The following is a 440,381-nucleotide window of genomic DNA, read 5'->3' on the forward strand; positions in this document are numbered from 1 at the left end:
AAAACAACCTCGAGCCGACCTCATTGACGTCCCCATTCGAATAAATCTTCAAATCGTCAATCTCCGACATTCTGTTCCAACATATTAGAATCGTTTTCATGAACATCCAATCATTTCAGATGCCTGAGATCCAAATCCCGACGCCTTGGCCATTGTTGAAAGACATTTCCATCATAGAAAGTCACAAAGAAATCGCGAACCTCCTTGATTATTATCTCATCAATCATGTTCGATAGAGAGTAGCGTCATACTGTAACAAAATGCTCATATTAAATCACTTCCCCGCCACCACCTTGCCCCTCCATTTTTTCTTCTTCTTTCCCCAAGTTTTTATACCCCACACTTCCCTTCTATTTACACTTCCCTCTTTACCAACATCTTTATTCTTCGTCCTCTTTAACAACGACTCAACCCTTTAGTATATTGTATGGAAGTCTCAATCATCTTGGGCGATTTGAATGTTCTGAAGAAAGGCCCCTTAGGAGAGGAGACAATTCTTTATGTTCATAGATGAGTCTTTAGCACATGGGCAGTGTAAATCATTTTGGATCTCCAAGTTATTGCTGTGCAATTCTAGGCATCATAAATTTTACACACAGAGACCAATTGTATCCGAATCGCGATTCGAAAGCACATCTCCCAGTCCTGCTTTCTTGCACCACCCGGGTCTCCTCTTTTCGACCCTGAATACACCTAGAATGAATAGTATATAACTACTAGGTAGCGAGGTCGATATTGAATAACTACAGACTTCTAGTTCAATAAGGTAGATATTTCATACAGATTACCATTTGGCTTGGAAGAAATGGGTAAACACACATAAACATCCCAGATCATCATGCTTGTAAGTAGTAAAATGATTAAGAAAAAGTGAGGTCTATAATAATAATAATGAAGAAAGAAGCAGATCAGAAATGCAGTTTTCATTTCATTTCTCAATTATTCATGAGTGAAGTTGAATATTAGTCCAAATTTGTCGCATAACGGCAGGAACACAGCCATGAACTTATATATTCCTCACCTCTCTTTCACTAAGGGGGGTCATTTCTTGAAAAATCCATTTGTTATGACTTCCAATTCATCTTCTCAACTTCTACCTAGTAAATACCTCTCAACCCCACCGTTATTTTCCTAAATCATTCAATCTGGAACCTATTTATTCTACTATCCAAAATACATTCCTCTATTTTATGTTTTTCAACTTTCAAAACATTTTCTAAATCTCGGATGATTGCGTTTAATCATGGACCACTCCAGCCTCGTCGCACGTTATCATGCCCTTCAGCGAAATCAACGTGACAAAGCATCCCTCCAAGTTGATCTGAATACCTCCGATGGCAACGAAAAGTTCAATGCTAGTGTTTCTGAGGCAGTATCAAAAGCCTTTGACAAGTATTATGAGAGTCAACTTCCTATTCAACTATTGAAGTTATAAGTCGATGCTTTTGAGAAGAAGCTTATCAATCTTGAGTCTTTCGTTACCTCGAGCTTTAATGATAAAACTACTGGAATCAAATCCATTGTCGCTCGTGGTTTCGAAAGCTTGAAGGCCAGCATCGACGATTCCTATTAACATCATGATGCTAAGTTAAAGGAATTAATGTAACAACATGGAGCAGATATGGCAGAGGTTTTGAATTTGTTGTTGGATACAGTCGATTACGACACATTTACAAATACAACCCGCGAGTCAAAATGTGCTATAAAGAATCATCTCAACGCCAAATTCAAGGAGGTTTTCGATGCATTCACAAGTGCCCTTTTCGACTCAAGAACTTCCATTTTGATCAACTTCAATGCTGGATTTAAGGAGCTTTCGGATCAACAGGTCGCATATTTTTCTGAGGCCTTCGAACTGCTAACGAATACCCTCCACCCTGATATATTCTCGGATGGCATTCGATGATTAAAAAGTTCGGAGATATCATCTTCAATCCATTTCCAATGTCCTCGATCAGAAGATGAGTACCGACAATTTTAGGATAATGGCTTCTTCACTGTCCAGCTCCCAAGATGATGCTCTTCGAGCATTCTCTGTACTCCTAGGCGATATGCTTAATGCCGCTGATTTCTACGACGTTTTCAATGAATCTAACGAATCTACGGGCCGACGTTTGCGTGCACACGCAGATAGATTAGAATCAATTCAGCAAACAGTGGAGAATATCGAGAGTTCCAGCGTCTCCGGCAATGAATATGCTGGTTTGGAAAGACTGCTGCAAGATATTCATACCAAAATAACCATGAGACAAGCCATTGATGATGTTAAGTCGGTTCATGAGGGTTGCACAAACCACATCAAAGAGAATTTCCAGAAACTCGAAACACAAATTTCCGAACTCATCCCTTCCGACACAGTTCAAATCAGTCTCAACAGCCTCCATGAATAAATATGTGCTCTTGCACCTTCGCCAACAATTGAAGAGAAACTCGCAGACCTGTACGAAGGTATGAAATCGGTTTCGGTCTCGACAAAGATTGAGGAGAAGCTTGCGCACCTGCACGAAGACATCAATAAACTATCTCCATCCGCTGCGATCCAAAAGCAACTCGTCGACCTGCATGAAGACATGAAGGGGCTTTCATTATCGACAACCATCGAAGAGAGACTCAGAGTTCTTCAGGAAAATATCAACGGATTGGTTCAACCAATGGCTATCAACCAGTCTCTGGAACAGTTGCATACAGAAGTTCAACAGCTTAATCTCTACGAACCCATCACTCAGTCTCTAGCAAAGTTGCATACGGAAGTCCAACATCTCACTCCTTCCGAGTCAATCGCTCAATCTTTGAATGGATTGAAAACAGACATACGACAACTCAGTCCATCAAAAGAAATTTCCGAGTCCCTTGAAAAAATGAATGCAAATCTTAAGGAGCTTTCACCATCTCAACCACTTGTCAACGCCATTCAAGAACTCCAAACTGACATCCAACAACTAACACCGGTCCAATCTATTGTTTCATACCTTGAAAAATTGAGCAATGAAATCAACCAATTGTCTCCAAGTGAAGCCATTCGAATCGAACTCGAACGCGTGATTACTTCCATGAAGACTTTGGTTCCATCATCTGATATCAATGATAGCCTGGAAGCGATTCGTGATGAGATATACACTCTCACTCCTTGTGATTCCGTCATCGAAATTGCTCAAGACATATTCAATTCCATGCAAACCCTTTGCCCTACCCATGATATCTACCATTCATTGAACGCTATATCATCACAGATGCGACGCCTCACGCCTTCGGATGGAGTGAAAGTTGGATTGAATACCCTGTGCCAGAAGTTCACAGATCTCGAGTCCAGCATCCACGCATATCAGTACGCCCACGATGAAAATGTTGGGAAATCTTCCACATCAACTGAGGCCCTCGCGACTTACATGAAGGAACGGATCGATGGAGAAACTGGGATCTCAAAATCATTATCACAACTTTCTCAGAGTAATCAATCCAAGGATATCCTTACCAGACTCGAAGACTTGCAGCAAAAATTTATTCTTCTGCCCCAGAAAGATCACATCGATCGAATCATCAGCTTCGCCGGAACATTAATCGCGAATAAGCTTGATCAATTAGAGCAAGATTCCGATCACTACCACGCCGACCTCAAAGAGAGCCTCGACATTTGTATGCATACAACAATGCTCAAGGCTTCCACATGCTTCGATACCTTGAGTCATGTGAATTCCGTTTTACGAACAACTGTCTCACAAAGCCTTACATCCGCCCTTGACATTCGACCATCTTGGTGTCTTAAAGAGGAAGATAGTATTGCTATCATCATGGAGAAGCTCCCTGCACTGATTCAAGATGCCTGTGAGTTATTAAAGACAAGTATGGCAGAAAACTCGCAAGAGAAGTTGCCAACGGTCGAGGACATTGCGGAACAATTAAAATATGTTTTTTCTTCAGAGCTTCAGCAAATCAATTCCAACTTTTTACAACACTTATCAAAGCAGAATGTTTCACAAGAGTTGCCACCGGGATTTATGCCGCTTGATGACATTAGAGTAATTTTTAAAGAGTATGAAGTCGGAGAAGGTAAAGATCTATCATCACCTACATTAGTGGGTAGCCTGTCCATATCCAAGTCCACAATTCCAAGTTCGGTCGACGATGGTTCCCAAGCTTCCCCATCCACAATCTCAAGCCAGGCGCATGACAGTATCCAAGCTTCTCAATCCAATGTTTCGAGTTCGGTCTTCAACAATTCCCAAACTTCGCAATCCCAAACATCGAATCTTTTAAATCAAGAAGTCAAAAATTCTCGTCCATCTAGCAGTGGTCTTGATAGAGCTTACAAACCCAAATCTACTCGATTAGACCTGGATGGCAAGAAATCCTTCATCAACGAGCGCACTCCTCTTAACCCTATAAAGCTTCATCCAACCTTACCACATCCCAATAATTCCTAACCCCAATTTACCCAATTGACTTCTTTTCTATTATTCAGAATGATTCCCGTCGCATAGGCCCTATATGTCAAATACCCCTCCATTAAATTTCCGGGACATTGTTTCATGTGTACACCTCCAACAGCATTTTCGTACAATGTCTCGTGCGTATAAGTTTATACTTTTATATGGTGTACAAACATCTCATTCTTTCTTTTATGCTAGAACCTGTTAAATTTTTACCAATGTAGAGAAGTATTTATCACCACAGCACTTCAAATGATAGCAATTACCCTCCATCTTATGACCCAAGATCATTTCAAATGGGTTGCTTAATTGATGAGGGCTTCGAGTAATCATGTCATTCTTCTATTTTTCATGGAGATATACACTTAGTTTGACAATGGAAAGACAGAACGTTCTTAAATTGGATGACGAATTTAGGAGCTCTCGTATGTAATAGTATTAAAATTCACGATGATGCTCGCTGCTGAAATGGGTGAGAGAGAAACCACGACAGGCACGATGTTACTCGATGAAATGGGTCTTGGAAAGACTTTGGAGGTGATAGCCCTTATGGAGGAGAACCCAGTTAAGCCAGTGCTCATTGTAGCTCCAGCGTCTACTTTAGCCAATTGGGCTGAAGAGTTTAAAAAGTGGTTGTCCCCGTCGCCAAATGTGTTGATGCTGTCGACCGAGTCGGAAATCAAAGATGCGATTCAAAAAACCGCCGAAGATATGAAAGGATATGACATTGTGGTGGCTTCGTACACACGAGTCCACACCGAATATCGTGATCTCAAGAATTGGGTGGACGATATGAATTATCGACGCGAGAATCCCTATCCTGCACATCCAAGGAGATTGATCAAGGTCGATCGAAAGACTGGAGATAATATCTATCGAGTCCTTCAATTTGAAAGACCGGATTGCCCATTGTTTGGCGTGCGTTGGGGCCGACTTATTTTGGATGAGGCGCAGTACATGAAGACTCTCCGGGGAAACACTCATAAGGGATGTTATGCCCTGATCACAAAACATAGAATCTTGATGACAGGTACCCCACTCGTCAATGACTACGTCGATATCCACGCCTTCTGCAAATTCCTCCAAATTCGCTCATTGAATGATCCGGCGTGGTTTCGTGAGCACTTTATCAATCGAACTTCGCACGAGGTGATTCCTTTGGGAGAATCTGTTGCTGGCTCATACTGGTCAAGGAGGTGGAATCATTCCAAGAAGTCGACCTAGCGAAATCATGAAGCTAGAAGTTGGACGTGCAGCTTTGTTGACCAACCTTTTGCGCGGTCATTCAATTCGCCGTACAGGAAAAATGACGTTCATGGGCCACCTTCTTATAAATGACTTGCCTCCAATCGAGCGAAATGAGGTATGGCTTGATCTAGAACAAAATGGATCAAAGCACAAGCCTGATGTATATCTTCGAGCCCAAGTTGTCACCAGTGGTAGTCAGATAAATTTACCCTTTGACGTATTTTATGTAAAAGAGTTCCTCAAGTGGGCAGCACTGGGAAATTAAGGGAAGTTAACCAAACAAAAATCTGAGTCTCGCGTTGCGGTAGCGAAATGGAAAGAGGACCTTCCTAATTTTTCCCCACAGGATGAGGCCCAAACACAGCATTATTCTCGCATACAATGGTGTGAATTGTTGAGGAGCAGGATCAGTGACATTGATGGGAAGCTCCCGGTGGTTGAAAACGAGAAATATGTACTGAGTATGATGCAACGAGCCAGAATTGCGGTTGTTCTACCGGCTGCTGCTGATGCCAAATATGGGAACAATGGAAGAACTGGAAGAAATCGCAAAGACTTTATGTCATGGTTGGAAAAGAACGAGCGATGGAGTTCAACAAAGGTCAGATGGATAATTGATCGTGTCGGGGCCAAGCTCGAAGCATCAAAGGCGAACAAAGCCATAATTTCATGCCATTCTTTAGCGTTATTGGACGTAATGGCGGTTGCATTGAGGGAGAATGAACTCGGATTTCTACGAATCGATGGAACAGTTGTGGCAAAAAAGCGCTCCTGGATACAACAACGATTTGAAAATCCAGACAACGAAGCTCGGGTCTTGTTGTTAACGTCACAGATGGGCGAAATGGCTTTTAATTTCACTACGGCAAATCTTCTATATATAACCTCTCCAGGGTGGACGGCAGCAGAGAGTTTCGTATATATCGTTCCGGACAGAAGCAGAAGATAGAGATATTCAGAATCTATGCAAACCATAGCATAGATGAGAGATTTAAGTTATTACAGGATTTGAAAATGAGCAAGGAGTGGGGAATACTCGATGTGATTGATCATGATGTTTCAAACCAGCCAAAAGACAATGACAGTCGTCTTCTGGTTAAAAATACTATGAGAAAATTGGAAGAAATGAAGACCTGGAATAAGAAACGATTAGAAGAATTGAGTGGAGTTTTTAGAGGAAGCAATGGGGGAACGCAACCATTGGGGGCTGGACAAAGTTCTAGATCTGGGTCTAACGATGGAGATGAGAGTGACGAGGGAGGATACGAATCGGATGAAGCCGATGAAGTTGAAGACGAAAGTGACCAGGTCGAGGACAGAGAAATGGACGGCATTCAGTACGAGGACGAGGACGAGGACCAGGAAATGAGTGATGTTGAAGACGAGCAGTAATTGTTTCATAGTGAGTTATTGGGGCGAGAAGGAGCGAAGGGATGGCAAACGGGGACTCATGAAAGGATCGATTGCGAATGAGGGGATTAGAAGATTATGATTGGCAACGTTGATTTTAATTATGATAGGGCTCGAGATTCACAAAGGTACACAGCGATGAGATTTTTCCTAGTTGCGTGCGAGACTTTTTACAGAATTTAAATACATCATTGAAAGATTATGCATTGGAATGTGAAACTTTTTCGTTTGTATTTAAATTAATAAGTTAGGATTATGAGAGGGTGAGTAAGTCATTAATTGAGCTGCGAAGTGGAATGGTTCATTAAGATTATCATTAAGTAAATTTTGGAAAGAAAATATATATATATATATATCTCAAGAACTACATACAATTATAGTAATCGTCGACGTTTAAGGGCGAAAGATAAGTTACGAAATGAACTAAATCTGAGCTATATGATTGGATGCAAGATAGCTAGGCATTAGCATCGACGACGAGGTTGGGGACGGAAGCGTCTATGTATTAGAATGAATAATTTAAAGTAGAGAATGAAAATATGGAAGGGAAAATGGAGAAAGATATGAATGAAGAAAATGCAAATGAAAAATACGGAGATTAGATGTCTGGAGGTAAAAGTCACATGACGTATATTACTTCTCCATCCCCGCTAGACGAGCGAATCGCTAAACTCACATCCATTTCGGGCTAAGAATCAATCCTCCAAACACAGCTCCTACCTATTTCGGAATCAAAAAACTCTCAAGGTTGCCCTGGTTTCTCCCAGAAGTGATTCAGAAATTTTTCATGAACGCAAAACTAGTGAATAAATCCAAGATAATAAGATAATAGTATTGTAACTAGGTAGTGATCTCGACTTCACTTCACCATAAAACTGAAATGTATGACATTATACTTTGATAAATTTATTTCTATGAATATATATAACTCTGTGTAAAACTTGCATATATTATCCAAAAGATTTCTCAATACAATACATTAAAAAGTGTATTTTATTCTCGAGATACTGAAATATCTCTATGAAAAAGCTGGTAAGTAATTTATCAAGCCGGAAAGAAAAGTGTTTGTCGCAACCATCATCCATCATATCTCCAAGAGCAATATCTCTTCACGAAATTTCAAGAACCACTCGCTCTTCCAATATTTCTTTCTTCCACAATATCAAAAGTCCGTTCAACATTCAATCCCTCGCCTACTCTGCCTCTGTTCTTATTTCCCTGCTCATCCGGCCCACTTATCTTCTTCTCCATTACCTTCTTTCTCTCTTGCCTCTCGGAAATCATTTCTCGTCTTTCTCTCTCCCTATAAGCTCTAGTTCCCGGTTTTGGTTTCGCAAGAAGGTCATGTTGATCATGTTCTTCCTCATTTGCATAATCACGCAAAGATTTAGTCGAGTCCCCAGTAACCGATAGCCCTGCATTTGATCCTTTATGTAAATCATTCGGGTCTTGTAGAGCACCAGCAGCCCATATTTGCGTTGTATGTGTTGAATTCTGATTTGCGATGGTTGGGTCTAGATTTGCGTTTGGATGGACTGCTGAGTTTGATTTGGAGTGTGAATGATAACGAGCATTTGAGTCCTGACTATTTGCTTTCTTGCCATAGACAAATGAAGAAGCTAGAGAAAGTGGATTGAGATGTTTTCTAAAGATTCCCCACATCCTTGTTGAAGTGGGCGGCGGGATTGTATCCTCCCTCCCCCCTAACTCATGATCTGGAAAATGCGAGTTGGCATTATTTGGGCCCAGCATCCTCGGAAGCGGGGAGATAGCATCTGAATTGTCACAAGTAGTAGATGTAGATGAGATGGAAGTCTCTTTCTCGATTATAGTTTCGAAGGTTGTCGCGTTGGAAGGTTTGTGGAGCGATGGATTGTAGCCGGTTGTATTGTGGGAGTTACAAGCCGAGTTACTGGAGTTGACGGAGTCATAGGCTGGGGTATGAGAAGGCTTGCGGCTTGTGGTATTCGTTCTGTGGTTCAGTTAGATTTGATACTCACAGGCTATGTAAGCTCTAGGAGGCATCGAAAACTTACACTTCATCGCCCAACGTAGTCGTGGTAGCCACGCTGTGTTTCCTACTCTTCGCCTCCTGATCCTCGAAATAATGAATAGTCTTAGTAATCAAATCAAATTTACCTGCCCAACTCCCATTAACACTTCCACTACTTATTCCTATCCTACTATCCCTCTCCATCTTCTCCGCCTTTCTTTCATGCGTACTCATCCTCAATCTCGGCCAACACCTCGCCAACCCCAATTTATTTAGCCCCCTTCTATAAATCTCCAATCCCTCACTATTACAACCCCAGAATACCACAATTAAAAAAGCTAAAGCAACCCAATTCCATGCATCATATTGCATACCTTTCGGTGCATCTACAATCCTCCAAAAGACTATCGAGTGCCAATATGAAGGATCATGGATATATGACCAAGAATATGCATGTAAAGGCCAGCTGACATTAAGATAGAAATAATATATGACGACTGGAAAATATATCAAGAGAATTATGAGGGACATTGAAAAAAGTTTAAAGAAGCGGCGAGGACTGAGTCCCGAAGAGGAAGAGGAAAGAGTACTGGTAAAATTTGTGCGATGCCGGCGGAGACGATAAATCACTAGAACTGTAGGTTTTTTTAGTTTGTTTCCCAAAATTTGCGTCTCAAAATGATGCAAACGAAGAAACACCACAATACATACAAGCAAAATAACAATTCATACATGCAAAAATGAGTGGCCAAATATGCAGAATAACGATACTTGGCGAACTCAAATCTGTCGCATCCACACATCCATAAATTGTCATAACCATGAACCTGTTAGTTTGTATTGTGTAATGTAGCGCTACTTGTAAGATCGGAATTGTAAAACAAAAAGCACAATCTTTCGCTACTCTTCTTCTTTTCATCGCCCGAGTTTCATGCATACACGCATTATCCGTATTGACCGCTCTTGCTAGGAACAAAGATATGCAACATGTTGTTGAGGTCATAGCTGTGTAGAGGGCTTGACGGATCAGTACTTGAATATCGCAGACTACATGACCAGAGAATCGAGAGGCGAGGGAGTCGGTAGGCCAAATGAGAGCATTCATGGCGACAAAAATTAGAGAAATCATGTTTATTATGACGAGAGAGCAGGCGGCTATATTGCTGACGCGGTAGAGGAGTCGGAATGGAACGATGAGAAGTAGTATAAAGATTATCGAGAATATTGGGAGTGTAATGGCATTGGCAGAGATGGGGTAATTTACTCCTGGTGAGTCAGGTCCTGTACTTATGATCGCGGACATGATGTTGAAGTGCAATGTACCTCTGAGAGTGTAAGGTAAAGTTGAATGAATATCAAGGGATGAGAGGTAGATATTTGAATATCACCTCTCTTCGACATAGCAGTAATTGACTCTCAGTATAGAAAGGTGAGACGGGACACGAGTGTGCCGAAATAAATTGAGGTAGATTGAGATGACAGCAGGCAGCTTAAGCAAGTAGAAACAAGAGAAGTGGATGGAACAAAGAATGCTTCTATTTTGATGGTTGAAATATCAAGGGAGGTGGAGATTCCCGCGAGACGTCTTTGTGATAGACGGATCGAGGCTCAAGTATTATCAAGAGGTTATCTTAGGGGGGATCGACCATTCCTGCTTTGAGTACATTTTCAAAGCTTGTAGTCTTCATCTTCTCGATGGAATAGTTTTTCTATGGAGGAAACCTCTGTCTCAGCTGCCGGAAACTCAATAGAAGTAACTGTAAAATTATCAATCTACCGCAAGAGCTCGTAACAGGCTCCCAAAATTCCAGCATGAATGATTGCAATCCAATCGGTTTCAATCCTCACCTCAAAGTCTCAATAAGAAATTCAAAATCAGAACCCGAGACACGTCTCAGCAAATTATGTGAATTATCCATTCTCTCTATTGAGGAATTAAATATTGTGATGTGGTTGGCTAAAGAAAATCTTATTGAGCAACTCATTGGGTATAGCGAGAAAGGGGAACCGAGACGCTAAAATTCTGAATGAGTATTTGGCGAGGGGCGGAAAAACTACCTTACAGGAACAGGGAAATGTATCAAAAATGCATTGAAGACATAGAAAAATAAAATGGACCGTAATTCTGACGTACTCATAATATGTGACTTGCTCTCAGAAGATAAATTCCCAAGCAATGCAAAAATAAAAGAACCTCATGTCATTTCCGCATTCACCCTAAAATTATGCTGTACACAGGTGTTCCCATGCACACACGAATGGAAGTGAAATCCTAACGGATGTCACATCGACTCTCAAGCACATGCAATGAATGCGTCATTGAAGGTATATTCAGTAATCAAATACAAGAGCCCGTGCTTCTGAAGCTGTTGCACATCAAAAGTATGATGTTAAGTTTGTGTGTGTTCATTGTCGGGAATCTGAATTTGCGGCAGGTGTAGTCCATAATTGATGATATGAATACAATCGCGCAAGAGATTTCAAGGAAATTTTCACCTAGAAATCGAAAACTCGAGTAAATCCAGTCACCTTCCATTATTTCATAATCTAAACCGTTCTATGATCGAATTCCTTTGGTTGGGGAACACGAATTTTCGATTACAGGTTTTGACTTGGGTGGCTTACATACCGCCAAAAGCTACCATTAAATTTTGGCACCACAAGTTTTCAAGTCCACAGAATTTTGTATGATATTCAGTGACCAAACTGAGACTGGTATAAAGGGAAAGACAAGTCCGAAGAGGTAGAAATTCGCAACGTAATCTCTATATCGAAACAATGTTTCTACGCAAACACCTTTTCTCCAATATTCCAATTCATAACACTTTCATTTCTCTTCCCCGTTCAATTTCATATCAAAAAATCACCGAAATCCCATACCAAAACTCTCACTTGCCTATGTCGACGCTTTCACACCCCTAAACTCATCCTCCCACTTAGCCATGCAATCTTTTATCAAGGTCTTCATATCCTCTTATACATCCATTACCTCCTTCAACTCAACCTATCCTTCATATTTAAAAAACGCATGCAGCGCCCACGTATAAATTTCAATTATAGCCTCCCCATCCATCATCATCATCCAGTTTGTAACCATTGTTGCCAAATTATTTAGCAAGGAATCTTCTGTATTACATGTAAAAAGGGCACTTGGTAATCTTCCCCTAAATGTCTCGAAATTTCCATAGTATGGTGACATGAGAGGGTCTTTCTTTTGTTCGTCAGACATACCTGGAAGGGATGCGTCGACAAATCTGCGCATCAAATTGTGGTCGAGTGTTAAATTGGGACAAACGAAGTTTCAACATTGAGGGAGCATTGTAAGATCGTATATATCGCAATGGAGGATTAGCCCGGACAAATTAAAGTCTGGATTGTTTCTGAGGAGATGGAAAGCGACGAGTAAGGATAAATGAGCACCTGCACTCTATCGAGTAGTATTATTAGATGCATCATACGACTATGACAGACCCAACATACCTCTCCCCCAATAAATTTCAATGAGCTACCGAAAACTTCTCTCCCATTCTTGACCAAGTATCCTCCCACGTTAATACAATCATTTGGACTACACGGAAAAGGATATTCAGGATCAAGTCTACAACCAACTGACACAATCACAGAGTCTCCGGCATCAGCATAAAACTGGAAAATATTGGCAGAATGTTGTTCACCAAGAATTCATCCACCCCTATATATAAGGTACCCGCTTGCTTTTATCTTCTTTCGTTCCTCGCTACTTTTGCGCCAAGATGATATATCAAACGACAAGGGATTGTTCAATCACTATCACGAGAAGAAATTTGTATATCAAGACTATCTGATAAGAGTTTAGGTTTCGGGATGGTAGTCTCCCCTGCATCCCTCAACTCGCGATATTTTGAAGCACCCATCTTGAAAGTAGCAGTAAGTAGTAACAAATTGCAGATAGATTGACTACCAAAACTCAAACCATTGCGGACCATCACTTAGCAAGTTGATCAGACCCTCGTTAGCTTTAGCTGTACCTGCCGGTGTATTGCTTGGTTCAAACTTTGCGGCTTCGACGTGAATGTCCGACTGGAGGGGCATTGTCGTTGGACTATGACTGGAAGGTTTAGAGTGCGGGAGAATAAATATGACAGTTGTGAAGAGAAATTTTAACATGTTTGGGAATCACAAATGAAGGGCATTATCCATTCTTAAATCGCGAGATCCGAATTGATGGAAATCATATTGACTCAAGCTTTCCTACTCCTTTTCACAATTCCTCTTGGATAGATGAACGAACTTCAGATTCCATCAACTTCCCGCCATGTTCTCTCAAAAGTTGTTTGAATCGATAGCCGTCAACAATAGAGTCGGATGTGTACGAGTTACATCAGCATGACAACAGACTACTTGTGACGTCCTCAATTGATAGAACCCCTATGACGCGTATCTCACAGCCCGTGTAAATATGTGACTCTCGAAAACCAATCACAAAGTCGTTACGACGATGTGTGTTTCAAAAGCTTGTGAACAGACTCTTTTCATTTTGTCCGGGCAACAAGTCAAGAAAAGTAGCATAAAGAATTTCATTCGTTGGCCCCAACTTAATGGTTGTCATAACAAAATTCCAACTTTCTAACTATCAAATCCTCATCTCTTTGATTTATTTTGTACACGATCAATAGCTTTTGAATGAGGCGCATATCGACCATTCGAATTTCTCTTAGGTTTCTCCATTGGTCCTTGGCCGCCAAACAGAAATCGGGTATAATTGATCACCGAGAGAAGTGTTTTCAACGGAAGGCTCGCGATAGTACCGAAAGCTTGTAATGGGAGAATCATAGCTGAAGATATCCAATCGAACATTATTCCGAAAGTACCGCGTCGTTGTGAATTGTTAGCCGCCGCTGCTGCCAATGAGATAGCATCATTCAATCGTGCTTCCAAATCTAATAGACGGCTTTCCGTTTGGAATGATTGGAGTGTAGCACGTTTTTCATAACGACGTACAGCTCGGTTTAGAGCATCTAAATCCGGTTGCATTGTGCGACGAACTTCGGTAGTAAGAATTGCTGATTGTTTCCCATTCAAGACCAGCTCTGGCATGCTTCCGGTGGACGACTCTACATTTGAGGCTCGCGCCTCTAATTCCTCCAATCTTCGGACCAACGCTTCATTATCTTCTGCCTTTTTCTCACTGGAACCATCATACGAATGTGAATTCACAACTCTTTGTAAATGCAGTGTTCTTGCTCGTAATAACCTGACTAAATGTGCCATTGGTCTCAGTTCTGATGCTAGTAAGAAAATGGTCAAATTGTAATTCGAGACCAATCCTTCGGACGGGCGGCTCAATTGTGATCGGATTGAATGTAGTATATATGCCCCGACTATTGGAAATATGAAACATGATAACAAAGCCAATATCTCATGAACATAAAGTTCATTGGTAGCAGACTCGTGTACAGGCTGATGTCGCCCTGTCTTGGAATGCGAGTTCGATTTGTCGTCCGACGTGTCTTCGAGGTTCTCGGTCGTAGAGTCCATTGCGCATTCATCCCCGCTTCCTTCCTCCCGAGCCATTTCCTCATTATATACCTCTTTCTTTCGAATCGACTGTGCTGAATGATACCAATCCCCTGATTTATTAGCATGCATCAATTGATATGAACACTTCCCCAACGCCGATTTGCTGCCATTATTTTTGCATCGCGAATTCCAGATTTCTGGAAATAGATGACTTACACGGTACCCTTACAGACCAATTCAGTAGAATGGCCGCGAATCCAAGTAGCATAATATCGGTTATGACCGAATTTCCATTGGTGAAGAAGAGACCACCAATTGCTGGCAGAAGAGCAAAGGCTAGAGGGGCCGAATCCCAGTGTGAAGAATCATGACTATGTTCGTCCTTCATATCGCTAGGTCTAGGAAACAAAATATCGTCTGTTGAATCTCTTAAAGTCTTGTTAAATTCGTTCAGCGAATATTCCGAGAAATTCGAACTCCTGCGGCGACTTCCTCCTGAAGGTGTTCCATCTGTGGACCAACGATTGGTACGACGTCGATTTAATGTTGCTGTAGGCTCATCACCGGTAACATTTGAAGCTCTGCCAGTTGGTGATATACTCTGAGGTGGATTTGGTGATGAGGACCTATCGGTATTGATGATGTTGAGGTTGTGGTTGTGATTTCGGTTTCGGTTTCGAGTTTCTTCAACAACATTCATATTGCCAGGGATTAATTCGGGTGGGTGGATCGATCTGAGTGGTCCTGCAGTGTGTTGTGTGGGGAAATGATGAGGCGAAAAGTAAATCTGATGAAAATAATGGGGATGATTATGGGGATGATGGAGATGCTTCTGCAAGGTACTCGAGTGCTGTTGAAGTGTATTGTATTGCTTGAGAAGTTTTGATGTCGATGATATGTAACCACAGGAGATGAATAAATGGTGTAATAAATATGGTGGCTTTTACTGAGTAATTATCAATTTCTTGCTCTTACTTTTGTGTCGCATTTCCGAAGCTCAGCTGTGGTGTTGATGTAAATCTTGACTCAATAGCCTTACATCTAGCTACATACCCAGGTACCAAGGTGCGCAATTGACTACGGCCTCCACGTATATCTGAGTATAATTCTATCTATAGTTCTATTGTTTCAAGAAACATACCTATTACGTACATACGTGTATAGATACGTATAGACACCCACGTATATACAAGACAGTGCTCGAGCTCGTACACACAAGCCTGGGTACAAGTCAGGATTTGCAATCGTCATTCTTCCCGTTAGCTCCAGTATCAACATTTGGCATCTGGCTCCGTACTCGTCGTTGCTACCAAAATATTCCACCAAGCTTGATACACTTACTTGTAGAAAAGTACCGTAGGTAAATGCGTGACTTAATATCCATATTAAAATCATGACTCAATGGATATCTCACCGCTGACGATAGACTTTTAGATAGAAGTTCCTAAGCTGAATGTTAATGCTAAAAGCTCGGATCTAGTGATACCCACCTAGTAGGTACTGATGATGACTTTCAGCATACACTAAGCTCCATCCTTCATGGCCCGTCCTGTTGCGAGTACCCACCCTATCTGGGCATCGAGTTTTAAATGCTACCGTAACCTCCAGTCTGTATGCATTGAATGAAACGCTTATGAAGTGGTATGAAAGTCATTTAGATATATCTTGTCTCTAATATTTCTTTACCACCATCAATCGAAAAGCTAAATCTATCCAGCCTACCCAGCTCATCGTCCTCAATTGTACACACACATCAAAAGTCGAGATGATTTATATAAGTACCCAAGCCATTAATCGCAGGAAAAGATCTTTCTTGTTCATTCCCATAATCTACATACAGCTCTCACACTCTCAGAAACCCCGAAATCTCTCCTTTCCCCTTTCCACGAACTTCAACGGCACCTTATCCTCTTTCGCCATCTTCAGCACTATTTGCGCTTGATTGCATCTTCTAAGTACCTCCTTCGTTTCTATAATAGCTTTTTCATAAACTTCTCTCCTCTCTTCATCATTCATATTCTGTACTTCTTCATCACTCGCCCATCTTGACACATCCAATTCCACACTATATTTCTGAAATATCACAGTCAAAACAGCAATCATTTCCACCTGCGCGAATTTCTTGCCTGGACAAGCGCGTGGTCCCTCGCTAAAAGGTATGAATGCTCCTTTGACTGGTTTGAACAATGTAGAGCTCTCATTGTCAATTTCATCCTTCACCGAATCCTCATCTTCATCCTCGTCCGCAAGTGTCATCTTTTCGCGCTCTTCCCCTTTCTCGACAATCCATCTTTCCGGTACAAAATCATTCAAATCCGTGCTTCCTCCCTCTGAAACCCTATGCGGCCAATACCTCGGGTTCCTATGCGTCCCTACAGTATTCAGATGAATAAAACATCCTTCCGGTACCACTTTCTCCACCCCATCCACTATAACCTTCTGTTCACCTACAGTAATCTTCGGTATCGTATCCGCTATCGGCATTAATCTCAATTCTTCATTCAGTACCGCTCCTACCATACTATTGTACAATTCTGGGAAAACACGCGTATATGTCCAATTCTGTGGCTTCTTTGAGCCGACAATCAAGTCGATATCAGCTTGCATAGATGTTTGAGACAAGACGGAAATAGCGAGGTAGATGAAACAAAGCTGGATGCTGGATGCAGTTGTTTCATGGCCGGCGAGGAGAAATATAAAGGCATTTGATTTAATTTCGGCTTCGGTGAGGGGCAAGTCTTCGTTTTTATTTGATATTATGGAGTTCTTAGGAGAGTTCAGAGTCCCAGTGGATGCTTTGAGCATATTCCCTTGGTGTTGTTAGTGTTATCGGAATAGATGTGCAAATTGTAGTTGCGATCTTACCCAATAAATCCATGGTAACTTTGTCATAATCTCCAGCTGATATTTGCTTCTTTTTATGTTCGAGTAGTCCGGTAACGTATTCATTTGTTTCTTTGAACGCTTTATACACTTGTCTGTGACGCTTTACAGGAGAAAGTTCTTGAAATGTCAGAATGAATGCTTTGAGGGGGACCAAGTAACTTACTCAACATCCATTGCTGCCATAACAATATGAGCTATATCACGGTTAGTACCTCTGCTTTCCTATGAATTCCATTCCATTATTGCTTACAAGAAGACTACTCAAAACCATACTAATGCAATCTTTAAATCCCAATGAATGTTCTCCAACCGGTTTACTCAAACCCAAATTCGGCATCTCTTCCCCTTCAATCTTCAAATCCCCATTACCCACATCTTCTTCCTCTTCCCCTTCCCATAATTGTGGTACTCCAAATCCCACGGCACAAATAACATGCAAACTTAAAATTGCCGTATCACTCCCTGCGTCTTCCACCCTCAACTCCTCATCACCCTTCTCGCTACTTCTACCCCTCCTCCCCCAAATTCTAATCATCCCCTCCGCTTGCCTAATACTCTCCGCCCAAACTAACTTTATACTCTTTTCGCCAAAGCTCTTCCCCACTACCTTCTTATGTCTCCTCCATTCCGCTCCTTCAATCGTCAGAATGTTCTTCCCAAAAAACTCCAACACCTTATAATTCTTCACAGGTTTAACGAAATCAGTTTTTCGTATTGTGAATTGCGCTATCAACTCTGCGTTTGTGGTGCGCAAGAGATTGAGGTTCGAGGTTGCGAATATGTAGGTGTCTCCATGGAGATCATAGGAAGAGCGGAGATTGAGAAAGGAGTTGCGGTGGTTGGCTATACTATGGGGATGTTAAATGGTTTGATGGCTATTTTCTGGTAGGTATTTTTGGAACGGGTGATGCAATAATTGGGAGAGGAAAAACTTACTATAGCCATCCCCAATGCTTCGTCCCAGGTAATCTCCTCAGAATTGGAATAATAAATTTCAATGTCAAAATATTTTTTAATCCAATTGGCGCAAGAGCTAAAATTACCCCTTTACATCAATGCCTTTGTTTCCTTTCACTCCAAACATTGAATACACTTACGCGTCTCAATAACCGGAAATCCAGTTTCCTGTGCTCTTCTTCTATATTCCAAGAATCCATTATACGCATCTCCCACTTTCCACAGTAGCAATGCCCATAGAGCTAGTCCTATGAACAATATTCCGACCATTCCGAATTCTTCGACGTTCAACGCGATGCACAGTAATTTGGCAGAACGAAGGATTACGAATCACGATTTCCCAAAATGTAAACGAGAAATCAACGTGCAGTCGGAGAATCGTCGACTGATTGATCAAATGAATGATCGTCAATTACTCCGAACCTGACATGAACAAAAAGAGCAAGTAAACCGAGTAAAATTCAATATATGTAATACTTCATACATGTACATATGTGAGATGCGGAGCTGTACCCCTCATTCATAATCTCGACACCTATCATTATAAGTCGTAATGTAGATAATCCTTCATAGATGGGTCGCCTAGGTACGCATGTAAGATGGAGGAAAGCATGTAGAGATAGATAAGCATAAGCAGAACCTCCATCCAAAACAACTATTGAATTTTATATGGAGGTATGAGTAGCTATATTTGTTTATCCGTCCATGATACTCTAGAAATTCCCTCTAAACCCAGGGTCTCGTATTTATGTAGTATTCTTTAATCATAATCCTATGAATGGAAGACATCATCTGTACTTCATACATTTAATTATTCCATCTGAGTACCTGGCACAGTCTAGACTTCAAAAGCTCATGGCTCCCAGCTGAAACCCCACTCCTCCCCTGAAATGATAAGCCAACCATAACAACCACCCCCTCGCCCCCGCCTCCATCAATCCTACCACCCTTGATAACGTCCTTGTTGTGTTGTCCGTTCCCATTTTATCGCTGATTCGACCCCGCCGTACTTGTATATGTAACTATCTCTACATATACAAGCGAGATCTCCCAACAAGGTACACGAGTACTCGAATAGGTAAACATTTTTATCCACCAAAATTAGCTATGCATTCAACGAATATTGATCGACTGCTGTTTGGAGCCGCTTAAAGCAGCTTGAAGACTGCCAGGACTGACGTGCATATAGATACAAGGTCTGTAAATTGCATAGCATACGAATACCTCCGGCAGATACACTCAGGTACATACAGCTTAGCTATAGCTTTTTGTGTACTCGATGTAACCTTAGCACTAGCAACTCAGGGTAGCAGCAATTCAATACGCAATGAATCCATAAAACCTTGTCATTAAAAAATCCAACAAGATTGTAATTTCTTATGTTCACTCAAACTTTCCTTGGTCCTTAATTCCATTCAATTGAACTTTGATGACCTTACATCATTATCGATTGCGAGTTCCAAAAGCTCCAAGCTCCAAGCTCCAAGCTCCAAAAATAAGCCTGACATATTTCGTTTGGATAAACAAGCCCCAACACACATGATAGTATCCAAGCACGTATTCCTGAAAGTAAACCTTGGATTGAGACCTGTCCCATGTATTGATATCCGTTCTTATACATGCAGTACCTACGCCATACCATTGCCGTTTCCATACCTTGCCAACCGCCTGTACCGCACATTTCCTAATTTACCCATCCGTCCCGGGTGCATAACCACCTTTCGATGAGACCCTTCGATATAGCCATTCATCACATCCTCATCCCTCAACCTCGTCCCTCACCCTATCTATTCGAGTTTTCATCTATTATACCAACTCCTCGGTCTAGGTCGCCGTCTGTCGCTAATATCCGAGCACACCGGGCACCAGCAAGGCAAGCACGGACACCCGTACGGGCACCAGTGGAAGCCATTTTTTCGCTTGCACGCTACTATCGGCAATTAGAGGTTAAATTTTGACCCAGTATAGGGGACCTATCTGCTATCAAGCTCTTGGCCCCTCTGAGATAATGATTATGCTGAGAGAGATATTGAATGAATACTCTCTAATCTTGGAAAATTCTGATCAAGTAACAAATTAGTTGATGATTAACGATTGATTAGTGCGTGAATATAAGCTGCATGTGAAATGCTCAGACATATTATGTATCCCTTTCCATCCCTAACCTTCGCATTACTGAGAGACAAAAGTACCTCACTGGTACGTCATTTCAAATCCATCCTCTTTACCCCAGTAATTTAAGCCTAAAAGCAGCTCTCCCTCAAAAAAATCCCCAATTAATTCGTTCCCTACGGAAATGCTACGGAATGGTCACGGAAAGGGATATTGTAATGGTAGCCAAGAAATAAAAATGCAAATAAATTTCAGCACATCCAAACAGAATCTAACAAACGCTCAAAAATTACCAAATAAGTGTGTACTGCGTAAATAAATGAAGGCACTACTTCAATTTTCTACCCCCCCAAATGCTTCTTCGTCAAGCTCTTTTAGTCGCTTCGCATACAACCATCCAAACTTCATAATCATGCATATGCAATTCTACAAACGGAATCAGGTACTATAAATTTTATATTATCCATATGGATAGGCAGGTAGAAGGGTAGGTACACATGCACATGCAAATCATACCCGTCTAGCCGGTCACTCAAGTACACTCAAATCAAAAGGAGTAGGTAACAATATTCATTAATTATTCCAGGTCTCTTTACATCTAGACCCGACTACTGTATACATTATCGTCTCATTTCTTCTTCTTGCTTTGCTCTGCTTCTCTCTACTTTGCCTGATTTCGTTCCCCGCATTTTCATGCTTCTTACCTTCCAATGCCATATATGCAATATGAGGAAAGGCAACGAATTAATGAGTAGTTATGTAAATAGAAATATTCAACTCTTCTAACCATAATCTAGCCTGACTGGCCAGCCACAAAGACTGCCGCTTTTGAGCTCCATGCTTCAAGTAATCTTTGTGAGTCGAGAAAACGTGTCCATAATTCCATGTACAAATTCCCTTCATTCACGTATCCAGCCATCCATCTCGTGTCATTACCATCAGAACACCAATCCATTCCATAAGATACTATCCCATACCAATAATTCAATCCATCAACCTCCATTAAATATACCGTAACGAAGTACCGAAACAAAGTGTGCAGGGAAAAAGAGAATTTGTCCACGTATTAAATCTCCAAACCCGAGTGAGTCCAGGTTCGAAGTCCAGAGGTTCCATCCTAGGCCGAGCCCAAACTTTTCCACCACAAAACTCTGCCCACCAATTTCAATTCCACCTCCACCCATTCAATAATATCAATAGAACTCATAAGTTAGTAGCAAAAATGAGAGAACAGCGAAATAAAAACTAGCATAAAGCACAAAACGTAAAAAGTAAAAGAAGTGATTTCAAAAAAACAAAAAACTAAAATAGCACACCCAGATTGAACGCTTGCACCACCACCATCTCATCTCATCTGAGTCTCCGCCGGTTTACGCGTATAAAAAATATGTCAGTCAGACATGCTATGATATGATATTCGCTCGCTTGCTCAAATAAATATATGCCATCGTCCCACGAGGAGGGTTAAAATAATTGAAGCGCCTGTACTCCCTCCTCATTGCTTTTGGATAAACCCAAAGAGAGTCATTCCTTAACCCTGATGAATATTCGGATCTTGTTTAAGATCTGCGTCATGATTGCCATAATTGTTACTGTCGAGGAAATCGAATCCGCCATGATGTTGATGGGTGGGAAGTTGGTGTGGATGACCAAGACTTCCTGTTCGGAGCTGACTTCCTATTTGAGGAGTTGTATCGTATTGAGATCTATGTGGTAGTCCATCGTAGCTGCTTTGGACACTGTGACCGATAGGATGCGATGGTAACATGGATTGAGAGTTGGGCGGGGGAAGTTGATACGAATTGGAGGAGAAAGATTGCGGGGAATTTGATGTGAACGATTGAGATTGTGGTGATGTTGTGTAAAAGCTTGAAGCCGGAGATGGATTGCTGAAAAAAGATGGTGTCCAGCCCACGTTTGTTTGTTGAGAGTTCTGGTATTGAGCTGGAGACATGGAAGTGGATATTGAACGTTGAGATTGGTCTTGTAAGCTTGAGCTACTAGGATCATTGAAGTTAACACGCGGTACGTATCCAGTAGCGGTATGGATGTAAGAGGAACTGTGCATGTGATCTTCCTGTTGTGGATTGTATCGAACCGAGACGTGCCGAGCTGGTGCATACACATTATCATGATCTCTCTGCTGATTAGACGACGTTCCTTGTTGTGCTTGCTGAACTTGAATGATTGACGGCGAGACCGAGCTATGCGGAGTCAACATCATTGGCGAGGCTTCCATCTCCTGAGGTTGTAAATCATCGTCTTCGAGCTTCATTCCCTCATCTGGTTCGTCGTCTGAAATTTCCGCACCGTTTCTGTCACCATACATCACCGAAATGTAAGTATCAGGGTCTAATAATATGTTAGCCATCTGACGGGACAATCTGTAGACTAAAAATAAAATACTGACCTCGCTCGCCATTTTTATACTGCTCTTCCATTCGAGCAACCTTGAATATTTCCTTCAAGAAAGGCTTCTTGGCAGAATTCTCGGGATGATCTTTCTCGGTGAACCAATTCGACATAGCTTCCATGGTAACTTCTTCCAGTTTCTTGACGTTGAGATTTAGCTTTTGAACTGCGGAACATTGCTTATGATATGGCTCGATAATCATTCTCAGAATGTGTACTAATAAACGTATTCGCTCTAGTTAAGAGATTAATCACAGTGTCTTTGATCTATATGGTGGTGTTGAACTTACCAGGTTTCAAAAGGTGATCTGGTTCTCTGTGGCGAACTGATAAATCTCCACTTGTAGCTGGCCACCATGGTGGAGCTTTATCAGCACCCTTGGTATATGGGTAATGTGTCTGCTTCCTAGGCTCAACGAGCTTCACAAAAGCTTTTCCCATAACCTTACAAGATGCTTGCTGCATATCCTTGAAACGGCAACTGTAGAATTTCGTAACCTCTTCCTCGTCACCTATTCTCAGTAACATTGTCTTCCTCTCTACAATGGGACTTGGTGTATCTTCACTTGAGTCATCATATTGATGATGATATCTCTTAGTCTTTTTCGATCCTGTCGAATCATCATCGTCAGAATCTTCTGAACTTTGTCGAAGCTGACGGTGTCGACGCCTCTTTCCAGAACTTGAAGCGTTTCCTGTAAGTCTTCTCATACCTGGTGCGTTATCCATGCTAAAGTCACTATAACCGCTATCTTGATTGTAGGCTGTAGAGATGAACATTAGCAAGGAAGACATAAAAACCATTTGAAAGGTGACTGACATGATGAATTTGAGAATGAGGCATCCAGAGCAGCTCTTTGTACAGATTTGTGAAAATCATTCTTCAAGTGTGGCGAGAATATTCTCGGTTGAAAATTCTTCAGAGTTTGGGAAGTGTAATTCACTTCTCTTCCATCGTCAAGAATGGCGATGACGGCAAACTCTTTTACTGGAATACGAGCGCAGGATCTCAATGCTTCTTCCACAGTCTAAAAAGATGTTAGTTAATCCACTCTCCAGAAGATGAATGTATTGTCACTCAACGCACAAGAGCTAGTTCGTGAGGGTGAGGGTGAGGGCGGTGTGGTATAATTGGTGTAAGTCGAGCTTCGCTCAAGGGAGGTTGGCTGCATTCGAATGATCTCTCCGCGGTATTGGGCCATGACTCACGGCCATAACAATCCCTAGACTGCATGGGATTCTCATGCTGAACCATGTTCAAGAAAGGTATTCAGATGATAGATAGACTAAGTAAGGGCTCTGAATCTTGGACTCGAGGTGGTGAGGTTACAAGTCGAGCTATCGTATTGATGATATACTTGACAAGTCCGCGAGGTATAAGACGTATCAGGAATTAGGAGCACGGAAGACTGCTTTAATGACTGCTCGCAATGTACTGTTTACCGAAACTCAATGTTAGCGTATTAATTTACGCATATGGTTGATAGAGATCCGAGTCTGTAAGGAGATCCAAGACATGGAGATGGAAAAAGTAAATCAATGAGGCTTACATCAAAACCAGGGTTATCTTCGTATTAATATCATAAACTCATGGCAACTGTAAGAAAGAATTCACAGAAGGGAAAAAGGTGGCGTTGTATCGAGATTCAATTTCGAAGGTAACACAAAATCAGATTCCAGCCAGGTAGGTGGGGAAGCTGAGTTTATAGTCGCAAATTATCGATTGAGGCGTGAAGTAACCAAGCATGAGACCCAAGAGTGACTATCTTACCACCGTCCCGACCGAGTATACTCTTTCCCGATACGAGACCGTACGGACCGACTCTCGGAATTGGGCACCGAAACACTTGTGAGTTGACGTGAGATATGAAGACGGTGTATTGTAAGGAATTGAGGTTTTGAGGAGCGTTGAGAGTATCTGTTGACACTATCCAATTGACAATTCAATCGCCGCTATATCAAGAAATTGGACGTCCAGGAGAGGATTTGAGACACTCTAAAATTGTTCGGAAACCGGTAGTAGTAATTGTTTCAGTTGATTAATTTTTCAATTTTCAGGGACCTTTTTGAGCCTTGATCCGCCGTTTGATCTTCGAACCCTTGGGACCATTAGACGCGGGGGGGGATCTGGACTGAGATGATAAGTGAGACCAGAATAGATTCTTAGATCAGTGGAGATACAATCGATTGAAATAGGTATCAGTAGTAGATATATGATCGATCCACAACTGTGTGTAAAATGAGCAACTAGATGATAGATCTAGTATCTAGATGAAGGGGAGAAAAGTAAGAGAAAATGGCGAGAATGAAAGAAGTGTTTCAAGATAAGGACAGAAGATTCGAGTAAAATCCCGTAGGCAATGTACGGTAAAAAAGGCTGCATGGAGGATAGAATGGGTGAGGGGATGTGTATGACGCAAAAAGCCCCCAGTCGCTTGTAGGACACCAAGCTTAAACGAAGCTCTGAAATAAATTCGATGCGCTGTTCAGTATCTTATGATTCACGGTTCGTTTGACTCTACAGTATTTTTTCTGTTGTGTTCCTATCTGTACATCTAGGCTTGCGTTGCGTTTGCGTTATCCAGTGGTTCGTTGAATAATAAATGTCGTGCTACCATTTGAGAGACGGGGGGGAAAGGAAGGAGGAACGACCAAAATCGCGACCTACAACAATTGAAATAAATAAATCAATCCTGGCCAAGATTATGATTTATTTTAGCCAGATCCTTGTAGCGGCATGCCAAAATTTCCAAGAGGATTTGATCATCACGGAGTACCCAGATTGTTGGGTACAGCTTTTCAAGCCTTGGAAAACCTATTGACTTGATAATTGACGGAAATCCATGTTATCCATGTTTTGGTGCAGACACATGGACCACTACAAAGACCAGTAAGGAATTAGGGTATACCACGCAACGGTTCCTGGGGTTTCAAATTAATCCTTGAAGTTTGCCTTGCCGTCGTCTGTGTTACTCGACTTGAAGTAATGAATTAATGGACTAAGGGATTAAATTGAACGAGGGTGTTGTGAGACTCACACAATGCGACGTGATGTGCTGCTGGTATAGGCTGGATAATAAGCGATGATAATCTACCTATGCTTGCTTTGGTGGATAATCCCTTCGGACTAGATAAGATAAAGATTAGTGTTATGATATTCTTACTATTCTGGTATATCTTTGCAATAAGGGTAATATGCTCACTCCATATGCAAAATTCGTGTAAATAACATTTTGAGTTTAGGTGTGAAAAGACAGTTGTGGATTTTTCGGTTCGTATTTGTGGTTCACTGCTTTCATGCTGCTTTCTATCTTTATGATTTTGTTTCTGATACAACAAATCAGCTGCATCCTTGATGACACCAGGAAACATAATTTTCGAATAGAAAATCATCTGGACGAGGTAAATAGTTCTATGAAATTAAATCGAAAAACGTGGGGAATCGTGGGGGGGAAGGGACCATAATCATGACCACTAACGGTCCTTCGAGAATTTGGACTCAAAGTCTAGAATTGATACCAGGTGTAGTTTTCTATGCTTGGAAGACATGGTTTCGAAGAGGGGAGGGTCAAGGCGCATATTGCGGGAAAGGCAAACAACGTGAGAAAGTAATCCTGCGATGAGAATCGAGAAGTAAGCCTGAATGTGCACACTTCCAAGACTGTGGCTTTTTTTGGTGCTACCATGAAGATTAGGGTCCACATACATAAATAGATGTACACAGTAGACTTATCTGGGTAATAGTTTCTATACATCAAGAACAGAGTTGAATCTTCTCGATAAAATGTACAGACAGATGTTTAGAATCTATTTATCTACTCGAGTAAATGGAGTGAAGTTATAATTGAGCTCGAGCTAAAGAAAAATCAGGTCCATGCACTAGGTACTAAAATTCATTGTTAATTAATAAGGTCCCTAGTTTCCTCCTGATTCTTATTCTTTTCTTATCTTTTTCTTTTTCCTTACAATCTACGTATACCCTTTTCTCTCCGTCGGTAATAAGAACCCCTCTCGACTATCATGCGGTACGTCAAAAAACCCCTCAACATCTTGAGCCATACCTGCATCGGTACCTAGATAGCTGATCAAAAAAGCCATGTTATTGGATTCCTACAAAATTTTGTAATATTCAACCTCAATGCAGATCACTCCGGGCCTCCATGGGTTCCTGGACCTAGTTTGCAATACAGTTTGCGGGGTGAATGACAACCGAAAGTTAATTAGGATAATCGATAAAGCTAACAAACGACACTAGAACTAACAACCTACAATTATTGGAAACTTCCAACCAAGATAACTACCGTTGGCCTCAAATCAACTCGAATTACTTAAATCATATATTGAATGATTTCACTTGCTCAATTATGAAGCTTGTGTGGTTTCATACCACGCTTGGTTTCCGGCTTTGTGACGGTATCATAATTAATTCACAAACTCATCCGAAATACGGGATTGTTTCCTTTTCTTCTTCGATTTCCCTACTTCTTCTTCCTTGCTTCCTTTCGTGAATTTTATTTGCACATTGCTCCTTGTGTAACCAATCTCAGACCGTACAACATCAAAACAGTAATTTCTAGCCAATGACCAACTAGAGGGTTCAAAAACTGGACTTAAAATCCTACGGAGATCGTCTGATCTACCCGAATCCTGCTTCATAGCAAGGATGTATCACGTATATCCATTCATTGGTTCAAAATTTCAATGTTCAATCCATACTCGGCTGGGAGATTGATTGCATATGGCAACAAGAAGTCTCCGCTAATAGCAAGGTCGTACATAGTATAAGTGTAATCGTCCGACCTCGTCTTCCCAGAGCCGACAGATTCGGAGAAGATACCTCCCGATTCAACCGAATATCAAGTGGATATAATACAAAACACGGCCTAATCGCATCACCATTGACGTGATGTTCGAGGGCATGCTTCATTTCCATGATCGTTATCGAAGGGACAATTAACATCTCGGAGAAAATGAGGATGTGTGAGATCCCGATCGAAGTTGCATATCAGGAAGCGGTGAAAGTTGGTAGCAGTTAATGCACATGTCAAGAACTGCAGGAAGGCAATTATAACGATTCATCTTCCGCCATTCTTTGATTCTAGATATTTATATTAGCATCATCAGGGATATGAGAACATAGCGGTCAATAAGAGTAGTGCTCTTTTTATCCAAGTGGTTTAATTAGGTTATCATGCAACTGATTACAGGTCACAGATCGTCACAAGCTCTCATTTTAGAGAATTTATGAAGCATGTTACTCATCCGGTTCTTTAATTCACCGGTAAGAACACCGCGATGTTCATCATTGCATGTTACTCTCGACTCACGACCATATCAGCGTCGTGGCACAAACATACGCGAAAGCCCACAATAGGTTTGCAGTGTCGCGTGCTAGGCTTATAAATGTTTGACATACCTTTACAGAAGTCTCTCCCATATATTTTAAATACAATTTCGAGCTAGCTTATCACACACATAATATTTAGCAAGTACATGCTGCAAAAACCATGAATTTCATCAAGCCGGTCAGAGGCAATCCATTGATTTATAGTGCTACGCGATATCTCCGTTGATTTTTTCTTCGAGCTAATAACATGAATATACTATTGCGAATGATAAATATTCTCGTCTCCATCTACTCGGTTGGTCATATACACATAAGCGAACTGTTTTGCACTTCCTCTGATATTAATCAAGCTACTCGACGATGTTCCCATTCAATGACAAAGTCAAGCTCCCTATGTACGCTTCATATTGTGGTAAACAAAGCTTTGTTGATAGATTCCACTAAAGAATACTATTCACAGAACATAGTTACTATGATATTTCGTTGCAAGTTTCTTCTGGCAGGTTGGGAACACATAATAACAGAGTTTTTCTTTTCTTTGCATGTTACCATGGCATAAAAGGATCAAGTCAACTCGAACTATATTCGCACGTAGCTTTGAGGTTTTACATGATGTCATATTTCTGTGCAATAGCACTAGATCTTCAAGAAGTACTCATGTAGATTCTAGAAACCTGGGAGCTGATCCTAATGTGTGTAAGCACCTGACAAATGCCGTATATGTATATGTTCATCATTACCACAAGCCTTGCCAAATTGGTTCGAAGCCAATCACACATTTGTGTGCCGGTCAACTAATCTCTTTTCACTTTCTACTCTCTTACCACATCATAATCATGGGTCAACCAAATGTTACACAAAGCCCTTCAAATCCTTCATCATTCCTTTCTTATCTAGATATTGGTATCCAATCAACCCCGCGTATTATCCCCGCTAAATTTACTTACACATTACAACATCATCGTATGTCACCTTTATCAATCTTCAATCGAGCTACCGATTTATTCTTTCCGCGTTCTCTACCGTCTAAATGGTGCAATCGTATAAACGCACAAGGCCCGATCTAACACCAATTCAAGCGCGGGACCGGCTTACACTCCATCATGTAGCACAACGATCTCACTCCACAATGAGATTCTCCACGTTTTCCGCTCGATTTCGACAGAATGTACTTCGTCTGTCCCTCGTGACACGGCATCGGCTCTTACTACATTTATAATTACTTCATACAATAGGTAAAGGAACCCGAATTTGATTCAACAGAGAACGTACCACATCCGAGAATCCCCGAATCGAATCTTTCACGAGGGGAAACAAAATGCCTCACAATACTTGATATTCCATACACCAATCTACACAATTCAAGGTCTTGATTCCAACCTCGTGATACACCGAGCCAAACTTTTCTCTCTATGCTATTTCTTGTTCTTCATCATTTTAGCCTATGGCCATCTCCTTTTCAGCCCGTCTACGTAGTTTGTTGAACATAAACTTTGGTTCCCAAACACCAATTATTCCAGCATTTTCACAACCTCATATTTCACAAAAGCGACAAGGTTTACTCAAATCCTCCGCATCATTCGCATGTCCAGGAATAGTCTCCAAGACTCTTGTTTGAATTAAGGTTATTTATTGTGGTGCACAATATGTTACCATAATTACGTCTTTCTGCAAAAATGGGCTGATCCCCTTTCTCAGACAAAATCAAAACTTTTTGTCCTGTCTTCCATAGTACAACATATGCACTTGGAGATTACATCTGTTGAACTGCAGGTTATATAAATTTTTGTGGAGTAGAATATTTGGCCTTATGGAAAAGTTAAAGCTGTGTCACCCTAGCTTTTTCTCCATTTCTCCCCTGGATCCTGATTTGCACCTTACACGGCAAAGTTCCCTTGGAATATTTAACTCTACGTATATTCGCCGCTAGGAGATCATCCCTATCGTATCTTATACCATCAATCAACACCGTATACAAAACTTCCCATGACCACTTCACTATCTTCACCAACCATACAATACATATTCGAGTCTAATGCACAAATCACACAACGGCAACTACGGCCCGTAAAAGAATGCACGATTTACAATCGTCTTGAAATCCATCTTATTACCCAGCCAAACAACGTTTCAGCTATTTATTCAGTTGATTCAATTCATTCAGCCACTTTCTCACCTATTCTGATCATTCACCATCATTCTCCGAGATCACTACGCGAATATAACGTCTCCCATATTTCAATGTTTGACAATTAGCCAAGTAACTAACGTTCCTCCTAATTTAGTCTTTGGTTTGGGCGTAAGAGAAGCCTCCGCAGTTAGTCTCTCATGCATGATTCGAATCAATCTCATTTAGCATACTGACTCATTTCTTTGTTCGTACTACAATTGCGTTCGTTGTGTATCAATATATAAATTTTCGATTCTGAGAATTTTGCTCTGCATAGTTTTAGAGCAACCAGACGCACCACAACATATTCTCAACTCGCTCTCAACCAGCTTTAAGCCCCCAATCTTTTCTTCAAATGTTTTCCTTGCCTACTTGCTCGAATGATATAAAAATCCCGAGCTTTCCCCGCCCAAAACCATCAGTACTACATCTCACAATTCAATGTTTCACCACATCTCCATAGCCCTCAACCACCACACCATCCACAACTTCACCTCTTACAGAATACCGCATATACCCTCGGACTACCCCGCCATCTATTTCATTCACACATCTCATTCAAACTCTTCACACCAATCCCACTAGGCAACTCCTTTGCATATACTCCTCATCCAATCATTCGGACTGACACACACCCTCGTTTCTTCGGAGAAGACTCCGCTTCCATGAAAACCCTGAGTTCATGCCCAACTATCTGGATGAGAAAGTGAAATAGTAGACTATGAAATGCAGGATGCAAGACATGCAATGTGATTTGGACAATGCGATGCAATATGTTGTGTTACGCGAGGTGGCAAGGTATTCTCTACCTTGTTAGGTCTATTGTGAGATCTTCCTCGAGTCATTGCTGTGATGAGGTAATCTTTCACCATGATACATTTAGCTTTGTCACTGGATCAAAATTTATTGGGTATCCACATGGTAATTGTTGTTGTTGTTGGTGAATTGAAAATAATGGATGCGGCTCGATACTAATAAGCCGGCCAAACAAACAAATGATGGAATTCCAAATCGATTGCCCGTCAATATTGTTGGATCAAGAAGTGAGAATTGAAGTGGGTAACTGATATGCAGAGCGGAGAAACCTCCTTCCACTTGATCATGTTGCTTTGAGATCCCTCGGATACAAAGTGAGATCGATGTGTGGTCTTGGCGAGGTGATAGCAAGGGGGAGGAAAGTAAATTTTGGATTGACGTAAGATGTCAGATAATGGTTTTAGACATAATTTGATTCAACGTTACATATCAGCTTATGAAATATTCATTCTGCAAGCCAACTCGATGGATATTTCATAAGGCTGAAGAGATTGGAAGTCATGATTGTATCTCAAAACCGAATTGATTCATCTCTATTTCGAACAGCATTGAGATAAAATCACAGTTTCGCTTGAATGCCTCTATGCTGCTCTTAATTCGCTATTCCATCTCCGCCACCATATATTTTCTTTCGTATTTATAAAAATCAAAGATCTCGGTCCCAAGTCCTCATTATCGCATATCCTCCGAGACTAAATCTTACAGCCCTAGGCTTTGACCTTTGTGTGTGAGATGCTTGATTGTTATCTTATCTGATCTCGTCAAACAAATACCCATCTTTTGAAACATTACCTAGGTGAATGTAAGCTCTTCTTGTTTGAATCTTTGCTGTCTAGACATTAGTCATATGCTACCTCCTTTCTCTCTCCCATTTCCGTTTCCTCTTTGCTCTCTCAGTTGTCTCGTCTTCCTTTTACCTCCATTGTCTCGTTCTCGCCATCGAAAAGCCATTGCCCTCATTAGCAACCACGCCATCATCTGTTCTTTGGATGCTTCAATCCTAAATTCCCACAAATTGTCCCAAGATTGAAGGGCCTGATACTCTACTCACATCTTTGAATCCACAATGCCCGCCCCTGATGCTGTACTTTCTCCGTGGTTTTTTTCTGACAGCTAAACACCTCAAAGGGTAATTTTATATGATTTCGTTTATTGTCGTCTGATGCATCAGATATGTGCATACCAAACACGCACCCAAATGCCTTCGGACATGCATAATCATCATCATCATTAGCTTAAAAGAGATCCACATTCTAGCACCCAGGATTGTACAATCAGATCCTACAGCCACATCTTAAATTTACACATGCATCACAACAAAACCCATTCATGAAGTTCCATTCTATTCAAATTTTCAAATATACGAGCCCCCTCTTCCGCCTCCACTGACATTCTCTCAGTTAGCACCCTCCACCCTTTTCCCCTTCATCCCATCTCTTCATTTTACAATTTCCCCATATACAATTTTCCTTTCCACTTCCAAAGCCACACATGAGAGACGAGACAAAGGAATGCACCCATACATATCTAGGTACCCAAATCATGTTCAAAACAATAATGCAATTTCAATCTTCAACTAATCTTTGGAAAACATGTGGCCTTAGTTTTCTTTTGACTTCTTTCAACCCATCATCTCTCCCTCGATTATTTACTCGGCCACAAATTTCTCTCACCCACCCCTACTTTACCTCACACTCCCCTCAAGTCCCGCCTCTCTAACTAACTTCCAAAAGAGACCCCTCTTCTCCATAAGCTTTCTAGGACTATCAAATTCCTTAACTTGTCCCTGCTCCAACACTACAATCCTATCACTATCCAAAATTGTATTAATGCGATGCGCAATCGTAATGATTGTTCTCTTCGCGAAAAGTGGAGATCGCAATGTTGTCTGTAATAATGCATCCGTTTCCACATCTACCGCCGCGGTGGCTTCATCTAATACTAGAATGTTAGAAGGAGCAAGGAGTGCTCGTGCAAGAGAGACAAGTTGTCGTTGGCCTTGAGAAAGATTGGATCCGCTATATCCGATGAAAGATGTGGTTAGCTTAGCTCTGTCCTCGAAAAACCAGGCTGAATGAAATTGTGTGATATTTTTGTTGGGAATTTAGATTATGCTTGTGTTGCAAATGGTGTTGTGATAAATACGGTAGCAATTTCGGTGAGATTGGGAGAAGAGGAAAGGATGGTATGTGAAAACGGGATCTTTGAGTGAGGAATTAAACGATGCAATAAGGAATCGCAAATCAAAACTGGAGGATAACGCAAAAAACGGCATGTGATGTTTAATATTTGTGATGTTGGGCAGTGATGTGGTGAAAGGTTTGGCAAAAAGGATGAAAGGAAAAATTATGGAAATAGGAGGGTGACCGCGGAAGAGGGTTCAGCTTGTGATAAGGAGAATGTATTACGAACCCTTCTTGAATTTTAGCCTCCAACCCACCACTCATAGTTGAGACGTGATCTTTTAGCCTTGCATGTTCTATAAGGAAGATTGGTTAGCGAAAGTGTCGGTATCACACGCCGCTTGCAATATATGATCACTCATATCTCACAAACAACGCCGAGTATCTTCGTCTAAAGTTACACTTACCTAGTACGCTCCACAACTCTGTATCATCATGTACATGACCTGGATCGAGATTATCACGAACTGTACCCTCGAACAGAGCCGCATCTTGTGGGATAATTGCCAGTCGACGCCTTAGATCGAGTAGCCCTATTGTTGACGTGTTCAATGCGTCAATGCTGATATTACCCTCACTCGGCTCGATGATCCGAAATAGGGCTAATGTCAAACTGGATTTTCCTGCACCTGTCCGACCGACTACTCCAATCTTCTCATGTGGCTTGATATCAAGGTTGATATTTTTGAGCACGAGGTCCAAGCCTTCACGGTATCGTGTGCTGTAATTATTGAAGTTCACTCCGCCCGATGCAGGCCAACTGATTGGTGGACGATGTCTGTGAATCACTTCTGGAGCTTCACTTGGTAATCTAGCATACTCGAGAACACGTTCGACAGACACGATATTTGTTTCCACTTCAACCGTTTGACGAACAATCCAATTTAAAGATTGTGTGATTTGAAGAGCATATGACATTGCCAGTCCGACAAAACCGGAAGATAAGGGGCGACCAGCAGCCACAGTCACGATAGACAATCCGGCGGCGGCTAAGATGATAATCGACCCGAGGAATTCGAGTCTTACAGCAAGCCATCTGCACATTGATGATGTCAGTTTAATGTAATATCCCCAATGTTCTCGAACACCGAGCAATTGGTCTGTGCTTGGTGATCCTATTCATGGGGAACATGTTTCACTTAGATCTAGAACAGCCAATCACGTATGGCGCACCACAGATGTTGGATCGAAAAACACGGTTATGAAAGGTTACATGACATACCGATTACTATTGATGGATGGAAAGTAAGCTCTCAAATTAGCGTCAACTCTCCATTCATTTTCTTGTGTGAATCGTTTCTGTTGACTAAAGCACCGACAAATTAGTATCCTGAATGTCTTGAATAATCTCCGTTTCCGAAGTGTCAAGCTTCGAAAACCGAGCTGGTGGGTTGGGCAAATGGGAACGTCTGCCAAAACTACTTACCGATAAGCTCGGATTGTGCCGATTCCTCCAAGAGATTCCTGGAAATGGGCGTAAATTGGACTTCGGCTGACGCTATCCAAGCGCTTTAACTCACGGGAAGTACGGAGATAATAACGCTGCACCCAGTAATACACGCCTGACAGTGGGAAGATGAAGGCAATAAATGGGGGGCTTGCCACAGAAATAACGACTAGGGTAAACAATGCCCGAGCTGTGTTGACGAATAGCATGTTAAAAGTCCTCGCAAGTACCTAACACGGGTCAGAACATGTCAGAATCTACGGTTGTACTTCATAGTTACCTCATCTATCCGATAAACATCACTAAATATGACCTTGTTAGCTTGTATTCTTGACAGATCCGATCTCGGGTACGAATGCAACACAGCATTCAAAAAAACACAGAAAGCTAGGATATGGATAGAACAATATGTGCACCATTCTGAGCAAAGTGGGGTGATAGGGTAACTCGCAGACTGAAGGAATCCCATAAATCTTTCACGGGGGCGCCAACAGATCGTGCCAATCGGAAATATTCTGCTATCAAGAGAAACAAAACGGTCGTCTACAACATACCTCGAAAAGCGATTAAGAATACGGCCAGCTGGAGTGGTTTCGAAGAAAGACATTGGTGATCGGAAAATGGCAAAGGCCATACGCTCGTGAAGTTTCCTAGATGCCTGAAAGATGCCAGGTTAGCTTTCGTGGCTAGTTTCGCATAATGCGAGAACCCGCTTCCTGGTCAGACAACCTTACCTCGATAGAACAAAATATCCACAAGATTAAGGTTTGGACAACCACGAGAGCGGCAGATCCAATACCAAAGGCAAAGTAAACACCAATGTACTTGCCGACATCTCGGTTAACGCCAAGTTTGTCATTGGCCTCAGCCCAGCTTTTGAGCCACACACTGCCACCTATAAAAGATTAGTAAAAGTGATTTGTCTGCAAATAAAAATGAAGTAAACCTACTGATCTGTGCCGTTTGTGCGCCAACCAACATAGTCAAATAGATCAAGACGGCAGCAAGGTTGCTAGTCTTAGCATATTCAGCATACACTAATCAAAGTTAGTATCCATGGTGTGGTTTTGAATTTGTATATGCCTACCATCCCATTTTACTTTTCCTTGTTCAGAATGTTCCTTGCCCTGCTTAGATTTCGAACCATCTTCCTCATCACGTAGTTTACCTCTTGGACCTCTGAAAGTTGCTGTACTGGCACGTCTTAAGGTATTAGAGCTACCTTTTCTCTTCTTAACACCTGACCCTCCAGGTCGAATAGGTTGAAGTTGTGTCAAATGTTCTTGGGCTTCTTCAGCTTCGTCTTTTTCTTCCTCTTCTCCGGGCTGCTCAAAGTCAAGTATTGTTGAAGAGTCGCTAGTTTCGGTGGTTTCAGAATCTGTGGACACATCCTTATTTTCGGATGTGTTAATTAGATTTGCAATTTCTCCTCGTCTAGCAATGGCCTGATCATATGTACCGCGCTCGATGATTTTAGTATCTCGAAGCAAACAGATGAGATTCGCTTCTTTGAGAACGGGAATAGAATTTGTGGCAAGAAGTCTAGTCTTTCCACTGAGTAATCCAGTTGAACCAAAGACATTATCGATCAAATGTCTGCCGACATGTTGATCAACTGCAGATAAACAATCGTCCAATAGATATACATCAGCTCTAGCGTAGACTGCCCTTGCTAAAGTCAATCGTGCTTTTTGACCACCACTTAAGGAAATACCACGCTCTCCGACCTCAGTTTCATCACCATCTGGCAATTGAGCAAAATCCTCCGAAAGTGCACAGGCCTTGACAGTTTTATCATAAAAGGTGGGATCAAAACGGTGACCGAATAGGATATTTTCCTTGACGCTGGCGTTCATAACCCATGGTTGTTGTGCTACGTAAGCTGTTTTTCCATGAACGATTACCTGACCCTTGACTTTCCAAAGATCACCAAGAAGTGCTTGTAAGAAAGATGACTTTCCTGCTCCGACTCGACCAACAATACAAGTAAGTTCTCCTTTATGTGCAGAGAAATGAATGTCTTGCAAGACGTTGCGGTCAGAGTTTCTGTCCCAAGAAAAGGTCGCATCTCTGATGGTCAAAGATTCTTCACCGTCGTCCTCAATAGGACCCTTCGAAACTACCGCATCAGACTGTAACTCTTCGGCTGTGAAGAACGATGTCAAACGCTTGACAGCAACGGAAGCTTCAATGATGGAGGTGATAACCATTGGAAGAATTGCCAACGGGAATGTTAGTAAGTTGAGTAAAGTTAAAGTAGGGAACACAATATCAGTGGTCAGTGGACTGTTGGTAGTCAACACAAAAACAGCAAACGTCGAACAAGATACCAGAAATGGTGTGGTAGACCAAGTAAAATTGGCAACTGATTGTGCAGCACCAATCTTTCGTAGAGTTTTAAGTTCCTGGTCATTTCTGACAAAATTTAACTTGGCCATAAAAGCAGAACTCCAGGCATAAAGCTTAATACTCTTCATGTTGTTGATAATTTCCGCGATCAATCTTGTTCGAGAATCCTTATTCTTCATCTGCTCCTGCTGTAACTTTTTCATTAGGCGAGCGATGAGGCCATTGATTGGAATCATTAGAACCATAGCAGCGACACCAGCCAACATTGATAACCCGACTAATTGATATAATGATACCATGCAGAGAATTATTTGATACGGAGCAGACCATAATTGTTGCCCGTATTGAGTAAGATCTTGTAGTCTTTGAGTATCAACAGCCATGTAGTTGACAATATCTCCAGTAGACTTGCTAGCTCTTCCCTCATTCGATAATTTAAGTGATTTTCCGTAAATTGCTGCCGTCAAGGCGGTCTTAATACGCATGCCAGTTTCAAAGGCTCTCTGAAAGTATTGATGCAAAGCCATGGTTTGTCCTACGGAAACAGAAAACATGCCCAAGGCTATAGCTGCTCCTCGAATTACAGGTTGTGGTTCATCGGTCGTACGTGACTTGACCCATTTGATCAATAGCTTTAGAAGTTGCGGCTGTATGAAGGCGAGCGAATCGCTGACAGTCTTGAAAAGAGCGCCACGGAAGTATGGTCCACTGAAAGATCTGAAGATAGCCATCCAAAGAGATGGTGTTTTCTTATGTTCGATTTCATAATCCCAGGCCTCCTGGAACGTCTCGCTGCAAGACTTGGTGGTATCCCTTTTAGCCAGATTCCATAGATCGTCCTCTGTCAAATACTTCTTGTAACCCTGTTTCATCATAGGGGTCATCCAACCAAATGTGAGGATCGAAAATACAGTAGCATATTCGACAGGGCATTCGTCTTCATCTTCCAATGCCGAATATACGCTCTGCTTCTTTGGCACAAGCCATTCCAAGCCAAATTCAATTAACGATAACCCGAATCCCACTGAGTATGCGATGAAGTATGGAAGATGCTCGTGGTAGATTTGTTGAGATATTAACGATCGGAGCTTGACTGCGTATGCGATATTGAGAAGAAGCCAGTAAAAGAGTACAACGCCGTTCGGATTGCGTAGTCGGGTATGCTCGAGCCATTGAATGGTAAAAATGACACCAAGAGATGCGATTTGTATAAGACTGGTCCAGAATCTAAAGTCACCCGCCCACACATCGGGATAGTTAAGTATCTGTATAACGAGTTGTACTGCGATCGAGGTTGCGATTCCTATTATGATGGCCTATGGAACATTGGATAAGCATTTTTCCATCAATTTCGTTTCTTTCAATCACTAGTGAGGTTTATACCTGCTTAAGCCAAAAATGCCAGTCTTTCTTTACTTCCGCTGTAGTCTTCCTTCTTACGAGCCACCATATGGCGATAGCACCACCTAAGATTCCAAAGGCCGCCACAGAGCTCACCCAAACATCCATAAAACACGGTGTGAAGTCATAACGATGAGGACTCAATGGACCCCATCCCTCCTTGTTACCGCATAACGGTTGAGATCTCGATTTATCTGCCGTGAGATATCCACTCCCAAGCTGCTCCTGCAATGCGCGAAAGCCAGAGAAGGAGCCTGTCTTGAGGATGCTCTGCGATGAGCTAACGACCATGACCGATATGTGATACTTTGTGTACTGAATCCCTCCTTCGATAGACGATAGAGGTTTTCAGAACTAGTGATATGGAAGTATGGAAGGATAGTTCATTCGTTCTGTAACACAATGACAGAATAGATGATGGAAGTGGCAGAGGTTGGGACGGATTTTTGTCTGATGGGGTACGAGTTTACAGTACGGGACCGATCAAAATTGTACTAATTATTTAGTAGATAGGTACGGATTTAAGCTATGACGGGTGTGTTCCGATTTCCTCAACCTTGACCATAATTGTTTATTAATTAACCTTACAAAGCAACACGAACAGAAAGAAAAAGAAAAAGAAAATCTGCGAAATGATCGCACAGAGCAGAATGAAGTTACGTATCAATGTAATGGATTCTCTCCATCTCTTTCTTTCTTTAATAGATTTGTATGGTTTAACAAGTACTTAGCAGTTGAGCATTTAGATGTTCTACGTATGGGTAGTCAGTCTCTTTGAGTTACGGCTCCCTATATAATATGAGGACTCGGGAACTAGCTATCTAGCTACTTAGGTAGACGTCATTAGATCTTATATCTGTGCCTATCATCTAGACTCTATTTCAGTACATCGTAAGATAGATACGAAATAAATCTAATGGTTAATACCATCCATAACTACCGCTCCCGGTAGATCCGTGTGTCTATATTCATAACAAAAGTAATTGAGTACCTAGTAGATATCTCTACTCGGCTGGATCGTTCTGTTTGATTAATGCAAGTCACAAATTATCAAGAGCTTCAATCAAAAATCTAGAAACTCTCCTGCATGCATGCATATCACCATCTCGATCTCCATAGATAAGTAAGGATGTCAAGTACTGTAGTGGGGCAAAATTATGTACCTAAAACACTGAATAGCTTTCTGTCTGCAGAATGCCGCATTCGAGATGAAATGAAAACTTGAATTTGGTGGTTGAACAAGAAGCTAGATAAGAAAAATCATCTCGAACGCCATAGGTAAAAGACCAAGGGGGAAAATATGATCCCCGAATTTTCCATTCGAGATCATTCCTCCAACCGGCCCCGCATGAAAACAAGAGGGATCATAAAAGCAAAGCTACCTAACCATCTCCAAAATCCCTACTTCTCCCAAAGAAACAATGAAAAGTGATAAGTCGATACACAAAGGCTCGAAAACATTGTCTTTAAAGGGTATCATCTTATCGCGTTGGGACCAACAATGTAGGAGAAGACCGCCCAATATTCTCAAGACTCCATCATCTAATTATCTGAAGCACCAGCATCTTCCTTTTTGGGTGCCAAACCAGCACTTTGACATGTCTTCTTCCATGTCTCAACTTCACGCCATGCTCTCTCACATTCTGTCTTCAACTTATCATTGCTAGCACTGAGTTCCGCAATGGCTTGTTCAGTGAGAAGCTTCTCAAGTGTCCATTTCTCAATGTTTTGAGTCTCATTCTCCTTGAGCTGGGTGATGAATTGAACAGCTCTTTGTAGAATAGATCCTTTGTTTTTCTCACATCCGGGTACAATCTTCGCTAACTCGTTGATACCTTCATTGATGGTTTCTCGGCGACGTCTCTCAACTAGAAAAATGATCAATATAAGAATTTAAAATATAGAACGCATGGAGTAAATTCACCTTCTTTGTGATTGTCCTTTCGGACCTTGTGCCATTCATCGGATCCTACAACAGGTTTTGAACCCGAACTTCGACTTTGAGGTTGGTGTTGCTGTTGTGAATTGTCCATGAAGCTATTGTCGGGCTGCTGGCTATTATCCATAAAAGATGAATCCTGGTGACGATCGTTCTCGGAGGCTTGAGAAGCAAAAGAGACATCTGTTGGTTGTGGAATTGTCATGGTTGGATAGATTCCAGCAAGTGCCGCAGCGGCAGTAGATGAGGCGTTTGCATGATCTGCGGCACCATTTTGATGGTCGGGATGAATTTGTTGATTGTGTTGAAGGTTGGCATAGTTTTGCAGGGCTTCTACATCACCGATCTGCTGATTGACCAACGATTGGTCACCGGAGTCATTGACAGAATTCGGGGAAACACGCTTGTTGTTAAGGCGCCTCGTGTCATCAGCTGATTCGGAGTCCCGCTTCCGCTTTTGTGCAGTGTTGCTCATATTAGCATTCTCTTCCCGCATAGCATTTGCTACCTCCTGCAATCCTGAATGTTCAAGGTCCATGTCTGCCATTGCGATAATCTGATGTCCTCGTGACGAGCCTTGCACGGTGATTTGTGGGGGATGTGAGGAATTAACAATCGTAAGGCGCAGATGACCTCGAGGGGTTGGTAGATAGATTTAAGGCTGAACTTGATCTTTCGCGATTTAATGACGTGTCTACCGAGGTTGGCACAAGTGCAACGAGCGTCTTCTTCTGGTGCAAAGGGGACGGCTGTTACGGAAGCAATGGAGACGTATCGGTGGCTCGCTCTAATGCTTCGAGGCGCTCAGCTGCAGTAGTTCGTCGCCGTGATCTTCGAAACGAACGTTTCTGTGTCCTTCAACGTAGCACCTACAAGGTCAGCACGTGTCATTGCAGATAAAGTATCACATAGTAATTCAATCAATCAACAAATTCTTGATAACAAAATGAAATGACAATTGAAACTTTTGGGCGATGTGGTGATGTTGCGCTTCCGTCTTCGAAATGCTGCAACTCCGAATTGATAAATCATCCTAAATGAGATCAAGCATTTCGTTGGCAAGAAGTATAACAACTGCAGTAATCAATTGTGGTACTTTTGTGCAAACAAGACTATTGTCATTTTGTGTGAACGTCGCAGGGAGTAGTTCAGTTACAATATGATATTGTATATTGATGCTGCTCTGCGAGATATGACCAAAATCATGGGAGGAGGCATTTTGTGTGTGTTGCGATCTGGTGATTTAAGAAGTGCAAGATATTTTGGGCCAACGGTAATGTCCGAACAATCCTTGTTGCGTGGAATTGGAACGCTGCGAGGTTTCACGAAAGATAACCCTTTTCTCTTTTGTCTTTTGATCCTTTCTCTTTTTCTTTCATAAATGTGCAGAGGCGCTCCTGACAAGTAACGGATTGATGCAACGGACAGGCACAGATTTGAAAATAAAATTGATCGATCTTTGGGGCCTCTTTTTTGGAGGGGGAGGGGAGCTTGTGGAACTTGATTATGAAATTTCACGCACCTTGTTTTTTATTATGATCACCTAATGATCGGTTGGGTGGTTGTTATCTTTCTTTCCTCCCTTCCTTGCCCGAGGCTCTTGTGGGAACGCGACCAAAGTAAAATATGAATGATGGAACTTTTTGATATTGTTAAATCACCAACCACTCGAATTATTGATGGGGAAAACAGAGGCAAGAGCTATGAAGTGATTAGCAGATGATTTTATTGATTAGAATTAACAGATCAATTTTAGATGATATCCTTTTGATCCAGGATAGGAAGGGGGGGAATCGAAATACTCACCAAGGTCAGATGATGTTGTTAAACAACCATTCAATTGATCACGAGTGATCCAAACTGCAATGTCACGAAAACAAAGCTTGACGACCCTAACTAGGTATAAAGACCGAACTGAGACAAAAGAGACAACCCTCAGAATATTGGATGTAATGCGAAAATAGCGTGAGTTAAGTACTTCTTTACTTCTTTTTGGAGAAGTTCTTGTGTTCTTGTTGATGGTTGATGGTTGATGGTTGATATGATACACGTGAAGAGAGGATCATGTGGGAAGGAAAAGAGCAGAGGCACTTTTACCGGGTGAAGAGATTATTGAGGGGCTTATTGTAAAGCTAGGTGATAATGCGTTAGACCGGAACTGTATTGGTGCCTTAAAGGGAAGGCTGTCAGCGCGCAAACAGTCGAGATCACACACTATCAAACTCTTTTCCCTATCACATGTCTGTGCAGAGCTGTCGTGATTGGTCAGAGTAGCTGGGCACTCTATGAGGTCTTGACATTCACCTGTGCTGCTACTTCTACTCGTATTGTTTCTTCACAGACTCACAGAGTATATTCAACCCCGTCATTATTCTAGGTGCTGACACTTCACACAATTTGACTTTGAGATCACATTGATCGCGCATGCAGTTTCAATTTTATATCGTGAGCGTTTGGGTACTCGATACGCAGCTGCTGCTAAGATCTTTCAAAATCAAAATCCTCCCTCAATAAGTGGCGGCAATTTCACAGCCAATTTGTGGATTGGAAGATGGTGGTGATGAGGTAGTAGTATTAGTATGTGTACCTAGAGATAGGTAGATATCGAGTGGTGGCCTTTCCATGTACATTCAAAGGCAAAGTTGCTTTCGAATTCCCGTTTCTACTCCACCGCAAAGTCCACAACCCTTCGGTTCGTCACAACGCCTTGAGGTATCGAGTCAAGGTGACAGTTTTTCTGTTCCCCATCACAAAAATCTAGCAGATACATGAAAGGAAAGACAAAGTGTGAGAATAGAAGAAAGGGTACTGGGATGACAAAGTATGGTATGGATGGCTTCGACAGTCAAAAGAGGGGGAGAGAACGAATCAAATTCCCTTCGGGCTGGAAAGAAAGCAGGGTGCAAGGCAGGAAAATGTCCTAAGCATAGGAAGAAGGGGATGAGGAAGAAGAGGGTGAAGTATCTTGTTGAACATGATGATGGGAGTAGAACGGAAACTTCAATCATCAATGTTGTTTCTTAATGCTTCTTCGAGTCTCGCCTTTTTGCTTTGGATGTAAGTAGTGAAAAGATCAAACCTAGGTAATACATCACAGAAGAATAAAAGAACCAAAAATCTAGATCACAAAACCGTCTGGTACATTTTCAGTCCCTTGAAATATTGTTGTAGGAGTGGTGGGTTTTTACATATATCCTGGGGTGATTAAATTCAAGGGTTAGCATCTGTCCAATTTGACTCTGAAAACGATCAGTCGAAAGTGTCTACATTTTTGTTGATAATCATGTTGCAGAGGAGATATCTCGATGCATTGACACGGTTCCGAAATCACGAGAGTCAAAGTCGGCTGGAGATGTGTACGGCTTGTATTTTCAAGCTTTCGCGGAGAATCAAGGGAAACATACATCAAGATCGCCAGAGGTTGTAGATCTCCAGACGTACTAATGATCGGTAAGGACAACGGCATAATTGAATGGAGCAAATTCTTGATTCGGTTCGCTTGCGGATACGGACCGTTACTACAGATGTATCGCGAGGGCGGCGGGCTCATGCGAGTGAATATACCCCTCACCCTCGGCAAGCTTCAAAAGTCTACACGCGGCGTAACCATGGCAGTCGAAGTTGAAGATTTACGGACCGTGAAAAAGTACAAAGCTTTGACAGAAGGAGCGGCAAACCCGTGAGGAACAGTTCGCGTATCTAGAGCAAGATGTAAGGGGAAGCAAAAAGAGCATGAGAGAGTTGGCGAAAAGGGGCCCAATACAAGTTCTATAGTCTCTCATGATATATCGCGTTCTGATGATCAGTAATGGTTCTCGTAACACACCAATTTCTAAGTAAATATAAGGCATCAAAATCACTAACTTAGAATCAAATCCAAAGTCTTCGAATATTTATCCGTGCATGTGCCATCCAAAAGTCGAGAGCCATGTGACCATACTGATCTGATATCACATCTGGTCGTAAAAGTAACCGTAGTTATCGGTCCCAGACCATGGAGCTACAACGTCAATCTCACAATCTATATCGTACAAGATTGGAATGATTGTAAACTTGTAAGAACATACACATTAATTCTTACAACTTACTGCATTCTTATACAAATTTCTACAAGATTTGGGTTGAATCCGGAAATAGTATTATATCTTTAATAACTTGTGATTCACGAAAGAACAATTCCTTCATCAGTCTGAGTATTCATTGGCTTTGATATCCACTACTGTCACTGCCTCCGGGCACAATTCACAGTCCTCTACTTTCTCTATTCATCTCTAAAGCTCATCACTTTTTCTTATACTGACGCACATCTGAACTTCATTCAACATGGCTGATTTCATAACTACCAAGCTAAATCCTGAAACCCATCTGATCCTCGTAAGTTTCCTTTCCTCTCTTCCCCTCCACGCATCTCTCAAGCTAATAGCCTCATAGGACCAACCACTCCTTCGACTTCCCCTCGAACTCCTCAAGAAAAACTTCAAAGTGGTCCATTTCAATCTCGAAAAAGAATCTGCGAGCGTTAAAACTGCCTTGAAAGAAACCACTGACGCTTCCCTCAATGCCCATGCTTCTCCCGACGATGTTCTCAAAAATGTTGATTCTATGCTCACCCGCATGCGCGGTCTAAAACGCAAACTACAATCATGCGCCGAAGAAGAGAAGAGATTACAAACGCAATCTGCTGCGAGAATCAAACATATCAGTTCACTCTACGAGATAAAGAGTTTAGAGGATGTGAAATATGAGGAATGGAGTAGGACAAGGTTAGATCGGTTGCTAGTTGATTATTTGTTAAGGAATGGATATAAAGACAGTGCTACTGCTCTTGCGCAGGAGAAAAACATCGAGGAGCTGGTGGATGTGGAGACTTTCGTTCAGATGAGTAGGATTAAAGACAGTCTCTGTAGAGGCAAAGTTACGGAGGCGTTGGCATGGTGTTCCGAAAATAAGAAAGAGCTGAGGAAGATGGAGGTAAGGATTCTAGGCACATACTGTAGTACCTATACTGATATCTCGTACAGAGTAATCTCGAATTTATGCTTCGTTTCCAGCAATATGTCGAGTTGGTACGCACAAAAGATGAGGTGAAGTTGGTTGAATCTATCGCACATGCGAAAAAGTATCTATTACCATTCCGGGAAAGCTATCCCAAAGAAGTTCAACAAGCGTGTGGACTCCTAGCATTTCCTCCCGGTACTAAAGCTACAGGTTACGGAGTACGTTTTCCCATTTGCAATCTGCTCCACACCCCTAACAAAAGTCGCAGGAACTCTATAGTCCCACTCGCTGGACACACCTCGCCAACCTTTTTACGCAAACGCATAACGAACTCCTTAATCTTTCCTCTGTGCCTCTCCTGCACATCGCTCTATCTGCCGGTCTCTCCGCGCTTAAAACCCCTGCCTGTCATTCCTCACATACTTCCTCCATCTCTCCCACTTCCACAGCCACGACGACTACGTCCGTTTGTCCTATCTGCAGCATCGAGCTCAACGAATTGGCCAAAGACATGCCTTATGCACAACACACTAAAAGTCACGTTGAAAATGATTTGGTGCTTTTGCCGAATGGGCATGTGTATGGTGAGCATCGATTACACGAGTATAGTCGGAAAGTGGGTTTGGAGGAGGAAACCTATAAGGATTTGAGGACGGGAGAGGTATTTGCGAAGGGCTTAGCTAAGAAAGTATTCATTTCATGATGCGAGTAGTAGAGTAGTATTCGGATGGTTCAATAGATGCGGGCTTTCCGGAGCTTTGTTGCATGGATTCGGGGTTAGGTATTCAAAGAATGTTACACACATGCAAAGATTCATGGCCAGAGTAGGTGTATCATCATTTGTCTTCTGAAATGATTCGTAAGTGGAGAAGCAACTCGTTTATAGCATTGAGTAGTTAGCTATATTTCAAAATCATGATCAGATTATCAATTCCACGCTTCGCCACCTGCTATAATATATGAAAGTAGCTGCTGGATAGATATCTCAGTAGGTGGCAAAACGATTCGACACAACATAGTTCCCGAAATTCCAGTTTCCTAAGTTTAATCATTCATCATTATCAGCACCTATGTACAAGTACCTATTAATTAATCCTGGGGTCTCCTTCTTTCTCTTTTACAACTAAACATACCCCTACCCTTGCTTTCTCAATCATATTATCCATCACCAATTCTCATCAAACATAACATGATATTCATCACTCCTTTATCTGCCTCCCTCACATTTCCTCTCTCTCTTCTCTGTTCTTCTCTTGTCCGTCTTCCAATCCTACAGCAATCCCTAGCAACCTCACCAGAACTTCCCTAACACAAGCGTTAATCTTGCAATCAATCAGTATATAAATGCATGCAACTCCCGTCTGTCTTCTCAACTGTGCGTTTCAATCCCAATTCCAATTCCAACTCCAAACAATTCAACTGTTCATCCCTTTCTTTCCCTCCTCTTTTTCTTTCTTTTCATCTCCTCTACAAAATATCCTCCCGTTCTCTTTCTCCTAAAACGCCTGTGTAAAAATGAAAAAGGGGGTATAAATTGCTTCTCTCCTCGTCCTCCGTCCTCCATCCTCCGCTTCCTTTTTCTTCTTATGTATGTCATAGCTCTCATCGCCCACCGCCACCTAAGAAACGGTTTCCACATGGTCACTCTTCTGACTTCTACTTGGTATGGTAGCTAGTAACTCATGTTCCGGTGGGGATCCCGTGACATGTGTATTTTGCGAAATCCCCGAATCTAAACGATCTGATTCGGGTATTGTGGCGGGATATGAAATTTCCGGATCTGGGACTTGAATATCGAGCTATTTGATGTACATCAGTAAGGGCTTCTCCTTCCCACATAGAGGCGAGCCAAAAGATGTCTGCTAGGGGAAAACTCACATTCATATATCCCGTTCTCCTCAAGCTCACGATTTTTGGAGCTGTTCCCGGCTCCTTTGCCCTCGATTCCATATCTCTATTCCATTCCTCCAACCACATTTCGACACGATTCAACCGAGACTTCACCCCCGTCCAGCCCAAATCATCCCATACCCAACCCGTCACCAAGCCCATCAACCCATCGAAGATATTTCTCGCACCCCAAGGATTAAAAGCCGGTATTAATTCATTGTTAATCCTCTCAATCAAGCCTCTAAAATCCTGTTCTGTAACCCCGGCCGGATCCAAAATTTCTGGATACAAATTTGAAAATGTAGGCGCGAGATCTCCTTCCAACATCCAATCACGACGAATACGTATTATGCGTGTTGTATTGTATAAAGGCGATGAGAGTGGAACATGCATATTCATATGTGGAAAGCATGGATGTTGGGGACCCCAAGCATCATCATCTCCCTCCCCTGGCTCTTCCCCAACTATCGATGTGCCATTTGAGGATAATGCGGAACCGATACCGCCTGGCAATGAAATGTTTGAATCGTTCGCATGTGGTATTGGCGATGTGCCAGATGGATTATACGGATTGAGGGTATTGGGACCGCGCTCGAGGTCCGTAGACATAGCTGCTTTACTGAAATCGAAAGAGATGCCCGAGACAGGTGTCGGAGTAAGTTGTCTTCCTTCTGGAGCCCTTCCAGTAAGCTTCTCCAATGTTGTCGCAACAGTTATAACAGGCTCTTCTTCGACAGCTTTTCCCTTACCCTTATCAAGTTTTGGTCCGGCAGTAGGTGTAAGAGGAGAATCACCGCTTTTTCGATTTCGCGCAAGGTCTATGCTAACCGTTCTTGGTAAAGATATTCGATGCGAACTCAATGAACTTCCACTCCTATCAACCTGTAAACTTGCCCTCGTAGATGCGGAATGTCTTTGTTGTCGCTGTTCCGGTAACGTTAATAATGGGTAATCGCCTCCAGCACTGGCTCCCTCCCGTAAATTTGATATATCTGGATGTTGAAGGGGTATCGCAATAACCGGTCGTTCTTCCGGCGGTGACTGATGTCTTTTTGGAGATGGCTGAGGATATGCTCTCGGGGTTGAATTTGTCGGATTCCACAATCTAGATGTACTTGGTCTTCTCGGTCTCCCCCTTGAAGTACTTCTTGAGCCAGCACGAGGTCTAAAGGGATTTGGGAAGGTTTCGGTTGTACCAGGATTTGCAACACCTTGTAAAGCGTTCCTCCAACTATACCTCGTAGGACTACTTATTCGAACTTGTGGTTGATCGCGATTGGTTGGCACAGGGCTTGGTGATGGATATGGAGGTTGATGACTTGGGGATGGAATTCTCGCGTTTCCAATCGCTGATGGAGGGGCATTTGGTCGATTGGTAATTTCTATGGTGGATGGAGATATGGTGGTCGGTAGGATTGAAGTGTGTGACGCCGTTGGGAATTTGCGGCCGGATTATTGGCCGCTATTTTTGATAAGCGCAAGTCTCTTTTCTTCCTCTTCTCCTGCTTCTCCTCAACCTTTTCCCCTTCCTCTTTCCGTATTTTCGTTATTATGATTATTATTATTGATGATTGATTTTTGTTTAGACGACTTCGAAGTCGAATAGATATCGAAATTTTGAAATTTGTACCCTTCAATTGAAAGGATTCTTCGTGGGGAATTGTAAGGGGATTCGTACTAATGCAATGTGATGCAGTTAGATAGGAGTCCTGCAGGAATTGAAGTTTTTGATTCGCTTGTTGGGTTGAGTGTGATGAAATGCCTGAAATGCCTGATATTTCAGTAAATCTCTTCTTTTCCATTTCGATTGTGCATGTCTAACTGTGGTCTTGGATTTGGATATCTTTCAGAAAGGACGATTTATATATGTGCGTATATGGTTCAAAATGTTTCGAAGATTCGGGTTCATGTGGATGATAGATATGCTTTGTAAAGGGGAAAAAAGCAAGACGGCTGAGGAGTACGCTCGTCGCTCGGTAGGTATACGAAGTGGTGTATAAATATATAGAAAAGTCAAAATGGAATAATCTAGTTAAATTTCTGCCGTCATCGATGAAAAGTCGGGGGAATAGAAGTAGGTACAGTAGTACAGAAATCACAGGCTAAGAACTGAAGTCCAAGATATCTCGGTGAAAGCAAGTAGAAAGTAAGCAAGCAGATCCAAGCAAAGTTCAAAGTTCAGAGTTCAGAGTTCAAAAGAAAAAGAATCAAGTCTCATATAAAATATGAGATGAATTCCAATTTCGAAAGTGTACATACATCAACGATATCTTATCATATCTCAACCACCTGGTGTACCTAGTATTTCCATCCCAAGTCACGTCTCTCAATAAAATTACTCGCCTCAACTCATTCAAGCCCCTGGATCTATACCCAGGCAGCTAAAAGCATCTTTATATTTCAACCTTGAAACTTTGGGGACATAAAGCCTGGGTACATTAAATTTCCTGTTCCTATTTGGTCATTTGATACCAACGTTTATGGTTCACTTCATTATTAATCTCTATCTGCCTACGTTTCTACTACTTACCTGCTCATCTCTAAGGTTCTCGAAGCAAGGGCAAGCAATCAGCCAGTAGCTACATAACCACAGCACCACCAAGGAGCATCTAAGCCGACACTACGCCATGCTCAGCTCCTTTGGGGGGGATAGACTTCACATTTGTGCGCTGTAGCAGCAGTTTCAAGTGTGCTGCTAAAAAGTACCAAATTAACCAGCTATAAAAGCAATGGCCAATCCAACCCTCAAGGATTTTCAAATATTGATATTGATTGGCCATCCAAAAGAAGCCCTGAAAATATATCCTTCATCTAAATTTTTATGCCAACTTATCATTAGTTGGTGAACTTGAGTCTCGAAATTTCCAAATGTCTGAGCGTACAGGGCCAGGTCTAGGTATGGGATGCTACCACTGATAACCTCCAAGTATGTCATCACTGATTATATGATTGATATGATTTATTCTCTTGCTTCATAGAGAGTTTCTAGTTGGTTCGAAATTACTGTACGTCGTTGGAACTGGACTCAAAATCAATCCTTTTCCAACTTTCAAGATTCGACTCAATCCAATCCCTCGGAAATGAAATGCTAGCTCATCCTTCCCGAGTTTTACCCCTGAAAGCCTACATATCGATAGCTTCAAGCTAGCGCTCTCACCAATAACTTCTAGATCTCCGGGAAAAAATTAGGTTACATGTCAAATCATAATCCTAAGATCTTCAAAAGATTCGATTATACTTTCAGCCTCGTTACACTTATCAGCCCCCAGCTCAATATACGAAATTGCATTGAGAGGGCATAATGCCAGCATATGACGTTGATAATTGAAGGGACCACCACCTCATGCTTTAATGGTCTCATCTATATTTATCACAGCAAGCCTTGCTAAGGCTCCAAGTTTTTCATCTGATCTAAACTGAAAAAGAAAGGACTTTTGTTAAATGCTAAATCCCTGATACTGTTTGGATCCATGTTGTGTATGGCATGGCGATATAAATTATCATAGCCACTTTTCCGGTGTATCCGAAATGTGAGACTCGATTGACAGCTTGTGAGACTAGATTGGCAGACTGTAAGAATCCATTGACAGATGAAAGTTACAAGACTACATTCTCGTATATGGTAGAATGGGCATGTCCGGTCACGGAACTGCAAATTATCACCTGATCTACGTATTTCACAGTAACCTTCCTAACCTCAAATAATACATAACACTGCCAACCAATATTCAGATCAAATCAACATTTTCATCCCAAATGTTACTCCATTTCACCAAATCCCATTGTACACCCACCACTTTCTGCCCAATGCCTCACTCAGACATGACACATGTGACAACACCCAAGCATCAAGGATCACCAACTAGATTCACCAAATGAATATCAGTGGACTCCATGCATACTTCTAACTGGTACCCGTAATCAAATTTCCTTCCAGAAGAATATTCGAAGCATGCGGGTCCGAAACAAATTACAAATTGAATGATCAGCAGAATGGCGGGTGATGATCTGTTTTTGAACTTTGTGTACGAAGTACGATGTTTTTACTCTGTACTCTAGTTTACTGCGTGCGTTATTCAGTGTTGGGATCTGGGGAAGATGGGTTGGATTTGGACTTACATTTCGGTGTTTCAATCTAGTGATCGACTTATTAACAGTAGAGTTCAGGAAGAAAATCGGGAAAATTAAATTTCACAAGCAACGGTGTAGTGTAATAGATAATTAAATCTGCCATTATTAACGAGGCTATCTATGCCTGTCGGCTCCTAGATACCTCTCCCCCAAGATTGATCACCAAACTAGTATATCCAACTTTGTGGCAAACACTATATGTGATGGATTTTCTCCTATTCCCACCAGTGCCAGTGCCATGTCCATCCATAGGGGGTTCTCCCAAAGCAGTTTATCAGTAAATCCGTATCTCCAGTATCGTTGATCCCATTGCATTTGATAATGCATGTTGTCCTGCTTCCCAACTCATGTATCGTGTTTTCATCCAACACCATTTCCAATCCAGCTATATTATCTCCCCAAATCGTAGATATACATATATACAAGAATTTTATCTCAACCGTGTTGTCCAGCAAATTCTAGACGTCTAGTTCTATCTCATCGATCCAAAAGTTAAACCATTAAGAATTACCCTTCACTTTCAGTCCTATATTTCGTTCCTCGCCACCTTGATTCCCAAATCAAAGCACTTTCCTCGCCTCATCTTGCATCCGACTCATCATTTTTCTATGCAACTCTTCCATCTCCCCACCAGCTGTCCTAATTTTTCCGTCCCATCTCTCTTCCCTCATTTCCCTTGCCCTCCTCTCCCCTTCTTTTCTCATTTCCACTGTTTTTCTCTCCTGCCAAAGTACACTCCTCCTATTATCCACTGTCTCCATTTCCCTCTTCTTCTGCACTTGCAAATCATTTGCAATACTGTTTCTCCACATCGCCAATTGCTGTTCTCTGACCAGTGGGGTTTGAATACTCGATGTGCGTTTCGGTTGATGAGAATTAAGGTTTGTATTGGGCGCAGCTAGAGGTTGAGACGTAGATTGACGAATGAGTTCGCGACGCTGAGAAAGTGGTATATCGTCGTATTCGGGAAGGATTGGGGCTGATTTGTTGAAGTGATAAGACCGTAGAGGGCTATGAATTGACTCGGTTTCGCCACCCATTTGAGAATGTGATGCAGATTGAAATCGCGAGGGAGATTGTGGATTTTGTTCAAGTATCGGCATGGAATGTGTAGAAAAATTTCTCGAAGGGAAGTAAGATGATCTATTGCGGAGCATTGTGTCTCGTTTTTCCATTAGTGTATTAGAATTTCCGAATGCAGGGGGAATCGATTGCGAAGAATGTTGTTGGGAAGATAAAATTTCTTCTCCGGGTGATTCGACTATTGGCTCTGGAATGTTTGGATTTGAAGCATTGCGCAATGATCTATGCACTTCAGATCCTCCTAATGGTTGTTGCGAGTTTCGTGTAGATGAATCCTGTCCATGAATGGGAGAACCCTCGGGTATCGTCGCGAAAGGCGTGATATTTGATTGGGTTGAACTTGACCGGATAAGACCTGGAGAGATTGATTGCTGAGAAGACGATCGTACTGCTGGTGGTGGAAGAGCATTATGAGCTGTTTGCTGTAGTGCTTCGACATCCACGGGAACAGCCGATTCAGATTTAGGATCCTCGGAAATATTTTCAGAAATATCCAATTCTTCCAATTCCGGTGAGTCTGCATGGCTCAAATGTTTGGCCCACTCATTGGTACGATATGACATGACAACTTTTGAAAACTGGGCAGGCAATTGATCCTTCGTGATTTTCGTGGTCTTTGTGTCAGGCGCCGATGTAATGGATGACTCTGTCTTAAGTTTTGATTCAAATTCATTGTCAGCATCTTCAAGACTTTCCCCAGCAGCGGAATTCGATGTGTTTGGTACTGGATCCCCAGACGTTGTTAGAGAGTCCTGTTGTGGCATTGACTCATTCGGGGATGATTCATTTCGGGGAGTGTTGAGAATATCAGTGGCAACAGTAATTCCCGACTCTGGCCGAAGCTCCAAACTCTGCCGCACATCAGACGTTCCACTAGCCTCCTTATTATCTATATCTTCAGTCGTGGAATCCATTGGAGACGAAGGAAGTTGTCCTGATACAGTTTCTTCTGTTTCATTCGTCACCTTCACTGTCACCAGCTCTGGAATTTGCTCGTTATTTTGATCATCCTGTTCAGGGAAGTCCACATCCGGTATAGGTGTGCCTTGACTAACAACTGATGATCGTATACTTCCTACCTCCCTGTCTTCATCATCGCTGAGATCATCCACAGTTGCCGCGATAGAACTTGCGCGATCAGTCTCATCGGCATAAGGGGTCGCCAAATCCTCTGTGCTGATACCTTGCTCTTCCGAATACCTTTGTGATTCTCTTTTCGATCGAGTAGAGATTTTATTCGACAATGCTGAGCCGCCACTGGATGTACGTTTCAAAGATTTGCCGTTGACCGCTAGCTCTTCGTCAGGAGAAGTAGCAATCGAAGATTGATTATCCTCCATCTCATCTTCGGGAATCTTAAAAGGAAGAGGCACTACTTCTGGTGCGACTGTCATTGGTGGAGGAGGGGCTTTACTCGTAGGACGTAGTGAAGGTAGACTTGCTAGGTGGGTGCTTTGATTGTTAATAACTACAGCTTTATCTCCAGTTGGATATGCTGATGGTTGAGATCTGCCCGATTTTTGACTCGACTGACGCGATGGGATAGCAACTTTATCTTCGATTCGCTCAACTTCGGGTGCCGCATCTCGAGCAACGCGTACTGTAACCGCTCCATCGTGCCCTTTTCCACTCAACATAACAAGACCAGTAACATTGGATCGAGTAGGTAAAGATTTGTCAGAGATTTCAACCTCTGTTCCATCGAGTTCCATAATAGAAGTAATCGTGCTAGAATGTCTTCGTTTTGAATCTTCCAAATCACCCACTACAGAATCATGTGTTGATCCATCTCCCGATTTAACCTTCTCACCGTATATTTCTTCCCATCTGTCTTTTTCTGCGGTATTTTGATCCTCAATTCTCCTTCCTACACTCATTTCCTCCTCTTCTAAAACCCTTGCGATTTCTTGGCGCTCTTCCAATCTCTGCGCACGGTGATCTTGGATCATCTTGTGGACTTTTGATTGTGACACTAGACCAACTAAGAAGATGACGAAAATTGCGGCAATCTCGACACGAATTCCTTTTGTCACGGGGTATGTAGTTGCGCCCAGTGGGAAAAGGTTCTGATTCAAATTCCAAATGTAAGCCCAAAATTCTTTTAGGCCAGCTCTACTAAAACAATCAATTCCGAGAACGATCGCTGTGGAACCGGCGAATGATATACATGCGATCAATCCATAAGTCCTAGTATAGTGACTGAAGGATAGTGAGAAAGCAGCAATACTGATTGCTGCGATTAGAATCGATTTCCCGACTGTTGAAGTGATCAATCCACCAGCTTTCATCACAAGCAGCCACATGCTGAAGCAAAAGCCCCCCAAAAGACACCCAAGGCCCTCAGTCACCTCTGTAAATATCAAAGAACACCCGCCAACGATGAGCCCAGGTAGCACAATTGCAATGAGATATGCTCCCTCGACCGCATTGCTGACGGGAAGATTCATTACAAAAAGAATCAGGACCGTGATTGCAATGCTGACAAGGTATCCTGCTGACAGAGAAATATGTAGCCATTTGTTCTTGACTCCAATGAAAGTATATAATATGCCAGTGGCGATGAGGACGATTCCTGCAATAACAAAGGCTGGTGTGATCTCGGGTTGGAGAGGTAACTCGCCGGGTGATATTGTAGCTGCTTCAATGTCAGCATCTTGTCAAAGTCTAATGAGGGTTGGCGTTTCATACAATTGAAAGCTGAATCTGTGGCGGATATACTTGTAGCTGTTGCGCTAATCGAGGATACCGAGGCGGTCGAAGTCAACATTGCTGTATTCGAAGTTGATGTGGTCATTGTCAAAGAAGTACTTTGCGAGTGTGTGATGGTTGAAGCGGACGTGAAGCTGTCATCGCTTTCTTGCGATTCTTTCGCACTACTCGAGATCGACGATGAGGTGGAGGTGATCGTCGAAGATAGAGCTACTGAGTTGTCGCGTTCCTGGACCCGAACATCCCATGGTGCAGCGAAAGCCCATTGAATCGAAGCCCCCAATACCAGCAACACGGACCCCTTGATCTGCATTGTGTGAACTCTTAGAACTAGTCCCGAATATCTAGTACTAGATCATGAGATAAAGAAAAGTAGTCCTGGTGGGACAGGAGACTATTGCCAAAGCTCCCCTCAATGTATAGACGTGTAGTGTGTATGGCTTCGAAAATTACATGGGTAGTATGGAAATGAAACACGAATATTGAGAATTGAGGAAGAAGAATGATTATAGAACAAGGTAAAGGGGGGTGTAACGAATGTTTAGAACGAGGCGTGAGGTAGTGTGCCAATAGCCTTGATGGTTCATCTGAATACAGATAAGATATGAGGAGGTATATTATATGAAGTCATGTCAAGACCCGATAAAAGTGTGGAAGGTGAAGGTACTTAACTTTGACGGACATACTAAGTGTAGGCGCGAAGGCGTTTATGAGAAATTACGCTATCCGATGATGAATCGTCTGGTACCAAAGTGGGTGGGTTCGTGCATGGTTGGTTCTTATGTGTTCTTAGAAATCAGTGTGCATGCGATGAACGATTCGACATGGGAACTCTCAACGGACCGCGGACCGCGGTGATCTACTGCAAGGTAGACTCTTCTTGGGTGTTGGTTTAAAGCAGACCCATTGACGGATACATTTGTCCTGCAGCTTGACATAATCCCCGCCTTGAAAGTTAACATCCTGCACTTACAGGAAGGCGTCTGCAATACGAAAAATATGATGCATGAAAGTAAATAATTGGGAGTGTAGGGATTACAAACAATGCGATGCAGTGCCACGAAAGTATGTATACCTTACTTTTTTTCTCTTCTTAACGTCAAAGCCACATCCAAATTTTATGGAGGGGAAATGAATTGATCTGTTCGAGAGACGATACTCGGTGAATCGGAGAAAAAAGCTTGGATTTCGGCCCAAAATAATGGGATTTCATTTGCTTGCCGTGTCTGTCAGATCTGTCTGAAATTTCTGATGGATTTGATTTGTCTAGTCGAGGTTTCAAAGATCCCATTGAATCTAATCAAGAAATTTGTGACCTGAAGTAGATTGAATATCGTATTAGACTCTTTGTAGCGAGATTAGGTTACTATCAAAAATGGAGCTGTGGGGAGATCTACCGATCAATCCGAGTACTATAGTTAGCATTGACCATACTGAGGCTGACTTATAGTAGATCAATTGATCGTCAACTTTCTTTTTTTCTTCTTTCGTTCTTTCTTTTTAATGATCCTGACCTCCCGTCTCTTTCGTCTGTTTTCTTTTCTTCAATTTTTTTGCTTTTTTCCCTGTTGTCTTGTTGAATCATAACTAACCATATAATTGAATAATTTCTTTTTTTCCCAATGTTCGGGATGAGCTAGAAGGAAGAAGATACAAAATAAGCTGTGCATTGCATAACCGGTACATATTGCTTGGACAATATATATTGCTTAACGACATTTGCTTGATGGTACATATTGCTTGGCCAGCATTAACTAGGTACCTAGGTACCTTTCGTATGCCGAAAATGGTTTCGAAAGTACAGAGTACACAGACCTAAGGAACCTAAGCACAATCAGCAGATGGTAATGTTAAGTTGAAGAATTAGATGCTAGGTAGGTAGTGTAGTAATTCCGGGAGTTGTTTCGATATTTTCAAGGAATCAATTCTCCATCAGGATTAGCTTCAGGTACAAGAGTGTCTTTTAGACCTCCCCCCTTCATTTTCCGATCTTTTTCGGTTCACTCCGTTCGCTATCCCGCTCGCACACTGTTAGCTTTCCGGTGTTCACCCGACCTATCATACTTTTGGAAAGAAGTCTCCGTTCATCGATGTAACATGCCGCACTTCTTAGAAAGGAAAAAGATCCAGTCTGAACCAATTTCAAAAGAAAATCCATTCGAACCTGTGATACAGAGACTTACAATGTTTTATGGTGTGGGGGATGGGAGGCGGGAGGGCGTTGGTGAAGAACTGTAGTCCTTCATGCGAAGTGATTCTGATGAAGCATGCAATCCATACCACGATTTCATTTTCTGCAGATTAAAAAAGTCTGGAGTACATCAACAAGTGATACAGGAACGACCATCTAGAAAGTCTCCAACCAAGATGATGGTGATAGTACAGAACATCATAAGTAACACCGTCTCGGGTAGATAAGGTTTGTGTCTGTGGTAGCTGAGACCAGCATACAAGGCATTAAAAGAGATGGTTGAACTGAAAATCTCTTGGGTAAAGAGATGCACATATGATGCTCGTATCCGTGATGACAAGACGTTATATTTATTTGGGGATCTGCTGGCATGATCTTGAACCTTTCGTGTTCGAGCATTCAAAGGGATTGGGTGACCAAAGCGGAAGTAAGACATCGCAAGGAAGCCAAAACGAGTTGGAATCTTGGAATCTTGGAATCTTGGAATCTTTTGGAGGTCGCCGATCAAATCCAAGATATCGAGATGTCAAGATATCTCTTCCTGCGACGCTGCATTCCAAGAAATCCTCGTTCAGGTGTCAATAAAGAATGGCGTACGTTCAACTGCGTAAATGTAAAGACGCAACATTCCCAATGATATCGATCCTACTTCATTTTGAATGCCGTGTGGTTGTATATCAATCGGAACGCCTACAAAGTTGGGTTAAGTGATCTCTCAAAGGATTCAATGGCGAAAGTAGTATATCTTCCCAAATATCACATCAAGCGAGGATTCCCAATAAAATCGATGTTGCTTTATCTTCAATGCTGTGTCATCGGTCGAAATTCTCCCTTGGTTAACAAATGATGAAGTTTCCCCGATCTTAACACAACGAATCCCAATGGAATTAATGCTGCTCGTCGCTTGCTGCTTGCTGCTTGCTGCTTGTTGCTTGTCGTTTTATATCTTCAATGCTGTGCTTTCAATCGGAATTTATACCTCAATACCTGGTAATTGCAACGATCTCAAAGGTAAAGAATGAAAGCTAAGTCTTCCCCAGGTTTTCATCCTCAGTTGTTTCAGTTGACAGAAATCCCAATGGTATGGCCCTTCTTGTGAACCTCGAAATGCTCATAAGTGCACGCACCGTTGGAATAATTGATCCTTATGCCTCAGGCAAAAGCTCCGATTCATCTCAGATTTTATGCCCACCAAAACACAGAAACCGCGATAAGAAGAAAAAAATCAAGGTCGATTACTTCACATTCATTAAAATTCCACATTCTTTCCATAAACCAACTTCAAGTCTTCCACTCCTCCAGAACCGTCAAGATGTTCGCTCTCCGCCGCAATATTTCATCCACCCTCTCTCGCAGCTTCTCCACCAGCGCTCGCAATAATTCCTTCGCCAAACTCACACTTATTGGCCGTCTTGCTGATAAGCCTGAAATAACTGCTACAAGCCAAGGACAAGAAATTATGAAATATGCGGTTGGTACTAGCACTGGCAGAGGAGAGAATCAGAAGACTAGTTGGTTTCGGGTAGTGAGCTTCTTGCCAGAAGGACCACAGAGAGATTTCATTTCGAATTTGGAGAAGGGGTAAGTTCTTTTGATCTGTTGATATCTGGAGAGAAATTTATCTAGGAAGAAACCTCTCCAGTATGGGTACAACTCATATGTGAATATTGGCAGAGGCAGAGGCAGATGTTGAGCTCCGAAATCCAAAAGAAAAAAAGGCTATCTCAAAGGTATCCAATGCTGATGCGCGTTTAGAACCTTGGTATATGTAGAAGCTGAAGCACAAATGAATAACTACCAAGATGCCGATGGGAAGAACAGAAGTTCTATGAGCGCAGTTCAACGTAAGTACTCCCTCTAAAATACCATTAATCCTTACCAAAGCACTAGCTAACCCAAATCAAACAGAGAAAATCGACGTCCTCCAATACAAGAAGCCTCAAGATGCAAGCGCATAGATCAAATAGACATGAATATATGAATTCTATGAAAGTCGGAATGAATGATGGGATGTAACAAGACTTACTTTTCGATTCGCGTGTGTGTGTAATATCGAATTTGGGCGGCGCAAAAGGTACCATACTTTCAAGGCAGTATGTAAGGGAAGACGTTGAAGAGAATATCTCCAGTCGAGGCACCTTTTCCAATATGGGTATCACAAGTCAGCTACCATCTCAAATCTTGAATTTATCTTCTTCACTTCACATTTGATTCGGTCATTGATTTCAATTTTGATGATTATAAATTACTGAAACATGCAATTGCTAATATTATCCATTGTGCTATCCTCTCACATTTGTGTAAAGAACATGGGAAACTCTCCTTCTGATCTAGAACGAGCAAAAACCATGTTCAGAGGCTGGCATTATCCAAAAAGAACCAAAAAGCAAATAAGGAAATGAAACAACGCGCTGTGTCTGCCAGTCTAATAACTGCCATCATATGGTATCTTCCAGCACCAAGAGTGGAAAAACGGACACCTTAGGGTTAGAGTTCCCTGTATTGAGGCGTTTCGTTTCTTTCCAATCCATAAATAAAAGGATCATACAAGTTGCAGACACAGGAAGCAAGCGCACAAGAAACTCCAGACTGCTATGATCGTGCCGATATAATGCAGAGTGTCGAGCATGAACCAAGAGCCACTGTTGACTTCACCCATTCAAATCCCAAATAATACCATCAAAAAACGGTGGGAATCGAACCCACCAAGGAAAGAAGTCGTAGCTCAAGGTCATGATGACAACAATTCCACAAGCTGCTCCAGGAATCACGACACCAATTCAACTGAGAGCCCATCATCAATACTAGATTGTTCAAAGATGGCATGAACAACCAGTCCAGGAAGTTTGGCGCCATTATTTTTCCGGCACCGCCCCTCTTATCCGCCAGTCAAGGAGCCCTAACGCTTCTTGGCGGCGGGTTGGTCTTCTGGGCCACCATCGCGCTTTTCGTGAGCGGAATTTGGGTCACCAGCGGGACCATTCCCGTCGCCATCTCGATGCGATCTAGGGCCCCTCTTGCCCTTCTTTGAGTCTGGCTTAGGGGGGTCCCAAGGCTGTCTAAGACGCCAAAGACACTCACCCTGCCTCGCCTCATCCCCAACAATGTTTGCATCACCCTTCTTGATGAACAAGTCATTGTATTGAATCTTGGACATAGTCTGGCGGATAAGAGCCTCCGTACTCTCCCACTGCTTGACATACTCGTCGCTTCCTACCACTAGTACGCCAAACTTCTTGGCACACGGTTCATACATTCTTGTGTATGCGTCAACAATGACCCTGTTGTTGGTCCAACCGTTCCGTCCTAACAAACCAGCCAAAAACCAGGCATTGAGCCCCTCACGGGCTCCTGGGTGGGCCCTGAGCAGCCAAGCGCGGGAACCAACAACATCGACCTCTCCAGGAACAAAAACGTATTTGCCCTGCACGTAGTTCAGGGAGGGATCTTTGTTGCTGGTTCCCGGCCAGATAGCTTTCAAAAAGGTCAGCTTTTGATTCTCCCAAATGAGGAGGGATGACAGGCAAGGAGGTTCTTACTCAAAGGTTGGTGACTACCAGTTATGGCCTTAGGGTTCCCTGGCCACGAAGGGACTGGTTGCTCTTCAACAGGGGTAGCAACTACAGCTGGGGCATTACTACCAGCTGGGAGAATGCGAACAGGGAGAGCGGGTAAATGGGCAGGGGCAGCGGGAAGGGGAGGGACAGCGGGGAAGACGGGGGCAGGATTCCCGATAGGCAGATCTAGTACGATTATCAGCAAACAAAACAATGCAAACAGGAGCAGTATGAAGTTCCGGCCGATAGGATTGAGATGAGGATGTGACTAAGGGGAGGGCGAGGAGGCGAGGGGGTTTGATAGGGTTGACTAGATACTAACCGAGGTTGATATAACGGCGAAGGTCCGCAGCGTCGATTCCAGGTATGTTAGATGCCATTTTTGATTGAATGAAGATGTTGTAAATGGTTGAGATTTACTTAAAGATGATTGTAGGATGAGTTACGAATGTGATGAATGTGATGAATGTCAGCTACTTGAATTCGAGATTACTGGGGTCTGAGAGAGATACTTATACCTTAATTTTTGAGGACACTTCTTCGATTTGCATTCAGACTGACTACAAGTTTAGTAGTATCTAGATCAACTAACTAATGAAGAGAAAATTTTCATCAGCCAAGGTGATACTTACTTTGGTCCGTTGATTTAACCAAACCTAATAATCCAGTATGATAGACAACCGTTTAGCGGTAAACGTATAGCATTATGAGCATTATACGAGGCATGTTTGAAGTGTTGCATATCTACATGACCGGAGTTCCTAAGAAACAAGGTTAACGTGCCTTTTAGACAGTATTTTCAGAGCTCTTTGATATTTTGGGGGCGGGTGCTTCCGAGTTGAGTCACTTTGAGTTCTTTCTGGATCTAGAGACAACAAAACAATAGGTGCTGACTTAGTGTTGACGTTATTTAATATCGAATTCTGATACGATTCAACCAAAGCTTGAGACCCTCGATGGCAACAGGCAAGTGTTGACGAAACTTAATATCAACCCGCAAGTAGCGCAAGCGCGCTCTGGCAACAGCGAGCAACAACTAGCGCGGCACCAGTCTTGAGAGCCATTTAGTTTTCATTAATAATGAGAAGTTTGTCTTCTAATAAACATCCAAGAGCTTGCTCTGTCGAGTGATCTACTTCACCGTTCCGTAGCGTGCTGGGTATCAATTTGATGAGAAAATTCCAAGTAATGTTGCTATCTTTTCCGCATATCAATATCATCACAATGGGCTTCTATACAGCCCTCAGAATATATGTTACGAATAGTGTCAAGTTCAGGATCGTTAACTCGCTTGGCATGCGTACTCAAAAATATCACCATACGCTTATTTTCGCAGCCGATATTTTGGACGGATACAAATCATGGATTTCAAGATCAAACCCAACACTCAAATTCACAATAGCTCATACTATAGTTGACTCATAATGCCTGGCTTTTGATCTAGGACCCCCCTCGAGCTGTATCGAGCTGTTGTCGATCAAGGTTTTATAAGCTAGAACCATCTAATTTACATGCTAGCGGACACAACTAAGCCAAATTCCTGATCAACAGATTCCTCGATTTCACTACATCTCTAAGAGTTACTGAACATCACTGGATGACGATGTATATAAATCCTATCGAAATTTACAACTCTAATTCTCCAGAAAGCAGAGTGTCAAACGATGCCCATGAACAGACCCATCAAATTCTTCCATCGCTGTGAAATCGAGTTTGAAAACCCCTTGCTCTCAAGTGAGTAGATCACCCATATGATAAGAATAAACTTCGTGTCAACATCATAACGGGAAAGTGATATCATATGACTAGTCCAGATGGAAACTGCACGCCAATTATGCAAGACATTCATCAACTTATCTGAAGAACCCCGATTTACTCCGATTGATGATCTGGGATTTCAATTATCAAACCAAGATACCAAGGAACCAAGGATACATACTGAAATTGCGTGATCATTTGGAGAGTCAAGAAAAAAACGTCTGGCATGCACTCCGGCTTGCAGATTGGGCCAAGCATATCCATAGTCCCAGACCTCATCATATTACAAATAATTTGTGCATTTCTATACTGAAAAAGCAGCGTGAGTGGGAAGTGTTCAGTTATGAAGATCTTCTTGAAGAAGAATAGGCGGAGATAGTCTGTTTATTGGATTGGACAGATAACGGTGAGGAGTCTATTCTGTGTGAGTTGCTTGGTTCTTACCCAGATGTTGACGGTCAAGAATTCGTGTTGGTGTACTTGTTGACGTAGATCCCGAATGTCTAACCCATGTTGATTTGAGAAAGCAATTCTGTAGGTAATGATGCATGATGAACAGTGCTATCGAAACATGCCGACCAAAGAATGAAGTTCTACACATATAACATCAAGAAAGTTTGTATTTAGACAAAATAAAACTGCATGAAACCTGTAAAATATGAAACATGAGGAGAATTGACAGAAGGAAATTTACATATTCAAGGATTCGTTCACATTCAAGAGGATTATTCGAGTCGGGTTTACATAATTTTTACTCTATCCATGTGACTATCATCACAATGGCACCGGGATTCCTTTCCCCTCAATAGAAATATTTTCCAGTACTTTTGTGGATTTAATGATACCAGTACCACAGGTACTTGGCAGGTAAATCAGATCATGATATTTTCTGCTGATCTACCCTATATAACAATGCCGCAGGAGTGTAAGAAAATAGATGAAATGCAAAATGAAACGTCTGATTGATTCCGTATGACTTATTACTCAATTACCGATCCCATGGTGATATGTGAGCGACGAGGTCTATGAAACGCGAGATAATCGTTTAACCCATTGTGTCGAGTTCGAAGAGTGCATGGGGGATGGCGAAAATAATGAGCAAAAGTGTCGCAGAGGAGGCGGCGTGGCGGGCGAAGGGGAGAGATTCAATGAATGGTGCAAGAACGAGAGGATATGAGTTGCGTTCGGAAGTTTTATGTTGAAAGGCATGGGGTACACGCAGCGGACGTGCGGGAGAATTGGGAACAAAGGCGGAAGACTATTCTGAGAGGAATCATATGTGGGACCAAGGGAATGAAACATGCATGGGAAACAATGCGGGGTGACTGCTGTAAGGGAACAAATTGGTGACACGAAAGGTGCGCGAACGTATTGTAGAAAGCTCCTGAAAAGCTAGATGTGCAAGATCGCATGCAAACTAATTGAAAGATTCAAAGCCAACCAAGAGAGATACTAGGAAAATGATGGGATATGATAACGTAACAATGAACACATATTCAATTGTCGGCTATAATTGCTGGACTTTGCATATTGTAGGTCTATGGTCGCTATTTCCTCATGATATTTTGCAGTCTCCATTGGATTTTAAGTTTGACTCCGGCTCGAGAGCAGTCAGCGTCTGAGCTAAAGGAAATATCGTCAACAAGTCTGATTGCAGGTAAATTCGATCAAGCTCCTTATTCATCTGAGTCGTGTAACCTGCTGGTAAATGGTATCTGGAACGCAGAGAATCTGACCCATGCAACTACTTCATTAATTCTTTGACCAGAGTGGCTAGATGAGATCTCCATTGTAGATTTTGGCAGTAAGGATATTTTCACATACAGGCTCGTGACCCCACTACCATGGTAGTACCTAGTACTCACAATAAAGAGAGACCATTTACAATCACCGGAATCGATGGCCAAAGATTCTCCGAATTTCGGGTTGATTTGCGATCAACCAAACTATCGGTCATTCACCTTTGATTTTTAACTGCTCGAATGCAAATAATAGAGTCGTCTAAGCTGCGGGGTAAAGCAAATACATGAAAGTGGTCCTCGCCCAATACTACTGAGCTTCCAAAAGATCAACATTGATGAATAGTCACCTCTCTTTCTCCGACCCTTAGATCCGGATTATTCACAAGAGCAACCTGGATCTAATCTCATGAGTTCCTAAGACTTTTCGTGCTTACATTTAAATCGTTATTCATCTCTCTATCTAAGTTGGAGATTCTATCGAACTCTAATTTGCACTGAAAATAGAGCAACTGCTTCATTTCCAATATATTCGGCCCATTTACTGATTTTAAATTTCATGCTATAGCCTTATTCAGTCCAGAGCGTTCGTATAGAACCACTGAGTATTGATGTGCATTCGGAAAACAAAGCGACTACTTTGTTTGCCTTTGACTTGGTTAAATTGACGATTTTACTTTACTAGACGCAAATTCGGACATGATGATAAGATCACGAATAAAATTCTTGATGAAGTTACAAACGTCAAGAAATTTACACAAAATTTGGCTTTTTTTATATTCGAAATCTCAAAAACGATCACCTACCTATTCTCAAAAACTCCAAGAAATGGGGACTTGGGTCATCTCAACCCGTCGAAGTCTCGGCATGAATCTATGGTGATTCAAAAACTTATGTTTACCTTTGTGTGGTTCATTTACCCGGTACATTCTTGAGTCTATTGATCTCTGGAGTGCATGTAATGGGACCTGAATCTTGTTCCTGCACCGGGAATAGGAATTGTGTGGCCCCAAGCTTGAAAGCTAGTTTCCTTGGCGCCCATGAACATTTACTTTGATAAGGTTCACGAACAAAACATAACACACATGACGCCTGTGGAACTCCTTCATACACGTACAGTAGAAGTAAAATGTAAAATAAATAAAAAATGTAAAGGATGATAGACATGTACAATGACGACAGTGGTAATGGTATAAAAGGAGGCATGTCGTTGTAAGCGAGTTCATAAGTTTTCACCGGGAATGCGGCTACTAAAGTTTTCCTGGATTACTAATTGGGTTGATGTGCCTTCTATTAAGCGCGAGAAGCGTGTTCGAATGAAGGATACTTCTAACGCGTCATATAAGATTCCGGTCTAGTTTAGACGGCTGCTTAATGAGTTTGCCGAAGAAACTCCTGAATGACTTGTGGCTGAAGCTATGCGTGGGACATGCTAGGTTTGTTCAGGTCACCGTATCTAGTTTTTTCCTCGAGTCTCAAAGCCTTTGCTGTATTGAGAATAGATCTGATTGAAATGTGGCTGAGTATATGTTTGGACCATGTGTTTCGGTCGCCGTATCTAGTCTCCCTCTCGACTCTAAAACTTTGCTGTATTGAGGATAGATACTAAACAAGAGCCACACTATCCATAGACCCAAAACCAGCAGCCACACCACCCTCTTCACTCTTATCACCCTTTGTTCGGAGAAGGTACCCTGCTTCCTCGTTATATAAAATTTGCGAGGTTGTTTGATCCCATAGACATGTTCCGTAAATACCAAGTTCACAGATTACACCACCCTTTTCAATAACACCGTTTCTCAAAATCATGTTGTGAACAGGTGGGGGAGTGATGATTTCCATCAGGATATAGGATTTCCAATGAGACTCTGGAAGGGACTTGAGGAATGGAGGAATTGCGGAGCGGTAGATATTATTGCCGCCGCCTTCTCGTTGAGGTTTGAGGACATATTCGTTACAGCGTTTTGGATCGACAGCGATTTTACGGGCTTCGAGTCCTGCTGGGGTTTCATCGAGTGGAAAAATGTTTGTAAATGTGTCTTCCAATTTCTCGAGATCTGTATCATTTGTCTTGACGAAGCGATCTAGGATTGAAGGTGTAGAGGGACTTCTTGGTGTAGCAAGTACTTGTTGAACTTTCTTGGCTCCAGCCAATTGAGTCAAAATTGATGGGCATTTAATTGCATTTGACCGCTCGATTTGAAAACGACCTTCCCAAGCAGATTCAGTTGTGTAATCTTGAGGACCATATCCCGCACGGAGATAGACAACAGCAACCTCAAATTTCTTCGAGGGATTGCTTGGTGGTGAGTATAACAACTCTCTCTTTGGAGTTTGAGCTATTGTGGTATGGGTGAGAACCTCTGAAAATGCTAGTCGAAATACTGGTACACCGTGCTTTTGAAGTTCATATTCAAGGTGTCTTTGATCAAAGATATTTCTTTCTGGTGTTTGAACCAAGAAGATTGTGCAGTAATTGTAGTGAGACTTTGGGGTAGCACCCTTGTAGTGTTCAAAAGCCGATAACAATCCTAATGCTAATGATCTGGTACTTGTATTCTCAGGGAGATTGAGTGATTTAGTTGCATCCTTATTTAAAAGGCTATAATCACCCAAGGAAAGATATCTAACAAGATGGTCAGTCATGCAGAAATTATTCCAGTATTGATAGACACAAACTTATGCAATTGTGAGGTTTGTGAGGATAATCCCCCAAATGAAGAAGCAATGGTATTGAATTCGACCTGCTTGATCGTAGGGGTCGCATCCGATGTTTCCTGATGAACCATGTAATCTGATCGGAAGAGGCCCAAAGAAAGATTCTTTACAGTCAGTATTCCTCAATTAATTGGAATTAATTTGGTGGTCAAGATAGTATACCTGAACATAACCTTCACTCTTAACTTTTACATGAACACGCCAAAGTTCGGCAATGAAATCATCTACTTCGAGGATTCTACGAATAGTTAGAATTTACGCAACGCACATTGAAACAGAAAATTGGTAAAGTGGAATTCCATTGAATCTTCTTACTCTTGAACGATATCTTTAAGAAAGGCCTCATCTTGAGAAATCGATGCGTATAAGAGATTGTAAGCTCTCTGGACTGATTTTGCTTGCTCAAAGCATATTTGAGGAAAGGGACTTGGAAAGAGAGTGACTGGAGCAGTAGTTGCTAAAACACCATGAGGATCTGCTTCTGTAGGCAAAAATGCCGGTGGAGGTCTTACGGCCAATCCATGAGCTATAGACCAGTCTTTGATGGTTACGAGAAGTTGTTCCGATTCTTTTGTCGAAATCTCGGGAGGATATGAAGATGCCATGATGAGAGTGATGAGCTACAGTTTCGAAGGTTGATTGAAGAAATCAGTGTATGGTCGGTATGGAAGGTTATGTTGTCCTAGGAAAACGACGATAAACACACAAATGATGTCTATGGCATCAAGGTTGAGAAGATTCGATAATGATATCGGTAGTCTTCTGCTGAGATAATTTGTCATCACATCAGTCACGACATTGAAGAAATAGGTCGATCCACTTCGAATGAGATCTTATTAGTGGGGAAAGGTTCACAAGGCTGAATGACAATTATGCAAGGCTAAAGCTACCGATAACGATAAGAAATGCATGCAATCATCTTACCAATATTATGCTTTTAGAAAGTTCATCAAAGAGATATTTGATACCTAGGTATGTACTTGGTAAGCCTTTGGAATACGAATTCTAGTAGAAATGTCGACTTCTCAAATATGAAACAATTCATTCTTCTCTCAGGATACAGATGCAAGATAACCTCGACAGCATAGTGCTGAGCTTTGTTATCACCACGTGATTGTCATCAGGGTCCACTCCTTGATCAGATAAGTCGCAAGGCTGGAGACCCCTTAGATTATAGCAGCAAGCACGCATTTTCGTGATTGATGGCCCGCGAAAGCTCGCGTCAGTCTTCAAATCAACTTCAATTTCTTATTTTCAGGCTCAAGCTTCCCCTCAACTTTCCCCTCTTGTCCTACCCCTCCTATCTCTTCAAGTTCAACTTAACCGCCGTCTCTACGATTCTAGAATAGCAATTTGATCAATTTCATGCCACAACACCTTCTCATACGAAGAGAGAGATCTCGCATTATTTGCTTCTTTCTAATACCACTCATTTATTCTTTTTCCAGGAGCGCAGAGCCGCTATCTAAAAGGTTCCCGTCGTACCATTGGTATTTATTTACATGACTTCAACTTTAACAATTTCAACAGCTCGACCCATTCTCTACCAATTCACTTATAGCTCGATCTGCGAATGATCCTTAGACAAAACGACGATTGAACTCTTGTTAGATACTTCAATTTAAACCTTCTACTAAACCTCGCACTCTCTCCAAAGTGAGCAATCCACATCCTTCCCACACGTTACCTCCAACCTCTACTCTTCTTATCAATTTATTCTTCTATATTTAATAAATTCAGCCTCTCAGAATAGAGGTGTTGCTCTCCGCCTTCATTTATGACCATAACTAACCATCTTCCTATAGTTCGCGAGTCTCGAATTCTTCGTTGGCTATCACAGCTACCACTTCCGTCGCCAAACCTTTCCTCATGTCCAACAGCGAACTTCGATCACCTTAATACAAAAATGGAGGACGATGACCCCTGGTCATGGTCGACTGACAGGATAGTTCAAGAGTTTTGCACCGACCAACGATCTTGGGAACTTCGCGCAGCCTCTACTCGTACACCGGACCCTGTGTTTTTAGAGAAAGCTTTTCGGGAGAATGAAATCACGGGAGATATCCTTCTAATTGAAATTGATGATAAGAGTCTACGGGAAGATCTTCAGATAACCAAACTTGGCTGGCGGTCTTTCATTCGATATGGCATAGAGCAACTTCGCGAACGAAGCGCGAAATATAAGGTCTGGTTGGATAAAGAACGTGCTTCTGCTTTGGTTGCAGAGAGATACAGTAATAGCTTACCAAGTGTATCTTCTCGTCCCGATTTCAATTTCACCATCAATTCGACTGTGCCCATTCACATGCCATCTGGTATTTCCGGCGTGCCAAATATCCCTAGTTTGCAACCTCTGAGACTATTTACAGAAAATGAGATTGAAGGGCCAAATTCCAATTCGAGCCAAGGTTTCGAGAATGTGTCTATTTCCGAAGGAAACAATAACAAGCAACAGAAGCTAGATGATAACACTCACGGCGCAAATCGAGATGGCCCATTGGAACCTAACCATTCTAACACTCTTTTCCTGACGCCCCCTCTTCCCCCTCCGCATTCAGAAGATGAATGTGCGCGCAAACAAATTCTCCTCGAAACTTCATTGCATGCTTCCAACGAGGTGCAACCTACCAAGACGCGCAAGCGCATTGCCCCAACCCTCATTACAACGGCCATCGATCAAACAAGAGATCGCAGAATACCCACCGAAGCTGACACTGTTCGCATATTCCTCCACTCACAACTCGATCAGGGCTATTTGGGTAATTCGCGCATGTCTGTAGACGATGTTTTCTATGGCAAAGTTGCGGCAGGTGAGCAAATTCTGTCTGGTGAAATGGCTCTTGAATTTCAAGAACGAAGTTCAATCTCATTTGGCCGTCGTTTATATGTTCATGGCTTGATGAAACATTTTCTTCGTGTTAGCCCGGAACTTTTCAAGCGAAATAACAAGACCTTAATGGCTATTAAACCATATCGCTTGCAACTTGCCCCAAACCCTTCATTCACTTTATATCGCTCTGGTTTGAATACTACCGAAATCACCCGACAAGCCTTGGCATCATGGCCCGAGATCGATCCGGAAGCATACCCCATTAGATCTTCGAATGCCGGGAAATCAACCTTTGACTTTGATTCGAATGCGGAAGTTGATCTCTTGGCGAATGCGTATGAGAAACCCGGTGCTCTGAGTAAATACAATATGCTCAAGAATGATGATGAAGAGTTACCTTTGTACGGTGAATCTGGTTCAGAGAATGGTTTTGACACCGAAACTTGGGAGGCTATAGATGAAGAGGCTAAAGAGAGAGCTGCATATATCGAGAAGGAGAAACAAAAGAATAAGTTTCTAACCTCGCAAGAAGTAGAAGCGGCTGTTGATGCAGGTATCGCAGATCTTGTTTCTCAGTGGCAAGAAATAAAGCTCCCCAAACGTCGTCAAAAAGCATTCAGACTTTGGACGAAATCACGTAAGACAGGGTCAAAGCATGCAGACATTCTGAAGGCTCAGCAAGACTTAAGACACCTTGTTGACAGACGCATCCCCAAACTTCGGGAAAATATCATACTTGGCCAGTGGTCAAATGCGCACCAGGTATTTTACCAAACCCGTGTCATGGAGGCTACAATTTTCGATCGAGAGGATTTGATCTACACGATCGCTCTTCTTCAGAAGAAGTCGCCACCTCCAAGATTGGCAGCAGATATCCCTGTCAAACCAAAGAAGACTAACATTTCCGGTAACGAGAGTGACTCTGGAGAATCAATACATAGTGAGTCTTCTGCTGTCGAAAGTGTGCACGATGTTGGCGATTTTATTGTGGAGGAACTTGACCTCGCCGATGACGAAGAAGATGTGACCATGTCCGATGATAGTCTCCCAGAAGCTTCAATGACACCATCTCGACGAACAGCTCAACCAAAATCTAAAGCATCTGTCCAGAGTGATTACGTCAGTGAAGAAGACCATCACATGACTTCGGTATTTGATGAGGAGGAACTCGAATCACCCGAACCAATAGAGCACTCCCCGTCTGATCAAATCAAGAGTGAGCCGAAAGTTCCGCTATCAACATGCACGCCTAGAAAAAATCGTGTTGAAATTGACTTGGTAACACCAGAGAGCAATCGAGTATCAAAGTTGAACTTGAATCACAAATCTTCAAGTCTTGTCAACCCAATCGTTCTTTCGTCCGAATCTGATCGAGAACGCTTTTCCGAGAGACCTGTTTTAGATCTAAACAACCTTCCATCACTCACAACACCGGCAGCAGTCTCTCGATTTGAATATGCGACTTGGGAGGATTCTAAGGACCGAGACCGACTCATCATTACAGTTGTAGACAAGCTGCCAAATCAAATGCAGAAATCACTCTTAGAGCTTATTGCGACCATGGATGACGAGACAAAATTAAGAGCTCGTGTAGAAGAATCTATAGAACCTGGTCACAAAACAAAGGGCTTGGACGAGCAGTCGGGCAAGGCATTATTGACTCTTATTAGACTATTCTGGATTTTTATTGATTGCAAGTTTCATCTCGCGGATGACGGATGGATGCTCTTCGCTGCCAATTCAATCACTAGCGATAATTTTAACTCCCTCGGTCATTTCTATCGCCTTTGCAAATCATTACAAGATTACTTCAACCCGAAAATACGTCTGAAGTTTCCTATGTCGAAATTCTCCTCGGCGGTTGCAATGACATCTGGCGACGATGAAGATGAGGATGGCGAACCTCAAGGTCCAGTCAAGAGAAAACGTGAATCTGTTAGGTAAGCTACTATAATTCGTATGGAATACAGGTTGTTCATGACTAACAGACGACAGTAGTACAAGTGATAGTGAGTTTTCTGAAAGAGAAGATGACTCTCCAAGCAAAAAGAAAAGAAAGTTCTTTGAGGATGCAAATGCTCGGAACTTGCGAGAGCAAGATAGAGCACGAGTAACTGCACAAGAAGAGCGTAAGAAACAACTTCGAGCTAGATTGAGAGAATCCGATGGTGTTGGAGATGTGGCACTAGATCGCCATATTGTCAATGAAGGTAAATACAACTATCAAGGTTACATTTACGTCGATGAAGATATCGGCAAGCGCATAAAACCTCATCAATTGGAAGGTGTAAGATTTATTTGGAATCAAATCACTGCAGATGGGGAGGCAACACAAGGCTGCCTTCTAGCACACACAATGGGACTTGGGAAAACCATGCAGACGTGAGTATGGCCAATTCTCTCCCGCAATATATGACTAACAATTTGATAGTATTACTATACTAGTCACACTAGCTCAAGCAGCATCTTCAATAGATGAGTCCATTTCGTCACAAGTTCCGGAAAGTCTTCGTGTGTCAAAAACAATCATCCTTTGTCCTCCTGGGCTGATTGCCAATTGGGTGGATGAAATTCTTACTTGGTCCCCAGATGACATCCTTGGGGACTTGAGACCGGTCGATTCAGCGTCTGACCTTGGAAGCAGATTTTGCACTATTGATGATTGGTTCGAAGAGGGAGGAATTTTGCTCATAGGATACGATATGTTCCGCAGATTTATTGCTCCACCGAAGTCAAAGCCAGATAAGCCTATGACACCTTCTCTCATCAAGAAGTTTGAGCGGGCCAAAACTAAACTTCTTGAAGGTCCAAACATTGTCGTAGCCGATGAAGCGCACAAGATGAAGAATTATACTTCTGCTTTGAACATGGCTGCTACTCAGTTCAGAACCAAAACCCGCATTGCATTGACTGGGTCACCTCTTGCCAACAATGTAGAGGAATACCATACGATGGTTGAGTGGGTTGCACCTAATTATCTTGGTCCGAAGATTGAGTTTCGAAAGAAATACAAAGAACCAATCGAGCAAGGGCTATTTGCTGATAGTACTCGAAGCGAGAAGTTCCGAAGCCAAAAAATGCTTGAGATATTGAAGGCCGATTTGTCCTTGAAAGTACATCGTGCAGATACATCAGTCCTTCGGGACGATTTGCCACCGAAAAAGGAATTCACCATCAATGTTTCCCTCACTGAACTACAGAAGCAAGCATATATCACGTATGTGCGCTCAATGTCTTCACAGAAACCTTCTCGAACAAAGTCTGGAGAGCTCAAGCAAACAACTGTGTGGTCATATATCAATATACTGACCCTGCTTTGCAATCACCCCTATTGTTTCAAGGCAAAATTGGATGCGCGAAGCAACGAGTTGCAAGGAAATTCTCAGGCCAATCCCCAAACTACTACTACATCTCGCACTCGAAAGGGCAAGCTAATGGAACCTCAGGATGTGACAGATCTTGAGAATGATCCAGAAGCCTGGAAACTTGGGGTCTCAGAAGATTTAATTTCGGCAGAAGCAAAGGTTTTTAGGTCTGTAATAGGGACTATTACAAACCCAGAACTTTCAAACAAAGTCCGGATCCTTTGCCAAATACTTGATGCTTCCAGAGCGGTGGGTGATAAAGTTTTGGTGTTCTCTCAAACACTTGTAACTCTTGACTTTCTCGAAATTATGTGCAGTGATCAAGGGAGAAAATATGCAAGGCTCGATGGCAAAACTGCTATGAACAAACGCCAGGCACTTGTCAAAGATTTCAACTCCAACGATTTAGAACTCTATCTGATTTCAACTACTGCTGGTGGCTTGGGCTTGAATTTATATGGTGCTAATAGGGTGGTCATTTTTGACTTCAAGTACAACCCAATTAACGAAGAGCAAGCAATTGGCAGAGCATATCGTATTGGACAGAAGAAACACGTGTTTGTTTACCGTTTGATGGCCGCTGGTACTTTCGAAGGCAGTATCCAGAATAAAGCAGTGTTCAAAACGCAACTTGCTTCTAGAGTCGTTGATAAGAAGAATCCACTGTCATGGGCCCAGAAAGGCTTGGGAGAAATTCTCTTCGAACCAAGAGAAATCCCACAAGAAGATCTTTCAGAATTTGAAGGAATAGACAGCGTCGTCCTTGACACTATTTTGAGTCTCGAAGAAAACAAGGGGGCAATTTTGAAGATTATCCAATCTGACGATTTTGAAAAAGACGATGATTATAAAATGACACCCGAAGAGAAAAAAGAGGTTCAGCAAGAAGTTGCAGAAGAACAACTGAAGCGCTCTGATCCTAGAGCTTACGAATTACTTATGCGAAAGAAACAACGAGTCGCGATTAGTGCCGCAAATCAACAAGTTCAACAGAGACAGCCCCAAATGTCTTCCACTGTCAAGAGCGAAATGATAATTGGTAACAAGCTTAAGGAGAATCCGGAAAACAGAAACGGCAATTCGGACGTAGAAGAGATATCAGCAGGACTTTTTGTAAGACACAGTTTCAATAATTATTTCATTTAGATCGCAGAAAGCTAATGTTTCATAGGCACGGCGAGGTTTTTTTAGGCAGCTTAAGAAAATTGTCAGGAGTACTGATCCACTCAAAAATGAGGACATAATTCGGCAAAGACATGAACATGTTAGGATGGAAATCCAAACGTTTTATGATGGTAGGCATGAATGGACCGATAATTTTCAAAGAATGGTTTACCAAAGGGCTTGCGCATTCATTCGCGAAAGACCTGTTATTGCTCAACAACTTTTTTCTTCAGAATTAGGTGCTGATGAATTTTTGGGACAAGTTGCATCTTGGTGGGACAAACGCTCAGAGCCAAGATCGGCCAATGAGCGACAAGTTCAAATTTCAGTCTCATCTGATAAGCCCCAAGAGCTTCAGACTTCGGTTTCTCTGACCCAGAATGGCAACGGACAGGTCGCAGTTAATGACGACAAGATTGAGTCTGTGGCTTCTAGACAATCTGGCTCTTTGGATTTGGCCAGAGGAGCAAGAATGGTGGAAGAGAGGGCTGATGCTGATGCTTCATACAGTCCGGTTGAGCCAGCAATTTCTCACGCAGCCGCTTCCTCTGTCCAACAACAGCCTCTTGCATCTAGCACGCCATTTAAGGAACCCAATACATTGATTTCAGAGGGCGGTATGAAACCCGCAAAAAGCAATGATACTCCCGACTGCCCATCCGTCCCAGAAATCGTACCCGAAGAGCAACATTCTCTATCACAAAATTCCACAGGAGATATCCCCAACCACAGGCCCATTAGCTCATTTGCCGAGGTAATACTACACCCTGTTGTACCTTCTGCTTTGATTACGAATCCAGTGGGTGAGGATAGGATATCACAATTTGCGGAGAATCAGTATATTGGAGCAGTGCCCTTGAACAATTCGGTTGTGGCTACAGTCAACACCAATGTCAAAGTGGACAAAACTGACAAACCTGATGATTCTCTCTCAACCACTTCATCATCAAGTGACGAAGTGCCATCAATATCTTCTCCCAAAAAGGGTCTTCTTCAAAGAATATTCGGATAATAATTGTGCCCAAAACTAACATACTTAACTACAGACCGGAATGTTCCGAGCCATGAATCAACAGCCGCAATCACTGAGGACTCCTGTGGTAACCTCCAAGAAGAAGAAGAAACATCGGGGAACAATGAATTCTGAAGACTCAGAAGTAATGCGACAGATTCAACAACGACGGTTAGCTCGAAGAGAAATCAATCATACTACTAGCCCTTTCCAATCCAAAAAGTCTTCTACTAGATCCTCGTAAGGTGTTTCATTGACACAGCCAGCGTCACATTCACGACCTCGAAGATATTACACACTAAAAATACCAATTTACTTTCCAGTTTCCTTTTCTTTTCTTTTCGATACCCGATGTACAACAACAAATAACATCACCAACAGCTCTTTAACAATTTGAGCGAATGAAACAATCAGCAAACACGAGGGGCGCATTATATTTTTAGGGGCTCTGGAGTTGGAGGAATGAAGCGACAACTCTGAACTTTACTGGGAATTGAGGGTCAATTATCTTTTTTCTTCGTTATGATACCACATTGTTATTTTTTGCGATATGAGGGAGGGTACTGGCAGACATTTACAAGGAGGTTGATTCGATATCAATGACTGGGGTGTGAATGGAGATGCATATTGTTTTCTCACAAATTTTCTTCATTTTTGATTGCTTTTGCTCTTGCTCAATACGAGGATACGAATGAACATAGAAAATTCATGCATGGCTGCGCAAATAGAGCTTTGGAAGTTTGCATGGGTTAGGGTAAATAGGGGAAGGGGTATGTAGATAATGAGGGGTGGAAGAATGATGGTGGTGGATACATAACCTGACCTGATCCTAATTTTCATCGAACATACACTGATAGCATTTCAATTGATGAGAAATTTATGAGATGAGATGCAAATAATGAAATAAGTGTAAACACGTGTCTATATATTGGAAATCTGTGAGATTGAACGACGAAATGTATTTCTTGTGAGACTTTATATACATGTCTTTAGGGTAAATAGTGATGCTTTCTATACTTCTAAGTTCTGGTCGGTATATCTACAGGGTAAGAGTGGTTGGTAGGTGGTAATGGTGTGTTGTGCGTTGTAAGCTGTGGACTCGAATACTCATCGTGGTATGAGATGTAAAGGAGAAGAACATGGGTTGATAAAATAACGAATAGTAGATGATCTATCGAGAGATATTTGAGGGGAATTCAGATATAAGTGAGGCGTGTTCGTGCATGCTACATTACATTGCTACACGGAGTGCGAGACACTGCCATCGCAACGAATAGCTCCTGTGCAGAGTTTGGGGAAAGATAGATTTGATATCTGCGAGCTTCGAAAGCGACATGTAAGGTCTGACAGGGGATCGTTTTGCTAGTGATTTGTATTGCGAGCGCAGGAGCATCTTGGGGTGTTTTGATTGGGCATGAAAGGATGTAAGATCTTGAAATATGTATGTAGTCGTGAGGATTTGAGGATGGGGGATGTGTATAACTTTGAAAGCGATTGGGTTTATTCAAATACATTTGGATGAATGACTGTGCTGTTGCTGGTTTCGTGATCCACATCCCTTTTGTTTATATTTTTTTCTTATACATCTAGTTGTGATGTTAAGAGTTGTGATGCGTAGGTATTGAAGGGCGGGCAGGAAGGTAAACAGTCCTGTGGCCGCGCCTCCGAGATTTTAAAAGATCTTAAGGAGGAATATGAGGAGGTCGTGGGTAATAAGGAAATGTTGTAACGATTGGTAAAGTGAACATCTTTTCTTGTATTCAAAGCTTTTGAAAGTCCGTTGTTGGATTGATAATTGAAAATTGATTCGAAGGTATTTAATAATAACGCCTAGATTTAACGAATGACTAGGTGTATGAACGAGAATTAGAATGAGAGAATGAGTGAGTAGATAAGTGGGAAGATGGAGGTATCTTCTTGTTTATCTCTCTATCTATATCCATATATATATTCTAGAGACTCTAGCTGGGAGTATGGTAATAATAAAACCCTTCAAAGAAAAGGCGATACTCGTTGTTAAGAAAACTTAATTTTCTCGGTAATTTTAGTTCCTCTCCTTAGTATTGTTCTTGAGGCTTATCATTGTTCGCGTTGCCATGAAAAATATAAACGAAGGGAATGGATATGAGAATTTCTTTGATAACGACGTCAAACTGATTGGCCAGAAGATAAATCGTTTTTCTAGAAGTTCTAGAGCTTATGAAAGAGGGATCTGGAAGGTTTTGGGGGTCACTTAAAAAAAGTAGTGCGCTTTTCTTTCTCCAAGATTCGTCTGAGCTAGACCTTCTAAGTCCTAGAAATATCGGTGCTACTATTGTTGAAGTTCTCATGAAAGACTGGTTTGTTCTAGAGGTTCGGAGTCATCTGATAGAAGAAAGTTGTGGTGAACAGTAAAAGAGAACGATCACGGCAAGGCAGTGATTCCAAGGCTCCTAAGAGATATGACAGAGACTGGTCGATCTCGGAGCGAATAAAAGTGCGCTAAAATTGCTTTAAGAGTGGAAGGCTATCAAGAGAAATCGTGTGCCGTCTCGCAGAAACAGATGGACCAAGTATTGAGAAGAAGCTGCAACGATGAAATTCCCTAATCGTCAAAGAAAGAAACAAGCCGGCTGTGAAAACCCCGTGGTCCAGAACGACATACCTAATACCTAGTCATTGAGAATCAATTGCCTCCTTTCATTTCAGCCATGAAAGTCTATCCCATCATCAAGTCCTGAAAATCGATGTTTACAACCTCGCTCTTTCCTCGACCGTCTCTCCGCCAACTTGCCCATTTAATTCCATACTAATGCCCCTACTAATCCAATCACTAATCGCCATATTCGTGATCATGGGATTAACTCCGCTCGCACTTGGGAATACACTTGCATCACTAACGTACAAATTTTCCACGCCCCAAACCTTTCCCTTGGGATCTACAACTCCATTTTCCGGGCGTGTACTCATGCGTGAAGTACCCATTTGATGCGCAGATGCAAATTGGGAGGCTGGAGGCTTTGTGTTGATGGTAGAGAGTGTTGTGAGCCAAGTCTGGAAGGCGGGGTCGGAAGAAAAGTCAATTGAATTGGTGGAAAGAGAAGACGGAGTACGAATGAAAGGCTCAATGCCCTGAGTCGTGATGTGTATTTCTCTTGCGCCGCTTACGTAGCAGATTTTTGCCAAAGCAAGGACGCCTTGCAGAATGTGACCTCTGTCAAAATCGCTCGGGGTATATGAGATTCGTGGAAGGCCGGTCTTGGCATCGGGATATACAAGCCCACTATCGCGGTCTCGAGCGATGGAGATGAAAACGTTCATGTGGCGGTAGAAGAGGGATTTGAATTTATAGTCAAATCCGGTTGGGTAGTTGAGAGTGGGAAGGCAGAGGGATGGCATCATACAGGTTGCTTCGAGCTTGACACCATGGCCGTGCGAATCGAGGTTTTCGAAAGAGCTGCATACGCTTGTGAGGATGCCACCTGGTGGAAGGCTTGTTAGCAGGAAGTTTAAGAGAAAATAATATAAGATCCGAGCGACATACCTTCCCATGGTTTCACATCCTCGGGGAATACTGCACCGACCATACTGACTGGGTGAAGATACAAGTTCCTTCCAATTTGTGGATTCTGTTAATTTATGTTAGTAGGCTGTTAGTATGATAAAAAGAACAAGAACTTACTGTGAGACCACTATTTTTCAATATAACAGGAGTCCAAAGCGTGCCAGTCGAGATGATAACTTTCTTCGCCTTGACAATGACTTCTCGAACTGTTTTATCAGATAGAGGACCATCGACACCACCCTGACTATTCCTCGAAGTCCAAACTCCTTTCACTCCAACTGCCTTTTTCTCATCCGATTCGTCAAAAATAACATGATCGACTTTAAATCCTTCAATAAACTCCGCACCAGCCTTCGCGGCATCTGGTAGCCAGGACACAACTGGCCCTGCTTCTGTGAAGATCCACATCCATTTGAGCAATGTCCACAATAATGTTCATGTCCTCCCGTGTTCTGTGGAACAGGCTTCGCATTAAATCCCAACTTTCTCGAACCCTCCAATAACACCTGGTTCCCATGATTTTGCCTTACATGTTCCGCACTAACACCCATTCTCTCACAAACTCTATCCAAACAGTCCTGAAAATCCGTCGAGCCAAAAAATTTCAATCCTCTATCCTCAGCCCATTCTTTCCTCACAAAATCTTGTGTTTGTAAACTTGCGCTCCAATTGATAGTTCCTCCACCTCCCCAATTACTTCCCGCCACAATCGACATGCTGGAATCATCATTCATAATCACCCCTCCATTTTCGAACAGGTGAATACCCGAAGTCGCTTCGGACATTGGTAATTGTGAGGGAGGATAATAATATGACTTCTCCACCACCACAACCTTATGTCCATCTTCCGCTAAATTCTTGGCACAAACTGCACCTCCGCATCCACTTCCCACAATGACAACATCTGTCTCAATAATCCACGGTTCCTCGCCTGCCGAAAACTGAAGAAACTCGTACTCGTAATGAGGACCCGGTTTATAATGATCGGGAACTTTGGCAAAACCCGTGACTCGATCGAAATTCGGTGATGTTTTCAGCCAAATGTGTTTACCTAACACAGACATTGTTTTGGCAATGGCGCGAAGGGGAAAGAAGTATGAATTGCGCCAGTTAGCAAGGATTGATTCACGGATGTTGATTGGGTGAGACTGTAAGGGCGAGGCGTAGCCTGTGAGCATTAATGAGCCGAGGCGGGTATTGAGAGTGGTGAGAATGAAACCAAGGACTTTTCGAGCATCCTCACGAGCATATATGGTTAAAGTACGAAGAAGGATGTCTTGAAAGGCTGGAATGTCGGACGGCTTTTCATTGAGGTATGCTTCTAATGCTTCCGTTGACGGTGGCGATGAGATTGTCGTTCGCATATGAGCTACAGCATCACTGTACTGTTCATCGGGAACTGAGAGTTGACTGAATGGATCATTTGTGACCGAAGATTTATGTATTGAAGGAATTACAGTATCCATGATTGCCATTAATGTACTCCATTGCAATTCTGTGAAGTATTGATCTTCAGGAGGGTCAGGTAATGGAGCAACAATTGGTGCAATGATATCAACCATATTCGAGGTCATTGTGGAAGATTTCAAATTTCAAGATAGAGAGTGTCAAGTATATAAAATAAAGAAATGAGCGACAGGATATGTTCATGTATATCGATATAGATATAGATATAAAGATTGATGATAACTTGAGCTCCAGTTCAACTGTGCTTTTCTTCACATGAAGTCTGAAGTTCAATAGATTGTTCTGATCGGAACTTTGTCTTCCGTGCACCGTGTACCGAGGCTGGCAAGGGATGTTGTGAAAGAGCCCCAGATAGGTGGTAGTATTCTATGGTGTTTAGGTAAATAATGTAACTTTGAAGGATCAATTGCAATTAGGATAACATTATGAGAGAGAGCGTAAAAGAAAAAGAAGATGATGGCATCTCTTTAAGAACATCGATACTTCCAATTTGCTATCCTATCCTAACAAAGCTGATCTCCCGGGACGTTTATTGCTCCGCTGCCAAGATTGCGGGATGATCACGTGTCGCGGTACTTGACCCCTTGGCATGAAACGACTTTCAAGGATCACGAAACAGAGAATGAGAGATTCGGATACACGGAGTGTGGAAACTTTCCGTCGGGACGAATGCTGGACAGCCTGTGGGGAATCAATATCGGGAATCACAGGTAGAGTCGGCATTATGTTCGTCCGTCTGGGAAAACCAGTAGCTATCAAGAGCTGGTGAACAATGTCCCAAGGACTGCTCTGAAGATCGTGTTCGATTTGCCTGGAACAATCAATAACATTGCTCTGCGGATTTGTATGTCTCAACCTCATTCTTCTCCAAATCGGCGTCCAGTCGCGGTCGAATGAGAATCTGCATCGCCGACCATCCTCATAGCAATAAGTTCGTCAATGAGTCCTCAAGCAGTGCTATTAGCATCAGCCCTTGCGAGCGAGTCTATCTGATACTGCTTATGAGTTTCCGCCCAACTACCGGATCTTAGATGGGTCTGATCATATTACTTTCGCGGGTTATTCGAAACCCTGTAGCTTTAATCCTGAAAAGGAAATTTTCAACGGCCACTCACATCGATCCACTCTGTTCGACTGCTGCAGCTTCTCGACAAGTAACATGAGGAGTCAGTGACGGGAATGAGAAATGTTTGATCGCATTGCTAGTGAGGTTGCATATCAAATTGAGACGTATCTCATGCAAACAAGGCTACTTGAAGATTGTCGTTGCTCCCTTTTGAATACGGAGACTGGACAATGTAGTATCGAATCCCAGTTGAGATTCTTTGGAGCAGCTTTTTGATGGTCTATTTCAGGTCCCATATTGAAAAGCTCTGTAGATGGTGTAGTGTTCCTTCCCATGTGACATCTTTCAATTCTTCATCATGAACTGAAAGTTGAATCATCTGTAAGAGCAGCAGTAAATACCATCAGAGGTTTATCTCATTTATCAATGATAGTTCAGAGATTGAAATTCCTATAGACCATTGCAAAACAATCCTTTGTGACATACAGCTATCCTATACAAGATCATTTTACTCGGTCACTCTCTGGTTGACTATAGTACAGTAATTTCCCCTCGCCTCTGGCCTGTACTATATCAATCCAATTCACAACAAAATTCTCGGCCCAGCGTGTGCGTCTAGCACAGCGGTAGAGGTTCAAGATTGCACAAGTTGCTTCATACTAGGTTCAAGACGATCCCAGATAGCGAGAGACCTTTCGCGGATTGTGGCGGCCGGCGTTTTTTTGTTTCTTTGTTCTATCCGTTTTTAGGACTTCTTATCATGGTCGTGTTGAGTTTCTTGTTGCTCGCGGGAGATTTTTTGAGAGTTTTGATGGGGTGCTTGAAAAAGGTGGTGAGGCGACGACAGTGAATGTTGTTGTTGGAAGTGAAGTGAGGATATATTGTGGGGCTGGTTGTTGACCTTGAAACGGCATACCTACTTTGACCCACACAACTAATCAGCATCTCAACTTGGGTAGATATATCAATACTATTAAACTGACTTACGCGATGATTCTGCACTTGAATTGGGCTCCACACTTGATATACGTGTACAAAAAATGCAAGTGATTGCAAGTAATGGTCGAAAATTTAGAAACCATTATCGTCGTCCCATACTACCAAGATCTCAATTCGCAACCATATTCTCTCAAGACCTTGAAGTTATATAAAATCTAAATGGAATGATCGGTTTTCTTTAAACCCAACATCCTGTAAATCATTTAAATAAATATCCAAGGGAATTCAATTCTACAAGAGGTCATACACAAACACTCTTGCGATCACCATCATCAACACATGTTAGACCTCAGGTATTAGATGAACCAACTCTCAAGCTTTGTTGCAAATCTCAGGTCAGGTAGTTAGTTACCTGTCATTATTCCTTCATTTGGGTTTTGATATCTTCCCCTGGGCCAAATTGTTCAGAGTTTTGTAGGTAAATCTGAAATTAGGAAATGGGAAATGTGTTTAGAAGGCTGAGCTTATGACTTATGACTGACTGCACGAATTCTTCACAAGAACGTGGATCGATGGATTTTTGTACTTCCCTTTGACAGTGTATACACCATAAAATTCCTTGTGAAACGTAGATAGCATAGCGATGAAGTCATGATTGTCGCCTGCAGAGCTTCTTGCAGAAATAATATTCAGACCCAACAATGTTACTCACTATTGAGCCGTGTGGGAAGGGGTTACGCCAATTTAATACCAAACAACGCAACCATAACTCCATTTGTATTAATCCCATTGTCAGTCCAACCCCTTCATCTTGCTTCATTCGACATTCATCAATCAATCCTCCTGCCTCGTTCGACCAGCCTCTCACCTAGCCGTCATTTCCGCGCCATAAACGCCGGCGCTGCCCACACCTAGACCCGTAGAGGACAATACACCCCATGTAAGAGCTGCAATTTCCCAATCTTCATCTTCATCATAATCACCTTCAGCTAGGTTCGTAGTAGTAGTAGCCGTTGGTACATATGCGGCATCTTGTGAAGATCTATTGGATTTCCTAGGACGGCCTCGGCGACGAATTGGAGAGGGCGTGTCACTTCTGTGGGTCGATCAGCTATCAAATATCTTAAAAGCCTGGGCGTGAAAACTTACAGTTTAGAAATACCCTCTGCTTCCTCCTTAACCTTTACTCCTGCTTTAACTTTCTTCATCCAAGGGATGACCACTCGTAGAATCTCGATGCCATCCAATCCTCTCACAGCAGCCCATGTCCCAAGACTTAACCCGGAAAGAATAACATCATATCCGACAGATGCTACAGCAGGGTGGTCTGATATTGCACCGAAAACTCTTTCCACAGCTGTAAATGCACGATTTGTGTTTGATCGATAGACCTTTTCGAGCGGATGAAGTAGACTATGGCGGTAATAGTGATTCTCAGGTGTATTGTATAGTAAAGCCAATCCAGTGGTTCTAACATGAAGAATCGAGGATATAATGGAGAGGCTGCGAAATATTTTCGTGTATGAAGAATGAGCTTCATGTGGGTGATCGTACGTAGTTCCCCAATGCTCAGGTATAATGTAGGGAAGCAATAATGGTGCGAATGGAAGTGAAACCGATAAGAGCGCTACTGTCCCAAATGAAGATGTATTTGCCGCAAAAGGTGTCAAGAACAAGGCACCATAGCCAGAAATAAGCGAGGCAATGTAGAAACCAGGGCTCGGTAGCCAGTTATGAGCTCTTTGTGGAACGATCTTCTCGAACCATAATCTAGATTATGAGAGTCAGCACGTGTTCTAATCACAGTAAAAAAAGAACTCACTTGTGCACACTCCCGAAAACTCTTCTCGTATCAGTCAAGACATCCACGTTCTCTGGCAATGGAACGGGAGTCAACAGAATAGCCACGAACCACAGATTTTGAGCAAATGATACATTAACAAGCTGTCCCAGGAGAATGAATGCCCATAGGTTAGAGATATTTCTTCGACGTCCTTCGATAGCTACATAGGTACTAAATGAATTCATAGCAAAATTGGCTTGCTGGCCCCACCAAAAGTATCTTGTATTTTCGGCGACTATCTCAAGATTATCACGGTAGAAAGGTGTATCGTTAAGCCATCTGATGATTTCGAACCGACCTGGATGTTGACCCAATCGAAAAGCACCTTTATCACCAAAAAGACTGTTCTTATCGTGAGTATGTTTCATGCCATATAGTTAACTCCCTCTGGAAGCTTTGCAATAACAGACCTATCAGGCAGCTCAACGCCTCTCTCAAGAGCCCAAACTCTATAGCTTAAACTCGCCCCACTCACACCGAACCATCCAGCGGTGATCAGACCCAATAAAGCCAAACTGATGAATATTCTAACATGATTACGCCTTAAAGGCTGACGATGTCTCGTGGCAGATGACGGTGGGAGTGCCAGGTATGAACGATAAATGGTGCGAGAGACGAGAGCTGTTAGACACGACGTCAAGAGTATGTGTCCTCCTAGCTGTAAAGCTGGAAGGAGGCTGTAGGTATATATTAGTATTCCCGTTTATAGGTTGTCAAACAGTCTGATGATTTGATGCAACGAAACATGGGAACATGAATTTGAATATGGTAGTACCTTGGATCCTGATCGATTTCGATCGGCGCCATCTTTACACACACACTTTTTCTCAAGTCAAATCAATGCAAAACAATATCGAATATCAATGCCAAAAAATAACAGATTCATAAGTCATTAAAATACCAACTGAAGAAGTTGGATGTGATTCTTAGATATCGATGTTGTTAGTTGGCTTTGACACGTGAGAGCACTAGAAGTAGTGGGAAGGGGTCCATTAGTTTCCGCGTCATGCAAGCTTAGCCTAACCATTTCTAGCTTTGTTCAGCCTTGTGTCAAGGCTTCGCTGAACTTCGTCGCGATACATTTCTTCTTAAGAATAGAATGTCTTACAATTAATTTTCACCACTCAATTCCATCTGCAAAGCTTCTCATTCTTTTTTCATGAGCCCGATATTTAGTATGACAATCTTCTAGCTTAAACCTTAATCCCTAGCCAGATTCGTTTGCACGCGCTGCACAATCTTCCCAAAAACGCCCTGCGGTTCTACTTGATAGCACTTCTTCCACAATCCCTTGGGCACTCTGTTTGCAAAATTAAGCTCTAGCTGTGAGAGATTATCAGAGGATCCTATAATTCTACCGAATTCTCAACAGGCTCTTCTGCCTATAGACGCGCCGCGAAGCTTTGAAGGATTCCGAGATCGTGGGGTTTGGTATCTACAGGTCCCGCAATCGACATTGAAAAGATGTATCATTTAGCAAAGGGATTGTATCGATATGCCACTAGTAAAGAAGGTTAGTTTCGGCCATTCCATTGCTTATATATTTTCAATTTCCTACAATTCAGCTCTTACTTGTACACCAATGCGAGCTTAGGTGTTCAAAGGTGGATTTCGTTGAAAGCCGGGCCTTAATTGATAGCAAATATGAATCGCACAAATCCTCCTGTCCTTCTCGTTTCCACTGATTTTATGGATTCCTCCTATCATTAAAACTACATCTAATCTATCTCTTCGCTTTCGCAGACTAACATACCACAGAATACTCCGTTCTCCTCCTCGGTCTTGACAATGCTGGAAAAACTACTCTCCACACCCAAATCAAATCACTATATTCCCGCACAACCCCGCTCCCGCCGATCCCTCACAGCTAAAAACAGTACCCACCGTCGGTCAAAATGTCTCCACCATCGACCTTCCAGATATGTATCTGAAGATTTGGGATATAGGAGGTCAACATTCTCTTCGAAAACTATGGCAATCTTACTACACCAGTTGTCACGCCATTGTCTTTATAATAGACAGTACTGACATCGGGTCTGGGGATCTCACTGATTTGGACTCTGATACCGGGGATAAAGACGTAGGGAGATTGGAGGAGTGTAAATTGGTACTAGAAGATGTGTTGAAAAGTGTGGAGACTGAAGGAGTGCCAGTGCTGGTTTTAGCGAATAAACAAGACAGGGAGGATTGTGTGGAAGTTGTGAGGATCAAAGAGGGTTTGGTGAAGAGGGTTTTTGAGGGGGAGGGAGGCGGTGCAATTAGAGACAGTCGGGTTTTACCGATTAGTGCGTTGGGTGGAACAGGGGTTAGGGAGGCTGTAGAGTGGGTGAGAAGTAGAGTTGTTTGGAATAGGGAGGGGAGACCTCCTGTTATGCGGTAGTCGGGGATGGCGGAGGAGTCAGTATTAAGAGATCTAAGGTCAACATGGGGTGGGACCTTCACGCAATTTTGGGGAAGACGCAAGGAGATGTGAGAGAGGAGTTAGTGAGCTTTGTGCTTCTATTGCTTTCCATGATTCTATCCCTCATCTGCAACTTCGAGATTGTGAGCATCCAGGTGTATCTGACTTTCTTGGACAAGAGGCGGACAGAGAAGACAAAGACCCTCGCGGATTCTTTGAAAAATGGCCCAGATTTAATGAATCACTTTCGGGTAACATACTAGACGAGGGGGCGGCAAGCGAATTACATTTTGATATCAAATTAAGGATAGGCAAGGAGTTTAGCGGGCGTTTACTTGTAGCTAACGAACAGAAGAAGTAGAAGATAGAAAACGGGAGAAAGAAAGAGGCGCGTCCTATCTTAAAACGCACCAACGGCGATAGATTTCAGGATATTATAATTAAGTATCAATACTGCCAATATTTATAAGCGTCTGTGATTTTCAATGAGTTTTCAGACAGTTATGAGTCTTGACTCGTGCATCACATGGACATTTATCCACCACGCCTGAGACAGTCTCATCTCTCCAACTCACTTACTAGCTACTTTCTCGGATACCCTTAAACACCTCTTCCCCTGAACCTCAAAATTCGTGATTACAAATCCAAAGTCCCAAGTTCTAATACTCACCGCCATGGTCTGATCCTATCTTATCCAATCTACTGAAAAACTCTTGAACAATCATACTCGCTTCTGGTGATAATCCCATACACGATGCCGAGGTTCTGATCAGCTCAAATTTCAAAAAAATCAAAAAAATCTGATACCAGTACTCACACATTTCCATTCCATCGCATCCTCTCCGTTCCAGTTACATGTCAGGAGATCATCGAATGGTATCAACGCCACTTCTCACCGCTTAACATCCGACCCTCCTTTCCTTCCGCTCTCTTCCCACTCACCCTTTCCTACCTTTCCCAACTTGAGCCATCTAACCTACAATCTCAACATCATCCAAAACCACGTCCAAATCCCAAATAATCAACACAACCCTCAAACTCATTTCCACAATCACAATACTCATCTCATTATCCTCCCCCGACCATCCGCCCATCCTAGATATCCTTTCGAATATCCTTTCTTTTCCGCTCCGCTCCCATCCACCCATCCACAATTCAAACAGCCGTGTGCCAAGCTACTTCCCCTATTCCCCTCTTTACATATTACACCATACCTCTGAACACCGACTCCGACACCAAACAAGATCATCCAAATCTATATCCATACCCAAACCCAAACCAATCCATACCCCTCCCTAAGTTCCAACCGGACCAAAAAGTTCGACCCAAACCCAATCCCAATCCCCAAACCCAATCCTAAACACCTACCCAACTCCTCCATCCAAACCTCAAACCTCAGACCCCGACTCCGCGATCTTCCCCTCCCCCTCCCCGTCCTAAACCCCCAAACAAACACACACACACACATCCACATCCACATCCACATCTCCATCCAACCCCAAGTCCAAGTCCAAGTCCACGTCCAAGCACAATCCCAGATCCGAGTCCAAGCGCACACACCACACCGTACCGCACCGTCCTAGAGCGGAATCTTCCCACCTCATCTCTCACTGCTCAGAACATTCTAGAATTTATCACCAGGATATCTATCACTAAGCATTTCCCAGATCGCATTGACCATTCGGCTCTGATAGAATTAAGCATTCAATAGTCGGTAGGAATTAGTCTGCCGCTTGGGAGAGCCGATAACTATCGTAGGTGAGGACATTGACATATAAACAACACGCGAACTTTGATTCACTTCCATTAGTATCCTATCACCCAATCAGAATGCAACAGTGTAGAACATGAAATCTTTGAATCTTCAAACTTTCATTGTAGCAAAGTCATGATATCTAATCTAACCCTACAAGAACCACACGGCCAGCAATTCAATCCTTATATTTCTCTCATCTTCTCCCATCATTTCAAAACACCCCGTCCATCCCATTCCATCATACCTGGAATATTCCCATTCCTCGATCTTCAATCATCAATCCCATTCCCGTAAGTCCATGACCGTGATCATATCATTCCCAATACGCCATCCATTAGAATAATGGATCCATTCCATCAAACACCTAATCTTCCATCATTCGCCAATATCAAAGTCTAAATGATATATACGCGTCCCATTGTATTGCATCAACCAAAAAACCCCACGCTAAAGCAACTGCAAACGCAAAAAAAGCAAAAAAGACAATTAGTCTAAAATGTAACATGTATGAAGATCTTTGCCAAAAACAAAATCCCCCATCAAAAAATCAAAAGATAAACAAGCAATAGTATATTGCTCTGGCACAAGGGCCTATTTAAAGCCGATCGAAAAGTAAGCTGGATCTTTGGGTATTCAACGCGATGGAAGCAGGCGATAGCAACGCTAAATTCGACTCGCAGTAAGCTTTAAATTGTTGAAGACATGCCTGTCAATGTTGATTGGAAATTATGTGTATATTCATACATCTTTCTCTCAAATAGGCCGTTTATTATCGTAATTGTGGTATCAAGAAAGAAGGGAATTCGTAGAATTCGTAAACGTTCAAGTGTATATGTAATGTTCCAAGTTTCGTCTAAAAGGTGCTCCAGTGCCAATCTCTTGGGACACTTGCTGGAAGACTCTCGGGTGGACCTTTCAATTGTTGGCCGATGAGGTTGTCGACAACTCTACCTCTGGCACAATTAACGACTGGAGTGGTGGGAGTTCTGGGTTCGTCTTGAGAGCTTTCGCTGTTGGATCGACTGGATCGTGCAATAGACCAGCTTCTATACTCATGCCAGCAGTGTTCGCAGGAGCGACTTTGAGTGCCCTTTGGGTGGTAGTTGGCGTCTTGATCAAGAGGAATTGAATAACCAGAGTGTTGATCGCAGAAAATGTTTCCACAGCGCCGACAGTGATGCCGCCTTGTAAAGTAGGTGAAGTATTTTGTGCAAGTAGTTTCATCGCAGATAGAGGATTCGGCATCAGGCTATTGAACCATAGAGTTAGCATCCCATTTTTATAGATATTAAAAAGTAAATAACTGAAAGATAATTGGCAGATAAGGTGGATAGATATTTTTGTTTGAAGCACGCGACCCAGCCAAGCGATGAGGAATGGTTTGCATGGCGGCTAGGGATCCATTGCGAATTTCTAGCACGTAATATCCCTCAAGGTATTGCAATATTTGTTTGCACAAGTTACAAATACCCCGAACACCCCAAGACTTCTTGAATGCAAAAAAGTAAGAAAGTCCAAAAAGGTAAAGCTCGTTCATGATCTTTCCTTTTTTTTCTTTTGCTTTACTTCGAACAGAATGGGAACACTTTTGCTAACATACCTTCCAGTGATTTTTTGTTGGCAATGCGGTTACCTTTCCAAGGCCCTCGACACTCCATTCAGATTCAGTTATTGCGCCCAATCCGAATTTTCCGCTATCTCCAGTCGATCTTCTAGTCAACGTTGTTGCGCTCTCCAAGTCATCAAAGCTGCTATGCATACTTTGTGGTGGGGTAAGTGGTGATGGCTTCATCATTCTCCTGGGCGGATCTGTTGGTCTCAAAACCGCTGGCACATACAATGGTGACTTGGGTGGTCGCAACTGTCTAGTGTGCGCTGGTAGATAATTTGGAAGTCCATTTCTTGGTGAAGTGGGAGAAGCATTGTTTGGAGTTGGCGGAGTGGTATTTGTCGGAGAGATTTGTTGACTGTTGTAGAGAGTATATTGAGAGGGGGAAGCCGTGAATTGTTGAACCGGCATTGCGAAATCTGTAGACATCACTCTCGATTTCTCTGATGTGAAGTCGTAAGTGGTAGTAGGAGGAGGGTAGGAAGTCTGTCGATTTGTTTCGAAGAACATGGAATTTCACTCTCACTTTCTGATATGAGAGTTGAGGATTGGTGAAATGTTGCTCTTCTCTGACTCTTATCGGTGAAAGCGACCCAAGGTAACAGCGACCGAACGGCGGCGATATTGTTGTGCGCCTCCTAAAGATAGAAGCAAGTAGGTTGACGATGCGGTTATCGTAGGCCTTACTATTATTATAAAGCCTTCTTCTGCAAGTTCTTATCGAACCAACTTCCAAATTCGATTATTGAGAGATGAAATTTGGACGATTAATAACCACAATTATATTCTATTGATCGTTTATCAATAGAATATGAATGTAATGGGTGAATGAATGATTATTTATTATGATGTATGTTATTATAACTGTATGACTTCGGGTGTCTTGTAGAGAGGAAGGGAAGGGAAAATAATTGAAGATCGTGTAGAATGGGGAAGTAGTAGGAATTCGGTTTTCTTTAATCTCTTGGTAGCGTTGTAGTATTGTGGCGGGTGTATTGGATGATTGATAGTTCTCGCTTCGACCAATTGGTTCTTTATGAGTCGATGTGAGAGATAACAATGCAAATGCAAATGCAAATGCAATCCAATCCAATCTTCTTTCAAAGATCCTTGTAAAGCTTTTCTAATCTCCCACACAATGGAACTTGGGGAACTAAACTCTTCGAATCCGATGTCTTACAAAAGTAAGATAGATAAGAAAGATACGATAGGATAGGATGGGATGGTCGTATATGTCGATGTTGTACCTCGTTATACAGGAGGATGGAAGATTGAAGGTGGGTAAGAAGTTAAAATGTAGGTAAGACTTGAAGTAGTTGATTGGTAAGAAGTAGAAGGTAGAAGTAGAGATGGAGATGGAGATATAGATGGAGATATAGACAGAGATATAGATGTTGAAGTAGATGTTGAAGTAGGGGCAAGAAGTACAAGTAACTTGGAAGAAAGGGTTGAAGTCTTTCTAAGTTTCCAATTGCTTTACTTTTGAATGAAGAAGGTATTTCGATGCTGATTGTTGAGATGAGACGAGATGCGAGTATTGAGGAGAGGGGGGGCAATTTGATATGTATACTCCGTACGCACATTGAACAGACAGAGTGGAGGGGGGTGGATAATGGAAAAGTGGATTGAAGCTAAGATATGGGATGCTGGAGTAAAAGTTCGAATGTCTAACGATGTATCCTCGACTCTCTACTTTTTTACCTTTGCTTTCTTAACTACCCGACAACTACTCCGTACTCGAGTAATTAACACGTGCGTTACATGGGAAGAACCCAGTTAGAGAGGTTTAAACTAATTTTGATCAGATATGTACCGGTCTTCAGACTACAGTACATAATAGTTCAATATATTCTCGGAGGGCTAATGTTAGATATGGAGATATATGGGTAAATGGGTATATGGATAAGTAACCATTGGGAGCTTAGTATGTTTAGAACTTGTAGAAGGGTCTAATATCATTTGAACATGACTTTTTGAGGCACGAAATATTGTGTAGAGAACGTCGTCAAGAGTCTACACTCTTGAGGTAGAAAAAGGAGGGTTTATTCTCATTCGAATCGCTCGATGCTGCACATGTGTTGAACTCCATTAAGCATTTCCGTACAATGTACATGCATCCATTCATCATAGCAAGACTCAAATCCCGTACAGAGGTGCAGTCTACACGGCAGAGCTATATTCCGAGTCTCGCCAATTCCGTCCATGTACAGTACGTACAGTGCAGTACATAGCAGAAATTAGTATCACCGTCGGAAGAATCCACTCTTCTACGGAGTTAGATGAGATTGATGATCAGCTAAGCATCAAAACTTATGAATTACTAGGGTTTGATTGGATAACAAGTCACATAATGAAGTGGATTCGAGAAAAAAGCTAAGACTTGACATGATCGTAATAGTATTAGATACCTACGATAGGGATCCATTTAGCATCGGTAAATGCCAGGATTAAAGGAGTTCGTGCCGAGATGTGAGCCCAAATTGATCAAGGGTGCGAAACTACCTACGGAGAATGTCCTCCTCGTCAATTCAAATTTTCCCTTCCAGCCACAATTGACACAATGCACGGAAGTTTGTATCGGGAGGTAGGTGGTAGTGATATGGTTAGTTAAGGGATAAGAAACGAGAAACGAGAAACGAGAGAGAACAGACAATAACGATCAACAGGAGGAAAGAACAGATTTCAATACACAGTACACTGTAAACAAGATTTCAAACATTAGATAATTGAGCGGTCAGAGAAAACAAATAGATATGTGTAACTCTCACTACATATCGAAATTCATGCGCCGTCAGCCTCAAATAAAAATGGAATCTGGGTTTATCTCGCGCACACACACCTACACATACACATACGCACACATACACACGCAAAGATCAGTCAGTACACACGCTTTCCCTTGGATCTTGATCTACCAATCTTATTGAGAAGTTAAAACCAATCTTCACTTGTCAGCCATCAAGATGACACTCGAACTTGAGAGAAGAGACCTCGTTAAACTTTTTTGAGAAAGGATCGACTAGGGTCCTTGGGTTCCACAGTACACACTAATAAAACCACTGTCGCGTGTGCATAAGCTAAAAATCAAAATCCAGGGTCTAATGCGAAATTTGATTGGTGGCCAAGTGTTCTCTTATCAGAGTAATTTAATTGGTTGCTGGTAGAGACACTATGATGTATTATTACGGTAACTCATCGGGAGGGCGGATGTTGAGGAGGGATCTTGGTTGGAGAGTTGGAAAGTTTGAAAAGCTTGAAGCTTGAAGCTTGACAGGTCTCGAGTCAAGACTCGAGAATGCTGCTGGGCAAATGGGCAGTGGAGGCTGATGAGAGAGGGTCGGTCGCATATAGGCAAGAGGGTCATAATGTTGTCGACTTTGGGGGAAAGGGGGGGGGGGGCCAATGGAGACACACATTGATCGGGGACTCCGTTTCATTAAAGGAAAAGAAACAATCGAGAGAACGTCTGAACAACTACAGAGTAACTAACTCAACATCTGAACACATACATCTGTGCTTTACATCTATCTGTTCTACACATCTGAAATTGCAAGATGCTGCAATCTGATGTTCTGGACTCCTTGATACCGAAACTTGCGTGTCTCGGTAGGTTTAGTACCGGTATCGTAAATTCAATAGCGGTTTTGAGTGACGACTTTTATCTCTTGGCTCTATGATGGTTTGGAATCCATCATGAAGATCACAAAGATAACCAACTTACTCGTAACTTGAGCATATATGGAGTACTTCGTAGAACTTGGGTACTCTGAAGAATTCACAGCGTCATTGGAATCTTGGGATCGCTCTGTGCAACGTAAATCAAAACCTTCCCTTATCTAAACTTTGTCAAACCAAGGAATCTATCTGGATAACTTTTGCAACTCATACCGTTCCACACAATGCACATCTCTTGGGGTTTCTCCGTAATCCCTTGGGTATGAATTCCATCGTCAAAACTCTTGTCCTTTGAGCAATCAATGGTGTTGTCCTGTAACAACCTACATGCTCGACGGTCGTATTACATGAATTTCGTGACTCGCGCATACGGCGGCGACTATCGGAGTTTGTCGGCGGTCGCTAATTAATTTATCGCTGTTAAGCTGTTTAGTTGAGGCTGTCTCACGAGTTGCTTTTCATCACATCCAACCAAATTCACCAGAGTGCACCCCTCCAAGATCCATCAATCAAACTCTCACCATGTAATTGGTCCGCTCTCATAGCCGACAAATTTCCCAATTCCAATCCATTTCCGGAAGATCCATTTTAACCGTTGAAGCATAGTAATACTCTAACCTCAATCAATCGTTAGTCTGGATTCTCGCCCTGTCGCCAGACGGAATCCAAAAATACTTGGCCACACAGAGAGCTGGGCTGGGTAAAGTCTCTAACGCTACCACTTAGTTGCCGAGAGCATTTCAATGACCGACAGCATGCTAATCGGTGCGACTTCTCAAGATCGTCACGAAACGCGATTCAATTAACTGTCTTTAATGACGATGTACAAATTCCAAGGCCCTGTAAGAAATGAATCTTTGGTACTTGGATGCAGAGCTCAGGGGCCTGATGATGGCCCTTCATGTTGATCCGGATTTTACCTTGGAGTTGCAACCACCGAGAGGTCATCTCTCAGCGCGGTAGCGAGTCTACTTCGTACTACAAACTCATCATGGGATGTAAATGCAAGAGATGCAGAAAGGTGGTATCACTGTGGGGTATTGGGGAAGGTTCTAGGGACTATTCGATACTCTAGAAGACCTAGAAAGAATCTGTACGGAATCAAATGGGCCATTCGATCACTGGACTCTTTTGTGGATTGTTGACAACTCAATCTTGGTGGCAAAAGATTAACCCAACAGCCTTGGAGCTTTTGAAGATCTGTTATCAACTCAACAACTTGTCACTTGTGCTGTGTCCTGTTTCCTGTGAGGCTGTGAATTTCTTCGGCAAATTGTCTTTGATTTCTTCGGATCTCAACCGGATTAATTCTGGCACTGAGATTGAAGGTGGAAATTTATACTGGGCCCTAATGTGGATTTTCAACACATCGACCCCTCCAGAAATGCGCCCCCATTCTTGGAGATTTCCGCTTCACGTTTCTTTTGAGGCTTGTTATTTGCAGTAGCGGACCCTTTTCACTCTATGGTACACTACCGATATTGGTGAGGAGGAGTGTAAGCTAGGATATGTATACAATGCATTGACAAATTTTGATCGTGAAAGCTGCATAGCATATAGAAGGGTTCATTTCCAGTCATGCGGAGGTTGAGATTTTAAATTATTGATTGCTGTTACCAGTTGAGGGTAAGTCTTCAAGAGAAGGACGTGCAGAAGTCAAGATTCTTCCGCTCCAGGTAAGGCTGCCCCGGATCCTATTGGAGTGGAGTAGCAGTTCCATGCTCGTCGAAGGAAAAAACAATGGTTCGTAGGAAAGAGAAGAGTCGTGTGAGGGATTTTTGAAGCCATCCATATTTTTGCCTAAATTAAGGGTCTGCGCGGGAAACGCGGACTATGGGGCGCTTGAATACCCATTTCGTACCCATTCCGCCCCATTGTGTGGCTGCATGGACCATCGTCAAAATTGACATCTCCGTGGTCTTTCGGTATGTTGGTGTAAGAGGAATTGTTCTTTGTTCACATCCGTTGCAACTTTGTGACCTTGATAATCTTTGGAAACTTGACGAAACTGGACACAATTGAAAGTGAGGATAGTTCCTGATCGTCGAGAATCGGGTCCTTCAACGGATCATGATAGTAGGCCGTCTTTCAAGGACGATCAAACCTCCATGAGGAAGTTGAATGCGCTCGTTTAAACCCCGGCAATGGAATATCTTGCCATATCACAGTCGTTTCTGTTCATATCTCTTCCTCGATCTGCGGTGATGCATTTCCAATCTTCCGTCAAGGATTGAATTGTCCGACATCGCAATCAGATTCTCGCACATGTTGATCCTTCTCACAATTGATGGCGGTTGAGAAATATCCTTGGAGCCATGCAGAATTGCTATCGTCGATTGATCGAAGGCTAGTGGTTCGATCTTCCTGCTGCCATAGAAGTTATCTCCAGAAGAATCCCCTACCCACACAAATAACGTACGAGTTGCTGGATGTCGATAAAAACCCTTGAATCGAAGATACTGTGTCATATCGGCTGAAAGTACCATGCCCTCGAACCTTCGATCGTCATGATATGAGCTGTTGCTTCAAAGTTGAGATCTGGGAAACCATGGCTTCTTCCTCGCAAGTTCTTGGGAGTTTGCAACATCTTGAGCCCTCACGTGCTAGATCTTCTAAGAGAGATAGACTAGCCTTCGCACACGCCAACAGGACGTGAGGAAGTCTCATACGGGAACTCGTTGAATCATAAAAAAGGGTTCATGCCTCATTTATTTTCTTGCTTTGTATCAAATACATGGCATTTGCTTTGTCTTCTCTCGCTTAGCTTTTCTCCGGGTTTGCGATCCCTTGAGAATTTTACTGGAACTCTCACTCGCCAGGGATCAATTGTTGCGACCACAAATCCCAATATCCATGAGTTGCGTGCCCTCATATCTTGAGAGCTCTTATTTCCATATTCTGATATCCCCATAGTAGATAAAGCAGATTTCATGAAGATATTTTTCAGCCCATCTATTGCGGCGGTGCAAACGGAATAGGTATGCAATAAATGCGAGTCTACGTATTGGACCAAAACTGTGGAATAGAACCTGCCAAAGCTATGGCGCATAATGCGGCTTGTTACGTTTCGACCCGACCTCCTTAATTGCGGAAATGCACAGCATGATTTCAACCCCTTCGAATGAGGTCATGGGATTGGCACCGCATGGTAAGTCTACTGCCAATGGGGAGAATATGACGAAAAATGTACTCTCCACGGAAACGTGCTGCGGATACTACCAGTGTGTGCTCTACATCAAACGAATCATCTCGCCACTCAAAATTGCATTTTGGGCTCGTTTGTTTGTCTCAAGGCACAATGATGTTGGTACAGGGGGCATCCAGCTTCGAATTAAATAAATGCTAGTTCTTGCGCCCATGAATACTACCTAAATGCACTCGGCCTTGGACAATTCGCAAATGGCACCTTAATTACCGGTCTCAAAAGGAAATACAATGCAGGATTCCTATATAATGTGTACGAATGGCCATATAATGCATAGCTTGGAAAGTTTGTTTGTTTCCTATCTATTGATTTGCGGCGTATTGAGAGCCTTGCATGCAGCCTTCCGGCTGCTTTGGTTGGACAGACAAGATTGAGGGCCTCTATCCATCATTCACAATCAAAAGTGGTCATCGTTGTTGGTAAATGAGACGAGTTGAAATACCACTCACTATCTTTCTCATCATGTACTCGTAAGAATATCTGAAGGACTAGAATAGCATTCTGAAAATATAATTACTCGTATCGTTTCCTATCATCTTCGCTGACACATTACGTTCTGATGCACACCTTCAATTTGTTTAGAGACGCTGGTGATTATAGCGAGTAGTATGGCTAGCTGGCGAGGTGATACCGTAAGTCGAGGATGGCAGGAGGGAGATGAAGAAGATGGGAGTTGGAGAGGCAGAAATAGAGGCTCGGGAGGTATTGGAAGACAAAGTTCTCGTAGAAGCTTCGGCTCGCATGTTCGCGGTCGCGGCCGCGGCATTGGAGAGAGAGGTCTGGGTAATCCCAATCGATCGGATGAAATATGCTGGAGCTTTCAAAGGACAGGCAATTGCCCACGCGGATCGCGATGCAGATTTTCTCGTGAAGTCTCGTATGCCGATGAAGTGTTTCAACAACCTCGTTCAAGGCCCGACGAGACATTGGCCCGACAGGAAGCCAGAAACGCTTATTCTAGTTGGAAGTACCTCATCAAGTCCCACCCTAGACCCAACGATATCCGAACTACAGAAATGCTGTGGCATGGTGCTCTTAAGATTTTGAATGGCGAAGACCGAGACAATAAGCAGATGGTCCCTCAAGATCTAGAAAATGACAATTTTTTTGGTCGCGAACACATTCGGGTCCTTCTGGGGATGACTACTCATACGAATTGCGCAGGAACATATGTCAAACTTGTGCAGCCTTTCCTAGATGTCATGACACATCAGGCATTATTGGACTGCTTGTCTATCGACACTTGCGTGGGGAACCTCTACAATCTTATCAGTGGCAGTAACGGATTTCGTGCAATTCCATTCTTTCAAACTCTTATGACCAATCTGCTGGAGATACATTATTCTTCCAACCAGGCTTCCACTGATGAGATAGAGAGGACTTTGATCGCAATTTCTACTTGACTTCGAGAACTTCTCAGACGAGAACGACATGCGTTGTTCCATGATGACCTTCCCAATGTTGTGACTTCACTCGAGACTTCTGTGGCTATCATTAGTATCGATCGAAATTCGGCAGCTTTTGCCATAGTTCCATCTCGCATTCAAGAAATTCAAGGCATGATAGCCCGAGCTAATGGACTTCTTTACCAAGAAGATCAGCAGCAGGTTGATGGTGTCTCTACCGCAGTCGTATTGACATTACCTTCAACCATCGACGAGGCTTGGAAGTCCAAATTTCATTCTCTCATCCTCCACAATTGGTCAAAAAATCTAAATAAAAAAAGACAGGGGAAAGTGATGGAAAGAGTCGAAACGACTCGCCGAAGGCGTTTTAATGTGTTTACTCTCATTCAATGGAACGAAATGCACTCCATTATTTTTAACTGTCACAAAAAAGTCCACGGGTCTCGACTTGGATTACAGCTTGATTTCAAACGAATCGCGAGCGATTGTCACTGCAAAACCTGCTATTGGAAGTTCAAATGATTCCGAGAGCCTGGCGCTGTTGAACTCAAGCTCAGCTAGAGGAATTATGGTAGAACTTCCTAGTGTAATTCTCGCCACTTTCACGCCTATTCTTGAGAATCTCCAAGACAAGCAAAGACTGAATCGATTACCTTTTCGTCAATGGATTTTGCCTGACCGTCGACAGTTTGGTAGTTCAACCACCCTGAATATACCACCCCCATTATATGCCCGTGGATCAAGATCGGCGTATTCGCTGGACTCTATACTACAAGATAGGTCAAAAGGTGATTTACTGATCAAAAATTCAGTATCCTCGGTCGATGATGCCGGACTCATTGATGAAATTGAACAACGAACGGAACTTGATCGTGGGCAAAGTGAAGCATTACTTGCTGCTCTTTTACGATAGTTCTGTCACATTCAGGGACCTCCAGGCACAGGAAAGTTTTTTCTAGGCGTAAAGCTTGTCAAAGTCTTATTAGCATGCAAGACGGTGACACTTGGTCCCATAATCATCGTGTAAGTTGAATGCTCTTTAGTTCACGGCTGTAGGAGACATGGCAATGGTCCTATGATCCCACATTTTACATTAATCAATCTTGCGCAGTTACTACACGAACCATGCTCTCGACCAATTTCTTGAATACTTGGTACAATCCGGCATTGGGAAAGTGATTCGAATAGGCGGACAAAGTAAATCGAAGATCCTAGATGGAAAAAATCTTCGAGTGGTCTCTCAAGGTGAGACTACAACCAAGCCCGAAAGTAACACGCTTAGAACCAGTCACTCGGCATTGGAAAGTGAAGAATATCATGTGGAAAAGCTTCTTCGACAATTGAATGGACTTGGAGATTATCCAGAGTGGGGATCATTAAAAGACTACGTCGCTCGACGCTATCATGAAATTTACCAACAATTCGACAGGTTTGACGAGGAAGGATTCGAAACGGTGAGGATCCCTTTTTTCTTACAAGTGGTAAAATTCCTCCATTCCGCTTGACCATGCTAATGATATATAACAAGGTTGGTGGAGAGCCTTTCAATTTATGGCTCAGGTACAACACTGAAATGGAGGGACAAGCACCAACGTTTTCGGCGACATGTACAATAGATGACTTGATAGAGTTCGCAAATGTCAATGTGCACGCACTAAAGGGCAACGAAAAGATCATTCTTGTTAGACTTTTGGCAGAAGAAACACGCAAAGAAGTCACGAACGACTTATTTGAGTCCATAACTCGGACCGAGGAACATAGCCAGGCAATACAGAACGTATATTCTGGTAAAGACCGGCGTGTATTACAGGGAGCGGATATCATTGGGGCGACTACGACTGGTCTTGCAACGAAAATGTCGACTTTGAAACACGTCAAAGCTAAGGTGATTGTCTGCGAGGAAGCAGGGGAGGTTCTTAAGGCTCATATGCTGTCTGCACTTCTACGTAAGTAGTATTTTTTTGTTCGGTTTGAAGCGATGATAGGATTCAGAAATTGCCAAAGTTATCGATCTGTCAAGCTAATTTTCATTGTTTACAGCAAGCGTTGAACATGTCATCTCTATTGGGGATCACGAGCAGCTCCGTCCCTCAACCAACAATTACAATTTATCTCTTGAGAGCCAAGCGGGAGCTTCATATAAACTAGACCACAGTCAATTCGAGAGGTTATCTGTTGGTGACCCCGGACGGCTCACTCTTCCAGTGGCTCAATTGAATATCCAACGTCGTATGCGCCCCGATATATCGAGATTGATCAAGACAAAATACCCGAGGTTGATTGATCACGATGTAACTAAAATTCTTGCAGACGTTGGTAGCACATCCCTTGTCTTATCAAGTAACGGAAACAATCATACGATACCGATACAATAAAATGATTTATTCTCCAGGTGCTAGAATGCTATATTAGAACGAGGGCGGAGCAAGAAATTCTGGCGTTGGAGAGCAATACAGAACGGGTGTCAAAGATGAGGAGCAAACGATTGAATGCATTGAAAGTAAGGGTGGCGTGGAGAGATGAAGCTGTATTGCAATTTCAATGTCATCAGAATATATCCTATATCCGATAAAAATTCTCTGAAACAAGTAATGTCATATATCATTCTCAATTTCGCCGCTTCAAGAGGCCAACCATCTGTCTTTCACCTTCCCGTTACTTCAAGCGCCATTCTAATCAAACGGAAAGAGTGCGACAACATTTCACCAAGTTGGATACTAACTAGTTAATCCTCAGTCAACGATTGACATGCTAAATTAACCAAATGATTCTTTCCTTGAGGAACAGAACATGTGAATACTTGCTTTCAATTATCAACATTTATGACACGGAACAACTGCTCCTTCCAAAACCAGCTAGGTAGGAATGTTTTCGGTTTCTTCCCGCGCACAATTTTGATCGGGCGGTTGGTGCTTCACAAATTCGCCTTCTGTTTGAAGGGGTCCAGGATTTTTGAATCATTCTGAGACGAAGAAAAATAAATGACGAGGAACAGATCGCCCGTCGGCAGAGCCAAAAAAACTGTTGACGCGGTAAGTTTCCTCTAATGAACGATGGAGCGAAGGTTTAAGGGATTTAGGAATTAAGATAGACCAAGTGAGGCGTGAAGGGGTCAGGGGTAAAGAGGAAGGCGGACGGGAGTCTGGTTATGACTGGCAGCATAGTCAGACCGTTAGTTGTGGGATATTCCTTTTCCCAGATCCTGTTATGAGTGATCTACATGGCCTTTTCGAAATTGCAAGGCGGTTCAATGTCATGTAGGATACAGCTTTGAAAATGATGAACAAGACCAAATTGGGGAGGGACTTGTGAACTAGCCGTTAGTTCAAAAGATATGAGCTGACACGATGGGATGAACAAATTAAAATGCCTCTAGAGTATAGTCATATCAATCATATAATATAGGGATATTGCCCTGCAAAAGAAATCCTAATTTCGGAATAATATTTGGGTAAAGAATTAAAAATTAAGAATCAAACAACAAATCGATCAATTGTTGAAGACACCACTAACATTCTAGTATCAGATATGCTAACATTCCATCAAATAACCATGCAATGTGAAAAGGCGGTCTCTTCACGCTTTTTAGATCCCATGGCGGTGCATACCACATGCATGGTTACCTTCAACTCTCATGGCATGATTCTGGTAATGCTGAGGTGAATAGGACGCAAAACATGGATAACAAACATACACTAGAAGATAGAGAAAGTAGACCGAGCTGTCGGGAAATAAATCTCGGAATTTGATATAGGTAAAAGAAAAAGGTACATGTGCAGGGGCGGAATAGAACACATGGCGAACAGAAATGTGAAGACTTCTCATGGCTGTTGATTTACCAAATTAAAATTGTATGATGCTTAACCATTTTACCATTTCATGATTCAAGATTCAATAATCAAGATTGAAAGGAAGAAAGAAACCTTGAAGCAAAACGCCCTAAATGACAGATGTGGGGTGATTTCTTTGGACTACTCACTCAAATTCGATCGGTGAGCATGAATGGACGACTTGTACAATACACATCACCGCCAGCAATGTCGTAGTGACTCGACTCACAAGTGATTTCAAATCATGTCCTGCGATAAGGCAATCAATATCGACCAAAACCTGACTCTTGCAATATGGCTGTAGCACAATGACAACCACTCGGTGTCCTGTTGCGGTGACCCGGCCCCGCCAACGAAGAGCCGACACTTCGACACATGCTACAAGGCAAGACAGGATACGGATTCAGCAAAAGCTTGCGAGAAAGGATCATAATTGAAGCCTTGATGGCGAATAGAAAATCATGCGCATTGATGAATTGATGAAGAGGGGGGGTATGCCTTTCGCGTCATGCTCCATCGAAATCCTTCTCGTACTTCTTTCTACTTCCCTTCTCTCCTTTTTCAAATTAAAAATAAAAAGGAAATAACAAGCCATACCGGATCAGTTTGGCAATTGCCACCCAATAAAATCGAGATTCTCTTTCTTCACGGATCCTCTTCTCGAAGTTTCATTTCTTTCTTTTTCGTACCGAAAATACAGAATGTGACGCCTCTAGCTCTGTTCCCTGTTCATACTTGCATCGATTCAGTCGATCAGTACCTAGGTTAAAATGAATGATGATAAAAGCAAAAAAAACGGCAATGCGACGAATCTTCTTAGAATCAAGCCATAGAATGGACTTCTGCAGGGGAAAATGCGACTTGCGATCAAAGAAATGGACCGTTGAAGCGAATCAAATTATCATCGCATTCAAGACTTGAACAATTGAACAATTTGGATCATTCCATGCTGGTAGGAGTGATAAAAATGCTGGAGCCTAGAGTTTAAGACTGTTGAAGTTGCACGAAAGAGAGCCACAGTACAAAAATGTTGCCATTTATAGTTACAAATGACCTGCTGTTGCATATTCTGCACATTCGATTTCGATTTGCGACTGGAGAAAGAAAAGCCTCAAGCCTCAACACACCACAAATTTCTGACCATGGCAAGACTATTCTCATAACCATGACCATTACCATCACACACACCGATATAGCCCAGTGGAAACTCTTTCAACCATAATCATGATACCCATGGACTCTGCTCTCTGTAACCCTACTCATACGACTTTTCGAGACAATCAAGTTCCTTCCATGGTACAGACTGTAACTCTATGGCGCCTTGAAATGAACCGAACTTTGTTGCCTTTCGAGTGACATCCAATGGGCAAAAGTGAGCTTCCTTGTTGGTGAGCAAGCATGCCACGTTTTCGAAGTCGATCCAACAACGGAATGGTGCCCCGGGGGAGAGGGTATACACACCAAACACAATCAAGAAGATTTAAGCGAATGATTTCCTGTTCGAGCATACTGAAAGCATTGGGGTGAATATCCATTATTGACGAGGATTTTGATTAAACTTTTGGGGTAAGCTAAGATTCTGCCCCGGCCCGTCTAGTTTCACTGCTAAGATGCTAAGACATTACTAAAGGTGCTGAAGTACTACATCTATTCATGGGGTACCGTTACAGGTAACCGAAGGCCACGGACTCCGGTTTTCATCGGTAAAGAAATGTAGGAATCTGGAACCTAAGAGCCTTGGAGGAACTGTGAGTGTCCGAAACCTCTGAAAGTATGCTATGTATGTACTCTGAATTATCGTGACATTGACTGGTAACAGGCTTGATCGAATTGCGAATCGGATCAATAGTAGTTCCTGATTTTCACTGATCTTCAAGTCGGCGACTTGGCGGAGATTCCCAAGATTGAATGCATCAAGGTGCATCGGGGGTCACAAAAAAGAAGGTCGTACTGTTGTGCACTTTTCACGTGGCTCTTGCGGATAATGAATTAATTCACACCCAGGAGGTCGTAGCTTTTTTGAACCATGGGTACGGTTTTGAAAAGCCCTCTATGCGAGACGGATAACGACATTCGAAGACCATTCTATTTCAAGATATCTACTCCGCTTTTAGTTGCAAATCAAAGTGTCTATCAAATCTACTTTTGTGAGCCCGAGGAAGTGGGTAGCACAGATCATTCAACTGGGATTTCGATGAGAGGAAATCCCGCTTTGACTAAAATGCTTGTAGAAGGAAATGTTGATGGCACAGGGGAAGCGATATTATGGAAAGTTGATTGGTTACCCTTACGATCTGAATCTTATTTGATTGGCAAGCAGAGCCTCATGATCATGTCCAAAAATACCCACCCTGAGCATCTTGCATCTGTATCTCTATATGACACGAGGTATAGCAAGGGGTATAGTATGAAGATCTTCAGAATCCGACAGGGTCAGAGAGCCCAACCGGGGCAGAACCCACGCGAGGTAATCACTTTAACAGTTCACTTGGTAACAACATGACCTAAAAGAATCTTGAAAATGCTACCTGTTGATATCTAGGAGGAATGAGATCCCAACTGAACTATTTCGTTTTAGACCCAGTTCATGGGAATTAGGACACGGTACTGCAAGCGGAAGTCAACTTTGGAGCTTAAGCATCCGCCTGCAAGAGGGTTACTAGCCTTGTATCAGCTTCAATTTATCCTATTGGACAAGATACTGAGCTACTTACCCGTAACCCAGGACATTTTTCCATACCAAATTAGTGCAACCACACATCTTCACAAATCTTGGCAATCTCTTTACAAAAAGCAAATTGCTTTTACATCAACTCATCATAGTTAGTCCAATACACTATTTGGATGTGGTACATTAACCCCTCATTCAAAAAATTATCGATCAGGACAACCTTGCGATGGTGGTAGAACTTAGCGAATAGATGTGGTTGGGATGTTTCCCCCGCTGTCGAAGAGTCGAAAAGTCTCTCCATAGCTTCTTCGGTATCGTAAAAGTTTCGGACGAACCCTAAAGGTTCGCTCTTTTTTGTCTCATCTCGTCGCCCAAACAACATGCTTTTCCAAGAAGTTATTATCGCGATCACATTTTTCCGTTGGCACAGGTTCTCCTGCTCGTCTTCGTTGGCAGCATAAATTCAATATTGTTTGCATAATCTAATTAATATCCAAAGGATACACCGCTCAAAGAAATAACAATTTTCACTATACCTTTCGTCCCGAGGTTAATTCGTCTCCAATGATTGAGATGTTTGGGAGGCAAATAAGATCATCGTCGTTGCAATGATAAACACAATGGATGGACAACTAAGGTAGATATTGACAAAGTGGGCGACGCCAGCCATCATATGGAAGCTGAAGAACCCTTTTCGATTGAAACGTTGCTCCTCGGTAGCAGCTCACTGCAGATTGAAGTTACATTAATGAATCTCAATTGCGTAGAACCGTTGGCTATAATTATTTTTTGATCAACCACACCCACATCGACGGAAATTTCTGCACTGTGTCTGTACTGAAATCTGCACTGACTATCGCTTCCAAAATGTCAAGCGTCACTGTGACGACAGAAGGAGCGCGATTGGCTACAGTACGAAAATCTACAACTAGCGGTGGAGAGATTACCAATGACGGTGATGACCGAGAGCATGCGTGACGATCAATTGGTCAATTACTCAGCCCTATAGCAGAGATGCCTTTTCCAGGGCTACAAAGCTCAAAGCTAGGCATTGTGAATTATGGCTAGCTACAATGCACCAGGCTGTGAGGCTGTGCAACACAACTACGATGTATACAGGAAACATCTGACAACAAATTTCTATGGGTCTAATATACTTGCATGTTTCTTGTTGCTGACCAGATAATGAAGTGGATTCTCTGCACTACCTCCCTTAGTCTGAGTAAAGGAGGCATTAGAAAACTGCCACAAAACAACATCTGCGTTCTCAAATGCCGGAGGAACACCATGGAGCCGGTAGGTAATGTAATATCAAATTCTTCGTCTCCAGGAGTGCATTGCTTTGGTACAGAACACATCTATCAAATAAGCCATAGCCAGCCTTCACGATGTGCTATAAAAATTAGACGCCCTGGTTGTATCAAGGGGTACCACATGGAGAAGATTCGCAAGATATTCTGATAATAGCAACTCCAACGGGTCTGCGTTTGAGAATTAAATTCACCAGCCAATTCCATCGTTAGGACCCGACTATAATCTTGAGAACTCGGTGCCAAGACGGCGAGGATTACTATTACCAGGATTTGTAGCCAATCACTGATGATCGAGCTCGAAGAAAAGGGGTTCATAGGGCTGAATTCCGAAGAGTTGCAGAAGAACGTGAAACCAAAGGGACATGCTCTGTTTGAGGGAATGAAGCTTCTGGGGGTAAGATGAACTGTGTGTGTGTGTAGAAGAGGTGTTTTTGGTGACTTAAAGGGCTTCTAGAAGGATTTGATCCTTCGATAACGACGACTATGCTTTCACAAAACCAAGGATACACATACACACACACACACACACATAAAAAAGGACATTATATCAAGGCCAGGTCAATCAATATAATATCCACACATTTGGTCAGATGGTTCAATCCTTCTGTGACACGACCCAAAGAAAGATATTGTGGAGATCTCATGCATGATTTGAAATCAGGGGCGGACGTTGTGTGTTGTATAGAGAGCAATGATTCATCTTGAGTGAGGAGATGAACGGACAGAAAAGATAACTATGATGGAAATCTGCCTCGTGAAATGGGTCCTGCCGTCCCGTCCGTTTCCGTAGTGTATAGAGTACGGACGAACTTTTGGTCTGTTTACAACTGTTGGACAGGGGCATGTGGCTCGTGCATATCTATAATGACCTGGTACGTGATAGAATGTGATGCCATCAAGGCTATCATCAACGAAACGATCAGTTTACGAGAGGCCCGATAGTGACTAATAGTATCCGTCACAATGCAGAGAAACTTCATATGCGTTTCAAAGCTTCCATTTGGGTTCGTTATCATATCGAGCAATTATGACGATGTGAAGAGATGAGATAGATGGCTGTGCTCTCGAGGCTGTGCAACATGTAGAAGAAAGGGAAACAATTGTGATTATTTTCGGTGGGGAATTTGGGGCACATGAGACGAGAATGTGTGAATATGTGTGGCCGAGTAGACTGTAGAGAATGCAGTAGCCACTCCTGGGCGTGTGTTTTCGTTAATCCTTCGTACTCGGGCCAATCATTTGCTGTAGACCCCTGACTAACCTAGCCACAGACCATTTTACTCATCAAGAGGGCTCCGGGGGGACAAAGTTCTCTGTTTCCTTTTTATCATTGGGTTTGATCGACACAGTGGTAATGGTATGCTAGTTCGAATACACTTACAGATACGCGTTTTTGTATTCGGGTGGTGTCGGCGGTTGCGAGAGGTTTGGATTAGTACATGTCTAGGTGGATTTCAATAATTAGTCCCAAAGATTGATCCTATAACCCCTCAATCCTGACCAAGGTACTTGATGGAATTATTGTCACCATCATATTCAACCGGTAAAAGTCCAGATCTATTCCTGTCACCATGTGTTCGTTCATTTTCAATCGATCAATCAATCGATCAGTCTCGGTACTATTGCATCCAGGCAACAACAAAATGTACCTTTCGTCGATCATCCGAGGAGTGCATGGTTAAATAAATTAAAAGCATGTATGTACAGATAGATATTGAGTTTATTGTTTCGTCGAATGGAACGATGTAACTCAAGATTTCGACTCCTTCGCCAAAATGAACTGTCCTAAAGACGAAAAATGTCTCTTTTAAGAAATGTGCCAGGGAGTCTGCCAATGAATGAAGATCTAGCCGTCGATTCACAAGCATTGCACCCCACTCAATTCGCCTTATTTGTCTGAGAGTAGCGAAATCAAGCGAATGAGACAGGGTTCATTTAACTTTAATGGGATTTCCCCACCCGGATTGGGAGGAGACTGGGAAAGAAAGGAAGATCTACATGAGAGGGGGGGAGGAGGTTTTCATTCGTCGCACATCACTTGATATGTTGAATTGAGGAGTTGACGAGGGTGAGCGAATATCATTTTGTTGCGATCTGTAGACCATTCGCTCGCAAAAATCTCCCCTTTTCATGCTTTGATCCATGGATTCTTGACATCATGATATCGAATCTTGAAAAAAAGTTGATTGTGCGTGTAGGGGATACAACTCTGTAGTTGGTTGTACGGTACATATCCACACATCCCATATCGTAAATCCTCAAATGTTCCCCTGCCCTAGTAGATTTGTGATGGTAATCAATCTTTAAAGTCTCGGGAACAGCCAGCGACAGGGGAGCCATGATTTTTAGCACGTTCATCTAGGGATTTCCAGGACTCATGATCTGGTTGGCTTGTTCTACGATATCTCATCTCTCTCTTCTGGCCTAAGCACTCTTTCGTAATCTTACCCCAAACTACAATTAAACTTTTCTCCTTGTATATTAGGTGGATGGGTATGTGTGTGTGTGTTCCAAACTGGTTTGGCAAATAGATAATGAAAGTGGAGCGAGTCTTGAGTCTTGACCGACTAGACGGAGATGGCGATGGTGGGACGGAGATTCCAGGCGGCCACTAATAATGCACGCAGCGCCAGTCCTGCAAGTTACCCCCATCCCTTGTAAGGTTATTGAGATCCTGTGTGCGAGGTAGGTGCAAGGTTGTATGCCCAGCAAAGTGGAAAGTCCGCCATACATTTGCCAGATGCATTCGGGTAAGGCTGTGTATGATTCTTCCAAGGTGCCTGTTGTGTTGTGAATGGAATAATGGCGTGTGAAATGAATTTGTGGATTCAAGTGCATTGCTTAGTTTTGGTGCACTAATCATTATGCATACACTGCGGTGAGGTAAGGTAAGGTGATAAGGTCGGTGGAGGAGCGACCAGACCGAGGCCACGGAAAAAAGAAGCCACAATGTGCTGTGCTGTGCTGTGCTGTTTGGATATGAATACTACTTCTGTGAAGAGGAATCTGAGCCTAGGTAAATTGTGGACATAGTTATTGGATCGGATCGTAAGAATATATTTTTATTCAACGACCGTTCTGTCAATCTGTCACTCTAGATGAGGTCTGTGATGATTTTCGTCTAAAGAAACATTTTAGTCAATTAGTCAATTAGTGACTGTTAGCCTATCTACCGGGAACTAATCTCAACAGACGTAGTGCTATCCTATCTGCGGGAATTTCCAGCGGTTTTTTCTTCTTAATTTTGGATCTAGACTGGAATTGTACCTTACTAGTGGTGTCTATCGTACGTATTGTATCAACCTTACCAATTAGATACGTCTAGATGTGTGTATGTGCGTGTGTGTGCAAAGTAAACAATCTTTTGACTAGATAATCAATAAAGTAAAGATACCTTCCATAGGGTCTTTTGGGGGTATTGAAGTCAAATCGCAACCTATCAAGGGTTAATTGACAATAACAGGTTAGGGCAGACAAGAAAAAAAGAAAAAGAAACATTTTGCTCCAAAGTAAGAGAATCCCTGAAAATGATTTGCTCAAAATGCCCATGTCCCAATCTCAAGGTTCAACATCAACCCCATGTCTCCTTTATCCATGTTTCCATGTCCGGGCTTAGCATCTTGCATTTTTCTGGGTCGGCCATTTTGAAGCCTTCTTATCCTTTCCCGTCCAGAACTACTCCATACCTAGTAATTTTTTATTTTTCGATCTCACTAGACAGTCCCATTGCATCTCCATACCACCAATATTACAATATAATATTAATCCTCAAGATGCCCCCAACTTTCTAGAAAAGGAACATGTTCGTGCTCATCCTTCATCATACACATCTACACTCTCCACCCCATATCTACTCCATATCATACCACCAGGATTCAAGAACACCTAGACAGGCCTTACCAAACTACTACGAACATTGATACATGTCCCGCTCTCCCGCTTGGCAATAAACACATCAACCTTGAAAGGCATCGATCATCCTCCCCGAACTAATGCATCATACCTAATCTCACACCTTCTACCTAAATTAAACCCTACATTACTATCTTGTCTCTCGTCAACCACATTCTCTGTCATCATACCTTTTATATATATATATATTCTCCGCGCCTCGTCTTCTTCTTACGTCGGCTTCCTTCATCGGCTTCCTGTCTCAGATCATATCTCCAATCCCCAAATACTACCTTGATTCAACTATTCCCAAGTATCTACATCAACTTGCACAACGACACCCTCACGAAATATCTACACATTGCAACCCTCTTCGATATATAGCATACTTTCTTACACTGGAACTGCAAAGGAACCAAAGGTATTTCGCATACAGCCTTGGGTAGATGGTCCGTGAAGCAGTTTACTGATCGGTATATCTAGTCGGCGATAAGTGTGGCTATCACCCCAATTCAAAATAGCCAGCCATCACCGTCTTCGTAATAAGCTCTCACAACACAACATGGTCTCGGTATCTGATCACTCATTCCATATGCTATCGCGACACATGGGAAATCAAAACGAGAACGACTTTCCACTTTTCCCCGAAGCAAATATGTATTCTCCTCAATATCCATACAATGGCATGCCAAACTTCCAGATCGAACACGACGCTGCGTATGCATACCCGAGAACACAAGATATCTACCCTACCAGTACCGGATTCGATTCCACAAGTATGTATAGCGAAGTTCCGCAACATTTTGTTGAGTCACCAGAACTTAGAGGAACTGCGCCATCAAATTACTCCACAGCGAGTGGACCCTCCGCGACATCCTCGACCATGGGCTCTCCCAACTCAAACCACGGCCACATGGTTTCAGTATCTGAGTGGGGTTCTGGACTTGGCATCAATCCAAGTATCGTGAATTACGATAACTTTGGTCAAGGAACCGACTACAACTTCTCTGCAGGTATGGAAGACTTTACTGTAGATTTCAATTCAGCCAAACCAGGCTTTGTTGGTGAGTGTGAAAATATCTCTAGATCTACACCTCGTCAGAACCGTCCCATTTTCTCTTCATCCTCTCCTATTCATGATTTTCATACTCCAATGGATTCTTCGCGATCAATTGCTTCACCAATCACACCCGTCAGTGCGTTTCGAAAAGAATGTAGAGAAGAATGTTTGAAATTTCCTCATGTCTCTGCACTTTCAATTACTCCTGTATCTGGTCGACCAATTTCAAGCTTTAAGTCTCCAACTAGCGCGGGTCGTAGTAACGAGATAAGGTTATCTCCCGTTACTACTTCAATAGCGCAAACATTCACTTCGAAACCGACATCATCATATTCTTCATTTCAACAATCTCCTTTCTTTTCTCAGTCTAGTGGCAATTTTGTTGCTCCACTTGAATCTTCTTGTGTGTTTTCTCTCTGTCAATTCCGGCACTAGTTTCATACACTTTTCTTCGCCAAGCAAACTCAAAAAGGATTTCATACTAACATCAATTTCTAGACCCATCCATTTTACATGCTCCTTTCTCCGCTACTCGCCCAACATCAGCTGTTGGACAATCCGAATTGTCTCCTTACCAAGCACCAATGTATCCTACATCTCCATCACCATCCCAACACTCCTCAAGAAGCCCTGGACCTGCCAAGGCCGATAGCGCAAGCCCTTACTTGGGCTCTCAATATTATCCATATCCAGCACCAATGATCAGACGGCCATCTTTGACAATCTCTCACCAATCATATGGTTCCCAAGATGGTAACTTTAGTGGTGAAGAATCAAAAGAAAAGGGTCGCTGCACCTGGCCAGAATGTGGAAAGATCTTCAAAGATCTTAAAGCTCACATGTTAACCCATCAAAATGAGCGCCCGGAAAAATGTCCCATACAGACATGTGACTATCACGTCAAGGGCTTCGCTCGAAAATACGATAAAAACCGCCACACCTTGACCCATTACAAAGGGACAATGGTATGTGGTTTCTGCCCAGGTTCCGGATCTGCGGCAGAAAAATCCTTCAACCGTGCTGATGTCTTCAAGAGACATCTCACTTCAGTACATGCCGTAGAACAAACTCCACCAAACAGCCGTAAGAAGACCTCCGCAAGCATCAACAGTGGCAAGAAGCTCTCCGGATATGCACCAGATGCTACTGGAAAGTGCTCTACCTGTTCGGCTACTTTCAGCAATGCTCAAGACTTCTATGAGCATCTCGATGACTGTGTTCTTCGCATTGTTCAGCAAGAGGAACCTTCCGAGGCGATCAATGCTCGTCGCCTTGCAGAGGTCGAACAAGATCACGATGTTCATGAAACCCTCCGCAACAACGCCCTCCCAGTCACTACCAACGTTTACTCAACAGCCGAAGAAGACGATGATGAGGAAGTCGACGATGAAAACGACGACGACTACTCCATCCGTGTCCGAACTTCCCGAAAAGGCCGTCAAAACCGCAATCCAGTCAACGGTGTTCAAAAGTCTAGAGGCATGACACACTCTAAAGGTGGCGTCACTCTAAACACCAAAGGACGTAAGAAGCGCAAGGACTATCCTTCATCATGGGGATGTCCTACATCTCAAATGAAGATGAAGAAACGTGTTCTCACTGTCTTCGATGGACCTCGTCGTCTCTGGAAAGACGATATGATGCTCGATACCGATTACGAGGTACGCATCAAGCTCGGTGATGAAAAAGCTTACGTTACCGATCTCGATGTGCAAACTATGAGAAGAGCGGAGGCCTTCCACAATGCTACTGAAGAGGAAAAGGGACCTTGGATCGCAGATGATTTGACGGGAATGGATTTGGAGAAGTTGATGGAAGTTAAGAGAGAGATGTAAATTCCTTCTCTTTTGACTTTGCCTTTCCACACTCTACTTTTGGTTATGAGGTTATGAGATGGACTTTTTTTTATGATTTGCTCAAATGAATTGGGGCATTTTGCATATGTTTTATATCGGCGCTCTGGATACCATTTACATATATCTAAGGGAGATATACTTTAACGGGACGGGACGATACCATTTTTTTATTCTACTTTTCTTTTACCTTCTCTTTTTTTTTGGAAAATTTTATACAATATCATATTACATGTATGGGCGATATGGATTCGAGGACAAGACAAAAGTCGCGGTGTGCTCTTTTCTTTCTATTTCGATCTACTTGCATTATCTATTGCATATGCATCAGACAGAGTTTTGCTATGGGGGGTTTTCTTTCACGTGAATTAGGAGATACATGAGGAAGGGAAGGATCTAAGATCGCTACTTTGGCTGGCCCATTTTTGTGGTGTATTTTGGAACGGGGAAGGCGGTTGCATGGGAGGGGATGTGTCATGGCATTATTGCGTTACTTACTGTATGTGGAAGAATTGAAAGTAAAGTAATAGTTAGTCAGTCTAGGAATCTAGAAAAGAATAAAGAGCATTGGCCTCTCAACTCAAATATCATACTGCATTGAATGTGTCATGGATCTTTTTTTGAAAATTGGTGGAAAGAATAAGCAGCTGTCAGTGTGCGTGGATCGCCTTGCATTATGCCTATCGCGCTGAGATCCGATTGTTGGGACTGCACGCCATGTAGATCATGATCGGCATTGATGTGATGAATTGATCGATAGATTGACGTAAAGCTAGCTCCGCCTTGCAAATGTGAGTAAACATACATCATCAGTCCAAGTCCACGAATGAAGCGAGATCCGGCCGGAGCGAAAGGAAGGTGTAGGGCAAGCGGGTATCCGGATTCATCTTGCGTCGTGCATATCGTATGTGTAGGCTTATGCATAGTCTAATGCAGATGGGCGAATTGAGAATAATGTGCGTTTGGTGGCTGCGTCTTGATAGTCATGAGAAACGATTGATTGAAAGGAGATGCCGAGGATGCATTGTGAGGGGTTAAAAAGGGCTAATAGAGGAGAGCTGGGAAGGGCTGGGAAGGAAAGTTATTGGTTGGTAACAATGTGACAGTGCTAAGGTGGTATTGGGTTGTACTGGGGATAGTCAGGTTAAGGCATGAGATCTCTTGGAATACTTTGATGTGATGGAGTGTGATGGATGGGTGCGTGGTGCGGTGCGGTGTGGTGTGGTGTGGTGTGGTGTAGTCTGGTTGAGTGGATCAAAGTTGTGGGAAACCGTAGGTAATTTATCTTGATACAGAATAGTTGGCTCTGCTAGGTAGGCTCGAGGCAGGGTAGGCTAATTAGATGTAGATATTGGATTGGCGATGAGACGAATGGGGTATGGAAGATACTACTGGGTAGGTAGTTGTCGGGACGGAAGGTACTTCGTACAGTGGAGAATGAAATATGGGATGGGGCATACTAGATTTATTGCATTTTTTGATCTTTTAAATGCCTAGATTTTGACTGGATTGCAATCAATGTATTCTCAGCCTGATGGAATGACGGCAGCGATCATCATCCTAAGCTGGCAACGAGTACGAGTACCTACCTAGGTAGTATTGAATCTATATGATCGGAAGACATGGAGAGAGGGGCAGTGAGATGTGAAATGTGATGACCTCGCAACTAACGACCGAGTACAGTCGATGCGACGTATATCTTCATATTCTGGTGATGTTGCTACGCTGCTGCTCTTTTGTGCTGGAAATATGTAAATCAATCCACAAACATCTAGGTATACAAATGTAGTCGTAGACAGTCTGCAAGATGATACAATGGTTTTGTGTTGTTCTTCACCAAAGTCGGCTAAGATAAAGGATAGCACGAGCCACACTTTCTCACATTTTGTTAATGCGCCACAGCTCTTATCCGCAGAAGTGGCCAGTTCTACCTATGCCACAGCACTACATCATATGAACTTCAATCAGGACAAATCAATTTCATTCACAAAAATCAATTTCACTCACAGGAAAATGATTAGTATGAGAATGGGCACTTGATCCACCTCTGAGAATATCGGCAAAGAGTATACTGTCATTTTGAACTCATCCGGTTGTCGCGTATCGATTAAGCATTTAGCGTGGAGCACGCCACATATACATATAGCTTGAAGCTACTGAGCTACAGAGCTGCCCATCTACCAACTTTACGGGGTCGTAGGTGGAAAGCTCAACATAGGCACAATGGGTTCAAGACTTGCTTGGTATGCTGGTATATCCACTGGTTTGGCAGCTGCAGTGGTTCTCTCTGCGTTTAATCAGCGCGCAAACTTCTATTCAGCATGTGTTTACCTGGCGCAGAGTAATTTGTGTCTTATGGTATGTAGTTTCCGAACTTCGAACTCTGGAGTTGACGAACATGACTGACTTTTCCTAGATCCTAATCAATCTGGTATGCTTTGGACCCAGATCTCTCATTTCTACGATCTGCGATATCACCCCGCCGAAACTTCCGATTGCTGACAGGTCTTAGATTCTATTGGTCTTTTCTAGTTTCATGTACGGACTTCAACGACTTTGCTACGGCCCTCTGCGCCCCATCGAAATCGAGCAGTTATATGAGAAAGCTTGGTTCGCCATCACAGAAACATGTCTCGCCATGACCATATTCAGAGAAGAGGTTGGAGCTTGGTTTCTCGTCATGTTTGTCGCTCTTCTTACCGGCAAAGTTTGGGGCTGGATAGGAGATGGTCGAGTTGAGATTCTAGAACAACAACCACCTGCTAATCCAAAACTCTTTCATATTCGATTGTCGATATCCTTGGCGGTCTCGGTCATTTACGATGCGTGGTTGATGAGTTACACAATTAACACGGTGATTCAACAAGCAAGGCCGAATATGATGGTTATGTTCCTATTCGAATTTGCGGTATTGACTGTCTCGAGTTCTTCCACCGCTTGTAGATATCTCATTTCTGTGATGGAGATGAGAGTAGTCAAGAAGCAGACGGAAGAGAGGTTAATTGAGAGGAAGAGAGAGGTTAGAGAGGAGAGGGCAGAAATGATCAGGCAGAGGGAAATCGCGCGCGCGGAAGCTGGCGAAAATTATCAAGAGCCTACAACTCCTTTACCTTCGGAGGACAATGTTGAAGAAATGGATATCGAGGTTCCCGGATGGGAAGCAAAGGGTCAATGGGTTTTGACCCTTGATTTGATAACAGGCAAGCTTATATTCGTACTCTATCTTTTTGCTCTTACTAATATTGAAATAGACTTCTTGAAGTTATCCATTTACTCTTCATTTTTCTTCATCCTTTTCACATTCTACGGCCTTCCTATCCATATTATGCGAGATCTATTTGTTACGGCAAGATCATTCGTCAAGCGACTCACTGCATTCTTGAGATACCGTAGAGCAACTCATGATATGAACTCAAGATATGAAGATGCGACTGTTGAGGATATTCAAAGGGAAGACACATGTATCATATGTCGAGAAGAGATGCGGCCTTGGTCTGTGACAAACCCACCAGTACCTGCTGGAGCACAACCCAGGCCAGGTACTGTCAATGAACGTACAAGGCCGAAGAAGTTACCTTGTGGCCATATTCTTCATCTAGGATGCTTGAAGAGCTGGCTTGAACGACAACAAGTATGCCCAACATGTCGAAATCCTGTGGTAGAAACACCTCAAGATGCACAAACTAATGCCAATCGAAACGCAAGAGCTAATCAACCTGCCCCCGGCCAACAAGATGGACCCGCTGGTGCTGGTGCTGGACCTGTAGCAGCTCCCGCTCGTGGCCGCGGTATGCGTATGCTTAATCTTGGACCAATTCGAGTCGGCTTTGGGCAGGCAAACCTCAATGATTTTGCTGCCCTCCAAAATCCTCCAGGAGGTCAAGCGAATGCAGCAGGTGCAGGACCCAGAGTTTATGGCTTGGAACTAGGGATTCCTCGTCGAGCCCAGCCTCAAGCCCCACCAGCGCTTTTGGATCCTGGACAGAATGGCGCGGTTTCACTCGACCAACTACCACAACATTTAGAAGAACTCGAACAGCAAGTCGCGCAGGAAATTCGAAACTTGCAATTGAGTCAGCAGCAGCTATTAATTGTCCAATTGTTACAAAACGAGTTGACAAGATTGAGAAATTTACAAAATAACGCCGCGGATCCTTTGGCTGCAAACTTTCCCTTGCCGCAGATGCCTACCTTTCAGAATCCGCCGCAAATCGTCCCCTCATTCAGTAGGCCATCAAGTCAATCACAAGTGCACAGACACAGCGCACGGTCCAATACCTCAGCAATACCATCCGGTAGTGCTGACCTTCCACCTGGAGTTGTCATACCAGAGGGCTGGTCACTTCTCCCATTAGAAAGACTACATAATGCGCCATTACCAGGCCAAGCAGCGACGCCAGGACCTGCAGCAGCATCGACATCTAATGACCCTATTATAGCCTCTACATCTACGCAAAATGTAGTCAGCCCTACAATTGAGAGAAGTGAAGCTTCTAATAATAGTGCCACACCAATCAACACTGAACAAGTCAATTCGCAAGCCGGCTCGGTTGGCTCTTCTGAAACAAACGCCATTGAAACTCCGCCCTCTATCTCGGCTGACCAATCGGCATCAACAATTCCCACATCTACAGAGCCAGCTTCTACAAATACACATCCATTTGTTGACCCTCCTAGTTTACCTAATTGGGGAAATTCACAACTATTTACAGGACCAAGCTTGGCTGGTAATCACAATCTTGATGGCGCTCATTCAGTGTCAACTTCGCCTCCACACGATCGTAGTGAAAACATAAATCCTCATGTTTCTCTTGACACGATGACAGGTACTGGTGAGTCAACTAGTAGTTCAGCCGAGCATAGTGAGCCAAGAGGAGATGAAGATGGCGAAATGAGGAGACGAGAGAAAGGGAAAGCCAAGGCGGTGACGGTGGAGGATACAGTGGATGAGGAACAGTGAGGGGACATCATGTGAGATGAAAAGTACATTGAATAATTTCAGGATTTCATCCGACATTGACGTGCACATTGCTTATCGTGCATGATGCATAAAGCCAGAGATCAAATGGAATCCAGTTAGAGATACATTAAGGGCGTTTGGGGAAGGAATTCTTCTGGGATCGAGGAATGGATTGGCGCATTTTCTACGTAACATGCTATGGATAGGCTTAAGGCTTAAGCATAATATATTAGCCTAAGCATAACTTTGACGTTATACTTTACATACATGACATGGCATAAGGTTATCTTTGAGTCTGACAGCTCGGTCTCGGCTATGCTATGCTGTGCTGTGCTGTAGCAGAGTATTGTGGAGGGTGCAGAGACGGACTATGGGGAGAGCAGAAACCTTACCAGTTTTGTATGATACAGCGTGTTTATAGTGGTTGTGAAGAATTACAAAGTTATAAAGATAGATGATTACATGAAGTCATATATTTAGTGCTAAGGCTGTCGAACATGACACACTTTTACATATTAACTGCATTTTATAAAGAGGACATTTCATTTTCTTTAATGCCACGAGGGTTACTTAGGGAGTAGATGTAGATATGAATCAGGAAATCTTACGAACGAGTACCCGATACTTTGGTGCGGACCCTGGGAATTGTCTGACTTTGAAACGAGGTTGGTGTACAGGGAGGGGGAGGGGTGCGTGATGGCTTTAATATATTTGATGTTTGGAATTGGGAATTGGGGACTGGGGATGGGTGATTTGTGAGGTTGGGGACGGATTGGTTAGCTTTATGAGGTTGTTGGATAAGATGGATGGATGGATGGACTTTCATTTATTCAAGAGTGATGATGTAGTATAGTATGGGCTGGTTTTGGAGTGGGAGGGGTGGGGTGAGGTGAGATTTGGAATCTTTCAATCGATGGAGTTCCACGAGATAGTTACTGGAAGCGGAGGTAGATCGGCGACAGTCTAGATAGAGATAATCGTGATGGCGATTCACTGCACCTGGTATGTGGCATGGGTGGTATGAATCAAGAGAGCAAAAGTCAGAGTCAGAAATCACATGTTAAGGATTCGAGTGATTGAATTGATTCGAATCAAAAGTACTCGTATCCATCCATCAGTAAGGCTTTCCTTTTCAGAAAAGAAACCCCATCTTGCTCGTAACTCGTACAAAGTCAGATGCAGCGATTTCTCCGATGCGGAGTGATGGTTTACTTCCGCGGTAATACATACGATACGATAGTATACGAGCGGCTAATTTATTTGTGTTATTTGTTATTTGTTTTTTGTTTTTTGTTCTCTGACAATCATCTACTGTTGTGGGTAGTTATTTGTCGAGAAAAAAGCGACTCCGAGTTGGTTTGTTTGGGATGGCAAAGACGTTACATTGTGACTCTCCTCTCTTTATCCGTGGCTGACGATGGAGAATAAATTCATACCTGTCTACCTGTCTAACCATAGTCTCGGGTTTCCGATCACACCACACTCTCTGCTTACGGACTCCGGACGGAAAGCGCTTACTGATAAGGATGGGGTAGGGCAGGGTAGGGGATGAGTGTGCCCTGAATGGATAGGTATGCAGCCTTACTATCTTACCATCACGAGATGAGAGGTACCTCCGTACCTTGCCCACTCTCGCTTTCGGCTTGAAGAGATACCCAGTTTTGTGGTACGGATACGAATACCTAGTATGTTGCTTATGTAGTTGGTTTCCGGAGGGTTTTTTTTATCTACCGGTGGGTTTTTTGGGGGGTGGGGGAGTGGATAGAACAAACTGTTGGTTCCAACTTCTGCATTTATGAGGGGTGAAAACTGCGGTTTAATGAGAAATCATAAGGTTGCGGTCCTCAAATTAACCTCCGCTACCGCCGCATGCAGATAGTCACCAACAGTCACAACATAGTGGCGAATAGCCGCAGCCGAGAAAGCCGTGTTGGTTGTTATGAGTCGATTCTCCTTTTCTTGTGCATAGATTTTGAGAATGAATCATTCGTTTGGGAATTGGGATGGGATGGGAAGGGTGATGTGACTGTGATGGGAATGCGGGTCGAGAGAACACTTGAATATGGATGTTTACGAATGCTGGTCTGTCATGATGACGATTAGATAGTACGTGGTTGAAGTTGTAATTTTACTTTTACCGACTTGAATCGTGTTGGATAACTTCGCGTGTGCACTTGAGGAGATGGATCACAGCGGGAACGGGGTTGGAAAGCTTTCGTTGAATGGGTGTAGTGTTTACTGCTCGATCGATACCATTTGTGTCTTGCCTGACTGTCGATTTCGATGGAATGCGATTCCGAGTCTGATAGTGTCAGTCTGGATGCAGGTAGTTCTGTTGTTCTAGGCCACGCCTTTCGTTTTCCAAAACAGGTTCTGGCACTCCTGCCAAATTCGATTCTATCCTCATTTTCATGTGCTCCATTTATGGATAATTGAAGTAGTACTTCTGAGGGATATATACCTGCATAACTCCTTCATATCTCTCTGAGCATAGATTTCCGCACTTCCCGCACTCTCTGTAGACAATGATGTAGTGCGGAAAGAATAGAGACTTTACGGACGCGTGCGTGACTTAGTGGGCTATGATTTAAGGGGAAGGGCAGATAGATAACCACGGGTTTGAAGCAGCATAAATCATCATAATATCTTCAGTATGCTTCACAGAGGCCAAGCGATCTCTTCAGAGAAACATGAATTGATAAATACAAACTACCTTATCCCGAAAAAGCTCACTGGCCCATCAGCTTGAAAGTCATGAGAAAGAAAGTTCCAAACATGCTCTGCATTCATCTCCAAATCTTGATAATTCCCATACACTATTATGCACCTGGAAAGGATCCATCACTACCATAGCAAAAGATAAAAGTCTCATGTAGCCTCAAAGCTGGTGCACATCCATATCATCAAGACTACCAACAAACTATCTCCATACCTCTCAGCTATTTCTGTTCCGCCATCCTACCACCGCATCCCATTAGCAACCATTGAATGAATCAAGAATGAGATACGGCGTAAAGAGCCTACTATCTTACCAAGCAGTATTAAGAGCACTACAATGACCGTCCTTACAGCCCTCACATAAATCCTCATTGTGCGGACCCTTGCTTGTTCCAGAATACACCGGCGTATCCATCTCAATTCCACTCCACTTCTTAATCCGATAAGCTATCCTGTCCGCATACGAATCATCCAGAATGGGTTGACTGAGAGTGTTACAGCTCTTGCATCGCTGATGATACACTCTCCCATTATATTTCGCTCCAGAATACATACGGATTGTGATCGCAATTTTCTTACTCGACCATCCATGGGAGGTGCATGCACGGTTGCGACATATGAATTTCCCCATGATGTTAGTGTCGTATTGTTCGATACAGCTGATAGAATCGTCGGTGGGGTAGAATTCGAAATGGAGATCGCTCTCTGCTAGTAGGCGTGCTACGCTGTCGTGGAGTGATGGGTATATGGACCATCTGTTTTTGGGCGTTGGTTTTCTGTATGGTCGCCAAGGCATATTGATTCTGCGGGTGATAAGAGTAGGTAGAGGAATTTAATTCAAGCGATTTCAGATCGAGCAAACCCTTCATTTCCTGTTAGTTTCCAGTCTGATGTAAAGACAAGTCCATTACCTTAGCCTTTCATAAAACACAAATGATAATGGTTGCACATCCAACAATACCTACTGATAGCAACCAAAGATTGAGATTACATTCGTGAATACTTGACCTCTGTTCTAAGGTGAACCAGAAGAGAGGGAGGCTGCGACCTCTTATTAAAAACAATCAAACAAACTCACCTCAACTCAACTCAGCTCACCACCAATAATATACTTTCCACTTCACTCACCCAACCGGAAAAGAAATAAGCCTCGCACAACATTCGTTTGCTCTGAAATAGCAATACCACCTTATCAGATCTAGTCACCTGCTGCTAGCCAAGCTACCCCTCTTTCGACGCGGTCGCACATACACCGCCCACCAGACTCGCAACGAATCATTCTCCGAGGCTGCTCAAGCTCGCAACCAGTAACATCTGTCTCCATTCAAATATTAGAAATATGATGAAACTCAACGGTGAGACGCGCAAGCAACGCGGATGCTAGTCGTGCTTTGGGATTCCAGCACATCTCTAGGTTACATATCCATATTCCCATCCACACAATCCATCATTCCTTCTGGTGATGCATGGCTATGTGTGGCATTCTGATATCAGAGCTCCAAGTGTGTTTGTTGCATGTGCATTTTTCACACACGACAAGCAATAAATCCTTGCGTAAAGACTACCTACTGAGGTACTTCTCAAAAGATCGAAGATATTCGATCTCCTCTGGGTAAGTAATTTACACACAGGGCCATGCTCCTTCTTTTCATCAATAGGTACCTAAGTAGTTACCATCGACTCAATCATGTAGATTCCACAGTCACTTATATCCATATCCATATCCATATCCATATCCATAAGGATATAGATATACATGTATCACTTAATTAACTTTACATCCCTTACAAAATTAAACTATTCCAGCTATCGAAATCGAGTTCTCGTAAAATACAAAACAAAAAATGATCCATCAAGAACCTACACCCAATCATATCTATATGACAAGTGAGCAATGCGCTACAAATCTTTCATCTAGCAAGACACGTAGACATGTATCTCGTGGGAAAATGTATATGTTTGGGTAAAGCAAATGCGACTAGCACGTATTTCCAACATGATAAATATTCCATGTATGTATCTGCTCTTCATAACTCATATCGTATCGTATAATTTCATACAATCTCATATGTATCGTTGCCGACACATTCATTGAACATCTATCAATTTCTTACTTCTCACTTCACCACTTTTCCATTTTCTTCCCCAGAGTGATTTCAAATGTCCCAATCCAACTTTCCCATTCTTTTCAATAGAAAGTCAACACCCAAACACCCTTCTCAACGCTATACACCCATCCATCAAACAAAACGAAACAAAATACAACACCAACTGACAGCTGTAACTCAAATACACAATAGGTATACAACAACCATGCCGCCCGCTCCTATGCCTATGCTTATGCGATGTAAACGTGAGATCGAAAATGAGATATATATGCCAACTCCATCTTCCCATAAACACCCTCCTTTTTCATTTCCCATACAATCTCGCTAAAAATGCAAACCAAGTGGTACCAATGCCCAACTCATCAGCCCTGCGAAACCCCTAATCCAATACCTTTTCCTCTGCCCTTTCTGATCACCTCCATTGCTCTCCCCACCGCATTCAAATCCCCTAACAAAGTGACGTGCCCTCTATCACTCCTGACCTTCCCTCCCTTAATCAACTGATAGCCTTCTGGCAACATTGCCTCTTTCGCTAGACAAACTCCATCCCCACTTGCAAAAGCCAGATTGTCATAAACGTCTGCGCACGGGATCCCTTCTTTACCCGCGACCTTCGCTCCATAAACCGTGGGTATCGACTTTCCATAAATGACTGCTAACGGAGGGTAGCGATTTGCTTCCGAGATGTCGGGTCTGTGATGAAGTTCCTTTTTAAATTGAAGTGTTTCGACTAGCGTACGTCGTAGATAGGCAATTGCTTTGTCGCGGGGAAGAGTGACAAGAGTGGAGACCGAGGGAGCGGGGTTATAAGATTTACCAAGGGAGTTACCCATTTGAGGTGCAAGGGTACGATCCGTACCATCTACTCCACGGAGAGCTTCTGCTGCTCGACTAGTTTTGGATTGATCGGTTGATTGATATCGATCATCATTTTCGTTGCGAGAATTAGAGCCGAGGTATGGTGAAGAAGGTTGAGGGGTATTTGTACCGGAGCCCGAGCCCGAGTTTGAACCTGAGCCAGTTTTCTTTCCAGTTATCGTTAGATTTGATAGACTGTTTGGTAGTTGAAGATTGAGAATACTGCCAAGTCCACTACCAGATTGAGAGATTGGTGGTAGTGGTGGATCTGTAACAGGTGACCAGCGATATTTGATCCAATCATCCAAATTGAAAAAGTCGACGGGATATCTTTCTCTTGTGTGGAGATCAAAGAAACACTCCCCATTTTCAGGAAGGAGTACAAAACTAGTCCGTAGTGTAAAATTGACTTGAGCGGTTAATACTCTTGAACTCAATAGAACAGCATCTCCATTTCTAAAGGGGCCAAGAATGTTTATACATGATTGTGGAACACCAGCATATATAACTCCACTAAACAACTCAGGCTTCCGATTCACAACATGTCTCGTGATCAAGCCCCCCAATGAATGAGCAATCACCAGAGCGCCAGTGGGCTTTTCTCCATTAGGACCTGGCTGATTGGATGGTAATGTCTCCAAGAAGGCTTTCAGCTTTCTACTTAAAAGATGCGGACTTAACCTCCAATCATATCCATAATCCCATACTCTGAGTTTCCCATTTTGTGCATTTTCGCAACTGCGAAGTCGTTTGAATAAGCGCCTAGATATATCCACTGGTCCAATGTTTTTAAGCATCCCAGATGGGATTATATTTTCTTCCATTCTTTCCTCGTCCTCTGGATCCAAACCAACTTCCAGGTCCACTTTACGGAGATTAAGTCCTACCTTGACAGGCACCCAAAGTTGATGATTTGGTGCTTTAGCAGATCGGAGTATCGATCCTCGATATCCACCCATAATTACGACATCGCCCGTCAAATGTTCCATAGCCTTATCCAAAGCGCTTGTAGGTTTCGTCGACGACCGAGTATTCTCACCACCAAAAAATGAATCGGATTTCGAAAAGGAGGGACTCGATTCGAGTGGTTTCTTTTTTATAACTGCTGGTAATACGTCTGAATGTGCATCAGTAATTGACCTTGATCTGTACGACGCTGGGCTGGAATTCAAAAAGTTCATGCTAAAGCCAAAACTGGGTACGCGGGGCATACTTGGCATACTGGGAAGTTGTGGCATTCGGAAAGTCGATCGATCTTGAAAAGAGTCTCTGATAGCTTTGACTCGAGAATTAACTTGTTCGCGGTGATTTTCGAATCGTGTATCATCACCTAGTGAGGAACTTCGAGATAAGCTATGATATAGTAATGAATCATCAGATGTTGCTCTGCGAAGAACCAATGGCCTTTCTGTTGTGTTATTATTGCTCGCTATACTCGCATTCTGAAGTTGTGAATGGCTATGACGTTGTGATGGATGGTATTGAGTGGTGAGGTGCCCCTTTACCTGATTGTTATTCGTAGATGATTGCCCTCGCCTTTTAATTGACTAGGCGAGGTAGAAAAAGGGGAGAACGTGGCGCTTCTTGGCGAACTAACAGATGACCGAGACTTATGATTCGAGCTCGTTGATGTACTAAATAAGTTTCCTACTTGAGCCATTGAAGGTAGCCCCTTTGGCAGCAGTTTTTTAAGCGCATCAGCACTACTAGATAATGAACTTTGACGCTTCCTCCCATTCCCGTTATTGAATACACTAGCCATTGCTGATGTGCGATTATCATTTGGTGGTTCTGTAACGACAATTGGCTTCGGTCCTGCCCGCCATGGCGAAGGAGGAGATGGCAGAGGTAGAGCAGGAAGTGGTTTGTGTGAAAGGTTCGGTGATGGTGATGTCTCCAATGACAATCCTTCCCCCTTTGTAGTTGTTGGTAACTCTTCATCGAATGGCCCATTCGCAGTTGGCTCTAATGCTAGCGGAGTCTCCGGGTCGCTGTCAAAATAACCTCCTTCCAAATTATCCATGGCGGCAGCCTTCTCTGCAGCAGGTGTTCTCGAAGTTCTCAAACGTGAAGCTGCATGACTGAGTGAAACTCCGATGATAGATTGTGCATCCTCATCTGATATATGAGGAACTGTCATGGTTTCTGTTTCGTCCGAGAAATCATCGCTGAATTCGTATTGATCTGCCGCAATGGTAGTTGACGTTGAAGCATGTAATGGCTCGATGCCCTTCTGAGGGAAGGGTTTTGAAGCCATTGTCCGGTTCCGTCTTTGTTCCCGATTATTTCCTGCTTTATAACCTGTTTACATTAATTATTTCTAATCCATTCTTATTATGATTTGCAATATAACTTTGAGATGTGGCAGGAAAGAAAAGGAAGAGAAAGCTGAAGACGTTTTCCGCTGTTTCCGGATGCGATACGATAGATACGATAAGCCTTATGGAGCCTCCAACAATTTTTTTAACCATTTACTAGGATATTTCCTGTTTGAAAGAGTTGTTTGATATTATGATTCGTGAGAATGTGGAATTTTCTTCTAGTCTAGAGCTCGAATTCTTTTGGGGAGATTGGTTGCGGCGTAAACAACGAGCATCAGGAAGTCCATAGCTTCGATAGCTCGTTGTTCATCCTGCCAGTGCGTGCCAGCAAAGTCGATTCCACTTGTAGTTGACGTAATCGAGGAGTGGCAGTGGGGATAGACGGACTCGCGGAGTTTGTCAATTGTGAAAGTTTCAAGTCTTTCATAAGTAATTGGCTGATTGATTGATTGATTGATTGATTGATTGATTGCTTGATGATACCTACCTTTCTTCCCACCTACCTATTTAGAAGAGACGCATCGTCAGAGATGCGACTATTTTCATCCATATCTTGAGTGGAGAAGAAATGAAAAGATTGAAGATTATGTGATGTGATGTGAAGGGATGTATCGTATGGGGAAGAGAGAGGAAAGGAAATTGCATGTGAAATCATGTGAATGGACCCTTACGTTGAGAATTCTGTGTAAGGTTACAACTTACCTGTATCATTATGTTTTTGGCAACGTTTTTCTTGTACGACTAAGACGACTGATGCGAAATAGCCAATTAGATTCATCTATTGAGTGTTATGTAGCCAGCCTTGCCTATATCTATCAAGAATACGCATACGACGTATCGCTACCGAGTACCTACCTGCGTCCTTGGTATATACATATATATATTACACCTATTACAAATATATATACATACACACATACATACTACAAATATATATAACTATATATACATACATATATACATACATACATACTACAAATATATATAACTATATATACATACATATATACATACATACATACTACAAATATATATAACTATACATACATACATACATACATACATACATACATACATACATACATACATAGTATCTATTGCATACACCATTCGCACAGCATTTTTTACCAAACCCAGAGACCTTACCTAATACCTCCTACCTACAAAGCATCCATCAAATTCTTGGTCCACCCACAATACATGTCCCCCAACGACCGGTTGCAGCGGACACCATCCAAAATCCCGCACCCGAAGTTACCGGACTCACCGGACTCAACAGCGATCGATGAATGGACCTCCTTTCCCGCCAATTGCCTGTGACATACTAGGGATATCCATATCCGCACAGAATCATACGGAATATATATATTTCTACAATTACGATGCAAGGATTCCCTGATCCCATCCATTCCAATGATCCCATCCTCTCATCCATCTCAATCCAATCCAATCCAAATCGAGTACTCCGTACACAGCCCCTCACGTTTTCAGGGGCGAGATCAACATAATTTCCTTATGCTTGAAAACCAAAAAAAAAAAAAACACTCTCACAGGTGAAACACTCCTTCTTGGCGATCCGGGGAAACTTTTTTTTTAATGAATTTCTCGTATTTTTAAGTGGTTCAATTTGATTCATCATTCATCATAGTTATTCACACGAAACTGGAATGTCTCTCGAGGTTTCATTCAATCATGTATGTTATCATGTAAGGTTACTAGGGAATCACGATTTAATCTGATGCAGTTCATTCATTTCACGCAAGATGGAAGGTGAAATTGAAGGCAATATTGAAATGCGAAATAGATACAGTATATCAAACAAATAATCTTAATTCGGAATTAATGTTACTTAATTACTTCAAGACAAGCAGGAGGGATGGCCCAGCCCAACTCTCTACCCATTAGTTCTCGAGCAATTCCAATTCTGCATATTTCTTTGAAATGTTTCCATCCCACGATCCATACCAGTCCATCATGTAAATATCCAGAATTAAGATATAAATGTCGATGTTGAAGAAAAAAAAATTGCGCGTAGGAAGAAAAAACTTCTGATCCAAACTGTCGTTGCCCAGACCAGACTCTAATAGAATAAACAAAGTAAACAACACCCCCGTAAGGTATCTATCCCCTTTTTCGTAGACCCAAGCCAAAAATAACTTGTACCGGCGCCCGAAAAATTCCATTGTGATGCAAATGCGTGAAAATTGTCGATAGGTGAGCAATCAGATGCTTACAAGAGGAAAGCAGCGAGTCCGAAGACGGCGGCGATGGCAGCTCCTCCAACTTGAACATTGGCGGCGGCACCGGTGAATGCAAGTGGGGTTTGGGTAGCAGCTGGGGTGGTACCGTTGGCTGGGACGGAGATGTATCCAGTGGAAGATGGCTTGGCGGAAGCGGCTGGGACACCTGGAGCAGTGGTCTCGAGTCCGGAGAGGGAGATGGTGGAGTAGATGACGGTTGGGATACAGGTGGTGATGGCAACGACAGAGACGGATGGAGCGGGGGAGGAAACAACAACACCGAGGGAAGAGCCAGCGGAAGAGGCAGCTGGTGTGGCGTAAGTTGGGGTGAAGCTGGCTGGCTTGCTGGAAGCTGGAGCGCTGGAGGCTGGGGCAGAAGCTACTGGTGCGCTGCCAGCTGGGGAGGATGCAACTGGTGCGCTGCTAACTGCGGAGGATGCCACTGGAACCAAAACGCTGGTAGCTGGCTTGCTTGAGGCTGGAGCACTTGAAGCTGGGGCGGAAGCTACTGGTGCGCTCGAAGCTGGGCCGGAGGCGACTGGTCCACTGTTGGATGGCTGACCGGCTGGGGTAACAGATGAAGGAGCAGCCTCAGTAGAGGAGGTTCTTGAGTAGATGGTGGTGGAAACTTGGGTGCTGCGAGCTGGGCAGTCGGTAACAGTTGCGGCGCAAGAGGTGATGGTGACTTCCTCAGTGACCTAAGGAAATATTAGTCAGGTGCCCTTCAATCTCTTCAATAAAATCTTGTTCAAACTCACGTAGTCAGTGGAAGTGGCAGCCATGGCGGCACCAGCGAAGATGGAAACGGCGATAACGGAGAAACGCATTTTGAATATTATTTGAGTTTTGAGGGTTAAAGGTGCTGAAGAGCGGTGATAGAGGGTTTACTGAATTTGATCTGTTGGGTTTGTTCTGTAAAGAATGGACGACCGAAGTCAAAAGAAGATATGTATGATCTGGAAGATTGACTTGTTTGGATGAAGAAGAAAAGTGAATAGAGGAGGGGCAAGTCAACCCCATATAAGCTTGGGAGATTAAACAAAGATGGGAGATGGGCTTGGCCGCTTAGGAGATTGACCAGGAAGAGCTGCTTTTCAGCGGTCCCATGTGGAGAGACTTTCCACACTTGCCCACCACTAGGCTAGCAAAGAATACCCAATTCGTAGTTGGATTTACAGGGGAATCACTCTCAAACCGGTAGTCGTGCAAAGTAACTTTTGCTAGGGCTAATATGTGTAGCCATTTGGTGACCAATGTATACACCGCTGACCCAAAGGCAAACTTAGCCTCCTTATGACATCCACTCTAATTAACAGGAGTGTGAGGGATGTTTTTTTCCCATTTCTCACGTTTGGTTTCGGGGGATTCCAAACATTCAACCTATGAGAAGTTGTAGACCTAGTTCATCCGTTCCTTGCGATTTGACGTTTCGTGGCTTGATTTTCATGCGCACCGAAGGAAGGCCGGACCAGAGAAAATGCATGGTTTGAAAGTCTTGGTGGCTTTGTGCCGGAGTAGCGTACACTACAGGGTCGATCTAAATTCATCTAACGCAGGAACAAGACCAATTAGCGGTTGAATTCCCTTTGGTTGATCAAGTGAGAACCCCTATAAATTTTACTTCACCCTAAGCCTGACATTTGTCTGACTAGGAGCTCTAGGAATGATTATCCATCCCAAAAGCTCCTCCAAATGTAACTTTAAGGCGTAGGTCCCTTCTGTATCTCGATTGACTCCAGGTTTTGGATCAATTATTTAATCTTCTTGAAATCCTTCCATCTCACCAATTCATCCTAAGGCTTATCCAAAGTCACATTTAACGGTTCAAAGCTTCTAATTCAAGATCATCTCAGATTCCTGATGATGTGGCTGTGGCTGAGGCTGATGCTGATGCTGATGCTTTTGCTGTTGCTGTTGCCGTTGCTGTTGCCGTTCTATCTTGTAATCATATAATCATGCACGGAATGTGAATATGGATGCTGTGCAGCTCCAGTTTACTTTAGATGATTGTTTCACAAGTTGCTCGAGTAGACACTCACGGGAGTCAGGACAGTGAACAAGTTCTGTTCATCCATCTTCAAATCATTATGATTCAATACATGCCCAAATTTGATAGGCTCGATGAATTAGATGCTCCATATATTCCCATGTCCACTCACAGTCCCAGTCACTCATGATTCAAATCCCATTCTTTAATAAAAAATGATCAGACCGTGCTTCGTCCCAGACTCCCAGACTCCCAGTCGTCTGCGTTCCATTTAAGCATCTTTGTGAACCTGGTAGAAAATCGTCGACTCAATTTCCAAATATATTCAATTCTCAGTCCTCATCGGGATGAGAGACTCCAAAATTGGTTGATCATAATTTCAAGTGATAATTGTATCTTGGAGGAGATTTAATCACCGTGTTTTTGAAGATGTCTATTTTCGTATCTCCATCATGGAATGAATCCGCAAATGATGCGATTTGATTAATGAACCTTACTCGGCACGAAATCTCTAAGATTTGCTTTGTAAATTGCAGAATTTACAATACGAGCTTCATCGTGGTCGAATTACCTAGATACGGAGCACTCATTTGAACCAAGATAATGTTGCCGTGTTCACACTTCATTGATTAAAGATCTCTTTCGGGTTTTGTTAACTCCATAATTTCTACAACAGAAATGAGGCCATTTACTATCGCTGTCGAAAACCCGATATGGCTTTTGCTGGATCGACTGATTTGATACACCGGCGTCTTCTGTGCGGTTGTTTCCTCCACAATACTCGAGCACCTAGTACCGACACCAGCGAGCTCCCTAGTAGCTTCCAGCTTATCGACAAATGCCAAGATATCGAAGATTCGCCGGTAGATTGTATACAGCCGTGAAAAGGGGCATGACGGTGAGCTTGTCATACATGCTTTGAAAATATCAATGCATGGAAATGGTTTATGCAACTGTGCAAGTTCGTCATCATCTACGAGTTATCAACGTGGAATTTCGTCTATTTCTGGGATCTTCTCATCGTACACAGTTATCGACCTTCATCTGAGTCTGGATAAGAAGTCTGGATAAGATTCAAGTCTTACCATCCCGTACACTGGTTTTACTTACTTTTCGCAGTGTATGACGACAACAACTTGTGTTCAACGCCATGATCATGTCCCCGAATGCAAATCACTACGTTACATCAAAATGATCGACAGATGATAATGCGTTTACTATCACTATCCATGGTCTTACAAGAAGATACAAGACGACATACGTCAATTGATTGACAAAGTTCCCGTGTGTACTCGATTAATTCACATTGCGTCCGAGAATAATTCAACAATCCGAGGGCAAGATATATATACTATATATACCTAGGTACATGGTACATACGATAGAATTCTGCTATTCAATTTCAAAAAATATTCATAGATCTGATAGTCCTGTTGATCATCCATCCATATCATCATCAACACTCAGTCTCAATAACAAACGGCTGTCTGGACATCACGGTTTGATTTGCGCGTCGTACAAAAAGAGTACATATTTTCTGACAACAACATCTCAAGCACATACGACCATAGACTGAAGAGAATTGGGCATCCCGTCCGCTCTGCCATACACAAGCTTCAGATCGGTGGATTAGTAGTTGGGTGGGTGACCACCAGCGAATCCCCACTGTTGTATGTAAATATTCGTTTTGCCTGTCGTAACTCACTTTTGGGTCATCGAGTCGTCCCTCGTCAGAAATTCATATGCTGGGATGAGAGTCACCGAGCCTCATTGTTACAGGTGCATGCCATTTGCCTTGTTTCTGCTGAGCAGACTTTTGTTTTTCGCTCGAGATCCACCTTTGTCCCTTTTCCAGCTGAGAGTCTGCTAGATTTTTTGCGTGATTGGAGAAGCAACTTTATGTTCTACATCAGTTTATTTATAGCAATATCGCCACCAGATCTCCGCTATAGGTGATATGCGTTCCTTGCAATATTTCGCTGCGAAACTACCATCATCGCAGAAGTCTATGCAGTGCCGGAGGCCACTAAGGGTACCCCATGTTTCTGGATTAATGCAAATAATCATGGAGACGGAGTCTGAATTCACTGTCGCTTGGTGTTATTATCATCATATTCTCATACAACATCTTCAAATCAACACTACTTCTTACTACGACCTCCTCATAAAGTTACCTCTACTGTAGACTCTACATGCATTATTCATCTTAGAATCTACCCGCGCTCCAACACCACGCCTGTCGACATCTTGCTCGCCTCCTAACATTTTCAAGGTAGAATCATTGTTGAAAGATAAATGCGAAGTTTATATAGATAAGAATGAGGTTGGTTTTTGGACGAGAAGGATGTGGAGATGCGGTTCTCTAGGTGATGGTTAGGATTTCGGGTGGATGTGAATCACTCATACCTTCTACAGCATGGGCATTTTGTCACAAACATACCAACGGCTTGAATTTCAGTGAATTCCTCGTTTGCATTAAAATCGCCCCTGGAGAATATAAAAGCTCTATCCCAAGTTTGCCTTACCCAGATCAAGACCAGGCAAGGCAAGGCAATTCGTAGGACAGACAGTCGCACAATGGCTTGCCACCCGTCATCTGATTATATCATTGAGCCGAGAGGTTATTCGGAGACATAGGGACAGTACTTACCATACAAAGATTTGACCTCATTTCGTCCCATTTTATCACGAGTATATGTATCTACTATTATTGTTATCATATCTCCAACTTCACCGAGTTCGTGCATCCCATTCCCCGATCCCTGGGTAGACATTCAGAGTTGAAGTGGACCTGAAATACAACGCCATCTGCGAATTTTCATTCGATGCAAAGTGTATAAATGTGTATGCAATCACTGTCTCTGAATATCTTGGAACTGCTCTTACTTGTTCTTTCTCTCTGGCCGATCACTGGATTGGTTCTAATTTAAGAATGAAAGAGAAGAAGAAAAAGAGAAGAAAAGTAGTCGATCGCGACATTCTTGTTTGAGATCTAGGCATTCTGGATAAGCTCTCTTTGTTCGATTTCTAATAATCTTAGGATGAAAAAGCTAGCGTTAGTTGGACAGCATAATTTCGAGTGCGATGTACATATATTTTTAGAATATCGTGCGATCGGGTATGAATGGGATGGGTGCGAGTAGAATACAGACAATAGTGTAAAAAAATATCATTCTAGTCGTGATCAGATAACTTTCCTTTCCCTCGCTGGTGTTCGTGCATCTAATACCTATACCGTAAGAAGATCGCATCATACATTTTGATAATCCCATCTCCCAGCTATCAAACCCTAAAAATCTCACGGAGATGTATCCTAAAACTAGACATTACTTCCATATAACTCACACCTCGCAATATCCTATAACAACGATAACCATCTTATTAGAATTTCAGGTCAAAAGCGCAATGTGAATCATCATATTATCATATCTTCAAAGAGAGTGAATGGATATCTTTATTCCTCGCGCTCTATTTTTATCTTTCAACCCCATCCCATCCCATCCCACCATCTATATTTAGCACAAAGCCACCAGGTTTTGCAACTTCCCCAGGGGATAGATGATGCATTGCATTTCTTTCTACATTCATGGGTGTGAAGGTGCAGAGAGAGACGAGATGGAAATTGTTGGTTCTACTGTATGTAGGTAGGTAGATAGGTGGCCAAGTTTGACAAGTCTCCGCATCACGGATTTTCGTAGCAAGTTTGGGAGGGTTGAATAGAGCGATAGATAGTTTAGAGAGGAGATGAGATGAGTGGGATGGTAATTATCGTTATCTCTAATAATCTCACAGGATTTTTGTCCTGGAACTTTACTCGTAGATAGTACCTAGGTAGCTAGCTATAGATGGGATGGAGAAGTGGTAAATCACATACCCTCCTCCTAAGTCGCAATACTTGGTCTCTCATACAGAAAGTTAACAGAAGTACTGTAGGGTATCTTTACCAGTTTTCTTGATAGAGTTGCCAATTCTCAACGTTGTCATCTTAGTTAGTTAAGTAGATACCGAATTGAAGTCTATTTCCACATCAGAATTCATTGCGGGGAAGGGGGATTGATTGGTTAATACTAGTCACTCTATCACTTCATAGATTCATGTCACTTGCAAAGCATATTATAGGAATTAGATTATATATTAAAGAAATGAATTGCATTAGGAGATTAAGGAAAAACAATTGTCAAAGACCAGCTCTGACAATCTTGATGCGATGTAAAGAAATAATACTTACCGAAATCCATCGGATCTTACCTCTTTTTCTTCTTGACAAATGAGATACTCACTTACCTCTCGAGTGAGTCTGGCGAGGGAGGACGACTTACCTTGAACGACTTCGCTTGACTGGGGGAGCCCAATCCGAGACATCGCTGTCATCGGCAGAGTCGTTGTCGCTAGAGCTGCCGCTGGAGATCGCGATAGCCTTCCTTGCGTTTCTCTTTATCTCGACCCGAGATTTCTTGACCGGTCTGGGGCTTGGCTTGAACTGTGGTGAGCGTCCTCCGGTGTCAACAGCGATGGTATCGCCGTCAACATCTAAGATCGTCTCATCGATTTCAAACTCAGCATCTGCTTCGTCGTCGATCTCAGCTGCCTTTCGCTTGTTGTTGTGCTTTCTGGGTTGTCGGACGATTGGAGCTTCGGAATCCGATGCATTTCCTGCGACTTGCATGCCCCTTCTGCTGTTGAGGCCAGCAACGAAAAGTGCAAGGTTATTCATGTGCTTGTCGATGGAGTTTGCATTTGGACGGTTGTCCCGGAACTTTTGACGGTTGCGGGGTTCAAGCTCCAAGGCCTTTGCGGTCAAGGCATAGCTAAGGGTATTCTCGTAGCTGTATCTATTGCGAGGGGTGGTGGTACTCTGGTTTGCGAAGTCTCTCTCTGCGCGGCGAATGAACTTTCCGACGACTTTCTTCATCTCGAGGTGATCTCGGGTGATAGCCATCTTGTTTCGGCCCTCGGGGAGGATACGATCATCAGGTCTAACGTTGAAATTGGCACAGATGAAGGGAAAGTCGAGGAATTTTTCGAGGCAGTAGAGATGAACATGTCCGGCGTTGTGGAAAGGGTCGGTGACAACTGGGTCGGATGACTGCTCATCAAAGGCAACTCGGTAGTGTCCCTTGTGAATGGTGCCGTTGCGGACTGGGCAGTCTTCAAAGCGGCATTTGTCGGAGTTTTGATGCGAGTAGCGTGCGGCGGAATCGGATGGCACGCTTTGAACCCAGAGTGTGAGTCCAGAGTTTTTAGTGTGTCTTTGTCCTTGGACTGTGTGACCCGGATGGTTGAAGATGAACTCTTGTATCTGATTGACCGTGTAGCGAACATGTGGCTTTAACTCTCCATCCTTGGTGTATTGGAACGGATGCACGCCGGCACGATTTGGAGTTCCCCAGCTTCTAGGTGGTTGTGCGAGCGGAGTGTAGAACCTGGATGGGTTCATCGACTGGATATTCTTGCTGCGCTTGTTTTTACCTAGTGTTGTCGCGTTGGGTTTAATCCATTTCTTTCCAGGTACCTTGATGGGTCTGACGGGAGTTTCACGTTCTTTTGGTGCTGGTCCTGGTGCTGGTCCTGACTCGGCTTCACCTTCGTTGTCTGAGAGCGCAAAATCCTCTGGGTCATATTCATAGTCCGATAGGGCAAGATCTTCTGGATCTTGCTCGATGGAGGTGGCAAGAGCCTTACCCTTACCCTTGGATGTCTCGCGCTTTTTGTTTGGCTGTTGCTCGAGCCCAAAGGGCTCACTGGTGTCAATGCCGCTAGCGATGACTTGAAGGATTTGGTCGTCGAATTCTCTGCGTCGTTTGACTCCTTGCAGAAGTGCCGCCGTAACGTTTCGGGGCAATTGACCAGCTTGATCAATGATGTGTAAAGGATAAGCTGCGTCAGGGAAGTCATTCAAGACAGAGTTCTGGTAATGAGGGGGAAACTCAAAAGGAGCAGGAACGTGTTGAACTGGTTGCATGGTGCCAGTGAAGCCTTGGTTGAAGAACTGAGGATTGACTGTTGCAATGTCAGTAACGTGAGGAAGGGGTAACTCAACTTGAGTGGGATTTCCTTGCATCTCTTCATCTGGAAGGTTGAGGTAATCTTCAAACTGGAAGGCTTGAGGAGGAGCTTGAAGGGTTTGGGGATCGTTGACGGGGTAGATAGGAGAATGGAGATCGACTCCATCGAGGAATTGGTATTGGTCGTCGAGAAAGTAATCGTTGTAGTAAAGTTCCGACATGTTGTTAATTTAGCAGCACAGCTGTACTAAATGGATTGAATGTAGTAAAAGGTTTACGTTTCTGGGAAATTATCTCAAAAGGCAATGCTAGAGAAGTGTGTTTGAGGCTGCTAGAGGATTGTAGATGAGTGTGGGAGTTGTATGAGGAAAGAAAAGAGAGGACAATAGGGATTGTCAACGAGCTTATATGCTGAAATTGATGCTTTGTTTCTTAATTGTGTTGTTATTTCTTTATATATACATTGACAAAGAGCCCATTGAGCGGGTTTTTTAATTTACAAAGAGATGTGAACTGTGGCAGCTGTTCACCAGAAAACGACAATGGGATTGACTCAGTCAATAAAGGAGAGCAGTGATTTTCTTTATACCTTGACCGCTGACAAGAGGGTCAACATTGTCTTCGGATCTCACATCATCATAATGGCCAAAGATTCGGTCTCTTGATATTTCCCTTGCTCTTCTGACCTACCTGTTTGATTGTTGTATAGCCTAGAAGACGTCGATGTAGAACTGGCGTCTTGATACGATTGAGCCATACTGTTCAATCAAAAAGACTTGATTCAAAGTTGCAGCATGTACTAGCTCAATGTGGTGCCATAAAATTTGCAGCAGAAAGCGCAATTGGCGGCCTGTGATTCCCACCAAGCGGACTGCAAGAATTGCCATAAAAAGTTTACTAGTTGAAGAACTTTGGAGAATTAGCTTGTGTTTCATCGATATGAACGAGGCAATTCAGAATGAGGATTAAACGACAATAATCAGAAGGTCTCCAAGATAATCAACATACAGCACGAGGCCGTTCAGAACAGGTCTGTGTATCTTGTTTGTAACATCATGTTGTTGTAACCAAAAAAGGGAAAGAAGGAATTATGGACCAAGGTGGAATAAATATAGACATACCAATAATGAAGAAACTGTGAACATGATTAAACAAGTCATGAAAATAGCACTATAGCACAGATCTTAGGATCAGAACACGGAGTCCTATTAGTAAATCCTCATATTGAGGTTTCGCGGATATTCAAGGCGCAAATATAGACAAAGTTGATGCAGGAGCATCTCCACCTTTGCAACAATAGAATGAATCCATTTCGAAGATTGTAACGATTGAGCATGGAGCAAAGATATATACTTCAAGGATGTATAACTGATAGTATGAAATTGTATCGTTGAAGGTACTGTCATTGAAATTGAAGGTTGTTGGAAAAGTATGGGAAGGAATAGGAAAATCTCTTCGACCAAAATTTATAGATGAGAAGAAATTAAAAAAGCTTTTCAAGGGTTGTGGTCTGTGCCGAGTTAGCTTCGATATTTCCAGAGCCACGTGATCATAATAATGATGATGATATGATATGAATGATATGAATGATACGAATGGGCTCGAGGATGGATGGAAAGTCCCCGGAATTTGATTGGCTCACAATCCCAAGACAAACTCGGTACTCACCGGTCTCTCTGATCGGCTTCAGCAACATCAAATTCCCCATGTATAGGCAATATGCCATATGTATGCGGTAAGTAAGGAGGTAGAAACACACTTCTTAACTTGAAGAGAGTCTGTTATATCGACTCTACCCACCTCGATACGATACATAGTAAAGATCTTACATGTGATATAATTCAATACAACCCTTCTTTATCATAAGGATCACTTGCCCGTAATTTGCCTGGAGAAATAGAAAACGTGACCTCGACAATCAGAATCATCCACCCCTTCCAAGGTTCCCCCACTTCTTCTGGAAATCTTCCCAACTTCACTCCACACAGCACTCGTACATGTGACTGTAGACTGGACTGGCAACCTGATCGGCTATTCTTATACCTGTTTGTCCGAATTCCCGAGTCCCTGTACACGAATGCAAACATCAACGGTCGGTAGGTCGGTCCATTTAGCATAGGTACAGAGTAGAATTGAAAATCAGGGCATGACGAAAGTGTGAAGATCTAAATCCTTATTCAGTATGCTTCTGCTGCCGATTTTCATTTTCGAGTAACCATCCATTATTTGCATCTTCCCTACTCTCTATCCTTCTCTCTATCTACGCTTCAAGCTTCATGTTTTTATCCACCTACCATACTTTAATCCCTCCTTGAAACCTTAATTTTGCGACTGTCTTCTCGTCTTCTTGTACCCTCGTTTGCTCATACCGCTTCATACAATTTACACCAAAGATGGAGGAGAATAACCCGGAATTGCAGGCAAAGCTGCAGGAATTGGAACATGAGCTGGAGGTTAGTTATGGCGTTTCCAACAACGGGGGACTTGATTTAGCAGCGTCGCGTGTGCTCTTGTGCCAAATATATGCAGGATGTCATTTCCGGGATAGATTAAATGGATTCTAGAGCCAGATTGCTGATACAACTTTTGCTTTAGGAAGGGGATATCACCGAGAAGGGGTATGTTTTCCCCCAGGCTATACTAGAATCATTCAATGCCAGATCAACAGTTCTGATTTCTCGAACACAGGTATCAAAAGCGACGCACATTTCTACTTTCACAATACATGGGAGCTTCGACGATATCTGCGGAACTAAAAGGGCTGCGCATACATGCTCCCGATGATAGCATACACCCCTCGAATGATGGTTCGCGCTCTGCATCGCTTGCTGCCCTCAATTCGAACTCAAACACCCCAAGTGGGAGCGATTTCTACCCCTCACATAACTATGGCGCATCACAACTTTCCGGTCGAACAGCTACGATGGCGAGTGACGCAGGAAGCTTTGGGGCCAATAGAGCGCAAGATGGGCGAACCTTTTCATACGCCGGTAGACCTCAAGATTTAAGACTGGCAGTGCATAATCCCACCCAAAGGCATAGCTCTTATAGCCAGAACTCCGCATATCAGCCTGGCTCTCCAGCAACCGGAGACTATCAACAAGACCGTCCAAATGAGCCAAGCATGAGAATAGGATCAATGGCTTCTGGCACAAATTATGCTTTTAACCCGGCACACCAAACGGGGTATGTGGAACACCCGGGAGAAGTTTACGATCCAAATCACGGAGGGCCGATGATGGATTCTCATGGCACCATGCTTGGGGAGTCGCAACAAGGATATTTCTCAGATTTCGCAGGACAACAAGGTTACGACATTAATGGACCAAATTCCTACGGCGGAGGGCCACATCGATATTCTTCTAGTGATGCATTCTCTCCAACAGCAGCGATGGCACCACCGATGCTGACCACCAGCGATTTACCCCCTCCTGATGCCTTAGAATATCAGATGCCCCTTGAACCTCGAGATGTCCCATTCGCTGTCTACGATCCGCATGATAGGAATACGCCCATGTCCAAGTTCGACAATATTGCAGCCGTGTTAAGGCATCGGGGAAAGGCGAGAGCAAAGATGCCAGCATACTGGGTGTTGGACAATAAAGGAAAAGAAATTGCTTCTATAACTTGGGAGAAACTTACTAGCCGAGCCGAGAAAGTTGCGCAAGTAATCAGAGATAAGAGTTCTCTTTACAGAGGTGATCGAGTCGCTTTGATATATCGCGAATCCGAAATCATCGAATTTGCCATTGCTTTGCTTGGATGTTTTATTGCTGGAGTAGTGGCAGTCCCTATTAACGATCTTGACGATTATGCAAAACTTAATACGATCCTGACCTCTACACAAGCACATCTTGCACTGACTACTGACAACAATTTGAAAACCTTCCAACGAGATATTACGACACAGAAGCTCAATTGGCCAAGAGGGGTAGAATGGTGGAAAACGAATGAGTTTGGAAGCTGGCATCCAAAGAAAAAGGATGATGCACCACCTTTGACTGTCCCCGATTTGGCTTATATTGAATTTTCTCGAGCCCCCACAGGCGATCTTCGCGGTGTAGTGATGAGCCATCGAACAATCATGCATCAGATGGCATGTCTCAGTGCTATCATATCAACAGTGCCTGTTGGAGGGCATGGCGACACTTTCAATCCCGAATTAAGAGATAAAAGTGGAAGATTGATGGCTGGCGGTAGCAGTCGCGGCGAGATCTTACTCTCTTATCTAGATCCACGACAAGGTATTGGTATGATTCTGGGTGTCCTATTGACTGTATACGGTGGTCACACAACTGTCTGGCTTGAAAGCAAGGCTGTTGAGACGCCTGGTCTCTATGCGCATCTCATCACAAAATACAGAGCAACGCTCATGGTAGCCGATTACCCAGGTCTAAAACGGGCAGCTTATAATTACCAGCAAGATCCCATGACAACGCGAAATTTCAAAAAGGGAATGGAGCCAAACTTTCAAAATGTCAGGTTATGCCTGATAGATACTTTGACAGTCGACAGCGAATTTCACGAAGTTCTAGCAGATCGATGGTTACGACCAATGCGAAATCCTCGTGCACGAGAATTAGTGGCTCCTATGCTGTGTCTACCAGAACATGGTGGAATGGTGATCAGTATGCGAGATTGGTTGGGTGGTGAAGAGCGTATGGGGTGCCCTTTGAAACTAGACATTGGATCAGATGGAGATTCTATAGAGGAAAAGTCTGAAGAGAAAGAGAAGTCAACTGGTAACGGCTTTGGAAGTCTTATAGGAGGCGGAACAGTAGCTCCTGCCGAACAAAAAGGGAGAACAGAATTAAGTGAAGTTCTTCTGGATCGGGAAGCACTCAAAACCAATGAAGTTGTTGTGGTCGCTATCGGCGAAGAAGCACGCAAGAAAGCTAGTAGCGAACCGGGGACAGTCCGTTGCGGTGCTTTTGGTTTCCCAATACCCGATGCAACCTTGGCGGTAGTAGATCCTGAAACTGGTCTTTTAGCCTCACCACATTCAGTGGGAGAAATTTGGGTAGACTCTCCATCGTTATCAGGAGGCTTCTGGGCCTTACCAAAACACACAGAACAAATCTTCCATGCTCGACCATACAAATTTGAGCAAGGAGATCCAACTCCGATGATGGTAGAGCCGGAATTTCTTCGAACAGGCCTCCTTGGAACAGTTATTGAGGGTAAGATCTTCGTTCTTGGTCTGTATGAGGATCGTCTTCGTCAGAAGGTTGAATGGGTCGAGCATGGTCATGAAGTTGCAGAACATCGATACTTCTTTGTGCAACATATAATTGTGAGCATCATGAAGAATGTACCTAAAATTTACGATTGTTCGGCATTCGATGTTTTCGTCAATGATGAACATCTTCCAATAGTTCTGTTAGAGTCGCCATCAGCGTCAACAGCGCCTGCTACTTCTGGCGGACCTCCACGTCAACTCGATACTGCGCTTCTAGACTCATTGTCAGAGAGATGCATGGAAGTCTTGATGCAAGAGCACCATTTAAGAGTCTATTGCGTTATGATTACAGCACCAAATACTCTCCCGAAAGTCTTGAAGTGTGGGCGAAGAGAGATTGGTAACATGCTTTGCCGTCGAGAGTTTGATCTTGGTAATCTTCCTTGCGTGCATGTTAAATTCGGAGTCGAACGCGCTGTACTTAATCTACCTATTGGCGTGGATCCGATCGGTGGAATATGGTCACCACTGGCTGCGCAAGCTCGTGAAGATATATTATCTCCTGGCGACAAACAATACTCCGGAATTGATCGTCGCGAAGTGGTAATTGATGATCGGACGTCTACACCACTCAACAACTTTTTAAGCATAGTCGACTTGTTGCAATGGCGTGTGGCGCGACAAGCTGACGAATTATCCTATTGCACTATAGACGGCCGAGGTAAAGAAGGAAAAGGAATTACCTGGAAGAAATTCGACACGAAAGTAGCTGCTGTAGCTATGTATCTCAAGAATAAGGTCAAAATAAGACACGGTGATCATCTAATACTCATGTATACTCATTCGGAAGATTTTGTGTATGCAACACATGCATGTTTTTGCTTAGGAGCAACAGCCATACCTATGGCTCCTCTTGATCAGAATCGACTGAACGAAGATGCACCGGCATTTTTACACATGGTCTCAGATTATCGCGTGAAGGCAGTTTTGGTCAATCAAGATGTTGACCATCTAATGAAACAAAAGGCAGTTTCGCAACATCTTAAACAATCAGCACAAGTTCTGAAGGTATCGGTACCGAGCATATATAATACTTCAAAACCACCTAAGCAAAACAGTGGTTGCAGAGATCTTGGCCTTACGATGTTACCAGGTTGGGTTCAGCCAGGATTTCCAGCTCTTGTTTGGACATATTGGACTCCTGATCAACGTAGGATCGCTGTGCAATTAGGTCATGATACCATCATGGGTATGTGCAAAGTACAAAAAGAAACTTGTCAAATGACAAGCTCGAGACCTGTTTTAGGTTGTGTGAGAAGTACAACTGGTTTAGGTTTTATCCACAGTGTTCTGATGGGAATTTTTGTTGGGGCACCAACTTACCTGGTCTCCCCTGTCGAATTCGCACAAAATCCAGTATCGTTGTTCTTAACTCTTTCGCGGTACAAGATCAAAGATACTTATGCCACACCACAAATGCTTGATCATGCGATGGCCGTTATGCCAGGCAAGGGATTTACCCTTCACGAATTAAAAAACATGATGATTTCTGCCGAGGGAAGACCTAGAGTTGACGTTTTCCAGAAAGTACGCCTCCATTTTGATGCGACTGGTTTAGATCGCACCGCTATCAATACGGTTTATTCGCACGTTCTGAATCCAATGATAGCATCTCGTTCATATATGTGTATTGAGCCAATTGAACTCTGGCTAGACACTCAAGCCTTGCGCAGAGGTATGATCTATCCTGTCGACCCAGAATCTAATCCAAAGGCTCTTTTGGTTCAAGATTCCGGTATGGTGCCTGTATCGACTCAAATCGCCATTGTCAACCCAGAGAGCCGTTGTCTTTGCCACGAAGGTGAGTACGGTGAAATTTGGGTAGAGTCAGAAGCGTGCGTCAGAGCTTTCTATGGGTCTAAAGATGCTTTTGACTCGGAAAGATTTGATGGACGTACTGTGGATGGTGATCCTAATGTACAATATGTTCGGACAGGAGATTTAGGCTTTCTACACAATGTTAGTCGACCTATCGGGCCAAATGGTGCGCAAGTCGAGATGCAAGTACTATTCGTTCTGGGCAGTGTTGGAGAAACATTCGAAATCAACGGCCTAAGTCATTTCCCTATGGACATTGAGAGTTCTGTGGAGAAATGTCATCGTAACATTGTTCCTGGAGGATCGTAAGTTCTTCCCCCAATTGATCTGCCAAAGCCTTAGAGACTAATGAAACTTAGTGCCGTATTTCAAGCAGGTGGGCTCATTGTTGTGCTTGTAGAAGTAGGAAGAAAATCCTACCTTGCCTCCATCGTACCCGTCATCGTAAACGCCATTCTTAACGAACATCAAATCGTCGTCGATATAGTTGCTTTTGTCAACAAAGGCGATTTTCCTAGATCTAGACTGGGAGAAAAGCAAAGGGGTAAGATTTTAGCGACTTGGGTCACACGCAAAATGCGTACAATGGCACAATTCGGTATTCGAGATGCCGAAGGGGGTCTTTCGGACGTTACAGAGACAATGGAGCCACGAAGCGGTATCCCTAGTGTCCGAAATGGCAGCGTAATCGCCAGCAGTCTCCGTAACGTTGAACCTGCTCCTCAGATTGTTGAAGAACAGGAACGCGAGCGTCAACGTACCGTCTCACAACACAGCTTTGCTCCTCTCCCAACTGGCATATCAGAAATGCCAGCGGATAATTATGATGAACCTCCAATGAGACCATCTCATGAAATTAACTACGGCATGAGAAATAATGACGATATACCTCTTGCAAACCCACAACCAAATCATTTCGAGATGTCGGGCCATAATTATGATGGTGGGAATATCAACTTTGATAGTCCGTATTCTGATTTTGTAGTTCCAGGATTTGGACCTAGTGCTGGTCAACCTCCAGTGATTGGTCCAAAACCGGGAATGAATATGGGAATGGATGTAGGTGGACCCAGTGGTGGAGGTAATGATCAGTGGAGTTTGCCGAGTCAGCAGCAGCAAGGAGGTGCACAGGGAGCAAGTGGGTTTGGGGGGTTGAGAGTTCATAATATGGATGACGATGATGACTGGAAGGATACTCTAATGCACTATAATCGGGCCAATCAATAGAGTGATTGAGAAAACTTGGGGAGAGGGGGGAGCGCAGCTGAGCCGTATGTGGATCTATATCGGGGAAGGGGTAGGTAGAGGGGAAGCGCGATTCTTAGAGAGAGAGAGAGAGAGGGTAAATACAAGGGACTTGACTACCCTTATGGATGTTTTTTGAGCGATAATATCCTAGACCGGGACTATATATTGCATGAATTGATAGCATTTGGAAGAGCGAGATCATTGATGGAGCAAAGCACTTGGTTCAAAATATAAATAAAAGTACTATTGTCAATGCGCCTGCACTTGTAAATGTTTGTAAATGAAATGGGATGAGATGGGATGGTTACTGATACATATTTGCTCAGGCGAGGTTATGTGTAGACGGACTAGACTCGTCACAGCATAGTTGACACAAGAGTTGTGAATATAACCCCTACCTACAAATGCATAGTGAAACCGCCAGAGAAAGCCTCAAGCTTGCAGGCAATAATCATGATTCTACTTGTAGTCTAGTCGGTGATGCCACCTTGCATGCCTAATATTTATGCATCAAATAGTTGCAGTAGTGTATTGACGGCGATCCCGAGGCCCGACTCTCGGTCTCGGGTTTTCCGAATTGAGATATGGATTGTAGATTTCAATCCTACAAATATGAATAAGATGAATACAACAAGAGTAGGAAATCTCATTCTCATCTTAAAGACATGTGTAATGCAATGCGATGAACCAAATCTCGTACGGGCTCGGAATTAGTGATCAGGATATCTAACTAATGCACACCCTAAATATCACGTGGAAACTACCGTTGCGCGTCCGTTTATGGAAAGCCTCAACAAGCCTCGTCTCTCGAACAAAGGAACTGTGGCAACCCCCCTCGCCATACTCGTGCTCAAAAGATAATAAGTACAAAGAACTTGGAATGCAGCGACGTATCTCGTGCGGGTCCCACCGGTCGAGAGAAGACAAAGAGGATAGGAGAAGCAAGGGAAGAGGGAGGGAAAGAAAAAAAGTTAAAAAGTCGACGAGAAGTTCTGCTTCTTTTCTTGATCACAACATCCATACGAATTCTGTTGTTATATTGCTAGACGAAGATACGGGTGCAGCTGTATCGCTATTGGTACATCTACTACGACTGTTGATTTTCCCTCGAATTTTAATTTTCGAGGGAAGTCTTAATACATATATTTCTTGAGGCGAGATTTGCGAACATTGAGATATTTGTTGCATTCGGAGATTGATTGACTGATTTGAAAGAAATCGTGATCGAGGGAAACAAAGCAGAGTAGGAGAAAATAAGCAAGCATGGAACACGAAGGGCACGCCGGGAAGTCTATGCAGGTTATTGTCTTGGTAAGTAGTTTTCCGAGGATTATCTTTCTTTTGACTGTTCGTGTAATGTTTGTATCCGTTCTTTCTGAGTATGCAAAGCGGGAGACTGCATGAAGGGGTAAGGGATCATGGGTTTGTCGTGATATGCAGTTAAGGCTTATTTTGAATCACCTTTTGCGTGATGGATGGATGGTGCCGGTTGAATGGCTTTGTTCAGATGCGGGTGCATACATATATACCCAAGTCTGGGCATTTGCCGATTTGGGGGTACTTTGGTAAGAAGTCACGTGCTAAACATCTGCTATTTTCAAGATTTCTCCGTGGGGAGATGCTCACCCTTTGTTGTATTCGAGAAGTCTACTGCTATTATCAAGGCCTGTGCTTGAAACCGTTCTGCGTTTTTACGATATGAAGCATACCATTTGGTAGGGGAAATGCTAATGATCAGCATCAATAGGGAGCCAGTGGAGGCCCTTTGGAGGATGATTGTACCGCATTACTAGTACGATCAGTATCATTAGGATGGAGTAAAGGGTCTGTTCTGGCTGTAGATGCCGGAGTTCACCTCTCGGCCATCGACCGAGTTCTCCAAGAGCACAACCCCTCAACAACTGAACGACCATATTTGCTAAAAGACGGGGCATTTGCAGGCTTAGAGCTTCCATTCAGAAACACCGGGGCAAATGCTGCTCACATAGCGCGTAATCTGGTCGGGGCTCATCTCATCACTCATCCGCATCTTGATCATATTTCGGGCGGTGTAATAAGTACCGCCAGTCCCAGTTCTAAACCGAGAAAAATTGCGGGATTGGCAAGTACGATTGAGGCGTTGAAAGACCATATCTTTAATGATGTTATTTGGCCGAATTTGTCAGATGAGAATGGTGGTGTGGGATTAGTAACTTTCATGAGGTTAATCTCGGGGGGTTCGTCGGTTTTGGGAGATGGGCCTACGAAAGGTTATATGGAGGTTGTTGATGGACTGGCCGTTAAGTCTTGGGCTGTCAGTCATGGTCCTTGCATTGGAAACTTTCCTTGTATGTATTTCTCATTTTACTTTTTGAGAATATTCGATTGCAGATTGGATGTTAGTTTTGTTAAACTACGTAACTGCCTCCATCAATTTTTTTTTTCGCCTTCCACTTCCACAATGTACTAAAAAGCGCTTCATTTCCAGATCAACCAGGAAGCAACCACACCAACGAAAGCAGCAGCCCTCGTACTCCAACCCAAAAATCCAGCAGCCACTCCCACCGCAGCCACTACTCGCCGATCACCATACCCCAAGCTTCATCAGAAGGTCTGAATTTTTCCTCCGCCGAGTCTGCCCGCGCGTACACCAGTTCTGCCTGCTTCATCCACGATATTGCATCTGGTAACGAAATCCTCATTTGGGGGGACGTAGAACCCGATACACTTTCTTTCTTCCCACGCAATAAACAAGTATGGCAAGATGCCGCTCCCAAAATCGCAGCTGGGATACTCAAGGGGATTTTTATCGAATGTTCGTATGACGATAGTAGACCGGATGATTTATTATTTGGACATCTAACACCGCGGTACGTCGTTGAAGAATTAAAAGTTCTCGCTGCCGAGACGGAAAAATGTCGCGAGGATCTGAGGAGACGTGCTTTGAGTAGTTCCTCTCCGACGGGTAGTTTGGATACGCTGAGGAAATCGATCACGACGAGGGAGAAAGATAAGAAAACTCACCCGTCTCTAGCTACTTCGGCTAATTATATTTCTTCACACCGGAGAGCCTTCGGGCTAGATGTCTTGAAGGGTATCAAGATTATACTTATTCACGTGAAGGATAATTTGGACGATAAAGAGGATCCGAGAGTGAATATATTGAAGGAGTTGCGGGAATATGAGGAAGAACTTAACTTTGGGTGTGAGTTTGTGGTTAGCGAGAAGGGGATGAGTGTTTTCCTGTAGTGTGCGTGGTTGTGGACGGTCATTTTGGGGAGTGAATGGGGCTGGGCGTTTGAGGGCTGGACGATTGCTTGCTTGCTTGCTTGCTTACTTGCACCGAGTATGTTATTTTTTCCTGGTGGGAAGGTAGTGCCCTTGTGTATCTTGGTTGGAGGCTTCTTTATGGGAGAACATTTTTTTTAAAGGACGGTTGGTCGCTTAAATTTCTTGCAAGTCTCAAGACAAAGGTATATAGGTGTAAAGGTTTTGCAACAGAGTATGCGTTTGCAACTTGTACAGCGTGGTTTCTGTATACAATCGGTTTAATATATAAGTACATAATCTCTTTCTTGATATTCTACTCTTCTCTCATGAATCACCAACAGTTTATAGCCCCCATCCTCTCAACATCGGTGTATAAGCAAATCATTGGTCTTCGAGCTTAGGCTTCACCAATTTCTTCGCTTCCTCATCCTTTCCAACAGCAGTATCGTAATCTGGTCTCGGAATTTCTGTTCCGTCTACAGTCCTCCCATAAGTAATCCCTCCCAATCTCGAGATTGGTTTCAGGACTGCGGGATCAACAATATTCTTCTCTTCGTTAATAGCATTTTCCCTGACCCAAAATCTGGTCCCCTCAATAATTGCCAAAACTCCCGTTTTCTTGCCTGGCGTCGCTTTACTCTCGAATTCCTTCAAACTCTCTAGTTTTCCCTCGACACTGAAATGTGATTCTAGTACTCTACTCGTCTTGACAGTTGTACAAGGAGCGGGTGTAAGTCCACTAAACGCCCATTCCGATTCGCCATACGGTGCATTAATCGAAGTCGAGTTTGCCGCTTCGATGAAGTGTTCAGAGATGATATTGATGGTGCACTCACCCGTCTCCTTGAGATTCTTCAACGAATCTTTCGCATTATCTAATCCTCCTGAATATCCCAGTGTGAAAAGTGGGGGATCGTGATTAATCATGTTGAAGTAACTGAACGGGGCTAGATTTGTCGATTTCCCGTCCGCGCTGCGAGTACTGACGAATCCGATGGGCCGTGGAATGATGGATGAAATCATCAACTTGTAGTTGTAGACTGCGGGGCGACCTTCTTCGTAGGGATCGATTTCGATATGCGGGATCTTGAGAGATTCGCCGTTGTCGTTGGCGCCGGAACCGAGTTTCCAGGAGGGAGAAATGGTTTGTGTGACGTTCCAGGATCGGGACGCGTCCCATGGCGAACGAGATGCTTCGACGGCTTTGAAGTCACGATGCGGATTGCGGTTTATGAGCTTTTCGGCGTCGGCACGTTGCTGGGTTGTCGAGGACATGGTTGCTGAAGGATAGAGATTGGAGATGAAGATGGGTTTTGTGGTTGAGAAGAAGTGGTTGAGGTTTGATTGCAGCGAGGGACTTGTTGATGTGAGTTACAGTTAGTAGATGAACTAAATGAACTAAATAGCGGGGAGATACTACAGCTGTCGAAGGTGGATGAATATCTGTGTACGTACCGTATCGAAGTTTTAAATACTTGCCTGGCTCTCAATTTCCTGATTGACATTGACGATGGGCATTGAATTCAACACGAGGGAAACACAAAATATATATCTGCAGTGCAAACTTGGAGAATACCCGATATGGGTTTTGTAAAACCGATGCAGATAATTGATGTGACTGTTGTTCCGCCACCATATTTCGTCACAGCGGCTTTCATTCCGCTTGAAGAAGTTGTGGAGATTTGGCTGATAAGGTTGATGACACCGCAATGATACGAAAAGGGACAAACGGAGGGAGAAGCTCGGTACCAGCAAGGCTAGAATCGGTCGAATATGTACGTGACTATTGATAGATGGGGTAATCTAGTTACATAAAGACCATTATTCTTGAAGCTATTCAGAGAACGACAGCAAGCTTAAACTCCGAACATTTGAAATCAAAGTCACTTGGTCAGCACTACTCCCCATTCCTGACAAATACAAATTGGCCTTGAAATCGTCGATATATCTACTTATCTACTCGTCGGCTATCACAAGTATATCTGAGAGCTACTTAAAAGCTGATAAATCATAAAAGGCAAAGAAAAACATCCAAATTTAAGCAAACACAGTAGACAACACAAGAAATAAAATGGATTCTCTACCTTCTCAACTCTCTTCCCTCAAATTAGCACCCGGAGTCCAAAGATACTCTCTTGGAAACTGGAAGCTTCAATCTGGCCAAGAAATTCCTGATGCTCATATTGCTTTCAAGACATTTGGAGACCCAAGTTCCCCTGCTATTATCTATCCTTCTTGGTTTTCTGGAGGTGAGTGATGAAACCTGTGCCATCTACCTATGTAGCTACATGATGGTATTGTTGGAGTTTAAAGTCACGTCAAAAGCCAGATACACAAAGTATGTTAACGCTGAAAGTAAATAGCAATCGCGGACAACGAGTGGCTCATCGGAGAAGACCAAGTATTGAATCCCCAAAAATACTTCATAATCATCACCGCACTATTCGGAAATGGAGAATCAACCGTAAGTCTCCCTGCTTCATTCCCCATCCCCCCACTCCTCCTGATCCTCAATACTTACACAAAAAAAAGTCTCCATCCAATTCCTCCATCTCCCCTTTTCCAAAAGTAACCTTCTATGACAACGTCCGCGCTCAACATACCCTCGTGACTTCCCATCTCCAAATCACCCATGCACGCGCTGTGATCGGTTGGTCCATGGGCGCAGGTCAAACTTATCAATGGGCCACCATGTATCCCTCATTCATGGACATCTGTATTCCGTTTTGCGGATCTGCAAAAACAGCTCTTCACAATCAGGTCTTTTTAGAAGGTGTTAAATCTGCATTGTTGGCTGCCAAAAGTCTCTCGAGTGCAGGATCCCAGGAAGGTGTTGCTGTTAAAGGAGAGGAAGGAGATGAAGTGAGAGTTTGGAGTCAAGAGGAAAGGGAGGTGGGATTGAAGGCTTTTGGGAGGGGGTATGCCGGATGGGGATTTAGTCAGGTGAGTTGATACTGGTAACATTGGGGTGGATGTACATGGGAGATAAGACTATGAGAGTAGACTAATACTATTTTTTAGGCTTTTTACAGAAAGGAACTCTTCAAGACCGTTCTGGGATTCAAAGATCTAGAAGATTTTATGCAAAATTTCTGGGAGAAATGGGCCCTCTCAAAAGGTACTTTCTATTAATTCTTTTTCTCATCCCTTCTTCTCATAATCCTCGCCCATTCCCACCCAACTCGTCAAACCCCTCCTCCTCTTCCAATCTAACACTCCCCCCAAAAACAGATCCAGAAAACCTCCTAACAATGCTCCACACCTGGGCCTCGGGCGACGTCTCCAACCAATCTCCCTACAATGGCGATTTCGCCGCTGCAATGGGAGCTATCAAAGCCCAGATGCTTGTTCTACCCGGAAAAACTGATCTGTATTTCCCGTGTGTATATTCTCTTTCTTTTCTTTTCCCTCTTCCTCCATCTACTCCCTTCTCCTTCTCCAACAAACCACACTGACACCCCCTAGACCCGAAGACTCCGAAATAGAAGTCTCCCTCATGCGTCCCGGCATCGGCAAACTCGATGTTTTCCCTAGCATATGGGGACATTGGGCTGGAGGGCCAGGTGATTCAAAGGAAGATGTGAAGTGGCTCAATGAGAGGTTAGTTGAGATTGGTTTGTGAATTTTGTGTTCCTTTGGGAGGGTATAGGGAAAGGGTGGGATTGTTTATTTATGAGGGACTCGGCAGGGGAGGTCGATTGTCCAGCGCAGCAAGCGGTGTGAAATTTAGCATGGCAATGGATTTTCGCATGATGTTTAATGTTGAATGGATGTGATTGGCGAGGATAAGATTTTATCATTATGACAAGTTTCTATGCTGAATGATCAGTATATGTACCTATGTATGAGTATATGTGTGTTTAAAATTCCGCGACTATGTACTGTATGCCATATCTCCTAGATTGTAGAACCGAGTACCGAACACCGGACGCCCTCAACTCATTCATCCTGGAAATGCTATTCCAAATTTATCCATCCATCCATCCATCCATTCCATCCCCTCTCGCATCCTAAACTTCCACACTTCACTCATTTGCTAAACCTCTCCATTTCTATCCCCTACCACTGGTATAACAGCCGGCTCCTCACTGTCCACACTAACCCTAGCCCCCTCTCCCGCGATCTTACTACCCATACCCAACCCACTCTTCGCACTGCCACCGCCAACACCACCCCTTTGACTGCCACTTGCACTTCCCATACTACTCCCCCTCTTCCTCCCTGTCCCCTTGAAATTTCCCGTCAACTCTTCCCTCACTTCCCTCAAAACTTCCTCTCCGGGTATTCCCAATCTGCCCAACCTTCCCACCAACAATGTATTTTCCCTCTGTACACTACCCACCTGAACTCTCAAAACCTCCCTTTCCCTCTTCAATACTTCAATCTCCGCTCTTAAACTAGCATTAATCTGCTGTAACTCCTCTCCCTTTTCCTTTTCTTCCCTCTTCTTCTTTTTCTCCTCTTGCTTCTGTTCCTCCCTCAATCTTCTCCTCTCCAATTTCTCCATTTCCTTTTTATGTTTCTCTTCTATCTTCTTGACCTCTCTCTCGTGTTTCTCCTCCGCTTTGCGAATTGCTTCTTTCTCTTTCTCACCATCTTCACTTTTCTTATCCGCTTCTTTTTGTTTTGCTTTCTCCAATTTTTCGTAAAGTTTTCGTTTCTTATCCTCGAGCTTCTGGAGCTCTTTATCTTGTTGTAAATTTACCTTTTCGACCGCAGCTGAATCTTGTGATGATACTTTTCGGAAGGACAGAGCTGATTCAAAACTATCTACTGTAGATTCGCTAGAAATAGATGAGGTGGATAATGATCGAGAGCGAGTAATGGGAGCGGAAGTTTGAGCAGAAGATTGTTCGCTAGTAAGTTGTAGAGGTCCGGGGTTTTGAGCCGAAGGAGATTCGGTGGCATGAGGTAGACGGTCTGCAATGATTGCTGGTGCATATGGAGCGAATAAAGCTCCGGCTGTAGTTGCTACTCCTGCTACCATGTCGTATATTCCACCACCATTTGCGGGTAGTTGTTGCTGTGCTGGCTCTGCAGGTCTTGTTGGGCCAGCAACCACAGATGTAGACTTTTCTCCTTGACTATCTATACCTGCAAGATGACCGTTGGTTTGGTAATTGTGTAAATCTTTTTCGTGATTATGGTGATGGCGATGGCGATGTTCACGTTTTGCCGGCTCCGCTGTGTCATTTCCCCCAGCAAGTTGTTCAGTAGGTTCATCATCATCGCTATCCAAATCTTCGATTGTTTTCGAACATGCCCAGTCCAAAAATTTACCTGCATCCGAAACAATAGCCGATGGTGTTCCACGATCAATCATAAATCGTGGTATACCCCCACCAGGATCACTTCGGGTAACCATAATCCACTCAATAGGATTTTGTTCCCATTCATCATCCTCACTTGGTACAGGCGTCTTCTCCTCTTTCGCAGCTTGAGCCAGATTACTATCGGAACGTGAAGCTTGCTTATGAATTTCCTCTCTCTCTTCCTCTGTACTGGATGAATCATGCTTTTGATGAGCATTCCTCAAAACAGCCTCTTTGCTCAAATTCGAAGCGGATCTATCTCTTGTATGTCCCTTTGTAAGATCAGATGAAGATGCTGATTTCTTGGGAGGCGGTTTCTTGATTGGTATTTCTCGAATGAATTCAACAGATTCATAATATCCTCTTATATATCCATCACGCGATGGAGTGTCTGGATGTTGACATGGTCTCGATATTACCATGAAATGGCGGGGTACCTCGTTGTTATTTTGTTCCTTGAGCGCTTGATCTGAGGACATAAACATGGTGACAAAATCTCTCGGGGTTGTTGGCCCTGGAAATTGTGCTGATAAAAGATATACTGGTATTCATTAGACCGTTGTCCCTCTTCCCAATTTATTGTAAACGTACCTTCCATTTTCCCAATTCCAGAAACATTGTTATACGCTACTCTCTTCTCTCCACCAATACCTCTAATATTACCTTCACCTGGACCCCCCTGAACCTTTAGGGTTTCTGGAAATTCCCTCTCCAAGCCTCTCTTCCATTTTGTAAATCCCAGTCCCTCATGTACACTCCTCCTCGCAAACCAAGTGCCCTTTCCATCCTTTCCCTTACAAGAATATACACTTATACCCAGTGGATTATCAGCCGGTTTTAATTTTATTTGTTTCCACTCCTTCTGAAGAGATTCGATATCGTGAGGTGGAGGCGGAGATCTAGCAGCAGATGCGGAGACTTCGGATGCTGAGGATGCAATTGAGGATGTTGTGTTTGATCGCGGACGACTGTTGGAAGATTCAACACTGTCGGGTATGGGGACTGAATCGATTATCAATTGAGCGCTGTTGAATGCATCTGATAGGAATGGTTTTAAATTATCGGTAGGGGTATCATCGTACTTCACAGCGCCCAGTGATTTGAGAGCTTCATGAAGAGCTGACATTTCTTTTGCTGTTCGGATTCTTTGTTTCTTCAATCAAGAATGAAATGTGTAATCTCTGCTTTCGACACAAGGCTATGGATGTAGGGAGATGTAGACAAGGAAGCTTGAGAGTCGTGGAGGGTTGGAATGTATTATGTATGCGGTTAAGTTCAACAAGTAGTAAGTCAGTAATAAGCAAGATGCAGCAGGCACATGGGATTTGAGATTTAAATAGATCAAGTGAATGGCATTCAACAAAGGATGCAAGAGTGTTAGGGATAGGGAGGTAGGTAGGTATATGTAGGTCTTTCATAAAACTCCGGCAGTATCTGGAATCCGGATGTGTTTACTATTGCCTCCCTTCCAAGTTTGCATTCAATCAATTACCCAATGTGTATTGAAACAACACACCGGCGTCAATACGCCATTGAACAAGTAGAATATCGATAAAACTACTTACCTAAGTAGTACTCTATAGAATCTTTATCCATCTATATCGTAATTTGTTGCGGTGCTGCGGGGTTAAATACAAATCATTTACAATATGATTGGTCTAGCTCTTCATTATTTGAGTAGAAACTAGATTTCTTTCCTTGTAGAGCGCTTTGACGTCATTTCCCCAGCACAGACAATGAAGTAGACAGAAATGCATGAATGCGTGGATGCGTGAATACGTGAATACGTCAGTACGCGGAAATGCAAGTTGTCTACGAGTTTGCATGGGAGTTCCGAAATGAAAATTAACATGGAATTTTACATTAAAAGGGGGAAAACCTCCGGGGAAAAAAAGTGGTCAAATGATTGATTCCGTCCGATGTTTGTGAACGAGAATCTTGCTTCGAGTAGGCATGAAAGTCTTGGAGGATTATTTGTTATGTATTATTCATTTGTGTACAAAGTAAAGGTAGTGAGTGAGAGTGACTACTTTTACCATACCATAAAGTCCATCCTTGGCTATGCAAAAAATTGGACTCTATCCATCCACCAAAACCCAATGTTCTTGTACCCAACGCCTTGCTCAATACATATGCTGCCGATAAGGCTAACTAGGCGGATAATGATGCCAAAGATATCACAGTGTAGGTACATATTTACTGCTCTCAACCGAATGTTACACCCTCCTCTCCTTGTGTGAGCAAATCCTGTTCGGCTTTACAGCTACCACAATACTCCTGATGCCACTTCCTGAGTTCATTCATATTATCATCCACCTGAAGAACTTGTTGACTTGAACCTCCTTTGACTTTACTACTTGATAGACTATTTGTCTGGTTCTCTCGCAACATCATGTGAGCTTGTTTGCATCTCATGTTCTCATCCAGGAGCCAATTCTCCCATTCTGCTTTGAGCACATTTCTCTCAATATTGTTAACCACTCTCATGGCGATCATCAGATCGTATCTGTACGAGCCTAGATGCTGACGGGTTCTTCGAAGTCTCTTAGCTGTTGATTTGGTTGATGTTTTGGTGAATGGTGACCCTGCCATCTCATAAGGAGCGTTCAGATCCGTAACATTGGCGATTTCCATAAATTGCGTGTAACTATTAAATCATATTAGCATATTTTCAAAGGTTGGTGGGATGGCGGATGCCTACCATTTGCTTTCATGGTGACTTTGGACTCCCGTCGATAGGTTATTCACAGCTTCGTCAAGATCTTTCAAATAAATTGCTTTGCTCATGCTTGGATTAGGACCGACTCCCATTCGACTCATGAATTTTGCTGCATTCCGTTCTGTCCACCATTCTGATGTATCGCGGCCAGTAAGGAATGCGTTTACCAACATGCTCAATATCAGTGCAGTCAAAATGATAGTGTGGGCACTGGATATCTTCCATATGGATCGGAATACCGCAAACGTCCACATCATTACCGATGATATACAACTCTCACCAAACGAGCTGAGTGTCTCAAGCAACATATTTGTGAGTGTACGTTGCTTAATTTGTGGCCGTTTTGACTTGCTTGCGTCGTTGGCCGAAAAAAGTGAGACTGTTTTTTGGTGTCCTACATGTCCGTAAATGTGAATAGCCTTCTTTGTCCTGCTGTTGGGTCCCAACTTTCGAACTTGATCAGCAATAACATCGGCCAAATCTTCAGCATCCATTGCACAATCATCGAGCGCCTGTCTCTCAACTAGACCTTTTCCAATTTTAGGGGATTTTGACCATTCGACCTTCGTGTAGATTGCCAATTTGCACTTTGATTTGGCGACATGTGTAATGACGATCTTCGAGACCAGCATAAAATCTTGAAAATGAGGTAGATGCCAAGGGGTCTTGGAATCCGTAACAACATAACATACATGGTCGTTCATGATATCAATAATTTGATGATCAACAACGTTTGCTTGTCGTGATCTTCGCCAGGAATCAACGTAGTCAATTTGAAATTCAAAGTCTCGACGCATGTGGTTACCATCAAGATGAATCCATGGACCTTGAGCAATCTTTTGTGCCCTCCGTTCATGGTAAAGTAGTTGAAACACTGCACTTTTGTCGCCAAACATCAAGTGGAAAAGAGCCTTTGGACTGATACCAAATTCTCGCTCGACCGTCTTTCGTTGCATATCGGGTGGCTCATAGATGACAGGCTGAGAAGGAAGTTGGAATTTCTGCACTTCCTTCCCTTTTCTATTGAAATTGAGCCCGCGCTCAACATGCAATGAGGCTCTGAGATCACGATCTCTACGACTGTGAGTACGACCCGAGATCGTCCCATCATCGATTGGTGTATTGACGTCAACATCCTCCCAACTCTCCATGCTAGGACTTCTAGTAGGGTCTTCATGCTCCATTTTGATTAATGCCGTCATGATATCTTCTAAGCTCATCGGATTCTCGGCTTGATTTATATCAACCAAAAAATTCAGTCGCGATTGAAGCAATCGAAGAGGCTCAAGGAATGTTTTAATGGTGATCCTGTTAAATCCTGTATCAGGTGAAGTATCGAGGAGATGCAGGAATAAGAAGTCACAATCTCTGCCTGGAGCAGCTGTAACTTCACTAATACTAGCCAACTTAACGCCAGTTATCAAAACAAGGCCCAAATGATGACTGTAGAAGTATATATCTTTTTGAGTGACGTAAACTCTTCCAGGAAAATCATGCTGCTCATTTGGATTCCAAGTCGCACGAAAGACAAGTATAACTTTGTCCTCTCGTGGAACATTTGGAAATAGCATTCGAAATTGTGCATCTTGAGTTTTTAGCTGGATTGGGTAATTGCTCGGGTATACTTCTGGTCTGGATGCAGATTGATTCGCTGCACGCGCAACTTCAATATCGATACTAGCACTGGCGGCTTTTCGGTGAACCATGGGTGAGGGAACTGGGGTTGCTAAAGAATCAGTCAATGGACTAATGGGGCTCTTTGCAGACCCAAGTCCATTATCGGGTTTTAAGTTCTCGTCCGTACCTATCTTTGGAGATGGTTCCAACGGCTTTATACGTGGGCTACCAGGTGCCGAGCGAGATCCTGAGCTTGGAGTTTTGATTTCTCCCTTTTCAAGGCGATTGATGTATCCCCAATTGCTACTGCCCCATAGATTGGCCATTATACCACTAGGCATTCCTCCACTAGCGTCACTCTGACCAAGACCAATTCCACGCTCTCCGCTAACTATCACTGCCGATTTGCTTAAGTTTGTAGGAGCAGGCGGGTTTATGAGGGTGGAGGGCGCCAAGGTACTTGCAGCATAATCTTGAGTTGGTGACTGTAAGGTAATTTGTGGATTGGGAAGGTTATTTGTAGATGTTGAAGGTGCAGAGATTGGAAGAATCGTATGACTAGCTGATATCAAACTAGCGATACCACCCGATGCAGGTTGAGATGCACTTGGAGGTTCGTTTGACTGCATGCTAGTCGACTTTCTGTGCAGATCCAGTTTTTGCATGATTCTAGCAGCATGTTCTCGACCAGTTTCGCCCTCTTCTCTTGAAGTAACAGAACGACGAGGAGGGACAATATCGGAGCTGGGCCTTCCAGCAAACTCTACTCCAGGGATAGGTAGTGTGCCGGACCTTTCGACCACATCTTCACTGCCATACGAAATTTGACCATCTGCATTTTTGGCAGCAAATTCGGGAATAGAAGGTGGAGTAATAGCGAATGCGGGATCGATTCCTCCAGCACGAAGCGTTCTAGGATTTGCACTAGCCTCGAGAGCTTTATTTTTAGCAAGTTCAAAAGCCTCAAGCCATTCCATAAGAATAGCTTGGGTCTCTGCTTGAACAAGAATTGTTTGATTTTTGGTTTTGACCTCAAAACAGAATCGGCGATCTTCCTGAACAGCCGGTTTCACATTACAAAGAAGGACGCCAATCTTCTCACTCTCCTCTACTCCCCCAGATTGTATTCCTTGAACCAGCCAACCAAAAATACCGTCTTTAACATAAAACCAGCGACGGACCCACAAAGTTCTTGCGGGCTTACCAGATATTGTTCGTAAGAACAGCCAATCTTGTTTTTCCGATCGTTCAGCATGTTTGCTTTGAGGTTGAATAAGTCCAGTCGAAGGTCCTCTTGAGCCAAGGTAGGCAACCGTTGAAAGATTGTAGTCTTCCAACTCCCTGGATGGTTTTGATGCCTGGGATGCAGTTTCCGCAATATCTCGCCTGGCAAGCTGCAATTCACGGCGGAATGTTGCCTCACCAGCTTCCATTTCTTTGCTCCATCCTCGCACGCGATCCATCTCATGACCCCATTTAGAAAGAGTTAACGAAGAGACTTCTCTTGTTCTCTTCATCTCCTTCCATTGATCAGTTGATACTCTCACAAGTAATTTGTCGATCGTATATCGTAGCTGGGGCGCAAGTAAACAAAAGTCCAAAGATGCTTTCAAATATGCTTTTCTGGTTTCGTGTACTTGAAAAGCGTCCTCTCGCAGCGCCGAAGGCTCTTTAGTTTTTGATTGCGCCACATATCTTGCTAGTGTAGAGTCAAATGTCTTCTGCGATTGCTCTAAATATCTTCGAGCATCTTTGAAATTCCGTAGTTCTGAAGCCATGAATGCTTTGATGGGCTCGCATATATTTGTATCAATTTTCCTAGTACCAGCCATAATCTGCGACCACCATTCCTTCGACCCTTCTCCGAATCTTTGCATTGCCAATAAGGTATAGTCATGATCGAGGACAGCTTCGGAAACGTTCGCAGGAGGGATCGATCGAAAGAGAAAGTTATTGAATGCATCTTCTAATGACGAAGCGTCGTGAACAAGTTTGGTTATAGATTTGACATAGGCATCGAGCCATTTCTCAAGTATCTCCACTTGATCAGAGAAATGTACTGCTGTCGCGCGAAAGGTGGGTGAGTCGAGGGCTGCTTCTTTCAAGCCTACTGGTATTAAGCTCAATGGCTTATTGAGCTGTGGTATAACGGGCGGCGCAACGTCCGACATGTTGATTAAACTCTACGCAGAGTAAAAGATAGAATAAATTCCAACCTCATTATGCTAAGAAGCCGTAAAGGGTTGTATCATATATGTAAATTTGAGAATCGTCTTAAGAGGTGGCACAGAAAGTTGGGGTTCGCGGCTAGATTATTTGAGGGGGAAAGTATAAGGGGCTTTAAACTGGGAGTTTATTGTCAACCAATAAACTCATAATGAGATAGTAAATAACATTAAATTTTGATAAAACAACTGAGGGTTGAATGTTTAAATTACTCAAATGCTATATATAAAATCAGAGCTTTTTATGTAGCCAAAGATACAATAAATTCATTCAATTGTTCCCCCAATCCTCAATTCCAAAAGTTCCAGAAAGAAATTATTTTAATATCAATCAATGTTCTTTTTCCGGCTCTTCATGTCTCTCATCGGACGCATGCATTAGTGTGTGGAGGTGTTTTCCTTTCCTGATGAGCCCAATATTTCGCCCAGGATTACACCAGGATTAGCGATTTACAAGAGACCAGTGGGGAGATAGTATGATAATCATTGTTCAAAATATACACAGATTAACTTCATTTTTGGATCTGATATGGATTTCTACTTTAAATAGATTAAAGACGAGAAACATTGCGAAAATCATTGGACTGAATGCTCCACCTCGGTGAAATCTATTAATATACTCGAGTACACCATAACTCCTACATTGGGCTATGAATATAGACTCCAATTACTCCTCAGCTGTAGCTTTTCCAACAGCTCCCTTATTCTTTCTAGACCTCTTCTTCTTCTTCTTTTCTGGAATCTCTACACCTTCCATAGCATCTGCTCCTTCCCCGGCATCAGGGCCAATAATAATTTCCGGTCCATCCTCGTTACCGAATGTCTCCTTTCTCCACTGCCTTAACCTAGCTTTCTTACCGAGATGCTTCTTGTCCTTGCGTTTCTTTTCTGCATCTCTAAAGGTAGCCATCTTTTTCAAGCCAGCAAATTCATTGAGGGATGAATCAGGTGCCATTAAAATATCTCTAGCCGTCAAACCGAATGAGGTAGGTGAAGTTTCGCGATATCTGAATACTGATGCCTTTTTGGAAGCCAAAGAAAGATCAACATCAAGCTTGCTTTCCACAAGATCCTCAATCTTTCTTCTCTCCAATCGCGCAGCTTTCTTTTTATTTTGCTTTTCCAATTGTCGTTCCTTATTGCTTTTCGACTTCTTGGACGACCCCTCTTCATCGCCCGATTCCTCCTCTGCATCATCTTCAAGATCCGATAAAGAGTAAATGGGTTTTGAGGATTTTTCGTCGTCATCAAAATCGGAAACAATATCTCCAATGTCGATATCGTCGTCCCACTTTGGCTTCTTGACCTTCTTCTTCTTTTTCCCCTCTGTTTCGCCGTCACTCTCGGATCCACCTTCTTGCTCAGCATAGTAGCTCTCCCCAAAGCGTTTGTTCATCTCAGCCTCCCAATTTTCATCATCCCAGGCCGCATCTAAGAATTGTGCCCATTCTTCATCCTTCAAGGTTTTACCATTTATACCTGCAGCTTTCTTGATCTTTTGGAGCCTCTCCTCCATCTCATCAATCTTTAATCGCTTCAATCGTGCTCTCTCTTCTTCCCTCTCCTTCTTCTCGGCCTCCTTCTTCTCTCTTGCAGCATCTCTTTGCTTCTTCCTGCCGCTGACCTCATCACGACGAACTGATTTTGCAGCGACGACATCTCTGGCATATGATTTCAAATTCTCATTACTTCCTTCAGCATTTTCGAAACGCAAGTTGTAAGCTGCCTCGAATTGCTCGGCTCGGTTGTCATCGTCTTCGTCGTCAGATTCCATGGGTTGGAAGCGTGCACCATCACTAGGAACCCATGCGCGAGCTGCCATGAAATTCGATAAAAATGTCTCCGGATCCTTGTCGGCAACGGCGATATCAACTTCAACCTTTGAAGCTCTGGATGGATGGATACCTGAGCTTGAAAGACCTGGATTCTTATCCTTCCTAACGAGGAATCCTTCATCTTCGTCTGAAGCAGATCCATCGGCAGCTGCATGCATCTCGCTAACAATTTTCTTTTTTAAAGCTTCTTGTTCTTGGGCGAATGTTTGTGAGACGTTTTCATCCTCGTCCTCCCCGCCTGCATGACCAGCCAATAAATTCTCTCGATGATAATCCTTCAAGTACATAGGCTTCTCCTTCTTTTCTGTCGCGGTTCCTTCCTCTGCGTCTTCCTCAATTGGGGTATAAAATGTAACCTTTTCATCGTACACTCGAGGGTCCTTCGAACGTAAAGCCTGTAGTGTAGCTGAAATCTCCTTGTCCAAATCTTCGGTTGCTAAAAATCCTTCATCATCTTCATCTTCATCATCGGATGACGAAGAATCCTCATCGTATTTATCGCCGTATTTCTTCTCGCCATTTCTTCCAACTGTTGGTCCAGGTTTCTTCGTATACTTTTCCTCCACTAAGAAAATGATAAGTCAACATGATTAACACCCCGAGGAACCGATTTTACTCACGTCTTTGAAGCTCTTCACGCTTCTTATTATGCTCGAATCTTTTCGCATATTCTTGATTGACTTTGAATCCAGACTCGAGCGGGGCACCTCCAACGGAATCGTCTTCACTGCTAGAATCGCTGTCATCTAACATCATCTTAGACCTTTCGGCCTTTTCGACCTTTGCGACAGGTTCTTGCTTGGCCTTTTTCGTGCCATTATTAGTCACAAGCTGATCTTGCGATTCGGCCTTTCTTTTTCCCATGTTGTAGGACTCAATTGTAGTTGCGAAAACGTTCTTAGCAAATTGATCGATCCAATTCTTCAAGCTTGAAAATCAAAATCAAAAAATAAAATCTTGGTCGGTGAACGTGAGCAAAAAGTTCCGGCGCTAATCGGCTGCAGTCCAGGATCTTGATTCGCTCCATCCACAACCCGCCATTCCTCCATTCATATCCATCTTCCTCTAAAAGCAGAGCTACCCACCGAGCCTATTTATTGACATCTACGAAAGTTATCGACAGTGAAAGGGAATCAAGATAATTTTCAAATCTCTTTCAAATACCATCGCTCCACTAAATTAATCTGAAAACAGTCGGCGATTTTTGGAGGTCCATCTTACACTCGAGAAACACGATCCGGAACCCGGTTTTGTGACATATGGCGGACTCAACTACATCAGCTCCAAAGCCAAGTTCCAGCGTCAAGTTGGTTCTTCTTGGTGAGGCAGCTGTAGGAAAGGCATGTAAAGATTTGGAATAAATTATAGCACATCATGTTGACTCTTGTCTAGTCTTCCCTTGTATTGCGGTTTGTGAACAATGACTTTCAGGAAAACAAGGAACCTACTATTGGAGGTACATATATATTCATTATACTACTCTCACATTTATATGTCCTTTACTAACACTTATTATTGCAGCTGCTTTCTTGACGCAAAAATGTAATTTACCAACCAGAACGATCAAATTCGAGATATGGGATACCGCTGGACAAGAACGTTTCGCCTCTCTTGCTCCCATGTACTATCGAAATGCCCAATCCGCTCTCGTCGTTTATGACCTTACAAAACCTACATCACTGGCTAAAGCAAAGCACTGGGTAGCAGAGCTTCAAAGACAAGCGTCACCGGGCATCGTCATCGCACTTGTAGGCAACAAACTTGATTTGACAAATGAATCCGATGATTCCAGTAATAACTTGGGAGATGAAGAATCAGCTGAAGGCGAAGATTCAGGCGGAGATGCGCGAAAGGTATCAACTGCTGAGGCTAAATCATATGCCGAGGAAGAGGGATTATTGTTCTTCGAGACTTCTGCCAAGCTTGGCACAAATGTAACAGAGGTATTCACGGCAATCGCAAATGCCATCCCAGAGACATCATTGAAGGGAGCTCGAGGACCTGGAGGTACACAAGCAACTTCAGCAAGAGGAGAAGAACAGTCTAGGGTCAATTTGACAGGGCCAAGGGATAATGCTTCGAAGGAGGGTTGTGCTTGTTAATACATCAGTCTCATTTTTCGCGGGATTTTTTCCAATGTTTCCTTTATTCGCAATCGTTTGGGTTCCTGGGGTTTTTGGTGGTTATTTTTGATATTTATTAGCTGTTTTATATGAATACGAACTGAATAGCAGGTAGTAAGGAGGCAAATCGGGACTAAGAGGGTTCAAGAATAGCATTTCAATTTCTGGAAGTCCTTATGGTTGCAGCTTATTGCTCACTTTGTAACAGGAATTTGTCACCGTTAATCAATAATGACGATCCGGCGTCTTTTTAGAATTCTGTTGTCATAATATATGACTTTTGTTATGAGTGAAGGTAAAACGAATGAGTCGACCTATCCCTATCCCGCCATGGCTTTACGCACAGCTGTTTCAAGCCTTTCCACCAAAGCACAGATGTTGCGAGGCAGTCCATTGGATTCTGAGGGGCTGAAATGCTTGGTGCACATCCCCAAGTCTGGATTGCTTCTAATTATGTCTACGGAAACTAGCAATGATAAGCTTTTTCATGTGGAGTTTTCGCAAAGAGTATAGAGTCTGACAAATGTTGTTTCCAATGAGGCTGCGTATGAGCGGCTGTTTACACATTTGTTTCGCCTGATGGTGAAATTCTAGGCTGTCTGATCTTTCTTTGACTTTGCCTGACATGCGGGTGTTTGAGACGATATGGAGGATGGGGAACTGATCGTTGGTTATTTCTACACATATATATATATATAGCATTTTCCCCCTTCACAATGTTCTCTCTAAACCATTCCAATCTACTTTTTTTCTTCTTCATTTTTAACTGTTCTACAGCTGGTCTGATTTATTTTCAACTATACCTTAATTCATTCATTCAATTACTTTGATAGTACTATTCATATATTCAAGATGCGTTCCTCAACAGCAAGTTTGATCTTGGCCTTCTGCGCCATATTGGCAGTTCAGGCAGCTCCAATAGATACAACTACCAATGTCGCTCGTTCAGTTTCTGGTATTGAGGCAAGAGCAGAGTTCGGAATTGTTGCTCGTGATAATGATTACGACGCGGAGGGTAATGAGATCGATGCAAGTGGCAACTTGATCGAACGTGGTGAGTAGCCTTTTTCAAATAATTTACACCAGTGTGAGTACTAACAGACTCATAGACACTGGTTACAACGCAGCCGGTGATGAAATCGATGAGAATGGAAATGTTATCGAAAAGAGAGCCAAGAAGAACAAGGCAGGTGTGTTAATGCATTTGAATTGAACTAGATTTACAATATTGATGATATTATTCTAGCCAAGAAAGCTAATGCACGCGCTGAGACTGGCTACGATGCGGAAGGCAATGAGATTGATGCAAATGGCAACTTGATCGAGCGTGGTTAGTACCATTCATATATCTGCATAGTAGAAAAACTCGCTAATGGTTCCAAAGATTCGGAGTACAACGCTGCAGGCGAAGAGGTTGATGAGAATGGAAATGTCATTGAAAAGAGAGCCAAGACAAACGCACCTGCTGAGACTGGCTACGATGCGGAAGGCAACGAGATTGATGCAAATGGCAACTTGATCGAGCGTGGTAAGTTGCAGCTTTCTTCATCCTCTCCTATGAATGTTCTAACAGTTTTAGGTGCCGACGGATATGATGCTGATGGCAATGAAATTGACGCCAGCGGAAACATCATCGAACGTCAGACAAACACCAAGAAAACCAAGAAGGGTATGTTGTCTTATTCATCATGGGCCAGATCATAATACTAATTGTCATCTAGCAAAGAAAGCTCGTCGTGATACCGAGTACGACGCTGAGTAAGTGAAACCTGCTTCTCAAATATCCTTAATAGCACCTCAATCTCCACCGGTGCGACCGATCTCGTATATCTATCAGCATGGATCGACAATCCTGCCGTTGATTAGACAGAATCTGCATGTTGAAATAATCGGATATGGAGCTTTCATTCGTCGTCTGATTCGGCGTTGCTAGCTCTCAAAGATATTCGACCCTACTTCGGACATTCCATAATACTTGGCTTCCTTCAGTCTCTCTTCTAGTTACTGACTTTTGATTTCATAGGGGAAATGAATTGGACTCCAACGGAAAAGTTGTCGAGAAACGTGGTAAGTCAATCTGTCTCTCACCAACCAGCCTCTTAACAACATCTACTTACAATTCAATAGAAACCGGCTATGATGCCGAGGGCAACGAGATTGATGAGAGCGGAAACCTTATCGAGAAACGTGGTAAGTCAACCTATCTCTCACCAACCAGCCTTTTAACAACATCTACTTACAATTCAATAGAAACCGGCTATGATGCCGAGGGCAATGAGATTGACGAGAACGGACAATTAATCGACCGTTCCACCGATGGATATGATGCAGAGTATGTAGACCTACCTATCTTCATACACCTGCTCCTATTGAATCGGACAATTACTAACTTTCTACTCAGAGGCAATGAAATCGATTCCAACGGACAAATCATTGAGCGTCAAACCAACAACAAGAAAAACAAGAGAGCCAAGACCGCACGCAGAGGTAAGATCTTACTTCTCTCACCCTTTCTTTCCTATTTTCCTCAATCCAAACATCATTCCATCTACCCACCATACAATAAACATCTACTAACACCATGCAGATTTCAACTACGAATCCCAATACGACGAGGCCGGCAACGAGATCGACGAGAACGGAAACTTGGTCAACGTCTGAGCCACTAATCCTGCTTCATCTCTCAATCTTCTTACAAGTACACTTGCGCGCTGTGTCCCCGATCGCGCACTAGTTGGGTCTCATGTCAATATTTAGTTTCATCAATGAGTTCTCGGGTGTTTCATCAATCCTTGATTATTTCGCATTGTGTCTGGCCATGGATTACATTCATTTGGTACCAGTGGATTGGAAATACTATCATTTATTTATTTTATACATCTCAATCGTTGAATATCTTTGCACGTGATGCGATATTGTGAAATGCAAAGTCTAAAGTGAGCGAGAGGATGGGAGAAACCCACGTCGGATTTGGCTCGCGAACCGAGCTTCCCCTGAAACATCATATGATACTACTCCATACTTTCGGAAATAAAATTTAAAACTCAATATTCACCTAGTGTAACAAGGTACGCATTGTTCCCGGATGTATATGTTTATAATTTTCTCTGTCCAGCTTCCATCATGCCAATCATGCATGACCTAGGCACGCAAGTCGAGTTAGGATCACACCGCTTTTTTATTCTGCCATTATCAAGAAGTCTCGATGAAACATAAGAGGATTATTTAACATCATCTAAAATATGGGCTAGATACAAAGCCTCCTATAAATACTCTATCATGACACCTTTCCCTTTCATTCATGATCATGATCATCATCTACTAGATTCCCGGCATCCCTAATACTGATCTCACAGTAGGGTTCAGTCTTGGAAGCCAAAATACAACAAACACCCCTCCGAACGCGACAATCAATCCAGTTAGCTTCTCAAACCAAGTATGAAAATAAATGGCCGTCATAGCCAGCATGAATAGACTCAACCCCGCCACTCCGAGTATGATCTTCACGCTAAACCCCAACCACCCATCTTGATTCAAACCCTCTGCTTCATTCTGCGAGGGAGCCTCAATCTCTGCTGATTTGATCGCTCCATCTGCCATGACGATCGTTCGTTCCTCTTTTATTCCAGAACTTCGCAGAACCACGTGAAGTACCTCTTGGAAAAGAAACATACTACCCAGAACGAGTAAGAAAACATGTCCACTAATATCATGACCACCCTTCCATTTTCCACCCACAGCTTTACAAGCCACCCCGGTAACAAATTGACGCGTATTATCCATATCAATCTTTCCCTTCTCCGCCGCGTCAACCAACTCGCATTGTCCACCCGTTATAACAAATCCGCGATCGATTAACGGCGGGCCAAAAAACCATTGCGTGACGAATATCCACCAGATTGTAACAACCAAGTAGCGTAATGTTCCGCGTGCTCGTCGGGCTGTGAGGATAAAAACACCAGGAGGACCGGTTGAGGGATGTGTGAGGAGGAAGAAAAAATAACTGGCGGATATCCACGCCCAGCCTTGCTTTACGAAGTATTGGTTGAAGATGTTGCTTTTCTTTGCGAAATATGATGGTGCGGTGCTTGGGGGATGAGATTGGAGAACTGGGTTGTACACTGATGCTCGTACGTCGGGACTCAAGACTGAGAATATGGAGCCTAGTAGCAAAGTTGCAGGATATATCGATAGGAGGATTGCTTCAAAAGTGGTCGGCAGGAAAGGTGATCTCCTTGGCGCCATTTTAATGGTTGTTGATGAAGCTTCAACTATTCGAGGAGATCGTCTTTTGGCTTTGGAAGGTGACTCCATTGTTGAATACTATAACATAGAAAAATCGTCCTTGACTTGGATAGAGAATGAGAGACGGTAGATGGTTGTAAGATCGAGATATACTGTAGTGTTAAAGCTGGAAGTCGCCAGATTGATAAGAGGCAAGAAATTTCGAAAGACACCCAAAATGTAGCCTATGACGTTGACGCTTTCCTTCTAGATTTTGCCATGTGTGTCCACGAACAGGGCAGGCATCGGAATTAAGAAGGCCCGAGGGGTTAAGTGGCTCCTTCCCCAGATTGATTCAATTGATTGAATGGAATTCGTGCAATGGGAACGAGCGAATTATTGGGGGTTTCAAGAGGGATTTGAACAGACTGTCTATTTTCTCGTTCAATATTTAATAGAAAATAATTAATTCTTTTATCCGATACTTCTGAAGTTAGATAGTGAAAATAACACGATACGAACAAGATGGTCTCAACACGCAGACACCCCTCCGAATTCCCCGAAACTCCCAGCCGCACACCCACAATCCCCTCTCGCAATCCTGCCCGCAAAGGACAATGGGCTCACACCCCCTCCAACCTCACCATCATCTGGCTCTTCATCTCGCTCCCACTCGTAGCATGGGATGCTGGATATGTTATGCTTCGACCTCTTTCTATGCCCGGAGGATCACTCCATTGGCCAGTCTGGGCTCCGTATGAATTATATGGAAAGGTCGATTATATATATGGATGGAAGGCTTTCGATGAACACAATGGATTTACGATGGCGCAGACCTTTCTGAACATTATTGAGAGTGCGATGTATTATTACTACTTGTATATCTTATATGCTTATGGGAAATCATCGACGGCTCAGGGAAGAGGTGCTCCTAAGAATTCGGGGGTGCTTGGGGAACAGCGATCTGTAGATGGGAAGATGGGGGCTCTGGCTGTCTTGGTGGGATACAGTGCAGCGGTTATGACACTCAGTAAGACGGTGCTGTATTGTAAGTCTAATTTGGATTTTTGTGGTGATAATGCGTTTGCTAATGTGGCACAGGGATGAATGAATACTACTCGGGGTTTGAGAATATTGGTCATAATAGTGTTCGTGATCTGATTTTCTTATGGATCATTCCAAAGTAAGTCATAATCTCTTCTAGATGTCTCCATTATCTAACAATCTATAGTGGTGCATGGATAGCTGTCCCTTCGTATATCACATACGTAACTGGAAGTGAAATTCTTCAAGGTTTGACAATCGCTGCTGGTGGAGCTGCGGCTTCGAATGATGATGTTTCTTTGGTAAAGAAGGAGTAAATGAAAGCCATGATATATACAAAGGCGTTTGACCTTGGAAAGAGATGTTTGCATGATTTTCAGTTATACATTTGAGACGTACAGCGTACTGCGATGAGGAGATACCATGACAGTAAAGCACATAGTTGCAGGTAATGATAAGATACACGGGTGTACTTTTATTCCTTGCTCGGAATAAGAAATCAAGAATTGAGATCGTTTGACATTTTCTATCAAATGCAGTAACATAATTTGACTAGAATAATGATCAACCATAGAGTGCAATCGTGAACTGTAGGTAGATAGAATAATTTCACATTGGAAATATAAAGGTAATAACATATTGAACCAATGATCTTGGCTACCTTGTAAAGCACACCCAAGTTACAGAGCAGGCTCATGTATCTTAGAAGTGTCGAAATCTCACTGTGATACTACAGCATATTTTATCTGGTTATATATCAACACTGTCGCTCAGTCAGCAACCACTACTAGAAGATAACTTCTAAGGAAAGCCTGCTTGGCGCAGTGGTAACGCGTAGCACTTGTATTTATACGAAATGCTAAGATCATTGGTTCGATTCCAGTAGTAGGCAACTAATAAACCTTTTGTGTTTTTTGGACAATTTTCTTTTTGAGGGATTGTTTGCTCTCTCTTTCTCATATTGATTGATGGTGGTGTGGAGAAGGGTAAGTTCAAAGAAAGTCAAAGGCTTTTTTAGCAGTATCTATTTTAGGTTTCTCTACGTGACACTTTGTTTATTTTCTTTAGTTCTTAGATTGCAGAGATGCATAGGGAAGAAGCTGACTGGGTGAGTTGTGATTCGTGCGTTTAGATGTATTGGTGGAGCGGAATGTAAACCCACTCACTCACTCACTCACTCACCACGTAAATTCACCTAGAGAATAGCCGAGCCGAATAACTTCACATCTGTTTATTTGTATTCGTGAAGTAGGTGTGAACTAGTTATTAGTATATTCGGAGTTGGTACCGGTACGTCCGTACGTACGTACACCTTTGGATTTCACAATTGAGTTTCTTATTTATTTTTCTGCAAAAGGGTCGTTTCCTTGGCTTGGAGACCGGGAAAGAAAAGGCTAGAAGCGAATACAGGTAGTTACTTACCGCACTTATCCGCTAGAGCATGTAGACTGTGTCTCCAGCATTCATTGTATTGCCGTGGAAGGTGTCGTAGCATGGAGATTGTATACCATGGTGTGTGTACGATTTGATATGTTGAACCGGAGCTTGATTTATCATTAAGTATTGTATAGTTATCCAACCTACCTTGCGTGCTTGTGAGCGGAGATTGTTGATTTCTATACTGTACTGTACTGTACTGTAATGTGCGTACGGAACACGATGATTCACTATCCTTCATCAGATCTTGAAGGTTCGGTTACTTCATATCAAATCGGTCAATTCATCGGATCTTGAATTCAATGTTAGGGTTGAGAGGTTCATCGTGTGAGTGTATATGAGTGTTGAATATTAGATGGAGTGAAGCTTCCGAAAAGTGAGCAATTTCTAGGCATGGTTCAATATGTACTCAGAATGGATCAGGATGGTAAAAGATATCTGTCTCGAAGATGCGCACACAGACATGTAAGTATGCGGTACGAATATTTCTACGGGGTGAATACGTCTCAGAGCAAGACTTTGGTATTCGATCTACAAACTTACAGAGATCTTCTAGAGGATTAAGTAATACCAGTTTAGGAACTATCACTTTCCCTTTTCCGATGCGCCAATGGTTATCCTGTTGAATTGTAGCAACTCCTCGAATCTAGAAAACCGGAGGAAGAAAAATGGATTTTAATTATGATGGATTTGGTTATTACTATGCTGATTATATTCTCAAGAGTACAAGAACCGACTTTATCATACGCTTTATACATATTCAGGCTAGCACCTTCTGAGAAAGAGAGATTGAACATGATGATAATCTCTACTACTGAATTTATATCCGCATGTTCTCCTACGGAAAATCCTCAAACGTTCCCTTCACCTCAGCCCACTAACCTCCTCAGAGGCTACCTTCACCACAGCCTAGTAGTGAACCATAATTTTGCATGTCATGAAAAGAAGGAATTCCTGGTTATCTTCCGGAAGATCCTCAAAGATCAATTTGGCGTACCCAAGCTAGTACGAGGCCATGAAATTGGAGGTTAGCTTGTGTAAAACGGGCGCTAGACCTATTGAAGCTTGAATAATCATCGATCATGAGCTACTAGCTAGATATAGACGTCATTCTCAGGAATTGACAGATATGTATAATTCAAACAAACCCACCGAGGAAATTTTAAATCTTCAAATCCACACACCTTCGAGAGAAGGAAGTCGTTGAAGAAAACTTTTGGAAAACGCAGGCTTATCACAATGATGGGCCGAATTACCCAAACTGCTCGAACTGACGCAGTTGTCATGGCCGAAAATAAACCAACTGCTCACAACTATGCAGTTACCCAAGAGCAGAGAAAGTCAACCTCGTCAGCCTTACTTCCTCTTCCAGCAGAAATAATCAGGATGATAGCAGGATTGCTTCCGGATAATTACGCTGCCTGTCTTACTCTTTGTAGTCGCAGTATGAGAGAAATACTTGGAGACCGGTGCTTGAAGGCTATGAAAAATCCACCACCTCAAACATTTAATTTCATGCGTAAAGTTGAGATGAACTTTGTGGCACTTTTGGCGAAAGACCTTCCTCAACACTTCGCATGCTTCGAGTGTGCCCGCATTCATCGAGCGAGAACAATCAAATGGCCCAATAACATTACAGACCGTCTCGGCTGTGTTCAGTGCACTCGCAGTAGGCAGAATATTTATTGTCTCAAGTTTTTGTCGCCCTTCGAAATACATTTCCCTCAAGTTTATTTGGCGACGAAGCAACATCGATCCGGCATCGATATTGGATTTCCTCTGGAGGCTTTCCGGCACCAAGAAGTTACACATGATCAGTCTACGAATATAACGTCTTTATTGTCTGTTGATGCCCGATTTGTCTCCAATGAGCTTCTGTTGCGGTCTCAAATATGGATTCTTGTCCCTCAGAGCCGAAAAGACAGAACCAATGAGAATTTAGGTCATGGTGGATTATCTACTAGAGTCTGTAAACATTCAGAACGATATTCACTGGAGTTCATGGTGTCAGAACTTGTGAGAAGTACATCTTCCCGCACACGAACAGCGCAATGCCATCAATGTTGGATGGACCTTGGGATACGTCGAAAACACTGTGGAGACGCCGGAACTGCGATCATCATTACCAAATGGATCAATCTTGGAGCCGGTCTAGACCCCAATGATGGTAAGTGGCAAAGTCATATCGGACGTAAAGGTCTGCGTCACAAACAACCTTTAGTCAATATCCAAAAAGCTTTCGAAGACCAGGAAGGATTGTCGATGGAAGAATTTACTTCGGGTAATCAGGAGAAGTTGTTTTCGGAGAGGAGAAACCAGCCCTCGAATTGAGGGCCGGATGACGTTGCTGAGGAGTGGATTGGACACCAGACGTGGTACTTGAACTCATCGGGACCAACGTGAATGAGGTTGACGGCAATATTCAACGAGAGTACGAATGCAAGATCATGTCTTGAAAGCAGTAGTATATTTGAAGGATATATTGTAGTTGGCGTCAAGGTACGAGGAGGACAATCTTATGTTTGATACATGGCCTGTCGGGGATACTTGAAATTTTAATGTAATGAAGATTTTGTCGTCTCAGCGTGGATGGTGGATGGTGGATGGTGGATGCATTCTTGTGGTATTGTTTTCGGCATAAGATCTGGAAGTGCCAAGAGTTCGAGAGTACGAAATAGATCAGGACATCTTTCAAAGATTTGGAGATTTAAAGATTTAAAGACTTAAAGATTTAAAGATTCAAACAAGCAGATCATGAAACTTTTCACAATCAAAGGATTGTCCAAGTATCCAATTGCCCAAGCGAGTCCTGCATGTCCATCCCATCTCCATGTGTACCCGATCACGTGATATTAAAACGAGATGTCACCACCAAGACGCTATGATTTGGCTGTGCAGTGAGAGCCCTGGAGAGATCTGATCTCGAGGTAGGCAGGTGGGCTGTGCATAAATTTGAAATGAAAAGACTGGACATTGATGTGATTTCCATGAGACGAGTTTGCAAGATAATTTTGAGAGAAAATGGACGATGGGAGTCAGTAAGCAGTCAGCAGTGAGAACCTTACCTACCCGTGATATGCCATCAGATGATAATTCTGGACTCATGTTACATTGAAGCATTCCTTACATTGGCTCGATTGGGTATTCCAGACTCTCGCACTGGTACCTGCCTAGTTAGTGAGACCTTACTGAATCTTGATTCCTGTATGCTTCAATCAATAATCATGTAGAAACCCTTCCTTGCTCCTGCACATGTATTCATGTATTCACATACAACCGGCAGGTCGGTATATAAGGAGGCATCTACTTTAATGACATGTTCCATAATAAATTGAAACGATAGCTGATTGATATCACATCAACTGAAACCACTCTCATTCACCATCGCTTGAACCTCGCACTTCGCACTTTGCACTTTGCACTTGGAACACAGACGGAGGAGGTATTATCATCAGCCTTCAAAGAATACCAATTTTGAGTTCAAACACACGCCGTTCCTTTATCTACACTCTTATCCCTCGACAAAACAATTGTTTATTGCATGACGGGAGATTGATTGATTGCATCCTTTCTCCCCCTCCCTTCGTTGCTTGCTTAATAGATTAAATTGTCAAGTTGCGAATGCATAATACGAGTTAATCAGAAGTAAGACTGAAAGCAAGATATATTCAGCCTATCGCCACCAAGAGACTACTACTCTCCCACTACCTACGAGCCTACCACGCCTTACCTAGGTATCCAGGTATCCTTACCGAAACCGTCCGACGTCCGTTCGTCGAACCATCCAACCACCCAACCATCCCATCCCATCCCATCCCATCCCATCCTATCCCAATCCAATCCTATCCTATCCTGTCCTATCCTATCCCAATCCTAGACCATACGGCCTTTTCTACAAACCACAAGTGATCGGAGTTCAGTTCTTACTTCTCCACCACAATACATACAAACCACTACCACCAACAACAACCACAAACCTTTTTTGTTTTTTTGTTTCCGCCCTCGATAAAATATCCCTTTTGACGCTTCGAAAGATTCGATTCGATTTGATTTGATTTTATTCCGGCTGGCCGCGAAAAGATCCGGACGGGTTTCAATATTCAACTTTACGTCGGATCATTGGAGAAAGCGAAGCAAACAAGGCAGGCAACATTTGGAAGGGTTGCGATAAGGTTACCGTACCATGATGGAGGACTTCCTGCGGGGGATGCAGCAATCAACTCTCACCACCTCGGTTTTATTCACAACGCCAACGTCGATACCTATTATAGCTGGCGCTCAGGAAGCTCTTCGAGATACACTACAACAAGCGACCGGCCGTCAACATGCGGCGGCAGCTGTTGCGACCAGTACATCTAGCGACAATGTTCAGCTCCAGTCCTCCAACGACTCGACGATAAATGGTGTGGTGATAGGATTATTAAGTTCATTTGGTTCGGCCATCTTAATAGCTTTCATCTTCTTGATTGTTTATTTCTTCAAATATACAAGTAGCGGAAGGATTTTGCTGGATCGGATCGGAAGGCCGGGAGAATACGACGATGAACAGGCTTTCGCAAAGGAAGAGGCCGAAGCCTTGGAAGAAATGGATGATTTGCAAAGAACTGAATATTTAAGAGCCAAAGGTACGTCTGATCATTGTCTACCTGCCGCTTGATGATACTAATGACATTATCCGTATAGCATTCGTACAATCAAACCCACCCGATTCATTACCAACCGACATTTCCCTCTCGCAATACTTGGCAATTCAGGAGAAAGGTGTCTCTGCTTGGGAGTTTGAACCAGAGCTGGAGATTGCGAATTGTTTTGTAGAGGCTCGGACGGAAATTGAATTCTTCGATAGCGAATGTTGCACTCTGACGAATTTACCGGTACCAAAACAGAACGAGGTTTACTATTGGGAGTCTAAGATTTACGATAAGCCAGAAAATACCCTTATTAGCATTGGAGTGGCTACAAAGCCTTATCCTTTGTTCAGGTTACCAGGTATGTCGGCTGGATCATGAATCATGAGGATAATTACTGACGTAGAGCAGGATGGCACAAGTATTCCGTAGCTTACACATCTACTGGACATCGAAGATATAATCAACCTTTTAGCGGACCGGTATATGGACCACAATACGTTCAAGGAGATGTGATCGGAGTAGGATATCGACCTCGAACTGGCACAATATTCTTCACCCGAAATGGAAAGAAACTCGAAGATGTAGCACATGGTCTGAAATCACAGAATCTTTTCCCAGCTGTTGGGGCAAATGGTCCTTGCACAGTACATGTCAACTTTGGACAATCTGGATTCGTTTTTATTGAAGCAAATGTTAAGAAATGGGGTTTAGCACCTATGACTGGTAGTCTTGCTCCTCCACCTCCATATGGTAGTGAACAAGGAAGCATTCTTTTAGAGGCAGGACGAGAAGGTGCACAAAGTAGTAATGGCCATTACCAACCAGATCCAAGACATGGACGAACTCGAAGTGGAAATTTTAGGCATGGTCCACCTACAAGTCCTGGACCAATACGATCACCCACAGATATTTCTTTAGCTCAACTTACACACTTTCCTTCACACGAAGAGCCCGGTGAGGCTTCGAATAGCTCTACACCAGCACCCACAGGAGGTGCTACACAACAAACAGGATTAGGAGTACACGATAATGCACAACCTCCTCCAGAATATACAAGTCCTTTACCGTCAGTGGCAGGAAGTCCTCGAGGAAGTACAGATAGTGAAAGGACGCCAATGTTACGAAGAAAAACTACACCTCCACCAATACCAAGTTATAATGATGCAGTAGCACAAAGAAATCGAAGTCAAAGCCACCGAGATAGAAGTGGAAACCGAAGAGAAAGAAGTGATAGTCATCGAGCCCGACATGGTGATGGAAACCCTTCTCAATCATGACCACCTAGCGTAGAGTGAATTTTCAGAATAAAAGTATATGAAGCGAGAAGTTTGAGAAAGAGGAAGTTTGAGAAAGAGGAAGTTTGAATAAAGACTTTTGATATGCTATTGATCATGGAATGGATCGCCGTGGTGGTGTTTTCTTTTGGGAGGGGGAAACTTGTTAGGACTTGGAGTTTACATATGAATAGCGTGGTGTGGTGTAGTTCCCTATGTTGTTGAATTGAATTGAAGGGTGGCTCGGTGCAGTTTTGGTATGCTCTTATCTTGTCTTGGGTTGGGTTGGTAAGACAAGGGAGGATTTGGAGATAGGTTGGGATGGGTAGGATGGGAGAATTGTTTTGGTTGGCGTATTGGGTGTTTTTCATGGATGGGTTGTTGATGGATGGATGGACTCTTGAACATAAGTTGGGAAATTGGAGAAGAAGATTTTGAAGAGACATTGATATGGATGGAAGGATAGTTGTGGCAAGAGTATCTATCCATAGTGAGAGGGTGCGTGGATGGAGGTATGAGATGAGATGCGATGAAATACATAGGAAGAGATTGGAATGGAGATATGGATACTGATTGCTAGGCGACTGAGTTGAAAGGGGTAAAATGACTTGTGCATAAGATACTAGTCGACGCAATACAAATATATGAAGTTCCTTTGTCATTATCAAAATTCAAATTCAATAAAATCAAAGAAAATTAAATCGAGTGGTCACAGTTTTGTCTGCTCTTAAGCTCCTGGGAAAATTGCATACTTTTCCAAGTGAAAGTTGTGAAACGGAAGATAGTTCTCGTCTGTAGGGACTTTGTCATTGGAACTCTGGGATGACTGGAGGTACTTGTCCTATCCTATCCTGTCCTATCCTGTGAAGTGCGTGAAGTGGATAAGCCATTCACTTTGATCCAGTAGGTGCTTAAGTAGGTGCTCAAGTGGGTAGGTAGGTAGGTAGGTAGGTAGGTAGGTAGGTAGTAAGCTTAGCTGATCTGAGCAGATTCAAAGCAAGTCTAGCTGCTGTTAGTTACCTAGTTTGTGAATTTCATGCAGCGTTCGGCGGGATTCTACAATCAAGATCAAGACTCATCTATTGATTGATTGATCGATCTATGGGATGGGTGAGTGGTGAGTGGTGAGTGGTGAGTGGTGAGTGGTGAGTGGGTGGGGATTATTGTGGTATGGGATGGATGGATGGATGGATGGATGGATGGATGGATGGATGGATGGATGGATGGATGGATGGATGGATGGATGGATGGATGGATGGATGGATGGATGGATGGATGGATGGATGGATGGATGGATGGATGGATGGATGGATGGATGGATGGATGGATGGATGGATGGATGGATGGATGGATGGATGGATGGATGGATGGATGGATGGATGGAGAATTAGATTGGGATCTTGGTTTTGATGGTTAGGGATTTATGGGTTTGGGGAGATGGTTTGGGATGGGATGGGGTGTTTTGATTTGTGTGTGTGTATATGTATATGTATATGTATATTGTCGTTGTGATCTTGAATCATTGGATTATTGGAATGTGTTGTTATTGTATGTATGCATATGTATTTCGTAAGTATTAAGATATCGTTAAAATCGTTTACTAAGAAGTACAAGATGCAAGATGCAAGATGCAAGGAGAAGGTATCTGTATTATCCCCTCTCATCCCATCGCATCCCATACTCCGTAACTTCATAATTCATTTCCCCCCTCACCCCTTAAATAACTTTCACAAACCCCACCTCGACCAATCCCTCCACCGGCAAATCCAAATCCGCCATCTTCCCCCTACTATTCTCTCGAATCCACAAGAAGACCCATAATACCGCTCTGCGTATCCAATTCTGCATCCCGCTCCCTGCACGAATCTTCATCTGTTCTTTGCCGAGGACGTAGACGATTTGGTTGGCGGCTGCGTTGGTGATGCTGTCGAGTTCTTTTTGGATGTTGGGGGTGTGGAGGATACTTGTTGCGGGGGAGGTTTGGTTTGAAGTTGGGTTTGAAGTTGGAGAATGAGATTGAGAACGTGGGGTCGATGGAGCAGGAGAAGCCAAGCTCCGCTGCAGACCCGAAAACGTCCCCGGATCCCGCGTGATGAAGAGTGTGAGTTGGGAGATGAGGGTTTCGCCGATAGACGGCGTGATGATATCGTCGGTGTAGCCGTGGCGGATGGTGATTCGATAACAGCCTGGGATGGAGGTGCGTTGCACGACGTAGCGTTCCTCGTCTGGGACGTGGGGGATGGACAGCGGACGCATGTGCAGAAAAATGATGATTTCGGGGGTGGCGCAGAATTTGCGGACGAATTGCGTGAAGACGATAGGGAGCTGATCGCCGATTTTATCGAAGAAGATGCCGACGCTGGGGACGGTGGTGATGGGGTGAGAACCATAGGCTGCGGTGAGCCAAGAGGTAGGAGTGGCGGAGTGCGAATCAGTGGTTATGAAGGCGGAGGGGGGGATGCGGTCTTGGGCTTCGGAGGTCCACTGTTGTTCTTTTCCGTAGCGCCAGAGCACGAAGATGCAGGAGAGGATGAAGGCGAGGAGCAGGGTGAACCATGCGCCGGTGGGGACTTTGATGAGGGCCGAGGAGAGGTAGACGCCGTCGAGGGCGGCGAAGACGAGGAAGAAGACGAGGACTATGAGGACGTTTATGCGCCAGATGATTATGGCGACGAGGGAGACCATGCAGGTTGTTATGAAGGTTACGAAGATTACGCAGACACCGTAGGCATTTCCGAGACGAGTTGTCTACTGTTGTGTTAGTACTATATTTTGAGTATTGGGACGAGTTGGTACAAAAAGGAGAACTCACGTCACTGTATACTGCGGTTACGACGACAGTACCAATCATAAGTAGCCAATTTGCAAGTGGCATATACACTTGCCCGTGAAATAGCTTCGAAGTATGAACGGTTTTGATGTGTGGGAAGTAAGATAATCTCATAACCTGTGATAGCAATTGAAAACTAGCCGTAATCATAGCTTGTGAAGCGACAATAGCGGCTAAAATTGCGATGACAAGAGAGAAATCTGAACCATGTTAGTCAAGCTTCCATACAGGGAGAAGATGCTTGTAAAACTTACAAAATGTCCCGGGCGGAACCGTATTAAAGAAAGGATTCGTATAAGCAGTCTTCGTAACATCCTGAGAAATATATGCAGCTTGTCCAATATATGCCAATAACAGACAAGGATAAGTAAAGCCCAGCCAAGAAATTTGAACCGCTCTTTTACTGAAAGCTCCCAAGTCTGCAAAGAGTGCTTCGACTCCGGTAAAAGCGAGTAGGAGTCCGCCTAATGATTTCCATCCTTCCTCTTTATTTCGCATAAAGTATTGTCCTGCAAAATAAGGAGAAAATGCTTTGAGAACGGTGTGGTCGTATTGTGCTAAGTTGTAGATGCCAGTGCACATGTTGAATAGTAACCAAATCATAACGATCGGAGCAAATGTAGTTGCGATTTTTGTGGTTCCGAAAGGTTGAATAGCAAATAGTAGGATGAGGATAGCGCAAGTTGTGCCGACGATGGTACTAGTGCTGATATCTGGTTGCGCAACTTCGATTCCTTGAATGGCTCCCAGTACAGATTGGGCGGGTGTTAGGATTCCATCCCTGGTAGTTGTTAGAGGAGTAGCTTCATGTACTTTCACATTGAACTTACGACATAACCATACTAACACCCAACACACCCAAGAATTTTAGAACCACTCTAGCAACTGCGGACCCCTCGATAAAAGTTCGTACATTTTTATTCGAAGCTTTCAAATCATTCGTTTCGTGACGTTCCATCTTGACCATTCCTGAGATATTCGGGTCTAGTCGAACGATGTGTGCATAACGGGCCAGTAAACTGTATAGAGCGAATGTTCCTCCTTCTCCATCATCATCGGCGGATAATACGATGAAGACATATTTGACCGAAACCATAAGTGTGAGGGTCCATATTATAATGGATAGTGCACCCACGAGATCATCGTATGAAGGGTGACTTGTAAAGGTGGAAGAGTAGACATATAAGGGACTTGTGCCTGTGATACAAATGGTTAGCGATAGTGGTTTCTTGGCATGGGAACCGAAAGCATACCTATATCTCCGTAAATGACTCCAGTACTTTGATATGCCAACCACATAAGCATCCATCCAGTATATGTCTAGAAGAGATTGGAAAAACTCGCTTGTTAGAAACAGCCCAAACAGCGCAGATAAACAACTAAAGTCCCAGGAATGGCTTCAAGATCCAACAATTACACACCTGTTTCTTCTTCTTGTTTAAATCTTCATTAGCAATCTCTAATGCCTTCTCCTCAAAGTCATAGCTAGATGCTATCTGAGATACTTTCGATTCTGCCAAAACATCACCAAATGCCAATCCATTTGATCTGTTTGACCTAACAGGCTTTATTTCATCTCTGAACTGGATGTGCTGAGGCGAATCAGCCATCGGTGAATCAGCCATCTTACTACTAACGCTCGAGAATTGCGTTTGTCCTCCGCCCGGGCTATTGATACAATCCGAACAAGTGCTGAAGATGCTGCACTTGGAAAGGAGATCAAGTGTACAGAGAAAGATGAAATGATACAAGATTAAACATGGAAGAAAGTTTCCTATGATAACTATGGGAATCTGAATTCACTTATACTACACCTAGACACACTGATAACGATTCTATACTTTTTTTTCAGTCTCATCCCACCTCGAGAATTGGAAGAAAAGCTATCCATTGGCCAATTGCCCATCCGCCAGGGGTACGCAGATTAGATTTCAAGGGTCCTCAAGGGTAGATATCTCTACACTTGACATCCCCACAGCTGACATCGAACTATCAATGACACCTGAACTCCATTCACTGTGATACCGTTGACAATTTGAATTAATCACTGGATTTGGTCGTCTTATCTTAGAGGATTCAAGCCATAAACTTTTCAATGAGGTACAAAATTATGGAATTTCTTATCCTCGCCTCCGGATTCGAGCAGGCTAAAATCCCTCATGTATTACAAAAATGCCTCATTTCCAGCTCCACGCCTCTTGCGGCAAGAACCAACATTGCGAGGGTGAATTCCGAGGCTTATGCACAAGCGAGAATCAATCTGGGTGATACTGCAACTTGGTGACCTTTTGTGGCGGAGTGGGATATAGGATAATGTGATGTTGTGATCTCTACCTAGGTAATGTGTTTGTATGATGAAGATTCAGCTCTGATGTATGTTGGAGGTACATTGCGCTTCATCCGATTTATCTATTATGCCAATAGATTATTCCAACCTTGATTCTTGCAAGGGTAGACATCAGAGCTACCTACTTATCTTTGAGGTAGATATCATTTTACAACCAATTGTTAAAGTATCGAGGAGATTGTTTGGCAGTCGAGGTTATTTGGGAATGGGCTGTCCACCGCCTTTAGATTCTGCCACATCTTCATTTCTTGGAAAATCCGACAATAATGCTGAAAACTGTGAGTCTACATCTTTCTGTGATCATTACCTGCATTACTGTGGTTCAGATATGTTCCGTCCTGTCCTCAAATCAACTGGTCGTTGCAACTTTATGTAAATCCACCGCGAGAAGCGTTGCGTCGAACATACAAGAATGGCCACTCCCTCACTGGCTGTATGCGTGAATACTGTTGGAAAGGATAGATCAAGAAGTTGAAAAGTCTATATACACCTCTCATGTAAGGTACGACCCATACTGTACATTGTCTTGAAGACTTCGGTCATGTCATTCTCTCACGCTTCTAAACCTCTCCATCAAAGAGATGCTCATCGTATATTCCTCTTGCACAGAGATGACCGACTGTACTTGACCCTGCATACTTCTACATGAATATGCTCTCCCTCTGCAACATCTTATTCGCTCTGCTACGAATCCCCGTCGCCGATTTAATGCACAGTATCTTGATCATCTTAACACCATGTCTCAGAGCTTGATGGCATTCGGTTAAACACAAATCACCTCTAAAATTACCTAGTGCATGACAGAGCTGACTAAGCCCAACCTCCCAACCTCACCTCGTTTTTCAATGTGAATAACTTCATATTCTACAAAGAACAATGACGACTTGACAGCATAAAAACCTCTGTAGTACTATACGTCAATGTAGCTATCTCTAAATAATAACAGCAGAACTGTAGGGAACCTGAATACATCAACATGTTGCAATATTGCATGAAGTCCTTCGCTCTTACCTTGCTTGCCCTGGATTTATACACGAGTCAACTTCCTGGTGAGCTCTTTCCATTCTATGTTATGATACAGGCAAGTGAGGTCTTATCAATATATAATGTTGTTATCTTGCACAATACATCGATTTTCTCACGTTCACGCAAAGAAAAGCATTCACATCAGCCATGTTATTGTGAAGTTACATTTTTTGGGCTGAAAAAGGACATTGACAGAAGCCGCTAATGCTCTGCTGGTCCAATAAATAACACGCTTTAACTCCCCATTACTCAATTTGAGAAGACATAGTACTCAATTTAAACCAAGTCACTGATTTCGCCGCTTTCCTCTGGGTTGGTTCTTCGGCCAATGTTTTTAAATGCTTGATCGTAACCCTTACCCCAGATTTTAGGAAGATCTCCTTGAGGGTACTGGCTCATCTCAGCAAGCAAACCTTGTATCCTTTTCATTTCGTTCTCCATCTTAACTCGATGCGCGTGTAACTTTTTGCATTCCTTCACATAAGCTGCCGCGGCCTCTTCCTCCTTGTCCTGTATCTCACTCAACTTTTTCTCCAAAGTTGGTCTGTCCTTGACACGAATACAAATTCTTCCCCGGACTCGATTCTTATCCACCATAAAATGCAATTTCAATCTTCTGTACTCTTCGGAGACGCTTTCTTCATCTTTTTGCAATCCATCCTTTGTAGATCGTACCCAATTCTTATACAAACGATGTCTCTCTTCACTATTGGCTACCATTCCAAATACTCCCAATTGTTTGATCAAATATTCCCTGTGGAAGAGTGTCATTCCAAGATTCTTGCCAAGACTTATGTTATCCCTTTTAAGTTTTTCGATTGGGGTAGGCACTTCGAATTCGGGATCTGGACATCTTGCATTAAGGGCATATCTTGATACATCTGGATGGGAGTTCGCCAGATTCCTTTTCAGTCTTCTGATACGTATCATCTCTTCTCGTGTGCGAAATACGATACGGGTGGGAGGAACGTGGGGGGCGGTTGTAGTTGCCATTGAGGTCGATGGTGCGGGCACCGTTGGAGATGATTGGAAATTGATAATGAAGGGATGATGCATACAGTAAACATGTGTGTATGTCGTTGTTATCTATGTCAAATGAAATATGTGATGATATATTCAAGGTAAATGTTGTCAAGGTGGTTGTACTATTGAATATATATTCGAAATGTTGTCTGAGTATGATCCAAAAGAAATGGTTTCAAGGGAGGGAAATTTCAGTACTTATGTACAATGTTTCTATCTGGACCAGATAGATTTTGTATTTGGACAAGACTAGCTTGGTGTTAGGCTTAAACTCAAAATCTACCTACCTCGATCAAATTTGCATATTTCAGTGTTAAAGTTTGAGCCGGCGGGGTAAGTTAGGCTCATACTGGGATGACTTCGAGCTTGAAATTAGACTTGACATTGATTTCTACTCAGCTTCGATTTATTTTGTATTTCGCCATGATCTAGTGTGCGCCAGCGGGGTTATTGGTTAATAGATTACCGTTGTCAATGGGAAATATCTCCACTTTCTAGTTTGCAACAGCGGGGTAATTTCCAAGCAGACTGTCGTTATCAACATATCGGCAGGATCTCTATGCATGAATCGAAGATGACAGTACCGAAGTTCAGACTCTGGAATCTTGAAGAGCCTCGCTTAACCTATTTGAGTACTAGCGGCTATTAATGGTTGTCGAAGTACCAAACACACACGACATATGGTATCCAGTTCGAACAAGAATGCTCATATGCATTTACGTATCGAGATCGGAATTATCAACGATACAGCTAGTGGACATGAAGGGCGTATCTGAAATATCTCAAGCATACAGGTGTCACAAGCATTTTCGGCTTCTACATGGTGTCGAATCCTGTTAAGGTGTTTGAAATCTCAAGCGCCCCTATTTCGAACGATTCTAGAGACTCGAAAAAACACCAACAAATGCAATGTACATTATTTCAGGATAAACTTAAATCAACAGAGTGGGGCCAAGTTATGCTATCTGGAGTGAAATATACGCAATTGTTTTGTTCAGGCCATATAATCACAGTTCTTCATCGCTGAACCTATGGTACCTACCTCTCATGACCACCATACTAAGCTGAATTCCCCGTCACCTGACGCGTCTCTCTATCGATTTAAGAATGAGCTAGTCCTTTAACCTGCTGTGAATCATATTAGCTGCTCAAACAAATATTCTCTGATGAGCTTGGAAATGATATTATGTTCAACAGATCTGATGTATAGCCAATAAGGTACAGATTGTTTCTCCATCGTCATTTTCCCTACGTAATGTATGTATACTGTGAAATGTCAATTATATCACCTACATCGCAATCCAAGTGATCTAGAATATCTCGTCTTCGACTCTTATTCCAATGCAGCAAAGTAAACATGCCATTATAAATCCCCCAAAATTCAGTCATCATGATCCGGTCGAATTCGACCCGAAGCATACAGACTACGGGTACTGTTCTTATCCCTAAGAAACCCGAAGAACAGATCATCAGTCACTCATTTCATTTACCTGCAGACCTCCCGTCCACATTTTAGAAATTTTGGAATAGTTTTGTTGTATATCTAGTCCACTTCAATTTGAAAGAGTAATTGCAACCAAACAGCATCTGAAACTTCCTCTCTTTCTCCGTTCTGCTTTCTTTTTACACCCAACCCACTTCTCTAAGTATCTAGAACCCGAAAACACGGTATAGCTTCCCCACTGCAAATATAAACATTACAATAATAAAGCATTCTATTACCCAAACTTGGTATACCACAAAAAAGTATACGGAATCGGACAAATATCCACTCATCCCATCCACCAGTGAGTGCATGGATTGACGGGATACTTCTCAACTTTCGAAAATTTTAACAAATTCACTCTTCAATTGATTGATATCAGAATTTATATTTTGACTACTCTATTTCTAATAAATAATTGTGACAATTTTTAAGATAAATGATTTAATACATCAAGAGATATTCACAAGTCCATTTTTGCAGTGTCCAGTCCGTACACCCACTAATGATCCTTTACACGTCACTCCTTCCCCTTTCCACCATCATCATCTGTACCAGATCATATAAATCCAAATCACACTCCAAAAGCCAAGAATCTATTCAAACCCAGTAATTCAAGACTGATCTTCTTCCCCAGAAATTTCCTCGCGAAAATGATTCACACAAACCCATCACATGTCACATTTTAGAAATAAATCCACTAGTCAATCCATCCATCATCACACGCCGCTTCAAAAACACAACCCAAAGGGTCCAGACTAAAGCATGAGAAACTTCGACAATATTCCACATCCCAGGAGGGAAACGATATACCACTCCAACGCGCCAAGCATCGATCATCTAAAGTTCTCTAGTCATGATCTAGCGTCCCTGATCACTAGTACATAAACTTCCTTTTCAATCTCAGCACAATCCACAATGCGGGTCAGAAACCTCTTGGGGGTATCTATCTTTCAAACGTTCAGATCATAAACACTTCTCCACTTCCCTGGCGTTAGGTAGATCGAGTATAGATCAGATCGAGGTGAGTGGGCTTGGAATATGGAGAGTGACAATCTTTACAGTTGCTCTTGGGATTTGTAGATACTTCTTACTTCTCGAATGATCGTATATTGTATTCGCCTAGCTTCAAATCTCCGACTCGATTCTGAGTGCATTTTATCACATTTTACCATGTACTTACCTGATGGTGATATTCTTCTTTTTCCATCCACTTCCCCCCCACCCAATTACCTCTATACCCATACACTTTCATCCCCCAATCTGATCCCCGACCTCATAATTCCTCTCCTCCATAGCCCCCATTTCCCACCCCTAGAATCCTCCAGCATCTTCCGTCTCTGCCCCCCTCCCTCTCGTAGTCCTTCTCCCTTTCCTTCCAACTTCCAAACACATATCCCGTACGTAACCAAACCCCTACCCCAAACCAAATAACACTCCTGATCTATGAACCTGAAATCTCCTAACTACAACCTACCGCACCAGCATAAGCCATCGAGAGTATGTTCCCCTTCCCCAGTATCCCGCCGAGTTTCCTTTATCTCCCTCCTCCTTCTCATTACAGAGTAAGTTAAGGCAAAGAAAAGAATAAGAAAAGAAAAGGAAAGAAAATGAAGAACGCTAAATTCACCATCTATAATGGCACGATATCAGAACAAAAAGTAACAGTGGTGTGTGGTGCCACTCTACTTCAATCAAATTTCTATTAATTCGAATGTCAGAAAGAGAAACAAAAAAAGTTAAGATCCTGATCGGTACTCACACAACTTGCAACTTTCTTCACATCCGCACATCTCACATTCAAAAGAAGTAATCAAAATGCAAATTCAAAGTATCTCAAATTCAATAATGTAACTATCTAAAAACCATGCAATTCCATTGTATTCATCCCATATATGCACAGCATATACCCCATATGTATCTCATTCTCTCCATTCCTCCGCGAAAACAAAGACAAAAGCAAAAACAAACGCCAGCATTCTAAGCCCTATGGAATATTGTACACCACCTAATAAGGTTGTGTACAAGAAGAACATTAAAAGATGACAGAAGGAGAAGTATGAAAGATCCGCTGGGTATCATGCGGGGTATCAAAATCATGTATCGTAATCTCATTAAGCCGTACCCTATCCATCTAAAATGGACTAACCTAGCACTTAACACCTGTATCAGCTCCCTTGAACATTGCAATGGTAGCAGCAAAAGTGTTACGGTTATCTTTGAACACCGCGCCACTCTGTCCATCAACTGTAATCATGTTTTCAACACCAACGGTTGACAGTCCAGTGATGTGAATATTGCCTGAACCCTCGATTGAAAGCATGTTGCTTTGACAGTTAGAAGTCTGCAAACAATCTTGACTGTAGTTATCAAAGAATGAATAGAGACCAGCACCAGTGATAAAGACATCCTCAGAGTTAACGATGCGAACACCCCATGCTTTATCAGCAAGTGATCCACCTGTGAAAGAAGGATCCCCATAAACTGAGTTGGTGGTGAAAGGTGTTGTGGAATCGGGATTGGATTGATAGTAAGGAGTTTCAGTTTGAATGGCTCCCATAAAGATATTGGAGGCGTTGGCCAATTGATAGTTGTAAAGAACATTGTGTTCACTGGCGGTACCATACATCCAGGTAGGTCCTTCTTCAGAGGCAATCAAGATTCCTCTGCCGCTGTAAACGTCAATTTGGGTATGATCAGTAAGATCAAGTTCATGATCAGCAACCCAAAACCAGTTGTTCTCAAGGTAGATTGAAGCTTTTTCAGTAACGTGGAGAAGCATAAAGGCCCCAATACAGTCTGGGTTGCTGCTGTGAGTTGCGTTTGGATTCTTGGCGCAAGTGTTGGATTGAAGTTGAGTACCAGCACTACCACCGATTCTTGTATGAACATCCCACATTCCTGCCGAGCCCTGGGAAGTCTCCTTGACATTCCATTCGATGAGAATAGCGCCCGCAGCTGGACCCATAGTTTGGAAAACGATATCGGAGATTTCCACGGAACCAGTGTCACCAACTTGTCCAACTTGGAAGACGGCCTTTGGATTGGCTTGATCATTGAATCCCTTTGCCATGATCATAGGCCAGATCTCACCAGTAATCTTGATGTTCTTTGGAACTTTGATGGTGTCAGTGACAACATAAGCACCGTGATCGAAGTAAACAATTTGATCAGTGGTAGCCTTGTCGAAAATTGCTTGAATGGCAGCAGTGTCATCAGTAGTTCCATCACCTTTAGCTCCATTAGACTTGACACTCAAGAATGAAGAGGCTGGTAAAGTCTCATATTGCGGCTTGGTGCGTCCAAATAACTTGCCAGTAGAATCCAAGAGGACTGCAGGCTTGGTAACAGCATCTTGACTACCTTGGCTAGCTGCACCAGCATTGACACCAGTGTAGACCTTTCCTTGAGCCCATGATGCAATTTTGGCGTTTCCGGCAAGAACAGTTGACTTGGAAGTGGCATCATACACAGCAACGGGAACATTCGAAGAGAAGTCGACGTTATCAATAACGAGAGTACCGTTAGTTCCGGTTTCGGTGACATCGTAAACAGTAGAGATACCGATTGGTGTGTTTACAATGGTACTGTCCATCAATGTTGCCGATCCTGCTGCCCGCGAACTGGCACCGCCAGCTGACATATCGAGACCTACACCACAGTTGTTGATCTTGATGTCCTTGAAGGTCCAGAGCCAGGCCCAGTTTAGGTAAATGGCCGTTTGGCAGTTGTTGAAGGTCAAGTTTCGAGAAGTAAACTGTTGGCTGCCCAAGAAAGCACCGTACTTGCCACCGTTGAATGTCAAGTCGGCCATGAAACCACCACTGCCATTATCCATGAAGATTCCTTGTTGGTTGTTACCTTCTCCACCATCAGTTCTCATGTTGAAAACAATGTTCTGTAATGATGTAGCTTGAGCAACTTGCCAATGAATACCACTACCAGTTGAGGCAGGCATGGCAGTCAAGTCGATGACAAAGTTTCTGATTTGACGGTAGAAGTTGTTTCTAAAAGTTCATTAGTATACACATTGATGAAACAAATGCATTATGAAAACTCACTGATTGGTGAACCAGTTAAATTCAGGATCATATGGGTCTGCGTCGAGTAAAGCCATGCCAGCAAAGTTGGCAAGACCTTTAATTGTTGGGAGAGTAACAGCATCGCCAACAAGTTGAGTGAAATATTGTTGTTTAATAGGAGCTGAGATAGCATATGTTCCAGGTCTATAAGTGAAATTAGTAATGTACGAGAAGACTCAGGCATACAAAGGAATAGAGGGTCCAAATGAACTGGATTATGTTAAAACACAAGGTGTATTGACTTACGGGAAGTAAACAAGAGCAGGGGTGACAGTAGTGGAGTCACAGCCTTTACCACAACGATTACCAGAGGAGATGGCAGAGTTGATGGCAGCGGTGTCATCAGTTACACCTTGATATGAGTGTCAGTATGATACCATTTGAGAAGAGAAGTGATTGGCTTACCATCACCAACAGCACCAAAGTCCTTAACATTTCGGAAGATTTGATAGGAAGCATCACCGAATGGCGCAATACCTTGTCGTTGAATCTGCTAAAGTCAGAGATGGTTTTCCAACAACGAGAGAGGTGAAGAAGGACAAATAAACTTACTGAAGCGAGCCAATAACTGCTGGAAGCAGCTGTTGTTGAAGCCACTGCATCAGTTGGCACCGGAGTAGGAGCACCAGAAACGATGAAGAAGAAGCGTAGAGCCAATAAAATGGAAATGATTGAGAAGGAAGCCATCGTGAAGTAGGACCAGCTGCTGCAGGATGTCGACGTCGATGTTGTATCTGGAAAAGAATGTAGTTTCTGCCAGGGGTAAAAAGGTCAATCAGTATTTATGTTGGTATTGTGTGGTGGTTGTGAGGCGGTTGTAAAAGATGAAGGATAAAATCCTGTCTCTCCTTTGTTTCTTGTCACTTTTATGGGAAAGAACGATGGTTCGACTTGATACCAGCATTCACTCGTAAAAGTAGCTATGTTGTAATAATAAATTTCCAATCCAAATCTCATATAGAAGATAAGATTGAAAGACAATGTTGATAATGAGGGTGATGTGATTAGGATTGGTGGCTGATTTTATATTATTGTGGTCGTGGCCGGGAAAGGAACAATAGGATTAAGCGGGATGAATTGTGAGTGCCTTGAGGGGGTGAATCGAAATTCTGAAGCTATTCAGATCATACGACTCGACCTCATGACAAACAGATGGTCAAACAACCAAATGATCAAACAATCAAAACCTTCAAACAACAATAGGAATGGAAATCAGCATTCGATGCCAAGGAGATGAACTCACAAGTTTGGAATTATGTCGTCGAGACAAGAAAGAAGGTTTGAAGAAATGAATGTGTGGCCTGCCAAAAGGTGTAAAATGATGATAATTAACATGTTGGCGGCGGCCCGTGATCTTTATATCTTTAAGATCGACCTTCATCATTTCATCCGGTCTACCATCCCATATCTCAAACAAACCATCTTGAGCACAAAGAGTGGCTTCCTTGGTATGCTCTCCATATTGTCTAAGCGGACTGTTCGAAGAATGGCTCATGACTGGGGAGGAAAGCTTCCGAATCCAATTAAGGGTATATCAGTGCTTCACTCTCCCGGGAACTTAATATGGTTATTAAGTGGCAAGTGCCTCGAAATACGCTATACCGCCGCTTGTATTGGAAAGGTACAGCCGCAACCGATCACTTGGGACGATTTGATTCGATGTTGTTGATACAATTTAGGTTGTTCTACCCTGGTGTGTTTGTTAGTGCAACAGGGGTTCATTAATGCTCCCGTGATGAGTCGACGACAGAGAGTGTGTGCACTGTATATAGATCAGGATACTTGGGTAGTCCCTTGACAGTCTCATCTAGTAACAGTGCCGAGAATGTGGAGGGTCAAAGATTGAGTGAAAACAGAGAAGAGTTGAAACTCGGTGTTTCTTCACGATACGCGGTTGTTGAATCTTGATTGGTACATCGGACATTTGTTGTGGCGGCTCTTAATTTCCCAAGCTACTTTTTTACCCTACCAAAGAGAATCTTCGAAACGGGATCAAGCTTTCAAATGCGGAACTTTTTCAAAATATATGGGGAAGAAGAACGGACGGATCTCATTGCATAAACGCGTCGTCGATCCTTCCCCTTCTTTTTAATATAAAAATTTCAATACTCCAAGCCAAATCCCTTTTCGCCCTTCCGAAGTCGTACAAGCACAATCCAAAATGGACATGTAATATATTTTCATCCCATCGACTGCAGTTTCAACATAGTTGCCGTGTGTTGTTATGCCTACCCTGATTAATCAATTCGTGAAATGATTTCTACGCCGAAAGGCTATCTACAGCTAAGAGGAACGATAAACCCTATAATCATTATCAAGCCCCTTGCCATAGAGCATTCTTTTGCAGCCCAATATATGCGCACCATTTCTTGGGTTGTTTCAACGAAAATTTCGCTCGCGGCTTTGTTGGCTAATGATTGTTGGATGTTTCATGGGGTCTTCAAAGGGGTGCGCCTATGAAACACGGGATGTAGCAGGACCGTTGTTTGGATGAACCGGCTTCGTACTTTTGCTCCGTTTGTGTATTCCATGCAGTTTCGTCGCCTCCTGTCAATGTTCTGGGAGTTTACTGCAATACAGATATCGCTTCACCAACATGACCGATCCGTTACAAGCAGAGAGTAAACTCACTTGAGGGGCGGGGGTGTTGCTTGATATCACGTGACATGCCGATTCCAATTTTGGCTAAATAATTGGGTGGCAGCGCTCAAGTCCGGTGCTCACACACAATTAACTCCAAAAGAGACTTTTTGTTTTAGACTTTCTCATGACCTTTGGGTGTCACTTCTCACCAGCCTCACCAACCTCACCTTTTTTGGACTACTGACGTACTGGTATTCAATTGTAATCATTTTGAACAATTAAAATAACATGTTTAATATCATTTGTGTTTGATGGGTATATTTTAGTGCTCAATCTTAATAAGACGTGTGACATACGCATTTCTCTATGACGCGATATGATATAATTGTGCAGCTTGATATAACGATCATTTTGAAATTCTAACTTCAACGTGAATAATATTAATCCATTCACTACGTTGCAGTTTTGCTACAAATCTTACAATAATAATTACACAGACTATTTGCGATGAAGTAATGGTTTAGAAGTCATCAGTACCTACTCACAGAGAGTGGTGTATTGTAACCCAGTAAAGTGAAATGTATGACCATGAAGTGTATCGCATATGTACATCGATTTAATCAAAATGTAAACACCTTCCGAATCGAAAATCGGCGGCGAGAAGGCAGGCTCACTCACAAAGTGCGCTCCCACGGCAGGTTGCTGTATCCCTAGTCTAAATCAGAACGATCGATTCTTTGGTGCCAGCTCGAACCCGATCGAGAACATTCATCGATAACTCATCAAGGACAGCTATACCTGCTCTCATAAATATTGCATTCCCCCTTTCGTCTTCTTCAAGATATCTTAGGGCCAAGAAACTTGAATGCTCGGCATAGTGTTTGAACTTTCGGGTTCCGACAAACATGAGGAAGAGCGAGACGTTCTTCTTGACTTTAATTGCAGATTCAGTGGGCTTGTTTGGACCATAATGATAGGGATCTAGATCCACAACGATTTCATCATTCCCAAGTGTCCATTCATTCTCCTTGAATTCAATGATTCTATAAAAATATGTCTATTCTGGCGGTTCGCTTTTAGCCTGTATCGGAATAAGAACTGCTGTAACCTCAAGCTTGCCTTCAAGAACGCTACCGAAAGCGTTGCTGCCGGAATGTTAGATATCTACAGAGACGATTTCAATGCCAGCCTTAAGCTCTTCATCTTTATGATCGTATGTTATACCGCCACTGCGTATAGAAGCCCAGCTCCAAGAAGGCACGCACTTCTAGCTTTCCGTATCCTGTCTTTTGACTTTTCTTGAAGTCCAGAGGAGTGCATCTGGAAGTTAAATTCTCCACAACCTGGCGTAATAATCATCTTGAGTCATGTCATGCAAGATTTTTGCTGTCCCAGATATGGCAGGTAGCTAATCAGTCTGATATGTGAGGGAACAGTGACTATAATCCTCGACCATAATGTACCAATTAGAATATATATTTTTGTAAACTTCCCTAATCGGTGAGGACTGAAGTTTGGCATCTAAATACATGTCAAGGAAATTTGTTTCTGATTCGAAACTTGAGATTCCTGTCCGACACTCACAAGTGCTACACTCCCTAAAATCACATAGTCTCTCATCCTGTGCGAAGGACAGAGTAATTCTCGCAAGCACTTACTCTTGCAACACTCACCCACATCTCCTTAGCTCACTATCATGCAGTCCATGTGATTCAAGCCGCCCGTTTGCATCATGGTCAGAAATTTGGTCTTAGATTCTACGTGCATAGAGAAAGTCTGGCGGTCATCTCCGTCAAGATATGGCAATCGTGGGCTGAGGGCGGCAAAACGTTCGGTTACGTTCTTTGTTTCGATCAAGTTGACTGAAATATTTGAGGTTCCGACATTGATGACTCGCGTTGGCATTTTTGGGCCGACAATATAATCCAAATTGCATTCTCAATGTGATTCACAGTTTGCAATCCAGCTTTGCGCTGTTTGTAAGGATTCAGGCAAGGTATTCGAGATTTCTGGTGCATCGGTGATAAATGGTAATGAAAGGCCACCCATAGTCCGAAACAAGTGACGGGCAGCTGCAATTCATGTAAGCCAGCGTAAGGAGAATTGATACTTATTCTTGAACTCAACGTACATAATGTAAGCTCATACAGATGCCTGTATAATTCAATAGCAAATGGTTGTGCGAACGCGCTCTGCGAACTCGCTCTGCCTTATTGAATACCTCTTGATACCATCAACATCTTTCACCTGTAAGTATACGCTGAAGGGTGAACCTCGGAAATGGCCTTTGCCCAATGCAGGTATAGCTTGAACTACAAGTGTACAAAGACAACAACCTTCACGAGCAGCGTCAAGAACAGATTTTATCCATCGTGTCTCAGTAACCTTAAGTCTGTGAGGTTCGTCATATATCGAGCCTTCTATCCGGTGTTTTTTACCTCGGTATTTTATATCAGGATGTTGCTACGTGTGTAGTAATTGCCATTCTCCTGAAATATCCTTATGTCATCGCATACATAGCAGACCATGTTGGCTCTATGATGAGGTTGAGGAATACTGTTGACCGCCTCGACAAAGATATATATTGAATTTTCTGATTTCGTCAGATTTACTAGCTTGGATTAGTTAGCATTAGATCTTTGGCTACCTGAATCATGAATACCTACTGGTATATTACGTTTACACATAAACTTATACCTTTTGGATAGGAAAATATCTGAGTCGATAGAGTTGTCGGAGGAAAGGCTATAGTCTCCTTCTTGATCAAGCTGAGATGTAGTACTGGAAGGAGACGGAATCTTGCCCAACGACTCTGATTTAAGTAGCTCCATCTGACAGTGTTTAAACGTGGATGAAAAATCTTGCAGACGTTGCGTGGAATATCACTTTGTCTATCCTATTTGCGGGCGTTGAAGAATAGATACGCTGTATAAAACGACGCAGTGTATAGCTTGTATGGCTTTGTAGTTGTCACAGGTATGACTAAGATATAATGGTAATATCCGGATATTGTTGATATGAACTTGAAATATTCAGAAACTCTACTGCTTTTGATGATGGTGAGGACGACGATAGTAGAGGATTTCATCAGAAAGTGGAAAACTATTCTCTCTCCTGTTGACTCTTCGGCACCCGCTTGCCCGACCTGCATCATGATAAGCCGGCATACCCAATGGATTTCACCAGCTGGCTAGCGTTATGACACTTGATGGTAAACTAGCCTTCAGACATTTTCTGGAATGCAGCAGAGGAATGAAAGAATCGGTAGGTTTAGTTTTCGGCTGGGTGACCGGCAACTAACTGCACTCCATACCTTGGGATGGAATCTATTAACAGAAAGAGGCTATATCTTCACAAGTAGTTTTCATTTATTTCCACAGTATTGACTGTGTGGTCTCAATGGGCAAATACACATTGAATATTGATGTATACACTGCCACATGGCAAGCTCGAGAGGTCAGAAGTGGACAGGTGTGTAAGGATTGTCAATGAACAAGCTAATGAAAGAGTCTAGGTAAGCAAACAATCAATCTAGTATCATCATCTTATGAGTTCGATGGTAAGTCGTGTCTTTTCAGCAACGAGCAATTAGCAACCGTAGACCATGGCATGACATATTCTGTTATGGAATCGAAAAACCAACGAACCGGACCATGATGCTAGTGTATGCATAATCTAGATGTCAAGTGGTGAGAGAGAATAGTGCAACAGTCGCCTAATGTCCCTTGGTTCTTCATCTCCACTACGCACCATTAGATTGTAAATGTGATATGATCTAATGTGAAAAGAGAAGCCTAAGCTGCCAAGACTTAGCTTGCCTTCAATAAGACTGGCAGTCTGGATTCTCTTCAGTGGCTGTCAATCCTATTCATGGCTTAGGAGTCTTGGGAGGGGCCAAAAGGTCCAACATTTTCATCACCGCCAACATTGACCGGTTTTAAAGGCAAATCGAAGCATCTCGAATCAAAAGTTCCACGTAGCGATGATATGATAGCTAAGAATTAGAATGGAAATCGAACTAAAAGGAATCTTCAAGGACTCCCTCAAACTTACTAGAAGCTTCCGAGACACGTGATATTACCCACACAAGCCTCATTCACCAGCCTCGATTGTAAAGCACAGTACAGAAATCGGTCAAAGTTCTTTCCCCGCTGATAAGATGAGCCACTCCGATAAACAAAAATGAGATTCTAGAGGGGAAAGAAGAAATCCATAGAATTTGACGGTTTGATTGATTGAGAGAATGAATATTCAACAATGCAAAACAGTAGAAAAATGTGAAGTCATGTGAATCTCATCTCTCTTCATAAGATGTTAGTAAGATTACTAATATATAGCTAGCGGTTAAGGAGAGAGATATTTGGATTATGTATTGACTGTTTGCATTCAATTGAAAAAGAAATAACAGCTACCTAGCTATATAATTCTAAAAAGTTCCATATACATCACATCGTTTGTATTGCCTTGTCATGTTTTCTCCGCCGTTGATTGGTTGATGTAGAAGTGGCGCGTTGCTAGGTGGTCTAAAAAAGGTTAAGCGACGAGAAAGTTCCTTACAATTCTACCATTTTCTATAGCGAGCCTTTCCATAAAATCCCCAATACCCTTCAACGAAAAGTCGATTCTCTTTTTTTCTTCAAACCATTCAAAGATACCCTTCCTTTCTACTTTCTGTCTATTAGACCTCTACAATACGATAAACTTAACGACTTAACGAATACCATCAACTGTAAGTTACTCCCAATAATCTTCCTGTGTCGAAGCAACCCCTCGATCTACCACCAAGAAACTCTTGGGAGCTCAGCCTTGAAAAAGAACGAAACCCCAGCGAGCTTCGGACAATTACTTGCACTCTACAAAAGCTTGACAAGAAGCTCAATAAACTTGTACAACTTCATTTTCATCGAGAAATCCATACTAATCTACCCTCTTCCTACAGTTTCTCCGTTTTTACATACACAATCACAAATATGGCTGGCGAAACTTTCGAGTTCCAAGCTGAGATCTCTCAGTTGCTCTCTCTCATCATCAACACAGTTTACTCAAACAAGGAGATCTTCTTAAGAGAACTTGTTTCCAACTGTTCCGATGCTCTCGACAAGATCCGTTATGAGGCTCTCTCAGATTCCAGCAAGCTCGACAGCGGTAAGGATCTCCGCATCGACATCATCCCAGACAAGGAGAACAAGACTCTTACCATCCGCGATACCGGTATTGGTATGACCAAGGCTGTAAGTATATTCATAGACGAAGACTCAAAACCATGGCTAACCAACAATTCAGGATCTCGTCAACAACCTCGGTACGATTGCACGATCTGGTACCAAGCAATTTATGGAGGCTCTCACCGCAGGTGCTGATATCTCTATGATTGGTCAATTCGGTGTTGGTTTCTACTCTGCATACCTCGTCGCTGACAGAGTTACTGTCGTCTCGAAAAACAATGATGATGAACAATACATTTGGGAATCCAGTGCTGGAGGAACTTTCACTCTTACTCAAGACTCTGAGGGTGAGCAACTCGGCCGTGGTACCAAGATCATTCTCCACTTGAAGGATGAGCAAATGGATTACTTGAACGAGTCCAAGATTAAGGAGGTCATCAAGAAGCACTCCGAGTTCATCTCATACCCAATCTACCTTCACGTCTCCAAGGAGACTGAGACCGAAGTCCCAGATGAGGAGGCTGAGGAGACCAAGGAGGAGGATGATGAGAAGAAGGCCAAGATTGAGGAGGTCGATGATGAGGAAGAGGCCAAGAAGCCAAAGACCAAGAAGGTTAAGGAGACCAAGATTGAGGAGGAAGAGCTCAACAAACAAAAGCCAATCTGGACCAGAAACCCATCCGACATCACCGCTGAGGAGTACGGTTCATTCTACAAGTCCTTTCCAACGATTGGGAAGATCACTTGGCTGTCAAGCACTTCTCTGTTGAAGGTCAACTCGAATTCCGTGCCATCCTCTTCGTTCCAAAGCGTGCTCCATTTGATCTTTTCGAGACCAAGAAGACCAAGAACAACATCAAGCTTTACGTTCGTCGTGTTTTCATCACTGATGACGCCACTGACCTCATCCCTGAGTGGTTGAGCTTCGTCAAGGGTGTTGTTGACTCTGAGGATCTCCCACTTAACTTGTCCCGTGAGACTCTTCAACAAAACAAGATCATGAAGGTCATCAAGAAGAACATCGTCAAGAAGGTTCTTGAGCTCTTCCAAGAGATCTCTGAGGACAAGGAGCAATTCGACAAGTTTTACGCTGCTTTCGCCAAGAACATCAAGCTCGGTATCCACGAGGATTCCCAAAACAGAGCTGCTCTTGCCAAGCTCCTCAGATTCAGCTCCACCAAGTCAGGTGATGACATCACCTCCCTCTCCGACTACGTTACCCGTATGCCAGAGCACCAAAAGAACCTCTACTACATCACTGGAGAGTCTCTCAAGGCTGTTCAAAAGTCACCATTCCTTGACTCCCTCAAGGCAAAGAACTTTGAGGTTCTCTTCTTGGTTGACCCCATTGACGAGTACGCCATGACTCAACTCAAGGAGTTCGAGGGTAAGAAGCTTGTTGATATCACCAAGGACTTCGACCTTGAGGAGACTGATGAGGAGAAGAAGGTTCGTGAGGAAGAGGAGAAGGAATTCGAGGGTCTTGCCAAGGCTCTCAAGAACGTCCTCGGTGAGAACGTTGAGAAGGTTGTTGTCAGCCACAAGCTTGTCAACGCTCCTTGTGCTATCCGTACCGGTCAATTCGGTTGGTCCGCTAACATGGAGCGTATTATGAAGGCTCAAGCTCTCCGTGATACCTCTATGTCATCATACATGTCCTCCAAGAAGACTTTCGAAATCTCTCCAAAATCACCTATCATTAAGGAGTTGAAGAAGAAGGTTGAGGCTGATGGTGAGAACGACCGTACCGTCAAGTCAATCACTCAACTTTTGTTTGAGACTTCCCTCCTCGTTTCCGGTTTCACCATCGAGGAGCCAGCTGGATTTGCCGAGCGTATTCACAAGCTTGTCTCACTCGGATTGAATGTTGAGGAGGATGCCGAGACTACCGAGGATGCTCCTGCCACCACTGAGGCAACTTCGGATGCACCAGTTGAGAGTGCTATGGAGGAGGTTGACTAAATTTAAAAAATGGCTTGGTTTTTGCGGGATAGTGGAGTTTTAATGGTTGGTTTTTCGGTCATGCATTGAGCCTGATTAGTATTTCTCTTTTGATGCTCATTTATTTTTCATTCCACATGGTCTCAATAGATACATGAGGTATAATCTTAAAAATGTACTTTGTGATAAACATTGCGCGTTAAGACAAAAGAAAAGAGATAGCAGAATACAAAATATTTACTGTACAATTGCGTGTTTAATTAATATAATATTGAGTGACGATGAAATTTCTCCACGGGTATATTCGTGTGACAATATATTATTCTCCTTAAGATCACATACTAATGATTATGAAGTTTTCTCCCTATCTCGTACAAGTGTACTGAAAAGATCCTTTTTGTGCTGGGACGCGGACCAACTCGGACCGGATATGGCGTCTTAAGGTTCGAGGCGTTCCTGAAAAGTTGCACGAGGGGTTACATATGCACAACATGACATCTAGAATTACTGGGATTGTGTTTGGTTTGTAGAACTGAAAACATGCTCATCATCTGCTCTTTCCAATGGATTGGGTATCATTATGATGAATATGATCGATGTGGTGAGCACTGATGGACATCATGATCTTTGTTTCCAATAGACTGGTTTGTAACTTTGTCCCGGAGAGTTAAGGGGGGCATGATTTTAGATTGGGAAAGGACGAGACAAATAATATGAAGGAATGGGAGGGATCGGGAAATGCATTTTCTGTTGTAACTCATAGTTGGTAAGAGCACAACGATAGTAAAAATGTATGAGATCTGTAAAATCGACGAATAGGAAGCATTAGGGGATTATTTTGTGAATGGGTAACAGTAGTTTGGTAAGATACATTTCGTTTATCAAAGCCAGAATTGGGAGATGGGGATACATTATGGTCATGGGAGTTCGTCATCCCGGGAACTGAAGATGAGATAGTATAGGACGATGAGGTTAGTTCCTAACTGCATTGTATAGTATCGAATCGAATGGAGAATATCAAAAGGAATATCCGTCAATTGACTTTCGGAACGGCACGGTTAGTTGATTGTTGCATAAATGGAAATCGTTGTGTTTGGCAGGAATCTTCGCTAGGTAGGTATGATGTGCAGTTAAGGAAGGAATGAGGAGTGAAGTTGCACGATCTGGGTAAACAATATGTACCTTGATGGATGGCAAAAGGAAAGTTAAGGAAATGAGGAGAGGGTATAAAATGTACGAAATTCCCTGATTTGAGAACTTAGATTTTGTTTCTCTCTTCATCACATACACATTGAGCTTTACTTCTTTTGCTACGAGTCTTGCTTAAAGTACAATACATTGCAACACAATCCATTCGCTGTTTACAATTCATTTGAATTTCAATCCATTATACACTCTCAGTTCAATTCATTTCAATCTACTTTCTTAAGTGATCGCTCTCTCACCTCTCACACTTACTTACATCCAATCACCTCACATATTCAACCGCAATAATGCACTACAAACTCCTCCTGACCATTTCTCTCCTCCCCACTCTCTACGGAGCACCTGCACCTGCACCTGTCCCAGACGTAGCAAACGATAATCACTCACCTTACTACTCTCCACCCTCCGTCTCTGTCCCTTCTCTTCCTGCCCCAGCTGTCCCATCTGTTCGTGCTGCTGGCGGTAGTACTGGGGCTAGTGCTGGGAGTAGTGATCCACTTGGACTAGGTGGTCTATTAGGTGGTCTCCTTGGTGGCTTTGGCCTTGGTGGTGGTGGTGGTGGTGGTGGTGGTGGTGGAGGAACTGCTCCAGTTGCAAGTATCCCAGCTTTGCCTGCTCCAAGTGTGCCAATTTTGCCGACAAGTCATTATTATCCTACACCTGTTCCGCAGGTCTCGGCTACTTTGCCTGTAGGCGGCGGAGGTCCGGTTGTTTCTGCTACGATTCCTATCGGTGGTGGTGGTGTTTCGATTGGTGGCGGTGCGTCGGCTTCTGCTACTATTCCTATTATATCTGCTACTCTTCCAGCTGTTGGTGGTGGCTCAGGGTCAAGTGTGGGATATAATGGCGGTGGTGCTAGTGGAAGTAGTGGAAGTGGACCTGGCATATCTGTTTCGGTACCTATTCCAACCGGTGGTATTTCAGTTGGTGTTGGAACTTCAGATGCAGTTACTGCTTCACTTCCTGGTGCTACTATCTCTATAACTCAACCTGGTGGACCAATTGTTACTTCTGACCCTGCATCGAGTGGCTGTCTGGCTAAGGATATGTCGACATATTCGCTTGTGATTGCTTCTACTATTCCTCAGACGACAACTAGCATCTCGCATTTCACTGTTCCAGTTGTTGAAACGATTTCTACAAATTATGTGCAGGTCATCTATTCGACAGTTACTATTCCAACTACAGTGTTGAAGACTAGTCAAAGTACTGGAACTACAACAATTATTGCTACTTCTATCGTTACCAGTGAGTTGTGCTCCTTAATTTTTTCCTCATTTATTGTCATGAATTTGCCATTGAGAAGATGAACTAATGTATCACGATAGGCCTTCAAACCTCTCTTACAGCCGTCTGTCAAGATGGTGATCTCCCTGCAGCTCCTACTGGCTCTGTACCAAGTGGATCTAGTGCCAATGGTGCCGCGAGCTCAAGTGCACCAGGTGCTACCATCAGTGTTGGACTTCCAAGTGGTGGGAATGGAGGAAGCAGTGGATCTGGAACTCCAACAGGAGGAAGCGGTAGTGGAAATGGGAATTATGGTGGACATTACTCCAGAGTCTGATTTAATTGATTGATGGGCTAGGTCGAACTATATGAGAAGGAATATTATGGGTTTAAATTGCTTCTAATTTTGGTGGAGATGTTTATGGTTCATAATTGTGGTTGATGTTTTGGGACAATTTGGTGAATGGTAGAGGGATAAGGATAGCTTGATCCTACATATTCGTGAAATGGGGAGCTCTGGTTGTCAGGACTCAGCTTTGGAAGATATGTTTGTGTGTGAATGAGATGAGTGGGATGTTTCTTCTGATGGTAGATAGTATATTTTTGTTGGTTCAAATTGAGATTAATCACCTCGTATGGTTTTGAGACTTATGAATTGCTTAAGGTTGGTGAATGTCTCCGAGACTCGTGTATGATATTTACTAGAATTGACTTGGAGATTGAGCCGTAAATATTGGAGATGGAAAATTCGTCTTGAGTTTGCGTCTTGCACTAGGTCTCTCCTGATGTAATCTCTGCTAGATGTCTGCGCTATGAAAATGAGAATGACCATAGCTATACCACACTACCTTCAATATCTATACGTCAAACTTGTACCAATACATTGTTAGAAGGGCCAGCGCAACGAATTAAGAATTCCCATCCCGTAGATACTACGAATGTTGGCTCTTGAAGAAGTCAAATTTGGTGGATTATTGTGAATTGAAGTGCGATTCAAGAGAGGTACGGGGAGAGAGAGAGAGAGAGAGAGAGAGAGAGAGAGAGAGAGAGAGAGAGAGAGAGAAAGAGGCTATGTACATCTTTGACGCAGACGTATAACCGTAAGGGTAAAGCGCGAGGATGAAGCGAGGGTGGTATGTATAGAAGGGATGTGAATCTTTCCGAGGAGTCTTCCTACTGAATCGATACTTGAATACGGTTCTGGGTATTCATGTGCTCAATACGGGTATGGATACGGCCACTTTACTTTGTTGCTTGCGAGGTACGGTTGAGATTTTATGCTGTGTTGTTATTTTTAGTATGTCCTTGTGTGAAATTGTACGGTCGGTGATGGAGGGATAGGCAAATTGGAAGTGGAAGGAGATGTATGTGTCATTTTCGTACGGTTATTTTTGGGGAGAGTGTTGATGCTGGCTGGGAGTATGAGTGTGAAGGCAGTTATGTACGGTGATTGTGATTGTGATTGTGATGTTTACGGCGAGTTGGAGGTACGAATGTAGGTACGAATACGGTGAGAAACACAGCAGTATGAACTATCACCGTATGATAGATCTGTGTATCGCTCTCTATCCTGCACCCATATAAGCTCTTTAGATTCCATCGACCAACTCACGATATCCCATTTGCTCGACATACATCTGGATATTCAAACCACAAACCACAAACCAGAAAGTTCATTAACGAGTAAGCACCTACTTCACCATGCCGAATACAAGAGCAGCGTTGAAGTCTGCGCAGAATATAAAGCAGAAGCAGAAGCAGAAGTTAAAGACGGAGCAGAAGAAAAAGATGATCCCAGCTAGAAGAACTACACAACCTAAACACAGCCCGGAGAACACAAAATCAACTTCGATTCTAAAAGCAATGAAAACCTGGAACTCGAAAATACATGCAGATAGAAGTCCGGAGATTGCCAATTTGAAGACCGATGCGAAGTCCACATCGAATGCCACTTCAACTCCAAAGCAGAAGCTAGACACAAGCTCAGCTAGACAAACTACACAACCCAATTCCAGCTCGGAGACCACGAAATCGAGTTCAACTTCAACTCCAACTCCAAAACAAGAGATAATCTGGCACACAAAGATAAACAGAAAGAGAAGCTCTAAACCCACGAGTTCGAGAAAAGATACGAAGTCCATGCCGGATACAACCTCAAAGCAACAGACGAAGTTAAACATAACCCCAGCTAGAAGAACTACACAACCCAGCCTGGAGAACCCAAAATCAACTCCAACTTCAACTCCAAAACAAGAGATAATCTGGCACACAAAGATAAACAGAAAGAGAAGCTCCAAACCCACAAATTCGAAGAAAGATGCAGAGTCTGCGACGAATCCAACTCCAATTCTAAAGCAGGGGCTAAGCGCAAGCTCGGCTAGAAGAAATTCACAACCCAAATCTAGCCCGGAGATCACAGGATCAACTCCAAAAGCAAAATTCACCCGGAACTCAGAGTTCAGTGGAGAGAGAAGCCCCGAGATTGCGTATTCGAAGAAAGATGCAGGGATTTTGACTTCGAATACTGCTGCGAGAATGATTATCGAGATTTCAGATTCGGATTCGGATGCTGATGATGGTGTTGATGGAGATGAAGTTGGACATGTGGATATTGATGAGGATGAGGATGAGGATGTGGATGTGGATGTTGAAGTTGGAGATGAGGATGTGGATTTTGGTATTGATAGTGATGGAGATGTGGATATCGATGGAGATTTTGACGAAGATATAGATGTGGATACGAACACAACTCCACAATCTATTCCAATGTATAGTTCAACGCTAGATGCAACTCCAGATATGTTTTTGATACCCGGTATCAATTCTGCCCCGGCTTCTCCATATCTAGGAGACCCGATGCCATGGGTATCAGAAGCCGAACCAGAACCAGCAGCGGGATTAGATTCGGGATTGGGGAATTCGACGCTAGATGCAACTTCAAATATCATGGGGTTGATACCCGATTTCAACGCTGTTCTGACTTCTCCATATCGGGGAGATCTGATGCTATCGGTTTCAGAAGCAGAACTGGAACCAGCCCCGGGATTGGGAAATCAAGTCACTGGAGATGGAGTTCTTTCATCCGATGATATGCACATAGATATGGATTCACACGTGGATTCGCACCTGGATTCGCACATGGATTTAGATATAGACATGGATATAAACATGAACGTAGATTTATACACAGAAGCCAACAAAAGCCCCTCTCCACGTCCTGGAAAGGAATTTACATGGATCCACCTCTGACAGCGGAAGAAAAGGGTTGGGATTTTTCGAATGTGGGGGTCGAGGAGATTGATGGGTTGTTTGGGGAGATGGAGAAGGGTATCGGGGGAGGGGTGAGCGGGAATGTGGATGTGGAGATGGAGATGGAGGAGTAGAGGATGTAGGTGCTGATGTGGAGATGGGGGAAGGGGAGGGGATGAGAGTAGATATAGAAGAGCAAAGCGAACAGACACAGATAGAAACACAGAACCTTGAAAGAAAAAGCGAAAGGCTGAAGAAGAGGAAGCTGGGGGAAGCGATTGAGAAAAAGGACGAGGGTTTAAGAGGGATGTTAGACCATTGAGCTGTTAAGCTTTCACTCAGGTAGTTGACTTGTGAGAATTGCAAGTTGTGAATTTGGTTTCTGGGGAATACGATGACATGCGACGGAAGGGGAGGAGACAGAATAGTTAGCAAAGAATCATAGCATACATATCTATTTGACCATGCTCAGAATTTCGACATCCAAGACTCGTGTTTATCTCTGTACAACTACTCACTAACGCGGATGAGGTGTCCCTCTTCTTTTCATGGTATGCATAATACTAGGCTGTGAAATTGAGGATAATTCATCCCGACTCGGAGATTCCTATGCTTCTGATCAATTCAGCGTACATATCAAGAATTGTACGAGACCGTAATGTATTGCATGATCTATAGTGAAAGGTAAATTAAAACGGGAAAAAGAAGGAACACTAGCATCGACTCCTTGAATCTCTAACCCTCAAGTCTAAAGTCATAAATTGTAACACATACAAGCAAATCACAGATCAAATATGTGCATATATTTCCGAGGAAAATTCACCGATTTAGAAACCTAACTAATGACTATTACCATAAATCCTGGTATCTTACGCCATTTTCTGTATCAATCCACTTCCACCACACTCAATCCCATTCATCCAAAGAAACTCTCGGATGAAATCTCAATTACAATTTGAAAGAAACTTTTATCGTAAACCGTGCATCTCGCAATCAAAATGATCTAAGTCTCCACGAATAACCATCTACCCAATATTCTCAAGGCAAATAACATCCTCCAGCCATAACCAAATTCATTCTTGTAAACATGACTTTGTAAACTGGTGATCTCTTGGTTGGGAATGCAACAATTTGATCTGGAGTAATCATTGTTTCCTTACCCTTCTTCTTGGAAGATCCAGTAGTAGGATTAGCTTGAGCACCGGTAATAGCACCCGTAACACGAGTTGCATCAGCTTGTCCACCAGTACCGATGACTTCACCATCAGTGTTCTTGTATGGATCGGAAGGCACCTCAATATCCCACAAACGAACAGTACCATCAGCTCCACCTGAACACAAGACTGTAGATTCAACACTGAATGATAAAGACCAAATTCCTCCCTTTCCATGACCTCTACAACGTTTAATTTGTGTTCCCTTTGCAAGATCCCAAAGAATAATACTACCACCACAATCTGCAGATGCTAAAATCTTTCCATTAGGAGCACATTGAAGAGCACTAATGGTGTCGGTATGACCAGTAAAGACACGAACGCAATCACCAGTTGTAAAAGACCACATGCGAACAGTCTTATCAGCTTGATCACTTGCCGAGAAAACATATGCTCCATTTGGATGCCAGGCGATTTGATTGACATTGGAATCATGACCAATGAACATTCGAAGGTATGAAATATGATCTTGTCCCCAAATACGAACAGATCGATCATGACCACAAGTCAAAAAGTAATGACCAAATGGTCCCCACTTTACATTCCACACTGGACCTTCATGACCTTTGTATACGACAAGGCAGGCCCATGCTTCGAGAGACCAAAGACGAATGGTTCTATCCGAGGAAGATGAGAGAAGTAACTTTGGAGCAGTAGCTGTATCACTTTCATCTGCACCTCGAATCGAAGGAGAGAAAGATACGGCATAAACAGGTGCGGAATGACCGATTAGACGACGAGAGTTCGATGGTGGCGGATCATTTGGACCTGGTTTGGTTTCACTTGGCAATGGTTCGCCATGTAGATGCCAAACACGGATGTAAGATTCTTCCGTTCCAACAGCGACCAAGTTATTGTCATCGGAAAATTCGATACAATTGATTCTAGCCACAAGTTAGTATTCTGTCAGAAGGCTGCTGTCAAATAACTTACGTGTCGAGAGTATTGTGGAAAGTAAACATGCAAATAGAGACTGCAGGACCAACTCCACCATTCCGGCTTTCAATCTTGAATCTATCTCGATGTTCTTTGATCTTCTGAACTTCCATGATGACATCCCGAGCACGAGAAGGAGGGTAAGGAATGTCATTGCGGCTAGGTCCTTCAACACCTTCCTCACGCTTGATACTTTGATCAAACAAGTCCACCAAGGATGGTCTGCCGAGCTCAGGTGGGTTCTTACTATCTTCCTCATCAAGATCTGCGCGAACATCTGCAGCTAATTCTTCCTCCATTGCCATTGGTCCCAATAGTAACTTGGCATTATTATCTTGGATATCTTTGTTCGTGACTCCGGTAAAAGCTCCGGGGATTCCTTCTTGAAGGTCAGACTCTTCCGGTTCAACACCATGTGCTTGATTGATGATAGCTTCAAAACTATATTGATCAATGGGTCCTCGCTTTGTTTCACGAATTTCGCAGTAAGTCTGTAGCAAATAAATGATAACAGATCCTCCTTGTTTGCTGTTCGATTCGAGGTGAGTGATGAGGTTGAAGTAAACATGGGTATTGAGAGGGATTCGATATTTTGAGGATAGATAAAGCTTAGTGATTGTATTATCGTTGATTTGTTGTGGCAAACTGATTGTATCAAATGTAGTGAGTTCATCGGCATGGACTTGTTGGAATTGATTTTTGAATTCATTCAAAAAAGCTTTTCCATCACTTGTATAATTATTTGTAATGAGCTCAATAAATGAATAAACAAAAGTAGGCCAAAGGAGTCTGCGCAACTCAAACTGTTGCAAGATGTATTAGAGATTTTGACTTTGGATATTGAAAGAATTCTTGCTTACCTTGTAAATATCCAAGTTAGAGTCGATCCAATTACTCAATAATCGGAAACCCTTTGCATATTTTGCTGTACCAAGGTCCTCGGCACGTTCTTGAATAGGTTTTCCATCTCTATCAAGGTTGGAAGATTCAGATCGTAGCATCTGCTCAGTTCGATTGTAACCTTTTTTGACGAGGTACTCGATAACCTTTGCTCGACAATGCTCGTTAGCAGCCGTTTGCATAGGAAAATGGAGATTTTCTGCGGTAGAAGCATGAGGTGATGAAGTTGAAGAAAGACGAGAATAAGGAGAGCCATAAGGGCGCGGAGGATTTGGAGAATATGGGAGGTATGATGGAGGTTGAACACCAGTATATGGTGGAATTGGGGGACGAGAAGCACCAGGTCTTGGAATACCATTATTTGAAGAACCAGAAGGCACTGCAACTTGGGTCTGAATGTTTCCAGGACGTGGAGTACCTGTTTGTAACGAATTTGAAGTAGAAGGACGTGAAAGGGAAGGACGCGGTGGGATTTTCCCAGGTGGTCCAGACATGATGACAAGAGATCGCTGCAAGAATTTTGTGACAGGGCTATGTAACAGGTTTGTGTAAAAAACTTTGCCAGAAGAGCAATATGTATATTGCAAGAAGTTGTAGTATGGGACTTATTTTGTGGAAGTGAATTGATAGGATTCTGATTAGAAAGCTTGCTGCTTTTGAGATGGAGATGAGAGGAGGGGAAACAGGGGAAGAAGAACGCTAAGTCGAAACAGGTATCGGGCCTTGAACAAACAAGCACAGTATTGGATTGAGAGAACTTGAACTGTGAATATATATTTGTTCTCCAGATTTCTCCCAAACAAATATGTTTGTCGATAGGAAGGCCAACCATGAAAGGCATAAACACCATGTTTTGAAAGCTCCTGCAAAATGCCAATGCGTACGGTACAGAGAATCATTAAGAATTTTTTGAAGTTTCAATCAATTCATCTCTTGAAGTAACAAAATACAATCAAGCAAATTGTTGTTTCAAGAGGTGGTTCATGGTATTCAGCCTGACCACGTGACAAATCTTTGACACTGTTTTTTACTCTGTACGTTGCCAAACTGTATTGTGGCCACCTGCTTCTGCACTAGCAGTATCTTGAGAGAGCATAGTTGTTCTGTTGGCAAGGGGTTGGATAGATTTTTGGGACAAAGACTTGATGGTATTGATGATATATATCGACGGCATTGGGGATAGAAGCTTGCTGGTATTGACGATATCGATGGCAACACTGCTGAAATCCATTGAATTCATATAGAAAGAAGGGAGAACTTACGATCTGATTTAGATTTTGTTGAGACATGAGTGAGCCTGATTGGGGAGGACCTTGAGAATTTTGTTGTGTATTTATTCCAGCACTTGGAGGTCCGTTTGGTTGTCCTGAGGTAGACATGCTTATTGAGAGATTGAGAGTCCTTCTGCGTGTGATTGGAGCTACCTAGCACTGTAGGTACTTTCTACTCGGCTACCTACCTAACCAAGCTATCCGCACCGGTGAGTATTCCTTCCTTTTATAATCTATCACCTAGATAATACCGTAATACCGCAAGCACTGCCAATCACTTAGCATCTCCCCAAAACCAACGAAAAAATTCACTTCAAACTCTCAACTCTATGTTTAGGCAGGTACGTATAGTTGATTACGATTTATAGAGAAATTGGGGGATTATTAAAGAGGAATAATTAAAAGAATTTTTATTGTTCAAGGCTGAATGCCTGGCATCTTGTGGGAGGTTACTGAAGGTCAAGCTTCATTGAACAATTGGAGTGAAGTTTTGACACTAATGCAGCCGATCCGCAGAGCCGCATTATTAAGGCTGTAACCCCAGATAAAGCATCTCCAAGGTTCCAAGGTTAAGGTTCTGGAGATCAATCAATCTACATAATCATTCTCAAAGTACAAAATTCGAAGTACAAACTCATACATCCTCATACATCTTCATACATCTTCAAAGTACGCACCCGAATCAAACAGTCATTCAAGGGTTTTGACTTCCGACTTTCAATCATCATGTCCTCCTCACCAGAAGAAAGTCAAACCTCAGCATTCCGACCATTTACAAAAGCTGAACGCATTCAGCAACTTAATGAAATAGACAAGGTAAAATCTACAACGTTTGACTCGTCCTATAACACTATCTAATCATCCATAGAGTATTTTACAACTCGTTCAAACTGCTGGACAAACCCTTAAAATTCTTACTGCAGCACAAGAACCTGGAGAATCACAATCACCACAAGAAAAACGTCAAGCTTTCCAAGATGCCTCGAACTCTTATCTAAAAACTTTACAATCCGTCGATGTAAGATTACGAAGACAAATATTGGGGTTGGAAGAAGCCGACATTATACCCGCAGAAAAGGTGAAGTCAAAGCATAAGGGCAAATCAGTACCTGAAGTTGTGGAAAGACGACCAGCAGTTCCAGGAAATATGGCAGGCAATATGCCAACAGACGAGGTCGTTGTGGAAAGGGGAATGGGAAATCTTGATATTGGTTTCTTGAATAGTCGAAGTGGAAGAGTTGGTAGAGATATGGAGGCAGAATTGTGGGCAAAGAGTAGAAAGTTTCTCGAGGATTTGGATAAGGGCAACTACAGTTCACGTCCATTAACTCACATGAAGGACGAGGTTGAGAAATAAAGAATGGTAGATGTGGAGGTGGAATCATACTCTGTAAAGATGGATATTCTGTAGGGCACTTTGATATATTCATGTTGGAATTGATCCTTTTGCCATTCAAAGTTTGAATCTTTAAAGCCGTGGGTATCTTACCTACCTGCAATGATGCATTCATGCTCTTGCTTCAAATATGGTGACAACAGTAAGCTGCGTAAAAGGAAATAAACTAACCGATATTTACCCGACCAGCCAAATTCCTACCCTTTACCTTGATCGCAAGATACCTATTATTACACCCTTGATGCATCGTGTACATTCCATACCAACACTATTACTGGAGATTTGTTGAAGAAAGATTGCGAGTATCGTACATCAATTATATTGGTTGCTGTCTTGAATAGCTTTAATCCCTGTAACCCACCACGGTACATTCCGAGTGTTGTCTGTGCCGCGCGCCGATTAGATATCCGTCTTGAATTCATACAAGTATCAACTCAACGTCGTTAAGTGCCCTTAGTATTTCGTCATGGATTTGGAAGACGGGGGAGACTCACCTTGGGGAGGTATGCTTCTACCGACTGAAACGACAATTCTGGAAGTGATCAATATTGACAACTATATCAGATGTCCCTTCTCAAGCCCAATCGACACCAAGCTTACCCAAACCCGAACAATCCGCTACAGAAGGAGGTCAGTCATCATTGCATTGAAGTAGGATTCGAATTTAACTTTATTACAAAGAAACCCCCGAATCTGCATCACAAACCCTTGCCCCACCAGCTTCACAAGGCAAAACACATGCAGGACGTACGATACGAACCCCTCGACGCGCTGGAGCACAACCAGTTCGACTTCAAGCTTTAGATGATTCTTTGGGGCCATTAGGACCATTGGGTGATAACGCGCCAACATCGAAAGCCGACGAGCCTCCTGCGCCGCCTCAAAAAGAACAAACTGTTACACACAATCCGCGACAACCATTAACTTCAGCGCAAAGCTCTACTATAAGTCGAAGTTTGTTGGATTCAGTGGATTTGAATGAGGATGTTGAATCCAGTACTGGACCTCGCATACCACCTCCTGTTCAACCATCTCAAATAGGCTCGGTTCGAAGAGAGTCAACACCTAGTGTGAGCATCGAACAAGCTGCCAAGCCTACTTTCAATATTACAGTCGGTGATCCACACAAAGTTGGAGATTTGACCAGTTCTCATATTGTGTACTCTGTTGAAACAAAGGTAGGATATATCAATTCCAAGGAAGTATCGGTATAAACTAATCATAAATTAGACATCCTCTAAAGCATATCGTCAACCGGAATTTACTGTCACTCGAAGATATAGGGACTTTCTTTGGCTTTACAACTCTTTACATGCAAACAACCCTGGTGTCGTTGTACCTCCACCTCCTGAGAAACAGGCTGTAGGAAGATTTGATACAAATTTTGTTGAATCTAGGCGTGCTGCATTAGAAAGAATGCTTAATAAAACAGCTGCTCATCCAACACTTCAACATGATGGGGATTTGAAACTGTTTTTAGAAAGTGAGGCTTTCAATGTTGATGTCAAACACAAGGAACGAAAAGAACCTGGACTTGGTGAAAGCAAAGGCATGTTTAGTGGACTTGGTATTTCTGTTGGTGGAGGAGGAAAATTTGTTGAACATGACGATGTAAGTTATGATTCTTCTAGGAGTTTGAAGTTGCTGACATGATTAGTGGTTCCACGAGCGGCGAATTTATTTGGATGCTTTGGAGAATCAACTCAAAGCTTTGTTGAAAGCTATGGATGTTGTGGTTACCCAACGTAAAGGTCTTGCTGAAGCTGCAGGTGATTTCTCTGGTTCCCTTCGAGCACTCTCAGCTGTTGAACTCTCTACATCGTTATCCGGACCTCTTGAAAGTCTTGCGGATTTACAAGTCAGAATTAGGGAACTTTACGATCGACAAGCACAACAAGATGTATTGACTTTGGGTATCACAATTGATGAATATGTTCGTTTGATTGGAAGTATCAAACAGGCATTCGGTTCACGTCAAAAAGCATGGCACTCATGGCATGCAGCAGAGGGTGACTTACAAAAGCGTAAGACTACTCAAGAGAAATTATTACGCCAAGGGAAATCACAACAAGATCGTTTGAATCAAATGCAAGGAGAAGTGGCCGATTCTGAACGTAAAGTTCATCAAGCAAGATTATTGTTTGAGGATATGGGACGTCTTATGAAATCCGAACTTGATAGATTTGAACGTGAAAAGGTTGAGGATTTTAAGAGTGCCGTGGAGACATTCTTAGAAAGTGCTGTGGAAGCTCAAAAGGAGGTAAGTTGTTACATTTATGATATCAGAGACATCATGCTAATATTCTTAAGCTTATTGAACTTTGGGAAACTTTCCTTATGCAACTTGATGCTGAAGAAGATGAACAATTATTTTATAAGCCCCCCGTAGAACCAGCGGCACGTTCTTCTTCAGAAACTGGAATCTCAGGTGAAACTGCTACAGACTCACAAGCTGCAGCTGTAGCAACTGCTGAAGAAGAAGATTAATGAATGACACAATGATATCACGTTTTTGAAAAGTAATTGGGTGGGGGAAAAAAGATGAAGAGAATGACACAATTATCAAATCATGAGGTGATTGTGGTATGCTGGTTGTAGTATTTTTGTACATAGAATAATATTTCAATTCTGAACGCCCAATCCTGATCTCTGTGCATTTCTTTTAACCTCCTTGACAATGTATATGTACATGTGTTCATGACAAGATGAGGGATGTTCTCTCGGTCATCGTACAATCCAACTTGATATGTTTGATAATCTCTGAAGCTCTGGAGGGAGAATAACATTTCCCCAACTTCATACCAAGATATTCCCCATCCCAGTCATTATAATAATACCCCTCACTCCACCCCTCAATGCAACCCACCCATTTATTTCTTCTCCTTTCCACTCTTCGTCCTAACAGTTCCCTTCATACTAGCACTATCCCTCTGAGCTCCTCCACTAATCAAATCCATCAAACTATCCATTGAATCTCCCTTCTTGCTCTCTACCCCTTCATCAGCCTTCGCACTCTCTGCATCCTTTGCCAATTTCTCCTCTCCATCTGCCTTCTCTACCTCTCCATCCCATCCCCTTCCGAACCTCTCTCTGAATGCACTCAAACGTCCTGCTTCATCATTCTCAACATTCCTTAATGAATCTAAAGAGGGCTGCCATAAAGGATGATTTCGTGTATCTTTTGTACTGCGGTAAATGGGCGCTGGAGATGTGGATCGAGTGAGGTAGGTTGAGCCGTCGGATAGAGTAACGAGTTGTGTGAAAGTATATGGTCGAATAGGACGTTTTAGAAGGGTGGCGTGTCGAATTTGGTGGGTGAGGGTGGAGTTTATGGGGAGGGTATTGGAGGTAATGGAGGAGGTACGGCGGAGGGTGAGGGATGGGAGGGACATGATTTCGGCGTAATTGGACGGATGAGGATACGGCGTAGTAGTATTGACGAGAGGAAGAAGCGCCTCTAGTTTAGGGCACCGAGACGTATAATTGGGTTCGTATGAAATATCGAGTTTCTCGTCGCATTTGACGAGGCTTGCATCTAGATTTGTTTTCTGAGAACTTTTCTACGGTGTGCGCGATAGACCAATGACGATGTGAATATAATTTTCAGCCTTGTGGAACCTTGTGTGGATACACAGCGCCTTGCATATCTGAGTATATTTTTGACTCAATTGAGGACGGAGTCAAAGTAAATTTCATATCAATTGGTTTAGAAAGGGCTGCAGTTTTGTAGTATTTGGAAAAGATGATATCTACTAAGAATTCGCGGAGTTTGCTTTATACAAATCAATCTTCTGTTGTGGGAGGCTTTCATGAATTATTCTGGAGATGGAGTTCACTGGAGAAGACTTCTAAAAAATGTATAGTATTCTTCTCATTTACTTGTAATCCCTAGTATACTTCCTTTACTGACACCTGGTTCTGAATTTTCTAGATCACACTCATTCTTCTCGACACAATGCATTTTCAAAATGTATTCATCAGCAACCAAGAAAAAGCAGCAGCTTGTCCAATCCTTCTCCTTCAAAACCGACCAGCGCCATTGAGTCAACAGATACACCTATAGATACCCCATTAGAAGCCCCCAACAAGTCACCCGAACTCAATCAACTCGCCTTGGATGTCCGTCAAGTAATGCGCCATGTACCGCATTCCGTCGTAATCCTCACCACTCCAAACATTCATCCAAATTCTGGAGAACCCTCAATAGCAGCAGCAGCTATGACTTTATCCTCTTTCACTACCCTTACACTCTCACCAGAACCTATTATCACATTCAACATCAAGCGTCCTTCCCGAACACTCGATGCGCTAAAAGCATTATACCCCATCGGGTCAGGATCATCATCCGCAAAAGATAACCCCGAAAGATGGTTTCACATCCACCTATTAGAAGCCAATACATCCGGTGCTCAACTTGCCAATCATTTTTCTCGTGGTGGACCTATGCTCCCCGAGGATCGCAAGTTGGTGTATTCCCCCGGTGCAGTCTCAAATGTAACCACTAAAGGTATAAGACAGACGTTTCAATGTGAGATTCTGAGGAATCATGAAAATAGTGGGTTTATTGATGTTGGGGATCATACGTTGGTTTTTGGGAAGATGATGAAGATTGGGTTTGGGGAGCAAGCGGATAAAGTGAAGGGAAGGAAGAAGGAGTGGAGGGGGTTATGTTATATGCAGGGGCAATATCAAATTGCGATTCCTATGTTGCATGCCGATAAGAAGAAGGATGTCACTGTTTCAGGTAATGGAGTTGGGGGTACTGTATAAGATAATAGGATCGAGGTTAAGGAGAAGTTGGACGGAGAGGGAATGCAGAGCTGGTAGAGGTCAGAATCTTGAAGAGGCAAGAGAAGAATTTAGTGTCATGAGCACGGGTTCGTGGTATGTATAGAGTATCTCATGTTTTCACTTGTAAAGCTTGTTTTCAGGATGTATTGTGTTGTATTGTACTATTATATCGGGTATGCACGCGCCAGAACTCCCGCAAAATCACAATAATGTACCTAAGTAGGCCATGCCCAAAAATCACCCATCCATCCATTTAATCGTGCCATCATAAAGGTTCGTACCGGTTCGTTTGCCGCATTTGTCGTTTGTCGCATGTCGCATTTGTTGCATGTCTAGTCCTAGTCTGTTCGTTAGATGTCTTTCTCCACCAAATTTACTAGTAAGCGTACATACCCAAAGCAGCAAGTTGCGAATCGGGTTCCTCTTAGTTGTCACTTGCCTCGTCGGCAAGGTGCTGGTTGACTGTTAGTCAAGATCTCTTTAGTATCGGTGCCAATTAAACATACCTTAACCAACAAAGCAGCACGATCATCCTGCTCTCCCTCCATATCATCAAGTTGGTCTCGATTAATAGAGAGTTTATCTCTGATCGAGCCCCAGTTGACATACTTCTCGCGATCCAAATAAGCTAATGGGAACTCGGCGTATTCTTTGAGAACCTCTTTCCATGTACGGTCGACTTTAAAGCTTTGCATGGCCATAGTCCCTATGCAAATAATCATAGATCAGCTTTTATGCCTTGCAAAGTTAGGTTAAAAAAATATGGAAGGAAACTTACACTTATACTTCTTGGTATAAACACGCTTCTCCTTGGCGGTGAGCAAAACCATGAGTCTAGGAGCTAGGAAGACGGTTCTGGGAGGTGGGAGGGGAAGACCCTTTGCGCGACACTCGGCTCTGCGCTTTGCGGCTCTGGTCTTGTATTTCTTTGCCTTTGCTTTGATCTTTGCCATGGTGATTTATTTATCGAAGAAGGGTTTGTTTAAAGAGAATTGTTTTTGTTGGGTTGGGAGGGTGTCGATGGGTGGGAGGTGATTGTTTAGAATTGAAAATGGATGAAGGGAATTTTTGATTGATATGCTAGTTATTAAGCGAACTACCCTCGAGGGGGAATTAGCTTGGAAATTTTAGTGCGGTATTTGAGTGTGGTATTTTAGTGTGTGGGTGAATTTGAGTTGGTTATTGTCTGATGTATGCTTTGAATGTTTATGTTGTATCTGAATCTGAACTATACAGTATCTCATCTCTTGTTGTTATTTCTAGAAGAGTTTACAAAGTTGAATTCCTGGTTTTGGGGGTAATTCGACAAAAATCTTGAGAAGAGAATTGTTCTAGCTTAAGGCATTATACAATTTCAAACTGTTTCGTCGAGTGTTGTACTGCTAGGAAGCACTTTGTGTGGAGCTAAAAGTTGTATCTTTGAGAGGCATTTTTGGGCATTGAAAGGATTCGAATAGTACTTTATTGCTAGTTTCCAGGGTCCTGAATGTATCTCGTCGAATACTGAAAGGCTGGGAGTTATACAGAATCAGTCCATACATTTTGGGTTTGAAGTGCAGTTTCTGATTTTGAAAGATTTTGAGAGGTCCATTCTTTACAACTTTGTCTGATTTGAATGAATCTCGTCGGGTTTCGAGAGGATTGGAATAGCTATGATCTAAGTAGAATCTAGAATTCTGGGATATAGTATTGGATAGTGAAAGAAAGTGAAGGGTTTATGGCTCTAGGGACTCATGAGAATTAGATAAGTTCCATCGAGCTTTGTGGGGATTCAAAGTGCTGTGATCAAAATAGAATTTGGAATTTTATCCAATACTTGCAAAAATCAAAGGGTATTTTTGGCATGTGTATGGTTTCATATATTCCAGGAACTTGAGAGGTCACTCACTCATCGAGTATTGTTCAGTCATCGATTCAACAGCCAAGCTACTTTGGGAGGTGTCATGTCATTTACTTGTCATGCTAGAGGTTGGGAATGGTCTCCTGTGGAAGAGAAGGTAGGAAATCTAAGCTACATTGTCGAATATCTTAAAGCTAGATATATTTACTGATCAAGAAAAGTTAGGATAGTTATGTTATTCTTACAGTTTTTGCAGGATTAAGTGTCGATGTACATGTTTTATATGTGTGATCTTTGACACTGGACCATTTGATGTTGTGATCCATGGCATTAGTATTCTTTATGAGAGAGCGTGGAATATGAATAACTGTTTGTTCATATCTAGAAGTGACATTGCAAACATAAGACGCATAAGCCTAGAGTTTGAGAGAGCATGAGCGCTGGTATGTAAGGTAAAGAATGATTAGCTTCGTAAATGCTTCAGTAACTATTTGACTGGATAGCTTACTAGCTTGAGGTCATTGACGAATTGCCATGGCCGAAGGAATGAGTAATATATAGCTAGTTGGCTGATCCTAGGGAGATGGGACATATCCATCGGGCATTAAACTAGTCCAGCATATACTTCGAAACAGAGATCGACCTACACTACTGGATGTGTGAACTCTCTAATTCTTACTGAAAGATTAGTTTCGAAATGACTAACAACTGCTACAAAGCTAGAACATGCACATTAAATGTCAGTCATATACTCTGCCCACACGAAAATGATTCCAGAACCTTCGCCCCCCGAATAAATTATGAGTACAAAGCATGTCCTTGCTGTAACATCCTTTCGAGCTAAAAACTAACGAGTATATACCACTCGCATCCATGATAATGCCAGGCACAATAATGTTGACTACAAAGCACAGATACCGCGATCAAGGAGCCGCATTAACGTCACTTCAGGCCAACGAAGAAAATGACATTTACTACTCTACCGTGCATATACGACTGTTTGAAGTCACTCGATCTGCTGAAAGCAGCAAAGTTGCAACTCACGCTAGATTGAATCGACTCAACGAATTTGATGATGATATGTGAAGAATACTTCCGTCTTACATCGAGTACATAATGGATACCTCGGGTAATGCAGCATGTGAATCAAATACAGAAATCGCTTCAGAGTGACGAGATGAAATAGTGTGGCGTCGCTGCTATTCTGGATATACTGGTCCATTGACAAGAGAGTACCACAACGATGGAGTCACTTCTTGGAGAGAGGAGTATAGAAGAGAACATCCCATTTATGATTTGATAGCTGAGTATGCGCTGCTTTCCTGACTATTTACATCTCAAGCTTTTGCCCTTGACACTACTCATTTACTCAAGGGAATTGATACGAGCACAAAGTTCATCATGGTACTTTTTAATGTGAACATGGAAAACCTATATCTTTCCGCACTCTCGAAATTACCTGTGGTGAAGATTTTGTCCTCGCTTGACAAGTTAAAATCTCCCCATTCAGTCTAGTAAATGGAACAGCGTTCGATGTTAGTGCCTTCCCACTGGATGATTCTCAATCTGGTGTCATATCAGTCAACACATATCCTGAACTCGTAGCATTTGATGACACTCGTTGAGGCAAACTTCCATCCTAATCTTGCGACATCCTTCGTAGGTAACGAACGTCTCCAAGACAAGGGTGCAACTATTTGAATCTTTCATATTAACAGATTCAGGTAGCTCACAATATGGCAGTAGTAATTTTGGATTAAGATGTCTAAGTATGAGTTCTTGTGGGTTCACCCAATCTTTGAGAAGCAGGGGCAGGAACTCATCTCGAACTAGAAGCCAAATGCTCGAGAAAAATGCCTACCGGTTTAAGAGACCGGACTGAACCCAGGACGGTAGATCAGTCCACATTGTTTCCATGTCTAGTTAACGCTACAATGATGCAACCTCAATTGCCGATTATTAGTCCATCATGTATTCTTCATCGGACATAATAAGATAGTAATGCACTTCATCCGGAACTTCGCGTGTCTCGGTCAATATAACCGAGCCCCTAATTTTCCAGCTTTAATATGACAGTACTTGATATCTTGTTAAAGAATATTTCAAATCATATGAACATTTCCTCGACGAAGAGAAATTTTTAATTTTAATTTTATCTTTTCGAGAAATACAAATTTTCATATTGATATCTATTCAATAAATATCCCCTCTTCGGTCTCATTTTAATATATTAGTCAATCTACATGTCACAGCGCCAACTACCTGTTCTGTAGTTGCCTTCGTGCCTAAGGCTTACACCACTAGCGCGCCTTACTTCTTATAAGTAGGGTCTCTTCCTTCCATAGTCCTTCTACCCTTATGGTACAATATAAGTCTTTACCTGTACCCTGACACTATATGTACTTTTTAAACTCATGTACAAAAAAATAATTTTATCAAGCTTTTGACATTGATTCAATATCTAAAAATTCTTAGGTGATTGAATTATAGTTACTAAACCACTCCATGCAACTACAGAAGCTTGCATACAAAATGACTTATGACTGCAGCTCAAAGCAAGTTTTGACGAAGTGTTTTGTTGCCAGGATGCCACCATGGAGAGCGTTAGTGTTACAAGAAGTCAATTACGCAAGCCTAGAGCAATCGAAAGACATCGAGAGCTTGCGGGAAGAGTTAGTGTAAAAATGACATGCAAGTGTGAGCGGCGTCACCAAAAATCGCTCTTCCTGGGCAGCGCTCGAAAATGACTTCCGCGAGCGTAAGTAGGAACAAAGACACTGACTGCAATCTGAGAGCTGCCCTTGTATGCCGGCATGAGCACCCGTACTCTATCCGGCATTTCTTGAGCTCATTGGGTATTACCCTACCCTACAAGTATAGTAGAGTGGATACTCAGAAAACCTAAAAAATATATTGGATATCCGGGGTATCTGGGGTATCTATTATATGATCATCCTATATTTTTTATCTGAAAAAGAGTTTATCATTAGTATGTTTAATGATTTAAATATAATTATACGATGTTATATTATATTGAAAATTACTGTAGTGGAAGGGCTCTAGTATTACTAAGGGTATCGATCTTGGTCCTCTCGGAGGGGACCAATATGCCTGCCTAAGGTTCATTTAATATAGCCTGTTAGGTAACCGTATTACTGAGACTATCACGTGTCGTATATTACGTGAAATTGACTTCTACATCTCCTAAGTTAACATGTTATATAACGTGGTTTATCAGTACATGGCCTATATTAATAGATGGCCTACTTTCATCTCAATTTAATTTCCTTATTTTAATATGTGTTTTATTAATAACTCATAATGAATTCAAATAATAAAGAAGTCTATATATTACTTATTATTACAATTATTTAGAAAAATAAAAAGCTAAATACTTGAAAGGTTGTAATACTATATAATATCCTATAATTAATATTATAATATAAAATTAATAATATATTTTCTTATATAGAAATTCAATCTAAATCTTAAAATCTCTTAGAATTAAAAGAGGAAATCATTATTCAATATATAGTTAATATGGATTCGAAAGATTTTGTATTTAAATAAAAAAGAGTAGAAGATATAGTGAATTATATTCTTAAATTTCAAGATGTAAAAAGAATTAGAAAGTTCTAAATTCATCGATTTATTAAACATTATATAGAGCTAAAAACATATTTTAAATATATTTATAATTTTCAAAAAGCTTTTTATAAAGATTCTATATTTATTAAAAACTAATTCCGATTTATATTGAATATATAAACAAAATATAATATTCTCGATTATAATTTATAGAATTTCAATGAAACCAGTTTTATAATAAATATTATAAATACTAATATAGTTATTATTAATACTGAGAGATATAATAAAAATAAAACTATACAATTAAGTAATTAAGAATAAGCAATAGTAATCATATATAATAATAATAAGGGAAATACTATATTGTTACAACGGATTAGTAACAGGCTGTGGAATCACTAACCTATAGGCTATAATGATATTATAGGCCTCAGTGATTCAGCTGTAGTATACCGGGGGACATTAGGTACCCAAGGAAAGCCTCAGGCATATATATAGTATTAGTTATAGGATACCCTAGAAACCTAGAATATAGTTTTCAGGACAGCAGGTCCTAGGAAAGATAGAACACAGTAAGCAAAAAGGCTTCACTAGAATTAATAATGTCCCAGGGGATTAGTCTTAGGACAAAAGAATAAGCTAGAACAATAGAAATCACAGAATAAATGTCATATAATCAAAAGCCGATTGACTTATCGATCGATTTGTCGATCGACTTGTCGATCGACTTCAATACAAAAATCTATATAAGAAATAGATTTCATTACAATATAAAGCTTTGTGCTTAAGAACAATCATTAGTTTTATTACTATAATTACAAGAATTACAACCAGTTACAACCTTATTGAATTCCTACTTGAAGTTTAGTTTAAACTACCTTAAAAAATCTCTAGACACTTCCACGTGACCCTAGAGGCAGCTCCCGTAACATATATCTTCATTTCTAATAATTCAAGAATAAATATATCTTTTCAATTAATATACAGAAACTAATCTTTCTACAAATTAAGCTATTAAATCTATAAGCAATAAATAAATAAATAATAAGATAGAATTAGAATAATTGAAATACTTTAATAAACATATAAGAAATCGAATTAAGAACAAATATAGAATACTAGTATTAAATAGATATAAAAGCTATAAATCAATATTATTCTAAAACTGTTACAAAAAGAATAATATTAAATATGTATATTTACTATTGTATTCAAATCATTTAATTTAGTTTTTTGATATTGAATATTTTAATATTTTAAAATAAGAGTATAATATACAAATTGAGGAATTTATAAAGGTATATATCAATTATATCTTAAAGATTGAATTCTTTATAGTTTTTAAAACTGTATATTAATAATCAATTACAAATCAGAATATAAAATCAAAGTTTCAAGAAATAGAATTAATTCTATTTAATTCTAAAGTAATACTTTCTAAGTTAGATATTCAAATCTATATATTTATTTCTTCTTCTTCCAATTTAGAATCTTAGATTTCTCAAATATTTTATAATCCTATAAAAGTACTTTTTCAATTAACATTAATTAAATCTTGAATAACTTATTATCAATTAAGCTTTTCTATATCTTTATTTGAGATTATATTAACTTTAGCTAAAAATATAAAAAAATTAATATATAAGAATACACTTTTGAATATAAAGATTTATATATTTCGAAAAGCAAATAAAATATTAAATAAATATTGATATACAAAAAAAAACCAATTATATTAAAGAGAAGTATTTATTAAATAAAAAGCTATAAATATATTATTTCAATAAAAGATTAATATTCAAATTCGATATAATAGGTATCAAAATAAAGGAAATTCTAATATAGAGGTATTTTTTAATTAATATTATAATAAATATGAAAAGATAGGTTATAATATAAGAATTTATAAAAATAATATAATAGATTTTAGATTATTAGATTTATAATAGCTTTAATTAATTGATTCAATAATTGTTAAGAAATATGAATTTGAAAATGTAAATTGAGGTGAAAGTGGGCTATCCACTGATATAGGCTATGTACTGATAAACCACGTTAATTATCTTATGATTCTATAATCCAATTGGTTGAATTTTATTAGGATTAAAGCTTTACAAATCCTATAAGTACTATATAATTATACCTAAAGATATACTAATATTTAATGAGATTTCATAAGTTTTTTGTTCTATTTTGTAACGTATAGTAGGTGAGATATTTATCAAAATACCCAGAACATGTACCCGGGCATACCCGAGTAAACCTGGCCGGGTGCCCGTCCCTGCTTGTAGGTTAGTAGGATCTAATCGGCTAAAGAGGTACCAAATCCGCTTTATCCCCCCTTGGTCACTTTGTCATGGTAGCAGTACATCCTGTTGTACACAACACAGTGTGTGGCGTCTTTTTGGGACAAATAGTGACAGAATTCGGCCGTATACATAGCAAAAGCCAGTGTACTACCGAAAATTTCTTCATGTGATCCCCGATCTTCTGAAGATGAGCCATTACCATTGAGATCGATCGCTGCAGAAAAAGGAGCTGAGAAGTACTCATTCAGCTCGGAAACTCTCGAGCTGAAAAGCCATGCATATACTCCTCATTTGCATCTCACCAATCACATGCAATCCGGGAAGAAGCCGTCTTTCGTAGAGAAGAATTATGATATGGTCACACAAAGCGAGGACCTTGATATGTACTCTGTGATGAATTGGGCAGATTCCATTGTTTCGGGAACCGTTACCCAGAATGCTTTTGAATGCATGTGAAACTCGCCACGAAGCATCGTAGTCGTACACGTATCGTAGTCTAACCTCTGGAGTTGTGTGCTTCGGAAGAGGACGAATCATTTGCATTTGATGCCGTTAAATATGACGTCTTTTTGAAACAAATAATAAGTTAACAAAATTCAACTTTTTAGTGCAGATCACTGGTTTTTAATACAGATTGCTAGTTTTCAGTGTATATCTGTCACACGCTTCACAAGGAGCAATATGGAAATGGCTTCAAAGATCGATAATTAGATAAAAGAACTATGCTAAAGGAAGAAAGGTCTTCCTATAATATCAATACCTATATAGGGATTGATCATGTGACTATTTATGTCATTGACTAGGCAGAGGCCTAGGCATGACAATATCGTACAATTCTACAATTTTACCATCGTAAAATTGCATGATCCAAGCATTTATTTGTTCACAAAAGAAATATATAAAAAAGAACTAGTTCATGTAGTTAATTAACTCTATAGACTAATCAAATGCCTAATTTCAAAGCGATTATACGATTACACAATTGTGTGATTGTATAATGTATACCGAAAACTAGCGACCTGCACCAGAAAGTTGAATGTTATCACTATTTGTCCCAAAAAGACACCATATTAAACGTTACACAACATCGCCAAGTACTTTTGGTCTGCGCGTACTAGGATTTTATCGGATCTCTGATTGCTTTTCCGGCCAGATCAGCCCCGCACATTGCGACATGATCTTGTAGATCCCTTCTCTTAGGAATTGAGATCTGAATAATCTCTCATCCATGTGATTGATCCATATCTTCGGTCTCTCTGCAGCTAGGATAGCACACACTATCGAATTGTACATATGCAAAACTAATGCATCTCTACGTTTTCGATCGATGGCAGATTTGTTTCGGAGACTTCCCTACCGTGCGCTGGCCACACCTACCTCTTCGTCACATTCAGAAGATTTATGTAAAATCAACATAATACGTATTTGATGAATATACTACTGTATGTTTAAGCCATTCATGGGATGATGTGACGTGATGAGGGGTGCAGCTAACTACTTATCTGACAAGGTGCCAAAGCTAAAGAGAGCTGGTCGTATCTGCATGGCTAGTCCCATTTTGAATGCAGAGCAATGATTACAGTGCCTTGTAGACCCGTGAAAGCAGTCTGACAGCTCTGTTGTAGTGATACGGCTAGTGAGCATAGCAAATGCATGGGAGCGCGCAACGAGCCGATCTTTCCATCATATGTTTCCAGCATTAGGCACGTTCACTCCATACAATCCTATAAGAACCAAGCTGTAGAGCTGCTTGCTTGATATATCACGGGTCAAAGTTTGGTTGCTGGCTCAAACCCAATACATAATCTCAGAATGTTTTACAAATCTTTCCTGTTCCTCATTTTCAATGCTCTTTTCTGGACCATCAATGCCAAACATGGGAAGTCATATTATTCCAATGCCGACCTTCCAACATTGACCCTCCCATGGGGTACATATAGGGGAGAACTTTACGGAGACGAAGAACAGGTCAGTGATTGTTGTATTACTTCTGCATTCCCCTCTCTATATCCGGCTGAGTTTTGTTCTCACTGACAACTTGACACAACTAGACTGTTCGGTTTTCAAACGTCCGATTCGCTAAACCCCCTGTCGGTCCTCTCCGCTTTGCAGCTCCTCAATATCCTGATGCCATCGAAAACAACAAAGAAATTCAAGACAGCAGTGTCGGCGCCAACTGTATCCAAGCCTTTCCTCCTGCTAAAAATTCAGGGGTTACTACTGAGCCTCCACCAGAATCTACCCAAAGTGAAGACTGTCTTTTTCTTGATATCTACGTCCCCCGTTGGGTTTTGGAGGAGGAGAGTGACGAACAGCTCCCTGTTATTGTCTACATCTACGGTGGAGCCTACATATTCGGTGGAAAAAATACGACATTCAATACACTAGATGGACCTTACTCTGCATATGACGGAACAGGTATTCGCAAAACTACCGACAATGGTGTCATCTGGGTGACGGGAAATTACCGACTCGGAGCATTTGGCTTCTTGGGTGGCTCTTACATGGAACAGAATGCTCAGCCTAATGCAGGTCTGCATGATCAGCGTCTGCTTTTGGACTGGGTTCAAAGATACATCAGCCAAGTCAACGGCGACAAAAACGCTGTCAGTGTCTGGGGGCTTTCTGCTGGTGGAGGATCAATTCTCCATCACCTCGTTGCCTATGGTGGTGCCAAGGAAACATCTCTTTTCAAAAGGGCCGCCATCTGGAGTCCATCATATCAGTGGTCGTATGATCGAGCAGGTGTTTTGCAAGAAACCTTTTTCGAATTCACAACACAAGCAAACTGCGCTGACGAAGATGCTCTCGAGTGTTTAAGAAATGCCGATACAGAGACTCTGAAAGTAGCTAATCAAAATGTTGTCAATCGACACTTGAGTTTGGGATTGTTTCCATTCGGACCTGCTGTTGACGGGGATCTGGTGCCAGACCTCCCAGCGAATTTATTCAAGCAAGGTACACAGATTTCTACGCAACTGCTTTCATCTCCTGCTATAATTTTCCAATTTACTGATAGAACATCACTAATCATGAATCTCAGGCAAACACGTTAGCACTGAATCTCTAATGATTTCTCACGTATACGACGAGGCAAGGCTCTTCGCCGACAAGAATATTAAAACCGCAGCCCAGTTCACAGAATTTGTCACTCTCGCCTTCCCGGGTGATGAACTAGCAGAAGTGAGGCAGAATATCGAGGACAAATACCCCTCGAGTGCATACAATGATAACCAACAGAGGCGTCTCATGGTAGTGTTACGCGACTCGACGTTCGTTTGCAACAACTATCAGATTTACCAGGCATACAAGAAGAATTCCAAAGTCTATGCCACGCGATACGAAATTCCACCGGCTCAACACGGTTCTGATTTGCTTGCTATCATTTGGGACAAGAAGGTCGATGTCGCTGGCCTTATCAAAAGGATAATTCCTTGGCTCCCTGACCGGAGCTCTGAAGTCCTCGAGAGTATATGGGTGTCTTTAGCTTCGAGATACCAACAGTACTTTGCTGCTCATGCACTGACTGGCGATCCAAACTATCTCAATCAGGGCAAGGGACTCGCATGGGAAGCAACAACTGACGATGATAAAGAGTTGACAAACGCACTGAAGGTCGGTCTGCAGTATTCCAATCCTAAACATACTTTCTACTCTCTTGGATCCGATGGTCAGGTGGCTGCGGCGAGCTGCGATTTCTGGAACGATCTTGCAGAAAAGATTACAATCGTCATGGGTAGCGAGAAGAAGCCGACGAGCTTCAGGACTCAGTTTTACGAGCGTTTATGGAGTGGAAAAGGTGAATTGTAGTCGCCACAAGAATGAGGTGAGGGTTTGAGAAAGCTGGAATGGAGAATATGGAAGTGAGGAGGAGATATGATAGGATTTGTCATTTCATTTCTCTAATCTTTGACGAATGGATATCTCTTCTTGCAATCACGGCAAATTTGAAACAATGAAAAATGTTCTGCTTTGACCTATCTGTGCCAAACTTGCAGTGAAATAGCTACAGCTGAGTTATTTGAAATATCGAAAAACCAACGGAACTATTGGGCTGAAAAGTTGCTAGGGCGATACTGCTGCAATAGTCTCAGAACCCATGATGTTTTTCACTTTTATCTTTCTTATCCTTCTCTTTTGATCTTAACGAGGTTCAAACTCCAATGCCATGCCCGAAAGAGTAACCAAGGTGATGGATTGATGTCAAACCCACAGGAACCCTTTGTAGCTACATAGCAAGATTACTCTTTTATTGCATGACTATGAACTTGATAGTCCGAACTCAAAGTTCACTTCACCAAGGTAAGCTCACTAGAGATCCCAGGTCTACAAAGAAGCATCGAAAAAAAGCAAAGTCGAGAGGCTTTGCTCCATAGCTTTCGTGGCCTTCCAAATTTCATGTCTCGTCGAAAATGCGAAATAGTGTCCGGGTCGTCGTCAATAACAATCTGATCATGATTGAACCATGTAGCAATACCTGTAAATCCCCTCTCTTTGGCCAACTTCAACAGTTCTCCCTCCCACTGCATTTTAGCAGATGGCTAAGTAAACTTGACCACATACTCCCATTAATCGTAAAATCGGGGGGTAAATATAGGCTCCCTTTTTGTAAAATGAAGAAGATCAGCCCCAAAAAGATTTAGGCTTGCTCTAAGTGTGATCTTCCTGTGCCTATTGAAAAAGTAGAGGATTCGGGTCTGATCTGTACCGTGGTGTATCAGATATGCAACAAAAACCATATTATTCAAATAGGTAGACTATATCTGAACTAGATAACAGGAATATATAAAGTGTACATCTCAGTGCAGTATAAACTGTGGTTCGGTGATTGGTCAATATCGGCAGTGAGGGGGGGCTCAGGGCCAGCCCAGCGCGGTCTTAATCGAATTTTCTTGGGACCCTGGAATGCTTGTAGAACTCGGGCTTGGCCTTTGCTGTTGTTCTCAGATTCAACATTGCGTTGTCGTCATCTAAACGCCGACTCAACAAAGAAATTCCCGATCTAACAAAGAGATTTCTTCGACAAAGACTTCGGTGCAGTGGATATCACCTCCACAAAGGAGTGTCTGAACAATGACATTGTTAATTTTCAGCTTCCCCCTGAAACAAATCTCAATATGTCTGAACTACAATTGAACAATTCCAACTGCTTGTGTATACATATCGACCTAGTATCTACTCATACTTATTCTCATCAGTTCTACATTCCTTCCATACTACAACACCCACCACATCTTTCCAGCTTTTCGCAAGATTCCAAACACGACGAAATCCAGACTCTAACCAGACAACCCAGCAACAGCCAGGATGTCTTCCAGATTCTGGAGCCACGCACCGTTAGATGTAGAAGAGGAGATGAACCAACGATCCCAGCAACAAAGACCCTCCACCCAATCCCGATCACGATCTGGACCCTGGACCTCGGAGCCCTTGACAAGCGAAGAACGCGCCCGCCGCGCCAATCTTTCCAACGCAGAACGTCAATCGGAAGCCCGCGCCGCCCGCGAAGCTTACGATCAAGCCCAATCCGATTCCCGCAGCGAGACATGGTACCAAGAATCTCCTCCCCGAAGATCCCGAACCCATCGATCCAGCGCCCACACCACACCGACCTCATCGGGAAACTCTCAGTTCTTCCAAGGCAGCACTCAAGCCAAGAGCGCCAAGCAACAGAAACAAGAGCAGAAAGCCCAGAGAGCCGCCGAGAAGAAACATCGTCAAGAAGCTCGCCGCGAAGCCGAAGAGCAAGCTCGCAAGGAAAAGAAACATTTCGAAAGCATGACCCAATGGGAATATGCCAAGCAATGGAGTACTTCCGATCGGGCGGCCTACGGAAACGCATTCGATGACTTCTCTGCCTCGGCAGCGGCGTTCATCAAGGACAACACACAGAAATTTCCTCGACTCAAGAAACATGGTTGTGCGCGAAATAACTGTGTTCAGGGTGAGATTCTCGGGGTTTGCCATCACGAAGTCGAGATGACGCTTCGAGGAAGCGGAGTTTTCGATGAGAAGATGATGAAGAAGGAGAGGTTGAGATGGCATCCGGATCGATGGACAGGAAAGGGAGATTTGCAGACCAAGGCAAATGAACTCTTTCAGCTCATTCAAAGAATCATCGATGGTGATGTTAATGCATGACTGCTCTGCAATTGTGTGTTAACGGATCCGTAAGTGAGAATCCGGTGAGAGGACGGAGAGAAGAGGAGTAGTTGAGCTGGTCTTGCTACTGAAGAATCGAAGACAGGTGAGAAAACGAGTAAGAAATGGCTGAGCTGGTCTCGCTACCCACGTTCCTTTATAAATTTTCATTTGTTGAACTAGATTTCCATTGTTTATTTTGTCATTCATCGGATACAGATTTCCATATTTCCTTTGTCTCTCTATCAACTATCAATCAAACAAAAAATACAAAATATAAAATATGAAAACATTCATATGTAAGTAGAAATCCTATTGATGCCAATTGTGACTCTCGAACCTTGACCTGATTTAAGAATGAAGTAATACTATCTATCTATTTCCATGAAATGAACTTACTTATACTATAGCCTACCTTCTCAACACCAGTTGCTACACATCAACAGACAAGAATTTCATTTCCATGACATCGAATTCCCTACCAAACTCCCGCACCGAAACACACTAAAACCTTCCAGACATCAACTCACAACCCCGCAAGACCCCAGACCTTGTCCTCGTAACTAAAAAAACAGACCAACTCCCACATTGATGTTCAAGTAAAACAGATTCTATGTCTATCCTAGATTTATTACCTCACTCCTCGCCCCATCTCCCCCACCCGAGATCACGATGACCCTTGTATACACACTTAAATACAGCGCGCCCCGCCCCATACCTCTGGTAACCCAAAGCTATATATACATCCCTCTCAACCCCATCTGCACATCCATCCACCCACTCGTAAGTCGCTCGCAGCTCAAAGCACAACATAGGAACTTTCCCGTTTCTCGGTATCGATACCAAGGTTTTGGACTGGAATTCCATGATGGAAGTCCTCAATAATATTGCATACCGCTACTCACTTGAGCAACACAGACAGATCAGCATGGGTGTGGACGTGAACGCAGAGGATATCTCGATTTCTCAATATTTTTCAGTTTCATACTAGGTACTTATCTACTCGCTGTCTATACTACCTGGTACCTAGCACGTATGCTCCCACTCCCACTCCTTCCTGACCCTCTGCCTCTCCTCTTCCTTTTCCGTTTCCTTGCTCCTCTTTCCCTCTCCTTCCATCCCATCCCTTCACTCCCAATTAAGCTGCCTGCCTGCCCCTGGCCTCCAATTGCCACAGCACAAGATGCAATAATATCGCTCACATTCGCATTCGTATTTGCGACAGCTGTAACTGTAGTCGCCCTGGATCCTTGAAGCAATGCTGAGCATAAGATGCTAACCAGTTTGAAATTATCCATTCTCTCGCCCAAGCGCCCTTCCCTCCCTCACCGACAAAAGTTCCCCTTCAATCCAAACCACAACACTTGCGCCCACTTGTCTTCAAATTTTACCATCAGAATCTCCCCTCGTGCCCATGCATCCTCCACCTAGCCACACAATATCGCATCTTTGAAAATCGCTTTGGGGAATCAAAACAAGAAACACAAAAAGAGTAAGCCACCCCTTATGCCACAATGACGGCACAAAACAAAAAAAGGATTATTAGGAAATTTGCTGTTGGAGTGTGTGGTAAATTCATAAAATTCGTCATCAATCCTTCTTTCTCTCCATCCCTCCTCCTTTCCCCCTCACCCCACCATCTTCATCTTATTCCTCCTCCCCCCACTACCACATCAATGAAATTTAATGTTATGTCGCGTGCCCAGCACAAATTCCGGATCTCAATAGACAATTAGTGCAGATGGAAAAGTTTCAACAAGTAATTATGAATTTCTTTGATGATGTGTTTATCCACGAATGAATGAAATGGAAAAAAAAAAGTTGGCGATCGCTCAGACCTAGTCTTTAAGTTAAGTATGAATCCATCAGCTCCGTAAACGCCATAAAACTTGCTTGCTTGCATGCTTAGCTCAATTTACACAGAAAAGAAAAGGGAAAAAACTCCGTATTGGTGAAGAGAACGAATTCCACATCCGTTCTCAAAAAATTACATGATGACGCAACAGCCACAACCTTTGCTCGACTCAGGAGAATCTTGAACACGAATTGGTGGCTTAGGATCTGGGATATTAACACCTTGCGGTTTACCAGTTGCGATTTTTGGCATTGTGCTATAACTTGATGCTCTCTCCACTGGTGATCTAGGACCCGTACTTAATGTAGGTGATTTAGGAGTCATGGCGGAAACAGGTGAGACTGGCGAAACTGGTGATGGAGATTGTGGAGCGCTTAATGGCCATTCTGGAGCTTGTTCTTCTGACTTTGATTCCTCTGGTCCATCTGGTGGTGGCGAAAATGAATCCGGGCGTGGTCTGTATCCCTGTTGATTTAATGGCCTAAAATCTTTATCATAAACATTTCCATATTTACCCTCCTTCTCCCATTGTTCTTGTTGCATACGTTTTGCATGAGTCGGAATTACTTGTTGATCGGGAGGTAATCTAGGATCAGGTTTGTACATAGTAGCCAGCCAAGGTGGGTCACCTTCAGGTCGTTTTGATGTATTAATTAAGTCGCCTGAACGAGTTTTTGGTCGTATATCTGGCGCGTTTGTTCCGCTCGGCTTTTGTTTTTGTCTTTGTGTTGATGTTTGTCTACCTCCGGGAAGTGCGGCATTTGCGCCAATAGATCCTTTCCGTCCTGGCGCTTTCTTTGTAGGAGATCGTTCGGATGGCGATGCACGAGCAGGTGTAGGTGATACTCTGGCAGGAGTAGGCATTGGAACATTTGAAGAAGACTGTGTAGCATCATCAAGTATAAGTGAACTTTTGACACTGTGACTCCGGCTTCTTGCTTGCTTAAATGATAATGGGTCCTCCTCGTCATACCAATTGTTGCTTGTTTTCCGAGCTATAGGTGTGTCTCGTTCGAGGTAATCGATCGGTATTGGTAGGGGACTCGTTTTCGATATTGGTATCTTCGATATACCTTTCGCACCTAAATCTCCAGCAGACTCTTCAGGTAATCGTAAATCCCAAGGATTACCTTCTCCATCTCCATTCGCCCCCATCTTCTGCCTTTTTTGCCCCTCACTTCGAATGGCATTACTGGCATCTTGACTACGATCCCGTCGACTAGATTTGCTTCCTGTTCTTGGACGAGGTATCGGGATTCCCGCTGCTTGTAATTCTTCATTCTCAATTCGGGCCAATTTGTCTCTGTGAATCCACCGAGAATGTTCCACATCATCCATTTCATACGTTCCACCATTCATACCTTTCTTCCCCCCAGAATCCATACTTCGACCACCTTTGTTATTTCCATATGAATCCAATAAACTATCAGGAGCACTAGGAGTATCGCTGATGTCACTGTTCTGTCGATTTAATTCATTTGCGCGAGCTGGAGCCAAATGGTTATGATCGAGGCGAGGACCAAAGGTTTCTGTACTTGGACGTAATGGGTAACCGTTTGTTTGGGAAATTTGTCGATTGTGATTATGATAGTCGGTGACGGCAGAAGGTGAGGTCGGCTGGAGGAAAGTTTAATTAGCATAACAACTTTAAAAAAGCCGAAGGTAACCATAAGATTAATTTTTTTTACCTCTACTGGCACAGAATAATTCCAAGAATCTTGACCGTGAGAACTACTTGGCGGTGTCAAGCTGGTATGGGCTTGCGATGTAGAGATCGTTGCCATACTGATTCAAGACCTTTCACCCCAAGATTTGAAGATCTGCCGAAAACGACCTTCCCACCCTAAGAGTGATTCAATTCTTCCCTACCAATGCTTTCCGATCAATCTTCTTGTACCCGGACTTCTTTTGGTGTAATTGGTATGAATGAAGTTGCCTTGATCTCTTCGAATTGGCGGAACGAAAGGTCTCTTTCTTCGTATCTTTTGTTAAGGTGTGACAAAACCAAACCAAATTAGAACAAGACTTTTCTTGAATGAATTCTTAGCACTCAATTGTTGAATAGATCCTTCTTGATCATCTGGGTTGGTCGATAGGAAAATAGGAGAGACTTTCTGTATGTAATAGTGAATGTAGTGGACTGGTGAACGTGCGTCTGCAGTGCGGCAGTGCCAAACAGAGACACAACGGCGATTATACCGACCAATTAAATTATTTAATGAATAAGTAATACCGAAATGAAGATAAGTGAAGCTGTTGGTGAATGACCGCACTGAGACTTATGACCATTGACCGGTCCAACACAGTTCTTTTCTTCCTTTCGCCCTCTTTGTTGTTGAGAGCGCGAAGAGGTTTGAGAAGAAGTCGGGGAAGAAGTTGGAAGAGAGTTGGAATAGAATGCTCCGAACGGTTAATGGTCAAGGTACTACTAGGTAGGTAAATACCTAGTAGATCGAATGAACGGGTAATTTGAGCATTTACCTAGGTAGGTAGAAATCATGAATAATGAATAAGAAAAAACGAAGCTATCAAACTATACACGGAATACTGCCTACTTTTGAACAAGGGGAATAAGAAATCATGATCAATAATCTTAAGTCTTGCGAAAGGAGAGGTGAGTACCTGGTAGCTTTTTAAACATTTATATCAGTCCGTCCTAGTATCGTTCATTCATATCGTTCATACCGAAGACCAGTCAGTTTGTGCAGTGGATCAACGAATGAAATGAAAGACTTTCCCAAATGCTGGGTCCTTGACCAGAGAACTCCCAAATGGCTTGAATGGGTAGAACAAATCATCGTGACCCAACGTGCCCATTTAACTGTTGAAAAGCGGATACAAACCAGGATTGGTATTGGTTAATCATTTTGGCAGGTGGTCGAGAAGGTATCCGACCGGTAATTTGATCTGTGTTCAATAAAAACAAACTTTGAAGTACCCTGGTTCCTAGCAATCCTTTTTTCTCCGAACGTCAATGTTCAATGTCTATCAATACAAGAAAGAGAGAGTGTGTGAGGCGAGGTGTGTGAGGTATAAGATGTAAGGTTTGAGGTATGAGTGAGATGTGAGTGAGATGTGAGAGAGCTGTGAGAGAGCTGTGAGTGAGGTGTGAGTAAGGTGTGTGTAAGGTGTGTGTAAGGTGTGTGTAAGGTGTGTATAGGGTGTGTGTAAAGTGTGAGGTGATGAGGCGAGTTGGATAGAGGAATAGATGAAGGTATTGATGAATATCATCCTGCAATGTCGTCTCTCTAGTACTGGGTAGAATCCGGGTGAGTATTAGGTATGTATAAGGCAAGAAATCAACACATCGAGGCAATTTCGTCAAATCAACCCAGTGGATGAGTCTATCCTTTTCCCTCCCTTCCCAGCCTTGTCTAGAATGTTGGTCTTTTCCCTTGCCCATTAGACCAATTATACGTCAAGGGAATGTGTCATTAATATATTATTAATGACAACGGGTAAGGCTACTACGACCTTCTTCGTGCCTTCTTTCTTCCGATATTCATTATATTCCTGCAAACTACAGTGCCGGCCAGTATATCTTCCTACCTCACACTTATCTTCACTGACCATCATCGTACCCCTGACCTGTCAAAATCCTAACTCATTCATCACCAGAGAGGGGTACTCTTAAAAATATCACAACATGGTCGATCCCTCCTATGAACTCGACCGTCTAACATATGAACCCTCTCATCACTCTCAAGATTCGTGTACTACCTCATCATCACATGAGCCTCAAAATTCATACCTTACTTCACCCTCTCCGGAACCTCACATACCTACAATAACCCGAACTACTCGTACTCGCAGAACACGGTTCGTTTGTGTTTCCGATACACATAATGGTGTTGCAAATGGATCATTCAAACTACCACCCGGTGATGTTCTCATTCATGCAGGCGATTTAACAAATCAAGGAAACTATGCGGAATTAGAAAAAGCAATCAAATGGATTGAAGATGCTGATTTTGAAGCCAAAATTATCATTGCTGGTATGCATAATATATCCACCCAGGTCTTACTAGGGGATCCATCCCCCTACATTCACCAACCCCATAAAAACGTTCTATTTCCATCTTCATTTATTCCGAACAAAGATAATGTAAAAACTAATCATTATGTAAGGGAACCATGATATAACACTCGATCCACCATTTTACTCTCAATATGGTCTTTACTTCCATAATCAAAATCCACAGGATATCAATAAGTGTCAAGAATTGTTAGATCGTTCCCCCTCAATTCTATACCTTAACCATGAAGCGGCAGAAGTTTCTTTAGCATCACCTACAGGTCCACATACTACATTTCGTATTTTCGGTTCTCCTTTTTCCCCAGCAAAAGGAATGTGGGCTTTCGGTTATCCACAATCTGATGCTTCCACAAGATGGGATGATATTCCTTTGGATGTGGATATTGTACTTACTCACACACCACCAAAATATCATTGCGATGAAAGGAATGATCGTGTAGCTGCTGGATGTGAATATTTACGTCAAGCTTTATGGAGAGTTCGTCCACGATTAGCAATATGTGGACATGTTCATGAAGGAAGAGGTGCAGAAATTATTCAATGGGATCTTGGGTCTTCAAACATTAAATTCAAGGAGGATGGTGTGGTTCGTTGGGAAGATCCGGGTAAAGATAATAAAAAGATGTCTCATATCGATTTGACTTCAAAAGGAAGAATAGGAGGAAATGCGTTCAAGAACGACGGGGCCTTTGGAGATTGGGAAAATCAAACATGTGAACCTACTGCTAGTATCAGTAACCTAACAACGTCAATTGGAAGTGGTCTCCCACTTTTACCAGAAGAAAGAACAAAAGATAAAAAGAAATGGCACCGAAACAATTCTACGGCTAAAATGGCAATTTCAAATGTAGCGAAAAGATTACTTGCGATACCAGAGGAGATACTTTCCCCAGCTCGAGGACAAGGTGGAGCACCACCATCTTTACGTTGTGATGTAGAAGCTCTATGCGGACGAATTGGACGACAGGAGACATGTGTGATTAATGCGGCGTTGATGGCTTCTAGTTGGCCTCATGGAAAAGGAAGGGGAGGGAAGAGGTTCAATAAACCTATCGTTGTGGATATTGATCTGCCTGTTTGGGAAGAGGTAGAATCATGATGCTTGTAGATAGCGGATGATGATGATAATGATAACCATAAATTGCAAAGTTTGCGGTTTCACAGTGTTGTGGTAGGTTGTGATCGTCGTCAACGGTCTTGAAAGAGAGTGTGGTTTCTGGCACGGAGGCCGAACGTCTGGAAGATAAGATTATTAGCATAAATTCTGCTCATTCAAGTGGAGGGATCTGGATTGGTATCTGCATGTCTCGTCTTGGCTTTAGTAATCCATGAATCTTCTCATCGATCGTTTCTTTCGTCATTTTGATCCAGACTCAGCCGCACTTCCAACCTCCTTCGTAGCCAACCATCAAATCCATCGAGTTCATACACGCCCTTAATGACATGAGTGTCCTCAAATGCCGTCTTCATGAAGCTGACTACTTGTGTAAGTATGTGCGAGTGCACAAGTATGAGTGCCGCTGTGGATGTGGAAATACCTAGGAAGTCACAGGCGGGGTTAGTCAAACGCTCGCATTGAGTCTCAATGAACAGTATATTTGAGAAGCGCGTACTTTGAGAGGGGCAGCCAGTAGAATCCTCTCCGTCTCCATGATCAGATTTCTAGCGAGTAGTGTAGCATTTTCCCGTATTGTATTCGGACGCATGGAAGGCGCAAAAGGTATATTCGGAGTAATTGATTAAACTCTGGACGTATTTTTGTGGAAAATGGCAGATTCAATCTTTGATAATCGTACGAAGAACTGTGGAATCGAAGTAGTATGTTCAATGTTGCTGAAGAGGCATGCTATTCAATTTGCTTTGGCACACATTGTGGTTTGTGATGCTTTTCTGGGGCACTTGTAAAGCTTCAGTTCCCATATCATTTCTGTCTCCTCTCTGCAGCCTTGATCGCTTACTGATACACCTTAGCAACCTCAGTATCCAGCCGATCTTCAGGAGTTTCCCCCCACAACATTTCATTTTCATTCAAAGAAATTGAAAATGTCTTTTCGTTCTTTTCGTCGATCTAAAGAATCTCTGCTACCGTTTACCAAGTCGCCAACGCCGCCATGGCATTGTGCAGAAGATTCGCGTTCTCCGAGACGTCCGAGATCGAGATCGATGTCAACACGTTCGATTCGTCGATGACGTGAAGGCATCAACCCAGAAGGCCCAAACTTAGGGTTCATATGGGGGTACAAAGATCTAGCACCATCACTGATGTGTCAAGCACAGCCTCAAAAATTGAAGCGAAGTGCGCATCAGGAAAATGACGTGGCTGAAAACTCTTCTCAAGGAGAATATCGAGGTTCCGAGCGATACTTTGCAAGAGAAAGCAGAGGACGTTCGCAGACTCCAGAAGAGCTCAATGTAGAGGTTTATACACAGAAAAGTGTGAAAGAAACTACCGTGAAATCGTTTGCGCAAGATTCGCATGGTCAAGCCACAGAAGCTGATGAAGAAATGCAATCTGTCGATGCATTGACAAAGCGAGACAAAAGAATCTCGGATCTTGAGAATGAAAATACCATCTTGAGATCAAAGCTTTGTAAGCTCTCAATAAAAAATACCTCGTTCAATGAGCAAAGAGCAATGCTTCGCAATACGATGATGAATCTTAGAGAAGAGAATGAATCTTTGGGGAGAATGCTGAATCAAACAACACCCATGACTTCAACCCCAGTGAGATTCGGATCTCGCCCAAAAATCTATGTTCGAAACCCTGCTGCATGTTCCATGGGTCCTACTCAGGACGCATCTAAAATGCCTATGATGGGTGAATCTTCTGCAAACAAGAGAAGTTATGCTGAATTTTCCGAACCATGTCAAGATAGCTACACGGGACCGCGGTCAAATATTAGGGCTGCAATCAATCATCGTCATTTCACTATTTGTATTCTTTCTTTACCATGTAAATTCAATGTAGGCTCTAAACGTAGCAAGAATACCCAAAACCTTCTGCTATTTTGGAATCCAAATTAATTCTAATAAAGCCGATAATGTTGGCTTGACAGTGTGAAGTCAAAAAGAGGGAATGTAGATGCCGCACGTGATTTCCATTTAGTTCAATTTCCAAAGCTGATATTTGTATGGTTTCTGAAAGGAAACACTTCTTTTTCCCCAACAACAACAACAACAACAACAACAAAGTCGATTCTTATCAAAGATCGGCAGTCATGATAACTTACAAGTCGAGAAGAGCAGAAATGCTGGAGAGACTGTTTGTAGAAGAAAGAGAAAATGCTGAGTATTCACGCGCGTTGAAAGAAGCTCAAAAAGAAGCTTCAAACTTTGAGGTGGTCGCGTCGTTGCCCAAGCTAGAAAAGCTGAAGGCAATTGAAAGTGCCGTTTATAAGAAGCTATGTAAGTATAATGAACAACACTCCTTTTTAATGAAAATTTGCTAACAACCTCTAGTCGGTGATGATCCATCAGATATGAAGACATCCTTGACCGATGAGGCAGAAGAAGAAATCCTCGAATTGGAAACACTTCCCCCCCCTGCCAGCGAAAAGAAGACGAATATCGTCGACGCAGCTTCAGCAGAAGGGAACGCATTCGTAGAATCTAACCTAAGTCACGCGAATCAAGCTTCCAAGCCTGCTGCCCCTGCAGAAGTTAGACCGTTAAGTCGCTTAGAAGAAATTCAAATGCGAGTCGGTACTAAGCTCAAGGAAGAGATGGGTGCTGCGGCCTGGCAAAGACGAAAATTAATCAATGCAAAGGACGTCGCCTATGAGAAAGACAGATTGGAAAGGATAAATTACCAAGCGAAACTCATTCCGAGGAAACCTGGTGGCAAGATACATCAATACACGTCCTTTGCTCCCGCTACATATGATTGTAGGACATATTGGTCTGCAGAACATGGTTCACAAATCCGAGCTGCTCAAACTGCATTACATGTACGTTTCCAGAGCGTATTCGAAAAGGATGTCGAATTCCGCTTGTGGCCTGAGCCAGCAGATTGGAAAGCGTTTGAGAAGAATCCTCAAAAAGGTAGAGAAATTCTTGCTAGGGCGGAAAAGTTTCTGGATTTCTGGATCTGGGATTTCTTGTCCCAAACACACGCTACAGATCGAGTTCCTCTAATTACTTGTCTTGATTGGTTCTTGAAAGGAGACAAGTCACCTAAATACAAGAGATATGTCAAGCTGTGTGTCACTCCAAAACCGGAGAATGCCGTTGCAGCAAAGGCATTATTCCAAGCCCATACAACAAAAGTCTGGGGTGGCTTACCAAAGGCTATTGCTGTCTAAGACAGGAAATTAAACAAGGAACATGCTGAAAGAATAGCAAAAAACATTGACCCAAGTACTATGGCTCAGCCATCCATCGAAGAGGTTTACAGAAAGCTAGTTGACGATGAAGGATGTTCAAAGGTAGTCTCCAAAGAGACTACTATGCGAAATCGTCTAGGTGAATCCGACAGTAAACAAGAAGTTGCTAAAGGCACTATTGATACCAGTACCAAGGATGCAAAAAAGTCATATCCCAAGGCAAGACAACCGGAATTTAATGTCCTCCAAGTGAGCGCTGATGGTACACACGAAGTTATCTCAGCCAAAGATTCTCGTGGTGTGACTCATATTTCCCAAGCAGCTGCTGATAAAGCTGATGAGGAGTACGCCAAGGATTGCAGGCAACTTCCAAATGCCTCTCCGGACGGGGACACTGTTGTCGAAGCAGAACAAGACTCAAAGGATGAATCTGATTCTGCTTCTGATTCAGGTTGCCCATTTTCAAACCCTATTGAAACTGATGGGCTCCGCGGACGACCACTTGGTCCCTGGTCACCAGCCATTGAACCTCGTCAATCATTTAGGTCATCTTTTGCTCGTCGTTCATCAAACAATGATGACCGTCCCGTGGCCAACTTTACCAATAGTCCCCGTGCGTCGCACGATAATCTTTTTGGTGATTATGGTAGGCTTCTCGCTGGATATAGCTGTCCTCGTAGTTGGGCTGACGAGTCCAGAGAGCCCTCTCCAGTGCGCGCTGTACAAGCAGCACCAGAGGTGACTAGTTTTCGTTCCGTATTCGGTTTCAATAGACCAGATGATGTCACAAGTGGAATGTCTTCGCTAAGTCTAGAAAAGACAAAGCCGCGCAGAAACAGTGCAGAGACCTTTTTACCTCCAAATAAGGAGTTTCGGTGTGAAAACTCCGGATGAGCTGAGGTGGTGTGGTGCGGTGTTGAAACACCTTGAATTTTGGGGTTAGGATTGATAAAGGAGTTGTAGAATAGAATAAAAATGGTATTAGAATGCATGTCTCCCCTTTGATTATGATCTTGTGACAACATAAAAGCGCTAAGATGCTTAGCTAAGATTCTTTGATTGAACTTGTAATATTTCCTCCTGTCGCTATATCCATTCGTTCGTAACTAACACGAAATCACTCCATCATCAAACTTCAATCCGAGTAAAGGAATAAAGGTTCAGATTACCTTACAAATATTTATCACAGAGTTATTTTTCAATTCATTCAAGTCTCGCAATGAGAAAGTAGAAAAGAAGTAGTTCAATTACAATAGATAACTTATCTATTCGAGTTGTACTTGAAAGTACTCAAGTTCTCATTCGGCGAATGAGAAGTAGGACAGGAAAACAAAATTTGAAATTAATTCTCAAAACAAGTAAACTTTTATTCAAGTCATATTTCTTTTTGTACTCAGAAATTTTATTTTAAAAAAGATTATTATAGCATTTTAGTTTTATTTAATTAACTCCTGAAAAGAGGTTACATATTCGAGATATAGATATTTAGTTTGATTATATAAATAAAGATTTAAAATATTTATATATTTATATATTTTTAAACTCTATTAGTCGAATAGATAATCTAATATAAATAATCGTTCCCCTAATAGATATTAATATTCTCAATATTTCCTATAAATATTCTTTTTGTTGATTTTAATAATTAAAATTAATAAGTAAAATTGATATAATAAACTATAAATTTTATAAGCTTAATTATATGAATAAAAATCTAAGTATATTTATATATTTATATATTCTATTAGTCGAATAGATAATCTAATACAAATAATTATTCCTCGAATAGATATTAATTTTCTTTATATTCTTATATATATTCTATTTATTAATTATATTAATTTTAATAATTAAATTTGATATAGTAAATTATAAATCTTATTAATTTCATTATATAAATAAAAGTCTATATATATTTATATAATTATATTCTATTAGTCGAATAGATAATCTAATACAAATAATCGTTCCCCTAATAGATATTAATTTTCTCTATATTCTTAATATTTTTTATATATATTCTATTTATTGATTTTCATAATTTGTATAGTAAATTATAGATTTTATAAGCTTAATTATATAAATAAAGATTCAAACATATTTATATATTCTATTAGTCGAATAGATATTTTGCTATAAATAATCGTTTGCCTAATAGATAATAATCTTTTTAATATTTTTCATATATATTTTATTTATTAGTTTTAAAAATTAAAATTGATATAGTAAATTATAGATTTTATAAGCTTAATTATATAAATAAAGATTCAAACATATGTATATATTCATATAACGTGATTCATTACCGAGTAAATCATACAAAAATTAATTTTTTTTAATATTCATAATTTAATAATTTATTAATATCTTTTGAAAAAGAAACAATATTCAAAAATAAGAAAAATTACATAATCAAAAACTATAACTATTTTTATTATATACTAAAAACAATTAAAATTCTTGTGGTTTTCGCTATAAAAACACTATTTTTATAATAATTATTATATTAAATCTAATTTGTGATAATTGATCAGAAACTTATATTATTTATAAAGATAATTATAATATTTAGAATAAAAAAGTGAATTATATTGATAAATAAAGAAAGTATATGGTTATATATAGACGAATTTTATATATAAGATAAAGTAATTCATTTAGTGATAAATCCTGTTATTCTATTAGTCGAATAGATAACCTAATATAAATAATCGTTCCTCTAATATATATTGATTTTCTTAATATTTCTTATATATATTCTATTTATTAATTTTAATAATCCAAATTAATATAATAAATTATAAGTTTTATAGGATTAATTATATAAATAAAGATTTAAATATATTAATATATATTAAAAGATTAAGTAGAAGAGGCCTTTGTATTAACTATTTTACTTCGCGTATAGACATCTTGATTTCTTTATAATATTATTTTGAGAAAACCAATATGCCTGTCTATAGTTTATCTAATCTAGCCCGTTTAGGTAATCGTATTACTCATCACTACACATGCTTAGCACCGGTAACTTCTATTCCTTTTAATAATATATTTATATACTCTATTAGTCGAATGGATAATCTAATATAAATAGCCCTTCCCCGAATAGATATTAATTCTCTTAATACTTTTGATATTTATTCTATTTATTCATTTTAATCTTAATAATTAAGATTTATATAATAAACTATAAATTCTATAAGCTTAATTCTATAAATAAAAATTTAAATATATTTATATATTCATACAACATAACATATAAAAAACTCGGATATATAAAGAACTCAAACACTTTTTCAATTATTCTATATACAATCTTGTTCTACAAACCATACAATCCTCCAATTCCAATTTCGAATTATTTAAATTATTTTTTAGCTTTTTTTTTTAATCTTTTTTTTAATTCTTTAATTGAATATTTATATAATTATCCTTATAACTTTTTCTTCTTCGGTTTTTTCTTTATCTTATATATTATTTTTAATATTTTTTTATTATTAAAAACAAATTAATCTTATAATTTGATTCTTTTGTTTTTAGTTTTTTTTTTTTAAATCTCAATTACCTTCTGAGTATTAAAAAACTATTTCCAAAATAAAACTATCTTAGTATTTTGAGATTCTATAAGTCTAATTATTCTTTTAGTATATCAATAAATTTGTTGGAAATCATATGTGTAGCACGTGTGTAGTATGTGCATATTACTATAAAACTCCTTCTTTGGACTTCCCGAATATATAGACTTTATATATATATTCAACATATTACTCTCTATGTGTAACTTGCTGTCTATTTCTAACAAAATTAATAATATAAAAGAATTACTACTTACTAAAACTATATTAAAAATCTGATTTACTTGCCTTAATTCTATTCCATCTAAAAAAGAATTTCTAAATATAAACAAATCTAGATCTTAATTGAAAATTCTTATTTGTAAAATAGAAAATTACTAAAAGAAATTAAATAATAATGAATTGAGTACTTTTCATAGAATAAAAGATATTAAACTAATTCCTTTTTAGTTAGTTTTAATATTAAAAGAATTTAATGCTTTTTTTCTAATATTTTGAAAGAGTTTTATTTATTTAACTTTTTGGATTTGCTTTATATTAATTCAAGAATATTAATCAATTTTTAAAGTATAATATTGTTTTATTAGTTTATACACTGTAATATCAAGTGGCTAAAATAAATAAAAATAATAAAAAAATAATATGTGAATAAATCAATATTATTATTTATATAAAAAACAATAAAGCTATTTGTAATATAGCTTGAATAACTATTCATAATTAAAAGTCGAAATTAATTACCTAACATTTTTTTAAATTCTGATTTGAAAACCTTTTTTAATTATTTTAATTTATAACTATTTGAAATCCATTTATTTGTATTAATAGAGAATTATTAGTTTTGAAATATATTTTTTAGAATTTATATAGAATTTATATTCTAAACTTTAAAAATAATTATAGATAATAAAGTATTTCTAATTATATTAATATATTCAAATATAGTTATTTATTTTTGTTTATCAATTATAACTTTCTAATTCGATTTCTGAATAAAATCAATTATTATATAAATACTTTAAATACTTTCAACTCTAAATTCGATTTCATTTATATTATATATATTATCTAATTTATATTTTCGCTTAATAAAATATATATAAAATATATTAAACCAAACCTGAATATTCTCTAAAATTATTTTTCTAGCCTAATTAGATTTTAATTAATATAAATAATATATTTTAAATTCTAAATATTATTTTTGGAATTTATAGATTTATTTATAGTTTATAAATAGAATTTCTGTTAAAATAGGATTTCGAAATAATATAACCCAAATACATCGAAAACAAATTTTATTAGTTATTTTCTTCATTAATATAGATATAATAAGAAATCCAATAATAATAAGTTATGAAATCTATTATATAAAAGTATTTTCTTTTATGTTTAAAAGAATTTGAGTTATTTTATAAATTTGGGAATATATTTTCTTTTTAGTTAACTTATTAGCTGGAATAGACTTAAGGACTTCAAAATGCTCTGCAGTTTTTTTAATTGATTTAAATTCTTTTAATTGAAATGAAATTATAGCCTTTTGAAGCTTCTCTTCAATTTAAACAAATATAAAAAGTGATTGAATATATATAATAAAATTTATTACAATTTCAAATTAATAATAAGCTAAAAGTATCCGAGTTCCCCATATATCCGAGTTCCCCATATATCCGAGTTCCCCATACATTACGTTACTCTATTAGTCGAATAGATAATCTAATATAAATAATCATTCCTCTAATAGATATTTATTTTCTTAATATTTTTTATATTTTTTATATATATTCTATTTATTGATTTTAATAATTATAATTGATATAGTAAATTATGAATTTTATGAGCTTAATTGTATAAATAAAGATCTAAATATATTTATATATTCATATACCTATTAGTCGAATAGATAATCTAATATAAATAACCCTTCCCTGAATAGATATTAACTTTTTTGATATTTCTTATATATTTTCTATTTATTACTTTTAATAATTCAAATTAATATAGTAAACTATAAATTTTATAAGGTTAATAATATAAATAAAGATTCAAGTATATTTATTTATTTTTAAATGTTCTATATACTCTATTAGTCGAATAGATAATCTAATATAAATAACCGTTCCCCGAATAGATATTAATTTTCTAAATATTTTTTACATTTTTTATATATATTATTAAAAGGAATAGAAGTTACTGGTACTAATCACATACTATAATTAGTAATATAATTACCTAAACAGACTAGATTAGACAAACTATAGACAGATATATTAATCCCTTTCGAGAAGAGTAAGAGGGGACCAAGATGTCTATACGCATAGTAATATAGTCAATACAAAGGCCTCTTCCACTCAATCTTTTAATATATATTCTATTTATTGATTTTAATAATTACAATTGATATAGTAAATTATGAATTTTATGAGCTTAATTATATAAATAAAGATTCAAATATATTTATATATTTATATACTCTATTAGTCGAATAGATGTTAGAATAGATACTAATAATAAATCAACTAAGTATAATATAGTATAAAGACTTTTCATTAATTCTTTTAAATTATGAAAATTCTATAATTTATAATTATATGCGGGCTGGCATTAACTTAAAGTAGATCTACAAGGATTACTCATATGCCCTCATTAGTCCTTATACAGATTAACTATAATAATAGATATTTTATTATAAATAACTATTTCCCTAATAGATATTAATTTTATATAATTTATTCATTACTATTAATATTTTTATCTAAATTACTTAACGATATGAGTTTTTATTATCTTAATTATAGATATATATAATCTCGATAAATAGATAATATAATATAATTGATTATTTCACTAATATATAATAGATTCTAAAAACCTTAGATTATATATATTTATTAGAAATTATATATATACTTGTTGGAAATCACATGTATAGCACGTGTGTAGCACGTGCACACCACTATAAAACTCCTTCTTTAGACTTCCCGAATATAGAGACTCAATAAATATATTCAATATATCACTCTCTATGCGTAACTTGCTGTCTATTTCTGACAATACTACTATAAAACTCCTTTATTCAGGCTTTTAGAATATATAGACTTCAACTATATACTTAATATATTACTCTTTATATATAACTTACTATCTATTTCTAATAATATTATTATTAGAAAACATGTGTCATGATCCGTATACTAAGCATGTAAAATCTTTTATGTATTAATCTTCTTTCTATATAGATAATAACTATAACTAATATAATACTCTTTATATATAACTTATTATTTATTTCTACTAATTATCTATATAAATCATAGTAAGCTAATTATAATAATTTATTTTGCTTATAAACAAATAATTAATAAAATAAAATATAGGAGATAGAATTACTATAATTGTATAAACATTGATTATATAGTAAATAGCTTCAATTTATTAGCTACTATATTACAAGCCATAAGCGAAAACAAAAGAGACTAGTTTTTTCAGTAGGTCTATATATTACAGCAGGTAATAATGTATCACGTAGCAAGCGTTATATAATAGAGCCTTTAGAGTTTAGGATTCAAGAAACTAGAAGCTTTAGAGCCTAGAATCCAGGAGAACTCTAAATAGAATAGAACCTTGAGTTCTATAAAAAACAAAGATCTATATAAGGAATAGGATTTCATTATAATATAAAGCTTTATGCTCAAAAATAATTATTAATTTCATTATTATAATTAATTATAATCTTATTAAATTCCTATTTAAAATCTAATCTAAATTATTTCAAGAAATCTTTAACTACTTTTATATAACTCTAAAAACAGTTCTCATAATATTATATAAGATCTACTATTTCTTATATATAGCTAGTTCTTTAAATAGAATATAATATAGACATTTAGAACCTACAATTATATGAGTACTATGTCTTTCGTATTCTTCTCAAACCAATAATAATCAAAACTTTACTTAATCTAGTATATTATATCTATTCTATTTATTTCATAATTTGTACATTAAGTAGTATAAATAATATTTATAATATAATAAACTTTAATATAATAATAATAATATATATTAATATATCTATTACTCGAATAGATAATCTCATATAAATATATCTTTCTCTAATAGATAATATATATCGAGCTATTTTTTAAGCTATTATTTATATAAGAGTGATTTATAATTGTAAACTTAATTAATTAATAAAATCTTTAATATATAACTAATATAATCCTTAATTGATAAATATATTCTATAGTTAATTTAGTATTAACTTTATATAAAATAAATTGATTTTAAATTTGCTATTAATAGAAACAAATTTTATAACAATTATCTTTATTCTATTTAATTTAATATTAGCTTTATATTACAGAAACTGCTTCTAGAGTTATATAGAAGTAATTAGAGATCTTTCGAAATAATTTAAATTAGATTTTGAATAGGAATTCAATAAGATTATAATTAGTTATAATTCTTATAATTATAATAATAAAACTAATAATTGTTTTAGAGTATAAAGCTTTATATTATATAGCTTTATATTATAATAAAATCTATTCTCTATATAAACCTTTATATTAAAGTTAATTAATAAATTAATTAGTAAGTAAATTAATAAATCGATTAGTTTTTGATTATATAATACTTATTTTATGATTCCTATTATTATAGTTTATTTTTTTGTTTTCAAGCTAATCTTTTAGGTTATTATTAATTTTGACAAGATTCTTTTGTTTATTGTGTTTTTTTTTCTCTAGAATCTATTATACTAAAAATTATATTCTATAATTTTAGGTTATTCTGTAACTAACATTATATATATATCTAAAGCTTCTTTGAGTATCTAGTATCTTTTAATATATTATAATTGAATTATTGAGGCTTATAATACTATATAATTGAGCATAGTACTTCTCTAAAGTACCTATTAATATGATTTCAAAACATTCTTTTATTATTAATATTAATAAGCTTTATTAATCTAATTAAGCAATTTTAATAATCGATTTAAATATATAAGATAAATATAATCCTTATAATTATACAAGACGGTGATTTCCGTGATAATAGACTTTAACTATATATTCAATATATATCACTCTTTATATATAACTTGCTGTCTATTTCTGATAATGATACTCTAATTTTTAATAGATGAATTCAAAACTCTAAATGAGTTTAAATAATATTATTAGGAAATTCATTCTCCTTTTATAAAATCTCTACTTTTATTATTTAATCTAAAAGGTTTAAAGTAATTTCCTATTCAATTTGATAAAATTTAAAAGTTAAATAAAGAAATAAAGAAATAAGGTTTTGAATATATTTTATATATAACATATATATATACTCTATTAGTCGAATAGATAATCTAATATAAATATTTATTCCCCGAATAGATATTAATTTTCTTTATGTTCTTATATATATTCTATTTATTAATTATATTAATTTTAATAATTAAATTTGATATAGTAAATTATAAATTTTATTAATTTCATTATATAAATAAAGATTCAAAAGATTTATATACTTATATACTCTATTCGTCGAATGGATATTTCGCTGTAAATAATTGTTCCCCGAATAGATGTGAATTTTCTTAATACTTTTAATATTTATTCTATTTATTCATTTTAATCTTAATAATTAAGATTGATATAATAAACTATAAATTCTAAAAGCTTAATTCTATGAATAAAAATTTAAATATATTTATATATTTATATACTCTATTAGTCGAATGGATATTTCGCTATAAATAATCATTCCTTTAATAGATATTAATTTTCTTAATGTTTCCTATAAATATTATATTTATTCATTTTAATTTTAATAATTAAAATTGATATAATAAATTACAAATTTTATAAGCTTAATTATATAAATAGAGATTCAAAATATTTATATATTTATATACCTATTAGTCGAATAGATAATCTAATACAAATAACTATTCCTCTAATAGATATTAATTTTCTTAACATTTCTTTTATATAATCTATCTATTAATTTTAACAATTAAAATCGATATAATGAATTATAAATTTTTTAAGTTTAATTATATAAATAAAAATTCAAATATTTTATAGATAAAGATTTCAAATATTTATAATATATTTATATACTCTGTTAGTCGAATAGACATTTCGCTATAAATAACCGTTTCCCTAATAGATATCAATTTTCTTAATATTTCTTATACATATTCTATTTATCGATTTTAATGATTAATATAATAAATTAAATTTTTTATAAGTTTGATCATATAAATAAAGATTCAAATTAATTTATAAATAAAGATTTAAAATATTTATATATTTATATACTCTATTAGTCGAATAGATAATCTGATACGAATAATTGTTCGTCTAATAGATATTGATTTTCTTCACATTTTTAATATTTTCAAGAATTAATTTTTAATAACTAAAATTAATATAATAGATTATATATTCTATTAGTCGAATAGATAATTTGATACAAATAATCATTCCCCTAACAGATGTCAACTTTCTTAATATTTCTTATATATATTTCATTTATTAATTTTAATAATCAAAAGTAATAACTAAAATTAATATAACAAATTATAAATTTTATAAGCTCAATTATATAAATAAAGATTCAAATATATTTATATACTTCATTAGTCGAATAGATAATTTAATACAAATAATCGTTCCTCTAATAGATATTGATTTTCTTAATATTTTTATATATATTCTATTTATTGCTTTTAATAATTAAAATCGATATAGTAAATTATAAATTTTATAAGTATCATGTAATTGAGTATAATAGAAGTTATAAGCTTTACTATTATACTATATATATAATCTATTCAAAAGATATAGTATTAGGAATTAGTTCTTAATAGCTTACTATTATATATATACTTATATAATAAATCTCTCCTCTTTTAATCTTTTTGTTTCAAAAAGATTAATTAAGAGATTATTATATTTATAATATATAGTCAACTATATGATTTGTAATAATAGAAAACTCTTTTATTATCCAATACCCTTACTATCAATAATCTATTATTAATAAATTCAGAATATTCAATTATTAAGCAAATATATTCTCGGCTTTTAATTATCCCACTTTTTAATTGGTTATTGACTTAATTCCAATTAAAACTGTATGAACAAGGGTATTCACTTCAAAGGAATAACTTCGATATAATGATTACTATATCAAAGAGATTAAGCGAATGCGAAAGAGACTAGCTCTTTCAGTAGTATCTATATAAGGCCTACTACTTTCCTACATAGCTAGCTATTTAGATAGAATACAATTAGATATATAGAACCTATAATACGTAGGTGCTACGTCTTTCGTATCCTTCTCGAACCAACAAAAACAATTTCAATTAGAAACTCCTGAAATAATATTCACAAAATAAGATCTCTAATACTTTATTATATAATTAAATACAATAGAAATTATAAGCTTTATTATTATACTATATATATAATCTATCTAAAAGACATAATATTAGAGATTGATTCCTAATAGCTTATTACTATATATATACTTATATAAAAATCAGTTTAATTATATAAATTAGTATGAGAATAGTATAAAAGAAGAATGAAGTTCTTATTTATACTATGGAGAGGCTATATATATATCTATGTATACAGGTGTGCTAGTCTTAGTATACTATAAATAAAGATTTAAGTATATTTATATATTCTTAAATGTTTTATATATCGAATAGATAATTTAGTATAAATAATCATTTTTCTAATAGATATTAACATTTTTAATATTCATTCTATTTGCTGATTTTAATAATTGATATAGTAAATTATAAATTTTATAAGCTTAATTATATAAATAAAGATTCAAAATATTTATATATTTAGATGCTCTATTAGTCGAATGAATGTTTCGCTGTAAATAATTGTTCCCCGAATAGATATTAATTTTCTTAATATTCTTAATATTTCTTTTATATATTCTATTTATTGATTTTGATAATTGATATAATAAAAATTAATATAGTAAGCTAAAAATTGTAAAAGTTTAAGTATAAAAATAAAGATTCAAATATATTTATATATTTATATATTTATATACTCTATTAGTCGAATAGATAATCTAATACAAATAATCGTTCCCCTAATAGATATTGATTTTCTTAATATTCTTATATATATTCTATTTATTAAAATAATTAAAATTAATAATTAATATTAATATAATAAATTCAAAATTTTATGAGCTTAATTGTGTAAATAAAGATCTGAATATTTTATATACTCTATTAGTCGAATAGATAATTTAATATAAATAATCGTTCCCCGAATAGATATTAATTTTCTTAATATTTTTTATATTTCTTATATATATCCTATTTATTAATTTTAATAATGAAAAGTAATAGTTAAAATTAATATAGTAAATTATAAATTTTATAAGCTTAATTATATAAATGAAGATATAAGTATATTTATATATTCTATTAGTCGAATAGATAATCTAATACAAATAATCGTTCCTCTAATAGATATTGATTTTTTTAATATTTTCAATCTTTTTATATATATTCTATTTCTTGATTTTAATAATTATAATTAATATAGTAAATTATAAATTTTCTTAGCTTAATTATATAAATCAAGATTCAAATTTCTTCATAAATAAAGATTCTAAATATTTATATATTTATATATTTATATACTCTATTAGACGAACATATATTTCGCTACGAATAATTGTTCCTCTAATAGATATTAATTTTAATAATCAAAAGTAATAGTTAAAATTAATATAATAAATTTAAAATTTTATAAGATTAATTATATAAATAAATATATTTATATATTTATATACTCTATTAGTATTACGGTCAATCTATATAAGGGCTGATAAGGGCATATAAATAGTCCTTATGGATTTACTTTGGGCTAATACTAGTCTGTATATAATTATAAATTATAGAATTTTCATAGTTTAGGAGAATTAATGAAAAGTCTTTATATTATATTACACTTAGTTGATTCATTACTAGTATCTATTCTAACAATTAGTCGAATAAATAATGTAATATAAATAATCCTTTCTTTAATAGATATTAATTTTCTTTATATTTTTAATATTCTTTATAAATATTCTATTTGTTTATTTCAATAATTAATATAATAAATTTTAAATTTTATAAGCTTAATTATATAAATAAAGATCTAAGTATATTTATATATTTATATATTTATATACTCTATTAGTCGAATAGATAATCTAATTTAAATAACCGTTCCCCGAATAGATATTAATTTTTTTGATATTTCTTAGATATATTCTATTGATTATTATTTAAATGAATATAATAAACTATAAATTTTATAAGCTTAATTCTATAAATAAAATTTTAAATATATTTATATATTTATATACTCTATTAGTCGAATAGATAATCTAATATAAATAATTGTTCCTCGAATAGATATTAATTTTCTTAATATTTTTTATATTTCTTATATATATCCTATTTATTAATTTTAATAATGAAAAGTAATAGTTGAAATTAATATAGTAAATTATAAATTTTATAAGCTTAATTATATAAATAAAGATTCAAATATATTTATATATTCTATTAGTCGAATAGATAATCTAATACAAATAATTGTTCGTCTAATAGATAATGAATATTAATCTTCATTTAATTATTTTTGATGTATGACATCAATAATTATGAATCTCTTTGATTATATATTATCGTTTAATGTAGTCAGAGTGAAGACAGAAATATGAATCTTTTTCTAGGACTTAGTAGGAGTTCCATGGCCTAAGGAGCAGAGGCGTAAGGTTTGACTATGTTGTAATGTGACAGGACAAATTCTATACGCAGCTTTGTTCCTTTATATTGACATATTTTGGTTCACAACTTCTTTGAGTCGTGACATAAGTTTAAGGTCCCATAAATTTGGGGTCAAACTCTCATGCTTATTATCTGACGGAATGTTCACTATCTCTCAAGTATTCTTACTATCTACGAATAAGTCAATCAATCCAATACAGAGTCAAGCTCAGCTACTCAACCCCATATTGAACATGAACAACTCTAATGCTCTTCTGATTATCAGCTATAGCATTCAGCACTTTCACAGGGAATCATTTCGAAGTGATCGAAGTTAATATTTTCAGTAATGTCGTAATCGAGGGATTAATCAATGTACAGGCCAGGGACCACCAGATATGAGCTTTGTTGAGATATCACAGCATGCAAAGAATGATGGTCTAGGTTACGGTTGGGAAAGGGTAAGTGGGGAAATGTATTTAGTATGGGAAATGTGAGCAACGATGATTGGATACCAAAAAAAGAGACGATAAGATGACGGAGCTATAATAAGATGTTTTTCCTAACCGATTAGTGAAACTAAATTGAAAGCCAAGCTAGTTCCCTTTCCCTGAACCCTAATCGTTTGCGACTGACTGAAAAAACCTTGAGCCGGATACCGATAATTCATTCTCTTCTCCTCCTATCTCCTTCCGTTCGCTCTTTCCACCCCTTTTCTCTTTCGTAGCCTTTTCTATTTCGAACTGCCACAAATAAAAAAGTCAAATTGTAAGCAAAGCAGATGATGAACATGAGCAGAATCATAATGAATTTGAAGTGGCAATAATGAACAAAGTTGACTTGAGACTAAAGGAAATTTTGACGGACAGAAGATCGCATATACAATAGCAAGATTTGCCACCGATGGTTGAGAACTAGATGGCTGTTGCAAGGGAACTGAGGGAGATGACACATGCATGCGGGACTCACAGAAATAAAGGAATGGACCTGTGAGGTGTTGTTAATATGAGAATGATGTATTGCTTATTAGATGATGTATTGACCAACCGAATACACAATACCGAGTCTGGAACCTACGATAGGATGTCAATAGTCAAGTAAAATGCATGCTACAGCCTCACATCCATATCCAAGCCATGTATCTACCTGGAGATTCAAGGTCGAACGCACTCACGACAAGACTTGGGAACTTGACGATAGCCTTCAGATCTGTCCTCTCAGCCACAATTGACAATTATGAAACTGAGGGAAAGACAAAAATATGATTTCTCAGCACCTTATAGAACTTACAATGAGCGGGTGCAAGCTTTCCAAAGACATCACCTCCTGATCTAGAGCATAGAGTCTTCATGATACGGAGAACCCATGAAAATCATTTCACAAAAAAAGAATTGTACATCAATAAAAGTGATCATATTAAATCATAGAAAGAGGTAAACCTCAATCCATCCCACCAAGACCTAGCTCATGCAAATTGCATGGAACATCTCTTCATCCTCAACAGACCAAACACTAGATTCATAAGTAGTTACCATTTTCCACCATTGGTACTCTCTGTCAGTCTCACCGTGGTCGAAGAGAAGACTTGCAAATTTTGAGCGATCTTCTATACAATATGTTGAAGTTGTCATATCATTGTACGTATCCGATAATTTGAACAATGACTTGTGTATCATGTTTATCAAATTAGGCTTGCCAGAACACTTATGTTCAATGATCATGACCCATTCAAAGTTTGGCTCGGTGATCATAGTTAGCCCAATTACATCCAATCCAAGGTTTCCAACTATGATAGATGGACTATGAAGGGGGTAATGAATAAGATTTTCTTGAAAATGTACTCTCAGTGCATCGACAGCTGTATCCATATGTAGATTTGTCAATTTTGGGAGAATTGTAGAGAATGCAAATATCAGTCCATCATCAGGATTAATTTGTGATGTGGTGTTGCAAATGTATTCATCAGTTGAGAAGAGACTTTGAATCTGAGGGTAGCTCGTCGCCATATGATGTATTAGAGTCATCATGGCTAGTGAGGTGAGGCCATGTAAGAAGGACGGTCTAACATCCTCATTATTTTCTACTACACTGTAACTATGAAACACACGGAAACATGAGAGTGACACTTGGCCTAACCAACATTAACTCGTTATCATACTCTATTTTATTTATTCTATCCGCGTAAAGAAGCAATTATAAATGTATGTATTCACTTCAAATTTAAATACAAAGTATATATAAAGCGACTCACTCTATAATGTAGATAAGATATAATTATTATGTTATTTATTAAACAAATGTAGAATATGTTATCTATCAGAGGTATGATTATTTCTTCCTGATTATCTATTCGATATATATTAGTAGTGTAGTAAAAGATTTGAATACTTTGATAGGACATAGTTAAGCTACAAAAGTATTAAATATACTAATATAAGTATCGAGGATAATATATTATAATATGATTTTATAATATCTTTTATATATTAAATAGTAAGATATTAATATTCGATTATCTATTCGAGGAATAGCTTTTCGTATATAATTATCCATTCGCGTTGTATTAAATGATATAAAATATATATTTAATTTACATTCTTTAGATTGAATAAAGAAATATCTCAAATCACAATTCAACATGATGAAAATAAATACAGACGTCAAAATAGTTTGTGAAACAAATTTTTACAAATAAATCTAATTAACATTTTGACGAATATATAAACGCATCTATATAAAGCGTCCCCGAATAGCAGAAGATATCTTAGTAAATAATAAATATGTGTTTTATTTTAGAGAAAGACAAGAGATAATGTAGTATTCTGATGTGAAGATAATAGTTATGCGAAGGGCCATAATAAGAGAGAGCGTTTTAGCAATTTTGAAGAATCGTCAAATAGCTCAACGAACAATAAACGAGAGGACCGAGTTCTCCGCAATAGGCTACTAAGGACCAACATAGGCCTTGACCTAATAGCCGCGAGCAATCGAGCCCAAGCGTATAGAAATGATATAGCGATGGAGGGTCTCTATACATCGTCTGGATTAACACGCAGAAGAGCTGGGCACCGGATGCAGCTGTGCTACAATTAGCGTTCGAGGAAGATGTAGACTTAGTATACGTATAGAAAATCTGAGTATCTCATACAAATGCTCAGACGTGCAACGGCTATCAGTGCCTAGCCCTAGTATTTTGATGGAACATAGACGTCCTACGAGAGATTTGATCTCAACTCTCACAAGTCATGGCATATATACGGATCAGAGTCAATCTGAGAGTACAGTGACTGGCATGGACGGAGCGCAGGGATTGTTTGTAGCTATCTGTAAACTTAATCGAATACTCGCAGTGGTCCAATAATAGGGAACTCAAGTTTGTTGATATCCCCGGTCAAGCAACTCATAAGGCAGGGCATATGACCGATCTTGTTCTCTCTGATATCCCTGGAGCTAATACGGAGCTGCGTGAAGATATGCACTGTAGGTCATATCATAAATCTCTTCTTGTAATAGTACGATGCGTAACCGTGGCGCCAAATTTCTGGTTTGCACATTGCATCAAAGAAGACCTACCATTGGTCCGAGATATAATACTCGACAGCACCAATAGGTTATAGAGGGAAATAGTAGCGACCCTCTCCTCGAAAGCTGTAGATTAAGTCTTAAAGGACATATGGGAGACGCTACAACGGGCGATCCGGACTGCGGGTAGGGCTACATGCGATAAGTCTAGGCGTGACCATATGGTTTTATGTGTCTGTTCAGCACTTTCATTGAAGAATAGTTCCATTATCACGAAATTAGGACGGCTTATGAGGCAAAGACGAAAGAATAATACCTAGGAAAGGCTATGCATCAAAGTGGCAGACGAAGGACGGGAACTTGCGGCCCACAACATGTAATAGCGCATCCATTCAGATGAACAATATTCAGTGTAAGAGTGTTAACAGTATTTCGAACAAAATCTTAGCTGTTTTGAGAAAATATAGTGAATCAGAAAAGTTCTTGAGAGCCACCTTACGAATCAGTAAAGTTCACTAAGATGAGCCACAGATCGCAAAACATCCTAAATGCAATTGAGAACTTTTTTTCAACACTTCTACATTGATTCTCGACACTTCGTAACCAAACACAACCCTTTAAATACATCGTTCCCTCCTCATCGAAGATGTCCTCACACAAGAGAAAAGCATCTCCAGACGTGGAAGATCCTGAAGTATCTCCCTCTCATAGCCATCTTACCACTTCTGAAATCAAAGACACAAAATCAAGCATACAGCAAGGTCCAACAAAGCGAGCATGCTCACACAGTATAGTTTCCAATTCCAACGAGAATTTCAATACGTCTGCAGAAATCAACACAAACTCCAATTCTCACGATGCTTCAAATAAATCTCAACAACCTACTACACATCCTCCTAGCCTCACCCGCTCCGATATCGTGACAGCGAAAGCCACCAAGCAAAAGATCAGCGTAGAAGCATGGGACAAAGCAATCGAGACCAACAAGAAGACTGTTGCCCTCGCTGAGACAAACCGTCTCCGCGAAGCCGAGAACTACCGCCGCAACAAACTTCTACCCATGCTACCCGACGGCAAGACACATCTCTACACGACTTTTTCTCCCAGCGACTGGGTTTGTCGCCAGATGTGGACCTCGCAGTCACAGGAGATTGGAGTTGCGCTCAACGTGTACTTCAAGAGCCACTTCGATGGCAATGTCGAGTTTCGTATTTGGCCGGAGCCGAGGGATTGGGATTTGTTTGAGAAGTATCCCAGGGCTGGAAGGAAGAACTTGGTGAGAGCGAGAGAGTTTGTGGTGTTTTGGCTGTGGGATTATCGGGAGAGGATTTGGCAGTATACGTCGAATAAGGCCTCTTTGAAAAGTTGTTTGGAGATGTTCATTCATGGGGAGGATGAACAGAGATATCAGGATTTTCTTGCTAGGCCGATGTAGCTGGATGCCACTTCGGTATCAGGAAGTCGTGGAAGGAACATGGACGTTGGGACAGAGTAAGGCATATAATGTGCGGGAAAACTGGATCTCAGGAGTGGTATATGGATTATGTTGACGATGATATTGTGCAAGATCTTTCTCCGATCTTTTGAGTTGGACAGGGAAAATATGTACATAAAGAGAGTACGGCAAATGTGATCAAGGGCGCATACTATTGGGAGATTTGAGCACAATACAGCAGACTTATTCTGACAAGTGATGACTTAGAAAATACAAGCATAATCAACGATATCGGCCCCTTCTCTTTGTCGCACTATTTCCCTCTCTTTTTCCTTGTTCTGTCATTTTTTTACCTACACTTCCCATGCTTTTTTTCCTTGATCGATATTATTCACCAGACTCATTCTCCCCAACATTACCTTTTCCGTGCCTCCTTATATACGAATATGCTCCCTCACCTTCACTCCTCCGATCATTCTCTTCTTTGTTGAGGCACTCTTTCTCTCGTTCTCTTAAAAGCAGGCAAATGATACCCTTTAAATGTGAAGTTGAAGGCGCCGTCATAGTAAGAAAATTGGAAGGTTTAAAAATTAGTTCAGGAAGCTGTAGAATGGGTAGGGCATAGGCAAGGAGAAGCATTGGGGGGAGAGGAGTTCACAAGTGCTGCCTCTCTCTTTCTAGTTGACCACCGGAACAACTGATTCGATTCATCAAACTAATCCGACTTCCACATAGCTCAGGATTGCATAGTTTCAATCTTTTGAATTAACAATTTATCTACTACTCAAAACAATCCCCACACCATTCCGCTGCAACAAATGACCTCCAGGATAGGCTTCTGATCGGAAGACGAAGATCTTCAGTCCAAGATCTAACGAGTAACCGGTTAGAGAACAAACAGAAAATCTAATCAGTATACAACCCGCTCAGTTGATAAATGTTCTGACACATTAGACAGTGTTTTAGAGCCTGTGAGAATCATCGTGCAGGTCTTTTGCGGTGGGTTTTTGTGAGAGGCGTGCTTTTTGCTCCGTTACATCTTACTTGGTTGATGACCACATGTGATTCTGGATGTTTGATAGTATCATATCATTCGTGAGTCTTAGATTCTCTTATGTTGAAGGAATCCTCTAGGGGAGCTCTCTTTATGTTTACACCTCCAAAGACTCGTGCAAGCACACACCAGGATTGAGGTAGCGGCAATAAATTTGAGTCGAGCAGGTATATGAAGAGCGGGAAAACGTTTTAGTGAAATTCCAATTCTAACTTCGGCAAAGTGGAAAGTAGTGCCAAGAATACGGGGTTCGACGTTCTGTCTCAAGATACCAAAGAGACTGGACTGCAGCGCACCTTGAAGAGCTTCAATATCCGGATCTGCAATCTGATCAAAATTTCCAGATACCTCGAGGCACAAAATTCATCATAAACTCTGGGCTGAGTTCAATTATAAGAAGCTTCGGATGGTCGGAATATGCTTTGGGCCTCATTAGTACACCTCCAAATGGTTGAATGCATGTAGAGGTACAATTTGTGGCAGAGACTAATCTTCATCTCAACTCTCCGAGCCCTAGGGCTGCAACGAATCCACAGAGCATCAAAAAGGAAACGCGAAATGATGTATGTAAAAGAATACTACTTTGACTAAATTCGCGCAAGGCTTGCTTCGACTGAGGCTACTCAGACCAGCTACTTTCCATCTTGCCTCATTCACAACGTGGACGTGGCTATTCTACCACGCATATCTCATCACCCAATACTACCCCTTTCAACTCAAAACGCAAAATTTCACCCCTCATGGAACCTATTTTCAGGCACAACCCCAAATAGCATATCCGTAATAGCACGACACCCACTTAGAGCTTCCGCCGAGAAATCTTACCTTCCTGGGCATAAATTGTAGAACGCAGCTCTACAACTCGACCTGGCCCATTCTCCTCTGGAAAATCGCAATATCCCGTTACCAGAACGTCAATATATTCCATCCACAATCACAGGGATACAAACCCCAATCCTTCTATATTATGAAATCTAGCTCAAGGCAATTCTCTCCACATTCCTCACATATAATCAAGATATAAAACTGTACCTGCAAATAAATGCGAGGAAGTGGACTTCAACTTCAATCTCGAGTGTAACTCCCAATGCCCAATCGCCAGTCGCTCACCTTGAGGCTCCAAGACCTTATTTCCTCCCCAAACTGCACAACACAAGACTACAGATTTCTTCTATGCCCCTTGAAAATTAAAATTCAGTTGAATGTAAACCCTATTTCACCCGCAAATATGCAAACCATCAATAACATCAAATCCCCTGTACCTCCCTTCCCTTCACAAATGACAAAAAGATAACTTATCAACTTCCCCTCGCTCCCTCACCCCTCCCGGCCGAGACTTTACGACCATAAAACCATGTAACCAGCCATCGTCATAAAGACTCTATCCATCTAAGCAGAAATAGCAAGAATCGAGACGGGAAGCAAATCCAGACATGATCAATAACCCACCCACCCAAGCACTCAGGAATCAGCACCCCAAAACCCCCAAATCAACCCCCAATCCCGAAACTCAGTATCCCCCAACCTCCTTCCAGCCCTCCACAACAAGAAAATTTTCCCTAAAGACTCCAACTAATAGAGCAATACGTATTATGTAGACTGCGAAAACGCTAGAAGAATCAGCGCTAGCTCTAGCACTAGAACCGACATCGACACCGACACCAACGCCAAGAACTCTAGATCTTAATAAGTTATTAAATTAATATCGGAAATCTTAAAGCTTTATGCTTTGGACTCCGGGATTGATAGGAAAGAGGTCCACAAGTCAAGAGCAGAGAAACTAAAGACGTCAAGAATCGGAAATTCCGGGAATCAACAGCAAAGAAGTCAGATTCAAGAAGTCAAACCCCCCAGAAACTCAAGAAAAAATTCAAATAAAAAAATGAAACGACCCGATGAAATCAGAAACAAATCTACAAGACAGAAAAATCAAGTCTAGAAGAGGGATGTGATGAGATGTGATGAGATGACACCTATCTTTCTCCATTTTCCATTTTCCATTCCGTCCTCTCTCCTCTGTACCCCGTCCTCTATACTCTATACCTCGTATACACCATATCCTGTACTTTCTACTCCGTATGCATGATCGGTACGCTCTCAAGAAATGAAACGTAATTTTACTGTACCCTCTTACCCGCCGCCTCCTCCCCTCCTCCTACTCCTTTAATCCTCTCACCCTTCTCCTCCCCTCCCGCCTCTCTCCTCCCATCTCCCCTTACTCTCTCCCCTCTTCCATCTCGCGTCCTCTTCCCCCCTCTCTCTATTCTCTCCCCTCTCCCTTCATCTCATCCCACCTCCTCACCTCACACTTCACACCCTCACACCCCTCACAAACCCCATAAGCAAAACCACTCCCCACTCCCCACTTCCCACTTCCCACCTCCATCCAAACCCCGAAATCCTTCTCACACTCTCTAACTCTCCCATTCAGAATCTCAAACTCTCAAACTGAAGGACTCAATGACGCAGGGACGCAGTGTAGCAATGTAGCAAGAATGTAAGAATGTAAGCACGGGCAAGGACACAAGGACACACAGTTTAGAAATTCAATGAATATTCAGGATCTATGTATCTAGACACGAGACGAGAGAGGGAAAACAGCAAGCAAGCAAGAAATCCTTGTCCTTCATTTTAAGACACCATCCATCCATCCATCTATCCAAATCTTCTCAAGGTTCTTCTTGAACTCCAAATCCAAAGATACAAGCAAGCCAGCCATCCATTCATCCATCATTCACACGTTCATTTACTGTAAATTTTATTTGATATTTGAAATGTATCCAGAACTTAAAGATTTCCACCTTCAATTCAGGATTTTTTTTAAAGACTTCCTTTCCTGGGGAAGCTAACTCCTTCCACCGCCGCATTATCCACAAACCAACTACACCTCTCTCTAGCTCCCTCATTAACCAATGCACAAGGTAATCCATTTCCCTTTTCAAAAATCTCCTTCATAATTTCCTTCTTTCCACCTCCGGTCGCTACAAAAGCTATCTTAACTCCATGTGTCACCACCGGCAAGGTAAGTGTAATTCTCTTTGGTGGTGGCTTCGGACTATCTTCAATCGGCGCAACCCAGGCATCTGTTTCCCTCAAAAGAGCATGTCCAGGAAACAAACTACACGTATGACCATCGGGCCCACAACCCAAGAGCAACAAATCGAAAATGGGCAATTTGACCGAATCGCGCGATGCGAAACTGCGCACGAGGAGTTGCTCATACTGGTCTGCCAATTCCTGGACATCGTCGAGATGCGCCGTATCGATTGGATGCACGGTGGGTTTGCCCATTTCGGCGGGGATTTTGTCGAGGAGTTCGCTTTTGAGGAGCGCATAATTGGAGTCTTCGTGGGTGAGGGGCACGGCTCTCTCGTCTGCGAAAAAGATTTCCCATTTGGAGAAGTGGATGATGTCGTCGGGACCGCTGGATGGGGCGAGGAGAGCGGCGGCGAGGGTTTTGGGGAGGGATCCCCCTGATACGGCGATTTTGAAGGCGTCGTGGCGGGTGAGTCCGGCGGTTTGGGCTTGGACGATGTATTGACGGAGAGTGGTGGCCAGGATGTCGACGGTTGGGAATGCGAAGAGATTGGGTTGTGAGCCAACCATTTTTGCGATGTTTTAGATTATGTGTGTGGGTGGGTGAGGGTGAGGGTAAGGGTCGGAGGATTGGTGAATTGGTGGTGGATATTGGTATGAATTGAGAAGGTTTCGCGGAGACTTTGATTGAAAAGAATCAGAATTATGGAATTGGAAATTGAAAGGTTCGAAAATTGTGGGTGATTGATGCGAACGGAGTAGAGAGTGAGTTTTTGATGGTGGGGGTTTGGGTTTTGATGGGTTGGTTGCGATAAGTGGATTTTTTTCTTCCTTCTTCTTCTATCTGAAAGCGGTGGATTGATTAGATGATGACGATAATGGAAGGAAGGTGATGATATAGGTAACTTATATATAGAAACAAAGGTTTTGTTATCAAAATATATAAATTATCTGAGAACGGATTTTATTGTCATCATCGTACCTTTTTTTTATATGCGTGTTACTGCTTGGTATGGAAGATTGAGCAATTGGGGTTTATATTTGCATGAATATATATAAATATATAGATAGATATGATAAATATGATAAGTATGATAAATATAATAAATATATATATCGGAGGATATAATTGATATAAAAAAGTTGGAAGATTATTTCAAGTGAAGCCTAAAATCAAAGATGATGACGATGTTTTCGATTCGATGGATACGATAGATAAGAAAGTTTGCTTATATAAGGCGAATTGATTGGTAAGCGGGAGTGAAGATGGAAATGAAAACAGTAGGAGAGGAAGTGCCTGGGTATTGATTGCTCAATGCTCAATGGATTGAGATCAAAAGTTGATCATTATCTGTGTCTGAAGTGAAGTAGGTAGGCGATTAGAAAGATTTGGGGTCCAAAAACAATATCTGTCAAGGGGAATCCTGATCTATTATATCTACCCACTCCTTCATCTGACAAGCGCAGCTTCACGGCACAGGATCCATATTGAGAAGGTACCTTTCTACATTCAGATAGACTTGCAGGTTAAAGGGATATATATGTGTCACAATCTTCAAGGCGGTTGAGTCTGATTTAGGGAATTCTCATGTTACTAAACTGTGTCTCCTCCCGTATGTTTTGGATGCCTTCTTTTGCCTTGGATGAATATAGATAGAAGTGCGGACACCGTATGTGTGGGGGTAAGAACTTGGCTGAAGGTATTAGATACTACTAGCAGGTGTCATTGTTTCACAGATATTCGTTTGTTCAGGGCGCTGTACATCTCGTCTCAGGTCCACACTCGTAAGTCTGTCCATTCCTTCACTCCAATCCATACATTAGGGATCTTGACTCTTGAGTCCGCGAGATTGAAACAGATTATTTCTGGGGAAGGAGTTCCGCTTCGTAATCTCTTGGCTGACTCTGTCTCGGGTAAGTTCATATCTTCGGTCAAGCGGTAGTGCTTCTCGACTTCATTGTTAATCGTCGAAGAATTCTCTCACGCGGGTCTACCCCTCCATTATCCATTATCCAAATTCTTTCCTTGGTGGGGTGAACTTGTGCTGCAGTTCTTGTGCTGCAGTTCTTGTGCTGCAGTTCTTGGGCTCACTGGTCAGTCATACAGAGTACAGAGGAACACAAAACATAGCCATCCGGCTGTCCCGCGTAAAAAGGGGAAGATCTTCAATGTATATTTCTCTTTCCCTGAATCAATGCAGGAAATCAAGGTATATGGAAAGTTTATTGCCATAAGGTTACCATGAATTCCGATTGAACTATGCGAAGTATCCTCTCTCTCTCTCCCATTGTACCACTTCTTCGGATACTTTCTTATCATCATTCCTTGTATATTCCCGCTATGATCCGTTCGCCTTACGAAGCTATCCAGCATCAATTTCCACTACCGCTATCTTGGCGTTTCGTCATACCTGACCTATCAGGTATCACCAATTGATAGCTTAGAGGACGTCACGTGTTCTTGGTGGGGTCAATTGACTCTTCGGATCAGGTCCGATCGATACCTCCGCTCAAGCTCCCGATTGTTTCTGTACTTTGTACTTTTCGAGTCAGGAAATTATTATTGAATCCGACATTGAGTTGGCCGTCTTGAGTTTGTCTTGTACACGATACCCTTTTTACCTATTGGAGTTATGGCTTCACCAAAATACCTGACAGGCGATCAATCTGCCATAAGTGTATTTATTGATCAATTTGATGTGCGTTGAGTCAGTCCTACAAAAGCTTTGAAGCTTGAATTGGTAGGGTGGATTAAGCTGACTTTTTACGCTCTTCAGGTCTTCTTATTTGATTGTGATGGTATATACGATAACCAGTTTCTGGAAAGAAGGATATGCTAATGTGCAAAAGGTGTTCTTTGGTCTGGAGATCATATCTTTCCAGGGACGGTCGAGACTTTGGAATTGTTGAGATCAAAAGGTGCGCTCCCCAAAATTCCATCTAATCGCGCCCCTCGGAATACACACTGTGTGTTTCTCACGGAACAAGAGCTAATCATGTATTACTCTAGGCAAAAAGGTTGTCTTCGTAACAAACAATTCCACGAAATCGAGAACCGAATATCAAAAGAAGCTCACAGCTCTCGGTATACCAAGCAATGTTGATGAAATCTTTGGTTCAGCCTACTCTTCCGCAATTTATATCTCTCGAATTCTCAAACTTCCAGCACCCAAGAATAAAGTATTTGTTTTAGGTGAAAGTGGTATCGAAACAGAATTGAAAACAGAAGGAGTGGAATTCATTGGAGGAACAGATCCAGCTTATCGTCGCGATATTACACCAGAAGATTATAAAGGCATCGCAGATGGTTCATTACTCGATGATGATGTTGGTGTAGTTTTGGCTGGCTTAGATTTTCACATCAATTATCTCAAGTTATGTCATGCTTACCATTATCTTCGTCGAGGTGCAGTATTCTTGGCTACAAATACTGATAGTACTTTACCATCAAACCATACATTCTTCCCTGGCGCTGGATCCATTTCAATTCCATTAATCAATATGATAGGGAAAGAACCAACAGCTTTAGGTAAACCAAATCAAGCAATGATGGATTCTATTGAAGGGAAATTTCAATTCGATCGTAAGAAGACATGCATGGTTGGAGATCGGTTAAATACAGACATTAAGTTTGGTATCGAAGGAAAACTTGGTGGTACATTAGCTGTTTTAACGGGGGTATCTAAGAAAGAAGAATGGGAGGCTGAAAATGCTCCTGTAGTACCTGCGTACTATGTTGATAAATTGAGTGATTTGAGGGGTTGAGATAGGGACAATTGTGGAGTGATGGAGTGATGGAGGGGTAAATTATATGCAATATTACAACATGGAAGTAACGGTATGATCAGTCCCTTACGGAGTAGAATAGAAGATCAATAGAAGCCATGAAATAAGGCAGATGGATAGTTGAATGATTGGAAGAGAAGAAAATCGGTGTTAAAGAGAGGGGTTCGGATAAAATGACTAGTCAGGGAAACACGTGTGACTTTGTGGTAAATCTAGCCCCTCTCCCCTCTCTTAAACGATAGAAATAGAATCATTACCGAGCGATGGCAACCAACTTTCTATATGTGTAAGGGTGGTATTGATCGACAGACTTTGTTTTTCTTGTGACTGTCGTATTGGATTGTTATCGAATGATTTGATGGAATGATATGAGGTGGCTTGGTGGTGGCTTCGGGTAGGTACCTAGGTGTTACTAGTGTGGTATAGTGTTACAGGGGAGAAGTGGAAAAGCAGAATAGGGGTCTTGTCTTGTCTTGTCTCGCTTTAGTCCACCTTATGAAGGACCCTACATACATTGGTATATACATACGGAGATGGTACCTAGACATGGAGATGTATTCGTACAGGCTTATAAATCATAGGCTCTGGATTATAAATTTTAGATTCTGGATTTTAAATTGTAAATGACAATCGAGCGCAGCGAGGATGGGGGTTTGGGGGCTTGCCCCCATGGTATGGGATTTGCTATGGAGGGATTCTGTGGAGGCGTTTTGTAGTGGAGTGTTAGATATTTGTGGATTTTTGAGAGAGTGATGTAGAATGAGAGAATGAGAATGAGAATGAGAGGGAATGACGCTCCGCTGGGCCACTGCCGTGGAGGCTGTTTTCGCTTCGCTCTGGTAACTCTTTGCATATGATATAGATAGAAGCGAGCCTGGGTAGATCCATATATTGTCTTGAGATGATCTCAGTATAAAGACCCTACATGCACATCCAACGGGGCTAGGGGACTGCCCACGTACTCCGCAGGAAAATAAAACAAAAAATTGTAAGACTTCCAGGTTCAATTTGGTGTTTCTATTCGATAATAAACTAACCGGAGCATATCCTCCGGCTTTGAATGTGTAAATTTCCCTAGTTTCGGTAATCGTACTGATTTGGGAGGGGCGGCAGGGCTAAGGTGAAAGGCGAGAGTAGGGGTCCTACAGGGCGGATGGATGACTGGGTGTGTGAAATCCTTGACAAAAACCAAATCTCCTCAAAAACCAATACCCCCACCATGACTTCTTCTGCACCACAATATAGTCCCAAAAAAAGACGACTCGTGCAACCTTTTAATTTGGATAGACCACTCTCATACTTCTCTTATCCTAAGGATCATGCCCAATTCCATTGCACCATGGATGGAGACAGCGACTTGGAGGATGATACCTCCATCTTTGTGGGGAGACGACATGAGTTAACTGAAAGATTGGAGGAGAATCCTTACGATTTATTAACCTATCTCGAACGAGCGAGCGTCTATAGCGATTTGGGATATCCAGATTTGGCATCGGGAGATAGTTACAAGGCTTTATTGTTATGCGATGAATTGAAGGACGAAAGTTTCGAATATCATGAACAAGCGCTCGAAGCATTTAAATCTCGACTCGCAGATGGCTTTTCGGAAAATCTTTTGAAAAGACATGTTCCTGGGTTGGCAGATACGGGAAATGTTACAGAGACCATTGAGAGAAGTGGAATCGAGAGGTTGAATTTGGATGAGGTGGATGAAGATGTGTATATGCGAATCGCAGATAAGGCTGCATTACGATGTTATCAAAATCTCTCATTAAGTCTTCTGTTATGCGGATGCTTAAAGAGTGCTTATGATTTTTGTAGCAGAGGATTAAAAGTCGCCCCTGATGATGAGGAATTGAGTCAAGTGAAGGATTATATTTTCAATATGGCGAAGAGGAGGTTGAAAACCGACGAGGTGGATATTTCCGAATTACCAGATCAAGGCTTAGTACGACGCGAAATCTATCCTTGGAATGACCACGAACCCAATCGTTTCTCGGAAGAATCTCTCGACTTTTTAAATCAGGAATTGCAAGCTATCTCTTCAAAGGTCGAGGTTAGAGCTGTTGAATTGCCTACATTGGTGGAAGCTGCGATTTCTCAAGAGGAAGATGGACATATACCTACAAACAAACAATTGGGGTTATTCGCAACCAATGATATTCAACCCGGCGAAACTGTCCTCGAAGAAACTTCTGTTTTAACAGTTAATAATCGTTTGAAAGATGCCCTTTGCGATGCCTGCAGTACTGTATTACCTCCATTGGGTAAGAATAGCACAGTAGTAGGATGTCCTGATTGTTACGATATTATGTTTTGTAATGAAACCTGTCTCAATCTCGCCTTGGAAACATACCATCCAGCTATTTGCGAAAAAGATGTCGATACCATCTCCAAAGATCCAGATCCGAAAGAATCACCAAACGCCCTCTATCTTCTCCTTTTGGCTCGCGCATTAGCCATGTCGGCAACTCAAGAAGTTCATCCTCTCGATTTGAAAGAAGTTAAATTTATTTGGGGAGATTTTCTCGATTCAGCTAGTAATGCGGTTCCTATTTCTCCTAAATCAGAGCCACCTCCTGTCTGGACTCTTCCATTTTCTTTCTCGTCAAATATCGCAACTCCTCTTCATATCCTTGAGAAAATGGATATTGACATTTTTGCCGAAATCGCAAATTATGATCTTTGGATTTTAAATACTTTGTATAGTAAATTTAGGGGTACAGCATCAGCGAGAGTAAATACGTCAACGGGGATGCCGGAAGTTGCGGCTGTTCATCCTCTTTGGTGTTTGGCAAATCATGATTGTGATCCAAATGTACAATGGGAATGGGGAGGAAGAATGAAATTGTGGTGTAGGGAGAAGAGAATTAATGGGAAGGGTGGCGTGAAGAAGGGAGAAGAGATTTGGAATCATTATTGTGATATTGAATTGCCGGTTCAAGAGAGGAGAGAGTGGGCAGAGGGGAGTTTGGGGGGTTGGTGTATGTGTGAGAGGTGTAGGAGGGAGTCGGGTGAGATTTATGGCGAGGGAGAGAATTATGGGGAGAGAGAGAATTACGGGGAGAAAAGGTTAAATGTATTTGTGGATGTGGGGGAGAATTCGCTTACACCTACTGGTGTGGAGGTGGATGGAAAGATTGTGGAAAATGGATATGTGGATGTGAAGATGCCATTGTCTGGAGAGGAAGATGTGGTGTCAAATGGAGGTAAAAGAGTAACTGAATAGTTGAGCAGACGGGAAGCTGATTGGATAAAATAAAGGGAAGTGGAAAACAGACCCGTATGAATTAATATGGGTGGATATATGATCATTGAGAAAGCGAAAAGTGGTTGATTTGGATGTATTTATGGAAGGGTGGAGGAATGATTATTCTATGTGGAGATATGGAAAGGAAGGGAAGATTAGAATTTCGAGATAGATAAAATGAGATGGTTTTAGTGTAAGATTTGGGGAGAATTATGCATGTTATTTGATCTCATTTTGGGTGCTGGGTAGGAGTGGGGAGAGGAAAGAGGGAGTGCTGTGGATAGTGGCTTGGTGGTGAGTAATATGGCATCTGAGCAGTCTTCATTATTTGAGTGTTTGAGTCGTGTTTAAACTTTAGAGCCCTGATAATCAGTCGTGGGAGTTGGTGTGGGAGTTGGAAAATAGGATGTATTATTATCGAGTGTAAATGGTAAATGGAAACTTGACAGATTGGTGGGGATGAAGAGGTGGGATTTTAGATGGTATGGAGAAGTGAAGGGTACGAAGGATTGGGAAGGTGAGATGTGGTGGAGATGGGGTTGAGTTGGAGAGTGAGAAGGGTGGGGAGGGGGAGTGAGTAGATTGAGAGTAAGGGAGATGGAGTGATGGGGGGGATGGGGGAGTGGAGTGGAATGGGGGAGTGAGGGAGTGAGGAGATGGAGGAGTGGAGTGGAATGGGGGAGTGGATATTGAAGGTGGTGTAGATATGTGATTGAATTTAGATGGTTGAATGGGTGTATGACTTGTATACAGAATCTAGAGGAATATGGATGGTGGGATTTGGGAGTGAGGGTTGATGAGCTATTTTTTCTGATTCGGTGTTGATGTTTTTTGTAGTGATGTTATGGTACTGTAGGTGGGGCCGAGAGGGGGAGGTGTTCTCAGGGCATAAGTGTTTGAGCGGGGAGGAGTTGGAGGGCCTGGTCGTGGGAGATGATAGAAGAGAAAGCAGAGGGCAGCTGGCCTGGCTGTGGAGTAAGATTGGGAGGAAGATTGGGAGAGGAGAGTGGGAAGGGTGTGATGAGAGGGGGGTGATAGGGAGGTGATAGGGAGGTGATAGGTGATAAGGAGACAGATTGGGTGGGGAGGGTAGGAAGGGTAAAGAGGATGATGGGAAATGAGGAGGATGGGGATTGAAAGGAAAGGAAAATCATGAGGACAGGAACTTAGATTGTGTCAAAATAAATCGGGGTTGGTGTTAATTCTTGATAACGGAAGCGATGGGTGGGTAGTGTAGATTAGTATGGACAGGGTAGGGATAAAGAGTGAAGAAGGAGGGATGGTTGAGTTGATCCAATAACCAAGCGGTGCGTACATATGCTGATCTCCTTCCTTACTAATTTGCCGATGGTAGAAAGATAAATAGATAGATAGAGGTGGATGGGCATTCGGTCCTTGGAGTGAACGCCTAGTAGACAACAAGCAGAAAATGCGAATGAAAGATCACATTTCACGAAGCAAAGGCAACAGGTTAATGATTGGATGGTTGTTTATTTTTGGTATCTATCTATGATTTTATCTATTCCAAGTACAACAAAAATCGGAAGCCAACTCAACGTTCAAGTTGCGTTCGTTGATTCTGAAACCAAATTATAGAGAAGGTAATGGAGGATCTAATCATGAGAAATAATGGGAATAATGGTGACTTGACTAGGAGCTTCGATCCACAGGCAGGAGGAGGGAATTCAGTGGGTAGGATACCGAGTGTTTCTTGAAAAGAAGGGCTGAGTTGGTCTTGATTCGATGGAGGTGGTGTACTGGAGAGATTGAGAGGTAATTCGTGAAGAGTATTAAGGCATAAGGAAATTAGGTAGTTGTAATAAGTGGATGCGTGTTGAGACCGCCGTCTAAAGCCGGGCAAATGCGGGGTATTGTTGGGGATAAGCGAGGTGTGGAGAATTTGCGAAGAGGGATAAGAGGGAGCAGGATAGTTACGCGGGTTGTGATGGAACGGCGTCGTTGATTAACGAGGAGCAGGGCCACGGCGGGAGTTGCGTTGTCGTGTAAGAGGAGGTGGAGGTGGAGGACGCGTTTGATGAACGACTTCATACTCTGCAACTTCTATGAATCTATTACACATTTGGCAAACATCTACACCTTCGTTCACTTTGTCACAAGATTCCCACCGGACCTAAATTGAAAGCATACATCAGTCTTGGTGGAATGTTTACCTATTCGGTGGATACGTACTGTTGATGGAAAGATGTTCGGATCTGACCAGAAGTCCACCATGCGTTTACACCTCCATGCCCAAGGTAGGGGAGGTTCAGCGTCATTATTGTTTGGAACTGGTCGGGGTGCGCTGTTTTGCTGTGATGAAGAAGACATTATGGAGTATTCGATATTTCGGATGCAAAGTTCCTCAAATTGGATAGAGAAGAAGAAAAATATCGGAAAGGGGAGAGAGCAGTGATATTTAAGTCTATTTTCTCCCAGATGAGAGCTCGAAAATGAGTGTTCTCCATACAAGTTTGGGAGTCAAAGAGTGAGAATTCGAGGTATTTTCCAGCCATTCAATGGCTCTTATGACATATTTGAAGCAAAATAATACATATTCAAGGATATGACGGTTCATTTGAGGATCGAATATGGATAGATAGTCAGAAATGATTATAATGTAGGCAAGTTCTGGTATTTCGGACTTACGATTAATGTTTTGACTGTTAGAAATCAAATCATGTCTATTGAACTAATCATTTCCTACTCAAAATGATGGTTTTGATGTCTGGTAGTGACTTTACATTGGTGTAGGCGTGTGTTTTGGGACTCATAATGTTCATTATGAATCTGGAGAATAGATTTTAGTCAACTGTGGAATTATTTTGAATGACTGGCTACGAGTACAGAGTCATGATATAGTTGAGTCTGGCTACAAATAGATACTTGGCGAATATCACCACTTGTATGACTATAATCATCTGTTCAGTCATCTCAAGGTTATTGTTTTCTACATAAATGGGTTCAGCATGACTGGAAGGTAGTAGTGGCTTGACTTCTACTTGGAACTCATATATGTTCCCGTGAGCCTGGAGTTTGGAAGATAAACATTGATCATGGTAGTATTTATCTTGACTCCTTGATGACTTATACAGAAGTGGATAGCTGGATGAATTCTGTAGGTGGTGTAGATACATGATTTGGATTGGATTTGAATTTGGATCGGTGGATGATCTGTATACACTGTACAGAGGATTTTATCATTGGGGTAGTGGAAGTGATGATTGTTGATTATTATGTGGTAATATTGTGGTGATGATGTTTTTGAAACCTATCTTTGATCCTCATTTGTTGTTAACTATTTGTTTCTAATGGGTGTTTTTGATCCTTGATTGGGCGATAGTTCTTGGATTTTCATTTGCTTTGATATATACAGTTTGCTCTTCTCCCAATTTCTCATGTTGAGCCTTGTTGGCAGCTGGCAACGTTTTCCATCAAGTACCTATATCCTGCTTGAATGCTTCTATAGCTTCAACATCTGTCATTGGTTTTGTGGCAGAAGCCAATCTGGTAAACTCCTTATACTCAGGAGAAAACTCCCCAAGCAAAAACCATTCTAGACAAGTAGTCAATGGAACTCGATGTGTTACACGACTTGTAGATGTGAAGACCCAAGCCCAGAACTCCACAAATTTCTCGCATCTGGCAAGCAATTCCAATCCATTTATAGGATCCTTCTCAAATGTATCCAAATCCGCTGGTTCCGGCCACAAGCGAAACAGATTTAGGTTTTGAATATCACTTTTGACTCTAACATTCAATTTATGCTCAACTTTTATGATCTGTGCGCCATCCTCAGCAGACCAGTAATTCTTGCACTCCCAAGTAGGTGAAGCTTATGTCGAGAATTGTTGGATCTTACCACCGGGTCTCATTGGCAGCAATTTGTTTTGCTTGCTATACATTGCCTCACGTTTAGCCGCTATTGGAAGATTCTTTTTATGCGCCTCTTCCATTCTATGCCAAGCGGCAGGACCCATCTTGGCTTTTAATGCTTCATGCCTTGGTAAGATCCGCTTTTCTCTATCCGTCAATTGTTTTTCCTCGGGAGAGGGGGAGTTTTTGCTGCTTGATCTCTATGACTGACGCCGTCAACCACCTTTGTTGTATTAGAATCGACTGGATCTCTGGCTTCTTGGGTATCGTTTTTCTTTTCGACGGTAGTAGTGGCAGATTTTTCCGTATTTTTACCGTCGTTGGATACGGAAACATCGTTTTTCTTGGGCTCAGCCGTAAACTTTGCATTTTTGGTAGCATCTCTCTTATCCGTGGGGTCATCGCCGACTATGAATTGATAGTATCTTGTCTTATAGATGGAAAAATGAATGTTGATGATACCTACAGAGCTTCTTGTAGACGGTGCGCTCAATTGCCTGGAGCTTTTCTTGCTCGGGCAAAAGCGCAATCGTCTCATCGTTTTGGGCATCCTTGAACGCGTATCGATATACCATGTTCGATCTGCCTTCTTCATACAATCTATTAAGCATTTCTGGTTGTCTCGAATTGTAATTCGCCATCTTCGTCGACTTCTTCAGTTGCGAGTTTGTTGTTGTGTTGAGAAAAAAAGTCAAAGGTGAAGATATTGGTGACCTTGCAAAACTGAACTTTGGATCATGTGTGTGCTACCTTCCGGTCAGTAAGCTGGTCAAGTATGTTTCCAATGGTCTGTATATGAACAGTTTGATCTATGTTCTCACTTTGCATGCTCGAGTGAATATGCTTAAATATCAGGCTCAAATTGGACTATTTAGGTGAATAATGATAAGGCTAATAGTAGCAAATAATGCGAATAACCACAACAATCGAATTGCTGACAGAGCGGTACGGGAAAAGATACTCAACAGATGAATGAGGTATGATTTTTTTGATAAGTGTGCGATGACGTTGATGCTAGGCTTGTAAATCAACGAACCTTGCTCATGACGGTGATGAGTGGAACCACCACCTCACCCCCCTTCAAAACCGTGTAATTCTCACACATCTGTTCTCAAAGGACTACTTTGAGTCTCTGATATGAAGCCATAGTCAAAATCTCGGGAATCTTCCCACAAACTACTCGTTCTACAAAACATCAGGGGGTTTGGAACCCGGCACAATGTCGAACTTGTGTAGGAATAATGTACCTATAGTACATCGAAGCTGATACTCAATGTGAATTCCATCGTCAAGCCTGGACTCAATACTGGAAAGACTCTTGGATCAAGTATCATTTACCTGGAAGGCTGATGATGTGAACAAAACGTTGTAAAGAAGTTCGGCTACGTCGGTAATTTCTCGGTAAGTTTGCCCCACCGCGGGGTAATCGTCTATCTCTCTCCCAGATTGATAACGTTCTACATTCATCTTGACATGAAAAGGATACCACATTGACAAACAACTCTCTATATATAAATATACCATAGATCACTATGTCCTCCTCTCATTCTCCCAAGAAGCTTGTACTCAAAGGAACTCCAAAAGAGGTAGAATCTCTCTCTCCTCGCACCTCTCTCAAACATCCCCCACTTTCACCTGATAAGCATCTCACAACATTGTTTAGATAGGATTTGAACATGGCAAACTTCTATCTTCTGAGATCAAACATCAGATGAGGATTTATGACGCAATGTTTCAGTCTACTTCCTCATTAACATGGCCCGAAGTCCATGAGATTGCCAAGGAATTTCAAACTACAATCCAGAAGCTAACACCAGATATCTATGATGAAATGGTGGGTATTGCCGAGGGTGCAGGTGTTGATATTTTAGATATTGTGGCACTTAATTGTAGGAGTGAAATTGCTTTGGGGAGATTTACAGATGGGTGTACGAGTTTAGGTTGGAAGATGAAAGGGAAGGATGTAGAAGGGAAGATGGTATTGGCACAAAATTGGGACTGGACTGAGAATGTTCAGAAAAATTTAGCGATGGTGGAAATAGAAAGAAAGGGGAAAGAGAAGATTTGGATGGTGACTGAGGTATGTTATCCTTTTATTTTCGAAAATCCTGGCAGTAAGATAACATAACACAGGCAGGGATAGTAGGCAAAATTGGCTTCAATTCCGCTGGCGTCGGCGTATGTCTTAACGCCATTAGAGCCCGTCCAACACATACTTATAAGCTTCCAATCCACGTTGCACTCCGCATTTGTTTAGAAAGTGAGAGTGTGGAAAAGGCTATCGCATCAATCGAGGAATTAGGTGGTGTGGCTTCGAGTCAACACATCCTTATAGCAGATCCCAACAGAACGTTGAGTATGGAGCTTTCGCCTGTAGGAAACTGTTTCTTGGAGCCATGTGATGATGGGTTTGTCGCACATACAAATCATTTTATCAAGAATGAATTGGTTAGCGAGCCATTTTGGCTCAAAGGAAGTCCGGTGAGACTTGAGAGGGCCAACGTTCTGGTCAGTGAATTAATTAAGGATATGAGGAATGACTTGGAGATTAATGACGGAATTGGGGGTATTTTGAGAAAAAGATTGTTCTCAGATACTTTCAATGCACCGCAAGCGATCTGTTGCCAAGAAGATCCAGAACGTCCAAAGGAGACAAGAAATAGTACGCTGTTCAATATTGTAATGAGACTGGAAGCGGGTAGCTCGACGGCTGAAGTTTTATTCGGAAAGCCTGGGATGACTGATGGAGAGGTGCTGAAGATGCCATGGATTTGAGGATGGTCTAAATCTGATCTTGAGTTGATATTTCTCTGCAAGTTGGGGAAGCTAGCGCAGGGTTCTCAATCGTCCGATTCTCACTGTCTGAAAGAAGTATGACATCCAAAGAAAATTTAGAATCTCAAAGCCAATAAATGTGCTAATTTTCTTGGAGTTGAGAGTCTGTAATTGTTTGAATATATTCAACAGTGGCAGACTGGGTATAAATCTTAAAGCAGCATAATATCCAAAACAATTAAACATTCTAGAGTCATTGAATGCTAGACTCATATTCATAGACTGAAAGCTTCTAATTGCCTAACTACAGGCTGAACTATTAGAGACCTGTAGCTAATGTAGAATAGCTTTATTTAGAATTTGACTCTAAGTTTGCATTGTGCTCACACTTAAAGCATCTTCATTAACAAGCTGCCTTGTCCCGGATGGGAAATTTGTATTAGAGTCCAGTTACAAAGAGTCATAAGATAGAGTCAATCAAAGTGACATGCATGCCTGGTTGAAGATTTCCAAAAAATAGCGTTATTGAATTCGAAGTTCGCCGAACCTATTTACTGACCTCTAGCTCCTGTTATATCCTACTATGCAGTTAAACAATTCATAGCCCAAGCCCAGTAAACAATTCGTGCAATTTTAGTCATTAAATCTTTCTGCGGCACAAATCCAAATTTAGAAGGCTCCAAGTAGCTGTCAATCTGAATGGTCATCCCTACAAGCCTTATTTGAGACCTGGAAGATGACGACTTAGTCTCTCATACCTGTAGCTCTTCGAATTGCGATATCTCGGCCTTAAATCAAGACAAACAAGAGACCTGGTCATCCCTATCATGTCCTCCTCTGTCCCACATGTTAAAACGTGATTTCTAAGAAATACTTAGTAATTGTCCATAATTTGTCCAGCACTTCGGGTGAACCTGAGTTGAGATGCCAATACTATATCTCTGCACATATCGGATATAAAAATCACTTGAAATCCATACACTTCTAACAATTACCCCAGACATAAATCAAAAATCTTACCGAAGAGCTATTTTTAGCGAAAATACAGTCCACTTCTTGGTCGTAGTGGTTCGAGCTTCTATATCCTTTTCGCCACGGACCATTCCTACGTACAGCCCGGTCGGATCCCTATTGACCAGCCAAACTGATCAGGAGTATCTCTCAATTCGGGCAGAACCCAACAAATTCTCGAAGCTAAGGGGAAGTTCGATGAAGCTACAGTAGCTGATTGATTGAACTATGACCACTGTCAAGGATAAACTTGATCAGTCTGGAAACACTGATCAAAACTTGCCTGTTCTCATCCAACTCTTGAAGAAACCATGAATCAAAGTCACTTTGTAAGTCTCGGCATTTCTCACCTTTAGGTAATCAATCTTTAGCTGATTGCTTGTATGTCTCACACCTTTATCTTGACTTCATCTCTTTTCATCGTTCCAATTTACAAAACGCAATCGAACTTGTCTGCAATCTCCAGTTTTGAGGTCGAAGATAAGTCTGAATCTCAAAGCTAGAAGAGTTTCCCAGTGCGCCGTTGCCAAGAAGGCAATCTGGGAGAATCGGCTTCAGAGCATGCTAGTGCCTGTGGCCAGCATACTTCCAAACTCATGATAATAAGAGAAAGAATCGATGGCCCTTCCCTCCGCGCCGGCTAATTGGTCGCACTCTATATCCTTATTATATCCCGAGAACTGTCAGTGGTACTAGAAACAGTTTACTATGGCATAAAATCGCTATAATATCAAAGCTTCCGTCAAATCAAACTTGAGCCTAGACTTAGACCTAGAAAAATGTGCGTCTTGGGCCACTGAGATACGGTACAGGTCATTGGCCTGGAAATACACGATCAAATTGTAATCTACCTTGCGAAAGAGCGAAATCTTGGGTTTCATCAAATCAGAACGCGCGGCACAAAAGAACGAACATATCAACAGACAAATTTTGATCATTTTGCAAAACGCTCATCAGTGATTGATTCAGAGACTTAGTACAATCAATTGAACCTCAGCCCTGCTACCCTTGACCTATCATCGAGAAATCATTTCTTGGCATCGGACTTCATACCTGCTTGAATCCATTCTCTACCTTTCTCTGCCGCAGCCTTCATTTTTGCCTCACGGTCAGGGTCTTTCTTCAAGGCTCCGATATTGTGTGGCTCTGGTACATGACGACCCTTTTCAACTGCAGGTCTCTTTTCCATTCTTTCATCCCATGCCTTTAGAGCTGGGAATTCCTCGATATCAACTCCACTGTAAAAGGCAGCAGTGACCCAACCCCAGTGAGCAATATCAGCGATTGTACATCTGTCACCAACCACTAAAGTATCATGTTAATGATATTTCTTTGAAATGAGTCGGGGTATATGGGAGTGCCCCTAGCCATATTGAACAACCAAGTTGCAAGATATGCACCAGGTAACTGATCACGAAGTAAAAATCGAGGAATCAATTGTACTTACAATAACCAGAGGTTGACTTTTCTAAATGGGTGTTGAGAACAGAATACAAGCGCCTGGTCTCATTTGTATAACGATTGATACCATACTCAATCCTCTCCGGGGCGTATTTTGAGAAATGGTTGGCTTGACCTTGCATGGGACCCACACCAGCATTGAGGAAGAAGAGCTAGTTATCATGTCAGTTTGTTGCGTCTTAGGTCTGGAAATATCGAGTAACTCACCCAGTTGTTGACTTCATAGTACTCCCTTGTACCCTTTGGGTACGAGATCTTATGCTCGGTATCATATCTGTCGACGAGATACTGTTGAATGCTACCACTTTCAAACAGATTAATCTTCTTTCCGTCCGTGAATGTATCGGTCAAAGCGGGGATTCGCCCATTAGGATTTATCTCAAGGAACCATGGCTCTTTTTGGGTGTTCTTGGAGATATCAATCTTGTGTACTTCGTAGGAGAGACCAAGTTCCTCCAAAGTGATAGATATCTTGATTCCATTAGGAGTTTGGGTTGTGTAGAGATGAATGTCTGATTGGGAAGCCATTTTGGGAGTGATATGAGAATGTAACTGTGTAAGACGGTCGTTCATAGATATGAAATTGCAAATGGGAATGAGTGAGATATATAAAGAATTCTTGGATTTTTGATTTGTAATATATCTGCATTTGAATATCACACATATGTGTAACTTCCCTCCGCTTTACCCCACCTACCTAGGTAGCTTACGATGATGCGATCTACGGAATTAAATGTTAATACTGCTGATCCATTTATCTTACCAAGCTGAAATTAAAAACGGCTGTTAGGAGGGAGGCTTGGCGGAAGATGCCGAACGTGGTAGTTTTTCAACAACACATGACTATTTGGCAGATCAAGTTCCCTTTGTATGATGTATAATGTTACCAGAAATAATAAAGAAGTCCTCCTGCTGCCATCTTTGTCGTCAGATCTGAACGCGACATTCTCCAGATAGTATTGGTTGACAGCCTCTTGTTGGAGAATGTCCTGTATCACGTGCCTGTCATACTAGAGCCAATCAACACTAGCTCGGCCGGCTAAAGTGCTTACTCGGTAGATTCCAGACTTACAATAATATACAATCTTTCTTCTAATCTTCCACACAACCTACAACAATATCAAAAGTAACAACCATCGATATTTAATACACTCGCCAGAACATCATGGCGTGGAGACAGCAAGGAAGCACTGGATCGAACAACATTCCTTTGGGAAATCGACGACGCTTCCCTGGCGATGGCGGATCTGGTCAAGAGGAAAGCTATAGCCCAGCTCCATCTTCCAATACTCATTCTTCCAACAATCACCAAGATTCAGGTATCAAGCGTGGAAGAAGTCCAACTGTGAAGTGTGAGTTTACAATGCCTAATATCGCAATCGATCAGTCTTAACATTTTCTAGCCGAAGAACCTGCAGGCGATGGATCTCGACGTCGCAAGAAGAGAAATCGTTGGGGTGATGCTACTGAGAATAAGGCTGCAGGTCTCATGGGACTTCCAACTGCAATTATGGCGAACATGACAAGTGAACAACTTGAAGCTTATACCTTACATTTCCGTATCGACGAAATTACACAAAAATTAAGAATCGATGATGTTGTTCCAGCGGATGGCGACAGGTAAGGAAGCTCTTTCTATGTGTGCTTAACAATAACTAATTATTTCTTCTGCAGATCTCCTTCGCCCGCCCCTCAATACGATAACTTCGGTCGCCGTGTCAACACTCGAGAATACAGATACAGAAAGAGGCTCGAAGACGAGCGACACAAATTGATTGATAAGGCTATGAAAGTTATTCCTAACTATCATCCACCACAAGACTATCGCCGTCCTACTAAGACTCAAGAGAAAGTCTATGTGCCAGTCAATGACTACCCGGAAATTAACTTCAGTATGATTGCTAACCCTCTAACCTTTCTAACCTTATTCTCCCTTCCATATCCGTTTTCATTTATCGTGTGACAGTAGATGCAGCATTTGGAAGACAAATGCATAGCACCGTCATCACTAACTTGTCGTACTCACTGCCATTTTGCTCAAAGCTTTTGATCCTATACTAACACTTAGCTTGCGCTTTACTAAAGTTGGTTTACTTATCGGACCTCGTGGCAACACATTAAAGAAAATGGAGACAGAATCTCAAGCTAAAATTGCTATCCGTGGAAAAGGATCCGTCAAGGAAGGAAAGGGTCGCTCCGATGCAGCCCACACCAGCAACCAGGAGGAGGATCTTCATTGTTTGATCATGGCAGATACAGAAGAGAAGGTCGAAAAAGCAAAGAAGTTGATTCACAACATCATTGAAACAGTAAGTTTTCAATACTCTCATCTGCTATCGTTTTTCAAATACTAATCCACAACAGGCCGCCTCTATTCCAGAAGGTCAAAATGAGCTCAAGCGTAACCAACTCCGTGAACTCGCTGCTCTCAACGGTACGCTTCGTGATGACGAGAACCAAGCTTGTCAAAATTGTGGTGAAATTGGCCACAGAAAATACGATTGTCCACAACAACGCAACTTCACCGCCAACATTATCTGTCGCGTTTGTGGTAATGCTGGACACATGGCTAGAGATTGTCCAGATAGACCTCGTGGTGCCAATTGGCGTAATGATGGCCCTGCAGGTCCAAATGCTGTACCAGGTCAAGGTCGTATTGGCGCAGGCGATGCTGTTGACCGTGAATATGAGGTAAGCATAAACTCCATCTTGACTTCTCTACTATCAGATATTAACAACTTTGTCTTAGCAACTTATGCAAGAACTTTCTGGTGGTGCCCCAGCTGCTACAGATGCTCCTCGTCGTATCGAATCTGGTCCTTCAGGTTATGATCAAGGTCCACCAAAGGATCAAGAAGATGTCAAACCATGGCAACGAGGTCCATCAAATGCTCCTGCTCCATGGCAAAGAGGAAATGATGGACGTGATGGGCGTGATAACCGCGATCCTCGTGATTCTCGCGACTCTGCGCCTTCTGGTCCTGCTCCATGGGCCAAACGAGGAGGTGATGATAGAGATAGAGGAGGTTACCAGAATGGATACAACGCTCCACCATCTGCTCCTTGGGCAAAGCAATCTCAAGCGCCAGCTGCACCAACTGGTCCTGCTGCTTATCCTGGTCAAAATGGTTATGCCCCTGGATATGGTAGCTATCCTACTCAACAACCTCCAATGGGTGCTCCTCCTGGTCTCAGTAGTATGCCAGGACCCCCAGGCCTTAGCAGTGCCAGCATCAATGCTCTCCTTCAACAATATGCCAATGCTCCTCCTCCACCACCTCCATCGAATTCTGCCCCTCCACCACCTCCACCTGGAAGTGCTCCTCCTCCTCCACCACCAAGCGATCAGCCACCACCACCACCTCCTCCAGGAAACTAACCATCGTCTTCTCACGTAATCAATAAGATTATTTTCAACTACTTTTCAGCCGGCGTGCAAAAACAAACAATCACTACGCCAGGTTTGAAGCCCATTCAGGAAGGATACTAACCTAGGGATTTCTTTATCCATACACACAAGGCTTCTTTGTATTGACAAAGACAATGTTGATTATTGGGCTGTTTTTTCGAGTCCGTTTACCTTAATTTTTTCTTTTGATTAGTGCCTTGCTGCTAGTGTAACCATAGGAAATAAATTATTTATGAATATCTCTGGCTTCTATGATTAATGTGTATGATGTGATGTAACTTCTTTCAAATCATCTGTCGAGTGACCACCTCCTTCGTAATCCCCTAGTATCATGGCAAATTTGATATTGTTACATTCATCCACCTGTGGAGTCATTGTGATCCGATTCTGCAAAGCCACAACTCAACTTCTCAACTACCCCAAGAGGTAAGATCTTCTGATTCCACCGGACATTGTTTACAAATTCATTTGGACAAAAACTGCTTTTCACGCCCCTCTTCGCCCCTTCTTTCCACCTTGTGGGTCGCTCACTCTAAGACTCTTTCTACTCGAGAATTTCGCTGTCGCGTCATTCATTCCGCGGTCCCCATCATGGAAAATGGGTTACCTGATAACTCTTTTCTATTCCCATACTCCCATCTAGTATCGTGAGGCGAAAGCTCCCATGCATGTTAAAGAAGCTGCACGAAAACTTCCAAAAGGCTGCACAATTTCACTTCATGGTAACTTTCAAGCACAACGCAAAAGCTCTCTTTTACATGCGAGGCTTGGGTTGTCAAATATTGCTGTGTCTTGGGTCTTTGGAACAATCGGGTTTCTTCGTGGCATTGAATATGGAAGATTCAATGCAATTCCCAGGTGGATGAACCTGCCATTGAGTTGGATCTTACAAGTGAATTGAATTTTTGATTGAATGGAGATTCTGGCTGGACATATGGTTCCTCTATTTTACAGAAGAATTTCATACAGTGACCAAAGAATTGGAAAAGTGTACATTAAATTGTGTTCCTAAACTACTTACTATTTTGCATAGGAAGGAACCCTACACCAAAAACTCCACCAAAAGTACAAACTTAAAAAGGACATGCAAATTACACAACAGATAACAAACCTAACCCTTCGATCTCTTGGTTTTCTTCACCTTATCTGATTGTTTGCCAGAGAGTGGTAAAGCCCTCTTCAAACTCTTCTTCCCTTCAGTTGTATCCATTTCATCTCCAGCCGGCTCCAAATCTACCAAGTCATCCCAGAATTCATCCTCCTCCACTTCATCACCTTTATCCTCCTGCTCAATCTCCGGCTCCACCACATATTTCTTTTCATTAAATGTGACCCTGGGTCTTGAAGCTGGCTTTCTGCCTACAAAACTCGATTTCTGTGGTTGAGCACCATATCCCGCGATTTGATAATAGGTATCGGAATCATTTAAGTGGTCATCCCCGTCTGCCTCCATGTCAGGGTCCGAACTATCTGATGAATCTTTTTCCTCCTCCTCCTCGGGTATAGGTGGTATTCTGGGTTTTTTATTCAGTTGGCTTATGCCCCTGAACTTATTTGCCATTTTTTCCTTATGCTTCCTATCGCTTTCCTCCTTCTTCCTTTTCGCCTTTTCCCTCTTTTCTTTCCTTTCCTTCTCCTTCCTCGCCTTTCTCTCCTCTTCCGTTTCATCCGTGTCATTACTACTGCCATTTCCTGGAACTGCAATTGCTCCGGATCCGCCAGGAGGTGGAGGCGGTGGAGGTTGATTGTTATCGTGGTCGTGGTCATCTGGTTTGTCTTCCGCGTCTTTTCTGGCCTTTTCAAGAGCATCCCTCCTAGCTTTATCCGCGTCCTTTTTAGCTTGCGCAGCTTGTGCTTTCGCAAGAGCATCTGCAGCTTGCTGTGCTTCTCTTGCTGCAATATTTCTAAGTTTGGTTGCTTTAGCTTGAAGAGCAATTCTTGTCTTGATACGTTTCAATCCAAGTTTAGGTCCCTCGCCAGCCACTACATCATGTTAGTCATATATAATATGGAAAGTAAGAGTAGGAGAATAAACATACTTATGTCATGAGCAGTTTGAAGATCAGCCATCTTTTGTTTACTTCCTTCATTTTCTGCAATTGCTGCATCTCTTTGTAATTGAAGAGTTGCACTTGTTTCTTCAGCTCCTGCAAGTAAAGCTTCCAACTCAGAAATTCGAGTCTCGAGCTCCGTGATTCTTTGAGAATTATCTGGTACAAAATCTGGAGCACCTGGTTCTACCTCAACCTGTCGATCCATGAGTTCCTTCCTATGTTTTTGACAGTCTCTCAATTTGTTTTGAAGATCTGTACGTTGATTTTGAAGAGCTGCTAGAGTCTTCTTCGAAACATTAAGTTGTATTTCCATATTAAGATTCTCATTCTTGAGCCTCTTGAGATCTTCAGTTTGTCTTCTGAGCCTTTCGATATGTTGCTTGTTAATTTCATCATTAGAATCGTGCGATGTAACACTTGTAGTATCTATGTCCACATCACCCTCAGCATCATCCAATTCCTTTTGATGTGCTGCTGCAGCTCTCTTTCTTTCCTCTTCTGCTTTCTGATCTCTTTCGACCTTTGCAGCTTGCAACTCTTCTTCGATTGCAGCATTCTCAAGTTCAAGCTGAGCTACTCTTTCTTTAGCAGCAGCTCCTCCATCATCATGTTGATGAAGACCTGCATACTCTTGTAGTTGTCGAAGTTGATGTTGTCCCCTTCGTTGACAAGCATCGAGTTCCGCTTCTAGATTTGTAATGGTTATTTGATCGTCATGATGATTTTTTCTACAATCGGCTAAAGTCTTCCTCAATGCTCTTAGACCTTGTGGTGAGATACCATTAGCATTTAACCTAGCTTCATCAAGCCTTGCTTGAATATCTTTGATTTGTTGCTCATGTCTTTTACTAGCATCGGAGATTTGTTCATCCAAAAGAGCAATTCTCAAGTCCCTATTCTCGAGGTCATCGAGGGCCTTAGCAAGTGGTCCATTAGCAGCAACCTCATCTGAAGTTTTTCCTTGCAATTCTGCGTTCTCCTTTGTTAAAGCGTCGATTTTTTCTTGCATAGTTGCTCTGAGTCCAATGTTAACACCGTTTAAATTAGTGATTTGTGTTCGCAGATCAGCAATTGTTGTTCGTAGGTTTGCGACGATTTCATCACTTTCTTTCTTTGCCGCAGTCCGTTGAGCCTCAGATTTTGCTATGATTTCATCATGTTCCTTCTTTATCGCAGCCACTCGAGCCTCAGATTTTGCTAAAGCCTCATCCCTCTCTTTCTTTGCCTCAGCTCGTGTATCCTGATACCATCCTAAGATTTCATTAAGTTCTTTCTCGGCCGCAACTCGTCGAGTCTCAGATCTTGCCAAGGCTTCATCATTCTCTTTCTTTGCTGCAGCTCGTTCAGCTTGAGTCTCTTGTAAAGTTTGGTGTCTTTCTTTTATTGCGTCGGCTAATTGCTTCTTGTATTTTGCAACCTCGGGATTAGCTGTCTTGGAATCTTTTTCTAATTGAATCACAAGCTTGTCAATTTGTGATTTGGCATTCTTAGACTCTGTTTCCAATTGCTCCTTGAGACGAGCTATCTCTTGTTTCTGAGCTGCATTCTCAGCTTTATCTTTTGGATCATCTGGATCATCTGGATCACCTGGATCATCGGGATCAACGTAGTTGTTTATAGACTGCCTGGCTAGCTCATTATCGATATAATGCTCGAGTGCGATAACTTTCTCTCTGAGGTCTTGTTTTTCCTGTCGGTTCTTGTTTATATCATCATCAAAATTAATCATGACCGTCAAGGATTCGATTTTCGCGTCCCTTGTAGCAATACCTTCGTGGAGATCTTTGATAGTCTCTTGACAAAGGTGCATATTCTTTTCGTGAAGCATATTTTGATCCATAAGATCTTTGAGCTGCTGTTCTAGATTTGACTTCTCTTCGTTCGAAAAAACACCAGCTCCGCTGGCTTCGACCTTTACTATCTTAGTCGCTTTCAATTCGGCTGCCTTTAAAGCTGCGTTGAGTCTATCTTTCTCGAGATTCATTTCCTGCATTTCTGATCTGTATTTTTCATGTTGCTCCCCAGCTGCCTTTCGTTCTATCATCAGCTTTCTTATCTCTCTCCGTAGATCCTCAACAACCTTATTTTTTGTGTCGATAGAGGCATTTGCAGCATTTATTTCAGCCCTGAGCTTCTTGTCCAATTCCTGCTTATTCTTGTTGTCTGGATGAAGTATAAAGTTTTTCAAGCTATTCTCTAGCTCTTTGTTTCTAGCTTCTGATCCTTCTGCATTTTCATGATAGCTATCAAAATGCCTGCATAGTTCATCAAAAGCTTGATCAGATAGCAAAACTCCAGGGCTTGGATCGTTCGAACTCGGTTTCAAACCTCTTGCCACTGCATCGATATATTCGGTTTGTTGACGGCATTGTTTTGTAAGTTCCTCCAATTTATCCCGACATTTCGTCAACTCCTTATCCAATCGTTCTATCTCCGCTGCTTCCTTTGCACAATCTTGATCGGGTGGTCGAGTACCACGAGCCATGAAGAAATCTCTCCTTTCTCTTTCCAACTTTTCCATTCTTTCAGAAACTTCTTTCAGAGCCTCCTGTGTTTTTATATACTCTTGCTGTACTCTTCGATCATAACTAGAGCCCGCATTACCATTTCCTGATACATTTTTTGCGAGTTCTACCATTTCAATAACTTCCTGAACAAGTTTGCTGAATTGCTGAGGTGTACTATGATTTCGCCTTAGATTAATGACAGGCTCTTGAGTATCTGAATCATATTCCACATCCTCAGCTTCCCTTTGACTCTCTTCCTCTCCCAAAGCTTCACGAAGAACCCTCAAAGTCGTAGTGATAGCCGCATGCCAATCCGCAACCGCTGTTCGGAATATCGCGGGATCCATATCTTGATCCGGATTATCCTTTTGAGTAGTGAAATAATACTGCGTCGCTCTTCGGAACTCCAAAATGTATTGCTCGGAACGGTTTCGTAAGCCCCGCCATACGCGACCTTTAGCTCGGTATGACATTGCTTGTTGATGTCCTGCCACTATCATCTCCCTCATCTTGATACATTGATTGCTTATGAATTGTATACCAGCATCGTCAATCGTTCGATCGTGTTCGTTTATAGCATCCACAATCACTTTCAATATAGCTGCCCATTCATCTCTTTTCATATCCAATGAAACTAGACTTCCTTGGGGTAGGCCACCGGCAATTGGAATTTCTTGCTCTTTGCGTGCTAGAATATCTTCTGTTTTCAATCTTTTCTCCTGTTCCTCTTGCCAAAAGGCATAATCTGGTTCGGCATTATCAGCCATTTTGAAGAGATTTCAACTTGGTAGCCAGCTGTGTAAAGGATTAATTCGAATTGATTTGTTGTTGAATTGGTTGGTAAAGTATACCGACAGTCCCACGAATATAGCAATCATTCACAGCTAGTATAAAATAACAGAAGCTACTTATCGAATCCATTTTTCCTTTGTGATTCTTCTGTTCTCAAACCTTGATGCAGCCAAATTTTGAAAAGACGGAAGATATCTTTGTTTTTCTTTGTCATGACAAGATCTCTTTGAACTCGCAACACATTCTTCTTCAAGAAATACAGTTGATCTTTTGATGGGAATCGTTCTAGGAATCGGAAAAATTTGATGCTTGAATGGATTGAAAGGAATATATGCTGGGGCGTCTCTATGTTGATGAAAACGGCGAAAGAGGAAAATTCGTTCAATGATACTTGGTATGATTATGGTACTGTTGGAGATGCGGATTGATGGTTATTGGAATTGTATGGTAAAGTAATTTACTTGAAACTCAAGCATTTGTGATTAATTGCTTATACGGTATTTTATTTTCCATCAGATAAATGGAGATAGAAATTGATCTAATTATCTCAATCCAAGAATTGACGCAAGAACATCACATATCACATAGGGGTAGGGTAATTCACAACATGATTAATCACCCCAATGAACTTACCAGAAGGAGTCCTTTACACCCAAAATATACTCCGAATCTAAATTTCAGATCACGCAACAGAAAATGCTTTCAAAAACTCAATAATTATTAATTCCATGGTCCTAAAGCTTTCAAAGCACCCGAAGATCAAACCACATAATTAACCTCTCATCTCCGAGACCGCGTGATCGTCCCCTATTTAACCGAATGTGAAATCTTGGAGTACAAGTTACACAAACTCGAATGCACTCCATACAGGCGCTGAACACAACTTTTACACCTTTAATCCAGATCCTTGATGTTTTCAGAACAAGTGATGAGATGCTCGTGCTCAAGGTTTGAAGCAATTTTTTGTATAGTGGCATGAGAGCGGGAGATGTGTTCGTCCGTTGTGAGTCGATGAACTTAACCCCTTTGTGTTCATTACAGGAGCATCATATGGTTACATGGTAGTATCGAATCGATAGCAGCAAAAGCTCATTATTAAGAATTCAGACAATATACAATTCGAAGTTCATATCTGATCTGGACCTCTTGAGACCGCAGGATATCTCCAACAGGTCGTACAGTTACAAGTGAAACGAGATTGAGTTTTTTTAAATCACTACTACTCAATGACTGAAGCTCTGGAAGAATATCTGGCAGAAACCTTGGAAGATTTCCTCGATATTTCATGATGATGGAAGTACTTGTGCTGGTGAGATTTTATCTTTCAGTACTGATTTGATGGGCCAAAAAAACATTCTTGACACATTTAGTTAGTGCATACCAGATATATATAAGGGTAAAAGAGAAATAGTCAGGTCCATCAGTGAGTGCATGGATTGACGGAACACTTTCTAACTATTGAAATTTTAACGAATTTATTCCTCGATTGTTTGATATTACAATATATAGTTTGATTATCTTATATCAAATGAATAATTGTAAGAATCTCTAGAATACATGAGTTAATATATCAAGAGATATTCACAAGTCTATTGTGTAGTGTTCTGTTAATCTGTACACCCACTAGTGATTTCAATTAGTCTCCAATATATCAACAAATAACAAAACTACAAAACACCTCTTCTCCCATCTACAAACCTCCTCCCCTCCTCCCCTCCCAAACCCACTCCAAAGCCCTGACATACCTCCCTTTATTCTCCTCCCCCATCAAATGTCCACAATGTCCCGTCTCCCCAAGCCTCTCCTTCCTAACCCCCTCTACCCCCCAAACCCCCTCCTCCCCGCCTCCTCCGCATGCTCCTCCACATCCTCCCAGCTCACCATCCTATCCCCCTTACTAAAAACATACAATCTCCTCGCTTCCCTCCCAAAAATCTCTTCATCATTAAGATCCCTTCTAATCCTTTCTATCAAATCTATTCCCCCAAACACGTTCAACAAGATTTTATACCCCCCAAAGACTAAATATAGAAAACTCATGCACAGAAAATGCACGATCCAAAATCTCGGAAATCCAAGCGAGAATGCAGAAACCGTTGCTCTGTATCTGAATTTCCCCGGGGAAGAATCTAAAACTAACGAAACGATTGGGAGAGATCTCCCCAGCGTACGATGAAATTCGCGCGCGAGAAACGAGAGTGTGAATGCCCCGCCGTTGGAGAAGGAATGAGCGAGGATTTTGGAGTTGGCGGGGAGTTGGTACAGGCTATTGAGAGCGGGGGTGAGACGGGCGAGGGAGTTAGAGGAGGAGGAGAAAATGTGGGGAGTGGAGGTGGTAAGGAGAAGGATGGGGGTGTGTGGGTGGAGAGTGTGGTAGAGGGTTGTGTATTTGGAGATGTGTTTTGGAGAGGCGTTGAGCCAGGAGGTGAGAAGGATGAGGTCGGGGGATTTTGCGGAGGGTCTAGATTGGGGAGGAAGGGAAGAAGATGATGATATGGTGGATTCGGAAGGGTCGTGTATGTAGATACAGGGGGATAGACGTGTGAAGTCGGATAGGGTTGTCATGATGATGGTAAATGGTAATTATGGTAGAGTCAAATTCAGAATCTGAATTGTAAAGAGTCTTGAATTGAGAGGAAGCATGCAAATGATTAGTTCCATCTCGTATTTATATAGATAGCCCTCTAGGATTATCTTTCTTGGCTCAACAATTTTGTAATGTCACTAGGAAGTCTCCCATTCTTAACATAAGCGTGGAGCGGAGACGGAACGCGGGGTCTGAAATCCTTCCGAAGATGAGATTATCACCTGTTACTAGCCATAGCCAATGGGAATGTCATTATAATTGTTTGAAATATGAAGACCAAAGATACCATCAACAATATTGTGACTGTTGAATGACATATATATATACATTGGAATACTTGACCTTCAACTCATAATCCCCACAATCACCTAACCCAAGTTCAACATCGTGATTACACCATCCATCATCATCATCTACACCCTACCAATACTTCAATTAACCACATCACCACTCAACCCCTTATCCTCTCCATCTCCAATCATCACTCTTTGTTGTAATTCAAACCCAATTCCACAAACTTCTTTCCTTCTCCTAGCAAACATTCCATATAAACCCAACCAGATGGTTCTATCCCTACAATCTGTCGCTCCAAACCATTCACTCGCACCACAATCCGGCATATATCTATTCAATTCTTCTTTCGTCGCTTGAATCCAAGGTTTTGGTATTGGCCAATCTGAAAAATGCATATATTTCGCTTCTGCCAATGCCTTTTCCGCATCCCAAGTATCTTTCAAATTGCCCAAATATTCTTGATGTGATTTGCGACGGAGTTCTCCCGAGAGAAGATCGTAAGGACGAGATGGGATTGCTAAAATATTAGGTGAAAACATTGTATTCAATATATCCATATCGTCTTCATTCGGTCCCGCATGCTGTACTGCTGATTCGATTCTTTGGAAGAGGTTGGTGGAAGGATGTAATAATAATAAATGAGAGGAATATGCCCAATTGGTCGGTGGACCAAAATAAGTATATGGCATAGCGACCGGAGCAGATGGTAATAGAAACAATTCATCCATATTCCGAATATAATTCGCATCCGAATCGACATGTAAAACTCGATCATATTGGGTGAGATTGAATGCGAGAAGTTTGGTATGTGAACCTGCCCATGTTGTCTGTTCCGTATGATTCTGATGTAGAACATCCATCGGTTGCAATTTAACGTAATAATCGGTTTGTGCTTGTTTCAATAACCTGGCAATGGGCGTGAGAGGTTTGGAAGGAAGATTCGCATCGATTTCTTCAACATTCCAATGTGATGGATATAACATTAATCGTTGAGCACGACTACCGATTGTTTCGACTTGCGACCAGAGCATGAGAGCACTACAAAGATATTCAGGTGAAGTAACATATTGAACATATGCGAATTTGAACCAGTCAATCGTAGAATCCTCAACTGTAGTTACTGGACCTGGCATTGGAGGAAATACATCGCCATCATGGTTGTGAAGCAATGCATATCGAACGACCAAAAATATGAGCAAAAATATAGATGACAACTGAAAAGTAGTTGAAGATATTACGACTCGTAATCGACGAGTATAGAAGCGAAAGCCTGCCATACAGACATTTGAATATGAAAGAAGGATAACAACATCTCCATTCTTGAGATTTTTCCTTTTCCCAATTAATACCTACTCGAGCTACTGACTTGAATGTTATTGATTGTTACGGCTAAGTTGTCCGATACCATAAACACCAAGACGCTAAAAAGATTAGAATGTAAGGTTATTTCTTGGCCCCTGAGGTTAAATAGTGTGATATCTCACCGCTTTGAATCTATTATTGAGGATTTATAGAACCAAAAATCTCAATTTGAATGAATAAACGAACTGAATTGATTATTGACTGAGGAGTTTCTTTTTGAGGGTTAAATGATTATCATATGGGGGCAAGCCCCCAAACCCCCATATCCTCGCTGCGCTCGAGTTTAGGCCGTTGAGTATCAATGTCAGGGTAAATTGTATATACGATAGACGGAGCGGAGCACCCAAGTGGGATGGATGTGGCAGAACAAAGACAACGAGATTTATTGGACCATACATATTGACCCCTTTCGCACTCAAGCAATTGCGATTTGTCAATGAGTCAATCTTTGGACCGGTCTTCGGAAATCGGCACAATCAAAGTCTCCTTCATGATGATAGTTTTGTCATAAGGCTCGTAAATGATCATGATGCTATTCACAAAGTCGCTGCCAACTCCAAAGGCAACTCCCATATGGGATAGATGTCTTAGGACCCCTCGGTATGAAGATCTTAAGTGAGCCTTTCTATTGTTCCATAGTGCTGAAGTATTGAACAAATATCCCTGTTTACACATACTCTCTACTTATCGTATTCTTATCATGGCTATCAAATTCCATAATACCACCAATCTACTGAATTTCCAATTCTCAACCTCATTCACACCCGTCCCCAAAAATGCAATACACAATGACAGATCAAAATGCCGACATGAGGATCTTGCTCTGGCAAGTCTGCCATCAGACTTGCGAATCTTCTGTCTGGACAAATACTCCACATCTATGTTCACGGGAATGGAATAGCAAACATCCTTCTTCCTAAATCGTTACGCACAATCAGTTTCCTGAGATCAGAGCTGAAATCTGTGTGAATTTCCTTTGGGCTTTTCTTGTCCTTCTTGCAAATATCACAAATTCTCAAATACACAGGCTCAACAGCTCGTTACTGTCACCAAAGGAACATAGCCAGATGCGGGCACCCAAGTTTATTTGGGTTGAAGTATTTCCAAACCCAAGCCCGATCTTGGAAGAACGAGACAGTTAGACGTTATTCCTTTCGTCAAAAAATATATCCTTCAATTTCCGCTACACACCGTGATTCCCACTCTCACCCAAGATACTCGCGAACTACCTCTCGTCATCAGTATGAATGACAAACTCAAACTGATACTTGCTCATCCAATATCAGTAGATACTTTCACATCTGCCAATATGTTTCCATTGTAAGTAGCAATTATGAGGTGCTATATCGCAGTCACTGATCACAGTATATCCATTGCTTCGGCGTTATTCTCATCCTCAGTTGTCAAAATATAGCTGCCATTCTTGCTTCGGAATGTGCTTTTTTCAACTAAAAGATCCGAATTTAATTAGACTCACCAGTTAATGAAGGAAATGTATACTCATCTCCTAATGTCGAATTACCACCCTCCTTTGGAATTCCACAGACAAGGTCGAAATATTCATCTGTTTTGGGAGTTTGGATTTGAGCATACATGATTCCTAACCCCTCACTCCGCACCACCTCAGCCCCTTCAACACCACGCAGCCCAGCCAACCCCTTACAATTCCCACAATCCTACAAGCGAACTCATCTTACCCATCCAAACACCCAGATAACCACACGATATCCTCATCCCATGTCATATCTTTTTTTCATCTCAAATTCAATTCCTTACCTTTACATATCTACATCCCTAAATACCTCAAATTCCTAAACCTCCTTTCTTCAACCCCGCACCTCTCTATCTCTATCTCCACCTCTATGCAACCCTTCCCTAAAAGAATATCCACAAAATAATCACATCAATATTAACACACTTCATCCCTCTCCCCCCAAAATCAAACCCCCATATTTTTACTCCATCTACATACACCCACATCCTCTCCCTCATTTCATCACTGTCCAACCACCTCATCAATTATCACCTCATCACTTATTACCCAATATTTCCCTATTTAACTACCTACAACTAAAATTCAAGATTGAAAATTCATTTCCATACCTATTTCTCATTACTTACTCCTCAAGACCCTTCCATCATTCATCTACTGTACCTATCTATCGACCCATCGAAAACATTCGATTTCCTACTCCTAAATCTCGAGAATAGAAGTAGTATGATTTATATAAAGCTTAACCATAACATCCCATTTCCTCAGAATTATCTTACAAAATTCAATCCTTCAGTAAGATACCAAAATAGCATTCCCGAATGCACCTATCTATATAATCTCAACATAATCCAGTTTCTCCATAACTCCTCTCCCTCTTCCCTTCCTTCCCTCTTTCGCAAACTCTCTCAACTCCTTTACTATCATCATCCATACAAACACCACAACATCTACAGAGTTCCTCCATCCAATACTTCACTTCCTCTCCCATTCCATCATATCGCTCTCCTCTTTTCCTCCTTTCCTTGAATCCCACCAACTCCATTCCACCTCCCCTCAAACTTCAAACTCTAAGCAAAACCAACCCAACCCACCTCAACCCAAAATCAAAACACAACAAGAGATCCAACAACACAATCTCCACTCTAATTATCCAAGAAGTATCTCCTGAATATTCCCTAGATATTATAAAAGTTTCCATCTATCCACCAACCACTCACCAACCACTCACTAACCATCAGCAAAGCCTCCCATTACCCAATCTAACATCCAACCCCAAATCCAACCCCCCGCCCACCTACCCCTCTCAAAAACCCCGTATCCCCTCACAAACCACCTCTCTCCCTTCCCTTCCCTTCCTTCCCCTCCTCCCCTCCTCCCCTCTTGCCCAACAAAAACCCCTCCACCAAAAAAATAAAACACATCCTCCACCTCTCCAAAAATCAAATTCCTCCCTCGCGTGGGGTCGAACCACGAACCTCTCGATACCATTCATTTCCTAACAGTCGAACGCGCTAGCCAATTGCGCCACGAGGGACGTCATGTTCCAAATGCTGAAATTTGTACTTATTGTTGTGGCGGGGCGGGATTAATGCAATTATATTATACGTTGGAGGTGGATAGTGGATAGTGGGCAGTGGGGAGTGGGTTTGTGTAGATGGATGGATGGATGGATGGAAATTATTATTTGTGTGATATAGTGGGACGGGGTGGGGTTACAGCTTACAGGTGCGAAAGAAAGAAAGAATGAATGATATTTTTCTACGAGGGCGAGGAAATTCAGGAAACGCTGGAAATTCAAAGTCCAGGGAAGCAATGATGATGAATTTCTCATGATAAGATAAATTATCTGCTAATAAATTACAATACAATACAATACACTATAATCTCATAACTAGATACAATATACAAATATACAATGAAAAATACGACACACCCCAGGAAGATATTATACCATGTTTTCTTTCCTCAATCGAGTTCTTCCTACTGGATTCTCATTCTTCGTTCGTCTTCATTCTTCATTCATTCTCATAATTTCATTCTTTTCTCTGTTCTCTGTTCTCTGAATCTCTGTTCTCCTTCCTTTCCCTCTCTATCCCCAACCATCTAATCATACAAAACCCACCCTTGTTCCCATCACAAACCCCTTTGTGCAATTCACCAACAACCATCGACCATCAGAAAATAAGAGAGATATCAAAGAAATCAAAAAACAAAAGAAAAAAACGCCCCTTCTCATATACTGATATACTAATATACTTAATAAGCCTGTCCCGTTTCAGAAAAAAAAAATGGTTTCCCTCATCTTCGTCCCACCGCTCCCCATCTTCCCACTTCAATACTGACATCCCAAGCCCACACCCGATTACTTCACTACCACCCACCCCACTATCTCCCAACTATTTCATAGTTTTCAAGAATCCCTCTAAATCGAAACTTTCCTCATACTCCTTCCCATCCCACAATTCTCCCAAATCATCCAGCCAACCTTTCTTTCCTTTCTCCCTTACTTCTCCAGTTGCATCAACCATATCCTCTTCTCGTTCGGCTTGAGCACTACTATCTGCTGCTAATGGAACTTCTGATGTATCACCTAGATTAAAGAGGTCGAGGATTTGATCCGTTTCCATAGTTCCCAGACCCGCATTTTGTTGATTGACTACTGTGGATGCTACGTCGATTTTGAATCTTTGAAGACTATTTGGAATAAATTAGTATTTGATTTGTTAAAATTTTTCGAGTGACAAAAGTAGGACGGGAGAAGGACATATGAACGGGATTATAACGAACCTCAGAATCTTTTCCTCCAAAGTACCCCTAGTAATCAATCGATAAACATTAACCACCTTCTTTTGACCAATTCTATGAGCTCTGTCCATAGCTTGTAAATCTTTTTGAGGATTCCAATCATGTTCCACAAAAATAACCGTATCAGCACCCGTCAAATTAAGTCCCAAACCTCCTACACTAGTTGTAAGAAGTAAGACATCATATGAAGGATCGGAATTAAATTTATTGACGATATCTTGACGTTTATTAGCATCAACTGATCCATCCATACGCAAGAATTGTACTGAAGGTAACATCTTCTTAAGAACATCATTTTGAACCATATCTAACATTTCCTTCATTTGACAGAAGACTAAAGCTCGATGGGGTGAGACAAAAGATGTTTCGGTGGTAATTTCATTTTCGGAAGAAGGTTCGGTACCAATACCACAATCAACAAGTAAATCTCGCAAGGCCGTTAATTTTGGTGCGTGAACAGGATCTCGAAGACTAGTTCCTTGTTTGGCAAGAAGTCGTTGAGTATCTTCATATTGTTTATGACCTTCTTTCATAACAAGTGCAGGAGAATTGCAAAGTTTGCGCATATATTGTAGAGCTTGGAAAATATGTTGTTTTGCTTCTTTATCACCAGATGATGCCTTTTCAGCCAGAGTTTTGCCTTCTTTCTTGGTGAAATCCTCGAAAAGTTTCTTCTGTAAATCACTAAGATCACAGTAGTAATTTTGTAAGATCTTAGGTGGTAGATCATCCAAAACCTCTTCTTTAAGACGGCGTAAAAGGAATGGTAGAACTTGTTTATGTAAAGCTTCAATAGCAAGAGCACCAGCTTCTTGTTCTTTTGATGAAGACTTACTATAACGACTAGCGGCAATGGGTTTGGCGAAACGATCCAAGAAAACCTTCTCAGCTCCAAGGAAACCTGGCATGAGGAAATCGAAGAGAGACCAAAGTTCCAGTACATTGTTTTGAATTGGTGTGCCGGAAAGGATGAGTCGATGATTGCTAAGTAGACGTTTGACAGCGACAGTAGTCTTAGCTCGAGGGTTTTTGATTAAATGACCTTCATCTAGAACACAATAATTCCAATTGAGAGGTGATAAAACATCAATGTCATTGCGACAAATTTCGTATGATGTAATGACAATATCAGTTTGACCAAGTTGTTCTCTAAAACGAGCTCGATCGAGTGGAGGTCCAACATAAGCTGTACATGTTAGGAAAGGAGCATATGCTTTAATTTCTTGTTGCCAATGACCGGAAAGAGTAGGAGGACATATGATGAGAGATGGCATTCTTCTAGATTCTGGGGCTCCAGTTTTGGCAAATTCCTCAGCTCTAAGATGATGGTCACTTGCGACAATACATAATGTTTGTAATGTTTTGCCAAGACCCATATCATCACACAGAATTCCATGGAGATGATATTTGTTCAAAAAGTTGAGCCAATTAACACCTTCTTGTTGGTAAGAACGAAGTTCCGCTTTGATGGCGACAGGAATTTTGAATTCCTCAACTTTATGAGGATCCAAGAGTTGACCAATAAAGGTACGTTCACGATCTCTGCCTTGTAATAATTCTTGTGATAAACCAGGAGGATCTGGGATACCTGCTTCAAGTGGAACAAGTTTAACCAGAGTAGCGAAAGAAGTTGTAGCAAGTACTCGTACATCAGTATCTGAATCACTCATTCGTCCAAGAACAGGAACGATGAGGAAAATGACATATGGTAATATACTATCACCCATGACAGCGATAAGATGGTAAATCGATTCAATGACACCTTGACGGAAGTTGAGGTCGAGTGGATTGCTGATAGAAGGCAAAACTTTCTCCACAAGTAAGGTCATAGCTTCTACAGTGATAACACTGCAAACCGTTGCAAGACATTTAGCTGCCATGTAACGGAAGACTGATAATTCCGAGTGAAGAGCTGTAACGACAAGAGGAAGTAATTCCATGATAAAAGGATATAATGATTTATCCAACGTGGGTGTCAAGGCACGAATTACAGACATGCCATCAATAGCTTCTTGTCCAGAGGATTGTGCGGGGTCTATACAGTCTCGTGGAAGGATACCACCAAATGCATGTCGTAGTGGTTGTTCCATTAAACCTTTAAGTGTAGGGACTTTGTTTAACAATTCAGATCCGAATATTGTGGAAAGTTGTTCCAAGGCTTCCTTGGCACCTCTTCTGGTGATTCTCGCTTCTTTGGCTTCTCGTGCAAATTTTGCTGCATCTGGATGATCTTTACGATCTTCTTCTTTCCGTAATGATAGAATGGCAGTTGTGAGAGGAGCATTTGGAGCGAATTCTGGTGTCTCTGAAGTTTCCATACACATGAATTTAACCAGATTTGATACAACCTTTTGTGCCGGTCCAGTACGACCACCTTCTGCGAATATTTCGATAAGTCGGGCGATAGAGAAAGCAGACCGTTGTTGTAATTCCAAAGTTTCCTCTTTTTTGACACTATCCATCATAGACTTGATGATGTGAGATGGCTTCTTAGGTGAAACCTTCATAGCGACCAAAGCACTTGCAGCAGCGGCCTTGATACGGGTATCTCTCAACTCTTTAATGCTCTTTGCGTTATTGATGACTTCGGTTACATTTTCGCGTGCTTCGGTGAGAGCTTGAGTCGCTATCATCCGTTGACCGGGAGAAAGCATTTTCTTTAATCGATCGAAATCCTCGGAAACACATTTATTAGCAGTCACAATAGAGAAAGCATCTGGTCCAGCTTCGGCTTCACCAGCTACGACAACCGCAAGTACAGGTAAACGTCCTTGAGAAACTTTGCCAACATCGCGAAAGGTATTGAGGAGTTGTGAACATTGAGTTCGAACCAAATGTGTGTAGCTGACTAAATCTCTGTATGTGAGAGGGCGTTCAGTTTCGAGAATCTTTGTAAGAGCTGGTTCAAAACGTAAAGCATGAGTCTTTGAGATACAATTTTTGGCGTATTCGTCGATGATGATTGAGGTCGTTAGTTGGGTGGAAGAGAAAGCCGAAGACATTCCTGGAGTGATACTAGCATCGTATGCATCGAGAGCAGGAGCTGGTACGAGTGACATAATAAGACCCATGGCTTTTGCGGCTGATGCACGAGATCTAATCAAAATATCCATACCCACCAGATCCACATCACCTTGCATCATGGGACCATCGACGTCATGTGATGATGATGATGTAGGAGTAGGTTCAACAACCTTTGCAGCCTTTCGACGCTTTTTCGTCGGAGGCTCAGGACCGGAAGGTGTGCTTGGACGAGCGTTACTTGTAGGACCACTAGGTAAGTAAGAATTACCGGATGGTCTTTGGAAAAGTGTGGCGTTCATGGGTAATGGATGTCGAGATACACCAATAGGATGTAACGTGAGTTGCATAAGAGGATCGATGTGTGGTGCAAATTCTGCGGATAGCTGTTCTGGATCTCTTGCAAGGAAATGTACCAGTGCTTTCCATACTTGAAGTGATAAATTTAAAGTATCTTGATTTCTCTCAACCAAAATATTTTGATAGATCAATCGAAGAATTCTTCCATCCATCCAATCTCTAGTCCCTTCACCCTCAATGCCGACAAATGTCAACAAAGCACGAAGAACTGCCGAGCGCACGGATGTGATGGTATGTCGAAGAAAGGGGTACAATCTTGGTACCAAAAGTCCAAAAGATTGTTCAGCATCTCGAGAAGCATTCTTTTTCATAGCCTCTAGTACTTCAGGGAAACTGCAAAGTTTGGCTAACAAGTCCATGATCTGCCCTGTACTAGCACTCAAATCATCACCAAGATTTGAGAGACATTCCCAAACAATATTGATGAGACCATCAAGTGCTTCAGGTCTCAAGTTGACAAACTCTTTAGCAATTGGAATTAGGGTTGCTGCACTAACAGAACGAACGTCGTCATCCCAATCACCTAACCCTTTCATCACAGCACGAATGACTCCATCGATCAAATCGTTATCTTTCAGTAACAAATCGTTTCGAACTGCCACCAAGTAACGAAGACCAATCATACCACCATGACAAATAGCCCAGCCTGGTTTATCCAGTTGAATGTCATTTTGCATAACGAGACGATACAAAATGTGATGGACGGAATAAACGACTGGAGGTGGAAGGTGAATGAGTAAAGCACCCAGAGTCTGACCAATTGTTTCTCGAATCGGTGCAACAACTGTATCTGAAACATAATCCCCAAAACGATCCAAGATAAAAACGCAACACAACCGACAAGCTAAGTCATCAAGCCAACGTTGATTGAGTAAGTTGTTTTCGCTACGAGTCTTTCCTAGTTGTCTTCCAGCGCCGGCTCCATGGACACGTATGATATCCCTCAAACCCATTGCAGCACCATGTCTGGTTTCCCATTGAGGATCGAATAAATCGACCACAAGGAATTCACACAGACGTTCATAAGGCCACTCTGATCCTTCTTGCTCGCCCTCGGTCTCAAGTTCGGATTTGATTGGCATAATTGGTCCCTTGAATTCTGAAACGACTTTGGAATCCTCGTCTATTTCAGAATTTCTTTCCGTTGAGAAGTAATCCGCCATAGGATTTTTGGAATCCTCACCACTAGCATCCGGCATGGAAGTATCTGCATCGTTTGAAGTATTTGTACGTCGTACTGAAAGATCCACTAGCCTACTTTTGCTACCAGCAGTCATAGCTTCTCTTTTTCTCTTTCGTTTCAGTTGATTCAGTTGTCTTGCACTCAGTCCACTTTCTTCCGAGGGTGTAGATGTACCTTTGTTGTTTTCTTGTCGTGAGAAACCATTCGACTCCTCACGTGCCAGTGTGGTGTTGGATCCATTCTGGTTATTAGTTGGAGCTGCGTATTCGAGTTCTTCTTCGGAATATGGACCAAGAAGACCGAGTCGTCCATCAAGTGTCTTCTTTTGATGAGCAAGACGTTGAGCAGGATCCAAAGAAGCTAAAGCCCAATCATGACCTCTATCTCCACCACGAACAAGTTCTTTACCATATTTGAGAATGGATACAATGTCGAGAGTATCAAGACTTAATTGTCCTTCGGCAAGTGGTGTTGGCTCTACGGCTTCTTCCTTTTTGATTCCAGATTCTTCGATTTTTGATTCATCTTTCGCCAACTCGTCCTCACCATTTGGGTCATACTTTTCTGCATTCTCAACAATTCCAGCTAATGCTTTCGAAGCAGCTGTTCGTGTATCCCAAGTCTTATGACGAAGATACGGTACAACTCTTGTTAATAGATTGAAAAGTTCTTCGGGGTGTGATTTCTGTACATCCGCCAATTGCTGAGCAGCAGTATTCCTAATTAATGGAGTGCTTCCTGTTTCCAGTAGCCTGAATCAAAAGTCAGTAGGGGGTAGGGGAAAGAGATGAGGCTCAAATGAAACTCGTCCAGAAGATTCTCGAAATGAAGATCACTGATGATCATATCATATTACAAGAGATCTTCAATTATACAATTCCCGTAAAAATTCCACGGCATATTAAAAGTTTCAAGGGTTTGATTTGGTCTCAACCAAACATAGAAAAGATGGAGTGACCCAAAGAGAAGATACTCACGTGACCAGTCGATCCAATCTATTTCAACGTATCATCATGTCAGCAAATCCATAATTAATTCCCGAAATGCAGCATTCAAATGCAACGCGGCCGCATTGATCACAGCTTAATATTGGGGGTGGTGGAGGTGAAACATTACCTTGAAGCCATTTTCAATACGCGTGTGGTTCATTATCTGTGTGAAGAGGTTTAAAGGGAAAACGCCATATATGCCAAAAGATGGGTTTTGTGAAAGTTCGTTAATCCATTCAGCTTCGTTATCGTTTGGTATAGTCGTCGTCGTGGCAAAAAAAAAAAAAAAAGGTAAAAGTGTACCTGGGGTGATACTTGGAATGATGATTGCAAATATGCAATATCGAAGAAAAGTTTATTAAACGCGTAAATGCAATGAATTAATAAATAAGTAATCGCAGAGAGATGCAAAGAAGTTTTGATGATGTTTTGAAATATAGGTAGGGTTAATGTTGATAGCGACGACGTGTATTGGAAATTGTAGGTAGTAGTAGTAATTGTGAACCTTTCAGCCTTGATCGCGAGGCGGGATATTTTTCAATTGAAGATTTGAATACGGGGGGAAACTATTATTGTATTCTTTTCCCTTTGAATTGAATGGCTGAATTGACTATGGTTGTTGGTGTGTATGGTATGGTTGATCTGGATGATATGGTTGGTATGATTGACATGTATGGTATGTATGGTTGATATGGTTGATTGATATATGTATGTACCGGTATGGATTGGTATGGATTGGTATGGATTGGAATGGATTGGTATAAAATTCGTTGGACTCGTTGATTGGTTGAATTTCCCCTTGTGTGGATTTTGGTGGTTTCTTATGGTAGCAACATGGTCGGTCGGGGAGTCGCCGTCCTTTATGGTCCTTAAGTATTCAGAAAATCCCAATAATTTTCTTAATTCGCTTAAAGGCTTAGCGCTGAACTTATCCCTGTTGCAGTTGCTTCAAGCCTTTCACTAAAATGGAGATCACGAATATGGCTGGGAAAGAGAAGGAAAAAAAAATTGAGTGAGGAGTGAGGAGAGAAGAGTGAGGGGAGGAGAGAGGAGAGAAGAGAGAGGAGAGAAGAGAGAGGAGAGAAGAGAGAGGAGAGAAGAGAGAAGAGAGAAGAGAAGAAAGGAAAAGGGAAAAAAGGAAAGGGAAGTGTGGTTTCGGTATGAATGAAGTGATAGATGAGTGATGGATGAGTAATAACAATTAAGTGAAAAATCAATAGAGAGAGTGAGAGTGAAGAAAACAATAAAAGAAGAGTGAGTACCGATTAGGTCGATACGGTTATTATTTACAACCATGATCAAATCTCGCAATTGATACTCAGTCAAGCCTCATACATCTACCTAGGTACATAGTAAGCAATAACATTGATGAATACCTTCAAATCGCAAATCACGATACACCCTCTCGTTTTCCACTCTTCTTCCACTCTTCTTCCACTCTCCTCTCCATCCAAACCCGATATCTCTCAACTGGCCCGTCTTCCTTCCGTCGGAGATTAAATTTTGATATAATTTTATAGGTTGATATTCCAAGCAAGTAGCCTTGACACAGATTACAGCATACCGTAACTAGTGTGCTAGGTATCGAAGAGTGCATGTGCCTAAGAATCACAAAGTAAATCTACTCTAGAACATCAACGCCGTCCAATGAAACAGGGCAGATGGTATTTGAATTTGGTATAGACTTTGCAACGGTCTTACAACAACGGTAACTACAATGATCAAAGTTTGATATCAGACGACGCGACGTGAATCAAAGGTGCCTTGTATTTGTGATGAAGAGTGATGTCGAGGTACTTATATATATATATATATCGTGAATCATCACCTCATGGCAATACAAAGAGAAGAGACTTGGTATAAAATCAATATGAATATGAATATGAATATCAACATCAACATCAATCGCATCGTACCTATCATACCATTCCACTCATCTCAGGCAAACAATATGAGGATGGCATCCATTCCCGATCCTACAAATAGACATCGGACTTCCGGTTTCATTGGAAACTCCATGTCTGTACAACCAATCACCTATGTACCTAATAGTCATCGCTTGATCACGATTCATCCACGTAATATCGTGCAAAAGCCGAGTGAGGACTGCTTACAGCTTACTGAGTAGGTATTATAGATTGTATGCAAGGCACAATTGAAACATTGTACCACAACACTTAGGTATGGTTGGGTCGAGCAATTACCTATCTTGACAGAAGTCTGCAACAGCATCTGTGAGATAGGTGGGATGAAAAAGAAAAGCGGCTTTCTGGAGTTTTGACAAGGCTGGCCGAGTTACATGCTAAGGAGAGCAGGGCAATAATAGTCCCATCTGAAGAATGAAGAATGAATGACGAGTCAGACTCCAAGTTATCGGTGATGAGATGGAGATGGAGATGGATGATCATAGATGCCGTGATACTTGAATAGGTCTAGAGCAGATTATAGCCCTCCATCTATCATTCATCATTGAGACCGTTATGTTTCGACCCAGCTTTTCCTCTACGAAACTGGGGAATGTGTCACAGAGAAAGATACATAGACAGATGTATTTATATATTTCTACCTAGTGTCTACTATATACATCGATCTATATATATCCGTATATAAAACCCCTTCCAAAATTGGCTTCCATCAAATACACACTTTCCTAAAGCATGCATCACGCTCATTCATCCCTTCTCCTTCATTCAATCACTTGATGATAACGATCAAGGTATTGTGCTCTTTTGTTCACACGGCTCTTGAATTTCATACCCACCAAAGCCAGATGATCTACCGGCCGTGAGACACGTTCTCTTCCCTTTTCCATTGGTCAGAATATATGGGCAGAACGAAAAAGGCGGTGAACACACAACCAAATCAATGGATAACATCAATGCCAGCCTGGATATGCCCCATCCATCACTCTCAAAACTCCATGCAATCAAAGTAACTTGGATTAGACATTGAACGTTGACCGTTAAATCTATTCATCCATCTTTCAATCCACTTGGGACTATCTTGTAAAGCTTCTTTTGTATCTTTTTAATTGTAAGAATCGATTTACAAGCAAACATACTTCACTCAATGCGGTGATCATATCTAATTCTTAGCTACTCTACATCTGCCACCGTCTTGCTTTACACATCTACCTCAGAAATCATGGCCTCTTACAATGTGCCAGCGACTGCCCCTCGACCGGCGGTTTATGGAGGACCTGTACCAATACCTGATCCGTCGGCACCCCCTGGAACTTTCGCACCCGGAACAAAAATCCAAGTCGGATCTCACAAGGTCGTGATTCAAAAGTACTTCTCGGAAGGGGGGTTCGCTCATGTCTACCTGGTGAAAATGCCAAAACCGATCGATGGGACGGATATTGCGGTATTGAAGAGAGTCGCGGTCCCTGATAAGGAACATTTGGCAAATATGAGAACCGAAGTGGAAACCATGAAGAAGTTAAAGGGACACCGCCCAATTGTTACATATTACGATTCACATGCATCACAACTGAAAGGGGGAGGGTACGAGGTATTCTTACTTATGGAATTTTGCAATGGTGGTGGTTTGATCGATTTCATGAATACTCGACTTCAAAATAGATTGACGGAACCCGAAATTCTGAAGATATTCTCAGACGTGGCAGAAGGAGTAGCATGCATGCACTACCTCAAACCTCCCCTTTTTCATCGAGATCTTAAAGTTGAGAACGTTCTCATCACTTCCACTGGTCCTTCTCGAAGATTCAAGCTCTGCGACTTTGGTTCCACTGCACCACCTCGACCTGCTGCTACGACCGCTGCCGAATGCAGATTGATCGAAGACGATGTTCAAAAACATACAACATTACAATATAGAAGTCCTGAGATGATAGATGTATACAGGAAACTACCAATTGATGAAAAGTCGGATATCTGGGCCTTAGGGGTACTGCTTTATAAGTTGTGTTATTATACTACACCATTCGAGGCTCAGGGACAACTTGCTATATTGAACGCAAGTTTTAAATTTCCCTCGTATCCAGTATTTTCGGATCCCCTCAAGAATTTGATAGGTATATCCAATGCTGCGCTCATGCTAAAGGAGAAATTGTGCTAACAAATTCTAGCATCTATGTTGAAAGAGAAGCCAACATCTCGTCCCAATATATACCAAGTTTTGAGGGAATCATGTCTCATGCAAGGAATCGAAGTTCCAATTAAGGATGTATGTTGTTTTGTATCTTCCATCGACAAATAAAAACTTACCATATTAGATATATGCTGGAAGAACCCAGTCAGAATCGCGACAATATCAGCAATTGCCAACTACCGAGTCTCCAACATCACCTCCAGTTGTGGGAGCAGTTTTTGCGCCTCCAACACAACAGCAGACAGTTATACCTGATGTCGTCCCAATGCGAAGGGGAAGACCCACGGCTAATTCACAGCCACAGCCTACAAAACCTAGTCCGTCTCCAATGAGAGGCACAGTTAGCGATCCATTTGCCGCTTTGGATTCTGCAACTTCTGCTCCAGTTGTGGACGAAATCTCCAATCGATTTCCAAGCTTGGATCAGTTTTCAATACTTCATGAAGGAGGCAAATTTGATTTTGGATCTTCCTCACCCACGAAGACATCACAACCTGTTAGCAAACGAGTTACAGAAAGGTTAGCTGATGATGCATTCGCCATGTCAAATCGACCGGGGTCATCAACTTCAACCAATAAGCCATCTCGTGCTCAACAAATTCTATCCAGTAATCCACTAGAGCTTCAAACATCAGATGTACCGGCAACCTTAATATATCAACCCACACCTACTCACCCTGGTGTGAAATCCTCATATGTATCCCAAGGTACAATGACAACACCAACTCCTCCACCTGCAAATACGCGACCTCCTAATTTCACTGCTTCTCCACGTCTCCTTCCATCAGACCATCATCGATCAACTAGTTTACCACGAAACCAAATCGCAACTCCGTCTAGAACACCGACTCTTGAAGCACAAGAATTTTTACCTGTTCATCCTGGCTTACCTCGCACCTCTTCATACAATCCTCAGTCTACTCATTCAAAACATTCATCGTCATCTAGACCGTCACTCGAAATGAGTAGACCTAGCAATGAAGCTCTTGAAAGTACTATTTCTCGAACAAAATCCAGTCTGAGTCGATCACGTCCATCAAGTCAATATTTGGAATCCAACATGGACTTTCTTCGAGAAAAGGAAGGTCGTCCCTCGATTGATTCTCAACGACGTCCATCATATTCTAGGGATTTTGCCGTCACCGATTCAACTGATGATGATCCTCAATCAAATGTCGACTTTCTTAAATCAATGGAAGATCATGAAAAGGTCAAGAAAGATAGACGTCGAAGTAGTGGTTCAAAATCCAAACGTTCCAGCATGCCTACGATTTCGTTATCTGGAACCAAAAATCTGTTGGCGGGTAAATTTGGAGATGCTTTCAAAAGATTTGAAAATAATGCTAGTGCTCCACCCGGTCCAAGAACCCCAAGTCCTCTACATGATCTAGATCGACGTGACTTGACACCGATAGCTGGATCCGAAGCAACAGATGATAGGAGTGATGATGGAACGGTAGATGACAATGTGACACCGGAGCAAAGAAGAGAAAATGAACGAAGGAGATTATCAATTGAAGAAAAACGTGTTTCTGATGCAGCAGCCGAATATCGAAAACGACTTGCAGATCGTGGTGGTGCACCAGCCCCAAAGAGCATTGGTGGTGTAACCCGAGCCGCAAGTATTCAACATAAAGTCAAAAGCCTCTTGGATGAAAATAGTCAACAACCTTCCCCAAAGAAAACGGCAGAAGGCTATGGAAGATATACCGATATACCAGGTCAACCTAATCCTTTACCAACCGGAAATCCATATGGAAAACCTTCTGTAATTCGCAAACCAGCTCAACCTTCAATTCCTTCATCTGATCTCAATTATACTAAACCTCGTCCTCAACAAATACCTCCTCAATTACCAGTTACTAAAACAGGACCAAGACCAAGTGCTCCACCTAAACCTACACATCTCAATAATATGAATACGGGAGGTGGTCTTGCTACCAACAACTCTCCACCTAAACAGTCATACCTAGCTAATAGAGGTGCGCCTGGGATGCAACCGAGATCGGACATGACGTCCTTGGAAAAAGAAGAATATCTTGCGGATTTTAGTAAAAGATTCCCGAGTTTGAGTAGTATTGAGATGGTGGAGAGGGAGATTGAGAGAGAGGGGGAACAAAGTACAGGGTTGGGAATGGGAATGGGGAGGAGAGATGATAGGCCTAGGGTTACTAAGGAATTGTAAGTTCCCGGTTGTAGATTTGGAAGGAGGGGGGTAGAGTGGTTGGAATTGGAGGGGAGAGGGGGAGGTGTAAATTATGGAGTGTTGTGATGTGATGTGATACGGTAGTTGGAATCATGGTATGTTATGTCATGTTAGCGGTACATGCATGTAAATGAGTGAAGATATACAGATAGGGCTGTAGTAGTAGTAGTAGGTATCTGGATTCTGAAATAAAAGGGATATTATGAAAAGAGGGAAAGATAGAGGAATAGATAGAGGAATGAATTAGAAAATTTATATACATATTGATTGGTGGTTGATTGGTGTGTATTACTGAACTAAGTGCGTGGTTGAGAATTATGTACCTATGCGTGTATTGAATCAACGGCGAATGAATGTGTGGCTTCCTCTGCCTTGTTGTTATTCTGTTGCACGTAAGTGGTATTAGAAGATTTAAATTTTCACAGTACTGTATGCACACATGCCCCACGAAGAATTCTCGCTCAATACATGAATCTGATCATATCATGTTTCTCCCCAATTCACATTATGCAAACTCCCAAGACATCTCCCCATTCGACTTATAAACATCACTGTTCCCAACTCCCTACCACAATCCATTCATCACCCGTCTGACACCCAAACGAAGGTGCAAGTGCTACTTCTCCAAAGACGCGCTCGCTTTCTTCATCCGTGTCCCATTCTTCGTCGAGAGAGAGGTGGATGTTGTCGGTTAGTTTTTCGGGGGGTGGGGATTCTTCTTTGGGGGAGGGGGAGGGGTTTGGTGGTGTGGCTTGCAGCTCGTGAGATTTGGGTTCAGGGGTGGGGAAGCTCGCTTCTGTGGTTGGAGCTTCGAGGTATCGCTCGGGAAGTTCTGCGATTTGGAGTTCTTCCTCTGGTGGGGTATCAGAAGTTGGATCGTTGAGCTCGGTGGGCTTGCTGGATGGGTGAGGGGTGCTCTCTTTATGGGTTGGAACTTGGGATTGTGGCTGCATGAGTTCGTCTCTTTGGAGTACTCTGGTTGCGATGCTAGCTGTGAGACTTCTGAGCTTGGTGGGCTTGGCTGAAGGTTGAGAGGTATCCCTTTTCGAGAGGATTTTTGCGCGTTGTGGGGTCTTGACCTTTGTAGCAATTGGCTGGAGCTGTGTGATTTCGTGCTCTTTTTCTGCACTGTCACTTTGTTCAACGACGGGGCCTTCAATTGAGGAAACAAGAGTTGCAGGAGGTATAAGGTCGACGTTATCTATCTTGGATTGAAGCTCATATTCCTGCTTTGCTTCACCTTGATTCTGCACCTCGTCTTCCCCATCCTTTCTGCGCCACTCCTCAGGAACCTCCTCTCTCCTCAATCTCTCACTCTTCTCCCTCGCCCTCACCAGCTCTAGAACTCTCCTGCTCGCTGGAAAACTACTCGTCACCTTTTCAAAATGATCAATATCCTCCTGTCCGAGTCCCAATTCCTGCATCTTCCTCCGAATCTCAGGATGCGTGGCTGCTTCCTCATGACGACGTGCGCGCGCGAGAGTTTTACATTCCATGCAGCCGCGATCGAGAACGTAGCGAGATACTTGCACGAGCTCGTCTTTGTGGTGGGCGTAGTTCTCGCAGTCGGTTTGAGAGGTGTGGGGGAGGAGGGCTTGGGGACAGGGAATCCGGTGGAAGATGTGGGGGGTGTTGAGGGAGGGGTGGTGGGGACAGCTGTATTCTAGGTTTGGTTAGTTTGGGATGGTAGGGGGAGAGGGTGGAAAGGGGAAGGGGGAGTAAGAATAACCTTGAACAACATATATACATCGTTCTGTACTCTGTGTCTGCTTGGAACCAGACGATTTTGGCGAGCTGATTCGGTGTTGACCACCAAGGGTTTCTGGGAATGTGAATTTAGCAGTTTGTGAAGACATCATTACTATATTAATGTTGAATTCAAAAATAGAAGTCGATGTCGAGATGGAAGTAAAGTCTTGTGGGTAGTGCTTGAGAAACTTGTGCTATGTCGACGTCGAGGATGTGTTGAGAATGTGTATGAAGATCTGAATGTATGATGTAAAGTTTACTTGTAATGTTATTGCAAAGAAGCTGAGTTCGATTTATGTTTATATGCAGCATGTCTCTGTTCTGAATGCCGTAGCTTAAGATGACTAGAGGAATGTCGTACTGATACTGAATCACAAATACGGTATTCTTACAGACAGAGTCGTGGACATATTTATAGCCGTACATTTCTTATAAGATCCATTCATATTACTCTCAGAGCCGAGTCGGGAAATCGCTAATGGAATTCTGTTACACGGTTTACTTCCATACTGGAGACAAACAGGTAAGAGAAAAAGACGAGATAAAGTCAGACTCCTGTTTCCACGGGGGGAATCTTGTGTGCACAGTTGGTTAACACGATCATGGTAAAGGAGCATATCTTAATAATTGCTAGAGATCTGCTTTGATATGCTGGATACATACAATCAAGAACATGGTCTTATTTGAAATAACCACCGCATTACATTCAAGTCATCTGCATTAAGCTATGATATTGTGCACAATATGAATGCTCGCTCTAATCAACCATTCGTAACACATTCCTCAGTACTAGGAGAGACAAATTTGCGCCCTTAGATCATGGAACATTATACTCAGTTTCTCATTATCTCTCAAATTATACACTCGCTTCATCCTTTGGTCATTCTCCCATCTATCTCGGCATTTACCTCACTACATTTATACATTCGTAGGTGACTTAATTAAAAATAGCCGAGATGGAATAAATGGAGTTGAAATATCACTCTGGTGTTAAATCGAACAGAGAAAGACGGGTCTGTATTTACACCATCTTTATTTCCACGTAGAAAAAGAAGTTTTGATCATCATATACCGAATAGCGATGAAATTGAACATAACAAGAGGATCTAGAATGTAAAATCTCATCCTACAATTCCGATTCAAGTGAATTTTTTTATCCCGAAAATCACTGAGAAGAAGTAAAACCCCCCAAGAAGCCCCAATTAATACCTGATTCTACCTTCTAGCCTCCCAAACCCCTCTAATCTCCATTTACAACCTCCTAAATTTTCCCCATAAATCCTCCCAGCATTTCTTTCCCTTTTCCCTCCCACATCTCAAACTCGAATTGAACACTCCACACCCATTCCCATAATGTTCACACCCCTCTTCAATAACAACAGAAACACGTTTTCTCTCCGCAATCATCGGTTTCCTTTGTGTTGAAATTGCTCGTTGATATTCATATGTCATCATTCGTTTTTCTCTTCCGTTAGAGCTCCCATTTCTGCAAAGCGTGTATATCTCCAGGGAACTTCGGGTTTTCATTAACGAAGAAAAAGGAGTTAATGGTATTTCTACATTTTGATCGCTTCCCGTTTCCCTCCTCGGACAAATAGTCGTTTCATCATCCGTATTCGGTTTCCAATCCATCCCTGGCATATTCTCCTTACGCATCTCCATTTCCACCTCCAAACCATTCCCCCTTTCTTCGTCCTTTAACCGAAGCTCCCCGCTCGAGCCTCGCTCCTCCATCTTCAACTTCTCACCCCGCACACAAACCTCACATTTCTCTCCCCCATTCCCCAAAATCTCATACCGATACCCCGGACTCGAACAACAGCCTCCGAATCTCGCAACACAATTTTCCGTATGGATGATATTGGTCGGATGCGTAAATGGTTGCACGAAATGGGAACAGGAGTGTGTGGTAAGGAGATATATACATTTTTTGTGGTGGGTCTGGATCTGGGTTTGAATGGGGAGATGAGATGTTGAGAGAGATTGGGATTGTGATAGCGGGTGTGGGGATAGGGATGAGGATCGAGGTGTGAAGGATGGTGGGGATGGGATGGACATTTTTGGGGGATGGCGATGATTTGTTTGTTTGTTTGGGTGTTGGAGATTGCTTCGATGGGGAGATTTGGTATATACGGATAGAGGTGTAGCCCCAATTTGAAGATGCTAATCGTAGGATTACGTTACAATTTTATAGAAGATGTGAAGACTTAGTAGAAAATAGAAGGAAGAAAAGTGTGATTCATATCTCTAAGCTTGTGAATAGGTATGAAAAGGTGATGTCTGCAAAGTGGTGAATGGATTTGGGATGGAGAGTTTCCACCATTTCTGTACCTTTTTGGAATTACTGTTATATCAAATAATCAGATTTTTGATCCTGAATCAACACAAAAAGATTGTTTGGTTGGTCATTCACAAATAAATTCTGCAAGATTTGTGAATGGTGAAAGTTGCGATGATACTGAAAGACGTAAATAGTCCAGATGATAGCGACGATTTTGCTTTTAAAAGTGTGTAGAGTATTGAACTAACATTCAAGACAGACAAATTTAACAAGATATATAAATCCTGCTTTCTTTCATGATAATCACACAATATTCCAGCTCTCCTCTCCATCATCCTCTAACAACCTACCCCATACCACAATACCCAACTAGAGCCCCTCAAACACACTCTCTAGCCCATCCCTCAATCTGAACTCCGCATACGGACCCACATGCGTACTAGCCAAATGATCCATCAACTGAAACTCATTTACTCTTTCCCTTCCCCCCATATCACCCACTACCCCCTCCCCCACCTCCCCCAACCCCCCATCCCTCGGTCTCCTGAAGTCAAAACAAAAGATCATCCTCGACATCATAAGCCCCATCTCCATATACGCCATCGTTTTCCCTGGACATCCCCTCGGTCCCAAACTAAACGGTGCAAATGCCATTTTCATCTCCTCAATTTTTTCCTGCGGGCTATCTTCCGATACTATCCAACGTTCAGGTTGAAATTCAAAGGAGTTACGGAAATAGCGTTCATTATGTTGTACAGCATAGACTGCACATCCGATATCATAGCCCGCAGGAACAAGTTCACCATCGATAGTGATACCTCCGGGACGAACTTCCCGCCAGAGTGCGGAGCCGAGGGGTGGACTCATGCGGAGAGCTTCTTCAATGCAGGCGCGTAGATATTTGAGGGAGGTGATTTCTGGGCCGCTGTGAATTTCGGAGAGAGATGAGAAGGTAGATCGGATTTCTGTGGCGACTTTTTCGTAACATTTTGGGTATCGAGAGAGGTAGAAGAGAAGTGCGGAGAGAGTCGTCGAGGATGTATCAGAACCTATTTGTGTGAGTAGAAAACATATCTGGCGATTCTGGAAATGTAAAAATATACCCACCAGCAGCAAGTAAAAATCCACTCTCAGTAAATAATTCCGAAACCGTCATTGTTTCAATATCTTCATGCTTACCATTATTCGAATACTGCGCATCGAAAATGAAGGCAAACAAATCTTTCTTTGAATTCTTATCTTCCTTCAGCCTATCTGCCACCAATTTACTCACCGTAGAGTAATATCTCATAACCGCCGTATGAACTTTCCGGTAGAAAAACCTTTCGATTCTTATTTTTTGAAAAGCTTGACATTGGAGTAAAACACCCCCTCTCGTTGATATACCTGCAACCATTCCAGAAAGAAAATGGTTATCAGAAGATGTTTGTAAGTTGAATGATTGTCCAAAGCCAAATTCTCCCATGACGTCTAAAGACATATGTTTAAAGCTAGTACCCATATTGATAGGTGTCGACCATCTATCTTGACTTTCGCTTTTGATAGATGCCTTAGCTAGATTTTTAATCAAGAGATTAACAGTACTGATCATTGTTGGCTCGAAAGCTAGCAAAGATGGAATAGAGAAACCTTTTGAGAGAACCCTTCTTTTGTGTTTATGGACTGAGAAATCCACTGCATTGTGGACGTTATGTACACCTGGTGTGGTGACTAGAGCAGCATATCCTTTTGATTTTTGAACATTTTTCGATGAGTAAATCTCTGAACATCATGAATTAGAAAACGGTTATTCATAAATAAAAAGAGAAGTACCTTGAAGAGCTTCAGCCGAATTAAAAACCAACTTATTGGGGCCCAAGCGAACTACACTCCCTGGAAAATATCTCAGCAGCTGCTAAGGTTAATTTAACCGATCTTCTCACCATATTTATCATGAGCTTGCAATGTTCTAATTTGAAGAGTTCCTCTCAAACTATGATAAGCAGAATACAAATCTGTGATCTTTGCCCATCTTGGGCCGGGATACTTTGCAAATGGATGGAAAGTGATACGATAAATTGCAGTGAGAAAGAGCTGTGGAACTCGTTAGCTATTGAAAAACGGGAACTGTTTGGATAAGAATAACCTTGAGAAAGAATGTAGAGAAGATGATTTGTAAAATTACAAGATAGGAAGGGATGCCCGCAAAGGACTCGAATGTCGACATTTCTTCGGTAAACCTTTCACTCAATCCCATGTTTGTAATACAAGAGGTTGCTGAAGTTGACACAGAGATCTGGCTATCTCGATCATCTTATAGAGATAATTTTACCATGTAGATGATTGTTATCCAACATTCGGAATGAACAGCTGGAGACAGAGTAGTAAGCTTTTAGTATAGACCATGAAGTCCATCAGCAGATTAGCAACATTAGTCCAATGAAGAGTTGTTGTATGTTGTCTACCCCATAACAATTATATGGGTAAGAGCTCACGTTTGTCAGACGCTAAAATGAAGAAGCCAACAGTTGGTGATGACACGGATCAAGACACCCTATGAAATCTTGATACCGATTGAGGCGATTAGTGAACATGCCACCTGGGTAGGATAGTATAATGCCAAAAACTCGTAATTTCAGTCCAATGAAGAAGCAGGGAAAGAATTCAATCTATCACCGTAAGTAGTATGCCACATATCAACCGAATGACTTACATTCCACAACATTTCTTCCAAACATTTTATTCCCTCACACCCCTTACTGATGACCAAATCTAAATGTGAGATTCCAATCACTGAAATCTAATCAGCATCTTAGCTTTAAATACTCAGATTGGATCTAGGAGATGAGAGGTCCATCATTACGAGCATTAGCCCAACGCTATCTGTACATTGAAATATTGATAAGAGTGAAGAGGCAACAGGCAAGAGGCAAGAACCAGTAGATAACACAATACCTATTTGTCCAAAAAGAAAACGATCGAGAAGAACACCAGTGAAGGATCTGACAGCTCCGTTCATATTCCCACCACCAAATCCACAAACTCCAAATAACACAAGTATCCTCCGCAACAAAAGATATTCATCCACATCTCCAATCATCTAACCATCCAATCATTTACCCATACTTTTAATCTCAATGCACCAAATCACCAGCGTCTAAACTTCCAGAAACTCCCAATCAAAACGCCTCTTCTTACCTTCCTCAATATCAACTACATGAGCCCGCGCCGGTACCGTCAAAACATCCCCAACTCACAATAAAACATCTCAAACCGAGGAATCTCCTGCAGATAAAAATTAGCACCCTCATACCCCGTTTCTCCACGCATCGACCTTCCTTCCATCCCCTTATCTAGCCGTCCCAATATATCCTTTACAAACTCATCCCATTCCATCCCACCTAACTAAAACCTCTCTACCCCAACTCCTAACATTCACATGTGGCCTCTCTGCCACCTTCCCAAACCCCCTTGCAAACCACTTCGTAGAAAAAGACAAAGAAGCCAGTGGGCGCAATGTAATAAGACACCCGGATATAGTATACATACTACATTCAGTATCAGCGAGTATGATGAGTGTGACAGCTTTCCAGGTTTCATCACTTTCGTAAGAAGATGAAAGGATGCGTGTGAAAGCTATGAAGCGTAGTAGAGAAGTGATGAGGCCACTGTGATGATTTGATTTGTGAATTTGTGGGGAATATATCGAAGCGAATCTCAAGGATTTCGAAACGATCAACAAGACTCACAAGCTCCCAGTAAGAAAAGTGAGAAAAAGAACAACTTTCCTCTTTCTCGAAACATGACGTTTCCAGACCGTCGAGATAGGCAGAAAAAGTAACATCACATCTGTAAAAATGCTCGGCACACTCGCCCATGTGATATAGAATCGTCGGTCGATATACATACCATTTGCCCGTGAATTCACCACCGATTCCCATGTATAGCTGATCGGTGCACACTGCCAAATCACCACCGCTATATTAGTTATCGTGTTACCGATCACAACTGCCCTTGTGATATGAAATATAATACGGGCTTTCTTCGATTGGAAAATACTGAGATACATTGAGAGGATAGCTAGTTTAGGGAATGCAGACGCCAGTTGATAGTTGATGGGAAGAATAATAGTCTGTTTTTTACGTTGTAGCTCAGTACTTCCGGTGAAGTGATAGCAGCGATATCATGACCCACGCCACCATATTTGACAAGTTCTTATGATAGGTGCTTAGTAGATGTCTATTATATATCGACTAGCAATTGCGCCTCACGTATGGAACATATGTACATCCCAATGCAGAATGCGAATTGAATAAGAACAAGGAAATCCCCCCATCCTAACATATATTTGAGATTTCGAGCCCACAAATGAAGAGTTATAAAAAAGGTATTCAAAATGATTAGGATGATTGAGTGTTGATGAGTCGATACCAAATATATGCATCCTTGTAATTTTGGGGAACTAATATAGACTGACGACTTTCGGAGATCATAACCACTAGGTCCAATGATAAAAAAAGGAGGTAGATCAATCGCCACGCGAAAGATTGAACTTCTTGAATAAAATTGTAGTATGAGAATTACTTTTATCAAAATGCGATGTCATTGAAACAGGAAATCTTGCACGTTCAATACGCCATCTTTATAGTTTCCTCGAGAGACCCAGGAATACCGCCACAAAGATTCGGACGACGGATATCCCGTCATCTCATCTCACATTATTTCCATTTTCAAGCGAATGCGATTATGTTACACTTGTAGGGCTGGAGTTCAGCAATCAGGTCTAATGGTTCATCAAGGGTGTATTGTTGAAGAAAGAGTAATCGGAACTGGAATGTGCACATATTACAGTATGGCTTGTAGTGATGACAGACGGCCGAATTCCGCCTATCATTTGCACATTCCACTAGAAAGGCGACACAGCATATAAGATCAGGAAATTCATCACAAGTCCAAACTCGGTTGCACGCACTTCCTAACTGATCATCAAAATTTAATGCAAAACAACGTAGAATCATCCAAACTCATTATATACAATATCGAATCGATCCGTTTAATCCTCTCCACTTCATCTCCATTTCCACATTCATTGATCATTAACCATTATTATTTCCCGTAGCCACACCCCAGAAATACGCACACCACGAACCCAAAACCAATATCACCAAGGCCCCAATACAATACTTTGAAATCTTACGATTTCTCGGTCCGTTCTCATTATGAAATTTTTCCTTTCGCTCATTAATCAAATCACCATTGGCGATTCTCTGTTTGCGCGTCCATTGCAAGATGCGGAAGTCAACGCAATAATAGGCGAGTCCAATCATGATCAGTGCCATGAATGCCGATGCTGCGGAAAGAGCAACGTAGAGAATCGTAACTTTGTTGTAAGAATTGTTATCTGCGTCTTGGATTACTCCGGCAACGATACCGACGATGATGCTCATGCTGTTTTCATATTAGAAGAGTGTAGGTGGGTTGAGAGAAAGGGGACTTACGCGTTGTTCATGGTTATTTTAAGAGCGTATGCGGATCCGAAAACTCCTTGATGCCACATTGATGTTCTGATACTATCGATGATCAAAGTTGGACCGAAACAGTATGCAAAAGCGTAAATGCCGAATGCAGCATCTGTACCCTTGATTGAAGGAGCCCAGTTCACAATAGACATTGATATTAAACAAGCAAAACCAGTGATGGCAACTACAATATGTTAGCAGAAGATTTGTGTAAAAAGTAGATGGTGTCACTCACAGAGGGTAATTCTATTTCCCCATACATCAACGAATATTCCAATCAGAGGAACAAAGAAGAACCCTAAAATGATCAGTATGGTCTTGCTAGATTTCTCAATGTTGTAGGATACTTACCGCCGTATTGAATAGCTGATGTATACCATCCAGCTTGTATAGATGATACACCCAATCTTTGCTCAGCCATTTCTGTAGCATTACTAGTAAAGAGACCAGCAGTCGATGTTTCAAACAATGAAAATGCCAAAATGACCCAGAACGTCCAAGGTAATTCAAGAACTTTGCGTAACTCAAATCTCTTGTTGCCTTCTGTAAGTTTCTCGCCAGTAGCTGGATCAGATGTAGAAGGAAACTTTTTATTGGCGAAGCGAGTAAAGATGTAAAAGCCAAGGGTCATCAAATTGCAAAAGACATTCATGCCTACTGAAACCCAATAGACATTTGCAAAGTTTCCGGTGTTCTTTGAGATGATGTTTGCGGATGATTTACCAACAAATGCACCAATTTTTCCAATTCCCAACTCAAGCGCAAGAGTCGAAGCAAATCCATGATTGGGAGCGAACCATGAAGAGAAAACTTTGTATTGTGCAACTTGAGTAGCAATATCTCCAAAAGCTTGAACGATTGTACCACCAATCATGAATTGATAATTTCTAGTCTGAGCAGCTCCGGCAATGAGAATTGATCCAATTGTGAAGATTATGTTGCCATAAAAGATTGCGCCTAGATATAGTGAGTAAACGGAGAAGAACTGAAAGTTTAATATTCTTACCTGCTCCTCCTACTCTATCCGTAACAATACCACTAACCATCATTAAAGCCGTTACCATAAAGTCTTGACTGGCACTCAATAAAGCATATTGTTTGTTATCAATATTCATCTCCTTCTTGATTGTTGATTTCATTGCACCTGTAATTCCTGAACTCCAATGAGAACCAAAACCAATCATCGACACTAGGATGACTGAAGCAAGCTTCCATTGCCAAGGTATATCATTCCCATTGGATTGTCCATCATTATTGGCGATATCTGATCGATGTTCCTCGTTATCGCTTGAAGAAACCGCTGATACAAAGGCTTCATCTTTCTCCTTAGTATCGTGTTCCATTGATGGCGTTTTCGATGTCGAATAGACAGTCTCAACTATCTGGTTATTTGACATAGCCGAAGTTTATCCTCGAACTTCGAGGTAAGGCTGAAAAGATAGGGAACGAGTAGTTCGTGAAGTGGGTCAATGTAAAATCGAGAAACTTCCTCATATTTGAGTTTATCTGATCTTCTTTATAGAGTTTCAATGCAATGGTTCTTTATTTTCTATGACCAACGTGAATACGACTTCGGCCCACTAAACGTTGATGATCCGATACAAATTATCGTTGGGAAAATTGAAAGTTGGGAAAAAGTTCCCGCAATGTCTGCTTGGCACATCAGAATTTTTATCAGATGGTTCGAACAACAAGGATTTATATCTGATAAGAAGTCTTAGCCCGAGAATGGAGCTACTATTTGTACTTATTCCCCCGATAACGTGGGTTCCCCACTTGGAGCGGTGTTCAATGAAATCACCGAAAGAGGAATAATCTCGGTACCGAGCAGGTTGTAATAGAATCTGTAAATTGTTCAAGTACGGAGTACGTAGCTGAGCGCTGGCTCGCAGATTGAGTTCCTGAATAATCAGGGAGCCAAGTCTCTGGAACGGTTTGTGAGATTCTCAATATTGTATAGAGCCCCTCTTTTCATAAGCTGGTACCCTGTCTCAAGCCTGTCAACTCTACTGAAATCCAGCTATGACCTTGCAACCGACAAGAAATCAAAGAAAGTGATAGCAAGGATTATCACGTGGAAAACACATGATGAGAACCACAGATTGTGTTGCTCAAAAAGTAATGGGAGCAACCACATTTCATGTTATTTAACGAAAAAAGCTTGCATGAATTGCCACCCGCAGGTCTTGGAAGTATCTCAATAAACTTTGAAGTATCCCGGTTGCAGCCGCACGAACACACCATCTGGATCATATTTCTTTGAGATCTCGATCAATCTCTCATGATTCTCTTTCCCATAGCTCGGAAATACATCCTGTTGAAGCGCAGCGTAATTTTGGTACAAAAATCTATGCCAAAGATTTCGCTCTTTTGCCAAAGTAGTGGATCGTGCAACGCAATTTTCTGCAAACGCTATAATTCGTGTATCATCTGTGATGTCGGTCCATTGAATCGCAATATTGATTACTAGAGGTTGTCAGACGGCGGTGAGATTAGACATAGTACTGTGCGGAAACTTCCGAATTGTTTACTCACGAATCAAAGGACCATCTTCTTTGGCTATACCTAGAGCATTGCCACCATTCTTGCTGAAGTGCGAAATCATTGGTTCGGAGATTGGTTGGAAGACCAATGCAGGCAATAAATTTGTAGCATTCCTGACGTTTTGAAGTTCTTGATCAAATATCTTGGATATTTCATTTATTAAATCAGCATCATTCAATATGGTCAATGTCCAATATGATTCCCTAAGTCCAGAAGGTTGCGATTCTTCTGTTCCATTGATCAACGACGTAAGAGTCGCAATCCTCAAGTCAGCAGATATAGCGGGTATCTCAGTAAAATTTTCGAAAATAGGAGGGTTGATGACTGGTTTCCCATAGTCCAATGTGAAACTGACGAGTGGTGATTCTATCAAAGGTACGTAGACATATACCAGAAAAACTGCAGCAAATGGATCAGAAGCGTGATTGATATTGAGGTTGACCAATGCCTCAATCGCATTGGGAAGTTCTGTTGCATTTGAAGTTGTCGTTCCGCCCCACATATCACCTTGCTCGAATGAAGCCAGATCAAATCTTGTAACAATGCCAAAATTATTCCCACCTCCTCTCATAGCCCAATACAAATCTGGGTACGATGCTCGATTAACATCGCGAATAGAGCCATTGGCAAGAACGACCTAATGAACCATAAGTTTACAGACGTGAAAGAACGAGAGGAATTATACTTGGTAGTTGTTAACATTATCGCAAGCGAAACCATACCGCCCAGAGTGGAAAGATATTCCACCCCCAAGTGTTAGACCCCCAACTCCAATCCCAACTACTCTACCACCTATAACTCCAATTTTTGCTGCGTCCATTACCGGATAAAGATTGGACCACAGTGTACCTGCTCCAACAGAAACTTCTGTTTTGTCGCTCGAGATATTGATTTGGTCAAGATTGCTTAAATCTATCACGACAGCATTCTCAATATTTGATGCGCCCGAGAAACATGCATGCCCACCACTCTTGACGGCAAATTGGCAACCTTGAGATTTGAGTACTTGTATGGTCGTAGAGACATCTTCCGCAGATATAGGCGTCACTCGACATTCAGGGTGTACTTCAGCTTGTTGTAGCGACCAATATAATTGCTCAGATTCATATATAGTACTACCAGGGAACGATACCCGGCCTTTGAGAATCCGAGAGAGAAATTGACACTGAAGAGTTAAGTATGGCCAATCATGCTTTCTATGACAGACTTACAGCGGTGTAGCATTTTGAAATTGAATGTAATTGCCCAAGGTACTCGCCTCTCAGGTCGAAGCCAAAACAACAAGATGTCCACAATATAACGGTAAAAAGGAAAAATGATGAGAACATGTTAACAAGTTGATGAGAGCTTAGAATGTCGATAATCTAAGAGGAAGAGAAGATATAGAGAGCCTGAAATGGCTTGATGCTAACACTAGTACATATCTGGAAGGTAGTGCAGCATGGTGAACAGTGAGACAAGAATATCCTAACCTACGACCGAATGGTAGATACCCTGTGGCATGAGACAATCGATTGGTTCCAGCTTGCATCCAAATTAGTGGTTTATTTCGTTGATCAATCCTGCGAGAAGCGCGTCATTCGTTAGCATACGGTTAACCATTGCTCACACTTTTCCATTTTATCCTTGTCTTCATCCTAGAAGGCTCGATCATAGATAAAGCGTGTACCAAGCATTTGGTCGGCGTTCATTGGTGAAAACCCCTCGTTATTCTTTGGCGGCAAGATGTCATCTTCTCGTTCCATTCTATTTTACCCCACACTTTCCCTCTAGTGTCTACACGTTTACTCTCATGCACACGTTGTATACATTGCAGCCGATCCGAAATTGTCTCACGAAAATCCCGAATACCGAAGCCTAAATAGCTGTTTACTGTTTACTGTCAACTTTGTATTTGGACTTCGACGATGCTTAATAACCGTCGAGTTGAATTTGAAAATTGAAACTATTTCAATGCTGTATTTGCAAATTTGCATTCGGACATTCAAAGTATATATGATTGTCGAATGTGAATTGTGATATCTGTGTTTGGTTTTCGGCTTTTGATTCCTAGCAGTGAGATATTGAGCGCCTCGTGAATTTCGATAAACTTGTTCGTGTAAAATGCTCTTGAGATGGAATTCCGGATCGTATAGTTGTGGAAAGACTGTCTCACTTCTGGGATATGTCTGTATGGATCAATAAATTCGACTTCACTACCAATACCTTTAGCCCATTTACTATGTCTCTTCCCAACTGAGCCATAGTGATGATCTGATAGCCACAGTCATCACCACCTCCTCCGTAATGTCTGTGACCAGTCTTTGAGTTCTATGTGTATTTGAGTCTTTCACAATGAGGTTAATGCACGCATAGAAAGAACCCAATATGGAAGTCTTGCCTGACCATGACCAGGTGAATATTCTTAGTGGCAATCGTGCTTTTGGCTGGATTGGTCGACCGTCGTGTTCATGGTTTGATTGGAGTAATCTCGAAAAGAGCAAGACGGGGGTGGTACATTTCTCTTTACACCACTTGAGACGTGAGAATATAATTTTCTTCCGAGAGGACCTTTACCTAATGATTAGGAAATTTCTATAGCAATATCCATCCACTTGGAGGTAGGCGAGAGAAAAAATGTGCATGGCTTTTGAGACCTAAAATGAAGGTTGTGTTTGCATGCAGCCAGCGATACACATTAAATTATTCAGAAATAGATATAAAAGTAGCGACTGAGCCTCCAACAGCCCAAACGGAAAATTCAAATTTACGACAGATAGCAAAGGTTGATATGCCTTTATGGGTCCCACTCTTTGAACCTTCAACTTGTATAGCTTTATCAAACTCCCAGCCACCGAACCCAACAGTCGAATTTGTATTTACTATTGGTGCCCGTAACCACCAAAATGGTTAGGAATATACATAACCTTCCTCTAGCAAATCCACTTGGATGAGGTTTAAACAAGTAGAAGAGTGGAGAGCCTCGGGTCGCGGATATAGACCATTGAGTTGTAATCATATATAAATCCACACCGAGGACCTCGGCGTAGACATGCAACAAAACGTTTCAAATACTTTAAATCCAGTAATAGTAAAGCCACGTCGAAAGACAAGGGAGTGAGAGATGCAACAGGAAATAAAAAGCAGTAGAGAGCTTTGTCGTGATGAACATGCCAACAAATGTTGATGTGCTGCGTGCTAAGCCCTGAGTAGGAACAAGGGTTTGATTGCCCCCAAAATCATCTGCGTCGCCAACACCAACTGCTATAATAGAAAGGCTAGACCGAGGGAGTTAAGAGTCAGGTCGTATTGATGATGTTGATGGAAATTGTTGGATCCAGTCTTTGAATTGCTGCAAAAAAGGAGAAAGAGATTTCCGTACAGCCGCCAGCTTCACAACGACTGTAAGGACCCACGTTCATTATTCTGGAAGCGTTGTGTTTCGTATGCGCCGACATATTTTGGATGTTGTCTACCTTTTTGCAGGAAAGACCACATTGCGATCCAAGACTTGATGAGCTGATGATCTGCGTTACTAATTCTGGAAGCATTGAATGAGTTGACAAATTGATGTGATTGACGGCGGTTCATGACTGTGATGACGAAGAGAACCTACTAGGACCGGCCCAGTCTTTGCTCAAGAAAGTTGTCTGACAGCTCGAGACAGCTCGAGACAGCTAGACCCGGAACACTAATCAAAATTGTTTTACTTCAGCCTGAACAATTTCCCCGCAAGTAAAAAGAATAAACATCCAATTATATCTTCGCTTTTGGTCCAGGTATTTGGTGAATCGCTGCACCATGCACGTCGTAAGTAAGTCTCGAGGATGATGGATGATGGATGAGGATGAGAATGAGAATGAGGGATGAGATACACGAGGTACACGAGATACACGAGATACAGTCGTAGCCGCAGTCATCTTCATCAAAGTCATACTCATACGGAGTCATACCCATACCCATTCTCATTCTCATTCTCATTCCCATTCCCACTCTCATTCTACCATGCAGTTGCTCGGTTCCATGAAGGAATGTTGTTGACAAGGGACCTGAGCGGTAATACCCAAGAAAAACCATATTTTTGGCTTGTCGCACACATCACATAAACCTCACCTCCTATTTTTGTTCTATTCTAGAAGAAATAGAAGTCAAGTCAAGACAAGACAAGACATGAGTCAGATTTGTTTCTTCTTCTCCCACAACTCAATTGCTTCTACGATTGTCTCAATTCCTCTTTACTACACGAATATCCGATTAACTTTGGGAAAAGTCAATTGAAACTTATTCAGAAACAAACAATAGGAGAACGTTTTCAAATTCACTATCTGCCGCATGCAGTACAAATATTATGATAAAGATCATGTAGGATCGGGATTTGGTACAACACGATCTAATAATTTCTGAGCGGACACATCAACAAAATACACAAGCCATGAGTACAAACGTTACTGAGGTTTTCAGAAATCATGTAACAATGGACGACATCGCAATTAATCCTCAAACCGCGCAAATTTCGAGTTCAAGGAGACTTTCGATGGAGGAATATTACAAACAAAATAATGAATCTTCCGATCACATACAAGAACCAGAAGTTGAGGAGGAACCAGAGGAGGAACCAGGGGAAGAATCGGAACGTGAGCCAGAAATTGATGTTGAGGATAAATCCACACATTCGCAGTCGTTAGTAGATCCTCTACTTGATTCTCCTCCTTCTTACGATGCTTCCGTTCGATCCCAAAATATGCGAAATCGTTTAAATATTCAACCTCGAGAAGATGAAGGAAGGGAAATTCTCCCAGGATATTCTACTGGTATCAGTTTGGAGAATGTGTTTATGAGGAAAATGGAAATGCAGGGCGCGATACACAGAGCTTCGGACAGGAATTGGTATCGAGTATATGCAACATTACAAGGAACACTTTTGACTTTTCACAAGGTCAAAGGCTCGGGGGTATTTGGTTTGGAGCTTGGGGATCGAAAGAGTACACCAGATTTACCTGTTGGCACAAAACGTGGAATTTTATTGGGAAGCTACAATTTACAACATGCAGAAGTTGGCATAGCTGCAGATTACGTAAAGTAGGTTTACACACATCAGATATTAAAGGGCAATACTAATAATTATTAGGAAGCACTATGTTATTCGAGTCAGAGCAGAAGCAGACCAATTCCTTCTATCTTGTGTGAAAATCGAAACATTCGTTACCTGGCTTCAATCACTTTTCACAGCCATCAACCTCTCTCTTCCCCTCGACGAACGACAAATACCCCGAGATCAATCCATTCCACGATCACGGAGACGAAGAAGAAGGGAAGCCAGAGAGGTACAGGTCAACGACGAACTTATTCGAGCACAAGAAGAACTCATCCGAACACATTATCCCAATTTCGCAAGTTCAAACACCCCCGAAGGTAGAGCCATTACCACTCCCTCTCGATCATCCACAGCTCGACCCTCCACCCAATCATCTGCTCCTCATACATCGCGCGTCCCCGACGAATGCATTAACGAATCCGAAGCCGCGCTGGAAGCTCTTCGAGAAATGGGTCTTATAAGCAGCCGATCCCGTCGTCATCGCATACTTCGACGCACACCGAACCCCACCCCTTCCCACTCTTTCTGCCCCGAAACGGGAAAATGGCGTCCGGAACATGCGTGGTCTCCTAGATACGATATGATATATGCCAAAAAATGCATGGCGATTCTCACAAGTCGCTCGCCTCGAAAATCAAATTACTTAATTATGAAAGGAAAACAATGGATTGTGGATTGGAGTACCGGCTCATTAACCAGATGCGAACCTCCGGAATATGGAGAGGAGTATTGTGGGAGCTGGAAAATAAGTCATAATGGCACGCCGGTGAAGGCCTAAATTCTAGACTTGGGATGGAGTTTTTTATACTTTTCTTTTGTTAGGTTGGGTGTAATGGGGGTGTTTATGCTGGGTGGGGAAAATTGGCGTCTCAAATATACAGATCTTTTTGGTTTTGGACGAACCGTTTGAAGATATTCTAGATACCAGGACGGGAACATGGGATATGAATCGAGGTGTTTTTGGAGCCTAGCCATTTTCTTGACTCGTTTGTATTGTTATATAGTGCGCGATCCATCATTGATTGCATGCATAGTCTTTCAGTATAGTATAAGTAAACACTTTATACTTGATCATTTCAATGTCCTGGACTTGGTGAAGATGATCTTCAGAGTAACTCCCGTGTACACCAAATCCCTTTTTCAATACCGCCAAGCGCCACGAGATGAAATCCAATAAACGCCAATAAATCTACAACTCCCGTTGCCTTCCTTAATTACACCCAAATCCCTTCTTCCACCAAAGAACTCCCATTATCACTCTACCCCTTCATCCCATAAACCCAACTCCCACAGCCACCAAATCTAACCTACGCATCCCTCAACACATTTTCCGCTTCCAGAGCCTCCTTCCCCAGTCCATCCACCTCCCGATCTATAACCTCATTCGCGCGATCCAAATCTTCCACGACAATTTCAACCCCTCTCACTAATTTCTCAATCTCCTCTCTCTGTTTCTGGATCTCGTCTGCGAGACTCGCATTTTGCGATTGTGTCGTTTGGAGTTTGGCGTTGAGTTGCGATTGTTGGGTTGTGTAGAGAGGGGTGAGATGGGCGGCGAGGATGGAGGGCGCGGGGAGGGTGTGGGGGCTAGGATGAGGGGGGAGGTTAGTTGTTTGTTCAAAGGTAAATTCAAAGTGAGAGTGATGATAGAGAGAGTTAGACAATAAAATAGAAAACAAAAGAAAGGAAGAAAGATAGATAGATAGGAAGAAAAACTACTCACGCAACCCCCAGATCCCTCCCCTCAGTCTCCGCATCCACCCCCCTCGCCTTCCTCCGTCTCGCACTCTCGATCACCCCTCGAGTCCATTCAATCGTTCCACCACTCTGCGTTCCTGTAATATCGTCTCAAATTCATCGAGTGCGAATTGGCGTAATCGGGAAACCATCTGGCCGTGTACGGCTTTGAGCGCTTCCGGCGCATTGCGCGAGATGGAGGGGAAACAGGAGGAGAAGGCGGGGTAGGATATGGTGTGCAAGGCGGAGGCGAGAGATTTTTCGTAGACGGTGCAGAGGGCGTTGGCGCGGGGGCCGGGGGTGAGGGGGATGGGGGCTTGGGGGGAGGGGAGGGTGAGGGCGAGGTGCTGGGCATGGTTGGGATTTGTGAGGAGAGATTCTTTGGTTGATGGTGGTAGCAAAGTTTGAGTCGGGAGGTATGGATGAGGGTGGATTATATAGTTGTAATTGTGGTTGTGGTTGCGACGGTGAGGATTGTGTGGATAGATGAATGAGCGATTGTTTACATTACATTTTTTTGCGATTTGGTTGTCGCGACGAATTGATAGTGGAATGACGCGTTTTCGCTAGTTTTAGCGTGTGTTTTTAGCGTTGGTTCCCCTGGACATCCACTAGGTTTCAGGCGACTTTCTGTTTGATGAACTCCCTACCAGGCATTTTCACTGTTTTCACTGTTTTCCCTGTTTTCACTGTCTTCTCTATGATTTGAGGAATGGTGAGCTGATATTCTAAAGTTAGATTCGTTTTGGCATTCGATCGTGTCAAGAATCATTTATTTCAGATATATTTTATCACTGATCAATTGGTTTGTGTGAACAACACACCTGATCGTTCATCGACTTTATGAGATCTTGATGACTTGAACTGGAAGAACACAGAGCACCTAACTACATCTAGGAAAATCTGTACATCAAAAGTCTGGATGACAGGAATCTAAATGACCAAGTTGCGTCTGGATATCAAAATTGACCTCGAGCTGATTTCAGAACGATGCCAATCCATGGTATTTCTGTGGTATTCGTACCGGTGCCATAAAGTCTCATGCTTATCTGGCAGCAGTTTGCGGGACTACATGTTATTCATTGAGTTGGATATTGTCAATCAATTGCCGATGGAATTCATAAACCAGAGCATACGTTTTCTCCTACAAGTGTAAGAATGTGCCAATAGTGCCAATTATTGCCCACAGCCAATTTTAAATCAAGTTCGGGTGTAGTCGAGCATTGTTTCTTTCCAGGTAAAGATTATACTTTGGATTATTTTCCCTTGATTTCCGTAAATTTATCCATGCTGGCGCAATAACACCCTTCCTGGGTGGCACTATATATTTCGGCGAATTGGAACCCGTGTCTTCAGATTGCGGCAGACAAAGACTCGGTTTAGAACAATATACCATTTAAGAGCTATGGAATCAGCCTGGTTTAAAATGGCTATCTTCCTCTTTGAAAATGTCATTTCTTGCCTTTTTGCTCTGTGCTTCAAGATCCCGAAACTTTTCATCTCTTTTCTCTAGCATTTTTCTAGTTCTTCTTTGCCAGAGGAGCCACATGCCCAACAAGGTCACAGTGGTTGGAATCGTAGCTGCCCAGTAAATGTAAAACTTTTTCGAGACTATTCCCGCATAAACACCGTGTTGAAAATTGAAGAATGTGGTACTGAAAATTGCCTATACTCCAATTAGTCCTCTAAACAGATGAATGTTTGTGTTTGTGTAATATTACTGCAAAAAATGTACCAGGTAGAAACAAAATGCCTAGTAATGACATAGTGGTCTGCTTCCTTGTTTCTAGCATTACTTCTAGATCTCTCTGTGTTTTCTCCATTTCTCTTCTCTCTTCTTGTTTTGTTTCCTCTAGGCGTGCCGTTTTTCGACTCAGCAACTTGCTAAATTGTCGCTGTTTCTCTTGCTTGTAGATATCCAGCGAGACCAAATTTTCTAACACCTCCCCAATCAACTTCAATCTCGAGATTGTAACTTCACGGTGGGTGCTTATTCCCTGGAGCTTAGACTGAAGTAGTTCAAGCCTTCCTTCTATCATTGTTTGAATCTTTCTCAATCTTTCCTTCCTTTCATTCGGCCACAGAATTTTGAACTCGGATGCTGTTTTCTCCATTTTTTGGACAATAGTGATGTACCCTTCCGGCCGCTTCCACAAAACATTTTTATGGCAATCTACCAAGTCACTGTTGATTTGTGAAAGATTGACTTTATCTCGCTTGGTAAAATCTGGATGTGCATATCTGTGAGATGCATCTACCACTTGTTTTTCCAAGATTCGAACTCGTTCTCGATTGTCTCGGTGACGTTTGTCTTCTCCAAAATCAATGTCACAAGAAAAGACCAGAGCAGGCAGGAATAAGGGATGGTCGATTTCACCAATGCATTGACGAAGACATGTGATACATCGAGTAACATCGGCTCGAGGAGTACCCTTGAAAAAGGCATTCGTGATACCAGTCTTGAGAGAGTGTGAAAGGACCAACTCCCAGTTCCGAGCGTTAGATGCTTTTTTGACGTCGCTTTTACGGTATATTATCTCTGCCAAAGATCAGTATTATTGTATATCTATCTTCCCAAAGCGACTCACGAAGATAATGATCATTACCGATTTGCTCACATCCGGACCAGTAAAATGGGCCTACTGCACTTAGAGTCTCAATCCATGAGTGAGGAAGATACATTGTGTCCACAATCTTTTGATGAAAGCCATTTGGTAAGGATAAAAACTTGGGCTCGAATGTATTAGGGTGGATTGCATTTCCTTGCAGGCTGATATCATTAGTGAAAAGTAGTTTCATCATACTAGAGCGCCCAATCGAATCCAGATTTGAGATGGTATTTCTAAAGCCAAAAAGATACTATTGAGCTAAGCACACTCGTGCTGATTGACTAAACAGCCGAGTTGGCTGACGTGATAAATTGGTCGAATGGACTGCAGGAAATTCACGCCACCCTGCTATGATGTAGTAATATCAGAGGCTCGCAATCATCGCTTCGTCGTTGATATCTCCTAGGATACCTGAAACGAAATGCTTCATGGCACTGAAGCTTCTTACATGAGTCTGATTCCTCCGATGCACCCTTGATTCTTGTTTTTGAACCTGCCCTAGAATCTGTAAGCTTGATTCTAACCTGACTTCAACAACAGATTATCAATATATCGACGCTGTTTGAGCAATCGAATATTTATTTTCTCGTTGCTCGAAAATCAGATCTCACCTTTTGATTCAAAAAGTCATCAAATTCTTCTACCTCAAGAATGGTCTCTTCGGTCACTGTAGTTCGGTATTCCGGATCCTTTTATACCAATCAGATCATTAATGTCCCGATACAAAACAGTGAAAATTCACAGTGTTCATCAGATCAGGTGACTTACAGCATAAAGAAAAGTTTCGAAACATGTCGTTTTCTCTTGCACTACAGTGCAGTCTTGCAAATGTTGGTCGAATAAAAATTTATCCATGATAATCTAAATGATTTAAAATGGCTAAATATTGGTTGCGGCGCGGCAAGCAGGACCATCATTAATACACAATTCTTGAGGCTGAAAACCATTTCTTGCTCGGATTTGTTACTCAATGAGGTCACCGATAGGATGCATAGTTCATGCGAGTGTCCATATGGGTAAGGCTAAAGCGCCACTTTGAGCCAATGAATACGGCTTACTTAACAGCGGATTAATGACTATCCGAATGAATAGTTTGTGCCATTCACCTATTGGCTACAACAGAACTTACATACTAACAACAGCTGCCCCATTTGGGCAACAAGCAATCAATTGGTTACACACCATCATGATATGTGGCTTGTCATGGTCGAATAATTTCTCTCTACTGCATAACTCTATTCTGCGCATATTGCTTGTTCACGGGTGCAACTGAGCACCCTATTATGTTCATGGCATAATGATTGTGGCGAATATGAACCAGCACGGGTTTCTTTGATCATCAACTCTTACGCATTCTTCTTGGGTAGCTACACAAGCTAAAGATCTTTTGAAATAGAGAAGTTCGAAGTATGGCCCAAAAAAGTACAGAATGCTGGACTCCCGAAGCAATGTCAACCCTAAGTCGAAGCTTTCAGATCGTCTTGAATGCGACTGAAACCTATACATACTATATAGTCCTCAGTAAAATTAGGGTTACGTCTAAGCAATGTGACTCAATATGCGAGTGTGTAAACTTGTAGCTTTGTGGAAGCCTTATATTAATCAAGACAAATGTCCCGTGTCGAGATATTCTTTTTACGTATGCCTAGCATCACTCGATACACCTAGGAGTCATGCATTATGGACTAAATTGCGAGTTTTGTCCCACCATTGGGACCGAAATTGTACTTTAACATATGATAATGAGCCTATTGTTGTAAACAACTTCTCCAATTCCTTACAGTCGCTTTCTCCGGAACAGCTCATGATGTGGAACCAAGTCGAGCCTGCCAATTTCAAGGCAGTAGGTATGACATTGCGAGGCACGGTGGTGTTCAGAGATTCCACATACTATGTGCTCGCAGACCAGCGGGCTTTGGAAACAGGAATGATATTATCTACTGAATTTGAGAATTATGGTGCTCCTGGAAATCGCATGCGCGTTAATATTCTTCTTCTTTGACACTTACTTACTCAGTACATCGGGGTTGGTAAAAGTCTTGAGGAATTGAAATCAAATTATGATTGCGAGGATGAAGATGAAAAACCCTCTCATTGGTTGGGATAGAGTGAGGACTTTTGTCGTTGTTTTTTGACTCTCTGCTTTGCTAATTTTGTGAAAGGACACAAATTTCCGAACCTATCTTGAATATTTTTGAGCGATCAATTGCTTTGGCACCTCCGGTTTTATGGAGACTTGATAGGCCGATTTGGAGATGAATGATCGAAGGTGTGGCACCTGGATATCTTGATGCTGAGGCCGCCGGAAATAGTCTTGTGGTCGAATATGATCACAAAATATTCGTTCAGACATGTATATAAAGGAACTGGGGGTAGTTTTCCTCAGTAGAACAATACGCAAGACGAAATGAAAGTAGATCAAACACGGATTACTGCCTTACTTGCTGCGACACAACCACAACTCTCGGGACATGCATCATTCTGACTATCTCTTCGGACGGAACTTGCGGTGATCAACAGGATATACTTGTACGGGCTCAAATCTCTGTTCGTGTTGCAGTATTCATGGAGATTGATGAGTTGATTTTCACACCCGTGTGATTTTCCAGCTAGAATCCGTTTCAAAATGCGGATATTGATATTGATATTGATATTGATATTGATATTGATATTGATATTGATATTGATATTGATATTGATATTGATATTGATATTGATATTGATATTGATATTGATATTGATATTGATACTTCATCTAGTGGCTCTACGACGGATTACTGCAGTGCATTTTGCGATACAACACGGAAATTTGGATCTTGTAGTTAGATTATAGATGCTTTGTTGAGCATATCGGAAATACTTCGAATGTCTAATGGAATGGACAGAAAAGGATGATTTGTCCAATAAAGGTCTTCCAAACGTCTCCTGCTATTCTCGCCCTCTCTCCATTTTTATCCCAGATTTTTTCATGGTGTGCGTATAACTTTTAGCCCCAGCTCCTACGAACTTTCAATATCAACCTGGAACTCCATAACACAATGGCTGCACTGTAATGACCCCACCGATATTTGCACCAGTGCGCTTTTTGCTTCGAGTAGAAGTCCGCGACACTTCTCATAATAAGTGTATCATTGGTTTTATCCCGGCGCCACCGCCGGCATATATCAGAACTAACATGCCCCTTCCCGGCCCTCTAAAATGATGTGTTTCCCCCCGTTTGAGGTATAAAGACCCCCACCATCGTATAATTTACCGGAAGTCCTTGCCACTGGGGCAAGTAACGCCATATGATTCGTAATAACATTTGTCATGGGATCAAGTAGGCCGACGCAATCCTTTTGTTGGTAAAATATTTTCACAGCCAATATGAAAATTGCGTTGTTGCAGCCCGATGCTTGACATCCTTATCCGTCAAGTAACTGAGCCAAAACTTGCTCTCTGTAGGTGGGTTGTAATAATTTGTCAATCAACAAAAGCTGTGAATCAAGCTTTTTGGAAATCCGACGCATGCGATTCCAATGAGATTTGCCATAAGATCGCTTGTAGTACTGTAACGATCCTGCGTTGTCTACATGGTGAATAATGAGACATAGCTCGCATACAACATGATTGGATAAATGATTGGCGAGAAGCTCTAAGAAATGTAGCTTCTGATATGGTTGGGTATTCAGATGCTGAAGATATTGATTTCTCATTCGTTTTTTAATGTGCGGACTACAAATCGAAAAGGCGGCGGCTGATGAGATGGGTATTCGGTCGAGAATATCAAGCAGGATATCCATCGGCAATTCCTCTATCTTCGACAACTTCAAAGCGTTTTTGACTGTACACAAAAGGCCACTCCAACGCCATTTGTCTAATATTGTCAGATTGCGTGCGGGAGGTATACTCCGCGAAATTATGATATCGAGGCGTTCCAGCAGTGTTTTGAGAAAGGGAATAAGCAATTCAATTGCCAATATGAAGTATTGATATCGAGGAGAATGTATTAAATGACGCTGTAATTGGCAGATACAGGAAGTGTTATCATACATAGACATTGTGAATTTCTTTCGATAGATGGTATACAAATAAACGGATGTGATCTTGTATTGATTTGGGAGGAGAATTTCCAACAAAACTGGTGACGAATTGACCTTATCGCTAGAATAGTTAAGAGTTGGGACCTCTATCAACTTAAATAATCATGAGTGATTGCTTTCAGATTTACTATGACGTCTGAAGTACTTGCAGTCTTGCACTATGATATGGAGTTAGTCCATTCTCTTCCTTCAACTAAACAGACTAGTGTAGTGATTGACGCCTTGGAAAACCTCTCATACCTAGGTAATATTGAGCAATGCCGTAAAGTGAAATCAGAGGTAAAAAATTACATGATCTCTCAAAACCATACTTGGGGCAATGAGACTTCATATAAACCAACAGAAGAATGAATTGGACACTTGCAATTGGACGTGTTTCAATTGGAAAAGTAAGGTCGCTTTGTTCACGACTCGTACTTTTAGGTTCACACGCAATTCGTATATAAGCTTCTAAGCCAACGGGCGATGCACTCGCAATTCTTCCCATACTTCAATCTGATTAAGTTAAGTCGACGAGTCTGTGCGGTTCAAGACTTCAAGTGGATGGTTCAAGATCTACTAGGTATTTTGAAAATACAACATGGCAGGGCGCCAAAAAGCTTAATAATAACTGGCAAAAAGGGAAGCCGTGTAATGACTCTCATGATTGTTTGAATTTCGTGAGTGTAACATTGTTGACAGGATTGACGTTGATGCCATTAATAACCAATAAGTTCTCAATTTGATCAATACAGTTTTGCCGGAGAATCGCCGATGACTGTACTGCCAAGGTTGGGGTGCATTAGTGCGGAATGCTTCCTCACTCCTCCGCTTAATATGTTGAAAGTCACGAGAATGTGCCACCTCGCAACAAACAGATCTTAATATCGATTCAAACATTATACTGTTTGTGTTTGATGTGAATCTCGGCAAATTTGAACTTCTAGTTGATGAAACAAGCAGTCAACATGAATCGTCTTCTATCACCTATCTTCCAAGCTAGTAAATATTCCGTCCCTGCAAAGACGCCAGCCAATGCTTCAGCATTACGCCAGACCTTAGCTGGAAGTTTACATGGTAGATCCTCAATGCTGCGAACACGGTTCATCTCTAATTCGGCTCACAACGGGACTGTTCCTCCTTACACTTTCAGCAAGTCAACAGTGTTATTATGTTCTCTCGCGTCTGCAACCGCATCACTATGTTTTGGATATGGCTATATGTCATACCAAGGTAGACTTGATCAAAAAGTCTTCGGATCTCCCATAAAGTATGCAGAACCAACTGTCATGCTTCAAGTAAGTTTTGGAGGAAAGAAATTTGACTATCACGTGAACATCATTCAGCTAAGATGTAGTAAAACAGGCCATTCAAGAAATCGCCAACGAATTAGGAGATGACTCAATTAGCTATGACGAAGAAGAACTATTGAGGCATTCTTATTCGGAATGGTCAACTTCAAACTCAGAGAAAAGACCTCTTGCGGTTGTCTATCCGAAAGACACAGGTGATGTTGTCAAAATTGCAAAGATTTGTTCCAAGTATAAAGTTCCGATGAGTGAGTTCTTGTGAAAAATCCAGTGCCATCAATCAGACTGACTGGTTGGAAATAGTACCATTTGGTGCGGGCTCAAGCGTGGAGGGTCACATTTCCACTCCTTGCTCGGGATTAAGTATTGACTTTGTGAAGATGGATAAAATTGTTCAATTTCATCCAGATGAGTAGGTCTGACCGCTATCATTATGGGACTATGTTGACTCTAAGAAGTATGGATGTTGTTGTACAGCCAGCTGTGAACTGGGTGAATCTTAATGAGCAAATCAAGGACACCGGCCTTTTCCTTCCATTAGATCCTAGTCCAACGGTATGTTGTTTAGAGGGAATCATTGTACTGAGTTCTTGAATTATCCTCTAATATTTCTAGGCTCACATTGGAGGAATGGTTTCTACAAATTGCAGGTATTGTCATCTGCGCCTTCATATTTCTGGCAGTTCTCATATTTCTTAGTGGTACCAATGCAATGAGGTATGGCACCATGAAAGACTGGGTCATTAATCTCACTGTTGTTCTGGCTAATGGTACAGTAATAAAAACTCGAAGAAGGCCACGGTATGTTTTCAGCTTTTGATCTAGTCTCCGTGCAACATTCGCTCTAACCATAAGATAGTAAAACTTCCGCAGGTTACAATTTAACCTCACTCTTCGTAGGAGCAGAAGGAACTTTGGGGTTGATTACAGAAATAACTCTCAAGCTGGCTGTAGTTCCTGATACGACTAGTGTTGCGGTAGTTACATTTCCTTCTGTTGCTGATGCTGCAACAGCTGCTTCGAAAATAATTAGGACAGGAATCCCTTTAGCGGCCATGGAGGTTATGGATGAAGTTCAGATGCAGGTCATCAATAAGAATGGAGGCACTGGAGGAAGGATGTGGGAAGAGCGACCGACATTGTTTTTCAAGTAGCTTTCTCTTAAATGATTTGCCCGTTCTAATATCGTACTGATGAAAATAGGTTTTCTGGCACAGAGCAAGCAATAAAAGACCACATCCAGCGAGTGCAGACCATAGCCAAACAATGGAAAGGTGGAGAGTTTCAATTCGCACGAACAGAAGAAGACAAGACTGTTCTATGGTCCGCGAGGAAAGAAGCTCTATGGGCTATGCTAGCACAACGGCCACCAGGCACAGAAATCTGGAGTACAGATTGTGCTGTGCCTATGTCAAGGTTAGCTGAAATTATAGGTAGGTCATTATTTCTATTAAAATTCACCTATCCACTAACATTGACGACGTTGTAGATATTTCGAAAGCAGAATCAGGGAAACTCGGTTTGTTTTCCAGTGTACTCGGTCATGTAGGAGATGGGAATTTTCATCAAGCTGTTATGTATAATCCAAAAGATCCAGTCGAGACAGCTGCTGTCAAGAAGTGTGTGTATGATATGCTTGACAGAGCATTGGAGATGGAAGGAACAAGTTCTGTTCGTACCTTTGAGCCATCACATATACAGCGAAATGCTAAGTTATAATAGGGCGAGCATGGAATAGGGCTTGGTAAGAAGGTGAGTAACCAGGATTTGGGGTTTCGGACGTTCTGTGCAGCAGCAGCAGCAGCAAAACTTAAAATATCCGATAAAATTCCATTGTAGCCCCATAGCTAAAAACTGTTAGGATTGCTTGATGAAGGAACTTGGCCTCGATACAATTACTGTCATGAAGAAACTCAAGCATTCTCTTGATCCAAAGTATTTCCCCAACAGACATTCAAGTAGAGGGGAAGCTAATTCAGGACAAAATAGTTGGCTATTGAATCCAGGAAAGATATTTAATGAGCCATGAGCCATGAGCTATGAGCCCCAAATGTCGAGTTTCAATATTAGATGCTTGAACCTCTCGTCTCAAGTATTTCAAGCGACTCTCCTTCCGCCAAGCTTTGAACGTGGTGGGACATCGGTACATCAAGAAAGAGTACGAGCAACTTCGAAGACGTCAATAGGAATTTATTTGCCATATGCACTATTATTCATCGCTCGAGGTGAAGGCAACAATTTCCAATCTACTGCAGCGTTTTGTGTAATCTATTCCCCAGAATTCCTTTCTTACCTTAAACTTTCCGCGATCTATTCCTCTGCAATCATAACATGAATTCCCACTTCCCCCACTAGCCCCACATCCGTTCTCGGATCGGATACCCCGATTCCTCCTAGTTTCCATTGCAACCCCTCTTTGCCCACTTCCCGGGTGAGTTTTTGCAATGGGTATATATTAAGAAACAAAGCACTTATTTTCAGATCAATAGGACCGCTGGCGCAACGGTAGCGCGTTCGACTCCAGATCGAAAGGTTATCCGTTCAAATCGGGTGTGGTTCAATACCTCCATTGATTCAATTTTTGTTCTTTTGATTCTCATGCCTATAAATATAGCATAGCCTCTGAGTTATATTCTTTGACACTTTTGCATCACCTAGAAAATGGGTATGACACTGACAAATTTTGAGGTTCAGCGTGTGCTTTGAATTTAGGACTGATGAGCAAATTCTATTGAGCATCATTTTGGGTCTCGTTCGTGAAACTCTGATATGTGGGGTTTGATTACAATTTTGAAATCCCCAGATCTGCTGACTTTAGAAATTCTGCAATTGATGCGGTACATTTTTGACTCCGCTCCTAACAATCATGAAGCGAGAAACTCCATAAAGGGGCAGTGAGAGAATCGGGAGAAGTATTCGGTATATGCATATGTACAAAATGGTGGAAAAGACATTATCCGATAACTTCAACCGGGGATTGGTTACCCGACAGTGTCTGTGTCTGAACGCTGGCTGGGCAGAAGGGTCAAGACAAATATCGAGGACAAATTTGAATTGAATGATAGATATATATACTCTGTCCTCCCCATTTAATTCACATCTATGCATATTCTTCTTGTTGAATTATTCCCATTTTTTGTATTGAGAAGTTGATGACATTCTCGCCCCTTCATCGGATCTAGATCAATAGCCGACGCTTAACTCCCCGGCTTCAAATCAATTGCCGATTTCATCGCGTCAACGACATTTACTATTTCTTACAAAAACTTCTTTTCCACCATCAATTACACTTCATTTCCTTAATCTTTCCTCATTCTGTAAATATGTCTCTCTCCCGTCGTATTCTCACCACCACTCGCCTTCCAGGCCTCCGCATAACATCATCTATCCGTTGTCAGTGGGGTCAAAAATCACGAGATTGCCGACACTTTCAAAGCTATGTCCGACTTCTAGAAGCGCCTCGAAACCCATATAAAGACGAGGAGAACGTTAGCAAAGCACCAAAGATTGTAAGAGGCGCGAGTAAAGTATATAAAAATGCTGATGAGGCCGTTGCGGATATCAAGAGTGGATCGACGATTTTGAGTGCGGGGTTTGGATTGTGTGGAACGGCTGGTATGTTATTCTGTTTACTTTTGGCATGATTTATGATCCTTGGGTAAGGAGATTTCCATAATGTGTGATTCTGATTTGAGATATAGAAACAATTATCGAAGCATTAGAACGAAGAGGACCAGAAAGTCTTCATTCCCTAACCGCCGTTTCCAACAACGCCGGAGCATCGATACCAGGTGGTCTAGGCGCCTTGACTCAATCCGGTCAAGTAAACCGTTTAATTTTAAGTTTCATCGGTAGTAACAAGGTTCTCGAGAAGAAATATCTCGAGGGAAAAATCGCTATTGAATTATGTCCTCAGGGAACTATCGCTGAGAGATTGAGGGCTGGTGGGGCTGGTATCCCGGCCTTTTATACGCCTACCGGTGTTAGTAAGTATTTGCTTGATCTTTGAGATGAGATGAAGAATATTCATATTGATGGTTTATAGGTACATTGTTACAGACAGGTGGTATTCCTACTAGATTGGGCCCCCCAGCAGAAGGCTCGAAAGAAAATACTGTCTTAGAGAAGGGACAAGTAAGAGAAACCAGAGAATTTGACGGCAAGACTTATTCGATGGAAAAAGCTATTAAAGGAGATGTTGCTATTCTCCGAGCATGGAAGGTCGATGAAGCTGGAAATTGTCAATTCAGGTAATTCCTCTCGATTCAACGCTGAAGATATCATGATATTAACAAATTATAGATACACCACTAGAACATTTGGACCTATCATGGCCAAAGCTGCCAAAGTCGCTATTGTTGAAGCCGAAGAGATCGTACCAGTCGGATCGATTGCTCCAGCTGATGTCCATCTTCAAGGAATCTACATCGATCGTATTGTTCCAGCTACCGTTCCTAAGAAATTAGAATTGAAGAAGACTCGTGCACCAGAAGGTAAAGAAGATACTTCGAATAAGTCGGATGCAATCACCAGAAGAGATAGAATTGCCAGGAGAACTGCGAAGGAATTGAAGAATGGTTACTATGTTAACCTTGGTATTGGTAAGTTTTTATTTCGTTGTATATTTCGAGTTGGGGGTTTGCAAAATGACTGACGTGGAGTAGGTATTCCAACTCTTGCACCTTCTTTCTTGTCTCCTGAAACAAAGGTTTGGATTCAGTCTGAAAATGGTATTTTGGGAATGGGCGCATATCCAACGGAAGAAGAAGTTGATCCGTAAGTTTTCTTCTATCTGTAAAACACCGGCAGTGAATTAACATCTTCAAGCGATATCATCAACGCCGGTAAAGAAACCGTAACCCTCATTCCGGGTGCGTCAACCTTCGACAGTGCCGAATCCTTCGCTATGATCCGTGGTGGCCATATTGATGTCTCTGTTCTCGGAGCACTCCAAGTCGGTGCTAATGGTGATTTGGCCAACTACATGATTCCTGGAAAGGTGAGCTCCCTTCTATCCCCCTTTACTTCCCCATCTAAGTGTAGCAAAAACTAACAAATCAAACCCACAGATCTTCAAGGGAATGGGCGGAGCAATGGATCTCGTCTCCAACCCCGACGAAACTAAAATTGTCGTCGCAACAGAACATGTAGCAAAAGACGGAAGCGCAAAGATTGTTCAGGACTGCAGTTTACCTTTGACTGGAGCAAAGGTCGTTAGCACTATTATTACTGATTTGGTAAGTTTCCATATACATCTAAGTTCCCTCTACGCTTCATCAAACCTTGGGATTTGGGTTTGATGGAAGGATTTAAGAATGAAAATACTAACCCCCATATTTCTAGTGTGTATTCGAAGTCGACAGAATCAATGGTGGTCTCACATTAACCGAGTTGGCACCAGGTGTAGATGTTGAGGAGGTTAGACAAAAGACCGACGCTAAGTTCGAGGTTGCAAGTGATATCAAGAGTATGGAGTAAGATGTATATTGTGGATGAAAATGATTATAAGTTATGTAGAATCACGAATGTAAAATGTTAAATTTTCAATGTAATTTTACTTTGATGGATTGTGTGAGTTTACTATGTACAGTGGATTTAGGTTGAATGGTAGATGCACATGCAATGAAGCTTGGGGCTTTTCTGACATAAATCATTAAATCCGATTCAAAATCAATATCTCTACCTAAATTGAACCATGGCAACTCCGAGATTGAGATATTCATATTTGAAATCTCTACCATTTATCGTACCATCCAACCCATCATACCTCAAACATATCCTCACCCTCCCAAGTAACAAAAATCTTAGACAGCTCCGATCCATCAACCGTCCCCACTTGAAACGACTTGAACCCCTCATCCATCGACGCAAAAAGTTGTTCCCAATCATTCGGATCGCGAACTCTAGCATTCTGAATCCCTTTCATAGAAGATCATCTGCTTTAAATCTAGTTAGCCAAGTAATATATCTCTAACAACATAGAAAATCCAAACGAACCTCTGTCTCCTCAGTTGGTATGGTGTCAATATACAAGGGGCCGGAAGCACTCTATCACAAACCAATACCCTCGCTCCTTTCTTCAACGCCGGAATCAAATTTTCCAGAATCCTAGCCGCGTATTTATCAGACCAATCATGTAACACGTTACAAATAAGATATACATCTGCTCCCTTCACAGGCTGCTCTTGAAAGAAATCATGCGCCATGAAACTGAATCTTTCCTGCAAATCATCAGGTATCGTAGTATCTCTGACTACTTCGGGTTGATCCTGAACAATACCCTTGAGCTCAGGAAGAAATCTTAAAAGCTCAACCCTAACTGTTCCTTTCGCGCGACCCACATCTACTACAAGATCATTTGCAGCATCGTCTCGTGAAAAACTCCCCAAGACGCGTTGTACACTCCCACTCGGTCTGCTTTTCAAAAACGCCAACGCTTTTCCCATTTGTTGCGATCGTCTAGAATCCCTTGATATATATTGCATCATGGGAACATCCGTTCCATTTACAAGTGCATAGCCCGATTCATTAGATTCCTGTGATCCAGGCCACTTGATCATGGCATCGATGAGACGAGTAGAAGCGGGTAACATTTCTTCGCTTACGAAACCGATGAAATCGGAGACGGGAGAAATTTCGGCAAGCGCTTTGGAAGATGCGGTGTGTGCGATTATTCCTGGGGATGGCTCGTGGAATATGTAGAAGGATATTGCGTGTCGGATTAAGCTGCGTGCGTCAGATTCGGGGATGGAGCATGTTTGGGCGATTTCGGGGAAGGTGGAAGTGCGGGTTGGGGGAAAGGATTTTGCACTGCGGGAAAGGGTTAGTTGTTCTTGTGATAGAGTTATAGAAGAGAAAATAGTGAAGACGGAATGAGTCAATAGACGCGATCTGATGACGCTTAAGTTAGGATAGAATATTGTTCTTACATCCCAAATCGATGTAGTGCGGTCACACTTATCCAAGTGTTTGGCTATGAGAATAAGTCGGTCAATTTCTATTCTCCTGAAAAAAAAAAGTACTGGGAAGACATACGGGAGGAATTAAAGATTCCACAGGTCCAAGCATAAGAGCCGTCAACTCATCCGATGCTTCAAGTACAGAATTTCTAGAAGCTTGAATGTCTGGCGGCAGAGATAGTGTGAGGGGACAAAAAACATCAAAAGAAGGAGAAGGAATATTATTTGATGTAAGATATTCATCAACTTTGCTGGTATGTTCCTGGATTGTCGCGGCTCACTCTGCTATTCTGGTGGCTGGAGACACCTTGAGTGATCGTTTTACTTCTCCAAATCAATCCTATCATTTCCTTTAGAAAATAAAATCATTTAAATAATGGTACATTGCCCAATGAAGAAGAGGTTATTCCCTTAAGAGCCCAACATCACGTAATGTTGAGGTATTCACATCCATTGATATATATCCATTATCGATTCCAACTACAACAAAGGTTGATAGGTAAAACGAAGTCCATCCCAACGAGACTAATGAGTTCCTTCTGATCAAATATGAAGGATTTCTCTCATATTTTCACAACTTTATCCATATTCGAAGATTCAGAATTGGTAGCCAACTTGAATGATGAACTGAGACTGGTCTTTCTGATTATCGAAGCAGTTGAGACAGAGGATAGAAGAAGAATGGCAGATTCTTCACCGGCCAAATAGGGAAAAGAACAAATGCAACGCTCGATATTGAACCCTGGCTATCCTCTTACTCAAATAATCGATCGGAAATGACATTGAAAAGCATATCTGAGTATCGGGTCGCGAAAATTGGAGGACAATAAGTGAAAGTTGTGAAGATGCACCAGTAACTTTACTTGGTGCATGAGGTGAGCTGTGAATTGCAATAACCCTTCGATACTGTACATTCGGATATGATCTCTAAAAGAGTGGAAGAACAGATATCAGAGATATCACCACACACGGAAAGAAACTTGCAGAATATTGATACTTCAGGCAACACCTCCAGCTATAGAAATCCCAAGCGGACCAAGCGGCCGCAAACCATCCTCGTCCCCGCATCTCCATAATAATTTCCATCTCCAACTTGTGAACTTTCGTCCCCTCGAATCCTCGATTCGCATTCGCAATTCGCAATCCTTAATCCCCCTTCTTCTCCAACCGTACATATATATACAAAACCCACCATGGGCAAAAACAAACGCCTCAAATCTTCCTCCAAAAAAATCAAAGGAGGCCGCGGACCCGGAAAACCCAAACCAGCTGGAATCACCAAACCCAGCTCCAAGATCCAAAAACCCTCCTCTGGCATGCCCACGAAAAAACACAAACAAACACACCATACTGTTCCCATAATCCCATTTTCCTCTCGCGATTCTATCCTGCTAATCGGTGATGGGGATCTCTCATTTGCGCGCTCCTTAATCACCCATCACGAAGTAAAAAAGTTAACTGCTACGGTTTTCGAATCTTCACTGCAGATACTACAGGAGAAATATCCGCATGTGGGAGAGAATATAAAGGAGATTGAAGAGGGAGGGGGAAGTGTAAAATATGGGGTTGATGCGACGAAGATGCGGGCGTGGACGAATGCGAAAGGAGGGAGGGGAGATGGGGTGATGGATCGGATTATTTTTAATTTTCCGCATGTGGGTGGGAAGAGTACGGATGTGAATCGTCAGGTTAGGTATAATCAAGGTTGGTATTCCTTTTATTTTTTCTTCTTCTATTCGAGGAAAATGCGCTTCCATTTCTGTAAAATAAAATAAAAACACTAACACACCCTCCAGAACTCCTTACATCCTTCCTCGCCCGCGCAATCCCCTCTCTCTCCCCTACAAAAGGCTCCTCTATAATCATCACACTCTTCGAAGGCGAACCCTACACATTGTGGAATATACGTGATTTAGGTCGACATGCGGGACTGGAAGTGGAGCGGAGTTTTAAGTTTCAGGCGGGAGCGTATCCGGGGTATAAACATGCGCGGACAATGGGGGTTGTGAAGGGGGGAGGGGGCTGGAAAGGAGAGGAGAGAAGTAGTAGGAGTTTTGTGTTTGTGAGGAAGGGGGAGGGGGCGAAACAGGGAGTTGGGAAGAAGAAGAAGGAGGAGAGTAGTGATGATGAGAGTGAGGTGGGAGACGAAGATGAGGATATGAATGAAGATTTTGAAGCAGACGATGGGGAGTTTGAGAAGGGGATTGAAAGAGATGACGATAGTGGATCGGATGAAGATGAAGATGAGGAAGATGGCTTTAATGGTGTTAGCGGGAACGAAGACGAACCTCTAAACCAAGATTGGACCGAGACGAGATGAAGCGGCGCCACCAAACCAAGAGAAGTAATTTTTTAGACGACAAGCAAAAGATTTCAAGACGACATTGATCTTCCATACGATCGGCGAAAACATTGTTATTCATTATGCGTAGTTGGCTATTTGCCATACTATGATATCATCTATTTGTACATTTACCCTGAAACTCCCCCGATATAACGCCATCTCCGTCAGATCTTGAAACCGTCGACTTTTTTTTCGTATTTACCGAAATCTAGAGTTCAATCACATCCAGCGGGAATGATACCTGTTGTGCCATCACTTGACCATTCATAAGGATCTCTCCACCCGACTTCAGCAACCCTTCACCAAGAGTACCTTCAGGATGTAAAGCATACATTGGTGCTTCCATTGTATCTCCATCAAACAAAACCATATTTTGGATTGGTTGTTGTCGGTGACCAAGCACATTAATCACATCTTGTGCAAGTTGACCACCAAGGACCGCTGTAACAGGAGCTATTTCGCTACCAAGATTTTGAAGGAAACTTCGTAGGACTTCCGAACGTAGAGTTTCAACAGGGAGCCCTAAAGCTGTATGCTTTTTATGAGCTAGGACGGTAAAAAGTTGAAGATCTTCTTTGGTTGAAGGTAATCGACCATTTTGAAGTTGAACAAACTCCCATAATGCTCGTAGACAGGTTAAAATTGGAGTGACTGCCTTTAAACGACGTCTGCTTTTGAGATATTCAGCAGGTAATGTTGCAGCATCACTAGCCAAAAACCAAGTCGAATAAAACTCTCTCTTTGTCACGACCTCCATAGATTTTCCATTTTCCTTCTTCGTCTTGACATCAATGACACTGCGAGTTCGTGTTTCCGGTTGTAGAAGTGTAGGTCTATTACTTCGTTCTCTCTCCACCACATAATCATGTTGAATCAAATCCGAGAAAATAAAGCCATAGAATCCATGAACCCCCGCCGCATAAAAAGGTTTATGATTTAATCTCGTAGCCGTATTGATGATATTCAAACTTTCCGGGTCCAAATCCGTCGCAATCACAATATCGAAACCCCCAAAATATTGCGGTCCTTTGCTTCTAATATCATCTTTATCCACAATCACATTGACTCTGGGGTTCAATTTTCGTATTTGAGGAGCAGCGGCTTCGGCACGGTTTGTCCCAATATCAGTTTCGGAGATGAAGAATTGAGCACCTAGATCGGCGGGGGTAACAATTGAATGATCGCAGATGGTTATGGAGTGGATTCCGGCCAAGACGAGATTTTTGGCTATTTCATTGGAGAGGGCTTTCATGGTTATGAGGAGGATGTTGGCGGAACGGATTTTCTCTTGGGCTTGAACTCCCCAGAGTCGGATTTGGCGATCGTAGAGGGCGATTTCATCTTGGAGGGAATGGATTTTAGTTTTTTTTACATTTTGTTGTTTGTTGTTTGCTAGGAGGGGGAGAGAAGAGAAGACTTACCGGCGCTGATACCTGCTGAAGTCATGATGGGCACGACATTAGGATTTGGGACTTCCATTGAAGGGAGATCCATTTTGGATATTGTGGAATTGTAAGAATGGATGTCCGTTGTTGGTTGTAGAATTGGAAGGCGAGAGAAGCTGGAGATGTGAATATGTCAATTCTAGAACTTGATTTCGTAGGTGAAGGTAGTAACCTTATGGATTGATGATGATAAGTAAAGCTTAATCTTTTGCTATCTTAGCGTGTTTTTTTGAGTTGTGAGGCTGAAATTGTGCCTTGTTGTTGATTGATTCATCAAGAAGATATACTTTTTGATATTGAAGTCTGCGATAACGTGTATTGGAAGTATTGTTCAAAACACAACAAGAAGTCGAATATAGGAATCTTCACAAGTTTTGATTGATATTCACTCTGCCATCCATCTATAGCCCGGCTTACCTACTTATCCAGTTCTTTGTCCAATAATGTTCCCATCTAATCTTCTCTGGTCCTAGTTCTGTGTAATCCGAATCAACCCCACAAAGCCCCATAGGAATTTCTGCCATGATCACTCACCATCATTCACCACCAATTCTTTACCTCACTTACATATCTCACACCTCACATTTCGCATTTCACACCTCACACCTCACTTATCACTCCTTACACCTGACTACTCCTCGCACCTTTTACTCCTTACACCTCAGACCTCACTCACTTCATTACTTCAAGGGGTCAACAAACCACGTCTTCTCACTACAACACCATCACCCAATCGATCAAATATTTAAATATCCACTCACACATACCTACCTGGTACATACATACACATACATACATACATTCAGCATCAGCGATCCATAAACTTCTTATTAAAGAAACATCTTATACGAATAACATCTCTCCCCACATCCTTTATCAATCCACTCAAGAACATTCATATTCATTCTCTCTCCGCAATTATCTCTCTATCAGCTTACAAAGATTCAATTCAATCCAATCCCCTATGTCAAGGCGACTCTTTTCAATGGTACATTCATATTCTTAATATTCGCCATATGATCTATCCCACTAATTAATTTGATTAAAGTCGGGGAACTTTGATGATCCGCCGAGTCATTCATCTACGGATTCTCCCACCGAAACAGCAGAAAGATTAGTTCAAGAAATTCTAGAGCGCGGTCCTAATTCGAACAATACAATAAGTCCATCGGGTGAACTTTACAGAGCAATAGGTCGATATACCGAAGCACGAAGAGCAGAAGCCGAAGACATAAGAAATATGTCATCATCAGAACGTAGGGTCGAGAGGCAACATAGATTAGGAGGAAGACGTTCAACATTCAATCATGGATCAAGTCGGGAGGAATTTGATGAAAATGAAAGGGAAAGGGATATAAATTCACGAAGAGCCGAAGTTACAAGAAGACGAGACGCAACCAGACCTATTCCTCCTCTACTTGGTCGTCGAAGACCTCGCCTCTTACAATCCGATCGATATATGGAACCACAACGTGCTTCAGTCGAAGGCAATCTTTTAAACTCTCTATCCGAAGATGTAAGACAATTAGAAGCCGCAAGTTTGAACCTTCGAACTTTATTAGCGACCCCCATCGGTTCCAGGTTACCGTCACCCGATCATGTCATCGAGGGAGAATTTGGTCGTAGAACCAAGAGAAGAAAGTTGGATCAAGAGAATAAAGGAGAATCGTGGCAAGGTTTCAAATATGGAAAATATGGTCAAGTCGAACCTGGGACTTTACAAATGGAGATTGTTAGTTGTGATGGAGGACTATTTCAAAGTTGTCCAGAAGGAGAATATGGTTCAGATAATGTTTTGAAAGATGATAATACCGTTTACTGTACTAAAAGTAATCGTTGTAATATTGTCTTGAAACATCAAGGCGAAACTACGTTTTCTCTCTCAGAAATAGTTATCAAGGCACCTCATAAAGGATACACAGCCCCGTTAGTATTTTATTATCTGTTTTCAGTACTGCGCAATACTAATTAATATTCAGAGTTCAAGAAGGTATGGTATTTGTTTCCGGAACATCGAACGATCTCCTTACTCGTACTGCGCAATATCAAATTCAATATTCCTCACCATCTCGAGAAAGGCCACCTGTTTCTATAATGTCTATTCGTCATAATGATGATGGTACTAGAAGTATGACAACGGCTCAAGCTCGTGCTGGACGTCTTGTTCAATTGGGTGCTCAAGATCCTGAATGCGATTTAAATACTCCATATATTCCACCTACAGCCCAAATTCCATCCGATTTTACCAATATTACATCACCATATCAAGTCACTATGGAATGTAGTAGTGATTGTTCTGATAACGAAGATCAACCTCGAAGAAATCGTCGAGCAGCTTATAGAATGAGGGTATCAAGAGATATTCCAGATGACCTTCGACTCCCGGAAGAAAGTAGTGATGACGAAGATGAATTTCCTCCAGCAGGTTACAGACTTTCAGATGATGGTACTCATTACTATTACGATGCATCACATTCAGCAAGAGTCTCAAGAAGTAGACCACAATTGGAAAGGAGGGAAACAGCTAGTAATATTACATTAGCGGAAGCGGCGGAAGCATCTCAAATCGCAACACAAGAAGCAGTCGCAGCTGTTGGAGGTGAACTTATGGTTCCTCATGCGAAATTCTTTATTGAGAGGGACAAAAGTAAGTGTACTATTAAGTTTAGTACACCCATTAGTGGGAAATATATTCTTTTGAAGTTGTGGAGTCCAGATGGGAGGAGTGATGGGAATATTGATATTCAAAGTGTGGTTGTGAAGGGATTCGCAGGACCGAGAATGTTTCCAAAAGTGGATATGATGTAGGGAATATGGTTTGTGATTGATGGATAGAAGTTATGACGAATGGAAAACGGATTTAAGGTCTGGGATCTGGAAGGATGGTATTTGGAGCATATGCATGGACGGTTGGTATCTATATGATTTGGGAAGGAAGGTCGGAGGGGGGTAGGAGGAATGAGGATATAGGATTGTATATTTAGTGGAATTATATGCTGGCACATATACATTATATGTATTGAAGCAATGCATGTGGTTTTGGAAATGCAAGTCTTTAGATATGTGGGAATGGGACTCATATCTGGTGGATACATGAAGCTTGTAGTACTGTGAATGTAAATGTGTGTGTCAATGCAGCGAATGGGGAAGGGGACGTGGTAGTGTCAAGGCCGCGAGAGATAGATGAAGTGAAGAAAGGATGTCTGGTTATTTATCGAAACAGATATTTTGATTGCAGATGTAAGATGGAGGACTAAAAGTAGAGATGAAGGTAGAAGCGCATTCCTACATTTTCTCATTGATTCGAGCAGCGTGAGAAGAAAGCAAAGTGATGTGTGTGGGTGTGTGCTTTTATGTTGTTGTGTTTGTGTTTGTATCTCTAGGAGAGGTGGAATAGGGATGGTTCACTCGCTGATATAGGGATACTTCATTTTTCTCGAATTTGGTATGCTGTTCTATGCCATGGTGTAAGCACTTTCTATCTGAAGTCTCGACTCTTTTGTTTATATGAACCACCCATTCAACAAGGCATTAGTTTTGTGTACCCTTTCCCAGGAGATGGAAATGATCACAGGTGAGAAGGGTGGGATCTTTGCGTCTTGGGGTTGTGCTTGGGCTTGAATTGGAGATTGAGTGGGATTGTGATGGAGGCCGTAATTAACTTCTCGCCGATGGATAGACCTGTAGGTTGGAGATTGGCGGGTGTGAGGACGGGGCTTTGACGAGGGTAGTTTGAAAGGAGTTTATCATAGTAAAGGCTTTAGCATGGTGATGATAATGGGGTGGATGAACGATAGTGATTTTTTTCCCCGTTGGAGAAGGCAAAGAGGCTGGGGGTGAGATGGGAATGCTGAGGGTTGTGAGGAAGAAATGGAAATAGATATGTAAATGTATCATTCGCATGCTGCTTTATGTCAAAATTGCGGGACAAATGATTTATGGTTTATGATGTCGAGGAGAAGAGTGTGTATGTAGTTGGACCTTGAGGGGAGAATAAGTAGTGGTTATGAGATGGTGAGATGGTGATTGATTGGACGTTAGTTGGGAGGTGGGTATGGGTCTAGTGGGGTCTGGTGCTTCGAATGGCGAGGGATGGGCGTGAAGATTTTCGATGATTCACTGTTTCGTTGCTTATGGCTTTGGTTTCTTTTGCTTATGGAAATTTTTGTTTGGATTCTCTGTTCGTTGAGTTTGGGGATGTGTACATATATCCTGGATACATTGAGATGTTTTTATGATGTGAAGTTTGTGGCACCTCCAGCATTATGTCGTGAATTGGCTCGCGATTGAAGTAGCTTGTTCTGTATCTCTATTGAGAAAATTTCACAACAGGAAATGTTTTTAGATGGAATATAAGGATGTCAAGGTAATATACAGATCAGATAATGGGGAGTCGTGGTGTGGTGATAGTGTGTAGGGTGTTGACAGTAAAGAAGGATAGATGATAATAGGAGACAACTTGCGAAACATAACAGTTCTCTAGATTTTACGCTATGCAGTAGAATGGGAAGGAATGGTGGTCAAAGATAAGTTAAAACAGGCATAGGAGGCTACGAAAAGAGGTTCGGAGTTCATGAGATCTGATAACAATTTTCTAGTCATCTCTGTTAAAGTTTTAGGAAGAATGAAGTGGGTGTTTATATAGGTATTGGGAATTGGGGAATATAGAGAGGTGCTTTGGGAGGGGAGAGCGGTAAGGTTGCGAGGGTGAATATCTAGAAATTAGAGAGAAGTTGGGTCTAAATGAAGAAGGAAACGAAGATCCTGGTCCAGAAATTGAGGTCAGGTCAAGGAGTCCTATCTTCACCTACCCCTCCCTGATATCCCGCTCGCTAATCCCTGTCTCGCTAAACGCGATTTCTTGGTATAAAAATACAAGCTTCTGCTAGTTCAGTAACGGTAGATAAGTACAAAGAGGCTTTCATGGTCTACAATGTGAGTCGGGAGTATGCAAGTACTCTCGGAAGCTATCGACACAAGATGGATGTGTAGTTCTTGGCTTTCGGGAAAAAAGAAAGGGAGAGCGGAAAATTAGTGTTAGAGGATGCGAGGTAGAGTTGCTGGTAGCGACAGTAATTGATGACAATAAAAGAGATTTAATCAATAGAACTAAAACTGAATTTCAACCAAATTTTCATGGGCTGTTTCTTTTGATGAATACAGAGCGAGACTAGATGTATAGACTTCTATAAATTTTGAACCGCAAAAGCGTCAGATTTGGTTGAGTTTCCTTGTGACTCTTAGCCTGTCCGTTTATTGTAAGGTGTGATTTTGAAAGAAGGAGGGTGATGATGACTTATTTATAGATTCTGGGCGAATCTGAGTGACAAAAGCCAAGCCTGGGTCTACCGGAGCGCAAAAGATTGAGGGGAAGCGTAGGATATCGAATCAAATGTCCACCTCGATCTTCGTTCTGTGATCGATAATACACTAAATTTCCTTATCAATATTTACATTCAGCACCACTATAATTTCCTTGAACATCCTTATTCCTTATGATACTTATAAAAGCATTTGTTCTCGACGAATTTGCTTTCTTTAAGACATAAGACAAGGCAGTCTAAGTTGGCCACAGGGAAACAGTGTTCTTACTAGTATTGCTCGTATTTTGTATATTGGTCCGTATAGTGATGCATATCAATATTTTCGAAATTATTTATATAGATGATATCGATTCATATATCACTAGAAAGATATAATCCCCCTTTATATACGTAATATCATATTAAAGGCTTGATACACGCTACTGTTACACCACCGTATACTAGTACAAACAATGCAGGGAAAGGGGTGTTTCTCTGAGCTTCGTGCCTGTAGAATAGACAAATTTGGTAATTTGTGAATTTGCAGGCTATATTGATGAGATTTTGGGATAGTTATACAGCTTTGTTGTCGATATCATCAGTTCAACCGTTACATTGTGAAGAGATATTGTGGAAGTACTGCTTTTGGTATGATGTCAGTGATAGGAGTTAGATGGCAGTAACCGCCTTATATCGAGAACTTGTACACTAAACATACTACACTCTCAGTCTTGCCAGTTCATACCTCCAAAGTTTTTCATAAGGAAGGATCAGATAGCCCCACAAACTGCACAGCGAGAAAGGCCCTACATTTCACCATAGCGAGACATCTAATTTTATTGTCAGGAAAGGAGAGATGTGCCGGTTTTTATATACCGGAGAGTTGAAGAATCATACAAGGGATTAAGGGGAAGGTGCGGAAAGCGAGCTGCAGGGGTGAATAGAAGAATCACATGTTGTTTTGAGTGGATCATATTCTCCTTACTATACATGAGATGTTCTTGCCTTCTCTCAAGTGTATTTCACTAGCCTTTCCTAGAGCCAGTGATGAATGTAGGTGAAATCTACGTCCCTTCTTTATAAGTGGTTCATTCACCCACTGTTCTCTTCTTTCCAAAGTTATTGATGCCATTTAATTTCATGATGCACAATTGCGACGAGAGAAATTGGGATGTTCGAACCAATACTTTTGGCTTAATTTAATGTTATAGATTGCTTTGAATGTAGGTTCCCAAGCTCAATAGTTATTCTCTGGTGGTGATTATGGTTGTTACGGTGGGGTGTAGTGTTCGACATGTGGCGAAAAGGATGGAATGGCAGTAATTAAGATTCTCCAGTGAAACATAGGATAAGCATGCAGATCTTTCAAGTCACGGGTTTTCTGTACTGTTGCTGCTGTCTTTGATATCGGAAGATATATATTATGGATGAGAATAGAACATGGCAGTAAGAGAAGTCAGTGCAGAGGGAAAAGAAGATGTGTGTCAAATCTCAAGAGCCGAAAAAGATTAATGAGAGTAATGTATTTTTAAAAGCACCTAGTGATAGCGAAACAAACGAGTTGGCAGCAATGATAAGATTGGAAAAGAAACCAATATCTTACCTCACTCTTAGTCGTCGCTAGTCACGTGTTACAAAACAGAAGTTTGAGATAGAGTAACAAGCCTCGGAGACAGTTGAAGACAAAAATGCCCACATGCAACCGTGTTTCTCTTTCCTCGGTTGCTGAGTATTCAGAATAGAACTGTGAGTTATTCATATATTGATATATGAGAACGTTGAAAGCTCTGAAGCTACGACATCTAGATCTAGTGGAATCTGAGTCCGATAGTTACTCTGAAATTCACTACCGTCTGATCACTTCCTCTCCTTTCAGTCATTTCATTATAACGTCTATATGAGCTTCCTCACACCGAAATTTATTTTTCATTATGATAATTGTGGTAGAGAATTACTTGCAGAAACCAATGGAGGAACATGCAGTGTCGTGTCCGAGATTTATGCTTACCAAAAGAACCATTAAAAATTAGTACTGATAGATTAGACTGCTGGTGTTAATTCTACAGCGCTCACAAAAAGCGGGATACTCGATTCCATCAAATATTTCCTCATTTACTCATTCTTCCAAGCGATGGTCTTTAAGAGTTTGTTTCTCTAGCATCTGACTCAAGGAGATAGCGAGAAGAAACGATTAGGGGCTCTACGTAATAAGCGACACTAAGCGACAATGACAGTGATTAGGTATGAACCTGATGGAATGATAGCGTTGAAGACAACATCTGCTTGGTGCTACTAATATTTTGATCTCCATATAAGTTCAGCTGTTGGGAAATTTCCTTGAGAAAAGTATTGAATTTGTAATTCGCGAATGAGACACTTCAATTGAGGAGCGTGACAAAATGGGAAAGTTGGCTTGTCGTTCAATTGGACACTTTTGCTGTAAATCTTGATAGTAAAGATACTAAGGGTAAACTCTCCGACATAGAAACTTCATATTGTTAACATACTGTCGAAATAGTGATTTTACTACCTCCAGAGGATGACCATGGGTAGTGAAACAAACAACAGAAGGCAATAACACAAGAGCTCATTAGAATTTGCAGAATTGAGTATGCGATGTTCGTGTTCTGAAAGCATTACCATGAAGATTGAACACGTAGCTTTTTCAGGGCCTGATTCCAGGTAGTTGTCCTAAACTCCTACCGTAAGAGGCTTCTAATGTTTTCAGGGTTTACATATGCGACCACCATATCGGAAAGTGGGCAACAACTTAAGACTCACTTTATTTCTTTAAACCAAGGAGCTTACATCATCTAGACAAGAACGTAACCCCTTCTAGCAAACATCACAATAAAACGGTCACGGATTCACTGACTCGGGTTACATGAAAGTGATGTAAAAGCTTGAAGTCAAATTCAAGACATTGACCCCAGAAATACATCAAAAACATCAATTTTGACATCATTGTAGGTTGGTTCAACGATCTCGGCAGTAAGTTAAGAAGAATGACCGGAATGACCACAAAACTATTCGTGGAATTACTGAAAAGGAAGGTCGAAGGGAACTCACAATGTTTGAGGTTTCGAAGATATTAACAATAAAATGGGGAAGATTGACAGCAAATTATTTAGGGTTATACACCCTTCCCCACATATTTCTTTTACCCGCGTACTTTACCCCACTGTAGTCAACGTGTGGAACATATCATATCTTATTCATTCTACTTCCTCTCTCATATGACATACTACTCTAATTGATATCTGATAATATACATTCAGTATGTTATTCTTAAGGGGCTTACAATACGATACGATATCGCTATCAATATTAATATCTGTGTAATTGAACGTTCACGACGATTATACTACTCTGAAATTCTAGTTCAATATTCTTTACATTGTCCCTTGATTCATCTTGAAGTCAATTGATATCAATGACTATTGCGCAATGACCCTTCTATCAATGTATTGGACATATACTCTTTGGATATGGAATGATTACAGCATTATTCTTAAGGCACCCATGATGAACGCTTAACTACATCGAATGCCATGGTTACGGTCGCGCAACTGACTTCTTGAATCAATTATCACACACTGATTTCTGCATCAAATCATTAAAATATGGCAGCATCTCTTTGCTTATGAACTATATAATAATTCAATAATTAATCTGCTCTTGAATTTCAAACATCCTGTATGTCGTTCCGCAAGGTGATAGGGCTATAAGTAGACGATCTAAAAGCTCACCATTTAATGGAAATACCAATTCAGAAAATAGCCATTCCATGCTCATTTTTATCTACCACAACTCTAGTCTTAGTATAGTACCGTGTTTCCAACCCAACTCTCTTGCGGTCAAACCATTCGAACGTAAGTTGTCTTCCCGATGATCTGAGTAAACAGCGGACACATAGCTAGCCTGTATCAACTCTAGCACATGCTGCACCGTATATGTCATTGGAATGAATACGGTATGGTTTGTTTCGCAGATGTTCCTTTTCTTGCTTGACACCCTGTACTTTGTTTGGCAGCGAAGGATCACCAACACGCGGTCATGGTGTTGAAGCAAAAATGCATTCTGTTCTGGGAAATTGACCGACAGCACTTTCTTGCTCCACGTCCAGGATGCATCATTTGTTGTTGGGCTACTGTCAATGATTGGAAAAGGTATCTGCGCGTTCGATGATGCGACGATCATGGCTGTATCCGGTTCTATGCTCCAAGGCTCCCAGAAATTTAGGTCTAATTCTGCATCATTTTTAATAAGCTTCCACGCACCCGGCTGTGGTGAAACAGTCGTAGGGTATTGGTGGATCAATTCCTTGAGAAGGCCATCGATGAAATTGCAGAGTTGCTGAAAATTTTAGTGTCATCACAAAAGGATTGATTCGTGGTGACGAACTTGCCTACTCATGATATCTCCTAAGATCGGTGTATATAAAATTTCATGTGGAGGAACGTGAAAGTTAACACGAAGCTGTTGCATTTTCTGTCGTTGGCCGAATGTCATAGGTGGGTCTATGGAAGCAACATTCGAAGCCATCGTGGCTGAATTATACGATTCAGAGGTGGTAACAGAATACTGTAATAATCAAGGTTATTTAGAGATAGGAGCAATCAATTGTAAGAACAAAAACGATATAAAAGTGCTAACAAGGCATTGTGGGAACGAAGAAGATTTATAGGTGCCAGCGAAACATTGTGAGAACGAAGAAGATTTATAGGTGCCAGCAAAACACTGCGAGAAATAAAACGATTCAGAGGTGCCAGCAAAACATTGTGAGAACGAAGAAGATTTATAGGTGCCAGCAAAACACTGCGAGAAATAAAACGATTCAGAGGTGCCAGCAAAACATTGTGAGAACGAAGAAGATTTATAGGTGCCAGCAAAACACTGCGAGAACTAAAACGATTCAGAGGTGCCAGCGAAACACTGTGAGCTCAAGGAAAAGGTTTTTGATATCACTGCTCGACTATGTCATAGAATGTCTCACTCACTATCTGATAGATAATCACTTATTCTCGCTCTCACCTGCGCTAAATCAAGATCATAAAACTATTTATCACTAGTAAATTGGGACAGAATTCATCCCATATTTTCATTCTGAATTTCTAATCCTCATCGCAATCATGTTGGCAGAAGATGCTACTAGACTTCAAAAGATCGATGAGTTGTATGCGTTGCGGCTTGACCAATATGTATCGCTTCCCCAGGTGAGTTCTACACTCTATACCTAACTGCGCTCTGCTGATTCGTACCGTATAGCTTGTTGTTGTTGGTGATCAGTCAAGTGGTAAGAGTTCTGTTCTTGAGGGTCTGACGAGCCTACCATTTCCACGAGACTCCGGCCTATGTACTCGATTCCCAACACAGATTGTTTTCAAGCGTACAAAGATAGAGCGAAGGGAAGTTAGTATCTTGGCTGCCCATGGCCAAGAGCAATCTAAGACAGACGCTATTGCAAACTTTGGCAAGATTCAATTAACGAGCTTTGATGAACACTCCTTCTCAGATTTGTTAGCCAAGGTATGACTGTCATCATTTTATCGCCAGCAAACTTGTTAAATGTCGCGCTGCAGGCATCGGAATGTATGGGACTTCCCTACCCCGGAAAGCAACGGGATGATAACATGGACTCTTTCTCTCATAATATTCTCAAGATCGAGCTCTCAGGTCCAGAGTATGAAAACTTTAGTGTTGTTGACCTTCCAGGTCTTTTTAGAAGTAAGACCAATACCTCTCATTAACTCATAGCTAAGCTGAGATCATAGAACCAACTCCAGGTCAGACAAGCAAAGAGGATATGGCCCTTGTTCGAGAAATAGTCGCGAGATATATGAAGAATCCTCGGAGCATTATCTTGTAAGTACAGTATACAATTCTATATTTGACAATGGCTCACGTATTTTAAAGAGCAGTTGTTCCCGCAAATATAGATATTGCAACGCAGGAGATAATTCAGATGGCTGAAGATGCTGATCCTGAAGGTCGAAGGACTCTAGGAGTCTTCACAAAGCCAGATCTAGTAGATCGAGGCGCAGAGGAGAAGGTTCGCACAACATTGTTACCAAGAACTGAATATTTTATTGATTTTCTTAGGTCATAGAGCTTGTGATCAATCAATCTAGTAGCGCACGTTTTGAACTTGGCTACACCATCGTGTGTAATCGAAGCCAGAGCGATCTTAGTATAACCAATGATGAGCGTAACGCTCGTGAAGCCATGTTCTTCAGGCGTGAGCCCTGGGACGCGATTCCAGAAGAGCGAGCAGGTGTGAAATCTTTGAAAAATCGGCTAAACAATCTCTTGGTCGACGTCACGAGGCACAACTTCCAAGCCGTGGCTGAAGACGTACGGATTAGGATCCGTGAATTGGGAGAAAAACTGGATGCCATGGGCCCGCGTCGCGATACACCCAATGATCAACGTAATCATCTGATTCGGATTACCACTGACGTCCGGGAAATAACATCCAAGGCTATTGACGCTCACTATGGTCGCGATCGATGTTTTGATGATGATACTTTTCGGTTGGCCACAAATGTAATGACAATGAACAAAGCTTTCTCCGATTTGATTTGGCTGAGGGGTTGTACAAGGAAGCTTAATTCCGCATCCAGCGAAAGTGAGATAAGTGTTACCGCTAGAGAAGATAGCGGGCTTGATCCTCAGACAGAGAATTCTCTAGACAACCTTGATGCACCGACGGCTAGCAATAACCGTTGCACAAAAATCGAATTTCTTCACAATTATCCTGAGCTGAAGGTTTTTATAAGCCCATTCATCTCAACACCTTCTACGCCCAAACAAGGTATTATGGAATGGATAACGGAAAAATACGAAAAGTCTAGGGGCTTCGAAATAGGAACTTTGAATCCCTCCTTACTTCCATCCCTGTTTTTGGAGCAGTCTCAGAACTGGGAATATTTCGCCCATGAGCATTTAAAGAACGTGATCCAAACAATTCATCGTTTTAACCACGAAGCACTTCGATATTGTTGCAAAGATGATACATTAAGCAAGAAACTATGGGCTATGTTATCTCAAATGTTGCTTCCACGATATAAGAGGGCACTAGATCATGTCAAGTTTCTGATTGAGGTTGAGCAACAGGGAAATCTGCTCACGATGAATCATTATTTCGCGGATAACTTGCGTAAGGCTCGTGAGGACCGGATCAAGAAACAGTTGATTAGTCTACAGTCCTGGACAACAAACGACCCACAGAAACAGCCTTTACTTCGTCTTGAAGATACTATTTCGACATTCATGAGTAATGAAGGCCAGACGACACAGGACTTACACGATATACTGGAGGCATACTACAAAGTGTCTCGAAAACGATTCGTGGACGCAATTTGCCTTCAAGCTGTGGATCACTTTCTCATTAGTAGTAAAAAGGGGCCTCTTTGGTTATTTTCACCGCAACTGATAGGCAATATGACAGACTCTGAACTCAGAAACATTGCGGGTGAAAGTGATCAAACTGTTATACGCAGAGCACGACTGACTGAGGAAATTGCGAACTTAAATGCCGGTCAAAAAATTCTTGAATAGGTAGAAATTTTCGAATACATTAGATTTTCTCTTTTGAACTTCTTTGGCAAGCTGCAAGCGTGTATAGAATGATACCAGGTTTGATCTTCGATGCCCAATTTTTTCATTGAAAAACTTCATATAGATTTGCTCAGGTCAAAGCTTGCAGGTACAAATGATCTAGAATACTGCTACAGGCTAGCATATTTTACAGCAGATATAATCTCCGGATTCTTTGCCGCAGGACTCGCAAAGTGTAAGTGGAAGAACATGAATAGAAACCGATTGTATTGAATCACTTCCTTTTGATACAAGATAAATTTCGCTAAACATGTGTGTAAAAACTGCAGTCTCGGCATCGTTAAGTGACAAGATTTCAGATCTACACTCGTGAACCCACTAATGAGCCGTGGGAATGCGTCAGGGCACTCGAATCGTCTTTTGAGCCACCATGCCAATGCAAAGTCGGGATCTCTAACTCGGCGAAATAAGAGAAGAACAGACTTTTTTACAACTAACGACGGCGATGGTGACTGACTAACAGTGTCACTTATCATGCTATTGCCGTTCAAATTAGAATTTATTTTTCTTGGTATGGTATCTCACTAGATGCTGCACAAGAGACAAAATTTCTATTTTTACTTCCGAAGTGGAAAACATTCCGGTGTCTAAATGAACTATATCAGAGAGGTCATTATACAAAGCAAGAGCAAAGTCGTAGAGAACAGTAGAGTCTACTGCATTTTCTATTGCTCCGATACTTGGATCTGTATTTTCTGGTCAGGGGGAGAAACTCGAGGCTAGCAAGTCAAATTTGAAGTCACATCGTAGTGCGAGACATCATCCTAAGAGTTCTCGAATTTGCTCAAACTCTTAAGTCGTTCACTTCTATTTCAATAGACTTTTCATATTACAAGCTTGGCAAGCCCCCATAGGCCAATCAATCCAATCATTCGCATCACTCCTCTTCAGCTTAAATCCTGCCACCAGAACCCCAAGAAATACTACACATCCCAAAAGAGGGGTAAGCTGGCGGAATCGATATGAAACCACATTACAGTGAATAGAGAACATCCTATCTCCATGAACTGTGTACATAAATCTTAAGTACTCTAACTTTCATTTTCTGAATTTGACTTGCTCAGAGCAAAGACTGACTGGCTTGACCGCCGAAAGGTTCAAAGGTTGGGATTGTATATCAATGACCAACGACATTCGTTGTGTGGGGAGGGGTCTCCATTTTCATTCCTGGTGCTGCAAAATATCATGTATCTGAACGCAGATGTGGCAGGAACGACGGTTAGATCCTTTACTGTTATAAATCTGATTGTAATGCTGCTGCTGCTGCTAGCAAGTCTATGTTGTCAATTTTCTGTGAGGGTGGTATTCTTCAGACGGGAGTATTCGTCAATTGTCAAGTGTCAGAAATCATCCATTTACTCTAAGAAAATCTATACGAAGTGCTGTAGCGTCATGCCCACAAAGTTTGCCACTTTAAAGGGACTGAAGTCTATTGGAGCGAAAGAGTACAACCACCAATCCATATTAAATATTCCAAGATTGACAAAATTTCAAGGACTTTCAGGTGCCAAGTACAAGCAGAAGTGAATACGAAAGCACCCCTCACCCCATATGAACACAAATACAGACCTGAGTACAAACAAAAGAAGAAGAAATTGGGTCAATCTTTTTGTAACACAATGCGACGCATCCAAACACTTTCAAGCTTCAGCCTCTCATCAATATCAATCCATTTGCATCTTGCACACCATAGGTTCTCAACTGTAACCACGATATAACCACCGCACATCTCAACCACAGCATCATCATCGCAGTACTAATACGCAAGACCAATCAAACCCCAGATATCCAACAAAAAGTAAGCTTCCCTCCATCTCCCCTCAGCTCAATCAATCATCCATCCCATTCCAACGCCTCCCAACTTCACATACTAGCCCGAGAACCCAAAGAAGTCATTCCAACAACGAATCAAACCTCATATCTCACGAAGCCGTGCCGCTTGCGGTAACATCACATCCAACGCATAACAACACGGGATCTTCATCGACACATATTCCGTTTCTTTCAAATATTCAAGCCCAGCTTGTTATTTACTGACCGCCTCACTAAAAGCTTAGTCTCACCCCATGATCTTCCAAAAATATTGAAGAAGAAGAAGAAGAAGAAGAAGAAGCTTATTCATAGGTATCAGGAAACGTGATATTCGTTACACATCGCCTTTGTCAGGCTATCCACTCGGATCTCTATTCGCTGAATCCAGCCAATTTCCCCACACGTATATAAGCAAAACTTAGCATCACCATTACTTCCTGTGACCTCCCATCAAGGTTCGAGCTTGAAGACTACAATATACTTTACAGAGTCAGCAAGTGATTACCTTTCGTGACTCTAGGTATCCTACATCCACTCATCGATCCGTCATGAACCTCAGGCTCAAGCCCAAGCCCAGGCCCAGCCCGAGCCGCACCACACCACCCACAAGACTCATCTCACCAATTCCTTACAGTCTCGTCCCCAACCCCCTTACCTCCCCGACATTCCATCTCACCATCCCCATACCATTCGTCCCACCCATCTACCAATCCACTCCACAAATCTCCACACCAATAAACTCCCCGGCCCTAACCATTTTCTCCACTAAAAAATCCGCCCTATAATTCCTGCAAGCCATTTCTTCTCGTCTCCAAAGATTCAGATATCGATTTGCAACAAAAGGCAGCCCTCGAACCATCATCACCAATCCCGCCGCAAAAGCTGTAATTTCAGCTTGCCAAGCATCATGAAAACCCAAATAAATATGTGCCACGCGAATAAACCTATCTATTAATACACATTAGATTACCCCTCCAGATCACGGGGACTTTTATAGTAATATTCTTACTATAAAATGATTCATATATCGACGTTCTTTCCTACCATTGGATAAAGCATTCAAATATTAAGTTTAAATAGTATAGGCAATACGCCATCCCATCCCGCGCTTCCGGGTTGTAATTAGGCAAAATGAGTGCACGCGCTTGCGAGACATCAATGCAATATAAATGCGTTGGCGATGGTTACACATGACAACAAGCGAGGTCATTAATATGAGTGAACATCGTATTCGCTTCTTTGATACAAAACTTGATATATGATACCCCATCCAAAGCAAAGTGGGTAAATTATCCTTCCACCACTTCTTTCTCGACTTCCCAATCCTCCCACGTTGGTTTGTCATATCCGTTTGGACGACTGGCTCTTTCAAATCCGACTCGTATTCCCTCAACTGAGACGGGACTTCTGCACCATTTGATTTCCTCGCCGAATCCTTTGCTGAACGTCTTTTGCATATTTTTCTCGTCGAATAATTCGGGATGTGCTCTCCTCATACTTTTTAGTGCTCTCCCGCCAACTTCATCCACACTATCCGCATGTCTTAAATCAAAGAAATGATCATCATGATCTTTTCTAACCCTTTTTTTAACATCATCTCCATATAGTCCCAATCCCAGTAAAAACACATCATATTGACAAAGACTAGTTGTTCCTCTCCAACTTCCTCCTTCCTTGGCTCTTCGAAATAATCCCACTAAGGCAGCAATAGCACCCATACATCCAGTTCCATAATCAGACATGGGAAAAGGAGGAACGACAGGTTCATTAAGACCCATGAATTCTCCTTGAGCCCATGCTACTCCCGTTACACAATCTGCGATTTGTTGCCATCCAGGTCTACCAGCCCATTCTCCTTGATAACCAAAACAATCTTCGGAGACATATACGATTCCTTTGCCTCTTCCAGAAACTAATTTTACAATATTTTCTGGTCCATACCCTAGTCGTTCTAAAGCTCCAGGTCTATATCCATCGAGAATAACATCGGCGGATGTAAGTAATTCCTCAAACGTCGCACGACCATTTGGCGTTTTGAGATCGATATCTGCAGTATGTTTACCGGTATTTCCATCAACTTGGAAAAATGGAACATCAGATAAATTTGGAGATGTGACTTTGATAACTTGGGCGCCATATTCCGCGAGTGTTCGACCCATAGCAGGTCCTGCAATAATACGACATAATTCTAGTACACGAATTCCGGATAATACTTGGGGTTTGGAAGTAGGTGTTGCGGGAGCTACTTCTGGGAAGGGACATGGTGGGGAATCATCTTGAAGTCTATCGAGTTGCCACGGAGGTAAGTCGAGAAGTGTTTGACCCTAATTGTTAATCAGTAAAATGATTTACAGTAGGATGAAGATTCTTACATGGCCTGTCTTTTTGAAATCTTCCCATTTCAAAGCTGTTACACCAGCTTGGTTTATTTCAGCATTCATAATCTCCAATTCTGCAGCCGTATATTGCTTGACATGCTTCTCAATAACATCAATACATTCCCTATAATCTGTAAGATCTGGTCGATATGCTTCCAATCCAATCATATTCAATGTCTTTCCAGCTTCTAATGATCCATGGATATGAAAGTATTCCCCTGGATTCTTAGTTTCATAAAGATTTGCTGAAAGTCTGCGATACAAGATCGCTTGTGCTTTGAGCAAGTCCGTATCTGTAAAATATATCAGTAAATATTCCTGAAATATATTCAAGAAAATTACCTTTCAGCTTCGATTTAACATCAGGATGCTGTTTATTCATTCCAGCAATTGTAGCAATATAGGTTGAGAATAAGAAAGTGGCAGTTTGCTCAAGATTGATCTCGATTTTTCTTTTCTCTTCTCCATAGCGAAGATCCGCAATGGCAGCTACAACGCTTGCTTCGACTGATTTTAATGCAACTGTAGCTTCAGTTTCTTTGAAAGGACATGGGAAATAGATTTGAGTTCCATCGGTTGCAGTTGTATAAGTAACATCTTCTAGATGTTTCAATACTTCTGAGGGAAGTTCACTGCTGACCAATTGTTGTAGAGTTCGAGTAGCTTCTTGAGAACCATTGATTACTGAGTAAGGGATTGAACCAGAATGATCAGCTGATGTGTTTTTGGTAGAATCCTTCATGGTGATATGAATCCTTCTCTGAAGACTTTATGGTGTGCGAGATCCAAAAAATCAAAAATCGGAATGACATCTCCGGCATTGCAAGTCCATTTATGTTATATATACTTTGTCTAAGGATAGAGGGGCAATTCAGTTCCGTAGTATGCCCCGCTCTTCTACCGTGTACCTGACTAAACATTACCAATAGTATTACCTAGAGTTCTCCGTGGGTTTGAACCATTTGGTATATTCATGGATCTTAGGATTTATTGACTTGCGAATCATAGATTTGTATCAATATTAAGACAGGTTGCGGTCCGAGATGTTTCCATAGCGAAGTTCCGACGATGAAGGGGTAACATCCGATATACTTGCGGATATGAACCCCATAGACAAAATTCAACGAAGCATTTTACCTCAGATATAAGATTGACAATAAATTTTATCAGGAGTGCTTATTGCCATTTAGAGACAACTTCCAAGAGATACTTAGGAAAAACAACATGATCATCGATCGGCTAGAGTATCGGGGGGTTAAGAATCTTGTTTCACTCTCCCGAGGTTACTTTCCGCACCAGTCCGATAGCCACAGTCACCAGCCACATTTAGATGTCAGCCACCAGGAGTTTCCGTCCCGCATGAGGGCTCTGTGAACCTTCGATGTTTATGTAAGCTTCTTTGCACTCAAATACTCACTCGCAGCTAAGAGCAGCAAACAAACTACCTGAGTCAATATCCATCCCATAGATAGTCTTTACTTCCATCAATCAATTTCTAAACTTACATTCAGCTATCCAACAATGAATTTGCCAAACCGTCAATGCTAAACACCGAAAGTCATTTCCGGATTCAAGCGTCACATTCAACATCATGTTTATTTAACACAATGTCCAGCATCGAATGATACAAGGGGTAAGAATGATAACAATAGTGATAAATATCTATATAGAATGTAAAGATTTCAACTCTTGCGAGATGAATGTTAGAAGAAGCTAGCTAGAATACAACTCACTCACTCATCTTCTCATTGAGGAAAAAGAAAAGAACCTCCTTCAAGTATCCCCTCATTCTCGCATTCACCAAGCAACAAAATATCCTTGACCACCATACAAACCTTCCTCTTTACAATCACATCCCCTCTTACTCTAATACCCCACTCCATAGCTCCCACATCTCCCCTCACCTCCTACTCCCTCATTAACAATATAACAATCCGCCTTCTGTTGTACACATTTCACCAATGCACTTGCATACGTATCACCTCCACCACCACCACCATATCCACAACCCTGAGCATAAGTGCCCACACAACTTTCATATTGCGCGTCACAAGCATCTTGACATCCTTGCCCACAGTCCGGTCTTTGGTAACTCGGACTATCTTCTGAAGTTTTGGCTGTATAAAGTTTAAATGGGTATCCTGAGTTATAATCTGGTTGTAGATTATTGCATGTATAGCATGGAATCGGGATTGACCCAACAGGAGAATAAGAACTGTATCCTTGAGATGGATTATTAGGTTGAACGCAGATATTGTTGCATGTAGGAAGAGGAGCGATTGAAGGGGTGGATGTTGGTTTTGATGTTGAGGTTTGGATAGTGGTGGGACAGGTGTAGATACTTGTTTTTACACTGATAACTGGGGGCGTATAGCCTGCTGGAGGATGTCTGGATTTACATCCAGTATTTGAACAAGAAGATCCAGGACAATAGCTCCCACAATAAGATTCAATTTCCTGACACCAAGAGGAGAATTGTAAACATTGAAGGGATCCAGGGAATCCAGCGGACAAAAGACAGGATGTCAGTTGTACGAGACAAGTATTTGCAGCAGCCAAACAAGAATTTTGATCGATGAAGGGAGGGAGGGGATTAGAACACCAGTTTCCAACTTTATATTCGCAGGTTGGAGTTGGAGTTGTTACAATAGTAGTAGTGCATATTGTAGCACTAGTTTTTGATGTAGTCGGAGAGGCAGTAGTGGATGGCTGTGTGGATGATGTGGATGTCGAGGGTAAAATCGGAGTTGTCGAGGATGTTGGAGCAACTGAAGATACTGAAGATGAAAGATATGTTGTGGTCGAAGATTGAGGAATAGTGGAAGGCGAAAATAGCGAAGAAATCGTGGAGGAAGTTATAGAGGAAGATAATGTTGGGGAAGTTGGTCCTGCTGTCGAGGAAGGTGATGACGATGGAGGAGTAGATAGAATTGATGACTACAAATTACCAAACTCAGTACAAGCATTTCAAATGAATTCTTTCATAAGAGATGAGTAGTCGATGCAGTATTCGATGGTAGGAAGAATTCCCAACATGAAGATGAAATTGAAAGTTCATTTGGGAGAGAGGCACTGAATGGAAAGGAGTGAAAGGTTCATGTCTGAATTCAACTTACCGATGATAGCGGAGGAGTAGATGAAGGAGTTGAGATCGGGGAAGAAGATGCAGGAGCTGAATATGTGGTTGGTTGCGATGAGGAATATGACGGAGAAATAGGTGTGAAAGACGAGGATAAAGCGGTCGATGAAATAGACGACTAGATGTTTCAGAGTCAGTATTATTCTATTAACAAAAAGTTCCAGGAAAGGATAATGAGTCAGAGCTCTATAGAGGATAAAGGAATTGTGTAAGATAACATGTGAAGAGAAGTGATGGCTATCTGAGATTAGAGAATTTGAAGTATCAAACTGATTAATCTTACTGGCGAGGAGGCCGGCGACGAGGAAGAAGCCGACGATGAAGGACCAGATGAGACTTGGGACGAGGAGGAAGAAACTGAAGCGAATGAATACGACGATGAAGTGGAACTTGAGAGAGTTGACGAGGAAGAATGCAGGGAAATCAACGTTGACGAAGACGATAGAGCAGCTGATGAAACCGATGACTGCAGATTTCAGGAGTCAGTATCTATTTATCAGGAAATTCTTTCATGCGAAATAAAATCAGGAATGGATTAAGAGTTCAAGTGGTGATATGATATAACGTTTCAGAAAGATTCCATCATGAGGATTAGACTCACCGATGAGGATGCTGGTGCAGATGAAGTCGGTGAGGAAGAAGACGAGACTGGAACCGATGAATAGGTAGATGAAGATACCGGAGCAGAAAAGTAAGGAGGCGGTGTATAAGGCGGAGGCGTATATGGTGGAGGCGTATATGGTGGAGGTGTATATGGTGGAGGTGTATATGACGTTGGAGAATAATATGGTGTGGAAGCTGGTGCAGATGAGCTAGTATCACTTGACGAAGAAGAAGAAGAAGTCGAGCCAGATGAACTCAACGTTGAACTAATAGTTGTTCCAGTTGACGAAGATACTGGAGCAGAAGCAGAAGCAGAAGTAGATGGAGAAGATGAACTGGTGGAAGAAGATACTGGGCCGCCTGGATTACCATTGCAAGGATCCGTTGATAGCAAGTCCTCGGCGACGTAAAGGTAGATATTTGCTGCACCACCACATAACTCGGTGGTATTACCATTACAAGTCATTTGACAATATGATTCATCAACTTTTGCGGTTCCGTTACCGAGTACAACACCACAGTAACATTCTTGTGAGTATTCAACTCCAGCAAAAGCATACCCTCCTTCTTTGCATGCATGAAGACAAGCTTCGATTGTTAAATCAACGTCGGGAATTTGATCTTGTTTCCATGCAAGGGTACGACCATTGGGCCCAAGATCGGAATAACATCCCATTGGTTGGTAATCAGAAATGGTGGTACTATCGACAGTTGGGAATGTGGTATCTTGGTAGACTGAGAGAATGTCATTGCCACCGCACGATTCAGTATTATCTCCAGTACATGGAAAAGAACAATTTAATTCAGATGTTTGTGGGCCACCGACAGAAGCGCCGCAAAAGCATTCGCCATAGCTTCAAATGAGTCAGTCATCGTTCAGGTCTTCAAGAGGAAATTATAGCCGTCTATCGTTGGTAAGTTTCGAGTTATTGCACCTGCACTCACTATTCTAATCCCGCATATTTATATCCATTACCTATGATAAATTAATAACCATTCAATAAACGACAAATTTCAAAGACTTTACCTTTACAGAAATCAACACAAATTTCAACTGTCATGTTTTGACTATTGAGATCGGTCCTGAATAACAAAGCACTTGGGGAGCTTGGATCTATGAAACAGCCCGCGTAAACAAAATCCGTGGTGTTTGTACATGTAGGAAGCTCTGGTGCCCATCTTTCAGCCAGTAAAGGACCAGCATTGGTGCCTAAAAAGAGTGCAGTCGTTGCCATTGCAATCGAGAGCGAGGTGAAGCTCAACATCTCAGATAACGATGAGATTAACAAAAACAAAATACTGGTGAGCAATATGTGTCAAAAGAAAACTGAGATTACTGGAACCACTCTGAATATGAAGAAGAATAAAGTTTGGACATGGACTGAGACAATATATACCTATTCCGCACTGAGAAACCATGGTGGCAAAGATAAGGTCTTCATAGAGACAAAACCGGTGTTCATTTGTGCCAGCAACCAAAGATGTTTGTGCAAAATGATACATTTGGTTATTCCCAGTAGCAAACACAACATTATTTGCAGATAAAATCGCGTGGCGCATGCATGGTAACTATGCAATTCTTGATGTTGTGAGCTTTAGATGGTATGATAGCAAAAAGGTCTAGACAAGAAGACAATAGCTGACTATAAAATTCCGAAGAATGCACACTTACTCGGATTTGCGGCAACCCGAAAAGGTTGCAGATATACTTCCACGCTATATTGTGTATGTCTATGTTGGTGAGATTATCGTGGATTATCACGAGTGGAAAATTTTGATGGTTTTGGGACCAAAGGCGCGATAAAGTTTTCTCCCCGACACCATTTGTAGAACATACTTAAGCATATTACTGATTTTACACTCTTCGGAGGAATTGAATAAGCTCGATCATGACCGATGGTTCATGACAGCTTGACATATATGTGGAAAAGCCTTGAGTTTATTATTGATCCTTTCTGGGAAGCATTGAAATCGACCAGAACATTAAAGTAACATTATCTTCCCAAATCAATTGAACTTGTCCGTTTTAGTCAGGAACGTTAGCATCAGATGTCCGACTTGAGATGAAAACCTTGTTGTGAATGTAACCATATGATGTTGAAAACTTTGTAGGTACCTCGACCTATCCACTTGGAACTATTGAAATGAAGGGAGCTTTTGCGTATCTTTGTGCGGCTGACATGTAGAGTATTGGGGATTGGTACATTTTGTCCTTTCATATGTATGCTACCGTGAACACAGTAATGAGAGTTTGATATGAAATGAGAGGAATGACAAATTTGTTTCTAGTTGAGGGGGAACGAATACCAATTGACTGAATCTTTGTTGGATACCTTTTAATCTTGAAAAACCGCTACTTCACTCGAAGAGGCTGAACATGTCTCCTAAGTGGCAACTTGTACTGTGCGCGGAGAGAATATTTGTAGAACTTCGTTGAACCATGCATGAAATCTTCTCCACACTCAAGGGATCTCAATTTGCTGCTGCTGTGTAAGCCCGCAGTACTACTGGAGTATCATCAACTTCGTATCCCAAGATTCTTCATTCGCTTTAGAACTTTCGTAAATTGGTTCGGGCCGTCAAGTGTAGATATCCTTATGCGGGTATCGTGCATCTATTTGTGCACCGTAACGCGTCCACGAAAATAAGGGCTGAAGTTGTTTGGATCGTGATCAAGCTTTGAATCCGGAACTTTTCGTGTGTTTAAACTGGGTGCGCGGGTTAAAGATACGAAAAGGGGCCTCCCTGAATTGAGAGCTCATTTTGAATATTCATAAATGATATCTTGCGGCCGGTTGATGTGGTGGCAGGATTGTGGACTTTCTAGCTGCACGGCAACCATCTACCTAGTCGGTCCTGCGCAAAGAAAACATTTGCAAAATTGTCAATTGACTTTGGTCCATCTTTTGCTGAATATGCACAAACTCTCCTGGCTAGGTGATTTGATCAAAAAATAACTAACGGGGTGGTTTGAGCAGAGGTAAATTTACATCACGTGGATAATTTTCCCTGCATGTTTTGTAGCATGTCTCAGAGGTATGAGTTTTGAAGATATACTAGTTTGGGCCTCAAAGATTGTTGAAACTTGGTTGGAGCAAGGGTGAGTGGAATGTGTTGTAATTTTCGTGAATGTGAATCTAATTTTGAGGTGTCTCCCCATAACAGAACCAACCCAAATAAGCATCTATCTCACTACATTGTTGTTCTTCTCCCTCCTCCTCTCCTCCCAGCTCAGTCCCAGAGTAAACCGATGCAAACAACTCCTATTACTCAGCCATATTCCTACCTGAGCCTGTCACCTCTCTTCTTTCTTAGTCCTCTTATCCTTGCTCTCCTCATTGTCCTTGCTCTCCTCATTGTCCTTGCTCTCCTCATTGTCCTTGCTCTCCTCATTGTCCTTACTCTCCTCATTATCCTTGCCCTCTTCATTATTCTTGTTCTTCTCATTGTCCTTGCTCTTCTTATTATCCTTGCTCTCCTTATTATTCTTGTTCTTCTCAATGTCCTTGCTCTTCTTATTATCCTTGCTCCCCTTAATGTTCTTACTCTCCTCATTATCCTTGCTCCCCTTAATGTTCTTACTCTCCTCATTATCCTTGCTCTCCTCATTGTTCTTGCTCTCCTCATTATCCTTGCTCTCCTCATTGTTCTTGCTCTCCTCATTATCCTTGCTCTCCTCATTGTTCTTACTCTCCTTATTCTTTTTATTCTCCTTATTCTTCTTACTCTCCTTAATTTCTTTAAATAAAATCACAACATGTAATAACGTTGCTCTCACATGGTCCATCACTCCTCTGTCTCTGTAATCCTTCCTGATTAGCTCGCGGCATGTTTCTCTTCTTTTTCCTCTCTCTGAACTATCCATCATAAAGGTTTCATCCCATTCTCTAATTGCTTTCTTGATCCCATCCTTTTGTTTCTGAATGCGAGTGTCGAAATTGGAAGATAGGTTCTCCAACATGGCAGATTCGGTTTCTTTGAGTGCGTATATTGCTGACAACCATTTATTGAAAGGCTCTATACAGGCATTGGCAAATTGATTGTGCCAAGCTTCACCACGCTCATTGAAGATGTTGTAAACCTCACACTCTCCATTCGCATCCCATATAAGCAATTCTTTGATGTTATCCCGTGTTTCTCCAAAGATTGTGATTGAGCAGATCCCAAATTGATCAGGGTGAACAGTCATTTGTTCGAATGTTGTATCCAGATCAGTTTCGTTTGCAAGCCAATCCCGAATCTTCTTTATAGCCTTTATATCTTTTGGATCATGTACCTGCTGTTTGCGTTGTTTATTTTCCTCGTGGGAGAGGACTGATCGAGCCAATTGGTCTCTCACATAAACTACCTCTCCAGCATGTCTTCGCTTGCTCTGCTTTTCCAACTTTCGAATTCTGATTTCCAGATTTTGATATGCTATTTCCAGATTTTGATATTTGATTTCCAGATTTTGATGTGCCATTTCCAGATTCTGAAATCCCACATCAGATTTCGCTAGTAAGCCTTTGATTGTGATATTTTTAGCTTCGTGATGAGTGGGATCATTCGCGAGTATTTTCTCGCATGTGAAGGTGTCTGTATGAAGGAACAATCCTGTGGCATTCACATTCTCTCTGATCTTTAATTGCATCGAATCAATGTCGCCTGACTCCAGCTGCTTCATATTCTGAGAACCAAGAGGAACTCTTCCTACTCCTACTAGAGGATAGGGTATCTTTGTTGCGGTGTTCTATTTAGTTCATTATTAGTATACTATTATTTTTCTGGTCATACAGCAAGGTTGAATTGAATAAACAAAAGTAATGTTTATGGTATAGATGTATGGATGTATGGAAAACACAAATAGGGTTACGAACCTGCTCCAGATTGGATTGACTCTGTGCATTGTTGTGAAACTTGACATGACGTAATCTCCAGCTGGTAGCAATACATCTCCGAGTCGACATTGCCGAAACTAATAGGTTTTGACGAATCATCCTCTAGATGTAAACGATTGATCAGGAGATGAAACGAATATTGGTAGATTGAAAGTCTATCCTCAGGATGGGACAGTCGTATCTGATGGTGGGGGCGACGGTGATGGTTATGGTGGTGATATAACTTTGTGGAAATATTGTTTTTGGTTCAAATTTGAGGTATTGGCATTGATCTGGAGTTCTTAAAGGGTTATTTTAAAGCCGCTCGAGCCATTAGCCGAAGTTGCTTATAAAATTTAGTTAAAAGAGAGAAATGTAGTGAATGAGATTAAGTTATATGCTGACAGCCTTACTGAATAATTTAGGATTGAGCAGGACACCAGAAACCTTTTTTAGACAAAGACTCGCACCTCCTTGTACATAGTTTGAGCTTCTTAGGCAAATTTTATTTGTCAATCAAACCTGCAAATCCAGGTACTATGCCATCTGCAGTCTGGATACAAACAAGAAAGAATAATAAGTATCTCTTCTTTTGAACTTTCTTCTTGGAGCAAAAGGGTTGATGCTTAGGATGCAAATGATATTGTCATCTGTTGGGATTAAATTTTGGGATATGAAGAGATTATGTGCATTGTATCTACATGGAGATCATAAAGAGCAAGAGCGAAGTGAAAGGAGAAAGTAGGCGTTTCAAAAAGGCTTTTCAACGCTCTGAGCCCTAGAAACAACCTCAATCATATATCCATGTTAAACCTATCACTCCAAATCAATTGCCTGGCATGTATTCATTCCCACAGAAAGACTCTCCTTCTTCATGAACCTGCCTAACCACATCCTTCCCCAACTATGAACTGAACAGAACTTGAACAAACAAAAAACTGGTACGTATTCGGCTGCACTTCAAGCATATCTAAACTTCAAAAGGTTCATGTGAGGTTGCTAGCCTTACTAGGTTTTTTTCTCATATGATCTTTGGGAGAAAGCTGAAATGAATGCAACTATCTATTTCTTATTCACAAGCAGAAAGAAAAGTTTAACAACAAGGAATTGGCTCAGACGAGAGGAGAGGGGGCTCTCAAAAACAGAAGTTGGTGGGAAAGATGAGGACATAGATACATTAAACCAAACAAAGCCTCTTAGCTGATGAGCTTGCTTGAAACTTTTGATTTTCCTTGACAAGCGTACAAGTTCTGCTCCCTGATGTTCTTATTCTTCTTTTCACATCTTTTATTGCTTGTTTCCTGATATCTACTGACGCAGGTTTTCATAGTGCGGCTTTTCACAACATAGCTACAAGACTTCGTTCTCCTCAAATCCCTATGTCAATGAAGAAGACAAGGAGAAATTGGAGCCAGCTTGGTTGACATTAAAGATCAATGTGATGATTCTAGATGAGTTCTCATCAGCAGCACATAAAGACAAGAAGTGCGGGGACCAACAAGAACATAGACTGGGAGGCAGAAGTTCAAAGGGTCAAAGTAGCCAAACACTGGCAATGAGCAGTGCCTGTCCGCATGACTTCTCGATGATTCACTATCGGTGTAGTGAAGAATACTGAATGGATTGAGGAAGAGATGTCTGTGTCTACCTGCAGTTGCGTAGTTCGGATGATTTGTAAGCGTAGATCATTTTGTTAGTGCACAGCGAGACAACCTTAAAGCCTTACAGCCTTACAGCCTTACAGCCTTACAACCTCACAACCTTAGATGGTAGGCATTGCATATACAATCCAACGGTTGGTGTCGATCGATAGGATTGACACAACGATTTGGACTGAATTGGATTCAATATTTAAAATCCACCTTCGCTTATGTACAGCCACGGAGTAAGAACCAAAGAAAGCAGCAACATGCTCCCACTCTTTGCGTGCTTCGGCGTATGTCATCTTTCTGCTTTTAGTCACTGCAGTCAGCAACAACTAGGTACCTATAGCTACCTAGGTAGACATGCAAAAATTGTTTCCGACCGACGGAGACTTCCATAAGTTGTTAATACGAGCTGCTCACCTGAATAGATTGGTAATAGATAACGAATGATCTGACAGGCATTTGTGCCGCCTTGCTATAAGTAACAAGATGATAATATTGATCACTCTTGCCAAACTTCTTCTCAATATCTAATATCTATCGCTGCGCAAAGTTTTACTCTCAGTAAAGAATAATGCATCTCAGGCTATTGAGACGAGATGACTTGCCCTCGCTGGCAGATCTCGGAATTGAAGCATTCCATGATGACGATTTACAAACTATACTTTTTCCTCCAGATAGTGTTGCAAATGGCTCACTCCGTCGAAGTATCAATTTACGCATAAGAAAACGTCTTGTTGAAGCCGGCACACATTGTTATGTCTCGATGAGCGATGAGAATGATGAATTTTGGTCTGGAGAATCTGAGTTGCTTGGATACGCTTTTTGGACAAGAGTGGGAAAGAGCGAAGCAGCGAAGAAGTGGCAAACTGACACTTTGTTTTCGAGTATGATCTCCCATACCTTCTCTCTCGTGAATTCACTAATCATAAAAACAGAATTGGAAAGAAGATTGATAGGAGCGGAAATGTGGTACTCTGAATACTTCCTTGATCGTGACCGGCCTTGGGATAAAATCCATTACATGAGAAATCTATCGATTGATCATTTTGGGTCAATTCCAGAGTATTTGGAGTTGGCTGCATTAGCAGTACATCCTAAATACCATCGTCGTGGTATTGGTGGAATGATGCTCAAATATGGAATTGATTTGGCTCAAAAGGAACAAGTTCCCCTTGTACTTGAAGCCTCTCGTGCTGGAACTCTGCTATATACGAAAAATGGGTTCAGAGAAACTGGGAGAACTGAAATGTTTCCCGAAGTGATAGTAGTTGCTATGCAATTGGACCCAAAAGTTTGATTATCTATTGGTTGGGGATTTGAAATGGATTTAGATGTTTTATTAGTGACAATGTATGTATGTCATGGGAGACCTCTTGGCTAGCAATATATTTTTCCTTCTTTCTTTCTTGATTGAATCGTTTGTTCTCTCTAACCACCATTAATTTTTCAATTTTTCAATTCACTTTCGTGGAAGTTACGTGGAAGGAAGGTCCGAATGCGCCAGCTTAAGACTCTAGCTACGATTTATACTTTGAGAATTCCGTCACACAAGCTCTTGTGATGCCTCCATTCGGAGTACCGCCGATAGCTTCTCATGTTTTTAGGCATTTGAAACTTTTACTACATGGGCAAGAGCCACAAAGCACTTCTCCAAGCAGCTTCAATTACTCTATATACCCTCCTTCTGTACTTCGGTCAGCTTCACAATCGATTTTTACTCAATGGCCATTCTCAAAAATGACTTCCTACATGAAAAAGCACTGCAAGTCAATCAGTCGTCGCATCTCTGAGGTGTCAAATTTGAAAGAATTGTCAGAGAGGAGGTCGTCCTTGAAACCACCCCCTCTTGAAACCCCGAACCGAGACAAAGCAACCCCAGAAGATCAGACGCCACAAGGCTTGCTGCTTTCCCGGAATGCAATATCAGACAAGACTCCCAAGAATGTAGCTACTCCCAAGAACAAGAATACTAACACAACATCTCCTTCACTCAAAAAATCCAGAGAACCAAGCTCAACCTCTTCCGAATCAACCATCATTAATACAACCATCTCGCCCATCCCTCCACCATCACCACCACCACCACCAAATCCAACAAAAACGGTCCTGACGAAAAATACCAAATTAACTCTCACCTGCTTTTCGAATCCTCTTTCCCGGGCCACACATACGTATCCGTGCATCTCCAACGCCTCCAACACGGTATCTATTCCGATGCCAATCTACACACCAAACATACCTTACACGTAACATTCATTGCTCTCAGTTTCATATTCCATCCCTCGACCCCACGCACCGTTTCGAGAGCGCACTCATCGATATCAAAGTCCGTGATCAGAAAGGAAATTTGAGATTTCTCAAATACGCGCCGCATCAAGCATATGGGAAGATAAGCACAGAGAGTTTGAAATGGAATTTTCAGTTAGGGTCTTCGTTGGGAGTAACGCAGGGACCGGCAAATGTGTGTGTGAGGCCGAGTATTGGCGAGGAGAAAAGTAAGGTTATGGGGTCGATGATGAAGATGTATGTTTTCCTTTTTTTTTCTGCTTCTGCTGGTTTTTTCTCTTTCGTATTTGGGTCATTGATTATGTATACGTATGTGTAAAGACAAGGTTCCACACGAAGCACCTTTCACCATTCGACTCGTTATTCGGATACACTCCTTCATTTTTCGCTCGAGGAAAACGTACAGCAGGAATCGGGACTTCCGCGGGAATTCACATTTGTGTTTTTGCTTGAGAGACCAAGTGAAAAACAATATCCGCCTGTTCATACATTTCATTCTTCTAAACTTCAAACGCTTGAGCATAGTATCTCTGAGAAATTGAGAAGTATGAGTGGGAGAGGAAATAAAGATAGGGATGGAGAAGAAAAATGCATGGAATATCAATGTGAAGATCTGGCTGGGGAAAAAAGCACACCGAAATTAGAAGTTGAGAGATTAGATGGGGATTTAGAGGAGATATTTGGGGAAGTAGAATTTGAAATTGGGATTGAACCTCAAAGTTTGTTTTCCCTTCCCCATCTCCTTTCCTTTGTTCTCCTCTCCTCTCCCGCTAACACAAACTCCCAGTATCCAACACCCTCTCCCTCTCCTCTCTCTCCTCCCCGCTTCCTGCAATTTCCCACACAGGCGGTTCAGTCCATAATAACGCAGCACACACCGAAACCACAAGAGTCCTCGGAGAAGTAGGTCAGAAATTTCCAACCGAGGGAACACTCGATAGTATGGGAAAAGCTGAACACGAAGAGGCCATTGTGCATGGATTGTATAATTTTGCAAAGTTGGGAGGGGCGTTTGAGGAACAGGTTAGCTTGCCGGGGGAGAGTGTAGGGAGTAGAGTGCCGGAGTTGGATGGTGGAGGTACTGCGGGTGGAAAATAGGTGGGATGAGGTATGGTAATGGGAACGACAGGGAAGGGTAAAAGCGGTGGACGGCAACTTGTAAGAGTATGTAAGAGAAGCCGGCATGAAACGGAATGTGGATTGGATGGGCTAGCTTATAATCAATAGGTGGTTTAACATATCTTGTACGAAACATTATCCCATATCCCGTATATATTCAAGGAAAGCCAGTCACCAAGTTTTGTCGGTCATTTTTACCTTCGTCATGTCCTTAGTTCTTTGTTTCAAAATCATCTACTATTCCAAGAAATCTTATCGATCAATGATCGAGATCTTTCTCCAGCCAAGAACTTATGCTTGGTCTCAAGCTGGAAAAGCTGAAGATGAGCCCGATCTACCTTCATGAATATTTGAACAAGGCGCAAAACAGTGGACGGACAAAAGATAGGTGTTCTAGGAAAGGGCGCCTTGTATTGGGATGAGCTCCATCTCCCGTATAGAAGTATATCATCCATATACCATAATATTCATTATGTGTCTCTCGTATGCATTAAAATCCCAAATATCGATATTTGATCCCTCTCAGCAAGCGAACGGCAAGTTGCTTCGCGGGAGAAATTAGTCTCAACCGCCTTCTTCAAACTCCACCCATGTCATCCCAAATCAAATCTTCGACCCAATCATCAATCCTGTCTCTCTACCAAACATCCTCCGGCATAACCTCAAAACTCTCCCCATTTTCCCGAACATGTTTTAGAGTCTTGTCCCTCCTCAACGGTTTCCGCATATCATACGCATCCTCCCCCTCACCCTCATCCGCCTCTTCTCCTCCGACAAACTCATTATAATATCCTTTAACCTTCCTGAAAACACTATATCCCAATCCCTTGTAAAGTTCCTGCGCAATCATGTTACTTTTCCTCACAAACAAATCCACAAACCAAGCATCATATTCTTCTCCTCCTTTCTCTAAAACTTGAGACAAAGTTCTTGCGAGACCTAATCGACGCGCGGAGGGAGAAACGGTGAGAGCAGTGATATGAGCGTGCCATGGTAGATAATGCGGAGATTGTGAGAGAAGCATGGATTGTGGAGAAGACTCAGTCTTGCCCATTATGTAACCGGTGATGGCAGAAGAAGGAGAGAGAGCGACGGTAAAGAGATGTGGCCATCGTGCTAGATAGGAGAAATAGAAGCTGAGGTCGTAGGTTTCAGTCAAGGGATCGAGGTTTGTGGGATTAAATTTCAGGACGTCGAGAGCGGAAAACGGGCGGAGGGTTGTCATTTTGATGAGGGGTAGTGGGTTGATGGGTTTCGAACTGATGTTGGGATGGTAATTTTTAAGCTGCTTGGAGCTCTGATCGATGATATTGTGCTCAAAAGTCAGTTGTGTTGTTGAGTGTACAATTTATTAGGTTTGGTATAATTTGGCGAGGAATGTGAACAGTATTGTGAGTTGTGGGAAAGTTTGTGCCATGAAAGGTAGCTTGTAGCTACAACATAACTCAAAACCATGAACCAAAAATATACTGCCAATTGTCACCGCTATCATCGAGTACCGAACGCCGATGATATTGCGGCACATCAAGAATCAACCACTGCAAGGAACTTGCTTGTCTATTGGATTGGACTCTCGTTTTTTATACTTCCAAAACATCAAGCTAACATGTTCGAGTGAGAGAAAGCCGAAATGGAGTAGCAGGTACGAATTCTTTCCTGTCAACCGCACAGATAGATGCCTCCCTCAACCAACCTCATCGCCAAGTTTCATATCATCTAAGATAAGGATTAGACTTTCAGGGACCCATCAATCCTCCTCGCCAAACCATCTTGCACGGTGTTTTACTCTGCGCTGGTTCATAATAATAATAAAAGCGAGATTTGATATCACCTTTGAGGACTACCCTGTTGACCTTAGCTGTTGTTTGATACTATAACAAGGTTCAAGTGTCTTTGGGTTTCCACGTCGACAACACAGCGAAGAAGGAAAAGAAACATTGTTGTTTTACTAACCACTTATATTTGTGCGCGGAGTCATATTCACTCACTCATACCACTATACTACAACTCCTACGACTTTGCTTCGGCTTTTCAGGAATACGAACATTGGTTCACATTGCAGATCGAAATAAATTCGTTTTAGGAAATCGAATAGGAGAGAATATATTACATACGACTGTAGGAAATCATACCACATCAAACAGAAGGAACACATAAAAGCACACGCGATACCAATTTGAATCACAAAATTCCTTAAAGACGATAGAAAGACCGAGAAATTAAATATCGATACCTGTCAAAATGCCTCCTTCACCACAAACTCCTAGGCATAGTCGGCACCCTTCCGCACTAGATTTCTCACCCTCAACAATGAGCCTTTCACGCAGACTTTCCAAATCTTCCATACATACACCGACTACACCAAACCATATGAGTCGAGATTTTAGTAGCAGTGTGGACGGAGTTGGTATGGATGTACTTGGATCAGCGCAAAACGGAGGAAATGGACTTGGAAATCTAGCAGATGAATTAGCAGATGCATGGAGTGAAGACGAAGGAGAAATGGACGAAGCAGATCTTAATTTTCAAAACACTGCGCCAATGGAATCGGATAATGAGGATGCGGAAGAAGACAAAAATGCAGTGAGGGATAGTGGTGTAGATGTTACAAGTCCGAAAAAACAACATACAGCTATGAATTCAAATTCGACCTTGACACCGCCGACAGCCGGGCATGGGAGAGTCCACGCGTTAGGCCATGCGAGGTCGCCGTCTGAATATGATGGGAGTGATTATGGAGGAGATTCGGATTTGGAGAGTCCGGCCTTTGGACCGGCTTTATTGGCGAGAATGGATATGGTGGAGGGGTTGGCAAGGAGGGGTACGGAAAATAATGGAAGTCAAGCTGATGGAGTTGTTAAGAGGGTTATTGAAAGTTTGAAAGATTTAGGAGGTCAGTCTGGGTGGAGGGAAATACTACTAGGTTTGTCACTCTTTCTGGATGTTCTATATCTTTCATTTCCTCCTTTTGTCACAAAAATACTCTATGCTCCTTTGATGGAAATACTAACCCAAACAAAAGACTAGTAACAACCCATACTGCCCTTTCAACGCACCTCCTCCACCAAACCCGTCTCATCCAGAATCTTTCCCACCCCCTCTTCTCTCCTCTGTCCGCGCCGCCCACTCCGGAATTCATAGACACACTCCTCCCTCTTCTCGATACCCTCAGCGATTCTATCCCTCGCCCTTCAACACAGTCCCTTTCATCAATCACCTCCTTACATTCTCTAACCACCGATTTAATTCAAACAATAACATACTTGTCAGATACATTACATATGTCTAGACAAACTACAGTACAGGCATCGAGGAAATTGAAATCAGCAAAGGAATTGGTCGGCGAAATGAGAAGGGAAGAGGAGCTCAGAGAAGAAGGAGAGAAGTGGGTAGAACAAGGAGATTGGGAGAGGAGGTTGGGGGAAAGAGAATGCGCTGGGGTTTGTAGAGGCGTAGTTGGGGGATTTGAACAGGTTTGTGAGGACTGGAGAAGGAGATTAGTAGAGAGTGCTGGTGGCGAGGTGGGTGCTTGAGACGGTAGTATGGAAGAGGACATGATATGGAATGGCATACAGATGTTGAGGAGAAAATACACCCGCGCCGAATAGATACCAAGATTCAAGGCAAGAGCACACAAAGTGCGAGATGTGGATAAACATAGAGAGACGAGAAGTTATTCTAAACACCAGACCGAATGGAGAAACGGGTTCAGGTCGGGCGCTTGGATGGATATCCGGATAGATAGTTGGTTGACTGGTTAGTAGGCTGGCTGGCTCACCACTTGGATGGACGGATTCACGGATGGATAATATAGAAGGCGTGAAGATAAATAGACAGATGAGCCTTTCTTCTCGTCGGATAAAAATATAAATACAAATTAAACTTATAAAACTTTTGTGTACATATGTTCGAATGGTCTCGGAAACAGTACTTTGAGTAAAGTATCAGTCAATTGTGTGGGGTGTGGGAGATAAAGTTTACAGACAGATTCAGCGTTCTCGAAGTTGGGCAAAGAGGTTGCGAAGGGGGAGCAGGGGTATAGAGTTTTGGCCTTCGAGAACTGGATTCATTACAGCTGCATTTGAACTCGAGACAGGAAATAGGTTAGAGTTTCGCTGTGGTTGGATCAAAGCAGTCGGTTTGAATCGTGCAGAAGAGATGGAGGGGAGAAATTGGTTGTCAGGGAAGACTTAACGAACATACCTTAACGGATAACGATAGTATTCTGAAAAAGGAAGTTCTAGCAAGTGCTAGTAAGCGTGAGGATCGATAGTGAGCAAGGAGGTTGAGAATGATGATGAGACTTTCGCGAGCGGTGATAAATCCTCATTATCCTAGAGTGCTCTTGCTTCGTCACTTTGAGTTGATCTCATTAATGAATCAAGGGTTTGGTTTTCTAGGGCTGCGTTGCGGTTGCGAGTTGGAGGGAAGTATAGTGTGCAACGAACTTTGCTTTTTACGCTGTTGATGGCATCAAAGGTTCTCTTGAGCAGAGGTTCAATGCGATTCTTGTGAAGGAATTTGGGGAGTTTACTGCTGATTGGGAAATGTTTATTATAGCCGTAGTTTGGTGCGTGGATTTGGGGCTGGGAGATTGGAGAGTTTTACAGAAGGGAGTGGAGTAAAGTGGGGTAGGATAAGAGTGAATGGTGTGATCGGAAGTGCTCCATGTTATGTACTCCTTACTATGTAAGTCAATCCCTCACATGAGTTTTGGCTTTATTGTCATCAATTCCCTGAAAGGCGTGGTGAATGCTCTCAGATGGCTGTTCTCGCTTAAATGCAAGCTTGATCTCAGAAGTAGTAGGGGCATATAGAGTCTTCCGAGTATCTTGAGTAAATCGATAAATCCAAGAGCAGCTCCAGGAAAAGCGTTGAATGCGACCAGTAACCGAGGATCTACAGAACTCTCCTTATGGTGTGCTGGATTCGTATTAGGCTAGCAAGTATGGTACCCGAATGAACAGAGGAATACGGGAGGGTTCTTTCTTGTGGTTTGGTTGTGATGTGAGAAGAACAAGTGTTTCATGACAATAGAAGTCTACTTTATCGGGAGGATAGACGACAGTAATAAAAAATCGACAACAAAGGTGCTTAAACAAAAGATGGTATTCCGGTTAGGACGTCAAGAGGTTTACTTCTCATGTTGCCCCTGGACTGATATGGTATCTCCAGCACATCTCGATGGTGCAGTCACTTTTCCTTGGTTGGTGATATACCTGTTACTTTGTGGACTTACCGAATCTCTTTTGCTACGAGGCTTTCTTTTGTAGCTAGGAATCGAGGAGTGTGTTGGAAAAATAAAATAGTTGAATAGATTGAGTAGGTGAATTCATCAGATGCCTACCTAGGTACTTGCGATCATGGGAATGTTATATTTCGCGGGGTATCACGCCCATATCCCCATATAATTGCTGGTCCTCTATTCTCTTTACTCAATTCACTGTCTCTCGTGACCTCTAACCCTTTTGTACTTCAGCTATCGAGAGTATTCTATGCTCAAGTGGTGGATATAAAGATGAGGGTATCACTTGCATGCTCCCAATTATGAGAATATGGGTTCATGAAACACACTACGTGCGCCTATTCAAGTGGAATCCCCTTCTTTGCAGCGTGTGGGATTCTCTTGTGAAGGTATAAAATATGACGAAGAGGCAGAAAAAACAGGAAAGGAGCGGAAAGTATTGTGAGTGAGAGTAACACTAAGTTCTGCCGCAACCGTCAATAGCAGGAAATCATTGGATCTGACAATTAAAGATTCTTGAGATGAGATGAATGATCCATGATAATGCCATACGTCGACGATTCATACCCATGCAGAAGCCATTATAAAGATGACTTGGCATCACTTTTTTGCAAATCTGATTGCTACAAGATGATTTCTTGCCTCTACTTGGTTCTAGTGTGCCTCTCAACTTTTCATTGCTTTGCGCTTACGGTTCTACGAAAGTACCTTAATGCCCACCTTGAACTTTGAGAAACTTGAGCTTGCAGTGAATACAGTAGAAAGATGTGATGTGGCTTTTCTTGATCGTGTTAGTGTAACTATAAGATTCACTTGCTTATCATACTCGAACCTCCTGATTAGTTCAAAAGCCTTCCCTAGGGATCGAGAGTTTTCACATTGTTGTTCCTCAAGGTCATAGATCGAAACTGTCATATGGATACCGGCAGCTCTGATTCTGAGATAGATTCTGATTGAATTAGAGTTAGGCAATGAATGGTGTGGCTTTTGAGTAGGTCTTGGAGGAAGTATGGAGTTCGGCAAAAAGAATAAGATTGGTGAGTAAATGATAAGATGGATTGGACTAGGTTGCAATGACGGCTCTCGATATCTCTCTCAACAGCGATTTTTGAGAAGCGTCGACAGTATGACGAAAATCAGATAAAAGAATCATTTTCTACTGCCTACTCTGCGCTCTTCTCTCTCTTTCTTTTATCATGCATTCTCAATACAGCATCTCATGTCACCATTTGACCATCTTTAGATCTCCACCAAACTCCTGAATTTCTTCCATGACTCCCATGACCTCCCTACAACATCTATGTGAACAAGAAGACCACCACTATCTGATAAATACTGCGAACTTGGATGTACAAATCTTGCAGCTGGAGTCCCACTGCTGGAACGAAATTCAGTTATCCTACTGCATCTCATGCATGAATCCACATTTCAGTTCTACAATAACCAGATATGGGAGTGCGAATCAAGCTAGTTTTAAGTTGGCTTCTTCATGGTTTCTCAAAATTCCGTTATATAAACAACGGCTTCAATCGAAATTCATGCACGTGTAGAAACAAGCTCCAGTCGAGAGACACTGGTTTATGAGAACTGATTGATACAAATTAATAACGAAAAGACTTGTCACACTAACTACAACAACGAAACTGTTCTTTCGCGAATCTTTGATGTCTCAGTGCTGGTGCTAGAATTGGGGTAGAATTCTGTCAGTTTTGTCAGAAGCTTGGAAATTGCAAAATTAATGTGTAGGACACACTTACAGAAACACATACCATGATATATGTAAGCGATTAGCGGGGTTTGGATGTTGATTTATTAGTCATGTAAAAGAAACAACCTATGCGTGAAATTAAGCAACAAAGCAAGCAGCAAGAACTTTTTTCACAACATTAAGAGTTAATGGACTTTATGAAAAATTTGTGAGACGGTTCAAACATTGCACAAAAGTAAAGGGTGCGAGAGCATGGAGAATAGATCAGACATGATCCCAAAGCACGATACTCGTGATGGAAAGTCTTTTTCCTATTGAGGATCCAATCTAGTCTTAACTGTTGAGGTAATTCCATGTGGTGTTTCTCCCAATATGAGACGCTCATAGTTTCATGATATGCAGTGTCACCAGGTGCATACTAAAGACTTCACTGATAGATTTATTTGAAACCTCCCAGGTAAATCTGCCTTAATTTGGCTTGATCAGAGCGAGTCAATCGATGAGAAAGCCGTCAATATAGTAGTGCCCAAAGGGGAATCTGCATCGTGTCCTCAAATCGCTTAGCTACCTATTTTATCTTGCTTTCAACTTCAAGCCACTCTTTGGACTGCAGCTCAAGAAAACACCTATAAGAATAAAGGCATAGTAGAAAATATTCATAATCCAAGATTACCTGGACTCTGAGATTTAGATATGTTATTTGTCTCTAAGCCCGGCGATATGCTCAGACCAACCTTGTATGTAGCAATAATGGAAATATTAGTGACAGAAAGCCTCCACAGCAACAGTAAAACTGCATTCTGGGATGGAAAGAAACGCAAGCTCTCACATTCAGACTTTGCCAACCAAAGTAAAACAAGACGCGGGTATTGGCATATGCTAGAGATGAAAGCAAGTTTGAAATCATTGCAAGGTCGGAGCAGATCGTACGCCAAAACTTTGGCCGTCTTGAATTAATATAATCGTAAGAACCAAAATCAACAGCTTTGAATAGCACAAGAATATCTGCTTACAACTTTCATTCTTTTTGCCTAATTCACCAACTCAAGAAGTCTGTAGTAGGATATCATTCACATTTCTTCTCTACCCCTCCTGGACCCACTACTCATCAACCTTTGAAGCGCAGGATACAAATACAGGACTACCTATATAAATCAACACTTGATGAGCATCTTACATTCAGATAAACAAAAACCTTGCGTTCAAAAAATGCAATGGGGAGGAGAATATTGGGGTTATTAAATCAATACTCGGAGCATTTCCATGTCATGGTAGTTACAGTCTCCTTGAACCGCCTTGCCAGAATTGTGAAATTGACAAATCGAAAATAATGAACGACAATAAAAAAGATGCCGATGATATTGTTATTAAAGAGATATAATTTACCTCACTGTCAAATCCACTCACTGACCTGCACACCGAGACTAGCGGTGAAGAAAACACCGTGACAGAAACGCTTCTCTAAAAATCCTCATATCACGCAATGAAACTACCACCGCAAGCATCCATCGTTCAAACCACCCACACGAAAAGTTTCCAAGCCATCACAATCACAAGCGTCTAACATTCTCCAGTCTTACGAAATTCCAAATATCAAAATGTAAGCGCCCACCCACCCCACCTTTTCACTCTCATCGTCATCATCACCGTCATCATCATCCCCCATTCTTCAACAATCCTTCAGACTCGGGTCCATCGTTATCTCACACATTTCGCATCTCACAGACCAACCTCAGATCTTCCACCAAACACTATTCTTCACCCTAACCCAAAATACTCAAAGAAACCTAGAAGGTAGCATTTATTAGATATGCAACAAATCCTTCTCGGTCAAGGGAAGCGCCTTAGAGGATGGGGAACGATGGAAAGTCTTGGGTGAGATTATAGTAAGATGTCATGTGCCTGAAATTGGCACTTGGCATCTTCGATTTAGACTTAGATGAAGAGGGAGAAAGTGGAACTAATCAGGTGGGCAAAAAACATTTATCGTTGGAATAGGGAGAGGATAAGGGGAGAATGCATCGAGATGGGTATGTTATCATAACATGAGTGGAACATACAAAACTATTGATACTACGGCTCACGCGATGTTGCTCGGCATTTCTGCTTTAGGTGAAGGACGGAAGAAGGTAGCATTCATCAGATGTGCAACAATACTTTCTCCGTCTTAAAGATGGGGTGAAGTAGAAGAAGGTAGCATTCATCAGATATGCAACAATTCATCCTTGTTGCCCAAAAATGTGGTGAAGGATCCATCTATATCACATCGAGATGTGTCTTACCTCTTGGGACCTGAAACCCCCGCTCTGCATACCCAATGCGGACAGTTCATGACAGAAGGTAGCATTGACCAGACGTGCAACAGTTGCTTCTCATTCCCAAAGAATGAGGCGAAGGATCCATCTATATCACATCGATCCATATCTCACCACTTGATCCCCAAAGTCCCCGCTCTGGATACCCAAACCGGCCAGCTCATGGAAGAAGGTAGCATTCACCAGACATGCAACAAAACCCCTCTTCTCAAAACCTACAGTAAAGGATCTCCATTCCTATCCCTATCCAGAAATAGATCTCCATCCCCCAAAGACAATCTGAGGCTCACTACCGCCCCTGCCCCAATCAGAAGAGCAAGGAACGAACGTAGCATTCACAGATACGCAACAAAAGTACCTATCACTCCCCAGCAACCACAACGCAACACATTCTCCCATCCCATCCAGCCACATCCCAAAACTCCACTCAATCATTGTCTCATGCCCCAGAATCACCGCTTAGCATTCCTATCCAAGTAATCCAATTCTCAAGGTAACATTCATCAGACACGCAACAAAACCCTCTTTCCATCTTTCTCTAGCTTAGAAACCCCTAAAACTCCAAAGATCGCCACCTTCCATACCCATTCCAGAAACTCGCAAAAGAAGGTGGTATTTTGCAGATGTGCAACAATTCCTTTTTTTGGCGTTCCACGCTGTTCGTGCGTGCGTGCGTTGGAGGATTGTGATCTAGCGGTGACGATGTGGTGGGAAGTGGGGCCGGAGAGGTGTCGAATAAGAGGGTGAAGAGTGAGACATCTGGGTTTTGAAAACTCGTGATTTTGGATGGAGAGTATGAGTTGATAGGTAGGTAGCTATCAAGAGGAGAACAAATAGAAATATTCGAGTATCGAGTAAGCATGAAAAATTTCATTGGAATCTCGTGAATAAAATATATACAAAGCTAAACACCTCACCTCCTCAACAACATCCCCCCCAAATCTCACCTCCTTCTCCTTCCTCTCACCCATCACACCCTTTCTTTAAACACAGTCCGTTCCTCCATAAACAAACTCTCCAGTCGAGTTTTCACACCCACAAGTACCATCCACGGGACTCTTGATACAAGTTGTTCCCACTCCACTACTCGTTCCCTCACTTCCCCAATAAAATACCCAGTAATCAGCTCCCGCCTTCAACTCCGACTTCGTAGGCGCAGTACAAGTGTATGCGGAACAGGTTCCGTAAGGAGCACCGTGGGAGCTATCATATTGATGATCTGTCTCGAAGACGGCGAAGGTTTGGGTGCCGGAGACACGAGTGTTGTATGCACATTCGGCGGCTTGGATGGCTTTGGAGACTTTGGTCGCTGAGGGAGGAGGAGGTTAGTTATTTGGAGATTTAGAGAGGGAGACAGCTAGAGGTTACCTGTGCAAGCTGGGGAACTGGGGTAGTAGCCCTTTGTGTTGGAGGTAGCGGGATCGAGGGTTGCGGTTGCGAGAGTGCTGAAAGCAGCAATGCTGAGGATGGAAGTGAAGAAACGCATATTGATTTTCTTTGGAGATTTATTTAATATCCTGAAGGTAAAGAGATAGATGATGAGATGAAGAAAGATAATACAAAAACGAGAAATCGAGACATATTTGTACCTTTCCAAATAGATTAAAGGTCCAGAACCACGCACCAAACAATCTGAAATAGAGTGAAATCAACATGCAATAAACAAAGTATCCATCTCAAACCCACATCCATCGGGGATATAATGTGAGAACCTAGGGAGGGAGTTCAGCAATCCGGGGTTCATCGAATTGCCGATAGGGAGGTGTAGCGGCGACGGGCCGATGAAACGCGTGGGTGGGTCCATCCGATGTTTAGGAGATTGATTCAGGGGAAGAGATTATGGGACGATGGAAACATTGAGTTTATTTGGATTTGATGTTCCTAATATAAACAACATGTTTCAATTCGTCAGCTTGTTTGTCCATTTGCTTCATAAGGTCTCACTGCGTCGTTACCGTGTATCTCGATCCCATATTGATAGAAGCATCTTCGCCCCAACAAAACTCCTAGATGTCTTGGCACAGCCTCAACTCATGGGTAGATACTTGAAAGCAGAATGTCATCTTGAGAGATGATTCCATATTTTCCCTATAATATGCATATATACATCCTTACACCGAGCTGATCCAGTGATATCCACAAACCCTGCTAGGATTAGGATTTGTAGATTGAATTGCGTACACACCGATCGAGAAGCATTCCACAATTGATCTAGAACGCGAGAGGACTTTGAATTTGTTGTATCTATAGCTGTTCGTACAGAACAACCTTATTCATAAAAGAGCTCATCTGGAAATGGCCGCATAGATTAAATGCGATGTGGACTTCCACAACAATACAATATCTTCAACACCTACTTCCCTGTAACAACTCTCTCCTCTTAGATACCACCATGATAATTATTCCGGCCGTCAGAATTTAAAACTCAATAAATTCAAGAAGAAATTCAATGAAGCATTGAATCTATGAAATTAAATGAAAGACTTCTCTTCATTACGACTTCCTCCGAATAGCCGGATCCTTTAAAATGTTTAGATGGTTAGCATAAAAAGCCATCAATCCGGCCACATTTCATGTATGAAGAGTAATCCAGTATCCGAAGGACTTGAGGCTAAAATTTAGTGATTGTATGACCTCATATCACCAGTAGACTACATGGCGAGCACAATCACTGCCGGTGTGAAACGGTGCAACTTATCGCAGTTTCCACTGGGGGCTGACACCAACAAGGAAAGAGTTGTCAAGGATCAGTTGTAGGTAATCCCTGTCGATGTGTTGGTACTGCGGTGTGGTGATGCTATCTAGCATGAGGTGTTGATGTCGAGACAGAGAAATGTAGTAGTCGAGAGTTGTGTTTGCAGACATGTAATTTCATTCCGCCCTCGACTTCAACCCCTTTAAAGATATCAACATTTGACATGAACAAATGATCCCATATGTTGCGAAAAAATTCTTCAATTGTAACTATCATAACCCAAATCTCAAAGTTTCCCCTCACGATATTTGACCGTGTGTCTATATGACATATAAGCTGTTATTCAAAAACCAATCCATTCATTAATCCTTTCCTTACTCTCCAAGAATCTTATCGGCACCGGAGACTAGAAGATGGTTGTTAGTATGTTTGTTCAAGTATAAGCCAGTCTTTCGAACATACCAGTGTGTCCAATGTTATCTGGCTCAATGTTGACACTCTTGACTTTACCACCCTCAATAACAATTGCGTATCTCTTGCTTCGGTTTGTGCCCAATAATGGAGCAGCTGGGAATTCAAGATCCCACGCACGAGTGAAGCTTCCGTCTTGGTCACCGAGGAAACGGATACCACTCTTCTTGTCTGCGTCAAGAGATTTGCCCCATGCGTTCATACTGTTCATAAGAGTTAGCTAAGTTCAGCCTTGAAATGTGATGTGGGGTCAGAGTTGCGGAGTTGGGAAGTTCTTACACGAAAGCATCGTTGACGGATACAACAAAGACCTTTCCTGCGGACTCAAGCTTTGGGTGCATGATGTAACCAGGAACGTGAGAATCAGAGCATGTTGGACTGAAAGCTGCTGGAACACCGATGATGATACCAGAACCTTCGCCAATCTCGGCAGCAATGTTGACCTTTTGGCCTGGGTTGCCCTCGGCGAGCTCGACAGTTGGGATGGAATCTCCGACCTTGACCATGATTGCGATTTAGGTGTGTGGTATTGAAAGACTGATTGTATTTAAGATAGTATGATGTTGTAGATGTAATGTGTTGGTCGAGCTGATGAGTTGATGTCGAAGAGTGAAATAAGAAGAATGAGAAGAGGGGTGAAGTCCCATACTTAACTATTCACTCAGTCACCCCGCCATAACGTCACTTAAGCGTATATGCATCAGAGCTGGCTTGTGCGATGGGGGTATTGATGTTATTGGTGTCATTGGTGTCATTGGTGTTCATTAGCCACAATAATTCGGAATGTAACCCCATCAGTTGCGAGTATTTGGAATACTAAGAACCTCTAAGAAACTCTAGGAAGGTCTGAGACAATAGGGACGATCCGAAAACCCGCTTTTTCATCATCTGTGGTACTTTGATACTCGTGATAAGGTCTTTTGAGTACCGGAGTTCCAAAATAGACGATCGACTTTCTCCTTTGGATTTGAATTGTGTGATATCAATATTTCGTGCATGTTGGAATGGCTGAGGGAATGCCAAAGGATTTGAAATATGGCGTTTAGATTGGGGTAAGGTAGCAGTGCAGTTCTACTCGGGTACCTAGGTGCGACGATGGACGCTGGCGGAGGGGTAAATTAATCTATTTTCAGGGTATTCTCGGAGCACGGACTTTCCGGAGTCTTTCAGGACGAGGCTCACATTGGTTGAACAAGGCTTCGTGCAAGGCTTGGTACAAGGCTACCCAAGTACGTATCAGTTGCTCGTAGAAAGAATTTGGAATTCTTGTCAATTTGATAACCACCAATTCATCTACACCCATGCCACCAGCCAGCATTATTTGATATTGAAGGTCGAGAACCATATCAGAACTACCGGATTATCAATTCGTCCTCTTCGTACATGGTATGTCATGATTCTTATCATATTCTGCTGACAATTAATGATCTGATTTGGGATGATCTAGACCTTCTCTTGATACCGGTTGCTCGATACGATTATCTATCCAATATCCATTTCAACCTCGCGACACCAACCTCCCATGACGACTTCTACCCTACGCACGAATATAGACAAGATTGTCTCAAAAATCATCGTGTTCCCATAAATGTGCCATATCTTTTACGACACCATTGGATCCAGAAATTCTATAACTCGGGTGGTTCTATAATTGCATTGAATGGTCTTTACCTACAAGGTATCCTACGCTCTAGATTGTCTACCGCATGCCAAAGATTAGATTGCCAGTCTTCTTATCTTTTTTTGTCAATAGATTGTCCACCAAATATCCGCGACCAAATCAAACGGATGTACGCCAAACCAGAGTGCTCGTCATGGGTAAAAGAGGACCTAAAAAGAACTACTTTGTAGTATGTCGAGGTAGAACCACTGGAATTCTTGATGGGTGGGCTCAATGTGAAACATCTACATCAGGTTTCTCTGGCGCCAAGTTCAAAGGTTATGAGACTCATGATGAAGCTCAAAAAGCATGGAATGAGTGGTTACAGTCTCAAGGCTTCACGCCTACTAAAGGTGCACCGCACGATACGTTAGAGAATAATCTTACAGATATCTCTAGAGTTGTGAATCGAAACGCGATTGATAATCATTTAAAAACACGGGTAGGATTGAAAAGGAAGTATGAAGATGAAGATGCTTCCATGAACATCAATGTCGTAATAACCTCTGCTCGGCTGACTGAAGCAGAAGCCAGTGCTATATCAACCGAAAAGACTTTGATTGACCTTACAGAAAGTCCAGAACGTACAACGTCACATGACAGACTTCTCGATTCCGAAGGAGAAAAAACACCAGCGTTCAAGAAGGCAAAATCGGGCGACAATACACCTACACTAAACCCTGATGTTGAAATTCCAGACTCAGAATTTGAGTTATCTGATGATGAAATTTTCGATAAGATCAATTCAACATGTGAAGATGTTCCCAAGCCTGTTGAACTTACAACCGAGCAGAGATCAGTCGTCAAGATGGCAATGGGTAGAGATAATATTTTTCTCACCGGTGCCGCTGGATCTGGGAAAACGGTTACCCTACTGCAAATCATAGAAAATTTAAAGAAATCACTACAGGACAACAATTCAAACATTCCGAAAGTTCAGGTTGCTGCTCCTACTGGATTGGCGGCACTGCCCTTGAATGGAAGAACAACATATTCCGTTGCTGGATGGAAACCAGATTCATTCAAAATGCCCCTTGGTCAGCTTCTTGATGATGATAACATAAAGAAAAGAACAATTAAAGCTCTTCGAAAGTTAGAAGTTCTCATATTGGAAGAAATTTCAATGGTTGAAAGCCAATTCCTTGAGCGTTTCAATTTACTTCTCCAGACGGTAAAGCAAACCAAGAAACCTTTCGGGGGTATTCAAGTGATATTTTTGGGCGATTTTTATCAACTTCCCCCTGTAAAACCTTTCGAGCATTGCATGATATGTGGAGTTGAAATGGTTGGAGTTTTTGACCGCGTTTGTAAGAGTAACCTATGCAAAGATCGTTCAGACAATATACCTTTCAAGCCGGGTGATAAATGGGCATTTAATGCTCCCGTGTGGAAACAGCTTAAGTTTAGACATGTCAAGTTGGAGCAAATTCATCGACAGAAGGACGAGAAGTTCAAAGACCTGTTAAACAAAGTTCGCAATGGTGTTGACTTGAGTGATGCAGAATGGCATGATTTGATACGTCCAAAGGTTCTTCCACCCAATGCTTTTCCTGTACGTCTCATGGCAAAGCGTTTCGATGTCGACAGGTTCAATGATTCTCAATTGGATTTGATAAAATCAGAAGCAAAGGTCTGGGAAGCCCTTGATGATTCATGTCAACTCTATCGAAACGAGCTTGATTATCTGCGTCAGCATGAAATTAATAGGAAGATGGAAGAATACAAGATCGCCATATCGGAATATCATCGTTTTCCCAAAAGACTGACGCTGAAAGTTGGTGCGAAAGTAGTTTTACTTCACAACCAAGAACAAAAGGGGGCTTGGTGAATGGTTCTCAGGGTACTATAGTTGGGTTCGTAAATGCGCAAAAATGGCCAGCAGCTGTGATCCAGGGTGACCATGCAGATTGGCGACAAGTTCAAATGAACCATTTCATTGAAAAGAATCCTTGGAGACCTGTTGTGAAGTTTACGGATGGTAAAACAACTGCAATTGCGCCGGTTCCATCAGAGACTTTAATGGGAACGGCGGAAGATAGATATCTTGCTTGCAGAACTCAAATTCCACTCATCTTAGCCTGGGCTTTGTCAATTCATAAAAGTCAAGGTATGACAATGGAACATGTTGAGGTATCAAGGAAGGATATTTTTGAGTCGGGTCAATTATATGTCGCTCTATCACGAGCAACGACGTTGGAGGGTCTCACAGTTACGGGCTACTCTAGGGAACAAATCGCTATGGATGAGGATGTTGTGGACTTTTATCAAAAGACGCAGTGGGAGAATCTACAACCTCCTTCTAAATGATTGTGTACTAGGATTTGAGCGTTTGCTATATCTGAGAGACTGAGGAATTAGGGAGAATTATTGGTAGGTTTCAATCGACATCATGTCTCATGCTCGAAATGCTAACACAAATTTGTAGTGGTTAAATCTTTGCTCACGCAAAAACCGACCAATGTACTCTCATCCATCTCAAACTTACAATGTCCATCACCGAAAGCATATCACTTTATACAACGGCGACGGCAATATTGATCAATCATTTTCAATACTAACATTTGGTTCACTTTGTACGACGTAGAGTCTACAAGTTTAAAAGTGGGCCAACCGTTGCCCTGACAAATGAGAAGCGAGATTGTACGACCCGCACCATAAAATCTCTTCAAGAAAATAATTTCTTCGACTTCCTCCATACACATCACACCACAGCAACTGCTTCAAGTTGTGTGTCTTCATGCTATTTCTGTAGCTGATTTGAAGACATAATGTTGTTGCCTCCCTAGGTACTTCAACTTGATCGATGTACAGATAATCATCGACCTTTGCTTTACCATCCAGCGTATACCCACGATTCACTAAATGTAAGTACCGCACTCAATCCAACTTCATATCTCTTTCCCCTACAACATACAATATGATGAGCAAAATTGGTCCGTGTTACTGAGAGGCCTCAAGAACCTCGTTATGGCGATACAACCGAGCACTTTGTGCATCTCTGATTTTAATTCCTTTTTATATTTTCTTTTCCCTTTTGTTGATATGAACGTGGTTTACTGTCATTATCGGATTTGGAAGAAGAAATGCTAATATTGAGAAGATAGGAATTGTTCTTGAAGGGTCTGTGTGATGAGATGAGTGAGTGTATGGCTTGGTAGAGCACTGAGGACTGAGGAATCCTTTGGTCCTTTGGCTTTGAGGGATCATCGAATGGACGGATGTATTTTGGCGTAAGATACCCATATATATGTTGCGTTGTCTCGTATGGAGATGGATAAACAGTATTGCATTGCATATAATAGGATAGCGTCACAGCATAGTACCACAGCATAGCGATGGATTTTAAAAACATAAGAAGCAACATCAAGATTTTACGTCACACTCGCTGACCATTTTTTATGTGTTTACTTGGTACTTGTGATTCTTGTGATATAATGGTTGGTCCATCTATTTTTTTTATGGTCACATATACATACCTACTACGTATTTATCTACATCTTCCCTCTCATCTTCCCTCTGCCATCTATCATCGCCTTACTCAATACATCCATCATCACCGAACCCATCGCACCACTCACCTCTTTTCCGTGCGTTTTCTTGCGTGTCCTGGTGTTCACCCGCGTTTCAAATTCCCATACACATCTGGATACCTACCACCTACCTATCTATCTTACCTACCTAGATACGTACTTGACACCAGGGTAGAGAACAAACCATGCAAATCATGCAATCAATCGAATTGAATCAAATCATTGGATCGAATCGAATTTTCTCTCTCTCTCTATAGATACTCCGTATATAATATCCTCCTTTTTCCCAGTTGTCTACCAGTTCTTCACTGGTTCTTCTCTTGATCTGTTGCCTTGACTTATCTACATTGATATTTTATAGGAAAATGGGGGTTTCTTTTTCTCTCCTATATATATACATAGGATTAAAGTATATTATTCTCACTCTTCTAGAGGACACATGCCTAGGTAGTTAGTCTTCCATTCTATCATACGATATGTTGTTTGATCCTACCCTATCCTTCTAATTTATATCTCCTTTAGTATATCACCTCCATTTCTCATTCCTGTGTCACTTTATGATACTTCCAGCTGTTATTTTCATCATCACCTCCCTTTTCTAATCGTCTGACTACTTTACTCTACCACCTCCCCTCTCCTAATCACCTCACTACTTCACTTCACCACTTCACCACTTCACCAGCTCATCATCAACATCATCCTCCCAGCCAAAAGTGCCATCTCTCCTCTAATTCCTTCAATCTCTCCTCCACTATCTCCCCATACCACACAACCCATACATCACCAACCCATACATCACCAACCCATACATTCCTATTCCATACACATATACACATACACACAAAATGGTATCCATACCATCTCCCACCGCTCTACCCACCACCGCTCTACCCAAATCCCCAAGTGCTCATCGAATTTCCATGTCAGATTTCCACATCACATATTTCTACACACGGAAGATCAGAATACTATCTACACCATCTATACCCACCTCCCAATCTATCTACTCACCTACCCACCTTCCCATGAATCTCTTCCCTATCCCCATCAAAAAGAAAATCCCCAATCCTTACTCTCGAAGTGCTAGAATCGTAAATCAATACATTAGCACATTAATTTATCAATCACTATTAAATACATATCTATGATATTTATCCATCACAATCACCATGTGACTATACAAAGTGTAAGAGGTGAGGGGGCTAGGGAGATTGGAGAAGGGAGGAAAGAGGAAAGAGGAAAGAGGAAAGAGGAAAGAGCTGATATGATATAATATACTTTACGTCAACCATATGAGTGAGTGTATAGGAATACTTGTACAATACAATACAGTCTAACAATCGAGTCAGCAGGAAGGAGGTTCGTAGGTGACTAAATACCCACGTAGTATTCAGACTTGTGATTCTATTCATATAAAAAATTAAAGGCATCACAATCAAAGCAACAAGTTTATATGTTTGAATACTTGTAATATTAAATCTATCTCTAAAGAATCTAAACACCTATCTACACTTACCTACCAAACGACAACGTCGTACAAATTACTCCAATAGTCCACTCCATCCTCAGCTCCGCGACTCCTCAACTCCGCATTGTCCTCCCCATTCACTCCAACCCTGCATAATCACATCCAACATCAAACGCAAGAATGCACAAAAAGCAACATCAGCTGAACAAAAACAATCGTAAAAATAAATGCACTCAACCACAAACCTTCAAATCCCCATTTTCCTTTTTTCTCGCAAGCCACGGTGCAAAACATCATGTCAGAGCGACGGGAACTTTCCCGTTATGCCATGGCTCGTGTCTCCATTACCCATGTAATTTCTCAACCGAACCATGGGATTTACTTTCTCAGGTAAGACATCATACAACCATTGCGTAACGCCACTCCACATTCCCTTACTTCAAGGAATGTAGTAGCGAATCCAAACATTTACCTACAGAAAACCATGATAATATCAGTCAGCTCTTTATCTCTATTATTCGGAGAATTACCTTTCTTTCTTCATATCTTTCATTCAAATCTTTCTTTCTTTGTTCTTGTTTTTATCAACAAGAATGGCTTTGTGCGAATAATTTCGTGTTCATGATAACTAGCGTTTGCATCAAGAGTGATACCACGTATAGTCTCAGAATTGCGAATATGGGAGTGCATCTTGACCGGATGCAAATATTTTTGAGCGATTACTGGTCTCGATAGCATTGCGATATATGTGATATGGATGCAATAGACATGGTTGATTTACGACTAGTCGCCTATGAAATGGGATTGATGGGTGTTTCTTTGTTTGTATGAATGCTATTGTGAATTTGTGAGTAGGGCGGATTGGGGGCGAGCACGACAGGTGGCAATTATCATTATGGGCGACATTGAGTGAAATCGAAAATAATCTTCTTTCGAAATTAACGAGCACGTTGAAACTTGCTGTCAATATGTAATACGTATCGAAAAAGCATTTTTTGCGAATATTCTTTTGTAAATGTTGTCATGGGTATTATAGTGTGTGAGTATGAGTTGTATCGAATTCTTTTGTTTATGGCGACTAAAGACGAACGAAGTCGACAAGATCTTCGAGGCGTATAGGGCCGTGGCAAATTGGTTGCGATAAAAAACTCAGTCTCAACTGAATAGTGGTACAAGGAGGACATAAGGTGATGAGGGAGCTGATCGAAAAAAGCCAGTGATATGTCCCATGGAAGAACGCACCCCTATACTAAAGGATCGTCTTTGCTGTAAACTCCGCCCAAATGACCGTACGTCGAACCGAAAAACCTGAATATTATGAAAGAAATCCTAGCATCCGTTGTAAAAAAGAAATCAAAGGGAATCGTGTGTTCTCGCTCGAAATTCCGCCGCAACATTTGTATACCAGCGCACTTTTATTTGGCATTTTCCGTTGCCCGAAGCCTTGGACCATGATGAATACAAACGAGAAGAGAAGCACAAGTGGAGGTACACCCGCATCAATGAAAGTCGCAGATCCAAAGCTGTCTTCTGCGTTCTTCGAGATCGTACGATTTAACGAGCAGGGCGCTCACCACCTATGTTGGTTAGCAATTAATATTCACGACGGGAGTGTCTATCATCATCGTAGGCTCTACCTCCATATGGCTCTCGAGCATCTCCACGAGGAGCTTGATCACCATAGGCAGCAGCGGGAGCCGGGTCTCGAGCTGGTCTATCATCACGACCACCTCTGTCGTATCCTCGATCACGGTTCTCGTATCCTCCTCCACCTCCACGGCGGTCATCACCAGAGCGGCTGTAACGGTCACCACCATCGCGGGGTCCGGCGTAACGATCAATTCCACGGGGAGCGTCGTTGTAGTCGTCACGATCACGGCGGCTGTAACCTCGGTCTCGGTCGTCTCTACCACCATAGCGTCCACCACCATATGGTTCATAGCGGTATCCACCTCCACGGCGACGATCATCGTAACGGTCTCCACCCCATCCGCCACGGGGAGGTCCACGAGGATCCTCTGTATACACGTTAGTTGTGTAGATGAAATAAAGTATAATCAGATACATACCTCTCTTTGGTGGTCCAAAGTACTTGCCAGGGGTTGGGGTACGAGGACGAGCACGACGAGCCTTTTCAATGCTCAAAGTGCGGCCTTCGATGACCTCACCTTGAAGGCCTTCCTTGGCAGCATCAGCTTGATCAGAAGTGATCATCTTGACGAAACCAAAGCCACGAGATTCACGGGTGTGAGGGTCGCGCATAATTTGGCACTTCTCAACATCACCATACTTCTCGAAAAGACGAGAAACCTCTTCTTCGAGAAGACGTGGGTGAATACCAGTGACGAAAAGGTTAGAGCCTGGGTTGACAGCACCATCATCTTGTGGTCCTGGTCCGCGATCATTCTTAGGTCCGCTGCTACTTTTATTTGTCAGAACATATTATTGTGATTCGTAGTTGAATAGACTAACCGCTCATCGGCACGACCGTTTCTGTCTGGGGAAGCAGATCGGCGAGGTCCTCCACGTGGGCTGTCATTGCGACGGGTTGGACGAGGAGATGCGCTGCGATCACGCTCGTAACGAGGAGCCTCATCTAAAAGTGAAGAAAATAAGTTAGTACACGAATACCAAGTTATCAAGAAAAGTCTCAACACATGCGAAAGAATGGAAGTAAGTACCTTCGTAACGAGTGCCGTTCTCGTTCTCATAATCCATAGTGGAAGTCATGATGATGATGTGTTATTGTAAGACGAAAACACGAAATGGGTTAAAAAAAAAGGGTTGGCTTGTTTTGTTGATTTGAAAGCTGGAGCTGTCGCAAATGAATTTTCGAGCTCTGTAAACGGTCAAGATCCGTGAAATAGAGGAAGAATAATATCAAATGATATTGCAGGAATGCAAATATTTGATACTATCGATGGGGAGTAATGGATTAATAAAGAAAACAAGATGGGAAGAAAGTTGTTGTTGAAAGGAAGAGGCACGTTAAGGTCAGATCGTCAGGTAAAAGAAGTTGTCGCGAATTTAAAATTGGGCCTAGCGCTAACACTAACCGACAGCGGCTAAGCTAAATAACGCGGTGAAGCTGAAAACAAATAATTTGAGGTATCAGGTATCAGGTTTTACCTGGCAGCCTATGTATGTATCAATCATCAATCAGGTACGCTTCTACAAGCAACAAGAGGTGTTTTCCTTTGTTTGATAAAATGAAGTATCACTGGTAGGTCTGGGTCTCTGTGCGTAAGAATGGAGAAAGCAAATCGAACATATCATACGGATGATTATAAGTTTTACTGTATGTTTGACATCATATATGTGTACGTATGTCAATCATATCAATCTTTGTAATTGATAATCCTTCCTCTAAACATTATTCCCACCAGCCGGGTCAGGGTACTGCACGTAGAGCTGAACAGCTGAGAAATCAAGGGACGCGAATCAATGATAGTATATCCTATCGCAATATACATCAATGACATTCTTATTGGTTCTATTTATAAACCTCTGAATGAAACTTGTAGTTGTAGGGAGTTGCATTTGCCTGCAGGGCATTCTTTTCCCTACGTTCAACCAAACTCATATGTTAAAGACATCTACAGATCTGGCTACCAATGATACCACTATAATCTACAATTCTTCGTTATGCATCATCTCTTCTTCGGTTACCTCTAACTTCTCATCTTCATTTAAGAAGTCTAATGCAGCAACAGCCTTCCCATCACATGCTCTTTCCAATGCTAAGAATGCAAAATGTCCTCCAACAACTGGTCTAGCTTTAAATTCGATACCTGGGAACCCACCAGTTCCCTCGGTGTCATACAAATCTGTAAGTGGTTTATCTGTGATAATGTTAGAATTTAGATATGATTTGTTTGCCAATATAAAATTGCATACCTGTTGTAGTCTCATTGACCCACAATGCAATTGAGTCCACAATTTCTTCGCGAACCTTCTTACTAGCAACTGAAACTGCAAAGAATTCCCAATCACTCTTGGTGTAAAGATGGCGACTATCAAGCGGTAAACCGTACTTCTGTCGAACTGAGTGGTACCAATCACTCTGTCGTTTGTAAACCTTGTCACTTACAAATCCGGTCTTTGAAGTTTGTTGGCCAGGAAGAGTAATAGGTTTTTGACCATTCCCAATGCTTGGAGTAGATGAAGAGCTTGATGGGATGTGGAAACAAAGTAATGAATCTGCAAACAGATTGTATAGAATGGTCCATGATCCATACCAAGAATATGCCAATTTAGCATGAGTTCCATCTCTGGAAAAGGCGAATTCATCCTCCCATCGTTTGATGTACGTTTCGGAAATATTGCGGTAGAAAACAGCATCTTCGGTTTCACCAACAACTTCAGCAATCTCGCTCATAGCCTTGATTCCTATGATACCTTTCAGTGCAAGGTTTGTTTGGTTGGCTAACCACCCCGCAAAGTCATCGGTTGACAATTGATTACTAGGGATGAGAGTTTCCCTGACCAAATAACCAGTCCATTGTTTCCATAATTTGTATGACTTCTTGACCCATTTTCTTGCTTGCTTTTCACCCTTGGCCTCGATGGGACCCCCAACACTATCATCCATACCATCCGCATCAACGAAAAGTGGGAAAGCACTTTCAATGAATTGGGTGGTTTTGTGATCACCTTGATTGGACCAGATGCTTGCTGGCTTAGTGTCATATTTAAGTGAGTTGACCAATGCCAAACCCATGATGAGCATATTACCACATTCTTCAACGGGCATGTATTCATCTCTACCATCTGGATGTCCTGTTGCGTTAGGGAATGACGAACCAAGATCATGCATGGCGTAATCATTAGGATATTGGCCACTGAGCATATGTTCGATCAAAGGCTCCAGCATATACGCCAACCATCTAGGATTAGTATACAGAAAGAATGGGAAAGCAGGGTAAATGACATCAATAGTGTTCATGTTTCCATCAGACGAGATTTCCTTGAAGAAAATAACAGGATCATCAGGAGTACCAGCAAAAGATGCAGCACCCAATACTTGACGTGCACTGAGCGCGAGGATGTCCTTGTAATCTTCAGATCCTGATTGTAAAGCATCAATCGCAAGTTGATCCGAATAGTTGCTTGCGAGATTAAAGGCTGTTTGAAAGTCGTTATAATGGTATTCAAGCAGGTCATCGGCTTCCGGATAAAAAGAAGCCCACAATGGACGCATAGCTGTCAAACCTCGAGCGGAAGCAAATTGAATGACTGGATTTTGAATATGTGCAATGGTAAAGAGAGCACTGGCGTATGTTTTCCCACTTTCAGCAGAAGTAGAATTAGAAGTAGAATTGAGCTTGAATGAATAGGCAAATGCGAAAACTGGTTCCTCGTCCATAATTCCCCGAAAGTTGGTGTCAACAGTATTTTGTAATTTCCCGCTTCGTGAAAAGTTGGTTCGTAGTATACCAGATGTACCGGCTTGATGGTTGGCTTCGGCTGGGCCTATGAAGTGTAATTGTCCCCATTCTGAACGGTCACCCCATTCAGTGAACAATTGCTCAACTACTCTCTTGGCCTTCCAGATCTTTAGTGGTGGATCTTTGCTATCCTTTTCCGGTTCACTCTGACTGAAAGACCAATCAATGGCATTGGCCCTATTACCACTAACCCACAATCCATTTATATCCAAGTATACATCGAGATCGAAATCTCCGGTGACATGTACAGTTAAGTATGCCGCAGGTATTGATTGTCGGAAAGTAGAGGTCGGTGTAATTGGAGATAGAAATGATAAAACGACTTCGAGTGGTTCTTGGGATTTAGAAGGTGACGGAATATTATAAGTAAGGTTTGTAGTCGACGCATCAAAAGTAGCACCTAGGAACGTAGGATATGATACATTGAAGCTATAAATGGATCAGCCGCTGTTTGCAATTCAACATTGAATGTCAATAGCTTAAAAACTTACCTATCTCCGGATTTACTCAATGAATCGTGAGGCCTACCTAACAATGGATAAACAGTATCGGCGCCTGGTACCGAGGCCAGTACAGAGAATCCAATCTATATAAAATAGAAATTTTAGTGACCGGGCTTGAATGGCGGAAAGATGTTCTTCAATTCCATACCTCTTGACCAGTCCAGAATATAGGCCAATGTTCCCATGGATTCTCTCTTGCATGTCCTAACCAAGCACTCAAATATGGATTTCGAACAATCAATGGTACCACTGGCGGGGTCAATGTAGAAGCTTGTGCGACCGTCGCTGCTATTGCAGATGCAGCCTGAAGGTAATTTGTCCAACGCATGGTTGATATGTTATGTTGCGTGCATGTATGTATGTACTCGTATTCATCAAAGTACCGTCAAAAGAACCAATTCAAAAGAGTCAAGAAGGATTGAAGAGTTCAAATAATATATCGACATTCACAGACTATTCCGACTTCGTACGATGAAGAATAGTAAATAGTTGATGATGAAAAAGGATGGAAAAGTATGGCTTACTGAGCTTTGTTCTCATGGAAAGACAATCATGAGACCAAACTTACTCTTTTACATAGGGAGGTAGGAGCCTTGGTACACCATTCAAGGTACGAAACAACCGGCTCCATCTTAGATTAATCCTTTCCCCTGCTCTAGTATGTTGTCATGAGACGGGAAATGCGGGGGCTAGCGTTGTTTGCATAACTCCAGGTTATCTTATGAAGAGTATCCATAAAATTATGCTTATCCAGAGATCCATCTGTTACGGAGTGCTTGTTCAAGTGGGCTCTCAATTTGAGCTACCTTCAACCACCACCAACACCACCATCACCACCACCAACACCAACACCATCAACACCGCCAAAATGTCTTAGAATTGGTTCAGATGACAACCTTCAAACCCAAGAGGATGAATTGATAGTCAGGGACTAGTCGGCCGCTTGGAAGAGCCGACCATTAAGTACGTTGCTGCATCTTGTCTAACACATGAGTCAAAGACTACCTAGGTGGGTATAAAGATAATATCCAGCTTGGAGTACAGAAAGATCATCTGAGTCAATTCTTTCCTTAGCTACCTACTCATACTCGGCGAGGTGCCAATGAAAGCCAATGCCAATCTCGTGATAATTCTCTTTGACTCATTTCAGCTGGCATTTTAGACAGCCATGGATAGCTTCGTGACCACTACTCCTTAAGGTTACATCCCCCATGGTGACAATCCCTCATCTCGAATTCTTATCTTTTGGTTCTTAATGTCACTTCCTCATTCCCACCATCCACATTATCAACATCCAGCCTGTTTGCAAACACCATCACCAAAAAAACTAATAGCTCAACACCACCATCATGTCTATGAAAGGTAAAATTATCGCCATCACGGGTGGTGCATCGGGGATTGGTCTTGCTACAGCCAAGGTTCTCAGTTCACGTGGTGCCATCGTCTGCATCGGTGATATATCCAATGCATCTCTCGAAACTGCCATGGAGGGTGGTTTCCCCTCACAAGTCAAAGGCTCGATAGTCGATGTTTCAAATCGGAAGTCAGTCGAAGGCTGGATCGATGAGATTGTGAATGAATTTGGGAAACTTGATGGTGCTGCCAATTGTGCGGGGGTTATTGGTAAACACCATGGTGTAAGGAAGATCCAAGATCTAGAAGATGAGGAATGGGACAAAATCATTGCGGTTAATTTGACCGGCATGATGTACTCTCTGAGGGCTGAGCTATCAAAAATTGAAAACGGTGGGAGTATTGTCAATGTATCTTCCATTGCTGGAACGCACGGTGAGTCATGTTCATCACATCAAAATGTTGAAATCCGTGCTCATACAAAGTTATTCAATGTAGGATTTGCGAAAATAGGACCTTATGTCGCCAGTAAACACGGTGTCATTGGCCTCACTCGTACTGCCGCATTAGAAGTCGGTGATAGAAATGTACGAGTGAATGCCTTGGCTCCTGGTCCAATCGATACACCAATGATGGGAAAGGCTCGAGAGACGCATGTACAGGAAGGTGAATACAATTCTATTGTCTTGAAAAGACTGGGTACTGCAGAGGAAATGGCTGCGATTATTGCCTTCTTGTTGAGTGAGGAAAGTTCCTTCGTTACTGGGGCAGTTTATCATGGAGCTGGTGGAATGAGTGCTTGAATAACAGCATACGTTATCTACCAACCGTCGTCAAAAGAAGCAAGATGAAATACTATTGTAATCGAAGCTTTTGAGTTATCTTTGGGGGCAAGGGGTCATAAAATCTATTTTGGAGATGCTGTGGCCAAAAAATATTCTCACTGAATTTCTTTTGGCAGTGTCTGATATTTTTCGAAAATTCTCTCCAGGTTATACCAGTTTATAACCTCATGAACAGGTGCGAAGTCTTGCGGGGATGCTAGCTTTGTATGTATAACTATCATGATTCCTAGATCACCAAAAATCGTATTCAAAAATACAAACCTTCGCTTCGAACCATACTCCGAGAGCGTATCCAAAGAAAGCTCTATACTTCTCGTTATTAAGATAAAGCGGCAGTGGTGCTGGTAATCGAATCTCCCCTTCTTTTTGCCATCTTCCCGTATTTGCGTTGCACTGTATCTTATTGCTAGCGAGAATGTTTCCGTGTCGTCGAATATTTTTCCGCTGTCTCTTTTTGGAAGGGGTTCTTTCATTTCGGATGGTATCTTGTGTTCTGTGTTTCAAACGTGCTGATTATGAGATTGTTACCATGTGCATATTAAACCATTTATTGTTGAAACGAAGCGGACACTGTTATCGTTTTATGCGAGAATAGGAAGATTTACTGGTTAGACTTTGAGGGCTGGAAAAGCTGTGTTTATATAATGGGAAAGGATGTGGCATGTATGAGGAGTTGCTTTTAGGTGATACAATTGCTCTTAAACTTTTTCAGGGGCTTCTGCTCACGAGATATGAATAGGGAATCTCTTGGTGGAACATCGAAGGGTGTTGGATCAATAAAATCCAGGTAGAGTCACATATAAACTACACTCTCTACCAGTCTCTGCTCGGTCTATAACATTTTCAGAACGATGGAGGATCCAAGTCACAGGGTGCAAATTTGAAATGTCAGCACATCATTCGAGTTTGTCACAAAAGGCTCCTTGATTTTATCAAAATGGTATGACAATAAGACTTTATAGTTCGAATTCTAATGATCGTCTTCATTGCCAAGATTCGTAGGTTACTGCTGTCGTTTGTCGTTACTTCTTGAGGATGATTGTTATTCTGTACTTTTAATATGGAATGGTAGTGACAGAGGATGCAGCTGAGAAGTTGCACGAACTGTGTAGATAAAAACTCCACTACTTTCAACAAAACAGACACTCGCTAACGCTACCAAGTCCAGCCGTGGTTTTGAAGATCACATTAAGGGATAAAAGATGTTTATATAGACCCTGACACAGTTCTGCCAATGTAACTACAGCTTGAGATCAGAGGGGTTAGATATACAGGGTATGGGGTATGACAGGGCAGAAGGTGAGTGAGTGAATCATGTACTGCGGAGTGAATTGGAAGGTCGGGATGAATCTGAGATCGTAACAATCCAGCTGTGAGCCAGCGGGTTTGGTATCTAAGACTTCGGCTGGCAGCCCTAGTAGTAGTCACAGAATACTTGACCAAATTCTTACTCAAGAAGCTATGTGCTTCAATATTTGAGCCCATTATCATTTGCATTTTTCCTGAGCGAACCTGAAGCTCCTCAATTCCGGCAATTGGTGGATGAATTTGAATGATCAGAAAATTCGTTTCATCATTTTTTCAAAATTGGCCTTGTGTTATCGCTGGACTCTTTCATCGTTTCATCTGGTATACTCATTATCTGTTCATCAAATCCGTCGAATTTTCAAATCCCAGCCGGATATTTGGGAGCTGGTGGATTTTGAAGCGCTTGGTTTCAGAGTTTCCGCTATCTCCCTTACAGCCGCAGTATTTTTCTCAATCATGTTCATTTCTGAAAAGGATAAACTATCCAAGCGTAACGTAAATATCCAGATACTTTGGCTCTGGATACCTGATCATGACTAACTACCTAGATACATTCTGTGAGGTGGATTGGCGGCTCCCGGGACTACTCACTACTACGTAAGTGCAAAAAAAACAGGGAGTCGGTTAATCGCTATGTGAGGTGTCTGTAACATAGTTCATTGGGTCTTTAGTGTTTAGTTCCTCTTAGAGCTATCCTTGAATGCTCGGGCACAAGAGAATATCTTCGTTGTGCACCCATGGGCTCTGCTTGGCATAAACTGTTATCCTATCTGCATCCGCCGCAAGACAGTGGCTTTCAGAGACTCCTGCTCTAGGTATTTGTTGGAATCATCTTATTACTGCTGTAAAATTAGTCATTGTCGTCGTCGTTGTCAGGAGTAATCATTAAATGTTATTTGCAAGTGGTCTCTCGTATTATTTCAAGCCATCAATTCTCATTAAATTAGATTGGTAAATTCTTCGAGAGAGATGGACTTGATCTCCTACAACTATTCTCTGCATTTTTCGCCGGGCATTGGGAATATTAGGAAGTAGTGTAAGACTTGCTTGGATAGGTAATAAGTAGGTAAGAAAAGCATTGCTCGCTTATTCGAGAAGTCGAAGGATACGCAATGGATTTTTTATCAGATCATATGGATTTGCTGAGAGTATTCACATTATGTGCTACTGATATGTAAGAAGGTAGGAGAATCCATCAGTGGAACTCCAGATAGATCTATATCACGGAAATTCAGAATGAGTGAATACCAGAAATGGAGAAGCGAGCTCATTATTCAAGGAAGAGCTTACTGGTAACTTTTCTAAATCAAGAATACAGTAAGTGATGAGTTAGTTGCACTACGTGGTGCCGACTTGCTCTTATTCTCTATCCCTAGTACGCATTGTAATCTCAGCCAGCTAAAAAAAAATTAAAAAATTGTACGACAAGGACTTTTTTGGCGGGGATCATCGGTTAGGTGCAAGTGTTATCACTGACCTTGATTATCTTTATCTTATTTGATGTTCTTGAGACGGCGTTTTGAGCTAATGAGACGTAGTACTTGTGTACATCAAAGGCTATTTGTGACGAGTTTCATATGTCATACTATGTATGACATTGGAGATAGATATCGGCGGAATCACTTTGCACTCTTCGAATAGTTTGTTCAATTCTATCAAACTTGGTAGACGAGAGGTTTCCATGAACAGCAAGATATATACAAGGAATGGAAGCGTTATTGTGGGTCTCAATTTGGGTAAATCATTCTTTTGCTAGACTATACTTTTGTCAAGTGTTGTATGGACTACCACACATATCCGAAGGATAATAAATTTTGAGAATATACCTGAAAATGAAGTATTCATAACCCTACGCATCCTCCAAGATCTTCGCCGCACCCTTCTCCGCAACTCCATACACAGTCCCCTGCAGATGCGCTCCAACAATCATCGGAATCACACTAGCATCCACTACTCTCAACCCCTTCACCCCATAAACTCTCAATCTCTCATCAACCACACCACCCAATTCTCTCGGCAACATCGATGCAGTGCCCGAATGATGATGTTCAGTTGCTACTGATTCCCTCACATATTCTTCAATTTCTGCTTGGGTTGTTACACTCGATCCTGGATATGATTCTGTGAGATTGATTGCTTGGAGAGAGGAAGTGGTACGCATGAGACGCGTGTAGTTGAATGCGACGGTAAATTGAAGCAAATCTATCGGATTGGAGAGATAATTTGGATTTAGGAGAGGGAAATCGAAAGCAGAGGTTGAGGAAATGGAGACGCGGCCACGAGAGAAGGGGAGTTGGATGGCTGGGATGATTATGCCGTCGCTAACGATCATCTCCATGTGGGAGGTGTTTTTGGAGAACAGGTTGGATGCGAGGATTTGATGTTGGAGTTTGTAGCCAGCGAGAACGGACGAGGGGGTAGATGGGAGGAGGTATTGGGATACATTTGTGGATTGGGAAAGAGATTGGAGGGTAGAGATGGTGGAGGGGGAAGAACCATTTAGGATTGTGGCGAGAGGGAGGAAAGCAAAGACGTTTGCTGAGGCAGTTGTGAAAGGCCCTGATAATTTGTTAGTGTGGCTATACCTCGAATAATCATAGAAAATGGTATCGCACCTTCCCTTTTCTCGTTATACAATTCAAGCTGCTCCGCAAGCCACGTAGCATTTGTACTGAAATTCCCAGTTTGAATCGCGATATTTGGAGCTTTAAATTGACTTAAATCAGTAAACCATTCACAATCATGTTATAGATTGACACAAAATATAACAACGTACCATTGTTAACGGTAGTAAGCAATAAGTGATCTTGGTAATTCTCGCCAACACCTTCACTCTCAACCACAATTTCAATTCCTAGGCCTTCCAGCACATCACGTCGTCCTATTCCAGAGATCTGTAATAATTGCGGAGTTCGCTGTGCTCCGGCACTTAGAATCACCTCTTTCTTAGCATTTACCGTGAATTTCTCTTCATTCACACCAGCTGCATATTCTACTCCAGTGGCTCTCGGTTCTTTCGAGCTTGTAGATGAATAATTAGAAGGGGTAGAGAAGAGAATTTTGGTAACAGTATTAGAAGTCAATACATGTAAGTTAGGACGAACAGTCAAATTAGAGCTTGGGGGCAAAAAAGATTGAGATGCACTGCGCTCTTTGGTATCGGGGGTAATAGAAAGGATGATGAAGAACACGCCGGCATTGAGACCTGCGAGGGAGTCTTTTATGTATGAGATGCCGAGTTCGAAGAAGGCGCTTAAGAAGTTTTCTGGGAGGTTTTAGATTGGATTCTTTCATTCCGGCAAAAATTGGTAAGAAGAATTGCATAAGGGGATACTTACTAGTACTAGGCCAAACGAAATTCGGATATCCATTTTGGAGAAAACCATTTTCTCCATGGACGTTCGCATCGTATTCAATGCCCCAATCCTGCACTCCCTCTTCATCGGGAGGAGTAAAATGTTCGCTTTTCTTGAAGTAAGGGAGCAGACCTTCCCAATTCCATCCAGCATTTCCAAGTTCTTCCCAATGGTCATATTCAGCTGCATTACCGCGCATGAATGCCAACCCATTTATGGCAGAAGAACCACCAATTACTTTCCCAGCCGGAAGATCAATCGATCGATTTCCGAGGTTCAATTGCGGAACTGAGGTTGTGTTCCAATCATAGATTGTGCCACGAGGACCGTTACCAAGTACAGGGAGATTGGCGGTGGTTATTAGAGGGACTGTTATGAAATCTTCATTTTTATGACTGAGACGATGTGAGTACGGGTAAATGTCATGAGAATTTGAGGTCGTACAAATTTCCTGCCTCGATCACGAGAACGGTTGTATCTGGATCAATGTTAACAAGAGTGAAATGACGAGTTTTTCTGAGGTACTGGACTTACTAGCATTTTTGGACAAACGATTTGCAACGACGAGTCCACTTGTTCCTCCTCCTACTATCACATAATCGTAAATTGGTAGGAGATCTGCTGATCTTTCGAGAACCTTCCCGGAGAACACTGGGTAACATGCCACATCATGAAAGATGGATAAAAATAACACCAACGAGAATGACAAATACATCTTGTCCGATGTGAAAAACGTCAGTGATCAGAAAGGGAGTGAATGATGGGTACCTCGCGCAGCTCATATACAATTTAAACTTTTTGTGTTGATACTATATCAATTGTATATCAATTGTATATCCGAATAAAGATCTGCATCATAAAGATACTTTGACGATTGTTGTCTGATCATTGGTTGAGACATGGCTATTCATCCCCGATTGGTCGCTGACTGCAGCAATCTAGAACCTTAGTGTCGATTAGGAGCGAGCTGAAAGATTACCGACAACCCCAGACACAGACATGGTGGGGCAATATTAACAATCTTCAGTAATTCCGAGGTTCGGTTACCATTTAACACTGGAGAAACGATGATATTTTACGATTGATTTTTTCGCTTGGGTATTTCTTAGCTTCGGAATTATCGCCAGAAACATCGACATATACGTGCTTAGGACATGAAAACAGCGACGGAAATTACTAAAACTATAAACGATTGACACAACAATGATAGGCAGCTACTGCGGATAGCATTATCGAATGGAACACGGAACTGAATTCTCTGTTACGCATGACTAAAGTCTGAGAAAGGAGCGGAGAGAAACATGCAAAGAGCCTTCTGAGCCTCATTCTAGGTAACGAGAACAAAAAACGAAACGCCAGTATACAGGAAACAAGAAACAAGAAACGGAAACCTAGACCCTGCCCGTATTGCAAAGTTTGCAGTGCTTTGACAAAAGCCCTTCCAAACCCATCGTCAGTACTCAAATAAAGTGCTCGTCTAAACAAAGTCTGCGATAATTATCGCTTCCATTTTATCAGCCCAAGCAAATGTAAGGTTGGAGTCTTCGTCCTGACAGAAGCCAACATAACCACAAAACTTGCGACCCGTTACAGTTGTAAGGTCATTATTGGGATCATAGTTGCGTCAGACCAGTCGCAAATTTCGTATATGAGTGCGTAGAGGATCACTGGTCTGTGTACTGACTAGAACCGGTTGTAAAGCTCAAGTCTCGTTTCTTAATGAATATATCGCATTTATCACTGCCACCAGTGAAGAATTCGCAAAGTCCACCGATGAAGCTAAAACCTCGACGTGTTTTGAAAGATGCTTGGCTGGTTGCGTTTTGGTTGGTGGTCTTTGGAATGCCATCACGTTTCTTCTTGTCAGGGGAGCTATCGACACCAGAAGAATGATCTCCAGATACACACGAAAAGTTTCCTGCCTCACCCTCTTTACAATTAAGTGAAACGACAAATTTGCCGCTCTCATCTACGGAGCAATCTAAGCTATCGCATACACATATGAGATCATTGCTAGTTGCAACTTTATCATCATTCTTAACACAAGTCAAGGTACCAGCAACCGCTTCTATGATGGCGAGATTCTGTTGGATGACTGCTCTGCCTGTGGGGTCCTTGTGATTAATGAGAGTATAGTTCCATCTCGATTGAAATTGAAAACAAATGACCCGGGAGACATCGCGAGAACAATCAACGATGAAAGCGAAAGAAGTTTATACATTGAGTAAGGATGGTTTTTGCGTTTTGGTGGGTGTTGGTAAATAAGTAGTTAGTGATAGCGAGTAGATGGATTCGATGGAGTCAAGTTGAGCAAATGTATTTGGTGGAATATGAGGATCAGATGTGAAGGATGAGTCTCAGAGTCTGTGTATTTGTATTTGTTTTTGGTTGAATTCGTGTCCTGGGACTATCTCAAGTACATATAGGCAATTGGGACTCACTTGAAATTCGTTTCTATATTCAGAATCTGGTGCAGCGGCAGCCAAGATCATTTGATCTGGCCGGTAGTCCTCGTCAGCCACTTTTGGCAGCATAAACAAGGTCGCAGCAAAGTTCAATACGGAATTATCCAAGCATAGAAGAGCGATTTTTGGCATTGGAAGAATTCAAAAATAAATACGACACGCTGGAGCAAGCTAGCATACCTGGTATTCCCTCCTATAGAAAGAAGCGGGTCAGCATTGAGTTGAGTTTCACTGATTATGGGTTGATGTTTATCGAGACATTATGAATCGAATGATGGCATGCTTCTCGATGTTGACCTCATAGCTCGTAGAAGACAATTAGCACTTCTAGGCGGTTAGCGCAGTAGTGGTTGAGTCAAAAATCGAATCTAGCGGTAGATGAAGAGCGAGTGCTCCTGAGAAGGTCAAGAAGGTGATAAAAATAAATACAAAGTAGAGAAAGCGAGAGCTGCCCCGTTGATCGAAGATATTTACTTGAGCTTCTAATTGCAATTCTTTGAAACGTATACATCAACAGAGTGCTCCCCATTGTGACTGTAAAGCCAGGTTGAGGTGATTCATATATCGCTTGTGAATTTACTCAATTGTTCTTGCGAAGAATAGCGCTGAAACACTCAATTATATCCTTAAATCAAAAGAGACAATTTAAGGCGGTGAATTATAGCTTGCAGTTGGCCTTTAAAACTATTCTTGGGTGGTACTTTCTAGTATTGTAATATAGGGATTCGCTATTCAGCAATCTAGCAATCTTGTTACTATTGTAATATCTAGGATAGAAATTCAAATGCCGCTGTGATTGTCTGATTTCAGCACTATGAATAGAAACACAAACATATGGATTATATGCCACACTGCAGCAGCAGAAGTCGAGATCTCCCTTCATTTCCGAGAAGTTGGTGAAGTCGAACTAAAATAAACGTGCATCAAGACCTTTTATAACCTGCAGGCTATTCGCGACACCTAAGGCCTCCGAGTCCATATTGAAAATATCTCAAAATTGACAGCAGAGAAACAACCATCATGTGTTCTTTGTCTCGCTTGGGAAGGCCGTGATGTTGGTAATTAGGGCTGTTATATTGACTCTGCTGTGCGGCAAAGTTTTTGCCAAATGTTGGATCAAGTAGCAAGAACCGCAAGAACTTTCTTCTGGACGGAGTGCCAAATATATTGAAAACAGTGTGATATGATGATCGAATAAAAAACATGAGCATATCTGGGTTCTAGGAGAGCAAGTAGATCTTAGTTGCCCTCTTCATGGAACCAAGACTAGGTCACATCTCCAAGACGAGTGAGAACACTAACAGGATTGATAACAGTATCTCCATATCTATGACTATACAGTTCATCATCTTGTTTGACGCATTGGCTGGTCAAGTGAGGCGTTGAGAATCTGCCACAGTGATATATGATGATTGTTCGCAATCTTGATGTCGTTACTGCATCTCTACATCTGGAGCAAAAAGTATTGCCGTCTAGTGCGAGTTGATGTCAAAGTGTGCAATAATCAATAATCCGAATTAACAATGAATTCGAATGGGTAAAATTAATTTTCAGCGTTTAATTTTGAAAGCATTGATATTTTGCACACATCGATGACGGTGACGGTGATATCAGGTCATTCTTATCGCCGCAACCTTGTCTTATCTGGGGAAACTCTGAACACCAGGTCAACATCCTTCAACATCTTCACCCTTCAAATCCACAACCATGCGAAACTTACCTGCCCTAGTCCGCGAGAAATTTAAAGCAGCTCAAGCTGCTGGCGATATCACCTATTTCCAGACTCAATTGACCATTTTGCATTGCAATTCGCTGCCGGTAAGAGCTCAATGTGGCTGTCCCTCAATTAGCTATACATACTGATTGTTACAGTTTCAACTGCGATATTCCCCAACGTTGGCACATAAACCTAAGGCCGACAAGCCCAAAGATCCCTCTCAGAAGCCGTTCAATCCATTTCTAAAACCGTCCCCGTCGTTGCTCGTAACAGAGTTTGGGTCGCACAACATCGTACTCAATAAATTTCCTGTCATACCGGACCATTTCATTCTTTCGACGAAAGAGTTCGAAGAACAGACACACTTATTGGAGGAAGCTGATCTTGAGGCGGCATATAATTGTTTAGAATTATACCATGCGGAAGGAGAAGAATTGTTTGGATTCTTCAATTCAGGGGAATACTCGGGAGCATCGCAGCCCCATAGACACATCCAATTTCTTCCAGTCGAATCGATGAGAACGGGACTAGAAAAAGAGTTGGAATGGTCTCCATTGGTCGACCGTCTCGTTGAAATGCCCGCGCCAGGTAATAATTGTTCTGTATCCTTTTGTATACATGGCTAATACTCATGCAGAGCTCCCATTTACATACTTCGCCGCGTCTTTCCCAAGCAGTGTTCAACCGTCAGATTTGCATGCAACCTACTTGAAATTGCATCAGAAAGCTTGCCAGCTGATGAAAACTACACCTTGTAAAGATCACAAGGAAGCGTCGCCCATCAGCTATAATTTGGGAATCACCAATAAATCTATGGTGTTATGTCCACGAACGTCGGAAGGTCTTGAGATCAAGGATACTGATGGCAAAATCGTCGGATCTGTTGCATTGAATGGCACTCTTCTAGCGGGTACACTACTAGTTAAGAGTGAGATTGAATGGGATGTTGTTCGTAAGGACGAGGGAATACTCGTTAATGTTCTCAAGGCAATAGGAGTACCTCTGCATAACACAGTTGATTCTCAACACACAAATTCTGAAAATCTCGACAAACCATTAGACGGGAAGATATAAAATAGATTTGATATAAGCTAAGATATCTGTTTATTAAGCTATAATCATAACACAAAGCCAGCCTAGCATTACCTTTTAAATTGGACGCCCAATCAACTGACTCTCGATCACTCGCTGGTATTGTTTTCGACGTCAAGTGGTTATCCAGACCCGCCGATTCACGAATGTATTGTGTCTCTCATTACTTGGGTAACCATTCTATCCGATATTATATTGAATTATGTCTTAGGCTTCGATTATTCTTCTTTTCAAATCTTGGTATAATCTTATACCTTCTTGTCATCATTCTTAAGCGCAATCCACCGTTTTCGACAAGTGGCATAACCAAAATGATATGATCCTCCATTATCATAGATATACTGAGCGACTTTTTTCCATTGAGGCTCTGAACCCTTACTCGTACTGCGCCCAAGCTTTTTCACGGCCTTGCTCAACAATTGTATCTAAAAACAAGTATTAGCCTCATTGTCCCCGAGAACTAAAGAATCTACACACATCATTGTCCGTCCATTTCGGCTGTCTCACTCGATCTTTCTTGTCTTTGGTTAACGTTCGAAATCGACCCCTGAGGGTGGATTCTGCAGCGGCAAAATTTCCATTGGATCGAATTGCCTTATATGACATACCCGCTTGTCTTGAGCGAATCAAAAAGTCGTTTTGTTCAAATCTAGTAAGAAGTGGCGTGTTCCCGATAGTTGACGAAGGTTTACCATCAAGAAGATCATTTTTCGGCGTAAGTGGTACATTGGAATGCTTGATTTCAAAGTCATTTTTAATAATTCTATGACTTCGAGTATTGCGAATTGCACTAATGGGAGTGCTAGCACTTGGGTGCCGATTTTCCACCGGCCTGTCTGTGGCTGTTTCATCTTCATCGAACCTCTTGGAGATTATATCATCGTTTCTGGCCGGTCTCGAACTTGGGAGCATGTGTCGAGAGCGTGATTGAGGGATGTGGTCTTCAGTTAACCCTTCAGCTGAAGGACTTGCGGTATAGTCCGAAGTACTTGTAACAACAGTGGACTCTGGTGAAAATGCCGAGGCTTGGCTCGATGCCCTGGTGGTGGTAGAGGCAGTGGAAGTAAAAGATGCACTAAGGTTCAACGCTCTAGGTTTGATCGTACTCGGAATGAAAGGAGCTGGCGGCCATTCACTCTCCTTTACCCACCCATCATTCCAAGTCTCCTCAAAATTCTCTAGCTCATCATCTTGTGGTCGAGGAAGGCCATGAGGAAAGATTGGAATGTACGATGCTACCATGCCATTCAAATGATCATTGATTTTATTCATAACATTGCCATTCTCAATCGACCACCAATCACCCAATATGCCGTCGTGCGTAACAGACCCTGAAGCAAGAGACTCGTATGTATCGAGTCTGTCTGTATTGGACTTGTGGACATCATCATAGTCTATACTTGGAGTTGTGTTGTCATTGCTGAAACGATCGGTGGTTGAAATATTGCCGGAGAAAGATCCGTGTCCCATTGATAATGGTGTCGAGGTCCTGCAATTTTGGAACGCTGTAAAACTTCCTCGGCCCTGGTCTATACCCATCTGGGTGTAATCTACCCCAAGTGTTGAATCTGGACCATAACCTTGCGTCATGTTAGGCGCTGGATGTAAAGGAATGGAATAAGAATGCGCTTTGGAAGGATGCCGTTGTGGATGTAATACTGCACATGTTGGCGTTTTTGGCGAACTGTTATTGCCTTCCCGGTTCTCAGAAATTGGCGTCGTATCTTGACAGAGCTCGCCACTTTCATTTTGAAACTGCTCAAAGTCAGTTCATGATAAGTCTTTGTCAGTCTCTGTCTACTTACCAGCGGAAAATTTCTGTGGTCTCGAAAGCTTTCAAATTTTTGCTCCCAGCCTTTCGCAGCCAGTGGGTTGACGACACTGAAAGCGTTGCTATCCATCTCGAATAATGGTTCTGGCGTTAAGGGGACTACACAATGATTTGTGAAATAGAATTCGATGCTGTTCGACATGATTCGGGGATCCGTGTGGTTTAACATCATTTCATTCTTGACCGCTATCTTATTGCTAAGTACGTTTGCGATACATACATCAACAACGAGATGCACTTAAACAAGTCGAATTACTCATTACTTCTGCATATGCTACACATGCAGGAATGATGTAGATACACCTAAAGAATAAGGCGGTCAAGCTACAAACTGGGCACTAGATTCTCTCCTTGCTATTTTGGTGAAGCGGCGAGAAACTTTTGGCAACCAACCAATATCTCTACCGGATAACGAGTGTTAATCTTTCCCCGCAAAGTTCTCAACCAGACACAAGAAGGGAAATATGAAGGAACGCTTACATTAGACGTCGTTATATATGATCCCATCCACAAGACAAGTGTTGATCAATATATGCAACAATCGTGAAAGCTATGGCCTTATGCTTTATATTTCATACATCGGGAAATAATAACATTGACTACAATGATCGGGCCGAGCGCGATTTCATTAGATTATCAACTTCCAGAGACTCCGAAGAAGGAAGCTCAGATCAGTGTCATGCCCTTGATTGCATTTTCTTTTACTTTTGTCATTGCTCTCTTCTTTACAATTCCAAAGGGCTTGAAAACGCTGCAAATATCTCATTATGCCCCGTAATTCAGATCATTTAATGCCTAATTCTCTTACTGCGCGTTTCCGTAGTAGTACCCACATACGTTCACCCTTTCTTGGTAACGAAGGAACCGGGACGGATACTTGCATACTTCCTACCGAACTCAGCGGCACAAACCCTTAGTAGTTGACAGAATCTGAAATTGTTTGACGTTTTGATCGTTATGATAATGAGAGCTAATACAAATGTTTGCCGCACTTTACTACTATCATCTATTTCTCCTGCCAATCCGCCACTAATACTACCCAAAACTGCCTTCGCACTGTCATCATCTCGCAAGTATGTCTAACTAGGAGGTATCTATAGAATGTTTCGAAAGGTGAATATTGCGCGAAGACTAAAGACTGCAAAAGTGTTAGTCGGCATAAGCCGGTGGCTTGTTACACAAGGACTTTCAGTTCCACTTTTTAAAGTCTACCTGCATAGGAACCTTTCCTGCCATGTTATGCAGAACCCTTTACACACTAGGCAATTGCATTTTGACAAGTCATTTCCGGCCAATATTTTCATTCTCCATATTATATGTGCTATACAAGACGATGGATGCCAGCCAAAGATCAGCAATCATTTACCTTAGCTAAAAAAGGACTATGATGGAGCCGCATCGCACCGTTACCTTGCAAGGATTGGTACAGACCCTTAGTTCTCCATTCACTGAGGGATTTATATCCATCATATCATCTGTCGTATTCGCAAACCTAGGCTAGTTGCTTAGTTTTGCCATCGGACTCGAAGCCACATTGCAATTTTTATTAAAGATATGTTTGGTTCAGAGAGTGGTCAATGGTCTAAGGATTTATTAGCTTCACGTGGCAAAAGGACAAACATTCCACGTGTGGTAGCTTTTACAGACTGACCAGGATCCCTTGTGCGGATGTTCGCATACACCAAGCGCACCCCTTTCTACACGGTGGAAGTTGCATGATTAACATTGCAACATCATTTTTCGGCGGATATTCGTTAGTGGAAAGCGCGGCTAACTTTTAATACTAATCGTTCATCTGTAGAAGTTTCTTGCACCAGAAGAGATTCATGCAAGATAGTGACTTGGCAAGGATTGGCACATCTGTTAGCTGCCACTATGGCCTTGTAAGTTTTGTGTTACCTGGTCACTTGGTGACGCGTGCCTCAATTTATTTCCATCGACGATGGTACCCGTCAAACTTGTTTCCTGGTCAGTTTTAACGACTACCTGGTCAGACTTGTAGAGAGGATACCTTCGCGAGTTCCCATTTCAAGCGTCAAACTCTGATCTACCAAGCATGATATTGAGAATATTATTATTCTCAAGCGCGTAGTTGCCGACCTTCTTATTACTCTTTAGATGATATGCATATGTTCCCCTGCGAGTTGTTCCAGCTAGGGGAAATCTGGAAATGATCCGGTACAACCTTGGGCAGATTAGAGGTTGAAGGTAGATAGCCAAAATGACAAATCATGGAAACATAATTGATTGCTTCTTTCAAATCAAACGGAACCAAGGATAAAAATGGATAAGAAAGGCGCGGATGATATCAATCGCTTCCCATAATATGGGAAGACATTCTATACCTCTGACAAAGATAGAAGTTCAAGTTTGCCGATACAACCACACTCAAATGCCGATATTCAACTACGCATCACATATCTTGAACAAATACCTTCCAAACGTGGCTTGGATAAGTAAGTATCAGACACCCTTTGCTACAACGTCGGAAAGTAGGAGAAAACCCGGGAAATCAAAGGGCATGAAATAGCCGGCAAATGGCTGTGCGATGCGCTTCGCAGCGTAGTTGATGGTAGGACAAGAAGGGATTGTGTGTAACACACTTTTGTCTCCTGGTTGTCTGGGTTGAGGCGTCGCCAAAGAGTTTATTCCGTTGCTAGGAGAGCTTTTTTTAAGTGAGCTCTGAGGATTACTGTCCATAGTTAGGTATCACCAGAGCTCAATGGTGTTCGCTAGATGAATCTGTAGAAAATTGAGATATACTACTATGAGCTTCGTGCACCTTAGCCATAACCATATCCACATCCATCTGTCAACCATAGCAGACCAAATCCTCTTTTCCACCTTGCCACATTCCGAGATACAAATCCCTACAATTTCTTAACAGCGGCCTGGGAACTTGGGACGACCCTCCACTTCGTCTGCTGCCTAGTGATTAGAAAATCGTGAAATATGAATAACTGACCTAATATCCATATCCCGCGCAAGTAACATGATGATTAACCATACATTTCCTCACTACATCTTCATCGTGAGATATTTCTCTGTTACCTTGAGCTTCCTAGCTCGAGCTCTTATTTCTTGTTTCAGTGTTATTCTTTTCGATTCTTCTTTCGGCTCTCTTCATCGATACTTGGTGGATAGGTAGGTAGTTAGTTAGCTGAGGTAGATAGATGAGTAGATTGAGAACACTGATACGCAATGAAAAGCGAGTAATTAATTCAAATCCAGCTATTCGAAATCTAAGCCACGCATCTCTCTCCATCTAGTACAGTTTGGGTTTTACACTTTCGTGTGCTTTCACTTGCTCTCGCTTTCACATTGCTGCATTATCTACCTTCATCTTAGCACCTCAGATCTTATTTCATATTGAAATTTCTCTCATTTACCAAAGTGAATATTCTATAATTACTTTAGTATCGACCCTTAACTACCTAGATAGTCAACTCATAGCTACAGCCAGCCATAGCTATATCATATATTAGCTGATTACTATTACATGTACCCCAAATTCCTCACACAATCTACCCTTTCATCGCAAGAACAATATTCCCACCCTTAAATCCAGTTCCCATCCCTCATACCCATACGGTTCTCAAAACTTTCCGGTGAACTCCCACTTCTGTTCTCTCTCATTTTCATAGCATTAACTTCATAATCGCCAGAGACAGTTCCATCATCATAATTCACTCCAACATTTTCTCTTCCGCTTCCTTTACTTAGATAATGATCACGATGTAAAGTCACCAATTCCACTGCGCCGCCATCTAATCCCCTATCTACATCCCATGCATTGTCTTCAGTTTCCTGTTCCTGCTGGGGTAAGTCATCATCATCTTCAGTCATACTCAACTCCATCATTTCCGCCATTCTTTCCGGAGATAGCAATCTATTCTTCAAAACTTCTCTCTTTTCTGGTGTTGGACTCCAAAGTCTTTCGATTATAGTTTCCTTGGCGGGAGAGGGAGTACGCCGCATCCACTCCGATTCTTTTACGGGCGAGGGTGTACGCCGCATCCACTCTGACTCGGTGAGGGAAAGTGTGCCTGTGTTATCGTCGCTCGCTGTGCTGATATATGATTTAACGGTGATGGAATCTTTTCTTGGGGGGTTTTCAATGGCGAGGTTTCGTCTATTGAATGCCTCAGCTTACGTATCGTGACGTTTGGAAGGGAAAAAGAAGGTTGTATCGTTGATGTTGAGATAATTCCTTGTCTCCTGGACTATTTGTCAAGATTGTTAGTACTGTTAGTACTGTGGTTTCATCCGAATTTGGACGAGGTAAGAAAAAATTGTGGTCAGGAATTAGACAGGAGAAAAATGAAATGGGTGCAATCAAATTGGAATCATACATCAGTTCTAGAAGGTGGTGGAGACAAAGCTGATAAACCTTCAAAATTATATTCCTCATCAAATTCGTTTTCTTCACCATCATCCTCGTATTCAATAGATATCTCAGAAACATCCGAGTCAATAGATACTGCAATTGCAGTTCCAATAACTGGCTCGGGAGATGGCTGATCTCTATCAATATAAGAAAGTAGAGAAGGAGTAACAGATGGTGCACGAGATGTTGCTGATGCACGGGAAGCTGCTGATGAAGTTCGACTTGGTATATCAGGTAACGGTCTAGTATTGTACTCACTAGCCAACCATTCATGTGGAGATGTCGATCCAGCTCCATCAATGGATAGCGCTGAAAATTTAGTAATTGGCATGATTTTTCTCTCGATATCTTTCTCTCCAGATGATGATATGTAAAAAGGATCGGGCTCCGTGGTGGAATCGGAAGAAACAATAAATGCATCTCTATGATCCTTCTTGGCCGTTAACAATGAATCTAGTTGATTTGTATCCAAGATTCGAGACATCCAAGGTTGTCTTTCGTCAGGATCATCAGGACTGCCGCTAAGATCGAATGGAGGGTAGGCAGCTCGGAGAGAGTCATGTACCTGATCGCTAGTATAAACTTTGCCCAAGTATTTTGTTGGAGTATGTGGTGATCCGGTTGGCTGGTCTGGTTGTGGTATAGTTTTACATGAGGCCATTAGATGCCTAGCCATAGCTGGGACCTGGGCTTCAAGAATTCTAGGATGGTTAGGAGGTATAAGATGCAACTTTTCCAGATGTTCCCAACTTCTGTAATGAAATTTGAATGTGACAAATGGATTTTCTTTCGCATCCTTCAAATGCCAATCGTAATATCTCGCATCTTGAGGTTTCTCTACAAGGCCATGAGTGGGCATACTGAATGAGATTAGCCAAGGACATTCGAGCAAACGCTTACACGAAATAAGCGTATACAGTGCGTTGTAAAACTTACATAACACCATACTTTGACTGATCTTTGTATTGCGCAAGCTGCGGGTTTCTTCTCTTGCGACCGCGAGCGCGAAAGACCTTAATCTCGATCAAACCACCATCATCCGCAGCAGCACAGTCTCCATCTTCCTGGCTGAAGAAAAATGGTCTGTATTCTGTACCGGGATTCTTGTAAGTTGTTTTACCTTCCTTGTAGTCCCATTCTACGCCTGGTTCGAACAATGCTCTCATAACTTGCCCGCTCGGTCGGTTCTTCGTATTTGTTCCCCAAGATGTAACGTGTCGGCCATTCATATATAATTTGAAGTAGAACCATGGACCTTGATCTGCGGCGCCGCCGACGTTATAACGTATGAAAAATCGAGATCCTATATAAGTATTAGATGTGCGCGCGCATTTCTTTCTTCACCTTGGGAGGCTTTTACCTGATGCCGATGGTATATACACAGAAATAATCGAGGACTGTCTACCAAGTAAACGATCGGCTTTGCTATCATTAGATTTAGTAGCTGGTGAGTGACCATGGCCTTCGAAAGCTTCTTTGTCCAATTTCGGTGATCGAAATGTGAATTGGGTACTTTCTGGATGCGGAAACTCTGGGTGCATCTTCAACTCCCACTGCGAAATTACGTGCAGCTTGATCCCTTTATGCGCCGGCATTTTGACGAAATTGCTAGAGATGGAATCTTGAGATTTGAAAATATTGAAGGTATTGAAATCGCACAGGGAGATTTACTTCACAGTACCATTTTTGATGCCCGAAATTGATGTGAATGGAGAATGAAGAAAGAAGTGAATGGGATGAACGAAACGACTGAATGAAAGTGTAAAAGGAAATGAGATTCTGAAAAGACGTATGATATCTTGAAGTAGAAGCTACTGTACTGTATGAAGAAGTAGCGAACTTCACCTTACTTAGCGGACGAGAACCAATCCTGAATATCACTCCAAACACGGATATTCAGACTTCTCTTCATTTTTCAACATTTTAATCTCATTTGATACTTGTAAGATGAGATTTGCAAATGCTAAAATGTGGAATTTTCATATCTCCTGCATTACCGTCACGAATCTCCCCAGTATATCCAGTATTTGAGGTGGAATACAAATGATGTAGCAAACATCCTAAGGGACAAGAATTTGAAATAGCCTTGCAAGAAGCTAATAAATTGCAAGCCTTCCTCAAGCAAAAAACATATTTCCCTTCTCTCACTTTTAACGGTATCGAGTACTGAACTATGAATCGGCTTCCGTCTATAAGACCGTCCTTGAGAGAAAAGGGGGAGTAAACCAGATACGCCGGAAGAAGGATCGTTCTTTTCCGTCTAAGCCGGGCCATGAATCAGTAAGACCAGTCTTTTCGATAGAGATGATACGTTGCTTCGGATTTTATGGCATCTAACCCTAATGCCAATATTGACGGACATATCATAATCACCTGCCAATCTTTCATGCTTGAGGCTGGCCATTTGGAACTTACACGCAACACGAGAAATATTCTTGCGTGACTGAGATGGCCCCCAGACAAAGTAGGAGATTCGAAATCTTCACCAACAGGACGTACGATGTCAGAGAATAATCAACATACCAACCCGGAAGTGCTACCCTGAATCCTTCGCCGAACTCTTGGGATGGACGTCAGTAGCCATTTTAACATTTGTCGCCCAAATAATAGGTACCAGAGATTCTTTTGCAATTACTGGCATTGATCATGATCGCTCCTAATGTACAACACCCCCCAAATCCTGCCTGTAAATCTCACTTCATTCCCAGCACTTTCTTGGTATCTTCTTCCTTGTCCAGCAACCCCAGATTTCTTACTACTCCTGCCTTCGGTGCATCGTCTCGGGGGTTTGCTTGTTCAGCTTTGTGATATGCGGCTTGAATTGCCATTGTTCTCGCATGCTAATCATAGAAAATGCTCGGTCAGTAAATAATTCTAGGGCTTGCTGTCGAACACCGCCAGTTCCGTGATGGATAAGTACCGACCTCCTTCTTGTGATGTAGGCACTCATAGTAATCCTCTAAGACCGGCGCGCACACCCTCTTTCCTGCATCACTCTCTGTAGAGGTGTTGACGACGTAACAAGCTAAGACTTCTTGCCAGAATGGAAAGCATCGGGAAGGACCTTGAAAGCAATTTGTTAGCCATTGAGTTCATTCCAAACACGGAACATCTGCCATCTGTCCCTAAGAATGATTTAAGACGTACCCCCACTAAGACCGTAACCAGATGCCATCTTTTGTGTTAGATTGTGAAATTTGGAGGGGTTGAGGTTGTAAATGTGATGTTCAATTACAGCATTGAATTAACGCTAACCATACAGGGGTAGTATGCACGTGTGCCTCTTATATTAGGCTTGAAAGCCACATAGTGGGAACGTTCTAGCTGCTGCTGTCCGACAGCTTGGTTTATTTAACACATCGAAAATCCAGTTCCTCACATTTGGGAATGCTCGACCAAAGGGTAGCAATGGCAAACCCAGATTTGGAACCTGCTATGGTTCTATGGCTTGCGATAGACTTTGCAACAAAATCAGATTTACGACTTCTACGAACTCTTGTGTCGCGATATCGAAACATTCTACGAAATGACCTTGTCTTCCGCATACTTCTTACCCATCTACCAGAAAGTTTGGAGTCTTCCAAATATGTGCCATTTATAGAGGATATTTTATCAGGTAAAATCATAGATGACTCGGAAGATACCATTATTTTGGACTCAATCAAAGGCATTAACCCCGCAGAAATCCATAAAAGGGTCAAGAAATTACATCTCCTTCCTCTACGATGGAAAGATGCGCCTTCGGATATTCTCGACGACCACCTCGTTATGTTTTTGATACAACGTGCATTACGAATTGACGAAAATACCGGCTTACTCAGTGAAGTTCCAACATTGTTGGCTCCTTTCTTATCATATTCATCATATCTACGAACCTGGACAATTTCCACCATTCTACCCCTCCTTCGTCTCAATTACGAATATCACTCAGGTACTCAACCAATACTCACCATACGCGAGTTTGAAGCTTTAGACGATGTTAAAGGAACAAAGTACTTGCTCTCAAAGACAGGAAAAGATTCAAACACATCGGGCGAGGAAAATCAATCCGTGGGGCGAGATTTGCGTGGACTGACTGGCCCGTGGCTTTATGGAGACAATAGATGGAAGCGAAGGAAAGTTCAGGATGATTCTACAGAGCAGTCACAAGCAGCAGTATCGTTAGAAAAGGCAGGCATTATAAACCATAAGTACGCTGGTTGGGAATTGGTATTTGCATGGGTCACTGCTGAAGCAGGTATATCTTGGACAACAGCCGTCAAGGCAGTTGAACAATGGGATGGGCCAGGAGACGTAGACTTGGGGGGATTTGAGGATGGAACGGAATGGTTAGATGAAGAGGATCAACGCCATTTAGAACAACGATATGCAAAAGCTGCTCTTGCGACAGCTTACCTCATCCCTGAAAGCTCCATCGAAGCATTGGAAGGTGTTCATCGAATTCTTTCCAGAATTCTTACATTACTTGATATGGATAAGATGCCTACATTGGAAGCAGCAGCTGCTATACTGACTCCTATACCCACCTTTGAGGAAAGTTATTTGTACCGAAAGAATGCAAAACATCTTCGAAACAATCATTTAGAAGAGAAAAATACTTTGACGAATCCAAATGAATCATCCATTAATTTACTTAAAGCATTACTGGTTAGTGCATATCTCCTCACAAGAGGAGGAGAGGGGTGTACTGTTAAGAGAGCTGGAGAGCTCGCTTTACTCCAAGATGAGCGTGAGCAAATGATGGCATTTAGGGGATTCATCTCCTCGTTTGGTCATCGTTCTGGCTCTGATGATCGCTTCTGGATCAAAATGAGGAATGAGCTGTTATGGTTACGAGATTGGGGAGCTGAAGAGTTTGAGGACACCATCGATCCGAGTCAGGGAAGGGGTGTTTTTGGTCGAATCCACAAAGAATCAATTGAGGTCGAAGCCTTCAAATTACTTCTCGTAAATGCCCGTATGTACCGTATCTACTTCTACCCTGCCCCTTCGATTGTTGACAATTTTCTCATTTAGGATATACTCTTGCTCGATCTATCTATGAAACTCCAGCAGAAAAGCCTATCCCAGAAGAGTATTTGCAACACGCCATCTTTACTGCAGCCGAGAATGCCTACGATAATGCCACAAATCCTAACAAGTCAAGAGGTGGAGTTAAAAAATGTGATGAAATGTAAGTCTTTCTTTTCCTTTATATATTGGGACCACATGTCAGTTTTTGTTCTCCCTTCAATCACCATTCATGGGACGAAAGAAGAAGATTCTCCACGCACCTACGATTTCATACAGAATTTGCTAACTCGCGTGTAAGTCTCAATGCATTTCCAGATACAATAAATGGCCATCCTCGAGCTCAAGAATTACGCAATCTTATTCAAGTAACAGATGAAATAGGCCGTTACAGTTTGGTGTTGAAACAAGGACAGCCATTCAAACCAGTCAGCCTACGAGTCAATCCTGATCCTTTGTCAATCTTGAACAAGATACTTGAACAGAACGACAAAAGCTATACACAAATCAACGATTTTGTACGTATGGCTAGAGAAATGGCCAAGGCCGGTTTAACCATACCAATCCCAGACGGATATCCAACCACTCCTGATTTGAAATTAAAGATTGCCGAAAAACGTGTTATCAGTATGTGTATTGATATGGCTCTTGCGGAAGACGATTTTGAAACAGCTTATTCTTACGTTGTCACTCGTCTTAAGGCTGTTGGTCGTCAAGCACATACACGCATGCCAGAACTTGAGCGCAGAAATACGGGATGTATTGGTCAACGCCCACCTAGACCAATTGATGATTGGTCATGGCGTGCAGCTTTACAAGCTGGCAAATATCGTAAAAACTCCCAAACTACACGAGCTACTCATCTCGGTAATACTAGTGGAAACCCAGAGATTAGGCATCTCCAACAGAGAATGGATTGCTTGGCTCAAGCTCTACGATTGGCGCCACGGGATACTTTGCAAGAGGTTCTAAATGCATATCGTAGATGTGAGGAAGAGCTTGAAACAATGATCAAGGAAGAGGCAGAACAAGAAGAAGCTTGGGACGAGAAAGCCGATGATAAGAACATGCCAGGCGGTTATGCTGCTACACCGGCTCGAAAATATTCCAACGCCAGAACCCCTCGAAGAAACAAGAATGAAGAGGCACCTGTGTCATTTTTCGATCTTTCAAAAGAAAGTATCACTCGTGCTCAAACAGGGTTATCAGCACTATCAATGTTCAGAGGAAAGTCACAACGTGCGGAAACGATGGGTGAGAGCCATAATGTTCCCATGCAAGCAGAAGTTCCCGGACCGGCTGCAGATCTTACTAGATCTTCAAGTGGACGAACATCATTACGGAAGAGAGACCAACTTCGTAATGCTGCCGTAGGTACTTTGGCTGGTGGAATTGGTTGGTTGATCAACGCGCCGCCTGTTAATGCTAATGCTACATCATCTGAACGCGGAAGTGTCCATTCAAGGAATTCTAGTGGAAGTACTAGTAGAAGTCACGAGGTTTCTGCAGTAGAAGATAGCAAGCAGGAAGATGAGGAAATTACTTGGGATGATGAGGATGCTTGGTAAATAAAATGGGTGGTTCGGTTCTTTTGTAGATATGTAACATATTGGGACTTTGGGATGGTTTCATACCTACACATACACAGGCGCTATGGTTCATGAGGCCACGAAAAATCACCAAGAGCTGGATGGGATGGTCTGGTTGGAAAATGGGAGTATTATTTTTAATCTTTCTAATTTGCTCTGTACTTTATTTCACCGAGAGCAATTGATATATTCATGACTCACCTCACTTAGTGCACATAATTTATATAGCTAGCGGTTCATATTATGATGTTGATTAAAACTTGTAGTTCATTTGCGTATGAGTTTGTCAAAGTCATTTTCTTGCAGTGTCCTGCGCCAAAGCTGACGCGGTCGATAATCTTGTGCCTTTCATTGTCGAGCCCGTTGAATTGGACAGCGGTAGCAAGCTTACCACAATCATTTTACGCAATGAAGTGGTCTTTCTGGTGAGTACCTGTCGATGGTTCAAAAAGTGACCAATTGGGGATGCGAGATATGGAGCACATAAGAGGATTGCAGAAAATGGAATCCGTCTCATACCATAATATCAATTTTTTCACATTGCATAACAACTTGCATATGGTGCGCAGAAGCTTTATCGGGACATACCTAGCTTCTTTGTCAAGACAGCCTTCACACCAGTTTAACATTTACAGATACCACTATTGTTGGAAGGAAAACTTTAATTCCTATTTTTGGAATGATGTTATCCACAGATAAAAACAATGATAGTGTCTGCAACACTATGAACAACCATCACCAACCCCGAACTGTTGAAATTGATACCATCGTCCTTCTTGGAGTAAATTTGATCACCACCGCCTACGCAACATAGTGCCTACACGTTCCCACTTGACTTCTCTTGCAAACTGAGCTTCTCCTCCCACTCTTCTCGACCTCTTTCGAGCACGCGCTTTCTTTGAAGGCCGTCATCGAGACCATGCAATCGAAGTTTCGATAGAGAATCTGCTGTGTCTCCAAATAGGTTTCATCGAAAGGCAGGGTGCGAGGGGATAGCATGAACTTACTTGGGCAAAGCCATGGTGAGCATTGAATATCAAAAACGAAGAATAGCTTCATCAAGACATCTCGCCCAATATTCAAGCTCCACTCAGCATATAAAAGCAGATTATGAATGGTTAGTAAACACGCACCAGCTTCCCAGCAGATGCTTATTAATTATTCGACGCCCGCTTTCATGTGCTGATTATTTGTTCGATCTGTAATCTCGGGAGATTGTTAAACTCAAGAACGAGTCGCTGTTTCGTAGCGCGATCTAACGCGGGAGGTCCTATTCCTTTGGCGATATGGGCTCATCCTGGTCAACGGTAATATTTGGCAAGGTTTCAATCGACCAGGATGAGCCGAATCTCCAGGGGCTTGGATATCGTGGCGGGATTGCCGCCCCAAGATGGAGGTCTTGAGGTGTATAGGAATAACGCAGACCTTGCAGAGAGTGGGGGAGTTCTCAACTGCCTGCGTCACAACGAGAGGATTTGGTGTGGAATTGGCAGTAGGGTAGGCAGAGGGTGCTTTTCCGCAGATTGTTGGAAGACTCTCACGAACTCGCATGGTTTTGTAAACTCGAATTTTCGTTAGTTCTGCAGATGCCTTACTTCTGATGGCAAGGAGGCCAAGGAGGGGATACTCGAAGTGGGGTGATGGGCGGCGGAGCGACAGTGGGAAAGATGTCCTCTTCATGTGTCATGGCTGTGCTCATGCACTGTAAGGCATCTTGCTGAAGTTCGAGAAAATCAATTTTGGTAATCAGAGGGCTGACAAGGCTTTGATCGGGCAGATTTGTCATATGACTTTTCATCTCGGAAAGGAAGAGGCAGCAGAAGAACTTGCGACCTCCTCCTTGTTGATGTGAAGAGGGTTGGGAAAACAGCTTGAAATCTCGATGAAGCCGTTGATCCTGTCGATCCTGTTAGTTCAAAAGTTTGTAAATGCTTGAAAGTGGTGTTTGTGAATAAATACCTTGTCGCCAAATGACTGAAGAGAGATCGAAGGGGTACTGGTCAATGAATCGCAGTGGCTTATTCACTCATCGACCTCTCATTATGAACATTTGCGAATAGAAAAACGGGAGCTAGCTATGCCTCATCGACGTAAACAGTAGCAGGTGCCCTTGATGAATCTTCCGTCACGCAAGAAACCGCGGATGTGCGACACAGGAGACGTAAAGATTGATTCACTGATGCCGCTAGCATTTCCACTTCGATGGGGAGATTTTGGAAACGAGGAAGTGGCAGGTGACTGTTTGCGTGCTGCAATCTAAGGCGATGGTATTGAATTGGAATGTTCTTGAACGTGAACTTGGAATCGCGGCAAGTAGCTGAGGCTCTAAACAAAGATGAGCGCAACATTACCAAGTTACCGCGGTGAACAATCACCAAAGGTATTATATTGAAGAAACAGAGTGATTTACTTGATCCAAAAGCTCTAACAGAGACTCGATAATGCAAATTCCAATGGAAAGCTGCAAGATCGGAGAACTTTATCTTCTGCTCACGTTTGAGTTTTCGGTAGGTTCAGAAATTGGGGGCCTTTTGAAGGTGTGTCAGTTAAAGGTGCCCCCACAACGAGAATGAGGTGATACTCACAGTAGACAACATCGACATTTAATACAAGATGCTTGCAGGACAAGGATCTCTCGAATAGTTTGCAAGAATGAGATAGTTTGGAAGAGGAAGAAGAATAGAAGCAAAAGTAAAATCTACGTATGCCGAGATCCAAGACCCACGTCAAATCCGCCCGTCTTCTTTTCCCACAGTTAACCCGCTCAAGCCACATTTTTTGATTAGAGGTGATTCATTTCCTCCTACTAGGCAACGCCCTAATCTCATTAGTGGCGTGATAAAACTTTAGACTAGTGCCAAAGAATTTTCTTTATCCTTTTTGTAATCCACAAGCATATTTTCCAAACTTTCTTCAACTACTCTCTCCTATTTCGGAGAAATAACGGCTTTACTTCGAAGCGAAAATCTCATGAAAGGTACTTGAGTAATTGTTATTCTTCGATTGATGAATTGATGGCAATTGTTTTCAATAAATCCATCAAGACTCTTTCAAACGTTTTCGGTGCTGATTTGTTTGTTGGAAATGAATAGATCGATACTAAAGTCATTTGCCTCTCCAGGCTCAGCGCACAAAGACGGATTTTTCGGAGTAAGTCGCATCAAGAATTACTTTTTATCTTGTTAAGAAGTTTACTTACTCATTTGGAATAGGCTGCGTCGACAAGAAATCATACACAAAAAAATGCGCAAAGTTTGACCAAGACGATAATGGTCCCGAGTACGGTACTAGCGGGTACCCTGTGAAAGCCATCAACAACCAAAAATGGCGGCTTTCCAGGGCCTGCTGATCCGTACAAGACCATCTATCTGTCTGGTGCGAAGAAGCTTCGATAGCCAAGGTATGTGTAAAGAACTGGCAGATCTGTCAAATATCCATTGAGCTTTTGCTGACAAAAATAGAGCAAGTGGTTCCCTGAAATATCTCACCATGCGCATGGCGTTCCAATCATTCTTGTTTACAAGCAACGTCTACCGCGTCGGTCACATCAATGAAACTCGATTTGAGTTTCTCTCTGGGACAGAGGAGATTGTAAGAGATGGCTACTCGTCATTCTTCGTAAGTAATCACCGTGTCTTGCTTCTTTCTTTCCCACCACGTCAATGAGTTTCCTTGAATGTAAATTTATGCACAATCACTAATCAAAAATAATAGCAGACTCTAATCACATGACCAAGCTCTCCTATAAGGGGTGGGCGCTCCTCTCAAATACACAGGAAGGTGTGGGCGCCCACCCTCTTAAAACTACATCCAGATGTGGAGTCGGGACTCCAACCGACAAAATCAACTGGCTTCGGTCTTCTAAACTCACAATCAAGACTCCGCAAACTAAATCGGTGGAAAGTCTAGCAAAGAATGTACATAATCCCTGCCGAGTCGGTCGCATCAATGAAACTCGATTTGAGTTCCTCCTCGTATCCCGAGGAAATTGTAAGAGATGGATACCCATATTATTTTAAGAAAAATAATGGCCGCATGGTTATGGCGCGAATGAGTGCTGGGGTTCGCGGAAAGAAGAATTTTAGCTTGTTGGTTCTGGGTCGCGGAAATGATATGCTGGAGAGGAGTTCTCTCTATCTCTAGATCGGGTCTTGGTTGAATTGACGAATGATAATTCCCTCAACTTGATGAAGAAGACTGTGTTGAGTATCCTGGCGACCTGGTGCCGTGATCATGTGAAAAAAGTAGCAACTTGTTTGAATTTTGGACCCAGGATGTGAAACTAAAGTAACTCGATCTGCACTACATTGATCTCCCAACTGACAATCTCATCCACCATCCCTCCTGCTCCATAATTCACTTCTCCCCAAGAAACCTCACACCTCCAAACTCAGTTCCCATTCTCCCAATCCCCACCACCTCTCTACACCTTCCTCGCGGTAATATAAAAATGGATTTCATTATCACACTCCGCCTCTTCAGCCGGTTCAAAAGCCACTTTCCCCTCCTTCTCAATCTTGAGTCCATTTTCTGCCAACACATCCTCCCATCCAAGTTGCGTGTACAGGAAGTTTTCATGATACTCTCCCATGAACGTACTGGGTACATTATCCGCGTATAGCTATTGTTGTGCATAATTAGCATCGATGGCCATCTATCCGGAATCAAAGACGGAAACAAAGTGAAAAGAGACACCAAGAAAACAATTACCCCATCTTCCGAAAACATCTCCTCCTTAATCCCCGCCGCATCCTCCGCGACATACGTGCAGATGAAAAGATATCCTTCTCCATCCCCTTCACCCAATCTTTCCATTTCCCAATCGCTTCGATCATTTCGTCTCGCTTCATGTGAAACATGGAGAGAACAACAAACGCGGCGTCGAATTTGTGTCCATCTTTGGGTTCATAATCCAACATACTCACCAGCTCAAAGGTCCCCCCCGGAACATTTTTGCGGGAAAGTTGGATCATGCTGGGAGCGATATCGATACCGTGGAGTTTACGACCGGAATTTACAACGGCGAGGGAGGTGGGAATGCCGGTTCCAGAGCCGACGTCTAGGACCTGGTTGTGCATGTTAGTTTGTGAAGCGGGAGAAGTCTACTCATTTGACTTCTTCGAGAGAGGAAACAAGAGTATATATCTCTTCATATGTCCTCCGAATCTGAGAATTAGGCACGGAGGATAATCTGGATATGATGGAAATCTCATATCTTACCGATGCATTGGGGGGTAAAAGTTCGAGACTTTGTTCAATGAATGCTAACAATCCTTGATCCTGCGAATAAAATTTATCATATCTATCACTAATGCTATCGTAGAATTTAGGTGCAACATCATCGCTGGTAACATTTGTAGAAGACATTATGAACTTATCTCTCAAATCGAGTCAAAATTGAAGGTGTTAAAAGAGGAGTAATAACAAAGATCACTTTGATATGTAGTACAATTGACTTGAATTCAAAAAGTTCAAACAGATGGAGAGGAGAAAGAGAGATGAATATGTACAAGAAAATGGCCAAGAAATCTCAAGGTATAAAGCGGGATCTTGTCTTGAATATCCATATCCTTTCTCATGTATGTTCTAGATTCCGTTTTGAGAAAACATACAGAGCTGTGTTTTGCTCTGCAAAGTAGAGTTTCAATGCGGAGCAGTATCGCAGTAGTAATAGTCATCCATGACGTGGCAAGATCACCCATCGCCAGGAAGTACTTCTCACCTAAATTTTCATCACAATACCCATCCCATATATAGCGATACGAAAACTAAAGCCTCGATGTTTACCCACGGAAACATTTTTTATGAGTGATAGGCATAACGGATCTACGATGGGATCTGATTCTTATGAAAAAAGGAATAAAACACCAAGTGACATAATCTAGAATTCTGGGGTAACAAAAACACCAAAGTGGATACTGGGAGTACATAGCAAGAAGGATCTACAAGGAGAAAAGGGCTGAGGGGGCTGGGGAAAGCTAACTAGTGACACCAGCAAAGCTAGCCGCATTAGACCAATGGGGGGAAGATCCCTCAACGAACTGACTCGAACATATCATATTTCTTCACAAGCATTAGCAAAGCACGAGTCAATGTGACATAATGAAACAGGTGAGGGGAGGTGTTTATCCATTCACATATGTACCAAGTAGCTACCTAGTACTTCTTGTAAGATCCAGATCAGATAGTAACCCAATCGACAACTTTCCAAACGGCGTTCATGCTCTGAAAACTGTCCTTTCATACACTTCACACACGGAACAACAACATCAGATCGCAAGACCTTTCACCCACAACAACATGGCCCAACTGGGAGCGCTACTCTCTCCATCACATACACAATACTCGAAAATGCACTTCACCATTCATCCATCACGCAAGCTCTGAGCATCCCTCTCCAAAAACCCATCCATCCATCCATCCACCCATCCATTTCCTTTATGAAATTCCATTTCCTTTGATTGATCCCTGCAGCCATCGTGTACGAGGAGTATTGGTATTATATCGAATCACCAAACAGCATAAATAGAAGTACAAAGCAAGAAAATGAAGGGGAACCCCCCCCCCCCCCCCCCCACAGGCTCCCTCACACGCACCCCTTTCTACGTTCTCCGCTGCTCCCCACCATCCAAAACAAATAAACAAACAGCTTCCTCCCTCCCTCCGCTTCAAACTTCAAAACTCCACCCGCACCCATACCTCTCACCCATACACTTTCCCCCCACGGAAATAGAACCTCCATCACCACGCTAAAGCCACAATACAATGCAATCCAAAACAACAAAATAAGTAGATAGATGAGAAATCAAATCCTCGCATCCCTCGCATTCCTATTTCCCTAATCGCATCTTGATTCTCTTCTTTTCAAAATCTGACTCTAACTCCAACTCCCCCTTCCCCCCTCCAGTAACCCTCCAGCAACCACCTCAGCACAATGCACACTGCAGACTGCACCCCCAAACCCCACTCACAAAATCACGTCCCTCGAGCCCATCACACAAATTTTTATACACTCAAGGAAACTCTCATCCTAAATCATAATAAGTCTTCGCCACTAAAGCAATAAGTCAAGTCAAGTCAAATCAGTCACTCAAATCAAATAATATAAGTATAATACAAATGACATTTTCCCATCTCAGCCCATAGGTAGATAGCTCAAGCAAGCCAAGCTCATGCCAAGTTCATACCCATCCATGCATCCATGCTTCCCCTTTAAATCTGCGATTGAACTCTTAATAGTCTCAAGTTTTCTTAAAAATCTCTTTACTTTTCCTCTCCGCTTTTTTGCCCATTCATTCTCCAATGATGATTTTCCATTTGCAAATCCCCATCATAATATTACCAAGCAATCGTACAGTCCATATCGACCCACCCATTCCCATCCATTATCCCTTCATGATTACCATATCCCCTTATATCCTCATACTTCTATGCCATATCCACATCTCCATCTGCCATAGCCAACCTCTCTTTAGCTGTCTTTGCCTTTTTACTTCTTCCACCACTAGCAGTCTTTCTACTACTTGATCCCTTCTTCGCACTAGAATCACCTGCAATAGGCGTTGCAGTACCACTAGGTTTATTAGATCCATCATCAAAATGTCCTTCGCCTATTTAACATAGTTAGTAAAAGTTCTCATAATCATCTCATGGTACTCATCTCATTCTTCTTTTAGAGAACGAAACTAAACCACGGTATGCAAATCTAAAGATGGAATTAAAACTCACCCTCATGATAAAGATCCTCCAAACTGCCAGCACCCTCCTTAGCCTTCTTTCCTTTACTCTTAGCCTTTTTATTCAGGTTAGGATTTTCAGCTTCATATCTCGCCTGTTCGGCCGCCTTTCTTTCGATTTCCGCAGCTTCTTCATCATCCACCAACCACATGGCGATATCCTTGGTTCTGTTCTCTTTACTCCTGGCATTGAAGTCTACGCCACCACCTGCACCACCAGTCATAACAACCTTTTGAACCTCTTCTTTTTGAAGCGCTCTCTTACGGATTCGTTCTTCAATAGTACCACGAGTAATCATACGATAAACAGTAACTTGTCTCGTTTGACCCAAACGATGAGCACGATCCATAGCTTGACTATCAATTGTAGGATTCCAATCAGAATCATAAAAGATGACTGTATCAGCACTTGTAAGATTGATACCCAAACCACCAGCTCTTGTACTTAACAAAAAGATGAAAATTTCTGGTCGAGTCTGGAAATCATGAACAGTATCTCTTCGATCCTCAAGCTTGGTGGAACCATCAAGACGAAGGTATTTATAATTGCGATATGTCAAATACTCTTCCATGAGATCAATCATACGTGTCATTTGGAAATATAAAAGAACACGATGACCACCTTCCTTGAGTTTGGTGAGCAAAGCATCAAGCTTAGCAAGTTTACCAGAATCAGTAACAAAGCGACGCATTGATGGGACTTTGATGTTGGTGAAGCGTTGTTTTTCCGAGGTAGGTACTGGTAACATTGGCTTTGGTGGATAGAACGATGGTGAAACCTTGGAGGTAATAAACGCCTTTTCTTCAACCGGCGAAGGACCAAATAAGGCACGTCTCATGGAAACATTGAACAAAATCTTCTGTCTCTCGAGAACGGCACCCCGACTAGAACAATCGACTTCAATAGGAGGAGCGGTTGCACTTGGTCGACCACATTGTTCCATTCGGCTTATACCAGACTCATCCCAAACATTCTTGGCCACATTGAAGAGTTTGTTGAGATATCCTTCATTTGTGACTTCAGCAAGAGGCTTGCGATCTTTTCTCTCGACAATTTGAAGCATAGCATGAGCTGGCGTATAGTTCTTGTCTTCCTCTTCATCATAGATAATGCTAAGCCTACCAAGAGTTTGTGGCTTCTTTACAATATCCACAGCACGAGCAAAAACATCTTTACTTGAAGCTGTAGATGCCTCTTGAACCGAGGTATTTGCAAAACGAAGCCATGAGAATGCACCATCCTCTTTGGAACTGTCAACAATGTTCTCAGGCTTCCAAACGTTGAAAAGTGATTCCAAACATTTGGCCTTGACACCGGCACCTTCATTATCTTGTCCAGGCAAATCAAGTCGTCCACCTTCACGCCATATCAATCGAGGTAATGAGTACTGAATCAAATTACGTGCCGAGTAAGCCACGGTAACATTAGGGCCTTCTCTCAAGAATGAACCGGCTTCGGCAAAGTAACTGAAAGATAGAGGCGAAGTAGTTTCGGCACGTTCGAAAAGATCTGGATGATTACAAACCTTTCGGAATTGCATCACCAAATTCATCAAAGTCCCAGTATCATTATCATCTCCAATTGTTGCTTTCTCGATGAGATCCATGATGCTGATTTGATTTCGAAGGTTGCTGTAGTATGCTCTTTGACGATAAGTAAGATCACAGAAGATATCTTCTTCAATCTTATCACCCAATTCCTTTTGCACATGCTTCTTAACACGACGAAGCATAAAAGGCTTCAAAATCATGTGCAAACGTTTGAGTTGATCCTCGTTAAGCTTGGTGTTACTTTGAGCATGACTTTCAATATCCTTGGAAAACCATTCACTGAATTCGTCATGAGAATCGAACAAACTAGGCATGATGAAATGCAATAGCGCCCAAAGTTCTTGCATGTTATTTTGGATTGGGGTACCGGTTAACAAAAGACGATTTCTGCAATGGAAACCAAGTAAACTCTTCCATCTAGAACTTTGTGAACTCTTAATGGCTTGAGCCTCATCCAAGATCATATATTGCCACTTCATCTTTTGGAAATAAGCGACATCTGAGACGACAAGTTGATAGGATGTAATGAGAACATGGAAAGGAGCTTCCTCGGTATAAGTGATGTGTTTGCGATCCCAGAATTTTCGAAGAACCTTTCGATCAGCTGCTGTACCCCAGTAAGGCAATACCTTTAGCTTTGGAACGAATTTGGTGATTTCTTGTTGCCAATTGTGAAGTGTTGACGCAGGAGCAACAACCAAAAATGGACCCCAGATACCATGTTTCTCCGCCAAATAAGCCATGACCGAAATAGATTGAACAGTCTTACCAAGACCCATCTCATCTGCCAAGATACCATTGATACCTTGTTCGTAAAGATTGACAAGCCAATTGAGACCCTTGAGTTGATATTCCTTGAGCTGAGCTTGAAGCATCTTGGGTTGTTCGATATCAACATCTCCCATACCGGCAGGATTTTGAAAGTTCATCTCCCCATCATTATCCATAGCAGGTGCGTCATCTTGTTTATTGAACGCTCTAGCCTTATTCTGAGCTTCTTGGATGGCATTTTGAGCGTTTGCCATAGCAGCAGCTTTCAATACAGATTCATCCTCAGCATCAAAGTCAAGATCTTCAAAATTCGTGACCTTTGCAGGAGCAGAACCCTCAGGTAGATCAATATGATCTGGTTTGGAATGATTTGGCTCGGCCGGAGCCGCAACATCAGGGTGGTCGGTAGATCTCTCAACTTCGTCCGTCTTGATCTTCTTGCCGATGAAATGAGAGTAAAGTTCAGTCTGTGAAATGAGGAAGTTGAGCTTCCTCTTTTGTCTATTTGCTTCACGATCGGCTTCGGCTTTCTTGGCATTTTCAATCTCCTGTTTCTCGGCGGCTCTTCGAGTATCACGTTCTTCCCGTTCGTTACGTTTCCAGAAAGACATCATCTCTCGCATGACACGTTTGGCACGAGCTTGAAGATCCTTGGTACCCTTGTTCGTTCGTAACTGCCATCGTTTGGCTTCCTTGGAGGCTAAAATGGCAGTCTTCTTCAAATTCGATCCGCGAATGGAGTAAGAATCCATAGCCAATTTGAAAACCTTGGGAACCTCTTTTCGGGCGAGATCCTTCCAGATTTGATCATAGACAACGTGGAACATCTTCGTATTATGTTGATCAACAGGAACAGGAGGAGATTCTTCCTTGACTTCCACCGGTTCTGCCGGTGCCTTTAACTTGAGCTTGATCTTTGTACCTCCTTCTTTCGATGGAAGCGGCTTCATGTCTTTAAACTCCGTTGCATCCCTGATTGGCATGAGTGCCGGTGATTCGCCTTTGTCGATTGCCTCTTGAGCTGCTGCTGCCGAGTCCTTCTCTGCCTGTTTCTGTTCCTTGGACTTTCTAGGTCGAGCACCACCGCGTTTTGGTTTCTTGGTAGAATCAGGATCCACAGCTGTAAATGTCGACATACTTCCACCCTGCATATTAGGTTCCATAGGCGAAACTGCTCGAATCTCGGGGCCCTTGTCTCCTCTGGCAAGTACCAATTTAGTTTGTTGTGCCTTCTTTTCTGCTCTCTGGGCATCTCGAAGGAACTTGTTTCTATCTTGATCATCTAGTGCTTCTTTAGCCTTGGCCAAAGCAAGTTCCTTTGCTTCCATGTTATGCTGAACAGTCTTTTCGCGACGACGCTTCCTCTGCATATCCTTCTTACGCTCCTTTTCTGTTTGGATCTCGTCGGCTTGGACTTTGGAAATGGCTGCATCTCCTTCGACCTCTCTATAGCGCTCCTCGCCCGCTTTAGCATGCTTCCCCATCTTCTTGGTCATCAAGTTGGAATAATCAGTTCGACGCTTCTTGGTTTTGACGATTTCAAGATTCTCGACTTCGATTTTTCGCTTGAGTGATCGTGTTTTGTACAGTTTTTTCTCTTCTGCAAATTCCATATCGCTCTCTTCTGGTTCTCTGTCTAGCTTTGACATCAAAATAACAATATCCCTTTCTTGATCCTTTGTGAATGGTTTCGGTTTTGGTGTAGATTTCGCTTCTCCATTTGCCTTGCGCTTTGCGGGTACTCGTGAGGTGGTGGGTGGTGCGGGAGCTGGTGCGATGGAAGATTGTCGAGAACTAGGGGCGGGAGAGGGTTCCGGCTTCAAGGTAGGCATAGCTTGTCGTGAAGGTTTGCGAGGTTTTGATGCGGCGGGTGTGGGAGTTGGTTGAGGCTTTGGTGTTGGCGTTGGTTCAGGAGCAGCGCTAGATAATATACTCGAGAAGGACATTGGATCTGCTGGTCTGCTTGGAGTCTGAAAGGCAATAAATTAGATGATGTCGATGACAAGTATAAGGTGAACGTGATTTTGACTTACACTAGCTGGTACAGGTTCTTGTTTAATGACTGGCCTTTCATGCTGCACTGGCCCTCCACTTGTTCCATTATGCCGACTGACTGGTGATTCCATCGTGGTCAATCGTGGTGATTGTGTGACTGGAGGAGGTACGCGACCTTGTGGGTGCGCGTGTGAGATGGGGGATCGCGGTGGAAAATGAGAATTAACGGGAGATTTATAGACGCTGTTGTATTGATTTAGTGAACCATTCGCAGATGATTCGGGTGGTTGATTTTGATTGTATGGATAAGATTCACGATTCTTTTGTGAGATGTTAGGAGATTGACTATCCTTTTCGTGGGTGTGTGGGAAATATCTTACTTGTGATGGCTTAGCTTCCCTATCGCTCCATATAGATTCCGTAACCGTAGGTCTTCTCTCACTCGAGTCGGAAGTCGGGTCGTAGTAATTGCTGGGTGGTTTTTGATCGCGTTGATAAGTAGAATCTCTTTCCGTTTGATACAAAGGGGTACTCAAAGCCAAGGCTGAAGTTGAAGTTGTCTGAAGAGGAATGTGTGCTGGTTGTATAAGTTGAGGTGCGGCAGGTGGTTGATGATATTGATTGAATTGTGGAGGTGCGCCAGGTGAAAAAGTTGATGGATTAAGGATTGAACGAATTTCAGTTTGTGATTGTTGTCTCGGTGAAGCAACGTCGTGAATTGTGTTTGAGCCGCTGGCGCTGGTTGTGCTTGGTCCATTCATTATCCCATCTCGCCTTATTGAAGATACAGCCTCTTCTTGATCATCTTCCGGCCGTCGCATCACTGTAGCATGAAATCTCGAGTCCATATTTGAATTTGGCACCCCTTCCACTCCGATATAGAAAACCAGGTATTAAGTTTATATTTTATCGATTTAGCGCTCCATGGATAGCATTCCGAAAGGTTTGCGATGCGCCAACGAGAATACTGAGGAGATTCGGATTTTCTTGAATTGGAATTTGGAATTGGTACAAGACGACTTGGATATTTTCTTTTTCTTGATGGGTTATTGATACAACGAAATTAAAAACTTCTCTCTTATCACAATCATCAATCACTTAAACAACATCCAAGAAGAGAAATTTCATTCCAATGAATCGAGATGTACCTAAGTAGGTATACAGTGAAGAGGTCGAATATATTGGATGATAGAGTTTTGAGTGAATTGATTAAGGAAAGAAAGAAGTAATTGATAATTGGCAAGCAATCTGTGGAAGTGATAACAATCGTAGGTACAGGTAGGTAGGTAGGTTGGTATATGGATACGATACAAATGATTGGAAGTATCGTGATATCGATATCGATTGTCGTTTCCGCGTCTTCGAATTGTCAAATCGTTCTCTTGATAATATATTGGGAGAGGAAAAGAGCGAGTTGATTCGATTCGATTTGAGTTTGAGTTTGAAAGATCACCATACAATTCTTCATCCGGCCAGGCAAAAACGCGCGCGAGAGAGAAAGGTGTGAAAGAGGAAATGATTAATTAAGTTAAGTAAGTGGTGAGTGAGGTTCAAGGAGAGTTCCGAAAATTGGGTTGTTGGTTAGATGGATGGATGGATGGATGGATGGATGGATTGATTAGAGAAGAAGCAACTTATCACGACGTTCCATGTTTTTCTCTATGATGTTCTGGATTTCCTTGGAAGTGTTACCTACTACCGACCTAGGTATGATCGTGATGTGCCCAAAATGAGAAGATATACTTATTATCACCAGTGCCCAGAATGGAAAGAATGGATCCCAGATAAAACAAATTGATTATATATTGTTTTGCACAGTCAAATCCAAATAGAATACATAATTTCTCATTTCTTGGGGTCACAAAGTATCATGCCCCGTTCATTCGAGATCTGGACTTTATTAATCTCACTCACGTAGGTGTAGTTGGGAGTGAAGCGTTCCCTCTTTTCCCAACACCCTTTGGAGTGAAGTCTGGTGGGAGTGAAGAGAAAGGTGTGCTTTGAACGCTGCTCTCTTTTCACGTTATGACATCGTAACTGTCATACGATTGGCTGATGAAATGGTCTAGAATAAGAAATCACCCCTGCATACTCGAGTGCCTGGATAGAATGTGAGCTTTGGTCCCATGGATGTACCAGGGAGGTCCGAATTACGAATTACGAAAGTGTGAAGGAGGTGTGTAATGATGTGTGTAGTAATGTATGTGCGGTACACTGTAGGTAATATCCATCCTTGATTCCTGAGGCATGCCTCAGGTATACACGTAAAGGTAAAGAAAGAATAACGCAAAGAATACTAGATCTATCTTCACTTCCTTACCTCTCATCTCTTCTTTCTTTCTTTTCTCTTTTTTCTTTCTTTCTTTCTTCTCTCCCACTTCCCACCATACCACCATACCAGATACCACCATTCCACCATACCTACCTACCTACCATCCCGCAGTATCCCCTCTCTCTCCAACCCATCTCTCCTCTCCTCTCCTCTCTCCTCAACATCCAGCCTCAGCCCATCCCCCCAGCCCCACAACCACCATTCCCATCCCCGTCACCTTCAACGCCACCAACACATTCCCCGTCTCGCCCATTAACCGAAAACACACACACTACTTGTCGACCTCTAACTACATCCAGCATCATTTCCACAGAATATCGACTCCATTTTCCCCCTCGGAGCCGGCGCCTTAAATTGAATGTAACACTTTCTTTCTTTCCTTCACAATTGTGGCGGCTATTATCATTTAATCATCGTAGAAATTTGGGGGTCCAAATGTGCCCTCTTCTTTGGGGGAATAATCAAGAATCAAAGGGCTGTCATCTAACCCAATCCGATTCAAAACAATTGCATACAGAAAGCTTCCAAAAATTGGTACACTCCGAATTTGCCACAGTTGTAAAAAGCTATCATCCTCCAACATGGACCTGTGAACAGCTGGCAATCTGTCCAACTCTAATTTGCTGATCAATT

The 440,381-nt window shown here is 41.7% G+C and overlaps 118 protein-coding genes across 118 annotated transcripts; 52 read left to right on the forward strand and 66 right to left on the reverse strand.

The window, feature by feature from the left end:
* Positions 1-4,877: 4,877 nt before the first annotated feature.
* Bfra_004805 (putative swi snf family dna-dependent atpase protein) lies at positions 4,878-7,067 on the forward strand (the record flags this gene model as incomplete). Its single annotated transcript, XM_037335199.1, has 4 exons — positions 4,878-5,544; positions 5,621-5,892; positions 6,022-6,591; positions 6,681-7,067. 4 exons carry the CDS (start codon positions 4,878-4,880, stop codon positions 7,065-7,067), a joined length of 1,896 nt encoding a protein of 631 aa, XP_037192294.1.
* Positions 7,068-8,204: 1,137 nt separating this feature from the next.
* On the reverse strand, positions 8,205-10,381 carry Bfra_004806 (putative g protein-coupled receptor : ste3 (pheromone receptor) sequence protein; the record flags this gene model as incomplete). Its single annotated transcript, XM_037335200.1, has 3 exons — positions 8,205-9,057; positions 9,122-9,713; positions 9,790-10,381. The coding sequence occupies 3 exons, from the start codon at positions 10,379-10,381 to the stop codon at positions 8,205-8,207; spliced, it is 2,037 nt and encodes a 678-aa protein (XP_037192295.1).
* A 3,317-nt stretch (positions 10,382-13,698) lies between these two features.
* Positions 13,699-15,277, reverse strand: Bfra_004808 (uncharacterized protein; the record flags this gene model as incomplete). The annotated part of the gene is made up of 2 exons (XM_037335201.1): positions 13,699-14,687; positions 14,794-15,277. The coding sequence occupies 2 exons, from the start codon at positions 15,275-15,277 to the stop codon at positions 13,699-13,701; spliced, it is 1,473 nt and encodes a 490-aa protein (XP_037192296.1).
* Positions 15,278-16,428: 1,151 nt separating this feature from the next.
* Bfra_004809 (putative cytochrome p450 monooxygenase protein) lies at positions 16,429-18,690 on the reverse strand (the record flags this gene model as incomplete). The annotated part of the gene is made up of 6 exons (XM_037335202.1): positions 16,429-17,387; positions 17,443-17,580; positions 17,627-17,657; positions 17,714-18,311; positions 18,400-18,508; positions 18,561-18,690. The coding sequence occupies 6 exons, from the start codon at positions 18,688-18,690 to the stop codon at positions 16,429-16,431; spliced, it is 1,965 nt and encodes a 654-aa protein (XP_037192297.1).
* A 3,373-nt stretch (positions 18,691-22,063) lies between these two features.
* On the reverse strand, positions 22,064-24,199 carry Bfra_004810 (putative ydr124wp-like protein; the record flags this gene model as incomplete). The annotated part of the gene is made up of 5 exons (XM_037335203.1): positions 22,064-22,884; positions 22,943-23,179; positions 23,235-23,708; positions 23,765-23,972; positions 24,032-24,199. 5 exons carry the CDS (start codon positions 24,197-24,199, stop codon positions 22,064-22,066), a joined length of 1,908 nt encoding a protein of 635 aa, XP_037192298.1.
* An 8,762-nt stretch (positions 24,200-32,961) lies between these two features.
* Positions 32,962-38,948, reverse strand: Bfra_004811 (putative multidrug resistance-associated protein 1 protein; the record flags this gene model as incomplete). The annotated part of the gene is made up of 11 exons (XM_037335204.1): positions 32,962-33,295; positions 33,690-33,756; positions 33,868-34,496; positions 34,683-34,766; positions 34,887-35,137; positions 35,188-35,209; positions 35,462-35,565; positions 35,642-35,802; positions 35,858-35,944; positions 35,995-38,572; positions 38,640-38,948. The coding sequence occupies 11 exons, from the start codon at positions 38,946-38,948 to the stop codon at positions 32,962-32,964; spliced, it is 4,626 nt and encodes a 1,541-aa protein (XP_037192299.1).
* A 1,251-nt stretch (positions 38,949-40,199) lies between these two features.
* Positions 40,200-41,143, reverse strand: Bfra_004812 (putative helix-loop-helix dna binding protein; the record flags this gene model as incomplete). The annotated part of the gene is made up of 2 exons (XM_037335205.1): positions 40,200-40,525; positions 40,582-41,143. 2 exons carry the CDS (start codon positions 41,141-41,143, stop codon positions 40,200-40,202), a joined length of 888 nt encoding a protein of 295 aa, XP_037192300.1.
* A 3,776-nt stretch (positions 41,144-44,919) lies between these two features.
* On the forward strand, positions 44,920-46,297 carry Bfra_004813 (putative negative regulation of gluconeogenesis protein; the record flags this gene model as incomplete). Its single annotated transcript, XM_037335206.1, has 4 exons — positions 44,920-44,970; positions 45,028-45,567; positions 45,618-45,812; positions 45,863-46,297. 4 exons carry the CDS (start codon positions 44,920-44,922, stop codon positions 46,295-46,297), a joined length of 1,221 nt encoding a protein of 406 aa, XP_037192301.1.
* Positions 46,298-47,190: 893 nt separating this feature from the next.
* Positions 47,191-49,286, reverse strand: Bfra_004814 (putative ras modification protein erf4 protein; the record flags this gene model as incomplete). The annotated part of the gene is made up of 3 exons (XM_037335207.1): positions 47,191-47,393; positions 47,473-48,866; positions 49,163-49,286. 3 exons carry the CDS (start codon positions 49,284-49,286, stop codon positions 47,214-47,216), a joined length of 1,698 nt encoding a protein of 565 aa, XP_037192302.1. The 3' UTR covers positions 47,191-47,213.
* A 2,046-nt stretch (positions 49,287-51,332) lies between these two features.
* Bfra_004815 (uncharacterized protein) lies at positions 51,333-51,942 on the reverse strand (the record flags this gene model as incomplete). The annotated part of the gene is made up of 3 exons (XM_037335208.1): positions 51,333-51,492; positions 51,521-51,630; positions 51,841-51,942. 3 exons carry the CDS (start codon positions 51,940-51,942, stop codon positions 51,333-51,335), a joined length of 372 nt encoding a protein of 123 aa, XP_037192303.1.
* Positions 51,943-52,175: 233 nt separating this feature from the next.
* Positions 52,176-55,720, reverse strand: Bfra_004816 (uncharacterized protein; the record flags this gene model as incomplete). Its single annotated transcript, XM_037335209.1, has 2 exons — positions 52,176-55,333; positions 55,387-55,720. The coding sequence occupies 2 exons, from the start codon at positions 55,718-55,720 to the stop codon at positions 52,176-52,178; spliced, it is 3,492 nt and encodes a 1,163-aa protein (XP_037192304.1).
* A 1,931-nt stretch (positions 55,721-57,651) lies between these two features.
* Positions 57,652-57,825, forward strand: Bfra_004817 (uncharacterized protein; the record flags this gene model as incomplete). Its single annotated transcript, XM_037335210.1, has 1 exon — positions 57,652-57,825. The coding sequence occupies one exon, from the start codon at positions 57,652-57,654 to the stop codon at positions 57,823-57,825; it is 174 nt and encodes a 57-aa protein (XP_037192305.1).
* A 106-nt stretch (positions 57,826-57,931) lies between these two features.
* Positions 57,932-58,235, forward strand: Bfra_004818 (uncharacterized protein; the record flags this gene model as incomplete). The annotated part of the gene is given in 2 exon segments (XM_037335211.1): positions 57,932-58,010; positions 58,027-58,235. 2 exon segments carry the CDS (start codon positions 57,932-57,934, stop codon positions 58,233-58,235), a joined length of 288 nt encoding a protein of 95 aa, XP_037192306.1.
* Positions 58,236-58,910: 675 nt separating this feature from the next.
* On the forward strand, positions 58,911-59,556 carry Bfra_004819 (putative ssdna binding protein; the record flags this gene model as incomplete). Its single annotated transcript, XM_037335212.1, has 3 exons — positions 58,911-59,179; positions 59,354-59,442; positions 59,507-59,556. The coding sequence occupies 3 exons, from the start codon at positions 58,911-58,913 to the stop codon at positions 59,554-59,556; spliced, it is 408 nt and encodes a 135-aa protein (XP_037192307.1).
* A 941-nt stretch (positions 59,557-60,497) lies between these two features.
* Positions 60,498-61,535, reverse strand: Bfra_004820 (uncharacterized protein; the record flags this gene model as incomplete). Its single annotated transcript, XM_037335213.1, has 3 exons — positions 60,498-61,072; positions 61,138-61,341; positions 61,478-61,535. 3 exons carry the CDS (start codon positions 61,533-61,535, stop codon positions 60,498-60,500), a joined length of 837 nt encoding a protein of 278 aa, XP_037192308.1.
* Positions 61,536-66,257: 4,722 nt separating this feature from the next.
* On the reverse strand, positions 66,258-67,975 carry Bfra_004821 (putative glutathione synthetase protein; the record flags this gene model as incomplete). The annotated part of the gene is made up of 4 exons (XM_037335214.1): positions 66,258-67,278; positions 67,332-67,474; positions 67,533-67,608; positions 67,686-67,975. The coding sequence occupies 4 exons, from the start codon at positions 67,973-67,975 to the stop codon at positions 66,258-66,260; spliced, it is 1,530 nt and encodes a 509-aa protein (XP_037192309.1).
* A 1,301-nt stretch (positions 67,976-69,276) lies between these two features.
* Positions 69,277-75,985, forward strand: Bfra_004822 (putative snf2 family helicase atpase protein; the record flags this gene model as incomplete). Its single annotated transcript, XM_037335215.1, has 5 exons — positions 69,277-72,140; positions 72,196-72,582; positions 72,632-74,678; positions 74,737-75,687; positions 75,776-75,985. 5 exons carry the CDS (start codon positions 69,277-69,279, stop codon positions 75,983-75,985), a joined length of 6,459 nt encoding a protein of 2,152 aa, XP_037192310.1.
* A 2,486-nt stretch (positions 75,986-78,471) lies between these two features.
* On the reverse strand, positions 78,472-80,859 carry Bfra_004823 (putative long chain fatty alcohol protein; the record flags this gene model as incomplete). Its single annotated transcript, XM_037335216.1, has 4 exons — positions 78,472-79,202; positions 79,265-79,349; positions 79,403-79,671; positions 79,692-80,859. The coding sequence occupies 4 exons, from the start codon at positions 80,857-80,859 to the stop codon at positions 78,472-78,474; spliced, it is 2,253 nt and encodes a 750-aa protein (XP_037192311.1).
* A 2,762-nt stretch (positions 80,860-83,621) lies between these two features.
* On the reverse strand, positions 83,622-85,407 carry Bfra_004824 (putative tetratricopeptide repeat protein 1 protein; the record flags this gene model as incomplete). The annotated part of the gene is made up of 5 exons (XM_037335217.1): positions 83,622-83,853; positions 83,907-84,527; positions 84,580-84,942; positions 85,011-85,277; positions 85,376-85,407. The coding sequence occupies 5 exons, from the start codon at positions 85,405-85,407 to the stop codon at positions 83,622-83,624; spliced, it is 1,515 nt and encodes a 504-aa protein (XP_037192312.1).
* Positions 85,408-86,064: 657 nt separating this feature from the next.
* Bfra_004825 (putative adp-ribosylation factor family protein) lies at positions 86,065-86,980 on the forward strand (the record flags this gene model as incomplete). The annotated part of the gene is made up of 2 exons (XM_037335218.1): positions 86,065-86,113; positions 86,478-86,980. The coding sequence occupies 2 exons, from the start codon at positions 86,065-86,067 to the stop codon at positions 86,978-86,980; spliced, it is 552 nt and encodes a 183-aa protein (XP_037192313.1).
* A 2,630-nt stretch (positions 86,981-89,610) lies between these two features.
* On the reverse strand, positions 89,611-90,876 carry Bfra_004827 (putative fyve domain protein; the record flags this gene model as incomplete). The annotated part of the gene is made up of 2 exons (XM_037335219.1): positions 89,611-90,006; positions 90,358-90,876. 2 exons carry the CDS (start codon positions 90,874-90,876, stop codon positions 89,611-89,613), a joined length of 915 nt encoding a protein of 304 aa, XP_037192314.1.
* Positions 90,877-96,203: 5,327 nt separating this feature from the next.
* On the reverse strand, positions 96,204-96,628 carry Bfra_004828 (uncharacterized protein; the record flags this gene model as incomplete). The annotated part of the gene is made up of 2 exons (XM_037335220.1): positions 96,204-96,514; positions 96,538-96,628. 2 exons carry the CDS (start codon positions 96,626-96,628, stop codon positions 96,204-96,206), a joined length of 402 nt encoding a protein of 133 aa, XP_037192315.1.
* A 1,226-nt stretch (positions 96,629-97,854) lies between these two features.
* On the forward strand, positions 97,855-101,027 carry Bfra_004829 (putative nf-x1 finger and helicase domain protein; the record flags this gene model as incomplete). Its single annotated transcript, XM_037335221.1, has 7 exons — positions 97,855-98,524; positions 98,657-99,024; positions 99,086-99,524; positions 99,591-99,675; positions 99,764-100,106; positions 100,181-100,598; positions 100,693-101,027. 7 exons carry the CDS (start codon positions 97,855-97,857, stop codon positions 101,025-101,027), a joined length of 2,658 nt encoding a protein of 885 aa, XP_037192316.1.
* Positions 101,028-110,673: 9,646 nt separating this feature from the next.
* Positions 110,674-110,900, forward strand: Bfra_004830 (uncharacterized protein; the record flags this gene model as incomplete). Its single annotated transcript, XM_037335222.1, has 2 exons — positions 110,674-110,778; positions 110,841-110,900. Coding segments are annotated over 2 exons (165 nt in total), but the record flags the coding sequence as incomplete, so codon positions are not given.
* A 19-nt stretch (positions 110,901-110,919) lies between these two features.
* Bfra_004831 (putative zinc finger protein) lies at positions 110,920-113,252 on the forward strand (the record flags this gene model as incomplete). The annotated part of the gene is made up of 2 exons (XM_037335223.1): positions 110,920-111,421; positions 111,916-113,252. The coding sequence occupies 2 exons, from the start codon at positions 110,920-110,922 to the stop codon at positions 113,250-113,252; spliced, it is 1,839 nt and encodes a 612-aa protein (XP_037192318.1).
* A 2,241-nt stretch (positions 113,253-115,493) lies between these two features.
* Bfra_004832 (putative e3 ubiquitin-protein ligase hrd1 protein) lies at positions 115,494-118,230 on the forward strand (the record flags this gene model as incomplete). The annotated part of the gene is made up of 3 exons (XM_037335224.1): positions 115,494-115,628; positions 115,687-115,701; positions 115,783-118,230. The coding sequence occupies 3 exons, from the start codon at positions 115,494-115,496 to the stop codon at positions 118,228-118,230; spliced, it is 2,598 nt and encodes an 865-aa protein (XP_037192319.1).
* Positions 118,231-123,418: 5,188 nt separating this feature from the next.
* On the reverse strand, positions 123,419-126,171 carry Bfra_004833 (uncharacterized protein; the record flags this gene model as incomplete). Its single annotated transcript, XM_037335225.1, has 2 exons — positions 123,419-125,461; positions 125,512-126,171. The coding sequence occupies 2 exons, from the start codon at positions 126,169-126,171 to the stop codon at positions 123,419-123,421; spliced, it is 2,703 nt and encodes a 900-aa protein (XP_037192320.1).
* Positions 126,172-128,465: 2,294 nt separating this feature from the next.
* Positions 128,466-129,424, reverse strand: Bfra_004834 (putative surface protein sp1 protein; the record flags this gene model as incomplete). The annotated part of the gene is made up of 2 exons (XM_037335226.1): positions 129,234-129,424; positions 128,466-129,173 (listed from the first exon to the last, which is right to left on the reverse strand). The coding sequence occupies exons 1-2, from the start codon at positions 129,300-129,302 to the stop codon at positions 128,466-128,468; spliced, it is 777 nt and encodes a 258-aa protein (XP_037192321.1). The 5' UTR covers positions 129,303-129,424.
* Positions 129,425-134,777: 5,353 nt separating this feature from the next.
* On the reverse strand, positions 134,778-136,688 carry Bfra_004835 (uncharacterized protein; the record flags this gene model as incomplete). Its single annotated transcript, XM_037335227.1, has 1 exon — positions 134,778-136,688. The coding sequence occupies one exon, from the start codon at positions 136,686-136,688 to the stop codon at positions 134,778-134,780; it is 1,911 nt and encodes a 636-aa protein (XP_037192322.1).
* Positions 136,689-138,860: 2,172 nt separating this feature from the next.
* On the forward strand, positions 138,861-144,751 carry Bfra_004836 (putative acyl- ligase protein; the record flags this gene model as incomplete). Its single annotated transcript, XM_037335228.1, has 4 exons — positions 138,861-138,920; positions 139,063-139,085; positions 139,156-143,829; positions 143,884-144,751. The coding sequence occupies 4 exons, from the start codon at positions 138,861-138,863 to the stop codon at positions 144,749-144,751; spliced, it is 5,625 nt and encodes a 1,874-aa protein (XP_037192323.1).
* Positions 144,752-146,035: 1,284 nt separating this feature from the next.
* On the forward strand, positions 146,036-148,000 carry Bfra_004838 (putative camp phosphodiesterase class-ii protein; the record flags this gene model as incomplete). Its single annotated transcript, XM_037335229.1, has 3 exons — positions 146,036-146,083; positions 146,520-147,099; positions 147,240-148,000. 3 exons carry the CDS (start codon positions 146,036-146,038, stop codon positions 147,998-148,000), a joined length of 1,389 nt encoding a protein of 462 aa, XP_037192324.1.
* A 402-nt stretch (positions 148,001-148,402) lies between these two features.
* On the reverse strand, positions 148,403-149,296 carry Bfra_004839 (putative flavoprotein oxygenase protein; the record flags this gene model as incomplete). The annotated part of the gene is made up of 1 exon (XM_037335230.1): positions 148,403-149,296. The coding sequence occupies one exon, from the start codon at positions 149,294-149,296 to the stop codon at positions 148,403-148,405; it is 894 nt and encodes a 297-aa protein (XP_037192325.1).
* A 796-nt stretch (positions 149,297-150,092) lies between these two features.
* Bfra_004840 (putative homoserine acetyltransferase family protein) lies at positions 150,093-151,643 on the forward strand (the record flags this gene model as incomplete). The annotated part of the gene is made up of 6 exons (XM_037335231.1): positions 150,093-150,270; positions 150,385-150,485; positions 150,554-150,964; positions 151,043-151,139; positions 151,253-151,400; positions 151,487-151,643. The coding sequence occupies 6 exons, from the start codon at positions 150,093-150,095 to the stop codon at positions 151,641-151,643; spliced, it is 1,092 nt and encodes a 363-aa protein (XP_037192326.1).
* A 414-nt stretch (positions 151,644-152,057) lies between these two features.
* Bfra_004841 (putative reticulocyte-binding protein 2 protein) lies at positions 152,058-154,459 on the reverse strand (the record flags this gene model as incomplete). The annotated part of the gene is made up of 2 exons (XM_037335232.1): positions 152,058-153,874; positions 153,925-154,459. The coding sequence occupies 2 exons, from the start codon at positions 154,457-154,459 to the stop codon at positions 152,058-152,060; spliced, it is 2,352 nt and encodes a 783-aa protein (XP_037192327.1).
* Positions 154,460-155,538: 1,079 nt separating this feature from the next.
* On the reverse strand, positions 155,539-159,840 carry Bfra_004842 (putative transcription factor protein; the record flags this gene model as incomplete). The annotated part of the gene is made up of 2 exons (XM_037335233.1): positions 155,539-155,980; positions 156,035-159,840. 2 exons carry the CDS (start codon positions 159,838-159,840, stop codon positions 155,539-155,541), a joined length of 4,248 nt encoding a protein of 1,415 aa, XP_037192328.1.
* A 721-nt stretch (positions 159,841-160,561) lies between these two features.
* Bfra_004843 (putative ribosome biogenesis protein kri1 protein) lies at positions 160,562-162,593 on the reverse strand (the record flags this gene model as incomplete). Its single annotated transcript, XM_037335234.1, has 2 exons — positions 160,562-162,294; positions 162,350-162,593. 2 exons carry the CDS (start codon positions 162,591-162,593, stop codon positions 160,562-160,564), a joined length of 1,977 nt encoding a protein of 658 aa, XP_037192329.1.
* Positions 162,594-162,988: 395 nt separating this feature from the next.
* Positions 162,989-163,831, forward strand: Bfra_004844 (putative rab5-like protein ypt51 protein; the record flags this gene model as incomplete). The annotated part of the gene is made up of 3 exons (XM_037335235.1): positions 162,989-163,069; positions 163,122-163,185; positions 163,251-163,831. 3 exons carry the CDS (start codon positions 162,989-162,991, stop codon positions 163,829-163,831), a joined length of 726 nt encoding a protein of 241 aa, XP_037192330.1.
* Positions 163,832-164,083: 252 nt separating this feature from the next.
* On the forward strand, positions 164,084-164,365 carry Bfra_004845 (uncharacterized protein; the record flags this gene model as incomplete). The annotated part of the gene is made up of 2 exons (XM_037335236.1): positions 164,084-164,096; positions 164,148-164,365. The coding sequence occupies 2 exons, from the start codon at positions 164,084-164,086 to the stop codon at positions 164,363-164,365; spliced, it is 231 nt and encodes a 76-aa protein (XP_037192331.1).
* Positions 164,366-164,704: 339 nt separating this feature from the next.
* Bfra_004846 (putative cyclic nucleotide gated channel beta 1-like protein) lies at positions 164,705-166,513 on the forward strand (the record flags this gene model as incomplete). Its single annotated transcript, XM_037335237.1, has 10 exons — positions 164,705-164,906; positions 164,962-165,042; positions 165,099-165,182; positions 165,237-165,521; positions 165,574-165,610; positions 165,876-165,919; positions 165,980-166,042; positions 166,103-166,184; positions 166,254-166,339; positions 166,440-166,513. The coding sequence occupies 10 exons, from the start codon at positions 164,705-164,707 to the stop codon at positions 166,511-166,513; spliced, it is 1,038 nt and encodes a 345-aa protein (XP_037192332.1).
* A 660-nt stretch (positions 166,514-167,173) lies between these two features.
* On the reverse strand, positions 167,174-168,166 carry Bfra_004847 (putative inositol phospholipid synthesis protein scs3p protein; the record flags this gene model as incomplete). The annotated part of the gene is made up of 1 exon (XM_037335238.1): positions 167,174-168,166. The coding sequence occupies one exon, from the start codon at positions 168,164-168,166 to the stop codon at positions 167,174-167,176; it is 993 nt and encodes a 330-aa protein (XP_037192333.1).
* A 435-nt stretch (positions 168,167-168,601) lies between these two features.
* Positions 168,602-169,588, forward strand: Bfra_004848 (uncharacterized protein; the record flags this gene model as incomplete). The annotated part of the gene is made up of 3 exons (XM_037335239.1): positions 168,602-169,124; positions 169,178-169,259; positions 169,308-169,588. The coding sequence occupies 3 exons, from the start codon at positions 168,602-168,604 to the stop codon at positions 169,435-169,437; spliced, it is 735 nt and encodes a 244-aa protein (XP_037192334.1). The 3' UTR covers positions 169,438-169,588.
* A 2,208-nt stretch (positions 169,589-171,796) lies between these two features.
* Positions 171,797-172,888, forward strand: Bfra_004849 (putative f-box domain protein; the record flags this gene model as incomplete). The annotated part of the gene is made up of 1 exon (XM_037335240.1): positions 171,797-172,888. One exon carries the CDS (start codon positions 171,797-171,799, stop codon positions 172,886-172,888), a length of 1,092 nt encoding a protein of 363 aa, XP_037192335.1.
* Positions 172,889-174,743: 1,855 nt separating this feature from the next.
* Bfra_004850 (putative spry domain-containing protein) lies at positions 174,744-176,465 on the forward strand (the record flags this gene model as incomplete). The annotated part of the gene is made up of 3 exons (XM_037335241.1): positions 174,744-175,182; positions 175,241-175,546; positions 175,597-176,465. 3 exons carry the CDS (start codon positions 174,744-174,746, stop codon positions 176,463-176,465), a joined length of 1,614 nt encoding a protein of 537 aa, XP_037192336.1.
* A 1,713-nt stretch (positions 176,466-178,178) lies between these two features.
* Bfra_004851 (putative potassium transporter protein) lies at positions 178,179-180,917 on the reverse strand (the record flags this gene model as incomplete). The annotated part of the gene is made up of 6 exons (XM_037335242.1): positions 178,179-179,210; positions 179,275-179,492; positions 179,547-180,073; positions 180,123-180,489; positions 180,546-180,612; positions 180,714-180,917. The coding sequence occupies 6 exons, from the start codon at positions 180,915-180,917 to the stop codon at positions 178,179-178,181; spliced, it is 2,415 nt and encodes an 804-aa protein (XP_037192337.1).
* A 2,024-nt stretch (positions 180,918-182,941) lies between these two features.
* Bfra_004852 (uncharacterized protein) lies at positions 182,942-183,658 on the reverse strand (the record flags this gene model as incomplete). The annotated part of the gene is made up of 1 exon (XM_037335243.1): positions 182,942-183,658. The coding sequence occupies one exon, from the start codon at positions 183,656-183,658 to the stop codon at positions 182,942-182,944; it is 717 nt and encodes a 238-aa protein (XP_037192338.1).
* Positions 183,659-187,320: 3,662 nt separating this feature from the next.
* Positions 187,321-190,748, reverse strand: Bfra_004853 (putative glycoside hydrolase family 55 protein; the record flags this gene model as incomplete). The annotated part of the gene is made up of 6 exons (XM_037335244.1): positions 187,321-189,178; positions 189,233-189,397; positions 189,500-189,605; positions 189,659-189,743; positions 189,806-190,006; positions 190,497-190,748. The coding sequence occupies 6 exons, from the start codon at positions 190,746-190,748 to the stop codon at positions 187,321-187,323; spliced, it is 2,667 nt and encodes an 888-aa protein (XP_037192339.1).
* A 1,803-nt stretch (positions 190,749-192,551) lies between these two features.
* Positions 192,552-194,667, reverse strand: Bfra_004854 (uncharacterized protein; the record flags this gene model as incomplete). Its single annotated transcript, XM_037335245.1, has 7 exons — positions 192,552-192,893; positions 193,529-193,698; positions 193,789-193,908; positions 193,968-193,990; positions 194,058-194,299; positions 194,353-194,447; positions 194,499-194,667. The coding sequence occupies 7 exons, from the start codon at positions 194,665-194,667 to the stop codon at positions 192,552-192,554; spliced, it is 1,161 nt and encodes a 386-aa protein (XP_037192340.1).
* A 1,839-nt stretch (positions 194,668-196,506) lies between these two features.
* On the forward strand, positions 196,507-198,963 carry Bfra_004855 (putative heat shock protein 90 protein; the record flags this gene model as incomplete). Its single annotated transcript, XM_037335246.1, has 3 exons — positions 196,507-197,067; positions 197,120-197,705; positions 197,774-198,963. The coding sequence occupies exons 1-3, from the start codon at positions 196,807-196,809 to the stop codon at positions 198,961-198,963; spliced, it is 2,037 nt and encodes a 678-aa protein (XP_037192341.1). The 5' UTR covers positions 196,507-196,806.
* A 1,472-nt stretch (positions 198,964-200,435) lies between these two features.
* Positions 200,436-201,712, forward strand: Bfra_004856 (uncharacterized protein; the record flags this gene model as incomplete). Its single annotated transcript, XM_037335247.1, has 2 exons — positions 200,436-201,396; positions 201,477-201,712. The coding sequence occupies 2 exons, from the start codon at positions 200,436-200,438 to the stop codon at positions 201,710-201,712; spliced, it is 1,197 nt and encodes a 398-aa protein (XP_037192342.1).
* Positions 201,713-203,076: 1,364 nt separating this feature from the next.
* Bfra_004857 (uncharacterized protein) lies at positions 203,077-204,624 on the forward strand (the record flags this gene model as incomplete). The annotated part of the gene is made up of 1 exon (XM_037335248.1): positions 203,077-204,624. The coding sequence occupies one exon, from the start codon at positions 203,077-203,079 to the stop codon at positions 204,622-204,624; it is 1,548 nt and encodes a 515-aa protein (XP_037192343.1).
* A 1,038-nt stretch (positions 204,625-205,662) lies between these two features.
* Bfra_004858 (putative transcription initiation factor subunit taf5 protein) lies at positions 205,663-209,053 on the reverse strand (the record flags this gene model as incomplete). Its single annotated transcript, XM_037335249.1, has 4 exons — positions 205,663-206,722; positions 206,772-207,577; positions 207,635-208,183; positions 208,937-209,053. 4 exons carry the CDS (start codon positions 209,051-209,053, stop codon positions 205,663-205,665), a joined length of 2,532 nt encoding a protein of 843 aa, XP_037192344.1.
* Positions 209,054-209,671: 618 nt separating this feature from the next.
* On the forward strand, positions 209,672-210,302 carry Bfra_004859 (putative mediator complex protein; the record flags this gene model as incomplete). The annotated part of the gene is made up of 2 exons (XM_037335250.1): positions 209,672-209,761; positions 209,814-210,302. The coding sequence occupies 2 exons, from the start codon at positions 209,672-209,674 to the stop codon at positions 210,300-210,302; spliced, it is 579 nt and encodes a 192-aa protein (XP_037192345.1).
* A 505-nt stretch (positions 210,303-210,807) lies between these two features.
* On the forward strand, positions 210,808-212,828 carry Bfra_004860 (putative sorting nexin 3 protein; the record flags this gene model as incomplete). Its single annotated transcript, XM_037335251.1, has 6 exons — positions 210,808-210,844; positions 210,906-210,971; positions 211,023-211,519; positions 211,572-211,952; positions 211,999-212,601; positions 212,652-212,828. The coding sequence occupies 6 exons, from the start codon at positions 210,808-210,810 to the stop codon at positions 212,826-212,828; spliced, it is 1,761 nt and encodes a 586-aa protein (XP_037192346.1).
* Positions 212,829-213,211: 383 nt separating this feature from the next.
* Positions 213,212-213,733, reverse strand: Bfra_004861 (putative 50s ribosomal protein; the record flags this gene model as incomplete). Its single annotated transcript, XM_037335252.1, has 1 exon — positions 213,212-213,733. The coding sequence occupies one exon, from the start codon at positions 213,731-213,733 to the stop codon at positions 213,212-213,214; it is 522 nt and encodes a 173-aa protein (XP_037192347.1).
* A 350-nt stretch (positions 213,734-214,083) lies between these two features.
* Bfra_004862 (putative flavin reductase like domain-containing protein) lies at positions 214,084-215,111 on the forward strand (the record flags this gene model as incomplete). The annotated part of the gene is made up of 2 exons (XM_037335253.1): positions 214,084-214,198; positions 214,273-215,111. The coding sequence occupies 2 exons, from the start codon at positions 214,084-214,086 to the stop codon at positions 215,109-215,111; spliced, it is 954 nt and encodes a 317-aa protein (XP_037192348.1).
* Positions 215,112-215,556: 445 nt separating this feature from the next.
* Bfra_004863 (uncharacterized protein) lies at positions 215,557-216,085 on the reverse strand (the record flags this gene model as incomplete). Its single annotated transcript, XM_037335254.1, has 3 exons — positions 215,557-215,586; positions 215,639-215,838; positions 215,911-216,085. 3 exons carry the CDS (start codon positions 216,083-216,085, stop codon positions 215,557-215,559), a joined length of 405 nt encoding a protein of 134 aa, XP_037192349.1.
* An 8,599-nt stretch (positions 216,086-224,684) lies between these two features.
* On the forward strand, positions 224,685-226,682 carry Bfra_004864 (putative carboxylesterase family protein; the record flags this gene model as incomplete). The annotated part of the gene is made up of 3 exons (XM_037335255.1): positions 224,685-224,840; positions 224,924-225,830; positions 225,916-226,682. The coding sequence occupies 3 exons, from the start codon at positions 224,685-224,687 to the stop codon at positions 226,680-226,682; spliced, it is 1,830 nt and encodes a 609-aa protein (XP_037192350.1).
* Positions 226,683-227,989: 1,307 nt separating this feature from the next.
* On the forward strand, positions 227,990-229,013 carry Bfra_004865 (uncharacterized protein; the record flags this gene model as incomplete). Its single annotated transcript, XM_037335256.1, has 2 exons — positions 227,990-228,024; positions 228,179-229,013. 2 exons carry the CDS (start codon positions 227,990-227,992, stop codon positions 229,011-229,013), a joined length of 870 nt encoding a protein of 289 aa, XP_037192351.1.
* A 1,987-nt stretch (positions 229,014-231,000) lies between these two features.
* Positions 231,001-232,652, reverse strand: Bfra_004866 (putative dna-directed rna polymerase ii subunit rpb1 protein; the record flags this gene model as incomplete). The annotated part of the gene is made up of 2 exons (XM_037335257.1): positions 231,001-232,485; positions 232,557-232,652. 2 exons carry the CDS (start codon positions 232,650-232,652, stop codon positions 231,001-231,003), a joined length of 1,581 nt encoding a protein of 526 aa, XP_037192352.1.
* A 1,862-nt stretch (positions 232,653-234,514) lies between these two features.
* On the forward strand, positions 234,515-236,003 carry Bfra_004867 (putative ser thr protein phosphatase family protein; the record flags this gene model as incomplete). The annotated part of the gene is made up of 2 exons (XM_037335258.1): positions 234,515-234,863; positions 234,997-236,003. The coding sequence occupies 2 exons, from the start codon at positions 234,515-234,517 to the stop codon at positions 236,001-236,003; spliced, it is 1,356 nt and encodes a 451-aa protein (XP_037192353.1).
* A 1,163-nt stretch (positions 236,004-237,166) lies between these two features.
* Positions 237,167-240,120, forward strand: Bfra_004868 (uncharacterized protein; the record flags this gene model as incomplete). The annotated part of the gene is made up of 4 exons (XM_037335259.1): positions 237,167-237,795; positions 238,050-238,309; positions 238,364-239,176; positions 239,243-240,120. The coding sequence occupies 4 exons, from the start codon at positions 237,167-237,169 to the stop codon at positions 240,118-240,120; spliced, it is 2,580 nt and encodes an 859-aa protein (XP_037192354.1).
* A 16,660-nt stretch (positions 240,121-256,780) lies between these two features.
* Bfra_004869 (uncharacterized protein) lies at positions 256,781-257,569 on the forward strand (the record flags this gene model as incomplete). Its single annotated transcript, XM_037335260.1, has 1 exon — positions 256,781-257,569. The coding sequence occupies one exon, from the start codon at positions 256,781-256,783 to the stop codon at positions 257,567-257,569; it is 789 nt and encodes a 262-aa protein (XP_037192355.1).
* A 3,874-nt stretch (positions 257,570-261,443) lies between these two features.
* Positions 261,444-262,229, reverse strand: Bfra_004870 (putative 6-phosphogluconolactonase protein; the record flags this gene model as incomplete). The annotated part of the gene is made up of 1 exon (XM_037335261.1): positions 261,444-262,229. The coding sequence occupies one exon, from the start codon at positions 262,227-262,229 to the stop codon at positions 261,444-261,446; it is 786 nt and encodes a 261-aa protein (XP_037192356.1).
* A 2,063-nt stretch (positions 262,230-264,292) lies between these two features.
* Positions 264,293-265,424, forward strand: Bfra_004871 (putative 4-nitrophenylphosphatase protein; the record flags this gene model as incomplete). Its single annotated transcript, XM_037335262.1, has 4 exons — positions 264,293-264,358; positions 264,437-264,458; positions 264,510-264,578; positions 264,670-265,424. 4 exons carry the CDS (start codon positions 264,293-264,295, stop codon positions 265,422-265,424), a joined length of 912 nt encoding a protein of 303 aa, XP_037192357.1.
* A 1,240-nt stretch (positions 265,425-266,664) lies between these two features.
* Positions 266,665-268,674, forward strand: Bfra_004872 (putative wd tetratricopeptide repeat domain-containing protein; the record flags this gene model as incomplete). Its single annotated transcript, XM_037335263.1, has 1 exon — positions 266,665-268,674. One exon carries the CDS (start codon positions 266,665-266,667, stop codon positions 268,672-268,674), a length of 2,010 nt encoding a protein of 669 aa, XP_037192358.1.
* A 1,984-nt stretch (positions 268,675-270,658) lies between these two features.
* Bfra_004873 (uncharacterized protein) lies at positions 270,659-271,023 on the reverse strand (the record flags this gene model as incomplete). The annotated part of the gene is made up of 2 exons (XM_037335264.1): positions 270,659-270,826; positions 270,886-271,023. The coding sequence occupies 2 exons, from the start codon at positions 271,021-271,023 to the stop codon at positions 270,659-270,661; spliced, it is 306 nt and encodes a 101-aa protein (XP_037192359.1).
* Positions 271,024-272,000: 977 nt separating this feature from the next.
* On the reverse strand, positions 272,001-273,209 carry Bfra_004874 (uncharacterized protein; the record flags this gene model as incomplete). The annotated part of the gene is given in 5 exon segments (XM_037335265.1): positions 272,001-272,110; positions 272,135-272,527; positions 272,555-272,768; positions 272,780-272,976; positions 273,035-273,209. The coding sequence occupies 5 exon segments, from the start codon at positions 273,207-273,209 to the stop codon at positions 272,001-272,003; spliced, it is 1,089 nt and encodes a 362-aa protein (XP_037192360.1).
* A 666-nt stretch (positions 273,210-273,875) lies between these two features.
* Positions 273,876-275,343, forward strand: Bfra_004875 (putative acyl- :6-aminopenicillanic-acid- protein; the record flags this gene model as incomplete). The annotated part of the gene is made up of 4 exons (XM_037335266.1): positions 273,876-273,969; positions 274,095-274,154; positions 274,232-274,648; positions 274,702-275,343. Exons 2-4 carry the CDS (start codon positions 274,101-274,103, stop codon positions 275,341-275,343), a joined length of 1,113 nt encoding a protein of 370 aa, XP_037192361.1. The 5' UTR covers positions 273,876-273,969; positions 274,095-274,100.
* Positions 275,344-277,293: 1,950 nt separating this feature from the next.
* Positions 277,294-278,388, reverse strand: Bfra_004876 (putative glutathione s-transferase protein; the record flags this gene model as incomplete). The annotated part of the gene is made up of 3 exons (XM_037335267.1): positions 277,294-277,659; positions 277,802-277,967; positions 278,023-278,388. 3 exons carry the CDS (start codon positions 278,386-278,388, stop codon positions 277,382-277,384), a joined length of 810 nt encoding a protein of 269 aa, XP_037192362.1. The 3' UTR covers positions 277,294-277,381.
* A 592-nt stretch (positions 278,389-278,980) lies between these two features.
* Bfra_004877 (putative branchpoint-bridging protein) lies at positions 278,981-281,194 on the forward strand (the record flags this gene model as incomplete). Its single annotated transcript, XM_037335268.1, has 6 exons — positions 278,981-279,167; positions 279,219-279,435; positions 279,490-279,707; positions 279,901-280,124; positions 280,180-280,506; positions 280,565-281,194. The coding sequence occupies 6 exons, from the start codon at positions 278,981-278,983 to the stop codon at positions 281,192-281,194; spliced, it is 1,803 nt and encodes a 600-aa protein (XP_037192363.1).
* A 516-nt stretch (positions 281,195-281,710) lies between these two features.
* On the reverse strand, positions 281,711-286,552 carry Bfra_004878 (uncharacterized protein; the record flags this gene model as incomplete). Its single annotated transcript, XM_037335269.1, has 3 exons — positions 281,711-281,784; positions 282,341-283,207; positions 283,264-286,552. 3 exons carry the CDS (start codon positions 286,550-286,552, stop codon positions 281,711-281,713), a joined length of 4,230 nt encoding a protein of 1,409 aa, XP_037192364.1.
* Positions 286,553-288,749: 2,197 nt separating this feature from the next.
* Positions 288,750-289,067, forward strand: Bfra_004879 (uncharacterized protein; the record flags this gene model as incomplete). Its single annotated transcript, XM_037335270.1, has 1 exon — positions 288,750-289,067. The coding sequence occupies one exon, from the start codon at positions 288,750-288,752 to the stop codon at positions 289,065-289,067; it is 318 nt and encodes a 105-aa protein (XP_037192365.1).
* A 528-nt stretch (positions 289,068-289,595) lies between these two features.
* On the reverse strand, positions 289,596-290,591 carry Bfra_004880 (putative glucose n-acetyltransferase protein; the record flags this gene model as incomplete). Its single annotated transcript, XM_037335271.1, has 1 exon — positions 289,596-290,591. The coding sequence occupies one exon, from the start codon at positions 290,589-290,591 to the stop codon at positions 289,596-289,598; it is 996 nt and encodes a 331-aa protein (XP_037192366.1).
* A 4,120-nt stretch (positions 290,592-294,711) lies between these two features.
* Positions 294,712-300,811, reverse strand: Bfra_004881 (putative tata-binding protein-associated factor mot1 protein; the record flags this gene model as incomplete). The annotated part of the gene is made up of 3 exons (XM_037335272.1): positions 294,712-295,009; positions 295,103-300,436; positions 300,801-300,811. 3 exons carry the CDS (start codon positions 300,809-300,811, stop codon positions 294,712-294,714), a joined length of 5,643 nt encoding a protein of 1,880 aa, XP_037192367.1.
* A 1,732-nt stretch (positions 300,812-302,543) lies between these two features.
* Positions 302,544-302,801, forward strand: Bfra_004882 (uncharacterized protein; the record flags this gene model as incomplete). The annotated part of the gene is made up of 2 exons (XM_037335273.1): positions 302,544-302,585; positions 302,616-302,801. The coding sequence occupies 2 exons, from the start codon at positions 302,544-302,546 to the stop codon at positions 302,799-302,801; spliced, it is 228 nt and encodes a 75-aa protein (XP_037192368.1).
* A 1,016-nt stretch (positions 302,802-303,817) lies between these two features.
* On the forward strand, positions 303,818-306,971 carry Bfra_004883 (putative serine threonine protein; the record flags this gene model as incomplete). The annotated part of the gene is made up of 3 exons (XM_037335274.1): positions 303,818-304,709; positions 304,764-304,861; positions 304,911-306,971. 3 exons carry the CDS (start codon positions 303,818-303,820, stop codon positions 306,969-306,971), a joined length of 3,051 nt encoding a protein of 1,016 aa, XP_037192369.1.
* A 569-nt stretch (positions 306,972-307,540) lies between these two features.
* Bfra_004884 (uncharacterized protein) lies at positions 307,541-308,848 on the reverse strand (the record flags this gene model as incomplete). The annotated part of the gene is made up of 2 exons (XM_037335275.1): positions 307,541-308,655; positions 308,722-308,848. 2 exons carry the CDS (start codon positions 308,846-308,848, stop codon positions 307,541-307,543), a joined length of 1,242 nt encoding a protein of 413 aa, XP_037192370.1.
* A 1,144-nt stretch (positions 308,849-309,992) lies between these two features.
* Bfra_004885 (uncharacterized protein) lies at positions 309,993-310,475 on the reverse strand (the record flags this gene model as incomplete). Its single annotated transcript, XM_037335276.1, has 1 exon — positions 309,993-310,475. One exon carries the CDS (start codon positions 310,473-310,475, stop codon positions 309,993-309,995), a length of 483 nt encoding a protein of 160 aa, XP_037192371.1.
* Positions 310,476-311,391: 916 nt separating this feature from the next.
* Bfra_004886 (putative cytochrome p450 family protein) lies at positions 311,392-313,258 on the reverse strand (the record flags this gene model as incomplete). The annotated part of the gene is made up of 5 exons (XM_037335277.1): positions 311,392-312,071; positions 312,130-312,783; positions 312,835-312,894; positions 312,945-313,095; positions 313,148-313,258. 5 exons carry the CDS (start codon positions 313,256-313,258, stop codon positions 311,392-311,394), a joined length of 1,656 nt encoding a protein of 551 aa, XP_037192372.1.
* A 2,839-nt stretch (positions 313,259-316,097) lies between these two features.
* Positions 316,098-317,917, reverse strand: Bfra_004887 (putative major facilitator superfamily transporter protein; the record flags this gene model as incomplete). The annotated part of the gene is made up of 5 exons (XM_037335278.1): positions 316,098-316,449; positions 316,500-316,704; positions 316,756-316,818; positions 316,872-317,477; positions 317,527-317,917. 5 exons carry the CDS (start codon positions 317,915-317,917, stop codon positions 316,098-316,100), a joined length of 1,617 nt encoding a protein of 538 aa, XP_037192373.1.
* Positions 317,918-318,717: 800 nt separating this feature from the next.
* On the reverse strand, positions 318,718-320,392 carry Bfra_004888 (putative fad binding domain protein; the record flags this gene model as incomplete). Its single annotated transcript, XM_037335279.1, has 4 exons — positions 318,718-318,986; positions 319,056-319,701; positions 319,750-320,229; positions 320,276-320,392. 4 exons carry the CDS (start codon positions 320,390-320,392, stop codon positions 318,718-318,720), a joined length of 1,512 nt encoding a protein of 503 aa, XP_037192374.1.
* A 3,083-nt stretch (positions 320,393-323,475) lies between these two features.
* On the forward strand, positions 323,476-324,916 carry Bfra_004889 (putative ph domain-containing protein; the record flags this gene model as incomplete). The annotated part of the gene is made up of 2 exons (XM_037335280.1): positions 323,476-324,122; positions 324,172-324,916. 2 exons carry the CDS (start codon positions 323,476-323,478, stop codon positions 324,914-324,916), a joined length of 1,392 nt encoding a protein of 463 aa, XP_037192375.1.
* A 529-nt stretch (positions 324,917-325,445) lies between these two features.
* On the reverse strand, positions 325,446-326,230 carry Bfra_004890 (putative mind kinetochore complex component protein; the record flags this gene model as incomplete). The annotated part of the gene is made up of 2 exons (XM_037335281.1): positions 325,446-325,725; positions 326,040-326,230. 2 exons carry the CDS (start codon positions 326,228-326,230, stop codon positions 325,446-325,448), a joined length of 471 nt encoding a protein of 156 aa, XP_037192376.1.
* A 1,056-nt stretch (positions 326,231-327,286) lies between these two features.
* Bfra_004891 (uncharacterized protein) lies at positions 327,287-329,339 on the reverse strand (the record flags this gene model as incomplete). The annotated part of the gene is made up of 6 exons (XM_037335282.1): positions 327,287-327,541; positions 327,597-328,414; positions 328,464-328,645; positions 328,933-328,982; positions 329,096-329,173; positions 329,253-329,339. 6 exons carry the CDS (start codon positions 329,337-329,339, stop codon positions 327,287-327,289), a joined length of 1,470 nt encoding a protein of 489 aa, XP_037192377.1.
* A 756-nt stretch (positions 329,340-330,095) lies between these two features.
* Bfra_004892 (uncharacterized protein) lies at positions 330,096-330,682 on the forward strand (the record flags this gene model as incomplete). Its single annotated transcript, XM_037335283.1, is given in 3 exon segments — positions 330,096-330,123; positions 330,134-330,465; positions 330,647-330,682. 3 exon segments carry the CDS (start codon positions 330,096-330,098, stop codon positions 330,680-330,682), a joined length of 396 nt encoding a protein of 131 aa, XP_037192378.1.
* A 2,831-nt stretch (positions 330,683-333,513) lies between these two features.
* On the forward strand, positions 333,514-335,884 carry Bfra_004893 (putative d-lactate dehydrogenase protein; the record flags this gene model as incomplete). Its single annotated transcript, XM_037335284.1, has 11 exons — positions 333,514-333,843; positions 333,911-334,103; positions 334,159-334,267; positions 334,314-334,410; positions 334,471-334,505; positions 334,555-334,656; positions 334,715-335,005; positions 335,059-335,288; positions 335,345-335,526; positions 335,578-335,607; positions 335,717-335,884. The coding sequence occupies 11 exons, from the start codon at positions 333,514-333,516 to the stop codon at positions 335,882-335,884; spliced, it is 1,767 nt and encodes a 588-aa protein (XP_037192379.1).
* Positions 335,885-337,178: 1,294 nt separating this feature from the next.
* Bfra_004894 (putative coenzyme a protein) lies at positions 337,179-339,333 on the forward strand (the record flags this gene model as incomplete). The annotated part of the gene is made up of 8 exons (XM_037335285.1): positions 337,179-337,470; positions 337,557-337,841; positions 337,901-338,105; positions 338,158-338,456; positions 338,520-338,631; positions 338,665-338,854; positions 338,925-339,092; positions 339,199-339,333. The coding sequence occupies 8 exons, from the start codon at positions 337,179-337,181 to the stop codon at positions 339,331-339,333; spliced, it is 1,686 nt and encodes a 561-aa protein (XP_037192380.1).
* Positions 339,334-339,616: 283 nt separating this feature from the next.
* Bfra_004895 (putative hydroxyindole o- protein) lies at positions 339,617-341,161 on the reverse strand (the record flags this gene model as incomplete). The annotated part of the gene is given in 6 exon segments (XM_037335286.1): positions 339,617-339,766; positions 339,853-339,903; positions 340,017-340,665; positions 340,785-340,828; positions 340,891-341,076; positions 341,096-341,161. 6 exon segments carry the CDS (start codon positions 341,159-341,161, stop codon positions 339,617-339,619), a joined length of 1,146 nt encoding a protein of 381 aa, XP_037192381.1.
* An 846-nt stretch (positions 341,162-342,007) lies between these two features.
* Bfra_004896 (uncharacterized protein) lies at positions 342,008-343,134 on the forward strand (the record flags this gene model as incomplete). Its single annotated transcript, XM_037335287.1, has 2 exons — positions 342,008-342,518; positions 342,611-343,134. The coding sequence occupies 2 exons, from the start codon at positions 342,008-342,010 to the stop codon at positions 343,132-343,134; spliced, it is 1,035 nt and encodes a 344-aa protein (XP_037192382.1).
* Positions 343,135-343,366: 232 nt separating this feature from the next.
* On the reverse strand, positions 343,367-344,652 carry Bfra_004897 (putative dna damage tolerance protein rad31 protein; the record flags this gene model as incomplete). Its single annotated transcript, XM_037335288.1, has 2 exons — positions 343,367-344,499; positions 344,580-344,652. The coding sequence occupies 2 exons, from the start codon at positions 344,650-344,652 to the stop codon at positions 343,367-343,369; spliced, it is 1,206 nt and encodes a 401-aa protein (XP_037192383.1).
* Positions 344,653-345,567: 915 nt separating this feature from the next.
* Bfra_004898 (putative regulator of chromosome condensation -like protein) lies at positions 345,568-347,411 on the forward strand (the record flags this gene model as incomplete). Its single annotated transcript, XM_037335289.1, has 3 exons — positions 345,568-345,591; positions 345,652-346,529; positions 346,583-347,411. The coding sequence occupies 3 exons, from the start codon at positions 345,568-345,570 to the stop codon at positions 347,409-347,411; spliced, it is 1,731 nt and encodes a 576-aa protein (XP_037192384.1).
* A 6,296-nt stretch (positions 347,412-353,707) lies between these two features.
* Bfra_004899 (uncharacterized protein) lies at positions 353,708-354,451 on the reverse strand (the record flags this gene model as incomplete). Its single annotated transcript, XM_037335290.1, has 2 exons — positions 353,708-354,262; positions 354,311-354,451. 2 exons carry the CDS (start codon positions 354,449-354,451, stop codon positions 353,708-353,710), a joined length of 696 nt encoding a protein of 231 aa, XP_037192385.1.
* Positions 354,452-355,038: 587 nt separating this feature from the next.
* Bfra_004900 (putative dynamin family protein) lies at positions 355,039-357,466 on the forward strand (the record flags this gene model as incomplete). The annotated part of the gene is made up of 6 exons (XM_037335291.1): positions 355,039-355,122; positions 355,175-355,435; positions 355,489-355,633; positions 355,681-355,771; positions 355,823-355,958; positions 356,009-357,466. 6 exons carry the CDS (start codon positions 355,039-355,041, stop codon positions 357,464-357,466), a joined length of 2,175 nt encoding a protein of 724 aa, XP_037192386.1.
* Positions 357,467-360,627: 3,161 nt separating this feature from the next.
* On the reverse strand, positions 360,628-362,458 carry Bfra_004901 (putative caib baif family enzyme protein; the record flags this gene model as incomplete). Its single annotated transcript, XM_037335292.1, has 3 exons — positions 360,628-361,662; positions 361,711-362,009; positions 362,059-362,458. The coding sequence occupies 3 exons, from the start codon at positions 362,456-362,458 to the stop codon at positions 360,628-360,630; spliced, it is 1,734 nt and encodes a 577-aa protein (XP_037192387.1).
* A 1,124-nt stretch (positions 362,459-363,582) lies between these two features.
* Positions 363,583-366,723, reverse strand: Bfra_004902 (putative glyoxal oxidase precursor protein; the record flags this gene model as incomplete). The annotated part of the gene is made up of 6 exons (XM_037335293.1): positions 363,583-364,653; positions 364,833-364,973; positions 365,139-365,321; positions 365,457-366,312; positions 366,404-366,434; positions 366,486-366,723. 6 exons carry the CDS (start codon positions 366,721-366,723, stop codon positions 363,583-363,585), a joined length of 2,520 nt encoding a protein of 839 aa, XP_037192388.1.
* A 2,030-nt stretch (positions 366,724-368,753) lies between these two features.
* Bfra_004903 (uncharacterized protein) lies at positions 368,754-370,434 on the reverse strand (the record flags this gene model as incomplete). Its single annotated transcript, XM_037335294.1, has 2 exons — positions 368,754-370,187; positions 370,315-370,434. 2 exons carry the CDS (start codon positions 370,432-370,434, stop codon positions 368,754-368,756), a joined length of 1,554 nt encoding a protein of 517 aa, XP_037192389.1.
* Positions 370,435-372,534: 2,100 nt separating this feature from the next.
* On the forward strand, positions 372,535-373,260 carry Bfra_004904 (putative gnat family protein; the record flags this gene model as incomplete). Its single annotated transcript, XM_037335295.1, has 2 exons — positions 372,535-372,847; positions 372,899-373,260. 2 exons carry the CDS (start codon positions 372,535-372,537, stop codon positions 373,258-373,260), a joined length of 675 nt encoding a protein of 224 aa, XP_037192390.1.
* A 440-nt stretch (positions 373,261-373,700) lies between these two features.
* Bfra_004905 (uncharacterized protein) lies at positions 373,701-375,347 on the forward strand (the record flags this gene model as incomplete). The annotated part of the gene is made up of 4 exons (XM_037335296.1): positions 373,701-374,165; positions 374,230-374,486; positions 374,571-374,968; positions 375,037-375,347. 4 exons carry the CDS (start codon positions 373,701-373,703, stop codon positions 375,345-375,347), a joined length of 1,431 nt encoding a protein of 476 aa, XP_037192391.1.
* Positions 375,348-376,005: 658 nt separating this feature from the next.
* On the reverse strand, positions 376,006-376,593 carry Bfra_004906 (putative n-acetyltransferase protein; the record flags this gene model as incomplete). Its single annotated transcript, XM_037335297.1, has 1 exon — positions 376,006-376,593. The coding sequence occupies one exon, from the start codon at positions 376,591-376,593 to the stop codon at positions 376,006-376,008; it is 588 nt and encodes a 195-aa protein (XP_037192392.1).
* Positions 376,594-377,609: 1,016 nt separating this feature from the next.
* On the forward strand, positions 377,610-378,901 carry Bfra_004907 (uncharacterized protein; the record flags this gene model as incomplete). The annotated part of the gene is made up of 2 exons (XM_037335298.1): positions 377,610-378,261; positions 378,396-378,901. 2 exons carry the CDS (start codon positions 377,610-377,612, stop codon positions 378,899-378,901), a joined length of 1,158 nt encoding a protein of 385 aa, XP_037192393.1.
* Positions 378,902-385,619: 6,718 nt separating this feature from the next.
* On the reverse strand, positions 385,620-386,122 carry Bfra_004908 (putative small secreted protein; the record flags this gene model as incomplete). Its single annotated transcript, XM_037335299.1, has 2 exons — positions 385,620-385,945; positions 386,005-386,122. The coding sequence occupies 2 exons, from the start codon at positions 386,120-386,122 to the stop codon at positions 385,620-385,622; spliced, it is 444 nt and encodes a 147-aa protein (XP_037192394.1).
* Positions 386,123-387,589: 1,467 nt separating this feature from the next.
* Positions 387,590-388,401, reverse strand: Bfra_004909 (putative tsa family protein). The gene is made up of 3 exons (XM_037335300.1): positions 388,082-388,401; positions 387,794-388,005; positions 387,590-387,737 (listed from the first exon to the last, which is right to left on the reverse strand). The coding sequence occupies exons 1-3, from the start codon at positions 388,306-388,308 to the stop codon at positions 387,706-387,708; spliced, it is 471 nt and encodes a 156-aa protein (XP_037192395.1). The 5' UTR covers positions 388,309-388,401; the 3' UTR covers positions 387,590-387,705.
* A 1,215-nt stretch (positions 388,402-389,616) lies between these two features.
* Positions 389,617-391,769, forward strand: Bfra_004910 (putative atp-dependent dna helicase pif1 protein; the record flags this gene model as incomplete). The annotated part of the gene is made up of 2 exons (XM_037335301.1): positions 389,617-391,248; positions 391,302-391,769. The coding sequence occupies 2 exons, from the start codon at positions 389,617-389,619 to the stop codon at positions 391,767-391,769; spliced, it is 2,100 nt and encodes a 699-aa protein (XP_037192396.1).
* Positions 391,770-396,053: 4,284 nt separating this feature from the next.
* Bfra_004911 (putative rna recognition domain-containing protein) lies at positions 396,054-397,190 on the reverse strand (the record flags this gene model as incomplete). Its single annotated transcript, XM_037335302.1, has 4 exons — positions 396,054-396,478; positions 396,530-396,882; positions 396,933-397,056; positions 397,142-397,190. 4 exons carry the CDS (start codon positions 397,188-397,190, stop codon positions 396,054-396,056), a joined length of 951 nt encoding a protein of 316 aa, XP_037192397.1.
* A 900-nt stretch (positions 397,191-398,090) lies between these two features.
* On the reverse strand, positions 398,091-400,738 carry Bfra_004912 (putative glutaminase a protein; the record flags this gene model as incomplete). The annotated part of the gene is made up of 4 exons (XM_037335303.1): positions 398,091-398,302; positions 398,358-400,336; positions 400,399-400,493; positions 400,559-400,738. 4 exons carry the CDS (start codon positions 400,736-400,738, stop codon positions 398,091-398,093), a joined length of 2,466 nt encoding a protein of 821 aa, XP_037192398.1.
* Positions 400,739-401,759: 1,021 nt separating this feature from the next.
* Bfra_004913 (putative 3-alpha-(or 20-beta)-hydroxysteroid dehydrogenase protein) lies at positions 401,760-402,566 on the forward strand (the record flags this gene model as incomplete). The annotated part of the gene is made up of 2 exons (XM_037335304.1): positions 401,760-402,198; positions 402,277-402,566. 2 exons carry the CDS (start codon positions 401,760-401,762, stop codon positions 402,564-402,566), a joined length of 729 nt encoding a protein of 242 aa, XP_037192399.1.
* Positions 402,567-405,765: 3,199 nt separating this feature from the next.
* On the reverse strand, positions 405,766-407,987 carry Bfra_004914 (putative gmc oxidoreductase protein; the record flags this gene model as incomplete). Its single annotated transcript, XM_037335305.1, has 6 exons — positions 405,766-406,475; positions 406,532-406,621; positions 406,693-407,181; positions 407,255-407,667; positions 407,717-407,750; positions 407,807-407,987. 6 exons carry the CDS (start codon positions 407,985-407,987, stop codon positions 405,766-405,768), a joined length of 1,917 nt encoding a protein of 638 aa, XP_037192400.1.
* Positions 407,988-408,936: 949 nt separating this feature from the next.
* Positions 408,937-409,869, reverse strand: Bfra_004915 (uncharacterized protein; the record flags this gene model as incomplete). Its single annotated transcript, XM_037335306.1, has 2 exons — positions 408,937-409,386; positions 409,714-409,869. The coding sequence occupies 2 exons, from the start codon at positions 409,867-409,869 to the stop codon at positions 408,937-408,939; spliced, it is 606 nt and encodes a 201-aa protein (XP_037192401.1).
* Positions 409,870-411,444: 1,575 nt separating this feature from the next.
* On the forward strand, positions 411,445-412,528 carry Bfra_004916 (putative ap4a phosphorylase ii protein; the record flags this gene model as incomplete). Its single annotated transcript, XM_037335307.1, has 3 exons — positions 411,445-411,555; positions 411,610-412,042; positions 412,092-412,528. 3 exons carry the CDS (start codon positions 411,445-411,447, stop codon positions 412,526-412,528), a joined length of 981 nt encoding a protein of 326 aa, XP_037192402.1.
* Positions 412,529-412,794: 266 nt separating this feature from the next.
* Positions 412,795-414,519, reverse strand: Bfra_004917 (uncharacterized protein; the record flags this gene model as incomplete). Its single annotated transcript, XM_037335308.1, has 3 exons — positions 412,795-412,971; positions 413,024-414,301; positions 414,352-414,519. 3 exons carry the CDS (start codon positions 414,517-414,519, stop codon positions 412,795-412,797), a joined length of 1,623 nt encoding a protein of 540 aa, XP_037192403.1.
* Positions 414,520-417,935: 3,416 nt separating this feature from the next.
* Bfra_004918 (uncharacterized protein) lies at positions 417,936-420,359 on the reverse strand (the record flags this gene model as incomplete). The annotated part of the gene is made up of 5 exons (XM_037335309.1): positions 417,936-418,509; positions 418,531-418,595; positions 418,730-419,624; positions 419,701-420,067; positions 420,125-420,359. The coding sequence occupies 5 exons, from the start codon at positions 420,357-420,359 to the stop codon at positions 417,936-417,938; spliced, it is 2,136 nt and encodes a 711-aa protein (XP_037192404.1).
* Positions 420,360-421,457: 1,098 nt separating this feature from the next.
* Positions 421,458-421,939, reverse strand: Bfra_004919 (putative nadh:ubiquinone oxidoreductase subunit protein; the record flags this gene model as incomplete). The annotated part of the gene is made up of 3 exons (XM_037335310.1): positions 421,458-421,604; positions 421,689-421,828; positions 421,912-421,939. 3 exons carry the CDS (start codon positions 421,937-421,939, stop codon positions 421,458-421,460), a joined length of 315 nt encoding a protein of 104 aa, XP_037192405.1.
* Positions 421,940-422,172: 233 nt separating this feature from the next.
* On the forward strand, positions 422,173-425,342 carry Bfra_004920 (putative secretory pathway protein sec39 protein; the record flags this gene model as incomplete). The annotated part of the gene is made up of 3 exons (XM_037335311.1): positions 422,173-423,721; positions 423,781-423,937; positions 424,076-425,342. The coding sequence occupies 3 exons, from the start codon at positions 422,173-422,175 to the stop codon at positions 425,340-425,342; spliced, it is 2,973 nt and encodes a 990-aa protein (XP_037192406.1).
* A 1,245-nt stretch (positions 425,343-426,587) lies between these two features.
* On the reverse strand, positions 426,588-426,914 carry Bfra_004922ia (uncharacterized protein; the record flags this gene model as incomplete). The annotated part of the gene is made up of 1 exon (XM_037335312.1): positions 426,588-426,914. The coding sequence occupies one exon, from the start codon at positions 426,912-426,914 to the stop codon at positions 426,588-426,590; it is 327 nt and encodes a 108-aa protein (XP_037192407.1).
* Positions 426,915-427,096: 182 nt separating this feature from the next.
* Bfra_004923 (uncharacterized protein) lies at positions 427,097-427,404 on the reverse strand (the record flags this gene model as incomplete). Its single annotated transcript, XM_037335313.1, has 2 exons — positions 427,097-427,359; positions 427,398-427,404. The coding sequence occupies 2 exons, from the start codon at positions 427,402-427,404 to the stop codon at positions 427,097-427,099; spliced, it is 270 nt and encodes an 89-aa protein (XP_037192408.1).
* Positions 427,405-427,438: 34 nt separating this feature from the next.
* Positions 427,439-428,138, reverse strand: Bfra_004924 (uncharacterized protein; the record flags this gene model as incomplete). The annotated part of the gene is made up of 3 exons (XM_037335314.1): positions 427,439-427,619; positions 427,858-427,891; positions 427,949-428,138. The coding sequence occupies 3 exons, from the start codon at positions 428,136-428,138 to the stop codon at positions 427,439-427,441; spliced, it is 405 nt and encodes a 134-aa protein (XP_037192409.1).
* A 1,648-nt stretch (positions 428,139-429,786) lies between these two features.
* Positions 429,787-430,730, reverse strand: Bfra_004925 (putative 2-heptaprenyl naphthoquinone protein; the record flags this gene model as incomplete). Its single annotated transcript, XM_037335315.1, has 3 exons — positions 429,787-429,961; positions 430,074-430,429; positions 430,584-430,730. 3 exons carry the CDS (start codon positions 430,728-430,730, stop codon positions 429,787-429,789), a joined length of 678 nt encoding a protein of 225 aa, XP_037192410.1.
* Positions 430,731-432,791: 2,061 nt separating this feature from the next.
* Positions 432,792-438,264, reverse strand: Bfra_004926 (putative dna helicase ino-80 protein; the record flags this gene model as incomplete). Its single annotated transcript, XM_037335316.1, has 3 exons — positions 432,792-432,973; positions 433,092-437,391; positions 437,455-438,264. 3 exons carry the CDS (start codon positions 438,262-438,264, stop codon positions 432,792-432,794), a joined length of 5,292 nt encoding a protein of 1,763 aa, XP_037192411.1.
* Between the last annotated feature and the right edge of the window lie 2,117 nt (positions 438,265-440,381).

The sequence above is a fragment of the Botrytis fragariae genome (genome assembly GCF_013461495.1).
Source record: "Botrytis fragariae strain BVB16 chromosome Unknown tig00000054, whole genome shotgun sequence".
NCBI classification, from domain to species: domain Eukaryota; kingdom Fungi; phylum Ascomycota; class Leotiomycetes; order Helotiales; family Sclerotiniaceae; genus Botrytis; species Botrytis fragariae.

What these genes read in the sequence shown, in the direction of transcription:
- Bfra_004909 (XM_037335300.1), bottom strand. Translation starts at nt 388,308, where the DNA reads ATGGTCAAGGTCGGAGATTCCATCCCAACTGTCGAGCTCGCCGAGGGC. An exon ending in TCCGTCAACGATGCTTTCGT is followed by an intron (nt 388,006 to 388,081) that starts GTAAGAACTTCC and finishes TCTTATGAACAG; the next exon opens with TATGAACGCATGGGGCAAAT. An exon ending in AGATAACATTGGACACACTG is followed by an intron (nt 387,738 to 387,793) that starts GTATGTTCGAAA and finishes ACCATCTTCTAG; the next exon opens with TCTCCGGTGCCGATAAGATT.